Source organism: Pectinophora gossypiella, chromosome 29, assembly GCF_024362695.1.
Source record: "Pectinophora gossypiella chromosome 29, ilPecGoss1.1, whole genome shotgun sequence".
NCBI classification, from domain to species: domain Eukaryota; kingdom Metazoa; phylum Arthropoda; class Insecta; order Lepidoptera; family Gelechiidae; genus Pectinophora; species Pectinophora gossypiella.
Genome location: NC_065432.1, coordinates 2296201 through 2759487, shown reverse-complemented (window position 1 = coordinate 2759487; position 463287 = coordinate 2296201). Strand labels below are relative to the sequence as shown.

General features: G+C 39.5%; 18 protein-coding genes, 2 long non-coding RNA genes and 1 other non-coding gene across 44 annotated transcripts; 11 read left to right on the top strand and 10 right to left on the bottom strand.

Moving 5' to 3' along the window:
* Positions 1-357: 357 nt before the first annotated feature.
* On the bottom strand, positions 358-14566 carry LOC126379435 (zinc finger protein 425-like). The gene is made up of 14 exons (XM_050028191.1): positions 14285-14566; positions 13708-13845; positions 11704-11929; positions 10063-10192; positions 9456-9557; positions 8537-8654; positions 7808-7893; positions 7164-7290; positions 6547-6668; positions 5730-5840; positions 5142-5345; positions 4838-4949; positions 3981-4088; positions 358-2089 (listed from the first exon to the last, which is right to left on the bottom strand). Exons 1-14 carry the CDS (start codon positions 14432-14434, stop codon positions 1907-1909), a joined length of 1917 nt encoding a protein of 638 aa, XP_049884148.1. The 5' UTR covers positions 14435-14566; the 3' UTR covers positions 358-1906.
* A 270-nt stretch (positions 14567-14836) lies between these two features.
* LOC126379445 (zinc finger protein 83-like) lies at positions 14837-35318 on the top strand. The gene is made up of 15 exons (XM_050028201.1): positions 14837-14944; positions 15111-15376; positions 15819-15944; positions 22425-22641; positions 23449-23633; positions 23918-24115; positions 24650-24738; positions 27232-27354; positions 28793-28900; positions 30157-30259; positions 32091-32212; positions 32518-32626; positions 33063-33161; positions 33747-33863; positions 34397-35318. The coding sequence occupies exons 2-15, from the start codon at positions 15248-15250 to the stop codon at positions 34508-34510; spliced, it is 1839 nt and encodes a 612-aa protein (XP_049884158.1). The 5' UTR covers positions 14837-14944; positions 15111-15247; the 3' UTR covers positions 34511-35318.
* A 1715-nt stretch (positions 35319-37033) lies between these two features.
* On the bottom strand, positions 37034-43463 carry LOC126379569 (sorting nexin-16). Of its 2 annotated transcripts, XR_007568351.1 has the most exons (3): positions 43079-43463; positions 37660-42007; positions 37034-37600 (listed from the first exon to the last, which is right to left on the bottom strand). XR_007568351.1 is itself a non-coding variant. In XM_050028371.1 (2 exons), exon 2 carries the CDS (start codon positions 41997-41999, stop codon positions 41115-41117), a length of 885 nt encoding a protein of 294 aa, XP_049884328.1. In that variant the 5' UTR covers positions 42000-42007; positions 43079-43463; the 3' UTR covers positions 37034-41114. The 2 variants fall into 2 exon arrangements, 1 of the variants encoding a protein (XP_049884328.1); XM_050028371.1 differs by having other exon boundaries at positions 37034-42007.
* A 3636-nt stretch (positions 43464-47099) lies between these two features.
* On the top strand, positions 47100-66485 carry LOC126379480 (L-dopachrome tautomerase yellow-f2-like). 3 transcript variants are annotated; one of them, XM_050028243.1, is made up of 13 exons: positions 47100-47267; positions 49317-49459; positions 53525-53638; positions 55472-55525; positions 57557-57595; positions 58522-58620; positions 60392-60568; positions 61646-61762; positions 62212-62385; positions 62879-63054; positions 63694-63877; positions 65220-65322; positions 65400-66485. In XM_050028243.1, the coding sequence occupies exons 2-13, from the start codon at positions 49321-49323 to the stop codon at positions 65512-65514; spliced, it is 1491 nt and encodes a 496-aa protein (XP_049884200.1). In that variant the 5' UTR covers positions 47100-47267; positions 49317-49320; the 3' UTR covers positions 65515-66485. The 3 variants fall into 3 exon arrangements, with proteins under 3 accessions (XP_049884200.1, XP_049884199.1, XP_049884201.1); XM_050028242.1 differs by having other exon boundaries at positions 55472-55531; XM_050028244.1 differs by lacking the exon at positions 55472-55525 and having other exon boundaries at positions 47101-47267.
* Positions 66474-71293, bottom strand: LOC126379590 (uncharacterized). 2 transcript variants are annotated; one of them, XM_050028400.1, is made up of 5 exons: positions 71024-71293; positions 70745-70928; positions 68637-68828; positions 67744-67923; positions 66474-67081 (listed from the first exon to the last, which is right to left on the bottom strand). In XM_050028400.1, the coding sequence occupies exons 1-4, from the start codon at positions 71205-71207 to the stop codon at positions 67746-67748; spliced, it is 738 nt and encodes a 245-aa protein (XP_049884357.1). In that variant the 5' UTR covers positions 71208-71293; the 3' UTR covers positions 66474-67081; positions 67744-67745. The 2 variants fall into 2 exon arrangements, with proteins under 2 accessions (XP_049884357.1, XP_049884356.1); XM_050028399.1 differs by having other exon boundaries at positions 66474-67923.
* Positions 71294-71453: 160 nt separating this feature from the next.
* LOC126379512 (uncharacterized) lies at positions 71454-73218 on the top strand. The gene has a single exon (XM_050028298.1). The coding sequence runs from the start codon at positions 71616-71618 to the stop codon at positions 72894-72896; it is 1281 nt and encodes a 426-aa protein (XP_049884255.1). The 5' UTR covers positions 71454-71615; the 3' UTR covers positions 72897-73218.
* Positions 73219-73883: 665 nt separating this feature from the next.
* LOC126379658 (uncharacterized) lies at positions 73884-74953 on the bottom strand. Its single transcript, XR_007568371.1, has 3 exons — positions 74430-74953; positions 74226-74294; positions 73884-74097 (listed from the first exon to the last, which is right to left on the bottom strand). It is a non-coding gene; the product is annotated as an uncharacterized LOC126379658 (long non-coding RNA).
* Positions 74954-85662: 10709 nt separating this feature from the next.
* LOC126379638 (uncharacterized) lies at positions 85663-88263 on the bottom strand. Its single transcript, XM_050028473.1, has 2 exons — positions 87659-88263; positions 85663-87509 (listed from the first exon to the last, which is right to left on the bottom strand). Exons 1-2 carry the CDS (start codon positions 87864-87866, stop codon positions 85873-85875), a joined length of 1845 nt encoding a protein of 614 aa, XP_049884430.1. The 5' UTR covers positions 87867-88263; the 3' UTR covers positions 85663-85872.
* A 1009-nt stretch (positions 88264-89272) lies between these two features.
* Positions 89273-91987, top strand: LOC126379675 (uncharacterized). The gene is made up of 2 exons (XM_050028492.1): positions 89273-89783; positions 91228-91987. Exons 1-2 carry the CDS (start codon positions 89273-89275, stop codon positions 91941-91943), a joined length of 1227 nt encoding a protein of 408 aa, XP_049884449.1. The 3' UTR covers positions 91944-91987.
* An 8518-nt stretch (positions 91988-100505) lies between these two features.
* On the bottom strand, positions 100506-154890 carry LOC126379359 (uncharacterized). Of its 6 annotated transcripts, none has more exons than XM_050028071.1 (26): positions 154468-154579; positions 152867-152975; positions 151256-151423; positions 150716-150788; positions 149709-149860; positions 144283-144361; positions 143031-143162; positions 142040-142113; positions 140707-140761; positions 125871-126037; positions 125050-125121; positions 124644-124719; positions 123191-123326; positions 122602-122986; positions 121275-121353; positions 120626-120732; positions 119873-120068; positions 118300-118462; positions 117505-117672; positions 114980-115114; positions 114017-114195; positions 112981-113128; positions 110357-110520; positions 109322-109406; positions 102976-103155; positions 100506-100805 (listed from the first exon to the last, which is right to left on the bottom strand). In XM_050028071.1, the coding sequence occupies exons 2-26, from the start codon at positions 152971-152973 to the stop codon at positions 100639-100641; spliced, it is 3447 nt and encodes a 1148-aa protein (XP_049884028.1). In that variant the 5' UTR covers positions 152974-152975; positions 154468-154579; the 3' UTR covers positions 100506-100638. The 6 variants fall into 6 exon arrangements, with proteins under 6 accessions (XP_049884028.1, XP_049884029.1, XP_049884030.1 ...); XM_050028072.1 differs by having other exon boundaries at positions 125050-125118; XM_050028073.1 differs by having other exon boundaries at positions 125871-126016.
* Positions 154891-163547: 8657 nt separating this feature from the next.
* On the top strand, positions 163548-165007 carry LOC126379648 (uncharacterized). Its single transcript, XR_007568361.1, has 3 exons — positions 163548-163875; positions 164376-164506; positions 164634-165007. It is a non-coding gene; the product is annotated as an uncharacterized LOC126379648 (long non-coding RNA).
* A 1107-nt stretch (positions 165008-166114) lies between these two features.
* Positions 166115-183174, top strand: LOC126379577 (uncharacterized). The gene is made up of 5 exons (XM_050028383.1): positions 166115-166257; positions 167990-168126; positions 173645-173818; positions 179437-179881; positions 180665-183174. Exons 1-5 carry the CDS (start codon positions 166200-166202, stop codon positions 180703-180705), a joined length of 855 nt encoding a protein of 284 aa, XP_049884340.1. The 5' UTR covers positions 166115-166199; the 3' UTR covers positions 180706-183174.
* Positions 174697-183593, bottom strand: LOC126379601 (uncharacterized). 3 transcript variants are annotated; one of them, XM_050028421.1, is made up of 5 exons: positions 183519-183593; positions 177268-177473; positions 176037-176183; positions 175427-175556; positions 174697-174976 (listed from the first exon to the last, which is right to left on the bottom strand). In XM_050028421.1, exons 2-5 carry the CDS (start codon positions 177452-177454, stop codon positions 174808-174810), a joined length of 633 nt encoding a protein of 210 aa, XP_049884378.1. In that variant the 5' UTR covers positions 177455-177473; positions 183519-183593; the 3' UTR covers positions 174697-174807. The 3 variants fall into 3 exon arrangements, with proteins under 3 accessions (XP_049884378.1, XP_049884377.1, XP_049884376.1); XM_050028420.1 differs by lacking the exon at positions 183519-183593 and adding an exon at positions 183172-183394; XM_050028419.1 differs by lacking the exon at positions 183519-183593 and adding an exon at positions 183201-183394.
* A 381-nt stretch (positions 183594-183974) lies between these two features.
* LOC126379358 (uncharacterized) lies at positions 183975-240005 on the top strand. Its single transcript, XM_050028067.1, has 14 exons — positions 183975-184440; positions 213500-213597; positions 214604-214771; positions 216110-216223; positions 216874-217027; positions 217384-217529; positions 218808-218907; positions 220560-220651; positions 221064-221234; positions 221706-221813; positions 222844-223005; positions 224036-224155; positions 226359-226454; positions 226812-240005. The coding sequence occupies exons 1-14, from the start codon at positions 184251-184253 to the stop codon at positions 230175-230177; spliced, it is 5085 nt and encodes a 1694-aa protein (XP_049884024.1). The 5' UTR covers positions 183975-184250; the 3' UTR covers positions 230178-240005.
* A 1826-nt stretch (positions 240006-241831) lies between these two features.
* LOC126379595 (uncharacterized) lies at positions 241832-245237 on the top strand. The gene is made up of 3 exons (XM_050028411.1): positions 241832-242103; positions 243147-243364; positions 244998-245237. The coding sequence occupies exons 1-3, from the start codon at positions 241889-241891 to the stop codon at positions 245228-245230; spliced, it is 666 nt and encodes a 221-aa protein (XP_049884368.1). The 5' UTR covers positions 241832-241888; the 3' UTR covers positions 245231-245237.
* Positions 245238-246576: 1339 nt separating this feature from the next.
* LOC126379575 (uncharacterized) lies at positions 246577-276696 on the top strand. Of its 4 annotated transcripts, none has more exons than XM_050028379.1 (11): positions 246993-247005; positions 250143-250352; positions 251607-251865; positions 252655-252822; positions 254890-255014; positions 268339-268455; positions 269278-269449; positions 270097-270273; positions 274411-274538; positions 275279-275453; positions 276414-276696. In XM_050028379.1, the coding sequence occupies exons 5-11, from the start codon at positions 254972-254974 to the stop codon at positions 276463-276465; spliced, it is 864 nt and encodes a 287-aa protein (XP_049884336.1). In that variant the 5' UTR covers positions 246993-247005; positions 250143-250352; positions 251607-251865; positions 252655-252822; positions 254890-254971; the 3' UTR covers positions 276466-276696. The 4 variants fall into 4 exon arrangements, with proteins under 4 accessions (XP_049884337.1, XP_049884338.1, XP_049884336.1 ...); XM_050028378.1 differs by lacking the exon at positions 246993-247005 and adding an exon at positions 248595-248685; XM_050028380.1 differs by lacking the exons at positions 246993-247005; positions 250143-250352; positions 251607-251865; positions 252655-252822 and adding an exon at positions 246577-246679.
* On the bottom strand, positions 259541-259613 carry Trnam-cau (transfer RNA methionine (anticodon CAU)). Its single transcript has one exon. It is a non-coding gene; the product is annotated as a tRNA-Met (tRNA).
* Positions 276697-288679: 11983 nt separating the features above from the next.
* On the top strand, positions 288680-416822 carry LOC126379371 (nuclear factor erythroid 2-related factor 2-like). Of its 10 annotated transcripts, none has more exons than XM_050028103.1 (23): positions 288680-288947; positions 312244-313733; positions 321929-322003; positions 323066-323209; positions 324612-324657; positions 357901-358022; positions 358846-358935; positions 390283-390401; positions 392842-392927; positions 393708-393790; positions 394903-395005; positions 402936-403016; positions 403883-403994; positions 404485-404584; positions 405115-405226; positions 406188-406273; positions 408831-408954; positions 409185-409199; positions 409242-409280; positions 410242-410372; positions 410892-411065; positions 412122-412227; positions 413118-416822. In XM_050028103.1, the coding sequence occupies exons 2-23, from the start codon at positions 312615-312617 to the stop codon at positions 413177-413179; spliced, it is 3129 nt and encodes a 1042-aa protein (XP_049884060.1). In that variant the 5' UTR covers positions 288680-288947; positions 312244-312614; the 3' UTR covers positions 413180-416822. The 10 variants fall into 10 exon arrangements, with proteins under 10 accessions (XP_049884060.1, XP_049884059.1, XP_049884058.1 ...); XM_050028102.1 differs by having other exon boundaries at positions 409242-409295; XM_050028101.1 differs by having other exon boundaries at positions 409185-409280.
* Positions 416823-417576: 754 nt separating this feature from the next.
* LOC126379363 (cytoplasmic FMR1-interacting protein) lies at positions 417577-448715 on the bottom strand. Its single transcript, XM_050028079.1, has 28 exons — positions 448430-448715; positions 444917-445053; positions 442567-442746; positions 441631-441812; positions 440761-440888; positions 440380-440477; positions 439595-439699; positions 438880-438965; positions 437974-438094; positions 437211-437402; positions 435651-435865; positions 434777-434907; positions 433372-433542; positions 432119-432201; positions 430593-430735; positions 429048-429221; positions 428585-428723; positions 427720-427806; positions 426961-427160; positions 426519-426652; positions 425934-426125; positions 425136-425260; positions 423908-423986; positions 421965-422059; positions 420502-420683; positions 419791-419853; positions 419293-419440; positions 417577-419084 (listed from the first exon to the last, which is right to left on the bottom strand). Exons 1-28 carry the CDS (start codon positions 448503-448505, stop codon positions 418923-418925), a joined length of 3828 nt encoding a protein of 1275 aa, XP_049884036.1. The 5' UTR covers positions 448506-448715; the 3' UTR covers positions 417577-418922.
* A 1334-nt stretch (positions 448716-450049) lies between these two features.
* On the bottom strand, positions 450050-458558 carry LOC126379380 (uncharacterized). Its single transcript, XM_050028111.1, has 3 exons — positions 456740-458558; positions 454831-455646; positions 450050-454000 (listed from the first exon to the last, which is right to left on the bottom strand). The coding sequence occupies exons 1-3, from the start codon at positions 458420-458422 to the stop codon at positions 453536-453538; spliced, it is 2964 nt and encodes a 987-aa protein (XP_049884068.1). The 5' UTR covers positions 458423-458558; the 3' UTR covers positions 450050-453535.
* A 565-nt stretch (positions 458559-459123) lies between these two features.
* On the top strand, positions 459124-462449 carry LOC126379532 (phosphatidylserine decarboxylase proenzyme, mitochondrial). Its single transcript, XM_050028322.1, has one exon. It carries the CDS (start codon positions 459295-459297, stop codon positions 460432-460434), a length of 1140 nt encoding a protein of 379 aa, XP_049884279.1. The 5' UTR covers positions 459124-459294; the 3' UTR covers positions 460435-462449.
* Positions 462450-463287: the final 838 nt, after the last annotated feature.

Here is a 463287-nt window from a genome sequence, read left to right as displayed (position 1 = left end):
GTTAGATTTAAAAAGGGTTAGGTTAGATTTAAAAAGGGTTAGGTTAGATTTAAAAAGGGTTAGGTTAGATTTAAAAAGGGTTAGGTTAGATTTAAAAAGGGTTAGGTTAGATTTAAAAAGGGTTAGGTTAGATTTAAAAAGGGTTAGGTTAGATTTAAAAAGGGTCAGGTTAGATTTAAAAAGGGTTAGGTTAGATTTAAAAAGGGTTAGGTTAGATTTAATAAAAGGGGCAAATGCATGCAATTCGCCACATTTATCTCGTCGTAAGTGGGTGCAACTCCAATCATTTGTGGCTCTGCCCACCCTCAACGGGGATTAAGCGTGTTCATGTACGCAGGTTAAGCAAAAATAATCGTGTAATACTGCAATCATATTTATTTGATAAAATATAATATCATTTACACATTTTTGTATAATAAGATGCACTTAATTACTCTCTTCAAACATGGCTACATTAAAAACCAAGTCACATAGACATAGAGCTTTCCGGGACAGCCAACAGTAGCCAGGAACAAGGACACGTCAAAGCAATTCTCATCGTCTCCCTAGCCGTATCCTGTTTTCCACGGAGTCCGCTTACGTAACCTGAAGATTTGACAGGTCCGGGTTTTTACAGAAGCGACTACCTGTCTGATCTTCCAACCCGCGAAGGGAAAACCAGCCCAATGCAGGTTAAGAATAAGGTTAGTGATTATTTAGAAGATATGAATGCATGAAATTAACTGTCTGGGAACTGATATTAGGCAGCCAAATTAAATAAGTATAACAATGGCCCCGATTCCTGCAGACACCGCCTAATTTTATTTTAACTTATATCCGTCATTTTCATATCCGTCGAAAAGGAAAGGGACGGATGATTCACAGCTCTTAATTTTAGGAAGAATGAGTAAATGAATGAATAACCCGGGCGAATCAAAAGGTACGTCGCTGGTATGCAATCCGTTTGACGTGCTGTCTACTTAACTGTGTCGGGTTATTGACGGATGTAAAATTTTTAGACGGTTGGTTTAGATTTGTGCTTAAAATTGACGTGTGTTCCATAAATTTTATGCTTGTCGATTACCCGTCCCTTTCTTTTTCGGCGGATAAGAAAATGACAGATATAACTTAAAATAAAATTAGATGGTATTTACAGGAATTAGCACCAATATATTTTTTAAAGAATGTCTAAGGTCGTGTATCGAGGCAAGAAAAATCTTGTAGATTATTTTCCCCGGCTATACAGGTTGAGAGAAGCTGTAGTAGTTTTAGGCGGATGAAACATTCGTTATGTAAAAAATGACGATTCAAAATGTAACTATGTTGCCTACTGAATATTTTAGAACTTGAATTTGAAATTTGAGTTACATCACATACCTTCGAAACCTTATATTTCACCTCGCCCGCTGCCAAAGTGGGTGGGCAGAAATAAAAGATCAGAAAATGTAATTTTAAACTATAATTATGAACTATCTAATATACCTAATACAATATAGATTATAATGTAATGAACATAATACATAAAGTAAAAAATAAAATTCTGACAGAATAAATTTAATTTAATTTTAGTTTTACAGTTCCAAAGGTATTTTTCCTGTACTTGTAAATAAAGGACGAAGTTTATGGGTGTCAAACTAAAATAAAATTAAGTTAGCTGGAACTGGCGTCATGTACTATACCTGCTGGTATGTCACTATACCAGGTGGTAAGTCACTATAACTGCTTGTAAGTCACTATACCTGGTGGTATGTCACTGTACCTGGTGGTAAGTCACTATACCTGGTGGTAAGTCACAATGCATGATGGTAAGTCGCTATACTTGAATGTAAGTCGCTATTAATGATGGTAAATCACTTCAATTAACCCGGGATTTTAAATAAATTACGATTCAGATTCTTTTGTTGCCTATATAGTGGTCCTGTCTAGCCTAGCTACCATCAGGCTTGGAGTCCATAAACTCGACGACCCTCTTGGGAGGGAACACCTTGTGCACTCTCTTCCTGTGCGTGTACAGCGACGCTTTCTGCTTGAATGTTTGCTGGCAAATCTCGCACGACAGCGGACGCTCGCCAGAGTGGATCACTATGTGCTGGACAAGCGCTTTCTTGTCCTGGAAGAAAGGAATTGACGTTAGTAAGATACAGTGATGATTGATGTGTGTCGTAGATTTTACCTGAATAAACTTTTTATTATTATTGAAAGGAAAACCAGACGCGGGGTATCGAATTCTATCTATCTATTGTGTGGGTTGTGAGGTGGAGTACCAACCTCATCCACCCTGGTGTCAGGGTTATTATTGAACCGCCAAAGGCCCCCGACATGGCTCATGTAACGACTACATAATTACATCAGTAAGTAGTAACCGGGACCAACGGCTTAACGTGCCTTCCGAAGCACGGATCATCTTACTTTCGGATAATCTGGTGATCAGCCAGTAATGTCCTAACCAAACTAGGGCCACAAAGTCGTTTTTGTAAACAAAAATAGCTACAACGCGCAGCGCGTATGATGACTTCAATCTGACAGTCAACTTTGACATTTGAAGTAGTGTTGCAATGCAAAAATAGATTTATTCTGAAAAAGGGATATCTCACAGGCTACGTTCCCCGAAAATAATATAGATGGCGCTGTAAACATTTTCCTTTCATCCATCCATCCATATCGTCTACTCTGGAAAGTCCTTCATTCTATACACAATGGCCTCAAACGACCTTCTGTGGCCCCGTGATTGAGCTTTGGGCTGACGATCCGGAGGCCCCGGGTTCGATTCCCGTTGGGGACATACCCCAACGGGAATCGAACCCGGGACCTCCGGATCGTGTGGCCAAGGCTCAACCACTGGACCACGGAGGTCGAAGGAGGTATCGAATTATAGCCGCACGACGTCTATCCACGTAGATAGCATTCACTGTATTTATAGATTGAAAAGCCTGCAGGCGGGTGGTCGTGTACCAGTTTCTGTCTATCGCTTGATTGTCTAAACTTTCGATAGATTTATAAGACTTGATTTTTGTTTTTATAGCATTCACTCTTGCTTAGGGAAACTCACAAGGAGAAAATTAAATCGAATAATCGTCGGCTTAATGAGGAGATGATGAGAGAATAAGGGAAGATCCGGTGTAATGGTTAACACGCTCGACCCGGCTTGACAGGAGCTGCCGCTTCAAGTTCCGTCGGCATCAGATATTTTTATCGATTTAATTTTCTCTTTTTTTGAATACTTGTCAGTTTCAAATTTCCAACCAATCACAGGATTTGAATTCTATATGTCAAGATAGGTACTGTACACATATAGTATAACAGAAAGCTCGGTGTAGTGTGGATACTTGGTTCGTCTTGCGATGGACCATGGATGTACTTTTGAATTGGAATATAATCGTTATGTCGTTGTGTGGGCCACGTTGATTAAAACATACTAAAAATATAACAATACGTAGAATGGTGCATACACTACAGTATTGAATATATCCTGTAACCAAATGTTGCTACTTTGCAATAATACTGCTTAACATACTCTTCTGTCTAATTTATGTGTGTGTAATGAAGTCATCATCAGCCGTACGACGCCCACTGCTGGGCATAGGCCTCCCCCAAGGATCTCCACGACGATCGGTCCATTACACCGGGTCTTCCCTTCCATGCGACATTCTTTAGATTTCGTCATAAAGCCGACGATATTTCGATTTAATTTTCTCTTTGTGACGTTCCCTAAGCTCGAGTGAATGAAGTATTAGTTATGATATTGTAGGATTTCAAAATTCCACGAAACGAATGTAAACCTAAAGAAAGAGGTCTATGATCATTTTTTTTTTGTCTATGGCAATATTCTAGATTAGTCTATGAGTGGTGTGACTTTTTAATTTTTTCCCGGAATGGCGAAACGATTAGAATTGTGAATGTAACAAGAATACAATAAACTGTGTGGAGCTGATTTGCCGAGCTTTTATTTCCATCCCACATTATATTATTCACACACATTATATGTTATATGTAAAACTTACAGTGAACGCCTTCCCACACTGCTGGCAGCAATGGTTGCGCGGCTTCTCCTTCCTCTCGCCGTGGACGCGCATCATGTGCTTCTCCACATTAGCCCGGGATGCTATTGGCTGAAATAAGAAGAAAATGGTGCTAATTCCAGGACACACCATCCAATTTTCATTGTAACAATTATTTTTTTGGAAATAAACTTATTATTATTAATTTTATTTTAAGTTATAACCGTCATTTTCTTCTCCGCCGAAAAGGAAAGGAACGGGTAATAGATAAGCATAAAACTTATGAAATAGACGTATATTTTAGGCAGAAATTCAAACCCACTCAAATTTTACATTGCCCAATAACCCGAGAGAATTAAGTTGCAGCACACGTCTAACAGGTTTTATATCAGTGAGATGCCTATTTGATTCGCCCGGGTTATTCAATCATTCACTCAATCATTTTTTTTTTTAAAAAAACAGCTGTCAATCATCAGTTCCTTTTCTTTCGGCCGATAAATGACAGGTATAACTTAAAATACAATTAGGAAGTGTCTGCTGGATTCAGAGCCAATATATGATTAATCTTCTTAATTTATCTTAAGTGCAGTTTTCACTAACACAGATGGCTCGACCATTATAGAGGGCGATACAGCTCACCTAGGGTGGTATTAATAAACTAATCTCAGCTGAGACTGCCCTCAAGATCATGCTCAAGTACCTGTTATTATATGAGAACTGTCACAATGACATGATCTTGAGGGCAGTCTCGAAGCTGAGATTAGTTTATTAATACCACCCCTATCACGTTGGTCTAACAGAAAGCTCGGCGAGGTGTGGGTACTTAGTTCATCTTGCGATGGATGCAGTTGACAACCCACCTTGGCACATATAGGACACTTGTGCGTGGTCTTCCCGAGGTGTTGGTAGTTGAAGTGGTCCTGCATCTGTTCCTTGGTCGGGTATCCCTTGTTGCACATCGGACACGGGAACCTGCGGATTATTTATTTATTATTACAATCATTTGTGAAGGCACGTTAAGCCGTTGGTCCCGGTTACTACTTACCGATGTAAGTTGTCGTTACATGAGTTATGTCAGCAGACTTACCATCAGGTGTACAGACTTACCATCAGGTATAGTGACTTACCGTCAAGTTTACTAAATTACCATCAAGTATAACTTACTTGAACACGTTGTCGGAGGCGTGTGCGCGTGAGTACTTGAGATGCGCGTGGTAAGTAGCTTGGTGCGAGAACACCTTGTCGCACTCGAAGCACACGTGACGCGTCTTGTTCTCGTGACGCTGTATGTGGTACTTGAGTTGTATCACGCGCACCATCTTGTGGCAGATCGGGCATTCTTCACGGGGGAGTGGGCCTTCGTGTAGCCTGCAAATGTAGTATTTTTTTTTTTTTTATTTATTTTGTTTTTTTTTTTGTTTTTTAAGTCATTGTGGTCCTGCGGTATATCAGCTTGCTTCTCAGTCGAGGAGCGCGGGTAGAAACTTGCGCTAATGAGTTTTTATTGCATCTTAAATGCAGTTTTCACTAACACAGTTGTCTCTACTATTATAGACGGCGATACGGCTCACCACCTATCGCGTTGGTCTTGACAGAAAGTTCGGTGAGGTGTGGGTACTTAGTTCATCTTGCGATGGATGTACCTGTGACTACCCCAATTGGGATATAGTCGTGAGCTTATTACGTTAAGTATACACACACATTAAATAATACAAGTGTATGTATTACCTAAGATAAAAATAAAATCTTCACCTTAAATGTGTAGCGAGAGTGGTTTTGTTGACAAATCTCTTCTTGCAATGGTCGCATTGTAATCCTTCCCTGTGATATCTATCTACGTGGTTCTTGCGGGCTCGAGAGTTTCTGGAAATCAACAAAAAGCAATCCATATATTAATGCGTTAGTAACTTGTACTACCTAAACTGCTGCCATAACATAAACAGCCTATACAGGGTGTTAGTGACATCGTAACGAAAACTTTGAGGGATGATTCAGACCATGACTCAGAGTTAATGAGCTTAGTAATAGACCTCATAACCCATAGAACAGAAGAAGCATGTCTGAACCATCATAGCATAATCATTACAAATGATGTTGAAATTGTGGAATGGTCTGGATTATGCAGTAGACCATGCACTACCGATGATTTCACGTACGCTGTCTCTAACATATTTATTAATAAAATTGACATATGGTAATCCACCTCAGAGGATTACCATATATGTCAATTTGGAGGAGGTCGGTGGCGCAGCGGTAAACGCGCTCGGTCTGCGATTGTTGAAGTTAAGCAACTTTCGCAAAGGCCGGTCATAGGATGGGTGACCACAAAAAAAAGTTTTCATCTCGAGCTCCTCCGTGCTTCGGAAAGTACGTTAAGCCGTTGGTCCCGGCTGCATTAGCAGTCGTTAATAACCACCAATCCGCACTGGGCCCGCGTGGTGGTTTATGGCCCGATCTCCCTATCCATCCATCCATAGGGAGGCCCGTGCCCCAGTAGTGGGGACGTTAATGGGCTGGTGATGATGAATCCACCTTATAACCCACACGATAGAAAAAGACGAAGACTTACTTAAAGAACATATCACACTCCAAGCACCGGTACCCCTCTATAGTGGTCTTGGACAGCAGCCGTCGCAGGTCGCCGGGTTTGGGTGGGGTCGACGGCGATTCTTTCTGTTTTTTCTTCTTACTCTGAAATAACAACATAGTATCATCAAGTATAATGGCTTACCCTCAGGTTTAATAGGGACTTACCGTCAGGTATAATGACTTACGGTCAAGTCCGACTTACCATCAGGCATAGTGACTTATCGTCAAGTCTGACTTACCATCAGGAATAGACTTACCGCCAAGTCTGACTTACCATCCGGTATAGCGACATACCAGCAAGTCTGAGTTACCATCAGGTATAGTGACTTACCGTCAAGTCTGACTTACTATCAAAGAAAAATACATTTGATAGGCGGAGGACAGGAGTCCTAGTATGGCTTTGTAATAGACTACTCTGGGCGCCATCACACTCGCGTCAGACAGAGTACTGCGGCGCGGAAGGCAAGAGGGAAACCACTGCCTTATTTTTCCCTAAAAAAGTAGCATGGAAAATGCTGAACCGACAAGAGCGTGGCTCTTAAATTGATGATGATGATTATTATATTATAAAATAAAATATAATTTAGTATTCCTCACCTTCCCGCCAGTAGTGTCTCCAATCTTGATAACTGTGTTCGGTACCGCCTTGCTCATGTGAGTCTTAACATGCATGCTGATCAGGCGCACGCTGAACTCCACGTGGCTACACATCTTACACGTGTACCTGCAGTCGTAAAAAAAATTATCCACCTTACAAATAAAAACATACACTAGTTAACTTACATCACCGATTGAGAAATTGGTCGGTATACTGCGGTACGGAAGGCGATTGGGGCAACCACCGTTCTACACGCCCTATCTATGGAGTAATGAAGGCGATTACTCCACCGACAAGAGCGCAGCTCTTAAATAAAGAGAGAGACAGGGTTGAACGTCAGTATAAGTAGTTGGCAGCCAAGCAAAATTGAATCCAATTAACATACAATTCTACTGAACTTCGATGTTCGATTTGCTCCAATCTGAATCGGCTTCGTCTTAGCGGGTAGCAACCCCGTTCGAGATCGAGCGTCTTTTTGGGAGGAAGCTCAATGACCTCCTGGGGATCCATTATGTGGCCCTCAAGTGCTCGGCCTCTATTGTGTATGAGAGCCTCACAGCTAGCGTGTAGGTTACGAGTTCATCTTGCGATGGATCTACCTCTGACTACCCCAATTGGGATACAAGGAGCTCTGATACTGTACCTGAAGTAATGTTCATCCAAGTGCGAGTGGATCTTGGACTCGTCTATGTACACGTAGCAAACTTTGCACGCCATGAAGCCAGGTTTCTGAAACAAAACATATTATTGTAAATTCTTATCCCCACCAAAAAACTAACTAATGTTACTGGACTAATGTTATGGGCGATAGGCTGATCCCTTATCACCATAAGGTTCATCATATCCATCTTAGGACTTCGTATCAACAGTGGCTGCAAGTTGTCTTTGATTACTTGTGGCTCTGCCCACCCCATTTGGGATTACGGGCGTGAGTTTATGTATGTATGTATGTTATCCCCACCACCCCTACCTCTTTTTCACCAATTCGAATCACTTGTATGAAGAACGATGTGAATAAATATTGAGTCAAGTCATCGAAATCCCTTTCATTTATGTGAAAGCAGGGTCTAATCACTTGCAAAACAAATTTCCTTGCAAAGTCAATTAAAAACATTGGTCGTGGGTAATTTATTTTTTATAAAATGGCAACACAGGGTGGGATGACGTCAGCTGGGCTAACCTTGAAATGTTAGCTGTCACTTTTGAGCACACCTGCGGGCTTAGCACCGTAAGCGCGCGACTCTTTCTCGCCTCGACATACGTCACCCGTCACTCTCTCACAGTACTGCACAGAGAGAGACAGTCGCGTGCTTACGGTGCTAGGCCCGCTGGTTTTCTTATACGATGGTTTTCACTACAAAAGTACACTCACAGCTCTATGCGCGGATATGAAGTGGTCTTCAACCTGTTGTTGTGTGTAGAACCCGATAATGCACAACTCGCATTTGTACACCGAACTCGCGTACTGGAGTTTCTGCTTCGCTTCCTCTCTGCAACCATTATACAAAAAAAACAATTACCTAAAAATAGATGTTAACTCTAACAGCCTCCATGGTCTAGTGGTTAGAGCGTTAGGCTCACGATCCGGGTTCGATTCCCGATGGGAACATTGTCGAAATCACTTTGTGAGACAGTCCTTTGTTTGATAAGGACTTTTCAGGCTTGAATCACCTGATTGTCCGAAAAGGTAAGATGATTCCGTGCTTCGGAGGGCACGTTAAGCCGTTGGTCCCGGCTATTAGCCGTAAAAACACCTCCACCATCCCGTTTTGGAGCAGCGTGGTGGAGTATGCTCCATACCCCCTCCGGTTGATTGAGGGGAGGCCTGTGCCCAGCAGTGGGACGTATATAGGCTGTTTATGTATGTATGTAAAATGTTAACTCTAAAGGTTGAGGAATTCCTCGAACTCAACTCAAAATCGGTATTCTTAAACACAGCCTCAACCTTAACGTCATGAAAAAGGCAGTTTTGATTGGTTTATTGGTTTGTTTTGTCTGTGTATTTTTTTTTTTAAGTTTTCTTCTTTCCGATTCCTATGATTTCGCAGTTAAACGCTGCGCAAAGGGTTATAGTGTAAAAATATAACCAAAAGAATATGTTTCTGGTGGTGGTGTTTATGTTTGTGGTATTGTTTGGTTGTGTTGAATTTGTTTTGTATATTGTGTGCAATAAAGTATATTTGATTTGATATTCTATACTCAAATAGTAATTTCTTTAAATTTATTTCTAAGTGACATCTTGGGTCCAAATTTGTAAAAAGCTAAAGTAAAATACATTCACACAGTCTCACCTGCAGGCCATCATCTCAGCTTCGGACATGTACTCCGTGACATACCCCACCTTAGCTTGCGGCTTTGGCTTCTTGGCGCCGGAATCCGTTTCAGTTATTGTACTGTGGAAGAGTATGACATATAATTACACATTTAAGTATTTGTTACATGTTTTTTTTTAAATATAATAATAACATTTTTTTAAATATAATCTTCTATCGTGTGGGGTGTGAATACCAGCCTCATAAACCCTGGTGTCAGGGTTAATGAGCCGCCAAGGGCCCGTAACAAGGCTCATGTAACGACTACTTACTTACATCAGTAAGTAGTAACCGGGATCAACGGCTTAACGTGCCTTCCGAAGCACGGATCATCGATAAAAAAAAGATATAGTGTTTCATTATTTTATTGTCTTTTGATAGTGATTTTTGTCTTCTTGTAAAATATATTGCTGCTTGCACGAGAACCGTTTTATTATTAGGTCGCCAATAGTTAGTATCTTTTTTTTTGACGTGACTTATTGTAGATTTGCCGCAGATGGCATTAACTACTTGGCCGGACAAATGGGGAGCGCTGAAGGCTCTCACCCGGAATAGTTAGTATCAGTGGTACTAGTTATAACGTTACCTGACAGTGATCGGCACCTCTCCCTTGACCACGTGGGTGAAGGTCTCCGCGTGCGTGACCAGCGCATCTGTGCCCACCACTATGTGGGACATGACACCCGTCACTGGATTCTCCAAAACTATCTGCGGCACTGCAACACAGGAACACAGACTATTTAAACCGCACTATAAAGCCCCAAACTAGTGTTTCCGCTCGATAGCGCCCTATCGATAGTTTTTGATCGAACTATCGATAGTTTACCAAATACCAAAAAACGATAATATCGATAATTAATCGATAGTATCGACTATAGTTTACCAAAAAGCGATAATATCGATAATTAATCGATAGTATCGACTCTAACGATACTATCGTTTGCTTATCAATAGTATCGCCAAAAAAGAGCTATCGATATTATCGACATGGCCCCTGACATGACTCATGTAACGACTACTTACTTACATCAGTAAGTAGTAACCGGGACCAACTTAACGTGCCTTCCGAAGCACTGATCGTCTTACTTTCGGACAATCAGGTCCTAACCAAACTAGGGATCACAAAATGATAATGTGATATGTCCCCACCCGGGATCTCCGGGAGGCCTTTGCCAAAGGGCAAACTGGCACATAAGACGGCAATCATGTACCTGGTATAAAACTCATGGAAAGCCCTCTAAAATGGCGCCAGGGGCGTTCGCATCGCTCGCGGCCCTAGGTCCACCAATCAACATATCAACAACACCAACAACACACCAAACAAACAACAACCAACAACAACAACACACCTCAACATACATTGTTTTAAGTTTACGCGGTTATTATCATAATTAAAACACATAATAACGGGTTCTTACCGCGTTTATATGGGGATATATGAGACTCCCGATATTTCGACACTGTTGCAAGTGCCATGATCACGGGATGACTGATGAGATAGGAGTGTTATCGACCATGTGGAATCCATTAGTAGGTGTTGTAAAAAGCTTGAAACGGCCTAATGTGGTGAAAAAACGTGAGGACACAGTGAGTGCGGTTTGTCGTAGTGAGTTTGGTGCGAGTTCAGATGGTTCCGAACATTCCGATATCAAAAACATAAACAAGCGGCAAAGAAAGAGGGTAGACAGATATGTCTGCCCGTAGAAAATTATGGATCTACCTACTCCACTCCAATCTCATCAGTCATCCCGTGATCATGGCACTTGCAACAGTGGCCCCGATTCCTGGAGACACCGTCTAATTTTATTTTAAGTTATATCTGTCATTTTCATATCCGTCGAAAAGGAAAGGGACGGATGATTCACAGCTCTTAATTTTAGGAAGAATGAGTAAATGAACGTGTCGGATTATTGACTGATGTAAAATTTTTAGACGGTTGGTTTAGATTTGTGCTTAAAATTGACGTGTGTTCCATAAATTTTATGCTTGTCGATTACCCGTCCCTTTCCTTTTCGGCGGATAAGAAAATGACAGATATAACTTAAAATAAAATTAGATGGTATTTACAGGAATTAGCACCAATAACCGCGTAAACTTAAAACAATGTATGTTGAGGTGTGTTGTTGGTTGTTGTTGTTTGTTTGTTTGGTGTGTTGTTGTTGTTGTTGGTATGTTGATTGGTGGACCTAGGGGGACCCGTTATTATGTGTTTTACACCTCAACATACCTTCAAGCATGTGATCATCAATATCTAAGTCGATGTTGCTCCGTACAGCCTGCGTCACGTCGAACTGTTCGTTCTTCACGTTGTCTGGACCGCTGATGGCTATGTACTCTGTCGGCCATTGCTCGGCGTCCCTCGCTGTGTAGTCGAAGTATATCTTATCGTAGTCTGCCTTTGTGATGACATCCAGCGAGGACAGTGATTGGGACATGTATGTGTGGTCCACACTCTGAAATTGTAAATAAAACATAACATCATCATCAGCCGTACGACGCCCACTGCTGGGCATAGGCCTCCCCCAAGGATCTCCACGACGATCGGTCCTGCGCTGCCCGCATCCAGCGGCTTCCCGCGACCTTCACCAGATCGTCGGTCCACCTTGTAGCGGGCCTACCCACTGAGCGTCGTCCGACACGTGGTCGCCATTCTAGAACCTTTCCGCCCCAGCGGCCATCGGTTCTCCTCGCTATGTGTCCTGCCCACTGCCACTTCAGCTTGGCAATTCTCCGAGCTTATGGTCCAAACCCCCCCAATATGACCTCAACATATCAAAACATAACAAAAGATAAGATATTTATTGCATTGCTGATGTTTTACAGAGGTCTTAAAAATAAAAGAAAGTACAAACAGGAACCCAGCGAGGGCACTACAACTTAAAATTATACACAATGAAAACAGAAGACCAAGAATAAAAATAATAAATATTATGTTAAAAAATAAAAGATACGTACATTTACGTACATTTTTTTATTTTTTTTAATTTCAAAGGTTCGTTAAAAAACTCATGCAGCGTATAGAATGCTTTTCCAGTTAAGTATTTTTTAGCGACATTTTAAAGAGATGTATTTTGTCTATTTCAGTTATGAGTTTAGACAACCTGACAGCCCATAAACAGCCTATATACGTCCCACTGCTGGGCACAGGCCTCCCCTCAATCAACCGGAGGGGGTATGGAGCATATTCCACCACGCCGCTCCAATGCGGGTTGGTGGAGGTGTTTTTACGGCTAATAGCCGGGACCAACGGCTTAACGTGCCCTCCGAAACACGGAATCATCTTACTTTTTCGGACAATCAGGTGATTCAAGCCTGAAAAGTCCTTACCAAACAAAGGACAGTCTCACAAAGTGATTTCGACAATGTCCCCATCGGGAATCGAACTCGGACCTCCAGATCGTGAGCCTAACGCTCTAACCACTAGACCACGGAGGCTGTGTGCTGTGTGGAAAATGTAAATATTCCTTGTTAATGAGAGACTTCCCAGGTTTCCAGGCTATGTGATCCAGAAACAATATGGCGCACATACATATGTACACATTTTACATCCTTTAACCTTCTAATTTCATGGACAAACATATTATGCATCTTTCATCTTTGTTTTTGAGTATAAAGGATGACCCTTTTTATTACACCCAGACACAGTTACATCTTCCACCCATTATTATTCTGATAAAAATAAAGAGAAGCAATATAGGTAACAACATAATTCTATACATAGGTAATATAAACCAATATTCAATAATCAAGCAACAATGTATTTTGGAATATTTATGTACCCGAGTAATGAGAAAATAGGTAATTATCACATTAAAACTGTACAACGCCATTTGTATTGTTTTTGGTGAACGTAGCCTGGAAAGTCCTTAATTACATGCTAAAACTCGAGAATGATTGAACCGGTTTGGAGAGAGAGAGAGAAAATGTTTATTCAACAAATTGTGACACATTACATACGAAGTGTTACAAACAGAGTAAAAACAACAAAATATCATAAAACAATTTTTAAAACTCAGTACATAATGTGGCACAGCAGTGAATAGGACACGAACTCAGCATTGTGTCTATTTCCGAAGAAACAGACGCTGTTTTTCAGTCGCTCCTTAATTTTTGGCTAATTTTAGTCTTGAAATATTCGTGGAAGTCCAGCGAAGATTAAGTGCTGAGAAAATGTGAAGTTGAATGGGCCATCTAGTATACAATGAAGAAACAAATAATATAGTTAAGCCACCTCTTGGGCTCGGCTGATGGCAAAGACCCGCAGGTGATCCTGGGCGCTATGCACTTGCTGCTTGAACCGGCAGAACTTCTTGAGCAGCGCCAAGCACTCCCAGCAGACAAACTGCTCCATCTCCAAGGTGTCTCCGAACTGAAACCAGACACAAAAGTATAATATAACATAAGCTCACGTACAAAAGTACAAAACTTACGTACAAAAAGTAAGACCCAGAGGGGGTGCAGTCTGACGCCCGATACCAATTGGTGCAGGGCGAAGAGTTACCGTGGTATACGTGGGAAATATTATTTATTCTATATGTTGTTGGTAAAAGCACACTAACCTAGCAGATGCCTATTCACACAAGCTCTGAAAACCAGACACTGGGAGGAGGCTTGTGCTTAGTAATATGATGTATACACATACAGGTTATACGTGATTCTTAGGTTTTATAACGGAAAAGTTGACACTTTTTTTATAATATAGACCCCATGAACCATTTCTAATTAATTCTTATTATAATTAGTGATCGCAAACTAGTTTGCGTAATAGAAATACGTTAAAGAAACTTTTGAAAGTTTTGAAAACTTACCCTGTCTCCCGCGAAATCATACATAAGTAGCCGAAATACTTGGTATATTTGGGCCAAGTTATTTATTGCAAATAAGTTACGATCGGCACTCAAACACGTACTGCAAACTGTTCTATACGTATTGTCTACGTCCTGCTCCATTTTGTTCATAAATACGCGCTAATTAACTTAGAAACGATAGTAAAAATATTTTGATTACTTTTCAAATCACAACAAAAAGTAATACTTCCATGTAAAATAGACGAAAATTGATGAAGATTATTCAACGCTACTACGACACCACAAAATGGCTGCTTTACCCGGTGTTGCAATGTCAGAAAAATACTAATTCAAATACCGGTTTTTTTTAATACATGTTTCGTAGTTTATATAAATCAATAAATAAAATAATAATGATTATAGATTTTTCAATATTCACGTTTTGTATTCGAATATAAGTATCCAAACGAAACATTTTTTTATTGAATAAAATCCGATAATAATCGAATCAATCGGAAGACAGTTTTTTTGTTGCGGGAGAGCTCTATCAATCAGTCAAAGAAAAAAGCCAAAAAAAAAAAACAATAATTGCAATGGCGGCGATTTGTTTTGTTGTATGTTTTTTGAAATCGTAATGTTTTTGTGAACCTTTCTAACTGGATACTTGTATGCCGTCTATGTGTAATAAATATTTTTTCTATAACTGAAAACTTGGCTAAGATATTTTCCATAATTTGTTTAACCCGTAGTGTTAATCGTTTATGCGAATATCATCAGTGTAATTTTAATGTTTATGTACTTTCACGTATATATAGCGTATTGAAAGTTCAAATTTCTATAATTACAGTGACTTGAAGCAAGGAGCTAACTATAAAAATGCTAACTGAAGTTGAAAAACAGCACCTTATAAGAAAATTTCGTTGAAATTCGAAATGAAAGTTTACAATTCTGTGTACGTGGTGTTCCTCTTGTCTGATCAATAAAATGGAGAATAAGGAAGAAGTAGTCGACAAGTTACTATGCATGTCGTGTTTATGCGTCGGCAGGGTGCTCCACAGTGTGAAAGACCTTCGAATGCAGCAGTATTACCTCCAAACTTTGAATGAAATTCCTGTAAGTTTAAGTTTACATTATGTACCCTGTAGCTTAAAATAAAGAATAATACTACGTGTAGAACGGTATCTCCCTGCACCAATTCGTACCGGGCGCTGACCTCACCCCCTCTGGCTCTTACTATAGTCTTAAATAGTTATAACCTGCTAAGGAGTAAGGGAGAGAGCGCCCAGACTCTGTCTCGCTCACAGTAAGGCAGCAATAACTTGTTGTTAATAACTTGTTTATGCAATTACCAGCAGGCCTAGCACACTATGTAAAATGCGACGCGGCGCGTGATAAAATAAGGTCCTTTGTACAAGAGTAATACTAAAGAGCTAAGAATTTTCATAAAAAAAGAAATGATGTCAAAATATAATTTTTCTCATTTCTTACGACTCTGCTTGACGCTTGGTGTGCCCATTGTAAAATCAGATTTCAACAACTATGTCATTGGTTTCAGCTATGTAATGTACCTCAAATATGTCCAAACATATGCTGGGAGTGCATGGCGTTGCTCAGGAAGGCAGTCTCCTTCAGGGAGCAGGTGAAGGACTCCTACAGGATACTCCAGACTTATACTAATGAGGTATATTTACATTGTGTCTCAAGACCAGTGCCCTGTTTATCAAAACTTACAAGCCCTGTATTACAAGGAATTTTCTTGTAAAAAAAATTAATATTACAAAAATGTGTTTATCGAACTACACATGCAAATTACATGTTACAAGTGACAATATTTATTTCACAAGCATTTATTTTTAGTAGTGGACTATAAAAATAAATACGCGCGCAACGCGTGAAGCTCAACATATTATACGGCAACGTTGCGCAACAGCGCGCAACGTTGCCAGCTGAAGCACAACATGTTGCGCGGTTTGTTTGTTTAGATCGCAGCATTAGCTATACTGTAGACGAATTTTTAAATGATAAGTTTTAATTTTAATACACTTGTACAATTCTTCTCTTCCCTTCAACGTTGCTGTGCCCTACAGGGTCCGTGTTTTAGTTCCTATGCCTATGTAACACCCCATTGTACTACATGGAATGCAATAAGTAATTGAGAATTGACTCCTCCAAAATCAACCAAGAACTAACTTCATCGGGTTAAATTGCAGCCACATTAAACTCATACCGGGTCATTTTAAAACATTTAAACAGGTAAATTTCGGTGGCCGTAAACTAATCGAAAAATTTTGTATTTAAGGGGGTGCCACTGTGACGTCACGCATCACCTAAATATTTTGCTAGGGCCGCCACTGCCTAAGAAAACAAGATAAAAAGAAACTGTTGATGTCTGCAGGAATCGGCACCATTTTGCTGTTAACATAGAATAGGGTCGTGTACTAGGTTCAAGATAAATTATGAAATTCTGATTACTAAATAAAGACACATCTAAAACTAACGAAAAACATTTTCTTTTTTCTATTAAACTTATTTATGAATTTTAATCAAGAAAAACGTAATAATAAGTCCGACATTTTGTCACGTTTTTCTATGACGTCACAGAGTGCTTTTTCATACAAATTCCATAGTAATTTCGTGTTTTGACGTTTAGTAAAAAGTAACTGATTTGACTAGTTGGAAACTAGCCTATTGAATAACTTTATTCCCAAAACAGTGAAGGTTACAAAAGCACTTACATAAATTAAGATTAACAATTTGTGACTAGTAGCTAACACTGCCCAGGGAAATGGGACTGACTCAGCATATTGTTGCTAAGAGTATGGTACGAGTACCCACTCTCACCAACACTGATATTCTGCCAGGACCCAAACATATTACATTATACAGGGTGTAACGGAACGGGGGTATCAACCCGAAGTGTGCCTACTCTGTCACTATCTACAAATCACATGCGAGAGTATTGGCCGCCTAAATTCATATTTGCATTAGTTATGAGCAATTGAATTCCAGGTCTTCATGTAATAAATTCAAATTTGCACAACACTACGTAGCAATCAGCTGTTCAAGGTATTTAACTTTTGAGTGAACAGCTACCACCTCTTTTATTTATGCCTGCCCTAGTAAAGGGTAAACGTGCCAGTGATGGCCATATTAATCAACATTTTTTAAATTGTTTTGTTTCATCCTTGTGAGGCCAAGATTTCCAGACACAATATTTAAAAAAACAATTAGCTTTGGTCCCGGTTACTGCTTACTGATGTAATAAGTAGTCGTTACATGAGCCATGTCAGGGGCATTTGGCGGCTCAATAATAACCCTCGCACCAGGATTGACGAGGTTGGTTATCCACCGCACAACCAATAGGATAGAACAAGATGTGAACATACATAAATCACGGCTTTATCCCTAATGGACCAGACAGAGCTACAAGTAATTACACATATCTAATATCACACTTACTGCGCTACTGAGGTGGGCAGAGTCACTTTGTTGTACAAGTTTTGTCAAAAAATGTAGTCGATTACCTACATTAATAGTTGATAAAGAAATGTACTTTACAATGCATCTCGTCTCCTTGTGTAGTATGCTTTATTTTATGATTACGTAATATCAGGCTCCCTTAACACCGTCATCCAGGTCAAATGGGCATCACGCTAGCGGCGAATGCGTTCATGGCTAGCTAGGTACGGGACAGTTTCATTAGAATACTTTCAGAGTTTTGCAGGCCCTAAACAACTACTACTACTCATACACAGTTACCACCAATCACTGACTAAGGTGTGCAAGTACTAACACCTCACTTTACAATGGATCAAAGGACACAGCGATTCAAGAGGTAACGACGCGGCGGACGAGTTGGCCAGAAGGGGAACGGGAGGTAACAGCCATCGGTCCGGAACCGATATTGCCGATCTCATTCGGACAGGTCCGCTCGCTGCTACGAACGAGAGCAGCCAACAAACACACCTTTTTTTGACGTGACTTATCGAAGATTTGCCGCAAATGACATTAACTACTTGGCCGGACAAATGGGGAGCGCTGAAGGCTCTCACCCGGTACAACATTTAAGACAACAGGCCTGAGGGTGCCCAGTTGGGCGCGAACCTCGGCTCAGGGCGTCGTCTGAGAGGAAAAATATTTGAAAGAATTAAACGACCCTAGTAAGTCGATAGCGATAAGCGCTGATTGAGGGAAGTCGTCGACCACGCCGGCGGTGTCGGTATCGGGGTCCTGAAATGTTTGTTGTCGCGAGCTGATTGGCTGATTCTATGGCTAGAGTAATCGGGTCGTCGGGATCGTATTACATACTTCGGACGCCGATGCTATTCAGTACCGTTCCTAAGCGGGATGTATTCGGAAGCCGCAACTACCAGGGGATTTGGTTGGTGCGGAGCAGAATCGAAAAAACTAATTTGAGCCATTGGGCAATGGTTGGCAGACTTAGGTCAATGTGCAGATTTTCATTGCGAAGGAACCACGAACGATTTTGTATTTCCTGTAGACGGTGGATTTGAGAGAGACTCGCGTGAGCGAAAACTACCCCTGCATAGGTCATGATCGGACGGATGCAAGTCGTGTAGATTCCTAAGGGATAATTTACTACGCTTGTTAAGGAGACAATGAACACGGCCCATTACAAACGTGGCGCGATCGCGCACACGTTTGATATGGGCCTTGAAAGTAAGACGTCTATCTAAGACTACGCCGAGATATTTGACTTGCTCCTCCCAAGGGATCGGCTTGCCAGACATCTTGATGACTTAAGTTGACAGCGTGACCGTGACGTATTATAATAGCCCTTTGAAAAGTACACCGCTGCACTTTTCTCCGGGTTTACCTTGATTCTCCATTTGCGAAACTACTTGCCCAAGGCATTGGCGCGTTGGAGAATTCCGGTCATCATAACTCGACCACGGCACGAAGAATAGATGGCTGTATCATCCGCAAATAAAGCTAGTTCGGTATTAGGGTATTTGGGAATGAACAAACACACCAGACTATGAACCACCGTAAATAAATGCAGGCAGGCTAAGATGGCACTACCCAATATCAATAGTTGTCTCTCCAAAAGAATTCTAAATGTGAAGAGGTCTCCACTAATACAGGTAACAGCTGCAGGTAGCAGGTGTAGCTGTGTGGTCACGGTGATATCAACAAACATCTGTTTACACTAGGTGTCACCGACAAGCCCCTGTGCAGAACCTGCATGGACGAGACAGCGGCCCATGTGCTACTGGAGTGTGAAGGAGCCGCCAACTACCGGGTCCGGCACCTTGGCCAGACGGGGTGCCTCCCTGAGGCGGCCGGCAACGTCAGAGGCTTGTTAGAATTCCTTGGGGATTTACAACATAGTAAAAGCAAAATAAATTTCTCAAGTACCGTTGTGACTGCCTACCCCTTAGTGATACGGGCGTGATATTATGTTAGTATGTTCTGATTACTTATGGCTCTGCCCACCCCATTAGGGATACGAGCAACTGCAAGTGATTGTGTATCTTATTAACGAGACATTAATGTTACGTTTACAACATAGTAAAGACAAAATTAATTTCTCAAGTAAAGTACCTACCTAACATAACTTTACTTTTACTATGACATGGTAAAAGTAATCTTAAAATAAGTACTTTCGTACAATACAATAATACTTTATTGCCTACAAGGAATTAAAAACACATAACAGTATTTTTTTAAATCTTTTTCTATCGTGTGGGTTGTGAGGTGGATTACCAACCTCATCAACCCTGGTTTCAGGGTAACTATTGAGCCGCCAGAGGCCCCTGACATGACTCATGTAATGACTACTTTCTTACATGAGTAAGTAGTCACCGGGACCAACCGTGCCTTCCGAAGCACGGAATTGCAAATTGCATTGGGACAGTTAATGGGATTTATACCCTGTACCAGGATGCCAGGGCTCGCGAATAGAAAAAGGCACGCTAGTGTTTCAAACTATCGATAGTTCAGTATCGATTATCGATCATAATCATTTTCAACTACGATTTTGATTGGTAGAAATAAAAAAATAACTTTTCAAAAAATCTAAATCCATGGACTTTTGAGTTATTGAAATTCAGTTTAGACAATCAGCCCACTCAAAATAACCATACTATCGGAGTGTAGCAATACTACTGACTGAGGGCAAAATTATCGATAGTTTGTTATTAATCCGCAACGATACTATCGATTGTATTGCACTTAGGTAATAAAATCGAAAATGTTCCCACTTTCCGAGTTATCAATAGTCTTGCTATCGATCGACTCTCGGTCGGGATAGATTATCGATAGTCATTTTTTGATCGGCAAGCCCTAGTGCACCCGAAATTCAAAATGGCGGTGCTGTTAAGGGAAAGTTATCATTAACCATGATAAAAATTATTATTTTTTTTTGTATTTTTTTTCCTTCCTAAATTGTAGTCGTGTATTGTCCAACAGTGAACAATAACATCACGCCTTTTTCCCATTGGAGTAGGCAGAGACTTTCAGTCTCAGCGGAATTTCACTTACCACTACACGCTCGTATCGCTACATGCCCGTACCAAACATACATACATAATATCACGCCTTTATCTCTTATGGGGCAGACAGAGCCACAAGTAATCATAACATAGGTACATAAATAATTATCATGCTCGTACCGCTAATGGGATGTTCTTGTGACTCTGCCCACCGATACGGGCAGAGTGATAGTATGTCTTATTATTGACAGATTAATTTCGCCTTCTGCTATTGCGCGGGATATTTGCGAAGAAACGTGGCAATTCTGTGTTAGTGCCAGAGTGTGAGCGCGGGTGATCCTTATTAGATAAACGACTTTTTTACTTTTCTAGGTTCAAAGTAAAATACGTACCTACTTTCATAAAATACAATACATTCATTCATTCAAACAATACCATAAAAATATTTTATTGCGCACAAAGAAATAACATACCCTTAAGTACCAGGATAGCATTCGAAAGAGATAGAAACATGCACACGAAAGTAAACTGTCAAATTATTTGTCAGTGCTTGTTTACTATCTGTGGAGTGAAGTTCGAAATTTGGATTTGTTGTGATAACTGTGATCAGTGATAGTTCGAGGTGTCTTTGAGTAATGTAGGTTATTATGAAATGATGATGTGTGTGGGTGCCGGCGATGGCAACTTAAGTGAAGCACGGAACTTGTATCAGCGATTCATAGAAGGTAGACCAGCTGATGAAGCCAGGCAACTGCCTTCACTGCATTGCTTCAGGAAAATGGTCAATCGCCTACTGCATTTAACGGGCTCTTTCCACGCGTCATCCGAGACTGGCCACTCGGCGACCCGTGATCCGGAGTTTGAAGAAGCCGTACTAGCCGTGCAGCCAACCCAAGGACTACCACGCGAACCTTACCACATGCAACGTACGCCCGAGCTAATTCCTGCTTACCTCGTGTGGCATTCTGAGAATGGTACCGAGTTCAAGTGGAAAGCTCACCAGACTTTGCTTCGAAAGTGTTGTGGACAGATGAAGCGGCAGGTCTGTGCATCGAACGGGGATGACGACATTTCGAACCTTTCTTGTAAAACGTAAGTCTAATTATTAATTACCTACCTACTTACCCACACTCACACTTTTTTTTCCTATTTACTATTAAATTAAATACCTTACCTAAACAAGTAGGTAATTTTAACTTATTTTACACGTCATAAAATAATGTGAGAATAGTTGTCAAAGCAAAATGACTCCAATTATTAGATGCTTTAGTGTCATTCTTGTTTGTTACAGTCGCCGACGTGCCGCCGACTCGGATTGTTCCAATCGGCCGCCGACTCCTTTTGACGTTGCCGCCAAAGCCGCCGCCCGCTCGAATTTCGTACCTATCGCGGCCGTGCGAGCGTCACGAGTACCAGGCGACCAGGACGCGCTAGGAGATTTGTGTAGTGCCAATATTTGAGTGGATTAAGAACAGTGACCTCAATAGTGCTGTGCCGTGTTTTTTACATGCTGGAAATATTAAAATATTTTTTTAACTGAAATTTAAAAAAATATCAAAAGTGTTTTTTTTTAATTGAAATTTTGCAGATAAGATCTACATAAGGTATAGTTTTGTCCCCTTTCGGCTTGATACCCCCCTTCCGTTACACCCTGTATATTTTTTTATTTATTACCTACAAACTTGTCACAACTTATTTGTTTCCAGACCTTCCACGAATGTCTTCTGACCGACATAACGCGGCCTCCTCGCATGAAGGTCGCCAGCACCGACCCTGTGTCCATACCGCCATCATCAACTGATGACAAGAAGGAACATGATGATGATGATAAAAGAGAATTTGATGATGATAAAACTAACACATTTGATATGCAACTAGTTTATGTTAAAGAGGAGGTTAAGAATGAATGGAATGGAGTTTTGGGTAAGTTTTTTATTTATTTTGGACTATACAAATCATTGATGTATAAATGTTACTATAGAAAATATATAAATTAACCTACCTCTTACACCTTAGCATGATTAGAGTGACATATCTCCCATCTCTTTCGCACTAGGCTATATACCGATTGTATGAAAAAGCCATCTTCCGTCTCTTTCGTACTAAGCTATATACCAATAATATGACAGAGACATCTTCCGTCTCTTTCGTACTAAGCTATATACCAATAATATGACAGAGACATCTTCCGTCTCTTTCGTACTAAGCTATATACCGATAGTATGACAGAGACATCTTCCGTCTCTTTCGTACTAAGCTTTATACCGACAGGATGAAAGAGACATAATATCTTCAGTCTCTTTAGCTCTTCAGTTTTTTACTAAGCTATATGAAAGGGACATATCTCCCGTCTCCTTCGTACTAAGCTGTATTTATTTAGTGGAAAAGAGACAAAATACTCGTCTCTTTTCCCTTCGCGGGTTGGTAGGTCTGACAGGCAGTCGCTTCTGTAAATAAACCGGACCTGTCAAATCTTCAGGTTAGGTGAGCGGACCCTGCGAAAAACGAGATAATGCTAGGGGGACGATGATCTAGGGTTGACCCTCATTGATGTGAAAGATGTTGTCCTGTTTCTTGTCATTTCTTCTCCTCAGCCATAACTCCTTGCGAAATGACTTAAATTCAAAAATGCTACATTGACCTTCAACAAGTTTATCCATGATAATTACGTTGAATAAATGATACTGATTTCTGACTTTTTGGAAGGTAAATTTTATTTTTTTATTCCAGACGAGGTAACACCATCAGATGACGACCATCCTCTCTCAGACTGTATAGATGCAGGAGAGACAGAGATAGAGGTACCACTCCTTCTCCCTCTACCAAGAAAGAGAGACAAGAAAAAGAGAAGCAAAACAGAAGACAAGATTAAAAGAGAAAAGAAAGTGGTTAAGAGAGTAAAGACTGGAAAAAAGGTGTGATTTTTTTTTATTTTTTTTTACTTGCATTAGCCGTTAAAAGCTGAGAGGTGTGGGTACAGTCATGAGCAATATAATGTACCCACTTTAGGACCCTGTCGCACTACCATATTTGACATTTAGTGAGACTTACAGTTCAATTTGTCAAAAAAGTTAATGTGACATGGTACCAAAGTGTATACATATCAATGCTCGTGACCGTACTTAGTTCCCTCAGTATTCGTTACGATGACACTAACACCATGTATGTATGAAATATCATCAAGTATATTTCTTCACAGCCCACGAAACGGCCAAAACCGGAATCGGAGCAGAAGATCCTTACAATAGAGTTGTCCTATGAGGAGATGGTCCTAGAGAGGGCGAAAGAGGCGGCAAAGGAGGGCTATTTGAACGCGGAGTACAAGTGTAACTCGTGCCTCATAGGGTTCAACTACTTGAAGTCGTACCAGAGCCACATGGCTACGAAACATTCACCGGTAAGTATTGGGTAGTTTCGTATATATGTAGTTTTGAAGGGTCCGTGTGTTGCTAACCCGGGGTGTGTTAACCCGATTTTCAAGTAATAAATTTTATCGCACTAAAACGAAATCGGGTTAGTATACCCCGGGTTAGCAACACACGGACCCGTTTTGAAGTGTACCTAATGTGCGTGTGTGTGTGTAGTGTGTGTGGGTGTATGTGTGTGTGTGGGTGTATGTGTGTGTGTGTGTTTGTTAGTGTATCCATTTTCGCTTCGTGCCAACAAGCCGCTTCATAACTCGAAAGTTTATGCAAATAAAGAATATTGTATATTGAAGACTTTTGATTTAATTAGTGCGGGCTTAGGTTTCATCATTCATCGTATCACCTTTTTTCATTAATCATCATCAAGAAAAAATACATAAACATGGCTGTATGGGCATAGTTCCCTTTACCTTGCCCTTCGGGGAAAATCGACCAAAAAAAAACTGTTTTTCTAAGTGTGCCATTGATAAATGCAAAGTTTTAAGTTGTTTTAAATATTGTTTCAGGATCTAGGCAACTCGTGTTGTCCGATTTGCAAGACTGTTATATCCTCAGTGGAGTCCTTCACTGCTCACTATAAGAGGCATATGAGAAGGTATCGTTCACACAAAATCTTAAAGCCTTGTATACACTAAGCAACACTAGGATATTTGACTGGGTCAAAGATAAATTATAAAATGCTAATCCAGAAATAAAGGCCTGTCTATGATGATCAAAAACCAATTCCATTTTACATTTCGACTTATTTTCGAATTTTATTTATGAATTAAATAATAATTTGTACCAGGTTTGACAGCTTCTATTGATGACGTCACAGGACAGTATTTCCATATAATTACCGAAGAAAACTTTGATTTTAATGTTTCGTAAAAAGTGTCTCATTTGACTAGGTTGTCTAGTAGCCTATTAGCGCGCAACGCGTGAAGCTAAACATGTTCGGCAACGTTGCTCAACAGCGCGACGTTGCCAGCTGTAGCGTAACAAGTCGTGCGGCTTGTTTGTTTAGAGAGCATCGTTAGTTGAGCATCAAAATGGGTAAATTTTCACTGAACCCTGGCCTTTTTTGGTGAACTGCGGCACCAATATACCTTTATGTTTTCCAACTACTTAAATATTAATGTTAATGTGTGTATATTTTAATGTTGTAAATGTATGTGTGTGTCGTAGATTTTACCTAAATAAACTTTTTTATTATTTATTTTTTTATCAATTGTTGTCGAGTGGAGACGTGACGCGCAACAACACTAGTTCCTCTGGCTACATGTTGTCGACGACGGACGTGAAGTAAGCCGTGTATCCACTAGGCGTGTACTCAATATGTTCGGCAACGTTGCACAACAGCGCGCGACGTTGCCAGCTGGCGCGCAACATGACGCGCGCCTTGTTATTTTTTTAGAAAGATCCATCAACCATACAGAGATCACTGAACACATTTTCTTTCTTCTGTATTTTCTAACCCACCAACGTAGCTTTTTTATTTTTGATCCAGTTTTCGATGAAATTATAACCACTGCCGCCGAAATCGATACTAGTTCCTCTGGCGACACGTTGTCGAAGACTGACATGCGCAGACAGACAACGTTGTTAAATAAATGTTCCGCGCTAACTTTCAACATGTCGCGCGCCAAATGTTGCCAATTGGAAACGTGGCACATTGTCAAAGTGTGTACACGGGAAATCTGTGGGTTGGGTACACCAAAAAATCGCTTGAGACCCTGCGTATACAGTATAATAATGTCTTTAGGATGATGTTGGGTCTACCGCGTTTTTGTAGCGCTTCGGGGATGTTTGCGGAGTATCAGACCGATGGTTTCGAAGCGATCTTACGCAAAAAAACTGGCTCCCTGCTCACCAGGTTGAGAAACAGCCCCAACAGCATCCTGAAGACATTAGCTGATCGATACACATCGCCGCTTTGGAGATGTTTTGTGCGTGGGGTGACGATCACGGGAACTTACCCGTTCACGTGATGGTCATGAATGCGTGCAAAATATAATTTTCATTACTAACAATAGTTTCATAAGTCACATCTTACTAACACAATGGCCCCGATTCCTGCAGACACCGCCTAATTTTATTTTAGGTTATATCCGTCATTTTCGTATCCGTCGAAAAGGAAAGGGACGGATGATTCACAGCTCTTAATTTTAGGAAGAATGAGTAAATTAATGTGTCGGGTTATTGACTGACGTAAAATTTTTAGACAGTTGGTTTAGATTTGTGCTTAAAATTGACGTGTGTTCCATAAATTTTATGCTTGTCGATTACCCGTCCCTTTCCTTTTCGGCGGATAAGAAAAGGACAGATATAACTTAAAATAAAATTAGATGGTATTTACAGGAATTAGCACCAATATGGATGTAATTTTTTGATCCGAAATAAACAATTTTATTATTATTATTATTAACAACCCTTTTAAAATGTCCTCTTAATATGGCCAATCAGGGATGTTAGGGAGCTCCGTAACCGTAACCGAAACTATCGGATATCTGATATAAAAAAACATCCGTAACCGCAACCTTTTTTTTTGACGTGACTTATTGTAGATTTGCCGCAGATGGCATTAACTACTTGGCCGGACAAATGAGGAGCGCTGAAGGCTTTCACCCGGTACAACGTTTAAGAGTTTAAGACAACAGGCCTGAGGGTGCCCAGTTGGGCAGTAACCGCAACCGAATCCGCAATAAAAGTTTCGGATAATATTGGTTTGGGGCGGAGCCTAACTGATACACGTTATGACAAGTTGTTTTGATCGGTTGGCTGCCGCCAGTGCCGACACACAAGCCGCGCGCATTGTTTGTTTTTTCTTCTTTTTATCGTTATAAATAAAATGACTTTACTATCTATTTGTATTTTACTTTTCAAATTCGTTAAAATAATATCCGCAACCGAAACTAACGGATAATCCGAAATAATTTTTAACTGTATCCGGTATAATAATCATTCTTAAACCCGTATCCGAAATTTCATATCCATAACATCCCTGTGGCCTATAACCCGACAGAATTAAGTAGACAGCACACGTCAAACGGGTTGCATACCTGCAACTTGCCAGTTAGATTCGCCAATATATTTTTTGATTTCGCAGATATGAATGCAGTATCTGCCACAAGCGCACGATGGACCTGAAGGTCATGCAGCAGCATTACTACTCCGCACACGAGATATCACTCAAGGAGTACAAATGCAATCTATGCGGGAAGATATCAAAGTACGTATTCCAGCCCGTCATCATCATCATCATCAGCCCATTAACGTCCCCACTGCTGGGGCACGGGCTTTCCCTATGGATGGATAGGGAGACGTCTATACCTTGTTTTAAATCGCGACTCAAACGTTGGCTTCTTGAGCACGCGTTCTACAGTTAGGATGAATTTATTAATTTGTAATTTAGATAATTAGGTACTGGACAGTACAGTTCAAATATTGTGTAGACCAGGTACATTATTTGTATGAATGTATTAATGTAACAATTTTATTTTAATTTTTAATATTGTAATGTGACTAATTTTTATCTTGACGTGTAATACGAATTATTACCAATAAATTATATGAATATGAATGAATATGGATCGGGCCTTAAACCACCACGCGGGCCCAGTGCGGATTGATGGTTATTAACGACTGCTAAAGCAGCCGGGACAAACGGCTTAACGTGCCTTCCGAAGCACGGAGGAGCTCGAGATGAAAACTTTTTTTTTGTGGTCACCCATCCTATGACCGGCCTTTGCGAAAGTTGCTTTACTTCAACAATCGCAGACCGAGCGCGTTTACCGCTGCGCCACGGAGCTCCTCAATTATATCGTACGTATAATTATACGTATAGGCTGTTTATGTCATGTAAACTTGTTGAAGGTCAATTTCCCACCGCGGTGAGCACACTATGGAATTCAAATCAAATCAAAAATTATTTTTTCGGACAACATAAGATCCATAGGGTTAGTAACAAAAACTTACATACTAAGTTAGTTTACAAAATAAGGTGGACGATATACGGATTTAAATCCGCCCGCCAGCCCAATCAGGTGGCACATTAATTAATTCGTATTTTATGTCAATAATTATAAACAGCCTATTCTTCTATCGTGTGGGTTGTGAGGTGAATTACCAACCTCATCAACTCTGGTGTCAGGGTTATTATTGAGCCTATTATATCCCACTGCTGGGCACAGGCCTCCCCTCAATCAACCAGAGGGGGTATGGAGCATACTCCACCACTGCGGGTTGGTGGAGGTGGGCCTAGCGCTCTAACCACTAGACCACGGAGGCTGTTGATTTGGATAATAAACTATTTATTTATTTATTAAAAACAGCCTCCGTGGTCTAGTGGTTAGAGCGTTAGGCTCAAGATCTGGAGGTCTGGGTTCGATTCCCGATGGGGACATTGTCGAAATCACTTTGTGAGACTGTCCTTTGTTTGGTAAGGACTTTTCAGGCTTGAATCACCTGATTGTCCGAAAACGTTAAGCCGTTGGTCCCGGCTATTAGCCGTAAAAACACCTCCACCAACCCGCAGTGGAGCAGCGTGGTGGAGTATGCTCCATACCCCCTCCGGTTGATTGAGGGGAGGCCTGTGCCCAGCAGTGGGACGTATATCGGCTAATTATGTTATTATATATGTTATTTATTAATAAGTCTCTGTATTGCAGCTCAATAGACACGCATCGTTACCACAAGGACACGCACAAGGCTCGCGTGCAATGCCCCGAGTGTGACAAGACGTTCACACACCGCGCCGGGCTCATGAACCATCGCCTGTGAGTAAACATAACAATATAAACAGCCTATATACGTCCCACTGCTGGGCACAGGCCTCCCCTCAATCAACCGGAGGGGGTACGGAGCATACTCCACCACGCTGCTCCACTGCGGGTTGGTGGAGGTGTTCTTACGGCTAATAGGCGGGACCAACGGCTTAACGTGCCCTCCGAAGCACGGAATCTTCTTACTTTTTCGGACAATCAGGTGATCCAAGCCTGAAAAGTCCTTACCAAACAAAGGACAGTCTCACAAAGTGATTTCGACAATGTCCCCATCGAGAATCGAACCCGGACCTCCAGATCGTGAGCCTAACGCTCTAACCACTAGACCATGGAGGCTGTTCTGCCATTAATTGGACATAAATCCTGGAAACTACGAGATATCAATTATCTGTGTTCCAAACATTGAAGGACATTCACACACACACACACAATATTAGACACGCAATGGTGCTAATTCCTGTAAACACTATCTAATTTCATTTTTACTCTTTATTTTATTTTTTTAATTTATTGTGCGGGTATTCTCACCGATCGGTGTGGGTTGAAAATCAGTGTTGCCCTCTGGGTGAATTTTCACTGGAACCTGGCGTTTTTTGGTGAGCTGCGGCACCCATATATCTTTATGTTTTCCAACTAAATATTCATCATCATCACCAGCCCATTAAAGTCCCCACTGCTGGGGCACGGGCCTTCCCTATGGATGGATAGGGAGATCGGGCCTTAAACCACCACGCGGGCCCAGTGCGGATTGGTGGTTATTAACGACTGCTAATGCAGCCGGGACCAACGGCTTAACGTGCCTTCCGAAGCACGGAGGAGCTCGAGATGAAAACTTTTTTTTCTGTGGTCACCCATCCTATGACCGGCCTTTTTTTTTAACGTTGGGAAATGCATTACGCATACCACGCCGCCCGGGGGGGGACGGGACGTGGTTATGTGGGACTCCCCGGGTGTCCCACCCGGTATACCCACTAAAACCCAACGGTGTTCCTCCTTGCCGCCCTGTGGCGGGGATACGGGAACGCAATTGCACACAACCGCGTCCCCGCCGGTCCTATGACCGGCCTTTGCGAAAGTTGCTTAACTTCAACAATCGCAGACCGAGCGCGTTTACCGCTGCGCCACCGAGCTCCTCATTTTTTTATTAATATATTATTTTTATTATTTATAGCCATAGAGAATCTACGTCACTAGGTGGCGCTGACGGCCGCCCTGGTGAAGTAACAGAATGTGTATGTCCAATGTTTCAGTGCGGTGCACGAACTGCATAACGAGTTTCCCTGTCAGGAATGTGGCAAGGTCTTCCGGTGGAAGACCAGCCTCAAGAGACACCTCGACAAGCATGATGTCAAGGTAACCCCGACCGCCAAGTCTTCAACCTTATGACGCAACAACCCGACTATATCGCAGTCTTGTCCTATGAGGGACCTTCCATCCTTCCATCTATCGTGTGTCAAATTCAAAAATATCTTTATTCAGTAGGTAACATAGTTACACTTTGAATCGTCAATTTTTACATAACGAACGTCTCATCCGCCTAAAACTACTGCAGCTTCTCACAACCTGTATAGCCGGGGAAAAGAAGCTGCAAGAAAAACGGCACAGGGCTCTAGACGTTCTTTAAAAAAATAAAAATAAACATAAAATATTGGTATACAATTGAGTAATTTAGCTGCCTAATATCAGTTCTCAGACAGTTAATCCCATGTTTAACACACGCCAGGTATGTATCTGTGCTGCAGCAGCGCAAAACGGTCATAGCATAGACAAGTTTATGCCCTTTCGAGCAAATCGCTGATTTTCAGCTACAACCCGGATAGAAGAAACCGCGGATACGGTAACCGAACTAATTGACGATGTTTACAAATAATAATTAATAAAAAATGCATGCAGAAGATAATCGTAAAAATGCGTTGTAAAATTAGTGATATACCTACGTACGTAATAAAAAGATACAGTTACACTTTGAATCGTCAATTTTTACATAACGAACGTCTCATCCGTCTAAAACTACTGCAGCTTCTCACAACCTGTATAGCCGGGAAAAGAAGCTGCAAGAAAAACCTCGGCACAGGGCCCTAGACGTTCTTTAAAAAATATAAAATTTACATAAAATATTGGTTGGTTGTGTTTGGGGAACGTCAATTGGAAAGTCCCCCATTAGATGTACTATATATAAGGTGTTAGCGTAACGAATACTGAGTGGGATAGTTCAGACAATGATTCTGAGTTGATATCAAGTGGAATTTCCTGTCGGAAGATTCTTGCTAATTTTTGTGTGTTTTTTTTTGCGTTCAAGAGACCCACCGAGGCCTAACACAGAGTCGCCCACACATAGCTGGACTAACGCTTATCGCTGAGATCCAACATCCGAAACACGGTAACGCAGTGTTTGCTGCTCTTGGCGTGAGCATAATTTCCACCGCATTCTCGTCCTATAACGGCATTTTTTTTTATTATTTTCTGTTCCATACTTTTGCGACGGAAAATTCCACTTGATATTAACTCAGAATCATGGTCTGTGTCACTAACACCCAAACCTACTTGTACGGGGTGTAAGTGACCCTGTATATTGAATTGGAGATGCGCCGAGTAACACTTTTGCCGAGTAACGAGTACCGAGTTTTACTCGGCTCAATTTTTTTTCAACCGAGTACTCGGCCGAGTAACTCGGTTCAATCAAATTCGCATTTCGCGCGCGTAAACAAGTACAAACAGGTTTGCGTCGGTCAAGACGTCGGCTCGCGTTGATACACCCCTCACCCCGCCCACGCCTTTCAGCTACTAGTCACTTGATTGTTTGCAAACAAACACATGATGTTGCGCGTCATAGTAAATAAATAATTGAAGAAGTTTGTTATTTACCAATGGCTGTATACTCGTTATCAAATAACCGAGTTATTCGGCCGAGTACGAGTATCAAAAAACCCGCCGAGTACGCAGAGTACCGAGTATCAAACGAGTACTCGGCCCATCTCTACTAACATAACATAACATAAACAGCCTATATACGTCCCACTGCTGGGCACAGGCCTCCCCTCAATCAACCGGAGGGGGTATGGAGCATACTCCACCACGCTGCTCCAATGCGGGTTGGTAGAGGTGTTTTACGGCTAATAGCCGGGACCAACGGCAACGGCGGCGGCCATCTCTACTAAAAATAAAACTAAAACCTCATCATCAGGACAACCAGGACGCCTCTTCGGCTGCGTTCTGCTCCTCCTGCGAGATAGGCTTCTCCTCAGTGAGCTCCTACCAGAGACATCTCAGGAACAGCCTCAAACATGTCACGCCGCACCAACTAAGGTAACACAATACAATTCATCATCATCATCCTCCTAGCATCATCTTGTTTTTCACGGGGTCCGCTTACCTAACCTGAAGATTTGACAGGTCCGGTTTTATACAGAAGCGACTGCCTGTCTGACCTTCCAACCCGCGAAGGGAAAACCCAATAAAGGTTAGGTCACATACTTCCGAAAATGCATTTCTCGGGAATGTGGGGTTCCTCACGATGTTTTCCTTCACCGCTGAGCACGAGATAATCATTTATGATCCAAACATGAATTCGAAAATCGATTTAACTTTTAAATTCAAATTCAAAATTTCAGGTTCATTTGTGACCACTGCAACCGTCGGTTCGCGGATAAAACAAAACTCCGGGACCACATCGAGGAGAAACATCTTCACAAGACTTACCAGTGTCCAATTTGTTTCAAGGTAACTTCTTGTCGTTTCGATGGCATTCAGATTTCTTCAGCCCAGTATTCCGCCACTCGGACAACATCCTCGGTGGCACTCATCAGCCCCTCTCGCGTGCAGGTATCAGGGCACGCGGGGCAAGTTATCAGATGAGCCATAGTCTGTGGCGTAACACCACACACGCAGCTCAGGTCCGATCCGATGAGAAAACCTCACCTGGACAGGTTATATTTACTTCGGCCAACCTGTGTGCGGAGTCTAGGTAACTATACAGTCGTTAATAACCATCAATCCGCACTGAGCCCGCGTGGTGGTTTAAGGCCCGATCTCCCTATCCATCCATGGGGAAGGCCCGTGCCCCAGCAGTGGGGACGTTAATGGGCTGATGATGATGAATCTTACTTTAGTTCATTGGGATATATGGTTTTGAGCTTATGTTTATTTTTGTTTACAGCCATCAAAGAATCGTGTCGGCCTAGACCAGCACATCAGAAACGTCCACAAGGGGAGACCAAATAACAAGATTTGCCATCACTGTGGCAAAGGATTCCCGGTAAATTTGACAAACACCTTCTACTGATTGATCGAAGAGATTCTTGAAATCAGAATCAGAATCATTTATTCAACGTAATTATCACGGATAAACTTGTTGAAGGTCAATGTAACATTTTTGAATTTACGTCACTCTTACGTCAATTTGACATTTGCGCATATAAAAGTAAGTGCGCAATGCACCCAAATGTCAAATAGCAATATTGTTTTTTTTTTAGATGAATTGCTTCGATGTGGCTATATTTATCCCCCTGGTCTTCGTATAAATATTACACGTCATTTTAGATTGAATGTGTTCCTCTAGTTATTTAATAACTTGTAATGTACCCTCATTGCTTTAAAAGATGTGTTGCTGTTGCAGTTTCTTGTCATTTCTTCTCCTCAGCCATAACACCTTGCGAAGTGACGAAAATTCAAAAATGTTACATTGACCTTCGACAAGTTTATCCATGATAATTACGAAGAAGAAGCGGAGATGGAAAACATCGTGAGGGAACCCGCATTCCCGAGAAAATTTAAGAACATTCAACAGTAGCGACATCTTTCGGGAGAAATGGGCAGGTTTTATCGTCATTCTCTGTTTCAGACTAAAGTCCAACTGGAGTCCCATATCCGAACGCACACAGGAGAGCGTCCTTTCATCTGCGAATACTGCCCCACGACATTCTCCCAACAATCCAACTTGTACAAGCACTTTAGACAGGTGAGATCACCATAACATCTTCTTTTCCTGTACCCAAAGGTCGCCTGGAAGAAATTGCAGCGGTAAACGCGCTCGGTCTGCGATTGTTGAAGTTAAGCAACTTTCGCAAAGGCCGGTCATAGGATGGGTGACCACAAAAAAAAAGTTTTCATCTCGAGCTCCTCCGTGCTTCGGAAGGCACGTTAAACCGTTGGTCCCGGCTGCATTAGCAGTCGTTAATAACCACCAATCCGCACTGGGCCCGCGTGATGGTTGAAGGCCCGATCTCCCTATCCATCCATAGGGAAGGCCCGTGCCCCAGCAGTGGGGACGTTAATGGGCTGATGATGATGACTAGGTTCAATATAAATTATGAAATTCTGACGATTTTAAAACGGCAAAATTTGGTTTAAAACGTTTTAAATCGGTGGTTTACATCTATAGTCCCTACCCATGTGAACAATGTGACTGAACATCCAAAAATTCATCAATGCGGCTATTGGGTACTCAATGAAAAAATAATGAGAAAATTGATGTGTTTTTTTTTTTTCCAGGTACACTTGAATATAAAATCGAAGCGGTACCCACTATCGAAGAAGTGCGACGTACCACCCAACAACCCACAACCCTCGATACATTACTCACCAGAACGGGGATTCCTACTCTGATCTTCTTCTATCGTTTGGGTTGTGAGGTGAAGTACCAACCTCATCAACCCTGGCGTCAGGGTTACTATTGACCCGCCAAAGGCCCCTGACATGACTCATGTAACGATTACTCACTTACATTAGTAGTAACCAGGGCTAACGGCTTAACGTGCCTTCCGAAGCATGGATCATCATACTTTCGGACAGTCAGATGATCAGCCTGTATGTCCTAACCAAACTAGGGATCACAGTGTATTCTGTGTTTTCCAACCGGGATTCGAACCCCGGGACCTCCGGATCGTGAGCCCAACTCTCAACCACTGGACCACAGAGGCCTATCTGATGATTCAGCTCATGATTCTGAGTTAATATAAAGTGGAATTTTCCATCGCAAAAGTATAGAATTGAAAATAATTTAAAAATACATGAATTTTGCGACGGAAAATTCCACTTGATATTAACTCGGAATCATGGTCTGAATCATCCCCCTGAGTATTCTTTACGATGTCACGTGTTACTCGCGATGTTTTAAGGTATGTGGCCTAACCTGTATTGGGCTGGTTTTCCCTTCGCGGGTCGGAAGGTCAGCAAAACTAACTACGCACTCTTCAAAGATTTGGCGGCAAGGGTGAGCTGTCGCCAAAGGATGTTTTCGTGGTACCGAACTGAGCATAGTACCCCGCTAGCCACAAGTTTGTAGTGTGACTAGGGATCGACGATCCGACAGTGTTGTGTTGGAAGTTGTATATATGCGTCTTGCCATGGAAACTTCGATACCGCGTTTCAGGACTGCTTGAAGACTGCATTATTGAATGTGGCGCACTCTGTTGCATGTGAGCGGAACTAGGTGGCCAACTAGTTGGGTCCGCTACAAAGATTTACCATAGACTTAGCACGAAACCGAACTGGGGGGTTAAAATGGCCACATCGAAGCAATTCATCTAAGAAAGCAATGTTGCAATGTGACATTTGCGCATATAAAAGTAAGTTCGCAATGCAAACATATATGTCAAATTGCAATATTGCTTTCTTAGATGAATTGCTTCGATGGATGTGGCCATTTTAACCCCCTGAAACTATTCAGCCTAAAAAATACCTATTTATTGTATATTTGAAAAGTCTAATTACATAATAAATATACTATAATATTTGATTGAATTTGTTTATTATTTTCCTAGTTCCATTTTAGAATGCCAAAAGACCCACTCAAACGTCAACCCACAACTATACCAGAGGTAAATCCGTGTGTGTCAGGATGGCGTGAGAGATGTCTGAATAGTCACGAAATGTGTACGTAATAACTGTACCTATGATCATGAAAACTGTACCTCAAACAATTCAATATTAAAATAGATAATGAAATATGCACGCCATCCTGACGTCAGCTTGGCGCGCATAGTGGGATATCGCCCAAACGTGTGGGAACTATGTTCTGAAACATACTTCAATAAACCTCATACAACTGCCCATGAAAAAAAATATATTCGCACTTGATATCTATAAAATCAAAATCATTTTTTTTTCCTATTTATTTATTTATTATATCTGTAATATATTCATAATAGGTAGTTATTACGTACACATTTCGTGACTATCCAGACATCTCTCACGCCATCCTGACACACGTAAATCCATCGCAAGATGAAATAAGTACCCACACCTCACCGACCTCTCTGTTAGACCAACGTAATAGGTGAGCCGTATCGCCGTCTATAATGGTCGAGCCAACTGTGTTAGTGAAAACTGCACTTGAGATAAATTAATAACTCATTGGTCCCGATTCCTGCAGACACCTAATTTTATTTTAAGTTATACCTGTGATTTTCTTACCCGCCGAAAAGGAGAGTGACGGATGATTGACAATCGTTAATTTTAAAATGAATGAATAAGCCGGGCGAATAAAATAGGCATCTCGCTCGTTTGTAATTTGTTTGACGTGGACTGTCAACTTAATTCTGTCGGGTTATTGCCCAATATAAAATTTTGGAAAGATTTTTAAACTTCTGCCTAAAATTGACATGTGTTCATATTTTTTTCCCACCGGGGTAAGCAGAGACTATGGAATTCCATTTGATTCGATCGATGACACACTTCTCTTGCTTCTTCCACATTCATCAATCGTTTTATACACACACGCCGGTTCAGAGATCTTACTGAACCTTTTCTAAGGACATCTCCAATTTGGCCAATGTACGTCCTTCTAGGTCTTCGTCTGCCAGTTTGTATACCGCTTTCGTAATCCTATTATCCGTCATCCGCTCTACGTGTCCAAACCAACCTAACATTCCCTTCTCAATCTTAGTCACTATATCGTATTTCACATCACATCTCTCTTATCACACTGTTCCTCACTCTATCACTCGACTTAATACCGCAGATGCTACGCAACTTCCTCATTTCTACGGCATTAATCCTACTTTCCTGCTTCTTCTGTCTTACCCAACATTCACTACCGTACTTCAGCGTAGGGACAAGTACTGCATTGTGAACAGCCATCGTCGCGTCTTGCTAGATACAGAAAATCAAACTATACTTTTTTATAAATACTTTTTATTTATAACACTTAAAAATTACACAAAGGTACATTTTTATACTTTTAGTATAGAAAACAACTTGTAAATATTGAAACTCACTATAACACCATCGTAATGGTTAAATTAAATCTACACGAAATATCCTGATTCCTGAACACACCTCTTAATTTTATTTTAAGTTATACCTGTCATTTTCTTATCCGCCGGAAAGGAAAGGGACGTGTGTCTGACAGCCGTTTATATTAAAATGAATGAGTGAATGAATGAATAACCCTGGCGAATCAAATAGGCATCTCGCTGGTATGCAACCCGTTTGACGTGTACTGTCAATGTGTATTTATGTCGGGTTATTGGCCTATGTAACCTTTTGGAGGGTTGTTAAAATTTCTGCCTAAAATTGACGTGTGTTCCATAAATTATGCCTGTCGATTACATCCCTCTTATTCGGCGGATAAGAAAATGACAGGTATAACTTGAAATAAAATTAGATGGTATGTACTGGTATCAGCACCAAACTTTCAGGAGCGGATCCAGCTTTTATGCCGGGGGGTGGGGGTGTAACCAGGTCGCAGACAACCTAACTCCGTTGAGGATTAGATAACATTAATTGCTGAGGCCACCCATGACCCAGACAACCTAACTCCATTGAGGATTAGATAACATTAATTGCTGAGGCCACCCATGACCCAACCTGTCGCCCTGGGGGAAGTCACCCCCCCCCCCCCCCCCGTATCCACCCATGCAAACTTTATTCCAATTTGACAGTTCCAAAACTAGCTCTATCACTTTCTTGCACTCAATGTAAGAAAGGGATGGCATTACACCTCTTTCTCTTTATTTAAGAGCTGCGCTCTTGTCGGTGGAGTAATCGCCATTCCTCTCTTCTTCCCGCCAAAACCTTCACCTCCTGATACGACACGATCTGCACCTTTTCTTTTATTTGAGGGAGGGATAGACCTAGGAGGACATTTATGAAACAAATAAAAGAGAAGGCATTAACATCTAGAGCTGTCAAAATAAAATAAAGTTTCGAACGTCAAAATCAACACTAATATTGAAGGCTATACTCAGAAAATTGTTGTTACATTTAAATGCAAAAATATGACAGAAAATAATCTTATAGCTTACTAAGATTACTTCATTCAACTGAAATATATTTTGTACTATGGTCCCAAATATACATCGTCTATATTGTCACTGGAAAGGGTTTTTTTTTAATTTCTGCCTAAAATTGACGTGTGTTCTATAAATTTTATGCCTGTCAATTATCCGTCCCTTTCCTTTTCGGCGGATAAGAAAATGACAGGTATAACTTAAAAAAAATTAGATGGTGTGTTCTAGAAAACGTCGTGAAAACAGGGGTGAAGGAAAACACCGTGAGGAAACCCACATACATACCCGTGAAATGCATTTTCGGTATATGACCTAACCTGTATTGGACTGGTTTTCCCTTCGCGGCTTGGAAGGTCAGACAGGCAGTCGCTTCTGTAAAAAAACCCGTCCTGTCAAATCTTCAGGTTACGGAAGTTGACCCTGTGAAAAACGGGATAATACTAGGGAGATGGTGTATTCTAGAATCAGCACCATTATTTTTCCATTTTCTATATCTAGCAATACATATTATAACATGAACTGCTGTTTTAGGATTTACCGGCGCTCATGTAATTTTGCCTTTCCAGTGACTATATATATAAGTATATATATCTAAATCTTTTTTACGAATCTCACCTGGCAACATTGATTTATACTAGCCAATTACAACGCACAAACTTTTTTCAATGTTACCAGCACGAAAAAGTCTTCAAAGTTATATTTATAAGGCTGCCAATGCATTTATTTATTACATTACACATTATTATCTAAGGCACACACATCGATATTGCTTGTACATTTATCAGATTAATTATAAAAAACATTTTTTCGACACTCGTCTTATTTATATTCTTTCAAACTAACCTGCACCTACTTTGTTTAACAATGAAAAACGGGGTATGTTTTTAGTGTTGCCATAATAACAAAAGGGTAAATTTACCGTAAATTCGGTGGCCCAAATATTTCTTCAACAATACAACACAAGGATTGCGCAGGTAGGTCAACCCTTATGTAGTGCTGCCAATTGGCGGGGAATTTGCCGATTTGCGGGGTATGGAGGGGTAGTGCGGGGACAAGGCAGGGTTTGGTTAATTCACGAAAAATTTGACAATGGGTCAATAAATGTGTTTTCTGTATTTTTCAAGTATATTATTATAATAAGGCACCTAGTGTCGCCTCTTTTATATTGCCGTGCCTTGCAGGGCGCCACATGTACCTTTTTACTATGTTCCAGCTTAATTTATGTTTGTGACATGCAATAAATGAATATGAATATTGAGGAAGTCTTAACAATACCATTGTTGCAATAATAAGGGCAAGGGATATCTAATGCAGGAAAATGATTAACGTTTCAACCCAGCAGTAACATGCTGAAGGCAAAAATTTGGAAAAAGTAATGCGCACTTAATAGTTTAGTTCATAAGCTTTGTTTTTTAAGTTGTATTTGTCACTTAGAAGAATTATGTAATATATCATCATCAATTTAAGAGCCACGCTCTTGTCGGTGCAGCATTTTCCATGCTACTTTTATAGGGAAAAATAGGGCAGTGGTTTCCCTCTTGCCTTCATGTAATACATATATATATTTGTCCTATTTCTATGTAATTATCACGGCGAAGAATTAGCCTAAAAGTTGTGGGGAAATTCGGGGAATTAAGCCTGTTGCGAAAGGGAACTTAAAATTTTACATTGGCAGCACTGGTCGTATCGTCATTTTAGATACTTATTTGTAACGAACACTTTAGAAATACATGAAAAAAAATCGCCACTGAATTATGTCCACCGGAATCACAAAAATTCACCCAAAATCAAGTAGGTCTACAAAGTAGCACACACATTCACTTGTAAACTTAAAATAAATTTAACATTAGCACAGCTACCAAATAAAATGCACTAATTATTGCTTTCTTATAAATAATTTACATATTTTAATATTTATTAGAGAGAACTGTGCTCTACATACAGAACAAAAAATAAAGATCAACGATCTTCAATAATTACGATACTTTTGTATTACTCATCACTTCTTACTTGAGAAACGGACAGACTCTCAACAGTGGCGTCCCTAGCAAAATATTTAGGTGGTGCGAGGCCTCACAATACAGTTTTTTTCGATTAGTTTACGTCCACCGAAATATACCTAGTTAACTACTTACTAGCAGGACAAATGGGGAGCGCTGAAGGCTCTCACCCGGTACAACAGTTGGGCGCGAACCTCGGATCAGGGCGTCGTCTGAGCGGAAGAATATTTGAAAGGATTAATCGACCCTAGTGGGTCGATAGCGATAAGCGCTGAATGAGGGAAATCGTCGACCACGCCAGCGGGGTCGATATCGGGGTAAGGGTAGTCTACAGTGATGTACCATTTTCGGGAAAGTTCCTACATTGGAAAAAATATGTAAAAAGAGCTTTATTTCTATTACCTTTAGGCAGACATGATCAGAGTACACGAAAGAACAATTTGACATAAAAAAATGAGCCAGTGTCTTTGTCACTAGGGCTGCCACTGTTAACTGGTTGGAGTGACATATCTCTTGTCTCTTTCTCACTATGTTTATTTACTATATTTCTGTCCTGTTATTAAGCTAAGGATATATCGATAATAGTGCTAATTCTCGCAGGCACGATCTAATTTTATTTTAAGTTATACCTGTCATTTTCTTATCCGCCGAAAAGAAAAGGGGCAGATCATTGACAGCTGTTAATTTTAAAATGAATGAGTGAATGAATGAACAATATATTTCTTTTAGTGTCGAATGTAAAACGTTGCGGGTTGTTTTAGATTTGTGCCTAAAATTGACGTGTTACATAAATTTTATGCCCGTCCTTTCCTTTTCGGCGGATAAGAAAAGATCAGGTATAACTTAAAATAAAATTAGATGGTCTAGAGTAATTAGCACCAATGTTAATATTGTTAGAATCATGCATGGAATGACTCTCATTACATTTCAGTTGAAAATAAACTAAAGTAATACATTTTGAATTTAAATCACTTTGAATCACATTGAGTTCATGTTTGAATTTGTACTGCAACTTTGACAATTCTTCACTACACCCTCAAGCTGAGCTAAACGTTTCTGCAAATGCATAATCGTTGCATCTTTCTGCTTCAATTGCATTTTCAGAGTCGTTATCGAGTCCTCTAAGGCCCCGTATACAGCTTGGACCTCCGGTTGATAACTAAATACTTGTGGAGGCTCATCCATGCAGAAAAACTCACGGACAACGGGATGATTTGGTAGCTTACTCAAAATAGCATTCACGAAGATTTGTAAGCCTCTCACTCGTTCTTCTAGGAATGCAGGTTCAAAGTTATCTCTAAACCAACGCTTACCTGGTAATGGAAGCATCAAATTCGGCTGCTCAGCTTTGATTCTGGAGTACAACCTCACAAAGTCTGTATAACGACGGAACACAAGCCAGGATTGATCCCGTTTATCATCTTCTACTTTCAACTTGTATATAGTAAACCTTGCTCGTTCCTCCATAACCTCATAACCAACGATAGGAATTTGTAACGACTCATACTTTTTAATTTCCTCCCGGTGCAGACTTAAGTCTATGTTGCTTATGCTATTTTGTACAGATTTCATGTTGCGATTGAAGTCTTTTGCTCTGAAGTTCTCGTTGATGTTTCCCATGCTTTTGAAGTGACCTCTGGACATGTTTGTTTTCCTTGGTGCCTCGAGGATTTCGTTATCAGATACAGCAGCATCGTTGTACTGAGATTTGTAGAACTTATTGAACTTCGCAATGGGGTCATGTGTAGGAGTGCCGTTTTCACTGGAGCTTGAAGACATTTCGTTATTCATGTTGTCTCGTTGTCGCTTACTCTCTAACATGTGTGTTGGCCTCTTTATTGCAGGGTTTTGTACATATTCCATCTTATTATCTGAAAATATAGAATTTTTGTTAAGCATTTGTATTCGTTTGGCGGAGATGAGATCCATCGGTACGGCAATGGAGGATGAAGTAGTCACAGAGACTGTAACCTGGAACCTGACAGAGGGCAGCAGTAACTGGCAGTACTATTCAGAGGCAGAGGACAGAAGTCCTAGTGCAGCTTTGAAATAGACTACTCTGGGCGCCATCCCACTCGCGTCAGACAGAGTAATGTGGGGCGGAAGGCAAGAGGGAACCTACTGCCCTATTTTTCCATAAAATGTAGCATGGAGAATGCTGCATGAAATTAGTGATGTGATACATTGTTTTAAGTTTACGCGGTTATTATCATATCATATCGGGAGTCTCATAACCCCATTTTAAATGCGGTACCTAAGAACCCGTTATTATGTGTTTTAATTTTGGTGATGTGATGTTTTGATATGAACATCTTAGTGAAGTCATTTGTACTCCTTAGTATAGAAATTTATTTTTTACAGATTATTCATTTTCCGAAACACAACAGCCAAAAGGCCATTATATTTCTTAATGTCTCAGTACTACAAGTGCAAAGGTAGTGCAGTCCTTTACTTACAATTAATGCAAGAAAAAGATAGAGCAAATTTTAGAACTCTCAAACTAAAATAAAATCAAACTTCCCAGAAACACCACCATTAACAAATAGTGTTATTGTAAGGTTTAAATACCCTTTGTTTATCATCATGACAATTAACATACAAATAAACATAATTACAATGTGTAATTCCCATAATGTTTGAGGTTTTCAAAGTTCATTATTATTAATATTTGTACATTGTTTCCATATCTCGGGACTATGCAGATCCCGGACTTTTGGATGGCTGCGTAGAGCCAAAGCCAACACATAGAACCCCTTTAAGATAATTTAATCTAAATGTAGTGTATTACAAGTAAATTTCAAAGGTAGAGTCTCCCCATAGTGATATCGCGTTTAATGTATTATATTTGGAAACAAAACTAAGCAATACGAAATGCACTCCCTTTGAGCTTAGAAAGTAAGGTAACATTTGTCAAAGAGTAACCAAAATAGAAATATACTTACGGCAAAGTAGATCCGTCCACGTTTAACAATAGTTTCACTCTTTAAAATAGCGTTTGTAAGATTTATCGTAAAATATTATTACTATTTTGAACACATATTGAACCACAAAGCCTATAGCCACTTATAATATTAAAAATATTTGCACCAACAACAATGACGATTCGTTTTCGCTGTTGCAACTGTTACTAGAGCAAGTTTAGCACCATATGTTGAGTTTAATAAAAAGAAATATGTCTAAATAACACATGTAAATGCTATTCCTAACAATAAACGTTGTTAAAAAGTTAAAAATCAACAAAAATAGCTACAACGCGCAGCGCGTATGATGACTTCAATCTGACAGTCAACTTTGACATTTGAAGTAGTGTTGCAATGCAAAAATAGATTTATTCTGAAAAAGGGATATCTCACAGGCTACGTTCCCCGAAAATAATATAGATGGCGCTGTAAACATTTTCCTTTCATCCATCCATCCATATCGTCTACTCTGGAAAGTCCCTCATTCTATACACAATGGCCTCAAACGACCTTCTGTGGCCCAGTGGTTGAGCTTTGGGCTGACGATCCGGAGGCCCCGGGTTCGAATCCGGTGGGGACATATCACAAAAATCACTTTTAGCTGTCATGGAATTCGTTGCCTGAATCCATTCGAAGGGCACCGTCGTTAGATGCTTTTAAAAGGCAAGTCAAGCAGAACTTTCTCAACTCTCTCTTCTTTATAACGTGTTTCTTCTTCTAAGTACTCCATTCTTCTTACATCTTCTTCTTTATAAAGTAGGTATTATAGTACTGTCATTGTTTCCTCTCTTCCATAGTAATGTATGTATATAATTACGTATTTATATATTATTATAATCATTATTTATCGTCTTCTATATATTTTTTTTATTATCTAGGTATACTTATATTTTTCAACGTTTTATTTTGCACTGTATATCGCTACGCTTTTTATCAAATTCATTTCCTATACTTAAAGGTTGCCTGGAAGAGATTGCTACCTTAGCAATAAAGCCGCCTGTTGTACTACTTATCCAATTATAATACTAATGTATTTTTAATATGATTTAAGTGCAATAAAGAGTTTTTGTATTGTATTGTAGCCTCAATGTACGGTCACGAGCAATTTTATGTATACACTTTGGTACCATGTCACATTATCTTTTTTGACAAATTGAACTGTAAGTCTCACTAAATGTCAAATATGTTAGTGCGACAGAGTCCTAAAGTGGGTACATTATATTGCTTTATAAAACACGTCAAAATGTTATTTTTCAAAATGGCGCTTTTGTGGTTTTCGCTACAAGGAAACGATATGTAAAGCGTATAATATGGAATAGTACCGAAACTTTTTATAAAAACAGTATCAAAGTTAGACAAGAATTATAAATAGATTAGTTGGTATAATAATCGCGATAACCTGTTTTAGACGTGTCAATAATAATTACGAAACATATGCGGGTAAATCTTCTAATTGAACTAGTGATGAGCGTTGACCTTCTTCTTTGCGAGTCGATGGCGATCGATATTAAATTTTTGCTGACCAGTTGGCCACGCTTACGGGGTGTATTTTTTTGTTTTGGTTTTCCCCGAAGGGTAAGGCAAAGGGTACTATGCCCATACAGCCATGTCTTAGGTATTTTTTTTTCTTGATGATTGATGAAATGATGAAAGGTGATGATGATGAAACCTAAACCCCCACCCTCGGAGTAGACTCCTACTCCGAACCCCAAACGAATTAACTCAAAAGTCCGCATAAACTTTCGAGTTATGAAGCGGCTTCTTGGCACGACGCGAAAATAGGCAGATACACTTTGTTTATTGAATACTCCGATATAATAACACTCGCGAATGTCTTCCGACTAACTTAATGCGATCATTAACCACAAAACACCACTTCGTATTAATTATTTAGATTATTCAATGAAGAAAGCAACTGTCCCGTTCCCGTTTCCCGCCAAAAAGCCATAGTGCAGGTATTAGGGCATTTAGGACAGCATAAAAGGTGGGCCATAGTGTGGTGCTACTCTACTTATCGATGTGATATAAGTAGGTACAAATAACGGCCAAAATATAGATGGCGCTGTATGCATTTAGCGTGATAATTACCTATTTTCCCATTGCTCAGGTATATCATTATTCAAAAATATAATTTAATGGCATATATGTATAAAAATAATTGTTGTTTGATATTTGGATCAGCTGTGTATAGAATTAGGTTGTTTTAAGTTTACGCGCTTATTATTATAATTAAAACACATAATAACGGGTTCTTACCGCGTTGAAAGTAGGGATATGAGACTCATACCCCGATGAGACCCGTTATTATGTTTTAATTAGAATTACGTTACTAAGTACCTATATTGCTTCCCTTTTTTTGACGTGACTTATTGTAGATTTGCCGCAGATGACATTTACTACTTGGCCGGACAAATAGGGAGCGCTGAAGCAAATCATCTAAGAAAGCAATGTTGCTGATATAGCCATCAAAACTATGTTATGTTATTCAAAGAGAAACCATCCACACCTACCTCCACGAACATGGCTGACGCGCGAATCAGCGTAGCCTATTACCAACTAGAATTCCTAGTACGTAAATATAAGTCGGAGCAACACAAAAAAGAAAACAAAAGTAACCTACTATTACTTGCGTATGCTCAGAAACAAGTTCTGAAATTCCAGTGTCCGCTTGACAGACCTTATTTCGTCGCTTTGTAGTGAAAACGAAAACCGAAATTTCCAGACAAATTAGATAAACAATGAAGTTTGGATTTTAAAACGACATTCGGTCTTACGACTTTAAAAGTAGGTAAGTATGTAGTGTACAGTCATGAGCAATATAATGTACCCACTTTAGGACTGTCGCACTAACATATTTGACATTTAGTGAGAATTACAGTTCAATTTGTCAAAAAAGTTAATGTGACATGGTACTAAAGTGTATACATATTAAATATATTAATGCTCGTGACCGTACAAAGTGAATTTTGAGATTATGACCCCACATGGATTCGAACCCGGAACCTCCGGATCGTGAACCCAACATTTGACCACTGAACCACGGCGAGCCAGCTTAACAGCTTTATTGCAGACGCGTGTGAAATGCGCTAATCAAGTTTCCCATATCGGGACATTGCTTTAATAAGTACTACACATTCTGACTAGGTATTTCTGACGCATCAAGAATTACCCACTGATCCAGGGAATCCCACAATGCCTGGAGATATTTGGTTCCTATTTAATCCAAGACCATGACCTTCATTTTAGTGTCTTCTCCAGTAAGTCGTAAGCTTCACACGCTGTATACTATTTTCCGTTTCTATTTAATTAATATCAAGTGACCAAACTAGGTGCCTATAGGTAAGTATAGATCGATGGTCTGCGTAAGATTAACACTCGTATTCTAATAAATTAACTCGACTCATCACCCTCAGGCCTAAGCTGAGCATTTTTTTTGGTAAATAAAGTCAACATTTACGTGAAAAAAAAATAAACAAGATAGGTAATCTTACGTGGACGGCGTCCAAATTGGAGAAATGGGTAAAAGTTATGAAAAATATTTTAAACGGCTTTTTCTTTAAACTGCCTCTTGGCGCTTGCTTTTCGAGTGACGATATATATTTTTATTTACAAACAAACAAAAAGTATTACTTAGTACGCACACACACACACACACACACACACACACACACTGGCACATCCCTCCTTTGCATGTATGTAAATTATAGTAATAATGTGTAAGCACGGTAGAACAATAAAATAAAAAAGCATAAAATGTTATTGTTACCTACTTTAGAAGAGCGGTGCCTTCTAACACAGGCCCTATTAGCTCAAAAGGAGGCATCGGCCTCTAGCTGATTGTATTTTGTTTGTTGCCAATAAACATTATTTTATTTTTATATTTTTAGTATTGACATTGACCCACTAACAATTTGACCTGTTATTTGATATCGAATCGATGTTTACAAACAGCACATCACTAATGTTATAAGGGTCAAGCTAACACAGAAAACACTGTACACATAAACCACACATAAACACATACGCGAAGATGGTCAAGATCAGTTAGTTGATAAATAAATCGGATACGAAGCGGTCTATAGTGTAGAATAAATAGAAATAAATTAATGCAAATTAAAAAAAATAAGTGTGGTGTTTAAAAAGTTAAAATAGCAGACGTTTAAAAAGGCGGGTAAGTATTTTTTTTTAATATTCGGAACTTTTATTGTTTATTACCAATTATATACTTTTTTGTTTAGTTAAATGGCCTGGTTGCACGACCTTTAAGCCAATATTATTATATAACGCGAAGGTTATTCAAATTCAAATAATTTACCTATTACAGAAAATATAAATGCCATAGTTGTTAGTAATATGACTTATTCTATGTTAGTATCATTAAATTATGCAAATAGTAAAAGTTACAAAATGATACAAACAAATTAACCGTATTAATAATTTACATACTTATTAATGACATTAACTAGCCTACTAACACCGCCATCCAGGGGTAAGCTTGAGTGTCATCACCTTTGGTCATCACTCACCCCCCCGATCACCTGTTATTGGTAGGGTTGGACGAAGACTCGATATTGACCAAATTGGAGATGTCCTTAATAATAATAAATAATAATAAACGTTTATTGCATGAATTCAGGTTAGGTACATTGCAGATTACAGTGCATAAAAATAGTAAGTATCACCAAATTCTACTTTAAAAAAAAGTAGTACATACCTACGATGTATGTTACTTACTCTGAACCGGCGTGTGTGTATGAAACGATTGATGAATATGGAGGAAGCAAGAGAAGTGTGTCAGGAATGTCATGATCGAAGCAAATGAAATTCCTTTCCTTACCCCGAAGGAAAATAGGCATGAGTTTATGTATGTATGCGTTAGTGACATCGTAACGAAAACTTTGAGACCATGAGTCTGAGTTGATATCAAGAGGAATTTTCCGTCGCAAAAGATGAAAATAATTACAAAACAGAACTTTTATTTTATCTTACATTTATTTATTGTTTTACAATTACAAAGTCCTACTAGTAAATAGAAGTAAAGCTTACATAATATAAATGATTCAAAAATAAAATGGAATACATATTGATGATTTTTGAAAAACCAACTAAATTATGACTACTGACCACTGTTTCCCTTGCTGAATGTAGCTAGCTAGCTTTTCCTAATACCACATAACAAGAAGATAGAGCTTCAGTAAAATAATAATAGCAAATTCAGCACACTTATCATACTAAACATTTTCAATCCATTCCAATACATTATCCCTATCAATTAAGTCTAGGAATAATTTCATTCTATCAGGAATTTTTTTTTAATTAAAAAAAAACATGAATTAATATTAACTCGGAGCTGAATCATCCCCATCAGCATTCTTTACGATGCGATTCTTTAGGGACTCGAAACCACGGACATCAGCGACTCCAACCCCAAAAACCGTTTGTATGAAACAAAGTTTTCACACAAAATATCGCTTATCCACTTACCCTTTGAATCAGTCATGAAGTATCTGCCCACTTAACCTTAATATAATTATTATCAATAACACAGAAAGATCTTAATAGGTAACAAAATACAATATTTAATTATTTTATCATTTACACAAGTAGGTAGATACGTACCTACTAACTAGGCTAAGTGGATATATTAGAACCGGCCACAATAGGTAACTAGAAGTACTTACATGGATTTTAGGTGGAAGTCCCGCCCCGCCGCGGCGCTAGTGTAGCACCGTCTGTATAGAATAGACTACTTTTTAACTAGTCAAATCAGTTACTTTTTACTAAACGTCAAATTACGACTTTTTTTTTTGACGTGACTTATTGTAGATTTGCCGCAGATGGCATTAACTACTTGGCCGGACAAATGGGGAGCGCTGAAGGCTCTCACCCGGTACAACGTTTAAGACAACAGGCCTGAGGGTGCCCAGTTGGGCGCGAACCTCGGCTCAGGGCGTCGTCTGAGAGGAAAAATATTTGAAAGTTTTAATCGACCCTAGTGGGTCGATAGCGATAAGCGCTGAATGAAGGAAATCGTCGACCACGCCGGCGGGGTCGGTATCGGGGACCTGAAGTGTTTGGTGTCGCGAGCTGATTGGCTGCCTCAAATTACGACATTGCTATGGAATTTGTATGAAAAAGCACAGTGTGACGCCATAGAAAAACTGATAAAATGTCATACGTATTATTACGTTTTTGAAAATTTAACTGTCCTCTCTTCCAGCGCCATGCGAGGCCTACTCCTCCTCATCTCAACCCTGGCAGTGCTAGCTGTGACGTCACGCAGTCAGATCACCAGGACTGTCGGCAGGCTGCAGGAAGTCTTCGCGTGGAAACAGATCACTTTTAACATCAACGGGAATGACAGTAAGAGCCATACTATAGCCGGGGCACTTCATACAAAACACCTTTTTTTTACACAGACACTACACATTGACGTTATCGTACACGCGCATTTGTGTGTATGACGTTTGACACCATAAGATTGAAGACTAAAGTAAGACCGAGGGGGTGAAGTAAACCTAGCTCAGCCGCTGGTGGGGGGCGGAGAATTGCCGTTCTTTACGTGTATTTTATGTACACTCTAATTCTATTAGTAATTTGGTATTATATTATAATCTATGTACACCATTAACACATATTTATGGAACACGACGTTCGTGCCTCACCCAACAGGGTCCATAATATATAATACCAGCGTCGTGGTTCACGCCGCGACTTGTGCTGAGTGAGGCCCTTTTATCTCAGGACGTCCACCACCACCTTATGATCATTTCGACAAACACCCATCTTGCTTTTTTACAATTGTTTAGTAGAAATTTGATATTATGTTATTGTATTTTTTTTTTGTGTGTGTGGCGCCCTTTTGTAATAAACTATTTCTATCTATATATTCCTTATTCTACGGGTTGCGCCACCAAAAAATGTATGTACTTAGAGTTAACCCCGATACCGACCCCGTCGGCGTGGTCGACGATTTCCCTCATTCAGCGCTTATCACAATCGACCCACCAGAGTCGATTATTTTCTTTTAATATTTTCCTATCGACGACGCCCTGAGCAGACGTTCGCGCCCAACTGGGCACCCTCAGGCGTGTTGTCTTAAAGTACCGGGTGAGAGCCCTCAGCGCTCCCCATTTGTCCGGCCAAGTAGTTGATGCCATCTGCAGTAAATAAAGTCACGTCAAAAAAAACAGCGGTTGATTTTTTATGCGCCCGGTGCGGTCGCACCGCTCGCACCGTCCTAAGGCTGCCACTGCCTTTTTTTTGACGTGACTTATTGTAGATTTGCCGCAGATGGCATTAACTACTTGGCCGGACAATGGGGAGCGCTGAAGGCTCTCACCCGGTAGCCGCAATTGCCGACCAAGTAGTGAGTGCAAAGGCTTTACAATACCTCGCATCTTGCGGTACAGACTATAGAGCCACAATACCTGATGACCTTCACCTACCTATAATAATACCTTATTACCACAAACAAAAAAAATGTCTTCTTAGAAGTATGATGACACTGTAGACGTTCATCTACCCATTTTAGGGTTCTATACGGTTTCTTCTATCGTGTGGGTTGTGTGGAGTACTAACCTAACCAACCCTGGTGTCAGGGTTACTACTGAGCCCCCAAAGGTCCATAACAGCACATGTAACGAATACTTACTTACAACAGTAAGTAGTAACTGGGACTAACGGCTTAACGTGCCTTCAGAATCACGGATCAAATTTTATTTTAAGTCATACCTGTCATTTTTTATCCGTAGAGAAGAAAAGGGACGGATGATTGATGTCAATTCAAAATGAATGAGCGAATGGATCAATGAATAACCCGGGCGAGTAAAATATAGGTATATCTCGCTGATACAACCCGTTTGACGTGCGCGTGCGCTGTCAACTTAATTCTGGCCAATGGGCCAATGTATTCTTTTACGAGGGTTGTTCAAATTTCTGCCTAAAATTGAGGTGTGTTACATAAATTTTATACCTGACGATTACCCGTCCCTTTCCAATTCAGTGGATGCACTGGAATCAGGGATATTATACATAAGTAATTCTAAGTGTCTATATCAAAATTAAGCATTAGAGAACACAAATAAACGATTAGTTTTACACACAAATTGGTGTTGATTCCTGCAGATGCCAGCTAATTTTATTTTAAGTTATACCTGTCATTTTCTTATCCGCTGAAAAAGAAAGGGAATCAACAGGCATAAAATTTATGGAACACACGTCAATTTTAAGCAGAAATCTAAAAGAACCATCTAAAAATTTTACATCGGCCAATAACCCGACAGAGTTAAGTAGACAGCATGTCAAACGGATTGCATAGCAGTGAGATGCCTATTTTATTCGCCCGAGTTATTCATTCGTTTTAAATTTAACTTGTTGATCATCCGTCCCTTTCCTTTTCGGCGGATAAAAAAATGACAAGTAGTACTTAAAATTTGCCTTTGATTCGATCGAGACCTGGGCTGTGTTGCAGTCTCTTCAGAGGTGCCAAGTGGACCATAGGTACATCGAAGTGCTAAGGGACCTCTACCAAAATGCCACTATGTCAGTTCGAGTACAGAACCAGAGCTCTAATCCGATCCAACTGCAGCGAGGAGTGAGACAGGGAGATGTCATCTCTCCGAAACTGTTCACTGCTGCATTGGAGGATATTTTTAAGCTTCTGGACTGGAAAGGATTTGGCATCAACATCAACGGCGAGTACCTGACGCACCTTCGATTTGCCGATGATATAGTCCTAATGGCTGAGACCCTGGAAGACCTGAACACCATGCTCGAGCATCTCAGTAACGCATCCCAACGAGTGGGTCTTAGCATGAACATGGCAAAGACAAAAATTATGTCCAACGACCATGTCGCACCCACTCCAGTTCAGGTTGGGAACGTTACACTCGAAGTTGTAGACCAGTACATTTACCTAGGACAAATAATCCAGTTAGGTAAGTCCAACTTCGAGAAAGAGATCTCTCGTCGGATCCAACTCGGATGGGCAGCGTTCGGGAAGCTGCGGAATATCTTCTCGTCCAGAATACCTCAGTGTCTCAAGACGAAAGTCTTTGACCAGTGCGTGTTGCCAGTGATGACCTACGGCAGTGAGACGTGGCCGCTTACTATGGGTCTCGTGAGGAGGCTCGGTGTCGCTCAGCGGGCAATGGAGAGAGCTATGCTCGGTATTTCCCTGCTGGATCGAATCAGAAATGAGGAGATCCGCAGGAGAACTAAAGTCACCGACATAGCTCGGAGAATTGCAAAGCTGAAGTGGCAGTGGGCAGGACACATAGCGAGGAGAACCGATGGCCGATGGGGCGGAAAGGTTCTGGAGTGGCGACCACGTGTCGGACGACGCTCAGTGGGTAGGCCCGCTACAAGGTGGACCGACGATCTGGTGAAGGTCGCGGGAAGCCGCTGGATGCGGGCAGCGCAGGACCGATCGTCGTGGAGATCCTTGGGGGAGGCCTATGCCCAGCAGTGGGCGTCATACGGCTGATGATGATGATGATGACTTAAAATTACGGATGATGGATGGGATGATGGATTATGGATGGCGTCTGCAGGAATTAGCACCATTGCTAACTAAAACACCAATGACTAAAACAAAAACTAAAAAGTACGTAATAAATAACAAACCTGTTCGTACGGAACTCTCAACTCGTGAGGTCAACTCACGCCTAACCAGTTTTTTATTCACATGTTACCATCTATGTAAATTTTCCTTATACGCGCATCCGACACTTGTATGCAAAACCACACTCAAATAGCTATAAAATTGTATTTAATCGTTTATAACTTAACTATGTTGTTCTCCGCAAATTGCTTACCGTATTTTCATGACTACCTACTTTATTTTTTAAGTTGAAAACATGTTACATTGGCGCTAATTCCTGTAGACACAATTTATTTTTTAGTTATACCTGTCATTTTCTTACATAATATAAATTCACGACTATAATATACTAATTTGAGTAGTTTTAAGTACATCCATCGTAAGATGAACTAAGTAACCACACCTCACAAAGTTTACGGCTAATAGCCGAGACCAACGGCTTAACGTGCCCTCCGAAGCACGGAATCATCTTACTTATTCGGACAGCCAGGTGATTCAAGCCTGCAATGTCCTTACCAAACAAAGGACAGTCTCACAAAGTTATTTCGACAATGTCCACGTCGGGAATCAAACCCGGACCTTCAGAAGAGCTTACAGCTCTACCTACCAGACCACTGTGACTATGTAATGTGTATGGGTGTGGGTATGGGTATGTGTCGGTATGGGTATGTGTATGGGTATGAGTGTGGGTATGGGTGTGGGTATGGATATGGGTATGGGTGTTGGTATGGGTGTGGATTTTAGTATGGATATGGGTGTGGGTAATGGTATGGTATGGGTAATGGTTATGGGTGACATTAATCCATGAATGTTTTATCCAACAGTTACGCAAGACAGATATGGCGATGACGACCTGGATATGACGAGGGACAAGCGGCAAGCAGGGTCGGTGTTCTTCAATAACGATGATGATGACGCGGTGCGGAACTGGAACCAGAGTATGACGTTTTGACGATTTTTTTTTCGATTTGCCCATTCGGGCTGGCAAAGGGAACTTAGCTCATACAGCCTAGTCTTTGGCCTTGACTTTTCTTCTTTGTAGAATCCGTCTTCACTCACTGTTGCGAAGGAAAATTCCACTTGATATTAATTCAGAATCATGAGCGGAATCATCGCCCCCAGTATTTGTTGTCACCAGTGACGTATCGTTCCCGGGAATGTCCCAAAAGGGGAATATTCCCGTTGTAAAAAAATCTTTAATAGTAAGGACACTGGCTGCTTTTCTTATTCAAATTATATTTTCTTGTACTCTGGGGGTATTAACTAAACTTCAGGTAGATAAGACTCTGACTGCTTTAGACACTGGCTGCTTTTCTTAGTCAAATTGTTCTTACTCTGGGGGTACAAGAAAGAACAATTTGAATAAGAAAAGCAGCCAGTGTTGAACCCCCAGAGTACAAGAGAGAACAATTTGAATAAGAAAAGCAGCCAGTGTTGAACCCCCAGAGTACAAGAGAGAAGAATTTGAATAAGAAAAGCAGCCTGTGTCTAAAACAGTCAGAGTCTTATCTACCTGAAGTTTAGTTAATAAGGCTCTTTTTACATAAGTTGTGCGCCTTTTTACTGCTGGAAACTTCCCAAAGGCACAACAGCACATCACTTGGTGTCACGAACACGCTGTATTAAGTATGTTTCGACCTAAATAAATATATAGAACTGTCAAAATTTAGGAACGCTCAACAGTGCTGCCGCCTACATTTGAGCTTCTAGTTTTTATCCTCATTCAGAGAACTTACCACACACTAACACACACACACACACGCACGCACACGCACACGCACACGCGCACGCACACGCACACGCACACACACGCACACACACACACACTAACTACACTAACTTTTTTTTGTCGTGCCTTATTGTAGGTTAGCTTTTTTGTTTTAACATGCCATTAATTCCTTCATTGTATATAAACTAAGTACCTATTACTGCTTGCTTAACTATTATTTATTTAGTTTTCCTATGGTGCCGAGTCCTGTACGCACCATCTAATTTTATTTTAAGTTATACCTGTCATTTTCTTATCCGCTGAAAAAGAAAGGGACTGGTAATCGACAGGCATAAAATTTATAGAACACACAAAATAGTATTTTATGCAACAGTTGTATAAGAAGGGTCAAAAAATGCGAGTGGCGTGAGTTGCGATGTGAGCCTTGGCGAACATCGCAATAAGAGACGCCACGAGCATTTTTTGACCTAGTTATACAACGTTGCATACAATACTTTTTCTACGACGACGTAATTTTAAACGAAACACAAAAAATTTCCAATTTATTTTCCAACGCGCGGGAAAATGGCGGCAAATGTATACTTTTTTTTTATAGTATATCTATGGCACCAAACAAAGTAAAGGTGCCAGTTTCCAGGTCAAAAAAAAAACAACAACAATGCTTTTATAGGCCATAGAGCGTACACTTTTTCAAAGAGTTTAATTATGTATGTACTTATATTAGACTTTTTGGTTATTTAAATGCCAGATTAAAGTAGAGGAGTAGAAAAAATTAAAAAACACCTGTCTAAAATTTTATATTGGCCAATAGCCGACAGGATTAAGTTGACAGCACACGTCAAACGAGCGAAATGCCTATTTTATTCGCCCGGGTTATTCATTCATTTTAAAATTAAGTTGTCAAACATCCGTCCCTTTCCTTTTCGGCGGATAAGAAAATGACGGGTATAACTTAAAATAAAATTAGGTGTTTACAGGTATCGGGGCCATTCTGTTTGCTATTCTCTTACTTATTTCTTATGCTATGCTCTTCTTCCTCTAGCTTCGCAGAACAAGAGAAACAACCGCCCAAACAACAGGCCCCGGCCTATGTGGGGTAATTGTTAGTGCTTTTTTTTTATTTGCTTTCTATAACGTAATGAGGTCCCTCCAGGCTACGTTCACCAAAAACAAGATAGATGGCGTTGAACAGCTTTAAGCTTCCTTTAGTATTTATTGGAAACTATTGTCATATCTATACATGTAATGTCATATTTAATTATAATATATAAGTCTGATATAAATGTATGTATGTATTTATATTTATATATTTCTATTTTATTTTCATTTATTTTACTTTTATTTGTTTTTTTTTTATTTATAGTATTTATTATTTTATACTAGATGTTGCACTGTCCCGCACCAAATTGTAATAATGTTTCCTATCCACTGGTTGCCTGGAAGAAATTGCTGCTTAGCAATAAGGCCGCCAGATTGTACTGTATCTATCTTCATCTGTGTGAATCTGTTTTGTATGTTGTGTGCAATAAAGTATATTTGATTTGATTTGATTTGACTTTAACGTGATAATTAGCTATTTTCTCATTACTCGATCGGGTACCTTTAAAATTAATCCCAAATACAATGTAATCTTCTTCTATCGTGTGGGTTGTGAGGTAAATTACCAGCCTCATGAACCCTGGTGTAAGGGTTACTATTGAGCCGCCAAAGACCCCTGACATGGCTCATGTAACGACTACTTACATCAGTAAGTAGTAACCGGGACCAACGTCTTAACGTGCCTTCCGAAGCACGGATCATCTTACTTTTTGGACAATCAGGTGATCAGCCTGAAATGTTCTAACCAAACTAGAGATCACAAAGTGATTTTTGTGATATGTCTCCACCGGAATTCGAACCCGGGCCCTCCAGATCGTGAGCCCAACGCTCAACCACTGGACCACGGAGGCCGAAATGTATTGGCAGAAACATACTTATAAAAATAACTGTTGCTTGATATTTGGATCACATTATAACATAACAAATACTTTATTGCACAAACAGGAAAAAACAAAATACAAAACAAAAGAGAAATAGAATTAGTACAATAGGCGGCCTTATTGCTAAGTAGCAATCTCTTGCAGGCAACCTAGAATGATGATTATGTATAGAATGATGTTGCTACCTATATTGCTTCTCTTTATTTTGATCAGAATAATAATGAGTGGAAGATGTAATTGGCCTGGTTGTTATAAAAAGGGTACATTTACACCCAAAAACAAAGGTAAAAGATACATGATGTCTGTTGGCCATGAAATCCGAAGGTTAAGCGAAGAAAAATCTGTACAGCGCCATCTGTATTGCTTTTGGGGAACGTACCCTGAAAATTCCCTCATTGAATATAAGTTGTTATACTCTAATGTACTTCATTAATGTTTGCGGAGTATCAGACCGATGGTTTCGAAGCGATCTTACGCAAAAAAACCGGCTCCCTGCTCACCAGGTTGAGAAACAGCCCCAACAGCATCCTGAAGACATTAGCTGATCGATACACATCGCCGCTTTGGAGATGTTTTGTGCGTGGGGTGACAATCACGGGAACTTACCCGTTCACGTGATGGTCATGAATGCGTGCAAAATATAATTTTCATTACTAACAATAGTTTCATAAGTTACTTCTTACTAACATAATGGCCCCGATTCCTGCAGACACCGCCTAATTTTATTTTAAGTTATATCCGTCATTTTCATATCCGTCGAAAAGGAAAGGGACGGATGATTCACAGCTCTTAATTTTAGGAAGAATGAGTAAATGAATGAATAACCCGGGCGAATCAAAAGGTACGTCCCTGGTATGCAATCCGTTTGACGTGCTGTCTACTTAACTGTGTCGGGTTATTGACGGACGTCAATAACCCGACAATTTTTAGACGGTTGGTTTAGATTTGTGCCTAAAATTGACGTGTGTTCCATAAATTTTATGCTTGTCGATTACCCGTCCCTTTCCTTTTCGGCGGATAAGAAAATGACAGATATAACTTAAAATAAAATTAGATGGTATTTACAGGAATTAGCACCAATATGGATGTAATTATTTGATCCGAAATAAACAATTTTATTTATTTATTAAAAATGTATTTATTTTTAGGGCCCACTACCTCATCGACAACGACACCTACTCCAAGCGGTAAGTTTAATTATAACATTATATTTATGCGTGTTGGCGTCAGATCTGGCAATCTCCATTTCCTAGGTATTGTTGATTATACGCCGCATAGCAACGGGGGTGTAAAGTAAGGTTTTTTACAATTACAAACACAAAGTTTGATGACGATAGAATTTGAGCATGAATACTTATACGCGACACTTATGAGGAGCGGGCATCCGTGGTAATGTAAAAGATGGTAAAATTATGTATTAGTGTCGTATTGTATCATATTGGAATCGAATAGTGCCACATCGTAAAGCCGTAATGTAACATCGTAAAGTCGTAATGTTACGTCGCAAAGTCGTAATGTTACGTCGCAAAGTCACGTCGCAAAGCCGTAATGTAACATCGTAAAGTCGTAATGTTACGTCGCAAAGTCGTAATGTTACGTCGCAAAGTCGTAATGTTACGTCGCAAAGTCACGTCGCAAAGCCGTAATGTAACATCGTAAAGTCGTAATGTTACGTCGCAAAGTCGTAATGTTACGTCGCAAAGCCGTAATGTAACATCGCAAAGTCGTAATGTTAAAATCTTACATCGTAAACTTCTCGAAAAATGTATTGGAAAATTCATGTATCAATTTTATGTGTATAAAATACATGTAATACATGTATTAAACATATGAATAAAAAAAAATTTGGTGTTTTTTAATTCAGGTTAGTTTTCTTCTGTTTTTAACAAAGGAGTACTTACGAATGAAACAAAAATTAACAAAAAAACAAAACACACCTAGGTCCATATTTGAATGGTTATTGTTAGGTGGTTGCTGTTGCTAATCAATCAATCAATCAATCAATAATACTTTATTGCACAAGAACATATATAAAGGACATAAACATACGAATAAAACATAAGCACAATAGGCGGCCTTATTGCTAAACAGCAATAATGTTGAATGGTTGCAGATGAAGCTGGCAGGTTCTTCATTCAATACAACAACCTCCCTATGGGGGTGGAGAGGGTTGACAACCGGCTGTTTATCACCCTGCCGAGGAGACGATACGGTAAGACAAGGCGAACATAACCATAAACACATCTGGGAATGTTCTAGTTGTAAAAACTATTTAATAGTAAGGACGTTACATACATACAGTCATGAGCAATATAATGTACCCACTTTAGGACTCTGTCGCACTAACATATTTGGCATTTAGTGAGACTTACAGTTCAATTTGTCAAAAAAGTTAATGTGACATGGTACAGTCATGAGCAATATAATGTACCCACTTTAGGACTCTGTCGCACTAACATTTTTGTGCGTTTAGTGAGACTTACAGTTCAATTAGTCAAAAAAGTTAATGTGACATGGTACAGTCATGAGCAATATAATGTACCCACTTTAGGACTCTGTCGCACTAACATATTTGGCATTTAGTGAGACTTACAGTTCATTTTGTCAAAAAAGTTAATGTGACATGGTACAGTCATGAGCAATATAATGTACCCACTTTAGGATAATATAATATACCTACTTATTGAGCAGGCATTCTATAGTTTTGACGACCTGTAATTGATAATATATTTTAATGTAATTGAATTCCGTAGTAATATTTAATTTAATTGAATTTTGTAATATCTGTGACGTGTAATTATTATTATCAATAAATTACTATGACTATGACTATAGGACTCTGTCGCACTAACATATTTGGCATTTAGTGAGACTTACAGTTCAATTTGTCAAAAAAGTTAATGTGACATGGCACAGTCATGAGCAATATAATGTACCCACTTTAGGACTCTGTCGCACTAACATATTTGACATTTAGCGAGACTTACAGTTCAATTAGTCAAAAAAGTTAATGTGACATGGTACAGTCATGAGCAATATAATGTACCCACTTTAGGACTCTGTCGCACTAACATATTTGGCGTTTAGTGAGACTTACAGTTCAATTTGTCAAAAAAGTTAATGTGACATGGTACCAAAGTGCATACTACTGCTCGTGACCGTACATACATACATACATAAACTCACGCCCGTAATCCCTAATGGGGTGGGCAGAGCCACAAGTAATCAAAGACAACTTGCAGCCACTGTTGATACGATGTCGTAAGCTGGATATGATGAACCTTATGGTGATAAGGGATCAGCCTATCGCCCATAACATTAGTCCATCATGTTAGAGGATGCAATCCCTCTGTCGGTTAAACGCGGTAAGAACCCGTTATTATGTGTTTTAATTATCATATTTATAATGACTTCGTAAATGTAAAATTTGCGGGAGGATATAAAGCATTTACTATTATTATTATAGTCCGACATAAAGAGCCGTGTCGGATCCGAGCACACAATTCCTCTGTCGGTTTTTACGACATGCCCGGGAAGAGAAGCAGCTGAACGTGTTCTATGTTTTTTACTCGCTCCCAGAACAGCATAGAAGCAATCTTATTTATTTATTTATTTGTACACAATAAAACAGACACAAGAAACATACAAAACAAAAAAGATAGTACAGGTAAGCTTATCTCTAAACAAAGAGATTTCTTCCAGCTGACCTACGTGACAAGAGAGACATTCAACATATAATATTATATAGATAGACATACATACTTAATGTTACACTGGCTGTTTTTCTCTTTCAAATTGTTCTCTCTTGTACTCTGGGTCTTATCTGCCTAAAGGTTAGGTAACAAAGCCCTTTTTACATAACTCTTGCGCCTATTTTCTGCCGGGAACATTCCGAAAGTGGGAATATTCTCGGGAACACATCACTGATTAGTCGCCTTATAGTGAAAAATAACATGTGTGATCTGTCTATACTCTTTCCTCAGGAATACCATCAACCCTCAACTACCTGGACCTCACCAGAGACTCGAACACCCGCAGCCCGGGGCTCCGTCCCTACCCCAACCTGCGCGACTCGCGGGCTCTGACGTCCGTCTATCGGACCAGGGCTGACTCCTGTAACCGGCTGTGGATGGTCGACACTGGTTTGCTGGAGATACCTAGTGAGTAACCAATCTAGTTGGTCCCCATTTAGCCTCATCCCCTTACAATACAATACAAATACACTTTATTGCACCAAAACAGGCTCCATGGTCTAGTGGTAAGAGCGTTAGGCTCACGATCTGGAGGTCCGGGTTCGATTCCCGATGGGGACATTGACGAAATCACTTTGTGAGACTGTCCTTTGTTTGGTAAGGACTTTTCAGGCTTGAATCACCTGATTGTCCGAAAAAGTAAGTTGATTCCGTGCTTCGGAGGGCACGTTAAGCCGTTGGTCCCGGCTATTAGCCGTAAAAACACCTCCACCAACCCGCAGTGGAGCAGCGTGGTATGCTCCATACCCTCCCCAGTTGATTGAGAGGAGGCCTGTGCCCAGCAGTGGGACGTATATAGGCTATTTATGTTATATTATGCACCAAAATAAAAAGACATAATTACAAAAAGACTCTTGCGGCCTTATCGCCCCTTAGCATCATTCTCCTCAGGTTCGATTCTGCGCACCACGCAAATCCCCTGGTATTTGCGGCTTCCGAATACATCCCGCTCAGGGACGGTACTGAAAAGTATCGGCGCCAAGAACCCCTACGACGCGATTACTCTAGCCATAGAAGCGGCCAATCAGCTCGCGACAACACAAAATTTGTGCTTTTTTAAATTATTTTCAGTATATCAGCTCAGAATCATGGTCTGAACCAACCAAAGTCTTCGTTACGATGTCACTAACATCCTATGTGCACATAATATTAAAAATCTACCTAGTATTTGCACGTGTCTTGTCAAGGTTAAAAAACTATCGATGCATACGTAAATAAGTACTAATAATACATCGTTCTGTTACTTATTTTTTACGCAAAAAACACTTCCCTGTGTTAGAAGAATGATTGACTATCAATGCGAGGTTGCAGCTTCAAACCACGGCCTTAAAACTAATGATTTTCGAATTCATGTTTAGTTTGTTTTGAAAGCGCGTCTTGGGCTCTGTCTAACTCATTAGGGATTAGGGGGCGTGAATTTACGTAGGTATGTATAATGTTGTGTTATTGTTGAAAATCAGCGTCACACAGACCATCTTGTTCCAGACGACAGACAGCAAGTTCGTCAGCCGGCTGTGGTGGTATACGACCTGCGCACTGACAGACAGATACTACGATACGAACTCAAGAGTACCGATATCATTGCTGCCAACACACCCACTGGTGAGAATTGTTTTGACGAAAAAATTAAATATCATCATCACCCTAGCTGTCGCGAACCATACATAAAACTGAACTTGAGGTTGTTTGTATGAAGTGTCCGGGGTGTAGCAAAACTGAAATGTGCCATAGGTATGTATTTTATTTATTTATTTAATAATTACAACTATAACGGTCTCTGTGGTCCAGTGGTTGAGCGACGGACTCCGGAGGCCCCGGGTTCGATTCCCGGTGGGGACATATCATGAAAATCACTTTGTGATCCCTGGTTTGGAATTTATTTATTTTTTGATTTTTTTTTTAACGGTAATTAAGGTCGGGCATAGTAACTAGCCCGGTGACGGAACGGGAGAGTCTGTCTAGCCGCGGGGCAACGCAGGCGCTGCTACCAAAAATGCTGGCATAACAAAAATGTATTAAATGTGTCGCTACATGAGTATTGAATATTGCAGGCTTGGCCTCGATAACCCTGGACATCGTGGACGACTGCGCCAACACCTTCGCGTACATCCCGGACCTGGCCACATATGGGCTGATCGTATACTCCCTACGAGATAACGACAGCTGGCGACTCACACACAACTACTTCAGCTTCAACCCCATAGCTGGGAACCTTCGACTTGCTGGTGAGTTATTTCATCACCATCAGCCCATTAACGTCCCCACTGCTGGGGCACGGGCCTTCCCTATGGATGGATAGGGAGATCGGGCCTTAAACCACCACGCGGGCCCAGTGCGGATTGGTGGTTGTTATTAACGACTGCCAATGCAGCCGGGACCAACGGCTTAACGTGCCTTCTGCACGGAGGAGCTCGAGATGAACTTTTTTTTTGTGGTCACCCATCCTATGACCGGTCTTTGTGAATGTTGCTTAACTTCAACAATCGCAGACCGAGCGCGTTTACTTATTTATAAAGTTACAGAGTTCCTGCAAATGCTGTCAGACGTCGGGGAAGGCCATGAAAAAGATGGCGCGACGAGTTATGGATGGCCACCAAGAGATCTTTATGATATGTCCCCGCCGGGATTCGACCCCGAGACCTTGGGATCGTGAGCCAAACGCTCAACCACTGGACCACGGAGGTGGTTACTCGCTTAACCCACTACAACTGTCCCCAGGTCAACGGTTCCAGTGGAGCGACGGCATCTTCTCCGTGACCCTGACGGAGCCCCGCGGGGGCTGCAGCAGCGCCTACTTCCACGCCATGGTGGGCACACACGAGTTCAGCGTGTCCTCGTGTGTCCTGCGCAACAGGACCGCTAGTCAAGATCCCAATTTCTGGTCACAATTCTCGGTAAGGATGGCAATTGACTCAAGCGCCTACGAGTATTTTAATAGCAAGCATTTTACATTGCCCTTGCTATAATAGTTTTGTCAGGTGTTTCATTTTTATTGTTTGTGCAAATACCTCAATTTTTCTCTTTAAGCGTACATAGGGATATACATACACATACATACATACATAAACTCACGCCCGCAATCCCTAATGGGGTGGGCAGAGCCACAAGCAATCAAAGACAACTTGCAGCCACTGTTGATACGAAGTCCAAAGATGGATATGATGAACCTTATGGTGATAAGGGATCAGCCTATCGCCCATAACATTAGTCCATCATGTTAGAGGACACAATCCCTCTGTCGGTTTTTACGACATGCCCGGGAAGAGAAGCAGCTGAACGTGTTCTATGTTTTTTATATGCTCCCAGAACAGCATAGAAGCAACATAGGGATATAGGGACAGAAAAAGCGACTTTGTTTTATACTATGTCAACATCGCTAATTAAAGAGCCACGCTCTTGTCGGTGTAGCATGATTGATACTTTTTAGGGAAAAAATAGGGCAGTGGTTTCCCTCTTGCCTTCCGCCCCGTTCCGCTTGCGTTATACTATGTAGTGATACCTAATTATATAAATAAAATTACCTGTCCTTACAGGAGGTGGGCGACCGCGGAGCCAACAGCCAGAGCACGATGCACGGCTACCACGCTGGCACCCGTGTGGTCTTCTTCGCTGACATTGGCCGCGACGCCATATCCTGCTGGAACACAGCCGCGGCGCTGACTCCTGCTGCTGTCGAGATCCTTGCCAAAGATTCTACAAGGCTGAGCTACCCTAGCGGTGAGTTGGTAGCACGTTGAAGAAACCAGGATAGCGCCTTTATAAGCAACGCATTCTCTCAGACCATTCGGACTGACTACCGACGGGACTTTATTGTTGTAGGTAACATAGTTACACTTTGAATCGTCAATTTTTACATAACGAACGTCTCATCCGCCTAAAACTACTGCAGCTTCTCACAACCTGTACAGCCGGGGAAAAGAAGCAGCGAGAAAAACCTCACATAAACACAAGTCATGAACATACGAATAAAAATAAGCAAAATAGGCGGCCTTATTGCTAAACAGTAAGTCCTGCCAGGCAACCTTAGGGTGAAAGAAGTTTATGCATTGGAGCACGGGATGGTGCAATGAACATATTAATGATACCAATATAACAAAAAAATACCGTAAATAAATATATATATAAATATAAGTAAGTAGTAAGTATTAAGATAATATACAGGGTGTTACTGATATCGTAACGAAAACTTTGAGGGATGATTCACATCATGATTCTCAGGGGATACCAAGTGAAATTATCCGCCGCAAAAGTATGTAACTGAAAATAATTTAAAAAAACTAAAATATTTATGAATTTTCCGACAGGAAATTCCACTTAATATCAACTCAGAATCATGATCAGAATCATCCCGCTCAGTATTCGTTACGGTGTCACTAACACCCGTACCTACTTGTGTGGCTACCTGTACATACTTGTACGGGGTGTAAGCGACATCGTAACGAATACTGAGGGGGATGATTCAGACCATGATTCTGAGTTGATATTAAGTTTATATATATAAATATATTATTTACAAATATACAGGGTGTTACTGACATCGTAACGAAAACTTTGAGGGATGATTCACATCATGATTCTCAGTTGATACCAAGTGAAATTATCCGCCGCAAAAGTATGGGATGGAAAATAATAAAAAAAAAACAAAAATTTTCATGAATTTTTCGACAGGAAATTCCACTTAATATCAACTCAGAATCATGGTCTGAATCATCCCCCTCAGTATTCGTTACGGTGTCACTAACACCCGTACCTACTTGTGCTACCTGTATGTACTTGTACGGGGTGTAGGCGACATCGTAACGAATACTGAGGGGGATGATTCAGCTCATTATTATCAAGAAAGTTAATATCAAGTGGAATAAAATTTTCCATCGCAAAAAATATAGACTTGAAAATAAATACAATGGGGACCGGAGCCTGGAAGTCCGTCATAACATGTGTTGTGTGTGTGTGTGTGTGCGTACGTGCGTGCGTGCGTGCGTGCGTGCGTGCGTGTGTGTGTGTGTGTGTGTGTGTTGGTGCAATAAAGTGTATTTGTATTGTATTGTTCCCGTTTCAGACCTGCACGTGACTGGCGACGAGGTGTGGGTGATGGCCAACAGCCTGCCCACCTGGGCGTACAGCCGGCTGGACACCAACGAATACAACTTCTTCATTTACAAGTAATGTCGTGCCTACATTTTTATTTACACACACATATGTCGTGGCCAGTAATGTAACCGTATTTTATGTTTTTCAGAGCGAATGTCCAGGACTTGATATCCGGGACGGTGTGCGCTGGACGCGGGCGCGTGAGGGTCAACACCAGGACAGGAACTGATAAAGAAGAGAATAATAATACTACAACCACTTAAATAGCTCTGTAACCTTGTTTGAGGTCTCCACACGCAGGCGGTAGAGGGATCGAGATTGTTTTTTTTTTGACGTGAGTTATTTTAGATTTGCCGCAGGCATTAACTACTTGGCCGGACAAATGGGGAGCGCTTGAGGCTCTCACCCGGTACAACGTTTAAGGCAACACGCCTGAGGGGTGCAAGAAAGTCTCCTACTTAGAAAAGATTATTTACAATATTTTTGTAATTTTTGGCGAAACTACACCTTTTGCGATTGTTAATATTAATAAGACACAAATCACTTTGGAAAAAAATACAGAGTCAGTTAGTAAAGTAAGCCACGTTTTTAGGACCAATTCACACATGGTCGTTACATGAGCCATGCCAGGGGCCATTGGCGAAAAGTAACGGTAACATGCATCATCGTTAATTTAAGAGCCACGCTCTTGTCGATGTAGCATTCTCCATACTACATTTTTAGGGAGATATAAGGCAGTGGCGTCCCTCTTGACCCCAACACTTCACACCCGGACACTTCACACCCGGACACTTCTCACCCCGGACACTTCACACAACGCCATCATGTGCAACGCGATATTTTTATATCACGGTCATTTTATCGATGTATCGATCTTTTAAATATCGTGTACGGTCACGAGCATTAATATGTATACACTTTGGTACCATGTTACATTAACTTTTTTGACAAATTGAACTGTAAGTCTCACCACGTCTCACTAAGTGTCAAATATGTTAGTGCGACAGAGTCCTAAAGTGGGTAAATTATATTGCTCATGATTGTACACGGTAATAATGCGATTTTCGTATGGAGTAACGACCCCAACGCCCTCTCGTGTGGAGAGCTTTAGCAAGTACTAAGATCGATGAACCAATGTGATAGATTTCTCATGTTAGACTAAGTATAAATGTTTTGTATTAGTTGGTAAGATTTTTTTACGATCTGGAATTAAAAACGATACTATCTTACAAAATATTTTATTTTCTACTTCCTTAAAACATTGTCTTATAATAAAAACCATGGTATAAGAAGACCAGCCAAGACTCTTTCTCGCCGCGACAGAGATCATCTGTCTCTCTTTATACAGTACTGTGAGAGAGTGACGGGTGACGTATGTCGAGGCGAGAAAGAGTCGCGCGCTTACGGTGATAAGCCCGCAGATATGCTCAAGCCTCATCATCACCAGCCCATTAACGTCCCCACTGCTGGGGCACGGGCCTTCCCTATGGATGGATAGGGAGATCGGGCCTTAAACCACCACGCGGGCCCAGTGCGGATTGATGGTTATTAACGACAGCTAATGCAGCCGGGACCAACGGCTTAACGTGCCTCCCGAAGCACGGAGGAGCTCGAGATGAAAACTTTTTTTTTTGTGGTCACCCATCCTATGACCGGCCTCTGCGAAAGTTGCTTTACTTCAACAATCGCAAACCGAGCGCGTTTACCGCTGCGCCACCGAGCTCCTCGCTCAAGCCTATGACAACACATTCGTGCCTCACCCAACAGGGTCCACATAACACCAGCGTCGTGGTTCACGCCGCGACTTGTGCTGATTGAGGCCCTTTTTATCTCGGGACGTCCACCACCACCTTATGACTTTTTGTATTTTTTTTTTGTGAAAATTTTAAATAATGTTTTTGTTTGTAGCGTCATTTTATAATATACTATTTCTATTCTGTTCTATTCTATATCGAAGGCTTCGACCGATGAACGCAGCTTTTGCTATCAGAGATCAGAATCATTTATTCAACGTAATTATCATGGATAAACTTGTTGAAGGTCAATGTAACATTTTTGAATTTACGTCATTTCGCAAGGTGTTACGGCTGAGGAGAAGAAATGACAAGAAACTACAACAGAAACACATCTGAATCCAATGAGACATATCTACGTAGACAGACTTCGTACGGCTATTAGCCGAAACCCTCAATATAATTGGCGTTGCAAGGTCTGAATGCGATTCCTCAAAAACGCGCTTACTTGGTTTTCACTGTTAACAAAACAACATTACAAAAGGCTGCGTTTCCATTGACACGGAGCTGTGCGGAGAAGAACGGAGATGTGCAGGAATCGACCAATCACCGTGAGAGAGAGTGACAGAGCGTCTTCGTTTTTCGTTCTCTCGAACGCTGTGATTGGTCAATTCCGCACATCTCCACTCTTCTCCGCCTATCTCGTGGAAACCCGGCCTAAAACAGACATTCTTTGAAATTAGGCAGTTTTTAATTTACCTCTAACCCTGGCTACCCAGCAGGAATCCATCGACGCTGTGCGCGTCTCTGGCGAGCTTGATCGCGCGCAGCAGCCGATGCGGGTCGGACAGCCAGTCGTAGCCGCGACTGCGGGGCATGGCCAGGCGAGACATCAGGCAACGCATCAGTTCTAGTTTCTCCACCATTACTGTCAGCTTTCTAGAAAAAAAAAATATAAAGATGATAAAAAAAGATATCAAGGTAGTTTCACCTATACAACACAGATGGCGCTTATCGAGGCCTGAAACGCGCTAACGAAGTTTCTATAGCATGATGCTTATATACAGGATGTTACCGTAACAATAGTATTCGATCGGTTGCCGTGCGGTCGCCGTTGTAAACAATACGTAGGTAAAGTTTTCGAAAACATTATAGTTTGTGTATGCCTCCGCTGTTAATATGTATTATTATGCCGTTTCGGTCTTTTTTTGTTTTAAATATTTTTTTTTTTATATGTTAGCACTAAGTAATTGTAAGCGGATTATAACGCCGAGACAAACCCGTGAGGGGTTTAGTGGTGTTATTTTATTGTTTTGTTAATTTTTCGTTGTATTCAATAATAATAAAAAAAAAAAAATAGTATTGTTAATTAAATCAAGTAGTTACTATTGTTATTGATACTTGAAGTCTTATGAACTACATAAACTATTTTTGCATGGTTTGTAACTGTTTATTTAGTGACATCGTAACCATGAGACCATGATATTGAGTTGATATCAAATGGAATTTCTTGTCGGAAAATTCATGAAAATTTTAGTGTTTTTTTTTAATTATTATTATCAGTTCCGTACATTCGAAATTGTGAGCTGAATCATCTCTCAAAGTCTTCGTTACGACTTCCCTAACACCCTGTATAGTAGAGCTTAACTCACTTGTAATTTGGATCACTGATGTCCGTCTGGGGCCCTCTAGCTTGGCCTCTCGCATCCCTCAGGGCTGTGACCTCTGCGTCCCAAGTTTCCCTCACTCTAGCCAGTTCATCCTCTCTCTCCCTCAGCATTGAGTCCAGGTGCTGGACTGTGGCTTCTTGTGTTCTGTACTCTGCGAGACTTGATATAATTGCTCTATAAAGAAAAACAAAACATTCAATCAGTGTGTAGCTATCTATATATATATACTTATATATATATATATTTTTCCTGGCTATATCTGCAATCAGTATCTTTTTTTTTTGTTTACTATGAGCAGATTTGGTATTTTATTTTTATTTTTTATTTTATTCATAAGATATCCAACAGCAGTTTTACAGGTAAAGTTAAAGTATCTAAATTACATAGTGTGTCTTAGCCAATAACAGGATATCATAGATTGCGTTAACTATTGAACGGAAATTAACAGAAAACAATAACAAAACTTAAATGAACAATACGCTAGTGTACAAACGAGTTACATACAATGGTTTAAAAAGTTAATAATATATTTGAATTATAATTATTTTAACTACAGCATTAGAGTAATAAGCGAGTGAATTGCAAGACATAAATCAATCTGAAACAACGAGCAGTAATACAGCTTCGCGGTATAAGTGTATTGTCAAGTAGTGTGTCTTCCAGCGAAGACAGTTACTCATAATTAGCTAATCTATGACCACTCATTCTTCTGAATGCTCCAGTATATCTTTTCTCTTGAGTCGCTTCCTATAAGTTTGACTGGTAAGCTGGATTGCCAATTCATTGGGATGTTTTTTCAGCCTTGCTTGGTAGTTTAGGACTGAACCCCTAATTTCATCCTTCACTGTATTAATTTTCAGGTTATCATGAATTTCTGCATTTGTTATGAACCAAGGAGCTTTGCAAATGGTTCTCAGGATCATGTTTTGCATTCTCTGTCTATCTATATAATATTATATGTTTAATGGTGCTAATTCCTGTAAATACCATCTAATTTTATTTTAGGTTATATCTGTCATTTTCTTATCCGCCGAAAAGGAAAGGGACGGGTAATCGACAAGCATAAAATTTATGGAACATACGTCAATTTTAAGCACAAATCTAAAACAACCGTCTAAAAATTCGCCCGGGTTATTCATTTATTTACTCATTCTTCCTAAAATTAAGAGCTGTCAATCATCCGTCCCTTTCCTTTTCGGCGGATAAGAAAATGACAGGTATAACTTAAAGTAAAATTAAGAGATGTCTGCAGGAATCGGGGCCACTGTCTCTCTCGTCACATGGGTCAGCTGGAAGAAATCTCTTTGTTTAGAGATAAGCTTACCTCTACTATCTGTTTTCTTTGTATGTACCTTGTGCCTGTTTTATTGTGTACAAATAAAAAAAAATAAACAAAAATAAGTAATTAGGGTTGGTAAAGACCGCCATGTCACTACTAATATGTAATAACACACACTAACATCGACAGTTGTATGTTGGCCTCACAGAAAGCTCGAGGAGGTGTGGGTACTTAGTTCATCTTGCAGTGGATGTACACTGAACAGTCATGAGCAATATAATGCACCCACTTTAAGACTCTGTCGCACTAACATATTTGACATTTAGTGAGACTTACAGTTCAATTTGTCAAAAAAGTTAATGTGACATGGTACCAAAGTGTATACATATTAATGCTCGTGACTGTACAGTCAAAGTGCAGTCAGTAAGCCCAGCGAATTATTTGTAAACAGTGGTGAAATTATGAACCATTAGTTGACATAATTATATTTTTTTTTGTAGGTGTTTTTAGTCTATTACAGAAACAACATGTAACCAGCCGGGTCTGCATGATAACTATGTAGCGCGCGGCGCGAATTATATTGAGTGCTTCGACCAATAAACGATACAAATGCTATCTACCGTCAAACGGCTATTGGTCGCCTTCGACAATATATTTCGCGCCGCGCTCGGCGCGGTCTTAAGTGCAACCAGTTAATTTATTACTTTGCAAGAAACTGATTGGACTTTTGGACCTTATCCTACCTCTGACTATCCCAATTGGGACATAGTCGTGAGGTTATGTTGTGAATACCGAGTAAATACACACTCACTCTTTCCTGACTACCATTTCTGGGTCCAGTGTCCGGTCTGGAGCGGTGACAAGTGTCTTCACCGCATGTGCCTGCGTCGCCGATTTCACTACCAGCTGCTCCAGTATACGGAGTACTGCTGTCTCACCGTACTCGCTGAGAGTACTCTCCTCTTCTCTTTCTTGCTCCGTTATTTGTGGTGTTACTAGAAATAGGATAGGCAAGCATAAGTTATTGAAAAAGAGTCCCTAAGTGCTGTTTAACAATCGCAAGTTTTACCTATTTGTAAATAATACTCACAAGATAATGGTTTCGCTCTCAACAGTCTCAATTTCGATGTTAAAAGCGATAAATCACGTAATTTCTTAGCAATACATTCTTCGAAAGTTTCGCTTATTTTGGCTGAGAATAATTCGGTAGAAACTCGCTTTAACTCTGCCTCAAAATTAACGCTTACATCTCGTAAAGCTTTAAAAGCTGACATTGTGATAATTTATATATAAAGAACAAAAATAAGATGTAAATAAATGATCAACTAGTTTAGTTTCGAATTAACTTTCCGTTGTGTTGTCTGACATTTTATTTTTTAAACTTTACCAGACGACTTTGTTGTCTATGGCAAAGTGCATTGTGCGTCTGTGAACGTAGAGCTTCCTGCTAATGTGCAAGAAAAACCGGCAAATAAAAACCGAAAAGTATAAGAAAGTGGTAAAACGTGTCAACCCTAACTGTCACATTGTTACAGAAAAATAAACAATCATAACAGCTGTTTCGTGTGAAACGATTTTCACTGCGTAAAACCATCTAAAACAAAATGTATCACTTAAAATTAAATTGAAATGTGTTGTTCTATATTTAAATCCAAGCAGTAACCTGAAATCTGCAAGCAGTCATGACGCAGGACTACTTACTGTCCCTCCCATACTCCTTGCCAACCGAAATCCTGTTGTATATTTTAACTTATTTACCAGCGAAACATCTGGTTAGATGTCGCCAAGTGTGTGTACGATGGAGGAATATCATCGACTGGTTAACTACAAGCGACTCGTTGTGGCGGGAACACTGCAAACGAGACTTCAGCGACGTGCATATGATCGCCAGGCATAAAGCCAGAGTGGGTATGTTATGGTTCAATATCTACCGTTCGTTATCATTGTGGCCCCAGCTGTCTTTGGCCAGAGACGTCCACGACGAATTCGCCTCAGCATCGTGCTTAAATGACGAAATACAATCACTCGAAGTACTTAAAAACGGCATTATCGGCGTTCACAAATTTGGATCCATAGTATATTACGACATTGAGACGTTGGAGCCGGCCAAACGCGGGCCCATCACCGGCGAATATGTCAGCTACTCGGAAAACGACAACGCTATTATCCTAAAGACTCACAATTTGCACCTGTTTGTTATCAGGAAGCTAATCCACAATCCACATTTTGAATCTAACGCAACATTTCACGAGGTTAAAACATACATTCTTGTCGATAAACTACTTTATTATGTAGACCTAAACAACGATATTTACCTTTGCAAACTCGACGAAGCTAACCTTGTAAACAAACTCGTAAAGGAATCCGAGGAATTCATCATGTGCCTTGGGTACACCGACCGTCTCAACGTTCTCACTTTCCGACGTAATATCTACTCTATGATTGACGGGAATTTAGTCCTGGTATGCGATTTAGATGAGTGCTATAATTTATTGCACCAGTTTTATAAATACAACCTGCTCGAGACGGTAGATTGGCGAATTGTATTCCAATGGACGTGTATAATGCACCACAAGTTGCCTGAAGGGCCTCTGAGGGAAATAATGACAGTCCGAATATACGGAGACGTAGTACTCGTGGGTTGCAACTGGGGAGTGTTCCTGATCTACTATGCACCATTTACGAACGGAGAATTTGATTTATATAAAACTGTCCCGGTGAGACAGTATAACTTTATGGAGCCATCGGACTGCCCAGTGCTTATTGTGTGTCCGATTTTGAGAGCAGACATACTTGAAGCTGAGGATGGGCATACCATCATACTTGCGATGCCTAAGAAGGTTGCATTGTTGGACTTTGTGCATGACTTCAAGAGGACAGAATCAGTGGCGGTGCTACCCTATAATGATTTGCAACAAGTTAAGTTGCTTAGAACAGCAGAAGTTGACAATAATACTAGTTAAATTCTTCCCTATTACACAATTATTTTAATTTCAATAGTGTGTGATTTAGATAATTTACAGAAATTTATCTTAATTTAATCAAACAAACAAATTAATGTTATTTTTATGAGTTGACAAATAGATGCTCTAATTTATTTAAAAATTAAATACGAAATTAATATGTCAGAATTAATTTGTTTTCAAGCTAAAATTATCCATTGGAATCATTAAGACTTGTAAAATAAATATTTGTATATAACTCAAAATTTTTATATTTTTTATTGTATATAAATGTTATTACAGCAAAACTTGATAACATATTTTTTTGTTATGTAAAGTGTATGTTTTAGGCCCGTATTAATAAACCAATCTCAAGTTCCGAGTGTCAACTCAAGATTGATCTCAAGTGTCTGTTCTTATTAATAAATTGGACTTGACTCACTAATGTCACACTCGCTCTCAGCTGAGAGTTGTCAAAAACGTTCATATTAATAAACCAAACTCGGCACTCAAGACGAAGCTCAAGTACGTATTTTGAGCTGTCAAAGTCAAGTGCGGCTCGAGCACGACTTGAGTAGCAGTTTCAACGCAACAAACAGTGCGTCGAGCGAAAGTAAGCATGTCGATATACGAAGTTATTGTTGATATCCAATATTGTGACGATATATTTTGGCCGAGGGGAATCGTTTGCCTAAGCGGTATATCAGAGATGCTAGTGATCCATACGAAGACCGTGATTTTAATAAAAAATACAGGTTTCAACAAGAATCGTTATTTATTGTAATTATTGTATTTGAACTCCTGGCCAAACTCATCCGGCAATATGTCAAGTTTCCGCAAGGAGCTGAAGCTATGGCAAACAGGGAACTATCTCAAGAAATGGGGAGACATGGGCGCTGGCGTGGTCTACCGGGAATAGATGGCGCTCTCGATTGCACCCATATAAAGATAGTGTCCACTATTAGTAAATGTTATAATGGTAGACTTATAAATAAAAGATAGTTATTGAGAAATGTATACTTTAATTCTTATTTACAATTACGAATTTTTTAAATCTACGTCATTTCGCAAGGTGTTGTTACGGTTGAGGAGAAGAAATGACAAGAAACTGCAACAGCAACACATTTTTTAAATCAAGGCTGGATCGGTGGTCGGATTATAGTCGTCTGGGTCTGGGTCTTGTCTGGGTCGGAATCCGTAGAATCAAGCGGTGTTGTATACTCTGTAAATAATAAAGTTTATATTTATTTAAATATTAATTATATCACTACTTTTTCAAAAGAATGGAATCAATATTACAGTATATAATATAAATATTGCAAAAAGGGACAAGTTTATTTATTATTATACCTTTCTTTGGTCATCCCTTTGACGCTGCTTGAGGTTTTGCCACAGCTTGCGGAGGTGCTGATTCTTCACCTAAAAGTATTAATTAAAAATTAACATATATATTGAAAATTCCTTGTATATTTAAAATTGATAAAGCTTTCGATTGCAATCATTTACTAGATTATATATAGCTGTGTTCATGACCAAAATAAATTGGGAACTTACGTTTTGCGTAGTAAGCGGGCTCGCATTGAATTCCCGGGTTACTGAGTTCTACGACTCATTTTGTTATGCGAAGTGTGGCCCCGTCCGTCGGCTTATTTTCTATAATATGGCTGTTTTTTAATAAGTAATTGTTTTTCGGCACAGGAAAAAGTAAATTTCTTTATCCATTTTGCAAAATTCAAATATTCAAACAAATCGGTCTGGCCTGTCAAATACTGACAGTTGCGTTTAGTGTCAGTAGGTAACTTACATCTGCGTTTTGTTGGTTAAAAATAATAACAAAAAAGCCATCTATTCACGCGCAACTCATTGAAATGGACTTGAAAGTTTGGTAACTAAGCCAAGAAATAAAAAAGAAACATGAGTTTGTCTCCAACTGCTACTTGAGATCAATCTCAGCTGAGTTGAGCTTAAGTCATGTTTATTAATTAGTGACAGACTTAAGACGTTGCTCACGTCTCAAGTCAATCTCAGCTGAGACGCACTTAAGATGACGTTTGAGATCGATCTATTAATACGGGCCTTAATCATAATTATGTTTGTATAGCCAGTTGGAAACGTGTCAGTTGGAGACATATTGCATTATACAGGAAGTTTGATTTGAAGCCAATAGTTTAAAAATAGTTATCTCATTCAGATTGCGTGTAGTGCTTCACAATAGCGACTGAACGAGCGCCAATGTGTGGTGTCGGCCTTGGGATGCTCATTCAGCGTAGCAGGGTTTTACACGCCAACCGCGCCGCATTATATCGAGCTTAGACCAAAAGCCGTAGGATCAGTAGCAGCCCTAGGGCGGTGCGAGGTGTGCCACCGCACCGGGCGTCGAAATAGTGGTGGTTGCAAAATTAACCAAGACTGGTTCACTCTGACCGCATATTAACTTCACCGGGTTAGATTGCGGCCACATAAAACTCATACCGCGAGGCCGTAAACTAATCGAAAAATTTTGTTTTTTCAAAATTCAATTTTTTTTCTTTTTTTTTCGGTTTGAACAGGGCCATTTTGTGGTCTCGCACCCGCTAAATATTTTGCTATGGCCGATACGATATTTATCTACGTAGATAGCATTCGCTGCGTCTGTCGGTCGAAGTCCTGGATATAATTAAAGCACATAATATAAGATATAAGTCGCACCGCTAGGGTTGGTCGCCATAAAACTAACGCTCAAGAATTCCCAATAAGGCTAATGAGAGGTCCCTCCATCCATCGCAAGATGAACTGGGCACCCGCGCTTCACCTGAGCTTTAGACGTGAATATCAGCAAAAGAAATCGGCATAATTCAATCTTATTGACACATTTTTTATATTGATAATACTTTTTTCCGTTAATCTCAATAACATTGCTAACATTGTTTTAAGTTTACGCGGTTATCATCATAATTAAAGCACATAATAACGGGAGAAATATCGGGAGTCTCATATCCCCATTTAAACGCGGTAAGAACCTTTGCTAACGTTAAACTGCTTTAACATTGCTAACGTTAGAACCTAGATAGATAACGAAGCGTGTTTGTCAACAACACGAGCCCAGACATGTGATACTGTTTACAGTCATGAGCAATATAATGTACCCACTTTAGGACTCTATCGCACTAACATATTTGACATTTAGTGAGACTTACAGTTCAATTTGTCAAAAAAGTTAATGTGACATGGTACCAAAGTGTATACATATTAATGCTCGTGACCGTACATAACATCGTGTATCTAGTGCACAATCAGCATTTTCTTGGACTCTTTTAATTAAAATACAAGCTCTCACAATTGGCAGAGGTACAAACATCGCAAGATGAACTAAGTACCCACGCCTCACCGAGCTTTCTGTTAGACCAACGTGATAGGTGAGCCGTATCGCCGTCTATAACTGCCGAGCCAACTGTGTTAGTGAAATCTGCACTTAGTCGTAAAACTAAATGTTCTATTAAAATCCAAACCCCTATTGTTTATTTATTGTGTCTGGAAATCTCAGCCTTACGAGGTTAAGATAATAAAAACTCATTAGTGCAAATCCGGTAACAAGGTTCGAAACTGAAATACCGTTATAGTTACATACCTAGATCTTTACATTTATCTATATAGGTTTGTTTGTTTACCCATGGTAGCCCAGTTGGAATAACCCTCGCCTCTCACATTGAGGTCGCAAGTTCGAATCCAGCACAGGCCTAAACCAATGATTGTCGAATTTGTTTTCGAATTAATGTTTGAATCATAAATGATTATCTCGTGCTCAGCGGCGAAGGAAAACATCGTGAGGAAACCCACATTCCCGAGAAATTCATTTTCGGGGGTGTGTGACCTAACCTGTATTGGGTTGGTTGGCCAGACAGGCAGTCGCTTCTGTAAAAAACCGCACCTGTCTAATCTACAGGTTAGGTAAGCGGGCCCTGTGAAAAACCGGATAGGGAGATGAGGTATGGTTATAAAGCGTTTTATCGTAATCCGTTAGTAATAAATAGCATAATGTAAATCACGATTTCATTCCTAATTTTTGTCAATAGCTAAATCTAGTTAGCAATAAATAGTTACTCCACGTTTGTTTGTTGAATAGCACTGTAAAATTAAATAAGGTACCAACTTACATAGATCTTTTTAAGATTCAGCCTTCCTGTTTCTCAATTGGGGTAGTCAGTGGTACATAAAAGATGAACTGAATACCTACACTCACCTCACCGAACTTTCTGTTAGGCAATCACAGAGTATTTTTTACATAAAATGTTTTAAAATCACTAAACATTAGATAAGGCACACTTGTTTCGGTAAATGATCATATTTTGAAATAATTCACAAACTACCGCCATTTTTGTACTACTAGAAGGTAAGGTACCTAAGTACCTACCTACTTTCGATTTTATGTATGCAAATAAGTTACTGCTGCGCTCTTAGAATACTTGAATACTTCCTCCAAGAATCTTCTACCATCTCATTTTTTTAAATTTATTTCTCGATGTGACCAGCCTAAATTAAGTAATTAATTATATACGTAATTTGGGTCGTGTACTAGGGACGACCGCGGGACTTCTTTCGTGGCGCGAACTCAAGTACATTCTGTTTTGATGCGTGTTCACGTTGTATTCGACAATGTTGTAACTTATTATAAGTATTTTTTATTATTGGTGTATTCGGAGAGTCTCTATTCTTCTATGAAGTGCTCATACGGATCTTGACTCTTCGGTGAGTTTCAGGGCACCTGAAAATTATCATTAGCGTCACTGTAAAAGTACCTTTTAATTGTTTTTTGTAAATATTCTGTTGGAATTTATATCTTATAAGGCTTTTCGGCGGGAAACGGGAAAGGGACAGTTGCTTTCTTCATTGAGTAATCTAAATAATTAATACGAAGTGGTGTTTTGTGGTTGATGATCGCATTAAGTTAGTCAGAAGACATTCGCGAGTGTTATTATATTGGAGTATTCAATGAACAAAGTGTATCTGCCTATTTTCGCTTCGTGCCGGGAAGCCGCTTCATAACTCAAAAGTTTATGCGGACTTTTGAGTTAATTCGTTTGGGGTTCGGAGTAGGAGTCTACTCCGAGGGTGGGGGCTTAGGTTTCATCATCATCATTCATCACCTTTCATCATTTCATTAATCATCAAGAAAAAAAAAATACGTAAGACATGGCTGTATGGGCATAGTTCCCTTTGCCTTACCCTTCGGGGAAAACCAAAACAAAAAAAAAAAAAAATTATATCTTATAATGATAATATTTTCACATTCAAAAGACATTTACAGGAAAAATAATAGGCAATGAAACCTATGTTGTGTAATTAATGTAATTAATTGTGTAGTGTTAATAATTATGTTGTGTTAGTTAATTATGTTATCAACGTAAGGTTGTAACTAGATATTTGTAAAAGGATAAAAAAATAATTTTAACACGAATAAAACCCGGCCGATTAAAATCATCCCGCTGATATTCAACCTGTTTGACATGTGCTGCCAACTTAAATCTGTCGGGTTATTGGCCACTATAAAATTTTGGAAGGGTTTTTTAAATTTCTGCCTAAAATTGACGTGTTTTCCATAAATTTTATGCCTTTTCTTTTGAGTGGATAAGAAAATGACAGGTATAACTTAAAATTAGGTGGTGTATATCGGAATCAGCACCATTAAGTGAATAAGACTTAAAATTGTATAGGTACCTACCAACATACAATTCTAGCGTAAAATTATAAACCTAACCAGTACAAATAATTTGATTTTGTGGTATTACTGCTGTGATTATTTTTTTGTATGTAAAGGTACATACACATTTTTTGTTTCTCCATAGTTTAAAGAAACCCTGTGGGTATTATATTTCACTTGTTTTTTTGTTATTTATCTAAGGTTTTTATTTTATTTTTGCAATTGTGATAGTCCCAATATAATTGGGTAACAGTAGTATTAATCAACGTTCTATCATTGATGTATTATTAAATATTGTTGTCACTGATTGTACCTTTTGTAGTTTTTAAGATGTTTTTGGGCGTACGCTAAAACTCGTGCGGGTCAACCGGATCTGCATGTCCTCTTTTGTCCCCTATGGAACATATTTTAAGGATCACTTGCACATCACATTTATATAGAAATCTGCACGTATGTATGTAGTAAGACCACGGTAACATGATCATTAACTAACATACGGATACCTGGATATACATAAAGCTGCCTCAGGTACATGCTCTATAAATAAAACAACCATTGAAATAATAAATAATAAGTATATTGGTTACTTACTCTAAATTTCCAAAACGCACGCGTGCTCAAACACAAGTGTACACGTGTTCAAAATGGTACGTCTGCCTTCGATGCGTGCTCGAATCAAAAAAGAACCCCAATGAAAGACAAACACGCCTTTTTATACCCTTTCTCCTAGTGTTGCCATATGAAGGCAACACAAATTCGCACAAAATTACAGAAAACCTAACATTCGACCATCCTGACGTCGTGCATGTCCTCATGCACGTAGACAAAACGTCTAATGTTCAAACCTAACATTCGGCGGGCCAAGTGATTCCACACTCATCGAGAACAGTTACAAAGCTTCACTTAAAATCTAAAAGTACAACGACATATAATCACATTTACGGGGTGAAACATCAGCTCTTCTTTCTAATCATAATATAAAGCTATTCAAGTTGTCAATAGTTCGCAAACCCTTCCTTCTCACGAACTATTGCAAAGCAATTGAGTGTGAACCTTCTTTCTCACACTTGTAACTATCGTATACAAACTCTTCCTTCTTATATACGATAATTAAAATAATCATAACATTATAAAGCTATTCAAGTTGGCAATAGTTCGCAAACCCTTCTTTCTCACGAACTATTGCAAAGCAATTGAGTGTGAACCTTCTTTCTCACACTTGTAACTATCGTATACAAACCCTTCCTTCTTATATACGATAATTAAAATAATTGTGAACCCTCCTCACAAAATTGAAAATCACCTTAACTAAATAGCTATGAGCCCTCCTTCTCAAGCTATTACTAAATACCTACACATCTTACAGTTTCATCCAACAAACAGTACCTCTACTTACTTTCTTTTGATTGTATATAATAATGACACAATCAGTCATCTTCATCACTACTTTCTTTATCATCATTAACGTGAATCCAGGGTGACATTCGATTTGTTAAATGAAGTAGTCATCAATCCCAACAAATTCAAACTCAAAAATATGTTTATTCAGTAGGTAACATTGTTACACTTGGAATCGTCAATTTTTACATCTTTAAGGGATTCCCGAACTGACAATAAAGTATAATTTTGCGTTTCGCAAACTATTTCGTTCAACATAGGATTAATTTCCGCATCCATCTGAAGTCCAAACATTACCTCAGTCCGTCCCGTTGTCTTCCGACGGGTGTTGTTCATGCCCCATTGGACTCTACCTATCTTGTCATCCCAGACGTTCTTGTCAAAATTAAGATTTAGCGCAGCTAACGACCCTAACATCGTGCGATTACACTGCTCTACTTGTCCATTGGACCTAGGACTTGCAACTGCGTTCAACACGTGTCTAATACCCTTGTCCGAGCAAAACGTTTGAACACGTACGATGTGAAGAAAGTACCGCGGTCGCTAATAATTCGATCTGGGTTTCTGAACGTATAGAAAATATCTTCTAATTCTCGCGTTGTTGTAACTGTTTTTGGTATTTCTGACTGGCCTGATAAATTTAAATTTCGTAAAGGCATCTACGACTACCAATAGGTAAGAGTTTTCCTCTCTTTGATCGCACAAAAAGGTCCAAGGTGATTGATGTACAGGGTGTGAAAAGGCACCTCGACTTTTCGTTTACGTGGAATAGGCCCTCATTTGAATTAGTTTTCTGTTATGTACTTTAACCCATCTGCATCAATATCAGTGGTAAGAAATTCCCGAATGCGACCCAGTTCACTATCACCTAATTGAAGAGTCTACAACCTGTCCCCCTCATTGATTGACATAACCGTCGAGTAAAGACCAGCGTCAATTTCCATTGAACTAAGATCCTCAATTGAGTTCCGAAATAGAAGGTCCACGTGCGACATTTTCGTGCCAGCACGATATTCAAAAAAGCAAAAACAGCCACCAGCGGGCAATACGTCTAACCAAATCGCGTTTGGAAAGCATGGAGCGCAACGCACTACAATCGGTCATGATTTTGAAATTCTGACCCAGAAGATAAACCCGAAACTTTTGAGCGAACTTACTACCTATAGCAAGAGTCTCAAGTTTATAAACCTTTTCTCTTCTGGAGATGTCTGGCGACTATAGTACGCTACGGGATGGTAGGTGTCGTTTCCATTACGTCGCTGCATCAATATTCCACTGACGCCCACTTCACTGGCGTCAGTGTGCAACTGTGTTTCGGCGGTCGGGTCGTAAATGGCTAAGATTGGCCTATCTATCAGACTACTCTTGAGATCAACAAATGCGGCTTCTTGTTCCTCAGTCCAACACCATTCCACATCCTTCTTGAGCAACTTATTCAACGGATGTGATAAAGACGCGTAACTCCTTATAAATTTTCCGAAAATATCCTACTAGTCCCAGAAATTGGCGGACGGAATGTGGACTGGTGGGACGAGGAACATCAAACACTGACTGTGTCTTTTTGTCAGCCGGCCGCACCCCAGCAGCGCTAATATCATAACCCAAATAGTTAATAATTCTGCTGTAAGAAATTACATTTTGCCAAATTCAGAGTTAGGCTTGCCTTTTCTATCAACTGTAAAGCCCTTTCTTACCTATCCAAACACTCTTCTACATCCTTTTCGTAAGTTAATACGTCATCGATGTAAGCAGTAGCTTCTGAGAACCTAGCGGAAACCAATACCTTATTCATCAGCCTTTGAAATACAGCTGGTTCGTTAGCCAACCCAAACGGCATACGATTAAATTCATATTGGTCGTCTGGGGTGATAAAGGAAGTTAAGGGTTTCGATTCTTCTGCAATAGGCACCTGGTAGTATCCAGATGCCAGATCCAAAGTTATAAAGTAGGCCTGCCCCACTAATCGAGCAATCTCGTCTTCAATCACTGCCATCAGGTACCTTATCTTAACTGTCATTGAATTCAGAAACCTATAATCAACACAGAGCCTTTGTTTACCGTCCTTCTTACGAACCAACATAATTGGACTCGCATATTCCGATACAATTTCTCGTACAATCCCCGCATTCATCATCTCACCAACAATTTCTCTTACTTGTTGTCGTTCCTTGTGCGACAATATGTAAGGCCGGTAAACCACAGGACGCTCAATATTCAATTCAATTTTCATTTCAGTCATATTTGTACATCCCAACTCCTCTAATGATTGCGCGAAGCAATGCTTGTATTCGTTCAAAATGTTAAAATAGACGTCGTTTATGTGGCTCTTCAAGCGTTTTTGCTAAAGTTAACATCTTTAGGCTCTATACCTAAATGCTCGCCAACGAGGTCTGTGGGTGATGTACAAATATGATTGACAATCTGAACTCTATTTCATCTACCTATAATATCACCTTCATCAATATAACAAAAGCTGACAATGGGGTAATATGAACAAAGAGCTGACCTTCCTCTACTTTGTATAACCCGCCGGCTATCGTGAATTCTCGGTTTGGCTTCCCCATGACTCTTCCGCTAAGCCTAACATATCAATTAATCACAACATCAGTACGAGCTCTGATAATCGCCCCTCCACTCAATCTTGCGCATGAAGCGGAGACGACCTTTACACTCGCAGTATCACCACTACCACCGTTAGCAAAAGGGAATTCATCATCATAATAAAACCTCAATTCGTTGGCATTCTTGAATACCAGCACCTGCTTCTGTTCGGTGAAGGACTGTCCTACTAATATCGGACAATTGAGCAGATTACTGTCAACCACGTGACACAAAACATCCGCACTAACACCGTCGATGCAGAAATTAACCTGTGTCCTGCCCATGGACAAAATAAAATTACTACCAAAACTTTTAATGGAGTCGGGGGTTGATCACAAGTCTACCCCAAAATCAGTGTCGTTGTTTGTTTTATGAGCGAAACTTCGCTACCGAAATCTATAAACGATATCATAGAGGTGTCATTTACCCTAACTGTATTGAAATATTTTGAGCCCGACTTAGAGGTAAGTATGCGCATGATTTTAGGAATGTTACCTAGATTATCACGGTTTTCAAAAAAAAAGGGACTCTGCAAGTTTCCATTTTATGACCGAACCTACGACATCCTGTACATTGGACCAGAGGTTTGGGGCATTTAAGATACGGGTAACCTTTTTCCCTACAGTTAAAACAAAATAATTTGTAACTTGAATTTTTTTTTGAAGTCTTAACTGATTTATCCCTATTGTCATTATTACTTCCCGCTGTGGATTCAGTCGACTACTTTGTTTTATTAAAATGAAAGCGATCGGGCGGCGGTTGGTTCTCCTTATTACTCATCAGAAAATGGAGTTGATCAGGCTGCGTACATCGTAACGCTTATCGCTGGATCTAATTGTCTTGTCACTTAATCCGTGGATAATGCAGTCCACGGCTCGTTTCCCTTCGATGTCACACCGGTTCACGATGGCTAATTCTTCATAATAATAAACCTCTAGCGGTTCACCAAACCTACTCTTTCGCCTAAGCGTATCCTCCAGGGATTGGCCATAATCATGTTCAAAAGGAAATGCGTCTAACTACTTTTGCTGCCATTCTGCCCAGCTGTACAAAATAGAATTGAAGCTTTCATACCAAACTTTGGCCAACTCCTGCAGTTTCTGCATTGCGAAGTGGATAACGGTTGTTCTCATCCCATCCGTAAACAGTGGCACACTCATTAACTTTCTTTAACCAAGTATCAATCTTTTGACTTTTCGATGAGGGTCCAAATTCGGGTAACATGGTTCATAATACTACTGGAAGGATGTGATGTGGCGACTGCTGTCGGATTAGGTTAAGATCTTAAGTTAACTAATGATTCAACAATATTAAGAACATCTTTAGATGAAAATGTAGGGCTATCTGACCTTTCTATTCCCTTAGCTGCCGACGAACGTCGCACCTCCTGCCCTTCGCCGCGACGTCGTTGGCTGTGTCGCTCGTTGTGCCGACGCGTGAAGCGACGTCTCTCTCCGGCTGCACTCCCGGCTCTCTCTCCGGCTGCGCTCCCGGCTTGTATCGACTCGGCTCGGCTCGGCTCGGCTCGGCTCGGCTCGTCTCGGCTCGTCTCGGCTCGTCTCGGCTCGTCTCGGCTCGGCTCGGCTCGTCTCGGCTCGTCTCGGCTCATCTCGGCTCGTCTCGGCTCGTCTCGGCTCGGCTCGGCTCGTCTCGGCTCGTCTCGGCTCGTCTCGGCTCGTCTCGGCTCGGCTCGGCTCGGCTCGGCTCGGCTCGGCTCGTCAGTCGTCTTCGTGGAACGATCTCGTCTTCAAGAGGCATAATCTGGAACTCGAAAACATTGGAACATGTAAATATTCTTCAGATAACCCTATATGTATATATTTATACAGATATATTTCCAAAGTAAAATATCTCAAAAACGGTGTATCCTGATTAACACATATGGATAGTATCCCACTTCTGAAATGTAGTAAGACCACGGTAACATGATCATTAACTAACATACGGATACCTGGATATACATAAAGCTGCCTCAGGTACATGCTCTATAAATAAAACAACCATTGAAATAATAAATAATAAGTATATTGGTTACTTACTCTAAATTTCCAAAACGCACGCGTGCTCAAACACATGTGTACACGTGTTCAAAATGGTACGTCTGCCTTCGATGCGTGCTCGAATCAAAAAAGAACCCCAATGAAAGACAAACACGCCTTTTTATACCCTTTCTCCTAGTGTTGCCATATGAAGGCAACACAAATTCGCACAAAATTACAGAAAACCTAACATGTACTCCATTAAATATGTCACGAATAGTTTGACAGCTGTCCGAATAATACATTCTCCTTGTCTTCGCACTAGGCTATATTTCCGTCCTGCTGTCAAACTAAATCAATATACAATTGGACTATATTTAACTGAGTATAATGTCACCTTATCTTGCCTATTAGATTCGTATATATTTTTGTACTCTCTTATTAATCCAGTTATGAACGTGTTCCCGCCTTTTCTTACTAACTGTAAAGTTTGAAATTTTGAATTTCCCGCATTCGTGGTTAGGTTTAGATAAATGTTGCGGCAAAAAGCTACTTTTTCTATAGCCTTTTTTAATTATTGTGTTCATGTTTTAGAATAATGAGTAGTTCAGTGTTGCAGATGTTTTTAAAAAAAGAATTCAATTCTTGATGCTTTTAAAAATAATCACGAGGTAAATGAAAATAATAAAAAAAAAACGGTCGGAATGCTGTGCTTATGTATTGCCAATTTATTCTAAATTATAGCTTTTGTTACAAAAATGTGTTTCATTTATAGTTACTAAAATTTTTATCATAACCACACTAAGCCACACTGACCAGAATTTCCACTTTATTTTTATAACTAAAATATAGTAAGTTTTAAGGGGAAATATTTTTATTTTTTGGTCATATTTGATATCGCTTCAATATTTACGAGGTTTTTTTTTTGATGCCTGCCGTATTATACAAGATTATGATTTTGTTTTCTATTTTTATCATGACCACAGTAAGCCACACTGACCAGAAAGATTATACCAATAAGTTCCACTTTATTTTTATAACTAAAATATAGTAAGTTTTATGGGGAAATATTTTTATTTGTTTTTATTTTCTGGTCATATTTGATGTCGCTTATATAGTCACGATGTTTTTCTTTTAGGGACTGGCATGCCTGCCGTATTATACAAGATTCTTATGATTCTGTTTTTTGGGTATTTAGATGATAAGTAAAATTGTCTAAAACTTTAGGATAAAAAGCCTAGAGTCGTGTTCTGTATTATGTTCAACTAAATGATTTTCAATTGTATTTTGTTTTATCAAACGCGTTATTCGTTTTACAATTTTTAATTTTACAATTTTTTTGTCAATACATATCTGGTGTTTTCAATAAGAGTTGACTTATCGACGTGGACGCTTTCGACGGAATCGAATCTAGGCAATCCTTCGAACTTCCAAGGCTTTCAGTGAGGATTGTCTCTCGAGAGTGGTACGCATATATGATGGCCTTGTTTTTAATGTCGTTCTGTCTCATTGAGAAGTCTGGCTCGTAGTCGTAACCCTCCACGACTATGGAATGGAAAGAAGCCGTCTTGTAATCGTCCTCGGCATAATTGTAATTATCATTGCTCGAATCGCTCTGGGTAAGCGTAGGACGAGTGGTTGAGAACTTGCGAGGGATGCCCGACGTACGCATCGATTGCATAAAAGTAGTTTGCGGATTGAAGATCCTGAACAACTTCTTTCGTCTGCTGCTTTTCGTACTCGAAGATATGACTTTCCGACGCTTGAACATGCAGTCCGGATGTCCGTCGTCTGGCGTCTTCGTTTTCCTGTCAGGGCAGGCCGACTCGTCAAACCGTATCGCCCTTCGGCACCGCCTCTTGTTCTTCGCAATCAGCTTCAACGCTTGATGCATAGTTTGTGGCTCGTCGAAAGCATCCTCCTCCATACGCAACTCTTCCTTCAGGAGGTTGAGTAAATTTTGTTTTCTATTCTTCTTGTTGAATGATCCCTTGGGCTTTATCGCGCTTCTGTTCGTCGGCGAGTCAACTTTGTACGGCTGGGTGTAAGAGAAAGACTCAGAGCGGAGATTCCTGCCTGGACTCCTCTTTCGCGGACGCAAAGGTGGATTCATGTTGGAACACCGTGGCTTCGTCTTGTACACTTCTATTCTGTCCGTCGCTATATCATCGTTCCTTATGTAGAACACTGTATCCCTCTTGATGTCGTCACCAGTATGATTAATGTTATTATTCTCTACGTAGTCTATTGTTGGTTGCGTAGCTAACGTCAGTTTCTTGGCCACTTTCTCGTCAATTTCGAAATTGACATTAGACTCCTTGTGTACTTTCTCGTTGTATTCTGCATTCATATTGTAAACGCTGAAAGTGGTTTCTAGTAGATCAACGAAGAAATTATACAGGCTCTTCGCCGAGGTCTTGAGTTCGCCCACCATAGTAGCCGGTTCCTCCATCTTGAGCGCTTCCGTTTTCTTGAGCTTCTTCCCTTCTTTAATGTCCGGATTCTGCTGTTGCTGAAGCATATTTGTCTCCTGCTCCAGGTATTGGACTAGTGGCGAATCGGGCCATTTCTTTTTGTGCACATAATCCTTGCTTGCGCCTTCCGATTGATTCGAAGGTGTGTGGTTGAGTTCTTTCCGCGGTTGCAGGACAACCAGCCTGTCGCTCACATGGTCGTTGAGAATACGAGATTTGAACTTCCTTCTTTGGGGGGAGGGTTGTCTCATTCTTAAAGGCGACGACTTCCTGTACCTAAATGGCGAGCTGTTACCGGACATGGCATCTAGGTCTTGGATACCTTTGTCGACGGTCTCAACGGTCCTCCTCCTAATTCGCCGATGTTTGCCAGGTTTGAGCAGATCAGATGCATCGGGGTACTGAGTACCGGTCGTGTCTTGCGACAGTATGTTAAGGACAGAGTCTAGGAAGCCTTTCTGGCTTTTGCGAGGTCGTTTAGACGGTTTTTGATGTCCCGTGTCTTCTGGTCCTGTAACAAAGATATGAATTTATCGATACATAATTATTTAAGATTACAACCCCTTAGAACTGCATGTTAAGCAGTATAACACAGTAGTTTTTTCTGTTGATCGCTTACCAATTTCATTGCTTTATGTGAATTGAACCAAACACCATTCTTACCTCGCGAGTTCAGTAAATTGGTAGACTTTTTCTCAACGTAAACACCGCGTTTCTTGTTGATTTTATTCTTGAACTCGGCGCTACTCCAGCTCTTCTTGTTCCGGGCGTTAGCTCTTATTGGCGATTTAGATTTCGTCGTTATAGCACTGTTCGATGATTTAGACTTGACCACAACTTTGTTTCTTGTTTTACGGTCCATTTTGCCTTATGTTAGTAAGCCTTCTCCCTAAGTAAAGTGCGATAAAGTTAATACATTTTTACTGCCAATTTTTTTGGTTTGCGTTTTTGCTTGGGTTTTAACCGTTGGACAGTTTTGTTAAATTGATTTTCTTTTCTTTTCGTTTTATGGGGACCTGTCAGGTGGTAGCAAAGAGAATTTATGTGGACATGCTTCATCTTTTATGAAAACTTTGTTCAGCTACCCCTAGTTGACGAGAGTTTGTTAGCCCGTAACAAAGTTGTAGCATTGTTATATTCAGCGATTGATAATGTTTGGGCAGTGAGTAGCTTGAATTCTGTTTTGATAAAGTAATCCAGATCAGAAGACTCAGTCACTTGTACTGCCGCAAGAGACCGCATTGAAGAAGCGTGGTAGAGTTTCTAGACAGGCAATCCGCGCGCGCTCTTTACCGTTTAGAATTAGATAATACCAAGAAAGGGTGAGGTAAATCATATTCGGCACCTAGTACTAATTGGTGCGGGACGGAGAGTTACCGTTCGGTTGGTTTTTTTTTGTTTTGGTTTTCCCCGAATGGCAACGCAAAGGGAACTATGCCCATACAGCCTTATCTTATGTACTGATTTTTCTTGCTGATGATTAATGAAATGATGAAAGGTGGTGACGATGAATGATGAAACCTAAGCCCACCCACCCTCGGAGTAGACTCCTACTCCGAACCCCAAACGAATTAACTCAAAAGTCCGCATAAACTTTCGAGTTATGAAGCGGGTTGTTGGCACGAAACGAAAATAGATAGATATAATAACACTATCACGAATGTTTTCCGACTAACTTAATGCGATCATTAACCACAACACCAGTTTATGTTAATTATTTAGATTATTCAATGAAGAAAGCAACTGTCCCGTTCCCGCCAAAAATCCCGTTCGGTTGGTATAGAAACTTCATCACGCCAATTTGACAGGATAATTCAATACTTTTTTGCAAATAATCTCGATAGTCACCGTTTTGCTTTCCGTTCCCGAATTTAAAAGTGACGTGTGGATGTCTGCAAGGCTACGCATTGGCTCCCGACCAATCAGCGCTGCGGAAGGCGATAACTTGACAACGGCTGTTATGACAATTATGACGTCACCTTGCGACACGTCGGAAAAGACAAGAATCTTGTGGCACCCAAGTGACATTGGCAGGAGGGCGCTGGGGTGCACCGTCTCCTAACAAATAACTGTCATCAAATAATGTTTCATATGAAAACGGCGTTAATTCCAATTCTGGCCACGTGTCTAAACATCCTTGTCGTTCACATACTTACTTCGTTTTTTAGACAGCCAACTGACAGCAAATTACTGACAAGAGATTTTTCTATCCCGGCGAATGTAAAATTTGTAGTGAATATTAATAAAAAATAACTAAATTCATTAGCTATGATCAAGAGGCATACGAAATCTGAACAATGTGATACCAAGCCGAAGGATCGCGGGGATAATGTTAGAAAAGAAGAGAAGATGATGAAATTTATCAAAGTCGACATGGAGACCCAGGTGAACCAGAAAAACTTTGGCGATCGAGGCGATTCGCCGGGCAAGAAAACCCAAAAAACCGATAACAAGAAAAACGATTTGGACGTACATAAGAGTCAAAATATCGATAAATTGAAAAAGCGGTTCGGTTTAAATAGAAATACTGCCGAAGACAATTTTAGATCTGAGAGGAATATGAAAAAAACAATTGAGAAAATGAACATGGATATAAAACCTTTGGATATTGACAAGAGGAGGAAGTTGGCTGAAAAATACACGTTCCGGAAAGCTCACGATTACTGCACGTTAGTTGTACGGAAAGATAACAACAAAACTGAAAAAGGAGATTATAAGAAAAATTTTAAGTTACCTCTTAAGTCCCAGGATTTGGGAGTACCCCCGGTGCGGCTCGGAGGTATGTAACCTAACCTGTTTATTTTTTGTTTTGGTTTTGCCCGAAGGGTAAGGCAAAGAGAACTAAGCCCATACAGCCATGTCTTACGTATTCTTTTTCTTGATGATTAATGAAATGATGAAAGGTGATGATGTTGAAACCTAAACCCCCACCCTCAAAAAAATAACTCAAAAGTCCGCATAAACTTTCGAGTTATGAAGCGGCTTCTTGGCACGAAGCGAAAATAGGCAGATACACTTTGTTTATTGAATACTCCGATATAATAACACTGTCGCGATGTCTTCCGACTAACTTAATGCGATCATTAACCACAAAACACCACTCCGTATTAATTATTTAGATTATTCAATGAAGAAAGCAACTGTCCCGTTCCCGCCAAAAAGCCGTAACCTAACCTCTATTGGAATAGTTTTCCCTTCTGGTTTTCAGGGGGGTTAAAAAAGCCACTTCGAAGCAATGAGGAACTTTCCAATCGACGTACCCCAAACACACGATAGATGGCGTTGTTCACTTTTAACGTGATAATTACCTATTTTGTCATTGCTGGAGTACATAGTTAGTTTTAGGCGCATTAAGGCTAATTCTCATTATGGCAACCGACTCGCAAATGAACTACTTCTCATTATGGCAACTTCTCATTTTGGCTACTTCTGATTATTCAAAAATGTAATGTAACGGCAGAAGCATATATAAAACTAATTATTACTTGATATTTGGATCACATTATGTCTAGAATGATGTTGCTACCTATATTGCTACTCTTTCAGAATAATAACGGGTGGAAGTTGTAATCGTACCTTGGTGTAATAAAAAGGGTCATCAATTCATCATTTATACCCACAAAACAAAAAAGATGCATATGTTATCCATGAAGGAAAACCTTTACAACGCCATCTATATTGTTTTTGAAGAAGGTAGTTTGAAAAGCCCTCATTGATACGAAGTCCTAGGGTGAATATGAACCGAATAGTGACTGGAAGAACTTACTCTGTCGGTTTTTACGACATGTCCGGGAAGATTAGCAGCTGAACGTGATTCATGTTTTTATTCGGTTCCAGTCCAGTATGGAAGCGAATTTACTACATTGTTTTATTTAAAGATTGAAAGGGTGGATCTTCGAACACCGGTCATCAATCATTATCGTTAATTCAAAAATATTTTGCCTTTTTGCAAATGTCCATGACTTTTTGTTTCCTAACATAACTGTATATAATAATAAGAGTGAATTAGTTAAGAGAATGAGTAAATGTGAACATATGAATTAGTAATAAATAAATAACTTGGCGACATAGGTAAATAAGTTCTAACTGGATATTTGATAATATTCTAGAATATTTTTGCGTTTCCTATAAAGATATTGATTTCCGATGTTCCATCCATTCTTCCAACTATAACCTATTATTGTGAGACTGTAAAATACAAGCCAACATTGTCTTTTTCATAGATCAAAACATCAAAAACCTAGCAAGCAACACGGAAGCAGAAGAAAAGAGTCTACGAATCGACTTCGGCACGTCGCCCGATAGAAAAACCACAAAGTTCGATAGGGAACTGAGACATTCCGACAGAAAGCCGATAATTAAAACTTTAGTTTCAAAGGGCGACTGTAAGGTCTACAAAGCAGTCACTTTCGTCGATAAGAAGACAAAATCTACGCCACTGAGAATAACTATGCCGTCTTCGAAAACGCAGAGAGGCGACGGGTCTAGACTGATAGGGACCGAAACCCCGGATAGTACGCGCTCGAAATATAAAGTCGCGAGTACACCGGAAAAACCGGTAACGAACCGAAAAAACAAAATAGTGAAACGCACGCGGAAGTCCTCGCCGGAGCTGTCAGTGCGGGAAAACGCCAAGCCGCCATTAACGGAAGTAGCAAAATGGGCGCCATTGTCCGTTAACCCGCACACACAGCCGTATTACGAAGCGTGGGTGAACAAAACGCCTGCAGCTATGTCTAGAGACCCTGAAGAGGAAAAATTCTACTTGGAACAGCAGGATTTGTTACAAGCTCTCCAACAGAAGGCTAAGAACAAGACTCCATCGCAGACGACACTGTCGTTAGTCGACGAGCACTATACCGGTAAAATAACTGTTTCACGTGATAGGAAGCTCACCAGTCGCCCTTTTTTCAAATTGACAAATCCAGAACATTTCTAAGTTGGAGATTATTCAAAGTGTTTTGTATAAAAGACTCATTATTTTCAGTGTTCAAACAATAAATGGATTGTCGTCTGAACTGTCGCACGAGTTTTAACTAGTATACTATTTCAGTTCTCATTCACATCAATAATTTTAGAGCCACGCTCTTGTCGGTGTAGCATTCTCCATGTTACCTTTTAGGGAATAATAGGACAGTGGTTTAGCTCTTGCTTTCCGCCCCGCAGTACTTTGTCTGATTCGAGTGGGATGGCGACCAGAGTAGTCTATTTCAAAGCCGTACTAGGACTCCTGTCTTCCGCCTCTGAATAGTACTGACAGTTACTGCTGCCCTCTGTCAGATTCTAGGTTACAGTCCCTGGACTCGCCGCTTCCGTCCTGCATTGCCGTACCGATGGCTCCCGTCTCCGCCTCTGCAACCGTGTGAGGTCTTCACCCGTATCCATGGGCAAGGGTTCTTTACGTTAACCCCGTAGTTTAAATGCGTACTATCGTAGAAAGTCGTAAAAGACAAGTTATAAGTGAACATACTTTTATTTAGAACAAACAGCATAACATAACCTCACGAATATCCCAATTGGGGTAGTCGAGCTATAACCCATCGCAAAATGAACTAAGTACCCACACCTCACCGAGCTTTCTGTTAGACCGAACAAAAGTTAACAAAACCAACAAACAAAATCAGTAGAATCGTCACTACTTAAACCGCTTCAGGTCTTAGTAGTTTTTATCACGCCTATTTCTCATAAGGGTAGGCAGAGGTCATGGAATTCCACTTAGGCACTACGATCCTGACCACTGGCTTCTTCCGCCCACTAGGGTCGATTAATTCTTGCAAATATTCTTCCTCTTAAACTGGGCACCCTCAGGTCTGTTATCTTAAATTTTGTACCGGCTGAGAGCCTTCAGCGCTCCCCGTTTCTCCGGCCCAGTAGTTAATGCCACCTGCGGCAAATCTACAATAATTCACGTAAAAAAAAAGGTTCGCGCCCAAAATTTTATACCGGGTGAGAGGCCTCAGCGCTCCCCTTTTGTCCGGCCAAGTAGTTAATGGCATCTGCGGCAAATCTACAATAAGTAAAAACAGTTTCTTCCACTTTCTTCACTAAGACTCAGTAGGTAACTTAGAATTTTTATGAATATATCAATATCAAATAAAACACGTGGCGTTCATTTTGAACCTTTTATTTCTAATCGATTGCATTTGATAGAAAACTAAACATTGGTCGACAAGAAAATGTTACAATTTACCAAGTTATAAGTAACTTACTTAAATCAATTATAGTAACAACTAAATTACGACGAACACGCTAAATAAAGCGTCGCGAGGTGAAAAAAATATTGAATTTGACATTTATAAAAAAAAATAGAAATGTTCAAACAAAATGTTCTTATACTTCTAGTGTTAGTGTTAACAAAAAATGATTAAACAGTCGTCAAAGTTAGAAAACGTTGTGAATATAAACAATATAAGTAAAATAAATCTATTTGGTTACGGTTTTACAAGAACAACCTAATAAGTGAGGCGCTTACAATAACCATTAGGGTTGCTAAGGTGGGTAATCCACCTCACAACCCACACGACTGAAGTCTACAAAATCGGCCATTAATCACACTACACCTGCGGGCTTAGAACCGTAAGCGCGCGACTCTTCCTCGCCTCAACAGACGTCACCCGTCACTCTCTCACAGTACTGCACGGAAAGAGACAGACGATCTTTGTCGCGGCGAGAAAGAGTCGCGTGCTTACGGTGCTAAGCCCGCTGAGCTATAGACATTTATGCCTTATATTAAGTTCTTATTTTACTAAGAATTTAATCAGTGTCAAACTGACTACTGGAATTGTATCCAACATATTTATACTATGCCGAGGTTTTTCTACAGCTACTTTTCCTCGGCCATACCTACTTTGAGTTCATACCCAAAATATTTTAACTCCATTCCAGTGACCGTTTCTATAAAATCTTTCATGGTAAACGAATCACTGCGATTTAATATTGACAATTAATGTTCTTTAATCCATCCTACATTGAAAACAAACGATTTTTAAATTGAAAGAATCGATATGTTATAGAAAGTTTCGATAAAAATGTTAACACGTTATTGTAAGCCATATAGACTTCGAAAAATTAAGTAAAGTTTCAATAACACTTATATACCTATACCCGACCGCCATAAAAGGAGGGTATTGTTTTTAAATTGAAGGGAAATGTAAATGTATCGTAAATTCACTGGAGAAGAAGTCATAAAACTCCTTGAAAGAGGTAAAAATTGAGTTCAATATGCATAATACCAAGAGTTAAGCTTAGTTTAGCTTACCAAGCGGACGCAGCCCACCGTAGTTGTGTAATATAATAGAGAAAATGTCAATAGATAATTGTGGAATAGTCTAGTCGTCCGTGTACGGTCACGAGCATTAATATGTATATGTCACCGTAAAATTATAAATAACGTTAGATTATAATCTATCGAAAGTACCTACCAATACTATTATGCTAAAAAACGTTATGCAAAAAGGATTATGATAATTAAAATTATGACAAAAACATTTATGCATTTTAAGAGAATCCCAAATTAACATTATGCTCACTCTAATAGTTTTGTAATTCTATGGTATAGCACGCGAGGTGCGTTTCGTATCACAATTTGACGGTTTCACTTCGATAGATTATAATCTGACGAATAATAATACGTTAAATTGTAAGCAGTATATTACGTTTCACAATTTTTCGACAGTTCACAATCTCGCGAGATAGATTATAATCTAACGTTATTTACAATTTTACGGTGACATATACACTTTGGTACCATGTCACATTAACTTTTTTGACAAATCGAACTGTAAGTCTCACTAAATGTCAAATATGATAGTGCGACTGAGTCCTAAAGTGGGTACATGATATTGCTCATGACTGTACACATTTGCATATTATACATCAATGCATCCTCACGAGGGACCAATGGAGAAGGCACATCCGTCGCTATGGGAGTGCAATAAAATTTCGTCTCACAACTCCGTGGAATCTAGAAATATAGTGTATTTTAGAAATAGAAGCCAGTCTAAGATGATCAAAAATCAATCTCATTTTACTTTCTTCGAATTTTATTAATAAATTAAGTAAAAATGAGAACGACGTTCGACCGCTTTCATTGATGACGTCACTACTAACTCCCAAGAAAACTTTCGTTGTGACGTTTCGTAAAAAGTACCTCATTTGACTTGGTTGTCAAGCAGCCTATTCGCAACAAACCGCCGCCACAGCGGACAGGAGGTGAAAAACACTACGCAAATAACTTTTAAAGACGACGCTTTTTGTATGGGACATACCTAATAGTCTACCATTTATGGTCAGTCACATCTCTAGCGCGAGCAAACCAACGCGTCTCAATGTTTGGATCTTGTAATTTAATATAATATCCTAAGTAATACAGTTCATTCAATTATTTGTGTGAGGTTTTATTATAATTTATCAGCGCTCCCTACACTATTAAAAGCGTAGATTACTGAAATGGTATTACTAATTTTTTTTACTGTGCCGAGGTTTTTTGCAGCTACTTTTCCTAGGCCATACTAGTACCTACAGGATGAGAAGCCGCAGTTTGAGTTCAAACTCAAAAATATCCATTCTACAGTTTATAAAAATCTTAAATGGTGAATATACCACCTTATTGTCAAGGTGACAACGCCATAATCAATATTTAATGGTGAAAAATCGTCATAATAAATGGTGAATAACACCGTTATAACGACACGAATTAAGTGTCGGAGAAATCGTACTTGCGACGAATCAAGTGTCGGGAAAATCGTACTTGCGAACGCGACGAATCAAGTGTCTGGAAAGCGTACTTGCAAACGCGACGAATCAAGTGTCGGGAAATTCGTATATCGAACGGGAAAACGTCATAAGACCGGTTCTAACAGTATATCAAAAAACCTGTCAAATTATCTGACGAATGACAAGTGTACACCCGTTTGGAAATTTTATGATGATAGAACTACCAAGATTGGTAATCAAGAAATCAACATTTACATTGAAAATTTACGTTTTTGATTCTTTTACGAAATGATCGTTTTTTACCATTAGAACAACTGTGAAGAAACCACAATGCCTCTTTTTCATAGAACCTTAATGGATACTAAGGGATTTTCCAGACTACGTTCTCTAAAAAAATAGATACCAAGCGCTGCAAAAAATTGCTTTCGTTTTTCTTTTTAATTTCATTGATAGAAGACAGACCTTGGCTGGAAAGCCCCTCTAAGTAAACGTGAAGAGTAAAATCCAGTCCCTTATCAGGAATCGCGCTAAATAGGCGCTATGCGAGGTACTGTCACTTCGCAAATACAACACAAACACCGTAATAATAAGTAACGGTGAGTAACCGTCATAATAAACAGTGGTGAATATAACACCGTCTTTTTTTTTAACACTTGCGTACATGACGGATCAAGTGTCAGGAAAATCGCACTCCCGAACGCGACGAATCAAGTGCCGCGAAAATCACACTTGCGACTCGACGAAAGTGTAAGGAACTTAGTACTTGCAGACGCGACGAATCAAATGTCGGGAAAACCGTACTTAGGACGCGACGAATCAAGTGTCGGGAAAACAGTACTTGCGGACGCGACGAATCAAGCGTCGGGAAAATCGTACATCGATCGGGAAAACGTCATAAGACGGGTTCCAGTTGAACATAAAAAAAATCTGTCCAAATTATCTGACGAACGTCAGGAACCTACGAATAATCGTCATTAAAACCAGCAGTGAATATAACACGGTTATAACGACACTTGCGAACAGGACGAATAAAGTATCGGGAAAGTCGTACAGCGGGGAAATGTTATCTTGTCCTTGGACAAAAATTCAACCGAATATTGGCGCTAGGACAGTATGAGACCTAAAATATCCAACGAAAATGGACAACAAGAGCGTATTAATGATGATGTCATCGGCCCCGATTGCTGCAGACACCTCCTAATTTTACTTCAAGTTATACCTGTAATTTTCTCATCCGCCGAAAAGGAAAGGGACAGATGATTGACAGCTCATAATTTTAGGAAGAATGAGTAAATTAATGAATAACCCGGGCGAATCGAAAAGGTATCCCACTGGTATGCAAACCGTTTGACGTGTGCTGTCAACTTAATTCTGTCGGGTTATTGGCCAATGTAAATTTTTTAGACGGTTGTTTTAGATTTGTGCTTAAAATTGACGTGTGTTCCATAAATTTTATGCTTGTCGATTACCCGTCCCTTTCCTTTTCGGCGGATAAGAAGATGACAGATATAACTTTAAATAAAATTAGATGGTATTTACAGGAATTAGTACCATCATTAACTAATTTATTATAAACATCATAGAAGAAAAGCTAGAAGGAAAGAGAGGAAGGGGAAGACCAAGAAGAGCTTACATGGAACAGATTAAAGAAAAGGTTAACGTCGTGTCTTATAAGGAAGTCAAGGAATTGGCGTTTGATAGACTGGAACGGAAAATGCTACACCGACAAGAGCGTGGCTCTTAATACTTTCAAGGACAGAACGTCTAATGACGTTTCGATTCTAATGTGTCATACTATCTATAATGAACCATCAATGACCCATGGTCTCCGCCTGTGAAAGGGTTAAAAGCCACGCTCTTGTCGGTGTAGCATTCTCCGTTCCAGTCTATCTACGGCCAATTCTTTGGCTCCTTTTATAAGACATTCGCCTTCTTGGTCTTCCCTTTCTTTCATACACGAAAGAACGCGGAAAATAGTTACACGTTATAAAATTCGGTAACAACCGGGAAACTTCCAATCCGGTAAGTGAAAATTCGGTCAAATTTTTCTAACGAACGCCGTAGTAGAGTTACAGTCATGAACAATATCATGTACCCACTTTAAAACCCTGTCGCACGGACATATGTGACATTTAATGAGACTTACGGATTTAATTTGTCAAAAAAGTTAATGTGACATGGTTTCAAAGTGTATATGTCGTGGACAGATCGTAAAATTGATCATTTCATGATGTGTTCGACCATTTCATGAAATGGCCAACTTAAATTGACCATATCGTTGGAACGTCAACGTTTAATGATATATCAATCAACGTTTGGCCATATCGTTAATGTAGGCGGTGTCCATGCTATGAGGTGTAATAAAAATGCGAATAGTCGATTAATTTCTTAGGTTCAAAATTATGTACCTATTCGATATGGAAAATTGTACAATTACATTGATTCTACAATTATAATATCAATCAAGTTTTAAATATAATCGACACCAGCGCCACTATCGGTGGATAATGTTACTAATTTTACGATATGATTGCCAACGTTTGGCCATATCATGAAGTAATCATGCATTTAGTTGCTCATATCGTTAAACGTTTTGTGTTCATTGACAAACAAATGATATTCTATTATTATTATTTCATGAAATGATCGACCACATCATGAAATGATAAATTCTATGATCTGGCCACGACATATACATATTAGTACTCGTAACTATACATCTTGGAACACCAGTGGTCAACCTCATTACAGTGAACGCAAAAATATCCTAGAATATAATGTCTTGCAAATATGCAGTCTTCTTCTTATCGTGTCGGTTGTGAAGTGGAATACCAGCCTCATCAACCCTGGTGTCAGGGTTATTATTGAGCCGCCAAAGGCCCCCTGACATGGCTCATGTAACGATTACTCACTTACATCAGTAAGTAGTAATCCTAACCAAACTAGGGACCACAAATTGATTTTAGTGATATGCTCCCCCACCGGGATTCAACATGAGGCCTCCGGATCGTAACGCTCAACCACTGGACCACAGAGGCCGTTAATATCCATTTATTCGTTGAAACTAACAATTTTTAACTTATTTATCAATTATAATTTAATATTGAAAGTCTATTACACTCACATAACTTTGTATTTTTATTTTACACAATACATGTACTACTTTTACTATTATGCGCACAATCTTTGCTTGGGATTTGAATGACGAGAAGGGGGCGGCAGAATAACAGCGCTTGCTCCATACTGTATGAAGCAAGCACATCGCTGAGTCGTACCCCTTTTTCCTGACTGCACACAACTTTTGTATGTATCTTTGTTTGTAATTTTTATTTTTATTCTAAGATCTTACTGTTTTTTTTCTTCTTCTTTGTTTTTTGCTTGATTTTTGTGTGTGCAGTTTTGCAAAATAAACATTTCTCTCTCTCTCTCTCTCTCTTTATTTAGTTCTAACTGGACCGTCTAACTGGCATAAAGACCGATCCAGTTAGAAATTATGTATGGCGCGAGACTAAAGATTCTAAAATATTTTTGCGTTAACGAAGATTGACTTCTGTGTTCTAAGATCTATACTCCAACTGCGACCGACCTAAAGCTCCCTAACAAGCGTCTATATAAAATAAGAAAAATCATAATTAGCGAACAGTAATTTATTAGAAAACCATATCAATCTTTGGTTTCCGTAAAACAAACGTTCATGTTAACCGATCCGGTAATAAAAACCGGAAACTCCCGGAAAATGTATCAGAATCCAAGTAAAAAATACATTTGCAATGTTGCAAAAAAAAAAAAACAAATTGAAAAAAAGCGAATGAAATCTATCACTAACTTAACATTAGAAAAAAAAAACAAAAACAAGTTATTCATTATAAAGACATGTCAAAGAACTTAAATCTACAATAACACAGATCACTGAACCAAATCGGCCGGCTAACTACTAGAACTGCTGTTAACAATAAATTCCTTATAAAAATAACGTGTCAGGGACCGTGGTCTATAGAGACGTCAATTCCGGAAATATTATTCTTCTTATGTCAATCCTGGTGTCAGGGTTACTATTGAGTCGCCAAAGGCCCCTGACATGGCTCATGTAACGACTACTCACTTACATCAGTAAGTAGTAACCGGGACCACGGCTTAGCGTGCACGGAAATATTATTTATTTTTACACACAAATATAATCTTAGGTAAAACCCGATAAACTTATACACAAAACAAAACGAAGACCAAATAAACTAGGTTAAAAATAATAACCCGCGCCACGTAAGAAGTCGACAATAATAAGTCCGACATTTTGTCACGTTTTTCTATGACGTCACAGGTTGCTTTTTCATACAAATTCCATAGTAATTTACTAAAGTAACTGATTTGACTAGTTGGCGCCACAGCCGAGGGACTTCTTTTGTGACGCGGACGTTTAAACCTAGTATATCTTCTAGTTTTCGTTTTGTAATAATATTGTAGATGAATCCGATTGGCCCGGCCACCTACAGTTGCAACTCTCAAAGATGCAATTCCGGCTTTATCACGTTCGCCTCTAACACCAAGCTTAATGTGATTCAGTGCTCTGTGTACAAAAAGTTGCCATCAGGCTGGGTTTCCACTGGCGCGGAGATGTTCGGATTTGACCAATCACAGCGTTCGAGAGAGCGAAAAACGAAGACCTATCACTCTCTCCCTCACGGTGATTGGTCGATTCCTGCACATCTCTGCTCAGCTCCGCGTCAAAGGAAACTTAGCCTTATCATAGACAGATCAACTACCTATCATAAATGCTATCAATAATCAATTGGTTTTGTTAAACTGTTTGTCATTTTTTAGAGGTATATAATGGTATAACCGCTTAATACGTTTGTCAATCTACCAGGCCTTGTGATTCGGGTTATGTTCCTATTATATAAACTCTTTAATAGTATGGGTGGCTAGTTAGCCCGCATGGCGGCGATCATCTCCGGCGCATCCACCAGGTACATCCCGGGCCCGTCCTTGATGCAGCGTGATACCTGCATGGTGCCTTGTCCCTCCTCATTAACCTTCATGTACTTGAACGCCTTCTCCACCAGCTCCGTCGTCGGGTTCGGGGTGAATCCTGAGTGTCATCGTTTATCAGAATTACATTTTCTTAGGTTTTTTTTTGGTACAGCCATGAGTAATATCATGTACCCACTTTAGAACCCTGTCGCACTATCATATTTGACATTTAATGAGACTTATGGTTTAATTTGTCAAAAATGTTAATGTGACATGGTGTCAAAGTGTATACATGTTAGTACTCGTGGCCGTATAAGGAAATAGAAATACTCTTTATTTGCCTTTGATAAGGGCACATAAACAGATGCATGGGTATAAGAAAACCAGGTATGCTCAATCCAATGACAAGCCGCCATTGCTAGCCCATTGATGACGTAAGTGTTACCACTGTGTTACTATTAAATTGGTATCTCCGACATTCCAAGGACGTTTTAAGTGAATTACTGACTAAAGTATTTAATTACTATTACTTGTCACATATATTATAAAAATCATCAAAAGTATGTAACTCTTTTACTAAATGTTCAAAATTTCCTTACAAAGTAAATATTCGACAGTCTCACATGGTGATTTTCGACAGTATCACATGGTGATTTTCGACAGTCTCACATAGTGATTTTCGACAGTCTCACATGGTGATTTTCGACAGTCACACATGGTGATTTTCGACAGTCTCACATGGTGATTTTCGACAGTCTCACATGGTGATTTTCGACAGACTCACATGGTGATTTTCGACAGTCTCACATGGTGATTTTCGACAGTCTCACATGGTGATTTTCGACAGTCTCACATGGTGATTTTCGACAGACTCACATGGTGATTTTCGAGTCTCACATGGTGATTTTCGACAGTCTCACATGGTGATTTTCGAGTCTCACATGGTGATTTTCGACAGTCTCATATGGTGATTTTCGACAGTCTCACATGGTGATTTTCGACAGTCTCACATGGTGATTTTCGACAGTGTCCCAATTGGGAATCGAACCCGGAGCTACTATAATAATAATAATTAAACAGTCTTAACCTCGTAAGCCCTGGGGTCCTCTGAGAAGGACCAAATAATTGTAGTCATAAAGGCCGAAGGTTTTGAAATAGTTTTTTCTAATAATCAACGAAGGTACTTTTAAAAGTACCAAAACTTTGCCTGTCAATTTAATTCAAACCTTTGCGCCGATTGAGAAAAAAAGTATTTTGTCTATGAACTAGTTCATTCAATTTCGTGAATAGGTGGCTTTAATAAAAAAGAAATATGTATCACTTGTCGTAATTTGTCATTTTATTGGTAAAGATGGTGCGCACACGGCGACTAGGTAAAAAAAAATCAAGTTAATAATCGAATTTCGTAGTTTGTCATACACATTATTTTCAGAAATCGCAGGCAAGATAATAATCAAAAACATGACATAGTTATTTTATCAATTTCGTATCGATATCGTTAGCAATATGAAAGCAAACTTTTTTAGTCCTTTGCAAGGGACTTTAGGTGTCATGTCCGGATATTTTTCAAATACTTTTTTAAATTGTTATATGTGATTAAATCATACCGATATAGACTGACTTGCTTACGTGATCTTATGATTAAAAAAAACTACCGTCTTCATTTTATTTCATTTTTCCTTCTAATGATGATCTAAACTGACACCATGAATTAATTTCTTTCCTAATAATAAAAACCTAATGTACTTCCAGAGGGACTAATCACAAACTACATCATAAAAACTAAAACTCGTTACTTATTTTATATTTAAATATGTAAGTATATACACATATTTATGACGTACAAATAGGTATGTATGTTAATGAAAAAATACATAACCCTTTATAATAATAATATTTTTCAGATTTTACTAAAAGTAGTGACTTAAACCGGGAGTCCTTCTGGAAGAACTAAAAAAAAAACGTAATTTTTTCAAAAATGTCTTCTATTCATCCTTACATAGGTCTCCACTTAATTTGAACCCGATCGGATAACTCTAACACTTTAAAATTTGTACTTGAAGTGCTCGGCCTTTACGACTACAAAAATTTGGTCCTTTTCAAGGTACCACCGTCGTTTATTACTTCGAAATCGTAATTATGCTTCGGCGTTACGAGGTTAAGGGGCCTCTACGTGTTGGCTTCGGCCCCTCGCACACCTTCCAATAGTCCGGGACTCCATAGTCCCACACAATAAAACTATTGCACACAAATTATACATATGTCATTATACTATATGTCTCACTCACCGCGGATCTCCATTGTTGTGGCGAGGGCAGGCACGCCCTTGACGAACTCTGTGGGCATCTTGCGGATGAGTTCTGTCGGCACTTGTGCTATGTTCCCGTAGTCTATGAAGCACAGTTCTGACGTGGCGCTGCCGGGGCCGTCCACGGGGCCGAGGTACACCGCGCGGAACCACTGCGGGTCTGGAAGGTTGAGGGTGTAAATCAAATTGTACTGATTGCGTTGGAAGAGCGAGGCATTCCCATCTCAAGGGTCATCCGACTACTTTTAGGGAAGCCCCTGTAACTTGTTTGTTATAGATTTACAGAAATAAAACGCTTCATTTTTTTTTTCTAATTTAAATTTTTTTTTGAAGGTCGTTAGTTTAGTCTCCTTAGACGTTTGATGAATGCTACTATCCATCTGTTGGAAGGCTCAAGTGACTGAAGGTTTAGCAAAAATATAGTCCCGAGTGCGACCCTTGAAAGTTTTTTTTCATGATAGTAAGAGATATGGTTTATTTAGTTTACAGTCTCCTTAGACGTTTGATGATGCTACTGTCCATTTGTTTGAAGGCTGAAGTGACTGAACGTTTAGTAAAAATATAGTCCTGAGTGCGGTTCTAATTTTTTCATGTTAGTAAAAGATATGGTTTATTTCCTATCGCACTCAATATGTATTGTGAAGTGTTTAGAATAGATTTTATAATCTTCTATCGCGTGGGTTGTGAGGTGAATTTTTAACACGCAGGTTGTGCCGATGTTTTTGGTCACTCAGAGCGTTACTATCTATACGGCCACCTTGAACGTCTCTAATTATTGCACATTCTGGATGTTGCTAACTATATGTATAATGTATACCTTAACTGTCAATAACTATTTGCTTCTGACTGTACCTGAGGCGTTGTCCGCCATGCTTGCGCGTGCCCTCCTCAAGTTCACAATAAAAGTATTCTTATAATGGCTCCGATTCCTGCAGATGTGCACTTGCTGTCCAAAGTATGTATGATGTACTTTCTTAGGTGAGTATCAATGAAACAGTAGGCCAGTATACGTGCGTTTATTAGGATGCACAAATCGATACTAATATATTTAGGAATACACCTATGACTAATACACTAGACAAATGACATCATACTTATAATCTAGGGCTGTAGGCACAGTACACCCCCCTTATTTAAAAATGGTTACATACAAACATATAAAGTGATTATACAAGTAAAGAAAAAAATGAACATTCACATACATGCATTGCATATAAAACAAAAGTGTAACAGTTGGTATTACTGTTTAAAATATTATAGACTCGCCGATTGTTATTGTTAATGTACCTATCAGATTACATACTATTATCTGTATTATAAAATAAACACTGGTTTAGAACACTTGTATTCTTACTATTTCTCGATCTGCTTTCACTATCACTTATCACCACTACACTATTACGCGTTGTGGTGGGCGGCTGTCATAGCCTGGCTCACCAGCGCGTGACTCCCTCCTTGTCAGCTCCACCAGCTCTCGTCGCAGGTACCGGGCGTACCCGGTCTTACAATAGCGCCACATCACATAGAGTATCGCCATCAGGATACATGCAATGATGATTAGCAAATACGTCTCCTGCCGTACCGAAGTCCACATCTGTGTCTCGGTCTGTGTAGCTGCGGCACTGTTCCCAGCGCCGTTTTGGGCAATAATTATTTCTTCAGAGCTTTTACTCGACTTGCTACCCATTGTTGTTAATAATTTGTTGGCGTTCCTTTAGATTGTTAGATATGTCTTTACAGTGTAAAGCGCACTACTGGTTTAATGACTCGTCCGAATCTCGATACCTTCGGGTCATTGTTTACATTTGGAGTTGCCTTTTTTGGAACATCTATGTCTTCATTTGTAATGAGCGAATAGGCTGGTTTTAATCGATCAATACTAATTACTTTCTGCGTATCTGCCTGCATGATTTTAAAATATTTGTCTGATTTTTCGATTACTTTAAAAGGTCCCATATACGGTTGAGTAAGTGGTTTGGATACTTTGTCAACACGTACAAATACATGCGTACAATCTTGTAGATCGGGGTGTACGAATATTTTTCCTTGATGCAACTGTTTCCTTGGAACGGAAGCTAAATGTGCTAACTTCCTCCGCAATTCTTGCACGAACGAGACATTGTCAGCAGTTTCTAATCTTAACGGTTGGAAGAAATCACCAGGTAGTCGAAGTGCTTCACCTAACACCATTTCTGCAGCGCTAGTTTGTGTGTCGTCTCTTAGACTCGCTCTTAAGCCTAGTAGTACTGTGGGTAACTCTGCTACCCATTGCTCCGTATTGCCTCTGGACATAAGTGCAGCTTTAAGGGATCGATGCCATCTTTCCACGATACCATTCGACTGTGGATGGTAAGCAGTTGTTCTAAATTTTCTGATTCCCATTCTTTTGGCCAAATGCTCGAATAGCTGCGATAAGAAGGTAGAACCTTGATCTGTGGTTAGATTTAAGGGACATCCAAATCGCGATATCCAACCAGAGTACATGATATCCGCTACCGTTTCAGCTGTAATATCCTTAACTGGAAAAGCTTCCGGCCATCCCGTTTTTCTATCGACCATTGTTACAATGTACCGATAACCATTACAGTACATAAGGGGTCCAACAATATCCATATGCAGGTGATCAAATCGGTCGCTGTGCACAAAATGTCCATGTGGTGACACTGTATGTCTTTGAACCTTTGACTTCTGGCAATCAATACAACATTTGACCCATTCAGTTACGTCTTTGTTCATGCCTTTCCATATATATCTGTCTTGCATCATCTTTCTAGTTGTTCGCGTGCCTGGGTGACTAATCCCGTGTACTGCGTTGAAAGCTGATACACGAAACTTTTTCGGCAAATATGGTCGTGCTCGATTCATTGATACCTCACACTGAATTGGTTCGCTACAATTAGGTATCAATATCTTCTTGAAAGTCAATTGTTTTGATTTCATGAGGTTATTCAACTCTTCATCATTCTTTTGTGCTTCGGCTAACTTTTCATAGTCCAACGGTGACTCATCGGTTGATGATACATCTATTGCTGATATTCTTGACAAACAGTCAGCAACAATATTCTCCATGCCCGATATATGCCTTATTTCGGTACAAAATTGCATAATGAAGTCTAACTGTCGTATTCTTCTCGGGGTGTCATTTTTACTAACTGCATTTTTCTGTAGTGAGTAAACTATGGGTTTGTGGTCGGTGTATATTGTAATTGGCCTTCCTTCAATCAAATGTCGGAAGTGTTTTATAGCTAAGTAGATTGCCAATAACTCTCTATCGTACGTTGAATAACGTTGCTGTGTCTCACTCAGTTTTGTGGAAAAGAATCCCAATGGTTTCCATGTTTCGCCTTCTCTTTGCTGCAACACAGCTCCAGCACATGTATTGGAACAGTCCGTCATGAGGGCTAGCGGTGCTTCTGGCGATGGGAATGACAGTGTAACTGCGCTTTTTAGGCTTTGTTTACACTGCTCAAACGCTTTTATACTTTCGTCTGTCCACGGAATTAGGCTCTTATCCTTTTTCTTTGAATTGTGTAGAAACATATTCAGCTGTGCTTGCATTCCAGCCGCATTCGGTAAATGTCGCCTGTAAAAGTTGACCATTCCTAGAAAACGACGAAGTTCTTCTACGGTCTTAGGCCTTGGAAACTCGGAAATAACTCTGACTTGGTCATCTTTGGGTTTCATACCATCTTTCGATATCCGAAATCCCAAAAAATCTATTTCAGTTTTGCCAAATTCGCACTTTGATAAATTTATGGTGATGCCATATTTCTCTAATCGTTCTAGTACTTCCCGTATATGGCGTCTATGCTCATCTTTCGTAGACGATGCAATAATGACGTCATCGATGTAAACGAACACGCAATTAACGTTTCGTAGTACTTCATCTTGCATAAATCGTTGAAATGTTTGTGCTGCCGTTCGAAAACCGAAACCAAGGCGCACAAATTCAAATAAACCAAATGGGGTTGTTATTGCGGTCTTCGGAATGTCGCCTTTATTTATAGGAATATTATGATATGCACGTTGAATGTCAATTTTCGAAAATATAGTTTTTCCGTGTAATAGATAACTACAATCTTGAATGCGGGGTATCGGGTAACGATCCGGCTTGGTGATTGCGTTCAATGCTCTATAATCACCACAGGGTCTTAGTTCGCCATTCTTTTTCGCAACTACATGAAGAGGGCTTGCCCAATTACTTTTGGAGGGCCTGCATATCCCCATCTCTTGCATGCGTTGAAACTCGGCCTTCACCTTGAAGTATTTGTCTGGCGGCAATGGTCGCGGACGGGCAAATACTGGTTGTCCCGATGTCTCTATACAATGAGTTATCTCATGGCAGGGAGCTTCCTTAAAATTCATTGGTTTCGTTACATTTGGAAACTCGCTTAAAATATCGCTATATATATTTTTACAGTCAATTGTTCTGATTGATGACTCACTTTGCATAGTCACAGACGCAATCGTTTTTAGACAAGTCACTGAGTCAATGAGCTTTTTATTGTTGACGTCCACTAATAGTTTATAATGGGCTAAGAAATCAGCACCAAGTATAGGCTGCTTGACTTCCGCCACCACAAATGTCCAACGAAATGGTCGTCGTAATCTAAAATCTAGTTCTAATGTCTTAACACCATAAGTCTTAATTTCACTCCCGTTCGCTGCGTATAGTTTATAGTCTTCACATTTTTCACTGGAGACACGATTTTTATTTACCGGTAGAACTGAAATGTTTGCTCCGGTGTCAACCAAAAACCGAAGTCCGCTGCTGTCATCCGTAATACACAATCGGGGAACAGGAGCTATGGTGCAAATCTCCACCTGCGACTGCACCTGGGTTAGTTTTCCTGCTTTTCCATCTTTGGCCACGCGCATGGTTCTACACATTTCCTAGCTCTATGGCGGTATTTAAAATGATAAACACACAGCCAGTCTGGACTATCGTATGAACGACGTGTCGTATTACGTCCACGGGAACTCGATCGCGACCGGAACCTATTTTGACGATTGTGTCTATTTCGTCCATAACTCCTCTCCTTTTCCAAGCTCCTGATTTTCAAGCTTAATTTTGCTATTTCCGCCAAAATTAATGCACTATCGGCGTTGGCATTGTAACTTTGAGAGGCTTGTACTTCATTTACTTGTAAGGGCCGCGCAGTCTCGACAACCTTGTCAGCGATTGCTGCTAAATACTCTAGGTCTTTTACTTCGCTTACAGCTAATACACTTCGTACGGACGTAGGCAGATGTCCTTGCCACATTATTCGCAGTGTTTCATCTGGTATCTTCTCACGCGCGAGCTCTCTCATTCTCCTGAGGAGTTGCGAAGGCTTCTGATCCCCTAACTCCATCTCACTTAATAGTTTTTGAAATTGGCGGATTTCAGATTCTTCGTACACTTTAAATAAGCGTTCTTTCAACGTGTCGAATTTCTTCGCCTCGGGAGGTTTAAGGAGTATATCACTGATCTGCTGGATGACATCTTTTCCTAACTTTGTGACTACCATGTTGTATCTCGCTTCGTCACTCATTTTCTGGGGCGCCAGGACCGCTTCGCACTGGATAAACCAAAGCCTCGGCTGATCAACCCAAAATTCGGGTATCCGCGACGAAACACTAACGACTGCGATCTCTGCTGCTCCGCTTGTACCAGGTTTCACTGTACTATCTTGCTGCGACATCGTAGTGTAGTTCTTCTGATTTATAAAAATATCTTGAGGTTGTGATCACGGAGATGCTGATCACGTCGGGGTCACCAATGTGCACTTGCTGTCCAAAGTATGTATGATGTACTTTCTTAGGTGAGTATCAATGAAACAGTAGGCCAGTATACGTGCGTTTATTAGGATGCACAAATCGATACTAATATATTTAGGAATACACCTATGACTAATACACTAGACAAATGACATCATACTTATAATCTAGGGCTGTAGGCACACAGACACCTCCTAATTGTACTTTAAGTTAACCTGTCATCTTCTTATTCACCGAAAAGGAAAGAGACGGATGATTGACAGTCGTAAATTTTAGGAAGAATGAGTAAATGAATAACCCCGGCGAATCAAAAAGTATCTCACTGGTATGCAAACCGTTCGACGTGTGCTGTCAACATAATTCTGTAGGGTTATTGGCCGATGTAAAATGGTTAGACGTATGTTTTAGATTTGTACTTAAAATTGACGTGTGTTCCATAAATTTTATGCCTGTCGATACCCGTCCCTTTCCTTTCCGGCGGATAAGAAAATGACAGATATAACTTAAAATAAAATAGATGGTATTTACAGGAATTAGCACCATTAGTATGTTTAATTAATACTCACACGGTGGCATTTGAGCAATGCAGATCTCCTCAGGTATGGGCAAGTAGGGCTGCGATCCTATAGGGCTCTCGCAGTACGCCTTCATCTGAAAATATACCAAATAAATATATAAACCAGCTATATATATTATAATATATATATATATATATAATCTTATTTTATTTTACTTTTTTGCGCGCTACACTGCAGCTGTACAAGTGTACTAATCCTCTGCTGAAGGTTGTCTGGAAGAGATCGCTCTTAGCGATAAGGCCGCCTTTGCCCACCTTAGAATAAGTTTATCCTGTAAATGTTTTGTAAATTTTTGTGCAATAAAAAGTGTTTTTATTATTGTACCGTATTTTAGTAACGCAATTGGGTAGTTACGACACAGATACATACGTACATACATAAACTCACGCCTATTTCCCACCGGGGTAAGCAGAGACTATAGAATTCCATTTGCTTCGGTCCTGACACACTTCTCTTGCTCCCTCCACATTACAGTATGTAAAAAAGAACTGATTTGACCCTATTCCCAATTGCAATATCCATTGTAATCCTTTGTTCGCTAGCTAAATGGCATTTTCTCAATAATGCAAAATCTTATAATAGTAACTTTAGTAGTCATAGACCCTGATTCCAGCATCATCATCATCAATTCAATTGCTGCTTAGCAATAAGGCCGCCAGATTGTACTGTATCTATCATCATCTGTGTTAATTTGTTTTGTATATTGTGTGCAATAAAGTATATTTGATTTGATTTTTGATCAATTCAAGAGCCACGCTCTTGTCGGTGCAGCATTTTTCATGCTACTTTTTTAGGGAAAAATAGGGCAGTGGTTTCCCTCTTGCCTTGCTGATTCCTGCAGGCTCCTAATTTTGAGTTATACCCGTCATTTTCTTATCCGCCGAAAAGGAAAGGGACGGATTAACAGCTGTTAATTTTAAGGTCGCGAGACAAATTATAAGTGAAACTTTAAGAGTACTGAACTCGCCGGTTGAGAGTATTGAAGAGGTTAAAGGTGTAGTTGCCAACGGATGTACAACGTACCCGCTCTGAGAGTGTCTCCATGATGAACTGCATGTGCGGCTCCCCCATGCGACACCCGGACACGGTGGCGCCGCACAGCGTGCTCACGTCCAGGACACACACCTCGCACCCGCCCTCGGGCAGCTCCAGGTATTCCAGCTGGCTGAACATGAACGGCGCCACATCTGTTGACAATAACATAACAAATCTAAATATATAAAAGGAGAAACTGACTGACTGACATATCAACGCACAGCCTAAACGGTTAAACGTAGGGACTTGAAATTTGGAAGGGACGTAGCTTAAGTACCGTAGAGGTGCACTAAGAAAGGAATTCCCGGAATTCTCACGGGAACGGGAATTAGCGGGAAAATCCTTTTTTATGAAAAATCTAAACCGCTTAAGATAGACGCTTGAAATTTGGCATGCAGGTACCTTAGTTAACTTAAAGCGTAGATGCAACAGGATATTGCAAACGAGAGTTAGCGGGAAAAAACATTTGTATGAAAAAATCGAAACCGCGTAAGATAGATGTTTTCAAACTAGCATGTATGCATACCTTAGTAAATATAAAGTTTAGTTATGGCTGTATTTTGAAAAATGGGAGTTAGCGGGAAAAAAAATTGTATGAAAAAATCTAAACTGCATAAGTTAGATGCTTGAAATTTGATATGCACTCCCACACACACAAAGATTTCTCTTTTTTAACACGCCACGCGGACGAAGTCGCGGGCAAAAGCTAGTAAGTTATAAGTAAGTAAGACATCGTCCGGCCGCTTACAAGACATTGTCAAGAAGAAGGAAAAGACAAATGGCAATGTTGCCACATTACAAAAATACTAAAGTTACCATTTTAAAACTATAAAAATAAAAAGTTGTTATACACTTTCAATATTTATGTTCATGTATTGAATAGTAGTTATAAGTTTATCCTGTAAATGTTTTGTGAATTTGTGTGCAATAAATTGTTATTATTATTAGAATCAGAATCATTTATTCAACGTAATTATCATGGATAAACTTGTTGAAGGTCAATGTAACATTTTTGAATTTACGTCATTTCGCAAGGTGTTATGGCTGAGGAGAAGAAATGACAAGAAACTGCAACAGCAACACATCTTTTAAATCAATGAGGGTACATTACAAGTTATTTAATAACTAGAGGAACACATTCAATACCAGACATTTTTATCATTTAGGTAATCATTAATCTTATAATAGGCTTTTTTACATAAAGTAAGCTTCACGTGAGCTTTAAATTTGTTCTCTGACAAATTTAAAATATTATCTGGTATTTTATTGTAAAAACGTATACATAACCCCAAAAAAGATGAATTTAATTTACTTAATCTAGAATTTTGAACAACAATTTTATTTTTATTCCTTGTATTGTAAGTATGCTTTTCACAGTTTCTCGGAAGGAGAGATACATTTTTACGCACATACATAATGTTTTCATAAATATATTGACTTGCGACCGTCAGTATATTTATTTCTTTAAACAGCTCCCTTAAAGAGTCCCGACAACGCAGATTATAAATAGCGCGATTATTATTATTAAATACTTTATTGCACAGACGGCCTCTGTGGTCCGATGGTTGAGCGTTGGACTCACGATCCGGAGGCCCCGGGTTCGAATAGTGGGGGACATATCACAAAAATCACTTTGTGATCCTTTGGTTAGGACATTACAGGCTCTCTCTGATTGTTCTAAAGATGATGTTTGTAAATGTTTATTTCCTTTTGGTGGTTGCCTGGAAGAAATTGCTCTAGAGCAATAAGGCCGCCCAAATTGTACTGTATTCATGTGTTATGTCTGATTGTTTAAATGTAGTTCTGTGCAATAAAGTATATTTGATTTGATGATCAGTGCTTCTTCGGAAGGCACGTTTTTTCAGGCACAATTCTGAATCTGAAATGGGGGGGGCGCGCCAAAATCAGCCAAGACTGGTCCACCCTGGACGCAAACTACATAGGGTTAGATTGCGGCCAACAACATTTTTAAAACATTTAAACAGGTAAATTTCGGTGGCCGTAAACTAATCGAAAAATTTTGCACTTTAAGGGACTGAGGGGTGCCACTTTGAGGTGTCGCACCACCTAAATATTTTGCTAGGGTCGCCACTGGTAGGTAAACCTAGCTCAGCCGCTGGTGGGGAGCGGAGAGTTGCCGTTCTATACGTAGTATTATTCCTCAGGTCGATTTTGCCGCTTACATCCACCTCTCTCGCTCTAGCAGATGACGCTAAGTAACAGAAAAGGATATAAGACATAAAGTGCTATGAGGCGCTGATAATTTTTTTATTTTTTTAAAGAACGTCTAGGGCCCTGTGCCGAGGTTTTTCTTGCAGCTTCTTTTCCCCGTCTATACAGGTTGTGAGAAGCTGCAGTAGTTTTAGGCGGATGAGACGTTCGTTATGTAAAATTGACGATTCAAAGTGTAACTATGTTACCTATTGAACAGAGATATTTTTGAATTTGAATTTGACAGATGTGGGTCAACCGTTGTAACTCACAGTGGTCCGCTTCTCCATCTGCCGCAGCAGGATCCGTTGTATGTACGCCAGCTGAGCTTGGTGAACCTTGACCCGTTCGAACTGCAGCCGGTCCAGCTCGATCTGAACATCTTTATTCTATGCCCTCACCTAGCATATCCTGCCCGAGCTCCTGCAGCCGCATCCACTCTGGCGTGCACAGTTGCTGCAGCTTCTTGTTGACTGACTGCTTGCTCTCGGCCTCCGCCAGCTCCACCTCGCAGCCTGAAGGGGCCGAAGCAGCGCCCGTCGGGATCGTCTAAATCAAATCAAATCATTTATTTGCGGTAAATGTGGTACATTCGTTGTTATATATGACTAAATTAAAGTTTCACACATTTAACCAAAACAATATTGGTATGCAAATACAGAGAGATTAATTATTACATTTTGTGATCAAGAATCCCCCCTCCGGTTGATTGAGGGGAGGCCTGTGCCCAGCAGTGGGACGTATATAGGCTGCTTATGTTATGTTTATGTGATCAAGAAATTCACTGACACTATAAAAAGGATTCTCGCTCAGTAGCTTAAACAAAGATCGTCTAAACACTCTTATAGGCAGGCCTCTGTCTGTTGGGGGAATGTATTTGGATTACAATTTTCCTCCTTCAATGTTGCTTTTTCTTTCCTCTTTTTTTTATTACGGTCTCCGTGGTCCAGTGGTTGAGCGTTCGGCTCACGATTCGGAGGTCCCGGGTCCGAATCCCGGTGGGGACATATCACAAAAATCACTTTGTGATCCCTAGTTTGGTTAGGAAATTACAGGCTGATCACTTGATTGTCCAAAAAGTAAGATGATCCGTGCTTCGGAAGGCACGTTAAGCCGTTGGTCCCGGTTACTACTTGCTGATGAAAGTGAGTAATCGTTAGATGAGTCATGTCATGGACCTTTGGCGGCTCAATAATAATCCTGACACCAGGATTGATGAGGTTGGTATTCCATCTCACAACCCACACGATAGAAGATCATATTTCAGCCGTTCGTCCCAGTTACTACTTGGAGAACGTATCGCAATGACAATACGGCTAATCGTTGAACCGCCGCATTACAAAACGGCCCTGTTTTTGAAAAAAGCTAGCCGTAATGTAATACAGCGGATTATACAATCCGGCTGCGACATATACATATTAGTGGTCGTGACCGTACCAGTACAAGGGGTAAGACGTCGTCCTTGAGGTGCTCGAGGTATTTGTCTGCGGGCGGCGTCAGCGGCTGCTTGTCCTCGAGCCGCAGCGCCACGCATGACGTCACCACTGGCAGTTTCTGGATGCTCAGCTGCTCCGGACACGGGTACAGGTTTTCTAGACCATTGATTTGGGTGTTGCCTGAGGGAAGGGTAGAAAACAATAAGTAATGTAAACGGCCTCCGTAGTCCCGTGGTTGAGCGTTGGGTGAGCCCGGAGGTTCCGGGTTCGAATCCCGATGGGGACATATCACAAAAACACAACAAGCCTGAGGGTGTCCAGTTGGGCGCGAACCTCGGCTCACGGCGTCGTCTGAGAGGAAAAATATTTGAAAGAGTTAATCGACCCTAATGGATCGATAGCGATAAGTGCTGATTGAGGGAAATCGTCGACCACGCCGGCGGGGTCGGTATCTGGGTCCTGAAGAAATATGCGTGAGTTTATGTATGTAATGTAGACGACAGGTCGACATGGCAATTCTCTAGTGACGTGACTTTTTCAATATCGATATATTTTTATAATGTATGTAACAAAATGTGAATAAAATAATACCACGTTTTCATTTAAGTTAATATTTATTCATCTGAATCATCTAACGTATCGCTACAAAAACAATTATTTTTCCATTCAATGTCACAATTTTCTAACACTTCTAGCTAGTTCTCGAGCTTGAGAGTGAATTATTGGTTTTTTTGCTTGAATACGCGACGAAGATGCAACCGTAGCCATTTTTAAAACACAATAGTAATAAATTATGTGAGCGAGATTATAATCGATAAACGCGGTCGATACGGACTCGTGCGACACTAAGACTAAGACGCCGCGGGGACTGTGCGGGTGTGCGGGGCGACCCCGCCTCCGCGGCTCACCTCATGCCCCGATTGCCATGGCGACCTGTCGTCAACAGTATGTGTGTAGTACTCACCAAACTCAACATACTCGAGCAGGTACTTGTTCTGCCTGACATTGGTGCGCTTGACGACGGCGCGGTAGTGGTGGCCATCCGTGAACTTGCTCACCACGTACTGGCCCATCGCCGGCGGCTCCGTCAGAGGGGTCGCTGCGGAACAACATAGCTAAGCACATTCTCTGTTGTTTACTATCGGGAGCAGTATGAATCATTCGTTTTTAATTCGCGTCGCGAGGGAAGGGTAGGAAATGATAATTAATGTAAACGGCCTCCGTGGTCCAGTGGTTCGAGCGTTGGGCTCACGATCCCGAGGTCCCGGGTTCGATTCCCGGTGGGGACATATCAAAAAAAATACTTTGTGGTCCCTAGTTTGGTTAGGACATTACAGGCTGATCACCAGATTGTCCGAAAGTAAGATGATCCGCGCTTAGGAAGGCACGTTAAGCCGTTGGTCCCGGTTACTACTTACTGGTGTAAGTTAGTAGTCGTTACATGAGCCATGTCAGGGGCCTTTGGCGGCTCAATAGTAACCCTGACACCAGGGTTGATGGGGTTGGTAATCCACCTCACAATCCACACGATAGAAGAAGAAGAATTCCCGTGCGAAAGTATACAGCATGTTAGTAACGAATACTATTTATTTATTTCACTTAATATCAACTCATAATAGTCTCTAGTCATTCCCCAATGTTTTCGTTACGATGCCACTAACACCCTGTAAATTGGTAAAGATTGGTACTGATTGCAGACTACCTGTATTAAATTAAGCTCCAACTCAAATGTACGCTATATGAGGATGGCATATTCTGTACAGAATAAACCCTCTTAAAAATATTAGAATAAAAAAAAATTGACAAAGAAGTTAATGTGACGTGGTTTCAAAGTGTATATGTCGTGGCCAGATCGTAGAATTGATCATTACATGATGTGTTCGACGATTTCATGAAATGGTCATATTTCATGAAATAGCCAACTCAAGTTGACAATATCGTTGAAACGTTGATGTTTAATGTTATTTCAATCAACGTTTGGCCATATCGTTAATGTAGGCGGTGTCCATGCTATGTGGTGTAATAAAAATGCGAAATCGATTAATTTCTTAGGTTCAAAATCATGTACCTATTCGATATGGAAAATTGTACAATTAATAATAATAATAATAATAAAAATGTTAATTTCTCTACTTAAAACACAAAACAAAACAAAAAATTTTCTTAGTTGGCTAACATTGTGATACAAGTGTATTTTAAGGGAGCTGGTGCTTGTAAAAGGATTTCCCTTGTACTACAGGTCACCAGGCCCCAACCCTTGGTAATTATTTAATATATTCTAATGTGTTACCTACTAAGTAGCTACAAATATTAGAGAAATGTATAATTATATAATCCAAAAAATATATCAAAAAAAAAACAGAAATAAAAAAAAAGAAATTAAATAAGGGAAAAACTGACAGGAACCTTCGAGATACGCAAGTGTGTGTGTGTGTGTGTGTGTGTGTGTGTGTGTGTGTGTGTGTGTGTGTTCTTCTGGGCAATTACATTGATTCATCCATTATAATATACCGATGGATAATGATGCTAATTTTACGATATGATTGCCAACATTTGGATATATCATGAAGTAATGCATTTAGTTGTTCATATCGTTAAACGTTTTGTGTTCATTGATTTGGCCAAACTACATCATAGAATAAAAATAAGAATAAAATAAATTTATTGCCAGTAACAATTTACATTTGCTATATGAACTAGATAATTATGAATATTGCGAATATGGACAAAAGGAAATGGCTCAGCTTGTGCTGCGATGGAGCCATGCTATGCCATCATGATGTGTGATATTCTATTTCATGTAATATGACCATTTCATGAAATGATCGAGCACATATTTAAAGTCCCGCTGTCGAGAACCAATCTTGGTTGGTACTCGCCGGTTACTCGCGCGATGCGGGTGCTTAACGCCCTGGCCCAGGACAACCCGGACGTTGACCTGTACAGCTGTTCGGTTGCCAAATTCACAGATGTGGCATTTCGCTATTGTTCTAGTTAAATAATAATAATTCTTATGTCTTATATGTGTTTGTTTCAGTCGAATTGGTTTTTACTGTAATGGCTGAATGTAACATAACATAATAACATAAACTGCCTATATACGTCCCACTGCTGGGCACAGGCCTCCCCTCAATCAACCGGAGGGGGTATGGAGCATACTCCACCACGCTGCTCCACTGCGGGTTGGTGGAGGTGTTTTTACGGCTAATAGCCGGGACCAACGGCTTACCGTGCCTTCCGAAGCACGGAATCATCTTACTTTTTCGGACAATCAGGTGATTCAAGCCTGAAAAGTCCTTACCAAACAAAGGACAGTCTCACAAAGTGATTTCGGCAATGTCCCCATCGGGAATCGAACCCGGACCTCCAGATCTTGAGCCTAACGCTCTAACCACTAGACCACGGAGGCTGTTATTAAACTGTAAAAATAAATAATAAATAAATACATCATGAAATGAACAATTCTAAGATCTGTACTCGCGTACTCACCAGTGAGCCCGTACAAGGCGGTGTCGTGCAGCGCGGCGTCGAAGCCCCGCTGCGTGTCTGTGTCGGCGGCGCGCACGTACACGTGACTCGTGTCCGTCACGTGGACCACCAGCACCGTGCTCCTGTTGGCCACGTCCGGCCGGGGCACCTCCGGGATCAGCGCTGGCCCTGGATAAAACCATACTATAACAACGAACGACCTCCGTGCTCCAGTAGTTCAGCTGGGCTCACGATCCGGTGGTCCCGGATTCGATTCCCGGTGGGGACATATCACAATAATTACTTTGTGGTCCCTAGTTTGGTTAGGACATTACTGGCTGATCACCAGATTGTCTGAAAGTAAGATGATCCGTGCTCCGGAAGGCACGTTAAGCCGTTGGTCCCGGTTACTACTTACTCGTAAGTAGTTGTTACATGAAAGCAAGAAAGAAAGAAACCAATATTGCTATTTGACATTTGTTGGGGGGGACGGGACCTATAATACAGGTTTCCACCTAGTATAGGCATCGGCCCTCCACAAAGAGATGCTGTACTCTTAACTATAAGTCAATTGTTACTGTATTTGTCTTTTTGTGGATTCTAATAATAAACTTTACTTTTGTATGCGCAAATGTCAAATTGCAAAATTGCTTTCTTAAATGAATTGCTTCGATGTGGCCATTTTAACCGCCCTGGTCTACACAAGATGTTAAAAAAACTCCGGCCGCAAATACCAGAAGCGGGTGTCTTGGGCGTCCTGTCCGTTAACCCCCCTGGTCTACACAAGATGTCAAAAAAAACTCCGGTCGCACATACCAGAAGCGGGTGCCTTGGGCGTCCTGTCCGGGTACTGAACCTCCGGTAACCAGCGCGAGACTACACCCTCGCCCATCGCCGTGCCGTCCTCCGCATTCTCAATTGACACCCTGATGCCACTCGGAGATTTCTCTAGGAGGACGCATTTGATGCTGTTGCCGACCTGTTGAGAACAAGAATTATACACAATACTTTTTTACCTATTCGGGTAGGCAAAGGGAGCTTAGCCCATAAAGCCTGGTTTTGTCTTATTCTTATTTGTAGAATTCAGTATGCAGGGTGTTAGAGACATCGTAACGAACTCTGAGGGGGATGATTCAAACCATGACTGAGTTAATATTTATAACTTACTTATAAATTAAACACTAACTAAATTATCTAAACAGGTTGTTATCTAAATAAAATTAAGAGGCTTAATTATCTGTAAAACTGTAGTTACCTAGCCTTAAGTATCTAATTACTTACCGGGAAGACATGTCCAATAATTGTAACTGATTTATAGAAATAAATTCATTTTTATTTTATTTTTTTTATCTAGATATAGAGTCTGCTTGTGCGTACGTATGAGGCAAGATGATTGGACACCTAATAAGACACGACGAATTTATTAAAAACATCATAGAAGGAAAGCTAGAAGGAAAGAGAGGAAGGGGAAGACCAAGAAGAGCTTACATGGCATAGATTAAAGAAAAGGTTAACGTCGTGTCTTATAGGGAAGTCAAGGAATTGGCGTTTGATAGACTGGAACGGAAAATGCTGCTCCGACAAGAGCGTGGCTCTTAACACTTTCAAGGACAGAACGTCTAATGACGTTCCGTCTCCAAGTTCATTTCCATGGTCTCTGTCCGTGAAAGGGTTATATTGAAGATCATCCAAGCAGTTTCCGGCGACGGCGACTCCTAAATGTCTATCCCAGGTCGATGTTATGATAGGCTCTAATATGACTAGCAAAACCGAACTTCGATTTGAAGGTTCGGTCACATGGCGCACAGAATAACTGGCCAGCAGAATTAAACGTATAGTTGTAGTAGGGCTTGTGTCGAGTCTTCCGTATTTGGCGTTTTACGTCAAGATCTCATTGATGATGATGATGTGTGTACTGTTGACGACAGGTCGACATGGCAATCGGGGCATGAGGTGAGCCGCGGAGGCGGGGTCGCCCCGCACACCCGCACAGTCCCCGCGGCGTCTTAGTCTTAGTATCGCACGAGTCCGTATCGACCGCGTTTATCGATTATAATCTCGCTCACATAATTTATTACTATTGTGTTTTAAAAATGGCTACGGTTGCATCTTCGTCGCGTGTTCAAGCAAAAGAACCAATAATTCACTCTCAAGCTCGAGAACTAGCTAGAAAAGTGTTAGAAAATTGTGACATTGAACGGAAAAATAATTGTTACAAATTTTCTGTCAATCGGACGTTAGATGATTCAGATGAATAAATATTAACTTAAATGAAAACGTGGTATTATTTTATTCACATTTTGTTACGTACATAATAAAAATATATCGATATTGAAAACGTCACGTCACTAGAGAATTGCCATGTCGACCTGTCGTGTACATTACGTACGCTGACGGGGCCGGTGAGCAGGCAGCAGAACTCTGGCTGGTGGTACCGCGGCGGCAGGCGCGTGCACCGCGAGTGCGTGTGGTGCACGAGGCGGGCCGCGTCCACGAGCGCGGCGCGCGACGGCGACAGGCAGCGGGCGCGGTACCAGCCGCCGTCGGCGCAGTTGAAGTACGAGAACGTCTCGCCCGGCGACACGCTGCGAGGCGAACACGGTTTTGAAAGAAAGGAAGAAAGAAACATTTATCATTTACATTATTACGAGGTTTTTCTTGCAGCTTCATTGCTTTTAGGCATTTTCTGGGTAAGCTCGTTCCAACGTCGATCTCTTCTTGTGGAAGAACGAAGTCAAGAGCAAACCCATCTTAATTAAAAAAAAAATAAAAAAAAAACTTCTTTTCCCCAGCTATACAGGTTGTGAGAAGCTGCAGTAGTTTTAGTAACTATGTTACCTACTGAATAAAGATATTTTTATAAAGATAAAGATTTTTATTGTGCATAAATTTAGATAGTTATAGATAATAGTTGCAGTTATAGTTGCAAATTACGTTTCACTAAATTTTGCCTTTGCAGGCATATACACATTTTACACAGGCAATGATATTTCATTTCACACCATATTTCATTATAACATAAGAGAAAGAAAACAATAATAAGAATAATAATAACAATAATAAAAAAAAACATCAAAAAATTATTAAATGAAATATATTATTATTAAAGAATATATACAAAATTTTGAATTTGAGTACATACGAAAATTCTCCCTTCTCTGTCTCGCAGTCGGCGGTGTACCGGTCACACAGCAGCTGATACTCGTCCTCATATTTGTCGTGCAGAGACAAGCACACGAAGCCGTCCACCTACACACACAGACAATTTATTTATTTATAAAGGTACATACAACATTAATCAGAAATCAGAATCATTCATTCAACGTAATTATCATGGATAAACTTGTTGAAGGTCCATTTAACATTATTGAATCTCCGTCATTTCGCAAGGTGTTATGGCTGAGGAGAAGAAATGACAAGAAACTGCAACAGCAACACATCTTTTAAAAACCAATGAGGGTATACATTACAAGTTATAATAACTAGAGGAACACATTTAATAACAGGCATTTTTATAGTTTAGGTTCTCTGCGTGTTACTGTTATTAAGAGGACTTTTCATCATCATCAATTTAAGAGCCACGCTTTTGTCGGTGCAGCATTTTCTATTTCAGTCTATCAAAGGCCAATGTCTTGGCTTCCCTATAAGACACGACGTTGCGTGCGACGAATTTATTAAGAACATCATAGAAGGAAAGCTAGAAGGAAAGAGAGGAAGGGGAAGACCAAGAAGAGCTTACATGGAACAGATTAAAGAGGACTATTATTATAAAAAAATGGTTTTTTTTTTACCTTGACTGCGCATTCCGATGCCACCGCGTCTACTGACATCATCACCACGTCACCTACATCCAGCAGTTCTATCATGTAGCTGTGGACAAAAATAGATTTTGAAAGGATTCCTGTTGATTCTAGTCAAGGAAGTAAATATCAACTTAAAATACCAAAATGCTCTGCAGGCTGAGTCGAGTGGAGGAAGTGTCGAGTGGAGGATGTGTCGAGTGGAGGATGTGTCGAGTGGAGGATGTGTCGAGTGGAGGATGTGTCGAGTGGAGGAAGTGTCGAGTGGAGGATGTGTCGAGTGGAGGAAGTGTCGAGTGGAGGACGTGTCGAGTTGAGGAAGTGTCGAGTGGAGGAAGTGTCGAGTGGAGGACGTGTCGAGTGGAGGAAGTGTCGAGTGGAGGAAGTGTCGAGTGGAGGAAGTGTCGAGTGGAGGAAGTGTCGAGTGGAGGAAGTGTCGAGTGGAGGAAGTGTCGAGGGGAGGACGTGTCGAATGGAGGAAGTGTCTAGTGGAGGACGTGTCGAGTGGAGGACGTGTCGAATGGAGGAATTGTCGAGTGGAGGAAGTGTCGAGTGGAGGAAGTGTCGAGTGGAGGAAGTGTCGAGTGGAGGAAGTGTCGAGTGGAGGAAGTGTCGAGTGTAGGACGTGTCGAATGGAGGAAGTGTCTAGTGGAGGAAGTGTCGAGTGGAGAAAGTGTCGAGTGGAGAAAGTGTCGAGTGGAGAAGGTGTCGAGTGGTGGACGTGGCGTGTGGAGGAAGTGTCATGTGGAGGAAGTGTCGAGTGGCGGAGGTGTCTAGTGGAGGAAGTGTCGAGTGGAAAAAGTGTCGAGTGGAGGAAGTGTCGAGTGTAGGACGTGTCGAATGGAGGAAGTGTCTAGTGGAGGAAGTGTCGAGTGGAGAAAGTGTCGAGTGGAGAAGGTGTCGAGTGGTGGACGTGGCGTGTGGAGGAAGTGTCATGTGGAGGAAGTGTCGAGTGGCGGAGGTGTCTAGTGGAGGAAGTGTCGAGTGGAAAAAGTGTCGAGTGCAGAAAGTGTCGAGTGGAGAAGGTGTCGAGTGGTGGACGTGGCGTGTGGAGGAAGTGTCATGTGGAGGAAGTGTCGAGTGGCGGAGGTGTCGAGTGGAGGAATTGTCGAGTGGAGGAAGTGTCGAGTGGAGAAAGTGTCGAGTGGAGAAGGTGTCGAGTGGTGGACGTGGCGTGTGGAGGAAGTGTCATGTGGAGGAAGTGTCGAGTGGCGGAGGTGTCGAGTGGAGGAATTGTCGAGTGGAGGACGTGTCGAGTAGAGGAAGAGTCCAGTACAAATTTTGGTCAAGATCAGACAAAGAGAGGAAACAAACATACTTCTTCGGGACGAGCTTCGTAACAGGAGTCGCATCACTGACACTCGCCGGCGGCTTAGCTGCAACCTGATTGGCAACAGGAGCCTTCACCTCCTTCTGATTGGCAGCAAGAGCCTTTACTTCCTTCTGATTGGCCACGGGGGCTTTAACTTCGTTCTTATTGGCGAAAGGAGACCTCTGATTGGCTGGCGGGGTTTGCGGCTCTCTCTGATTGGCTGACGGGATTTGTACCTCCCTCTGATTGGCTGCCACCTCTCTCTTGATAGTTATCTTTACCGGCGGAATATGTGCCGGTGATTCTTTAACAGGGTTTGGTTTCGCTGGTGGCGTTTTGAAATTAAGTCCTTCGGAAGATGAGTTAGATCTTGGTGACGGCTTTGCTGCAGCTGTATGGTAAAAAAACATGTATCAATAAATGATACGACAAGTAAACTTAGGTAAAGATACTGAATCAAGTTTCGAGTTGTATTAACGTTGCGCCAGCGAAGTGTATGCTGACGTTCTTCTATTAAGAATGCCCAGCGCCGCCGCAAGACGAAATACAGCTAGACCGTTCAGTTCCGGTTTTTTTATAATGTGCATAAGCTCACCGTTAGCCCCCCAGTCATCGTCATTCCTCCGCGGCTGGCGGTCGTCGGAGCGGTTGCTATTGAAGCTCCTGTTCTGAGCTGGCCCCTGACGATTCGCCGGCTTGTTGGGCGGACGGAAGCCGGGCGGGTGGGACTTCTGCGGAGAGAAAAAAGTACATAATTTTTTTTTTATTTGCCCGCAGCTTTGGTTGAGGGGAGGCCTGTGCCCAGCAGTGGGACGTATATACGCTGTGTATCTATTTATTCATAAAGGTACACACAGCATTACAGTGTAACCTAATGCGTCAACTCACATAACATAACATAAATAGCCTATATACGTCCCACTGCTGGGCACAGGCCTCCTCTCAATCAACCGGAGAGGGTATGGAGCATACTCCACCACGCTGCTCCACTGCGGGTTGGTGGAGGTGTTTTTACGGCTAATAGCCGGGACCAACGGCTTAACGTGCCCTCCGAAGCACGGAATCAACTTACTTTTTCGGACATTCAGGTGATTCAAGCCTGAAAAGGCCACATAATATCTCTTTATTTTTCACTTTCCTTCCACCGTCTGCAATTGGAATGCCATTGTTTTTAAGTTTATATGTAATACAAACTGGACTTAAAAACAGACATGAAACAGTAGGAGTAGGGCCCTGTGCTGGGAGGTTTTCTGGCATTCATATAGTGCAGTTTTCACTAACACAGGATCTTCGTGGTCCAGTGGTTGAACGTTGGGCTCACGATCCGGAGGTCCCGGGTTCGAATCCCGGTGGGGACATACAACTAAAATTACTTTGTGATCCCTAGTTTGATTAGGACATTACAGGCTGATCACTTGATTGTCTAGCCGTTGGTCCCAGTTACTTACCGATGTAAGTATGTAGTCGTTACATGAGGGGCCTTTGGCGGCTCAATAGTAACCCTGACACCAAGATTGATGAGGTTGGTAATCTACCTCACAACCCACACGAGAGAAGATAGTGCAGTTTTCACTAACGCAGGACCTCCATGGTCCATTGGTTGAACGTTGCGCTCACGATCCTGAGGTCCCGGGTTCGAAAGGTAAACCTAGCTCAGACCCTGGTGAGAGTGGAGAGTTGCCGTTCTATACGTAGTATTATTCCTTACACATACATATACACATAAACAGCCTATATACGTCCCACTGCTGGGCACAGGCCTCCCTTCAACCAACCGGAGGGGGTATGGAGCATACTCCACCACGCTGCTCCAATGCGGGTTGATGGAGGTGTTTTTTACGGCTAATAGCCGGGACCAACGGCTTAACGTGCCCTCCGAAGCAAGGAAAGTCTTTACCAAACAAAGGATAGTCTCATAAAGTGATTTCGACAATGTCCCCATCGGGAATCGAACCCGGACCTCCAGATCGTGAGACTAACGCTCTAACCACTAGACCACGGAGGCTGTTATTATTTTATTCTTTGGTAATGTAATGTTATCATCTTACCCTCTGGGTGTTGTCTTCTTGGCGTGTATCGCGTTGCGGCGAGCGCGGTCGACGCAGGGGCGCCGCCGGTGTAATTCTGTGAAAATGAAAAAGGCGTCGTTTCGCAAAATGCCTACGCTGATTTCAATTTGGCTAACCTTGCTATCGGCCGACGCAACCAGCAGCGAGACATAGAGGGTGTTAGTGACATCGTAACAAAAACTTTGAGAGACGACATTATTCTAAGATATCAAGTGGAATTGAAAATAATTATAAAAAAAAAAACTAAAAAAAAAACATGAATTTTGCGACAAGAAGACTTGATATCAACTCAGAATCATAGTCAGAATCATCCCCTCAGTATTCGTTACGATGTCACTATCACCTTTACTATCCTTTGTATGAATCCAAGAGTTTGATAACTTACTTAATATCGGTCAAAGCGGCTGCAGCTGCGCCCATATCCAACTCCGGTTCCGGTGCTCGGCTCGCTGAGCTGCTGCGAATGTGAAAATTATACAGGGTGTTAGAGACACAAATAACATACCTACATATATAAATGTTAAGTTTGGGGTGAAAGGTTCCTAATGGCTGTGAGGGCTGGTTATCTGAGGCTAAGGCTGAGATTGAAACGCCCAGAAGTATACAAAACTCACTGAATTTAATTTAAATTCGTACAAAATACGTTCACTTTACAGTAGTTAAATCCAGAGCAAGAACGGAAGTGAAGAGACAAAAATGTTGTCACACTAAAAAAATATAAATTTAATGTTGGGGTTGCCAACAATAAACTCACGCCTATTCCCACCGGTTTATGTTTATGTATTTATGCAACTCACAGACTCTTTTTTTTTTATTTACTTAATTAAACATTGAGTATAGTTTTGACGCATAGCATCGCTAAACCAGAAATGGTTTGTCTCGATGCTAGGTTTCCTGGCATAAATCAATTTACACAGATCAATTTACATACAGATCTTAACTTACAACTTAACGACCTCTGTGGTCCAGTGGTTGAGCGTTGGGCGCACGATCCGCCTAGCTTGGTGAGGACGCGAACTGATCACCAGATTTTCCGAAAGTAAGATGATCCGTGCTCCGAAAGGAACGTTAAGCCGTTGGTCCCGGTGAGTAGTCGTTACATGAGCCATGTCAGGGGCCTTTGGCGGCTTTGACTCTGAGGGTTGATGAGGTTGGTACTCCACCTCACAACCCACACGATAGAAGACTGACTGAATATTTACTTACTTGACGAGATTATGGCAGACGGCCACGTGTCTATCGCGCCAGTCCTTGCGCTGGCATTGTTGCGAGCAGTACGGGGTGACGCCGCAGCGCGCACAGTAGTAGTACGCAGGCGCGGCGCACACCACGCACGCGCTCGTCGGCACGCACTGCAGGCCGGGCAGTTTTAGCTGCGACAAGTACTCACAGAGCTCATACGCCGGACGACATTCAGATCAAATATTCTTTATTAAGGAAGAATATCTTAATGATGTGACTTATTGTAGATTTGCCGCAGATGGCATTAACTACTTGGCCGGACAAATGGGGAGCGCTGAAGGCTTTCACGTTACAACGTTTCAGACAACAACAGGCCGGGGGGTGCCCAGTTGGGCGCGAACCTCGGCTCAGGGCGTCGACTGAGAGGAAGAATATTTTAAAGAATTAATCGACTCTAGTGGGTCGCTGAATGAGGGAAATCGTCGGCCACGCCGGCGGGGTCGGTATCGGGGTTCTTTAACAGTGCGCCTGTTGTACTCTTTCTTTGCCGCTTGTTTATGTATTTGATATCGGAATGGGCGCAGGCGTTGATAACATACTTTATGGCACATACAGGAAATACAAAACAGAAAAACGGGATAACGGAGATGTGCTGAACGTTGCGACGTGTCCTGTACGTGTTATACCTAATCTCCCCAAAAAAGTGTCAGAAAAAACGCAATGTAAAGCTAGCTAGGCAACTCTCGTTTGCAACTCCTCCGAAGCGCAAAGCGGTAATTTATATTGGATCATATGCACATATACAGTCGCGGCAGTCATCTTGTAAGCTATATCTATTAAAGCTCCGAAACCACTTGTCTTGGATTAAAGAGAAGGCGAACGTAGAGTCTTATAAGGAAGTGAAGGAATTGTTTTAAGTTTACGCGGTTATTGGTGCTAATTCCTGTAAATATCATCTAATTTTAAGTTATATCTGTCATTTTCTTATCCGCCGAAAAAGAAAGGGACGGGTAATCGACAAGCATAAAATTTATGGAACACACGTCAATTTTATGGACAAATCTAAAACAACCGTCTAAAAATTTTACATCACTAAAATCATCATCATTTGATTGATTGATTGATTGATCACTCAATAACCCGACACAGGTAAGTAGACAGCACGTCAAACGGATTGCATACCAGCGACATACCTTTTTGATTCGCCCGGGTTATTCATTCATTTACTCATTCTTCCTAAAATTAAGAGCTGTGAATCATCCGTCCCTTTCCTTTTCGACGGATATGAAAATGACGGATGTAACTTAAAATAAAATTAGGCGGTGTCTGCAGGAATCGGGGCCATTATCATAATTAAAACACGTAATAACTGGTTCTTACCGCGTTTAAATCAGGGATATGAGACTCCCGATATTTCGACACTGTTGCAAGTGCCATGATCACGGGATGACTGATGAGATTGGAGTGGAGTAGGTAGATCCATAATTTTCGACGGGCAGACATATCTGTCTACCCTCTTTCTTTGTCGCTTGTTTATGTATTTGATATCGGAATGTTCGGAACCTTCAGTCACCCCGTCTCATAGTCTCATATCTCTGCTTTAAACGCGGTAAGAACCCGTTATTATGTGTTTTAATTATGATAATAACCGCGTAAACTTAAAACAATTCCTTCACTTCCTTGTAAGACTTATGTATGTCGAATAAATATTTTTTCTTTCTTTCTTTCAATTAGTGAAGAAATTGGCCTTTGATAGTGTGCGTCAAGCTAGCGGCCTCAAAAAAAAAATGGGCACGAAAAAATAATTTGACCATACCAAAAAATAGTACTCTTATTGAAAAAAATAGTACCTGTTGTAAAAAAATTAGTACCATCACGGTTCTGGATTTATAGCCATGTTTTATTGCACTTGCTAGCTTGACGGTGAGCGAAATTTGGCGAGAGTTAACGACAAGGTCTTTCGCTTTGATTTAAACGCCAAAAAATAGTACCGAAATAGTACTCACCCCCTGCAAAATACCGAAATGAGTACTTCAACAGTTCCAAAGTTATAAAGGCAGTTCTTTGATCCCGCTAGCTTGACGTTTTGAAAATACCTATTATCTGGGGAACGCTTGCATACTTCAGTATGTAACTAATATCAATAAACTCGTATGAAATAGTACTTCCTACCATCATAATTTGGACCTGATTCTCTTTGTAGAAATATGTTAAAAAGTCATTATAACCTATGTCATACATTTATCAAGACAGGTACCGTCGCGAACAAAATTATTACACATGCTCAAGAAGGATGTTGTCAGATTTTAGTATTTTTTCCCCATTTTTGGGTAAAAATTGGTGAAGTGCCAGGGTTGTCAGATGAAAGTAATATCATTGTTGAAACTCTTTGAGTTATTCTACAAATACTGCAAATTGTTTATTAACAAACACTTCGATCCGTAACAATTTGAACATGAAGGTATAAATTATAAAATAAAACAGTAGATTAAAAATGAATTATGATGTATTAAAATCACAGATTGTTTTCCATAAGAACTAGACCCATGCAGCCATTTTCTATTAAAATTATTGCATATGGGTGTATGCAACAGCAATTTTTTGTAATAGCAACACTCATGGTAGGGTAGACCTCCAAAATGGCAATACTGGCGATGGCAATACTTACGAATAAATTGTGAGGTTATGTAATTGTCAACGTGACTGTATCAACAACAAATGTATGGCATAGGTTATGATGATTTTTTAACATATTTCTACAAAGAGAATCGGATCAAAATTATGATGGTAGGAAGTACTATTTCATACGAGTTTATTGATATTAGTTACATACTGAAGTATGCAAGCGTTCCCCAGATAATAGGTATTTTCAAAACGTCAAGCTAGCGGGATCAAAGAACTGCCTTTATAACTTTGGAACTGTTGAAGTACTCATTTCGGTATTTTGCAGGGGGTGAGTACTATTTCGGTACTATTTTTTGGCGTTTAAATCAAAGCGAAAGACCTTGTCATTAACTCTCGCCAAATTTCGCTCACCGTCAAGCTAGCAAGTGCAATAAAACATGGCTATAAATCCAGAACCGTGATGGTACTAATTTTTTTACAACAGGTACTATTTTTTTCAATAAGAGTACTATTTTTTGGTATGGTCAAATTATTTTTTCGTGCCCATTTTTTTTTTGAGGCCGCTAGCTTGACGCACACCCTTTGATAGACAAGAATGGAGAATGCTACACCGACAAGGGTTAAAATGGCAACATCGAAGCAATTCATCTAAGCATATATGCGCAAATGTCAAATTGCAAAATTGCGTTCTTAGATGAATTGCTTAGATGTGGCCATTTTAATCCCCAAGAGCGTGACTCTTAGTGATGAACAAGTTGGCAACAAATTGACGCGCACCATGTGACGCTTAATGTATTCATTTCATTTCAACAAACATATTGCTTCTAGTTTTACCCTCATTAACCTCTCATATGCCGAGATACCAGACACAATAGATTTTACATTGTGTCTGGTCGAGATCCGCGTTCCGGCGTTTAAGGGGTTAAGCTTTGAGGAGCTAGGTGGCGCAGCGGTAAACGCGCTCGGTCTGCGATTGTTGAAGTTAAGCAACTTTCGCAAAGGCCAGTCATAGGATGGGTGACCACAAAAAAAAAGTTTTCATCTCGAGCTCCTCCGTGCTTCGGAAGGCACGTTAAGCCGTTGGTCCCGGCTGCATTAGCAGTCGTTAATAACCATAAATCCGCACTGGGCCCGCGTGGTGGTTTAAGGCCCGATCTCCCTATCCATCCATAGGGAAAGCCCGTGCCCCAGCAGTGGGGACGTTAATGGGCTGATGATGAGGATGAAGCGTTATAATGGCCCTGATTCCTGCAGACACCTCCTAATTATAAGTTATACCCGTCATTTTCTTATCCGCCGAAAAGCAAAGGGACGGATGATTGTCAACAAGTTAATTAACGAATTAATAACCCGGGCTAATAAAATAGGCATCTCGCTGGTATGCAGTCCGTTTGATGTGCTGTCTACTTAATTCTGTTGGGTTATTGGCCGATGTAAATTTTTAGACGGTTGTTTTAGATTTCTGCTCAAAATTAACATGTGTTCCATAAAATTTATGCCTGTCGATTACCCGTCCCTTTATTTTTCAACGGATAAGAAAATGACAGGTATAACTTAAAATAAAATTAGATGGCGTCTGCAGGAATTTGCACCGATGTGTTTTCTTTTTTTAGACTTTCTAACTTATGTGAATTAAAGGAAAAACTGTATTTGTACAAGTTTATTTCAAAAGAATACTTACAGAACCATACATCGAAAGTTTTTCTATTTCAATGGTGCAACAACAACAGAGGTTCTAGAAAGGCCACATTGAAGCAATTCATCTAAAAAGCAATATTGCAATCTGACACTTGCGCATATAAAAGTAACTGCGCAATGTCAACATGTCAAATAGCAAAATTGCTTTTCAGATGAATTGCTTCCATAACTCCTTTAATAAACTTATGTGTCGCTTTACTTTCTTAAACAATTATTAATTTAATTTTGGAACTTTCGAGTGATGTCTGCAAGAGATTTTTACCGCGTTACAAACATATTGCATGGTACCTTAGTTGTTTAAAATAAATAAATAAAAAAAAAACAAATAATCATAACACTCTTTATTAAAAACTCGTAAAACTAAGCAAATTAAAAATTAAATGGAACAATCAATTGTGACATAATAATAACAATTAAAAAGAACAAAATAAAACTAATTGTAAAACTAAAATTAGAAACCACTGAAAACAATACTTACCCTAAAACTAATGTAAATCGGTACAAATTATAATGGTACGTAGGTAAATCTAAATTTGGTTTATTTGTCATGACAGAACGTATCTCATCTTTAACACAGAGCAACAGGAAAAGGGTATTGGCGTGTGAACCCGGTTACAAAATAAACATTCATAGGCCCCGATTCCTACAGGCACCATCGTCGTAGGGCCTGGCAGGAAGAATCTACTCTCATTGTCCTAGCACGCCCACACATACACACGCAGGAACACGTATACACTAGTGATGTGCCGGATCGTTAAAAATGTATATCCGCGGATACGGATCGTTATTTTCTCTAAAAAAAAAAGAAAGTTTTAGTTATTTCATTGTTATAAAAGTGATATTTTATCTTGCTTTCATTATAAAGATCTATCTATCTAAATGTTTGCAATATAAAGGTGCCAAATATTTGATTTTAAGAAATAAAAACTATCTGAATGGGATTTTATAGTTTTTTATTTAATAATTCTACTTGATCACCTGAAAAAGATCCGTAAAAGATCCGCGTGAAAAGTAACGGACACGGATACGGATTTTTCTTTTATCTCGGATATCCATGGATACGGATATTCGGAACATCACTAGTATACACACACACACACATCCTCACACGCACACACAGAAGTGTTGAAACTCCTAATGAAGAGCTAATGAAGAATGAAGAGCCGAACCTCCTGGCACTTGACTTAGTCTACAAGGCGGCTCGGGCCAACTAGATGTCACCACCTGTCATTTTCTTATCCGCCGAAAAGGAAAGGGACGGATGATTGACAGTTGTTAACTTTAAAATGAATGAGTGGATGGACGAATAACCCGAACGAATCAAATAGGCTGTAAAGTCGGTGAAATGTAAATAAATAGGTATTTAGCTGGTATGTAAACAGATTGACGTATGCTGCCAATGTAAAAATGTTCGAGGGTTGTTTTACATTTGTGCCTAAAATTGACGTACGTTCCATAAATTTTATGCCAGTCGATTATCCGTCCCTTTCCTTTTCGGCGGATAAGAAAATGACATATATAACTGAATAACTGAAAATAAAATTAGATGGTATCTACAGGAATTAGGACCATTGTATGAGTAAGAACGAGATTTTTGTATGGAATGTTTAAGATTTGAGGAAGAAAATCACATTACTTACAGTGTGATTTTTCAAAATGGCGCTTACGTAGTTTTCAGTATAAGACGACGTTATTATATTCTTATTCCGCCGTCTTCCGCCGTGTCTGCATATAATTTTCGTGAACTATCTCGTCATCAAACAACTTCAACAACATACCTAAAGGGGTAGGCAGACGTATACAGTATACCCTCTCCTCTGCAGCTATGTTGAAGTCTCGTTATCTCCTTTTCCATATTGCTCTGTGCGTCTTCATATACTAATCTTGTATTCATTTATTTGCAATTAATTAAACCCATTTTACGTCATCGACGGCTACTGTTAACGTGGATAATAGAGGGAATTATGGTAAATGTGTTGTGCTTAATGAATACCACGTACAGTCATGAGCACTATAATGTACCCACTTTAGGACTCTGTCGCACTAACATATTTGACATTTAGTGAGACTTAACAGTTCAATTTGTCAAAAAAGTTAATGTGACATGGTGCCAAAGTGTATACATATTAATGCTCGTGACCGTACTTATTGCAGACCTTCCTTTCTTTGATCAGGCTATAGCTTGATCTGTATATAAGCTCTATGACCTTAGTACAATGTTCTAGAGGGTTAAAAAGACCACATCGCGCCTTTTTGACATTCGCGCATATAAAAGTAAGTGCGCAATGCAAACATATGCGCCATAGCAATATTGTTTTTTAGATGAATTGCTTTAATGTGACCTTTTTAACTCCTCTGATCCAAATCTAGGACTTGCATTTATTCCCTTTATTAAACAAATTAACAGCAACTTAAAAAAGAACGGCCTATTTCTGACAGTGTCAATTCAGCTAAGTATGGAATGTCAGTTTCGGAATGTCTCTTGCAATGTCGGCAGTTTCAAAATGTCTCTTGGAATGTCGGCAGTTTCAAAATATCTCTTGGAATGTCGGCAGTTTCAAAATATCTCTTGGAATGTCGGCAGTTTCAGAATGTCTCTTAGAATGTCGCCAGTTTCGGAATGTTTCTTGGAATGTCGGCAATTTCAGAATGTCTCATACAATGTCGGCAGTTCTAGAATGTCTCTCAGAATGTCATGTTACTCAAGTAATAGCTTTGTGCCGACTACGCGAACTTTCACCAGAGGTTTCAGCTGTATATAACAGCTATTACAGCAATTGATACTATTCTCGTTTGTAAAACGAGTTGTCAATCTTTCCGAAATTTTCAACAGTTTTTGAATGTAGAAGGTACTTCCGACGTCCCTTCATTATAGGATAAATGTTCGAGATATATTGATATTTACAAACATCTTTTTTAGATTTCAGTTTGCCAAGAAAAAGCAAAATAAAGATGCAAAAACCACTTGTTTGGATTAGTTTTATCGGAATTCTAGAATATTCGCGTATTCGACGTCTACCCATTCCTAAGCGGTATACTAACGTCTACCTGGTCACTTTTTAAAACTTGACATTGGAGTCTCGTTACATCTAATCCTTCAGTTACCTACCTAACTACATCTTGCTCTAGACGCCTATTAGAAAAAGAACTTCAGTTTTTCTCCTCCTATAGTCGGATCGAAATTCTTACCTTGAATGACCGAAGCCGACTGCCTATCTATAAGAATAGTGAACTTACCATTATTTGGGTACGGGGAGTCAGTGTACACTTTCCAAAGCTCAGTGTTCAAACCAGGATTCTTGTCTTCGAGCAGGTCAAAGATTATGCTCAAATCGTCCTTGTTGTCTGGTAGGATGTCCATAGGGATCTTCAGGATCATCTTTTGCCAGTCCTGTGTGCTTTCTACTGGTACTACAACATTATTATCCGCGCTTCGTGGAGATTCATGCTCCACCGAAGCCACGTCCTCAGATCTTTGCGAGGGTACTCCAGTGTAGAAGAAAAGCTTCTCATCTCCCATTGACAGCTTAAAGTCTTCCTTTTCAATGATCTTCGCTGATGTCTCGTCTATTTCTAAATCACATATTTTGTGGTTAGATTTCTCGCGTTGTTTTATCATGTCCCAATCGTCGACTTTCAAAGCTGGGTACTCCCTTCGTAATTCGCTTATTAGATCATGGTAAGACTTATCTTTCGGTCCTTGCATAGTCACTTTGCTCTTAGATTTCTTAAGAGATTTTTCACTGGATTTCTGATTTACTTTCTTCGTGTGCATCTTACTGAGTTCTTCGAGACTAGCTTTCGGTTTCAGCAGAGATTGTAAATGCCCCAATTTGAATTGGATCGCGTTACTGCCTACGAATTTGTTGAAGTTAGGGCTGGTCATCACTTGGGCGGAGAGCTTGTCAATTTGCAAGACGACATCTAGCTTAGTCTTCGTCTTCACTGTGCTGATCTTCCGCCAGAATTTAGTTCGCAATCTCGGGTTCTGCTTCTGTAATACTGCTATGACGTCATCCATATCCTTAACGGTCTTCACAACCATGCTAATAATGCCCACGGCACCACGGAACTCGGTGGATTTCAGATGAAGATGCAACTTCGAGTTTACGTGGGATAAGTTCTCCTCGATCCAACGCCTAGACTGCATGTTTTGACAGATGATGAAGATCACGCCGTCAAACAAGTACATATCATGGAACTTGGGCATTTTATCGTCATCCAATTCGCCTTTTTCCAGTAACTCTAACGCGATGTTTTCAAGCGTCCTCTTGATCGAATGAAATAGTATATCGTCGACGCGCGATTCGGGATAGTTGGATGGTCCTACATACAATTTCAAGTCATCAGCGATCAGATCTGAATAATGATTGGTTCTGATTCTAGTCAGTGGGGAGTTCATGATTTCTGGGTCGATAGGAACGTACATACTTTTCAGCACAATTTCTCGGAGTCGCTTCGCATCATTGTTGTCATTATCTGGTTCCAATATAGCGTGTTCTTCAAAACTGACATCGCGTTTTTGTCTATCAATGATTCTGAAGCTGATCTTATCGCCATCGTATGTAGGATCGAAGTCGGGACTCTTAATAACTTCAAGGGATTCAGGGTCTACGCCGAATTGTCGCTTTTGTTTTCCTGCAACGTCAGAGTAATACTTCCAACAGTCTGGCTTCAACTTTGGATAAATCGATTGGAGTTTTAGTAAAATCTCGACTGATTCTACGTGAGCGTGTTCTCTGGGTAACCTCATGACGATTCGAGTGTATCTAACCAAGTTCTTAATGTCCCTAAAAGTGAGTTTCAAGCCTGTAGAGTTGATAAACTTCGGCAACACCTCTGTCAAGTAATCCTTAGTTTCAAGACTATCACAAATATAGATTACAGCCCCATTGGACAAGTAAATATCTTGGAATTTTGGTATAATCAAGTTGGCAAATCGTTGGTTTTTCATGTCCTTGTGCAGGTATTCTTTGAATAAATGCTTTAATCTTCTAATGTGGGTGCCTTCTAATTTGTTCTGTGGGTAACCTTCGAGAGTTATAGCGATTTTGAGTTCGTTCTCCACGTGAAGGTAATTAGTCCTCCTGTGATAGGCTATGCCTCGGTTGCTGTCGATATTCAGATTACTATTTCGTCCAATAGTAAGGTTGTCATTGCTTTCAATAATCGACTCTGTTTTCTCAGAAACCGCAATAGTGGAAATCACTTTATTCCTATCTTCATTGAGATATTCGTCTTCTTTGTATTGGTCACGTTTCTCAGTCTCCTGATCGCTGAAGTTTGTCTCATCCGACCAGTTGATTATCTCATCTCTTTCGCTGATGTACTTAACGTCTTTTAGTTTCTTTAGCACTTCTTTTTGTAAGTCGCCTTCCAAATCAGACTTTTCCACAGGGGCTTCTTTGTGCGTCTTGGCCTCCATTACAACTTCAGTGACCTTCGACTCTGACTCTTTGATTTCTTTAACAGTTTGTCTGTCTTCAAAAACTTCATCTTCTCGTGGCGTCCTGGGCGTCGCGTTCTCAGATTTAATTTCTTCCAAGAGTTTTACTCTCGATGCTACGCTAGATAAGTCTTCTTCCAAGTCAGACAACAAACACTCGTAATATATCTCCGTATAACCCGTCAATTCGAACTCCATTTGCTCGTAATCAATAATATTTTTAAATGAAGGCCCTCGTATAATCTCTCCGGAAACCCTATCGATGAGGAAAGAAGTCACCTCAACACCATCGAGCATTTTCTGGGCGTATATTTTCCATAAGTCAGTTTTCAAAGTGGGATTAAAATACTGCAAAAGTTTGAAGACGTCCTGCGCTGTGGATGGCCAGCAAGTTTGTGGTATCTTCAACACGGCCAGACACAGTCTCTTCACTTTCGCTTTCAGCAAGATCAAATTTATACACATCCGTTCCTGCAAACCTGGAGACACTCTTACCATCCAGTCTCTGGTATCCAAATCCTTACAGATGCAAACTATGGCGCCCTTATTTAAATAGTAGTCTAAGAAAGACGGCATCTTCTTCAACAACCCGGCTTTAACCTGCATGTCTATGACTTCCGTCAGACACTGCTGGAAGACCGACATCTGCCGAAGACGCATCTTCGACTTGGGGTACCCGGCTAAGGCGACTACTATTTTCAATTGGTCATCAACTATGTCAATATAGTCAGAGTTCCTCAGCTGTAACAGTCGGTTCGTCTCGTCTGCCTCGTTCTCTGTGTCACTATAAATGTCACTGTACTTCAAATCGCAAGTCACCTCACTCTTATTCTTCGAAACATTCTTTCTATGCACCAACTCAAACTTCTTACTTACTTCTGACCTTTTGCTCACAGTATCGGTGTACTTACTATAGTCAGACTTTTTACTGGTCAAGTCTGTCGTTTTGCTACTAACCGCGTCTGTGGTTTTCTCTATAGTTTTGGGATAGTCGGATTTCTTGCTACTGTAGTCCTTTTTCGTGTATTTGGAGTACTCTGACTTATCTTTGTAGTCGGACCGTCTTTCGAAGGTGCGGTCGTCGGAACAGAGTTTGCAAGTGGAAGGAGTGGAGCTGCCGTCTTCGGGGGTGCATTGCTGGTCCCAGTTTCTCTGCTGGGTGCACGGGCAAGGGTCTCGCTCGTTCTGCAGACAAATTACTCTATATCGATACTGTTCTGACTAGCTACCCTCACAACATTCACCTGGAGTCTACGTCACAGCACTAGTTTTATATGCTTGACTGCTGTCATATTTTGAAACTTAAGCTGCGAAGTACCGAGGGTATGACGCAGCTTTTGTATGGTGTAGTCTTACAAAATTGACTGGGGGCTTACATCAAGACATTGATATTCTGTCGTATATTAAAGTTGTAAGGCCCAATGTCCTTTTAAAATTTAAACCTCGTTTAAATATTGCACCTGGAAGTCTGGGCCTTACGAAGTTAAACAATAGCATTGTTTAATCTGTACCTTCTCCGATGTTAGCTCCCATTCCTCCTGTCTCTCGACATGACGTGTAATTTTGAAACCCTTCCCAACATGCCTTGCAGAAGATAAGCCACAGTTCATGCATTGGCAGTTTTTGCCTTAAAAGCAAATATAATTTTGATGGTAATATTCCTCTCCAGAAGATGTGTAGTTTTTGCTGTCCTGTGTAAGAGTGTCTCCGAATGCAGTCAACAACTGGAAATGTTAAACCGAAAGCACGAAACACATTTTTTATCACCCAAACCGAGAAAACAGACTGTCGACGGTAATTTCGGATTTTGATTAATTTCGAAGTAAAGGTAAGGTTTGTAAAATCTCAATCGATTTTTGGTTATAATTGTGTAGTTTTTTTTTAGTTACCGCGACTACGGCGAAGCAAAAAGGAGGGCTTGAAAATATTTAATGAATTTTGCGACGGAAAATTCCACTCCAGTCCTGAATTTTGCCTCACGCACGTCGGCTTAGATCATCTCGGATCGACGTAGATAACATTCGGTGGGTCTATTGGCCAAAACCCTCGATAAAGCTCGCGCCATGCTCCGCCACCTTGGTCAGGACTTTTTGGCGGGAACGGGACGGTTGTTTATATTTGATTTGATTGTGATTTTGTTTTCTTCATTGAATAATCTAAATAATTAATACGAAGTGGTGTTTTGTGGTTAATGGTCGCATTAAGTTAGTAAACATTCCGACACTGTTATTATATCGGAATATTCAATAAACAAAGTGTACCTATCTATTTTCGCTTCGTGCCAACAAGCCGCTTCGTTTTCGAAAGTTTATACGGAGTTTTGAGGTAATTCGTTTGGGGTTTGGAGTAGGAGTCTACTCCGAGGGTGGGGGCTTAGATTTCATCATTGCATCATCAAAAAAAAAAAAAAATACGTAAGACATGGCTATATGGGCATAGTTCCCTTTGCCTTGCCCTTCGGGGAAAAACAAAACAAAAAATATCTTTGGTCATTTTTTTAATAAAGAGGTTAGAGTCAATGTTTCGCAATGGCGAGTGACACTATAGATACATATAATTTCACGTAAAAGCAGAGCTGAAGCAGGGGAAAAAGCATGCAATATATTATAAGGCAATATTTATTAGTACGCGTGCCTTACCATGTGTTTTTAAAGAGCGAATTAAGAAGTCATCTCGATTCAATGAGGTACTTTCCAGACTACCTTCCCCAAAAATAATATAGATGGCGCTGTACAGATTTTCCTTCGTTTAACATTCTAATTTCGTGGATAACTGACATATGGGTCGTTCTTCTTTTTTATCGACAATGATCTGTCCTTCGTTCTGCTTCTGATAAGTTATGTTTTAGAATTTTATTTCATGTTTTGATTGTCCAAAAATATAGTTATCTTATTATACTCAAAATACAAGCAAAATACTAATCAGTTCCTCAATTAGTTATTAACGTAGCTTGATCGTTTTTCACAAAATTCTGTGACAGAGTGGTAAATTGAAATGCTGTCTCCGATGAAAAGGGCCACTCTGTCACAATATTTTTTGGAATGCGCCTGCAAAGAAAAGTATGTTACCAAGATAAAGAGAACCACGAAATAGTCCTCTACAGACACATATTTATATGATGTTTTAAAATAATTATTGCCGTTATAATTTTAAAGATGTTAAATCCGATAAATCGAGAAAATGTCTTTTTATTGTCGATAAAAAAGAAGAACGACCCATATGCATCTTTTAACTTTGTTTTTGGGTATAAATGCCGCAACAAACATTCCGTACAAGCTTCGTAACATTTGGCTACGCTGAGCACACATGTCTTGGGCTGGGATTTAGTTCAAAACATTCTTTTTTTGTACCTATTTTTAGTGTTGTAATCCCAACCTGTTTTGTGAGCCAAATAAATAAATAAATGATGACCCTTTTTTATTATACCCAGGCACAATTACACCTTCCACTATTATTCTGATCAAAATAAAGAGAAGCAATATAGTTAGCAACATAATTCTATACATAATGTGATCCAAATATCAAGCAACAACTATTTTTATTATACATACATACATACATAAACTCACGCCCGTAATCCCTAATGGGGTGGGCACTATTTTTATTATATTTTTGCTTTTTTATATTTTTGGATTGTCCGAAAAAGTAAGATGATTCCGTGCTTCGGAGGGCACGTTAAGCCGTTGATCCCGGCTATTAGACGTAAAAACACCTCTAGCAACCCGCCAACCCGCATTGGAGCAGCGTGGTGGACTATGCTCCATACCCCCTCCGGTTGATTGAGGGGAGGCCTGTGCCAAGCAGTGGGACGTATATAGGCTGTTTATGTTATGTTTGTGTATGGACTAATTATATACTCGAGTAAATAGGGGTTTATCATGTTAAAACTGCACAACGCCATCTATATCGTTGAAGGTGTACGTAGCCTGGAAATTCCCTCATCGTGACGTAGCAGAAAGGTGTCTCTTTAATTAACACAGTGTACACGATGCACCAACATTTTTGATACGGTTTTTTAAATGATATGCAATCTCCTTAGTTTTTACGAATTAATCTGTTTTATTCTTCTATATAACATAGAAACATAGAAAACGATCATCTGCTAATCTTCCCGGGCATGTCGTAAAACCGACAGAGGGATTGTGTCCTCTAACATGATGGACTAATGTTATGGGCGATAGGCTGATCCCTTATCACCATAAGGTTCATCATATCCAGCTTAAGACATCGTATCAACAGTGGCTGCAAGTTGTCTTTGATTACTTGTGGCTCTGCCCACCCCATTAGGGATAACGGGCGTGAGTTTATGTATGTATGTATGTATGTATTCTTCTATATGTAATGGTCGTGTCGTATCGGGAGGTGAAGGTTTTGGCGGGAAGAAGAGAGGAATGGCGGTTACTCCACCGACAAGAGCGCAGCTCTTAAATAGAGAGAGAGAGATGTAATAATAATAATAACTGAATTAAAGGAAGAAGTTCTCAGAATCTGGAATTTACAAAAAGTATATATTGTACCCCTGGTGCTCTCCACCACGGGGGTGATTCCCAAGCACCTACACCACAATCTGAAAATGCTAGGTCTTCCTGCCAACACGTATGTCATCATGCAGAAAGCAGCCATACTTAACACCTGTCGGATAGTACGCAAATTCCTATCCTCCGACATTGACATCGTGTTTTAAGTTTACGCGGTTATTATCATAATTAAAGCACATAATAACGGGTTAGGGAGTCTCATATCCCCATTTAAACGCGGTAAGAACCCGTTATTATGTGCTTTAATTATTGACATCGTAACTGAACGCACAGATACTTAATTATTATACCCTCCTTCCAGTGGCACTTGGTCTGTGACCCGTGTCTCTGGCAAATACCCTCCGAAAGAGGAGATAAACTATAGTTTAAAAAAATGATAATAATAAAAAAGTTTATTCAGGTAAAATCTACGACACACACATACATAATGTCGATCGACATTTGTGTTCGACAATTGGGTCGTGCACTAGATTCAAGATAAATTATCGAATTCTGATACAAGATGACGGGTTATATAAAAGATGGATGGAAGAGAAAAATTAAAATAGCTTACCGAATCACCAGCGCCGGCCGCGAAGCTGCTGTCCCCGTCACGATGGTCGACACTCCTGCCAAACAGACCGGCTTTTTAAAAAAACGGAAGACTAAAGATAAAATATAAATAGGGTATTTGATTGGTTCAAAGATAAATAAAATTATATAACATATCATAACAAATACTTTATTGCACAAACAGGAAAAAACAAAATACAAAACAAAAGAGAAATAGAATTAGTACAATAGGCGGCCTTATTGCTAAGTAACAATCTCTATATAATGCTAATCTAGAAATAGAAGCCAGTCTAGGATGATCAAAAAGCAATCTAATTTTGCTTATAGACTTATTTTCGTATTTTATTTACGACATACATACATCTCACGTCTATTTCCCACCGGGGTAAGCAGAGACTATAGAATTCCATTTGCTTCGATCCCGACACACTTCTCTTGCTTCCTCTACATTCATCAATCGCTTCATACACGCACGCCGGTTCAGAGTAGATCGTATTGAACCTTTTCTAAGCACATCTCCAATTTGGTCGTCGTAAGTCCTCGGTCTTCCTCTGCCAGCCCTACCATCAACTTTCACTTTATATACCGCTTTTGCAATTCTATTGTCCTTCATCCGCTCTACGTGTCCAAACCGACCTAACAATCCCTTCTCAATCCTAGTCACTATATCGTCTTTTACACCACATCTCTGTCTTATCACACTGTTTCTCACTCTATCACTCAACTCAATACATACATACTTTCAAGAAAACACTGTAATAAGGTGACTTTATCGACTATTTATTAATTTCCATCGTAATTCTTTCCACAACCAACGTCTCCTAGAAAAGTCGGGGAACCAATCCAACCCCGTTCTTCATTTGTTTCATTCGCCGCGTAATTCTGTTCAGTTCCCGCCTTTTCTGTTTACTTACTTTTTAAATTAATTAATTAGTTGTATAACATTTTAGATTATAAATATTTTATATTAATTCTATTTAATAATATTTTAAATAATTAAAATACTTTTAAACTATAGGCCCATTTGCTTGAGCTATAAAAGTGCAGAAATGGCAGTTATCTACACTTGCTCACGATCCGGAGGTCCCAGGTTCAGTTCTCGGTGGGGACATATCACAAAAATTACTTTGTGGTCCTAGTTTGGTAATGACATTACTGGCTGATCACCAGATTGTCCGAAAGTAAGATGATCCGTCTTCGGAAAGCACGTTAAGCCGTTGGTCCCGGTTACTACTTACTGATGTAAGTGAGTAGTCGTTACATGAGCCATGTCAGGGGCCTTTGGCGGCTCAATAGTAACCCTGGCATCAGAACGATTGAAGAAGAAGACTTACCCCTCAGTAGTATTCCTGTTGGGGAGCCTCCTGGCGTCACTCAGGACCTTATTAGAGGGCTGTGACTGAGGTACCTGTTCAAACAAGAATCAGACAGGATGTGGTCAGTGACATCATAACAAAAACTTTGAAGGATCATTCAGACCATAATTCCGAGTTGATCATCATCATCATCTCTAGCATTATCCCATTTTTCACAGGGTCCGCTTACAGGGTCCGGTTTTTTACAGAAGCGACTGCATGTCTGACCTTCCAACCCGCGAAGGGAAAACCAGCACAATACAGGTTAGGTCACATACCTCTGAAAATGCATTTCTTAGGAACGTGGGTTTCCTCACGATGCTTTTCCTTCATCGCTGAACAAATTCGATTCGTGCTGGATTCGAACCCGCGACCTCAAAGTGAGAGGCAAGCATTCTACCACGGCTCACGGTATGATTCTGAGTTGATATCAATAAAAAAAAAGATATCAGAAAATTAATTACAATGTCACTAACACCCTGTTTGTATTTAGAACAATGATTGTGAAAATAAGCAAATAGGTAACAGAAAGCATAAATGTATCACTTTCTATGCATCATTTAAGTAATAACCTAAATAGTTGTACCATTCATTACAGGGACAGTAGAAGGAAGCCGCCTATTGTACTTATGTTTTTATTCGTATGTTTATGTCCTTTGTATATGTAGTTGTGCAATAAAGTATTATTGATTGATTGATTGATTGAAGGAAGTATTTTTGTTTAAAAGGACCAGCCCAAATATAAATAAATCAGTTATATCTCAAGATGGAGTAAGTGCCCACGCCTCACCGAGCTTTCTAAGGGTTGCCGTTCTATATGTAGTAGTCGAATAATAATTATTCCTTAGGTCGATTTTGCCGCGAACATCCGCCTCGCTCAAACGACGCTAAGTAACAGAAAAGGATATAAGAGAGATAAGCATAAGTGCTACGAGGGGCTGACAGATGTGGGTCAACCGTTGTAACTCACAGTGGTCCGCTTCTCCATCTGCCGCAGCAGGATCCGTTGTTTGTACGCCAGCTGAGCTTGGTGAACCTTGAGCCGTTCAAACTGCAGCCGGTCCAGCTCGATCTGAACATCCTTGTCTATGGTCTCCAGGTCCTGAGCAAAACAAACATACTGTGAGTTACTTCAGAAATACACATAAACAAATGGCAATTTTCAAGCCTAATTAAAAAAAAACTGTATTCCCCTTGTATGTTTTACCCCCTTTTCCCCATTCAATCAATCAATCAATCAATAATACTTTATTGCACAACAACATATATAAAGGACATAAACATACGAATAAAACATAAGCACAATAGGCGGCCCATTCATTCTTCATCTCCCTAGGATCATCCCATTGTCACGGGGTTCATCTGCTCAGCTAACCTGAAGATTTGACAGGTTCGGTATTTTACAGAAGCGACTACCTGTCTGACCTTCCAAACAAAACAGTATTATTCCTTATTTAAGCCTCTAATTTAATAGCCTACAAGATCCCACTGCTGGGCAAAGGCCTCCCCTTCCTCTTTCCCGCGATCCTGCGCGTACTCCGGCCAGTCCTTCCGGCAAGCATCCAAATCGACACACCATCATTATATTATTTCCTATGATAACCATCTGACATTCAATTTATAATTATAATGTTATTTTTACATTCGAACAAATAAGACATCCCAACAAATAAGTTTTATCATTTAATGGGTATTAAACCTTCACCTCTGTGCCATGTCTGTCATATAGTCGATGACCTTTACCACGTTTTGTTGGAATGTGCCCGGAATATAGACGTGAGAAGAAAGGTTTTTCGCTCTCAAGGTGTGATTTCTCTTGGCAACGGAGAAGTCAATTGCTGGTTGGCAGAGCCACTATCAAATAAGGCTTTTAGTTTATACTATCTGGTTGACCAATCCCTTGTCTAAGGGATAGGTACACGAAAGCACCTATGAGGCTGGCATGTTCAAAGCCTCGTTAAAAATAAGAATAAAAAAAAAAAAATTCGATTGGGGAGTCGTATCATATAACGAAACATTTTTGCATGCTAATTTAAGTAAAATGTGTGAAACTATAACTATTTACTTCATTTTCTACCACTTATGTACCACATTTTATGCAAAATTAGATAAAAAAAAAGCTCGCAGGAAAACGCTGGACGCTGGCAGCAGAGGATCGGTCATTGTGGTGAGCCTATGTCCAGCAGTGGACGATTTCCGGCTGATCATGACAATGTACTCACCAGTAACTCATCATTGAGGTTCTCCACAAGGTCGTCACAGGGCTCCAAGTTGTCTCCGTTCGCCATCTCTTCAACTTTCCTGTGACAAATAAAAATGAATTATCAGTACAATTTCTTCTAATAGGGGTTGCTCTGGTAGGAAAGACAGTAAAGTCGTAAGACCAAATGTTCTTATAAGATCCAAACTGCTTGTGTAACTATTGCATCTGGAAATCTCGGCGTTACGACGATAAAGCTTAAAATAAATAAGCAATAATGTAACATAGAAGGGACACTCCACTAACAACGAGTTTAAAGAGCTTTCTTCTATTGAAAATTATAGTAAAAATAAATTGCTATTGAATTATGTTATGGCGTAATAAGGTCCGTCTTCAGAACTAATAAGGTTACCTACATAAGTATTAACTCGAATATCGAGAAGTATGTTCCATTTTTGATTTGTTTACAATAGTTTTGAATATCTACCGTCATTTTAACGTCTTGTTAGGAAATAGAATCGCAATCATCAATCTTGAAAAACTACACTAAAATAAGTTGAAAGTAACCTTCGAGTACTTCTTGTAATGATGCAATATTATATTTTTCTCGGGATTTCAATAAAACTTAGTACCTATATGGTACACAAATGTGTCACAAAAGGCCGAAACGGGCTTGGGTAATGCACGAACACAAATATGAATGGGTTTATTTATCAAACCGTGTTTAGTTGAGTCGTCGCAACACTAAATATTGTTTACATAAAGTCTCATATTTCAACTTACGGCGTTGTCGGCACCATATCTTCTTTTTCCAACATAGAAAAGTACTTGTTAAGTAGCATGGCGATCGAGTCGAAAACTCATCAAATACAAACTTTGTTGAAAGTAAAAAATAATATACTACGACAACTTTTACCTAACCACAGTGATTTAGAATTGAAACAAGATTTTAATTATTTTTAAAACAAACACAAATAACTCGACAAAACCGGCAGACAAGTTAACCGCGTATAATAACGACAACCATCTTGAATGAAAAATGGCTCGCCGGTAAAGTTGACCAATTAGAAATTAATATTGCAAAGGATACATTGTGATTGGTTCACCTATTAGTACTTGTCAAAGAGCTAGTACTGCAAAGATATCTATGTTATACAGCCATCCCGTAGTTCAAATAATAATAGGACCAACTAATATTGATGAATGGTAATAAATCCACAATTTATTATATATTATATGACAGAATTTCACTCCCGTAAAGTTTATTGGGGTAGGCAAAGGAAAAATACAACTCGTATACAAAAATTATGTAATAATTTTAAATATCAACATAATAATATTGTTACATATAAAAACTTGCTGTTGTACGCGCTCAATAATATATGAATAACAAAATAAATCATCACGCCTGTATCCCCGAACGGGTAGGCAGGAGTGTGAAAAATATACCCACTCCACGCCAGCTATGTTTTATGTCCCATATAACAGGGAGCAAGCCTATATTCACGTGTGCGTCAAGCTAGCGGCCTCAAAAAAAAATGGGCACGAAAAAATAATTTGACCATACCAAAAAATAGTACTCTTATTGAAAAAAATAGTACCTGTTGTAAAAAAATTAGTACCATCACGGTTCTGGATTTATAGCCATGTTTTATTGCACTTGCTAGCTTGACGGTGAGCGAAATTTGGCGAGAGTTAACGACAAGGTCTTTCGCTTTGATTTAAACGCCAAAAAATAGTACCAAAATAGTACTCACCCCCTGCAAAATACCGAAATGAGTACTTCAACGGTTCCAAAGTTATAAAGGCAGTTCTTTGATCCCGCTAGCTTGACGTTTTGAAAATACCTATTATCTGGGGAACGCTTGCATACTTCAGTATGTAACTAATATCAATAAACTCGTATGAAATAGTACTTCCTACCATCATAATTTTGATCCGATTCCCTTTGTAGAAATATGTTAAAAAATCATCATAACCTATGCCATACATTTGTTGTTGATACAGTCACGTAGACAATTACATAACCTCACAATTTATTCGTAAGTATTGCCATCGCCAGTATTGCCATTTTGGAGGTCTACCCTACCATTTCTTTGCACTTCAGAGTGTTGCTATTACAAAAAAATGCTATTTCATACACCCATATGCACTAATTTTAATAGAAAATGGCTGCATGGGTCTAGTTCTTATTGAAAACAATCTGTGATTTTAATACATCATAATTCATTTTTAATCTACTGTTTTATTTTATAATTTATACCTTCATGTTCAATTTGTAACGGATCGAAGTGTTTGTTAATAAACAATTTGCAGTATTTGTAGAATAACTCAAAGAGTTTCAACAATGATATTACTTTCATCTGACAACCCTGGCACTTCACCATTTTTATTTATTTATTTATTTGTACACAATAGTACACAGAAAGAAACACTTTTTTACCCAAAAATGGGGAAAAAATACTAAAATCTGACAACATTCTTCTTGAGCATGTGTAATAATTTTGTTCGCGACGGTACCTGTCTTGATAAATGTATGACATAGGTTATAATGACTTTTTGACATATTTCTACAAAGAGAATCAGGTCCAAATTATGGTGGTAGGGAGTACTATTTCATACGAGTTTATTGACATTAGTTACAAACTGAAGTATGCAAGCGTTCCCTAGATAATAGGTATTTTCAAAACGTCAAGCTAGCGGGATCAAAGAACTGCCTTTATAACTTTGGAACCGTTGAAGTACTCATTTCGGTATTTTGCAGGGGGTGAGTACTATTTTGGTACTATTTTTTGGCGTTTAAATCCAAGCGAAAGACCTTGTCGTTAACTCTCGCCAAATTTCGCTCACCGTCAAGCTAGCAAGTGCAATAAAACATGGCTATAAATCCAGAACCGTGATGGTACTATTTTTTTTACAACAGGTACTATTTTTTTCAATAAGAGTACTATTTTTTGGTATGGTCAAATTATTTTTTCGTGCCCATTTTTTTTTGAGGCCGCTAGCTTGACGCACACATATTCACAGGAATACTATTTTATAATATTTTTGAATAAGTTACTCAAATAACTTTTCAATTACATATTTATTTCTTCAATAAGTCTTATTTTTGTTTATATAGTGCAATGGCAAGGCAATCTTTCTCTATTTTACACTTTTATACTTACACGATAACACTCAATCATGCATAACTTACCCTCATGTTTTTTTTTAGACGAAGATCTCTAGGATATTCCCAACTGGGGGGTTAAAATGGCCACATAGAAGCAATTCATCTAAAAAAAGCTATATTGAAATTTGACAATTGCGCATATAAAAGTAAGTGCGCAATGCAAACAAATTGCTTTTTTAGATGAATTGCTTCGATGTGGCCATTTTAACCCCCCTGTTATCCTTGTAGGTGTAGTATAAAAAAGTATCATTCCCTTGGAGGAAGTATAGATTTATTCCATCTCAAAGACGACATCCAACTCATTGGTAATCGGTCATTTTTCCCCTTGGTAAACCATTTACTATTTTTTATTTGACTGGGTTCAAGATAAATTACGAGTCGAAGCCAGTCTAATGATCAAAACTCAATCTCATTTCTATTCGACTTAAATTCGAATTTTATTTAAGTATGTACAAAGTAAGCTAGAAGGAAAGAGAGGAAGGGGAAGACCAAGAAGAGCTTACATGGAACAGATTAAAGGAAAGGTTAACGTCGTGTCTTATAGGGAAGTCAAGGAATTGGCCTTTGATAGACTGGAATGGAAAATGCTACACCGACAAGAGCGTGGCTCTATTGATGATGATGACAAAGTAAAAAAAAATGAGTACATTTGCCCGCTTTTGTTGATGACCTCACAGGACAGTATTTCCCATACAAACTCTAAAGAAAACTTTTGTTTTGAGTTTTCGTATGAGTACCTCATGTGAAAGGTCAATAAAAGTGGAAAGGCTACTTAACCTAATCAACATACATACATAAACTCACGCCTGTTTCCCACCGGGGTAAGCAGAGACTATGGCAATCCATTTGCTTCGATCCTGACACACTTCTCTTGCTTCCTCCATACCATATTCATCAATAGTTTTAGACACTCACGTCGGTACGATTCCTACTGAACGTTTTCTAAGGACATCCCCAATTTAGCCATATAGAGGCAGCCAATCAGGTCGCGACACCAAACACTTCTGGACCTCGATACCGACGTCGCCGGCGTGGTCGTCGATTTCCCTCAATCAGCGCTTATCGCTATCGATCCACTAGGGTCGATTAATTCTTTCAAATATTTTTCCTTTCAGACGACGCCCTGAGCCGAGGTTCGCGCCCAACTGGGCACCCTCAGGCCTGTTGTCTTAAACGTTGTACCGGGCGAGAGCCCTCAGCGCTCCCCATTTGTCCGGCCAAGTAGTTAATTCCATCTGCGGCATACTACATTTTTGCACATAACATTCTCTCGCCAAACTCTGACACCAGTTTGTTGGCGAGTACGCTCTAGCAATGTTTGATTACACTATGTACATAAATACCATTTATCTCTTGGTTACAACGTATCTATCACACTTTACGATGACACTTTAAAGTCAAGCAGTGCTTTTACTAATTTATTTATTTAATAAACACACGTAACAGGTTACAGACACAAATCTTATGAAATAATACACTTTTTTAGGTTCAGACTGTAGCCCAACTAAACGTATTCAAGTTATACAATACTATGGTGAGAAAACACGACGCAAATTAAAAGATATTACAATAAAATATACTTAGCTCCGCAACAACATGGTAACAAAACTACGATTCATGGCTCTACGGCCAAATCTTCAGGTGAGCATTATGTTTCTAACAAGAAAACGAATGAAGGCAGGAAAATTATTATTAAAAATATCAATATCCTTGTCATTAACGACAAGGTCGTTGTACTGACGACACATACGGGTGATAGGGTTGTTTTACTATTTCCAGGTTGTGTAGATTGTATAATATGTTGGCCAGATATCATGATCTTGACATTACTATGCCCTTAAATGCATATAAGAATATTGCACTGGCTGCTTTTTGTTAAATTATGTCTATTTTTTATTTTTTAATATAGTTTATATCTTGTTTTTCTTGTTCACTTGATTGTGCATGCTGTGACTACTTGTAATTGAGCTAGCTCTTAATCTTTTTTTTATTGTCTGTAACTTTGCATGTGCAGAGTGTAGCTTGTAAGTTGTCCATAATAAATAAATAAATAAAAGGAGGTGTTATTACGATACACGCACAGATTGAATGGTCTAGGATACCGGGAACGACAGTATGTATTAAAATTAATAAGGGAAAGAAGTTTAGGAGAGTCAACCTTCGAGTGAAAAATTTTGATTTAATTGCTTGCTTTGGCAGTTTGGGTTTGGGTAGTTTGGTGCAAATCTACAATAAGTCACGTCAAGAATAGAGATACGTCCATATAGGCGTCTCACCTGTTATTCCGAGTCCCCCGACTGCCGCAGCTAGCTGTGTCGTCTCTGTCGCGGTAGTTGTGCTCGAGCCGGCCCGTGCTTGTCGCGCTGTCGCGCGCGCGACCCGTGCTGCGGGGGTAGCCGTCCCGTTTGTTGATATTCGCGTCTTTCTTCTGTGAACGTGTAATAATAATAATTATTATTATTGCCAAAAAAGTGGGTACAATTCTTTCCTTAAACATAGCTCAGTATTATACACAGATATAAATAGTAAGGTACCATAGCTGAATAAGTATAAGAATACTTGTATTACAGCCTATGATGCCTCTCTCCTGGATATTTATGTTATGTTAAGTTAGCTAGTATACATATAACTCCCGGCAAACTTCTTGAGCATCGAGTGTCGTAGTGGGGGAAAGTTCGCGCACGTACACTTCCGTGCAAAAAACAATTATTATATTATTTAATTATATAAATAAAACTTAACTTATATTATTATAGTTTATTAAAACTTATATTAGCCCCGATTCCTGCAGACACCGCCTAATTTTATTTTAATTTATATCCGTCAGTTTCATATCCGTCGAAAAGGAAAGGGACGGATGATTCACAGTTCTTAATTTTAGGAAGAATGAGTAAATGAATGAATAACCCGAGCGAATCAAAAAGGTACGTCACTGGTATGCAATCCGTTTGACATGCTGTCTACTAACTGTGTCGGGTTATTGACTGATGTAAATTTTTTAGACGGTTGTTTTAGATTTGTACTTAAAATTGACGTGTGTTCCATAAATTTTATGCTTGTCGATTACCCGTCCCTTTCCTTTTCGGCGGATAAGAAAATGACAGATATAACTTAAAATAAAATTAGATGGTATTTACAGGAATTAGCACCAATGACGGGCAAAACTTAAAATAAAATTAGGAGGTGTCTGCAGGAATGGGGGCGAATATCACAGCTTTATTGCTAATTAGCCATCTCATCCAGACAACCTTTGTATATAGGAGATATATTCATTTCTACTTACCATATGCGCCACACTTATGTTTAATCTCAATGGTTCAGTCTTATTCAGTTTCATCATTGCGTGTCTCGCTTCCCTGTTATGAAAATAAACAACAATCTTTAGAATTTGGCAGTGGAGCACAGTGGTGGAGTATGCTCCATACTTCTCCTGCTTCCTCCACATTCATCAATGGTTTCATGCACGCACGCCTCAGAGTAGATATCCCCAGTTTCTAGTGTTTTGAGCGTTGGGCTCACGATCTGGAGGTCCGGGTTCGATTCCCGATGGGGACATTGTCGAAATCACGTTGTGAGACTGTCCTTTGTTTGGTAAGGACATTGCAGGCTTGAATCACCTGCTTGTCCGACAGTAAGATGATCCGTGCTTCGGATGGCACGTTAAGCTGTTGGTCCCGGCTGCATTATCAGTCGTTAATAACCATCAATCCGCACTGGGCCCGCGTGATGGTTTAAGGCCCCTATCCGTCCATAGGGAAGGCCCGTGCCCCAGCAGTGGGGACGTTAATGGGCTGATGATGATGATTACCACGGCAATACTTACGCGGGCGTTTCGAAGGAAACCAACCCGTATCGCTTGAGCGGGTTGGCATTGACGAACACCTCGGTGAGCGTGCCGTATTTCCCGAACGCCGTGTTGAGAGCGGACGTGTTCAGACCCTTGGGTATGTTCGTGATGTACAACCGCGTGTGGTCTAGCTTCACGTTGTCACTGGAAAGGCATGTTTATATATAAACTGTTGTGTATCCCAATTATCCGAATCTCCCTATCCATCCACATACATAAATACATATGCACTTATTTTGATACTGACTTATTATTGTTATGATTACTTCTACTATTACACTCGCATACACTAAACTCGTATACTCACACATTCATATTGCTACTTAACACACACCCTTCGCTCTAATACTTAGATGTAAGTTTAATTTTAAGTTTCCTTTGGCAAACTATGCGCCAATATCACATGTACCCATTTTTTTACGGTTTCCCAAGATACAGGCTCCGCCTAGTTTGGGAACCTCTGTTCATTTGGATATATTTTTAATATAAGTACTCATCCTATTTTATGTGCCTCATTTGTATTGTTTTCTGGTAATAAAAACATTTTTCATTTCATCCATAGGGAAGGCCCGTGCCCCAGCAGTGGGGACGTTAATGGGCTAGTGATGATGATGTGTATCCGAATTACTTTTCCCTTTACGTCACTCCGGTTGTCTCAAAGACCTTGTATAGAATAGACGGATATATTTTAGAGTGACGATCAAACTATCACAGCTCTCTTTCTTCCCTATGGCAACAATCTCTGTGGAAAAAAGAAACAAACATAGACAAACACCGCTGTCTAGAACGTCAGTGTTTACCGTTTTGAGATGTTGTGGTAGTCAGCTGGATACCAAACCTGCCGTTAGTTTTTTGGTGCTTTGGGACATTATTTTAACTTTTTATATAAACAATCTGTGAAATAGTTATTCATTATGAACCATGGCTTGCGTAGCTATTGGTTGTGAGAGTAGAATGGGTGTTATATTTATGTTGGAGCGAGACAAGAAATCTGCTGGAATTACGGAAATTAGGAGGCAAATGTAACTTCCAGGACTTATTTATTTATTTAATAAACACACGTAACAGGTTACAGACACAAATCTTATGAAATAATACACTTTTTGAGGTTCAGACTATACCCCAACTAAACGTATGCAAGTTATACAATACTTAGACGAGCACACATATATTATACTCACTGCCGCACACTCGTAAGAAAAAAAACAGCATACCAAAACATTATATCCCGTTTTTCACAGTGTTGGATTACCTAACCTGAAGATTTGACAGGTCCGGTTTTTTACAGAAGCGACTGCCTGTCTGACCTTCCAATCCGCAAAGGTAAAGCCAGCCCGATACAGGTTAGGTCACATACCTCCGAAAATGCATTTCTCGGGAATGTGGGTTCCCTCACGATGTTTTCATTCACGATGAATTGGAAACGGTTTCCCTCTTACCTTTCGGCCCACAGTACTCCGCGAGTGGGATGGCGCCCAGACCACTGCTTTCAGACACTTTTTCTTTAAAAAAGTAGCATGGAGAATGCTACACCGACAAGAGCGTGGCTCTTAAATTAGTGATGATCAATATGTAGATGTATGGTACCTGGCATTGTCATCAGGGTACTGAGTGTCATAGTTGCTGTTGTCGAAGTCATCCTGCATCGGATCCCAGTCAGCGTGGCTGCTGTACCCGTGACTCCGCGATGTCATCTCTGCAAAAAAATAACATACATAAACTCACGCCTATTTCCCACCGCGGCAAGCAGAAACTATGGAATTCCATTTGCTTCGATCCTGACACACTTGTCATGCTTCCTCCACGTTCATCAATCGTTTCATACACGTAGATCGTACAGAATAGATCGTACTGAACCTTAAATAAAATGTATAAAATACAAATGTAGTAGAAAACAAGCAAATGCATGCCGGGTTATCATCCATACTTGGTTTAGATACCAAGCACTTCGCTCATCGTTTATAATGCGCACTATACTTCGCTCATTGTTTATAACGCGCATTGCGCTTCGCTTTATCATTTATATGCGCACTGCGCTTCGCTCATCGTTTATAATGCGAACCGCGCTTCGCTTCATCGTTTAAAGTGCGTTACTGCAATGGCGTCGTAAAGGGGCCTACGGGGGACGCGAGCGGTGTGGGTGACAATAACAACTCACTCATACGGACATAATGTTCCTCCATAAAGACAAAAAACAAAACAAAGAAATTATTTTTAACCTGAACAATTCATTCGCATAAAAATATTGAAAGAGTCATTCATGTAACATGATATTAATTTTGTTTTAATTAGCACAGGTATATTGTAATTTTTTACAATACAATACAATACAAATACACTTTATTGCACCAAAATAAAAAGAAATAATTACAAAAAGTCTCTTAACTAAGTACATGGCAAATGGCGGCCTTATCGCTTAAAGCGATTTCTTCCAGACAACCATAAGTACTACTTATTTTGTGTTTTTATTTGCATTAAAAATGCAAAGCATTTCATCATCTCCCTAGCATTGTCCTGTTTTCATAGGGTCCAAATTACCTAACCTGAAAATTCTACAGGTCCAGTTTTTTACCAGTGAAAACCAGCCAGCGAAGGGAATGCAGTTGGGCACACACCTCCAAAATGCATTAACTATAACTATTGATTATAACTGGCCTTATCTAAGTTTAATTTCTATTCATATGAATGATAGAAATCCATTCTTCATTCAATCATTGGATAGACATTAACTCTTTATCAGTAATCTGAAGACCTGCCTATTCGAATGAATCAGTCACATTTAGCCATCACTAGTCTGAACCACAAATTAACTTGCAGCCACACTTGAAATATCCTGAGATGGGTATATTCATCGTGTTAGAGATAATAAATTAATAAATAAATGACAAAATCTTAGTTAACTTTTACAACATTTTATATTGCTCCTACGCCCTCTGCAACGGACATGAGGCCTATGATGATGATGATGCTGATAATGCCCTTTATTACTGAATGCCACTGGACATAATTATTAAATGTAAAGGTGTCCTGATAATCAAAGTCCCCAGGTAAAAAATGTTTATGTGAAAAGAAAATAAGGTGTAAAGGAAGCACAGGTTGTTCCCTGATGGTATAAAAGCTAGTATCAAGAATAGCCTCTCTGACGCGAACAAAGAATACCAATACCAATAATTTTGCAAAGACCATACCTACAAAGAGCACGTTAATGGTAGTTCACGTAATGCCGTTTTATAAGTTAACACATGGGAATAAGTAAAAAGCAACGTATAAGAATTGGAATAATAGATTTGCGTAGTCCTGTATATACAATAAAGCCGACTGACAAGTTTTTTTGACAGACTTTTTAAATTATTCGTTATTTCACATGCGAACAAAAAAGATCGCACTCCAAAAAACAAATAAATTATGACATCTAAAGCTTCAAAATTAATGTAGTCAGTAAAACATTTATCCAGATTTATGAAGACTTCGCTTATATCTTACCAATATCGTTCCGAAGAACTGAAAAACAATTAAACACTGGCAAAAACAGAAGCAAATAGTTCACTTTTTTCCGGTACCTATCTGTCAATCAAATTTTGATCGATATTTTTTTTAAGAAAGGGTAGACGGCTCTGGCCTAGTAGCCTTTTAAGCCTGTCATTAATTTTGATCTACATGGTCTAGGGTTGCCAGACACATATTTTGAAATTCCCCTATGTCTTACAAAAAAATCCTCTCAACGATATTATTTCAGAAATCCCGAAACTCTTTTGTTTAGTAAGTTTGTGAGATATAAGATTTTCCCGTTATAATATAACACCGTATGTATAAGTTGATAAATATTATTAATATAATGTTGGTCAATATATTGACCGTGCACAACAAACATCCCCAGTTAAACAATCGAAGTCTTGTCTTGTTTCCCCTCAAAGCATCCCCAATACATTATTTTTTCCCAAAAACTGCGAAAATATATCCCCAATTGGCAACCCTGTGTTATTCGGATACAATAAAGGAAATGTGAAATGTTTCAGTTCTGTTTATAGTTTTCGTGTATCCGAATTCCTAATATTTTTCGGAAAATATCGGTCTTTTCCATAGAGATAGGAAATTATATGGAGGCGCCCCTCAGAATAATAACTAAAGCATAGAAGGAAGGCTAAAATAAGAATTCAGAAACTATAAACCGGCTCTCTTCTAGCTTACGACACAAACTATGAGTGAGAAAAGGACAAATGATTCGCTCTTTGCTTCATTTTTTCCGAGGTTGTCACAACATGAAATGTCATTTGGACCTATTGGACTCATTTTAACTCGGCCAAATACATAGTAACAGTAACATACATAAGATTTTACTTATATTTACCGAACTATTTGACACGGTCGCGTCAACTGTGTTTACGAGTGTCTTGTGTTCAGATTGTTTTAAGTGATAATTTAACAATATTTTTCCAAATAAATGGAAAGAAACTTTTATTTATATCAAATAATTGAGTGTCTCGACTGTGTGACATTATGTCTTGTGTGGTATGGGGCTGCAGCTCACATTCAGGAAGAAAAGAAAATAGCCAACAACTTCTGTCGTTTCATCGGTAAGTTTTTTGTAATTTTCTAGTGAAATGTGAACTGCTGAACAATTTTAGGAAAGTAATATGTTTTGCTGAATAGATTTGTAGCATAAAATATTTGAGATATCCATTATATTATACGTTTCATCGATGAATACGGAATTGATTTGAGGTTATGTTGATTGTCCATAGTGATGTACTAAAATTATCGATACTTTTAATTTTTAGATTTCCTGTAGACGATAACAAAGAGAAAGAATGGATAATTCGCATTAATAGACGAAATTGGATTCCAAATAAGTACAGCCGTATTTGCTCGAAACATTTTACTGCGGATTCATTTATGTGTGTTCCTAATTCAAAGTGGAGGCGTCTTCGAGACGATGCTATTCCTACATTGAACATTATAGATCAGACAGATGAAATGGTGTTTAAATTTAAATTTCAGCCTAGCCTGCATCATCTCACTGCTGGATAGATAGATAAGATATTTGTATCATGTTATCACAACACGTTTATACTATCTATCATTCAACTACATATCGTCACTGGAAAGGCAAAATTACGTAAGCGCCAAAAGGCCATTTCGAGAAAAAGCCGTTTAAAGTTTCATTTTTTCGTTTTTTTATCATAACTTTTTACCCAATTATCCAATTTAGATGATGTCAAAGAAAGGTTACATTGTTTTTTAATTTTCTATGTCCAGCAATACATATTATAACTGTTGGATTGCTATTTTAGGATATAGTGGCGCTTACGTAAAAATGACTTCAGTTTACAGTAACGCAAATTTACTTAACCGCCATCTGGTTAAAATATTATTCGGAAGCAAAATTACTTACAGCTCTTACGACAATGCATACGAGAACGACAATATTTTTTTAAATATAATAATACTGTAATGTTAGCGGAGTAAAAGTTACTGTAACGACTTTTACACATCTGCTCTCATTATGTAAAAATTGCCTACAAAGTGATCGATTGATTATGTCAGTTCACCAAAAATTCTTTAAAGTAAGTTTTTGTAATATCTTACATGGGTAAAAAGACGTAAGAGACAAATAATTATTCTTAATACCTCTTTAAACTACTTACTTATTACTTCAATTGATTTATAAAAATGGCTATTAAAATACTGAAGTGCCAGAAATAAAGTTTCATAAAATATAAATAATAGCGTACAACCCGTTATCTGTTTGTAAAAGTTTCTTTTTAACACTTTCAAAGACAGAACGTATACGGACGTTCCGATTCCAAGGTGCCATACTACCTATTATGAACCACCAATGACCCATGGTCTCTGTCCGTGAAAGGGTTAAACGGTTTTATTTAGCTAAACCCGTACGGTATATTTGTATCAAAATTAGATATTGCAATTTAAGTACCTTCCTGTTGTCAGATTGATCTGAAATTTGGTACGCACCTTTAATTCCGATGTCAATACAATATAATAAAATCAATAACATTATAAATCTAAGATGGCAGCCGGTACATAATGGGGGATCACATATTTTTCCACAACCCCCTCAATATGTGTATCAAAGATAGGACTACACTAGTAGAATACTGTCATTATGTCAAAATTTCAAATCCAAGATGGACGATATTACAAAATGACTGAAAGAAGGATGTTGCCCTTAATTTTGTCATTGTCATCCACCGTCCATAATATGCAGGGCAGCACAGTGGATCGCTGGGTGGGGTCGCTCCGCGAAGCCTGTGAAATCCCCAGGAGGCTTCTGAGCTTCTGGAAGGAGATAGGTTGGCTTACGTAGTCAACAATTACACGCATAATGGGCCACCTTAGAGTCTAAATGCGGAAAACAGAGCCCACTAACATAACATAACATATGCAGGGCAGCACAGTCGACCATGCAGTAGTATATTTGGGCTCAAAATTGTTTGAATTAGGACAAGCATACGTGGCTCTAAGTCGAGTCAAGTCTCTGGAAGGGTCAAGTCTTTTTAATTCCTCAATAATTCCCCTTATTGTTTTTAAGAGTATTTACCACGAAGTTTAATACACTTTTCCATTCGCTCGAACCAGGTATTATTTAACATTTATTCCACTCCAAAGTAGAAGTGTTCAAAATGGCTGACTTGAAAGCGTTGGCCGCTTCTTCACCGCACTGGAACCTTTGACCGCGAAGAGTTTCTTTTTTAATTTTAGGAAATGTAAAGAAATCATTGGAGCTTAGGTCAGGACTGTATGGAGGATGGTCAAGAATTTCTACGTTTTCCTGCTTCAAATAATCGTTTGACGAGCGGTGTGTGAGCTTGCGTTGTCATGGTGCAGCATCCTGCACTCCTGCGCATCATCATGCGTCGCTTTGGGTTAGATTTTCGAAGTTCGGCGATGACTTGTGGTAAACAAATTGTGGTATACCAATCTGCATTAACCGTCCTACGATCTTCAAGTGCAATTGTCGCAACATGACCGATTTTCTCCACGAAGGTAGCCACCATCTTCTTTGAAGTGCTTCGAGAGCGAACAACTTTAGTCGGCTTTGACTCGTTTTGGAAGACCCAAACTGTGGATTGTTGTTTGGAATCAGGATAATAGCATAAATCCAAATTCGTCACCACTGATGATGTCGTACACGTGATTTGACTCTCCTCGGTTGAACCTCTGAAGAGTTTTCTTACACCATCTGACGCGGGCTACCTTATGATCGTCAGAAAATGCGGGATGCAACGGCAAACTAGTTTTCTCACACCAAGTGCCTCATTCAATATCGTTTAAATGGTTGTCCCTGAAATGCCTAATAACGCCTCTATTCTCGGTATGTCACATGACGATTTTTGAGGATTAGTTGTCTCACAGCAACGATATTATCTTCAGTGAAGGCGGATATCCACGCTCGAATTCTAAATACCAGCGTTCGATGGCTCGCACACATGGCACTTCATCGTGGAATAGAGATTTTAACTGTTTGAAACACTGAAGTCGCAGTAGGCCTCTTCGAAAGTTATAGAAAATTTCTTTGTAAGATTCATTTTCGGACATGATCTGACAGATTCCAACCAACGCTGTGACTAAACAATTGCATTAATCCTAATGCTTTCAATTGTTTTGATATTCGAAATTCCAACAAATTTGAATTTAGAGTTCTAAATTCAAAATTGGCGCTAAATATGCAAACGACAGAACTTAAAAAGTATAACAAAGTCGCTTTTTCTGTCCCTATATCCCTATGTACGCTTAAATCTTTGAAATTGCGCAACGGATTTTGATGCAATTTTCTTTAGTAGATAGAGTGATTCAAGAGGAAAGTTTATAGGTATGTATAATAACATCCAATAAATAGTGTAGAAATACTGTTATTTTTGAGGATTTTAATGTGATGTCGTAAATAATTTTAATTTTCCTCAGCATTGCATCCGAGCGAAGCCGGGTCGCTAATAAATTATAAAATCAATTCTAAAATAGTTTTACTTTTAGATCTATTGTTAAAAAATAACTTCCTGGGAAACTTACTGCTAGCCCACAAACTTGCTTAATAACAGCATAAAAATGCGAAGGCAAATTTACGTACACGCCTTACTTATTCTAAATACTGAAAGTCAAAATTACTTATTCGCCATTCACTGCATAAACATACTAAGACATTTTTTTCTTATACGCCTTACTTATTTTAAAAGCTGTAAATAAAAATGACTTATACATAGTCTATTTTTTATTTTCAGTAGTCCAAAATTACTAATAAAATGATACTTTTCAAACTATAGAATGCCAAATTTACTTAAAGTTAATATGTAGTTATTATATAGGACCACAATATTACTTATACACCAGTCACGAAAAAAACACCAAAATCTTGTCGTTTAAGAAACTGGAATTGAAAAAAGTCAACTATTTTCAAATTTACGTAAGCGCCAAAAAAGTGCTCGTATCGCAATGCTACCCAGACAGATCGACGCAGAATGAAACGCTGATTCCGAATATATAAAAAACCCAAAATACCTATTTTGGCGCTTACGTAATTTTGCCTTTCCAGTGACGATATTATTATGTACTTAATAAACTTAGTATATACTAAGTCTGTAGTTGTTTTATGTCTAAACAATTATGAGTTGTACACGTTTTATATAAGTAAATTATTATTATCTTTGATTTCAGATATTAAATCCAAAAGTGTCGACTGGATTTACATGAAAAGGTATATCAAATAATTTTCTTTTTTTATATTTTTAACATGATATACATATATAGAGTGTATAATTCAACCAGCTGCACAATGCACTTAAATCAGATATATTTTACTTTTATTTTTATAGATTATTTTGTACATATACTATTTTAACATTATTATTAAACTTTATTTCAGTCAGTTCAAGAAGACGAGATGAAAAATTTAAAAGAAAAGCTGAACAAGTCCCGCCTCAAGATCAAACGACTTAATGAAAAAAAAAAAACAATGTGACAGGGTGTCACAAAGACAGTTTCTAAGCAAATTGACACTGTTTAGAAATTAATAAATTTGTATTTATTGTAAATATAATGTACATAATTAATAACGTGTGAAATAAATACTTGCTAATGAAAATGAACAGATTTACGATCTAATTTATATTTCATTTTACCTCCTGTTCTTATTTACTCCTACTCCAACACTCCAGGTTGATACGAACTGCGCCCAATAAAGAATGTAATGAATGTTATAGATTTGTGTAAGCGACTTAGATAAATCTTGACTAAACCTTCCTTTACAAATACAAATATACTTTATTGCACACAACATACAATACTTACAAGTTTTACACGAAAGATACAGTACACCACCTACCTACCTTTTACTTTCCCTTTCTGTTCTCTTATGAATACTTGTATGCCGTATTTTTTTAAGTATAATGCTATATCTAGTAGGTACGAGTATGGTAATCCTAGTATTGAAACAGCTTGTAGCCCTAGTAAAGACCGCCATTTTATGTTTACAGAGTGGCACGTTTTTTCTGTAGGTATTTCCAGTCCATACTCTTTTCTATGTCTATGGCGTGACCCCATCGGGCCTCTTACCGTCTGTGCGGCTTAGACCCGGCGGCGGCGGTTCCAATTTGCACGGCACGTCGATCGACACCAGTGCACGGCGGATGACATCATAAATAAATTCGAATATTACAAAATACTTACCGATGAAACGATAACAGTTGGCTATTTTCTTTCCTTCCTGAATGTGAGCTGCAGCTCCAAACTAATATAAACCAGACAATATAATCCAAAAATGGTTAGATACTTACCTATCAGAGACAGAGTCTCCTTTCATCAAGAAGAAGATAATTGCATCCTACAAAAAGAAATCTTGTAAAAAAAATTATCGACATTAATTGTAAGTAAATTTAATTTTATCGACATATTACTAAAGTGAAACCCAACACTAGGCAACAAAGACCTTGTATAGAATAGACGGATAATATTTTAGAGTGACGATCAAACTATCACAGCTCTCTTTCTTCCCTATGGCAACAATCTCTGTGGAAAAAAGAAACAAACATAGACAAACACCGCTGTCTAGAACGTCAGTGTTTACCGTTTTGAGATGTTGTGGTAGTCAGCTGGATACCAAACCTGCCGTTAGTTTTTTGGTGCTTTGGGACATTATTTTAACTTTTTATATAAACAATCTGTGAAATAGTTATTCATTATGAACCATGGCTTGCGTAGCTATTGGTTGTGAGAGTAGAATGGGTGTTATAATGGAGAACGATCAAACAATGTCTCACCATGGGTAAGTTATCGACCACATAATACATGTTTGTGTGCAAGAAATACATTACCTGGTCTGGTTTTTGTAAAGTTTATTGCGCCCTAAACACGATGCAGACGCATATTATCAGCAAAGCCGTCACATTTGTACAAATAATTGATTTCACATTTTACGTTAATCAGCTTTGACAGATCATGTACCCAAAGTATTATAAGTAGTGTTGTCCTTTGATATCGATAACATAATATTATGTTTGAATGTAACATCTACATGTTGCATTATTCTATTCACGTTTAATTTATTTTTCGACCTGTTTCCGATTTGGATGAAGATTACATAAAGATATTGTATTTTCCAGATTTCCTAAATATCCTAATTTACGAAACAAGAAATTAAGAAACAATTAGGTTCAGACCATGAAACGAGATAATTCTCTCTTCTGAAGGACGCCTTCTCCTTAATTAAGCCTGTGCTAATTACATTTCGATGTATCTTGCTTTCTATCGAGCAGGATACCAAACAAAAATATTACATAGAGATGCAGTACCAACAATATTCACTCACATATCTCACATAAGGTGAGTTTAAGTTTAGTTATAAGTTTATAGATAAATTTGCAGCTATTTCGTTTTTGTATTCTACATTAGCATGGAAAAAATATTTCAATACAATACAAATATTCTCTATTGCACAAAATAATTAGTATGAATAACTATTTTGGTAATTACCTGTGATTATTCCTTCTATAAATAATTAGTATGAATAACTATTTTTGTAATTACCTGTGATTATTCCTTCTATGTGCAATGTGTAAACATGCAATGCTTGTGTATTTGTGTGCTCCATGTTAATATGTGCCATTCTTGCAGGTAAAGTTATAACGACCAGAGCCGACACTATACACTTCTAAAGAAAGTGAACAAGAGGAAATATTTTTTTTTTATCACCAAAAGTCAGAATTGTTCAGTGCTTCGTAGTCATTGTATTCTAACTATATTGAATAAAAATCTTATAAAGAAGTATTTGCTTTTATTCTTTAATCGCATTGAGATAATCCCCGAAATATACTAGAAGGTCGTCTACTTCTTGTATCGAGAGCCGATTCGATTTCCGGTCAAGTCAATGAAAAACGTGTATTTAATTTTTATAAAAGGGTAGGTATGTGATTTATAGCAACCAAAGGGTGGCCGCAATGTCGTATTAAAATGATACTATAGTATATGTGGACTAGATGGACCGTCCTCGACCTCCTCGGCCATAACACCTTGCGAAATGACATAGATTCAAAAATGATAAATTGACCTTTAACAAGTTTGTCCATGATAATTACGTTGAATAAGTGGTTCTGAATCTGTCACCGCGACGTACGGTTCTTCTTAGGTATCTTTCTATCAGGGTACAAATAGGTATCGTTTTAACTAATTTACTTGCGGTTCTACCCACCCAGGTATGGATACTAGGTCGTTATTTCTGTATTTAATTAATCATTCAATTTGTAATGTATATTTTTTTAGATCTTGGACTAACATGAAATATTTAGCCAATAATAATGTCGATAAAGACATGGAACGGCACTAGTGGTTCTGATACAAAAACATATACTATAGGTACGTTTCTATAACAAACCCGCTACACGAGTACAAAAGACGTTACGACGATAGTATATTTATCTCTTTTTAACTTATGACGGCTCACATGAGTGCGAAAGACAAAACCTATGTTTTTCTTTCGTCTTAAATATGCTCCGTCTATTCTATACAAGGTCTTTGCTAGGCAATGAAAAACTTGTGACAACCTACGAAATTACGAAACAATTTTTGTATATGCGTCTTTGTCTAACATTACGCCGGTTCCGTAAGATAAAGTAGAGCAGAATTATAGAGTTCTGTTGCTATTTTAGCCTTCCTTCTATGCTTTAGTTATTGTTCTGAGAGGCGCCCTGTTCTACTATATAAACATCATCTTATACAAATATGAGTAGTTTATGAAACAGGTCGTCAATAATCGTTTTGTCTCTTTTTTACTAGTACAAAATTTCATTTGGTAAAAGAGATAAATATATATTTGTTATTTCTAGTTATGGCAACATTTTGTGATGACGTCACAACAGCTGTAGGTGCGTGCCATTTTTCGCCATTTTATGCGCTGTGTTTTGTGGTACTTCTGCTGTCAAGTTGCTGTTTATGAGATCGTATTTTGTGTTTTGCGGATAAATTACGAGGATTTGATTTGCTAAATCGAAGTTGAAGTTGAAAAAAGTGTTATTCAACATGTCCGTGTATTGTATTGTACAGTGTGGTGCCAGAAAGGACAGAAATCAACCGTATTTGTCACTTCATAGGTTAGTACCCCGTATTCATTGAATAATACAAACAATCCTATAGATTTTGATGTTACAACGCAACTGAGCCATGAATTTGTATTAAACCTTTATATATTTTGAGTAATTGTCATACTACAAACCGTATTTTTCTTTGTTTTCCAATATCTTTATTCGTCATAGTCAAATTAGTGTTGCGCCAATAATACTGGCTAAGAATACTAGTTATTATTTTTACGTTAACAGGTTTCCAAGAAATAAAAGCTTGAGAAGACGATGGTTAGAGAGAGGCTGTTGGTGTTTAAATTTATATTTAAATTTCAGCCTAGCTTGCATCATCTCACTACTGGCTAGATAGATAACATATTTGTATCATGTTATCACAACATGTTTATACTATCTATCATTCAACTACATATTATTATGTACTTAATATACTTAGACTGTAACTATTATATGTCGAAACAATTATGAGTTGTACAAATTTTATATAAATAAATGAATGTTATCTTTCATTTCAGGCCATCTTTCAATCCAAAATTGTCGACTGGATTTACTGAAACAGGTGATATTGGAAAACTAATCCACAGCTGCAACGTCGTCTGTGCTGCCATTGCCCGTACGTCTGTCTCATAAGTCAGTACATGAAAAGGTATTTATCAAATAATTTTATATTTTTAACATGATATAGTATAATTCAACCAGGTACACAATGCACTTAAATCAGATATATTTTAGTACATACACTGTTTTAACATTATTATTAAACTTTATTTCAGTCTGTTCAAGAAGACGCGATGAAAAAATTAAAAGATAGCCAATTTGAAGAATATTATGGAAGATCTGCAGAATAAAAATCAAATAATAAAGGGCAAAGTGTATTGATGGAAGAATTGGCAGGACCGCAAGACTTTTTGAAAAGGCAGGTAAACAAATTTCAAGGTTTACCTTTGCCAAAGAAGTATTCCCAAGAAATAAGAAAGTTTGCTTTAACTTTACATTTTCTTTCTCCGAAAGCGTATAATAATTATATATGCAATGTGACAGGGTATCACAAAGACAATTTCTAAACAAATTGACACTGTTTAGATTTGTATTTATTGTAAATATAATGTAGTTACATAATAAATAATGTGTGAAATTAATACTTACTAATAAACAGATTTACGTTATAATTTATGTTTCATTATACACTCCAGGTGGATTCGAATTGTGCGCAATAAAGAATGTAATCAATGTTATAGAGTTGTTAAGGAAACTACTTAGATAAATCTTGACTAAACCCTTTACAAATAGGTACAAATATACTTTATTGCACACAACATACCAAAAAGAACAAGTTTTACACAAAACATACACGAAAAATTTGCGAAAAATACAGTACACCACCTAATTACTCTTTACCTTCCCTTTCTGTTCTCTTATGAATACTTATTATTATAATGCTATACCTATTATTGGTCAGCAAAAATTTAGTATCGATCGCCATCGACTCGCAAAGAAGAAGATGCTATACCTAGTAGGTACGAGTATGGTAATCCTAGTATTGAAACAGCTTGCAGCCCTAGTAAAGGCCGCCATTTTATGCGACGATTTTTTTTTTTTTTTTTGGTTTGGTTTTCCCCGAAGGGTAAGGCAAAGGGAACTATGCCCATACAGCCATGTCTGACGTATTTTTTTTCTTGATGATTAATGAAATGATGAAAGGTGATGATGATGAAACCTAAGCCCCCACCCTCGGAGTAGACTCCTACTCCGAACCCCAAACGAATTAACTCAAAAGTCCGCATAAACTTTTGAGTTATGAAGCGGCTTCCTGACACGAAGCGAAAATAGGCAGATACACTTTGTTTATTGAATACTCCAATATAATAACACTCGCGAATGTCTTCCGACTAACTTAATGCGATCATTAACCACAAAACACCACTTCGTATTAATTATTTAGATTATTCAATGAAGAAAGCAACTGTCCCGTTCCCGCCTCCCGCCAAAAAGCCTTTATGCGACGAAGTGGCACGTTTTTTTTGTAGGTATTTCCAGTCCATACTCTTATATGTCTATGGTCTTTTCATTCAAAATAATATTTCTTATCAAGACTTTACTTTTAGGATGTTCTTTATTATTTTTCATAAATTTATTAAACTTTATTTTCTCTTTTACATGATTTTTCGTAACACGAAATCTTATACCTAAAATTGGAATAAAAAAAACCTTTCAGCTGATGACAATTTTATGACATTTGTTTGACAGCTATAAATCTAACCTAGCGTACTGGAGTTGTGATAAGAAATACATAGAAGAATATTAAAAACATATTTTACTATACTTTTTAAATATGAAGAATGGACGATAATGCGAAGCAGGTGTCTTCTTACCAGTTGGACCAAGAAATACTCGATGGTAAGTTGATGCTACGACCTATTTTATGAATGAAATTTGAGACAAGTTAGGTGTTCTCGGAATATGCAACAGGTATTTTGTGTTGTGACGCAAAATACCTCCTTTGTATACATATTTCCCTGGCTGAATGACCCATGCTCTTTGCCGGAAAATATGTTAAGATTATTTCGCGGTAATAATATTATTTTGTAAAAAAGTTATATTTTTGCTATTGCTATTTATTCAAGTACTGTGCCATTTGGTATATTTTGTGCATGCATGACTAATACAAGTTATCTAATTTATTGTGATTTGTTTGTGAACCGAAGCCTTTATGAGATAAAGTCTTGGATCATTTTATTTAGTTTTACTAAATATAATTTCCTATAATATTTACTTATATATTTCCTACCTACATTGATATGGTAAATAATAAAGTGGTAGGTAGCAACTAGAAAAATTGTTTCATTGCATGGAGCATAATGCACTTAGACACATAATCAATTTTTTTTTTTTTTTTGTTTTTGTTTTCCCCGAAGGGTAAGGCAAAGGGAACTATGCCCATACAGCCATGTCTGACGTATTTTTTTTCTTGATGATTAATGAAATGATGAAAGGTGATGATGATGAAACCTAAGCCCCCACCCTCGGAGTAGACTCCTACTCCGAACCCCAAACGAATTAACTCAAAAGTCCGCATAAACTTTTGAGTTATGAAGCGGCTTCCTGACACGAAGCGAAAATAGGCAGATACACTTTGTTTATTGAATACCCCAATATAATAACACTCGCGAATGTCTTCCGACTAACTTAATGCGATCATTAACCACAAAACACCACTTCGTATTAATTATTTAGATTATTCAATGAAGAAAGCAACTGTCCCGTTCCCGTCTCCCGCCAAAAAGCCTCCACACATAATCAAACAATAATAATTATAATTACCATAAAGCTATTTTTTTTTTTGTTTTTGTTTTCCCCGAAGGGTAAGGCAAAGGGAACTATGCCCATACAGCCATGTCTGACGTATTTTTTTTCTTGATGATTAATGAAATGATGAAAGGTGATGATGATGAAACCTAAGCCCCCACCCTCGGAGTAGACTCCTACTCCGAACCCCAAACGAATTAACTCAAAAGTCCACATAAACTTTTGAGTTATGAAGCGGCTTCCTGACACGAAGCGAAAATAGGCAGATACACTTTGTTTATTGAATACTCCAATATAATAACACTCGCGAATGTCTTACGACTAACTTAATGCGATCATTAACCACAAAACACCACTTCGTATTAATTATTTAGATTACTCAATGAAGAAAGCAACTGTCCCGTTCCCGTTTCCCGCCGAAAAGCCCATATAAAGCTAATATAAATAAAAATAAAGTAAGTTCTTTTTTAGATGCCCTTTTGGGCAGGCAAAGGAAACTTAGCCCATACAACCTGTAAGGAAATATTTAACAATGTAATAGAGAATGTTCTTGTCGAGCCTAAAGAGTCCCACTGTTAGACAAAAACCTTTCTCTATTCCTTTCAGAATTCTCTAATGTTGATAAAAAATATGTCTGTGTCATCTTTGAAGGAAACCTAATTCAAATTCAAAAATATCTTTATTCAGTAGGTAAAATAGTTACACTTTGAATCATAATTTTTTACATAACAAACCTCTCATCCGCCTACCACTACTGAGGCTTCTCACAACCTGTATGGCTGGGGAAATGATAACTTTATTATAGTATTGTATTATTGGTCAGCTCGGGGCATCAACATGACGGTAGAGGAGGTGGCAGGGCTGCCAACGTGCAAGTACGCAGAGCGCGTGTCGTCGCTGAGGCTGCCCGACGCGGACCTCGCCTTCCTCAAGGGTCTGAGGCGGAGGATCAAGAACCGGGTATGACTGCCATCAGTATTTATTTATTTATTTAATTAGTACTGCCACATGGTTTACATTTTTACATTGATACTAATTATCTCTTATTATATATATAACTCTGATGTAAATCATAACTTATCTTAATCATAACTTACACAAAATAATTGTCTTAATTTCGAACAAAAGAAAAACAAAAAAGAAAACATTTAGCAAGTAATCATTGACGAACGGTTCCGTCATTTATAAAATGCCTTTTAAGCTTATTAACATAACCAGACCCTGGACACTCATGGAGTGTACATGCCCGTAAAAACATGGTAATGTATATACATTGCGAAATGACAAAGTCGAAATTTGACTAGTATGTCACTCTGGGCGGATTACAAACTGCTAGTTCCCTAGTTCCTTAGTTTGGTTAGGACATTGCAGGCTGATCACCTGATTGTCTAAAAAGTAAAAAGATCCATGCTTCAGAAGGCACGTTAAGCTGTTGGTCCCAGTTATTACTTACTGATGTAAGTACGTAGTCATTACATGAGTCATGTCGGGGGCCTATGGCGACTCAGTAATAACCCTGACACCAGGGTTGATGGGGTGGTGATCCACCTCACAACCCACACGATAGACGAAAGAAGATTACAAACTGCTGTGGATTTGGAACAAAGAAATACAGTTTGTAAAGGTAAAAGGAAAAGCACATTACCTGGTGGCGGCGCGTCCCTCCAGCCCCCGCCAGCGGGGTACGAAAAAAAATGGGCTGGGGTGTACATGTACAGTCATGATCAATATTATGTATCTACTTTAGGACTCTGTCCCACTAACATATTTGACATTTAGTGAGACTTACAGTTCAATTTGTCAAAAAAGTTAATGTGACATGGTACCAAAGTTTATACATACTAATGCTCGTGACCGTACATATTCACGTTATCGCACACGCGCGTCTGTGTGTGACGTCTGACGCCGTATGGCAACCGTATGGTTGGAGACTAAAGTAAGACCGAGGGGGTGAGGTAAACTTAGCTCAGCTGCTGGTGGGGAGTGGAGAGTCGCCGTTCTATACGTAGTATTATTCCGTTTTCTGTGACGTAACATAAGTCTATTACGTCCCACTCTGGGGATGGACAGGCCACATGCTCAGACATCGAAAACCAAAAAACAAAATTGGACGAAAAAGTGACAGAGTGGACCCCCATACAATGATGATGATGATGATGATGATCTCTCCTACCGATTTCGGCCATGGCGACCACTTCGACTCCTAGTCAGCAATCGGAGTCGAGTAAACTGAAGCGGTCAGGTACGCAGGATATATTAAGGTGCGCAGACGTTCGCGCAAAACGCAGGCGCACACACTCGTCTTACCCCTCCTTGCTTCAGTGGAACGGAAAACCGATACGACTGAAGGAGAGGTCAGATGATGTGTCTGGCCGACGAAAAAGATGAGAGGCAGACCATGTCATAAGATTGTCAGAAGGTCAGATGAACTAAAGAAAACAGCTGGCCCACTATGGCAGTCAGAATACGTCCCACTCATCATCCCCTCAATCAATTCAGCACTCCACCATGCCGATCCACTGCGGGTTGGTGGAGGTGTTTTTACGGCTAATAGGCACATTACAAATTTGAGTATAGGTTGAGTCGGCGCCGTTTAAAGATACCGATTTTGATCTGAGTTCGATCTCTGAAGTTTAGAGTTAACACCTTACAATTTGGGTATCAAAGTCTTTTCTCAAGCGATGCTATGAAATAGAACAGCTGCTGTTAAAGTCGCAGTCAGTGTTGCCAACCTCAAAAAACTAAAAAACCACAACTCGCCTAAAAAAAACAGTAGAAAGCGGTAGGTAAAGAAAAAAAAGGCAGATTTCATAATTTTGCTCATATAATTAAATAATAAACAACTTTCTTAGTTACTAGAACTCACATCAATTGATATATTTATAATCACAGCAACATAAAACAAAAATCAAAGTAAAATTATTTTTCAGTTTCATTTTCAATTGCCCCATCTTCAATATTTTCACACTCATTTTTATTTTTGCGTGCATAAAAATATAAAGAAAATACTGCCATCTAGTGTCAATGTGTTTTATTACGTAGTGGTTTGTCATTGCGTTTTATTGCGTAGTGGTTATCAAAAAATGTTTGCATAATAGTGTATTAGGTGGCGCTGAACGCGAAAAACAGTAGAAAATAGGAATGAAACAGAAAACATGGTCATCAATGTGAAAACAGCAAATCTACTGTTAAAACAGTAGGGTTGGTAACGCTGGTCGCAGTAAATAATGAAAATGGTATGTACGTATGCGGTCGAGCCGAGCCAGTGGCGTGAGAATGCTGTCGACGCTCGTGTAATGTTACCTGCGGTCGTTAGAACGGTTAATGTTACAGCCTCACGCATTCGCAGTAATTGTATCACTTTTTTATGTACCCGCTTATATCCTGTCACTCCAGCCACTACCCGATACCCTTCAGTCAGTTACGCTCGTGGGTACGGAATCATACCCAGCAACCACATAACGACAGATGGGGACAGCTGCCCACATGCAGACAGTCGGATATCATGCCTATGATATCCTTTAGTCGTCGATTGCTACGCTTCAACCGTAACGACTTCCGAATAGTAATGGGCAGCATTACGGGTCACTGCCCACTCAATAAACGTCTATTCAATTTAGGGATAACGGACAGCCCACTTTGTAGAGGCTGTCTGGATGCAGAAGAAACTGCCATGTAATCCTGGAATGCACGGGAGTGTCAGCACAGCGGGTACAAATCCTCAAAGGAATGGGTTTATTTATTTATTTATTTATTTAATTAGTACTGCCACATGGTTTACATTTATGCATTATACTAATTAGCTCTAATTATATATATAGAGATCTGATGTAAATCACAGCTCCGCGAAGCCTGTGAAAACCCCAGGAGGCTTCTGAGCTTCTGGAAGGAGTTAAGTTGGCTTACGTAGTCAATAATTACACGCATAATGGTGCTAATTCCTGTAAATACCATCGAATTTTATTTTAAGTTGTATCTGTCATTTTCTTATCCGCCGAAAAGGAAAGGGACGGGTAATCGACAAGCATAAAATTTATGGAACACACGTCAATTTTAAGCACAAATCTAAACCAACCGTCTAAAAATTTTACATCAGTCAATAACCCGACACATTCATTTACTCATTCTTCCTAAAATTAAGAGCTGTGAATCATCCGTCCCTTTCCTTTTCGACGGATATGAAAATGACGGATATAACTTAAAATAAAATTAGGCGGTGTCTGCAGGAATCGGGGCCAATGGGCCATCTTAGGGTCTAAATGCGGAAAACAGAGCCCACTAACTAACTAACGTGTTCTAGTGTGAATCACGCTTACCCAGCAATTCCAGAAGCTCAGAAGCCTCCTGGGGTTTTCACAGGCTTACCGTCACTTACCATAAAGCGAGACTGTGGTCAAATTCGAGCCTATAGTGTTAAAAAAGACATAACAACATTGGGGTAGTCAGACGTACATTTATCGTAAGACCGTTAAATGGGCGATCGAGCATTTTAGAATAGAATAGAAATAGTTTATTATAAAATGGCGCCACACACAAAAAAAGACAACAACATCAAATTTCCACTAAAACAATTACAAAAAAGCAAGACGGATGTTCGTCGAAATGATCATAAGGTGGTGGTGGACGTCCTGAGATAAAAGGGCCTCACTCAGCACAAGTCGCGGCGTGAACCACGACGCTGATATTATGTGGACCTTTATTTTCTGCAACAAAGTATTTCGTGTCGCATTGCAAGTCATAAACGTCTTGCTTCTGTAAAGAAACTGGACCTGTCAAACCTTCAGGTTAGGTGAGCAGATCCCGTGAACAAGGGATAACGTGTTTGTCTTGCATCGTGTGGGTTGTGAGGTGGAGTACCAACCTCATCAATCCTAATGTCAGGGATATTATTAAATCGCCAAAGAAATGACATGGCTCATGTAACGACTATATACTTACATCAGTAAGTAGTGACCGGAACCAACAGCTTAACGTGCCTTCCGCACGGATCATCTTACTTTCGGACAATCAGATGATCAACCTGTAACGTTCTAACCAAACTAGAGATCACAAGGTGGTTTTTGTGATATGTCCCCATTGGGATTCTTGGGACTTCCGAATCGTGAGCCCAAAGCATGCCCCGGACATTTCGTACAATAAAACCTCGTTTCACACAGACACTACACATTGACGTTATCGTACACGCGCATCTGTGTGTGTGACGTCTGACGCCATACGATTTTGATGACTAAAGCTGCTGCCCTCAGACGTCACACACACAGTTGCACGTGTTGATAATAACAATGTGTAGTGTCTTTGTAAACCGAGATCGTTTGTATGAAATGTCTGGGGCGTCAAAATTCAAAAAAGAAATCAAAAATATTTATTTTTCAAAATTGGCTTACAAAGTTAGCGCTTTTTGAACGTCAAAAAAATTAAATTACACATTGGCCCCGATTCCTGCAGACACCGCCTAATTTTATTTTAGGTTATATCCGTCATTTTCGTATCCGTCGAAAAGGAAAGGGACGGATGATTCACAGCTCTTAATTTTAGGAAGAATGAGTAAATGAATGAATAGGAGGAGCTCGGTGGCGCAGCGGTTAACGCGCTCGGTCTGCGATTGTTGAAGTTAAGCAACTTTCGCAAAGGCCGGTCATAGGATGGGTGACCACAAAAAAAAAAAAAAGTTTTCATCTCGAACTCCTCCGTGCTTCGGAAGGCACGTTAAGCCGTTGGTCCCGGCTGCATTAGCAGTCGTTAATAACCACCAATCCGCACTGGGCCCGCGTGGTGGTTTAAGGCCCGATCTCCCTATCCATCCATAGGGAAGGCCCGTGCCCCAGCAGTGGGGACGTTAATGGGCTGGTGATGATGATGAGTAAATGAATGAATAACCCGGGCGAATCAAAAGGTACGTCACTGGTACGCAAGCCGTTTGACGTGCTGTCTACTTAACTGTGTCGGGTTATTGACGGATGTAAAATTTTTAGACGGTTGGTTTAGATTTGTGCTTAAAATTGACGTGTGTTCCATAAATTTTATGCTTGTCGATTACCCGTCCCTTTCCTTTTCGGCGGATAAGAAAATGACAGATATAACTTAAAATTAGATGGTATTTACAGGAATTAGCACCACTATGTAACTAGCTGTAAAACTACTACCACATCGGAATCTGTAACACTGAGGGAAAGACGTGGCCAGAAAACCTCGCAGCACAGGGCCCTGGTCCTACTGTTTCATGTTTTCCTTTCTTTTCTTTTTAAATCCAGTTTGTATTACATAATTTATAGACTTAAATACAATGGTATTCCAATTACAGTCGGTGGAAGGAAAGTGAAAAATAAAGAGCTTATGTGACTTATGTGACTTGTGGGTGTGACAGTAAGACTGAGGGGGTGAGGTAAACTAGCTCAGCCGCTGGTGGGGAGCGGGGAGTTGCCGTTGTATACGTAGTGATTGTATGCGCGAACTGACCCCGGAGGGGCGCGCGTTGCAGGTGGCGTCCCAGAACAGCCGGCGCCGCAGCGTGGAGCAGCTGCGGCGCCTGACCCGCGAGCTGCGGGCGGTGCGCGCGCGCCGCGGGGCCGCGCGGGCCGAGCGCCGCGCGCTGCTGCAGCAGCTGGAGCACACGAGGGCCGCCTGCCTGCGGCTGCGGGGGCACCTCCTCCACGTGAGTCCACTGCATTACAACTAACATGTCAGTCGACTGCAAAAAATCAACGGCCTCCGTGGTCCAGTGGTTGAGCGTTGGGCTCACGATCAGGAGGTCCCGGGTTCGAATCCTGATGGAGACATATCACAAAAAAACACTTTGTGATTCCTAGTTTAGTTAGGACATTACAGGCTGATCACCTCATCGTGCAAAAAGTAAGACGATCCGTGCTTCGGGAGGCACGTTAAGCCGTTGCTCCCGGTTACTACTTACTGACGTGAGTGTAGTCGTTACATGAGTCATGCCAGGGGCCTTTGGCGGCTCAATAATAACCCTGACACCAGGGTTGATGAGGTTGGTCTTCCACCTCACAACCCACACGATAGAAGAAGATAAAATCACTAAATCTTTCAAGGGGCAATGTGTACGTATTTACAATAAGATTCCCATTGACAGTCAGAATTTACCTTTGAACAGTTTAAGGCAGTAATTCAACAGAAACTTTGTAAAAAAAAGGTTATTATAAGGTTAGTGATTAATTAGAAGATATGAATGCATGGGATTAACTGTCTGAGAACTGATATTAGGCAGCTAAATTACTCAATTGTATACCAATATTTTATGTTTATTTTTATTTTTTTAAAGAACGTCTAGGGCCCTGTGCCGAGGTTTTTCTTGCGGCTTCTTTTCCCCGGCTATACACCTGTATAGCCGCACTACTACTTACTTACTTACTGCAGCTTCTCACAACCTTGTGAGAAGCTGCAGTAGTTTTAGGCGGATGAGACGTTCGTTATGTAAAAATTGACGATTCAAAGTGTAACTATGTTACCTACTGAATAAAGATATTTTTGAATTTGAATTTGAATAAATAAAACTTACTTATAATAATAAAACTACTGAAAGAGAAGAATACATTATAATAAGTAAATTATAGAGACGTATAACTGTATGTGTGTAAAAGCGAGTGTGAATAAAAAAAACGCATATTCATCTCTTTGTTATAATTATCCCAAGTGGTCATCGATGGTCCCCAAACCCTGGGTGTCGCACGCGCTCTCTGACGCGCCCATGCACATCTCCTCACATTTCTCCCTGGTTTTAAAGTTGTTCTGGTTGCCTCGGCAGACAAAGTCAAACTCTTGGCACTCGTCCATGAATGGGTTATATCCGTATCTGGTAGACAAATGTGGATAGATATCCAATTAGGGACTTCCCAGGCCACGCAAAAACATAGATGGCGATATACAAGTCCAAAGGGATGCACTGAATAAGACGGTCGTTTATTGTCTGTCGTTGGATATGATATATAACACAGATATGTATATAACAGGTGTGGAGGTACACACTACAGGGATAATGGGACCTATTTTCACATCACTAATTTAAGAGCCACGCTCTTGTCGGTGTAGCATTCTCCATGTTACTATTTTAGGGAAAAACTATGTTAGCAAAAGTATGAAACTGAATGTAATTAAAGAAAATCATTATTTTTTTACGGAAAATTCCACTTGATATCAACTCAGAATCATGGTCTGAATCATCCCCCTCATTCGGTACGGTGCTACTAAAACCCTGAATGTGCAATGAAGAATTTTCGATGGAAGAACTCTTTATTGTACGTACCGTGTCTTGGGATATCCGTCGGGGCAGTCGCCAGATATGGGTTGGTCGAAGCAAAACTTGGGTTTCCCGGTGTTGACGGGCACGTAGGACCACGGCGGCGGCGGGTTGCCATCGTTGCCCGGCCCGACACCTACCAGCACATTTTATTTATTTATTTAATTACATAACACAACATAAACAGCTTAAATACGTCCCACTGCTGGGCACAGGCCTCCCCTCAATCAACCGGAGGGGGTATGGAGCATATCCACCACGCTGCTCCAATGCGGGTTGGTGGAGGTATTTTTACGGCTAATAGCCGGGACCAACGGTTTAACGTGCCCTCCGAAGCACGGAATCATCTTACTTTTTCGGACAATCAGGTGATTCAAGCCTGAAAAGTCCTTGCCAAACAAAGGACAGTCTCACAAAGTGATTTCGACAATGTCCCCATCGGGAATCGAACCCGGACCTCCAGATCGTGAGCCTAACGCTCAGCCACTGGACCACAGAAGCTGTTAGGTCCTTGAATATTTTTTTCTTTCTTCTTTCCTCTTTCTTTCTTCTTTCTTCTTTCTTCCTCCTTTCTTCTTTTTTTCTTTAAATGCTGCAAAATAACATGAGTACTTGCCTACCCATCCCTTAGGCCAGCCCGGGGAGCCAGGCATACCAGGGCCCATGCCCTTAGGGTACTGCGCTCCATACAGTCCCTTCTTCTTCCGTATATTCTCCAGTCTTTTATTGTAGGCCGCCACGTACGTCGTGAAATTTGGCATTCCTGTAACATTACAATCCCGCTTTTAAAACCACATAATAACGGGTTCTTACATACATACATACATACATAAACTCACGCCCGTAATCCCTAATGGGGTGGGCAGAGCCACAAGTAATCAAAGACAACTTGCAGCCACTGTTGATACGAAGTCCAAAGATCGATATGATGAACCTTATGGTGATAAGGGATCAGCCTATCGCCCACAACATTAGTCCATCATGTAATAACGGGTTCTTACCGCGTTTAAAGCAGGGATATGAGACTCCCGAATCCGTAACCAGTTATTATGTGTTTTATTTTAACTATGATAATGGTGCTAATTCCTGTAAATACCATCTAATTTTATTTTAAGTTATATGTGTCATTTTCTTATCCGCCGAAAAGGAAAGGGACGGGTAATCGACAAGCATAAAATTTATGGAACACACGTCAATTTTAAACACAAATCTAAAACAACCGTCTAAAAATTTTACACTGGCCAATAACCCGACAGAATTAAGTTGACATCACACGTCAAACGGTTTGCATACCAGCAAGATACCTTTTTGATTCGCCCGGGTTATCCATTCATTTACTAATTCTTCCTAAAATTAAGGGTTGTCAATCATCCGTCCCTTTCCTTTTCGGTGGATAAGAAAATTACAGGTATAACATAAAGTTAAATTAGGAGGTGTCTGCAGAAATAACCATAGAAATAACATTACCAATGCACTAATACTATTACTGTTCTTATTGGTATAAGAAAACCAGGTATGCTCAAAACTGACAGCTAACATTTCAAGGTTAGCCCAGCTGACGTCATCCCACCCTGCGTAACCATTTCGTAAAAAAATAAATTAACCAAATCCAATGTTTTTACTTTGCAAGGAAATTTTGTACTTTTAGTAAAATACTTACGGACAAATAATATTAATTAAATACATTAGTCAGTAATTCACTTAATTTTCAATAATATAATTTACGTCCTTGGAATGTTGGAGATACCAATTGAATGGTAACACTTACGTCATCAAGGGCTAGCAATGGCGACTTGTCATAGGATTGAGGATACCTGGTCTTCTTATACCATGGGTTATGTAATGACCAGGGGGTGGTTGCCAGCCGTTCCACATGTCCTTGGGCTTGTGTGCCTTCTGGCCGACGCCGTGGTTGCTGATGGGTTCCATCGGATCCATGGTGGTGGTGCGCTGGCCGCCTCCCCACCAACACTGCTCGCTCAATTGCCAGTTGACCAGCATGCTCAACACCACCCTCAGGGTTAGTGGGGACATCTGGCTACGTGCTTAGTACCTGTAAATAAAGAAAAAGACATATAAAAAGAAAAACTAAAACCCGACAACGAAAAAATCGCGCTCTAGAAAATATTTCTCTGAAATTCTCCCGAATAGCACAATACAATACAAATACACTTTATTGAACCAAAAAAAAAAAACTCAAGTAAGTTCTCGTATGGTCTCGTGGTAAGCAGACTCTTAGGACTGATAGGATGCTTTTGGTGACACATTGGCCCCGATTCCTGCAGGCACCTCATTTTATTTTAAGTTCAATCGACAAGAATAAAATTCGTCAAATTTTGACAGAAATTTTATTGGCCAATAATCCGACATAATTAAGTTAACAGAATCCGGGCCATAACCCTTAATAAAAAAAAAATGGTTAACAGCACACGTCAAACGGGTTGCGTATGAGCGAAATGCCTATTTAATTCGCCCGGGTTATTCAACTCCAGTCCCTTTCCTTTTCGGCGGGTAAGAAAATAACAGGTATAACTTAAAATAAAATTAGATGGTATTTACAGGAATTAGCACCAATGTCTTACTAACACTAGTTTATAAGTCGTTGGAATACTAACATTCTATGGACTTTGTCCGAAATAAACGATTTTGAATTTAATTTAAAAGTTGATTTGGAAAGTAGTTTCTTATTCGCGTCGCAAAATGAAAATGTCGTTGAAAATACAAAAAAAAAAACGAATTGCCTCCTTGTTCTTGTAATTCTTTGTTTATACGGATATAAGCAGATGGATTTTTTAAATCGAGTTTTATCAGAGTTGCACCAATGAGTTATTAATTCGTCTCAAATTCAGTTTTCACTAACACAGTTCGCTCGACCATTATAGACGGCGATACGGCTTACCTATCACGTTGGTCTAACAGGGAGCTCGGTGAGGTGTGGGTAGGGTACGGTCACGAGCATTAATATGTATGCACTTTGTTACCATGTCACATTAACTTTTTTGACAAAATTTGTCAAAAATATGTTAGTGCGACAGAGTCCTAAAGTGGGTACATTATATTGCTCATGACTGTACTTAGTTCATCTTGCGATGGAGGTACGATCGTAGAGCAAAAGTGCAGTCACTGAGCCCAGCGAATTATTTGTAAACAGTGGTGAAATTATGAACCATTAGTTGTCATAATTATAAAATTTATGTTTTTGTACGTGTTTTTGGTCTATTACAGAAACGACATGTAACCAGGAGGTCTTGAATGCAACCAGTTAATTTATTACTTTGCAAGAAACTGATTGGACTTTTGGACTTTCGTACCTCTGACTACACCAATAGGGTAGTTGAATAAATTGAAATCGAATCGAAATTCGTTGAAAAATGTAACATAACCACTCGGCATCAGGGGGGTTAAAATGGCCACATCGAAGCGATTCATCTAAGAAAGCAATATTGCTATTTGACATTTGTTTGCATTGCGCACTTACTTTTACATGCGCCATTTTAACCCCCCTGGAAGCTAGAAAGTAATATTAATAGGAAGGCATCACGTGTTCATAGCATCATAAGCTACCACCAAGCTACATACATGGAAACGGCCTCCGTGGTCCGTGGTCACGCTCCGGAGGCCCCGGGTTCGAATCCCGGTGGGGAAATATCACAAAAATCATATTGTGATCCCTAGTTTGGTCATTGGACATTACAGGCTGATCACATGATTGTCCGAAAGTAAGATGATCCGTGCTTTGGAAGGCACGTTAAGCCGTTGGTCCCGGTAACGACTTACTGATGTAAGTTAGTAGTCGTTACATGAGTCATGTCATGGGGCCTTTGGCGGCTCAATAGTAACCCTGACACCAGAGTTGGTGAGGTTGGTAATCCACTTCACAACCCACACGAGAAAAGAAGAAGCTACATTGATGGAAAGTTGTTTTGATAGAAAGGGACGGAGCATTCAGCTTTTAAAATTAAATTATAATTCGATTAGCTTTTAGAATTAAATTTACTGGTTATTTTTAATTTCAGGTCCTGCAATCCCGCTCAGACCCCACAGAGGTGCCAAGCCTCGACCCCGTGCGGACCCCTGAATCTCAGCCCAAAGACGCGCCCAAAAAGATCACAGTATGCGAGACAAAGACGCCACTACTCTCAGACTGCTTCAAAGACAACAAGATAGAGAGGGACAAACATATATTCGAGTGCCGCATCGACAAAATCGTTCAGAACAGCGTCAACCATATGTTCAAAGACAAAAAGAAGATATTTGCGAAGACGGTTTTTATTTCGAACGAGAAGTTTTTAAACGGTAAAACCCAGCCAGATTTAGAAGGCGATGGGAAGAGTATAGAGTGCGAAGAGGAGGGCGTTTTGAATTTGTCGGTTAAGCACGAGAAGAGGAGGGCTCATGGGAGGAAGCAGTCGGCGCCGAGACGCATCCCTTACGCCTGTTTGGGGACCTTGGACAATGAGGGTGAGTTCAGGTTTTTTTTATTATTAATATAACTAGGATATGTGAATAAGAATATAAGAAGAAGAATATATGTGGGGTAAAGTGGGGTAAACCTAGCTCAGACGTTGGTGGAGGGCGGAGAGGAGCTCGGTGGCGCAGCGGTAAACGCGCTCGGTTTGCCATTGTTGAAGTTAAGCAACTTTCGCAAAGGCCGGTCATAGGATGTGTGACCACAAAAAAAAGTTTTCATCTGGAGCTCCTCCGTGCTTCGGAAGGCACGTTAAGCCGTTGGTCCCGGCTGCATTAGCAGTCGTTAATAACCATCAATTCGCACTGGGCCCGCGTAGTGGTTTAAGGCCCGATCTACCTATCCATCCATAGGGAAGGCCCGTGCCCCAGCAGTGGGGAAGTTAATGAGCTGATGATGATGACGATGATGACGACGTAGTATTATTCCTTATTCTATGATAGAAGGCAACATTTTTTACAGAACATAAGCCACGACTATATCCTAATGGGGGTAGTCAGAGGTACATACATCCCAAGATGAACTCAGTACCCACCCTTCACCGACACACCTTCATTTTTACATACATACATACATAAACTCACGCCCGTAATCCCTAATGGGGTGGGCAGAGCCACAAGTAATCAAAGACAACTTGCAGCCACTGTTGATACGAATTCCAAAGATGGATATGATGAACCTTATGGTGATAAGGGATCAGCCTATCGCCCATAACATTAGTCCATCATGTTAGAGCCTTCATTTTTAAATATAATAAAATTGAGTTTTTTTTACAGATGTAGTGCTCGACCTTAAAATAAAAAAGGAGGCGCCGTGACGCGCGACAGAAGGCAACGTACATACAGGTGAACGGGAATAAACATGGAAGCAGTGTCCATACTCGCTGCAGTTGATTATTTACGACAAAACTCACACAATACAAAACACAATCACAGTAGCAAAATAATATTCAAAAATCACGTTAAATGTTATTGATTTTATGCCGCTATTTCTGAGCGTAATCATTTACGCCGTTTCGTAAACAATTAGGCTAGTTACCAACTAGTCAAATCAGTTACTTTTTTCTAAACGTCAAAACACGAAATTACTATGGAATTTGTATGAAAAAGCACACTGTGACGTCATAGAAAAACGTGATAAAATGTCAGACTTATTAAGTTTTTGTTGATTAAAATTTAGTGATGTGCCGGATCGTTAAAAATGTATATCCGCGGATACGGATCTGAATACGGATATTTAGTGTAAAGATCCGCGGATACGGATATTCGGAACATCACTATTAAAATTCATAAATAAGTTAAATCAAACCAAATATACTTTATTGCACAGAACTAAAATTTCAACAATCAGACATAACACATGAATACAGTACAACTTGGGCGGCCTTATTGCTCTAAAGAAATTTCTTCCAGGCAACCAACAAAAGGAAACAAACCAAATAAATACCTAAAAGAATAGAAAAAAATAATGTTTTTCGTTAGTTTTAGATCTGTATTTATTTAGTGATCAGAATTTGATAATTTATCTTGAACCTAGTACGGTCACGTGTACTAATATGTATGCACTTTGAAACCATGTCACGTTAACTTTTTTGCCAAATTGAACCGTAAGTCTCATTAAATGTCAAAAATGATAGTGCGACAGAGTTCTAAAGTGGGTACATGATATTGTTCATGACTGTACACGACCCAGTTGACGTACTGGTAAGTGACAAATGGCGCGCGATTTATACCTTTATGCCACAGCAATAAAGGCCAGGGGCCTGTTTAATAAAACTTACAATTGTACATTACAATGACATTTTGATGTACATTGCGGAGTTTGTGATCACGAATATTTTGCAGTTTCATATTAGCTACGTAATGAACACCAAATTGTTGTAATTTACAATTGTAAGTTTTATTAAACAGGCCCCTAGTACGATTTTGAAATCCCGCCATCCGCGGTAAGGTTTTCGTTGCGTCATTTCTTAGCCACAAGAATATTTCCATGTTTATTTCCGTTCACAGTAACACACACATCAGACCAAATATTATATTAACTATGCGGAGACAAGGCCGTACTAAACTAAATACGAATTATTTACAATAAAAAAGAATTGAGGTGATCTGTACAATGGTTGAGAATTATCCAAATGAAATTGAAATGCACAGAAAGACTAAAAAAAGTGGCAAATAATTTATTCTTCCTTTTATATTTAGATTTTTATAAAAAATCTTTATAGGAACCATTTTGGATACAAAAATATCCTACAAAGATGTCGAAAAGTATATTCCTAGAAAAACGACGTAACATAAGCTCACGCCATATGCCCAATTGGGGTAGTCAGAGGTACAGCCATCGCATTATGAGCGAAGTACCCACGTTTCATCGAGCTTTATTAGACTAACGTGATAGTTTTTTTAACTACTTGGCCGGACAAATGGGGAGCACTGGAGGCTCTCACCTGGTATTAATTAATCAAGGAAGATTGAAATTATTTGCCATTTCTGCGATTATTTATAACCAAACAAATCTTGTATAGAAGTTCAAAACACCTTATTGGGAAATTGACTCGTCCATTTTATGTCTATATCTAGCCTATACTATGTATTTCTATATAGATATTTTTATACCCGTTTTGATCGAAACAAAACTATATATTCACAACATGGGACAATATTAAAATTCCTTAACTTTTAAGTAAGAAAAGTGTTAAAAATCAATGTTTATGTTTTAGTCTGTAGCTTGAGATCGGTGGAAAACTGTTTCTGAAGCAATAAAACATTTAACTCACGACTATATTTCAATCGGGGTAGCCAGAGGTACCTCCATCGCAAGATGAACTAAGTACCCACACCTCACCGAGCTTTCTGTTAGACCAACGTGATAGGTGAGCCGTATCGCCGTCTATAAGTACTTAGTTTATATAGCAAATGTAAATTGTTACTGGCAATAAATTTATTTTATTCTTATTCTATAATGGTCGAGCCAACTGTGTTAGTGATAAAACATTTAAAGTGGCTTCTAACCGCAATCGACATTGTTAACTTTTAAGGAAGAGTAACTGAATTTCACCAACCTCAAGCTTTATGTAATTTCAACAAGAATCGAATATTTTATATTCTAATCAACAAAATGATGTAATAACATCGTAAAAATATATACAAAGTAGGTAATGTAGGCACATGACAAGATTTATACTGAATATTTGTAATGTAGATTATACAAAGTAGTGTAAGATTAAGAAATGTGTATAAAATGATTTATGTGATGTTGAGTTTTAATAAATAATTTTAGTTACCCATGTTGTCGTTTTTTTTTGTTACTTACATCAGTAACTCCCAATGGGTTCTATGGAATTGCGACGTGTTGACAATACAAAATACATAAACTTATAAATATCATTTAACAGAAATAAATCCTTCAGTGTTACAAACAACTAACTAACTAACTAAACTTTTTTTTCTTAACTTAACTTTTTTGTGTTTAACTTTTATATTTTAAATTTTATAAATTTTGCATGATTTATGTAATTTAAATGCACGGTAAACTATACTTTTTTTTAACATCTGTCACACTGCATTTATGGCAAATAATCTTATCTTAAACGTTTTCGGAGGTAGTTTGAGATCACTTACAAGTACTTACCTATCATCAGTTTACGTAATTTAGTTGTGATTAACATTTTCTTTAGAATGGTTTTGTTCACTGGAATAAAATAACCGAAATATCAATCGCAACAGCTCATTTCGTTTCGAAGATTGAGAAAAAATCGCTAGTTTATTATGAACTTTCGTACCCACAGAAACTATAATCATTTGAATTTATGAGTTAGCGGCATCTAGCGGTCAATAGAAAAACTTAAATACTATTGCCATCTAGCGGGTGATAGCAAAACTTCTAATGTTTTAGCACCATCTATTGCCGTTAAAAAGAACTAATGACCTTACATGTATGAAAGCCTTACCTTTCATTAGTTTTAGGTATCCAGAGAGGGCGCTAGTTGAATAGATAATTTCACTATGGTATTTTTTTTAAATGGCAACACTGATATAGCGACCTCTAGCGGCGATCTCTAAAAACTTTCCTATTGTCTCATTCAATCCAATATGGCGGCAACCGTGTATGAAAGGTGCGGAATGTTTTGATTTGGAAACGACCAATAAAAATAGTAAAAAAGTCACGAAACGCGAAAAAAATATACAATGGCCGGTGTATTATCTAGTGTGATGTGCTGAAAATACGAAATAGCCGATTGAGACGCAAGTGTTGTGTCAGTTTGGTAATTTTGTTGTGTGCCCGTGTTGTATTTTTTACGTGAAAAACTTCTTTGCTAAATGTGTCCGTTCGTAGTATTGATATGTGACTGTAGATTACGCGATGTCTACCGATGATAAAGAGTCGGCATGTTCGAGTGAAACCGTGAAACGTTTAGATAACGCGAGTACCGATCGTTGTGAAGATGAAATTTGTGAAAAAAAGAGAAAAAGACCAAGCAGGAAAGTGTCTTTCCCTGATGAAGACCAGATAGTCACACAGTACTTCGAGCCCGCGAATCCTTGGCATGATGGTAAGTTACCGTTCTCTTGGCAAAATATCAACTTTGTCACCTTTTATTTTCTTATGTCAATAACGCTCTTTGTTGATTCGATTATGCACGTCTGCGTCTATTTACTACGTTAACGTTACGTAGATTAAGAAAATTAAGTTACCGTAAATATGACTTCATAATCTCCATATAAGTATAACCTTCAGTTCTTCAATACAAGCATACAGTATTATTTGCGTAAGACTTTGTTCCATGTTTTTATTATGCATAATGTCTTTCGCGTAGATTCCAAGAACGTATTTTCTGCACTTCAACATTTGTTGTTTATTTATTAATGCTCCTTAAGATGAACCAAAAGTCGTGGATATTACATTTCACAAAATATTGCTTCAGGTTTAACTATAATCAGATCAAATAGGATACCTACTTTATTGCATACACAAAACATTTTAAAACATACACAATAAAAATTACAGCACTTTTGGTGGCCTTGTTGCTGTAAAGCAATTTATTATGTTATTATACGCAGAAGTATATTTATTGTTATTGACAATAAATAAATAGATATACATTTAAAGCTCTTAAGATTGACAAGGAATTGCTTTGAGCAATTCCTAATGGGGCGAGCAGAGCCACAAGTGATCAAAGACAACTTGCAGCCACTGTTGATACGAAGTCCTAAGATGGATATGATGAACCTTATTGTGACAATGTCATGTACTAAGTTCAAGACAAATTATGAAATTCTGATTACTAAATAAAGACAGATCTAAAACTGACGAAAAACATTTTGAAAGAAAGAAAAAATATTTATTCGGCATACAAGAAATATACTTAGGTAATTATATTACTTAACAATAATTATACATAATGCCGAAACAAAAAAAATAATAATGCCATTTTCTTATTTCTATTTAACATATTTATTAATTTTAATCAACAAAAACGTAATAATAAGTCTGAATTTTTACCACGTTTTTCTATGACATCATGGTGTGCTTTTTCATACAAATTCCATAGTTTAGTGTTTAGTAAAAAGTAACTGATTTGACTAGTTGGAAACTAGCCTATTGCCCATCATGCCCAGGAAGGTAAGCTTCTCAACATTATCATACTTTCGGACTATCAGGTGATCATCCTGTAATATCCTAACCAAACTAGGGATCACAAAGTGATTATTTGTGATATGTCCCCACCGGGATGTGAGCCCGGGGCCTCCGGATCGTGAGACCGACGCTCAACCAACCTATATCAATTTTTAACTAAGATATACCTATTTTATGTCCAGTGGTATCTATATTGTTGACTGGTTAAGCGTGTTCCACCTTAATCACATGACATCAGATAAGATACAGTCATACATGAGCCAGAGCCTATTGGGAAAAGATATAGAATTCAACCTTATCATGAAATATTCATGACTTGTAAAATTACTATATTGTATTGATGAAATCATGTATTTTTGCTTTGCTTTCATGTTAACGTTTTGTTTAGATAATATTTATCTTAATACTGTTTCAAGATAAATAATAGATAATAAAAATGAGCCTACTTGTAAAATTTTCTTTTATCAATTGATAATTTATCATCATTCCGGTGTCCTTGAAGAGGTAGGGGAGGTGTAGTTCTTTTCGGCTATGAAGGGGCGAGTCTATTGTCATCAACCGGGCAGAAATCCCTTTCAAATTCAAAAACTTCAAATTCAAAATTATTCATTTGCTCATAAAACATGGTACAATAAAGGTTATACAATAAATGTGAGAATCTCATGTTTTGCCGCACTTTGACATGCAAAAATTATATACTATAGGTCCAGTACTAACTATACTACATACTATAGGTAAATAGGTACATTACTTTTACTCACATCTCACTCACACACACACACACACAGAAATACATTGGCATGTATTGATTATGTTATTTATTTATTTATAAAGGTACATACAACAATACAGTGTAACCCAATGTGCTGCATGACGAGAAAACAATATAAAAACAATTAATATAAAAGAAACAAAAAGAAAAATAGGACTATAAATAACTAAAAAAAATACAATTTCAAAATATCGCACAAAAAATAAAAATAATAATGGAAAAAACAAAACAGTAAATCATTAATAAATCTTCTCGCAAAAAGCCAAACACTCTCCATACACTCCACCATATATCAGCGAACACATCACATTGTGGTGTTGATTCCAACATCCTGGAGAGCAGACACAAAGCACGCATAAGAGATGAATTCACATGGGACACAGAATACAAACAACATACACACAATAAACTTACAGACAAAATAAACTTTCACTTACTTACATGTTTACATATTTACTTACATATATTTATTCAGTGAAAGAATATTTCAATTTAAAGTCACAACCGTTTATTTAAATTAAGGTTAATTGTTTTTTGTGTATTTAAAATATCTATTATTATTTTTTATTTTTTTAAGACATATTTATTAATGATTGAATGTTCCTTTAATTATATATTATTTAATATTAATATTCGCACGCTGTATGGTGGAGTGATGGACTTTTTGATATAATGTATATTTAAGATCTTTTGTACCACTCTAGAGTGAATAAATTTTATTTCATTTCATTTCATAGTATTTGTAATAAAGAAATAGTTTTGCTTAGTCGCACAATTTGTTACAATAGTGTATGCTAGGCATAAATTTTCATACACGATTTGAAATATATCTGACCATGCAAAAAAGTACTTATATGGTAAATATTTCATAATATTACAGTTAATTTTTATTTTCTTGCTAATTCGCTCAATTGCGCTTGTAATAACAAACATAACATAGGGTCAGACCACGGAGTCATTGAGTAATTGTTACATGAGCCATGTCAGGGGCTTTTGGCGGCTTAATAGTAACCCTGACACCAGGGTTGATGAGGCTGGTATTCCACCTCACACCCCACACAATAAGAAGAAGTACCTCTCGTCAAACTTTAACTATGTTTCCCTTCAAATGACCAATTATTAGACCAATTGAGTCTCACCTGCAAATTCCTTGGCAAACACCCCAACGGATTTGTCGCGGTGTAGTAGTATTTGTAGAGTGGTAGATATTTTCGTAACTTTGGGGAATAAACGCAATAATTAGCCGTGGTAGTCCAGTTCGTAGCTTGCCTCTCACTTTGAGGTCGCAGGTTCGAATCCAGCACCTAAAGCACCGATGATTGTCGAATATATTTCCGAATTCATGTTCGGATCATAAATGATTATCACGTGCTCAGTGGTGAGGAAACCCCGAGAAATGCGTTTTCGGAGGTACGTGACCTAATCTGTATTGGGCTGGGTTTCCCTTCGCGGGTTGGAAGGTCAGACAGGCAGTCGCTTCTGTGAAAAACCGGACGTTTCTAACACGATAGGCAATTGTTATGGGCGATAGGCTGATCCCTTGTCATCTTCATCACTTTAAATATACACATAAACATAAACATAAATAGCCACTGCTGGGCACAGGCCTCCTCTCAATCAACCGGAGAGGGTATGGAGCATACTCCACCACGCTGCTCCACTGCGGGTTGGTGGAGGTGTTTTTACGGCTAATAGCCGGGACCAACGGCTTAACGTGCCCTCCGAAGCACGGAATCAACTTACTTTTTCGGACAATCGGGTGATTCAAGCCTGAAAAGTCCTTACCAAACAAAGGACAGTCTCACATAGTGATTTCGACAATGTTCCCATCGGGAATCGAACCCACTTTAAATATAAATTAAATAAATAAAAACGTTTATTGCAACAGCCTCCGTGGTCTAGTGGTAAGAGCGTTAGGCTCACGATCTTGAGGTCCGGGTTCGATTCCCGATGGGGACATTGTCGAAATCACTTTGTGAGACTGTCCTTTGTTTGGTAAGGACTTTTCAGGCTTGAATCACCTGATTGTCCGAAAAAGTAAGTTGATTCCGTGCTTCGGAGGGCAGGTTAAGCCGTTGGTCCCGGCTATTAGCCGTAAAAACACCTCCACCAACCCGCAGTGGAGCAGCGTGGTGGAGTATGCTCCATACCCTCTCCGGTTGATTGAGAGGAGGCCTGTGCCCAGCAGTGGGACGTATATAGGCAGTTTATGTTATGTTATTACATTGCAGATTACAGTGCATAAAGATAGTAAGTAGGTGTCACCAAATTCTACTTTTTCAAGCATACACAATGAAAATTTTACACAAGAACGGACTGTACAAATTACATTACGTTAACTTCTGCCTATAATAAATAACAATTAATAAAATACCTTATGCTATCCATATTCATAAAATATTAAAACTAAAATAACTTTTGGCTCTGCTCACCCCATTAGGGATCGGGTGTGGATTTATGTATGTATTTTTCTCTCAGCACTCTCACTCACACACACTCATTCTCTGTTTTTCTCACTCACACTTTCCACACACATATCCTTCTTCACACACTCCATCCACACTTTCTCGGGTCGACCCCTACCCCAATAGGCAATTCTTTATCATAATGCTACTAGACTCCGTATAGGCTGATAATTCGTCATCAGCCAAGCAGTCATCATGGAGAAGCCAATAGGGAATCCAATCCCGCGATATCTCGCGAGATCTCGTCTAATTTTTCAGGATCAATCCCGTAGCATATTTGACGGATATATCCCGTCAATCTCCAATAGGATCTATTGGAGATTGACGGGATTGGGCGAATCTCCTTGAGTTATACTTTTTGTTTTGATTATGCTGATTTCCAAAGGAAACTTAATTATTTAGTTAGTAACATTCAGGACCCCGATACCGACCCCGCCGGTGTGGTCGACGATTTCCCTCAATCAGCGCTTATCGCTATCGACCCACTAGGGTCGATTAATTCTTTCAAATATTTTTCCTCTCAGACGACGCCCTGAGCCGAGGTTCGCGCCCAACTGGGCACCCTCAGGCCTGTTGTCTTAAACGGTGTACCGGGTGAGAGCCTTCAGCGCTCCCCATTTGTCTGGCCAAGTAGTTAATGCCATCTGCGGCAAATCTACAATAAGTCACGTAAAAAAAAAGTTAGTAACATAACATAACATAGCATGACAAATACTTTATTGCACAAACAGGAAAAAACAAAATGCAAAACAAAAGAGAAATAGAATGAGTACAATAGGCGGCCTTACTGCTAAGTAGCAATCTCTTCCAGGCAATCTTTGAGTATAGGAGATAAGGCTTAGTCATTTAATTGAAGAATAGAGGTTTTTAATTAACCTTTTTAATTTTAATTAAACAAGCAGTTTTCATCCTAACTTTATGTTTTTTTATGAACTACACGAGATTCCGAAAAAATTGATATTTCCAATCCCGCGGGATCTCGAGTCGGGATTGCGTTCCTAGAAGCCACCAATTATCATGTAATTAGGTGTCACCTGCAAGTTAGTAGCGGAGAGATAGCGGGATTTGGCATCTGGACAAGACACTAGTCGTGTCGGACAGTATTGGCTGCTTTATGTTATATTTGTAGAATATATTAATATGCTCTTACAAATCAGAAGTGAAATTGTTTTTTTTTTAAAAAGAACGCAAAGTAACATACATATTTAAAATTATAATTTTTTAACAAATTCTGCCGGGTTTGCATGACAACCGCGCCGCGCGCTGCTCGAATTATATTGAGCGCTCCGACTAATAAACGATACGTATGCTATCTACGTAGATGGACCGGAACCGGGAAAAACGGCTTAACGTGACTTGCGAAGCACGGATCATCTTACTTTCGAACAATCTGGTGATCTGGTGTATACACTTTGAAACCGTGTCACATAAACTTTTTGGACAAATTAAACCGCAAGTATCATTAAATGTCAAATATTATAGTGCGACAGGGTTCTAAAGTGGGTACATGATATTGCTCATGACTGTACCCCTGACTACCTAAATTGGGATAGGTATAGTCGTAACCTTATCTTCTTCTAAATATATAAAAGGAGAAACTGACTGACTGACATATCAACGCACAGCCTAAACGACTAAACGTAGGCCCTTGAAATTTGGAAGGGACGTAGCTTAGGTACCGTAGAGGTGCACTAAGAAAGGAATTCCCTCGGGAACGGGAATTAGCGGGAAAATCCTTTTGTATAAAAAATCTAAACCACTTAAGTTAGACGCTTGAAATTTGGCATGCAGGTACCTTAGTTAACTTAAATCTTAGTTGCAACAGGATATTGCAAAATTCCCACGGAGACGGGAGTTAGCGGGAAGAAACATTTGTATCAAAAAAATCTAAACTGCATAAGTTAGATGCTTGAAATTTGATATGCACTCCCATACACACAAAGATCTCTCTTTTATAACACGCCACGCGGAAAAGCTAGTGTTATATAAAAAATAAAACAGTTAACCTAATTCGGGTAACCTATTTTATGAGCAACAAAACCCCAATGGCCAATTCAAATGGACCCAACTGCACACAATAATCACCTTAAGCTGTTTGCCAAAACAGCTTCGTGAAAAACATAGGAAAATACCGAATCTCGCGCAGCTAAATATACATTTAACACAACGCGTGTAAACTTCACGCCAGCGCACTTCCAGGGTGGATATTGAGGAAGTATGCTTTATGAACGGTGTTGTATTTATATCGGCAATTTTTTTTTAATTTAGCGAATCCACCCGGCTTCGCCTGAGTACAATTTGACTGATTATTTGCAGTTTTTGCAAACCACTCTTATCACGTTGGTCTAACAGAAACCTAGGTGAGGTGTGGGTTAGTTCATCTTTCGGTGCATGTACCGCCCCAAGCTCTGACTACCCCAATTGGGTTATAGTCGTGAGCTTATGTTATGTTTTGTGTTTTGTTGTAGAGAAGTGCCGAGTAGGGGTCTCCCCTATGGGGATGAAACTAAGGGGATGAAGCTATGGGGATGAAACTAAGGGTATGAAACTAAAGGGAAACGTTATCGGGATGAAACTTAGGGGATGAAGCTATGGGAATGAAACTAAGGGTATGAAACTAAAGGGAAACGTTATGGGGATGAAACTAAGGGGATTAAACTATGGGGATGAAACCAAGGGGGTGAAACGTGGACAAAGTCGCGTGCGCAAAGCTAGTACGATAACGTTGTTTATAAATATTGTGTCATCCAATCCGTTATCGAAAGCGGAAAATAACCGACTTGCAAAAACTATCGCATTGTTTAAATGTATAAGTTTGTAAACATTGAGAAATATTTAAAGTGCTAATAATGTGGATTATGTGGGTGTCAATTTGTTTATTGTATTTATTTAGGTAGTTTTACTAACAGTGAAATCAAATCAAATGTACTTTATTGCACAGAACTAAATTTCAACATTCAGGCATAACACGAATACAGTACAATATGGACGGCCTTGTTGCTCTAGAGCAAATTTCTTCCAGGCAACTACTGCCAGGAACCAAACATTTACCAAACTTGGATGCGGGATGGTGCAACAAGATATACCTAAAAGTAAACTAAAGTCACAACACACAACAGTCACATACACTAAAAGATTATATACAGGGTGTTAGTGACATCGTAACGAAAACTTTAAGGGGTGATTCAGACCAAGATTCTGAGTTGATATAGTTTTTTTCCGTCGCATAAGTTTGGGATTGAAAATAATTAAAAAAACACGAGAACCTGTATCCTATGTAATATAAAACTGTAATAGAGCTTACATGAAACAGATTAAAGAAAAGGTTAACGTCGTGTCTTATAGGGAAGTCAAGGAATTGGCCTTTGATAGACTGGAGTGGAAAATGCTACACCGACAAGAGCGTGGCTCTTAAATTGATGATGATGATAATGATGTGATATGGACTTAAATAAACAAAGCTGGCGAGCACTGTACCTCTAGCTACCCCTTCGGGGACATAGGCGTGAATATGGCAAAAGCTAGAAAAGTATGACAGGATCGAAGCGAATGGAATTTATAGACTTACCCCCGTGGGAAATAGGCGTGAGTTTATATAATTTTAATAATTTGTCATTTTCAATGTTTTATTTAAAATTTGGGGTTCTATGTAGCTACATGGGACTGGGAAAAGCACAATATGGGACTGAAAAAACACTAAACTTTTAATGGACTTTCCAACCCGCAGTGGAGCAGCGTGGTGGAGTATGCTCCATACCGCCTCCGGTTGATTGAGGGGAGGCCTGTGTCCAGCAGTGGGACGTATATAGGCTGTTTATATTATGTATTTTTCCGACAGGAAATTCCACTTGATATCAACTCAGAATCATGGTCTGAATCACCCCCTATAGTCTTCATTGCGGTGTCACTAACACCCTGTGTGTATTAAAAGTAAAATGACGTAATATTTATTCGAAGACCAGCGGGGTAACACCGTAAGCGCGAGACTCTTTCTCGCCTCGACATACGTCACCCGTCACTCTCTCACAGTACTGCACAGAAAGAGACAGATGATCTCTGTCGCGGCGAGAAAGAGTCGCGTGCTTACGGTGTTAAACCCGCTGAAATATTATAAATATTTTATCATCCGCCAGTGATAATGTTATCTTAAATTGAATCGCGAAAAAAGTTCACTCAAGTGACATAATATCTTATCGGAACAGCACTGAAGTGTTCAGACGTGTTTGTTATAGCTTCTAAGATCTTCTATCGTGTGGGTTGTGAGGTGGATTACCAACCTTATCAACCCTGACGGGTTACTATTGAGCCACCAAAGGCCCCTGACATGGCTCATGTAACGACTACGTACATCAGCAAATAGTAACCGGGACCAACGGCTTAACGTGCCTTCCGAAACACGGATAGTCTTACTTTCGGACAATCAGGTGGTCAGCCTGTAATGTCCTGACCAAACTAGGGATCACAAAGTGTTTTTTGTAATGTCCCCACCGGGATTCGAACCCGGGGCCTCCGGATCGTGAGCCCAGCGCTCAACCACTGGACCACAGAAGCCGTTCACTCAAGTGACGTAACCTTATCGGGATGACATTCAAGTGTTCAGTGTTTGTTTTAGCTTCTAAGATAAAGATAAAAGATAGATAGAAATTACAGCCTATGTTCGTCCCACTGCTGTATTCTAGCCCGATACCGACCCCGCCGGCGTGGTCGACGATTCCCCTCATTCAGCGCTTATCGCTATCGTCCCACTAGGGTCGATTAAAACTTTCAAATATGATCCACTCAGACGACGCTCTGAGCCGAGGTTCGCGTCCAACTGGGCACCGTCAGGCGTTTTGTCTTTGTGTATCGGGTGAGAGCCCTCTTCGCCCATTTGTCCGGCCAAGTAGTTAATGACATTATGTTTATTGCACCATCCCGTGCTCCAATACATAATATTCCACCCCAAGGTTGCCTGGCAGAAATTGCTGTTTAGCAATAAGGCCGCCCATTGTGCTTATGTTTTATTCGTATGTTTATGTCCTATGTATTATGTTGTTGTGCAATAAAGTATTATTGATTGATTGATTTACATTTGCGGCAAATCTACAATAAGTCACGTCAAAAAACAATGCTATTATTAATAAAGATGTGCTTTTTTTTTGACGTGACTTATTGTAGATTTGCCGCAGATGGCATTAACTACTTGGCCGGATAAATGGGGAGCGCTGAAGGCTCTCGCCCGGTACAACGTTTAAGACAACAGGCCTGAGGGTGCCCAGTTGGGCGCGAACCTCGGCTCAGGGCGTCGTCTGAGAATAAAAATGTGCATAGGTACAAAGTCTACTCTTAAACAATTAAATATGATTATGACTGAAATGCGTCATTTGTCATTTTTATTGTTTTATTCAAAATTTGGGATTCTATGCGGCTAAAGCTATGCTAATTACTATTATATTAATATTACGATAATTATGGGACTGAAAAAACACAAAAAAATTAATGAATTTTCCAACCCGCAGTGGAGCAGCGTGGTGGAGTATGCTCCTCCCTCCGGTTGATTGAGGGGAGGCCTGTGCCCAGCAGTGGGACGTATATAGGCTGTTCATGTTTATGTATGTTATGACTAAAACGTCCCTGTTTGTCGCTATGCGTACGCGCACGAGGCGTGCGGCACGCGGAAGGCCGTTGATAACGCACAGCAAGTAGTAAACAACCACAGCTGATAATGACACACGTCAATTACTCAAACAGCCTATTGTATGTCCCGCTGCTTGGCACAGACAGGGAGGCATCACGCCAGTACACCTGAAAGGGGTACGCAGAGATATGTTTAACACGTTGACAGTCCCCATACAAACGGCCTACGTGGTCCAGTGGTTAAGCTCATGATCCCGAGGTCCCGGGTTCAAATCCCGTTGGGGACATAACACAAAAATCATTTTGTGATCCATTTGGTTGAGACATTACAGGCTGACCACCTGATTGTCCGAAAGTAAGATAATCCGTGCTTCGGAAGGCACGTTAAGCCGTTGGTCTCGGTTACTACTTACTGATAATACTGATGTAAGTAAGTAGTCGTTACTTGAGCCATGTCAGGGGCCTTTGGCGGCTCAATAGTAACCCTGACGCCAGGGTTGATGGGGTTGGTAATCCACCTCACAACCCACACGACAGAAGAAGACTACATGGAATGCTATAAATAGACAGACAGAAGACAATAGACAGATAAGTCCAGAGACCAGAGTACAAGAAAGAACAATTTGAAAGAGAAAAGCAGCCAGTGTCCTATTAAAGAACTCTCTCTCTCTCTCTCATCCCGTGATCATGGCACTTGCAACAGTGTCGAAATATCGGGAGTCTCATATCCGTATTTCAAACGCGGTAAGAATCCGTTATTATGTGTTTTAATTATTAAAGAACTGTTACAACATTCCCACTTTGGGAATATTCCCACGAACGGCCACGCCTTCAGCGGCATATTTGAACCTCGCAATTGTTGACCCTCGACAGATTCCTAGAAAGACTAGAGGAAAACCTCAACGCGAATGTAACGTGTAATTAGCGCGATGGCTATCAGTGAGAAGGGGCGAGGGGGGGGGGGGGGGGGGTTACGACGACACAGTAATGGTTGCCAACTTGGCGTACGCGCAGACGGCGCGGCGACGGCGACGCTTGTTGGTAATGTTGGTACTGAGTAGGCACTTTAAGTAGCGTGACCAGGGTCGGACTAGAGATGTAGGGGTCTGGTGTCAAGGGTACAATGAAAAATAATACTTACTCCAATACACTCTATTGTACTTAAAGCAAACATTATAATAAACACATATTGGCCCCGATTCCTGTAGAGACCTCCTAATTTATACCCGTCATGTTCTTATCCGCCGAAAAGGAAAGGGACGGCTAATCGACAGGTGTAACATTTGTGGAACACACGTCGTTTAATATGAAAATTAAAAGAAATCCTTAATTTTTTTTATTTTGGTCAATGCGACAGAATTCAGTTGACCGCACACGTCAAACGGATTGCATTGGTCTATGCGACAGAATTCAGTTGACCGCACACGTCAAACGGATTGCATTGGTCTATGCGACAGAATTCAGTTGACCGCACACGTCAAACGGATTGCATTGGTCTATGCGACAGAATTCAGTTGACCGCACACGTCAAACGGATTGCATATGAGCGAGATGTTTATTTTATTCGCCCGGGTTATAAGGATTATTCATAATTTTAATTTCGTGTATTTCCAAACCTTCGAAATGTCATTTCTGAACACTTTTCTCTTTGACAGCGACTAGACATTTTTTTTGTTACTTGTTCTGTACCACTGTAGGATTATTCTTTATTCTATGACAGTGTTGCCATAAATAGAGCGGATCTCCACAATGGCTTCAACGTAAAGTGCGGCACATTACATCATCAGTATAGTACATAAATACAAAATAATTGCCGCGGCCCGCTCCTAATGAGTCTAATAATTTGCGCCCGACGGCTGTCATATACACATTGTATGTGTGGTGTACTAGCGACAGCCCCAGGACCATCGTACAGTCATGAGCAATATAATGTACCCACTTTAGGACTCTGTCGCACTAACATATTTGACATTTAGTGTGACTTACAGTTCAATTTGTCAAAAAAGTTAATGTGACATGGTACCAAAGTGTATACATAATAATGCCGCGTAACCGCGTAAACTTAAAACAATGTATAATATAATGTACCCACTTTAGGACTCTGTCGCACTAACATATTTGACATTTAGTGGGACTTACAGTTCAATTTGTCAAAAAAGTTAATGTGACATGGTACCATAGTGTAAACATAATAATGCCGCGTAACCGCGTAAACTTAAAACAATGTATAATATAATGTACCCACTTTAGGACTCTGTCGCACTAACATATTTGACATTTAGTGAGACTTACAGTTCAATTTGTCAAAAAAGTTAATGTGACATGGTACCAAAGTGTTTAAATATTAATGCTCGTGACCGTACAAACCTTAAAACTTAAATTCGCAATATCTCACGAATGAAATGTCCGATTTTTTAAATTCAAAAAGTATTCTACAGTTATTTAAAGAAGCCGTGGTAGCCCAGTTGGTAGAACGCTTGCCTCTCACTTTGAAGTCGCAGGTTCGAATCCAGCACAGGCCTAAACCAATGATTGTCGCATTTGTTTTTGCATTCATGTTGATTTCCCGAGAATGTATCACAATGTATTGGGCTGGTTTTCCCTTCGCGGGTTGGGAGGTCAGACAGGCAGTCGCTTCTGTAAAAAACCGGACCTGTCAAATCTTCAGGTTACGTAAGCGGACCCTGTGAAAAACGCCTGTCTGATCTTCCACCCGCGAAGGAAATACTAGCCCAATACATTGTGATACATTTCTCGGGAAACCAACATGAATGCGAAAACAAATGGCAATAATTGGTTTAGACCTGTGCTGGATTCGAACCTGCGACCTCAAAGTGAGAGGCAAGCGTTCTACCAACTAGGCTACAACGGCTTCTTTAAATAAATGTAGATTACTTTTTGAATTTTAAAAATCGGACATTCCATTCGAGAGATATTGCGAATTTAAGTTTTAAGGTTTGTACGATGATTTCTCGGGAATGTGGGTTTCACAAAAACAAGGAAATGGCAAGTATGACTTAAAATAAACTTAGTACATAGTGGTGCTAATTCCTGTAAATACCATCTAATTTTATTTTAAGTTATATCTGTCATTTTCTTATCTGTCGAAAAGGAAAGGGACGGGTAATCGACAAGCATAAAATTTATGGAACACACGTCAATTTTAAGCACAAATCTAAACTAACCGTCTAAAAATTTTACGTCAGTCAATAACCCGACACATTAATTTACTCATTCTTCCTAAAATTAAGAGCTGTGAATCATCCGTCCCTTTCCTTTTCGACGGATATGAAAATGACGGATATAACTTAAAATAAAATTAGGCGGTGTCTGCAGGAATCGGGGCCACTGTACTGGAGTCAGTACCATTGTCGTTCTACCAACGTAACCTTGAAACGGACCATAATAAAGGGCACGCTCTAAAAACGATTCGCGCAAACAAAATGATAATCATTTTACACGCGCTACTTTTAATTGTGGCGAACAACCAGTTTAATTTGAGCTGTGACGTAGCTGCCTGGTTAGTGGTGTAATTGAAGTCACAGGTCGAGCCTCATTGGGCGCATTTTTTAGAATTCCGTACCCAAAGGGTAAAAATGGGACTCAATTACTATGTATTTGCTCAGGTAAATAATAGCCAGAACAAACTTTTAAACGTGCCCTGCGAAGCACGGGTCATCGTACTTTCAGACTATCAGGTGATCAGACTGTTATATCCTAGTCAAATTGGGGATAACAAAGCCATACATACATAAAATCACGCCTATTACTCGTCGGGGTAGGCAGAGAATTCCATTTACTATGATCCTGACACATCATCTAAGACTTCGCATGCTCGCCGGTTTAAAGTACCTACTCTTGACCTCAAAGTGATATTTAGTGTTATAACCCCACCGGGATTCGAACCCGGGCTCTCCGGATCGTGTAGTAGAAGAAGAAGACGGCGTAAAATCCAGCCCATTTAGGAACTCACCATTGGTGTCAGAGACGTCCAGGGGTTATTACATAATGATGACTAAAGATGAAGAAACTGTGTCAGGATCGAAGCAAATGTAATAGGCTAGTTTCTAACTAGTCAAATCAGTTACTTTTTACTAAACGTCAAAACACGAAATTACTATGGAATTTATACTTATGATAACGCAACCTGTGACGTAACAGAAAACGTGGCAAAATGTCGCACTTACATTTTTATTTATTAAAATTCGTAAATAGGTTAAATTGTAAAAAAAAAAAATGTTTTTGCCACCCTTTAGATCTGTATTTATTTATTAAAAATCAGAAATTCGTAATATCTTTGACTTACGAAACTAGCCAATTCCGTGGTCCCTATATTGGAATAGTCAGAGGTACATGCATCGTTTTAAGTTAACGCGGTTATTATCATAATTAAAACACATAATAACGGGTTCTTACCGCGTTAAATTATGGATCTACCTACTCCACTCCAATCTCATCAGTCATCCCGTGATCATGGCACTTGCAACAGTGTCGAAATATCGGGAGTCTCATATCCCCATTTAAACGCGGTAAGAACCCGTTATTATGTGCTTTAATTATGGTACATGCATCGCAAGATATTAAGTATAATAATGGCCCCGATTCCTGCAGACACCTCTTAATTTTACTTTAAGCTATACCTGTCATTTTCTTATCCGCCGAAAAGGAAAGGAACGGATGATTGACAGCTCTTAATTTTAGGAAGAATGAGTAAATGAGTAAAAGACATCTCGCTGGTATGCAAACCGTTTGACGTGTGCTGTCAGAACATAATTCTGTCGGGTTATTGGCCAATGTAAAATTTTTAGACGGTTGTTTAAGATTTCTGATTAAAATTGACGTGTATTCCATAAATTTTATCCCTGTCGATTACCCGTCCCTTTCCTTTTCGGCGGATAAGAAAATGACAGATATAACTTAAAATAAAATTAGATGGTGTTTACAGGAATTAGCACCAATGTTTATAGAAATCTAACCGTTGAAAGCACTCTGCAATTTACTAAATTATAATTCGCGCCAAGGACACCGCATCACCGCCCATCCGTTAGGATGCTATTATCCTAATTTTATACTAAACTACACTGAATATGTATTTCGCGGATGTATCACCTTGACCGAATTGATTGGTTCGTTTTCTAATATATTCTTCATCATCGTAAGAGCCACGCTCTTGTAATGGCGTTCTCTATTTTTAACCCCCGACGCAAAAACGACGGGGTGTTATGAGTTTGACGTGCCTGTGTGTGTGTAAATGTGTGTCTGTCTGTGGCATCGTAGCTCCCAAACGGATGATCCGATTTTAATGCGGCTTTTTTTGTTTGAAAGGCATATCAGTCGAGAGTGTTCTTAGTTATGTTTGGTGGAAATCGGTTCAGGTCTTCAAGGTCATCAGGTTGTTTGTTGAGTGTGATAGGAATGTTACAACTCAGTTTGCTTGCGAGCATATGTGAGATTAAGTTATTTTTTGCTTTTTATAGGGTTTAGCATTTTTAACTTTTTGTCATAATAATTGAGTACTTTTTTGGTCGGGGGTTATTTAAATTTTTAATTTATTTTATTTTTTATTTCCTAGTTTATTGTACACAGAACGGCGCACCACCTTGCAAAGTAACGACCTCCGTGGTCCACTGGTTGAGCGTCCGACTCACGATCCGGAGGTCTCGGGTTCATTTCCCGGTGGGGACATATCACAAAAATTACTTTGTAGTCCCTAGTTTCGTTAGGACATTACAGGCTGATCACCAGATTGTCCGAAAGTAAGGTGATCTGTGCTTCGGAACGCGCGTTAAGCCGTTGGTCCCGGTTAGGTTTTAAGTGCAACCAGTTAATTTATTACTTTGAAAGAAACTGGTTGGATTTTTGCAGCTCATCGTACATCCATCGCAAGATGAACAAAGTGCCCAGGCTTAATGACGATACGATACATAGATCGAAAGAATGTCGAGTAGACAGGAGGGTGTGATGGTTAACAACTGGCGAGTGACTAGCTGGCGAAGAGTGGGTGTACTATACACTTCTGCGTACCCCTTTCAGGTATATAGGCGTGATGCCTCCCGGTCTGTGCCAAGCAGTGGGGCTACAATAGGCTAAAGCACATAATAACGGGTTCTTACCGCGTTTAAATGGGGATATGAGACTCCCTATATTTCGACACTGTTGCGAGTGCCATGATCACGGGATGACGGGTCATCGCGCGGTAAGAACCCGTTATTATGTGCTTTAATTATGATAATAACCGCGTAAACTTAAAACAATGTATACAATAGGCTGTTTGAGTAATTGACGTGTGTCATTATCAGCTGTGGTTGTTTACTACTTGCTGGGCGTTATCAACTAGGGATCACAAAGTGAATTTTGTGATAAATCCCCACCGGAATTGCAACCCGGGACCTTTTCAACGCCAACCACTGGTCCACGTAGGCCGTTCCTCAACCCTCGAAGTTTCTTTTTTAAATGTCGTGAACTTACGTGAGCGGCCAACACTTACGTCACGCCGCCGTGAAACATCGCATTCGACGTAATTAGCGTGTAACACCGAAATAGAATGTTATTCATTCGTTTGTCAACTGGTCACTCCTTGGACAGCTTGGCTACGACAATTTTAGCGATAATGTTTTCGCGTAACTCCATGACACACACTGAACTGCTCACCCGATCACTCTAGCCATAGAGGCGGCCATAGACCTGATGTAACAAATATAAAACCTATCTCTAAAAAGTGTCCGCGGCGCATCTGGTCATGACGGCGTGTAACGAAACCGTACAACCGATATTGCACTTTATTTAAACAGCCATAACATCTTAATTTAAGGGAACGAACTAATAAAAAAAGGAATAAATAAAAAATAAAATAAAGAAAGCTATACTATCTCCAAAAAGCTATTCTATTTCCTGTACCCAAAGGTTGCCTGGAAGAAATTGCTGCATGAGCAATAAGGCCGCCTGTTGTGCTTTTCTGTATATGTTGTCCTTATCTCTGTATTTTGTGTCCATTGTGCTCAATAAAGTATTTTATCTATCTATCTATCTACACAACTTTAATGGGATGTTATGGATATGAAATTTCGGATACGGATTCGATACGGGTTTAAGAATGATTATTATATCGGATACGGTTATGGACAAGAAATTATTTCGGATTATCCGTTAGTTTCGGATATCCCTCACGTAGGCTCGCTTTTGACCACAACTTTCCAGGCTACGTTCACCAAAAACAATGAAGATGGCGTTATACAGCTTTGACGTGATCAGTAATTATCACCCGAGTAATGAGAAAGTAGGTAACTACTTAAAAATCCAAAGGTTCCTGGTCCATAGGCTGGCCATTGCCATTCAGCGCGGTAATGCGGCTTGTGTTGTGGGCACCTTTGCTTCGGGAACAGTGAGGGGCGGGTTATTTAATGACTATACATTGTTTTAAGTTTACGCGGTTATTATCATAATTAAAACACATAATAACGGGTCTCATATCCCCATTTAAACGCGGTAAGAACCCGTTATTATGTGTTTTAATTATTTAATGACTAGTTTTTAAGTTTGTTTTTGTGACGTATTAGTGAAAGTTACATATACTTACTAATAAAAGATAGCTTAAAAATTAAATATATATATATTTATTTAATATATGTAATTTTTTACAATTTTTCCGCATCTTATGGTTGTCTGGAAGAAGTTGCTTTAAGCGATAAGGCCGCCATTTGCCATGTACTTAGTTAAGAGTCTTTTGTAATTATTTCTTTTTTATTTTGGTGCAATATGTGTATTTGTATTGTATTGTATTGTAAATATTCCAAAATAATAATTTAAGTATATGTGTGTGTGTGTAATGTAGTGTAGTTGTAGTAATGTAATATGTATGTATGTGTGTGTATGTAATGGCAGAAGCATATATAAAAATAATGGTTGCTTGATATAATTGCTGTAAAGAAAAAGTGCTGGAAAGAGTTGAAGAAAGGAGAACCATAATGAAGCAGATAGAGAACCGGAGAGGAAATATGATTGGCCACCGGATACGACGCGATTCATTTATGACAAACATCATAGAAGGAAAAATTGAAGGGAAGAGAGGAAGGGGTAGACCGAAGAGAACATTTATGAAACAAATAAAAGAGAAGGTGCAGGTCGTGTCGTATCGGGAGGTGAAGGATTTGGCGGGAAGAAGAGAGGAGTGGCGATTACTCCACCGACAAGAGCGCAGCTCTTAAGTAAAGAGAGAGCTTGATATCTATCTAAATATATAAAAGGAAAAACTGACTGACTCACTGACTGACATATCAACGCACAGCCTATACGGCTAAACGTAGGCATTTGAAATTTGTAAGGGACGTAGCTCAGGTACCGTAGAGGTGCACTAAGAAAGGAATTTCCGAAATTCCCACGGGAACGGGAATTAGCGGGAAAATCCTTTTGTATGAAAAATCTAAACCACTTAAGTTAGACGCTTGAAATTTGGCATGCAGGTACCTTAGTAAACTTAAAGCTTAGTTGCAACAAGATATTGCAAAATTCCCACGGAAACGGGAGTTAGCGGGAAAAAACATTTGTATGAAAAAATCTAATTGAAAGGAGAATGGGCGAATCTGGTCCAAGAACCTCCACTGATGAGACTTATATGTAATGAAAGCTTATGCTTTCTCTATGAATCTGGCAAAGTTCTATCAGATTCTGTCCCGGGGTTCTTTTTTTACGGCCATGTTTGTCCTGGCTAAAAATGTCATAAAATACAGTGGGAGCTAAAATCGGCTCAAGATTTGTTGCTGGATAACTAAGTCTACATAAATAATTATGTATCATATTGTATATTAAAGAGGATCTTTTCCAGAATCCGAAACATAAAAAAAAAACAAAAAAAGTCTTTATGTAAGCGAATTATAGTCAATTTGCATCTGCAGCGCCATTGTTTCTCGGTAGCTAAGTTCAAGTTTCATGCCTTTTACCCCTTCCAAAAGTATCTTACCGATTTTTTTTATATTGCTTCCGGAATTTGATCTGAGTGATAATAACAAGAAAAATAAATAGACACCTCTCCGATAGAGACCGCCTAAGCTATTGTCTATTGCAAGAAATCGTCATCATTAGCAAGTCATTACGGTATTGCATATTATAAGCTTATCAGCAACTTGGAACTTGGTCCAAGAACCTCCACTGGTGAGACTTGCATGTAATGATAGCTTATACTTGTCCTATGATTCTGGCAAAGTTCTATCAAACTCTGTCCTAGGGTTTTTTTACGGCCATGTTTGTCCTGAGTGTACAGTAGTGGACTGCAAAATCACCTCAGGATTTGTTGTCGAAAAACTATTTAACTAAGTCTATATACATAATTATATATCATAATGTATATCAATTTTAAAGGGGAAGGTTATCAGAATCAGAAACACATATAAAAAAAATGCATTAAGTATGTAAACGATTTTTAGCCAACTCACGTCCGTAGCACCATTTTTCTCAGCAGCTACGTACGAGTTTCGCGCCTTCCAACCTTTCCAAAGAAGCCCAATCATTTTTTCCTTCTTCTGATATTGCATTCTTAACCTGACAAGTGACAACAAAGAAAAAAAAATAAAAAAAATAAGAAGAAATACTTTTGGAAGGGGTAAAAGGCATGAAACTTGAACTTAGCTACCGAGAAACAATGGCGCTGCAGATGCAAATTGACTATAATTCGCTTACATAAAGACTTTTTTTGATTTTTTTTTATGTTTCGGATTCTGGAAAAGATCCTCTTTAAAATAATATACAATATGATACATAATTATTTATGTAGACTTAGTTATCCAGCAACAAATCTTGAGTCGATTTTAGCTCCCACTGTATTTTATGACATTTTTAGCCAGGACAAACATGGCCGTAAAAAAAGAACCCCGGGACAGAATCTGATAGAACTTTGCCAGAATCATAGGGAAAGCATAAGCTTTCATTACATATAAGTCTCATCAGTGGAGGTTCTTGGACCAAGTTTCATACAAAAGTGCCCATTGTCATTTGACATGTACTCCCACACACACAAAGATCTCTCTTTTATAACACGCCACGCAGACGAAGTCGCGAGCAAAAGCTAGTAATTAAAAAAAGTTTAAACAGTGACGGCGTCGCAAGGCGATACAGCATGTTTTCTTTTTATTTATTTATATCATAAAAGTAAAACTTTCCAAGGCAAAAGAAATATTTAACCCAGAACTTGAATGGTATGTTGTCGGTTATATAAATATTGGCTGCTGGCCAACGTCCCCTGGATATGAATTGTTTGCTCTGTACCCCACACCGCTGCTCGGGTGCGGTGACTCATACAGGTGCTGAAGTTGGTCTAGTTCGCGAAACGGCTTGGGTCCAAAGTACAACAATAAACGTTAGCTACGTTTGGTGGGTGAAACCTAATATGACGCCTCTGTGAGCAGAGGTATCCAGGGTGTTAGGGTCAGTTCACACCGAAACGCGACGCGACGATACTCGAAGAGGCCAATGATGCACCAATAAATCATGGTACAAGAAGACCAGGGTGGTTAAAATGGCCACATCGAAGCAATTCATCTAAGAAAGCAATATTGCAATTTGACTTTTTTTTCATTAACTACTTGGCCGGACAAATGGGGAGCGCTGAAGGCTCTCACCCGGTACAACGTTTAAGACAACAGGCCTGAGTGTGCCCAGTTGGGCGCGAACCTCGGCTCAGGCCGTCGTCTGGGAGGAAAAATATTTGAAAGAATTAATCGACCCTAGTGGGTCGATAGCGATAAGCGCTGAATGAGGGAAATCGTCGACCACGCCGGCGGGGTCGGTATCGGGGTCCTGAAGTGTTTGGTGTCGCGAGCTGATTGGCTGCCTCTATGGCTAGAGGGGGGCCTGTTGTATTTCCTAATGTTTATAGTCCTAAAGTCGATTTTCCGAACATCATTTTCCTAATATTTAATTGTATTAATGTTCGATCATCCTAAATATTGATTATCCTATCGTAATACTTGTCCTAATATTCTTTAGTTCTAATATTAATGTCCCTAAAGTTTGAAATTCCGAATTTTTCATTCCCTATATGATCTATTTGACATATTTTGGTTAGTTGTGACCATCGAGGCCCGAAGGGCCGAGAGGCGGCGGTGAAGATTTGTTTCGTAACGACAGCAGTCACGGGTGCGAGCGAAGCGAGCACGGAAATTCGCGGCACCCCGACACTGTAGATATAGGTTACGAAGGCTGTATGGCAGGGGGCGAGCAAAGCGAGCCCCCTGCCATATAGCCGAGTGGGTTAGGTTACTTGTGACCATCGAGGCCCGAAGGGCCGAGAGGCGGCGGTGAAGGTTCTCTATTGTATTCCCTAAAATTTCTTATCCTACTTTTTATTTTCCTTCACATTTTATTTAGGACTATACATTTTAGGAATATAAACGATTGTAACTATGGACATTAGGGCTTACCATCATTAGGATGAAAAAAAATAGGGCAATGAACACTAGGAGTTAACAAAATTGGACTAGGATCATTAGGACATTCGATACTTAGGACTAAAATGTGAAGGAAAATAAAAAGTAGGATAAGAAATTTTAGGGAATACAATAGAGAACCGGCTAGAGTAATAGGGTCGGGATCGTATATTACGTCTTTCGGACGCCGATACTTTTCAGTACCGTCCCTAAGCGTCCCAATTTGACATTTGCGCATATAAAAGTAAGTGCGCAATGCAAACAAATGTCAAAGAGTACTATTGCTTTCTTAGATGTATTGCTGCGATGTAGCCATTTTAACCCCCCAGGTATGCTCAATCCTATGACAAGCCGCCATTGCTAGCCCATTGATGACGTATGTGTTACCATTAAATTGGTATCTCCAACATTCCAAGGACGTAAAGCAAGTGTGTATTAAAATTAAAACTTATAATTTAAAAATTCGTCTACAGTATAATAGCTCTTTTTAATTAGCGTAAAAAATAAATAAATAACTATTTTTCGGCGGATAAGAAAATGACAGGTATAACATAAAATAAAATTCAATTTATTGTCATAAATAAATCATCATCATCACCAGCCCATTAACGCCCCCACTGCTGGGGCACGGGCCTTCCCTATGGATGGATAGGGAGATCGGGCCTTAAACCACCACGCGGGCCCAATGCGGATTGGTGGTTATTAACGACTGCTAATGCAGCCGGGACCAACGGCTTAACGTGCCTTCCGAAACACGGAGGAGCTCGAGATGAATGCTTTTTTATGTGGTCACCCATCCTATGACCGGCCTTTGCGCAAGTTGCTTAACTTCAACAATCGCAGACCGAGCGCGTTTACCGCTGCGCCACCGAGCTCCTCATAAATAAATAAGTGTTACAAAAAACACAATACATACTACTTAAAAAACTACTTAGATATTAATTATATTTAAAATTAGTCAAATAGCCCGCCTCGCAGCATACCCGGCTCAAATGTACCCATCACGCTGGCTGCGTTGCCGCGTTGGATGGCCAGCGAGATGTGCTGAACCAGGTATGATCCGGAGCGGAGGTCGCAACCCAAAATAAAATTAGATAGTGTGTACTGAAATCAACACCAGTAAGTGCATAAAATGCAATTGTACTTGGCATTGAGTCTGCCATTATCCGTAGGAAGCGACTGTCATCTTGTTTCCAGGAAAATATCGCGCGACAGCTTATCGTGCGCACGCGTCACCGACATAAATTATTACATTGCAAGGTGATTGTCTGTCCTGCAGTGTTAGTTTAGTATTAGCGTAAGATAAAGAATAATACTACGTATACAGGGTGGCCGGATTCACGTTCACAATGAAAAATGGGCTCATCGGCTACCAGAAATACCCCCATGTATATTCGGCGATTATTTGCCGTTTAGGAGATTCTTCTTCTATCGTGTGGGTTGTGAGGTGGATTACAAACTCCATCAACCCTGGTGTCAGGGTTATTGTAGAGATATGACCCATTTATATATATTCTCAAGGAAGTGGACCACTAGCTGAAGAAATAAAAAAAAAAACAAAAAAAAATATTGGAAGCCAAAGTGATACAATGGTGCTAATTCCTGCAGACGCCATCTAATTTTATATTACCTGTCATATTCTCATCCGTTGAAAAAGAAAGGGACGGTTAATCAACAGGCATAAAATTTATGGAATGCACGTCAATTTTAAGCAGAAATCTAAAACAACCGTCTAAAAGTTTTACATCGGCCAATAGTCCGACAGAGTTAAGTAGACAGCACTTCAAACGGATTGCATACCAGGGAGATGCCTATTTTATTCGCACGGGTTATTCATTCCTTTTAAAATTAACTTGTTGACAATCATCCGTCCCTTTCCTTTTCGGCGGATAAGAAAATGACGGGTATAACTTGAAATTAGGAGGTATCTGCAGGAAACGGGGCCAATGGACACCTTGTGCTTATGCTTAATTCTTGTTGATTGTGTAATATTATGTACTTAGGTCATATATTATTGCAATACTTAAAATACTACAACGTTCAATCAATCAATCAATAGTACTCCCGAAACGTTAACATTCTACTCCTACTATGTCTTTTAAAATGTATAATAAGATTCCAAAAGCCTTGCGAGACATCACCAATTTAAATAATTTCAAAAGAAGCTTAAAACAGTACCTAATTGACAAAAGTTTTTATACTCTGCAGGAGTTTTTTAATGATTAGTTGTTTTCTTTTACTTTTATGTTTAAATTATGTATACTTGTTCTCATTTATAATGTTAAAGCCTAAAAAATTTGCTGTAACTCTCCTTTAAATTGCTGTCACCTTATATTACCAACCTCCTACCATGTGGAACGCAATAAATTATATGATTATGGTTAACATAAACATAACATAAACTGCCTAATATACGTCCCACTGCTGGGCACAGGCCTCCCCTCAATCAACCGGAGGTGGTATGGAGCATACTCCACCACGCTGCTCCACTGCGGGTTGGTGGAGGTGTTTTTACGGCTAATAGCCGGGACCAACGGCTTAACGTGCCTTCCGAAGCACGGAATCATCTTTTTCGGACAATCAGGTGATTCAAGCCTGAAAAGTCCTTACAAAACAAAAGATTATGGTTATGACTCCTATATTCAAGTAGTAATTAGAGGATGACTGTTATTGGCTATGGTTTAGTAAGTAACATTGTTAAATAGTGATTGAGCTGTTGTTATCCCAAATGAAAATAAATAAAATAAAATAGTTAATTAAACATTCCTCTTTCCATTTTTCACGGTCCTGTGCGTACTCCGACCAGTCCCTTCGGCAAGCGTCCAAGTCGTCACGCCATCCTAACCACCAGAGATCTTTGCCCAACAGTGGGATCTTGTAGGCTAGATTAGTTAAACATAGGATTAGGTGTTGTGTGCACCTATAATTGGCTTATGTAACAGTCTAATTCCTGATGTAACTTTTATTTTATTTAATGTTTTATTATATAAGCTGTTGGTGTACCTTTTAAATATACTTTATTGCACTTAACAACTAGTTACATCACAAACAAGAAATGGACGTTTACAAGGGTGGACTTATCTCTAAGAGAGATCTCGATCTCGATCTTTATAAATAAATAAATAAAATAACATTACTCCACCCTACAAAGGTCATTACGAGAGGTCAGAGAGCTTCGGGGAGTGTGCACATGAGCTCCATCAGCTCATTCCACCAAGTCCATTCCATCTGAGGACATCCAGACGTGCGGCGGGTTACCATCCTTACTTGGTTGACATACCACTAATCCGCACCAAGCGCTTCGCTTCATCTTTCATAATGCGCACAGCCAAGGAATGGAATGGGCTGTCGGCGTCGGTGTTTCCTGTATCTTATGACCTGGGGTCCTTTAAATCACGGGTGAATAGGCATTTTCTGGGTAAGCTCGTTCCAACGTCGATCAGGGGAGATCCATGGGCTAAATCTTAGAAATCCAAATAAACTAAGACAGGAGTTTACTCCTAGAACTACAATTTATTATAAAAATTGTCATTCTATGTGTGTGAGAACATATAACGCCATTCCGTCCTATATGAAAGATTTTTTTTTTTTGACGTGACTTATTGTAGATTTGCCGCAGATGGCATTAACTACTTGGCCGGACAAATGGGGAGCTCTGAAGGCTCTCACCCGGTACAACGTTTAAGACAACAGGCCTGAGGGTGCCCAGTTGGGCGCGAGCCTCGGCTCAGGGCGTCGTCTGAGAGGAAAAATATTTGAAAGAATTAATCGACCCTAGTGGGTCGATAGCGATAAGCGCTGAATGGGGGAAATCGTCGACCACGCCGGCGGGGTCGGTATCGGGGACCTGAAGTGTTTGGTGTCGCGAGCTGATTGGCTGCCTCTATGGCTAGAGTGATCGGGTCGTCGGGATCGTATATTACGTCCTTCGGACGCCGATACTTTTCAGTACCGTCCCTAAGCGGAATGTACTCGGAAGCCGCAACTACCAGGGGATTTGGGTGGTGCGGAGCAGAATCGAAAAAACGTTTGGAAGCTAATTTGAGCCATTGGGCAATGGTTGGCAGACTATATTAAAGAGCTACCCCATCTAAAGTTTCGATCCCAACTCAAAAAGTGGTTAAAGGGGAAGCAGTTTTATAGCTTAAGTGAGTTTTTCAGTTTATAAATAGGTTTTTTTTTTCTTTTTTCTTTTTTTTATACAGATATAAGTGTTTTTGTAATATTTTTCAGTACTTTATGTAAGTACTTAGTTATTATTGTATGTCACAACATGACTAAATGTGCTGAGCGCTATAAGCTTTACTTCCATCGACATACTTACCACATTTATTGCAATAAATTTTCATTTCATCTCTTCTTCTCCTCGTGGAAGAACGAAGTCAAGAGCAAACCCATCGTTAATAAAAAAAAAGAGGTTGAGGTTGAGAGGTCTTAGTTAGGAGTCTTTTTGTAATTAATTTCTTTTTAATTTTGGTACAATAAAGTGTATTTGTATTGTAATGTCATCAAAAGACCATTAAAACATGCATACATTGCAGTTTTTATCGCTTGTAAAAAAACGGATGAAACCAACCCCGCAGCGCCGCGTGTCAAGGTCAGATAACGTGGTGACCTCATGACAAACATAACTACAGTAAACACTAAACAGTGGGTTAACTACATTTAAACGGCCTCTGTGGTCCAGGGGTTGAGCGTTGGGCTCACGATCCGGGATCGAATCCCGGTGGGGACATATCACAGAAATCACACACATTGAGATCCCTAGTTTGGTTAGGACATTACAGGCTGATCACCTGATTCTTATAGTGTGTGTGTGTCTTAGAGTGATTTTTGTGATATGTCCCCACCGGAATTCGAACCCGGGTCCTCCGGATCGTGAGCCCAACGCTCAACCACTGGACCACAGAGGCCGTCATAACCCTGATTATAACGCGGTAAGAACCCGGTATTATGTGTTGTTTTCATTATTCAGAATTTGCCTATCAACTGTTTTAAGACAGTAGTTTTTTTTTTATTTATTCAAAGTAATAATAAACATTTTACAATCAAAACAGAAACTTTACAAAAAAGGTTATTATAAGGTTAGTGATTATTTAGAAGATATGAATGCATGGGATTAACTGTCTGTGAACTGATATTAGGCAGCTAAATTACTCAATTGTATAACTATATTTTGTTTTTTTTTAAAGAACGTCTAGGGCCCTGTGCCGAGGTTTTTCTTGCAGCTCCTTTTCCCCGGCTATACTGGTTGTGAAGCTGCAGTAGTTTTAGGCCTTCGGACAATCAGGTGATCAGCCTGTAATGTCCTAACCAAACTAGGGATCACAAAGTGATTTTTGTGACTTGTTCTCACCGGGATTCGAACCCGGGACCTCCGGATCGTGAGCCCACTCCGGAACGACTACTTACTTACATCAGTAAGTAGTAACCGAGACCAACGACTTAACGTGCCTTCCAAAGCACGGACGTATATTTAATTATTCGCGCTCGGAAGCTTCTCTTAGTCCTGCCCTGGTAAGCATGACGCCACCGGCAATAAAAAAGCCAGTAATGGTAATAAACCGGAAGGAAAGTGACCTCGAACGTGACCTGGCGTGTCAAGGTCACTCCAGCACGTGCCGCTTGTACAAACTACGAGCGGTACATTATATATTTGGCGTGTGACGTCACTGTGTGTTTCCATATCCAGTTGTAGTATCCTCTATGTATTTGTTTATTGGTTAACTGTATTTTTTTATTTGTAGCAACTTGTGCAATAATTATATACTTATAATTATACATTGTTTGAAGTTTACGCGGTTATTAGCATATTCAAATTCTAAAATATCTTTCTTCAGGTGGTAACATAGTTACACTTTGAATCGTCAATTTTTACATAACGAACGTCTCATCCGCCTAAAACTACTGCAGCTTCTCACAACCTGTATAGCCCGGGAAAAGAAGCTACAAGAAATACCTCGGCACAGGGCCCTAGAAGTTCTTTAAAAAAATAAACATAAAATATTGGTATACATAGCTGCCTAATATCAGTTCTCAAACAGTTAATCCCACGCATTCATATCTTCTAAATAATCACTAACTTTATAATAACCTTTTTTGTAAAGTTTTTGTTTAACTACTGTCTTAAAACAGTTGAAAGGCAAATTCTGAATGTCAATGGGAATCTTATTGTAAAAACGTATACATTGCCCCTTAAAAGATTTAGTAATCTTATGTAATAGACTGACTTGTAAAGCAAGTTTATTTTTATTCCGGGTATTAACAATGTGTCGATCGCTATTTTTTGCATATAATCCTGTATGTTTTTTTACATATATTAAGTTTGTAGTTTATTAATACCACCCTTAGTTCGCCTCTGATACTTGGAAATGGATACTATAATACTATGAGTAGTAGGTACTTGGTGTAAGCTCGGGTGTGCGAACTTAACCGAATGGGACTTGAAGCGGTGACCTCATCAGCATTTCCTTGTATACATGTACGGTCATTAATAAGTATGTATGTACACTTTGGTACCATGTCACATTAATTTTTTGACAAATTGAACTGTAAGTGTCACTAAATGTCAAATACGTTAGTGCGACAGAGTCTTAAAGTGGGTACATTATATTGCTCATGACTATATATAGTGTGTAAGGCCTAGTGAAAGTGCGGACGCCATAAACATTTTTGTTTTGGTTTTCCCCGAAGGGCAAGGCAAAGGGAACTATTCCCATACAGCCATGTCTTATGTTTTTTTTTCTTGATGATGATTAATGAAATGATGAAAGGTGATGACGATGAATAATGAAACCTAAGCCCCCACCCTCGGAGTAGACTCCTACTCCGAACCCCAAACGAATTAACTCAAAAGTCCGCATAAACTTTCGAGTTATGAAGCGGCTTGTTGGCACGAAGCGAAAATAGATAGGTATAGGTACTTTGTTTATTGAATATTCCGATATAATAAGACTATCGCGAATGTTTTCCGCCTAACTTAATGCGATCATAAACCACAAAACACCACTTCGTACTAATTATTTAGATTATTCAATGAAGATAGAAACCGTCCCGTTTCCGTTCCCGCCAAAAAGTCCGACGCCATAAACAACAAAGATTAAGTATTTAGTTCTAATTTCAAATTCTGATGCACGATAAATGAGGGTGTATAAAGGGTACTTTCTCGTTTCCCAATCTTTTAATACTTGACATTGGCACAAAGCAACATAGTGCCATAAAAAAAAAGAAAAAAAAAAGGGTACGTTCCTCAAAATTAATATAGTTGGCGCTGTACAGTTTTTTCTTCGTTAAACCTTCTAATTTCATATTCTGTTACATCATCTTTGTTTTTGGCTATAAATGAAGTATTTAGTTCTTCTTCTTCTATCGTGTGGATTATGAGGTGAATTACCAACCCCACCAACTCTGGTGTCAGGGTTATTATTGAGAATAAAAGGAAATGTGAAATGGAATGAGAATTTCGAAATTTAAAATGAGTGAAATGATTGCAATAAAGCCGCCCAAATTGTACTGTATTCATGTGTTATGTCTGATTATCGAAATTTAGTTGTGTGCAATAAAGTATATTTGATTTGATTACCAGTAAGAAGGAAAGGCCAGTATGTGCAGAGTTTGTACTCTGCTACACAGTATTTTCTTTCAAATTAGTAGCTAAAACCGATCTCTAAGAGATAGTAACCATAGTATGTTGTATTGTTGCAGTGCCCACAACAACGCGTGCGCAGCTGGCGGCCGAGTACCTGGAGTGTTGCCGGCGACACAACACACCGCCCATCGACACCGTGCTACGACAGATACGGGTCAGACACAGTTATTTATATAATAGTTAACATATATACATACATGAACTCACGCCTATTACCCACCGGGGTAAGCAGAAACCATGGAATTCAATTTTTTACAATAAGATTCCCATTGACATTCAGAATTTGCCTTTCAACTGTTTTAAGACAGTAGTTAAACAGAAACTTTGAAAAAAAAAAAAAAGTTATTATAAGGTTAGTGATTATTTAGAAGATATGAATGCATGGGATTAACTGTCTGAGAACTGGTATTAGGCAGCTAAATTACTCAATTGTATAAAAATATTTTTTGTTTTTTTTTTAAAGAACGTCTAGGGCCCTGTGCCGAGGTTTTTCTTGCAGCTTCATTTCCCCGGCTATACAGGTTGTGAGAAGCTGCAGTAGTTTTAGGCGGATGAGACGTTCGTTTACATTTTATGGTCGACCAAAAAAAAAACAAAACATCATCCCCTCAGTATTCGTTACGATGTTACTATGCTAACACCTATACCTACCCGTATAGCTATCTGTACGTACTACATAGTGTAAGTGACATTGTAACGAATACTGAGGGGATTGATTAAACTCACGATTCTGAGTTATTATTAAGTGGAATTTTCCGTCGCAATTTTTTTTTGTTTTTTATATTATTTCGAATTCTATACCACTTGATTTTAACTCAGAATCATAAGCTGAATCAGCAATCTACTCTCAGCATTCGTTACAATGTCACTTACACTATGTTATAGTACGTACAGATAGCTATACGGGTGGGTATAGGTGTTAGCATAGTAACATCGTAACGAATACTGGGATGATTCAGACCGTGATTCTGAGTTGATATCAAGTGGTATTTCCTGTCGGAAAATTAATGTTTGTGTTTTTTTAATTATTTTTCACTTCTATACTTTTGCGACGGAAAAATCCACTTGATATCAAGTCTGAATCATCCCTTAAAGTTTTCGTTACGATGTCACTAACATCCGGGATGTTTTTTTAAATGTCGTCGTCTCTGTGACTCCAGGAGTTACCCGAGCCGGCTATCGGCGGCGGGTGCCGCGCGGCGCGGCTGTCGCTGTCGGAGTGCCCGCTGCTGGGCTCGGCGCCGGTGGACGCGCTGGAGGCGCTCCTGAGGAAGGCGCAGTTCCGCCGCATCGAGATAGACCACGCCGCCCTGGACGACGAGGGCGCGGTCAGTCGATATACCATCAATACACAATCACCGTTAATACCACGGCTCAGATCAGAATCAGAGCAGAGTCAGATCAGATTCAGATCAGAGTCAGATCAGAGTCAGGTCAGAGTCAGATCAGAGTCAGGTCAGAGTCAGATCAGAGTCAGGTCAGAGTCAGGTCAGAGTCAGATCAGAGTCAGATCAGAATCATTTATTCAACGTAATTATCATGGATAAACTTGTTGAAGGTCATTGTAACATTTTTGAATTTACGTCATTTCGCAAGGTGTTATGGCTGAGGAGAAGAAATGACAAGAAACTGCAACAGCAACACATCTTTTAAACCAATGAGGGACATACATTACAAGTTATTATATAACTAGAGGAACACATTCAATACCAGACATTTTTATCATTTAGGTAATCATTAATCTTATAATAAGCTTTTTACATAAAGTAAGCTTCTCATGATGAGCTTTAAATTTATTTTCTGACAAATTTAAATTATTATCTGGTATTTTCATAAGTTAAGTTTCCATTCTTACAAGAAAGAAATAAGAAAATAATAATTATCTTTATTGAACATTATGAACATAGTATTACAATTTTACATAATTTTTTATTTTGTTTTTTGTTGTTTTTTGACAGGCAAGCTTTATACAAACTAGGCTACCACGGCCGTGGCTTATGTGGTTGTGAGCTTATGAGTACGGTCACGAGCATTAATATGTGTACACTTTGGTACCATGTCACATTAACTTTTTTGACAAATTGAACTGTAAGTCTCACTAAATGTCAAATAATGTTAGTGCGTCAGAGTCCTAAAGTGGGTACATTATATTATACATTGTTTTAAGTTTACGCGGTTATTATCATAATTAAAACACATAATAATTCATAATCATGAAAACACATGAGACTCCCGATATTTCGACACTATCATGGCACTTGCAACAGTGTCGAAATATCGGGAGTCTCATATCCCTATTTTAAACGCGTTAAGAACCCGTTATTAAATGTGTTTTAATTGTGGTACATTATATTGCTCATGACTGTATGTGTCGTGTCTTATAGGGAAGTCAAGGAATTGGCCTTTGATAGACTGGAATGGAAAATGCTACACCGACAAGAGCGTGGCTCTTAAATTGATGATGATGACTGTATGTGTGTACGGTCACGAGCATTAATATGTATACACTTTGGTTCCATGTCACATTAACTTTTTTGACAAATTGAACTGTAAGTCTCACTAAATGTCAAATAATGTTAGTGCGACAGAGTCCTAAAGTGGGTACATTATATTGCTCATGACTATGACTGTACAGTGACTGAACCAAATTGTTTTTTGATCTCCAGGAGGCCCTCTTCGACATGATAGAGTACTATGAGAGTGCTATGGTGCTGTCCATCAGTGGACCGCGCGCCTACGGCATCAGGGGTTGGCAGGCGGCCTCTAGGATGATTAAAAAGGTACCTTTACATACATTTTTGTTTTACTTTTGATGGGTTTATACATTGTTTTAAGTTTACGTGGTTATTATCATAATTAAAACACATAATAACGGGTTCATACCGCGTTTAAAGTAGGGATATGAGACTCCCGATATTTCGACACTGTTGCAAGTGCCATGATCACGGGATGACTGATGAGATTGGAGTGGAGTAGGTAGGTAAAAGGTATCTCGCTGGTATGCAAACCGTTTGACGTGTGCTGTCAGCATAATTCTGTCGGGTTAAAATTGGCGTGTATTCCATAAATTTTATGCCTGTCGGTTACCTGTCCCTTTCTTTTTCAACGGATAAGAAAATGACAGGTATAATTTAAAATAAAATTAGGAAATAGCACCAATGTACACCCTGTTTCATACAGGGTGTTAGTGACATTGTAAAGAAAACTTTAAGGGAAAACTGATTCAGCTGATTATTCTGAGTTATTATTAAATGTGATTTTCCATCGCTTAAAATTGACGGGTGTTCCATAAATTTTATGCTTGTCGATTACCCGTCCCTTTTATACGGATAAGAAAATGACGGGTATAACTTAAAGTAAAATTAGGAGGTGTCTGCAGGAATCGGGGTCATTGACACGATAAGAGAGAGAGATAATTATATCCCCACAGAGCTGCCAGCTGGTGGAGCTGGAGATCTGCAACCACCCGCTGGAGGCGGGGCACGCCCCGGTGCTGGCTCGCGCGCTGCACACGCACTCGTGTCGGCTGCGGGTGCTGTGCCTGCAGCGCGCCGTGCTCTCCGGAGACCCGCTGCTCTGCCTCGGTGAGTCACATGTCTCAGATAGAAATCAGAATCATTTTTTCAACATAATTATCATGGATAAACTTGTGCAAGCAACTTTCGCAAAGGCCGGTCATAGGATGGGTGAAAAAAAAAAAGTTTTCATCTCGAGCTCCTCCGTGCTTCGGTAAGCACGTTAAGCCGTTGGTCCCGGCTGCATTAGCAGTCGTTAATAACCATCAATCCGCACTGGGCCCGCGTGGTGGTTTAAGGCCCGTTCTCCCTATCCATCCAAGGGAAGGCCCGTACCCCAGCAGTGGGGACGTTAATGGGCTGATGATGATGATGACGATAAAAAAAAAGAACGACCCACTAATTCGTACAATTTCTCCTTGCAGTGATAGCGTTGAAATCAAACAGCTCGGTGCGGGAACTGCGCCTCGGCGACAACAACCTGACGCCGTCTGACGCGGCGCAGCTGGCGTCACTGCTGCGGTACAACAGCAGGATACAGCTGTTGGACCTGTCCAACAACATGATACAGGTACGGGCCACTGCCGGAGCCGTGAATATCAAAGCTTAGGCGGCGAGGAAGACTATAGAGAACCGGAGAGGAAATATGATTGGCCACCTGATACGACATGATTCCTTTATAACAAACATTATAGAAGGAAAAATTGAAGGGAAGAGAGGAAGGGGTAAACCTAGCATAACATTTATGAAACAAATAAAAGAGAAGGTGCAGGTCGTGTCGTATCGGGAGGTGAAGGTTTTGGCGGGAAGAAGAGAGGAATGACGGTTACTCCACCGACAAGAGCGCAGCTCTTAAATAGAGAGAGAGAGAGAGGCGGCGAGGGAGATATTTTCGTGGTACAGTCATGAGCAATATGATGTACCCACTTTTAGGACTCTGTCGCACTAACATATTTGACATTTAGTGAGACTTACAGTTCAATTTGTCAAAAAAGTTAATGTGACATGGTACCAAAGTGTATACATATTGCTCGTGACCGTACCAAACAGAGCATAGCACCCCGCTAGCCACAAGTTGGTAGTGTGACTAGGGATCGATGATCCAACGGTGTCTTGTTGAAAGGTGTATACAGGGTGCTATTGACATTCGTAACGAAAACTTTGAGAGAGGGAATAGAATAGAAACTTTATTTACGTCAAACATGGTGAATAAGTGGGCATTAGACGTAGGTATAATACATGTTTCGCACATAACAATGTTGGCATGCAAATGGAATTATATGTAAACAAAGGTACACTTATTTACACTAAACTTTTATATAATAACAACAAATTATTTATGTCAGTCAATTTAATAAATATCAAGTGGAAATTTCCATCGCAATAGTATAGATTTGAAAATAGACTAAAAAAAAAACTAAAAAGAAATTTTATTTAAAACCTTTTTATTTTTTTTCATGCAAATAAATTATTTTGAATTGATTTGAAGAAAAATCATGAATTTTGAGACAGAAAATCCACTTGATATTAATTTAGAATCATGGTCTGAATCATTAGTCCAGTATTTGTAAATAGGTTAAGTTACATGTAAAAGTGTTTTTGTCTGTTGGCAAACCTAATAAATAAATAAATAAATAAATTCCCCTTCAGTATTGAAGGGGAATGATTAACGTAACGCATACACGTTACGATGTCACTAACACCCTGTATACGAGTCTCGCTGTGCAAACTTCGTGAGCGCGTTTTAGGACTGCATTGTATGCTGTGCGCGCCATCTGTTGGTTATTTGCGGAACTAGCTGGACAACTAGTTTGCCACATTGTGTTGATGGCGTAACGTCCGTGTGCAGGACGCGGGCTGCGGGCACCTGGCGGAGGCGCTGGCGGAGCAGGCTGCGCACACGCCGCCCTCTGCCGCCGCCAGCCCGCTGTCGCCGCTGCACGGGCCACGTGAGTACTGATGACGATGATCGTATATTTTTATTTATTTATTTAGATAACCAACAGTTATAAAACAAAATATACAATTTAATCATTCATAAGCTACGTCGTTGAGCCAATAATCTTCTTCTATCGTGTGGGTTGTGAGGTGTAATACCAGCTTCATCAACCCTGGTGTCAGGGTTATGATTGAGCTGCCCGTGACATGGCTCGTTTAACGATAACTCACTAGTAAATGGTAACCGGGACCAACGGCTTAACGTGCCCTCCGAAGCACGGAATCATCTTACTTTTTCGGACAATCAGGTGATTCAAGCCTGCAAAGTCCTTACCACACAAAGGACAGTCTCACAAAGTGATTTCTTCAATGTCCCCGTCGGGAATCGAACTTGGACCTCCAGATCGTGAGCCGTACGTTCTTACCACTAGACCACGGAGGCTGTTTATTAACGGATGTATGTTAAAGGACTCATTAATAAATGGGTAGTTTCCTAGGTCAAAGATAAATTATGAAATTCTGATTACTAAAAAACGTTTTCTTTTTTCTATTTAAGTTCTTTATGAATTTTAATAAAGTAAAATATTCTTCAATAAAAAAACACTTTGAAACAACTTCAAGTATCAGTAGATCAATTGAGATCAACATCAATGGAAAAACCGCGTCTTAAACTGCCGCCGGTTAATTTGCCTACGTTCGACGGGGACATTAAAAATAAACGTAATAATAAGTGCGACATTTTGGTCACGTTTTTCTATGACGTCACAGTGTGCTTTTTCATGCAAATTCTATAGTATTTTTTTGAAAGAAAGAAAGAAACGTTTATTATAAAGGGATACCACAGTAACAAATACAAAACAAAATAATTTAAAACACGGAGTAACACACAACTTACAATCAAACAAAACACATAATAAAAACAACATACACGAGAAATACTAATAATTGAGTGTATGGACTGGTCAACGATGGTGGTGGTGTCCTTTATAAAAGGGTCTCACTCAGCATAAGCCGCGGCGCGAGCCACGACGCTGGTATTCTGTGGAATTTCGTGTTTTGAAGTTTAGTAAAAGTGGTACTGAAAAGTATCGGCATCCGAAGGACGTAATATACGATCCCAACGACCCGATTACTCTAGCCATAGAGGCGGCCAATCAGCTGGCGACACCAACCACTTCAGGAACCCGATACCGACCCCGCCGGCGTGGTCGACGATTTCCCTTAATCAGCGCTTATCGCTATCGACCCACTTATCTTATCTTATCTTATCTTATCTAGCCTAAAGTGTCCCACTGCTGGGCAAAGGCCTCCCTCCATTTCTTCCAGGACACTCTCTCCAGTGCTTCCTCCGGCCAGCCTTCCAGGAAAGCATCCAAGCCCACCCTAGGGTCGATTAATTCTTTCAATTATTTTCCCTCGCAGACGACGCCCTGAGCCGAGGTTCGCGCCCAACTGGGCACCCTCAGGCTGTTGTCTTAAACGTTGTACCGGGTGAGAGCCTTCAGCGCTCCCCATTTGTCCGGCCAAGTAGTTAATGCAATCTGCGGCAAATCTGCGATAAGTCACGTCAAAAACAAAAAAAAAGTTAGCAAAAAGTAACTGATCTGACGTGTTGGAAATTATTAGCCTATTAGTTATATATTTTTATTAATTAATATTTTAGTGAGCAGTTATGACGCGCGAGGGTTGGCGTTCCTAGTGTTATGGAACAACCAGCTGACGAGGAACTCCGCGGGGCACCTCAGTAGAGCGCTGGTGAGTACACATGAATATATAAATGATAAATTAAAATGAATATTTTTACAGCCTCCGTGGTCCAGAGGTTGAGCGTGGTTGAGCGTGTGGGTTGTGAGGTGGATGACCAACCTCAACAAACCTGGTGTCAGGGTAACTACTGAGCCGCCAAAGGCCCCTGACGTGACTCAAGTAACGACTACGTACTTACATCAGTAAGTAGTAACCGGGACCAACGGCTTAACGTTCCTTCCGAACCACGGATCATCTTACTTCTGGACAGTGAAGTGATCAGCCTGCAATGTCCTAACCAAACTAGATATCACAAAGTTTGTCCCCACCGGGATTCAAACCGGGACCTTCGGATCGTGAGCAGAACGCTCAACCACTGGACCATGGAGGCCGTTATGTTTGACTTATGTCTCTTCCTCAGGCATCCCAATCCCTCTGCGTGCTGAACGTGGGCCGCAACGCCCTAGGGTCGGACGCCGTTCGAGCCCTAGCGGGGGGCGGAGCCCTGCTGTCGCTGGGGCTGCAGTGCGCGCGGCTGGGGCCCGAATGCGCTCGCGCGCTGCAGGACCTCGTGCGGGCCACCACGCTTCAGGTATCCCCATAATAGTGTAGTTCCAACTAGTCTTCTTCTTATCGTGTGGGTTGTGAGGTGAAATACCAACCTCATCAACCCTGGTGTCAGGGTTACTATTGAGCCGCCAATGGCCCCTGACATGGCTCATGTAACGACTACATACTTACATCAGTAAGTAGTAACCGGGACCAACGGCTTAAAGTGCTTAAAACACGGATCATCTTACTTTCGGACAATCAGGTGATCAGCCTGTAATGTCTTAACCAAACTAGGGATCACAAAGTGATTTTTGAGATATTGTTGTGCCCGAAAGGGTCTATGATGTGAAACTCATATGTAACTTACAAACTTGTACACCATCATAGTATGCAAATAAAGTATATTGAATATTAAATGTCCTAACCAAACTAGGGATCACAAAGTGATTTTTGTGATATGTCCCCTCTGGGAACCCAGGATCGCAAGCCCAATTCAATTTTATAATTCCAGAGGCTAGATCTTCGCGACAACAAGCTTGGCGTCGCGGGGTTGCAGGCAATCGTGGTCGCGTTGAAGGACAACCATACGCTCACACAGATCGACCTCGACGACGTATCGGTAACTAGTTTTAACATTGTTTTAAGTTTACGCGGTTATTGGCCCCGATTCCTGGAGACACCGCCTAATTTTATTTTAAGTTATATCCGTCATTTTCATATCCGTCGAAAAGGAAAGGGACGGATGATTCACAGCTCTTAATTTTAGGAAGAATGAGTAAATGAATGTGTCGGGTTATTGACTGATGTAAAATTTTTAGACGGTTGGTTTAGATTTGTGCTTAAAATTGACGTGTTTTCCATAAATTTTATGCTTGTCGATTACCCGTCCCTTTCCTTTTCGGCGGATAAGAAAATGACAGATATAACTTAAAATAAAATTAGATGGTATTTACAGGAATTAGCACCATTATCATATTTTTTTTTATTGCATAGAAAACCATGAACATAATACCTTAAACGCTAAGAAGCATTGTTAAACCCGACATGGGTTTGTCTCAACGCAAAATATAATCTAAACATCAGTTAGAAATCAGTTGTTCAACTTAACTTATAAAGGGTAGGTAACTTACAAAGAACTAATAAATTGCAAACAATTACATCACACCATACTAGTTAGTAAACTCGTAAACAAGTACGAGAGTAGGCATCAATTAAAACACATAATAACGGGTTCTTGTCGCGTTTAAAGCAGCGATATGAGACTCCCGATATATCGACACTGTTGCAAGTGCCTGTCAGGGATGACTGTCATCCCGTGATCATTCAATTTTCCACGGAAAATTCCACTTGATATTAACTCAGTATCATGGTCTGAATCGTCCCCCTGAGTATTCGTTACGATGTTACTTACACCCTGTATGTTAGTGCGACAGAGTCCAAAACTGGGTACATTATATTGCTCATGACTGTATGTGTGTACAGTCATGAGCAATATAATGTACCCACTTTAGGACTCTGTCGCACTAACTTATTTGACATTTAGTGAGACTTACAGTTCAATTTGTCAAAAGAGTTAATGTGACATGGTACCAAAGTGTATACATATTAATGCTCGTGACCGTACTTACTACCCAATGTTGTCGTGTCAGGAGTCGACAACGACGCTGACGGCGGAGGACAGCGAGGCGGCGACCGTCGCCCGCCTCACGCGCGAGATCCGCGCGCTGTGTCGGGACAACGAGCCCGCGTCGCCGGAACGGCGCGTGCACAGGAAGATATCGCTCACGTGCCACACCGTCGCCGCGCCCAGGGTGAGTATGAGGGGGGGATGGGTTAGGGAGGTTTACGGGGGGGGGGGGTTAGGGGGTTTACGGGGGGGGGGGTTAGGCTAGGTGTTAATAAACCACCACGCTATCGCCTCATCGATCGCCCGCGTGCGAACGCTTTCTCTCGCTCTAGCAAATGACTAGGTTCTGAGGAGAAAGGGATAGAAGCATAGGAAAGTGCGATCAGACTCATCTGACAGATGGGGTCCATATGTACATCCATTGCAAGATGAACTGAGCACCCGCACTTCATCGAGTTTCGCGTAAGTCGCTTTTAGAGAATCACTTATAGTCATCTTGTAGTGAACACCACACAATCGCAATTCGGTATGTAAGGTAATTTTGAAGGTATCTTTTATTATTTTTAAATGAGCTATTAAAAATAACGAATTTGAATAGTTTTGCTTTTCATGCTGTATTTTTTTTTTTCATTTTTTTTTAAAAACGTCTCCTATTTTAGACTGAATGACGTTTATGCCGTTGCCTTTGCTTAGTTTAAGAATAAGAATAAAATAAATTAAAAAAAAAAATTGACGTTTTGTTAGGGTAATGTGCCCAAACTGTGGGCGGTTCCTAAGTATACTCAGGGCTCATAAGATAGATATAAATACGATTTTGTAATATTTCATTTTTTAAATTAAGTTTGTGTTTGTTAACAAAACCTCTCAATTGACAAGCTGTTTTTTTATGTTTATTCATATTTATTAAAATAATCTATGATAAAAACAAAATAATAATAGACAAAAATACAGCACAATTTAAAAATATTTAAAATACTATTATATTACTAAAATAAGTAAAGTAAACCTTTATTTGTGTGAATACAGTAAATAATGAAACACTTCTTATGTAGTAGCATCTGCGGTGTTAAATCAAAAAATAAATCAAATATACTTCATTGCACAGAACTAAATTTCAACAATCAGACAACAAATAAAAAAAAATCCTCCTGTCCATGCGAAATCTGTCTTCGTATACCATGGGCAAATGTAGTAACATGTTGGCGGTCCCGCAGGCGGCGGGCGGCGCCGGCGCGGAGGAGGCGCGACTGCGTGCGCGGCTGCGCTCGCCCGCTCCCTCGCCCGCACCCTCGCCCGCAGGCTCGCCCGTGCCGCATGCGCATTCGCGCTTCTCTGTAACTATACTTTTAGCTTCTATCACATCCGACCAACTTAACCCTTCGAGGACCGTTGTTTTCACAACGAAACCGGGCCGTTTGTGTAGTTATTATAATGTTAGTGATTATTTAGAAGATATGAATGTCTGGGAACTGATATTAGGCAGCCAAATTACTGAATTGTATAACAATATTTTATGTTTTTTTTTTAATGAACGTCTAGTGCCCTGTGCCGAGGTTTTTCTTGCAGCTTCTTTTCCCCGGCTGTACAGGTTGTGAGAAGCTGCAATAGTTTTAGGCGGATGAGACGTTCGTAATGTAAAAAATGACGATTCAAAGTGTAACTATGTTACCTACTGAATAAAGATATTATTGAATTTGAATTTGCGCTGCTAGTTATTTAAGTCACATTTATCGCTCTGGAACTTTTTGTCTATATACAGTTGTATACTTTGGCGACGGAAAATTCCACTTGATATCAACTCAGAATCATGGTTTGAATAATTCCTCAAAGTTTTCGTTACGATGTCACTAACATCCTGTATGTGACTCTTCAACGGTCCTCGAAGGGTTAATCCCATTTGCAATACGTTATGTCAAAAAAAAGCTTCTATCAACAATTTACCCTGCTTCTATTCACTTAGTACGGTCACGAGCATTAATATGTATACACTTTGGTACCATGTCACAACAACTTTTTTGACAAATTGAACTGTAAGTCTCACTAAATGTCAAATATATTAGTGCGACAGAGTCCTAAAGTGGGTGTACATTATATTGCTCATGACCGTATGTGTGTACGGTCACGAGCATTAATATGTATACACTTTGGTACCATGTCACATTAACTTTTTTGACAAATTGAACTGTAAGTCTCACTAAATGTCAAATATGTTAGTGCGGCAGGGTTCTAAAGTGGATACATGATATTGCTCATGGCTGTTCTTAAATTTTGACAGTTCCCCATACTATTTGAGTATACAAATATTGTTTTTGTTACATTTTCACACTATAACCCTTTGCGCGGCGTTTAACTGCAAAATCATAGTGTTATATTTATTCCCTAAAGATCGGAAAGAAGGAAATTTAGAAAAACTTATTTTCAATCAAAACTGCCTTTTTCCAACTGGCTGCTTTTTTTTTCGTAACTCATCCTTCAAACGGGATACGTTCCACGTTGCACCACATTTTGTAACAATTTAAAACGAATTTTAGCTGGACAGTATGGAGAACTGTCAAAATTTAGGAACGCTCAACAGTGCTGCCACCTACATTTGAGTTTTTATCCTCATTGTCCCCATTTACTACATTTGCAACATAACAGAAATCCATACCGTTACAAACAAGTTTCCAAATAATTTAAAACACATAAAATCAGGCATAAGTGGTCCATAATTAAATCACATAATAACGGGTTCTTGCCGCGTTTAAATGGGGATATGAGACTCCCGATATTTCATGGCACTTGCAACAGTGTCGAAATATCGGGAGTCTCATATCCCCATTTAAACGCGGTAAGAACCCGTTATTATGTGCTTTAATTACGATAATAACCGCGTAAACTTAAAACAATGTATAAGTGGTTCAAATATTGTCCTACTGTCACGCGTCACACACTCAATCGTACTCGCGAACAAGTCGCAATGTGGCGCCCTGAGATTGTCCTGGCATTGGCCGGGTCCGGACCAGCTCCAACAGTCTCTTCAACGTGGTGGCGGACAGAATTGACTGTCCCATTGTGAGGCATTGGATTGACATCCATGTCTCACACTAGGTTTGTGTCGAGTTAATTTAATATGTGCTTACTAACATAGTATAAGTCCCTTACTAACCATTCATCATCACCAGCCCATTAACGTCCCCACTGCTGGGGCACGAGCCTTCCCTATGGATGGATAGGGAGATCGGGCCTTAAACCATCACGCGGGCCCAGTGCTGATTGGTGGTTATTAACGACTGCTAATGCAGCCGGGATCAACGGCTTAACGTGCCTTCTGAAGCACGGAGGAGTTCGAGATGAAAACTTTGTTTTTGTGGTCACCCATCCTATGACCGGCCTTTGCGAAAGTTGCTCAACTTCAACAATCGCAGACCGAGCGCGTTAACCGCTGCGCCACCGAGCTCCTCGCTAACCTATGGATGTACAAATACTAACCATTACGGATGTACAAATGTCCGAAATAAAGTTTTTATTATTATTAATAATGGTACCAATGTGCAGGTGACGCGGGTGACTCCGGAGCGCGAGTGTGGCAGCTCGTCGGCGCTGCCGCCGCACAGCCCCACCCCACCAGGGTCCAGGTTCAAAGTCGTGCAGGTAAACATCTACCTACCAGTTACTTTTGTTTTAATAGTCACTGTGGTACACAGGCTTGCGTCTAAAACGGGGAACGCCGGTACCGGACTTCACCAATGAGTTATTAAATTATCTTAAGTGCATTTTTCACTAACACAGTCGGCTCGACCATTATAGACGGCGATACGGCTCATTGCAGGGCTACCAAGGATTCACCAAACTTTGCAGTCACAGTAACATAACATAACGCTGGCTATATCTCAATTAGGGTAGTCAGAGGTACATCCATCGCAAAATGACATAAGACTGTTAGACTTTAATGCTGGATGATTATAGAGTACTAATATTCGTGACTACTACAAGATCGTTCTCCCCCAGGTGGCGGAGCCCCCACAGATCCAAGTACACAACGCGGAGCTCCGGCGCAGCACCTCGCGGTTCTCTGTGACGCGCAACTACGACACCATGTACAACCCCACGCCGCCGCCCAGCCCCGCCACTCCCACCAAACCCGACTCCCCCAAACCGGACACCCCCAAACCGGACACCCCCAAACCGGAAACCCCCAAACCAGAAACCCCAAAATCCAAAACCCCTTGTGATAGCAAGAAATGTGACAATATAAACACTAATAAATGTGAAAGTGTGAATGAAAAAAGTGATAAAGATGATAAAAATTGTGTGAACAAAGCCAGCGGTAGAGACGTACCTAAGCGTGACAAACAAGAGAGACAAGAGAGTGCGACAAGTGACGGTGACGATGACGTGTTCCACGATAAAACGGAACGCGTGTGTCACAGTGAGACAGTGGACGTTGTGGGCGCCGACAAAGTGCTTAAAACAGAGACGCAACTAGTGAAAAACAGTACAGAAGCGAGCGCCACCGAGAAAGTTGACGTGCAACTGCAAATGACGGTCAAAACGGAAAGTGTCAACCCAGCCAAAGTTCACGCCGACCAAAATTCGAGTGAGTTTAGAAATATAGACGATAATAAATTAGAAGAGAAACGAGACGAAAACGCCATGAAACAAATTGAAGCTATAACTGAAGACTTGGGCAACCTTATACAGGAAATGAAGGACCTCTCCACGAAAACTGCTGTCTTGAAAAAGGCAAATTGCCCAGATGTAGACGTTAACAGTAAAATAGATGTACCTGCTAATTTTATACGGGATAACGTAGTTCTTAAGAAGAATAAGAGTGAGTCAAGCCTCGACAGCCCGGACCTGGAAGTGTCGCGATTGATGACCAAAAAGCTCGGCGGCAGTCCCTTCTGCGATAGCAGTAGCTCTTTGGAAATCTCTGGAAGCTCCATGGAGAGTCTTGCCGAACCAAACATACAGACGAAGCCAATAATAATACAGGAATCGATCGAATCTGATACCGAGTTGGACAGAAGAAAACCCGACAGGATTACGTTGTCGACTGAAAGCAGTCTTGAGTCTAATACCAGTGAGATTACACCAGTGAACAGCGGAAACTTCTTAAACATGTCGGTTAGCTCCAATGAAAGCGTATCGCCTATAATATTCGGGAAGACTAAGAAGATACACGATTCCTTATCCAGTCTGGAAGCGAGTGTAAGTTCCCTAGACTCCGCCAGACAAGACAAGGTGATGGTGACATCGGCAGACTCTGGTATAGAGTACTCATTACAGAACCCAACGGAAGGCAAAGACGACAATTCCTCCAATGAAGGAACTTTAACGAACAACTCTAGTTTAAAGGAAACCGTCAAGAAGCCAGACAATTTACTGCAAGACACTTTGACGTGTTCTCCTAAAAGAGCATCCAGTTTGCTGGACGTGCCGGCGTTGAAGACCAAAGGCTTGGACAGGATGAGGAAGATATCGTGGGTGGCGCCGTCTTCCAGCTTCCACATACCCCCCAAACCAGAAGAGAAAGTTGAGATGAAACTGCCGTCGCATCTCGAGAAACTGCTCAGTTTGTTCCAGCATCCGACGAGTTTGTTCTCAAGAAGTTCCAACGAGGAGGAAAAGAAATCAGCGTCAAACACTCCTCCTAGGAAGGACTCCTCCCTGACCAGCTCATTCTGGTCGTGGGGTAGTGTTACAGAGAGTAACAAGGACGACAAAGATGATTCCTCCGAAGCGACTGACTCCACTCTGTCGGAGAGAATTCAAGTGTCGTTTGTCGACGAGTCCTTCTCAAGGAAGCTTGACAGCAAGACTCCCTCCACGGATACAGAGAACACACTGAGCGAGTTCCAATCGTTCCCCATGCAGGGGAACTCTGAAAACAGTGATATATCTCAAGCTGATAAAGTAGATAGAGTTACCGAATTAACCACCGACAATTTAGTACAAAAATGTTTAGTTGTAAGCGTAAACTGTATGGACGATGCGAGCTCGAACGGGAACAAGGACCCGCGAGCGTGTGATATCATAGATCTCATGAAGCCCAACGATTTAAATAAAAACTATTCGACCGGAGACAGCAATAAAAACTCCGGCCAAGAAACAGACAAGGAAACAGAGAAGGAGGAGATTAAGGAGCCTATAAGACCAAGGTCTTTCGCCGCGGTACTTAAGTCTTCAGGTTCTGAAAATTCCCTCGACAAACAAACCAGTCCTGAGGGCCAACCTGTGGACAAACTGCCTATCAAGGTGATCAGGGGCATCAAAGAAAATATAAGTCCTGAAAACACATTGACTTCCAGTATGACGAACACAAAGACTTTAGCGCTGGAACTAGCCGAGAGACAAGTGAAGACACAGCCAATAGTAAGCGCAGTCTGGGAAGTATCTGCGAACTTTGAGAAAGACGAGGGTAAAGCGCCAATAGCCACTATAGAGGAGACCAACGACGAAGCGGCGGACAACTCCGTACAACTAGACTACATAGACGACATCAAATTCATTGACGAAAAGAACGTCTCAGCTGACAGCGGAGTGACGTTGCTGGAAGGCGTTGAAGACAAGAAATTCGAGTCCAAAGTTCGGGAATTGGAAAGCGTGGATTTGGGAAAAGATGCTTTATCCTACCTCATTTACGAAAACCAGGACTTTGAGCCTGAGACTGAGCATACCGTAGCTAATGTGGCTCAAGAGGGATCGCTGGCTCAAGAACTAAAAGAAGCAGAGATCAAAGAGAAACTACTAGATTTATCACCAGAATTAGTCATTGACGAAGCGATCGAAGTCCCAGAAGTGTTTGTGGCTAAAGACTTAAAGGGACTTAGGACTTCACCAGTGATACCTGAAAGAGCCAAGTTAAAGAAATCCAATTCCTTAGAAGATCTATCCCAAACTGACGAGAGTCCTAAAACGAAGACGATAGCTTTTAAAATCCCAGAGACGACACCAAGAGATATACCGGATAGGCGGCCGAAGCTTCGTTCAAGAAGTGGTTCCAGTCCGAAATCTTTGCCAGAAAGCTTGAACAAACCATGTCCGTTGTCCAAAATGGAGTGCAAGAAGAAAAAGAGAGTGTCTTCTCTGGGTAAAATGGCCAAGGATTCTTTACTAGCGCTTAATATGACTGAGGAAGAAATAGCGGAATTTAGAAGGTCTTACAAACTAACTTCAGTCGAAAGCTTAAGATCTCTGGAGTCGGTTTCGGAAGATGCAAACTCCCAAAGCGGTACCTCAGTGGACTCCCGGTGTAGAGCATGCCTTAGGACCTCGCAGGAGAGCCTAATGTCGCTGGACTCGATCACGGAAGATTGCCGATGCACAGATGACTGTGACAAACTGGACAAACCGGGACGGTCGGTTAGATAAAGACTTTAGACTGTGGTGTTGGCACTGAGGGGCGGGCATTCAACTTAAGGGACTATTTTCAATCAATCATTCATTATTTATTCCACTAACATATGGGTTGGGACAGTAACAACCGGATAAAACCGGATTAAATTCTCATTGAAAGACAAAATTCTATTTGAGTTCTTTGCTAGAATCGACTACAGTATACCTATTTATTTGCTGTTAGATTAAAAAAAAATGCATTTGTGAATACTTATGTACCTGGGTAATGAGAAAATAGGTGATTAAATTATCGCGTTAAATCTCGACAGATCTATCTGTTTTGTTTTTGGAGAAAAGGGAAAGTCAGTTTCTTATCGCGCATTCGAAAGGCACGTTAACCCGTTGGTCCCGGTTACTACTTACTGATGTAAGTTAGTAGTCGTTACATGAGCCATGTCAGGTGCCTTTGGCGGTTCATTAGTAACCCAGACACTAGGGTTGATGGGGTTGGTAATCCACCTCACAACCCACACGACAGAAGATGACTAGAAAGATTAGTTATCCCTACCGAAGTAGACAGAGCCATAAGTTAAATTAATACTACCTCTCTTGTCTTTTCGTATGGATGAACTGAAATATGTTTAGTAAAGTCACTTTTAGCACATGGGTATTGGGTTCGTCGTATTTGAACGTTTCTTGCGCTGTTTCTCAGCTCAACTCGTTCCGCTAAAGAGTAGAGAGCGCGCTCGGATTGTCTGTCTCCCTCGTACTCATGCGTCATGCGGTAAGAACGTAGTCTCCGTTCGGTGATAAAACTAAAGTAGAATCTTGGTTTTCAATGAAATTCCGTATTTCTGTAATCGATATTTTAGCATCACTAATTTATTTTCCATATATTCATTCTCCATGCTACTTTTTAGAGAAAAATAGAGCAGTGGTTTCCCTCTTGCCTTCCGCAGTACTCTGTCTGACGCGAGTGGGATGGCGCCCAGAGTAGTCCATTTCAAAGTCTGACTAGGACGCGTCCTCCGCCTCTGAATAGTACTGAAAGTTACTGCTGCCCTCAGGTTTCAGGTTACAGTCCCTGTGACTCGCCTCTTCAGTCCTGTATTGCCGTACCGATGGCTCCCATCTCCGCGTCTTCAACAGTTGAGGTCTTCAGTTGATTTTTATTTAAGGTAAAATGTCCGCCCCCATGGTCCATGCACCTGTAATTTATTTGGCCGAGACTTATTATTTACAAACCGACAAGAAACTCGCTACGTACATAATTGGTTTTTAAAATGACGTAAATGTTGATTCAGGCGCGCAGTGGTGCTGATTCTCGACACCAAATTAATGTTAACCTAACTTGACAGTTCTAAGACCTCTTTCATTCACAGTCAGTAAAAGATATCAGTGTTGATCAAAACTTACAAGTCTGCACGTTCACAAGCTACAAGTTACTCACAAGTACTTGTAACTTGCGCTTATCAAAAGAAAGCAGAGAGATTGTAAAATATACTTGTAAAATAAATATTGACACTTGTAACATGTAATTTACATGTGTGGTTTTGATAAATACATTCTTGTAATAATGTAATTTTTTATAAGAAGATTTCTTGTAATACAGGTCTTGTAAGTTTTGATAAACAGCGCACAGTTCTAAGAGCTAATTATAATAATATTAAGTTGATACAATGAGTACCAAAACTTTATCATATTCTGACAGCTCTTAAAATACTGCCGTCCTTTGCTGACTGTGAGCGCAAGAAAGAGATAGCAGTAGTTTGAGGATTTTCAGCCTGTTTTACAGAATTGACACTTAAAGTCCTTCAAATGTAATTGAAGTATAACTTGATTAAAAGGAGATATCTCATGTCTCTTTCGCACTAGGAGATGCATTATATATCTGTCCTGCTCTCATTCTAATCATGTTACTTTTGAAGGACGTTAAGACTGATTTTAAAGTCCAATTGAAGGAGTCTATATTTTTTCATAGGAAAAGAAAATGTTTTGTTAAATTCTTGTACTTACCACGGCTATAGACTTCCATTTGTATAAAGGAAAATAATTGTATCATAATATATTATTAAAAATAATAATGTATTATGAATAAATAGACTTATAATAATAATATGGTTTAAATAAGAATTAAGGAACTGGAACAATGGATAAAATAAATGATGATATTTTATAGAATGTTTAAAAATAATAATAATAATAAAATATACTTTATTTCGGACAAATTTACATCCATAATACAAGAAAGAAAATACTTAAAAGCTGTAAAACACCATAATGGCACACACTTAAATGCTGATGGGTCCAGTGCTTTATAAAGCTGTCCCACATATCAGCTATTACAGTCAGGATGCTGTTGGTGCTGGCACGCACTCTGCAGTGCGTGTTTTGCCTCAAGTTTTTTTGCAAGTAAATATGTCTGTCACAAAACCGAACTTTACTAAAATGTAACATTAAGTTGTAAATAAGGAACTTGAAAATATAACTACAAGATAAGCTCACGACTATATTCCAATGGGGGTAGTCAGAGGTACCATCGCAAGATGAACTTAGTACCTACATCTCACCGAGCTTTCTGTTGGACCAACGTTGGAAACTATACTTGAATAATTTATTTATTTATTTATTTATTAAATTCTTACATGCTCATACAATGTGTTCATTACAGGTAGGGTCCCAATTCGACAACATCTTAAATATATAGCAATCATAAAAAATACGTTATAAAATTAAAAATATGTTCAACATTCATAATTATTCTTATTCTCAAACAAATTATTAAAAATTAATGAAAAAATTGGAAACAATAACATAACATGAGACATTACGTACTAAATAAACAAGAAAGAACTTATAGTCTAAAAAAACAATGTCATAAATAAATTAAATAGGTACTTATGTTAAATTCTATATTACTTATTGGTTAAATAATGCAAAGCGGCCTCTTCGAATTTCGCCAGCGAACAATGAAATATGTCTATTTCATGTGCGATATCATTAAAATTAAATAATAAATTAAATAATATCTAAAAATAGTCTATCGGAGTCGAGAACAGACTCCTCGGCGACCTTCATGAAGACTTCGAACTCAGCTCAAAATCGGTATTCGAAGACGGCGCCTCAACCTTCACTCGAGTTTACTCCGCAAGGCGTGACGTCATTAATTTCGTATTATTATGTTGGCAGTACGACATGCTCGACTCCAGTGAGGAAAGTCCTCAAGTCGAGGATGTAAATGTCAACTTAATCAAAAATGGCCGTCCATTAATCATGCGAGGCTCGCTAGGGGAGGAGGGGTCCATGAAAAATCACTCGCAATGATAACCATGGAATTTGTATTAAAAAGCAACCTGTGACGTCATAAAAAAACGTGACAAAATGTCGCACTAATTATTACATTTTTCTTTATGAAAATTCATAAACGTGTTAAATAAAAAAAAGTGGTTGTGACAGACGGACGGACGGACAGACAGACATGACGAATCCATAAGGGTACCGATTTTGCTATTTGGCTACGGAGCCCTAAAAAGTAAACGTTTTTTTACCACCTTAAGATCTGTCTTTATTTAGTAATTCTGCATAATTTATCTTTGACTTAAGAAACTACCTAAGAGGGTACGGTCACGAGTACTAATATGCATACACTGAAACCATGTCACATTAACTTTTTTGACAAATTAAACCGTAAGTCTCATTAAATGTCAAATACGATAGTGAGACAGGGTTCTAAAGTGGGTACATTATATTGCTCATGACTGTATGTGAGATAATGCTCAGTGTTGCCACTTCCTTAATTCTTAGTTAAACCATTAAATGGATGAAAGAAAACTATTAAGGCAAAAGTATTGTTAAAATTATAATTTTAACAAGCCTTATAAGGCTGTAAAAAATTAAGCTCTTGCGTTTAACCGCACAATCGCATGTATAAATCTATACATATAATATATATAGAGAAAGAAGTAATATTATAAATGTTTATGTATATTATATTATATATTACATTATGTCAATATATCAAATTGATATATTGATTCGCGTACTTGTTGTTAATTGTATAATAGGTAGGGTAAATTTTTGCGTATTACATTAATGTTTTCGATTTTCCAATAACATAAATGTAAATGTTTAAAGAGAATGTAAGGTTGAATTCGTATAGATAAATTCAAATTCAAAAATATATTTATTCAATAGGTAACAAAGTTACACTTTGAATCGTCAATTTTTACATAACGAATGTCTCATCCGCCTAAAACTACTGCAGCTTCTCACAACCCGTATAGCTACCCCAATACAGATTAGGTCACATACCTCCGAAAATGCATTTCTCGGGAATGTGGGTTTCCCCACGATGTGTTCCTTCACCGCTGAGCACGTGATAGTCATTTATGATCCAAACTTGAATTCGAAAACAAATTAGACAATCATTGGTTTAGGCCTGTGCTGGATTCGAACCTGCGACATCAAAGGGAGAGCCAAGCGTTGTACCAACTGGGCTACCGCGTTTTTCATGATTAAAATACATAAATAAGTTAAGAAAATAGAGAAGTAGTAATCAGAATTTCATGATTTATCTTTGACCTAGGAACCGGACCTGTCAAATCACATTGACCTTCAACAAGTTTATCCATGATAATTACGTTGAATAAATGATTGTGATTTCTGATTTCTTTGACCTAGGATACTACCAAATTGATATATACATAAGTGTATTGGTGATTGAAATATGCGAATTCAATCTAACAGTAACAAAGACCAAAATGATAAAAAAGTTTAATATTAATAAAAATTTTAAACCGTCTTAAAGTGTATTGTATATATCAAAGCTTTGGATGTCAAAATATTAATAAAAGAACATGTTTCGGCGGCTGTTTATATACTTATATTTATAGTTTGGCAATTCGGTTATATATTTACGTAAAGTTAGTGTTAGTCCATAATATAGAGTTGATACTACCGTTCAGTCTTACTTTTTTAAAACTTTAGGAATAACTGTATTAATAATAATACAGGGTATTAGTTGCATCGTAACGAATACTGAGGGGGGTGATTCAGACCGTGATTCTGAGTTGATATCAAGCGGAATTTTCCGTCGCAAAATTTACGATTTTTTTTAAGTTTTTTTAAATTATTCAATTCTATATCTTTGCGATGGAAAATTCCACTCGATATTAACTCAGAATAATGAGCTGAATCATTCCCCTCAGTATTTGTTACGATGTCAGTTACACCCCTTACAAGTACATTCAGGTAGCCATACAAGTAGATATGGGAGTTAGTGACAACATACTTAATGTAAAGTATTTTTGTTTTTGGGGACATATTGAAATATGATAATCAACCGCGTAAACCTAAAACAATGTATATTAATCAAATCAAATAATACTTTATTGCACTGAACTAAATTTAAACAATCGACGATTCAACGATTGTTGATTGTTGTTGCTTGACTGTATTCATATACAGTCAAATTTGGGCGGCCTTATTGCTCTAGAGCAATTTCTTCCAGGCAATCACTACTAGGAAACAAACATTTACCAAATTTGGATGCGGGATGGATATTACAGTGTTATACGACGTTGTCAATATTAGCTTTTTGTTTTGACGTGACTTATTGTAGATTTGCCGCAGATGCCATTAACTACTTGGCCGGACAAATGGGTACCATAATATATTAGCAAAGGGCTAACAATATTATTGAAAAGTCAAATAAAGCGGTGAAAGGTGATATCAACTCTATATTATGTCCTACCCCCAACTTTACGTAAACACACCACTGAATTTCCGATCTATAGTTATATTATTATGTAATATAAATTAAAAACTAATGTATTGTATTATAGAGAGCGAAAATTTATAAGTTCACACGTTTTTGACGATGGTTTTCGTTCATTTGTAAGATACGTAATAAACGTTTTGAGAAATCATCAAGTACATAACATTGTTGCGAAGTGTAATCAGTTTTACCTTGTTAAACGTAACATGCTTAGAATGACATATTTTGTCTCTTACTAAGCTGTATACTGTTAGTGCGAGAGACATATATCTCCCGTCTCTTTCATACTAAGGTGTACTCCGTTAGTGCGAAAGGGAAATATCTCCCGTCAGTTTCGCGCTAAGCGATGTACATCATCATCACCAGCCCATTAACGTCCCCACTGCTGGGGCACGGGCATTCCCTATGGATGGATAGGGAGATCAAGCCTTAAACCATCACGCGGGCCCAGTGCGGATTGATGGTTATTAACGACTGCTAATGCAGCCGAGACCAACGGCTTAGCGTGCCTTCCGAAGCACGGAGGAGCTCGAGATGAAAACTTTTTTTTTGTGGTCACCCATCCTATGACCGGCCTTTGCGAAAGTTGCTTAACTTCAACAATCGCAGACCGAGCGCGTTTACCGCTGCGCCACCGAGCTCCTCGAGGCGAAGGCGAGGTATATGTATTGTATATCATATATATCTATGTATATCTGTACATCTGTAGTCTGTAGTATGTATATCTGTACATATACCTATATATATCTCTGTCCTTCTGTCATTGTAATTATGTTACGTTTAGCAGGCTATTGTTATTATAGATTTGATTCACTTGCCGTTTCTCGCGACACGTAATCCTAGGCTGACCCATTCGTATGATGGCGCGGTGATTTCTACGGCACACTTTGATGAAGTATTTACCTGTTCACCTATAAAAAAATATATATATATATACGGTCGATTTGAGAACCTCCTCCATTTGTTAAAGTCGGTAAAAAAATATTAACCACCATACGAATAAAAAATAAATAAGCGATGGACAGTCATGAGCAATATAATGTACCCACTTTAGGACTCTGTCGCACTAACATATTTGACATTTAGTGAGACTTACAGTTCGATTTGTCAAAAGAGTTAATGTGACATGGTACCAAAGTGTATACATATTAATGCTCGTGACCGGACGTGTGCTAAGTATTCGACAGCCACTCGCTAGCCAAGCAAAGTTAAATACAATGGGGACTTTCCAATCGACGTAACACAAACGAATAACATAGCGCGTAAATTGCGTACTTGACAGATTTCGGATAAGTATTTTAAAAATTGCAGCAGTAACTGTCGGTACTATTCAGAGGTGGAGGACAGGAGACCTAGTATGGCTTTGTAATAGACTACTCTGGGCGACATCCCGATGAGAATTCGGTTTTTTGTCTGTGTATTACAAGACCCGAAACACGGGCGGCCATGATTAAGTTTCGTGAAACGTCACATTTCACAAAATAAACAAAAGCTATCTGTCAGGTTCAAGTTGCACTGTTTGACAGTTTCTTTGTTTGTTGAAATGTGACGTCAATGGGCGAAATGTCACGTAATCGTTTTGGCGCGAAATTTAAAATGGTTGAGGAAATATTTTAAGAGGTGTAAAGTAATCAATTGTAATTTTTAAAATCATCATCAATTTAAGAGCCACGCTCTTGTCGGTGCAGCATTTTCCATGCTACTTTTTAGAGAAATATAGGGCAGTGGTTTCCCTCTTGCCTTCCGCCCCGCAGTACTCTGTTTGACGCGAGTGGGATGGCGCCCAGAGTAGTCTATTACAAATCCATACTAGGACTCCTGTCCTCCGCCTCTGAATAGTACTGACAGTTACTGCTGCAATTTTTAAAATACTTATCCGAAAACTGTCAAGTACGCAATTTACGCGCTGTTATTCGTTGTTTGAAAGGTGAACTGTCACAAAGTATTCGATGTTCGAAATCGTCTGAAATGAGGAAGATGTATGAGGTCTGATAATAGCAAACGCAATAATAATAATAGCCACCGGGATCTGTTAGCAGGTGACCATAATCGAAATTAACACCCTCATTTTAAGATGTTAACTCCAACCTTTCTCAACTCCGACCTCAGTTAGCCTCAAGGTTTTCCTCGAACTCGCTCAAAATCGTTATTCTTTTATTCAACCTCACTTCGACTTTATTCGAATGAGGCATGACGTCATTATTTTCGTATTATTATGTTGGCAGTACGACACGCTCGACTCCAGTGAGGAAAGTCCTCAAGTCGACGACGTAAATGTCAACTTAGAATACCGAAATGCTCAGCTGAGGCCGAGTTGGACATCTCACTATAATGTGTGTTACGCGCCATCCTATGAAGACGTCACTTTTGACAGTTGTTATAATGGAAAATGTGGGTCTGTAACTTTAGTTCGAATGTCAGTAGTTCGATGAATGCTTAATGGATTGAAATATTTTTCGAAACCCTTTTTAACGAATGATCATCCTTCCGAGTCAACTTTGTATCGAACTCCTCTTTTACCGACGAACGGTTGACCGAAGCATGCATCGAACAACTCACATTTCGAATTTCCAGTTGTTCGATGAATGCTTCGATCAACCGTTCGTCGGTAAAAGAGGAGTTCGATACAAAGTTGACTCGGAAGAATGATCGTTCGTTAAAAACATAATTCGAAAAATATTTCAGTCGAATAAGCATTCATCGAACTATTGACATTCGAACTAAAGTTACAGACCCGGGAAAATGTATGGAGATGGTGCGCACCAGCGCCCTCTGTCAATGTAATGCAAGCAACACAAGATACCAACGGAAATGAACATGGAAGCAGGTCTCCATACTCGCTGCAGTTGATTATTGACGACAAAACTCATACGAAACAAAACACAATCACAGTTGCAAAATAATAGCCAAAAATCACATTAATGTTATAGATTTTGTGTCGCTATTTGTCTGTGCTGGAGTGATTACACTTACGCGGTTTCGTGAATAAGTTGACACATGGTATAAGAAGACCAGGTATGCTCAATCCTATGACAAGCCGCCATTGCTAGCCCATTGATGACGTAAGTGTTACCATTCAATTGGTATATCCAACATTCCAAGGACGAATGAAATAATGAAAGAAGAGTTACTGACTAATGTATTATTTACTATTATTTGTCACATATATAAAAATCATTAAAACTACGTAAATCTTTTACTAAAAGTACAAAAATTCCTTGCAAAGTCAATTAAAAACATTGGACGTGGGTAATTTTTTTTTACGAAATGGCAACGTTCGTGGGATGACGTCAGCTGGGCTAACCTTGAAATGTTAGCTGTCAGTTTTGAACATATCTGCGGGCTTAGCATCGTAAGCGCGCGACCCTTTCTCGCCTCGACATACGTCACCCGTCACTCTCTCACAGTACTGCACAGAAAGAGATAGAAGATCTCTGTCGCGGCGAGAAAGAGTCGCGTGCTTATAGTGCTAAGCCCGCTGGTGTTATACCATGAGTTGACTTACCGGTAAGTGACCAAGGGTCCGCGCCGATCTATACCTTTATACCACAGCAATAAAGGCCAGGGGCCTGTTTAATAAAACTTACAATTGTAAATTACAATGACAATTTGATGTACATTGCGGAGTGTGTGATCACGAATATTTTGCACTTTCATATTAGCTACGTAATGAACACCAAATTGTCGTAATTTACAATTGTAAGTTTTATGAAACAGGCCCCTGGTATGGCCGTATGGTTTTGAAGCGTCGCCCCTCGCCTTATGGTTTCCGTTGTGTCGTTTTTAAGCCACAAGAATGCTTCCATGTTCACTTCCGTTCACCGCAAGATACTTATCTTATAAAAGGCTATTTGACTTAAGCCCTCTACGTTTGTAAGGCATGAAGTAATGTCCTCATAGTTTTAAGCCGTCTCTCTTTCTCTCATGCGAAGGAAAGGGACGTACAATGTCTCAATGTTTTTTTTTGTTAAAAAGAGACTTACATCGCTAGGGCTTTATGATTTCGTGTGATAAATAAATAAATAAAGATATAAATATAAAAAGTTAGATATCGTAATTTCGAATAAATGTACATTTAAAATACGTAACATGAAGTTTTTTTTTTCGTCTACCTACTTACAACTACAAGCATAGGATAAACTGTAACTCCCCGCACCAATTTGTATCGGTTGTCGACTTCACCCCCTCTGGGTCTTCATAATCATATAATTTATTGCGTTCCACATGGTAGGAGGTTGGTAATATAAGGTAAGTAACACATATGGACCCGCATTGGGCACAGCAATTTAAAGAAAAGTTACAGCATATTTTTTAGGCTTAAACATAATAATCGAGAACAAGTATACATAATTTAGACATAAAAGTAAACAACTAATCATTAAAAAACTCCTGCAGAGTATAAAAACTTTTGTCAGGTACTTTTTTAAACTATTTTGAATTTATTTAAATCTTTGATGTCTTGCAAAGCTTTTGGAATCTTATTATATATTTTAACAGACATAGCGTATGGACCTGAAAGAATAATTTGCAATTTAGTGAAAGGATGTATGATTAAATTTAGGTCTTTTTAGTCTTACTTCTATTTCATCTTCATAATCTATCTACTTATTTACTATTTTTCTTCCATAGTATAGACGTGGTAGTTTAAGTATTAATATTTATTTATTAAGTACTTATAACAATTATATGTGTATTATTAGTATGTAGTTTATATACTCGTAAGTGTATCTATCTTTGTATTTATTTTTATACGTACAAGTATTCCCATGATGCACTATCCTGCTATATTATCATCATCATCACCACCCCATTAACGTCCCCACTGCTGGGGCACGGCCCTTCTCTATGGATGGATAGGGAGATCGGGCCTTAAACCATCACGCGGGCCCAGTGCGGATTGATGGTTTAACGACTGCTAAAGCATATTGGTGCTAATTCCTGTAAATACCATCTAATTTTATTTTAGGTTATATCTGTCATTTTCTTATCCGCCGAAAAGGAAAGGGACGGGTAATCGACAAGCATAAAATTTATGGAACACACGTCAATTTTAAGCACAAATCTAAACCAACCGTCTAAAAATTTTACATCAGTCAATAACCCGACACATTCATTTACTCATTCTTCCTAAAATTAAGAGCTGTGAATCATCCGTCCCTTTCCTTTTCGACGGATACGAAAATGACGGATATAACCTAAAATAAAATTAGGCGGTGTCTGCAGGAATCGGGGCCATTATATACTTAATATTAAATATCTCCTATAATTAAAGGTTGATTGAGCATACCTGGTTTTGTTGTACCATGTGTATTCAATTAATGTGTGGCAGATTATTCATTTTACGACATGCCTGAGTTATGCAATTTATTACTAATAACAATTTTATAAGTACTTAATTAATTAATATTTTTGCGTAACGCGCAGCTCTGTAAGCGTGTAATATTAGTTACAACGGATAGACGCGCCTTGATGAGCTCAAATTCAAATATGAATATCTGTTTTAAAATTGTATTGTTATGTAAGTATTTTCAAATTCATTTATTTATTTATTTATACTACTGCATAAATATACGGTTTCCATGGTCCAGTGGTTGAGCGTTAGGCTCACGTTCCGGAGGATTTACGACATTACAGGCTAATCACCTCACGTCACGAATCTGGGATCGCCATCTTGGCTGCTTACGCGGTACAACAGAATCAAATCGATGTTCGACTGATTGTCCGAAAGTAAAATGATCCGTGCTTCGGAAGGCACGTTAAAATTCAGATCATGAGTTAATCATGATTCTGAGTTAATATCAAATGGAATTTTCCATCGCAAAGTTATACAATTATTTATTTTCAATAAATAAAAATACTTACAAATAAAATCATGAATTTTGCGACGGAAAACTCTACTTGATATCAACTCAGAATCATGAGCTGAATCATCCCCCTGAGTATTCGGTACGGTGTCACTAGCACCCTGTATATGTTTCCAGTTATCATACTACGTACATGCCTGGGAAACCCTGAGTATGACCCATGGCTCAGCTCGAGGAACGCTCGGAAGCGTGTCCTGATAATGGCACGCGCGATCACGGAAGAGAGTCGTCACAGGGTCAACCGCATGAAGCCATTTCGGTTCATGTACGAGGAGTCGCCGTATTATGAAGCTGGATATGTTTTCGGGGAGATTATGGAGAGGTAAGTACCAGGGTTTTATGTATTTTTTTAGGGAATTAACAGCCTCCGTGGTCGTGGTGGTGGTCGTGGTCGTTAGGCTCACGATCTGGAGGTGTGAGTTCGATTCCCGATGGGGGTGGGGAAATCACTTTGTGAGACTGTCCTTTGTTTGGTAAGTACTTTTCAGGCTAGAATCACCTGATTGTCCGAAAAAGTAAGATGATTCCGTGCTTCGGAGGGCACGTTAACCCGTTGGTCCCGGCTGTTAGGCGTAAAAACACCTCCACCAACCCGCATTGGAGCAGCGTGGTGGAGTATGCTCCATACCCCCTCCAGTTGTTTGAAGGGAAGTTTGTGTCCAGCAGTGGGACCGGAAAGGGCGGATTTGCCGCAGACGGCATTAACTACTTGGCCGGACAAATGGGGAGCGCTGAAGGCACTCACTCGGTACAAAGCTTAAGACAACAGGCCTCAGGGTGCGCAGTTGGGCGCGAACTTCGGCTCAGAGCGTCGTCTGAGAGGGAAAATATTTGAAAGAATTAATCGACCATAGTGGGCCGATAGCGATAAGCGCTGATTGAGGGAAACGGTTGACCACGCCGGCGGGGTCGGTATCGGGGTCCGGACGTGTTTGGTGTCGCGAGCTGATTGGCTGCCTACAGGCCGTTTATGTTTTTAACCCCCGACGCAAAAACGACGGGATGTATAAATTTGACGTGTCTGTGTAAATGTGTATGTGTCTGTCTGTGGCATCGTAGCTCCCAAACGGATGCGGATGATCAGATTTTAATGCGGTTTTTTTTTATTTGAAAGGTATATCAGTCGAGAGTGTTTTTAGCTGTTTGGTCGAAATCGGTTCAGTTCTTCAACGTCATCAGGTCGTTTGTTAGGTGTGATAGGAATGTTACACGCTCAGTTTGCTTGCAAGCATATGTGGGATTTGACATTTGAAACACTAATGTCTTCTGGGACCACTGAGCTGGTCTGCTGTTAGCGTACTTTTTTCTGGTCGGGGGTTTTTTAATTTTTATTTTTTTTATTAAATATGATATATTAACTTTCAGATATCGAAAAATGGTCGAGATCATAAAGAAAGTTCGTAACATAGAAGACATATTCTTCCACACTCTGTACCACCTGGACACAGCTCAGAGCATGTACTTTGAGATATTCCATCTGGTGGGCATGATGCATGAAATACCCAGGAAGTGGGCAGACGACCCGCAGTTCGCCGACTTAAGATTCTATCACGACACTGGCACTAAGCCTGAAGATACGGGAGGTAAGGCCGATCCAAAGAACGACAAAGTCCCTAAATAGTTTTCCGGGTAGGAAAATGACGGGTAAGTATAACTTAAAATAAAATTAGGAGGTGTCCGCAGGAAGCGTGGCCAATACCTATTATAAGGCGATTCTCACACTGCCTCGCATGATGCAGCGTAGCGCGTGTGTGCGTGTTCTCAACACAGAATATGCGTGTTCATGCTGATGCATTTTCTGTGTGTTAGACTGTGCGTGTTTTCTATACAAACGGACATACTTACTTACATTTTTTTTTAGACGTGACTTATTGTAGATTTGCCGCAGATGGCATTAACTACTTGGCCGGACAAATGGGGAGCGCTGAAGGCTCTCACCCGGTACAACGTTTAAGACAACAGGCCTGAGGGTGCCCAGTTGGGCGCGAACCTCGGCTCAGGGCGTCGTCTGAGAGGAAAAATATTTGAAACAATTAATCGACCCTAGTGGGTCGATAGCGATAAGCGCTGAATGAGGGAAATCGTCGACCACGCCGGCGGGGTCGGTATCGCGGCCCTAAAGTGTTTGGTCAGGACATACTTACAAGCAACGGAAGAACACGCATCCACGCGATACACTGCATTTTTTTTATTATTAAGAAATTCATGAACATAATACCTTAAACGCTAATTGAAGCATTGTTAAACCCGACATGGGTTTGTCTCAAAGCAAAATATAATCTAAACATCAGTTAGCAATCAGTTGTTCAACTTAACTTATAAAGGGTAGGTAACTTACAAAGAACTAATAAATTGCAAACAATTACATCACACCATACTAGTTAGTAAACACGTAAATAAGTACGAGAGTAGGCATCACGCGGGGCAGTGTGAGAATCGCCTAACTTAAAATAAATATAAGTATACAGGTTGTCAGGTCTGAGGGATGATTCAGACCATGAATCTGAGTTGATATCAAGTATAATTTTCCGTCGCATTTTAACCCCCCAGCCGGGTCTGCATGACAACCGCACGGCGCGAATTATATTGAACGCTTCGACCAATAGCCGTTTGACGTCCATCTACGTAGATAGCATTCGTATAGTTTATTGGTCGAAGCGCTCGATATAATTGTCATGCCGACCCGGCTGTTGTTATACAATGAATAAAAATATGAATAAGCGGTAAAAAACATAGGTAAGCGGTAAAATATGTTCTATAATTATATCTATAGGAATGGCTATGGAGGAGCGGATGCTGTGGTCACAGGTGTTTTTGCACTTACTAGCAGGCCAATACCCTGATTATTGTTAATTAAGGTTCATCATCATCATCACCAGCCCATTAACGTCCCCACTGCTGGGGCACGGGCCTTCCCTATGGATGGATAGGGAGATCGGGCCTCAAACCATCACGCGGGCCCAGTGCGGATTGATGGTTATTAACGACTGCTAATGCAGCCGGGACCAACGGCTTAACGTGCCTTCCGAAGCACGGAGGAGCTCGAGATGAAAACTTTTTTTTGTGGTCACCTATCCTATGACCGGCCTTTGCGAAAGTTGCTTAACTTCAACAATCGCAGACCGAGCGCGTTAACCGCTGCGCCACCGAGCTCCTCAATTAATGTTATTGTAAACGAAATAAATTTACTTTATTTTTGTGTTATGTCACTTGTAGAAACACCGGAGGAACAGTGGGATAGATGGAAAAACTTATTAGATATATATAAAGAGAGGAAACGGCAAAGGAAACAGGAAATGAAGATGTGGAGGAAACATCGGCAGCTGGAGGAGATATACAAACAGTACGAGACCAGTCTTTCGGAGAGGAAGCCCAAGAATGACCGGTGGCCCATGGACTACGGCTTCGAGATGCCCACCGGCAAAAATAAGTGGAAAGGAGCGTGGTGATCTTCCACTTGTCCAACATAAACATAAAAAAGAAGATAAATATATTTTTTTTTTACTTAAACATGAGTAATATATAAATAAAAATTCAAAATTCAAAAAATATTTATTTTTCAAAATTGGCTCACAAAGTTAGCGCTGTTTGAACGACAAAAAAAAATTAAATTAATAAAAAAGAATTAATTAAATTATTTTTTTTTTTTATTCAATTAATTTTTTTTTATTTATTTTTTTTTTATTTATTTAATTTTTTTTTTTTTATTTATTTATTTATTTATTTTTTTTTTTTCGGTTATCGAAAAGACTGGATGGAGCTCGCACAGAACCGGGATACTTGGAAGAATATGGGGGAGGCCTTTGCTCAGCAGTGGGATCATATAGGCTAATAATAATAATAAAAAAATAATTTATTTATTTATTTATGGTGACCAACAGAGTTAACAACAATAAATACATAACAACAACAACAGACAACACAACAACAATACATACAATATAAAACAACACAACAATACACACACAACAATACAACAATACAAACACAATACAATACTACAATATTATGTAACTAGCTGTAATACTGCCACATCGGAATCTGTAACGCTGAGGGAAAGACGTGGCCAGAAAACCTCCCAGCACAGGGCCCTAGTCCTACTGTTTCATGTTTTCCTTTCTTTTTTTTTTAAATCCAGTTTGTATTACAGATAACAGTAATTAAAACAATAATAGTAATTATTCTATAGTCTCTTTTCTGCCAACCATTGCTCAATGGCTCAAATGCTGCGCTCCGCACCACCCAAATCTCCTGGTAGTTGCGGCTTCCGAATACATCCCGCTTAGGGACGGTACTGAAATGTATCGGCGTCCGAACGACGTAATATACGATCCCGACGACCCGATTACTCTAGCCATAGAGGCGGCCAATCAGCTCGTGACACCACTTCAGAACCCCGAAACCGACCCCGCCGGCGTGGTCGACGATTTCCCTCATTCAGCGCTTATCGCTATCGACCCACTAGGGTCGATTAATCCTTTCAAATATTCTTCCTCTCAGACGACGCCCTGAGCTGAGGTTCGCGCCCAACTGGGCACCCTCAGGCCTGTTGTCTTAAACGTTGCACCGGTTGAGAGCCTTCAGCGCTTCCCATTTGTCCGGCCAAGTAGTTAATGCCATCTGCGGCAAATCTACAATAAGTCACGTCATAAAAAAAATCTATAGTCTCTGCTTACCCTGGTGGGAAATAGGCGTGAGCTTATGTTTGTATGTGTATGTAATTAAAAACGGGTTCTTGCCGCGTTTAAATCAGGCACGAAAGAGGGTAAACAAATATGTCTGCCCGTAGAAAATTATGGATCTACCTACTCTACTCCAATCTCATCAGTCATCCCGTGATCATGGCACTTGCAACAGTGTCGAAATATCGGGAGTCTCATATCCCTATTTCAAACGCGGTAAGAATCCGTTATAATGTGTTTTAATTATGATAATAACCGCGTAAACTACAATGTCCAGAATAATAGCTCTTTTTAATTAGCATTGTTTTTAGATTTTTTATAAATACTTTAAATTACTTTTAGTTTTATCAACTACGGAACAGAACACTGATATGCGCGTGACCCGACACGCACTTGACCAGTTTACTTAAACTAACATATATTTGCATTCTACTTGCGATATACAATCTTCTAATTTACTTACACGATTTTAATTACTTAATTGAATTAAAATTTTGTGTCGCAACGGAAAATGCATGGGCTGGGAGGTATTTTATGCTTTTGTAAGTACTTAACTAGTTTTTTTTAACATCATAGGATGTAAGTACAGGGTGTTAGTGACATCGTAACGAAAACTTTGAGGAATGATTCAGATCATGATTCTGAGTTCATCATCATCATCAGCCCATTAACGTCCCCACTGCTGGGGCACGGGCCTTCCCTATGAACGGATAGGGAGATCGGACCTTAAACCATCACGCGGGCCCAGTGCGGATTGATGGTTATTAACGATTGCTAATGCAGCCGGGACCAACGGCTTAACGTGCCTTCCGAAGCATGAAGGAGCTCGAGATGAAAACTTTTTTGTGGTCACCCATCCTATGACCGGCCTTTGCGAAAGTTGCTTTACTTCAACAATCGCAGACCGAGCGCGTTAACCGCTGCGCCACCGAGCTCCTCAATTTTTTTTTGTTTTTTTATTATTTTCAATTCTATAGTTATTGCGATGGAAAAGTCCACTTGATATTTACTCAGAATAATCAGCTGAATCATCCTTCTCAGTATTCGTTACGATGTCACTTACTCCCCATACAAGATACAGGTAGCCATATAAGTAGGTATGGGTGTTAGTGACACCGTAAAGAATTCTGAGGGGGATGATTCAGGCCATGATTCTGAGTTGATATCAAGTGGAATTTCCTGTCGGAAAATTCAAGAAAAATGTTGCGTTTGTTAAATTATTTTCTGTTCCATACTTTTACGACGGAAAATTCCACTTGATATCATCTCAGAATCATGGTCTGAATCATTCCTCAAAGTTTTCGTTACGATGTCACTAACACCCTGTATGTTTGTTACTCGACATTGTTAGGTTGTAGGTTCAGCACGGGTTTAAACTAATGATTGTCAAAGTTGTTTTCGTATTCATGTTTGGATTTGGAAGGACTGCATCGCGAGGAAACCCACATTCCCGAGAAATGCGTTTCTTAAGTATGTGACCTAACCTGGTTGAAAGGACAGGCAGTCGCTTCCATAAAACCCAGACCTATCTAGTCTTCAGTATTTACAGGTAAGCGGTGTAAAAACGTTATTAGGTGCCTTATACCTACTTACATAATACGTAAACCTTTTACTAAAAGTACAAAATTTCCTGGTAAAGTAAATATAAAAACATTGGACGTGGGTAATTTATTTTTTACGAATTGGCAACGCAGGGGCGGATGACGTCAGCTGGAATAACCTTGGAATACTAGCTGTCAGTTTTGAACATGTACCTGGGGGGTTAAAATGGCCACATCGAAGCGATTCATCTAAGAAACCAATATTGCTATTTGACAGTTGTTTGCATTACGCAACTACTTTTATATGAGCAAATGTCAAATTGCAATATTGCTTTCGTAGACGAATTGCTTCGTTGTGGCCAGATGGCCACCCTGGTCTTCTTTATCATCGTCAATTTAAGAGCCACGCTCTTGTCGGTGCAGCATTTTCCATGCTACTTTTTTAGGGAATAATAGGGCAGTGGTTTCCCACTTGCCTTCCGCCCATCCTTCCGCCTTTGGTCTTCTTTTACCATGCTTAAAATTAGGAGGTGTCTGCAGGAATCGGGGCCATTAGTTTTCGTGACCGTGCCCGCAGTGATTGACACGTAGTAGTGACTGACAGTGAGTGAGTGAGCCAACAGTGATGAACGTTGATGTAATAAATATGTTACCTGGTTGGTGATGCAAACTAAATATTAGGTAGGTACCCTTCTATCTATTGCATAATACTTACCTTTATATTATTTACATTAAACACACCTTGCCATTGACGGCTGATCACCAGATTGTCCGAAAGTAAGATGATCCGTGAAGGCACGTTAAGCCGTTGGTCCCGGTTACTACTTACTGATTATAAATAAGTAGTCGTTACATGAGCCATGTCAGGGGCCTTTGGCGGCTCAATAGTATATAGAAGAAGAAGAATAAACATTTTTGTCATTTTCTTATCCGCCGAAAAGGAATGGGACGAATCATTGGCAACTGTTATTTTAAAATGAATGAATAACTCGGGCGAATAAAATAGACAGTATCATATGCAACCCCTTTGACGTGTGCTGTCAACTTAATTATGTCGTATTATTGGCTAATACAAAATTTTGGAAGGGTTTTTTAAACTGCCTAAAATTGACGTGCGTTTCATAATGTGCCTGTCGATTACCCGTCCTTTTCTTTTTCGGCGGATAAGATAATTACAGGGGGGTTAAAATGGCCACATCGAAGCAACTCATCTATGAAAGCAATATTGCAATTTGACAGTTGCGCATATACCTAAACGTAGCTGTAAGTGCGCAATGCAAACAACTGTCAAATAGCAATATTGCTTTTGTAGCGACATAGTAAATATTATATAAGTACTTATAGCATATTAATCAACAGCCTCCGTGGTCTAGTGGTTAGAGCGTTAGGCTCACGATCTGGAGGTCCGGGTTCGATTCCCGATGGGGACACTGTTGAAATCACTTTGTGAGGCTGTCCTTTGTTTGGTAAGGACTTTTCAGGCTTGAATCACCTGATTGTCCGAAAAAGTAAGATGATTCCGTGCTTCGGAGGGCACGTTAAGCCGTTGGTCCCGGCTATTAGCCGTAAAAACACCTCCACCAACCCGCAGTGGAGCAGCGTGGTGGAGTATGCTCCATACCCCCTCCGGTTGATTGAGGGGAGGCCTGTGCCCAGCAGTGGGACGTATATAGGCAGTTTATGTTATGTATAGCATATTAATCGCGTATCTGTATTCCGATGTCTTAACGGGTCGGCAGTCTTAGCGCGACCGCCGCTCCGGTAATATTACTGTGTGTAATATGTGCGCTACCTAACTCAATATAGTGAACTGATATCAGGAAGAGTGCTTTCATTTATTCTCCCGAACTAAGGAACTGAACACGATAAATCTGGCCAAACAACACAAAACTTTCATAGAGATAAATTGCTTCGATGTAGCCATTTTTTTTAATACTTATAGGATATAATAATCTTCTTCTATCGTGTGGGTTGTGAAGTGGAGTACCAATCTCATCAACCCTGGTGTCAGGGTTACTATTGAGCCGCCAAAGGCCTGACGTGGCTCATGTAACGACTACTTACTTACATCAGTAAGTGGTAACCGGGACCAACGATATAATAATGAAAACCAATCAGTCAGTCAATTTCTCTTTAAGGTCTCTTGCTGTTTTCGTGTTTCAAAGACAGCACGCAGCAGGCTAAATTTGGCCCAAACGAGCCGGCTTCGCATAACTTTGACGCACGGAAGGGCGGGGTGCGGATGAAAAGACTTTTATACGACATAGTGGCCGATACTGACCGCCGGATCAAAGCGCTATCCCCGTTACGGGTAAAAGTCGGGTATCAAAATCCGCAGTATGAAATAGGTGAGTCCAATGAAGAAAAAAAAACAGTTAAATGCGAGTTGGAGTTGCGCTCACAGTGGCGGCCCTAGGGCGGTCTTCTTATCATGTGGGTTTTGAGGTAGAGTTTTGAAGGTGAGGAGCTCGGTGGCGCAGTGGTTAACGCGCTCGGTCTGCGAATGTTGAAGTAAAGCAACTTTCGCAAAGGCCGGTCATAGGATGGGTGACCACAAAAAAGTTTTCATCTCGAGATCCTCCGTGCTTCGGAAGGCACGTTAAGCCGTTGGTCCCGGCTGCATTAACAGTCGTTAATAACCATCAATCCGCACTGGGCCCGCGTGATGGTTTAAGGCCCGATCTCCCTATCCATCCATAGGGAAGGCCCGTGCCCCAGCAGTGGGGACGATAATGGGCTGATGATGATGATGGGTTTTGAGGTCGAATACTCTCATCAACCCTGGTGTCAGGGTTATTACTGAGCCGCCAAAGGCCCCTGACATAGCTCATGTAACGACTACATATTTACAATCAGTAAGTAGTAACCGGGACCAAAGGCTTAACGTGCCTTCCGAATCCCGGATCATCTTACTTTCGGACAATCAGGTGATCAGCCTGTAATGTCCTAACCAAACTAGGGATCACAACGAACCCGGGGCCGGATCGTGAGCCCAACGATTAACTAGACCACGGAGGCCGTTAGGCGTTAGGCCTAGGGCGCTGCGAGCGGTGCAATCGCACCGGGCGAAGTTTTAAGGGGGCGCCAAAATCAGCCAAGACGGGACCCTGCCTGGCAGCCCCGGATCTACAGGAGGGTAACTGGATTGGGCACACCTGCCCTGTGAATTAGACCTCTTGGCGGCCACATAAACTGATACATTTCCCAGTATAACTAGTTGGACCAAGGAAAGAAGAATTGGCGTCCGAAGGACGTAATATACAATCCCGACGACCCGATTACTCTAGCCATAGAGGCAGCCAATCAGCTCGCGACACCGAACACTTCAGAACCCCGATATCGACCCCGCCGGCGTGGTCGACGACTTCCCTCATTCAGCGCTTATCGCTATCGACCCACTAGGGCGCCCTGAGCCGAGGTTCGCGCCCAACTGGGCACCCTCAGGCCTGTTGTGTTAAACGTTGTACCGGGTGAGAGCCTTCAGCGCTCCTCATGTGTCCGGCCAAGTAGTTAATGCCATCTGCGGCAAATCTACAATAAGTCACGTAAAAAAAGAGGTAGGTTGGTGTCTATGTTATGTGGTTATTTCTTTATTTTTTCAGGTTACTTAAACTTCATCCTAATAGACAAGTACCGGAAAATGGTTGACCGGTACAACCACTCGGTGTCCTTCGGCCGCCGGTTGTGGTTAATGGAACACGTGCTCAACCTGAAAGAAATACAGCATTTATATTTCGACATTCATCACTTCGTCGGAATGCTCCACGAGATTGAGAGGAAGTACAAAATCGTTGAACCATTGGACAAACTATTTACGACAACCACATTGCCTTCTGACGCGACCACCACTACTACCTCGTCGTAAGTTTTATTACAACACACCCAGGACTAATATATATATATATATATATATATATGTATATATTATTTATTATACTTTTTTTCTTTTTTTTTTGTTTTGTTGGTATCATTATAATGTTTATTGCACCAGCCCGTGCTCCGATGAATAATCTTCTTTCACCCTAAGGTTGCCTGGCAGAAATTGCTGTTTAGCAATAAGGCCGCCTATTGTGCTTATGTTTTATTCGTATGTTTATGTCCTTTACATATGTTCTTGTGCAATAAAGTATTATTGATTGATTGATTGACTATCCTAAGTACAAATCAAATCAAATATACTTTATTGCACAGAACTACATTTAAACAATCAGACTTTTTTAACACATGAATACAATACAATTTGTTCCCCAAAAACAATGCAGATGGCCTCCGTGGTCCAGTGGTCTGAGCGGCTCACGATCCAGAGGTCCCGGGTTCAAATACCGGTGGATATCAGCCCATTAACGTCCCCACTGCTGGGGCACGGGCCTTCCCTATGGATGGGTAGGGAGATCGGGCCTTAAACCATCACGCGAGCCCAGTGCGGATTGGTAGTTATTAACGACTGCTAATGCAGACGGGACCAACGGCTTAACGTGCCTTCCGAAGCACGAAGGAGCTCGAGATGAAAACTTTTTTTTTGTGGTCACCCATCCAATGACCGGCCTTTGCGAAAGTTGCTTTACTTCAACAATCGCAGACCCAGCGCGTTAACCGCTGCGCCACCGAGCTCCTCATGCGAGATTAATACATGGTATTGTGTTCTTGAAGGAAACCGGATGGTACCAGCAAACCAGCCGGATTGGGGGGGAAAAAGAAGAAACGGACGACCCCCAGCAACATGAAGGGGTGGCTCCTGTACCTGCAGAACCAGACCCGCAAGAAGAAGTCGACCAGGTGGTGGTGGCCGCTGGAGTACGGCTGGGAGATCGACTACTGGTGGGGATAATGTACCTGGAGCAACGGGAATAAAAAATAAAAAAGAATTCAAAAACCCGTCGATTTCATTCCTCTAAGGGTTCTCTATTTTTACTCATAAAATTTTATGTAATAATTTACCATGGCATACTGTTATTTGTCCTATTATTAGTTTCGCATAGTATTAATTTGTCATAACTTTTTAAGCATAAGTAATTTTGAAAGTCATAACTACTATAAGCATAATAACTAATGGCAATAATGATATATACTTAAGCATAATTATTTATAAGCATAAAAACTATAAGTACTCCGAATAAGAAAAGTTTTGACGCAACTTTGAACATTTTCGAAACTTACTTTTTCCTTGGCTGCATTTGATTCATGATTGTGACTTTTTATATTTTTTGCCACTATTTCATGCTGTTGGTCATCATTCGGTATACTTTTCGTGTGTAAGATAAACATGCTGGCGGCTTAGGGGTGGCCCAAGGGCCACCCCCGCCGCACCCTAACCTAATGTTATGCCTTGTAAAAATTATGACAAAACACTATTTGTTATTCTAAAAAAGAATTATGGATACTTACCTATTTATATGCGAATCAAATTTATACCAACAAATATTAGTCCAAAAATAAGTTATACCTAACAATACAGTATTCCTAGATGTTATTATGGGAAAGTACTATTATGCTAAAAAACGTTATGCAAAAAGGATTATGATAATTCAAATTACTTATGACAAAAACATTTATGCATTTTAAGAGAATCCCTTCCTCTAAGACCTCGATCTTCAACATTCAATCAATAAATTGTTTATTCTTCTCTTCTTCTATCGTGTGGGTTGTGAGGTGGATAACCAACCTCTTGATAGACTTTTTATTCCACATAAATAACATAACGGCCTCCGTGGTCCAGTGGTTGAGCGTTGGGCTCACGATCCGGAGGTCCCGGGTTCGAATCCCGGTGGGGAAAAATCACAAAAAATCACTTTGTGATCCCTAGTTTGGTTAGGACATTACAGGCTGATTACCTGATTGTCTAGTCGTTGGTCCCAGTTGTAACTTAGTAATCATTACATGAGCCATGTCAGGGGCCTTTGGCGGCTCAATAGTAACCCGACACCAGGGTTGATGTGGTTGGTAATCCACCTCTTCCAACCCGCGAAGGGAAATCCAGTCCAATACAGGTTATTAGGTTAGGGCACATATCGAAAATGCATTTCTCGGGAATGCGGGTTTCCTCGCGATGTTTTCCTTCACCGCTGAGCGCTTGATAATCATTTATGATCCAAACATGAATTCGAAAACAAATTCGATATTCATTGGTTTAGGCCTGATGGATTCGAACCTGCGACCTCAAAGTGAGAGGCAAGTTTTCTACCAACTGGGCTACCACGTTAGAATCTAAATCAGAAGTCGGCCAAACTAGCAACCTTCATTACCTGCAACCCTGCAACCGGAGAGGGTATGGAGCATACTCCACCACGCTGCTCCACTGCGGCAGGAGGTGTTTTACGGCTAATAGCCGGGACCAACGGCTTAACGTGACTTCCGAAGCACAACATCATTTACTTTTTCGGATAAAGGACAGAACGCAACTTCACAACGTGAATCTGACAATGTCCTCATCGGGATTCGAACCCAGACCAGCATCGTGAGCCTTGCTCTAACCACTAGACCACAGACGCTGTATTTAATTATTTTATTGTGTTATTTATTTATTTGTGAACTTTACAGTGCAGAAGCGTCAATTGTTGCGCCGTGAAACTCACATAACATAACATAAATAGCCTATATACGTCCCACTGCTGGGCACAGGCCTCCTCTCAATCAACCGGAGAGGGTATGGAGCATACTCCACCACGCTGCTCCACTGCGAGTTGGTGGAGGTGTTTTTACGGCTAATAGCCGGGACCAACATACTTAATAAATATTAATATAACATAAACAGCCATATACGTCTCACTGCTGGGCACAGGCCTCCTCTCAATCAACCGGAGAATGCGGGTTGGTGGAGTTGGTGGAGTGTAATTAGACATATTATGAAACTAAAGTATTTTTTGTATTTTTGTTTTTGTGTTTCAGGTGCTACAATTTTTATGGTCAAATGCCTATATTTAGGCCTGAACTTAAGTAATGTCGAGCAAAGAATCCTGGAGGATTCATCATGGCCGGTGAAAATGCTACTTTTGAAGGAGTATTTTGCAGTCGTAAGTTGTCGCTCAACATTACGCATTTCCCAACGTTAATAGCCATTTCTTCTATCGTGTGGGTTGTGAGGTGAATTACCTCATCAACCCTGGTGTCAGGGTTACTATTGACCCGGCAAAGGCCCCTGACGTGACTCAAGTAACGATTACGTACTTACACCAGTAAGTAGCAACCGTGATTAACGGCTCTACGTGCCGAAGCACGGATCGTCTTACTTCTGGACAATCAGTCGGTGATCGGCCTTCAATTTAATTAATTTAATTTTAAATTCTTTATTCAAGTTACTAGGACTTCTTCTTCTTCTTATCGTGTGGGTTGTGAGGTGACGTACCAACCTCATCAACCCTGGTGTCAGGGTTACTATTGAGCCGCCAAAGGCCCCTGACATGACTCATGTAACGACTACTTACTTACATCAGTAAGTAGTAACCGGGACCAACGGCTTAACGTGCCTTCCGAAGCACGGATCATCTTACTTTCGGACAATCAGGTGATCAGCCTGTAATGTCCTAACCAAACTAGGGATCACAAAGTGATTTGTCCCCACCGGGATTTGAATCCGGGACCTCCGGATCGTGAGCAGAACGCTCAACTGGACCACGGAGGCCGTTATTAAATTCCATTACTACGGACGATTAATTAATTATTGGTGCTAATTCCTGTAAATACCATCTAATTTTATTTTAAGTTATATCTGTCCTTTTCTTATCCGCCGAAAAGGAAAGGGACGGGTAATCGACAAGCATAAAATTTATGGAACACACGTCAATTTTAAGCACAAATCTAAACCAACCGTCTAAAAATTTTACGTCAGTCAATAACCCGACACATTAATTTACTCATTCTTCCTAAAATTAAGAGCTGTGAATCATCCGTCCCTTTCCTTTTCGACGGATACGAAAATGACGGATATAACCTAAAATAAAATTAGGCGGTGTCTGCAGGAATCGGGGCCATTATTTTCTTTATTCTATGCTACTAACCTTAATTTTCAGTTTAAAATGGGACATAACAAATCAAGACGGGACGGCAACAAGAAACTGCCTTTAAAAGCCAAGTTAGACCACACGGCTACGCCCCGATTGAACAGAAAACTGAATCTGTCAATTATTTCCCTGCTCCGCGAGATTGAAACAAGGCGGCGATTGAAAGCGAAAGAAAGAAACAATCCTATTCAACCAAAATATGTCGTAGTCCTATTGGGAATCTGATTGATTGATGTAAAAAAATAAAAAACTTAAAACAAAATACTTAATGCTAATGAAATTGTAATTAATACACAAATACCTACAGTAACATAGAAAAGAATCGGTCGACCTAATCTCGACTGATCACTATCATCAATACCGTCTTCACCATAAGGGCACACGGGGCCCGTGCCCAGGGCCCCCATTCTATGGGGCCCCGAAGGATCCACAATTTCTCTCACACATTTATTGTCAAAACATTTTTGTCGGGCACATTACACTTTTTTCACAAATCAGATTACAAGGCATATCATATATTATCGATGACTGCGACTTTTCCAAAAACCAAACAACCTATGCTGTATTTTTGATTACCTATAAATGGGTTCATAGGTACTTAGTAAAAAATATAAGTAAGTGTTTTTCTTTTTTTACTTCGCAATTGCTTTCTTTACTTTCAAAAAGGGCCCCAAATTTTTGTGTGCCCAAGGGCCCCAGCCTAGGTGAAGACAGCGCTGATCACTACGTCACTATGCTAATAGTTTTAAGACAGTAGTTAAACAAAAACTTTACAAAAAAGGTTATTATAAAGTTAGTGATTATTTAGAAGATATGAATGCATGGGATTAACTGTCTGAGAACTGATATTAGGCAGTTAAGTTACTCAATTGTATACCAATATTTTATGTTTATTTTTATTTTTTTTAAAGAACGTCTAGGGCCCTGTGCCGAGGTTTTTCTTGCAGCTTCTTTTCCCCGGCTATACAGGTTGTGAGAAGCTGCAGTAGTTTTAGGCGGATGAGACGTTCGTTATGGAAAATTGACGATTCAAAGTGTAACTATGTTACCTACTGAATAAAGATATTTTTGAATTTGAATTTGAATAAACGTCACAACACTAGTAAACGTATTTTGACAGATCTAATTCTTACCGCCCATTGAGACTTGTAAAATGTTATCTTTAGTGAAATATAATCGCAATTTGTACTGAACTGTTCATTCTGTTTAACATTGCATATAAAATTACCCTTCCCAATACAATACAATACAAATACACTTTATTGCACCAAAATAAAAAGAAATAATTCCAAAAAGTCTCTTAACTAAGTACATGGCAAATGGTGGCCTTATCGCTTAAAGCGATTTCTTCCAGACAACCATAAGGTGAGGAAAAAGGTAAAAAAAAATGAAAGATGGGCCCAATGGGTATTGAAAGCTTTGTTGACGTGAATTATCGTAGATTTGCCTGGTATTAACTACTTGGTCGGACAAATGGGGAGCGCTAAGCTCTACCGGTACAAAATTTGTGGCATGCCTCGCATTGTCTTTTTCCTCCCAGAGACCTCCTTTATGGGATCATAAACCAGAGAGAGTGTGGACTCCACCACGCTGCTCCACTGCTGGAGGTGTTTGGGTTAGGAGCTAACCCATTATCAAAGTACGTAAGTCATCATCATCATCAGCCCATTAACGTCCCCACTGCTGGGGCACGGGCCTTCCCTATGGATGGATAGGGAGATCGGGCCTTAAACCATCACGCGGGCCCAGTGCGGATTAGTGGTTATTAACGACTGCTAATGCAGCCGGGACCAACGGCTTAACGTGCCTACCGAAGCACGGAGGAGCTCGACATGTTTTTTTTTGTGATCACCCATCCTATGACCGGCCTTTGCGAAAGTTGCTTAACTCCAACAATCACAGACCGAGCGCGTTTACCGCTCCGCCACCGAGCTCCTCGAAAGTAGGTACTTAAGTAATACATAATAACTAATTACTGATTATATTGATGAACGAATTAAATTCTTAATTAAAAAAGCAGTTACATATTCTATGGATTGGGTAATTTCCATAGTACCTATAAAACGTAGAAGCGTCAGCCTATACACGTCCCACTGTTGGGCATAGGCCTCCTCAACTCAGTATAAAGCTATATTGACTAAAATGATTATTCCTAAAACGATGTTTACGTTATTTTGTGCTAAATATTTATCTTCGTTTATGGGTAAGAGTAATCTCATTACAGGGTGTTAGTGACATCGTAACGAAAACTTTGAGCGTTGATTCAGACCATGATTCTGAATTGATATCAAGTGGAATTTTCCGTCGTAAAAGAATGGAAATGAAAATAAAAAATAAACAAAAGTACAATTGATTTTTCCGATAGAAAATTCCACTTGATATCAACCCAGAATCATGGTCTAAATCATCACCCTCAGTATTCGTTACTATGTCATATAGGCTACCTGTATGTACTCTACTAGGGTTGAACCCACACGATAAAAAAATAAACTTACTTTTTATTGCCTTATCGCCATTTTTAGTGGACTTGTACATACTTGTACGGGGTGTAAGTGACATCGTAACGAATACTGAGACGGATGATTCAGCTCATTATTCTGAGTTAATATCAAGTAGAATTTTCCATCGCAATAGTATAGAATTGAAGATATTAAAAAGAAAAACATTAATTTTGCGACGCAAAATTCCACTTGATATTAACTCAGAATTACTACCCTGAATTCTTCAGACAGACTCACACCCTCATATTCATCAGTGATAAAAAATCGGGCGCTTATGAACCTAAACTTCACAAAATCCCACAACATGCTCTAAAAATTAAATTGACAGCGCACTTACACTTGACATTAACGCGACAGAAATTTCCACTTGATATTAACTCAGAGTCATGAGCTGAATCATCCCCCTGAATATTCAGTACGGTGTCACTAACACCCTAATATGTTTTGGATTCCAGTCGCAAGTGACAACCAAGTACCAGTGAAACTGGCTGTCAGCGAGAACGCCATACCAGCCGAGGAGAAGATTCTCAAAGACCTGTCCTACCCCTTAAGACTCACGTTCATGAAGGAACTAATTAACAAAACCCGTAATAATAGCACGCAGCCAAAATGTGTGTCTGGCTCTAAATGCAGTGGGGATGATGTAAGTACAGTCGTAAGCAATATAATGTACCTATTTAGAACACTTTCGCACTATCATATTTGACATCATCATTATCAGCCGTACGACGCCCACTGCTGGGCATAGGCCTCCCCCAAGGATCTCCACGACGATCGGTCCTGCGCTGCCCGCATCCAGCGGCTTCCCGCGACCTTCACCAGATCGTCGGTCCACCTTGTAGCGGGCCTACCCACTGAGCGTCGTCCGATGCGTGGTCGCCATTCTAGAACCTTTCCGCCCCAGCAGCCATCGGTTCTCCTCGCTATGTGTCCTGCCTACTGCCACTTCAGCTTGGTAATTCTCCGAGCTATGTCATATTTGACATACCAGCCTGTAATGTCCTAACCAAACTAGGGACCACAAAGTGATTTCTGTGATGTCCCCACCGGGATTTGAACCCGGGACCTCCGGATCATGAGCCCAACGCTCAAACCACTGGACCACGGAGGCCCTTCGAGGGGTTCTGTAGTGTTTCTTGTCATAAATTTTGTATTTAGTGAGAGCCCTCAGCGCTCCCCATTTGTCCGGCCAAGTAGTTATGTTATAAAAAACCTGAGTGTTTCGCAGGCTTCCCGACCCGTGGGGCTCCAAGCCCTATCATTGCCGTCAAGGAAACAGGGTGATTCAGACAGTGATGATAATAATATGAAAATGAAATTGTTTCGACTGATGTATGAGACTGTACGAGATAGTGACTTGAAGGTGAGTTAACACGTTCACGTAAACAGGCCTTGTATTGAAGACTAAGCTCTATAGCACATACTTTTTTCATACAAATATGATTAACGTCTAACAACGATGTACCACACCAATTTCAAAATAAAGTTATGATAGTAGCACTATCGTCATCATACGTCGACGTTAGAATACGTTCAGTTGTATTATATCAATCAAATCCTATACAATTGGTAACAACGTTTAATCACGGCGACGTTCTATGATGTTGTTTGCTATTGAGTGACATAAATCGAAAATATTATTGAACAACGTTTATTCACGGCGACGTTAAATGACGTTCTGTCACGGAATATAGATATGATGGGAAAGAACAGAAAACAGCGTATACTCACGTCAACGTTCAGTAACGTTCAGCCTTAGTCGATATGGTAATAATTACAAACCAAGGGAATAACATTAAAGCACTTCCACGGTGATAGACGTTCTGTGATTCGGCTGCAAGGTCCGACGGTGGAGATGGTAACGGCTCGCATGGTCCCGGATTGCCTTCTTCTGCTGCAGAGTCCGGCGGTGGCGATGGTGATTGCTCATGTGGTCACGGGTTGCCTTCTGCGGCTGCAAGGTCCGGAGGTGGAGATGGTGACAGCTCGCGTGGTCTCGGGTTGCCTTCTTCGGCTGCAAAGTCCGGCGGTGGAGATGGTGATTGCTCACGTGATCCCGGGCTGGCTTCTGCAGCTGAAGGGTCCGGCGGTGGAGATGGTGACTGCTCGCGTGGTCCCGGGTTGCTTTCTTCGGCTGCAGAGTCCGGCGGTGGAGATGGTGATTGCTCACGTGATCCCGGGCTGGCTTCTGCAGCTGAAGGGTCCGGCGGTGGAGATGGTGATTGCTCACGTGATCCCGGGTTGCCTTCTTCGGCTGCAGGGACTGGCGGTGGAGATGGTGACTGCTCGCGTGATCCCGGGTTGCCTTCTTCGGCTCCAGGGTTCGGCGGTGGAGATGGTGACTGCTCGCGTTGTCCCGGGTTACCTTCTTCGGCTGCAGGGTCCGGCGGTGGAGATGGTGACTGTTCGCGTGGTCCCGGGTTATTTTCTTCGGCTGCAGGGTCCGGCGGTGGAGAAGGTGACTGCTCGCGTGGTTCCGGGTTGCCTTCTTCAGCTGCAGGGTCCGGCGGTGGAGATGGTGAATGCTCGCGTGGTCTCGGGTTGCCTTCTTCGGCTGTAGGGTCCGGCGGTGGAGATGGTAACTGCTCACGTGGTCTCGGGTTGCCTTCTTCGGCTGCAGGGTTCGGCGGTGGAGATGGTGACTGCTCGTGTGGTGTCGGGTTGCTTACTTCGGCTGTAGGGCCCGGCGGTGGAGATGGCGGCTGCGTGTGTGCACTTAGGCCACCTTCTTCGGCAAAAGGGTTTAGTAGAAGCGATGACTGGTGCGCGCGTGATTCAGGTCTGATGTTGAATGCAAAAACTGATGAAGGTGACAACAGCTGGCTTTGGTGGCCTTTTATATGTGTAAGCTCGATTACGAAAGATGAGGCTTCTAAATTTAGGTCATCTCCTATATTTCTCCTCAATACACTGGAATTGATCGAAATATTGTCAGAGTTTTCTTCGTCACTGAAATGTTTGGGGTCGAGTCCAGATCTCTTGCTTTTAGGTTCTGAAGAATTTGAATTGTTAGTATACGATTTTCGTTTACGAGTATTAAAAACGCTATCACAACTAAAAGTTTCAGTTTCACAATCTTCTGCAGTCTCAGTGTTACTGCCAGAGTTATCTGAATCACTCGTTGTATGCGGCGCAAAAGCATCTCCTCCTGGACGCGCACAGGTGAACTTAATGAAAGGCGATATTTAGACAGATCGACGTGTATGGACGTTGCGCGGGGGGAAGTAGGAAAGTATGTAGTGATTGTAGTGTTCCGAAAGACATGAAAAAAATTCGATGTAGCGTAGCACTAGAGATTTGAAAATTTGATGTGTTGTGGCACAGTAACTGACCTGTGAAATAAAAGTACAGCTAGTCTACGTTTACTGACGTTCTGGTATGAAATAATATTTTTTATAAGACGTAATACCACGTTGTGCTGTAGAGATTATACCTAATTTCGGCGTACTATGACGTTGTTTACGTGAAAGTGTTAAGGTCGAACTACAACAGAGTTAAAAAGGCTACAACGAAAAAAAACATCTAAAAAAGCATGTTGAAATTCGCGCATATAAAAGTAAGTGCGCAATGCAAACAAATGTCAAATAGCAATGTTTGTGCTTTTTTAGATGAATTGCTTTGATGTGGCCTTTTTAACCCCCCAGGACACACCGCATCGCACTTTAGCACTATAATTGCACTATCTTAACGACATATATACTCGTATATCAACTCAGAATCATGAGCTAAATCATCCCCCTCAGTGTTCGACACGGTATCACTACCCTGCGCAGTTATAGTTGGTTGGTGAGTTTATACAGGGTGTTAGTGACATCGTAACGACAACTTTGAGGGGTGATTGAGGCCATGATTCTGAGATGATATCAAGTGGAATTTTCCGTCGCAAAAGTATGGAATTGAAAATAATTAAAAAAAAAACACATAAAAATTCAGGAATATTCAGACTGAAAATTCCACTTGATATCAACTCAGAATCATGGTCTGAACCATCCCCCTCAGTATTCGTTACGGTGTCACTAACACCCATACCTACTTAAGTATGACTACCGTATGTACTTGTGAAGGGTGTAAGTGACATCGTAACGAATACTGAGGGGGATGATTCAGCTGATTATTCTGAGTTAATATCAAGTAGAATTTTTCATCGCAAAAGTATAGAATTGGAAATAATTTAAAAAAACTAAAAAAAAGCATGAATTTTGCGACGAAAAATTCCACTTGATATTAACTCAGAATCATGGCCTGAATCATCCCCCTCAGTATTCGTTACGATGTCACTAACACCCTGTATAAGTAGTTTTTAACCGCCTATTTCCCATCGGGGTAAACAGAGACTATGGAATTTCATTTGTTTCATACACGCACGCCAGTTTAGAGTACTTAGATCGTACTGAACCTTTTCTAAGGACATCTCCAATTTGGTCAACGTACGTCCTTCTAGGTCTTCCTCTGCTAGCCCTACCACCAACCTTCGCTTTATATATACTTTCGTAATCCTATTACTATTAGGGTTTTAACCAACTTCTAAAAAAAGGAAAATTAGTGTTTGTTATTTCATATTATAACAGCCTCCGTGGTCTAGTGGTTAGAGCGTTAGGCTCACGATCTAGAGGTCAGGGTTCGATTCCCGATGGGGACATTGTCGAAATCACTTTGTGAGACTGCCGTTTGTTTGGTAAGGACTTTTCAGGCTTGAATCACCTGATTGTCCCAAAAAGTAAGATGATTCCGTGCTTCGGAGGGCACGTTAAGCCGTTGGTCCCGGCTATTAGCCGTAAAAACACCTCCACTAACCCGCATTGGAGCAGCGTTGGGGAGTATACTCCATACCCCCTACGGTTGATTGAGGAGAGGCCTGTGCCCAGCAGTGGGACGTATATAGGCTGTTTATGTATGTTATGTATGTATTTCATATTATGTCTCATTCCACAGGTAAAAAGAGCAGAATTAATAAAGAAAAGTTATGTGAATTCATCGTCTTTTGAAGTAGGGTACCTCATCGGCGATGTTACAGATAAATTCAACATAATGTCCGACATTAACGTAACTCTGAACAGGTTGCACCACGAATGGAAACCGATAGAACATATCAATGCTTACGAACAGATAGCCAACATGGCTATAGAGATATCTCAAATCGTCGAACTGATTAAGAGTGTCGAGAAGAAAATACATCATGACGAACAATCAAGAAACAATAAGCAGAAAGCCAACATCACTATAAATATACCTGGTTTCCGCTAGCTTTTTTAACCGGCCAAGTTGTTGAATAGGGTAGTTTTCAACTAGACCTGATTGGTCAGGGGGGTTGAAATGGCCACATCGAAGCAATTCATTTTTTTTTGGTTTTCCCCGAAGGGTAAGGCAGAGGGAACTATGCCCATACAGCCATGTCTTACGTATTTTTTTTTTTGATTGATGAAATGATGAAATATGATGATGATGAAACCTAAGCCCCCACCCTCGGAGTAGACTCCTACTCCGAACCCCAAACGAATTAACTCAAAAGTCCGCATAAACTTTCGAGTTATGAAGCGGCTTGTTGGCACGAAGCGAAAATAGGCAGATACACTTTGTTTATTGAATACTCCTATATAATAACACTCGCGAATGTCTTCCGACTAACTTAATGCGATCATTAACCACAAAACACCACTTCGTATTAATTATTTAGATTATTCAATGAAGAAAGCAACTGTCCCGTTCCCGTTTCCCGCCAAAAAGCCCGAAGCAATTCATCTAAGAAAGCAATTTTTTTTTATTATGGCAATGGATCGCTTAGGAATACGACCATTCTGCCAGTGTCGAAGTGATCAGAAAACAAACTGAGAAAAATTTACAGGTTGATTAATTTTAAACTGTAGGTAGAGAGCTAAACCTCGAGTTAAAAGCAATATTTAATAAAAGTAAGTGCGCAATGCAAACAAATGTCAAATAGCAATATTGCTTTCTTAGATGAATTGCTTCGATGTGGCCATTTTAACTCACACGAAATTACTATGGAATTTATGAAAAAGCAACATGTGACGTCATAAAAAACGTGACAAAATGTCGCACTTATTATTAAGTACATTTTTCTTTATTAAAATTCATAAATGAGTTAAATAGAAAAAAGAAAATGTTGTCACCTTTAGATTTGCCTTTATTTAGTACGGTCACGAGTACTAATATGTATACACTTGGAAACCATGTCACATTAAGTTTTTTGACAAATTCAACCGTAAGTCTCATTAAATGTCAAATATGATAGTGCGACAGGGTAAGTACATCATATTGCTCATGACTGTACTCAATGAGAGTTTCATAATTTATCTTAGACCTAGTAAACTATCCAATTGCGGCAAATCTACCATTTAAGTTACTTACGTCAAAAAAAAAGCTACTTACTTACCTACCTTTACCTTATTTTATTATTTTTGGAACATCAACAGTTTTATAAGTACTATTATAAAGTTAGATACTAAAACTTATAAATACATTGCCAATTAAAGATGATCGCAAATACATATCAGAGAGTGAAAGACTCATACAATTTCGACTTTGGAAATAGGTTAGTAACAAGACAAAATTAGCTTTATATAAAAAGAATAGAATAAGTACTTAGAAAAATTTCAGGTAACAACCACTTACTTAACATTTAATTTTCCTTCAATCAATCAATAATACTTTATTGCACAACGACATATACAAAGGAAAAAAGGACCAAGGAAGGAAGGGGAGGAAGGAGGAGGAGGATGAGGAAGGAGGAGGAGGAGGAGGAAGGAAAGGAGGAGGAGGAGGAGGAAGGAGGGAGGAGGATCCTTGCTAATAAACTCAAATAAATTATAAATGGAACTTGCTTTTGGATTGACCTTTACTCTACTTATAACAGTGGTCCTCCACTGGCTTGCTTCTCAAAGTCGCGTCTACAATTTTTCTGAGCTAATAAAAGACATGAAGAAAAAAATGTTTGTTTTGTGTCCCGCCTTTCAAATTTAAAAACATAGTTACACTTTGAATCGTCAATTTTACATAACGAACGTCTCATCCGCCTAAACCACTGCAGCTTTTCACAACAACCTGTATAGCCGGGGAAAAAATGCTGCAAGAAAAACCTCGGCACAGGGCCCTAGACATTCTTTTTTAAAAAAAAATACTATTGAGTAATTTAGCTGCCTAATATCACACAGACAATTAATCCCATGCATTCATATCTTATAATTAATCTGTAACTTTATAATAACCTTTATGTAAAGTTTCTGTTTAACTAACTACTGTCTTAAAACAGTTGAAAGGCAAATTCTTTTCACCAAATGATGACTTTCCAGGGTACGTTCTCCAAAAACAAACGACGGAACGGAATGGTACGGAAAATAATAAAAAAAAGAATAAAATTTACAAAAAAATTCCGACCGAAAATTCCACTTGATATCAACTCGGAATCAAGGTCTGAATCATCCCTCTCAGTATTCGTTACGGTGTCACTAACAGTCATACCTACGTAGGCAATGTACGAATACATAACGTAGCCTGGAAAGCCCCTCTTTGAATTGAATTTGAATTGATTCTCGGGTGGATAGTATAGATGCAGGGGGCCATTTGCGCTCCCGATTTGTCCGGCCAAGTAGTTAGTGCCATTTGCGGCAAATCTACAATAAGGATTGGAACCAAGGAGCTCGGTGGCGCAGCGGTAAACGCGCTCGATCTGCGATTGTTGAAGCTAAACAACTTTCGCAAAGGCCGGTCATAGGATGGGTGCCCACAAAAAAAAAGTTTTCATCTCGAGCTCCTCCGTGCTTCGTAAGGCACGTTAAGCCGTTGGTGCCGGCTGCATTAGCAGTCGTTAATAACCATCAATCCGCACTGGGCCCACGTGATGGTTTAAGGCCCGATCTCCCTATCCATCCATAGGGACGGCCCGTGCCCAGCAGTGGGGACGTTAATGGGCTGATGATGATGACCATTTGAGAAAAAATGGGGAGACCGTTTGAGAAGCCGGTTCCAATCCCTTTGTTTGATGGTCTCCCCATATGGTCTCATCATTTGAGAAGCAAGCTGGTGAACCACAGGACCCGAGGACTATAAAATAATTTTATTAACTGGACTAAATTGATTTTTTTATTACTTCATTTCATGAATATTAAAGTGTTTATAGCATTTAGCAATTTCCGGCCAACTGGGTACCTAGTGATTGCAACTATAAAACACCCAAAAAACTGTTATTTGGTGAAATTAATTGTGATTATTAAAAATTCAATTATTCGTGCAACTTTTTATCTAAGTATTCATTACTCGACAGAGGCGAAACAGAAGGAGGGTTATATGTTTGATTTTATTACTCATTTATGCGACGGAAAATTCCACTGTACGTCAACTCAGAATCATGGTCTGAATCATCCCCCTCAGTATTCATTACGATGTCAATACCCTGTAATGGTCGAGCCGTTGTGTTAGTGAAAATTGCACTTAAAGTAAAATTAAATATTAACTCATTGTTTTAAGTGTGTTACCGGGGAACAAATCAAAATTTAAAATTTTATTTATTTGCTCATAAAAAAAATAATCAGTTAGGTACTACTTATTAAAAGAACTCAACGAATAATTTGATCTGAAGAATAACCCTTACACGTAAATAATAATGAAACCATCGCTGGCAATTAATAAAATATCATGTGGAGGAATTTAATTATTTTATGTAAGTACTTATACCTAAGTATGTAAGTTACCTTCTGCAAAAAAATGGACCTGTCAAATCTTCAGGTTAGGTAAACGGACCCTGAAACGGGATAACACGAGGGAGGTGATCCTCTCCTTGTCACGTAGGTGAGCTGGAAGAAATCTCTTTGTTAGAGATAAGCTTACCTACCTGCGGGCTTAGAGCACCGTCAGCGCGCGACTCTCTCGCCTCGACAAACGTCACCCGCCACTCTCACACGGTACTGCACAGAAAGAGACAGACGATCTCTGTCGCGGCGAGAAAGAGTCGCGTGCTTACGGTGCTAGGCCCGCAGTACTGTCTGTTTTGTTTGTATGTTTCTTTTGTCTTTTCTGTTGTGTACAAATTAAATTATGACCTAAGTATGTAAGTACTTTTAGCGGCGAGGGTATGCTACCGCCAAAGGATGTTTTCGTGGTACCCGAACTGAGCATAGTACCCCGCTAGCCACAAGATGGTAGTTTGACTAGGGATCGACGATCCTACAGTGTTGTGTTGGAAGTTGTTTATATGCGTCTTGCTGTGTAAACTTCGATATCGCGTTTCACGACTGCTTGAAGACTGCATTATTTCCACATAACACAAAGATGTAGGTTAACCTCTTTTTTTGACGTGACTATTTGTAGATTTGCCGCAGATGGCATTAACAACTTGGCCGGACAAATGGGGAGCGCTGAAGGCTCTCACCCGGTACAACGTTTAAGACAACAGGCCTGAGGGAGCCCAGTTGGGCGCGAACCTCGGCTCAAGGCGTCGTCTGAGAGGAAAAATATTTGAAAGAATTAATCGACCCACTAGGGCCGATAGGGGGGATAAGCGCTGATTGAGGGAAATCGTCGACCACGCCGGCGGGGTCGGTATCGGGGTCCTGATTGGCTGCCTCTATGGCTAGAGTAATCGGGTCGTCGGGATCGTATACCGGTACCTTCGGACGCCGATATTTTTCAGCACCGTCCCTAAGCGGGATGTAGTTAATGCCATCTGCGGCAAATCTACAATAAGTCACGTCAAAAAACAAAAAACAAAAAAAAAAAAAAGAACCGGCGGCGCCATATTCCTTATTCTATGCCGGCGCTCCCCGAAGCCGGTGTACCACAGCCCAGTTGTTTTTATTTTTTTATGTTTAACATTTGTTTTTTAGTTTTTCTGTTGAAATCCGATTCGCGGGCGGACAAGGACAAAAACGATGAAGGCAGATGGGACGGGGAGCTCCGCCGCGAGTTGTCAGACTCGGCCTACTTCGCAACCAAAGAAAAAGGTAAAGCTGTTGCTAATTTCTGCAGACGCCATCTAATTTTATTTTAAGTTATATCTGTCATTTTCTTATTCGTTAAAAAGGAAAGGGACGGTTAATCGACAGGCATAAAATTGTTTTAAGTTTACGCGGTTATAATAACGGGTTCTTACCGCGTTTAAATGGGGATATGAGACTCCCGATATAAGAACCCGGGTAAGAACCCGTTATTGTGTGCTTTAATTAGGCATAAAATTTATGGAACACACGTCAATTTTAAACAGAAATCTAAAACAACCGTCTAAAAATTATACATCGGCCAATAACCCGACAGAATTACTTAAACTTAATTCTGCCAGTCTACTGACAGGACGTCAAACGGATTACAATCCGTTGGTTGGTATGCATACCAGCGAGATACGTTTTGTAATCGCACGGGTTATTCATTCATTTTAAAATTAACTTGTTGCCAGTCATCCGTCCCTTTCCTTTTCGTCGGATAAAAAAATGACGAGTATAACTTGAATAAGTTACCTAAAGACAAACAAACGGACATACTTACTAACATAAAAACATGTAAACGTAAGTACTTTAAAGAATTTATACTTGGGTTCTAAAGATGTAACGTAATGTTATGATATTATTGTAACGAGCGAGCAATTTTCATTCGCTTCTCGCATAAGCCTTATTCAGGCTTTTAGATAAGCGTCTTATACTGTGTACTTAAATAAATAATTTGTAAAGTGTTTTGAACCAAATAAATAAAAAAAAAACTTAAAATAAAATTAGGAGGTGTCTGCAGGAATCAGGGCCATTATGTTAATATTTTTTTACTGAATCGTTTAGCGGAAAGCCTAGACTACAAGTTCAACTATAGCATAATGGAAGAAGTCTATATCAGGATGGAGAGATTTGACAACACCACATCTCTTCGCCGTAACGATTACTGGCCGTTCAACGACTGGGGACGGAATGTCCTCCGACAGTGCAAATCGATCACTACCAGCTTTCGAACCGCGTAAGATAACACCCAAACTTTCTTTTTCGTTACGTGACTTATTGTAGATTTGCCGCAGATGGCATTAACTACTTGGCCGGACAAATGGGGAGCGCTGAGGGCTCTCACCCGGTACAAAATTTAAGACAACAGGCCTGAGGGTGCCCAGTAGGGCGTGCTCAGGGCGTCGTCTGAGAGGAAAAATATTTGAAAGAATTAATCGACCCTAGTGGGTCGATAGCGATAAGCGCTGAATGAGGGAAATCGTCGACAGTATCGGGGCCCTGAAGTGTTTGGTGTCACGAGCTGATCCGAGGGTGCCCAGTACACAAAGACCCGTATTGAAACATAACTCGAACCTTAACGGCTCGGTGGTCCAGTAGTTGAGCTTTGGGCTCACGATCCGGAGGGCCCGGGGTCGAATCCCGGTGGGGACATATCACAAAAATCACTTTGTGATCCCTAGTTTGGTTAGCGCGTTACAGGCTGATCACCTGGTGCATATTAAAGCCGGTGGTCCCGGTTACTACTTACTGATGTACTTAAGTAAGTAGTCATTACATGAGCCATGTCAGGGGCCTTTGGCTGCTCAACAGTAACCTTGACAACAGGGTTGATGAGGTCAGAAATCCACCTCACAGCCCACACGATAGAAGAATATGTTTCAGACTAACAGACTTCCGTCGATACTTCCCGCTGAGGGTCACGTATAGTGAGACCCTGGAGTATGAAGTCGGGTACCTGGCTTACACCATCATAATCAAATACCAGAACCTGTTGGAGCTGTTCTACATAATCCATGTACGGTACGCGCTACAGAACAAGACGGATAAAGCTACGACTAGGTAAGTAAGGGTGCTACCAGACCAATCGATCGATCATCGATCGACGGCATCGATCAACGTCGATCGAAGTTGATCGACTGGTCTGGTAACTTTAATTGATCGACAGATACTGTTCGATTAAGCAATCGATCGATTGCCGGGCGATGACACCGATCGATGGGTGTTACCTGACCAATTGATCAATCATCGATCGACGGCATCGATCAACGTCGATCGAAGTTGATCGACTAGTATGGTAGCTTTAATTGATCGACAGATACCATTCGACTCCATCGATCGATGCCGTCGATCGATAATCGATCCGTCGGTCTGGTAGAAACTATCGATCGACGTCGACTATTCCATTCTACCATCGATCGATGCCGTCGATCGATGGTCGATCGATTGGTCTGGTAGAAACTATCGATCGACGTCGACTATTCCATTCTACCATCGATCGATGCTGTCGATCGATGATCGATCGATTGGTCTGGTAGCACCCTAACTGCAGCTTTTTGTTTTTTTTAAACCCGCACTTGGCAACATTTGACGCGCGACATGTCAAATGTTGCCATGTGGAAGTCGCGTTTCCACTAGTCATTATAATCATAGTCATTTATTTGCGATTGAGAAGGGTAAGTACATTACTTTGTTGGTCGTCATTAAAATTAGTTCCTCCTAGTCAGCTCCTGATGCATGCAAATATTTAACACGTACACATATTATAAAATTAAAAATATCAAATACACTTCTCATCAAAAAAATCGAAACACCTTGCAAGTTTACGTTTTGTCAGGATTATCAGAAAAATGTGTACATTTAGGAATAAATGTTAAATGTCGTTTAATAGTGAGTAATATGAGCTTATCAAATCTTAATGTTAATGTTCTAAATTTAAATGAATTTTTCATAGGTTTCGTATTTTGTTAAATGAGTCATTTTTATTCCGTATGGAGTATAAAGGAAATGGATAAAACAACACACGTAAATGAAAAAAAAAGCTAAAAAACGTTTATTTAATAACTTGTATTCCCTCCCCGAGCTCTAATTACTGCTTCCATACGGTTCTTCATCGATCGGATGAGAGTCACGATCACATGCTGTGGTATATTGTCCCATTCCTCTTGGATTGCATCTTGCAGCTGGCTAAGTGTTTCTGGGGCAGGATCTCTTGCTCGAATTCGTCTCTTTAATTCATCCCACAGATGTTCAATGGGATTCATGTCCGGGCTTCTTGCTGGCCATTCCATAATAGAGATATCGACTTCGTTAAGATAATCTCGTACGACGCCCGCGGTGTGAGCCCTAGCATTGTCGTGCATGAATATGAAGCCGTTGCCAATAAAATGTGCATAGGGCATCACATGAGGCTCGAGACACTCTTCGACGTACCGATGACAGTTTAGTGCAGGCAGACGTGGCCCAGACACGAAAGCAAGCTCTGTCTTACCGTCGGCGCTGATTCCTCCCCAAACCGTCCACGAACCGCCACCATAGCTGACCTTTTCTTCAATGCAGCATTGTGCATAGCGTTCTCCGTCTCTTCTGTAGACCTTGTTCCTTCCGTCGTTACCATACAGCATAATTTTACACTCATCAGAAAAGAGAACTTTGCTCCACTGTAGGTATGACCAATTAAGGTGCTCACGTGCAAAGTTAAGGCGCGCTCTTCGATGGTCTGCAGTTAATTTCGGCCCATTTGCTGGCTTATGCGGTACCAGTCCACGATCCTTCAACCTTCTTCTAATTGTAGAGTCACTTACAGCCACCCTTCTTACAACACGAAGCCGCTGCTGCAGTTGAAAAGCGTTAAGGCGTCGATTTCTTAAAGAAGTTGTTACAATAAATCGATCATCTCGCTCAGAAGTGACCCGATTCCTGCCAGATCCTGAACGGCGCGTGAACAAACCAGTCTCCCGATAACGTTTATAGACTCTATGAACAGATGACAGGCTTAGATGCAGTCTTGCAGCCACAACACGCTGACTAAGGCCAGAATCCAGCAATGCCACAACTTGGGCGGCTTCTGTGGGCGAAGTATCCATACGTTTTAGAAAAAAAACCTTTTTTCAGACGTCCCAAAGTCACAGTATTGAAATAAAAAACAAAAAGTTTAAGGATAGGCGCCAATTTTTAGTTTTTAAACGCTAAATGTACTCCAACCCTAAACACACATTTGTCTCAAAACAGTGATTCATTTCGTTTATAAGATAAACAAATGAAATTCTAATTTTGAATTTAGAATTTTCGCTTATTACTGTAATGGCCAAACTGCCAGCTATACATTTATGTATTTTTTTTCATCGTATGAATTCTTTTTTGTGTTAAATTCGGACAGAAACAATGAAAACGGAAGTGTTTCGATTTTTTTGATGAGAAGTGTATATATCAAAATTATAGATACAATGCATCATTGGCCCCGATTCCTGCAGACACCTCCTAATTTTATTTTAAGTTATAGCCGTCATTTTCTTTTCCGTCGAAAAGGAAAGGGACAGATGATTGACAGCTCTTAATTTTAGGAAGAATGAGTAAATGAATGAATAGCCCGGGCGAATCAAAAAGGTATCTCGCTGGTATGCAAACCGTTGTGTGTGCTGTCAACTTAATTCTGTCGGGTTATTGGCTAATGTAACATTTTTAGACGGTGGTTTTAGATTTGTGCTTAAAATTGACGTGTGTTCCATAAATTTTATGCTTGTCGATTACCCGTCCCTGTCCTTTTCGGCGGATAAGAAAATGACAGATATAACTTAAAATAAAATTAGATGGTATTTACAGGAATTAGCACCACTGTCATTGTCATAAACCATATACTTTAATTAACCCATCATCCGTCTTCTTTATGGTCCAAAAACTCTTTGACAGTATAAAATCTGTACTTACTGAAGAAGCCAACTAAGTATATGAGGTTTTTGTAAATCTAGCTAGAGGTAGTTCCCTGCTTGACTTCGGAATCTTGGCAACATTTGACGCGCCACATGTTGAAAGTTGGCGCGGAAGTCGCGTATCCACTGAGCGTCCTTCCAGAAACAGTTTCTAAGGACATCTCCAATTTTATTTATTTATTTATTTATCGTTTATTTCAGGTACTAGTCCCATAGCATTACAAATTACATTTCAATACAATAAAACAAAATAAAATAAAATACCATGCAATAAATTAAATTAAATGGTTAAACATGTCAACAGGATATATACATTATGTCCCATATAAATAATCTTGTTAAAATTCGTGTCATGTATATAAAAGCCGTAGTATATAGATACTACTATCTTGTTCGGGGATGCACGTGCTCTCTGTTCGAAGGAGGCCCTCAGATTTCTTAGTACCGCGAAAAAATCGTTGACCCTATGCTCAGCAAACATGCCAGACGCGCTACACCGCCACGGTAATCGCATCATGCCTTTAAAAGCATTATTATATTGCACTCTCAGGGTGTTATATGAGTGCTTTGTAAATGAGTACCATAGGTGGCTGGTGTAGAACGCCTGGCAGTATGCCTTGAACAGGGTAACCTTCGCATCGTTCGAGCAGCGAGCAAACCTCCTCGCCAGCATGTTGCTTCGCATGGCCAGCGCACGTCGCTGCCGCTCTAGGTCGTCATCGTCTTCAAGGGTCTCAGTGACAATATGACCCAAGTATTTAAACTTAGATACAAGTCTAAGTTGAGTGCCGCAAAGATAGACGGGAAGAGGGTTCTCAGGGCTTTTGTTATACCTAAACACCATGACTTCCGTCTTCCTTAGGTACGTTGTACTTCAATCCATGGGCTAGGGCATACTTTTCGCAGACAGATATAAGTTGCCTCAGACCCCTTACAGAGGGGCTGAGCAACACCATATCGTCCGCATAGCTTAAGTTATTTATCAACATACCGTTAACGTAACAGCCGACCTTGGTGTGGCTCAGCCCCTCTATAAGGGCGTTGACATATAAGTTGAACAGGATCGGCGAGGTCAGCCCACCCTGTCTAACCCCACATTCTAGCTTGTAGCTTTCAGAATCAACATTACCCCATCTCACAACGTTGGTTTGGTTTGCGTACCAGTACTCCATCAGACATTGACCAATATGGTCAATGTACTTAAGTCCTTCTAGGTCTTCCTCTGCCAGCCCTACCATCATCTGATACGATTCCCTTTGCTACATTTCAGGTTTATGTTCTACATGTACCGTAATATGTTACACCTGGGTACAAGTATAGTCCACCTCTGTAACATGATGCATGAGGTGGAAAGGAAATACAAAGGATACGTCGGACTCTGGTCGATCAATGTAACATGTAAGTCAGATAGATGTTTATTTTTATTTTTTTAAAGAACCTCTAGGGCCCTGTGCCGAGGTTTTTCTTGCAGCTTCTTTTCCCCGTCTATACAGGTTGTGAGAAGCTGCAGTAGTTTTAGGCGGATGAGACGTTCGTTATGTAAAAATTGACGATTCAAAGTGTAACTATGTTACCTACTGAATAAAGATATTTTTGAATTTGAATTTGAATCTTCGAACACCACGGTCAATATCCACCAATCCACCAGTGACCACACACACGCAAGCACGCACGCACACAAGCACGCATAAGCACGCGCACTCACGAAACCAGAAATCATGGATAAACTTGTTGAAGGTCAATGTAACATTTTTGTAACATAAATGTTTATGGCCAGAGCCGGGATTCCAACCCGTGACGCGTAAGTCACGCGTTGTCCGACGCAGATGGCATAACTACTTGGCCGGACAAATGGGGAGCGCTAAGGGCTCTAAGGGCTCTCACCCGGTAAAAAAATTAAGACAGCAGGCCTGAGGGTGCCCAGTTGGGCGCGGCCCAGGGCGTCGTCTGAGAGGAAGAATATTTGAAAGAATTAATCGACCCTAATGGGTCGATAGCGATAAGCGCTGATTGAGGGTAATCGTCGACCACGCCAGCGGGATCGGTATCGGGGTTCTGAAGTGTGTGGTGTCGCGGGCTGATTGGCCGCCTCTAAGGCTTGAGAATATGCGATAATATCACATCTCAATCCATTGCAGGGAAAATGAAGAAAAAAAAGAAGAAGAAGAAATACAACAAAAACGGTCTGTTGACCCTTCAGCAGAAGATCCGACAGATTGAGAAGTGGAAGAAGGCTCAGGCCAAAAAGAAACGGCAGCAGCACCAAGCCGGGCATATAGTCATCTATGTGCCCACCCTGGAGCCCGCCAGGACGTGGGTTTCTTTTTTAATTTATTTCAAGGTCAATGAGGGACTTTGCGACTTTGATATTTATTTATTTATATTATGGACAACTTGCAATTTACACTTTGCACATGCAAAGTTACAGACAATAAAAAAAAAGATTAAGAGCTAGCCCAATTACAAGTAGTCACAGCATGCACAATCAAGTGAACAAGAAAAGCAAGATCAGGTGCTAATTCCTGTAAACCCCATCTAATTTTATTTTAAGTTATATCTGTCATTTTCTTATCCGCCGAAAAGGAAAGGGACGGGCAATCGACAAGCATACAATTTATGGAACACACATGAATTTTAAGCACAAATCTAAAACAACCGTCTAAAAATTTTACATTGGCCAATAACCCGACAGAATTATGTTGACAGCACACGTCAAAAGGTTTGCATACCAGCGAGATACCTTTTTACGAGTAATTCGCCCGGGTTATTGATTCATTTACTCATTCTTCCTAAAATTAAGAGCTGTCAATCATCCGTCCTGTTCCTTTTCGGCGGATCCCAGCAGATAAGAAAATTACAGGTTAAAATAAAATTAGATGGCGTCTGCATTTTTTTTTTGACGTGACTTATTGTAGATTTGCCGCAGATGGCATTAACTACTTGGCCGGACAAATGGGGAGCGCTGAAGGCACAAAAGGCCTGAGGGTGCCCAGTTGGGCGCGAACCTCGGCTCAGGGCGTCGTCTGAGAGGAAAAATATTTGAAAGAATTAATCGACCCTAGTGGGTCGATAGCGATAAGCGCTGAATGAGGGAAATCGTCGACCACGCCGGCGGGGTCGGTATAGGGGTCCTGAAGTCAGGAATTAGCACCATTGTACGCATTAATATAGTTAATAATGACATAAAAAAGAAAAATAGGTACAAAAGCTGGACGCTTCTCTAAATGGGATCAAAATCGTTTTTCCTAGTGTGTGCTTCTACGATTGTTTCAGGAATTGGCCTCTCATCTACGGTTGGTCTATTGAAGATTTTTGGATGCATTAATGTTTTAAACGAGGAACCAGACAACGTTCTCCACAAAATATACAGAATGCGCTGTACATTGACTTCGTTTAACGTTCTAATTGCATGGTTAACAGACATCTCTTTTACCTTTATATAAAGTAAATAATGACCCTTCTTTCTTACTCCTAAGCATAACACACCTTTCACCCATTATTGCGTATTTAATCGAAGACGAAAGTCAAAGAGAGACGTCGTATTTGTTCTCGAATTCAAGTTTGGATCATAAATGTTTCGTTCAACCAACAATCTGTCTCTAAATATTCCTTCCCATTCCTCAATTTTCTACTCCAAGTCGTTCACGGTGTATGCTGTCCGTTTGTGGAATTCTCTGCCTAAAAGAATTAGGAGAGCTTCGTCATTGGAGTCATTTTTTGTTTTGTATCTAGACACGCGGTCGCGTGTCAAGCCAAGTTCATTTTGTTTTTTCCTGTTTGTGCAATAAAGTATTTGTTATGTTATGTTTATTACGTGCTCAGCGGTGAAGGAAAACATCGTGAGGAAACCCACATTCCCGAGAAATCCACCTTCGGAGGTATGTGACCTAACCTGTATTGGGCTGGTTTTCCCTTCGCGTGTTGGAGGGTCAGACAGGCAGTCGCTTCTGTAAAAAACCGGACCTGTCAAAAACTACCTAGTTCCTGATATTATAGAACTGCAGGGTGTTAGGGACACCGTAACGATAGTTAGTATCAAGTGGAATTTTCCCGAGGAGCTCGGTGGCGCAGCGGTAAACGCGCTCGGTCTGCGATTGTTGAAGTTAAGCAACTTTCGCAAAGGCCGGTCATAGGATGGGTGACCACAAAAAAAAAGTTTTCATTTCGAGCTCCTCCGTGCTTCGGAAGGCATGTTAAGCCGTTGGTCCCGTCTGCATTAGCAGTCGTTAATATCCATCAATCCGCACTGGGCCCGCGTGATGGTTTAAGGCTCGATCTCCCTATCTATCCCTAGGGAAGGCCCGTGCACCAGCAGTGGGTACGTTAAAGGGCTGGTGATGATGATGAATTTTCCATCGCAAAAGTATAGGATTGAAACTAATGAATTTTGCGACGGAAAATTTCACTTGATATTAACTCAGGATCATTGTCTGAATCATACCCCACAGTATTCGTTACGATGTCCCTAACACCCTGTATATTTTAATATATTGTTGTGTCGAGAACAGTCGGAATAAAGCGAGACAAAAATATAACATCAATTTGGTGCGCCATTATGAAGGAGCACATACCTACAATAATAAATAAGTAATCTACACAACTAATTATGTCCACATTAATCAAAGAAACGAGATAAGCAACCAACTATTGACAAAAAACTTGAACATTTTATCGCTATCACGCGAAGAACACATAGCGTGACGTAATCATTCGCCATTTTAATTTTATAGTGAACTTATCAGTCACTAGCCGTCAGTCATACCGCCCATACGTCCGCCATTCTGTATTACTCGACCAAATACAACTGTCAATAAAATATTCACGAGTCAATACGCCGCCGCGACCTTTTAAAAAGGTAGGGTAATCGCGAGTGTTTACTTTTTTCCAAAGTGTAATTCGCATACCTGTATGGGCATAGTTCCCTTTGCCTTATCCTTCGGGGAAAACCAAAACAAAAAAAAAAAAAGTAATTCGCATACAGCCTCTTTAGACATTATTAAAAAAACGTGGATTAGGTATTTTATAGTGACGTGTTGTGTCGTATAATTTGGATTGTTTTTACAAGTGAGTAAGTAAGATTTGATTATTTTGAATAATATGATGTAATACCTACATAGTTCAAATCTTGTTTTGCCAATAAGAGATAAACTCAAGGCCATATTTATTGAAATTGGCGCCATAGACTTTTTAATCGATTGCGTTCAAATAACATTTCTGTTGTCATTAAAGTGTTTGACTAGAATTTTGAACTTTGTTTACGAAAGCAAAGAATATAAATTACTACGGGATTGATACGATGAAGTGTTGTGATATATGACATTATGTCGACTTACCCGTAGATACGGAGTGTGCGGGGTGTGAGGGGGGGAGATAAGTCCGGCTAAATTATAATGGCTTTTATGACGCGTTCTATAAAGTATAGATACCTAGTTACCTTATTATTGTTTTCCTTATAAGCTACTAACTGTAGCTGATACTCGTTCTTAAATATTCATAAATGTTAAATGGTGATAGAGTGAGAAACAGTGTGATGAGAGAGAGAGAGAGAGAGAGGTGTAAAAGACGATATAGTGACTAAGATTGAGAAGGGAATGTTAAGTTGGTTTGGACACGTAGAGCGGATGAAGAATAGATTACGAAAGCATGTAAAGCGAAGGTTGGTGGTAGGGCTGGCATAGAAAGACCTAGAAGATACATTGACCAAATTGCAGATGTCCTTAGAAAAGTACGATCTACTCTGAACCGGCGTGCGTGTATGAAACGATTGATCGAAGCAAATGGAATTCCATAGTCTCTGCTTACCCCGGTGGGAAATAGGCGCGAGTTTATGTATCTATACATACTCTATATATACTCTCATAAACAGCCTATATACGTCCCACTGCTGGGCACAGGCCTCCCCTCAATCGACCGGAGGGGGTATGGAGCATACTCCACCACGCTGCTCCACTGCGGGTTGGTGGAGGTGTTTTTTACGGCTAATAGCCGGGACCAACGGCTTAACGCGCCCTCCGAAGCACGGAATCATCTTACTTTTTCGGACAATCAGGTGATTCAAGCCTGAAAAGTCCTTACCAAACAAAGGACAGTCTCACAAAGTGATTTCGACAATGTCCCCATCGGGAATCGAACCCGGACCTCCAGATCGTGAGCCTAACGCTCTAACCAGTGGACCACGGAGGCTCTAACATAAGTTCACGACTATATTCCAATTGGGGTAGTCAGAGGTACATCCATCGTACCCACACCTCACCGAGCTTTATATTAGACCAACGTGGTTGGTTTAAACTTGTGTTTTAATCATAATATTTGATATGACCTAGTCTCCAGGACTTGTGCCCAGTTAATGGCAATCATCATCATCATCATCATCAGTCCATTAACATGCCCACTGCTGGGGCACGGGCCTTCCTGGATGGATAGGGAGATCGGGTCTTAAACCATCACGCGGGCCCAGTGCGGATTGATGGTTATTAACGACTGCTAATGCAGCCGGGACCAACGGCTTAACGTGCCTTCCGAAGCACGGAGTCCTATGACCGGCCATTGCGAAAGTTGCTTAACTTTAACAATCGCAAACCGAGCGCGTTTACCGCTGCGCCACCGAGCTCCTCGGTTAATGGCAATAGGCTGGCCTATTACATGGAGCTTAAACATAGCTGGCGAGGAGTGGTTGTTGAAATGAAATAAAAATTTATTGTCATAAATGTGGTAGGTATAGATGGAAGTGAAGCTTATAGCGCTCAGCACATTTAGGCATTTTGTGACATACAATAATAATTATATAAGGTAGGTACTTACTTACAAATAATTACAAAAATACTTATCTATATAAATAAAAGGAAAAAAATGTATTTATAAACTTAAAAACTCACTTCACAGTAAAAAACAAAGTCGCTTTTTCTGTCCCTATATCCCTATGTACGCTTAAATCTTTAAAACTACGCAACGGATTTTGATGCGGTTTGTTTAATAGATAGAGTGATTCAAGAGGAAGGTTTATATGTATAATAACATCCATTAAATAGTGGAGAAATACTGAGGATACCTAAATATTTTTGAGGTTTTCAATGTGATGTCGTAAATAATTTAATTTTTTCCTCAGCACTGCATCTGAGCGAAGCCGGGGCGGGTCGCTAGTAGTTACGTTAAGTTTTCGTTACGATTTCACTAACACCCTGTATATTTGATTTTTCCTGTTATTAAATAACAAATCATAAATTTTATGATCTGCACTTCTCCAGAAGACTATTTAAGAAAGATATTTGAGAAGAGTCTGCCCTTATATACACATACACACATACGGTAACGAGTACTAAATAATATGTACATACACTTTGAAACCATGTCACATTAACTTTTTTGACAAATTAAACCGTATGTACTTACTTACGTTTAAATCTCTCTCAGTCATCAAACCTACGTTATTTTATGTTATTCAAATTTAAAAATATCTTTATTCAGTAGGTAACATAGTTACACTTTGAATCGTCAATTTTTACATAACGAACGTCTCATCCGCCTAAAACTACTGCAGCTTCTCACAACCTGTATAGCCGGGGAAAAGAAGCTGCAAGAAAAACCTCGGCACAGGGCCCTAGACGTTCTTTAAAAAAATAAAATAAACATAAAATATTGATATACAATTGATGTTATGTTATGTTATGTGAGCCGCGGTAGCCCAGTTGGTAGAACGCTTGCTCACTTTGAGGTCGCAGGTTCGAATCCAGCACAGGCCTAAACCAATGATAGCCGAATTTGTTTTCGAATTAATGTTTGGATCATAAATTATTATCACGTGATCAGTGAAGGAAAATATCGTGAGGTAACTGACATTCCCGAGAAATGCATTTTCTTAAGTAACCTAAACTGTATTAGGCTGGATTTCCCTTCGAGGGGTTGGAAGGTCTGACAGGCAGTTTCTGTAAAAAACCGGACCTGTCAAATCTTCAGGTTAGGTAAGCGGAACTGTGAAAAACGGGATAATGCCATGGAGATGATGATGATGAATAAGTTTAGTCCCCCAAAAGACGCCTAACTGCACTAACGCACGGGTACTTAACTATTTCCTCTCACTTATGGCCTTTTGACTGGACTTTGGACTTAGAAAATTGCACTAAACTGGACTTTGGCCGGCCTTCAAACGCCCACATAATAGTGCTAATGTAATATTGTATTTTGTAACTTGGCAAACTTAAGTCCATGTGTAAAATACATATTACATACTCAGGCTGTATACGTCCCACTGCTGGGCACAGGCAGAGGTGACCACAAGTTCACGCTTTAAACGCGGTAAGAACCCGTTATTATGTGTTTTAATTATGATACTGGTGGTAATTCCTGTAAATACCATGTATTTTATTTTAAGTTATATCTGTCATTTTCTTATCCGCCGAAAAGGAAAGGGACGGGTAATCGACAAGCATAAAATTTATGGAACACACGTCAATTTTAAGCACAAATCTAAAACAACCGTCTAAAAATTTTACATTGGCCAATAACCCGACAGAATTAAGTTGACAGCACACGTCAAACGATTTGCATACCAACGAGATACCTTTTCGATTCGCCCGGGTTATTGATTCATTTACTCATTCTTCCTAAAATTAAGAGCTGTCAATCATCCGTCTCTTTCCTTTTCGGCGGATAAGAAAATGACGGGTATAACTTAAAATAAAATTAGGAGGTGTCTGCAGGAATCGAGGCCAATAACCGCGTAAACTTAAAACAATGACCTAAAATAAAATTAGAAGGTATGTACAGAAATATTTCTATAAGTAAGTAAGTAAATTGTTATTGACTTCATCACACTTTGCGTCATATTAAATGTTCAGGTAACCATAACTGAATTGAATCATCAGGGAAAACCGCAGTCAGGGTTCATTTACATTTACCTACTAATTGCTGAGGTTAGGTCTTTTATACTGTTCCCGACGACCTGATTACTCCAGCCATAGAGGCAGCCAATCAGCTCGCGATATCAAACACTTCAGGACCCCGATACAGACCCCGCCGGCGTCATTCAGCGCTTATCGCTATCGACCCACTAGGATTGATTAATTCTTTCAAATATTTTTCCTCTCAGACGACGCCCTGAGTCGAGGTTCGCGCCCAACTGGGCACCCTCAGGCCTGTTGTCTTAAACGCTGTACCGGGTGAGAGCCTTCAGCGCTCCCCATTTGTCCGACCAAGTAGTTAATGCCATCTGCGGCAAATATACAATAAGTCACGTCAAAAAAAAAAATGTCTTTTATACATACAGGGTGTTAGTGACATCGTAACGAATACTAAGGGGGATGATTCAGACCATGATTCTGAGTTGATATCAAGTGGAAATTTCCGTCCCAAAATTCATGTTCTTTTTTAAATTATTTTCAATTCTATACTTTTGCGATCGAAAGTTTCACTTGATATTAACTCGGAATAGTGTGCTGAATCAGCCCCCTCAGTATTCGTTACGATGTCACTTACACCCCGTATCAGTACATACAGGTAGCCATACAAGTAGGTATGGGTGTAGGTGACACCGTAACGAATACTGAGGGGATGATTCAGGCCATGATTCTAAGCTGATATCAAGTGGAATTTTCTGTCGGAAAATTCATGATTTTTTTGTGTTTTTTTTTTAATTACTTACTTATTTTCAGTTCCATACTTATGCGACGGAAAATTCCACTTGATATCAACTCAGAATCATGGTCTGAATCATCCCCTTAGTATTCGTTATGGTGTCACTAACACCATGTATACATAAACTCACGCCTATTTCCCACCGGGGTAAACAGAGAGTACTATTGTAGGCAAATGTTAAGGTTTTTTTGCAGATAAACTAAATTCTAAGATTATGCTTCTATATCACTATCTCTGTATACCTACTTATATGACTGTTTGATATAATTTTGTTATTTAGTTTTACACGTGTTAACTAGACGTCTCGAGTACTACTATGATACCATGTCACAAACATATTTGACAAATTAAACCGTAAGTCTCATTAAATGTCAAATATGATAGTGCGACAGGGTTCTAAAGTGGGTAAATGATATTGAGCCTTCAGCGCTCCCCGTTTGTCCGGCCAAGTAGTTAATGCCATCTGCGGCAAATCTACAATAAGTCAAAAAAAAACAAGGACGTAAATTTTCTTCTTGAAAATCAAGTGAATTACTGAATAATGTATTTAATTACTTAATTAATAATGTACTTAAGTACTTAGTTAACAGCCTCCATGGTCTAGGGGTTTAGAGCGTTAGGCTCACGATCTGGAGGTCCGGGTTCGATTCCCGATGGGGACATTGTCGAAATCACTTTGTGAGACTGTCCTTTGTTTGGTAAGGACTTTTCAGGCTTGAATCACCTGATTGTCCGAAAAAGTAAGATGATTCCGTGCTTCGGAGGGCACGTTAAGCCGTCGGTCCCGGCTATTAGCCGTAAAAACACCTTCACCAACCCGCAGTGGAGCAGCGTGGTGGAGTATGCTCCATACCCCCTCCGGTTGATTGAGGGGAGGCCTGTGCCCAGCAGTGGTACGTATATAGGCAGTTTATGTATGTACTTAATTACTATCACTTGTCACATATAAAAGAAATATTAAAACTGTAATTAAATCTTATAAGTACTAAAACTTCAAAATTTCGTTGCAAAGTAAATATAATAAATGTTTTTATTGACGTGGGTAATTTCTTTATTACGAAATGGCAACACAGGGCGGGATGACGTCAGCTGGGCTAACCTTGAAATGTTAGCTGTCAGTTTTGAGCATACTTGGTTTTCCTACCTTTTTTTTTTGAAGTCGGTTAAAAATAGGGTTCAAGAGACCGACGTAGAACAGTTCAAGTGAAAGCGTCATGATACTGTATTGATTGCTGACGTAAGCCTATGCATAATATATTACAACCTGCTGTCAACGGCCAGGGACAGTATCGACTTATGTTCTAAATTACTTTTTTTTAGCGACTTATTGTAGATTTGCCGCAGATGTCATTAACTACTTGGCCGGACAAATGGGGAACGCTGAAGGCTCTCACCCGGTACGACGTTTAAGACAACAGGCCTGAGGGTGCCCAGTTGGGCGCGAACCTCGGCTCAGGGCGTCGTCTGAGAGGAAGAATATTTGAAAGGATCAATCGACCCTAGTGGGTCGATAGCGATAAGCGCTGAATGAGGGAAACTTGGCCTTCCAACCTGTCTGGCTTTGTGCTTCTGGTTACTTAGAGGTTCCCATCTCTCTTTCTGCCCGCCTTACTCGTATTAGAGAAAGGGTGTGTGTTTATGTACTTACCTATGAGCTCCGTTTTTACCGACTTCAAAAAAGGAGGAGGTTCTCAATTCGACCGTATATTTTTTTTTTTTTTATGTTGCGAGTGTCAGAATTTAGAGATAACAAATACTTACATGTAGGAAATACAACATTTCACTATCTACATCGTTAAGATATGAATATTATCAACTGTTATCAACAAAAGCAGAAAATTATGTGTCGATATAAATTAGTATATTGTTTCCGACAGAGGGACTGTGTCCTCTAACATGATGGACTAATGTTATGGGCGATAAGCTGAAATCCCTTATCACCATAAGGTTCATCATATCCAGCTTACGACATCGTATCAACAGTGGCTGCAAGTTGTCTTTGATTGCTTGTGGCTCTGCCCACCCCATAAGGGATTACGGGCGTGAGTTTATGTATGTATGTTCCAGGTCTAACCTATACCTAGATATCCTCAAGAGTCGAGAGTTCTTACCTTTGATGGATTTGCTCTTGGCTCCAGACTTGCCCGAAGGCATTGACGAGGCCTAAGATGGAGCTCGCCCAGAAGGTACCTGTTCACTCTGGCCTTGAAAGCACCCGGGTTATATGCATTCGGAAATACAGATGGCAGATAATTTCCACTCCCTAGCAGTGCGCATAATGAAGGACGATGCGAAGCGCTTTGTGCGAATAGTTGGGGTACATCTGCGGCAAATCTACAATAAGTCAGACACGTGTCTTTTCTATTCTTGACTCCGGCAATGGTTGTCTACTATGGACCCCGATACCGACCCCGCCGGCGTGGTCGACGACTTCCCTCAATCAGCGCTTCTCGCTATCGACCCCCTAGGGTCGATTAATTCTTTGAAATATTGTTCCTCTCAGACGACGCCCTGAGCCGAGGTTCGCGCCCGACTGGGCACCCTCGGGCCTGTGGTCTTAAACGTTGTACCGGGTGAGAGCCTTCAGCGCTCCCCATTTGTCCGGCCAAGTAGTTAATGCCACCTGCGGCAAATCTACAAAGTCACGTCATACGACGACTGGTTGCCATAAACCATAAAGTTGAAGTTAGTGGTTGCCCGAATCAACACATTATCTTTACTTTTCGTTTTATACTTAACTAGCTTTTGCCCGCGACTTCGTCCGCGTGGCGTGTTATAAAAGAGAGATCTTTGTGTGTGGGGCAGTGCATGTCAAATTTCAAGCATCTAACCTATGCAGTTTAGATTTTTTCATACAAATGTTTTTTCCCGCTAACTCCCGTTCCCGTGGGAATTTCGCAATATCATGTTGCAACTAAGCTTTAAGTTTACTAAGGTACCTGCATGCCAAATTTCAAGCGTCTAACTTAAGCGGTTTAGATTTTTCATACAAAAGGATTTTCCCGCTAATTCCCGTTTCTATGGGAATTCCGGGAATTCCTTTCTTAGTGCACCTCTACGGTACCTACGCTACGTCCCTTCCAAATTTCAATTGCCTACGTTTAGCCGTTTAGGCTGTGCGTTGATATGTCAGTCAGTCAGGTTCTCCTTTTATCATCATCATCAGCCGTATGACGCCCACTGCTGGGCATAGGCCCTTTTATATATTTATATAATATAAAATATATAATAAATAATATATTAAGGCGGTTAAAGTTTTCAAGGCATCGAGAATAATGCTTTAATGTGGTGTTGGTGTCGACAGGCTGTCCCTGGTGCAGTCACGATGTCGGAGGAGGTGCTGCCGATGATGAGGAGCCTCAGCCCCGACCCTGAGGACCTGGCCTCCGTCAACAAGAAGTATAAACTGGTGAGTTTTTACATTAACAGAAAGCTCGGTGAGGTGTGGGTACTTAGTTCAAATTGCGATGGATATACGATAAGGCGCAAAAGTCCAATCAGTTTCTTGCAAAGTAATAAATTAACTGGTTGCACCTAAGACCTCCTGGTTACATGTCGTTTCTGTAATAGACCAAAAACACCTACAAAAACATAAATTGTATAATTATGACAACTAATGGTTCATAATTTCACCACTGTTTACAAATAATTCGCTGGGCTCATTGACTGCACTTTTGCTCTTTGATTGTACCTGACCCCAATTGGGATATGGTCGTGAACTTATATTATGTTGAATCCTATTGAAATTAATATAATGACCACTGAATGCTATCTATGGCAAATCTACAAAAAGTCCTGTCAGAAACGATTTTCATTTCTCACTACTTGATCGGACAAATGGGGACCCCTGAGGGCTCTCACCTGGTAAAACCCCAATGTGAGGCCTGACTAATCTAATGTTGCGAAAATAATAAAATTTTGCTAAAACTTGTTTTTAAAACAGGTTTGCTCGTAGATATGTTTTAGTTAATATTCTTAAACATAACGCATTTAAATGATTAAATTATCATTTTTACAAGAGTACTATGATTGTTTGATCTTTTTTTTGTAAAGTAAGATGATTCCGTGCTTCGGAAGGCACGCTAAGCCGTTGGTCCCGGGCTACTAGCCCAAACATCTCTAACCTGCAGTGGAGCAGCGTGGTGGAGTACGCTCCATACCACTTCCGGTTATTGTGGGGAGGCCTGTGCCCACCAGTGGGACATTGAGGGCTATTAATAATAATAATAAGATGGAAATAACTAGCTTTCGAACCAAAAGCGTCTTCAAGTGGTATGTAGGTAAAAAAATAAAAATAAAAAATAAAATTGTTGTTCAAAATTCTAGATTAAGTAAATTAAATTCATCTTTTTTGGGGTTATGTATACGTTTTTACAATAAAATACCAGATAATATTTTAAATTTGTCAGAGAACAAATTTAAAGCTCATGTGAAGCTTACTTTATGTAAAAAAGCCTATTATAAGATTAATGATTACCTAAATGATAAAAATGTCTGGTATTGAATGTGTTCCTCTAGTTATTAAATAACTTGTAATGTACCCTCATTGATTTAAAAGATGTGTTGCTGTTGCAGTTTCTTGTCATTTCTTCTCCTCAGCCATAACACCTTGCGAAATGACGTAAATTCAGAAATGTTACATTGACCTTCAACAAGTTTATCCATGATAATTACGTTGAATAAATGATTCTGATTCTGATTCTGGTACAAGGAAAACAATCTTGTTACCCACGTATTGTAAACGTGTAACTAGTTACATAAGTAGGTACTGTAGCGTAGTTTTAATAAGTGGGTAGGTACCTACTTAGGTTCCCTAGGTAGTTACTGGTGCTCAGTAGTGCAGCAGATCACATGAAGAGATGGTCATTATGGTGCTTAACTAATTCCTTATTTCCTTGTGATTTAATTGTTGACTAGTTTTCCAAAGTTAGGTATATGTTTTTCAGACTATTTGAGATTTTTAATGGCGCCGATTCCTGCAGACACATCCCAATTTTATTTTAAGTTATACCTGTCTCTTTCTTATCCGCCGAAAAGCATAGGGACGGGTGATAGACAGCTGTTAATGTTAAAATAATAACCCGAGTGAATCAAATAGGTACCTAACTCGCTGGTATGCAACCCGTTTAACGTGTGCTATCTACTTAATTCTGTCGGGTTATTGGCCGATGTAAATTTTTAGAAGGCTGTTTTAGATTTCTGCCTAAATTGACGTGTGTTCCATATATGCCTGTCGATTACTCGTCCCTTTCCTTTTTGGCGGATAAGAAAATGACAGGTATAACAAAATAAAATTAGATGGTGTCTACAGGAATTAGCACCATTGTATTGTAGCATTTGTAGCTAAAGCATTAGAGCGCAAAGCGGAAACTGCGTTCTAGGAAACAATATAACTCATTATACCTACTAAATTACAAACATACCTACCTACCTATCTGCCTGTCTATGTACAAAAAAAATAAGTAGGTAGGAAGGAATACGTAATTTACCTAAGTGGTGTAAAAAAATATTGTGATATTACATTAATAGGTAGGTACCTACCGCATGCGAAATCAGAATACCACAATTCGCAGTACCAACTAGCAGTCAAGTATAAAAAACATGTCCATGATATTTTTTATTCTTGGACTTGACGTAAAATACGATGATGATTTGATGACTCAGTCGAGTCAATGTACAAAATAATTTTGAGGCGATATATAGTTACCGACATCTTACGTCTAGTAGGTGTACTATGAACTCCACGATTTTATATAATTACATCATAGTTTAGCTACTCCCTGACAGATGTCGCTGTGTACCTTTTTTAACAATAATTGTGACGTTTATAAGTTGCATCTCGTTTTATAGTATAGCGCTGTCCCGCTGTGATTGTCAGCATGACGTGTTCGTTTCATCACTTCGATCCGAAGTCAGTCACAAAACGGATCCGCTATCGTATGTTGTGTGATAACTTGAATAATTGCAAAGAAAAGTTTAATTTTAATTGTAAGATACCATTCTGCCGAGAGAAAAACGTCGGGACAGTGAATACGACTCATCAGCGGTCTGCTGGAACAATCGTGTTTGGATTTCAGTGCTAATTAGTGTGTGAAAAAACTGTATAGCGAAAAACAGTGAACCGTGTTTTTCTTAGTGCTTTTACCTCTTTTTATTGGATATCTTCCGTTATTGAAGGTAACTGAGCGAATCTTGGCCTTTGGTACTGCAGCGATGCGTGAAAACTGCGAGAAACGTGCAAAATAATAACCTGCATTCTAAGCTGTTGAAATGCAACCTAAAAATACCTCTTTTTACTTATTTTTTTAGGAAGTATGAAAACCCTTTGCCTTTGAATTGAAAACGTTATTAAAAAGAGTTAGCATTGGGTGTTTTTTTGTGCCCATAGTACAATTACAAACAAAACTTTAGGTCTTTTATCGTTATCATTTCTTATCAGATTCCGGTATTGACCAAAGAGTATTGACTTGTCCTAACAAATGTAGACAAAGTTAGATATTTTTCATATTATATCTGTATCTTTTACTCGTTATGAACTTTGTAATTATATTATGAGGAAAATCATATTAAATAACTTGAAAACGTGTTTTTAAATGCAAGGTACATAGGTAGGCATATTTAAAAACAATATTTATTTTGTATTTACTGTACATGATGTTTAAATGATCTTATGATCCGTAGCTGTAACTTTTGACTCTAAATCTGTTTTAATTATCATAATGTTTCTTTGTTTTTAGTGTATAGATAATTACTTAAAAGACAAACTTTTTGTTTAAGATTCCACTCTTAATTTATTTCAATGTCATGACATGATCTTAACGTATAAGATGGTTTTTAATTCATTTTGAAGTTAACAGTTGTCAACCATCCATCCCTTTTCTTTTTGGTCGATAAGAAAATGATGGGTATAGCTTAAGATAAAATTAGGTGATGTCTGCAGGAATCGGGGCCATTATCATATTATTTCATATTATTATATTTTTTATTATTTTATTATTACACACATGACTTTCCAATAAAGGCAAATGTGTACCAACTTTTTTATACTTGTGGTTATACATAACATAACCAGCCTATATTGTGCCACTGCTGGGCACAGGCCTCCCCTTAACCAGAGGGTGTATGGAGCATACTCCACAGCAATGCTCCTATGCGGGTTGGTAGAGCTGTTTTATGGCTAACACCTGGGACCAATGGTTTAATGTGCCCTCTGAAGAACGGAATCATCTTACTTTTTCCGACAATCAGGTGATTTGGTCTGCAATGTTCTTATAGGTATTATAGCAATGTTTTCATATTTACATTGCAAGGAAATTTTGAACTTCTACATACATACATAAACTCACGCCCGTAATCCCTAATGGGGTGGGCAGAGCCACAAGTAATTAAAGACAACTTGCAGCCACTGTTGATACGATGTCGTAAGCTGGATATGATGAACTTCTAGTAAAAGATTTACTTACAATTTTAATGATTTTTATACATATATGTGACGAGTAATAGTAATTAAATACATAGTCAGTAATTCAATTAATTTTCAATAATGAAATTTAGTTCTTGGAATGTTGGAGATAACAATTTAATGGTAACACTTACGTCATCAATGGGCTAGCAATGGCGACTTGTCATAGGATTGAGCATACCTGGTCTTCTTATACCATGTGTATCTTGTGTATGCGTGACATAGTCAAGTTTCCATCCTTACTTTCGATCACGGAATAGAAGAAAGAGGTATGGAACTTGGACTATGTATTTTACACTAATTACTCTAAATTCATACAAGTTCCATTGATTGATTGAATTGGATTGAGAAGGGAATGTTAGGTTGGTTTGGACACGTAGAGCGGATGCGGAGCGGCGTACGCGACATCTCCGAAAAGCTACAAGAGAGCAGGCTCCGTTGGTTTGGGCACGTAAAAAGAAGACCTCCAGATTATGTGGGTAACGTTACAGCCAATCTAAACATACCAGGGCTTAGACCAAGAGGACGGCCAAAAACAAGATGGGCGGATGTGGTCAAAAAGGACCTGTGCAATGTCTCCGAGAACGACACGTCCGATAGAGCGAAGTGGAAGAGAAGTACGAAGAAGGCAGACCCCACCATCAGATGGGAATAATAAATGCCAAGGAGAGAGAGAGAGAGAGGACACGTAGAGCAGATGAAGGATAATAGAATTGCAAAAGCGGTATATAAAGCGAAAGTTGATGGTAGGGCTGGCAGAGGAAGACCGAGAAGGACTTACGATGACCAAATTGGAGATGTCCTTAGAAAAGGTTCAATACGATCTACTCTGAACCGGCGTGCGTGTATGAAGCGATTGATGAATGTTGAGGAAGCAAGAGAAGTGTGTCAGGATCGAAGCAAATGGAATTCTATAGTCTCTGCTTACCCCGGTGGGAAATAGGCGTGAGTTTATGTATGTATGTATGTCCATACAAAAATTTTCTTTTTCGCGTTTTTGTATCACGTTTCTCTGAGTGTCAAGTGTATAATATAATGTTGGAGATAAAAAATTAATGGTAACACTTACGTCATCAAAGGGCTAGTAATGGCGACTTGTCATAGGATTGAGCATACCGGGTCTTCTTATACCATGAGCTCTATTACCTAGTCTTTAGGCAGCACCGGAGCACAAGAAAGAACAATTTGAAAAATAAAGGCTGTAACCTTAATATTAAAGAGTGTTTCCAACAGGAACATTTCCGTAAACAGCCTATATACGTCCCACTGCTGGGCACAGGCCTCCCCTCAATCAACCGGAGGGGATATGGAGCATACTCCACCACGCTGCTCCACTGCGGGTTGGTGAAGGTGTTTTTACGGCTAATAGCCGGGACCAACAGCTTAACGTGCCCTCTGAAGCACGGAATCATCTTACTTTTTCAGACAATCAGGTGATTCAAGCCTGAAAAGTCCTCACCAAACAAAGGACAGTCTCACAAAGTGATTTCGACCATGTCCCCATCGGGAATCGAACCCGGACCTCCAGATCGTGAGCCTGACGCTCTTACCACTAGACCACGGAGGCTGTCAACATTCCCACATGCTGTCAACATTCGGAACATTTCAGGGAATGGTACTTCACTAGTGGCCGCGAAGCTCATATGCGTTACATTTTAATTATGTCACGATTTAAAAACACGTGCTGGGTGCTACACGAGTTACACTGCTATTCTGAGCTGCAACGCAGCTAGACAGGCTAAAAATAATGTCTATTGCGCTTTTACATTACCTAGATGTAGATTCCTCTTCTTATAAGACATTTTTTTTTATTACTCTTTTTAATGCAATCTGTCATCAAGGACATTCAGCAATATTTTTGATTCTCCATACTATCAGGCTTGCAAGGCATTGAACCATTGTCCCATCCTAAATGGTTACTTGATTAAATCTTGTGGCGCTTTCCTCTTCAGTCTCAAAAATGTGTTTGGGTTTCTCATTAACTCTAAGAGAAGTGTGTCAGGATCGAAACAAATGGAATTCCACGGTCTCTGCTTACCCCAGTGGGGAATGGGCGTGGGTTAATTGTATATATTGCTAGTTGAACCTTAGGGCTCCGCCTCCCCGGTAACACCTATTTTTATCTCAGACAGTTTAAACATATCCGATCACCAATATATCACGTCTCTTTTTCTCTCTTTCTGTCATTGGCTCTTTGCTAATTGCTGTCTCTCTTTTACGAGTGATTTCTCTTCAATATATCGACTAGTCCGTTAGACGTACCGTCTGAGTCTAGATTTAGGCTTTATTATATCTTTTTTTTTTTGAGGAGCTCGGTGGCGCAGCGGTAAACGCGCTCGGTCTGCGTTGTTGAAGTTAAGCAACTTTCGCAAAGGCCGGTCATAGGATGGGTGGCACGTTAAGCCGTTGGTCCCGGATGCATTAGCAGTCGTTAATAATCATCAATCCGCACTGGGCCCGCGTGATGGTTTAAGGCCCGATCTCCCTATCCATCCATAGGGAAGGCCCGTGCCCCAGCAGTGGGGACGTTAATGGGCTGATGATGATGATATATTTTTTTATGCTCGGACACTGGGGCTGACTCCAGTACGGTCACGAGCATTAATATGATACACTTTGGTACTATGTCACATTAAACTTTTTTGACAAATTGAACTGTAAGTCTCACTAAATGTCAAATATGTTAGTGCGACAGAGTCCTAAAGTGGGTACATTATATTGCTCATGACTGTACATACCATCTAATTTTATTTTAAGTTATACCTGTAATTTTCTTATCCGCCGAAAAGGAAATGTTTGTTTACTCAAATAATATGGGGAACTGTCAAAATTTAACAACACTCAATAGCGACACATGGATGGTTAAAATGGCCACATCGAAGCAATTCATCTGAGAAAGCAATATTGCTATTTGACATTTGTTTGCATTGCGCACTTACTTTTATATGCGCAAATGTCAAATTGCAATATTGCTTTCTTAGACGAATTGCTTCGATGTGGCCATTTTAACCCCCCTGGTTGGAGAAAAAGACAGTTTTCTATCCTCATTTCCTCCATGGAGCATTAAACCACTAACTAAACTTGTTCATCATTTCCATCATAGAACTTCGTAACAACAGTGGCTGTAGTTTCTGATTTTTTAATTACTTTTTACTATGAGATTGCCAAAAATTTGACCAGAATAGCCTAGTTTCGAACTAGTCAAATCAGTTACTTTTTACTAAACGTCAAAACACGAAATTACTATGGAATTTGTACGTATGAAAAAAAGCACACTGTGACGTCATAGAAAAACGTGGTAACATAAACTGCCTATATACGTCCCACTGCTGGGCACAGGCCTCCCCTCAATCAACCGGAGGGGGTATGGAGCATACTCCACCACGCTGCTCCACTGCGGGTTGGTGGAGTAGTAGTGTCGGATTTATTATGAAAGTATTTTGTTAATTTTATATCTGTCTTTATTTAATAATCACAATTTCATAATTTATCTTAAACCTAGTACACGAGCCTATTTCACCTCGACAACCCGATTACTCTAGCCATAGAGCCAATCAGCTCGCGACACCAAACACTTCAGAACCCCGATATCGACCCCTCCTTCAGCGCTCCCCATTTGTCCGGCCAAGTACTTAATGCCATCTGCGGCAAATCTACAATAAGTCACGTCAAAAAAAAATCACCTAAGGTAAGTAGTAAGTAGGTAAGTGATGTTTGTGTCTCTGCCTACCCCATTAAGGATTACTTACGCGTTATGTTCGTAGAAGTTAATACGTATTATGTCACGTTGCCACTATTTCCCGGTAAAGACGTAAAAAAAAAAACTAAAGCGTATCGATTTTTGAAAATAGAACGTCCTTGCGAACGTTCGGGAGTAGAGTCGTTGCCCTGAAGACATTGACTGTTTGATGTAACGACTAATATTAGCGCGCCTGAAAAAGTAAAAATTTAAAACGTGTTTACTTTTGCGCGCGAAACTAATTTTGAGGTTATTTTGGAGAAATAATTTTAATTACTAATACGAACATAGGAGCAATTCCTTAACGTAATATATTCTTTATTGTACACATAACAAACAAAAGGCGGGCTTATATCTAAAAGAGATCTCTTCCAGCCAACCCTGCGCGATGGAAAATATATAGGTTTAGTCAGGCAATGAACCTCACCTAACACAAGAGAGAACATGAAAAGAAAACGAATAATTAATTAAGTAATATATTTTTTTTAAATATAGGTAGGCAGTTATAAATGTCGAATTTCGTGGTCTATGCCTACCGCTATGGGAATTAGGTAAGTAGCCGTTACATGAGCCATGTCAGGGGCCTTTGGCGGCTCAATAACAACCCTGACATCAGAGTTGAGGAGATGTTTATATTGTTTATGTATGACGTATGTACGATGAATGTATGGCGCCTCGTTTATAAAGCCATACAAGATCTCATTCGCGTTACGGTGAGTGACCTAACACATCACCAGTTGGTTTATGTGATGAGTCAGTTCCTTTGTTATTGTTTTGCAAGATTTCTTACAATACAGTGACACATCGGCATTATATCGAACGATCTAGAAATATTATGTTATTAAGTAATCATAATATTATAAGAAAAATACAACACCGATTGTAGTATTTTCATTTTCTCCAAAAGGCAATGGAACACAGCCATACAGCCTAATCTACAGAACACAGATTGTAATAAACTATTTTTTTTTATTGCGGCTTCGGTTACTAGACCATTTGCCGGAAAGTACTTAAATATGAAAGTAAATAAATTAATGATAAAAACTGAAGTAATAAAACTAAGAACTTTAAAATATATCTTATTTTAGCTTGATCGTTTTAAAATTAGCCAAAATTGTAATTACGGGCGTGAGTTTATGCGTGGGCGTGAATTTTAGTACAATAAAATGTTTTTGTCAATGTCAACATTGTGATATGAAATGTTGACAAAAAAAAACAAGTTTCGACATCAAAGATGAAGCACATTATTATTAGCCTGTGCCAAAAAAAAAAAAGAATGCGTGTGACAATTTTCTGAAAATTATATTTTTTGACTTTATTCTTAAATTAAAACTTTAGAGAGGGGAACGTAAAAAGATACTGGCAGTGAATAAGTATGTTTTTTTTTAATAATATAGGCTCGCGTTTGACCACAATCTCACCTGATAGTAAGTGACCATGTGATCTAGGGTGAATCACGCTTACCTAGCAAATGCCTATTCACTCTAGCTTTGAAGTCTCTCTGATTATAACGAGTTGGAAAAACAAACGACGCCAGACAGTTCCAGTCCTTTGCTGATCGCATCAAAATTAAAAAGTTTGTTAGAACTTTTTTTTTTGACGTGACTTAGATTTGCTGCAGATGGCATTAACTACTTGGCCGGACAAATGGGGAGCGCTGAAAGCTCTCACCCGGTACAACGTTTAAGACAACAGGCCTGAGGGTGCCCAGTTGGGCGCGAACCTCGGCTCAGGGCGTCGTCTGAGAGGAAAAATATTTGAAAGAATGAATCGACCCTAGTGGGTCGATAGCGATAAGCGCTGAATGAGGGAAATCGTCGACCAAGTGCAGTAACAAAATGTAGTTATAATTAAGAAAAACATAGTCATCAACAGCTGACGTTTTATACCGAAAAAAAAAATTGTGGATTTTGGTTTTAAACGGCTTTTTTAGTTTTAAACGGATTGGTGTAAATGGTTTTAAACCAGCCTTATTCCAGACACAAGTCACTAAACAAGAAGAAACAAAAGAACTAAATCATTAGATAAATAGTAGATATTACGCACATTTATTATTTAAGTTAACGGTAATGGCTTATAGCATTGATTCATATTCACAATCTATCCAGCCTACGCAAAAACAGCTACATACTAGGTACGTAATAGTACAAAATAATAGTTACGAAAGTAATTGTACACAGAAAGTGACATAAATACTTTATTTATAGTTTAGAAATGGTAGGCTGAATGAAACGTAACGCAAAGGTGTGTGAAAGAGAGAGCGAGGAGTGAGCGAGAGAGAAGACAGGATTGCGGAATGACAGGGAAATGGCGGACGGTTGCTTTTAAAGGGGAAAATATACTAAATTATATAAAACGTTTAAAATAAACAAAGGTAAAGAAATAATAATCGTTTCCTTCATGCCCTATCTCACAATTAGTTCATGTACAGAGGTGACGCCCGTCATACAGGTTTTAACTAACATATGGTTGCCTAAACAGTTTTCCAGATGATATGCAGTGTTTAGGAGGCACATTTTTCATGACTATATTATGTACATACATACATAAACTCACGCCTATTTCCCACTGGGGTAAGCAGAGACTATAGAATTCCATTTGCTTCGATCCTGACACACTTCTCTTGCTTCCTCCACATTCATCAATCGCTTCATACACGCACGCCGGTTCAGAGTAGATCGTATTGAACCTTTTCTAAGGACATCTCCAATTTGATCATCGTAAGTCCTTCTCGGTCTTCCTCTGCCAGCCCTACCAGCAACTTTCGCTTTATATACCGCTTTTGCAATTCTATTATCCTTCATCCGCTCAACGTGTCCAAACCAACCTAACATTCCCTTCTCAATCCTAGTCACTATATCGTCTTTTACACCACATCTCTGTCTTATCACACTGTTTCTCACTATATTATGTATAAGCCAATATTAGAACGATAAGGTCTGCCACAAGCTCTGTCACGGCATAGAAGAAAAAGTTTGGAAAGGTACCATTGTATTTAAGTTTATATGTAATACAAACTAGAATTATAAAAAAAAAACATGAAGCAGCAGGAGTAGGGCCCTGTGCTGGGAGGTTTTCTGGCGACGTCTTTCCCTCAGCGATACAGCTTCCGATGTGGTAGTAGTTTTACAACCAGTTACATAATATGTAATTTAAATTTTGACGTTCAAAAAACGCATACTATGAATAAATATTTTTGATTTTTAATTTGATTTTTTTAGGTAACCTAATTAAAATAACAGTTACAAAGTAGCAGCTCCAAAACGTAACACTAAACAGCACTAGCGACCTCTGCGTTTACGCCCACATGCAATAAGTCATAGTACCAAGTGCATTGACATAAAGTTCATTAATTTAGCACGTAGGTGTAGTGTAGAAGGAAGTCGGGTTTAACGAAATACAAAGTGATAATTATCTTGACGATCACAAAATCCCTAGATCCCTAGTTTGGTTAGGACGTTACACACTGATCACCTGATTGTCCGAAAGTAAGGCACGTTAAGCCGTTGGTCCCGGTTACTACTTACTGATGTATGTAGGTAGTCGTTACATGACTCATGTCAGGGGCCTTTGGCGGCTCAATAGTAACCCTGACATCAGGGTTGATGAGATTGGTAATCCACCTCACAACCCACACGATAGAAGAAGATCTTGATGATTTTTTAGGGTTCCGTACCCAAAGGGTAAAAGGACCCTATTACTAAGACTTCGCTGTCTGTCCGTCCGTCCGTCTGTCAACAGGCTGTATCTCAAGAACCGCGCTAGCTAGACAGTTGAAATGTTCACAAATTATGTATTTCTGTTTCCGCTATAACAACAAATAATAAACACAAGTTAAAGTAAATATTTACGGGGAGCTTGGGAGCTTCCCGTAAATATTTACTTTAACGCGAGTTTTTTTTTTGTCCTTTCTTGCACGTATCAATAATACCAACAGGTCACTTGAAAATCTTGAATTATTCACAAAGTTATATTCAGTTATATTTCTTTTTTGTTTTTGGTTAGTTTTTTTTTCAGTTATGTTTGTTCAGTTATATTTTTACTCCGCCACTGAATAGTACTGACAGTTACTGCTGCTCTCAGGTTCCAGGTTACAGTCCCTGTGACTCGTCCCTTCCGTCCTGCATTGCCGTACAGTCATGAGCAATATAATGTACCCACTTTAGGACTCTGTCGCACTAACATATTTGACACTTAGTGAGACTTACAGTTCAATTTGTCAAAAAAGTTAATGTGACATGGTACCAAAGTGTATACATATTAATGCTCGTGACCGTACTCCGCCTCTGCAACCGTTGAGGTCTTCACCCGTATCCCTGGGCAAATCTTTATAAACAACTAACATTTATAAAGTGCATTTTCCTTGCATACGGAAGAGAGGCCTCACTTTATATACGGCATTGACCTTAAAATATTTCTCTAACACTTAAACTGAACTGCAATATTTTCCGCAGTTTAAAATATTAATAGTATCTACTAGAATGCGAAATGATTTGCGTGGCTTTGTAATCTATGGTATGTTCGTCTATGGAAAGTATCCCCTTAAAACGTAGCAAAATAGGTTAGTTTCGAACTAGTCAAATCAGTTACTTTTTATTAAACGTCAAAACACTTTTTTTATTTATTAATTTTATTTGTAATTTAATAATCTGTTATGTTTTAAATCCTTTTACCTATGTTGACGAATAAATGAATTTGAATTTGAAACCCGAAATTACTATCTTAGATTTTGTATGTAAAAGCACACTGTGACGTCATAGAAAAACGTGATAAAATGACAGACTTATTATTAAGTTTTTCTTAATTAAAATTCATAAATAAGTTAAATAGATAAAAATAAATCAATTTCGTTAGATTTAGATCTGTCTTTATTTAGTCAGAATTTCATAATTTATCTTAAATCTGTACACGACCCAATTAGAGTGTCTCGCCTCTCATACTAAGCTGTATGTAAACCGTTAGTGCGAAAAATAATAATAAAAATTATTTTATTTCTCTAACTTCTCGTCCCTTTCGCGCTAAGCACCATAATTCCCCATTTTCCCAAGCCAAGCGCCTACTTACCTAGCCAAAAATAAAAACCAAAAAATCGCCATTTAAAAAATAAATAGGGTACGTCAAAAATAAAACGTTTATTTTTTTGATCTCATTAAAAAGGTATCTTAAATACTTTCACCTCAATACCCAAACATACTGTACAAACTTGGAAAATTCCGTTTTTCGCAATGAAAAATTAAGACATTTATAAGTAATGCAATAATGTTGCCAAGATGCGAATGCAGAACATAATTTTAAACTCAAGGGTAAGATTAAAATACTGCATGAAACGGGACGTATCCTCGTAACAAATCCTTGCCACACGATATAAATTTTATTCAATGTTGCCATTTTGTCAAAAACTCGAGTGACGTGAGGTAAACACAAGAGTGTTAATTTTGTCATGAGTGTTGACTTTTATAGCGCGTATAATATAATAACGAAGTAATTAAACAACATAGAATTATACTTAATAAGTACTGAATGTTCGTATAAAATTGAAGTAATTTTATTACAAAGTGTACCTACCTAAAGTAACCTTGATGAGTTTCCTCTAGTTATAGACGTAAGGACGACTAGTAAGACAATTATAGACACCAGTCGTCTCTGTTTATCTCTATTGGAGTAAAAGAGACGAAAGATGTAATATCTAATCTTAGAATCAGCAATAACCTCTTCCTTTTTTGACGGCGTTAACTGAAGTACTTATTCACAGTTGTTACTAAGAAAGGTATTAGTCAAGGATTTTACGTAATTACATTAATTCCCACTACCACCACTACTGAATTCGATTTTTGAATTTGAATTCATGTTCGGATCATATACAATTGATATGGTTTCCAGAATTTGTGCCCGGTTAATGGCTATGCTCTCGTATCACATGGAACTTAAACACTTAAACATAAGTCCAACATTCTCACGTTTCTGTATGACGAAATTCCGTGTTTTGACGTATAGTAAAAAGTAACTGATTTGATTAGTTGAAAACTAGCCTATTGATGTTGGAAATTAGCATTTGTTTGTATTCGGAAAAGCGATGAATGCTGAGGGACATTAACGAAATAGAAGCACTGTATGTAGTAACATAATATATTATACATTAATGACTGTTTGTATGTATACAAACAGTCATTAATGTACAACTTTACAGGGATTTCTTTACTATTATCCATAAAGAATTTGAAAATAATTTTCCTCAAAAGGTAGTTACCAACAGTCAATCATTCAAGTTCAGTGACTGGGCTACCGTAGGCATTCGCAAAAGTAGAAATACTCTTTATTCTTTATATGAGGAAAAAACGTATACACACACTGATAGTTTTAAAAGCTACGTCAAAAATTATTCTAAAATATTTCGAAGAGTGTGTTATACAGCCAAACAGATGCATATTAGTAGTAAAATAAAGACCGCGGATAATAAAATAAAGGCAGTTTGGCAAGTAATAAATAGCGAAACAAAGGCTTCGAAACCGCGTGAATTAGAATATAATATAGAATCGGGCACTGGGTTAGTTAAACAAGATAAAGATGTAGCTGAAGTTTTTGATAAATTCTTTACGAACATCCCTGTAAAAACTACAGAATCTCTCAGGTCCTCTCCTGTTCAAGCTGATATATTGTTGAAAAGTAATGTTACTGCTTGCACTGAATTATTTGATTTTAAACGCGTTGATCCGAGTAGTATTCTTAAAATATTCAAACAGCTGAAACTTAAAACCTCGAAAGATTTATGGGGATTGTCTGTCAAATTGATGAGCTCTGTTATTGATATCTTAGCACCATATCTAGCTTACATTTTTAATATGAGTGTTGAAAATAGCACTTTTCCAAATTTAATGAAAATCAGTAAAGTTATACCTCTTTTTAAATCGGGCACAAAATCAGACCCCACGAATTATAGACCGGTTTCTATTCTACCAGTACTTAGTAAAATTTTCGAGAAAATTATTCTCGACCAACTGCTATGTCATTTTAATTTAAATAACTTACTTCACAGCCAGCAGTTTGGTTTTACTAAGGGTCGGTCTACAACAGACGCGAGTGTCACATTTGTTCGACACATTTTCGATGCTTGGGAGAAGTCGCAGAATGCCGTAGGAGTATTCTGTGACTTGTCTAAGGCATTCGACTGCGTGGATCACGAGACCTTGCTTTTGAAATTGAGGCACTATGGATTAAATAATGGAGCTCTCAGTTTGTTAAATTCATATCTAGGTGATAGGATACAAAAGGTACAAATCAATAGTACGACTTCTTCGGGCTCTCATGTTCAAATGGGAGTTCCTCAAGGATCCATTTTGGGGCCATTCCTTTTTTTAGTGTACATAAATGATTTACCTTATGTAGTACAGAACCAAGCTGACATTGTACTGTTCGCGGATGACACTTCTCTTATATTTAAAATCGATAGAAAGTTAGAGGAACTTGACGAAGCAAACAGCGCTGTGTCGCAGGTTCTAAGCTGGTTTACAGTAAATAATCTAGTTCTAAATGCTAAGAAAACGAAGTGTATTAAATTTGTTCTACCAAACGTAAAGAAAGCAAATAATAACATTAAAATTAACGACGAGAAACTAGATTTTGTTGAACACACCGTTTTCTTAGGAATTACTGTAGATTCAAAACTTCAATGGGGCCCACATATTGTATCACTAGCGGGCAAGCTAAGTTCAGCAGCATATGCCGTCAGAAGAATCCGACAACTCACAGATGTACCCACTGCTAGACTTGTCTACTTCAGCTACTTCCACAGCATAATGTCTTACGGTATTTTATTGTGGGGTCGAGCCGCTGATGTAGAAACTATTTTCATTATTCAAAAAAGGGCAGTTCGCGCTATTTATAATCTGCGTTGTCGGGACTCTTTAAGGGAGCTGTTTAAAGAAATAAATATACTGACGGTCGCAAGTCAATATATTTATGAAAACATTATGTATGTGCGTAAAAATGTATCTCTCCTTCCGAGAAACTGTGAAAGGCATACTTACAATACAAGGAATAAAAATAAAATTGTTGTTCAAAATTCTAGATTAAGTAAATTAAATTCATCTTTTTTGGGGTTATGTATACGTTTTTACAATAAAATACCAGATAATATTTTAAATTTGTCAGAGAACAAATTTAAAGCTCACGTGAAGCTTACTTTATGTAAAAAAGCCTATTATAAGATTAATGATTACCTAAATGATAAAAATGTCTGGTATTAAATGTGTTCCTCCAGTTATTAAATAACTTGTAATGTACCCTCATTGATTTAAAAGATGTGTTGCTGTTGCAGTTTCTTGTCATTTCTTCTCCTCAGCCATAACACCTTGCGAAATGACGTAAATTCAAAAATGTTACATTGACCTTCAACAAGTTTATCCATGATAATTACGTTGAATAAATGATTCTGATTCTGATATATACGAATCTGAACGTATTAGAAACCTGCAACTCTTGTGACATTGGCTTGCTTTTAAAGGTATTGCAGGCTCACAGTTCTATATTAAGATGCCTCCTTGAAGGACCATATGTTACGTTACTATGCAGTCTGGTTTAAAATAAAATAAACTCTGGTCTAGATTAGATTTTATTCCCAAGACCGATTTCCTAAAGGCTAACAGGCTATTTGACAAGTTAGTCAAATGAGTTACTTTTTACGAAACGTCAAAACGAAAATTTTGGTTGGAAATACTGTTCTGTGACGTCTTAGTAAAAACAGTCAAAAGTCAAGTCAGTACTTATTGTTACTTAATTTAGAACTCCCTTAGTATTATCCTGTTGTTCACAGGGTCCGCTTACCTAACCTGAAGATTTGACAGGTCCGGTTTTTTACAGAAGCGACTGCCTGTCTGGCCTTTCAACCCGCGAAGGGAAAACCAGCCCAATACAGGTTAGGTCACATACCTCCGAAAATGCATTTCTCGGGAATGTGGGTTTCCTCACGTGTAGCCTTCACCGCTGAGCACATGAACTTAATTTATAATAAAATTTCAATAACAAGCCAAAAAGAAAAATAGGAAAAGACTTGCTTCTATTTCTAGATTAGCATTTTATAATTTATCTTTGACCTAATCAAATACCCTATTGAGCCGCCATGCGCCATCACAGGCCCTGACATGGTTCATGTACGAATTACCTGACTACTTTTTTTTCTTTGCCCCATATAAGGGACAGGAAGATCATAAGACCATACTGCCTAGCCTTCAGTAGGTTTCTTTACTTTGTAATTTCCATAAGTTAATACTTAATTCAGTAATATAGGTATTTCTCTTTTGTCAGATGCGATAAAATGTCTTCCTTTTTTCTTATTGGATATAAGAAATAAAAAATAACTTTTCTAGTTTTATATCTTCATGTAAAATAGAAGTTATTATACTGTTTCTTAATAGCGTGACACTACCGCAGATTACAAAACGTCTATCGTTCAAAAATGGCGCGGAATATGCGCATGCGTACTTGCTTTCGCTGGGCCGCGCCGTTACAATGGATTTTATACCGCTTTCACTGCTTTTTCGCCAACTTTCTATTTTTTAATTCGAAATCCCCAGGCACGGAAATCGTAGCCAAATAATTAAATTATTAGCATGCATGTTTTTGCATTATTTTTTAAATACCTAGTGACTGGGGTAGTTTCCAATTTAGTGAAATGACTTTTGCAAAACTTCTTTTTTAAATTAAGTTTTCTAATATCGTAACCATTGTATCGTTATTATTGTAATAGTAACATAAATAAATCTTTTAAATCGTAATTGAAAATAGAAATAAATAGCAAAATAAGGAACTATAAAATTGATACTTACACATTTTTAAATTAAAATTCCAGTCTGAAGGGAAAACTTGCCAAAATAGGCCACATGTGAACATAGCATCACGCCTGCATCCCCGAAGGGGTAGGCAGAGGTGTATAGTACGGTCACGAGCATTAATATGTATACACTTTGGTACCATGTCACATTAACTTTTTTAACAAATTGAACTTTAAGTCTCACTAAATGTCAAATATGTTAGTGCGACAGCGTCCTAAAGTGGATACATTATATTGCTCATGACTGTACAACACCCAGTCCAGCCAGCTATGTTCAAGTCCTCTTCAAGTCCCATGAATAGAAGGCGAGCCTATTATCATTAACCGGACACAGATCTTGAAAACTACGTGATATCGATTATCCCTATTTAAACACAGGGATTCCGTCCAAAATATTTTTTTCATCGGGGAATCTACGCCCTACATCTAGCCCACTTGAGAAGATAAACAGCTGAATGCGTTCTGTTTTTTATTCGCTCCCAGTCGAACATAGAAAGAAGATAATTAAGTATCTAACTACAGCAAACTTCGCAAAAACGTATATTCAATGAAAACAAGTTCGAAATATAAATAAACATTTAAGAGCTTTGGTAAACACGAATGTCCAAACATTAAACTTTGGGCGTAGCTTTCTTTCCCGCCAATATAAACGTCAGATCAGATGTTTGTTTCACGCGACCGCGGACAGTTCAAGGTTATTCGGCCAGTGCTAGATGTGATGCTATTTGGATGGATTGTGCACAGATTATAAAATATCTACGTATTAGTCTGTGTAGCGCGCGCGGCTTCCGAGAAAATTGTAAAATTTATATTTAGATCAATATTTAAACTTTGAGTGTAAACCAAAGAATAGAGTTTTTTCATTCCGTACAGGATTTAGATTTTTTTGCTTGGTCTGGTTACTCAAGTTTCGGGATGTTAAGTCAGTTCGACAGTCGTTTATGTAAAATGTATAACACTAGGTAGCAATCATCACCTACTGATGATTGCTATAAGCAACTTAATAATACGTCAAGTAAACAAGGGAAATTACTAATATACCTAATAGGTTACCTAGTTAGGTCAAAGATGAATTATGAAATTCTGATTACTAAGTAGGTACCTAAAGACAGATCTAAAGCTGAAAAAAACGTTTTCTTTTTTCTTATTTTTTAATTTTAACCAAGAAAAACAATAAATGTGCGACATTTTATCACGTTTTTCTACGACGTCACATTGTGCTTTTTCATACAAATTCCATAGTAATTTAGGGTATTGACGTTTAGTAAAAAGTAACTGATTTGATTAGTTGGAAACTAGCCTATTTATAGGTAGGTAGTAAGTCGAAAATACTATTAGTACCTACAATGAGATAATAATTGAAAATAGCTTCACGAGACCCGCCAAATCTTACGTGTGATTTTCCCGCCGCTTTTTACGTCATTTTGTTATTTTTTCGGTGATGACCGGCAAAGAGTTCAAGGTGATGCGGCCACTGGCTTTTCGTTCAGATATTGCTGTGCGCGCGCATAGATTTATAATGTAAACTAGGTAGAGTCCGGGCCGATAAAATTTTCCAAATATATTTCTATGGTGAATGCATAATTCGGAATAAATGAAATTGAAATTTAATTAATATGGGATTGACGTTTTTAGGTTAGGTAGGTAGGTATCTAAGCGATTTGGAAAAATCCAGACGTTATTATCTAATCTCAGTTCCAGGCATAGACTTTAGAATTTTTCGCGGTTTTTTTGGTTCTTTAAAATTCGAATGTGTAACGTCAATTTATTTATTGTTTATGGTTTTTGCAATACAAAAACTATTCTTTTTTTATATATTATACAAATTATGCAACTACAAATTATCTATAAAAAACAAATAAATTAACTATACCTAAATTATTTATATTCCCTGTTTATTATTATTTTACAGCGATGTCGTGATTGGAAGAACGTTTGATTCTCACTGTGAGATCGCAGGTTTGAATCCCAACACGGGCCTGAACCAATGAGTTCCGAAATTGTTTTCGAATTCGTTCTTGAATCATAAATTATTATCACGTGCTCAGCGGCGAAGAAAAACATCGTGAGGAAACCCACATTCCCGAGAAATGGGTTTTGGGGATATGTGGTCTAACCGGCTGATACGTATTGGGCTGGTTTACCCTTCGCGGGTTGGAAGGTCAGACTGGTAGTCGCTTCTGTAAAAAAACCGGACCTGTCAAATTTTCAGGTTAGGTAAGCCCGGGACTGGACTTGTACCAATGATTAATTTATCTTAAAGTGCAATTTTCACTAACACAGTCGGCTTGACCGTTAGACGGCGATACCGGTCAACACCTATCACGTTGGTCTAATAGAAATTATAAAAAGCTGGCTGAAGCATGGGTACAAAAAAAAAATACAAAAATATTTATTCGTGAATGTTGCGTGTTACATTTTTTTTTTTGCGTGTTAAAGATATTACAGAGTTACAGTGTTTGCGATGGATGTACCTCTGACTAGACAATATAGCCATGAGCTTATGTTATGATTACGTGTTCTTAGATTAACAGAAAAAAAACCTGTATTGAAGTGTCATTGCTAAGTGCTTTATTGAAAGGTCAAAGTCCGTAAGAATATCTACTTACTTATGATTTGAAAGTTTATATGATGCAAAAGTTGTGCAATACAGTGACGTTATCATGTTGTACATAGTTTTAGTGGACACATTCTCGGTTATGCCACACCCCGGACACTTGATACAAAACACCTCGTTTTACACAGACACTACACATTGACGTTATCGTACACGCGCATCTGTGTGTGTGACGTCTGACGCCATACGGTTGAAGACTAAAGTAAGACCGAGGGGGCGAGGTAAACCTAGCTCAGCCGCTGGTGGGGAGCGGAGAGTTGCCGTTTGTAAATACCAAAATATTATTTGGATTCTATTATGGTAAAAAGTCACTGTGGTCCTGTAGGAGTTCGAACTCCGGTACCGGACTTGCACCAATGAGTTATTAATTTATCTTAAGTGCAGTTTTCACTAACACAGTTGGCTCGACCATTATAGACGGCGATACGGCTCACCACGTTGGTCTAACAGGAAGCTCGGTAAGATGGTACTTAGTTCATCTTGCGATGGATGTACCTGACTACCCCAATTGGGATATAGTCGTGAGCTTATGTTTGTAATGGTTGGGCTGATAACTTTATCACTCCAAAGCAAGAAAAACCGCAGGCCACAATTGAGGAATTATCGCGACATTTTGAACACTATCGCTGTTATGCATGGCATAGACCAGCCCCTGAAGCATGCTCGCTTATCGACGCCGACGCGATAAATCTTATCCTTTTATTTAAAAAAAAAAACATTTTTTCTTGTACCTATTCTTCTTTTTTTTGTTGTAGTGTTGCCTGGCTGTAACTTTTAATACCTTTTGTTATTCCGTTATTTTTTTTTGTTCTTCAACTACCTAAAACAAATTCTACATACGGTCACGAGTACTAATATGTATACACTTTGAAACCATGTCACATTAACTTTTTTGACAAATTAAACCGTAGGTCTCATTAAATGTCGAATATGATAGTGCGACAGGGTTCTAAAGTGGGTACATGATATTGCTCATGGCTGTACATGTTAATTACATAAGTTGTGCCTTAAGAAAGTTATATTAATTGTGTGTGTTTGTACTGTTGATGTGCCTTATAAATAACGAGCCAATAGAATAGTCAAAAATAAATTATAAAATGATAACCTAAAAATAGAAGCGAGTCGATAATCAAATATCAATGTCATTTTTCAAATGGCTGGATTTTAGGGCTAACAGACAGCCTGTTGTAGAGGCTGTCTGGATGCAGAAGAAACTGCCTCCCATGTAATCCTGGAATACACTGGAGTGTCAGCACAATGGGTACAAATCCTCAAAGGATTGGGTCGCTCCGTGAAGCCTGTGAAAATCCTTGGAGGCTTCTGAGCTTCTGGATGGAGTTAGGTTTGTAGCAGAGTACAAACTCTGCACATACTGGCTTTTCCTTATCATTGTCTTACCGTCAATCATTTTAAATTGACGGTAAGACAATGCGTGAAGCTGCGCTGGCGCATTGGTTATAGAAGTGTGTCCGGAACTGCTGTGAGGTAAATAGCGGACACACTTCTATTACCAATGCGTCAGCGTAGAATAAAATGAATTGTGAAATGGAATGTTCAGCAATGGAATGAATGGGCAGCCGCCCGCTGCTGGCCGTGCCGCCGGCGCGCATTGTCTCTCGCAGACACTCGCCGCTCCTCCGCGCACAGCACATGCTCAATGCACTCTTGGACTCAGCACCAGAGTGTGATCTGTTTATGAATGAATGGACGAGTGTGTGTCGTGAGTGTCTGAGGTTCTGCGAGGCTATGAATGATGAGTGAAAGGTGATTTAATTTTAGTTTAAGTATTGTGATTTTTGTGATTTCTGTTTTGTAATGCCCTATTAATGGCACCTGCGTGTGCCTCTATTTAACTTTCACGGCGCATTAGCGCTTCGGCACTGTAATGTCGTGAAAAAAAGGTATAATAAATAAATAAATAAATAAATGTTAATTTCGAAATTTAAAATGATTGACAGTGAGAAGGAAAAGCCAGTATGTGTTTCGTACTCTGCTACAGGTTGGTTTACGTAGACAACAACAGCACGCATAATATGCCATCTTAGAGGCTAAGGGTGGTATTAATAAACTCATCTCAGCTTCGAGACTGCTCTAAAGATCATGTCAATGTGACAGTTCTCATATAAAAACATAGACTTGAGCATGATCTTGAGGGCAGTCTCAGCTGAGATTAGTTTATTAATACCACCCTAAATGCGGAAAACAGAGTCCACTATCATAACATAATCTAATGGCTGGAGGTTGTCTTTGGCTAACTTTAGCTCTGTCCAACCCAAGGATCCCAGCCGTGAGTTTTGTGCAGCAAAGATTGCACACGCTCCAGCAATTGCCGGCATTTAATTTTAGCCATAAGGTCTCCTGCAACGAACAAAGAAACTAAATATACCATGTTCCTTCACGTTTCTTCGTAGCATAATTAAAATGAGTGTTGCTATGCCAATATAAGAAAGGCTTACCTTGGGTGAGAGTGTGAGGGTTTGGGGGATCATCTTGGCCTGGTCGTTGGTGTTTGGAATACCGCCATGGGCAAACGGCCTTTATGTCATCTCAATGCCGTTCAACAAAAGATACCAGGGAAAGTATTTCCCGTTTCGTCCAATTCTGACGGACATTTATGTCTCGTATTTTAGAGTGGGTTGCCAGAAGACTACAATTAATAGATGTTTTCCAAAAAAATCTATGGATCACTTACTATGCACATTAACATTTAGTTAAGACATAATTAAACAAAGTAAAACAGTACTAATATGTAAGCCAGTTACAAGCGAACACAACATTCATAATAAAAAAAAACATCTAGTCTGTTGAGACGGGTTACAGGGTATCACATACCTCCGAAATGCATTTCTCGGGTATGTGATGTCCTCACGATATTTTCCTTCACCGCTGAGCACGTGATATAATTTATGATCAGTGATGAAAAGTGATTTCGAAAGTGTGCACATCTTCACTTACTATTAGTTGAGATTGGGGTCAGTCGCAGTCCTCAACCTGATCATCATCATTCTCCTGTCCTTATTCCACTCTTAAGTGGAGTCGGCACAATGTACTCCTCTTCTAATTATCTCTGTCAGTTGTATTCTGAGTACTCACACCTTTCACGCCAATATCCTTCTTCACACAATCCATCCACACATTCTTGGGTTGTCCTCTGCCTCTATATCCATCCACATTCATACTCACCACTTTCCTCGTAACATGCTTTTCATCCCTCCTCATACCATGCTAACCTGTTGCTCCTCAATTTCTCAGTGACCGGCGCTACTTTCTGACTTCCTCATATGTTATGTTTCATTCCTAAATCTTTTGAAATAAAAAAATAAAAATGTCTTCCTACCCACTTTTGCCCGTTCTGGTGCAAATGGGAGTAATTTAAAAGGGCAATGCATCTATGGCGGGTATCCAATTTTGTCTTTCAAACGATTTCACGGCCTGTTCAATAACCTAAAATTCCTCTAAAAGTAAATAAACACGGCACCATTAAAAATGGCGATTTCTTTTAAAAAATCTTAATTTACGCCTGCAGCTTGAAGTCTTTCAATTACGTTCAGATATGCGCTAATGATTCGTCTTTTATCACCTGACACTGATTTATTTTGACATGAACGTGTGTATGCCATTTTTAGGTACTTTTTGATGTCGTGATCCGAGCTTCGCGTTGTTGTTTGTTTTGATGTAGTCTTTTATAGCTACCCGTCTTTTATCGTATTAAATATAAATCCTTTCGTCACCTACAAACTCGTCTCGTAAAAAGCTGACTGACTGACTTCAAATTCAGAATGATGAATGCTGAATTATTATGGAAAAGTTATTAAAAATTGTTTACTTATGTTAAAATTAATATTTACTTACCAGCTCACATCTTTTGGTCGAATTTTGTGCACCGGACCGCTAAAATATCTTTAAGTTTTGACATGATATTGACTTGTAGTATTCATCCATATATTTCGGGGTCTGTATACCTGAACTATTCAACTCGAAAGGAAAATTAGAATCTTAATCGTCAATTTTCACATAGATATAATTAGGGTTCATCATACAATTTTGTCACGTTGTGTTTGTTTTGTTACAAGTTCCGAAGTTTTGAATTATTTTCAGGTTTCTTGAGTCACGTTCCGTAGATGGTGTATTCGGAACAATGAAACGCAAAAACGTTTTGCTAAATGGGTGAGTCATGGCTAGAATGTGGGAAAGTAAGAAAGATTTATACTTTATTTACACCGCAGTAGATCCAAAAATGAGCAACAAAACACACTAGTCCACAAATAGAAACGCACAACAAGCAAAAAACATATATTATGCGTAAAATACATACCCTCGCCTCGTTAAAATCAACTCATTTATTTTTTCATTCCTTTTGTCATCGTTATAAAGAAATTACAAAAAAGGATATAGGTACAAAAATCGATGAGCAAACATGTCACTGAACTGAAACTAAAGTGCATCATAAAAACCTTCCGCCATTTTAGTCATATGATTGAGATGGTTCGCGCCAAATTAGGAAATGTGAAGACGCTACGCTTTCTTATTCATAATTAGTGTTACCAAGCGCAATAATATAATTACTATATTATTATTATTCTTTTTCTTGTGGATTCAACCTGTTTACCGTTAAAACAGAGGCGGATTTTTGTATAATAACATCTCAAACACTCGTCAAATATGGTGTCCAGGAATGGGTGACTTTTTAGACCTACGCATTTTTCTTCGCATCATAAATAAATACGCTTTCTCTTTTTTCGTTTTATCAAAATGTAATCTGATTTTTGTACCATCTGTACCTAAGCGAAATTAATTTCGTAATTACTTTTATTATAATAAATAACGTAAATGATAAGTTTTATCACGACAAAGGCATCATTGTTGCGATTCAATTTATCTTCCCCGACGTTATCACGTGCTCAAAGATAATCATAAACACAAGTTGAAATAACCCACTGTGACCTAAGTCCAACACTGACCAGAGAACCTTGAGCTCTCAAGACCGAACCTTTCTGGGAAAACTTGCCGTAAAGGAAAGTCAAGTTGAGTTGGTTGATGACATGTCGACCAGAGTGTATAGATCTATCATCTTTAAAGTATTTCTAAACGAAAGTTTAAAAATAAAAGGTCAGTAAACAATGGTCGTTGACGTGCACGGGCGTCGCAGCGCGTGGCACGAGATATCTGAACGTCGCAGTTGAATGCGAACAGCCACCGCGGTCGCTCGCGGCCCGCGATCCCGAACGTAAACAAAGAACATTGTTCCCGCGAATTTCGAATTTGAAAAAATAAACAATTCGTGACAAATTTGACATTTTGTTTCTTAAAAGGTGTTTTTCACGTGACGCTCCAGTGTTGAATCCACGTAATGTGACCCGAAGATATTGAATAAATACGATTGTTTTTTTGTTTGGGTTTATTACGTATTTTATTTGAAGTGTCAGAGGGTAATCAGATGCGCCCATTGCAATGTAAATGAGTTTTTGTTACAGTTGAATAGGTACATTTTTGAATTTTAAATAGTTTGAATACCTAATTCACACATAGACTTGGTAACAATCGTTAATAGAACGTACTTTTACTGTCCTCTTGAAAATAAATTACAATATTTAAAATATCTGTTATGATAATTAATAGACTGCTGTTTTCAGCCTGTTTTGTTTTGATCTTGAAATCATTTCTAGCAAAATAGATTTATTTGTAGCTTGAGACAATCAAAGGCAAAGGATTTGCGTTATACAGTCAAAGAGATTTGTTGTCTTGTGTATTTTTCTAGTTTCTCTTTTAATGAAAACATGTTTTTCCCATCGCTACAGTATCCAAGGTCACAATATCGTTTTGTTCCAGTTTAGACAATTTCCCGAGAAGTGCAAGTGGTGATTTTGGCGCGAAGCCAAAGAAACAGTTTTGTGAATTTTGACATTTTTGTGAATCAACTATGATGATGTATCCGAACGCGACATGTACTACAGTGGACTATTACGCGCGTGAAAAGTGACAGCTCAAAAACATGTCTCCCGACAAACGCAAAAGGCGAGACGCGACGCAAAAGTTCAAAAAAACAACAAGAACTATTCCCTAGCTGTAAATAAACATAAAAAGCTTAACAATTGATCTCACAGTATTTTAGTGCTCAACTTAATAGAATTTTAAAGAGACTGACTTTTAGTTTTAATTTCAAACCGGTCGGCGTGCGATTTGAAATTCAAAAAGTTACAATGATCGCGTTGAAGAAATTATATGGGGACGAGTTGTTGCGCTTGGCGTTGGTACTGAGTCTCTTGAAGGTAGACCCTAACGACTACTTGGAGCAAGAGACGCAACAGCTGCTCTCCGGGCTGCACATCTCCAACGGATCTGATTGGTCAGCCGAGCAAGAAGCTCGCACCCTCATCAGACCCCGCTTCGTCCATCCAAAGTCCCTAGACAACATCCTGATAAACTACGAGAGAGAAATATTCGAGGAGCTGAACTCTCTGGGTCGCTACGCCGACTTTAACTTGGAAAACAATGCCCGTATACGCGTGAATCCAATACTTCATACATATTTAGTGAATAACGTGGCGACCGATACAGTAGTGCCGCCGCTCGCGGGCCAGCCGGTCGACGAGGCGGGCCAGGATGGGGTCTCTGCTGACGACAACGTAGCGCAAGAAGTCAAAGTTTCCGAAGAAGAAGACAGCCAAGAACAACCAGAGATTCAAGCACAAGAACCGCCGCGGCCCGACGCTGTCGTCACCCTCTCCCCAGACTTCTTAACCAACCATACAGAGTCGGATATCTTCGCTGAAATCGCGACCAGGTCTTTTGACGTCAACGAGTTTCTAGTCCAACCAAACATGCAGATTAAAAAGGAACCAGTCGACGAATCTGAGGATTTGCTCGACGTAAAGATCAAGAAAGAGCCTCAAAATGAAGACCTTTACAGCGACAACGCCATGGATGACTTCGTACCGTACTTCACGGCGAAGTCTGAAAAGTTTGAGCTTGGCGAGAACTCAGTTTTCCACCAAAACATGGCTGACCTGCAGGACTACGGAGAGCTCTTTGATGACGTCAAGGAACTCAGAAGTGACCTCGACTGCATTGACGTCAAACAACAGCAAGAAAACTTGGAGCAGTATCTCCTAGAAAACACCCCTTTGGATTCCGAAGTCTACGAATTAGCTCCAATGTTTGAAGAGGAATTGGTGTTGGGTGTGAAGAGGGAAAGAGCGAGCACTAGTTTTACGTCAGCTAGTTCCAGTGGTGTGAGTGAGATGGATATGTCGGTGAAGGAGGACGTGAAGTCGGAGCCTGATGAAGGGAACCATACTGGAGACGAGCTTACACAAGAGGTGAGTGGCTTGGCTTTATTTTAGGGTTTTGATGCAAAGCCTCTTTGGAGCATTGTATTGTATGTGTAACGGCCTCTGTGGTCCAGTGGTTGAGCATCGAGCTCACGATCCGGGAGGCCCGGGTTCGACTCCCGGTGGAGACATATCAAAAAAAATACTTTGTGATCCCTAGTTTGGTTAGGGCATTACAGGCTGATCACCTGATTGTCCGAAAGTAAGATGATCCGTGCTTCGGAAGGCACGTTAAGCCGTTGGTCCCAGTTAGGTACTACTTACTGATGTAAGTCAGTAATCGTTACATGAGCCATGCCAGGGGCCATTGACGACTCAATAATAACCTTGACACCAGGGTTGATGAGGTTGGTAATTCACCTCACAATCCACACGATAGAAGAAGACGGACGAATGAAAAGTAAACGTATTATTTATTTATGAGGTTTGTGCGCGCGCGCACATGCCGTGTCAAATGTTAAAAGTGCACGCTTATTGATTATAATGTAGTCTTCAGGTGTAAATAATTGGTTTTCAAGCAAAATATTTATTCAACGCGTTACTTACGCCGTAGGGTCACGGGTCGAATCCCGGCTAGGGCACTAAACCACCGAATTGGACTTTATGAATTTGAATTCACGTTTGGATCAGAGATTAATATCACGTGGTTTCCAGGACATGGTGCACGGTTAATGGCGATAGGGTCGCTATTACATGGAATTCAAACATAGCTGGCGAGGAATGGGTGTATATATTCTTCTATCGTGTGGATTGTGAGGTGGATTACCAACCCCATCAACCCTGCTGTCAAGGTTATTACCCCATAGATTACGTGCTTCAATCGGACAGTTCTATTGCAGTCGTGTCAACTGCATTCAAACTGCAACTTGCGGTTGGATTGCAGTTGAAATGCGGTCTGTCTTTCTAGAGCCTAATGGCTGCCATGATATTAATCGTCATGAGTGTATGTGTTAGTGTATGTTTGTTTAGTACCTACTGCAATATAATGATATGATATGAGTCACGCAAGCAAGGTCGATAGTCGCACGGTATAACCTAGGTCGATTTTATGCCCTAACCAGCCGACTTCGGCTATGGCGACTGCTTCAACTCCGACGTTCATGTGCTCGTGGTTGGATTATATTCGGATCAGAAACAAAATGTAAAAATGTCTATGGTTTTGGTTACTATAAAAAAGGTATTGTCATAGACAAGATGGGGACTTCCATTAGATTTCATTCGTGAATTTATGTTTTTTATCGCGTAGGAATGTTAGAATAACTTTACCAAAAACTCGACTTGTAAAGTAAACTTTATAAACGAGGAGTTAAGTTTGACTAGCCTGAGGTCAATGAACCCAATGTCATTGACACTTGAATGTGCGGATTGGCGAATCGTACTTTGAAGATTTAAATCTTCACGCCACGTTACACGCCGGGCGGGCAGAGATGGTAATCAACGGGTTGTTTTAGTCAACACGGTAGGTATTTGTAGTAAGTGGAATGTCGTGGTGTCTGCCTACCCCAGTGGGAAATAGGCGTAATCTTATGTATGTGTGTAATATGGTAATTTGACACAAGAGCCGTGTCGCCGTCTATAATGGTCGAGCCAACTGTGTTAGTGAAAACTGCACTGAAGATAAATTAATAACTCATTGGTGCAAGTCCAGTACCGAGTTCGAACCGGAGCTCCCCGTTTGAGAAGCAAACCGGTGTACCACAGAACCATAGTGGTTGAAATTTTCTTGGCATTTATTTATTTATTTTAAACAGTTTTTAAATTCTGAATTCATTGTTTCGGGGTCAAACCGTTAATTTTTGAGGGGGTTAAAATCGAAGCAATAGGTTAGTTTCCAACTAGTCAAATCAGTTACTTTTTACTAAACGTCAAAACACGAAATGACTACGGAATTTCTTTATTAAAATTCATTAATAAGTTAAATAGAAAAATTAAAAAGTTTTTTTTGTTATCTGTAGATATACTTCATTCCACCAAAATAAAAATAAATAATTACAAAAGACTCTTAACTAGGTAGATGGCAAATGGCGGCATAATTCGCAGAATTTGATAATTTATCTTTGACCTAGGAAACTAAACTACCCAATTCATCTAAGAAAGCAATATTGCTATTTGACGTTTGTTTGCTTTGCATACTTACTTTTATATGCGCAAATGTAAAATAGCAGTGTTCTCCTATTTCAGGTAATACAATAGTTATCCTTGGATTGACTTTGGATACAATTTTCAGACATTCTCTGTGGTCAAGTGTCATTTTAACCCCCGACGCAAAAACGACGGGGTGTGTGTGTGTGTGTGTGTGTAAATGTGTATGTGTCTGTCTGTGGCATCGTAGCTCCCAAACGGATGATCCGATTTTAGAGCGTTTTTTTTTGTTTGCAAGGTATATCAGTCGAGAGAGTTCTTAGCTAGGTTTGGTGGAAATCGGTTCAGGTCTTCAAGGTCATCAGGTCGTTTGTTAGGTGTGATAGGAATGTTACACGCTCAGTTTGCTTGCAAGCATATGTGGGATCTGACATTTGAAACACTAATGTCTTCTGGAACCACTGAGATGGTCTGCTGATAGCGTACTTTTTAAATTTTAAATTTTCTATACTTGACTCTGGCAGTAATGGTTGTCTACTATACGAGGACCGGTTGCCATAAACCATAAAGTTGAAGTCAAATAGCAAAATTGATTTTTTAAAGTTGGTAATGACCGGCGTTACGAGACGTATTGTACCATTCGCAGCGAGCATGATATGTTACGTCATGTGCTTAAAATCAGTGTTGATGCTCGCTACGAGCGCCTTATTTCCCTGTACTGACAGCACGAACGCTCGCTGTCTAACACATTAAATTATTATTGCGTATGGCAGACAAAAATAAAATATCCTGGGTGGATCATATATCCAGCTTTAACCAAGTCTCTGCCGCATCAGGCACACAATGCAGCTCGGCTATACCACCTGGGAACCATCTGGGTTCACTATGGGAGATATGGTTCGATCCTGGCGACCACATTACATTACTCCTCGTAACACCAGTCAGTCACCTTTAGATGAATTGATTCGATGTGGCCGTTTTAAACCCCTTGGGATTCATAATTCGTTGCTCTTTATCGATCGCCCTTGGTTTCCTAGACGGCGAGACTGGTCTACTGTCATTGAACTTTGCACGTTTGAGGTCTATATCCTTTGTGTCCCGACAAGGACTGCAATCCCGATCCCGGGATCCCGGTCTCGCGAAAACTCGTCTTATTTTCCGGGATCAATCCCGAAGCATAGACAGATAGATAAAATACTTTATTGAGCACAATGCATAGCAAAATATAGCGAGATCCCATTCGAGATTGACGGGTTTGGGCGAATCTCCTTGAGTCATACTTTTTGTTATGATTATACTGATTTCCAAAGAAAACTTGATTATTTAGTTAGTATTATTGAAGAATAAAGGTATTTGTTTTCTTTCAAAAAAATATTTTGTTTTAATTGACATCACTATCACAAACAAGCAGTTGGGCCAACCTAATGGACCAATAGCGATAAGCGCTGAATATCTAGTTATTACCCACATGTGTAATTTTTTGCCGCAGGCATTAACTACTTGGCCGGACAAATGGGGAGCGCTGAAGGCTCTCACCCGGTACAACGTTTAAGACAACAGGCCTGAGGGTGCCCAGTTGGGCGCATGATTGTTACCTGTTGTGTGTACCTTTTAAATAAATAAAAAAATCATCGACCACGCCGGCGGGGTCGGCATCGCGGTCCTGAATTGTTTGTTGTCGCGAGCTGATTGGCCGGCCACGTGGCGTCGACCTCCTGCCAAACTATGAGAGTCGAGTGAATGATAGGGAAAGTGTTAACGACTCGTGTTGCGCGTTGTAAATAATCCACATATAGCTCAGGTGGATGGCACTTTGTTGTATGACACGTGTTGTGTATGTATGGGACGATAATAACAAACAAATGGGGCGTTAATTACAATACAATGTTTTAAGTTTACGCGGTTATCATAATTAAAGCACACAATAACGGGTTCTTACCGCGTCTAAATGGGGATATGAGACTCCCGATATTTCGACATTGTTGCAAGTGCCATGATCACGGGATGACTGATGAACCCCAAACGAATTAACTCAAAAGTCCGCATAAACTTCCGAGTTATGAAGCGGCTTCTTGGAACGAAAATAGGCAGATACACTTTGTTTATCGAATATTCCGATATAATAACACTATCGCGAATGTCTTCCGACTAACTTAATGCGATCATTAACCACAAAACACCATTTCGTATTATTTTTTTAGATTATTCAATGAAAAAAGCAACCGTCCCGTTCCCGTTCCCGCCAAAAAGCTATTCCATAGACAATTTATGTTTTGACGTTTTGTATAAAATAAATGTCTCATTTGTCTAGATTGGGCTTTTCGGCGGGAAACGGGAACGGGACAGTTGCTTTCTTCATTGAGTAATCTAAATAATTAATACGAAGTGGTGTTTTGTGGTTAATGATCGCATTAAGTTAGTCGGAAGACATTCGCGAGTGTTATTATATTGGAGTATTCAATGAACAAAGTGTATCTGCCTATTTTCGCTTCGTGCCGGGAAGCCGCTTCATAACTCAAAAGTTTATGCGGACTTTTGAGTTAATTCGTTTGGGGTTCGGAGTAGAAGTCTACTCCGAGGGTGGGGGCTTAGGTTTCATCATCATCACCTTTCATCATTTCATTAATCATCAAGAAAAAAATACGTCAGACATGGCTGTATGGGCATAGTTCCCTTTGCCTTACCCTTCGGGGAAAACCAAAAAAAAAAATAATTGACTAGATTGTCAAGTAGCTTATGGCGTAAATAGTCTGAAGTGCGCCAGGAAGCTGTTGGCAACATGGGTTACTCACTTCTAGGAAGTATAGCTCTTATAGTTGTATTATATGGGCGTCTAGACTAGGTCATAGATATAAATACTGCGACGGAAGAATTGTTCGGAAAGAACATACCTACACACATTTTATTTTTTATAACGTGTTTAAGCACTTCTTCTTGCGATGGATGTACCTCTGACTACCCCAATAGGGATATGGTCGTTAACTTAGTTTGTTGCTCTCTCTTTATTTAAGAGCTGCGCTCTTGTCGGTGGAGTAATCGCCATTGCTCTCTTCTTCCCGCCAAATCCTTCACCTCCTGATACGACACGACCTGCACCTTCTCTTTTATTCACCTCGTCCCCAAGAAAAGTGGCTCTGCCCACCACATTAGGAATTACGGCGTGAGTTTATGTACAGTCATGAGCAATATAATGTACCCACTTTAGGACTCTGTTGCACTAACATATTTGACACTTAGTGAGACTTACAGTGCAGTTTGTCAAAAAACGTCATGCGACATGGTATCAAAGTGTATGCATATTTTTGCTCGTGACCGTATTTATAATTCAGTAGGTAAGCACAAAGCGTTCGTCTTCGATGCATTATTTTTACTATTAAAAGATTCAAGTGCTTTTGACCACGATCAAAGCCTGGTGTTTCACAATACACAATCTCAAATAGTGCCTATTTTCACTCTTGTTTTGAAAATCCCCAAATAGTATGCATACCTACCTAATTTTATTTTTTAAACAGCTGTGTTTTCAGCCCTACGCACCATTGGCAACCTTACCAGGCAGATGTTGAAAACGTCATGCGTTTTATACGCGTCTTTCGACCTTGCCTTACCTTGACCGCAAATTGTTTACTATTTATACGAAAAATAACTCGTTTCGTGGAAATATTCTGTTCTAGAACATTTTTTTTTCATTAACAACGCCATCTAGTCGAGTTTTCCAAAAACTTTCTCTTTGTTTTTGTCAGCAACTTCGGTTTCGAGTTTGCGTTACATTGTGTAATAATAAAAATGTTTTTGATTACGTATTTTCTTATTGTCAGAAAGAAAATATTATAACAAAGTGTTCAATCATCATATTATGACAAGAAAATTTAAGTGTAGCTCTGTAAAGTTACCAAAAAATACCGAGTAGGTACCTACCTACCTAACTTACATTTGTAACTAAATATAAAGCTGCCGATAGTATTTTCTCTTTATGCCTCGTTATTTTATACTTAATTTGTCTTTATTATTTTATTTACTTATGGTACGGAAAATGATTTGCATTTTGTATTTTAAATATAGGCAACTTGAACCACGTTCATATTTTTGCCACCAGCGACACCTAGTGTCGAATAGCAAATATAAAAGCGTCTCAGTCTCGAACCACTATTCGTACCGCATGGCATTCTGGTTCAATCGTGTGTAGATAGATGGCGCTGTATGTGAGTTTCTTTAAAAAATATATAGATGGCGCTGCATCTAAGTTTCATAAAGTGAAGTATAGATGGCGTTAGTGGTTTCGTATTTTGTTGTAAAAATAAAATAAATCCTATGAAAGTAGGTTAAATTCCTACAATCTGTAAACTTAGACTAGGAAGATCGATACTGATGTTTATTTTCTCGGGTATGTCGTAAAAACCGACAGAGAAATTGTCTTTTCTAACATGTTGGGTTCATTATGATGGATGATAGGCTCCCTTGTCACCATACGGTTCATCATATCCATCTTACGACTTTGTATCAACAGTGGCTGCAAGTTGTCTTCCGAGTATTTGTGATCCTGCCCACCCTGTAAAAGGCCACAGGCGTGAGTTTACGTATGTGTTTGTTAAAATATAACCAGGAGCTTTAATATAGGTAATACTGAAAGAAGATTGAAGTATGGATTATGTACGCCCCACGGCGAAACTAATCAAATCGACCCCTCACAGCGATGTGGTACTTGTTAAACTCGATTGCAACGTGATTTCAAGGTATTGGGCCTATAGTTTCCTTTTAGACTGCGAGTTCTAAATCACATAACATAAACTCACTACTATATCCCAATGAGTACTAAGTACCCACTCACCGAACTTAAAGTTAGACCAACGTGATAACCCGCCTAAAACGAACTCGTTTAATTTTTCGTGTAAAATATGACTTTGAAAACAATGGTAACATATCGAAGATAGATTTAAGTTGATTGGCGGCAAAATCCATTTCACACTCTCGTGCTAAAAACTACCTTATTTAACGGGCTTTAAGCACACATTTCTTCACATTTACATGTGCTCGTACGCCATATCGAAATATAAAATTGGTATATATTTTTCAATATAAAATGGACTTAGTTTTTATTCTAATTTGATACTTATCTCTAAGATTATTAAGTTAAAATTGTGATTCTGTGGCCACTTATTTTTACTTTTTATCTGGTTTGGACTGCAGTTGGTTTAATGCCTAAGATTTGTTATTAACTTTGTATTCAAAGTCATTAAATGTGGATGATTTATGTATTTGCCTACCTATTTACTTCTACAAAACTGGTTTTTATTTCTTTACCACCTTTATGACTCCGCCCGTATGAATAGTCTAGTCTTTTTTATTGTAGATTTGCCGCAGATGGCATTAACTACTCGGCCGGACAAATGGGGAGCGGTGAGGGTTCTCACCCGGTACAAAATTCAAGTCTATTAAAACAACAGTATAACTAGTCAAATGAGACACTTTTTATGAAATGTTGTAACGAAAATTTTATAATTTGTATTTAAAAAAAAATCTAAACACCTATGCCTACCCCTTCAGAGATACAAGCGCTATATAATTTATAACTATACAAGTGTTAGTGACATCGTAACGTAAACTTTGAGGGATGATTCAGACTATGATTCTGAGTAGTTATCAAGTGGAATTTTCGAGCTGAAAATAATTAAAAAAACACGAAAATTCCACTTGATATCAACTCAGAATCATGGTCTGTTATCCCCCTCAGTATTCGTTACGATGTTACTGACACCCTGTGTACGCAAGGAACATATAACTTTTGCGAGTTACATTTACATATAACATACATTACGCCAAAGCCACACAAAAGCTACCTATATACATATATATTTTTCATAGCATGATCACCTGATTGTCCAAAAAGTAAGATGATCCGTTCTTCGGAAGGCACGTTAAGCCGTTGGTCCCGGTTACTATTTAATTTACTTATGTAAGTGAGTAATCGTTACATGAGCCATGTCACCTTTGGCGGCTCAATAATGACCCTGACACCAGGGTTGATGAGGTTGGTAATTCACCTCACAACCCACACGATAGGAGAAGATAGCATGCTAATGTCTGTTTATCTGTGTTTGTTACAGGATATGGACCTCATCGAGGTGCTCTGGAAGCAAGATGTCGACATGGGATTCTCCATCGAGGACCCTGTGCACCCGGTGAGTATTATGTTTACGAAGAAGAATAAAGTAAAATTGCCAGTAACTGGGTTGTTAAAATGGCCACATCGTAACAATTCATCTAAGAAAGCAATATTGCTATTTAACATTTGTTTGCACTGCGCACTTACTTTTATATGTATAGATTTATAGAATGGTGATTGACCAAAACTGGTCCAAATATCCACCACTGATGAGACATATTTACCAAAATAGACCACTAAATACTGTGTAATAAATACCAAACCGCAGTCAAAAATATGCTGTCAATAAAGAAAATATTTCCCCATAATAAGTTTAACAGCCTCCGTGGACCAGTGGTTGAGCGTTGTGCTCACGATCCGGAGGTCCCGGGTTCGAATCCCGGTGGGGACAAATCGCAAAATTCACTTTATGATCCCAAGTTTGGTTAGACATTACAGGCTGATCACCTGATTGTCCAAAAAGTAAGACAATCCGTGTCTCGGAAGGCATGTTAAGCCGTTGGTCCCGGTTATTATTTACTGATTTAAGTACTTAATAGCAACCCTGACACCAGTGTTGACGGGGTTGGTAATCCACCTCACAACCTACACGACAAGAAGAAGTTATTCGCGACTTCGATACCGTGAAACTATTAAAACTATAGAAGTTTCTTACAAACTTTGCCATCCCTTTTCACCCCCTTAGGGGTTGAATTTCGCAAAATCCCGTCTTAGTGAGCACCTCCGTCCTAAGATTAACAGCAGCCTTCTATTCTAGATTAGCATTTTATAATTTCTGCGATTGTTGAAGTAAAGCAACTTTCGCAAAGGCCGGTCATAGGATGGGTGACCACAAAAAAAAGTTTTCATCTCGAGCTCCTCCGTGCTTCGGAAGGGACGTTAAGCCGTTGGTCCCGTCTGCATTAGCAGTCGTTAATAACCGTCAATCCGCACTGTGCCCGCGTGATGGTTTAAGGCCCGATCTCCCTATCCATCCATAGGGAAGGCCCGTGCCCCAGCAGTGGGGACGTTAATGGGCTGATGATGATGAATTTACCTTTGGCCCGGTAAAATACCCTATTGTGTATTCTGTGTCCAGGAGGGTCCTCAAGCGAAGAAGGTGGAGTACGCAGACGAGATCGACAAGGAGCTCCGCGCTGCAGAAGAGAAGATACAGAGGAAGAAGGAGGAAGAAGAGATCGAACAAGTCAAGCAGACGCTTCTCGAGCCGGACGTGAAGGAGGTAAGAGATTTTTGAGGTTAGGTCAAGTCCATGGTATAAGAAGACCATATTATCATAATTAAAACACATAATATCAGATTCCTACCGCGTTTAAAATAGGGATATGATGATCAGTCATCCCGTGATCATGGCACTTGCAACAGTGTCGAAATATCGGGAGTCTCATATGCCTATTTTAAATGCAGTAAGAACCCGTTATTATGTGTTTTAATTAAGACCAGGTATGCTCAAAACTGACAGCTAGCATTATTTCGCGACTTCGTCCGCGTGGCGTGTTATAAAAGAGAGATCTTTGTGTGTGTGGGAGTGCATATCAAATTTCAAGCATCTAACTTATGCAGTTTAGATTTCTATATACAGGTTTTGTTCCCGCTAACTTCCATTTTTTCAAAATACAGCCATAACTAAACTTTACATTTACTAAGGTATGCATGCTAATATGGAAATATCTATCTTACGCGGTTTCGATTTTTTCATACAAATGTTTCTTCCCGCTAACTCCCGTTTCCGTGGGAATTTTGCAATATCCTGTTGCAACTACGCTTTTATTTAACTAAGGTACCTGCATGCCAAATTTCAAGCGTCTAACGTAAGTGGTTTAGATTTTTCATACAAAAGGATTTTCCCGCTAATTCCCGTTCCCGTGGGAATTCCGGGAATTCCTTTCATAGTGCACGTCTACGGTACCTAAGCTACGTCCCTTCCAAATTTCAAGTGCCTACGTTTAGCCGTTTAGGCTGTGCGTTGATATGTCAGTCAGTCAGTTTCTCCTTTTATATACAGGGTGTTAGTGACATCGTAACGAAAACTTTGAGGGATGATTCAGACCATGATTCTGAGTTGATATCAAGTGGATTTTCCATCGCAAAAGTATGGGACATTAAAGAGCTTTCTGCTTACACATCTTTACAATAATGAACAACTGTAATAGGCTAGTTTCCAATTAGTCAAATCAGTTACTTTTTACTAAACGTCAAAACTCGAAATTAGTATGGAATTTGTATGAAGCAACCTGTGACGTCACAGAAAAACGTGATAAAATGTCGCACATAATATGTATTTCTTACATTTTTCTTTATTAAAATTCATAAATAACTTAAATAGAAAAAAGAAAATGTTTTTTCAAATTCAAATTCAAGTTATTATTATTATTATTTTGTCACCTTGTTATTTAGTAATCAGAATTGCATAATTTATCTTTGACCTAGGAAACTATCCAATTGGCCGCATAAATTACAACATGAATGTAACTTAACTTTAAAGTGCTGTTTTTATCCTTAATAAATTAAATAAACGCGACGGAAAATTCCAGTTAAGATCAACTCAGGATCGTGAGCTGGATCGTCCCCTCAGTATTCGTTACGGTGGTGTCACTAACACCCTGTATATGTTTATTCTACAGGATGATCCGTGGGCCGGCCTGTCGTACACCGTGGATACTGAGACTGGTAAGTACCTATTTACTTTTCTATCGGTCTCCGTGGTTCAATGGTTTGAGCGTTGGGCTCACGATCCAGAGGTCCCGGGTTCCCAGTAGGGACATATCCCAGTGATCCCTAGTTAAATAACTTGTAATGTATACCCTCATTGATTTAAAAGATGTGTTGCTGTTGCAGTTTCTTGTCATTTCTTCTCCTCAGCCATAACTCCTTGCGAAATGACGTAAATTCAAAAATGTTACATTGACCTTCAACAAGTTTATCCATGATAATTACGTTGAATAAATGATTCTGATTTCTGATAAATAAAAAAATATAAATAGGTGTGTATACGGTCACGAGTATGTAGTATACACTTTGATACCATGTCACATTAACTTTTTTGACAAATTACACCGTAAGTCTCATTAAATGTCAAATATGTTAGTGCGACAGAGTCCTAAAGTGGGTACATTATATTGCTCATGACTGTACCAACCTCAATTTTACAATTGTAAAGCTCATTAAACAGACCCTAGAACATTAGAAGGCTTATTGAAGAAACGATGTCTATAATTTTGCATTCTTTGGTTGTCAATGTCAAATATGATAGTGCGACAGGGTTCTAAAGTGGGTACATGATATTACTCATGACTGTGAGTGTGTTGGCCACTATATAAGTCGCTCGCTACGAGTTCCCTTCCCCTTTAAACACGCCTTTATATACTAGTATAAATATATGAGTTGGTGTCAGGAGCTACATAAGGGCGCGACCCCTGTGTACCGGCTAAGGGGAGTACGATACCCATAATTTTGGGTATGAAGTTAATGTACAAAAATTGAGGGTTATTGAAGTAGCTTGGTAGCCCAGTTGGTAGAACCCTTGTCTCTCACTTTGAGGTCGCAGCTTGAATCCAGCACAGGCCTGAACCAATGATTGTCGAATTTATTTTCGAATTCATGTTTGGATCATAAATGATTATCACGTGGTCAGCGGTGAAGGAAAACATCGTGAGGAAACCCACATTACCGAGAAATGCATTTTCGCAGGTATGTGACTTAAACTTGTATCGGGCTGGTTTTTCCTTCGGGTTGGAAGGTCAGGTAGGCTGTCGCTTCTGTAAAAAACCGGACCTGTCAAACCTTCAGGTTAGGTAAGCGGACCCTGTGGAAAACGGGATAATGCTAGGGTGATGATGATGATGATAATGACCTCTATCTTGTGGGTTGTGAGGTGTATTACCAACCTCATCAATGTTTGTTATAAATGAATCGTGTCGTATCAGGTGGCCAATCATATTTCCTCTCCGGTTCTCTATAGTCTTCATTATGGTTCTTTTTTTCTGCAACTCTTTCCAGCACTTTGTCATTTCACACCATTTCAATCAATCAATCAATCAATAATAATAATAATAATAATAAGTCATTTATTTCAGGCATAAAAAACCCATATACAAAAATAAAAGATACAATAAAATAAAATTAAAATAAAATAAAATTATACAATAAAATGATATAAAATATGAAATAAAATAGGTAATACAATATTATGTTATTATTCTTATGTTTTCCCAGGCCGATGTAGGGACGTCCAATGTTTCGCAAAAGGGTTTGCGAAGTCTTCACTGATAGTCATCAGGATACCATTCTGGCTGTTACGGAGCCGGTCCCAGAAGGAGGCAGTTCTAGCTCTTAGAATGGAGTAGAAGTCAGGCACTCGCGCGCCAGCGAACATGCCCGATGCACTGCAGTATCGGGGTAGTTTCATTATAATACGAAAAGCGTCATTATACTGAACCCTAAGCACGTTGTACGACTTTTTCGAGTACTTTATCCAAAGCTGACATGAATAAAAACACTGGCAAAATGCTTTGAATAAAGTGACCTTCACTTCATTCGAACAACGTGCGAACCTGCGCGCGAGCATATTACACCTGACCGCAAGCGCCCGGCGCTCTCTCTCCAAGTCCGCGTCGTCATTGAGACTATCAGTGAGGATATGTCCCAAGTATTTGAAAGTCTCCACAACCCGCACCGGCGAGCCCTCCAGAAATACCGGCGGAACCGTCGCCGGACCTTTACCAGCTTTAAACACCAGCATTTCTGTCTTCAAGGTATTGTACAACAGACCGTGCAATTTTGAATACCTTTCACAGACAGCTAGGAGTTTTCGCAATCCGTTTATCGAGGGGCTGAGAAGCACCATGTCATCAGCATAGCTCAGATTGTTAACGCACAGGTTCCCAATATGGCAACCAACACCGGAGCCTCTCAGCTCCTCGATAAGGTCGTTGACATAGAGATTAAAAAGGTCCGGAGACGTCAGCCCCCCTTGGCGTACGCCACAATCTAGTCTATACTCACTAGACAGTACGTCGCCCCATCTCACACAGTTGGTTTGGTTTTCGTACCAGAATCTAAACAGATTAATGACCTCTTTCGGAGTGTTGGACCTAGCGAGTTTGCTCCATAACACGTCATAATTGACGAGATCGAACGCACGACTTAAGTCCAAAAAACAGGCGTATACTGATGTATCCCTATTAACATAATAGTCAACAGTATATTTGAGACTTAAGATCGCAGAATCCGTTGAGAGCCCAGGACGAAAACCTATAATACTTTATTGCACAACAACAAAACAAAGGACATAAACATACGAATAAAACATAAGCACGATACGCGGCCTTATTGCTAAACAGCAATTTCTGCCAGGCAACCTTAGGGTGAAAGAAGATTATTCATTGGAGCACGGGCTGGTGCAATAAACATATTTCATTCCATTTCAGTCCAGCTTATACCCTCCATCCTCTGTTTATGTTATGTTTAAAAATTACACACTCGTGAATGCGATTTTTATTAAATTAAAATCAGTCTCCTGCCGCCTTTTAAGGTTCATCATATTATTATCAATCTTAAGACTTTTCAATTCTGGCTATCTTATTCGGTATAAATAGAATTCAAATTCAAATTCAAAAATATCTTTATTCAGTAGGTAACATAGTTACACTTAGTCATATTTTACATAACGAACGTCTCATCCGCCTAAAACTACTGCAGCTTCTCACGAACTGTATAGCCGGGGAAAAGAAGCTGCAAGAAAAACCTCGGCACAGGGCCCTAGACAAATTTTATGTAAGACCTTACATAACGCGTAAGATACATATAAATAAAAGAAACTTAATACGAATTCGAAATTTTTCGAAAAAACAAAAAAACTCGTTAGATTTTTATAATTAAAAAACGTTTTTTTCTCAAATAACATTCGTATGGAACTATTCCCGAATGGTAAAAAAAAGCCGGCTCCACCATTGGGCTAAAACGCTGAATCATTTGAGAAATGGTTTCTACCAAAACAGGGGTGACTCCGTAGGGGACGAGTCGTAGGTAGCTAGCAACCCGGATAGTCGAAAAGGAATCAAATTGTTCTAAGTATACAGCGTTAGGAGGAGCTCGGTGGCGCAGCGGTAAACGCGCTCGGTCTGCGATTGTTGAAGTTAAGCAACTTTCGCAAAGGCCGGTCATAGGATGGGTGACCACAAAAAAAAGTTTTCATCTCGCGCTCCTCCGTGCTTCGGAAGGCACGTTAAGCCGTTGGTCCCGGCTGCATTAGCAGTCGTTAATAACCCTCAACCCGCACTGGGCCCGCGTGATGGTTTAAGGCCCGATCTCCCTATCCATCCATAGGGAAGGCCCGTGCCCCAGCAGTGGGGACGTTTATGGGCTGATGATGATATAGCGTTAGGCTGATCAAAAAGAAAAAAAAAGTATATTCAGGTAAAACCTACGACACACATTTACAACATTAAAATATACACACATTAATATTTAGTTGGAAAACATATAGGTTAATTGGGTGCCGCAGCTCACCAAAAAAGGCCAGGTTACAGTTCCTATCATCATACGGCTTATCATTATCCACCTTAGGACTATGTATCAAAAGTGGCTGCAAATAGTTTCCTGATTATTTGTTGTTCTGCCCACCCCCTTCGGGGAATACGGGCGTGGGTTGATGTATGTGTGTGTATGTATATAACAAATACAAATATACTTTATTGCACCGAAAGAAATACAAAAGACACTCGACTAGGTACACGGCAAATGGCGGCCTTATCGCTTAAAGCGATTTCTACCAGACAACCATATGGCGAGGAAAAATGTGAAAATTGAAATTACAAATAAATTATTGATAGCAATAGTTGTTACATCTTGAGGAAACCCACATTCCCGAGAAATGTATTTCGGAGGTATGCGACCTAATCTGTATTGGGCTGGTTTTCCCTTCGTGGGTTGGAAGGTCACCTCAACCAACTGGCAGTGGGGCAGCGCGGTGGAGTATGCTTCATACCCACTTCGGTTGATTGAAGGGAGGCCTGTGCCCAGCAGTGGGATATATGAGATATATACATATAGGCTGCTTATATTTGTGGCGTTCTAGGTGTGATGGTTGAGTGGTGTGCTGGTAATTAAACGACCACATAAAGGAATATTTTAAAGTTTATTGTTTTCTTTTACTTATTCACACATTTTACACTTTTATTATTATTATTTAATAAATCACCATATATTTTTAGTATTGTTTTAGATATTTTTTTAACAAAAGAAGATATTGATTATGCATCCATTTTTGATGCCAAGAAGGAAGTCTTCTATTTGTCTATGACAATACCTTTTTAATAGTAACTTTTTTTTTTTTGACGTGACTTATTGTAGATTTGCCGCAGAAGGCATTAACTACTTGGCCGGACAAATGGGGAGCGCTGAAGGCTCTCACCCGGTACAACGTTTAAGACAACAGGCCTGAGGGTGCCCAGATGGGCGCGAACCTCGGCTCAGGGCGTCGTCTGAGAGGAAAAATATTTGAAAGAATTAATCGACCCTAGTGGGTCGATAGCGATAAGCGCTGAATGAGGGAATTAATAGTAACAAAACCATAGATATTTTTATATTTTGTTCGTGGTCCGAACAATGTTTATGTATATTACAACAAGCATAACATCTCTTACAAAATTTAAAATTTATTCTCGATAAAATTCTCCTCAAATATAATATTCATCAAACCGTAATTCTCTTTGTAATTGGAACCGAACAAAGGAATCGAAAAACTTTAATAATAAGTCGATTATCTGCTGAAGTTCCTTAAGGACACGTATTCTGGCAGCCAATAACCAGCCAATACTTGGCCGGTTTATGTAGACCCCTTGAATTAACAGAACAAATTAAAGAGAAGGCGTTCGCCTTATATGGAAATGTACCCAAAACACCTCGTTTTACATAGACACTACACATTAATGTTATCGTACACGCGCATCTGTGTGTGTGACGTCTGACGCCATACGATAGGCTAGTTTTCAACTAGTCAAATCAGTTACTTTTTACTAAACGTCTGAACACTAAATTACTATGGAATCTGTATGAAAAAGCACACTGTGACGTCATAGAAAAACGTGATAAAAAGTCGAAATTATTATTACGTTTTCCTTGTTTAAAATTCACAAATAAGTTAAATAGAAAAAAGAAAATGTTTTCGTTAGTTTTAGATGTGTCTTTATTTAGTAATCAGAATTTCATAATTTATTATGAAACATACTTGGTTGTAAGGCCGTCGGGGGTGAGGTAAACCTAGCTCAGACGCTGGTGGGGAGCGGAGAGTTGTCGTTCTATACGTAGTATTATTCCTTATTCTATGCCAATAAGGTTTTCAATTTGACTGGAACCAAGATAAATTATAAAATGCTAATCTAGAAATAGAAGCCAGTATAAGATGGTCAAAAATCAATCTCATTTTACTTTTCGACTTATTTTCGGATTTTATTTACGAAATAAGTAACAATGAGTACGACGTTTGACCGCTTTTACTGATGACGTCACAGGATAGTATTTCCATACAAACTCCAAAGAAAACTTTCGTTTTGACGTTTCGTAAAATGTATCTATATAATTTGACTATTAAGACAAGTAGACTATTTTCTTAGCTATCATTTCGTTGTAATTTCACATATTTATTAACGAAAATAAGTAATTTCGAAATGTTACTATATTCCCAAAGATCAGTCGAAAATGGCGGTCGAAGGAGTGACAGCGCCGCCGACGTTCAAAAAAAGAACTCAATTCTTTTTCGAATCCAACTTTTCCACAAGTCATCGTTGCGGCCTGTGTTCTCTGTGATTAATACTTTGGGTCTTTTTTCGGGAACGCACTCGTGCTTTGGGTATTTTTAGGGTTCCATTTCCCGTAAAATATGAGTGTGAGCACATAGCCTATCGAAACAAAGAAAAATAATAGTTTATATTTTTTAGTTAATATAAATAAAATAATTTTATTTCAGACAGATGCCCATAATTGTTTTTTAAGTTTTTATAATACTGAAATAATATAGTTACGCGGTTTTGTATCTTTCTTAGGCCCACCAAAAACGTTCACTTTAGCGTTTCAAGTGACAACAAAACTATGAAATAAATTAAAAATTAGAAGAAAATGAAAATTACCAACACCTACCGTTCTACCCTACTCTTTCGGGAATACAGGCCAGACGCTATATAATGTTAATTGAAATTAAAAAAAAATGTCCTACCAAAATATTTACACCTACGGAACGTCCTCGCCCAAACTCAACTCACTCTTACCAGGTTTTTTTAAGTACACATATTGGTGATATTATAGATTTTCGGATTTTGTTCCTTTGACGGCATAGTTACAACTTTTGTTATAATAATGCTTTTATAAAGCGCGCGATAGCATCTGTTAACTATTGTTAAATAATTTCACGTATATTTGTATTTTGAGCCTGATATTGAGACATGTTTCGGGTTTGTAAGAGTTGGTATTGAAAAAGACCTACTTGTGTAAATTCTACATTAATAGGACATTATGATACAAGTAAGCTACATTGGTCCTTACAGTCAAGCCTGGATTTCAGCCCGAACCGTAGGCGAGGGCGTAATAGAGCCGAGAGTTTAATGACCAATTTTCCCGCGTTTCATACCAATTTCCAAAACACATACATAACATAAACTGCCTATATACGTCCCACTGCTGGGCACAGGCCTCCCCTCAATCAACCGGAGGGGGTATGGAGCATACTCCACCACGCTGCTCCACTGCGGGTTGGTGGAGGTGTTATTACGGCTAATAGCCGGGACCAACGGCTTAACGTGCCTTCCGAAGCACGGAATCATCTTACTTTTTCGGACAATCAGGTGATTCAAGCCTGAAAAGTCCTTACCAAACAAAGGACAGTCTCACAAAGTGATTTCGACAATGTCCCCATCGGGAATCGAACCCGGACCTCCAGATCTTGAGCCTAACGCTCTAACCACTAGACCACGGAGGCTGTTGTTTTGACATATTGTCCAAAACACAACTGTTAAATATTTGTGAAAAAATGGCGGGTGAAATTATTTTTCTATTATCAGTGATTAAATTATTTAACAGAGCGCGCGCAGATAGAAACAGAAGCAACGAAGCGCTAATCAAAAACATTTTCTTGTTTCTATTTAACCTATTAATTAATTTTAATCAGAAAAAACGTAATAAATAATATGTCCGACATTTTGTCACGTTTTTCTGTGACGTCACAGGTTGCTTTTTCATACAGATTCCATAGTAATTTCGTGTTTTGACGTTTAGTAAAAAGTAACTGATTTGACTTTTTAATCCGGATATATATATACAAATATTTATCTATATGTAATATTAATAATGACCTTAAACTATAACAGTGTTACTTCAAAATACAAACTAAAAATAAACTAAGTTTAAAATAGTATTTCGCGCCACGAAAGAAGTCGGCGGATTTTAACGAAAGTAATTTGACAAGACGTAATAATTCTATGCATAATCTATGACAGTAGTGCCGCGGCCTTTGGGACCTCTTTCGTATACGGATTATATTTTAAACATAATTTATCTTTTAGTCTTTGTTTTGTAGTAACACTGTAAATATCTCCATTATTTTATTCTAATTATTTATACAGAATTCCCGGCATATTTATTTTATCCATCACCTTTCTGTTCCTTTTCCAAATTCCGTTCCTTGTTTTTCCTACTAATCCGTTTCCCTAACTTTGTTTGTGGCAAATGCGCAAGCCGCGCGAAGCCAAAACCTAAGGAAAAAAAGGCTTTTTGGCGGGAAACGGGAACGGGACAGTTGCTTTCTTCATTGAATAATCTAAATAATTAATACAAAGTGGTGTTTTGTGGTTAATGATCGCATTAAGTTAGTCGGAAAACATTCGCGAGTGTTATTATATCGGAGTATTCAATAAACAAAGTGTATCTACCTATTTTCGCTTCGTGCCAACAAGCCGCTTTATAACTCGAAAGTTTATGCGGACTTTTGAGTTAATTCGTCGTTTGGGGTTCGGAGTAGGAGTCTGCTCCGAGGGTGGGGGCTTAGGTTTCATCATCATCACCTTTCATCATTTCCTTAATCATCAAGAAAAAAAATACGTAAGACATGGCTGTATGGGCATAGTTCCCTTTGCCTTACCCTTCGGGGAAAACCAAAACAAAAAAAAACTAAGGAAAAAAAATCTGATTTGACTAGTTGGAAACTAGCCTATTACCGCACGGGTGTTTTAATAAGGTGCTTTATGTACCAAAAAATCGGTACAGTAAAAGCTACTTAATACTTATTTATTTATTGAAGACTTTATTACTAAAATTTGATAAAAGAGAACTTAATTACATAAGACATTATTTATCGGATTTTACAACAAGATATAAAACTGAAGACGTTATATTTCGGATTTGACATATTGAAATTGAACTGCAAAAGAAATGTACTGAAGACTAGGCAGCATGGTCTTATGATCTTCGCCTGATCCACAAATGGGCAAAAGAAAAAAAAACTTATTTATTTAGAGACACACTTTACAAGCAAGTGTTTGTATGCCTTGTTTAGATGACTATACCAAATTTTTATCAGCGAAGTGTGTTATCATGATGGTGCGGCAGTTCGTCTGCGAGTCCTGGATGCCAGTCATGGTGCGGCTAACCAGACTTGAGGCGAGGAGTTTGGATGTCTCACTTCATGGGTGAATGCCCGGAGCCGTTAATTTCACTTTTATTACGGGCCCTAGATAATTGATAGGCCGCCTATTATGCGTATTTTTATTCGTATGTCCTTTGTATATGTCGTTGTGCAATAAAGTATTATTGATTGATTGATAAGCGAAAGCTAGATTAATAAGCTAGTGTTAGTAATAGACCGATTAAAAAGAAAACATTTACACACGACACAGCTCGACAATTACAAATAACAAAAAAGAATAGAATGGAAATAGTTTATAACAATAGGGCGCCACACACAAAAAAAGAAAACAACATATCAAATTTCCACAAAAACAATTACAAAAAAGCAAGACGGATGGCAAACGTACACATTAACACAACACATTACTAATAAGCAGGTTCCCACCGCCTGGTCACCGGTATGCAAGTCCACTTCAGTATGTAAACGCGTCCAGTGTCCCAGCAGTGGGGAGTCCCACCTATCAGTCAACACGCTCAGAATGCCGTTTGAGCTGGAACGTAAGCGTCTCAATAGCGATGCACACCTCTTCCTAATAATTGCGAAGAAACAATCTGTATTGTGATCGGCAAACATTTTAGTCGCACTGCAAAAACTCAGCAGCCCAAACAGCACCCTGAACGCGTTATTGTATTGAACTCTCAAGGCGCTGTATGACCTCCGCGTAATATTCAGTCCACGGACTGCACGTGTAGAAGGTCTATGGTTATGGCTTTTTGGCGGGAACGGGACAGTTGCTTTCTTCATTGAATAATCTAAATAATTAATACGAAGTGGTGTTTTGTGGTTAATGATCGCATTAAGTTAGTCGGAAAACATTCGCGATAGTGTTATTATATCGGAGTATTCAATGAACAAAGTATATCTATCTATTTTCGGTTCGTGCCAACAAGCCGCTTCATATTTCGAAAGTTTATGCGGACTTTTGAGTTAATTCGTTTGGGGTTCGGAGTAGGAGTCTGCTCCGAGGGTGGGGGCTTAGGTTTCATCATCATTTCATTAATCATCAAGAAAAAGAAATACGTAAGACATGGCTGTATGGGCATAGTTCCCTTTGCCTTACACTTCGGGGAAAACCTAAACAAAAAAAATGGTCTATGGTTATGTTGTTATGTTATAGGTAGGTTATATCGAATCTGTTTCCGTACATAAAGACGCTATATATAAGCTTATAATATAAACGTCTGTATGGCTTCGTATGAATTGATTTTAATGCAACAATAAGGATTATTAATGACGTCTCCCATGGGATTGAGATGTTGGTTACAACATTAATCATTGGGGAGCAAAGCTGGGGCATGAAGCCTGTATTGTTGTCAAAGCTCACATTCAAAGCTCTCAAAAATTCGCCCTATCTTCCGTACGGGGAACACAGAAAGTATGGAGAGGCTATGAAATTGTTAGACTAAAAATAAGTTGTATGTGCCACTGTTGGTGACGGGACGACAGGCCTGCCGCATACTTTGTCTTTAGAATTAAAATGTTTTCTTAACATAATATTTTAATCGGGGCGGTTAAAAAGGCCACATGGAAGCAATTGTATGAGACATACCTAATAGTCTACCATTTATGGTCAGTCACATCTCTAGCGCGAGCAAACCAACGCGTCTCAATGTTTGGATCTTGTAATTTAATATAATATCCTAAGTAATACAGTTCATTCAATTAGGTATTTGTGTGAGGTTTTATTATAATTACCAGCGCTCCCTACAGCAATCTGAAATATACCTGTATTGCCTCTCCGACTCTAATATTTAGCAAATTCTTTCACCGTAACACACATCCTAAGTTTTTTCTGTGGTGGAAGCAAGATAAGTGTGTCAGGATCGAAACAAATGGAATTCCATAGTCTCTGCTTACCCCGGTGGGAAATTGACGTGAGTTTATGTATATAATGTAGTAAATAAACATCAATATTACTTAAAGAACATAATAACGGGTTCTTACCGCGTTGGTACTCCAACTCGCAACCCACACGATAGAAGAAGAAGACCGCGTTTAAATGGGGATATGGGACTCCCGATATTTCGACACTGTTGCAAGTGCCATGATCACGGGATGACTGATGAGATTGGAAACTTAAAACAATGTACAATGTATATAGAACCGCCATTTTCTTTCAAGCTTTCTACTCCCAATAACACGAAGTGGTCGACCAAAATAGTACTTGAGAATAAAATAGCGATTATTAACAAATCTTTTGAACATTACACAGAGAGCGAAGAACACTTCTTCTCACGTCTGAATTCATCAATGACTCGATTGATTCTAGTGGTCCAGTGGCTGAGCGGTGGACTCACGATCCGGAGGCCCCGGGGTCGACTCCCGTTTGGGACAAATCACTTTGTCATCCCTAGTTTGGTTAGGACATTACAAGCTGATCACCCGATTGTCCAAAAGTAAGATGATCCGTGCTTCGGAAGGCACGTTAAGCCGTTGGTCCCGGTTACTACTTACTGATGTAAGTAGTCGTTACATGAGCCACGTCAGGGGCCTTTGGCGGCTCGATAGTAACCCTGACACGAGGGTTGATGAGGTTGGTAATTTACCTCACAACCAGAAGTAAGCACACCAAAAGATTCAACTGACGAGTACCTAATCTGAGCTAAAATGTAAAATCACCATGTCCAAGCAAGTTTATTGGGTCAATGTACTCTTAGCCTGTAGGTACTAAGTTGCCTATGAAACAAAATATTTTGATGTTTTTTAAACGACAAGCAGTCTTCTCAAAAAAAAGTCTAAAGCTTTGCCCCGATATGTTATTGTTTACAAAGTTACTAGTAATAAAACAGAGAAGATTAATATAAACATTTTAGCTCGATTTACTAAAGTACCTACTTATTTCTAATCTAAAATTTAAAATAATTATTTCTAACCTAAGATCCCTTACAGTCGTTACATGAGTCATGTCAGGGGCCCATGGCGGCTTAATAATAACCCTGACACCAGGGTTGATGAGGTTGGTCACCTCACAACCCACACGATAGAAGAACAGTTTTTAATACTACATAAGTACCTATTCGATATTTGTTGTAAGTTCAACGATAGGACTCAAGTTACGAGTAGGTAACCTTAGAGTTTTCTTTTTAATTCAAACCTAAAAGAGCAGTTTTCGAACGAAAATACCTACATAAAGCCAAAAGAACAAAAGCAGGCTGAATACAATTAATGCCGCTGCCTAAAAGAAAATCAATACGCAAACAAAATGGCCGCCCAGAAAACCGCAGGAAAGCGCGCCATTTCATTAAAATAAAAGACGGAACACCATTAATAAAAGAAAAAGATTAATGTCCGCGCCACAAAGCGTAATAAATTATAATGGTATAAATTTCCAAAAGGGATTCTACCCTCGGCGGCCATTTTTGTATGAGGAGGCCTGTGATTGGCCGGTTCGTTTTTCGAATCAATAAAATTGGATCAAAGGTTAGAACGTTGTAAGTCCATTTTGTTTGCCGAATGATTTTCGTCTTTAACGTGGCACAGTAAGTCTTATTTTGCGACGTGAGGAAGATAGTGGTGTAACAGGATGTGAATTTATAAGTACCTAGGCTTCTGCGCGTAGAATTGAACGTGAAAATAACATGCTTCACGCCATTTACCACTGTAGGGGTGGATGAAGCAGCTAGTATTTCCTAGCATGTCGTAAATACCGACAGATAGATGGTGTTCTTTTTAACACGATGGCCCATTATAATGGGTAACAGACTGATTACCTGTTCATAATATCCATCTTAGAACTTCGAATCAAATGTCTTTAAGTGCAGTTCACCAACACAGTTGGCTCGACCATAGACAACCTAGTCAAATGAGGTACATTTTTACGAAACGTCAAAACGAAAGTTTTCTTTGGAGTTTGTATGGAAATACTGTCCTGTGACGTCATTAACAAAAGCGGTCAAACGTCGTACTCATTGTTACTTGAATCATAAATAAAACTGGAAAATAAGTCGAAAAGTAAAATTAGATTGTATTTTGCCATCTCAGTCTGGCTTCTATTTCTAGATTAGCATTTTATAATTTATATATGACCCAGTCGAATACCTTATTATGAACGGCGATACGGCGATACCTATCACGTTGGTCTAACAGAAAGCACGGTGAGGTGTGGGTACGGTCACGAGCATTAATATGTAGTATACACTTTGGTACCATGTCAGATTAACTTTTTTGACAAATTGAACTGTCTCACTAAATGTCAAATATGTTAGTGCGACAGAGTCCTAAAGTGGGTAGATTATATTGCTCATGATTGTACTTAGTTCATCTTGCGATGGATGTACCCCTAACTACACGAATTGGGATATACTCGTGAAGTTATGTATCAAATGTGGCTGGTTGGAGTACATTTTACAAGAGAAGCATCAGAAACTCGTGCCCATTACTCCTCAGGGGCGGCCAGAATTGAGCAATTTGTAGCAAAATGTGCCTCTAGTTGGCTGAGAAGTTAGTAAGGAGAAGAAATGACAAGAAACTGCAACAGAAACACTTATTTTACGGTTTTGTCATTTCTTCTCCTCAGCCATAACACCTTGCGTAATGAGGTAGATTCAAAACTGTTAAATTGACCTTCAATAAGTTTCATCATCACCATCATTAATTTAGGAGCAACGCTCTTGTCGGTGTAGCATTCTCCATGCTACTTTTTTAGGACAAAAATAGAACAGTGGTTTCCCTCATGCCTTCCGCCCTGCAGTACTCTGTCTGAAAAAGTGAAATGGCGCCCAGAGTAGTCTATATCAAAGCCGTTCTAGGACTCCTGTCCTCCGCCTCTGAATAGTACCGACAGTTACTGCTGCCCTCTGTCAGGTTCCAGGTTACAGTCCCTGTGACTTGCCCCTTCCATCCTGCACTCAATAAGTTAATCCATTCTTCTTTTATCGTGTGGCTTATGAGGTGGATGACCAACCTCATCAACCCTGGTGTCAGGGTTATTATTGAGCCGCCAAAGGCCCCTGACGTAACTCAAGTAACGACTACGCACTTACATCAGTAAGTAGTAACCGGGACCAACAGCTTAACGTGCCTTCCGAAACACGGATCATCTTATTTACGGACAATCAGGTGATCAGCCTGCAATGTCCTAACCAAACTAGGGATCACAAAGTGTTTTGTCCCCACTGGGATTCGAACCCGGTGTTGGCAACCCAACAAATTTACTTTTTTTATATTATTTTAATATGGCAATAATTGTGTCTCTCTCTCTGCTACGAACCATTACAACAACGACATTGTGCTCCTCAATTTTAATTATAATAAATACTAATTATCAGTAACAATTAGTGCGTGTTATTAAAGTAGTGCATTAGTGGACCCACAACAGTGCGACAATCCAATAAATATTCAAGTTCGGTGCACCTAGTACCGTACACCCGGGACCTCCGGAGTTCAACCATCGGAACTACATCGGAAGTTCGGAAGTTAACTCACGATAATTACTTTGAATAAATGATTCTGATTTCTGATACAATCAATTGTTGTAACGTATAACGTAACACAAGCTCGCGACTGTATCCCAATTGGGGTAGTCAGAGGTACACCCATCGCAAGATGAACTAAGTATCCACGCATCACCGAGCTTTCTGTTAGACCAACGTGATGGGTTTTGCATTTTATTGTAACGTTTTTTTAAAAGTATATCATTTGACTGAGTTGTCAAATAGCCTGTCCTTGATGACTAAGCATAATTGATAATCATTTATTCGCAATAAAAATGGTATTACAGTTTGCAGATGGTTAGCATTTAACGTTTGGTCTATAACAATACAAACTCAACCTCAAATATCGATCTCTATTTAAGAGCTGCGCTCTTGTCGGTGGAGTAATCGCCATTCCTCTTTTCTTCCCGCCAAAACCTTCACCTTCCGATACGACACGACCTGCACCAAAAAATCACCAAATATCGATAAAGCAACAAAAAAAACCGAAAAATTACGCGCTATTAACACCCCTTTACACTGCAATGTTTTAGATAAAGGATTACAGAATCGCTGGCGACCGCTACCTGACTTCTTAATTGTTTTTTTTATCTATATTTTTTTTGACTTAACGAGATCTGTGGTAGCTTTTAAGATAATAGCATTTGTCGTCTGTGGCTTTAAAAAAAAAGCGGTCAAGATCGGACGCCGCGATTGTTCGTTTTGTGCGGTTATGAATTGTAAAATTTTCTGGTAATTTGTAGATGTGAGGTTGTAGAGGTATTTGGGGCGTGGGGTTGTTAAGGACCTTTTATTCGTTAATAACTTCCATCATAGGAGCGGATGCAGCTTTTACGTCAGCGTGGGTCACCTCTAGGGTTTCCATGCGCATCGTGATATACCACAGTCATTTTATCGCTCCAGACGATATGATTAACCTCACCCAAAACCCACATTCCCGAGAAATGCATTTTCGGAGGAATCGGAGGTATGTGACTTAACGCTTCGCTCTCTGCTCGCTTCTGTAAAAAACCGGACCTGTCAAATCTTCAGGTTAGGTAAGCGGACCCTGTGAAAAACGAGATAATGCGGGAGATGTGAGTATGATATTCGTTTCCTACAATCGGATTATTATTTGGCAAGTTCAAAATTCAAAATTTAAAATTCAAAAATATCTTTATTCAGTAGGTAACATAGTTACACTTTGAATCGTCAATTTTACATAACGAACGTCTCATCCGCCTAAAACTACTGCAGCTTCTCACAACCTGTATAGCCGGGGAAAAGAAGTTAAGCTAAGCCGTTGGTCCCGGTTACTACTAACTAATGTAACTACGTAGTCGTTACATGAGCCATGTCAGGGGCCTATGGCGGCTAAATAGTAACCCTGACACCAGGCTTCATGAGGTCCACAACCCACACGGTAGAAGAAGTAGAAACCTGGGGGGTTAAAAGGTCGCATCGAAGCAATTAATCTAAAAAGGCGATATTGCTATTTGACATTTGTTTGCATTGCGCACTAACTTTTATATGGGCAAATGTCAAATTGCAATATTGCTTTTTTTGGATGAATTGCTTCGATGTGGACTTCGTAGGGAATTATAGGCCTTCTGCGTGTACTGAATCCACAGGCTGCGTCTAAGACGTCGCCTAAAGTTATAGAACACGTGGCTCTGGGTACCTTGCACCAGACAATACAAGGTTGAGCTGGCGCTGAACTCTCGCGTCATGATGACGTCACACACCACGCGCCATGTCATCACAAACCGGCGGTTTAGCCTTTTTAAACTTCATGGCGGAGAATCATGGGTTGGTAGGGAATGCAATCCCGACTCGAGATCGCAAATTCGAGATCCCGCGAGATTGGAAATATCATACAGTTCAAATTCAAATTCAAATTCAAAAATATCTTTATTCAGTAGGTAAAATAGTTACACTTTGAATCGTCAATTTTTACATAACGAACGTCTCATCCGCCTAAAACTACTGCAGCTTCTCACAACCTGTATAGCCGGGGAAAAGAAGCTGCAAGAAAAACCTCGGCACAGGGCCCTAGACGTTCTTTAAAAAAATAAACATAAAATATTGATATACAATTGAGTAATTTAGCTGCCTAATATCAGTTCTCAGACAGTTAATCCCATTCATTCATATCTTCTAAATAATCACTAACTTGTGATGTATGTAGTCGTTACATGAGCTATGTCAGAGGCCTTTGGTGGCTCAATAGCAACCCGCCAGAGTTGATGAGGTTGGTTGTCGACCTCACAACCCACAAGATACAAGAAGTTACTTTTTGCCAAACGTCAGAACATGTAATTACTATGGAATTTGTATGAAAAAGCACACTGTGTTGTCATAGAAAACGTGACAGAATGTACATACATACATACATAAACTCACGCCCGTAATCCCTAATGGGGTGGGCAGAGCCACAAGTAATCAAAGACAACTTGCAGCCACTGTTGATACGAAGTCCAAAGATGGATATGATGAACCTTGTGGTGATAAGGGATCAGCCTATCGCCCATAACATTAGTCCATCACGTTAGAGGACACAATCCCTCTGTCGGTTTTTACGACACGCCCGGGAAGAGAGGGAAGAGAAGCAGCTGAACGTGTTCTATGTTTTTTATATGCTCCCAGAACAGCATAGAAGTGACAGAATGTCGGACTTATTATTACGTTTTTCTTAATTAGAATTCAGAAATAAGTTAAATAGAAAATATAAATAGTGCATTGTATTGTATTGTTAAATAGAAAAAAGAAAATGTGTTTCGTTAGTTTTAGATCTGTCTTTATTTAGTAATCAGACTTTCATAATATATTTTGAGCTTAGTACACGAAATAATTCGACTTTATGAGTTCGAATTCATGTTTGGATCACAGATATTTGACATAACGTGGTTTCCAGGAGTTGTGCCCGGTTATTACCTTTATTACCCTTAACATAATAACTTCCGGTTATTACCCTTAACATAATAACTTTTATAAGGAATCCAAAGTCGATTTGCTATCCTGTTCCTTACCTAAATTTAAAAAAATATTAAATAATTTTGTGAATGTTCGTTTGGCCGAGTGATCTTTAACCATTTAAGTTTATTAAGTGTTGTTTTATTCTTTTTAAGATTTATTTCTCTGTTGTTTCTTTATTTTATGTAGATTGTCGTCCTTTGTAGCGTTAATAAAGTAGCATGTTGTGTTTGCCTATAATTGGACGAGCACTAGTCCAGTATTTGTAAATAGGTTAAGTTATATATGTAAAAGTGTTTTTGTCACAAAACCTAATAAAATAAATAAATAAATATTGGCAATAGGCTCACCCCCTATTCCATGGGGCTTAGACATTTCTGGCGAGGAGTGGATGTGTATTATATACACCTCTGCCTAACCCTTTGGGGATACCAGCGTGATGCTATTTTATGTCCCGGAGAGAGGTAACGGAATGAACATACATACATAAACTCACGCCCGTAATCCCTAATGGAGTGGGCAGAGTCACAAGTAATCAAAGACAACTTGCAGCCACTGTTGATACGATGCCGTAAGCTGGATACGATGATGGATGGCTATGCTGTTCTGGGAGCAAATAAAAAACATAGAACACGTTCAGCTGCTTCTCTTCCCTGGCATGTCGTAAAAACCGACAGATTGTGTCCTCCAACATGACGGACTAATGTTATGGGCGATAGGCTGATCCCTTATCACCATAAGGTTCAACATATCCAGCGTACGACATCGTAACGGAATGAAGATTGAGCTTTAAAGATGTTTTGGTTATAAACAACTCATTCTCACTTGTTCGGCCGTTGTATCGAAAATGCTGATGGACGATGACTAGCCGCCATCTTGTGACGTCACCGTGAATAGCACATCCGCTTCCGCCAGCGAAAGTGTTCGGTTTTTAAATATTAAATGTATAATCAAAGAGCAAAAGTGCAGTCACTGAGCCCAGCGAATTATTTGTAAACAGTGGTGAAATTATGAACCATTAGTTGTCATAATTATAGAATTTATGAGGAACTGATTGGACTTTTGTACCTTATCGTACATGTGTGTTAGCTTTCTGATTTCCTTTCTTGTTTTTCCAAATTCCGATCCTTGTTTTTTTCTTCTTTGCCTGTGGCAAATGCACAAGCCGCGCGAAGCCAAATCTAAAAAAAAATCTTTCTGATTTCCATGACAATATTATAAATAATAATTTGACAGATAAATTTCTATGGAATTTCTATAGAAATAGGTAGTGTCCACACAGTTGACCAAAAAAGAAAAAGTTTTCATCTTGAGCTCCTCCGTGCTTCGGAAGGCACGTTAAGCCGTTGGTCCCGGCTGCATTAGCAGTCGTTAATAACCATCAATCCGCACTGGGCCCGCGTGATGGTTTAAGGCCCGATCTCCCTATCCATCCATAGGGAAGGCCCGTGCCCCAGCAGTGGGGACGTTAATGGGCTGGTGATGATGATGAGGTAGTGTTCTAGGTCAAAGACAAATAGGGTATTTGACTGGGACTTTATTATGTTACTGTATGACGTCACAGTGTGCTACATAAAATGCAATTTACATCAATTTGTTCATAATATTTTTATTGTATTTAAACATTGCCGTATTGCAGGTTACAAATAAATTATAAAATTCTGATTACTAAATAAAGAGAGATCTAAAACTAACGAAGAAGATTTTAGAAAGAAAGAAAGAAAGAAAGAAAATATTTATTTCCATATTGGACGCCACATTTACAAACTCAAGAACACCGCACACACACACCGCCACATTTTCAAGAAAACCGTAATAATAAGTCCGACATTTTGTCACGTTTCTCTATGACGTCATAGTGTGCTTTTTCATACAAATTCCATAGTAATTTCGTGTTTTGACTTTTAGTAAAAAGTAACTGATTTGACTAGTTGGAAACTAGCCTATCTACTCCCTACCATTTTTTTTTTATAAATTAAAATTGGTAAACCATATTTGATTTAAAAAGCGTTCCTACGTAAGTTTCTCTAGACGTCTTGACGACTCACAATAGAATAAAATACGAGTAAAGGTAGCCTTATTGCCACATAACAGTCACTTCCAAACAACATTTGGAACGTTTGCTGAAAATAATGTTACTTAGCATCTCGCCTGTTTCCACGAAGGGGTAGGCAGAGGAATCGTATGTAATAGAGAGTCAATTGCCATTTCGCAACGGCCTCCGTGGTCCAGTGGTTGAGCGTTGTGCTCACGATCCGGAGGTCCCGGGTTCGAATCCCGGTGGGGACAAATCACAAAAATCACTTTGTGATCCCTAGTTTGCTTAGGACATTACAGGCTGATCACCTGATTGTCCAGAAGTAAGATGAGATGGAAGGCATGCTAAGCCGTTGGTCCCGGTTATTACTTACTTATGTAAGTACGTAGTCGTTACATGAGCCATGTCAGGGGCATATGGCGGCTCAGTAATAACCCTGACACCAGGGTTGATGGGGTTGGTAATCCACACGATGGAAGAAGAAGCTCACGGCTATATCCTAATGGGGTATTCAGGTGTTCGTCACAAGATGAACTAAGTACCCACACCTCACCGAGCTGTCTGTTAGACCAACCATTGCTGTTTCGCTGAATAAAATAATGTAATAAAAATGTAAAACATCCTCATCACACAACTACATAAACCACAAAATACTTAACATAGCCATAACTAACATAAAACAAGCAATAAGCAACACACAATACACAAAGATCGACCATACCTAAACTTGAATATACCTACTAAGCTGTATAACTTTATATCCTTTGCCCCGAGAGAAAAAACATTACGCAAAATCAGGTTTCAAAGCCCTCTCACCGAACATGTCGTCGTCTCTTTCTCACACACAAGAATATTACATGCAAGAAAGAGACGCGGCCGGAACGAGCGTGCGTTCGGATACGCTCCGCCTACAGGCGTTTTATCGTAGGCCGATCCGGTTGGGCGAGACAATGTAGAAAAAAAATATGGCCAGTACGTACCGGGCAAGGGACAAAAAGGTTCCATCCAGACTCCATTATCCGATAGAGGCTGTAAGGAGCCGTATCCTTGCCTCGCGCCGCCGGAAAAGTGAAATTCATAGTGCAGAAAATAAAAAAAATAAGCTAGGTCATCAGCCGTTTGCGTTTTTTAAGCTAGTCATTGATAAAAAAAAAACTTTTCACTGTGACAGTGCGAGTACTGGTAATAGTTTGCGGAACTAATACTTAAGTGATTGTGATAAGAAAGTGATTATACGTGATCTTTTGGTAGGTATTTCTTTTTCTTTTTTTAAAACGACTTTAAAAAAGGAGGAGGTTATTTGTAGTGTAGTAGCGTCTCTTTGCTCGCGTTGTTTTTCGCTCAGAAAAGTATTAATGCTTCTATGCTGCTCTGGGAGCGAATCAAAAACAGAAGACTTTCAGCTGCTTGTCATCACGCGTGTCGTAAAACCCGACGGAGTGTTTGTGTCATTTCCAACATTACGGACAACAGGCCAATTTCCAACTAGTCAAATCAGTTACTTTTTACTAAACGACAATACACGAAATTACTATGGAATTTGCATGAAAAAGCACACTTGTGACGTCATAGAAAAACGTGATAAAATGTCGAAATTATTATTACGTTTTTCTTGATTAAAATTCATAAATAAATTAAATAGAAAAAAGAAAATGTTTTTCGTTAGTTTTACATCTGTCGGAACTCGAATTGGGTAGTTTCATATTGCATAGAAATATGCCGTAGGTATTTCTTGTCTACTTAATATGTATTTAGTATTGATTTCATAAAGTTATACTTACAAAAAAATATGCGTTATTCCATTAAGTTCTCAACAACATTGTCTACATATAGAGTCTCAAAGCGACAATGTTTAAATATAATAAAAATATTAAAAACAAATTGATGTAAATTGAATAAATTAAATTGATGTTAATTATGTAATAAATAAAATTATTTACATTCATAAAAATACATTAATGTACAAAACTATTACAATTAGAAAGAAAAATACATTTTGTTATTTTTAAAACGGCAATAATTATCAAATAACAAGTACGTACAAACGCAATGCCTTATAAAAGCCTTTAAAAGGGTTTAGATACAATACAAAATATTGTACTTATTGAAGCATAAATAAAAAAATATAACAGAAATAATAGGAATAAGGAAAGTCCATCACATTCACATACCATAACCTCATCACCTATCCTATCACGTTCAAGAAAAAGCTCTATGAAGCGTGGGTACGAATTCAAATATATTCAGTAGATAACTCAGTTACACTTTGAATCGTCAATTTTTACATAACGTACGTCTCATCCGCCTAAAACTACTGCAGCTTCTCACAACCTGTATAGCCGCGGAAAAGAAGCTGCAAGAAAAACCTAGACGTTCTTAAAAAAAACGTAAATTACGTACGCACTAAGTTTATTTTGCGATAGATAAAACATTTAATATGACATTGGCGGCTTTGTTATTAACAAATTCAAATTTTTCAAATTCAAATATGTTTATTTCAGACGTTGATACATCCATAGTGGTTAGTATGAATGAAAACTTAATAGCTAGTATTATCAAATCAAATCAAATATACTTTATTGCACAGAACTACATTTAAACAATCAGACATTAACTCATGAATACAGTACAATTTGGGCGGCCTTAATAATTATTATCCTAATAATAATAATTATTATTATTATTATCCTTATTATCTTAATAATCTGTAAATAAGAGCTGGGTTTCAGCAATATATGAGCTTTTGTCCAATGCTAAAAGAATGAACTCTAAGCACAGGCTACTACAATTGTTGACGCAGCAATTTCTATTAGCTATTTCTTACTTACTTAGCGGACATTTGTTATGTAAAAAATGACGATTCAAAGTGTAACTATGTTATCTATTGAATAGAGATGAATTTGAATTATTATGCTCTTGATCTCGATGTTTCAATGACGATTTTAGGCAAACAAAGACAACAAAGAAAAACAAACATTAAACATTTGCGAAATAAATATTTCTCTATCTCTCACTCTCTCTCTCTCTCTCTCTCAAAGATAGTCTGTCTTTGTTCTTTTTCGTCATCTTTTCGATGGCATTGTTAACTTCAACAGAAAGCTCAGTGAGGTGTGGGTACTTAGTTCATGCGATGAATGTACTTCTGACTGCCCTAGTACAGTCATGAGCAATATAATGTACACCTTAGAACCCTGTCGCACTAACATATTTGACATTTAGTGAGACTTACAGTTGAATTTGTCAAAAAAGTTAATGCGACATGTTACCAAAGTGTATACATATTAATGTCCTATACCTACATATCCTATATGAGTGGTCCCCAAGTATGTGTCCGAACCAACTTAACATTTCCTTCTCAATCTTAGTGAAATATTTTACATTACATCTCTCTTTTATCACACTGTTTCTTACTCTATCTTTCGACTTAACACCGCAGATGGTACGCAACGTTCTCACCGCTAAGAAATTCATTAAAAACTAATCAAAGTACTAGTTAGTATGTAGAAAGCGCGCACGAGTGGATTCATACGAAGAGTCTACTTTCATTTCACCGTTCCTCTTCTAACTTGGAATATAATAATGTTTTAAAGATTGTTAATAATCGTTATTTTATTCTCTAGTACTATTTTGGTCGACCACTTCGTGTTATTGGGAGTAGAAAGCTTGAAAGAAAATGGCGGTTGTATAAGTAATATTGATATTTGCTTACTACATACATTTATTCATAATTTAATAATAACATAATTTATAGGCAGAGACTATGGAATTCCATTTGTTTCGATCCTGACACACTTCTCTTGCTTCCTCCACATTCATCAATCGTTTCATAAGCGTTTATGAAACATATCGTACTAAACCTTGTCTAAGGACATCTCCAATTTGGCCCAATCTAGGGCCCTGTGCCGAGGTTTTTCTCGCAGCTTCTTTTCCCAGGCTATACAGGTTGTAAGAAGCTGCAGTAGTTTTAGGCGGATGAGACGTTCGTTACGTAAAAATTGACGATTCAAAGTGTAAATATGTTACCTATTGAAAAAAGATAGTGTAACTGTAGTTGTATAGTTGTAATCTGGGAGTCTTCAAGGCTAGAGTCTTTAGGTATTTGCTGGGTAAGCGTTTTCCGCCCTAGATCACATCGTCACCTACCATCAGGCGAGATTGTGGTCAAACGGAAGCCTATATTAGTTTTTTAAATGTTGTTTTTTTAGAAATTTACCTGTTTTGATATCATTTTTTATTCATTTTCGTCTTTGATTTTTGATATAATAATAAGACTTTTTCTTTTGGCTTCTGTGGAAATATACATATTGTTTTTTCACGTGAATCGGGTTTTTGTTGGTAGGTCGCCAATACATTGACTATCGCGGATTCACTTATGAAAAAAAGGAAGTTGAAACTTATTTACTTATGTTTTGTCTGTGTGGAGGCCCAGGTTGTCCCAAGCGGCATGAAATCCCAATCGCCCGACAGTTATCGATCAAAGATGACAAACCAAATGACAAAATATTTGATGCGCCCAAATCGCTCTTTTTCGCATTTGTAACCTTATAAAAAATCGATTCGATAAGTAAAATGTATGACATACGTCCGTGGTGCCAATTCCTGAACACAATTTTTTGTTTCTCTCGTGTAGTTTGTGAGGTCAGGGTTACTATTGAGCCGCCAAAGGCCCCTGACATGACTCATATAACGACTTGGTACTTACATCAGTAAGTAGTTACCGGGACCAACGGCTTAACGTACCACACACAACACAATCTAACTTTATTTTAAGTTACACCTGTCATTTTCTTATCCCTTGAAAAAGAAAGGGACGGTTAATCGAGAAGCATAAAAATTATGGAACACACGTCAATTTTAGGCAGAAATCTAAAAGAATCTGTAAAAACATTAAAAATATTACATCGGCTCGAATTGCCATTGTTAGATTAGAATAAAAAATATAATATTAAATAGTCTTTACATTACAATCATGTCAACATATTAATTTTATAGATGTCAAAAACTCCTCCGTGCTATGAAAACTTTAAAAAATAAATATCTCAGTATCTGACTCTATCTATCAAAACAGAAACATCAAAATATATTATTTGAAACATTTTACCTACAAGACCTCAGCACTTAAAAATAACCTCAACATTTCAAAACGCGTCCACCGCCATTGTTGTCCCAGAAAAAAGAAATAAAAATTAAAAAGTAACAAAACGTTTTAAAATGAGAACGTCCCACACGTTCGGGAATTCAAAAGAGGTACGTCTCAAGAGGCTGTCTGTGGTCGAGGCCTGTGCCTGGGTATAAAAAAAGAAAAATAAAGCTCTGTATTGAATAAAGTCGAGCGGAGGTGTCTTATGATTTTATGGAAAAGTCGGATCTGTTTAGTGCATTAACCCTTTGGTGTTCAGTCATGAGTAATATCATGTACCCACTTTAGAACCCAGTCGAATTATCATGTTTGACATTTAATGAGACTTACAGTTCAATTTGTCAAAAAAGTTAATGTGACATGGTACCTAAACAACACTTTATTACACACATTTACAAGAAAGGAACTTTAAACAATTGGGTAAAGTTGACCTTATCGCTAAAAGCGACCTCTTCCTTCATTAAAAGACATCGTTGAAGGACTTTAAATATATAAATCACTATATTCTTTGCAATATGTATTTTTTGTCTTTACTAATCCGCTCGCAAAACCCTAAGCTAATATAATAGGTACATAACCTTATCCACATCAAGGGTAAACCCAATAATTTTAATTATATACTTTAGCATTAATCATCTGTCCCTAAATACCAAAAAAATACATAAAAGTATTTTTTATTTTACACGCGGCGAACCACAAAGCTGCACAGGACGAAACCGCAGCATGTAAAAAAAGTAAAATAATAATAAAAAAGAAACAATCGACATCCCGCTCTAGCGCGGAGCAATTTAAAATTTGGAACAAAAAATGTTCTTTCTATCTCGTTTTAATTCATGTGTTGGAGAGCGATAGAAGATATTCGGGTCAATTTGAAATTGGAATGTGGCTTCGTGGGACGGGACGCAATTTAGTACTTCAAGATGGCGGACTAATGAAGCGAGATTGGAACAATTGTTTCGAAGAATTAAATTGATATTGATGGTTCTTATTGGTCGACTGGCAAATAGGAGTCATTTTGTTCAATATAACAATTTATCTTTGTTGTCATGCGCTTAAATATAATTTTAATGTTATAAATAAATTAAAAAAAAAGCTTTAATAGATTCTGACAAAAAGGGTTGAAATGCAATGGAAATTAATTTTAGGAAAGGAACTTATTTTTAACATTTTTTTAGACTACAATACCAATTGCGATACAAGTGGCTCAGTCGCCCCAATAGGGATTACGGGCGTGTATTTGTATCTTTCATCGTTAGATTATAAAAATATATTCATCTTCTTTATTTATAGGCTGTAAGTTTATCTTTTTCCTTTGCCTATGATCGATAAAAAATAAATTCGTTCATACAAAAGACATCAACGAGTACTCAAAACAAATATTTTATTTGAAATATAAATTAATTATGATTACTTACTGCAAAATATTGTGAAATATTTTAAACTGTTCGGTTTTAATGTAATTTTACTCTTTTATTATATTATATATAGTTATACTATATATAGCTACAAACCCATGTACTCACTGACATAATTGTTCTCCCAGAAGGAGCGTCGGGGGGTAAAAATAATGTATGAGAAAAGTGATCGGGACCTCCCGGTGAGTATGGGAAAACTTCCAGATCTTGGAAAACTGCTCCGCATCAGGGGGACACCCCACGGCCTGGCAAAACTATCGCACCTGGAACGATTCTTTTTTCACAAAACCTATTTAATTCTTGGTCAAATTGTATTGTCGTTGAAAAAAAAACAAAATGGCGGAAAAACAAGATGGCCGCCATACAAAATTTTATTTTTCCGGAAAATGTCTCGTGGGTAAAAACTGTGTATGGGGGTGTAATCGGAACGTATTGTTGAGTATGGAAATACTTCTCGATCTTGAAAACCTGCTCCGCATCAGGGAGACACCCTACGGCCTGGCAAAACTATAAAACCTGGAGCAATTTTTCTTTCGCGAAACATATTTAAATCTTGGTCAAATCCAATCCCCGCTGAAAAAAAAACAAAATGGCGGAAAAACAAGATGGCCGCCATACAAAATTTTCGTTTTTCCCGAAAATGCCTCGGGGGTAAAAATGATGTATGAGGAATGTGATCGAAACATCATGTTGAGTATGGAAATATTTTTCGATCTTCGAAAGCTGCTCCGCATCAGGGAGACACCCTACAGCCTGGCGAAACTATCGCACCTGGAACTTTTCTGTTTTCACGAAGCCTATTAAAGTCTTGGTCAAATTTTATCGCCAGTGAAAAAAAAACAAAATGGCCGAAAAATAAGATGGCAGCCATACAAATTTTTGTTTTTCCAGAAAATGTCTCAGAGGTAAAAATGATGTATTGGGGTGTGATCGAAACATCATGTTGAGTATGGAAGTACTTCACGATCTTTGAAATCTGCTCCGCATCAGGAAGACACCCTACGGCCTGGCAAAACTATCGCATCTGGAACATTTTTGATTTCACGAAACCTATTTAAATCTTGGTCAAATTTTATCGCCGGTGAAAAAAAAAACAAAATGGCGGAAAATCAAGATGGCCGCCATACAAAATTTTCGTTTTTCCTGAAAATGCCTCGGGGGTAAAAATTGTGTATGGGGTTGTAAACGGAATATCACGTTGAGTATGGAAGTACTTCTCGATCTTTGAAATCTGCTCCGCATCAGGGAGACACCCTACGGTCTGGCGAAACTATCGCACCTGGAACGATTCTTTTTTCACGAGGCCTTTTTAAATCTTGGTCAAATTTTATCGCCGGAGAAAAAAAAACAAAATGGCCGAAAAACAAGATGGCCGCCATACAAAGTTTCGTTTTTCCCGAAAATGCCTCGGGGGTAAAAATGATGTATATGGAATGTGATCGAAACATCATGTTGAGTATGGAAATACTTTTCGATCTTCAAAAGCTACTCCGCATCAGGGAGACACCCTACAGCCTGGCGAAACTATCGCACCTGGAACTTTTTGGTTTTCACGAAGCCTATTAAAGTCTTGGTCAAATTTTATCGCCAGTGAAAAAAAAAACAAAATGGCCGAAAAACAAGATGGCCGCCATACAAATTTTTGTTTTTCCAGAAAATGTCTCAGAGCTAAAATTGATGTATAGGGGTGTGATCGGAACGTCATCTTGGAAAACTGCTCCGCATCAGGGAGACAACCTACGGCCTGGCAAAACTATAGCATCTAGAACTTTTTTGATTTCACGAGACCTATTTTAGTCTTGGTCAAATTCTATCGCGGTAAAAAAATGGCGGGAAAACAAGACACGCGAGCAGCTTGCTGCGAGCGAACCACGCGACATCTAGTTTATAATAAAGCTGAAATCTTAAAAAAATAATAATAAGAAATGTATGGTCTGTATTGGGTTGGTTGGCAGATTAGAAGGTCAGGTCAGAAAAAACCGGACCTGTCAAATCTTCAGGTGAGGTACCTAAGCGGGCCTTGTGAAAAACGGGATCACGCTAGGGAGATTATGATGATGATGAATAACAAATGTTTGGTATTAGGTACTCGCCCATAACACCTTTTAAAATAACCCGGGACCGCCGGATCGTGAGCACAACGCTCAACCACTAGACCACGGAGGCCGAAAATTTTTTGATTAATTTGAATATTTGGATCTGAAAACGAAAAGCACTTACATTTCCGTAGACTTTCAAAAAGATAATTATAAAGATAAAAGGTTAATTTCTTTGTTAACATTTTAAGCTTGGGAAATGTTTAAGTGTTAAGTATTGTGTAAGTCGAGAACTTTTTTGCTAAATTGTAATTATTTTCGCTAAGAGACCATACATTGGTACTAATAGTACGAAAGTAAGTTTTGTCTATCTGTTATCTTTAGTAGTTATGGTGGTTACTACTTACTGATGTAAGTATGTAGTCGTTACATGAGCCATGTCAGGGGCCTTTGGCGGCTCAATAGTAACTCTGACAGTAGGGTTGATGAGGTTGGTACTCCACCTCACAACCCAGACGAGAGAAGAAATTATAGTTTTACGTACTTTTTACGTACAGGCACAATTCCTGGGGCCTGTTTCTTAACTTACAATTGTAAATTACAACGACAATTTGGTGTTCATTACGTAGCTTATATGAAACTGCAAAATATTTGGGATCACTAACTCCGCAATGTACATTAAATTGTCATTGTAATTTACAATTGTTTTATTAAACAGACCCCTGGAAACCACGTGATATCAATTTCATTCAAACACAGTGGTTCAAAACCCGAGCCTAGATTCGAACCTGTGACTCTATAGGATGTAAGTCACGGCTAACAGGGCTTTATCGGATACACCGGCATCAACATAATTCTTCTATCATGTGGGTTGTGAGGTGCAGTACCAACCCCATCAACCCTGGTGTCAGGGTTACTATTGAGCCGCCAAAGGCCCCTGATATGGCTCATGTAACGACTACTTACTTACATCAGTAAGTAGTAACCGGGACCAACGGCTTAACACGCCAAGCACGGATCATCTTAATTTCGGACAATCTGGTGATCAGCCTGTAATGTTCTAATCAAACTAGGGATAAAGTGATTTTTGTGATATGTCCCCACCGGGAATCGAACCCGGAACCTCCGGATCGTGAGCCCAACGCTCAACCACTGGACCACTCACGAAGGATTTCATGAATTGAAATTCATGTAAGCGATGGGTTACAGAGGGACTCGTTTGCCTGGACCACGGAGGTCGTTTTTGTAATTATTTCTTTTATTTTGGTGCAATAAAGTGTATTTGTATTGTATTGTATTGTCGTTACTCAAAATAATAACAAATATGTTCTTGAACCGAACACTGCAACAATAATATTGCATAACGAACTATAGTTTCGTTAACTATAGTAGCCTTGACAGTGACTCGCGCCGAAAGTGAATTGATCCATAGATCAATCGAGCCATAGATCATTGGTAAATCCGTCGCGGTCGGCCATTGTTCGGTTTTTGTTGTCAAGCCGCGCCGTTTCCGATTTGAATTGTCTCTGCTTAACACTGATTCGACTTTATGTGTTTAAATTCATGTTTGTTTAATAATTAATATCATGAGGTCTCCAGTGGGTCGATAACGATAAGCGCTGATTGAGGGAAATCGTCGACCACGCCGGCGGAGTCGACGCTATCGACCCGCTAAGGTCGATTAATTCTTTCAAATATTTTTCCTCTCAGACGACGCCCTGAGCCGAGGTTCTCGCCCAACAGGGCACCCTCAGGCCTGTTGTCTTAAACGTTGTACCGGGTGAGAGCCTTCAGCGCTCCCCATTTGTCCGGCCAAGTAGTTAATGCCATCTGCGGCAAATTTACAATAAGCAAAAAAACATAAAAGGTTACCAGTATTTGTGCCAGGTATGTGCAATAGACTCGCCTACTATTACTTGGGATTTAAACATAGGTGGCCAGGAGAGGGTGAATAACTGTATATACTGTACACATCAGCCTACGCCTTCGGAGATCCAGGCGCGATGTTGCGTTCACAACACATTGCCATTTGCCAAACTTAAGTCCTAAAAATCACGTGATATCAAAAGGTATATTATAAATAGGTACAATCTAAAATACATAACCTAAAATTAGGCGCGGCTCAGAAGTACCTACGCGCGAAAATAACGCACGCCGATTGGTCGACCGTGAAGGTCAAAATGGCGGCAAATTCGCGCAAAACAATTAAAATACTCTTTTTTATTTTATTTTGGACACCGGACGGAATGGAATCGTAAATCGATTATATTGGCATGGTTTTTTTATCACGTGTACTTTATAAAGGTTTGAGACGGAAATTCAACAGTTTTTGTGTTCGAATGTACGACTGAATCTGGGTTTTCCTTGTGTTAAAAGTCAAAATTTTAAAAGGCGCATTTGTTTTTTTAAATAGTTTTTTTGCGTTCGTTAGGCAACAAAGCCAAAAACACCATCAAAAATAAGATTTGGGGAAAAGAAGCTGCAAGAAAATCCTCGGCACACGGCCCTAGACATTCTTTAAAAACATAAAATATTGTATAATACGACTTTGTAATTTGGTTGCCTAATAACAACGAAATAGTGTACCAAAAGTGACGACTTGTAATCCAATAATACAAATTCATTTTTAACAATACAATTCGGTAGTTAAACCCTGTCTTAGTATCTTCAAGTGCCGTTACAATTCTACTGAAAAAAACTGTCGCCTTCTCGCTCGGACAAAAAAGGGATTATACCCTTAAAGCTTTGTCTAGTAATTTTAGTATTGTGCCACTGGTAATAGTTAATACACTTTGACAGGTTGACGTTTAAAGTGTTAACTTTTAAATCTTGTGGATTTAATAAGTGTTAATGATAAGTCAGTAAGTAAGGTCAGACAGGCAGTCAAATCTATAGGTTAGGTAAGCGGACCCTGTCTAAAACGGGAGATAATGATGAATAACATTCTCTCTCTCTCTATTTAAGAGCTGCTCGGTGGAGTAACCGCCATTCCTCTCTTCTTCCCGCCAAAACCTTCACCTCCCGATACGACACGACCTGCACCTTCTCTTTTATTTGTTTCATAAATGTTATCCTAGGTCTACCCCTTCCTCTCTTCCCTTCAATTTTTCCTTCTATAATGTTTGTTATAAATGAATCGTGTCGTATCAGGTGGCCAATCATATTTCCTCTCCGATTCTCTATAGTCTTCAATATGGTTCTCTTTTCTTCAACTCTTTCCAGCACTTTTTCATTTGACACCATTTCAGTCCAGCTTATACCCTCCGTCCTTCGCCAACACCACATCTCAAACGCTTCCAATCTCTCTCTGTCTCTCTGTGTCATAGTCCACGTTTCACTTCCATAGAGTGCAATGCTCCAAATATATGATTTAATAAACCGTTTCCTTATTTTTAACATAACATAACATAACATAACAAATACTTTATTGCACAAACAGGAAAAAACAAAATACAAAACAAAAGAGAAATAGAATTAGTACAATAGGCGGCCTTATTGCTAAGTAGCAATCTCTAATGATATGTTTTTGGTTTTCAAAATGTATTTTTTCCTGTTAAATGCTTGTTTGGCTATTGCAATTCTGGCTATTATGTCTTGTGTGCATCTAGAGTCACTATTTATTATACTTCCAAGATATTTGAAACTATCAGCTCTACTCTCTTGAAACTATCGAATAACATTATAAGGGGGTTAAAATGGCCACATCGAAAAAAATTACCTGAAAAAAAGCAATGTTACTATTTGGCATTTGTTTCAATTGCGCACTTACTTTTATATGCGCAAATGTCAAATTGCAATATTGCTTTTTTTACGTAGATGAATTGCTTCGATGTGGCCGTTTTAACCCCCCTGTCTGCCTAAAGGCTAGGTATTAAAACTCTTTTTGCATAACTTTTGCGTCTTTTTACATTGGGACTTTTTTTTTTTCAAAACTGGCTTCAAGTTCTCTTGTAATTACTCGTAGCTCTGCCGACGTCTTTAGGGATCGCACTTAAATTGTTTCTGTCTTTAAACAACTGGCCACATCGTCACACCTTTAAAATCTTAAAGCGATTATCGCTCGTTACAAAAACTCCATTCAGAGGCTACCAAAAGGGTTGCCAGCCTTTTATCTTTTGTCTATTATTATTTTTTTCCTGTGGTCACCCGACTAGCCACTGTTCGGCTGCTCTACGTTTAAAATTTGAAATGATTTACAAGAGTTTTTGCGCGAATTTTTGCGAAAATATTACAGTTGTAAATCAATCAAGCTGTTTCAAAGGGCCGCTAAGAAGCGGTGTGTGTTTTAAAAGGAGAGGGTTGCGGCTTTGAATCAAAAGTTGAAATATCTTTATGGCAACGTTTGATTTCTTGTATATTTGTTAATAATGATTTCGCTCATTCGGTGCGACAAAGTCATAATTCGCCATAGGCGCCTGACATGGCTCATGTAACGTAAGGACAAACAATGCATAAACTTCTTTCAACCCTAAGGTTGCCTGGCAGAAGTTGCTGTTTAGCAATAAGGCGGCTTATTGTGCTTATTTTATTCGTCTGTACATGTCCTGAGTAGGGAATGCAATCCCGACTCAATATGGCAAATTCGAGATCCCGCGGGATTGGAAATATCAATCCCGCCAGATCCCGAAATTTTCGGGATCTCGTGTAGTCGATAAAAAGATGTAAAGTCAGGATGGCTGAAAACGATGAAAACTTGCTCGTGATAAATCAACTAAAACCAAATATTTTTGAAAAAAGAAAAGAAAAACCTTTATTCTTCAATATTACTAACTAAATAAGTAAGTTTGATTTGGAAATCAGCATAATCAAAACAAAAAAGTATAATTCAAGGAGATTCGCCCAATCCCGTCAATGTCGAATGGGATCTCGTCATATTAGTCGGGATTGATCCCGAAAAATTGGACGAGATCTCGCGAGATCGGGATTGCATTCCGTAAATACATACATACATAAACTCATGCCTATTTCTCACCGGGGTAAGCAGAGAAGCAAGAGAAGTGTGTCAGGATCGAAGCAAATGTAATTCTATTGCATTCCGTAGTCCTAAATTTATGTTTTTGTGCAATAAAGAATTATTGATTGATTGGTTGACTACTTACATCAATAAGTAGTAACCGAGACCAACGGCTTAACGCGCCTTGCGAAGCACGGAATATTCACTGCACTGTTCCATTACTTAAACTAAACCATACCGATTTTAATTGTTTTGTTTTCTTCATCAAGGCGAGTACGTGCTTCAGGGCGAGCTGCCGCGCGAGCTGGTGGGAGAGTCGCGGTTCGACCTGCTGGAAGAAGCTTTGCAGCTGGTGGAGCTTGGAGACGACGTGAAGGATGACCCGCCTGAGGTCAGTATCATTCGTATATCGTATATCAGGAGGGTTAAAATGGCCACATCGAAGCAATTCATCTAAGCCTCTAGAGAGACGGTACGCATTTGAACTGCAATCCGACTGCCAAATTGCAGTTCCGATGCAGTTTGAATGCAGTTGACACGACTGCTATAGAACTGCAAACCAAACGGGCAGTCCGACGGCAGTTCAATTGCAATCAATATATATATATATACCATTTCATGAAATAGAATATCATTCGTTGGCCACATCATGATGTGGTTTGGGCAGATCAATGAACACAAAACGTTTAACGATATGAACAACTAAATGCATGATTACTTTATGATATGGCCAAACGTTGGCAATCATATCGTAAAATTAGTAACATTATCCACCGGTAGTGGCGCTGGTGTCGATTATATTTAAAACTTGATTGATATTATAATCGATGAATCAATATTACTTTTCAATTTTCCATATCGATTAGGTAAATAATTTTGAATCTAAGAAATTAATCGACTATTCGCATTTTTATTACACCACTTAACATGAACACCGCCTGCATTAACGATATGGCCAAACGTTGATTGACATATCATTAAACGTTGACGTTTCAACGATATGGTCAACTTAAGTTGGCCATTTCATGAAATATGACCATTTCATGAAATAGTTGAACACATCATGAAATGACCAATTCTAAGATCTGGCCACGACACATACATATGCATAATGCATATACATTATATAACTTAACATTTAAAGACTAAAACAATATTAAACTGACGAGATTATTGACTGTATGGTGCCTATGTTAATGGTATTTTCCCCGCAGGCGGTAGAGGGCAGCAGCAGCGCGGGTGCCATGCTGCACCCGGCTATGCGGCACGTGCCGCACCATCCCCTCGCGCACTACCACAACCAGGTATGTACCACATGATTACACCATTAAGCTTCGTTTAGCTTAGACAACCAATCTCTGTAAAGAAATCTCCATGGCACATCTTGTTACAATCGGCGTGTAAAGATACTGTACAGTCACGAGGAATATAATGTACCCACTTTAGGACTCTGTCGCACTAACATATTTGACATTTAGTGAGACTTACAGTTCAATTTGTCAAAAAAGTTAATGTGACATGGTACCAAAGTGTATACATATTAATGCTCGTGTACAACTGCGTTCACTAGATTTTGTTTTTTTTTTTTTAAATAAGTTCTGCGATAGGTACTCATCAAAATGTGTCAGGTACTATAAAAAAAACTACTGGATTTATAGATAAAAGAAAATTAAAAAAACAATGTTTTTATAGATTAAACAGTATAAAAACAATGTTGCCAGTAGCTACAGCGAGCAGTGCCGACAATTTGTCGAACATTCATTACTATCGTGTGATGGATGAGCTATCAGCGATTATGCGAGGGCTCAAGGCACAAGCGGAAGCAGAATTTAAAACCACTGCACGCAGGCGCACTGTGGCGCGCACACACTCGCCACTTTTTTTTGCATGTTGTTTGCCGAGGTTTTTCTTGCAGCTTCTTTTCCCCGGCTATACAGGTTGTGAGAAGCTGCAGTAGTTTTAGGCGGATGAGACGTTCGTTATGTAAAAATTGACGATTCAAAGTGTAACTATGTTACCTACAACGCATTGGCGCTTCTGCACTGTAAAGTCGTGAAATGTAAATAATAATAAAAATCTCCCATCAGCGTCCACATAATACCAGCGTCGTGATTCACGCCGCGACTTGTGCTGAGTGAGGCCCTTTTATCTCAGAACGTCCACCACCACCTTATGATCATTCCAATGAAGATCCTCTATGATTCTTTGTAAATGTTCAGTGTAAATTTTAAATGATGTTATTGTCTTTTTTGTGTGTGGCGTCCTTTTAAAGTAAACACATTCTAACACAGAAAAGTGTTACACGAAACATAAAGTTGCAACTTCCAGCCAGAGCGTCTAAAAGACGACATCGAAGTATTTCATCTAACATAAATAACTCATAACATAAACAGCCTATATACGTCCCATTACTGAGCTGTCCTCAACCAGAGGGGGTATGGAGCATACTCCGCCACGCTGCTCCACTGCGGGTTGGTGGAGGTGTTTTACGGATAATAAGACCAACGGCTTAACGTGCCGTCCGAACCACGGAATCATCTTAGTTTATCGGACAATCAGGTGATTCAAGCCTGCAACCAAACAAAGAATTAATTCACCTAAACAAGCAATATGGTTTTTTTGTTGTAGATTTGCGTCATATGACATTAACTACTTGGCCGGGCAGATGGGGAGCCGACGTGGTCAATGATTTCCATATTTCAACGCTTATCACTATCGATCCACATTCTTTCAAATATAATCCTTTCGGATGATGCCCTGAGCAGAGGTTCGCGCCTGAGCACCCTCAGGTCTGCTGTTGTAAATTTTGTACCGAGTGAGAGCGCTCAGCGCTCCCCATTTGTCCGGCCAAGTAGTTAATGTAATACGGCAAATTTACAATAAGTCATGGAGAAAATCTCATCACTTGCGCACCACCCATCGTGTGTGGCATCTTGCGGCTTGACGTCATTTATCATCACCATTTTAGAGGATTTCGAACTTTTTCTACAAAGTTGCAGGTTACGTGTCCTTTGATTGATTGAAGTCTCCCTTCGGGCGAAAGAGGAGAACATCGTAATCACCAGCGCCCGCACGACCCAAGATGGGATCAAAATCCAGGTCCCGTCATCTTCTGAGCATAGAAAGCTCACTTCGATTCTGAAAGGTAGAGGAATACAATTCCATACCTACGCCCTCCCGGAGGAACGTATCCTCCGTATTATTCTAAAGGGAATCCCTAAGGAGTGGGAAACCACTCTTGTTAAGGAGGACCTTATTAAAAACGGTTTTCCGGCTCTCGAGGTGCACCGTATGCACCGCGGTCGTGGCCAAGTCCCGTACGACATGGTCACCGTTATATTAGAAAGGACGGATGAGGGCAAGAAGATCTTCAACCTGAAGACTTGTTGCGGTCTATCTGGCCTTAAAGTTGAAACTCCCCATAAGGGAGGCCCCCCAACGCAATGTCATAGATGCCAACTTTACGGGCATTCTAGTAGGCATTGTCATGCCAAGCCTAGGTGCGTAAAGTGCCTAGGTGATCACGCTACCTCGGATTGCCTTAGAGGCAAAAACGAGGTGGAACCCCCTAGCTGTGTGCTGTGTGGTCAGCAAGGTCATCCTGCGAACTATCGCGGATGCACCAAGGCTCCACGCACCCACCATAAGGTAGCTCAACGAAGGGCAGCCCGCGCTGCAGCTTCCCAACCCGGTCCCACTAAGGCCCATATGGCCCCTTCCTCGCACTCTACTCGCGATTTCCCGGCTCTGCCACTCACGCAAACCAAACTCGCGCCACAGCGTCCATCCGCATGGATTCGTCCCCCGGCAATCGTCCGACCCACAAATCCGCTCCGCGCCCAACCTAGTAGCAACTTAGGTATTCCTGCAGCCACTCTTGCGCCTCATCCGGTTCCTGCGATGGCCCCTCAGGCCTCTGCGTTTCCTGTCAACCAGTTTAGGGAATTTAGTATTCTCTTTAAGTCGGCCCTTAGTCAACTTGACAGTTTATTAGACTCCCTGTCCCAATTTAAAGCCTAATAATGGATTGTACGAATAAAAGTAGAGTCAAACCGCGTTCCCTTACAATAGGTTTTTTCAATGCTGATGGCATCTTAGGTCAACGTGCAGAGATTCACGAGTTTGTAAAACATCATCAGGTAGATATTTTATTAGTGCAGGAATCTTTCCTCAAACCCTCTAATCGCGACCCCAAGATGGCGAATTATAATTTAGTGCGAAACGACAGGATCTTTGCGCCCAAAGGGGGCACTCTCATTTATTATAGAAAGTCACTTCACTGTATACCTATAGACCCGCCTGCCCTCACTGACATTGAGGCTTCGATCTGTCGAGTGGGCATGACAGGACATCAGCCAATCACACTAGTGTCGGCTTATCTATCTCCTAATAACTCTAAGAGGTTACTTAGAAGTGACCTCGAAGCCCTCTTTAATCTCAGTAATTCAGTCATAATTGCTGGCGATCTTAACGCTAAACATCTTTCTTGGAGTTGCTTAACAACAAACACAAGAGGCATGGTAAACTTACGTTTATGTTCTATAGAAGTACTACACGAGTTACAATCCGACCACCGACCTGTTATATTAAAACTAGGCTCCCGTTTAGACGCCCCTGATAATCCAGCAACCCCTAAGACAGTACTGGACTGGGAGAAGGTGGCCGAAGGCCTCCAGTCTTCTAGTTCAGTATACTTAGATAGTATCCCAGTAGAAATAGCCTCCTTAGAGGAGGCCTCGACAGCTATTAACTCCCTCACGGATCACGTGAGGTCGGTTTTGAATGAAAGTTCAAAACAGGTTCCGGAGATGGAAGACCATCGCTGGAAACTGCCTACCGATATCCGTGATCTGCTAACGGAGAAAAATGCAGCCACCCGCGCATATGATTCCAATCGCACCGAGGAATGTCGCCGTCATTTGCGTCTCTTGCAGCATACTGTAAGAAAACGTATTAATGACATGCGACAGAATCGGTGGGATAATCTTTTGAGCGGCATTGAGCCCCACCACCAGGCCATCTGGCAGCTGTCTAGGTCTCTTCAAAAGGATACGGTTGTTCCTACTCCTCCTCTCAATAGGCCTAACCAACCCCCCGCTTTTGACGATGACGAAAAAGCCGAATGCCTTGCCGACAGTCTCGAAGCCCAATGTTCGCCCAGTACTCTCCCTATCGATCGTAGGCACCTCTCGATGGTGAACTCTGAAGTTCAGCGTAGGGCTTCTGTACCTCCCACCGATCCTCCTCTTCCACAGGTTACTGAGGAAGAGGTACTAGGTATCATCAAAAGATTTCATACCCGAAAAGCCCCTGGCTCAGACGGTATCACGAATCGTGTCCTTAAAAACTTCGGTGCTCCCCTCATCTGCTTACTAACGGCAATATTCAACGTCGCCATGAGCAACTGCGTCTTTCCACAGCAGTGGAAAGAAGCAATTGTAATTGGTATACCAAAGCCTGGGAAACCTAAAAACGAACCTTCCAGTTACCGCCCTATAAGTCTCCTCAATACCATGGGGAAGATTTATGAGAGGCTCATATTTGCTAGATTACGGGACTACGCCGAATCCAATAGTCTTATTCCACCAGAGCAGTTTGGTTTTAGAACCAAACACTCCTGCGTTCAACAAGTGCACCGTATTGTTGAACATATCTCCAGTAGATTAAACTTAAAAAAACCTGTCGCTACGGGAGCGCTCTTCTTCGATGTGGCGAAAGCGTTCGACAAAGTCTGGCACAACGGCTTGATCTACAAGCTTTATTCACTGGGAGTGCCAGACCGTCTCGTGCACATCATACGAGACTTCCTCTCAAATCGAACCTTTCGCTACCGCGTAGAAGGGACGCTCTCGTCACCGCACCCGATACATGCCGGAGTCCCACAAGGCTCCGTCCTCTCCCCTTTACTATTTTCATTGTATACTAGTGACATTCCCAAATCCCCTAATACCGAATTAGCTTTATTTGCGGATGATACAGCCATCTATTCTTCGTGCCGTGGTCGAGTTATGATGACCGGAATCCTCCAACGCGCGGCCAATGCCTTGGGCAAGTGGTTTCGCAAATGGAGAATCGAGGTAAACCCGGAGAAAAGTGCAGCGGTGTACTTTTCAAAGGGCTATTATAACACGCCACGGTCACGCCGTCAACTTAAAATCATTAAGATGTTTGGCAAGCCGATCCCTTGGGAGGAGCAAGTCAAATATCTCGGCGTAGTCTTAGATAGACGTCTTACTTTCAAGGCCCATATCAAACGTGTGCGCGATCGCGCCGCGTTTGTAATGGGCCGTCTTCACTGTCTTCTTAACAAGCGAAGTAAATTGTCCCTTAGGAATAAGGTGAAAATCTACACGACTTGCATCCGTCCGATCATGACCTATGCAGGGGTAGTTTTCGCTCATGCGAGTCCCTCTCAAATCCACCGTCTACAGGTAATACAAAATCGTTTCATGCGGAAAGCCACGGGAGCTCCGTGGTTCCTTCGCAATGAAAATCTGCACATTGACCTAGGTCTGCCAACCATTGCCCAATGGCTCAAATTAGCTTCCAAACGTTTTTTCGATTCTGCTCCGCACCACCCAAATCCCCTGGTAGTTGCGGCTTCCGAATACATCCCGCTTAGGGACGGTACTGAAAAGTATCGGCGTCCGAAGGACGTAATATACGATCCCGACGACCCGATTACTCTAGCCATAGAGGCAGCCAATCAGCTCGCGACACCAAACACTTCAGGACCCCGATACCGACCCCGCCGGCGTGGTCGACGATTTCCCTCATTCAGCGCTTATCGCTATCGACCCACTAGGGTCGATTAATTCTTTCAAATATTTTTCCTCTCAGACGACGCCCTGAGCCGAGGTTCGCGCCCAACTGGGCACCCTCAGGCCTGTTGTCTTAAACGTTGTACCGGGTGAGAGCCTTCAGCGCTCCCCATTTGTCCGGCCAAGTAGTTAATGCCATCTGCGGCAAATCTACAATAAGTCACGTCAAAAAAAAAAAAAATGTCCTTTGATTTTGAAAATATGTTTGGGAAGGTCCAGGCTTTGAACCCTTTCGGGTCAGTGGGGTTTGACCTCAACAAGTTAGGGTTAAGTAATTTTGACAGCGCATCTTTAGGAACGTAAGTTTAAAAAAAAATCAAAAATCTTTTATTTTAGGACAAATTACGGTGATTCGGAAGGTACGATAAGCCGTTGGTCCCGGCTACTAGCCCAAACACCACCAACCCGCAGTGGAGCAGCGTGGTGGAGTATGCTCCATACCCTCTCCGGCCGATTGAGGGGAGGCCTGTGGCCAGCAGTGGGACGTACATAAACTTTACTCGAAACATTCCTGTCAATACCATCGACATATTTCGCCTCTGATTCACACCCATGCTCTAGTAAGAAAAAAAGCAGTCCACTTGACATAACTTGGACATGCGCAGTGCGTCTCAAGTGGAGGCCTGAGTAAACACCATATTATGCACGGAGGTAGACGGAGCAATTTTTTTTATTTCTCTAGAGATGGGATGTAGAGTCTGTAACTATGAATACACAAATTATTATTTATTATATAAAGTTTATATAAAAAATATAGATAAACAGAAAAAAATTAACACCTAACTTATTTAAAAAAAAGCATAAAAGTAATATATAAAACAAAAACATCACAAAATAAAAATGTAATATATTTAAATATTATTATGACTCGTTGATGTCTTTTGTATCACCGATTTTTTCTATAGGTTATAGTTAAATTCAGCATTACAAACCTGTTCTTTCAACTCTTGGAGTCATCCAACTGCACTCATTTTTCGCCATATATCACAAAAATAGTTCAAACAATTTAATGTCGTAAGAAAGCATTCAAATGATTCGCGCCATCTTGTTTTACACGTTTATTTTTTTAGGTATTTTATGAGTAACATGTTTATGCACCAAGCATGATATTATTTTTTATAAAGTAATATTCAATTCATGTTTACTAGTATTTCTTTTAAAATTATTACTTTAAAAAAAGTTAAATACAATTCATAAAATTAAGTCTAAATAAAAATCATATAAATTCGCTCGAGTTTACACTGTGCAACAGGCTATAATTGCTATGTTCCCTTGTCTTCTCTTACGGGAAAATCCCGGAATATAAAATAAAAAATATATTCTGTGTCTTAAATTTATAAAATGCACGTTTTAACATCTTTTTACGCGGGAAAATAACCTAATAACGTACGATATTTACTTTTTTCTCGATTGTTTCGTGTCTGAACATTTCTCTCCAATCCATCACTAAAATTTAAAAAAAAAAAACGATCTCAGCTACCGTATTCCTGTGCACATATTTCGTGTGTTTACCAATAGTTAACATTCCAGACTTCAATAAACATGGCGTCAGGTTTTCTTAAGGGATTAAGGTTTTTGAGCGAAAAAAATGGACCTTTATTGTCATTTGTCATCTCTAAGGTCTTGGGGTATGAAATTGTGTTTCAAAGTTCTAATGTTGTAGAGAAATTCAAATTCAAAAATATCTTTATTCAGTACTAACATAGTTACACTTCGAATCGTCATTTTAACATCTCCGCCTAAAACTACTGCAGCTTCACAACCTGTATAGCCGGGGAAATTAAAGGGGAAAAAAAGAAAACCTTCGGCACAGGTTCGTAGACGTTCCTTTAAAAATAAACATAAAATATTGATAATAAGTTCCTTTAATAAGCATTTTCGCTAACAACATGCTGTATGTACTTATCTACTGAACTAATTAACATTCAGTCTTGCCAATTCAACATAGCATAATGCTCACGGCTATATCCCAAGTGAATAGTCAAAGGTACGCTAAGGTGCATAAGTCTAGTCAGTTTCTAGTAAAGTAATAAATTAACTGGTTGCTCTTAAGACCTCCTGGTTACATGTCGTTTCTGTAATAGACCAAAAACACTTACAAAAACATAAAATTTTATAACTACGACAACTAATGGTTCATAATTTCACCACTGTTTACAAATAATTCGTTGGGCTCACTGACTGCACTTTTACTCTTTAATTGTACGTCCATCGCAAGATGAACTAAGTACCCACACCTCACCAAGCTTTCTGTTAGGCCAACGTGATAGGCCGTATCGCCGTCTATAATGGTCGAGCCAACTCGCAACGGTGTTAGTGAAAACTGCATTAGAATTCTAGACAAAATGTGATAAAATTCAGACTTTCTACCACCATATTAGGTTGTACATGATTTGATACCTAAATACCTATCAGTATCTCTAATGAGAAATCTACTGACAATCAACCGCCTTTTTAGACGGCCGACGAAATGTTGCTGCATGGTTGCCATATGATAAAATTATTTAATTAAAAAAATATATTGTGCACAAAAATACAATGAATGCCTGTTTCCCTAAATAACAAAAATATCTTAACAAATATCATAACAAAAATAAATATAAAGTACAGAGTTATTGTGGGACTACTTTAATTATTATTTGTTTGCTAGCCGCGGAAGCCAGAAGAAAAAAATATATTACACGTTAAACCGTTGGTCCCGGTTACTACTTACTCATGTTAGTACGCGTAGTCGTTACATAAACCATGTCAGGGGCCTTTGGCGGCTCAATAATAACCCTGACACCAGCTTGACGAAGTTGGTAATCCACCGCATAACCCACACGATAGAAAAAGAAGAATAAAGAATATTTAATATTGTCAATTTCTCGTTGTCGACAGCCCTAACGGGTCAGATTCATTAGTACGGCGCGTATCTGAGATCTCTTTCATCTCGCCGACACACTATCTCACATTTCTATCAAGGTACATCCCGACAGGCGAAGCCACGGGAAACACTCGAACCTAAATTGCATTTCTTACTTTGATATTTGACAATTTGAGCCGATAACCTTAAACTATCAAATACGTTTTACGACGAATGTGTTATATTAAAAAAAAAACAAAAATATCTTTATTCAGTAGATAACATAGTTACACTTTGAATCGTCAATTTTTACATAACGAACGTCTCGTCCGTCTAAAACTACTGCAGCTTCTGACAACCTGTGTAGCCGGGGAAAAGAAGCTGCAAGAAAAACCTCGGCACAGGGCCCTAGCCGTTCTTTAAAAAAAATAAGCATACATATATTCCAATTGCATATATTCCAATTGGGGTGGTCAAAGATACATCCATCGCAAGATGAACTAAGTACCCACGCCTCACCGAGCTTTCTGTTACACCAACGTGATAGGTGAGCCGTATCGCCGTCTATAATGGTCCAGCCAACTGTGTTAGTGAAAACTGCACTTAAGATAAATTAGCAACACATTGGTGTTCACATTGGTGTGAAGTGTGTCAGGATCGAAGCAAATGGAATTCTATAGTCTCTGCTTACCCCGGTGGGAAATAGGCGTGAGTTTATGTATGTATTAGTGTTCCGCAACTGACCAATGATTGTCGAATTTGTTTTCGAATTAATGTTTGTATCATAAATGATTATCACGTGCTCAGCGGTGAAGGAAAACATCGTGAGGAAACCCACATTTCCGAGAAATGCGTTTTCGGATGTGACCTAACCTGTATTGGGCTTTCCCTTCGCGGGTTGGAAAGTCAGACAGGCAGTCGCTTCTGTAAAAAACCGGACCTGTCTAATCTTCAGGTTAAGTTAGCGGACCCTGTGAAAAACGGGATAATGCTAGGGGGATGATGATGATGATGATGATGATGATTAGGGCTCTCCGACTGAGAAGTCGGTGTATCACAAGACGAAAATGACTCAGTCATAAATAAGAGATTTAATTTGAAATTCTTCAATACAAAATTGCAAGCATTAATATCAGAAATATGGACGGACAGACAGACATTTCAAAGGGCCAGGCGTGAGTGTAAGTCGTGTTTGTAAAATGTTCAGTCATCGTTTAGGGTACCTAAATGGTACCAGTGCTGAGCCGTCTCCGAGAATATTCCCAAAGTGAGAATGTTTTCGTTGTAAGAACTCTTTAATCATAAATCAGAATCATTTATTCAACGTAATTATCATGGATAAACTTGTTGAAGGTCAAAGTAACATTTTTGAATTTACGTCATTTCGCAAGGCAAGGCTGAGGAGAAGAAACGACAAGAAACTGCAATAGCAACACATCTTTTAAATCAATGAGGGTACATTACAAGTTATTTAGTAACTAGAGGAACACATTCAATACCAGACATTTTTATCATTTAGGTAATCATTAATCTTGTAATAAGCTTTTTTACATAATGTAAGCTTCACGTGAGCTTTAAATTTATTTTCTGACAAATTAATAGTAAGGACACTGACTGCGTTTCTTTTTCAATTTGTTCCTTCTTGTGCTCTGCTCTTTTCTACATCATCAATTTAAGAGCCACGCTTTTGTCGGTGTAGCATTTTTCATTCCAGTCTCATCATCATTAGCCCATTAACGTCCCCACTGCTGGGGTACGGGCCTTCCCTATGGATGGGTAGGTAGATCGGACCTTAAACCATCACGCGGGCCCAGTGCGGATTGATGGTTATTAACGACTGCTAATGCAGCCGGGACCAACGGCTTAACGTGCCTTCCGAAGCACGGAGGAGCTCGAGATGAAAACTTTTTTTTTGTGGTCACCCATCCTATGACCGGCCTTTGCGAAAGTTGCTTAACTTCAACAATCGCAGACCGAGCGCGTTTACCGCTGCGCCACCGAGCTCCTCACTTCCCTATAAGACACGACGTTAACCTTTTCTTTGATCTGTTCCATGTAAGCTCTTCTTGGTCTTCCCCTTCCTCTCTTTCCTTCTAGCTTCCCGTCTATAATGTTTTTTTCTATATGTTTACTACCTAAAGGTTTAAGTAATAAAACTTGTTTTACATAAGTTTTGTTTTTTACTGCCTGGAATGCTCTCAAAGTGGGAATATTCTTGGCAACGGCATATCACTGAATGGTACCTAGGTCTTAGTGCTTTAATTGAGTCTAGATTTCTTGGTAGGACAGTGATGTGGCCAAATCGATGAGGAGGCTAGAGTGATGCATTTCCTAGGTAAGCGAGATCCACCCTAGACCACATCGTCACTTACCATCAGGGAATGACTTCGCATAACAATTACATAATTTTAACATCGCGCTAACAATTTACGTGCCTTTCGAAGCACAGAGGAGCAATGACAAACCCAATCCTCTTAACGGCCGTAGCCAGCCAAGTGAACTAAAAATTCCAATTAAAAAGTTTATAATCATAATCTTTGTAATACAAAAACCTCACGCGCATCGATTTTTTCGTACAGTCATCTACTAATAAAACAATTTGTCATGTCCGTGCGTCTGTACAACGCAGGTGGCCCGGCGTCACCTGCTTCGTCTGTCCAAATAAGTCATTTGTCAAAACGTCCCGCGTTTAGAATGTGCCGACTTTACCCGAAATCAGAGTTTTACCGCGACATGGTTTTAATTTGTTCTCGATAGTTTCTTATGTACCTACAATCTCACGTCTGCTATCCCTAATGGGGTGGGCAGACACACACATAACCAGAAGACAACTTCCAGCCATACGTAGTTCTAAGATTATACAGGGTGTTAGTGACATCATAAAGAATACTGAGGGGGATGATTCAGCTCATTATTCATAGTTAGTTTAGTTACTATATTAATATCAAGTGGAATTTTCCGTCGCAAAAGTATGGAACTGAAATTAATTTAAAAAAGACACTAAAGTTTTCATTTTCCGACAGGTAATTCCACTTGATATTAACTCAGAATAATGAGCTGAATCATTCGTCTCAGTATTTGTTGCGACGTCGCTAACACCGCGTACAAGTACGTACAGGTAGCCATACAAGTAGGTATGGGTGTTAGTGACACCGCAACGAATACTGAGGGGGATGATTCAGACCATGATTCTGAGTTGATATCAAGTGTAATTTCCTGTCGGAAAATGAAAATTTTACTGTTTTTTTAAATTAATTTCAGTTCCATACTTTCGCGACGGAAAATTCCACTTGATATCAACTCAGAATCATGGTCTGAATCATCCCTCAAAGTTTTCGTTACGATGTCACTAACAGCTATATTGAAGACTTTTTTTATTTGTTTTCTTTTTTTAGATAAAAATTAAGAAGAAAGATTTTCAACCAGAATAGTTATTACGGTTAAGAAAACAAGTTAACTTTAAACTATAAATAGTTAACCACAGTTGGTGTAACCGAACGAAGCTAACAAATGATGCGTTGACAGTTTGCGGTAACAGCAGGTAGAGAGAAAAAAAAACGGTTTTTTTATATTGTATGGTGTTCCCCGCCCTTAGTAAATGGTGTTTATGAGGAAAAGGGTTTTTTTTAATACTTGTATGGTAGTTATGCCGCTAATTATGGTCATCGTACACAAAATATATACATAATATCACGCCTGTGGTGTCTACCGGAGTGGACAGGGCAGAGTCTTAAGTGAAATGATGCAATAAAAAACATACTTAACATAAACAGCTTATATACATCCCGCTGCTGCGCATGGGCATGAAATTAGAAGGTTAAACGAAGACATATCTCTACAGTGCCTATATTTTTTTTGGGAATGTGTGCTGTCCTTTGTTTGGTAAGGACTTTCCAGGCTCGAATCACCTGATTGTTCGAAAAGAGTAAGATTCCGTGCTTTGCAGGGCACGTTAAGCCGTTGGTCCCGGCTGTTAGCCGTAAAAACACCTCCACCAACCCGCATTGGAGCAGCGTGGTGGGGTATGCTCCATACCCCCTCCGGTTGATTGAGGGGAGGCCTGTGCTCAGCGCGGACGTATATAGGCTGTTTATGTTATGTTGTGTGCTGGACAAACTTTCAATGCAGTAGCTCCCGGGGGACTGAAGACTGACGCTTCTTGGAAAGTAAACGAGCTAAAATTCACGTTCTCTCCAGGGAATACTTCGACAAAGGACAGATGATAATTGACAAATGATCTCTAGATGTCGGCTTGACTTCGGAGAGGCTCAAAGGCTACGGATGCCGCGTTTTTTTGCTCTCGCGAGGTTTCCCATCGCAAAACTGTCGCCGTGCATACATACATACATAAACTCACGCCCGTAATCCCTAATTGGGTAGGCAGAGCCACTAGTAATCAAAGACAACTTGCAGCCACTGTTGATACGATGTCGTAAGCTGGATATGATAAACCTTATGGTGATAAAGGATCAGCCTATCGCCCATAACATTAGTCCATCATGTTAGAGGACGCAATCCCTCTGTCGGTTTTTACGACATGCCCGGGAAGACAAGCAGCTGAACGTGTTCTGGGTGAATATCAAAATGTGTCAAGTTTGGTGGCGACTGTCATATAATTTTTTCGTGAAAAATTGGGGAAATTGGGAATTGAAAAATTCCTTTTTCATGTCGGAACCGAGGATCCTTTTGGATCTTTTTCATGTCGGAACCCAATATTTCACGAAAAAATGATATGAAATTTCGCCACCAAACTTGAAATTTTGAGATTCACCCGTTCTATGTTTTTTATTTGCTCCCAGAACAGCATAGAAGCATAGATGCCAGATAAAATGATTTAAGTAATATTACGAACTATTAAAACAAATTATAGTTATTAAGTTTAACTATGTGACGTCAATAGTATAGTTATAGTATTGAGACCAACACGTGCCGTTCCTGGGAATGTTTTAAAAAAATCTTTAATAGTACGGACACTGGGGTTTCTTTTAGGAAGAAATTTAAAAAATCCTTCCAAGATTTGATTTAAAAATAATATATATATATATACTTTATTTCGGACAAATTAACATCCATATGTACTAACCTAAAATACAAGAAAGAAAATACTTAAAAGCTATAAAACACCATAATGGCACACGCTTAACCACCACCACCACCAGCCACCTATCAGCTATTACAGCCAGGATGCTGTTGGTGCTGGCACGCACTCTGCAGTGCGTCGCAGCGCACCGTTTGCGGAGTATGGCGTGAAAGCCATCTACCTGCGCGTCCGCAAACATACCCGAGGCACTGCAGAAACGCGCAGCCCCAACAGCACCCTGAATGCATTATTGAACTGAATGCGTAAGGCGTCCAATGACCCGACAGAATTGAGTTGACAGCACACGTCAAACGGATTGCATATGAGCGAGATGCCTATTTTATTCGCCCGGGTTATTGTTTCATTCTAACATTAACAGTTGTGAATCATCCGTCTCTTTCCTTTTCGGCGGATAAGAAAATGACAGGTATAAGTTAAAATTAGGAGGTGTCACTGATGTAAGTAAGTAGTCGTTACATGAGCCATGTCAGAGGCCTTTGGCGGCTCAATAGTAACCCTGACACCAGGCTTGATGAGGTTGGTACTCCACCTCACAATCCACACGATAGAAGGTGTCTGCAGGAATCGGGGCCATTATGCATAAAAATTAAATTGTATAATTAATGATATATCGTACACGGTTTGGTAGTTAGTTCCAATTTGGTCGAATAATACAGAATCAGTGATGTGGAATTTTAATTATTTCAGATTAACATATCTATAGAAATATGTAATTTGGACTCAATTTTATATTCAAATTGATAGAACTTGTTAAAAAGATTTCTGTGAAGGTGAAATCAAACTTATAGGTTTTTAGTTTAAAGAAAAAAATAACGGCCAAGTGCGTGTCGGCCCACGCGCTGTGTAGGGTTCTGAATGGTGAAATGCCTTTCGTAAGAGTTTTATTACTTACCTTTTAAATAACAATTTGAAAATGACAAGCAGCCAGTATTTTTACAATTAAAGAGTTTTAACAACGGGAATATTCTCACTTTGGAAATATTCTCGCGAACATCACACCACTGGTTCTGTAGTCCGTCACAATATGCGAACTTAGAAAAGGTCTCACGGACTCTTTACTTTTTTTATACAACGAACAAATCCATAGCTAAAAGAAATGTCTTCCATCTAAGTTATTTTAGATAGAATTCATACAAAAAATATATTTCTATCAATTTATCTAAGCTAAAAAACAACAAACATAATAATATGTAATATTAAAATTATCCCGCATCTGTGGTCTAGTGGTTAGAGCGTTAGGCTTACGATCTGGAGATCCGGGTTCGATTCCCGATGGGGACTTTTTCGAAATCACTTTGTGAGACTGTCCTTTGTTTATAAGAATTAAGACGATTCCATGCTTTGAAAGGCAACGTTAAGCCGTTGGTCCCGGTTACTAGCTCACATACCTCCACCAACCCGCAGTGGAGCAGTGTGGTGGAGTATGCTCCACCCCCCTCCGGTTGATTGAGGGGAGGCCTGTGCCCAGCAGTGGGGCGCATTTATGTTGCGTTATTTATTAAAATTATCATGTTGATTGAATACCGTGCAAATTCTACTCACCCTGCTAGAAACACAGCTTGAAGATATCTCAATTAAAAGATCAAAGTTTTAAAACATTTGACATTGCTATACATCAATATAACAACTATAATGAAAGCCTTTCTACTGTCATGCGCGGTGCCATCCTTATTATCGATCAATGATCTATAGATCGGATCTATAGATCGCGGGGTCAGACGGCAATTACAGTCTATTCAGTCGCCGCTGGACGCGAGAGCATTATGTATCATTATGTTGCTGATGACGTTTGAATTTAGGACGGTTTTGGAAATGGCTATTTTCTATAGTTTTTGACATAGTCTTTTTTAAAAATTGAAAAATAACTTTATTCAGTAGGTAAAATAGTTACACTTTGAATTGTCATTTTTTACATAACGAACGTCTCATCTGCCTAAAACTACTGCAGCTTCACACAACCTGTATAGCCGGGGAAAAGAAGCTGCAAGAAAAACCTCGGCACAGGGACCTAGTCTTTCTTTAAAATAATTATTTATTTATTATAAAATATTGTTATACAATTTAGTAATTTGACTGCCTAATATCAGTTCCCAGACAGTTAATCCCTGTTTTTTTGTAGATTGTTTCGGATATTCATTACTCTGCTTGATTGAGAGTTTAATTCAGAGTTATTTCTTAAGAATTATGTACTTATGTATCCGCGTGAAATTGCACCCACTTTTATCAGGGTTACATATTCCACATACCTACATAAACTCATACTAACTACACATATGTTTCATATACACATATGTAACTTACCAACTAAAGAATAAATAAAAAAGCAAAATAAAAAAGAATGCAAAAAAGAAAAAAAAAGTTAGTAGTAAGTTTGAAAATATGTAAATAAATAATGGCTATTTCCCACCAGGGTAAGCAGAGACTATGGAATCCATTTGCTTCGATCCAAAAACGCTAAACTAGATATTCCACAAAATGTCTTATTTCACACTTGCACCGCAACATAAGTACGGTACGCTGCGGTTCCAAATCGCATCACATACTTTCTTTCGATTTGTGAGTTTTGTTAAACATGAGGAAAAAATATAATGAATACTCATTCATTATTAATATTACTATATTATAATCAAATAATAATTCGTAATTCAATACGTATTCAATTTTGTTAAAAAAAGTATTACTGTAGATAATGGAAACGATATATAGTATTTTTTTGTGAATATCTATTCGTGTAACATACTTATTTCATACTAGGTATCTGTTACTCGTTACTCGAGTCGACACGTTTGGTCCCAGTTACTACTTACTGATGTAAGTAAGTAGTCGTTACATGAGCCATGTCAGGGGCCTTTGGCGGCTCTATACGTAATAACCCTAAAAAAAAGACACCAGGGTTGATGTGGCTGATATTCCACCTCACAACCCACACGAGGTTTGCCAAGTTTTGGGCCGATACTGTTTAGTTTCCCATCGACACGGTATGAAGAAGAATCAATAGTAGTTCTGTGTAAGCTAGCAAGGTAACCATGTCAGGGGCCTTTGGCGGCTCAATAGTAACCTTGACAGCAGGGTTGATGAGGTTGGTAATCCACCTCACAACCCACACGATAGAAGAAGATTCATTCAAATCTGTCTAGCTGTTTAGGTTAGGTCAAGTTAAGTATTTAATTGTGAAGAACTTATTAATTCGTAAATTACATACTATTAATAACATATTGATGTAACTAATAGAACAAATACACTTTTCTTCAAAGTCGGTTAAACAAAAAAAAGCAAAACCAAAAATCCACATCCTTGATCTGCGTGATCGACACGTGCAAATGATGCATGGATCATAGATCATTATAGATCGACGCTCGAGTTTTTGCCATGCATACTTATGGAGGTAATGACATTGTCAACGCGTTATTAAGCTGTCTTGTATGTGGGTAACGGGTTCGGATCCGACACGGCTCTTTATGTCGGACTATAATAATAATAATAAATGCTTTATATCCTCCCACAAATTTTAAATTTACGAAGTCATTGGTGCTAATTCCTGTAAATACCATCTAATTTTATTTTAAGTTATATCTGTCATTTTCTTATCCGCCGAAAAGGAAAGGGACGGGTAATCGACAAGCATAAAATTTATGGAACACACGTCAATTTTAAGCACAAATCTAAACCAACCGTCTAAAAATTTTACATCCGTCAATAACCCGACACAGTTAAGTAGACAGCACGTCAAACGGATTGCATACCAGGGACGTACCTTTTGATTCGCCCGGGTTATTCATTCATTCACTCATTCTGCCTAAAATTAAGAGCTGTGAATCATCCGTCCCTTTCCTTTTCGACGGATATGAAAATGACGGATATAACTTAAAATAAAATTAGGCGGTGTCTGCAGGAATCGGGGCCATTATACATGTATGTGTGAGACAGGAGCCCAAACTAGGATACCCTGTGCTATAACTACTGCGTTCCGATGAATTTTGTTCATTTAAAAACTTTTTTTTTTACAATATTGTAATCTTTTATATCAGTACACAATCATAATTATTTTGTTAGTAACAATCATAATAAGCTGAGCTCACAACCATGTTGCTGCCTTGCCGTCCAGTCGCGTCGGCTAGATAGGTGGCCCATCCAGTGAGTGGCGAGTCACCGCCTGCTCATTTATCCATGTTTACCAACATTGGTCGAGCAGGCGCCATAGTCCCCGATAGCCCCGGTATCCCGGTCCACTAACCCCCAACCCAATAGCCCAGTTCCCTTTGTTCCCATAATCTGCAATAGTCCTACACGAACCGGGGATTGTCTTTGGGTGCACTCCCATAGTGCATAGAGGGATAATCGCCGGTTGGTGTCACACCACATTTATATTAAACTGTCTTAAAGGGCATCTACGCTTCACTGGCTTCGGCCCCACGCACGCCTTCCAAAAGTCCGGGCCTCCATAGGCCCGAGATATGAAAAAGACATACAATAATAATAATAATAATTTCAAATCATATTTTATCTAAGTATATACCTACCTTAATAACTTAAATTATTAAGCTATTTGACAATCTAGTCAAATGACGTACTTTTTACGAAACGTCAAAACGAAAATTTTCTTTGGAGTCTGTATGGAAATACTGTCCTGTGACGTCATCAATAAAAGCGGTCAAACGTCGTACTCGTTGTTATTTAATACATCCTAGATATAGATATTCTAGATTTAGTATTTTATAATTTATCTTTGCCACGGTCAAATATATTGTTATTTATTTATATAAAAGTCACATTGCAAACACAGCTCAACAGCTGCTACTGTGGCGTGAGTATAGATGCTTTTTTATGCAAAAAGTTTTTATGTCAAAACATAGATAGAGTTTGACAAACGAAGGTGTTTTTTAGTGTCCATTTTGGCGTACTTCCCTTCATTGGAATCATTCGTATGTGAAACAGTAAAAAATAAAGCAAGAACTCTAATTGTTATTGTTTTTTTATTAGCTACCATGCTGGACTGGTAACAGCCTCCGCGGCTCACGATCTGGAGGTCCGGGTTCGATTCCCGATGGGGACGAAATCACTTTGTGAGACGGTCCTTTGTTTGGTAAGGACTTAGCAGGCTTGAATCACCTGATTGTTCAAAAAAATAGGATGACTCCGCGCCGATGCCGAGAACGGCATTCTGAATATCTTGATTTTGAGGAACATACACTGGAAAGTCTCTTGTTATATCTAATAATTATCAAACAACAGGCGGATTGCATCCTTTCCAGCAGGATGGACTCTTTATTATTTCGAGAATGAGCTGAATCAGAAACAGAATCTTATCTTTTTCATTCAATCTTTAGTCTTTACCGAAAAAAACCGCACTTTTTTAATGCTTAAGTGCATTCGATTCGTATAAGAAAGTAAGAGTGCACAGTTTCTGAGTATAAAGACAATAAAAAACGAAATTGCCCCAGTCTTGCGCAAAATATGACATTTCACACAATAGTAAACAGGTTTACAATTTTGTAGGATAATACTTTTTCGCTAGTTCACATTACAGTAAGTAAAGTCGTTTTTAACGTCATAGTTTTATGGTGTAATTTCCCATATTGACTCCTGTTTACTATGACCCTAGCAGCTGTCAACATGAAATTCACTTTTTATATGCAAAATAGGTAGGTTATATATGTTAGATCTTAGAATTGATCATTTCATGATGTGATCGATCATTTCATGAAATAGCAATATTTGAAAAGCTTCCTTCTCTCTTTTAAACTACTATTTTGTTGTGCCCCAAAGGGTCTGTGATGTGAAACTCATATGTAACTTACAAACTTGTACACCATCATAGTGTGCAAATAAAGTATATTGAATATTGAATTAAGTTACTACCAACATTCATATTAAAAAAAAAAATAAGGGAAAGCATAATCAATTCATACATAATAAAATCCGCACAAGCTTCGTCAAAATACAAAAACAAAACCACAATTGGCTTCGTCCAAAACTGCCTACTCCAGAAGCCCACCCCGGACCGCTTCCGGCTCAAAACCTATAGTTACTACCTATATTTCTTGTCTTTATTTTTATCAGAATAATGATGGCTGGGACATGTGTTGTGCCTGAGTGTAATAAAAAGGGTCGACATTTATACCCAAAAACAATGATACATACGTCTGTTATTCATGAAATTAGAAGGTTAAACGAACACAAAACTGTACAGCGCCATCTACAGTTTGTTTGGAGAACGTAGCCTGGAAAGCACCTCATTATGATCAAAAGATAAATAGAAATTAAAGTCATGTAGCAATAGTAAAGCACCTAAATTAAAACTAAATTACTTTTTACAACTGTCAAGTCTATCAACTGGCCAAATTATAAAGAAAAAAACTTTCGTTCCATAATCAAACGAGAAAATGATTACATTTGTATAAAACATAACTGTACGATTTTTGAACGGAACACAATCAATCATTACCGTTCGAAAATCAAAAAATTGACGTCTCTAATTATTGACGTACCAACTAAAATGTCATTCGCGACTGACGAAGAGTTAACAATCTCATTTTTACTCATCAAGTTTTCTATCTGTGTGAAAGGGATGGGAAATATTGAGAATATTTTCTACGGTTATATTTCTTGGTACTTACTCGGTTGTATTTGTTCGATGTGTAGAGACGAAGAAAGTAAAGCTTCGAAGCCTCCTTAGCCGAGTGCCGTTAGAAAATGACGACTAGGCGAACGTAACTTCAGCTAGTCCCTAATTTTATACAATCGTTTCACCGCTTAGATTATCTACCACGTGAGATACACTGTTTTCCTAATGAACAGTATACTTCTGTAGGGTTGATAGCCGACTTCATCAACCCTGGTATCAGGGTTATTATTGAGCCGCCAAAGACTTTTGACATCGCTCATTTAACGACTACGTACTTACTAGGTACTTACTTAACCTAACTAACGACTTAACCGCGTGCATTTAGAAGTAGATATACTAAATAATCATCAATATTTCTAATGAACGATGCGCTACATTTTTAAGCCCCATTTGTCCGGCCAAGTAGTGATCGGTATCGGAGACAAATCAATAAGTCACGTCACAAAAAACGGCCTCCGTGGTTCAGTGGTTTGAGCGTTCGGCTCACGATCCGGTGATCCCGGGTTCGAATCACGGTGGGGACATATCACGAAAATCACTTTGTGATCCCTAGTTTGGTTAGGACATTACTGGCTGATCACCTGATTGTTCGAAAGTGAGATGATCTGTGCTTCGGAAGGCACGTTAAGCTACTAGTCCCGGTTACAACTGATGCATGTTAGTAGTCGTCACATGAGCCATGTCACCCTGACACCAGGGTTGATGGGTTGGTAATCCACCTTGCAACCCACACGATAGAAGAAGTCACAAAAAATCCCGTTAAAAACCTCCTGGACGCGCCGCAGCCACCCGACACTTAACGCGACTGCAATTCTGGCGATTTCACACTGACATATTAGATATTAGGTTTTTTACAACAGACTTAGATGTACAGTTCTTTACCGGACAGACGGACAGTGAAGCTCGCAACGCGGCGCTGACCGCGCGTTTCAAAATGGCACCCAGAAAAAAGCGCGCGAACATGTGAAGTGACATTTTATTTTTTAAAAACAAAAACAGCATAGACAATGTAATGTGATCTTATTTCTCATAAAGCCGTTAGGTACCTGATTTCTTTTTAAATTCTGTGCAATATACCACTTGGTGGACAGTCTGATTTTCGTGCAATATAGTTTTTTAAGTGTTTAGTTTAAGTTTTTGTTAGTTTTTTTTTTTTTAATAATGATGGATATACACGAGTACCAGGTGAGTTGCGTGTTTGCTGTTTTATAAAAAAAAGTGTTTTTTGATTGACTTTATAATCTATGGTGGGGCCTTTTCTTAAAAAAAAGAAACTTGAATGGCTATTTCAATACAACTTAAAAGTGATATCTTCATGTTCTATCCAATGTTACATTATGATACCGACGACAAAATTCATATTATTTAGTACCTACCTACCTATTCTCATGTTAAACTTTTTACTATGTCATTGTAACTTTCCCATAACTTATAATCCCCTGGTAGTTGCGGCTTCTGAATACATCCCGCTTATGGACGGTACTGAAAAGTATCGGCACGCAGAGGACGTTAGGTATACGATCCTGACGACCCCTGATCCGTTACTCTAGCCATAGAGGCGGCCAATCAGCTGCGACCACGCCGGCGTGGTCAACGTTTTCCCTCATTCGGCGCTTATCGCTATCGTCCCAATAGTGTTGATTATTTATTTCAAATATAATCCTCTCAGATGACGACCTGATCCGACATTCGCGCCCAATAAGGCACCTTCAGGCCTGTTGTCTTAAATTTTGTACCGGGTGAGATCCCTCAGCGCTCCCCATTTGTCCGACCAAGTAGTTAATGCCATCTGCGGCAAATCTACAATAAGTTACGTCAAAAAAAACATAACTTTTAGCTCTGCCCACCACAATTTTGATCACAGGCGTTCGTTATGTACAGTCGTAATAATAAAAAAAATGTTTATTAATAAAAAAAACAAAAAGACTAGACACCACCACAGGCTTCGTCAACACATGATATACCTACACCTCATATACACTCTCTCTTTATTTAAGAGCTGCGCTCTTGTCGGTGTAGTAATAGCCATTCCTCTCTTCTTCCCGCCAAAACCTTCACCTCCCGATACGACACGACCTGCACCTTCTCTTTTATTTATTTCATAAATGTTCTCCTAGGTCTACCCATTCTTCTCTTTCCTTCAATTTTTCCTTCTATGATGTTTTTTATAAACGAATCCTGTCGTATCAGGTGGCCAATCATATTTCTTCTCCGGTTCTTTATAGTCTTTTTTATGGTTCTTCATACACAATATAGATAATTATATTTTATCACTTAAAATATGCGTATCTGTACATTTAAAATTTTCTCTAAAAACTTATTTTTTGTCGAAAACCCTTTTCATTGTTAGCTTGTAAATTATTCTCTCTTACATCGTATAAATTACTTTTATTTAGTAATTACGATGTTATTAATTACACTTTATTATTTTGAAATACCTGAACAAACATCTAAACACTTAAATACATCAATCATAATTCAAAATAATTATAAAGAGGCTACTGTAACTCAGAACGTTGACAAAAAAGAACCTTAAAAAACGATATAATTCGCGGGCGTTTTTGCCGCCGAAATTACACCCATGCCTATACTTATTGTTACTGCGATTTACGAAATTGCCAGGACTGGGCTCGAACCTGCGTCCTTGACATGACCATCAAATGTATCTTGTAATTAGATTGTTTTCATGTAATGTATCATTTTCGAGCTAAATATGGGTTATGAATGGACTCATTCAATACTGTGAGAAGTAACGCATATTGTCACATTTACCGTGTTTAAAGTGGCAACATTATCCGACTTTACGAGTTTTGATCATAGATAATAGACTAGTTTAGTTTAGTTAAATCAGTTACTTTTTATTAAACGTCAAAACACGAAATTACTATGGAATTTGTTTGAAAAAGCAAAGCCTGGGACGTCGTAGGAAAATGTGATAAAATGTCGGATTATTCATTCTTCTATGAATTTTGAAAGAAAATGTTTTTTGTCACCTTTAGATCTGTATTTATTTTGTAATCAGAATTTCATAATTTATCTTAAACCTAGTATACACGACTCAATTGATATCACGAGGTACTTATGCAGGATTTGTGTCCGGTTAACCTCATAAGACGGAAATTTTCGGACGCTGTTGTTAATCAATGGGGTTTGGATTTCTTTTTCTTATTTATGGCAATAGGGTCGCCTATTAGATCGTATACAGGGCGTTAGTTATATCGTAACGAAATCAGGGATGATTCAGACCATGATTCTGAATTGATATCAAGTAGAATTTTCCGTCGCAAAAGTATAGAACTGAAAATAATAAATACACTAAAATGTTCATGAATTTTCGGACCCATACCTACTTGTACGGTTACACGTATGTACTTGTGCGGGGTGTAAGTGACATCGTAACGAATACTGAAGGGGGTGATTCATCTCGTTATTCTGAATTAATATCAAGTGGAGTTTTCCAAAAAGCTTTCCAAAGAGCAAAAGTATAGAATTGAAAAAATCATGAATTTTGCGACGGCAAATTTCACTTGATATTAACTCGGAATCATGGTCTGAATTATCGCCCTCAGTATTCGTTACTATGTCACTAACACCCTGCATAGGATGTTTGGTTCTTAATGTTAATAACAACGAAGATGAAATAAAAAAGGTATTGACTATATCCTAATTGCAGTTAGAGATTTGTAATTGTAGTCGAGAGTTGCTTCTATGCTGTTCTGGGAGCAAATAAAAAACATAGAACACGCTTGTCTTCCCGGGCATGTCGTAAAAACCGACACAGGGATTGTGTCCTCTAACATGAAGACTAATGTTATGGGCGATAGGCTGATCCCTTATCACCATAAGGTTCATCATATCCAGCTTACGACATCGTATCAACAGTGGCTGCAAGTTGTCTTTGATTACTTGTGGCTCTGCCCACCCCATTAGGGATTACGGGCGTGAGTTTATGTATGTGTGTAGTCAGAGATATATCCATCGCAAGATGAACTAAGTACCCACGCCTCACCGAGCTTTCTGTTAGACCAACGTGATAGGTGAGCCGTATCGCCGTCTGTAATGGTCGAGCCAACTTTTGTTAGCGGAAACTTATTTTAATTATTGGTCTAAATTGAATACTACTTTATGAGTGACTGTGCGATATTATTTTGATACCTATTCTTGAAGATCATTGTTTTTTGCGAACCATGTTACCGGTACCGTTTTTTAAAGTTGTAACTGTTAAGCTCAGTTCCCGTCTAAAGACACCTCGGACACTTCATACAAAAATATCATTCCTACCGTCTAACACGTATGTACGCACCTAGTGGGTCGGCGATAAGCGCTGAATGAGGGAAACCGCCGACCACGCCGGCGGAGTCGCTATCGTGGTCCTGAAGTGTTGTTGTCGTGAGATGATTGACCGCCTCTATGGCTAGAGTAATCGGCTCGTCAGAATCGTATATTACGTCCTTCGGACGCCGATACTTTTCAGTACCGTCCCTAAGCGGGATGTTTTCGGAAGCCGCAACTACCAGAGGATTATAAGTTATGGGAAAGTAACAATGACATAGATAGATAGATAGATAGATAGATAGAATCTTTATTTAGGTTTAAGACGTTACATAAATTTCTTAATATTAAAATTTTAACATACTTATATGAAATGTAAGACTTAAAACTAAAAAGGGTACTAGCTCGGCTAATGTCGTATTGACCCACATGAGGGATGACATAGTAAAAAGTTTAACATGAGAATAGGTAAGTAGGTACTAAATAATAAGAATTTTGCCGTTTCAAATCCCTTTTAATAAATAATCCATTTTTAGTGCGGATGCGTATGCAGTAGTTTTAGCAGATGAGACATTCGTTATGTAAAAAATGACGATTCAAAGTCTATGTTACCTACTGAATAAAGATATTTTTGAATTTGAATTCGGAAGCCGTTGTTCCCGGTTACTATTTACTGATGTGAGTAATCGTTACATGAGCCATGTCAGGGGCCTTTGGCGGCTCAATCATAACCCTAACAGCAGGTTTGATGCGGTTGGTACTCCACCTCACAACCCACACGATAAGAAGAAGTATCCCTTTTACATGTGACACACGCTTATTAAGGCGAGTACACACGTGGCCGCAATTAGTGCTCGTACACACTCGCGTGCCGTTAATAGCCGTGTGTTACCGGCCGTATATATAATTTTATTGCGCCTTGAGAACGTCGCAAGGTCGAGTGGCACACTTAGAATTAACTATACTTATTACGTCTAAAGACGGAATCGGCAATCATATTAAGAAACCTACGTCACTCAAAATTACTATTATGGTAAGCGATCTACTTTTTACATAACATAAATCATCACCAGCCCATTAACGTCCCCACCGCTGGGGCACGGGCCTTCCCTATGTATGGATAGGGAGATCGGGCCTTAAACCATCACGCGGGCCCAGTGCGGATTGGTGGTTATTAACGACTGCTAATGCAGCCGGGACCAACGGCTTAACTTGCCTTCCGGAGCACGGAGGAGCTCGAGATGAAAACTTTTTTTGTGGTTTACCCTTCCCACGACCGGCCTTTGCGAAAGTTGCTTAACTTCAACAATCGCAGACCGAGCGCGTTTACCGCTGCGCCACTCAATATGCTTGTTTCTAACTAGTCAAATCAGCTACTTTTTTCTAAACGTCAAAACACAAAATTACTATGGAATTTGTATGAAAAAGCACTGTGACGTCATAGAAAAACGTGATAAAATGTCAGACTTATTTTTACGTTATTCTTGATTAAAATTCATAAATAAGTTAAATAGAAAAACAAAACGTTCGTCAGTTTTGAATCTGGCTTTATTTAGAAATCAGAATTTCATAATTTATCTTTGACGTAGGAAAATACCCAATTATCGCATTTCCAAATACAAAGTATACTAAGCCATTAAAAAGAAAATACTAATTTCCATGTTCATCAATGATTAGATTTATCTTGTATCAGAATTTGAATTCAGAATAATGTACTTTATTGTTGTTTTCTTCAAACTGGAATCAAAACAAAACATCAATAAAGCTAGTTCTAAATTCAAATTTCTTTTGACAAATTTTTAAAGTTAAAAAGTAAATTTAAAAAAAGATTAATGTCATAGACAAATGTTTTATAGAAGTGTTACAAAAATAACCTGGCAGAATTGTGATCACACAGAAGCCATTCATCAAGAATTGAATTGAATACAAAAATAACCTAACCGTAATGCTACCCTTAACAATTTAAAACACGTACATGTTGTAGTATGAAAGGACAGAATCCGTTTGTCGGAATTTACGACAAGTAGCTGAATAATTGATTAAACGAAAGCAAAAAGCAAAGTATAAATTATGTAATTGGGTAAGGTAATCAAATGTTATGGTATGTTTATGTTTAGCTTTCCACAATTAACACTTCAATTTACCAATTGACGTTTTATTAACATCATAAAATGTTCGTATTATAATAAACATGGGTAGTAAGTAGTTGAGGTTAAGAGGAAGTCTGGGACCTTAGCCAGGTTACAAGCTATTATGACAATCGACAATGACAGTGATAAAAAATGTAAGGAATTGACATGTCACCTCACCTTATGTCAAAACCATACATTTTTATCACAGTCGATTGTCATAATGAAGGACGTAATATACGATCCCGACGACCCGATTACTCTAGCCATAGAGGCAGCCAATCAGCTCGCGACACCAAACACTTCAGGACCCCAACCGCGCCGGCGTGGTCGACGACTTCCTTCAATCAGCGCTTATTGCTATCGACCCACTAGGGTCTATTAATTCTAATATTATTTCAAATATTTTTCCTCTCAGACGACGCCCTGAGCCGAGGTTCGCGCCCATCTGTTAAACTGTTAAACGTTGTACCGGGTGAGAGCCTTCAGCGCTCCCCATTTGTCCGGCCAAGTAGTTAATGCCATATGCGGCAAAAAAAAAATATCGTAATCGTTGGCAACTTGGCTAAATGTATCGAACTAATTTCTAAAGCGACTGAACGGATTTTCATGTGGTTTTTATTGTTATGTATGATCAGAAATGTATAGAGATATGCTGTATATATATATAATAGGCTAGTTTCCAATTAGTCAAATCAGTTACTTTTTACTAAACGTTAAAACACGGAATTACTATGGAATTTGTATGAAAAAGCGCACTGTGATGTCATTGAAAATCGTGATAAAATGTCGGACTTATTTTTACGTTATTCTTGATCAAAATTCATAAATAAGTTAAATAGAAAATGTTTTTCGTTAGTTTTAGATCTATCTTTATTTAGTAATCAGAATTTCATCATTTATCTTGAACCTAGTACGGTCACGAGTACTAATATGTCATACACTTTGAAACCATGTCACATTAACTTTTTTGACAAATTAAACCGTAAGACTCATTAAATGTCAAATATGATAGTGCGACAGGGTTCTAAAATGGGTACATGATATTGCTCATGACTGTACACGACACAATTATACCTAGACACAGAATACAATAGCACTACGTATAAAAGGGGCACTCTCTATCTATTTAAGCCGTTAAGAAGTTCGAGCGCGGATTATCTCTCTCCCTCACACTCAAAGAATATGACAGCACTGCATCTGTGTAAGAAAGAAATTCTTGTATGTAGCGTCCGGTCTGTGCCTAAACTAAACCACATCGACTCGCCTGTACTTACTAAACTAAGCACAAGAAACTTATTTTAAAAAAGCACTTTACTCCCACTAAAGATCTCTAAGTAAACACAAAAAAATTGCAGTTTAACGTAAGCAAATTTTATCAGTTTAACTCTAAAACTCTAAGCCAATGTTTAGTGAGCGCGCCAAAATATTTGCTTTTTAATTTTTAAATTTCGAATGGTATTTAACTGCCACCGCTCCCATTCCGGTCGCGTGCCGATATGCAAACAAATGTACTACGTTGGAGGCAAGGGATTGTCAAACTGTACAGCCTAGTGGTAAAAGATGACGGATTAGAGGCTGCATAGTTTTCGTAATCTTTGCCCGTGTATTTCGGACAATTTTTTTTCCTATTTTCCCACGCTGCTTGACTGCAGGTTTATGGAGATAAGTTAGTTTCTTAAATTAAATTGACAGGGAATCTAACGCCGCGGCATCGACTCATCATCATCTCTACGTCATCCCGCATTCACGGGGTCCATTTACCTAACCTGAAGATTTGACAGGTCCGATTTTTACAGAAGCGACTGTCTTTCTGACCTTCCAATCCGCGAAGGGAAAACCAACCCAATACGGGTTAGGTAGGTCACATTTTACATCAGAAACGCATTTCTCGGGAATGTGGGTTTCCTCACGATGTCATTCAAATTCAAAAATATCTTTATTCAGTAAGTAACATAGTTACACTTTGAATCGTCAATTTTTACATAACGAACGTCTCATCCGCCTAAAACTACTGCAGCTTCTCACAACCTGTATAGCCGGGGAAAAGAAGCTGCAAGAAAAACCTGGGAACAGGGCCCTAGACGTTGTTTAAAAAAATAAAAATAAACATAAAATATTGGTATACAATTGAGTAATTTAGCTGCCTAATATCAGTTCTCAGACAGTTAATCCGATGCATTCATATCTTCTAAATAATCACTAACTTTATAATAACCTTTTTTGTAAAGTTTTTTATTTTGTCATTTTATGATCCAAACATGTTTTCGACACAATGAGAGTCAAGAGTTCTTCCTGGGCTACCACGGCTTCCAAGGTAAAGCCGGGGCGTCGCAGATATATTTCATATATCCTCGTAAGGCCCGGATTTCCAGACACAATAGTTAAACAATGGGATTTGGATTTTAAAAGGACTTTGGGCCTTACGACCATATAGGTTTTTTTTTCTTCAAATTCGGCATTTTTCAAGCAAAAAAAAGAGTTTTCTTTCCGTAAATCTATAACAAACAAGTTACAGGGGCTTCCCTAAAAGTATCAATCAATCATTTTTATTTGCCAGAATACAATTTACAAAAGATGGTATAGTAGTCAGATGACACTTGTGATGGGAATGCCTCGCTCTTCCAACGCAATCAGTACAATTTGATTTACACTATACTGTCTTATTAAAATAAAACTTAGGTAAATTAAACATATACGTGTGTGTGTGAGTGCGTGTGCGAAAGGTAAAATATTAATTATCCAATCTCCTTATAAATGTTGGCAACCACTGGCACTCTATTTAATCTGTGGGACATGGCTTGTTGACCGTGTATGGACGTTTTACAAGTGCTATGCAAACTCCGTGAGATTTTCACCGGTACAGAAACGGTTTTAAGTGTTGGTGTACGGTCGGGCTTATAATAGAAAAAAAAGTGTTTCTCTAAAACTCGTATGTGGTTCAATTGCGTTTTTTAAAGTGCAAATATAGCATAAATGAAGTGGTTTCTTTATCATACATACATACATAAATTTAGGTCCGCACTCCTAGCCACATATTGACCCTATTAACGGGTCTGTAACTTTAGTTCGAATGTCAGTAGTACGATGAATGCTTGTTCGACTGAAATATTTTTCGAATTATGTTTTTAACGAACGATCATTCTTCCGAGTCAACTTTGTATCGAACCCATCCTTTACCGACGAACGGTTGACCGAAGCATTCATCGAACAACTCACATTTCTTGTCCCCGTTCAACCGTTCGTCGGTAGAAGAAGGATTCGATACAAAGTTGACTCGGAAGAATGATCATTCGTTAAAAAGGGTTTCGAAAAATATTTCAGTCGAATAAGCATTCATCGAACTACTGACATTCGAACTAAAGTTACAGACCCGTTACAGACCCGCTAAAATATGTGGCTAGGAATGCGAACGTAAATTCATGTATGTATGATAAAGAAAACACTTCATTTATGCTATATTTGCACTTAGAAAAAAACGCAATTGAACCACATACGAGTTTTAGAGAAACACTTTTTTTTCTATATAAGAATGATCATTCGTTAAAAAGGGTTTCGAAAAATATTTCGGTCAAATAAGCATTCATCGAACAACTGACATTCGAACTAAAGTTACAGACCCTATTTTAACATCATACAAGCTCACGGCTACATCCCAATTGTAATAGTCAGAGGTACATCCATCGCAAGATGAACTAAGTACCCACACCTCACCGAGCTTTCTGTTAGACCAACGGCGTGATAGATGAGCCGTATCGCTGTCTATAATCGTCGATTCAAACTGTGAAATTGCGCTTATTAATAAACCAGGGCTTGAGAAACTAGCCTGTGAACCACACGATCACAGTGACTTATCTGCATAGAACGGAAAAAAATATACACATACATATAACATAAACTGCCTATATACGTCCCACTGCTGGGCACAGGCCTCCCCTCAATCAACCGGAGGGGGAATGGAGTATACTCCACCACGCTGCTCCAATGCGGGTCGGTGGAGGTGCTTTTACGGCTAATAGCCGGGACCGACGGCTTAACGTGCCCTCTGAAGCACGGAATCATCTTACTTTTTCGAACAATCAGGTGATTCAAGCCTGAAAAGTCCTTACCAAACAAAGGACAGTCTCACAAAGTGATTTCGACAATGTCCCCATCGGGAATCGAACCCGGACCTCCAGATCGTGAGCCTAACGCTATAACCAGTAGACCACGGAGGCTGTCACTTATTCATAGACGTTTTCATAAAACTCCAACTTGAGTCATTGTCTACTACAAATACCATAGAGTTTATGGCATAGACAAACCTAGGCCTACAGTGAAGTTGCTTTCGAAATGGCGCGAAACCCACACAAATATGGCGACTTTCCAGTAATAAGCAAATATTCATTCGTCAAACAAAACACTGATTTTAACGGTAAAAAGACATTTTCGACTTTTACGACCGTATCGTGCATCTAGCAGCCATCTGTGATTTTTCGCCGCTACTAACAAAAAATCCCGAACGAATTTCGCTAGAATGTAAATTATGTAGGTTTTACTTTTACGACCAATAAAAAAGTTTTTATTATATTTTTAATTTTTAGACTGGTTGGTTGTAAATACTTTTAACATTTCTTTTTAAGAATTGAACAGGAAATGTACGGGCCGAAAACAAAACGCAACTTCATCATGATATGACTTTGTAAAGGCGGCTTAATTTTTATTTTGGACTTAATAATTTATTCATTCAATAATGCATTTTTGTACTCTGTCGTTTGTTATTTCATTTAAACTTAGTCTGAAACTATATAACTTGTATTTTAAAAGATGACGCAGTCTTGTCAACCAATTTACTAACAGTCAATGTGTTTGTTTGCAGTCCCTGATGCGGTCAATGTCGGTGGAGCAGCGTTGGCAGGACTTGGCATCGCTGCTGACCATCCCGCCGCCGCCCGACCAGTACCAGCATTACCACCAGCATCCGCATCATAATATCAGGTAGGGTTTTCTACACCAGCATCCGCAGCGCATCCCGGACACTTCATGCAAAAAACCTCGTTTTACACAGACACTACACATGGACGTTATCGTACGCGTGCATCTGTGTGTGCCTCTTTTAATATCTGTGTTGAACGCGGTTTTTTTATAAAGTCTCCGCGGAGTGCTATAAGTACCAGAATATATGTATTTATTTATTATATTGTTATGTACTTGTATGGATCATAATAATATTACAGGCATAAAATAGACGTGTATAGTGTAATTGCCGTAATATAATATACAGGGTGTTAGTGACATCGTAATGAATACCTACCTACTGAGGGGGATGATTCAGACCATGATTTTTATGATGAATTAAAAATATTAAAATAAAACTAAAAAAAACATGAATTTTGCGACGGAAAATTCCACTTGATATAAACTCAGAATCATGGCCTGAGTCATCCCTCAAAGTTTTCGTTATAACGTCACTAACACCCTGTATAATTTAAATAGCGGCTCGTTGCCACACACTACGTCTTCACTCCACCCCCGTACATACCCGTACGCGTAGTGCATTGCCCGAGACTACAGAATATATATTATGTGAATGGATTATATCGATTCTAGTATTTTATAATACACTTCTCATCAAAAAATTCGAAACACCTTGCAAGTTTACGTTTTGTCAGGATTATCAGAAAAATGTGTACATTTAGGAATAAATGTTAAATGTCGTGTAATAGTGAGTAATATGAGCTTATCAAATCTTAATGTTAATGTTCTAAATTTAAATGAATTTTTCATAGGTTTCGTATTTTGTTAAATGAGTCATTTTTATTCCGTATGGAGTATAAAGGAAATGGATAAAACAACACACGTAAATGAAAAAAAAAGCTAAAAAACGTTTATTTAATAACTTGTATTCCCTCCCCGAGCTCTAATTACTGCTTCCATACGGTTCTTCATCGATCGGATGAGAGTCACGATCACATGCTGTGGTATATTGTCCCATTCCTCTTGGATTGCATCTTGCAGCTGGCTAAGTGTTTCTGGGGCAGGATCTCTTGCTCGAATTCGTCTCTTTAATTCATCCCACAGATGTTCAATGGGATTCATGTCCGGGCTTCTTGCTGGCCATTCCATAATAGAGATATCGACGTCGTTAAGATAATCTCGTACGACGCCCGCGGTGTGAGCCCTAGCATTGTCGTGCATGAATATGAAGCCGTTGCCAATAAAATGTGCATAGGGCATCACATGAGGCTCGAGACACTCTTCGACGTACCGATGACAGTTTAGTGCAGGCAGACGTGGCCCAGACACGAAAGCAAGCTCTGTCTTACCGTCGGCGCTGATTCCTCCCCAAACCGTCCACGAACCGCCACCATAGCTGACCTTTTCTTCAATGCAGCATTGTGCATAGCGTTCTCCGTCTCTTCTGTAGACCTTGTTCCTTCCGTCGTTACCATACAGCATAATTTTACACTCATCAGAAAAGAGAACTTTGCTCCACTGTAGGTATGACCAATTTAGGTGCTCACGTGCAAAGTTAAGGCGCGCTCTTCGATGGTCTGCAGTTAATTTCGGCCCATTTGCTGGCTTATGCGGTACCAGTCCACAATCCTTCAACCTTCTTCTAATTGTAGAGTCACTTACAGCCACCCTTCGTACAACACGAAGCCGCTGCTGCAGTTGAAAAGCGTTAAGGCGTCGATTTCTTAAAGAAGTTGTTACAATAAATCGATCATCTCGCTCAGAAGTGACCCGATTCCTGCCAGATCCTGAACGGCGCGTGAACAAACCAGTCTCCCGATAACGTTTATAGACTCTATGAACAGATGACAGGCTTAGATGCAGTCTTGCAGCCACAACACGCTGACTAAGGCCAGAATCCAGCAATGCCACAACTTGGGCGGCTTCTGTGGGCGAAGTACCCATACGTTTTAGAAAAAAAACCTTTTTTCAGACGTCCCAAAGTCACAGTATTGAAATAAAAAACAAAAAGTTTAAGGATAGGCGCCAATTTTTAGTTTTTAAACGCTAAATGTACTCCAACCCTAAACACACATTTGTCTCAAAACAGTGATTCATTTCGTTTATAAGATAAACAAATGAAATTCTAATTTTGAATTTAGAATTTTCGCTTATTACTGTAATGGCCAAACTGCCAGCTATACATTTATGTATTTGTTTTCATCGTATGAATTCTTTTTTGTGTTAAATTCGGACAGAAACAATGAAAACGGAAGTGTTTCGATTTTTTTGATGAGAAGTGTATATTACTTATTTATTTATAGATTGAATTATACCTACGTGTATTACAATAACATGTATTTGTGTACTTATGTCAACACTACAAAACGAAAAAGCAGTTAAAGGATATTTTTGTAGCTGTACCCGAGAAGATTTTTATAGATTTCGGTTGAATTAATATATATTATTTTGTTGTCTACAGTGCTCATGGCGCAGCCGGATATGCTCCGAACTACCACCCTCACGCACCGATACCGCCAATGCCGGACAAACACCCGGACGCCTATGGTAAGATGCATTGATATTTTTAGAATATAATATAAATTGTTTATTATAAAAGCACGCCACACACAAAGACAAGACAGTAACATCACTTAACTTAGTGCAAGTACAGTCATGAGCAATATCATGTACCCACTTTAGAACCCTGTCGCACTAGCATATTTGACATTTAGTGAGACTTACAGTTCAATTTGTTAAAAAAGTTAATGTGACATGGTACCAAAGTGTATACATATTAATGCTCGTGACCGTACAGTACCAAAGTTCGAACCGGCGCTTCCCGTTTTCCTATTTCCCTTGAAAAAGTAAGAGACGGGTAATCGACAGGCATAAAATTTATGGAATACACGTCAATTTTAAGCAGAAATCTAAAACAACCGTCTAAATTTTTACATCGGCCAATAACCCGACAAATTTAAGTAGACAGCACGTCAAACGGATTACATACCAGCGAGATGCCTATTTTATTCGCACGGGTTATTCATTCATTTTAAAATTAACTTGCTGTCAATCATCCGTCCCTTTCCTTTGCGGCAGATAAGACAATGACGGCTATATATTAAAATAAAATTAGGAGGTTTCTGCAGAAATCGGGGCCATAATCAGCCTATATAAGTCCCACTGTTGCGGACAGGCCTCTTAGAAGATACCGCTTGATACCTATGTCAAAATGTAAAACTTATAAAATGTTATCATAAATATGTGGTAAGAAAGTATTATGAAGGTATTTTTGAAAACTCAACTAAACATTCTTCAGAATAATTGAGTGATGCATTTCGTTCACAGCGGGCGCGGCCGCACCGCTGGAGCCCAGCGCATACAAGGTGGAGTCTGCCCATCATCAGCAACACGACGGACTCTACTATCAGGTAAGGTCATTTTAAGTCGTAAGACCGAATGTTCTAAAATACTTTTGTTTGACTATTGTCTGGAAATCTTGATCTTGGGAGGTTATAAATGCAGACTTCAGCCAGACAGAAACAACTATCGAAATTGACATAATAATAAACATATAAAACTATACTTAAAATATAAGTGCAACAATGATCTTGGGAGGTTATAAATGCAGACTTCAGCCAGATAGAAACAACTATCGAAATTGACATAATAATAAACATAATAAACATATAAACAATACTTAAAATATAAGTGCAACAATATTGTTAAAATATAGTCATTCATTGGCCTTATACGTCTGTTTCAGACGATTTATGACGTCATTGCCTCGAAGAAATGCACTTTCTTTCATGGCTGTGCAAGCCAATCCTAGAAAATATAGTATGATAAATAAAAATTGTATCACTGACTAATAATTAAGTATGTTGTCCTCTCTACCAGTTGCAGTGCCCTTACCGGGTCCATGTTGATTCTATAATACTTCTGTATTTTTATAACACCACAATTTGTATGAACATTCTACATTTCTTTTTCTATTTGATCTACCCACTTACAAACCCAAGTATCAGACCAGTGCCCTGTTTAGCAAAACTTACAAGCCCTGTATTACAAGAACTTTTCTTGTAATTTTCATTCATCATCATCAGCCGTAGGACGCCCACTGCTGGGCATAGGCCTCCCTCAAGGATCTCCACGATTATTACATAAATGTATTGCATGCACAACATGCGCAACGTGATAAAATTGTCATTTTATCGATTCTGACGATATGATTATGTCGTTTTGTCGATTGGTGCTAATATGTGAACCCGAATAAGTCATGTCGTTCTGTCAAAATACGAAGAAAATTACGTGACACGCATGTTAGGGGGAAAAAAACAAACTACTCTATTTCGACAATATTGAAATTATATAAATTATTGAATCTGAAATTTATTGTGTTGCTGTTGCAGTTTCTTGTCATTTCTTCTCCTCAGTCATAACGCTGCGAAATGGCGTAGATTTAAAAATGTTAAATGGACCTGAAAAAAAATTATCCATGATTATGATTATGATTTCTGAGTAATTATATTCCTCTTTCCAGAATACTACGTCGGAGATGGCGCCTCCCGGCAACCAGGACGGGTTTCTGCAGTCCATCCTAAACGACGAAGACTTGCAGCTCATGGACATGGCGATGAATGAAGGTAAGACTTCTGCATCTGTATATGATAAGTTAGTTATTAGGCGGCGTATTTCGCTGAATATTCTTCAGGACCAGACCAATAGATGACAGAGGCAAGAACTGGCCTTCGATAACTATTTTCTTTTCTATTTTTTTACCGTTATTTTTGGATGCAAATGTTTTTATTCTCACGTGACAACACTATAAAATGTCTATATCTAATCTCATACATATAAAAACACCTTTTAGCTGAAATAATAGCGATAATTGTCTCATAAAAATGAATATCACCTACTCCATTTAAACTACGACTATAAGAACAGTATTCGTGATTTTTTACTTTTTAAGTAATAACTAATTTAAATGAGGTTACTTGCTATAACATTTATGAAAAAACGTCCCGCCTAATCTTATTTATCAATAAAACAGTATTTAACAAAGTTGCCGTTTTAAGCCAACAGATGGCGTTAAAATTGTAGGCGTGTCGATAACACAATCATTGTTAAACTGCCGGAGTATTATAAATAATTAAGATACTTTGTAAATATGTATGATAGTTTGAAACTGTCCTACTTGACAACGATTTCTAGCAAATAAATTATGTAAACACAAATATTAAACTTATTCGTTATCATTTCACGAACGACATGATAATCACTCGTCAACTCAACAATAAATGCTCACAAACAACCCGCGGACTTTGTTTGCGGCGGCCATCTTGGCTTTACTATCTAATATCGTGTAGTAATACGTGACGAACACTGATATGCAATCGCCCTGATAACGTTCTTGCTTTGTCACTCGATGTTTCGGCAGAATAATTCCAATAGCCCGGTCAAAAATTATTAAAAAAAATGTAATAAAGTAAATCGGGAATGACTAGCGATTTTTCATTATGTAAGGAATAAATATTTATAATTAGCCGCTCGATCAAGGTCATCGCATGTGTTCTGTGATTGTGATATAAATTCCATTTTTGAAATTGGTTCTAATTTGAAAACATTGGAAGTGACAACTTACAATGTATTGGCGCGTAAGTATTTTTATTTTGTAATCTGTATTTAATTTTTGTTTTTTTTTTCGTGACATTTTGACGTTTCATACTAGTTATAAGTAGATTGAAAATAAAATCCTTATGTAACGAAATTACAGTTCGGTCTCTAATAGCCGAATTTATATTGATGGCATTGTTTTAAGACGAAATTTGTAGCTAACCCTATCACAGGCTTCGGTCTTTTTGGATTGCTCCTGTAACACTGCATTATAAACAATTTATTGCGTTAACACGCTCTCTTGGATCTGTTTTGGATAGTGGTGTAAATTAGCTATATGAACTTGTAATCATAAATATATAAATAAATAAATACTTAGCTGAATGATTTAAGATTAAAAGACATTAGAATAAGTAGGTAATAGTATAGCTACGTAAACATTCTGTATACTGACCATTGCAAGGCATAGATGGTGAGTGATACACTTAGTTCATATGACTCACTCACTCAAATAAATAAACTTTACACGAAAAACAAATCCGGTTGGACGCTAAAATTTGCAATTGGAACATAACGTATATATATTTTTATTTTATTTTTAAACTGTAATACCATGTGACATGCAATAAAGAAATACATTTATTAGGGGCACCCAACAATGATACAATATTGTTTACTAATTAATATTACAATATTTGTCTTGGTAATTGTACCACCAGCGTCGTTGACCGCATTTTACTAAATAAATAAAGAGGCAGTAGATTAATATAATAATCATAATCGTAGCAGCACGCCTATATCCTCGAAGGGGTAGGCAGATGTGTCTGGAAATTTACAGTTGCTTCTGAAAAACACCAGAATACCTTCAGGTTACGAATGGGATCCCTGTGAAACACTAGAAATGATGTTATATGATTAAAACTTTGAATGTTTTTCGCCGAAAATTCAAAAAAATTGAATCATAAAACCGAATACTTTTTTTAAAAATCCGGACTCCATTGTTTTATTATTGTGCCTGGAAATCTGGATCTTACGAGGTTAAGGCGAACTGTTTCGTAAAATAAATTTATTTTGAATGATTGATATTGTAGTAAATTCCTTCACCTCTGTAAAGGTCGGACTTATTTAATCTACATTTATAAAGCTGAACAAATAAGTAATCGTAAACTTACACAATGTTTATAAATAACATAGGCATTATGCGGAATTGCGCTTTGCCTAAAGTGAACTTTGTGAAAAAGTAACACTTCATTTGGCGCTTAGTTTTTGAAACCAAAATGTCACTTTTAGTTTATTTACTTTTTTGTTTGTTATTTTTGACGCTGTTTATTTCTGTACGATCTCTGATTTTCTTCGATGAAATTATGTAAACATAAAATGAAACAACTAATAAAATGAAAATAATTAAATAAAACGTAAAAAGTAAATCTCTCTCTCATTTCTTCTTGGCATATTGGTTAAGCGTCATCTAACGAGTTATTAAGAACTTCTTTCATTTTTTATTCTAAATAAAACAATAAAATCTCCCTTTACCAAAACTAATTAGGATAGGTTCTTATTTAAAAATAATAAAAATGGCGCCAAATCGATACCATTTTTTTTTTTTAAATCCGAACAACGTAATGTCAAATTAACAAATATATTTTTTATTTTCTGTTGTATGAAATTATCCATTAAAATGTTTTACAATATAGGAAAACCTGAAATTCAATAAATAAATACTGTTTCTAATTGTCATTGCCATCTTTAAATCTACTGATAAAGTTAATTCCTATAATCCCTTTACACGACGCAACGACTTTCTAAATTACAACTGTCATACTTACTCCCATAGTTACTGCAATATATTTTTAACACGTTATGTATTTTTAACATGTACACAAAACATACAATAATATTTTAATCTGTTTATAATTATTGCAAATTTTATTTTAAGTTATACCCGTTATTTCCTTATCCTTTTCTTATCCACCGAAAAGGCAAGAGAGGGATGATTGACAATTGAAAATTTTAAAATGAATGAGTGAATGAATGAATAACTGTTTGTTCGAAGGAAAATCTTTACAGCGCCATCTATGTTGTTTTTGAGGAACGTAGTCTGGAAAGTTCGGGAATTATAAAATTAAGCCAATATTTAGCGTCTATGTTGCTCATGTCACATTTCTCGTGACAGATAAAATAAAATAATCACAGATAAAAAATGAATTCGCGATTAGCTACTTTACTCGTGTAAGGAAATAAATGAGTCACTTTCGATAAAAATACAAGGATCTTAGTTGAAGTACATTGACAGAGGGCGCTGGCGTGCGTAATGTCCATACATTTTCTATCTGTAGCAACTGTCAAAAGTGACGTTTTCTTAGGATAATCCGTTAGTTCCGATCATGCGCACGTGCTAAAACGGCCACATTGGAACAATTCATCTAAAAAAACAATATTGCGGCATATAAATGTTAAATAAGATTTGTTGACTGTACTTTTTAGATGAATTGCTTCGATGTGGCCTTTTTAAGAAAATAAATGAATCAATTTCGATTCACTTTGACATCACATTTTCGATGAAAACATTAGGTAAGAATTGCGCTCTATCGGTCAGTTTTAGAACTAATGAATCGTGGGCGTCACATTTTCTTTCGGCCGCCGTGGTCCAGTGGTTGAGCGTTGGGCTGACACTGGGGACATATCACAAAAATCACTTTGTGATCCCTAGTTTGGTTAGGACATTGCAGGCTGATCACCTGATTGTCCAGAAGTAAGATGATCCGTGGTTCGGCAGGCACGTTAAGCCGTTGGTTCCGGTTACTACTTACTGATGTAAGCACGTAATCGTTACATGAGTCATGTCAGGGGCTTTTAGCGGCACACGATAGAAGAAGAATTAATATAAAAAGTAGCACATAACATTTTACGGTTTACAGCAATAAGTAAGTCTTCTTCTTCTCTTCTTCTATCGTGTGGGTTATGAGGTGAATTATCAACCCTGGTGTCAGGGTCATTATTGAGCCGCCAAAGGCCCCTGACATGGCTCATGTAACGACTACTTACTTACATCAGTAAGTAGTAATCGGGACCAACGGCTTAACGTGCCTTCCGAAACGCGGATTATCTTAATTTTTGGACGATCAGGTGATCAGCCTATAATGTCCTAACCAAACTAGGCATCACAAAGTGATTTTTGTTAGATCGGGATTGGAACCCGGGACCTCCGGATCGTGAGCCCAACGCTAAACCACTGGCCCAAGGAGGCCGTTAATATTAAATAAATAATAAGTAAGTAGTAATAATAATAGAGGAGCTCGGTGGCGCAGCGGTTAACGCGCTCAGTCTGCGATTGTTGAAGTAAAGCAACTTTCGCAAAGGCCGGTCATAGGATGGGTGACCACAAAAAAAAAAAGTTTTCATCTCGAGCTCCTCCGTGCTTCGGAAGGCACGTTAAGCCGTTGGTCCCGGCTGCATTAGCAGTCGTTAATAACCATCAATCCGCACTGGGCCCGCGTGATGGTTTAAGGCCCGATCTCCCTATCCATCCATAGGGGAGGCCCGTGCCCCAGCAGTGGGGACGTTAATGGGCTGATGATGATGAAGTAGTAATAATATTAAACAAGTAATAATGATGTTAATGTTGTGCTCTACTAGTTAGTAGGCATACGCAGAGTCGCTGTGCATTTTAATTAGTTCATTATCAACAACTTTGACCTACAATTGAATACGCAGACAATAAGTACGTTAGTCATCCGATTAATTCCGATTGTTCAATACGAACGACAATCCAACATATTTTTCACGTTATTTAGACTCCGAAGCTAATTTTAACCAGTGTTAAATTCTCGTGATATTAAATTATGATAAAACAGACAAACACAAGATAATGCTGTTTGCCTAACGATGGCATTTATACGACAATCTGAATTCATATCTTTTATTCCATCTGTTGAAGCGTCTCTCTGTAACTGGTGGATTATAATCTGTGCCTGCAAAAAAAAATCTAAAAAGGGTTTTTATAAGTGCAAGTTTTTGAATTAGGTTGTTTATAGTGCCCACTTTAATATGTACGTGGATGTGAGGTGATAAAGCGGTTGGAAGCAATCCAAACGCAATAATCGAACTAAAATCGTATTTTAATCATCATGGGAATTTATTCTTATGTTTATAGACTATTTGTGATGTGCGATATTGTTATCATTAAGTGACTCGAAAAACTTTTTTAGATAAATCTGCATTTGTGTGTTGGAAAAGAAACTATTATTTTCAACTGATCATTTTATTGATCTAAAGAAATATCTAAAGACATTTTCAGTGATATTAAAGAAAGTTGTGTTAAAGGGACTTATAGACATTTGAAGTTTAGAAAGACACCATTTTATAGACTAAAGTGACAGCGAGTTATCGAGGGTCTTTTTCAGTACACCATTCGGATTATATTTTCATTGACGTCAAATAAAAGCCTACTTATGACATTCTTCTGCCGAAGCCGCGCCACGAAGGGTAGAAAGGGGCATATTCCCGACTGCTGTTATTGTTTATGCCGATTTTGTTGTGCTTTAAGGCGCCCACGAACGAGCTGCGAGTCGCTGACGAAAGTGTCCGTCGACGTATTAAAACGATACAACTTTTGTCTCTGGTCGTTCAAATACAAACAATTTTACGATAAAATATGATCCGCCAAGTAGATTGGAGCATCTGAAGAACGCGGGAAAACGGTACGTCAACTGTTTTCTAAAGATAAACTGACAAAGGAAAGTCATGAATGTTTAATTTGGAATCAAGTGCTTTGGAAATAATAGCTGAATGTTTGCACCGCCACATTTGCACAGCGTCATAGGAAATTCCGAAATAGAAGAATCTGATTGCGGCGTAGAAGATTCGAGGATTTATGGATGATGCGGCGCGTAAAGCCTAACCAAACATTGATATATAACTGAATGTCATTCTACGTATTGACTAGCCTGATCGAAAATATATCTACAGAAGATATAAGGATATAGACACACACATTTCCACTTAAATATTGTATGATAAACTATTGAGATTGCCAAGATATTTAAGGATGGATTTGTCTGTAGCGCCGTTCCCGTTCGCCGGTCGGCCATTTTTCCAAGTGACAACATTCTTAAGTCCTTTATTGTACACGGAACCAGACTATTTGAATCCATATTTCAAATTTTACGATGGTGAGTTGAATGATGACAAAATTTAGTTACTAGTATCCCTACTGTTAGGTAAAGGCCTCTCCTTTCTCTTTCCATTCTTCCGGTAAGCCTCGTGCCATCTCTTTTGGGTCTCCCATAACGTTCTGAGGCACCCAATACAATGTGACAATAATTTACGCCCGCCAGTCTGAATGCAAGCAATAAACATATCAGGCGACGCGATGTATCGCAGTAAAGAACCGCAAAGGTTATGTAAAAAAAGTTTTATTACCTAGCCTTTAGGCAGATAAGACAAGTGCCCTGTTTATCAAAACTTACAAGCCCATAGTACATATTATGCTTGTCTTCCCGGGCATTTCGTAAAATCCGACATGGTGCTAATTCCTGCAGACGCTATCTAATTTTATTTTAAGTTATACTTGTCATTGAAAAAGAAAGGGACGGGTAATCGACAGGCATAAAATTTATAGAACACACGTCAATTTTAAGCAGAAATCTAAAACAACCGTCTAAAAATTTTACATCAGCCAATAACCCGACAGAGTTAAGTAGAGAGCACGTCAAACGTATTACATGCCAGCTAGATGCCTATTTTATTCGTCCGGGTTGTTCATTCGTTTTAAAATTAACTTGTTGACAATCATCCGTGCCTTTTCTTTTCGGCGGATAAGAAAATGATGGGTATAAGTTAATTAGGAGGTGTCTGCAGGAATCGGGGCCATTGTACTTTCTAACATGATATTGTAATGGGGATAGGCTGACCCCTTGTCACTATAAGTTTCTACATAACCATCTTAGGACTTCATAGCAACAGTGGCTGCAAGTTGTCTTGTAATTTCTTGTGCCTAAACCCACCTTATTAGGGACTAAGTTATGTATGTAGGAAAGTGAGAATGCTATGTAAGGATAATGAATGGGAATTTCAGTGTTTATGGTATGAAAGGAGGATGGTTAATGAATGGGACGTAAGGCAGTTTTAAAAAGTAAGAAAGGGGAGTCTTTGGTGCGATGTCGGTCGGGTGGGAGGATTTTGGTTTTAATATAAGGTGTGTGTAAATAAAAGAAGTCAAATATATCCTGTTATTTCTATATCCCACATGTAAAAAAGCACTTTCGTTTTTTCTCAAATATAAATAAAATGAAAACAAAATAATGTATTTTGCATTTTATTCTTTTATCTCTCTATATCAAAGGATAAGATTGTATACCGATAGTTTATCAGTGCCAGTGACATAAGATGTTGTTTTTCATAATAATTTATGAGATTTTCTTTTTTAAAGTAGGGACTTTCCAATTGACGTTCCCCAAACACACGATAGATGGCGTTGATTTTTCTTCGTTTAAACTTCTTACTTCATGTCTTGAGAGCCCCGTTACATGGTGTGGTTACAGCAACATTACATTATTGCAGGCGTACCGAATACTCAGGGGAATGATTCAGCGCACGATTTAATTAGTCATCATCATCAGCCCATTCACGTCCCCACTGCTGGGGCACGGGCCTTCCCTATGGATGGATAGGGAGATCGGGCCTTAAACCACCACGCGGGCCCAGTGCGGATTGATGGTTATTAACGACTGCTAATGCAGCCGGGACCAACGGCTTAACGTGCCTTCCGAAGTACGGAGGAGCTCGAGATGAAAACTTTTTTTTGTGGTCACCCATCCTATGACCGGCCTTTGCGAAAGTTGCTTAACTTCAACAATCGCAGACCGAGCGCGTTTTTACCGCTGCGCCACCGAGCTCCTCTTCCTGCAATTGTTGCACCGTATATGGCTGTATGTTACATGTATCGTTGCATTGTTTCAGGCATGTACACGATGCGAATGTTGGACGGCGCGGCCGCGCACCCCGCGCCGCACCACAACCATTCGCACATGATGGTGGCCGGTGAGTGTGTTTCATAATTATTAAAAAAATATTTTTTTTTTTTTTAATTTTTTGGCCTGGTTACATAGACCTTTAGGCCACGTCTTCATTTAGAATAAAAAAAACGGTTATTCAAAAATAGAACAGTTTATTAGTCAGGCAAAAGGACGCTGCTGAAATACAATTATAGGCTAGTTTCCAACTAGTCAAATCAGTTACTTTTTTCTAAACATCAAACCACGAAATGACTATGGAATTTGTGTGAAAAAGCACACTGTGACGTCATAGAAAAACATAATAAATTGTTTGACTTATTACTACGTTTTTATTGATTAAAATTCATAAGTAAATAAGTTAAATAGAAAAAAGAAAATGTTTTTTTGTTAGTTTCAGATCTATCTTTATTTAGTTATCAGCATTTCATAATTTATATTGAACCTAATACACGACCCAATTATATCACTAGTATTTTTAGCTTACGTAAACATGCAAAATCGAATTATCGTTAATGTAAATTAATAAAATTAAAAGTGGCAAGTCAGAATTTAAAATTTAAAAGCGATGTTGCAGTAACAAAATTGTCGAATGTTTTTTTTTAAAAAAGCTCTTGTCATTAACTTAAAATTATTAGTTAGCTTAGCACCGTAAGCACGCGACCCTTTCTCGCCGCGACAGAGATCGTCTGTCTCTTTCTGTGCAGTACTGTGAGAGAGTGACGGGTGACGTATGCATGTGATCTGAGCTGTATTGGGCTGGTTTTCCCTTCGCGGGTTGGAAGGTCAGACAGGCGGTCGCTTCTGTAAAAAACCGGACCTGTCAAATCTTCAGGTTAGGTAAGCGGACCCTGGGAAAAACGGGATAATGCTAGGGTGATGTATCGGTTGCAGAGCGAGACTCGGCGTCAGACAGCGCGGTGTCGTCGATGGGCTCGGAGCGCGTGCCCTCGCTCAGCGATGGCGAGTGGTGCGATGGCAGTGACTCTGCGCAAGAGTTCCACAGGTAACAACCGCCCTTCAACACCCACACCTACACTCTCCCACAATCAGGCACTTACTGTTGCGGATATGTCGCAGCCTGATTATACAGGGTGTTAGTGACATCGTAACGAATACCGACGGGGATGCTTCAGACCATGATTCTTGAGTTAATATCAAGTGGATTTTTCCGTCGCAAAATTAATGTGTTTTTTTTTAGTTTTCTTAAATTATTTTCAATTCTATACTTTCGCGATGCAAAATTCCACTTGATATTAACTCAAAATAATCAGCTGAATCATCCCTCTCAGTATTCGTTACGATGTCACTTACACTCCATACATCAACTCAGAATCATGGTCTGAATCATCCCCCTCAGTATTCGTTACGATGTCACTAACATCCTGTAACACCTTATTGGACACACAACTAGGAAAAAAAATGAACACATATGTGAAGAGGTCTCGAAGTTTTCGTTACGATGTCACTGACATGCATATTTTTTGTGTTTACAGCTCAAAATTCCGTCCGTATGACTCGGCGTACGGACGCGAGCGCGCGGCTCCGCATCAGCCACAGAAGAAACACCATATGTTCGGGAAACGATGCTTCCAGGTAAGTCACATACAATAAGTGTCTCGAGGTCGAATCTCGGTGGAGACATTATAATTCAGAATCATTTATTCAACGTAATTATCATGGATAAATTTGTTGAAGGCTTATGTGACCTTTTTTATTTTTTTAAATTATTTTCAATTCTAAAGTAATATGATCCGTGCGTCGGAAGGCACGTTAAGCCATTGGTCCCGGTTATTACTTGCCGATGTAAGTAAGTCGTCATTACATGAGCCATGTCAGGCCTTTGGCGGCTCAATAGTAACCCTGACACCAGGGTAGATGGGGTGGATACCTCACAACCCACACGTTAGGAAAAGATTCCATTTGTGCCGGTTTATATATGTCATCATTAACAGCCGTACGACGCCCACTGCTGGGCATAGGCCTCCCCTAAAGATCTCCACGACAATCGGTCCTGCGCTGCCCGCATCCAGGGGCTTCCCGCGACCTTCACCAGATCGTCGGTCCTCCTTGTAGCGGGTCTACCTAATTTATGTATGTGATCGAATATTATTATTGATGTCCAGGAACAACAGCAGCCCACTTTGGAGCCGCTGGTGCCGCCGCGTGCGCCGGGGGTCGTCAAGAACGAGTGGCCCGACCACGCGTACCGACCAGATAACGTGCACATGCATAACCGTAAGTACAACGCGAACCAGGCTACATTCCCTAAAAATACGTATAATATACCTACATGGTGCTGTAAAAAATCCTCCTTCCAAATTTCCTTCCGTCCTTCTAATTTCATGGATAACATGGTTATTATTCTGATCAAAATAAAGACAAGCAATATAGGTAGCAACATAATTCTATACATAATCTGGTCCAAATATCAAGCAACATCCCCAACGACCAACAACGACCAGCAACGATCTATCTATCTATCTATCTAACAATCATTTTTATACAGGGTGTTAGTGACATATCTCAAGACGTCCACCACCACCTTATGATCATTTTGACAAATTCAAATTCAAAAATATCTTTATTCAGTAGGTAACATAGTTACACTTTGAATCGTCAATTTTACATAACGAACGTCTCATCCGCCTAAAACTACTGCAGCTTCTCACAACCTGTATAGCCGGGGAAAAGAAGCTGCAAGAAAAACCTCGGCACAGGGCCCTAGACGTTATTTAAAAAAATAAAAAACATCTGTCTTGCTTTTTTGTAATTGTTTTAGTGGAAATTTGATATGATGTTGTGATCTTTTTTATTGTGTGTGGCACCCTTTTTTAATAAACTATTTCTATTCTACATTATGCATCTTTTATCCTTTTTGGGTATAAATGACGACCCTTTTTATTACACTCGGCCACAATTACAACTTCCACCCATTATTGTTCTGATCAAAATAAAGAGAAGCAATATAGGTAGCAACATAATTCTATACATAATGTAATCCAAATATCAAACAACAATTATTTTTATATGTTTCTGCCATTATATTGTATTTTGGAATAGTTATGTAAGTACTCGAGGAATGAGAAATAAGGTAATTATCACGTTAAATCTGAACAGCGCCATGTATATTATTTTTAAGTCCCTCATTGCGATATACTCGTGAGCTTATGTTATATATGTGAATGTTAATTTCCAGCGGAGTTCGCCCGCGGGCTGGCGCCGCCGGTGCCCGTCCCGGCGCTGGACCTCAACGCGCCGCACTCCAGCCATGCTTTATTACAGGTTAATATATATTTTATCTACTTATTTACATCATCGTCATCAGCCGTACGACGCCCACTGCTGGGCATAGGCCTCCCCCAAGGATCTCCACGACGATCGGTCCTGCGCTGCCCGCATCCAGCGGCTTCCCGCGACCTTCACCAGATCGTCGGTCCACCTTGTAGCGGGCCTACCCACTGAGCGTCGTCCGACACGTGGTCGCCATTCTAGAACCTTTCTGGCCCATCGGCCATCGGTTCTCCTCGCTATGTGTCCATTTACATAAACACCCTATATACGTCCCACTGCTGGGCACAGGCCTCCCCTCAATCAACCGGAGGGGGTATGGAGCATACTCCACCACGCTGCTCCAATGCGGGTTGGTGGAGGTGTTTTTTTTTACGGCTAATAGCCGGGACCAACGGCTTTACGCGCCCTCCGAAGCGCGGAATCATCTTACTTTTTTGGACAATCAGGTGATTCAAGCCCGAAAAGTCCTTACCAAACAAAGGACAGTCTCACAAAGTGATTTCGACAATGTCCCCATCGGGAATCGAACCCGGACCTCCAGATCGTGAGCCTAACGCTCTAACCACTAGACCGCGGAGGCTGTTTGAGAGACCTATTTATTTACTTTAATTTTATTTCCTCAAATCATAGACTAAACAATAACACTACGTATAGAAGGTACACTCCGCGCTCCGATATAAGAGGAAGGGAGGCTATAGTCTATGCCAAATCTATTTTAACTCTTTATTTTTCAGTTTCCTTCCACCGAATGCAATTAGAATACCATTGTATTTAAGTTTATAAATTATGTTTTGGCGGCGAGGGTGTGCTGCCGCCAAAGGATGTTTTCGGGGTACCGAACTGAGCATAGTACCCCGCTAGCCACAAGTTGGTAGTGTGACTAGGGATCGACGATCCAACAGTGTTGTGTTGGAAGTTGTATATATGCGTCTTGCCGTGAAAACTTCGATACCGCGTTTCACGACCGCTTGAAGAACGTGGCGCCATCTGTTGCATGTGAGCGGAACTAGGTGGCCAACTAGTTGGGTCCGCTACATCACTCCCCCCCTCAGACCGGAGGTCGATTCAAGTGCTTCAGTGCTCTTCAGGAATGCCGTGTTGCCTGTAATCCCAGTGAGTCGGGAAGAGGTGTGTACGGCGTGGGTTGTGCTCCTATCCACGGTGAGTCGGGATGGGGAGCTGCTCCTATCCGCGGTGAGTCGGGATTGTGGAGCCGGCGACTGGCGAGAGGCGAGAAGGCGGCCTGCCACGTGGAGCGCGTGCTCGTCAGCGTGGTGTGGCAGTGGACCTCATGTGTTGTGTCGCTGTTGCGTGTGGAGTGCCAGGTCCAGGCAGCTTGGGCAGCTGGTCATGGAACTGTAGATGCTCCCAAGTCCTGGTGTGGAGTGTCAGATGTCCAGGCAGCGTCGTAGGCGGCTGGCAGGTGGACGTGCGATGCTCCGACTGAAGGCTGATGATGAACGCCTGTTGAGGGTTGATGCGGGGTGATTGATGCTGGTGGCGGATGATGCAGGTGAGACGCAGTTGACTCCGACTCCCAGAAGGTGTAGGCAGGAAGTGTTCTGTCGAGGGTCACCAGTTTGGCGGCGAGGGTGTGCTGCCGCCAAAGGATGTTTTCGGGGTACCGAACTGAGCATAGTACCCCGCTAGCCACAAGTTGGTAGTGTGACTAGGGATCGACGATCCAACAGTGTTGTGTTGGAAGTTGTATATATGCGTCTTGCCGTGAAAACTTCGATACCGTGTTTCACGACCGCTTGAAGAACGTGGCGCCATCTGTTGCATGTGAGCGGAACTAGGTGGCCAACTAGTTGGGTCCGCTACAATGTAATACAAACTAGATTTAAAAAAAAAGGAAAACGTGAAACAGTAGGACTAGGGCCCTGTGCTGGGAGGTTTTCTGGCCACGTCTTTCCCTCAGCGTTACAGATTCCGATGTGGTAGTAGTTTTACAGCTAGTTACATAATATGTAATTAAATTTTTGACGTTCAAAAAGCGCTGACGAAGTAAGCCAATTTTGAAATATAAATATTTTTTTTATGCAAAACGTACGCAAAATTTTGTGCGTAGTGAAAGCAATAGTTATACCTACAGGGTGTTAGTGACACCGTACCCAACACTGAAGGGATGAGTCAGCTCACGATTCTGAGTTAATATCAAGTGGAATTTCCTGTCCCAAAATTCATAATTTTTTATATTTTTTTAAATACTTTTTTTTCTTTAAATAATTCTTTGCGACGGAAAATTCCACTTAATATCAACTCAGAATCATGAGCTGAATCATCCCCCTCAGTATTCGGTACGGTGTCACTAGCACCCTGTATAATATAATAAAAAAATAAAAAAACAACAGCACAGATGTTATTATTATATTTAATCATTTCTATAAATTTTTGCACAGTAGAGTGAAGAGCCAAGATCCAGTGAAATGTTTGTCTACACGATAGAATCTTATCTGTCAAGATAGAGATTCCGGTTAGGTAAACGGACCCCGGGAAAAACGGGATAATGTTAGGGAGTTAATGATGATGATAATGTTCCTCGCAGAGCGGTGTCCCGTCCCCGGCGGCACGGTTCTCGTACGCGGCCCCGGAGCGCGTGCGGCACAACCACACGTACAGCGCGCCGCTGCAGCCCGACCCGCGGCCCGCCGCCGCCCGGGACAAGAGAGGTACGTACTTTACATATCTATACTGACCACCCTCAAGGCTGGCCAAATTGAAGCAATTCATCTAACATAACATAAACAGCCTATATACGTCCCACTGCTGGGCACAGCCGGAGATACATCATTCGACAAATCCCGGGGATGATGGGCTTGGTAATCCACCTCACAACCCACACGTTAGAAGAAGAAGAATGTCAATTTAAAATATATAAGTTTAAATATATTGTTCGCAGTGCGGCGGCTGACAGACGGCAGCATGTCTGACGGCGGCTCGTCGGCCACCAGCTCCGGACACCTCACGCGCGACGAGAAGCGCGCCAAGGCTCTCGGTAAGTCCGCACGTGGTAAGTCGCTTACTTTATCTCTTCTAAATATATAAAAGGAGAAACTGACTGACTGACATTTCAACGCATAGCCTAAACGGCTAAACGTAGGCACTTGAAATTTGAAAGGGACGTAGCTTAGGTACCGTAGAGGTGCACTAAGAAAGGAATTCCCGAAATTCCCACGGGAACGGGAATAAGCGGGAAAAATCCTTCCACGCGGACGAAGTCGCGAAAGCAAAAGCTAGTGTACATTATATCGATAATTGTTGCCATAAGTTTAGCTACGTTTAAATCTCCTTTAATAGGAGGCGAGCATATTACCGGGTGAGAGCCTTCAGCGCTCCCCATGTGTCCGGCCAAGTAGTTAATGCCATCTGCGGCAAATCTACAATAAGTCACGTCAAAAAATAAAAAAACCTATTACCATTAAAAAGGCACTAATCCTGCAGGGGTTTTTCCCCTAACATGCGTGACACGTGATTTTGTTCGTATTTTGACATTTTAGCACCAATCGACAAAACCTACCTTGGTTGATATACCACTAATCCGCACTAAGCGCTTCGCTTAATCTTTCATAATAAAATGTAAATAAAATAAATAAATAAATAATGCGCACAGCCAAGGAATGGAATGGGCTGCCGGCGTCGGTGTTTCCTGTATCTTATGACCTGGGGTCCTTTAAATCACGGGTGAATAGGCATTTTCTGGGTAAGCTCGGTCCAACGTCGATCTCTTCTTCTCCTCGTGGAAGAACAAAGCCAAGAGCAAATCTATCTTAATTTAAAAAAAAAACACATATAATTTTATCACGTTGCGCACTTTAATCCTACTAGAAACCACTTGATATTAATTACCATGATCCAAACATGAATTCAAACACCTAAAGTCGAATTCAGTGCTAGCGGCCACGTGGAGAAAAAGCTAGAACTTCATACACATAGTAACATGTGACCCTTTGCCGCAGGTATCCCGATGGAGGTCCACGACATCATTAACCTGCCGATGGACGAGTTCAACGAACGGCTCTCCAAGCACGACCTCAGCGAGGCGCAGCTGTCCCTCATCAGGGATATCCGGCGGCGTGGCAAGAATAAGGTACAGTCTGCTCTCGTGTAGGTTTCACACACAACCCACACACTTTCTACACCTTCCACACGCGGTCAACGAGTGATTTGCAAAATATACAAGGTGTTAGTGACATCGTAACGAAAACTTTGAGGGATGATTCAGACCATGATTCCGAGTTGATATCAAGTGGAATTTCCCGTCGGTCATCCCCGTCAGTATTCGTTACAATGTCACTAACACCCTGTTTTAGAGCTGCGAGATACGATTGCGATTTAGCTGATGAAATTGTCAACTAGCTGGTCAGTCTCTTGGAACTTGTGTTGTCAATTGGATTTGTTACATTCATAAGCCTATCAGACTGAAACTTCTACAGCCACTTCACGCATATTTCCCAGTGGAGTAAGTAGATACTATGGAATTCTATTACCTTCGATCCTGACATACTTCAGCAGTTTTACAGACGCACGACGGTTCAGAGCAGTTCGTACCAAACCTTTTCTAAGGACATTCCCAATTATTATTATTGACTTTATTGTACTTTTGTAGGTAGCAGCGCAGAACTGCCGCAAGCGCAAGCTGGACCAGATCACGTCGCTCGCGGACGAGGTGCGCGCCATGCGGGACCGCAAGGCTCGCACGGCGCGCGACCACCACTCGCTGCAGGCCGAGCGCCAACGGGTTAAGGAAAGGTTCGCTGCGTTGTACCGACACGTTTTCCAGGTGAGATGCGATTTTATTGTTTTATAAAATATACTTAAAAATAAATAAAAAATATTCACTTTAGTATAACAGCTTTATGTTGAAATACACTTCTCATCAAAAAAAGTAAAGATCAGCAGAAAAATTAAATTAAGTAAGTACTATGGTAAATAAAAAATAAACGTCACATTACAGTAAAGATTTTATATTTTTATGTTAATATTTTTTATTATTTTACTCTGACGCAGCCGGGACCAACGGCTTAACGTGCCTTCCGAAGCACGGAGAAGCTCGAGATGAAAACTTCGTCGTTAATAACCACCAATCCGCACTGGGCCCGCGTGGTTGTTTAAGGCCCGATCTCCCTATCCATCCATAGGGAAGGCCCGTGCCCCAGCAGTGGGGACGTTAATGGGCTGGTGATGAGTTACTCTGAAGTGTTTTCATGGAATCACATCTAAAAAAAGTATGATTTAATCACCTTTTTTAGACGTGGCGTATTGTAGGGTTGCCTGAAATGGTGCTTGGCCTGATACACGGAGAGCACAGCAGGTTCTCACATTTACATTTATTTGACAGCCGCACCAATGCACACATATGCGCGCGCGCACACACACACACACACACACACACACACACATCAACAAAATTTTAGTTTATATTCTATTACTTTACTTTTACTTTTTTAATTTTTTCTTTTATTGGGTGCTTGAGCGATAGGCTAATGGCCTGTCACCAAGTGGTCCGTCCGTAAATTGAGGAGCAGTTGTTGTATTCGATTATAAGTGTCTCAGTGAGAATTTTAAGGATGTAGGCTTCATACTCTAAACATTACAACGCAAATAATTGTATCTAGCTTTTAAGTCTATATCTGTTTGTTCTCCAAATAAATAAATAAACACACATCACACACACGTCACACATCACACACACGTCACACATCACACACACGTCACACATCACACACACACACACGCCAACATACACGCATCACATTTTAAGCCCTGTGTTATATACTAACATTATTAGGCTTACGAGCTTACCTTACAAATTATCAATAATGTTGGTCACCCACAGAACCTGCGCGACCCTGAGGGCCGGCAGCTGTCTTCGTCGCAGTACTCGCTGCAGCAAGCAGCCGACGGTAACGTCGTGCTCGTGCCCAAGATGCCGCAACACCCCGGTAAGCATAATCAAATCAAATCAAATATACTTTATTGCACAGAACTAAAAATTCAACAATCAGACAAAACACATGAATCAAGTTATTCAACTTACACCCGCAATACCTACCAACAGAGTAGTTAAATAGCCACATTGAAGCAATTAATCTAAAAAGCAATACTGCTTTCACAGAGTTTTAAAAGGGTAGCTGCTTGTTCATTCTACAAATAGAATAGAAGAATTTCTCATAAAGTGTTATTGTACAGTACATCCTTGATTGATTTTAACAACTGAAATATATAAAAGAGTGCTTTCACATTATTTTTATAGCACTTTGACATTTGCGCACATAAAAATAAGTGTGCAATGACAACAAACGTCAAATAGGAATATTGATTTTTACATGAATTGCTCCAATGTGGCCTCTTTAGACCTCCAAAACTGAAGATCTATCAACAGAGCCAGAAACCACAAATCAAATAAACTACACTTGTCATCACTTATACGGCCACCGTGGTCCAGTCGTTGAGCGTTGGGCTCACTGTCCTAGGGTCCCAGAGTTGAATCCCGGTGGGGACATATCACAAAAATCACTTTGTGATCCCTATTTTGGTTGGGACATGCAGCCTGATTACGTTCGAAAGTAAAATGATCCGTGCTTCGGAGGGTACGTTAAACAGTCGGTCCTGGCTACTATATAGTAAGTAACCCTGACTCCAGGGATGATGAGGTCGATCATCGATCTCACAGCTCACACGAGAGAAGAACAATATATGATAATTATGAATAAACTTTTGTTTTGTAGGAAAGAAAAAGTAACAAAAAGATTTGACATCCACCACAGGCTTCGTCAAAAACTTAATTAACTTAACCAAATTAAACCTAAAGAACTTATTTTTTTATCACCAGATCACATGAACCGTACTTCCGATGACGAGATGGACCGGAAGGCGAAAAACTTCGAGCAGTGACCTTCACTTCCGACCTACTCGAGATGGTAGTACACCACTACAGAGAGCTTGGTCACCACCACCGTGCACCATCCTCATCGTGAATACAAACAATAAGTTTGAATATTTTTTTAGTAACGAACTTGGTTGATCCTCTATCGTGCGCCTTACTTGTAACTCTCGTTATAAATAGCATTTTATATTTGGGCATGCGAATGCTAGAACTTGGCTTAAAAACCACCAGTGCACCTTTTTATAACGTTAGCCATATAAGATTTTTTTTCTAAAATATGGCAGCATTGATAAATCACTCTGTGATTGGCCTACTAACCCTAGTGTTGCCAATTTATAAATTATGAAATGATTTCAATATGGCGCGCGTTCTGTTTTAGTTTGTCGAAAAGTACAATAGATTTAATGTTTTAGATATTAATGTAAAATCTGTTATTTACTCTTCATTGCAGAATTAAATTTTATTTTTTGTTACATATTTTTGCACACACCCCTAATTCAAACAGGGCGACGTACAACCAGTGATATGTGACAAAATATTAAAATAAATTGCTATTTTTTTTTTCTTTTTAAAGTATTTCTTTCTGTGGTGTACCAACATCATAAAAATATCATCTCGATATGTAAAAAAATGTGATAGAAAAAAAATATTCCATTTTTGCGTTAGTCGAATGTAGACGTTTATTGGTCTGAAGAAAAATATATGAAAAAAACCGCTTTTATGGATTTTTTAATAATTGGCTGTATGGTCTGGAACCTTAGTTTATCGTAAAATGGAAAAAACAAAAAAATTTAGAAAAAAATATCTTAATAAGAAAATGGCGCGAATTTATATATTTTTCTTTAGATTAATTAAGAATGATTGCCAGTACATATTTAATGTTGTTTTTAAAATATTTTTCCATGTAACAGAAACTTACTTTTTTAGTTAGATGATCAATTTGATGAGAAAAGACGGTGAGGCAAAATATTGTTGGATTATTATTTTTTTATGCTTACAAACAAAAAAACCCGAGAATCCCAGAAACCTGGATGGAATTCCGTAGTCTGCCTACCCCAACGGGAAATAGGCGCGGTCTTACGTATGTGTAAACAAAAAAAAAGCTCCATTTAAATGAATGTGTCATTTATAGTTTTCCCGCCCTATGAAATGTCATTAATAATGATACCAAAATTAGGGCGCCATATTTGTTGGAAATGAGACAAATAAAAAAAATAGTAATCCGACCGCCTCTTGCCTTCTCTTTTCCATTTAATTTTGATGCTAGGAGTATCTCTAATATAAAAAAAACCATATTGGTTGCAAGCTTTCGTACAGTTTACCTAACACAACTAACAGAAAAAAATATAAACCAACAAATGACTGAGTATTATGATACCATAGTATAACATAAAAAAAAGAAAATATGGAAAAAAAATAAAAAGGTGTCCGTGACATCTGTCTCGTTGCAATAAGTAATTTTTAATCAATTTAAAAAAAAAAACTTTTTTTGTAATATATTTTTCTTTGTTCTCTATAGGTTGTTTATTTATATATATTAATAAATAGGTTAAAAATATTGTTACTTTAAACTTTAATATTATTACGTGGAATTTTGAATTCTTTTTACCTGGGCACGATCAAATTTTGGTTGGATTTTCTCAATTTTGGATACAAGTACAAAAAACGACAGATTTATGTATAGAATAAAAGAAATAGGGTAGAAAAAGACCATATTTTTTGTTGGTCTTTTTTTAATTTGGCTACGTGATCTGTAAGTTTAAGATATCATTGTCATATATAAGTAAATGTAAAGTATGATCAGAAAAAATAAAAATTGCCGCCATTTTGCGGCGAGGAAACGCTTTTTTTTCTTTATAACCCCTTTTAACCCATTTTTTTCTGATCGCACTAAATAGGCATTTTGAAATCGCACATTAAAAAAAAATAAACGGAGTAAAAAGGATGTTGTAATATTCTATTCTATCTGTGGTGCATACTTTTTTAATTACTTTTTTTCGTAGATTTTTTTTGAAAATTGGAAACTAGTGGCTCAATATAAATTGACACTTCTAACGCCATTTGTACATGATCAATATTTAACAGACACAACGACCGTATGCCTCTGCGGGGTAAGCAGGGCCACAACTTGTAAGTAATTAGAAACTTTGCAGCCCCGTTTAGTATTAAAAATTATTTAAAGAAATATACATTTTATTGGCGCCAAACGAAAATAAAATAACTAAGATTTTTAGGCGATGGGTATGCATTACTAACTTATTATTACGGTCTTATCATAAAATTGACAGTAATTTGTGTGTATTTAAAATCATCTTATAAGATTAATTATATATTTCTCTTCGCCTCATTTTAATGTAAAATTGAAAGGTCGACTAACTTTCATATACTTTTTCTAAGTTGGCAACACTGATGGTCAATTAGCGCCATCTAGTGGGGACAAATGGTACTACTATTTACGTCAGATTAATACCCTCACTGTCAAATAATTCGATGGAACTTCTCTTGTTATTAGACCGACAAGGGTGTTTTGTCAACACCTCATGGCACTTTTCTATGCATCCATCCTTTTTTGTTACTTATAACAGTCATTTTCTAGAGCGAGACAGAGCGACCGCACGCGGCAGAAACGACGAGACGATAGCGTGCTCTAGCGAGTTGCCAAATGTGGTTCAACCCTAAAGCCCCTTTTCAGTAAAGATTCAAATTCAAATGTATTTATTGCATTGCTACAGGTCAAGAAGGTCTTACACAATATTACATACATCCACTGCAGCATACTAGTCTAGGTGTACAATTTTGATTCTAATATTTATTTTTTTTTTGATTAAAATATAATATCGTCAAATGCTAAGAGGAGTGTTTAATTTTATGATAAGACCGTAGTTATTTGCTTTAAATGGCTGTGGGCGCGCTCCCCTGACGAGCCCTGGGGCCTGTTTAATAAACAATTGTAAAAACTCTTTAATAGTAAGAACGCTGGCTGAGCCTAACCCTGTATTGGGCTGGTTTTCCCTTCGCGGGCTGGAAGGTCAGACAGGCAGTCGTTTCAGTAAAAATCCGGACCCGTCAAATCTTCAGATTAGGTAAGCGCACCCTGGATAAATTAGAATCAAACTTAATACATACATAAACTCACGCATATTTCCCACCGGGGTAAGCAGAGACTATGGAATTCCATTTGCTTCGATCCTGACACACTTCTCTTGCTTCCTCCACATTCGCCAATCGTTTCATACACGCACGCCGTTTCAGAGTAGATGGTACTTAACCTTTTCTAAGGTCATCTCCAATTTGGTCAATGTACGTCCTTCTTGGTCTTCCTCTGCCAGCCCACAATGAAATTATTTAGCATTAATATGTATACACTTTGGTACCATGTCTCATTAACTTTTTTGACAAATTGAACTGTAAGTCTCACTAAATGTCAAATATGTTAGTGCGACAGAGTCCTAAAGTGGGCACATTATATTGCTCATGACTGTACCAACCTCAATTTTACAATTGTAAAGTTCATTAAACAGACCCTAGAAAACATTAGAAGGCTTATTGAAGAAACAAAGTCTATAATTTTGCGTTCATTGGTCGTCAGTGGCGTATAAAATAATTGTAAAATTAAAAATGGACTTTTCATTACAGCCTGATGTATTTTGGCGGTAAATTATAGGAAGTTCTTTTTTGACGTGACTTATTATAGATTTGCCATCGGATATGGGAAGAAAGATTTCTCTTATAGACATAACAGACTTATTCCAGAAAAAAATCTCTCGAATGGACAAAATAACGTTGAAAACGAAAAGTTAAAAACATAAACAGCCTATATACGTCCCACTGCTGGGTACAGGCCTCCCCTCAATCATCCGGATGGGGTATGGAGCATACTCCACTACGCTGCTCCACTGTGGGTTGCTAGAGGTGTTTTTACGAAGGACAGCCGGGACCAACGGCTTAACGTGCCCTCCGAAGCACGGAAAAGTTACGTTTTTTTTCATAACTCAGTTAACCCTCCAGTACCATGTTGCAATGAAAAGTACATATGTGCGATTGTGCTAAGTTCACTGTTGTAATATATTATTACGTAGCCATAAGGTTTCTTTTTGTATGCAACAAAAGTTATCATAACTGTAATATAGAGTACGTATTAATAATAAAAATGTGAAATAATATTTTGTATTTATTTAAGTTCTTCACGAGTTGTGAGGTGAATGACCAACCTCATCAACTATGCTAGGGTTACTACTGAGCCGTCAAAGGTCTCCGTCGTCACACCCCGGACACTTCATAAATAATTACCCAGTTTGACCACGTGGAAAAAGAGTAAAATACCTCGTTTTACACAGACACACAACAACACATATATATATACACACACACACACACACACTTTATTTAGTTAAAACATCCAAAATATTATTCTAAATTCTTTATTTAATTCGATTACAAAATAGTAGAGAAATCTTAGATTTAATTTCAATACAATACTTTTTAAATAAAATATTACTTAACAACTTAACAAGATTGCATAGAAAGTGGTGTTAGATTAATAGTAATGGTATATAATTTTATGCTAAGTTATACCTGTCACTTTCTTATCCACCTAAAAGGAAAGGGACGGGTGACTGACAGCTGTTAAATTTAAAATCAATGAGTGATTGAACGAATAACCCGGGCGATACAAACAGGCATCTAGCTGGTATGCAACCCGTTTGACGTGTGCTGTCAACCTAATTCCGTCGGGTTATAGGCCGATGTAAATTTTTGAGAGGGTTGCTTAGAGTTTCATAATGTTCATGTCGTGTCGATTACCCGTCTCTTTCGTTTTCGGCGGATAAGAAAAGGACAGATATAACTTAGAATAAAACAAGGTGTAACAGGGCCAACAATGAAATTATACTTTCGGATCGGAACGTCAGGGGATTAAAAAGGCCTCATCAAAGCGATTCACCTAAAAAAGTAATATTGCTATTTGACATTTGTTTGCATTGCGCACTTACTTTTATATGCGCAAATGTCAAATTGCAAAATTGCTTTTTAGATGAATTGTTTCGATGTAGCCTTTTCAACCCCCAGACAGGCAGTCGCTTCTGTAAAAAAAACCGGACCTGTCAAATCATCAGGTTAGGTAAGCGGACCCCGTGAAAACGGGATAACGCTAGGGAGATGATGATGATGACTTAGACAATAAATTAAACATAATTTACCTAATTTTATTATCTAATAATAATTTTATTATCTTACAATAAAATGCATTAAAATCTACTTTACGTTGGGAATGGAATAATATAATATCGCATTAATAATAATAACCTATATAACTTATTTAATATGGAAAGATTATTGTTTATATAAAAATATGAAAGATTTTACATGAGGAAGGATTGGGGGTGTTTATGATATATAGTGGGGGCCGTTGTGCTGTGCTTTTTTTATCAGGCCTGTGTTGGCAGGTCGGTGGGACGCGCTGCTGGAGAGCTGGGTGCTACGCGCTGCCGTGCCCAGTATCGCTCAAATGTATTAGTTTTTGGTTGTGGATTATTACTACCATTAGAAAACTAATATGATTTATGTTGTTCGAATGAAGTCCGATAAATAAACAATTCGAAAAATATGCTACATATTGGGGGCCGTTATGCTATATAGTGGGGGCCGTTATGCTACATATTGGGGGCGTTTATGCTACGCAGTGGGGGTTGTAATGCTACATATTGAATTATTAACGATACAAATGTCAAAATATCCGAGTGACATGTCAGTCTACCCCAGCGAGTGTTGCGGCGCGGAGGGCGGCGGGAAGCAGCGCACGTGCTCGACGCCCTGCCTCTCGTCGTCGGCAGCCAGGTGACGCGCCAGCACGCCGAATATCTGGCAGTTGAGGACCTGGAAGCGACGGATGCGGTCCACCATGCGCTTCAGCGGCTGCAACAGATGACAGATTCTATGTTTATTTTAGTTTACATAACATTTAATATTAAAAATTAAACATATTTTTAAACTAGTATACAGGGAGTTAGTGACATCGTAAAGAATACTGAGGAGGATGATTCAGACCATGATTCTGAATTTATTTGTGAATTTTCCATCGCAACTTTCATGATATTTTTTTGATTAGTGATGTGAAACTTACGATTCCTTTGACGAGCTCATCTTTTCCGTCGACGCGCTGCACCCTGAGGATGTGGTAACAGAAGTCGAGGGCCTCGAAGCGCCGCTGCTGCCCCAGCAGGGCGATGAGCGTACACCCGGCCCAGTGCAGGCCTTCACCGAACAGCTCCCTGGCACATTACATTTCAAGTTTAAAGAATCGGGTAGTATCGTGTTGGAGCGCCTGTCCTCTTATTCCGAGCAAATTTTTTTTTATCGAGGGACTTTCCAGGCTAGATTCTTTTTACGAAACGGCAAAACCAAAGTTTTCTTTGGAGTTTGTATGGAAATACTGTCCTGTGACGTCATCAATGAAAGCGGTCAAACATCGTACTCATTGTCACTTAATTCATAAATAAAATTCGAAAATAAGTCGAAAAGTAAAATGAGATTGATCTTTGATCATCTTAGACTGGCTTCTAATTTATCTTTGACACAGTCAGATACCCTATTAAACACGTTTATTTATTAGGACACTTACTCAACAGTAAACTGCGTCTCGCCAACGGGAATACAATACAGGAATTGCAGAGCTGACCACAGTCTGTAAACATATAATATTGTATATAATTAAAACACATAGTAACGGGTTCTTACCGCGTTTAAAGTAGGGATATGAGACTATCGATATTTCGACACTGTTGCAAGTGGTGCTGTTGTCGAAATATCGGGAGTCTCATAACCCCATTTAAACGCGGTAAGAGCCCGTTATTATGTATTTTAATTATGATAATAACCGCGTAAACTTAAAACAATATGTTATATAATAAAAAAAAAAACATTTTTTATATTTAGAACAAGGCTATTATTACAAGCTGTTGTAACTGTGTGGTCGTTGTACGGGCGTGGTCTCAGTGTGTGGTCAGTATGGTGGCGGTGAGGGGGTACCTGTGTAACTCGATGGTGTATGGTGCGGGTGGGGGTACCTGTGGAATTCGATGGTGTGTGGTGGCGGTGGGGGTACCTGTGGAACTCGGTGGTGTATGGGGGCGGTGGGGGTAACAGTGGAACTCGGTGGTGTATGGTAGCGGTGGGGGTACTGTGTAACTCGGTGATGTATGGGGGCGGTGGGGGTAACAGTGGAACTCGGTGGTGTATGGTGGCGATGGGGGTACTGTGGAACTCGGTGGTGTATGGTGTCGGTGTGGGGGTACCTGTGGAACTCGATGGTGTATGGTGGCGGATGGGGTACCTGTGGAACTCGGTGGTGTCGTCGTTGTGCGCGGGCGCGTGGTGCGGCGGCGCGGGTGGCGCGGGCCACGCGGGCGGGGCCAGGCTGGCGCGCAGGCGGCGCAGCACCACGGAGAACAGCGACAGCCCGCAGCACAGACGTTCGCGGGTCAGCAGGTCACCCTCGCGGGACAGCTGGCTTTGCTGGGGGAGGGCAGGCGTCATACAATAATACACAGCCATTTACTTTTGCCTGTATTCGTAATATTCATAATTACCTAGGTCTTATAGAAACATGAAAATTGTTACTGGCAATAAAGGAAATTGACCAAAGTTGTATGGAACTTGGTCCAAATATCCACCACTAACGAGACCGCGATATACCACTAAATACTGAGTAAATACCAAACCACAGTCAAAAATATGCTGTCAGTAAAAAGTTATGACTATATGAAAAATCATGTTTTTAAACTTTTCATAAGAAAATATAAGTATACATCATTGTTCCCATGTTGACATTTTTAACTGAGTCGCACTCGTTTGATTTGTCTTGATAAGCTTTCTGGTGCTAAATGATATCCAGGGTCTGAAGATGGAGCTGGAAGGTGGTCAAAGGAACTCTGTTATTCCGCAAATAAAATGATAATCATTTATGATCCAAAAATGAATTCGTAAACGGGATTTGAACGTGCAACCTCACAGTTACAGTCAAACGTTTTTTCAACTGCGGTCCATGGTACATGGTTGAAGATATTTCCGTTCAAAAATTACAAAAATCTAGTGTTTTCATTTAGCCATTACTTTTTATTGACAGCATTTTTTTGAATGCGGTCATAGTTTTAATTACTGAGTATTTAATGAGCTATTCAGTTATATAGGTTTCGTTAGTGGTGTACATTTGGACCTCTTTTGGTCATCATCATCATCATCATCAGCCCATTAACGTCCCCACTGCTGGGGCACGGGCCTTCCCTATGGATGGATAGGGAGATCGGGCCTTAAACCACCACGCGGGCCCAGTGCGGATTGATGGTTATTAACGACTGCTTGCAGCCGGGACCAACGGCTTAACGTGCCTTCCGAAGCATGGAGGAGCTCGAGATGAAAACTTTTTTTTTGTGGTCACCCATCCTATGACCGGCCTTTGCGAAAGTTGCTTAACTTCAACAATCGCAGACCAAGCGCGTTTACCGCTGCGCCACCGAGCTCCTCAATCTCCTTTATTTCATTGTTATTGTTAAGAAGATAATACACAACGCCTATTTCCCACCGGGGTAAGCAGAGACTATAGAATTCCATTTGCTTCGATCCTGACACACTTCTCTTGCTTCCTCCACATTCATCAATCGCTTCATACACGCACGCCGGTTCAGAGTAGATCGTACTAAAGGTTTTCTAAGGACATCTCCAATTTGGTCAATGTAAGTCCTTCTCGGGAAATAGGCGTGAGTTTATGTATGTATGTAGATAATAAAAAAATATTACCTTGGCAGTGCCGTACTTGTCGACATTCTGCACGATCTGCAGCGCCGCGTACTTGGCCTCCAGTCGCTTGGTCTTGGTTTCTGGCTTCTCGCCCTCTGCACAAGATACGTCACGTCACAAAAGGGGGGGGAGAATAATAATAATGTTTATCTCCACAAAAACCATGGTACAGTCATGAGCAATATCATGCACCCACTTCAGGACTCTGTCGCACTAACATATTGCAGACATGGTACCAAAGTGTATACATATTAATGCTCGTGATCGTACAGTGCATTACAAAATTTCTTAGGCTAAATTTCATAAGCCTCTGCAGCCGAACTAACAAACTAGGCACCTGAAAGTATTTTTGTGATATGTTCGCACTGGGATTCGAAACCCGGGACCTCCGTATCGTGAGCCCAACGCTCAACCACTGGACCACGGAGGTCGTTAAATGAATGGTGAGCGTGCATGAGTTGTAATACACTTGACACTCAGAGAAACGTGATACAAAACGCGAAAAAGAAAATTTTTGTATGGAACTTGTATGAATTTAGAGTAATTAGCGTAAAAAACATAGTCCAAAATCCCTTCCATACGTCTTTCTTCTATTCCGTGTTCGAAACTAAGGATGGAAACTTGACTATGTCGTCATACACATGGTATAAGAAGACCAGGTACGCTCAATCCTATGACAAGCCGCCATTGCTAGCCCATTGATGACGTCATCATCAGCCCATCAACGTCCCCACTGCTGGGGCACGGGCCTTCCCTATGGATGGATAGGGAGATCGGGCCTTAAACCATCACGCGGGCCCAGTGCGGATTGATGGTTGTTAACGACTGCTAATGCAGCCGGGACCAACGGCTTAACGTGCCTTTCGAAGCACGGAGGAGCTCGAGATGAAAACTTTCTTTTTTTTTGTGGTCACCCATCCTATGACCGGCCTTTGCGAAAGTTGCTTAACTTCAACAATCGCAGACCGAGCGCGTTTACCGCTGCGCCACCGAGCTCATCCATTGATGACGTAAGTGTTACCATTCAATTGTTATCTCCAACATTCCAAGGGCGTAAACTTTATTATTAAAAACTTGCCACATATATAAAACTGTAAGTAAATCTTTTACTAAAAGTACAAAATTTCCTTGCAAAGTAGATTAAAAACATTGGATGTGGGTAATTTATTTTTTACGAAATGGCAACGTAGAGTGGGATGACGTCAGCTGGGCTAACCTTGAAATGTTAGCTGTCAGTTTTGAGCTCACCTAGTTTTCTTATACCATGGTCATACATAAATATGTACATAACTGTTTGTAATGTGGCGTGGTAGAAAATGTATACCATATTTTGATGGAGTGTACTCGAAATGAGTCCGCGAGGTTCAATTTGTACAATACTTTTGATGATTTAAGATATGTTGAAGGATGTAACATTGCTTTGGCAAACCCATTATCGAAAAAGCACTTTAAATTGGTCAATGGTGCTAATTCCTGTAAATTCCATATAATTTTATTTTAAGTTATATCTGTCATTTTCTTATCTGCCGAAAAGGAAAGGGACGGGTAATCGACAAGCATAAAATTTATGGAACACACGTCAATTTTAAGCACAAATCTAAACCAACCGTCTAAAAATTTTACATCCGTCAATAACCCGACACAGTTAAGTAGACAGCACGTCAAACAGATTGCATACCAGCGACGTACCTTTTGATTCGCCCGGGTTATTCATTCATTTACTCATTCTTCCTAAAGTTAAGAGCTGTGAATCATCCGTCCCTTTCCTTTTCGACGGATATGAAAATGACGGATATAACTTAAAATAAAATTAGGCGGTGTCTGCAGGAATCGGGGCCATTATAGGCGGAAACTTAAGATAAGTAATGTAATTTGTTTTTAGTACCCTTATAGAGCGACATATTTTCTGTTTGTGACTAAGCTCTTAAAAAAAAAATACATACCAGCGCAATATGGCCGCGGGAGAATGTTCTGGAAGGGAGCCGCGTGCAGCAGGTCAGTGACCTCCTCCTGGCTGAGGGCCTGTCGAATAACACATTATACAGGGTGTTAGTGACGTCGTAACGAAAACTTTGAGGGATTATTCAGACCATGATTCCGAGTTGATATCAATTGGATTTTTCCGGAACTGAAAATAATTCAAATTGCAATATTGCTTCGATGTGGCCATTTTAACCCTCCAGATGTTATGATCAGCCTGTAATGTCCTAACCAAATTAGGGATCACAAACTGATTTTTGTCATTTGTCCCCACCGGGATTCGAACCGGGGACCTCCGAACTTTCTGTTAGAGCAACGTGGTGAGCCGTGTTTTATTTGAGAATAGATTATTTCATCGGTATTTTTTCTTATTATTTTTTTTAATTTAGTGGAGCAGCAGCCTCCGTTGTCTAGTGGTTAGAGCGTTAGGCTCACGATCTGGAGGTCCGGGTTCGATTCCCGATGGGGACATTGTCGAAATCACTTTGTGAGACTGTCCTTTGTTTGGACTTTTCAGGCTTGAATCACCTGATTGTCCGAAAAAGTAAGATGATTCCGTGCTTCGGAGGGCACGTTAAGCCGTTGGTCCCGGCTATTAGCCGTAAAAACACCTCCACCAACCCGCAGTGGAGCAGCGTGGTGGAGTATGCTCCATACCCCCTCCGGTTGATTGAGGGGAGGCCTGTGCCCAGCAGTGGGAGGTATATATTTTAAATTTGATTTTAATTAATTTAATGATTAATATTTGAAATTTTTAACGTTAAACGAAATGCCCTCAATTTGCAGTGTCCTTACCAGAGCGTCATATGTGACACTTTACTATAATTAGACCTTAAGACACCATGTGACAGCAAATAAATAAATATAGGCAGTTTATGTATGTATGTTATGTAGTGGAGCAATTCAAATTCAAATTCAAAAATATCTTTATTCAGTAGGTAACATAGTTACACTTTGAATCGTCAATTTTACATAACGAACGTCTTATCCGCCTAAAACTACTGCAGCTTCTCACAACCTGTATAGCCGGGGAAAAGAAGCTGCAAGAAAAACCTCGGCACAGGGCCCTAGACGTTCTTTAAAAAAATAAAAATAAACATAAAATATTGATATAAAATTGATTAATTTAGCTGCCTAATATCAGTTCTCAGACAGTTAATCCCATGCATTCGTATCTTCTAAATAATGTACCTGTTCAATGAGCATGCAGAACAGGATGATGTTGCCGAGTTCACGGAACGCGTGGAACAGTTCAGTCCGGGCGTCCGGGTACTGCACGATGTCCGTCAGCTGCGCGTGGTAGTAGCCCAGGACACCTGCGCCATTACATAAATACAGTATAAGTTTAACTCTAAAAAATAAAAAATAAATTAAAAAAATATATATTATCATTTTTTTTAATTAAAGCACATAATAACGGGTTCTTACCCTGTTGCAAGTGCCATGATCACGGGATGACTGATGAGATTGGAGTGGAGTAGGTAGATCCATAATTTTCTACGGGCAGACATATCTGCACTTGCAACAGTGTCGAAATATCGGGAGTCTCATATCCCCATTTAAACGCGGTAAGAACCCGCTAATATGTGCTTTAATTATGATAATAACCGCGTAAACCTAAAACAATGCATCAATTTTTTTTATAAAAAAAAAATTTTTTTTTAGGAATGACCCAGGAAGATAACAAGGGGGGGGAAGAGAAGAAGAGATAGGGGGAGAGGAAAAGAGGATGAGAGGTGGGGAGAGTATTATTTCTTTTTATTTTGGTGCAATAAACTATATTTGTAATTTGTATTTGAGAGTGTGATAGGGGAGGAAGGTCGAGAGGGGCGAAGGGAAAGGTGTGAAGGGAGATGGGGAAGGGAGGGGTGAAGGGAAAGGGGGAAGGGATGGGGGAATGGATCGAGAGGAGGGGGAAGGGAGCGGGGAAGGGGGGAAGGGTAACGGAGGACGGGAGCTCGCTCGCTCCTCGAGAGGGGCGTCACTGACCGTTGGAGCCGTAGTCGTAGCGCGGCAGCTTGCAGTGGCGCGGCATGGCCTGCTGCAGCGCGCGCGTGAACTGCGCCAGCGTGCCGTGCAGCAGGCCGCGCGCCACGCCCAGCAGCTCCGCCACCACCACCGCCACGCCCTGGTAGCCCAGCAGACGCACCAGCGCGTGCAGGTGCTGCGGGCCCACGAACCCTGGGGGGTCATACCGAAGGTCAAAGTCAAAGTCAAAGTATTTATTGCACACCATATGGTAAACAGTTATTAAAGATATTATAGTATCACATATGGACCCGGGAGGGTATAGCAAAAACAAACAAAAATATTAAGAAATTACATTAGGACAGAAATAAAATAAAAAAAATAAATAATAATAATAATAAGTACTTAACATTAAACAAACTTAATCTAAAAATAACTATGAAAATCTTAAAAACTATTAATATCAACAAAAACTACATCACTGTCTATGAATGTGTGCTGAGGGTCTAATGAGGTCACACCAAAGCAATTCATCTGAAACGTAATTTGACATTTGGCCATACAACAGCAATGTTGCTTTCAATTTAGACCCCCAGGCAGACTTACCGTTGTACTGGGCGTACTGTGCGGAGTACGCCAGACTGAGCTGCTTGGAGCCCCACAGCAGGGCGTGGCCACACTGCGGCGGCCGCTCGCGCACCACGCCCGCCGCGAACTGAATGCCGCGGCACTTCACGAACCTAAGGACAGAAAGAAAAGAAATTAGACCCGATAGGACGGCTGTGGGCCAAAATTAGATCTAATAGGACGTCGCTCGGCCAAAAGATGATCCGATAGAATTGCATTGGGCTAAAAGTAGAGCAGACAGGACACCGTTGGGCCAAACGATGATCCGATGGAACTAAGGTGCGCTAAAATTAGATCCAATAGGACGGTGTTGTGCCAAAATATGATCCGTACCGATAGAACTGTATTGGGAAAGTAGATCTAATAGGACGCCGTTGGACCAAAAGACGATCTGATAGGACGCCGTTCGACCAGGACTTACCTGTCGGTGGCAGCGTTGTAGCAGTAGTTGGGCAAAAGGTCGTAGTTGAGCTCCCAAAACACGTGCAGCGTCACTCGGCCGTACGGGGCCAGGACGCCGTGGTCTGACTCCCGCAGGATGGCTTCGAAGTCGTCCAGGGTTAGGTAGCGGCTCAGCAGCTTGTGGCACAAGCGGTTCACGGCTATGAGGCCTTCCAGTTCCTGGGAGTCGGGGAATTTTAGGTTAAAGAACGTCTTGCTTAGCTTCTAATTAGCCTTTATTTGTTATTAAGAGTCTGATTGTCGATAATGCTGTAAGCTCCCCAAATAAAATAAAGGTACTCCTTCCTTCGCTTGTGGAAAACCACTTGATATCAACTCAGAATCATGGTCTGAATCATCCCCCTGAGTATTCGTTACGGTGTCACTAACCTCCTGTACAGCTTATACTTACTATCTTTTTTATTTATTTATTTATTGGTTTACTTACAGTCATCTTACACAGTGTATTCTTAGGGTAACATCAACTGTATATAAAGCTAAGTGTAGAGACTAATTAAAAGTAAACACAGCATGCAAAATAACAAACACAAGATTAATATGTAGGTAGGTAGGTACAAAGTGACTAACCTAACCTAAGACAAAAGTCTTCAAATCGAAGTTCGCTTTTGTTAGCCACATTAGAGCCTATCATAACAACGACCTGGGGTAGACATTTAGGAGTCGCCGTCGCCGGACACGGCTTGGACGCGATGATGATGATGATGATGATGATACTTACTATGACTCCAGTGATGTCTCCCGCCTCAAACTTGGCGACGGCGGCGTCGAGAGCGCGATGCATGTCCGCGTTGATGCGCTGTGCCACCTGAGAGACAACGTTTACCAATATTTCATGTTTATTTTTTTAAAGAACGTCTAGGGCCCTGTGCCGAGGTTTTTCTCACAGCTTCTTTTCTCCGGCTATACAGGTTGTGACGCTGCAGTAGTTTTAGGCGGATGAGACGTACGTTATGTAAAAATTGACTATGTTACCTACTGAATAAAGATATTTTTGAACTTGAATTTGTACATGTTTAACCGACTTCAAAAAGGAGAATATCACTTTGTACTTTGCATTATGTATGTAATATTGTTGGAATAGGCTAGTTTTCATCTAGTCAAATCAGTTACTTTTACTAAAAGTCAAAACGCAAAATTACTATGGAATTTGTATGAAAAAGCAACCTGTGATGTCATAGAAATACGGGACAAATTATTAAATTTTTCTTGATTAAAATTAACAAACAAGTCAAATAGAAAAAAGAAACCGTTTTTTGACACCTTTAGAAATGTCTTTATTTAGTAATCAGAATTTCGTAATTCTTTGACCTAGTAAACTACCCAATTGCACAATATTTGAATAATAGTCTATCAGAGCTTCTAAACATAACATGCCAAACAAAGGTGTATGTATGTATGTTTGTTTGTACATACACCGCCGACTTCATAATATAGACACAAAATCATACTAACACATCGTATTAACATTGTCTTATCCAAAAAATATTATTTTATACTTTTTATTGAAGACAATTTATTTTTTTCAATTACTTTTTTAAAGTTCCCTTTATGACAATTAGCTCCTCCGTAACAACCGTACTCACCAGAGCGCAGAGGTCGACGTGTCGCCCCAGCAGCGACACATGTCTCTGCCGCAGCAGCGAGGCGTATCGCCCTGCGCCGGCGCTGGTGCTGGCGCCCCTGGCGGCGCACTCGGCGCGGTAACGCTTGTCTAGCAGCATGCTGGCGGACAATCACAATAATAATCAATACAACAGCCTCCGAGGTCCTGTGGTTGAGATTTGGGCTCACGGTGCAAAAGTCCCGGGTTCGGATTCCGGTGACGATATGTAAAAATGTGTGTGATCCCTAGTTTGGTTGAGACATTGCAGGCTTACCCGATTTCTGCGGGAATTTGGGGGGTCTTTACGTGAAATTCGGGGGGTCTTTGTGGGGAATTCGGGGGACTTTGCGAGGAATTCGAGGGGTCTTTGCGGGGAATTCGGGGGCTTGTACGGGGAATTCGGGGGGTCTTTACGGGGGATTTCGAGGGGAATTTAGACCTACCTGGCGGCGAGCTGCTTGTAGTGCGCATACACCTGCTCGGACAGTTTGTACACGAACTGGTCGAAGCATAAGTTCACCTCTGCCTCTACTTCGTCGTAAAGGAATTGTTTCTTGAATACTGTGAGCGCGTACTGGGCGGAGTCGTTGTACAGGTCGAGCGGGTATAGCACGTACCTGTGGAGAGATAACATGGCATAAGCTCAAGACATGACATTGAGGAGCTCGGTGGCGCAGCGGTAAACGCGCTCGGTCTGCGATTGTTGAAGTTAAGCAACTTTCGCAAAGGCCGGTCATAGGATGGGTGACCACAAAATAAAAGTTTTCATCTCGAGCTCCTCCGTGCTTCGGAAGGCACGCTAAGCCGTTGGACCCGGCTGCATTAGCAGTCGTTAATAACCACCAATCCGCACTGGGCCCGCGTGGTGGTTTAAGGCCCGATCTCCCTATCCATCCATAGGGAAGGCCCGTGCCCCAGCAGTGGGGACGTTGATGGGCTGGTGATGATGAAGCTCATGATTATATCACAATTAGGGTAGTCAGAGGTACATCCGTCGCAAGATGAACTAAGTACCCACGCCTCATCGAGCTTTCTGTTAGACCAACGTGATAGGTGGTGAGCCGTATCGCCTATCATATCGTATCCTATCATACTGGGTGTTAGTGACACCGTAACGAATACTGAGGGGGTTGATTCAGACCATGATTCTGAGTTAAAATCAAGTGGAATTTTCCGTCGCAAAATTCATGTTTTTTTTTTTTAGTTTTTTTAAATTATTTTCAATTCTATACTTTTGCGATGGAAAATTCCACTTGATATTAACTCAGAATAATCAGATGAATCATCCCTCTCAGTATCCGTTACGATGACACTTACACCCCGTACAAGTACATACGGTAGCCATATAAGTAGGTATGGGTGTTAGTGACACCGTAACGAATACTGAGGGGGATGGTTCAGACCATGATTCTGAGTTGATATCAAGTGGAATTTCGTGTCAAAAAATTCATGAAAATTTTTCTTTTCTTTTTAATTATTTTCCAATCCATACTTTTGCGACGGAAATTTCTACTTGATATCAACTCAGAATCATGGCCTGAACCATCCCTCAAAGTTTTCGTTACGATGTCACTAACACCCTGTATATTATACAGCGCTCTTTTATACAGAATGTTACTGACACCGTAACGAATACTGAGGGGGATGATTCAGACTATGATTCTGTGAATAGCAAGTGGATTTATCCGTCGCAAAATTCATGATTTCTTTGTGTTTTTTAAGTTATTTTTCATTCTATATTTTTGCGATGGAATGGATGGTACATTCTGGAAACACTGGCTCATGACCCATGTGTTACCTATACACCGCGTGGCCCACTAACATGTAATGCCACTTAATTGAATGTACTAACATCTGTATTAAATATTTTATTATTATTATATACAATTCCACTTGATATCTGCTCAGAATCGTGGTGTGAATCACGCTTAAAGTTTTCGTTACGATGTCACTAACACCCTGTATAATAAGCATGGACATTGTCTTACTCCATCATAGCGGGTTCCTTGCTCCGTAGGATGTGGTCTGTGAGGATCCACGGCATAGACATCTCGATCGGGAACTGGATGCGCTTCTCCATCGTGATCAGGTCGTTGCACTCCTCGTTGTGTTGGTGGCGGACCATGCATTTCTGGAATTAGAGGTCTATGGCTCAGAATTCTTACTCATAATGATGAGGATAAAAACTAGACGCTATAAATGTATCAGAACTACCAAGACCCTCGGGTCGCAGGGCTAGACACCAAGACCCTCGGGTCGCAGGGCTAGACACCAAGACCCTCGGGTCGCAGGGCTAGACACCAAGACCCTCGGGTCGCAGGGCTAGACAGGAATCTTTGCTTTAATCTTTTACCTATTATTTCTTTTCAATGTCGATGTACAAACGCCATAAGCATTGTAATCTTTTTCTTATCGTGTGTGTGTAGTAAGGTCGATTATCAAACCATTGTAATAGTTGTTAATTATTTAGCAATTTCTTTTAAGCAACAAAAGGTGCATACTCATTTAGTTATAAGAGCGCCCGCCAACAAACTGGTATAAGTTTGGCGAAATTATTTTTTTAAGAAAAATTGTACCTTTTTTGGAATAAATAAAAAAAAAGAAGGTGAAGGATTTGGCGGGAAGAAGAGAGGAATGGCGATTACTCCACTGACAAGAGCGCAACTTTTAAATAAAGAGAGAGAGCTATTGGTGCTAATTCCTGCAGACGCCATATAATTTTATTTTAAGTCATACCTGTCATTTTCTTATCCGCTGAAAAAGAAAGGGACGGGTAATCGTTAGGTATAGAATTTATGGAACACACGTCAATTTTAAGCAGAAATCCAAAACAACCGTCTAAAAATTTTATGTCGGCCCGACAGAGTTAAGTAGACAGGACGTCAAACGGATTGCATACCAGCGAGGTGCCTGTTTTATTTGCCCGGGTTATTCATTCGTTTTAAAATTAACTTGTTGACAATCATCCGTCCCTTTCCTTTTCGGCGGATAAGAAAATGACGGATATAACTTAAAATTAGGAGGTGTCTGCAGGAATCGGAGCCATTGGCGGCAGCAAGATAGTTTCTAATTTTGACAGTTCTCCATACTGTCCAGTGAAAGTTCGTTATAAATTGTTGTACAATGTGGAGCAACTTGGAGTGTATCCCGTCTGAAGGATGAGTTGCGAAAAAGAAAGCAACTTAAGTGGCAGTTTTTATTGAAAATAACTTTTTCAAATTTTTTTTCGTTCCAATATTTAGGGAATAAATATAACACTATGATTTTGCAGTTAAACGCTGCGCAAAGGGTTGTAGTGTAAAAATATAACCAAAACAATATGTTTGTTTACTCATATAGTATGGGGAACTGTTAAAATTTATTGTTAAATTTACTGTTATTTATATAAAAATAAATAATAAAATCAGTAAGGAGTGACTAGGACCAAAGGCTTAAACGGAACACGGATTTTCACGCTTGTCAACTATTTTTAGTGTTTTGAAGACGGGTTTTTTTGTGTTTATAATGTACTCACGTTGACTTTCCTTCCCATGGTCATCTCCAGGTAGAACTCCCTGTACCACAGCTGGGAGAGGTCGCAGCACTTCTGTAGAGAGTCTGCAAGAGAGATGAAGAAATAAATATTAAAAGGCAACTGACAAGCTATACATTTTATATGGAAAGTTACAAACATTAAGGGTTATGGAATATATACGCATAAGCACGCCTACCCAGCTACTCACGCACACATAGATACACGCACGCACATACACACAGACACGCACGCACGCGCACAATCACACACACACACACACACAATCACAAACAGACACACACACAATCACACACACACATACGCACAGAGAGACGCACACAGAGACACACACAATCACACACACACACACACACACACACACACACACACACACACACACACAATCACACACACACACACACAATCACACACACACACACACACCCACACACACAAAGACACACACAATCTCACACACACACACACACACACACACACACACACAAAAACACACACACACACACACACACACAGACACACACAATCACACACACACACACACACACACACAATCACACACACACACACAAACAGACACACACACAATCACACATACACACACACACACACACACAATCACACATACACACACACACAATCACACACCCACACACACAGAGAGACACACACACAATCACACACCCACACACACAGAGAGACACACACAATCACACACACACACACACACACACACACACACACACACATACACACACACACACACACATACACACACACACACACACACACACAGAGACACACACAATCACACACACACACAATCACACGCACGCCTGTCTAACCCATTTGGGAATATAGCCTGGTCTAAGGACATGTGTCTTCCTCTGCTAGCCCTTAACATTAACAGCCTACGTGGTCTTGTGGTTAGAGCGTTGGGCTCACGATCTAGAGGTCCAGGTTCGATTCCCGTTGGGGACATTGTCGAAATCACTTAGTGAGACTGTCCTTTGGTAAGGACACTGCAGGCTTGAATCACCTGATTGTCCGAAAAAGTAAGATGATTCCGTGCTTCGGAAGGCACGCTAAGCCGTTGGTCCTGGGCTACTAGCCCAAACACCACCAACCCGCATTGGAGCAGCGTGGTGGAGTATGCGCCATACCCCCTCCAATTGATTGAGGGTAGTGGGACATATATAGGCTGTTTATAGGTTATACGTGCGCACGCGCATTACCTGAGAGGTTGAGCAGCGCGCCCCAGTACTTGCTCTGCGTGTGGAAGCCCTCTATCTGCAGCAGCGTGTTGGCGTCCAGCTCCTTGCGCAGCGTGCGCCGCCCGCCGGACTTGTCCGAGATGAGCGCCTCCAGCTGCGTGCGGATCATGTACAGCTGCGTCGACGACGGACCTGTACCACACACGGTTTCCAATACAATACAATACAGTATTTATACAATACAGAATTTGCCTTTCAACTGTTTTAAGACAGTAGTAAACAGAAACTTTGCGTAAAAGTTTTTTTATTATTATTTTTATTGTTATTAAGCCTTAAATAACACTAGTATAAATACAATGTCCTGCAAAAATTACATAAGCGATTGACTGCAGGATCAGAGTCTCACTAAGACATGGTTAAATTACAAAAAATTTAAATAGGTACCTGCTAAATTAAATGTAATAAATATTTTTTTAACTTATTTTTAAACATTTTTGGCTTACATTTAATGTTCTCAGGCAAACTGTTGATGAGATAAGGTATGCGCTTATTGTAATTATAAAGCGTTATTATAAAATTGACGATTCAAAGTGTAACTATGTTACGTACTGAATAAAGATATTTTTGAATTTGAATTCGAAAGTACAGTATTTGTCTGTTCTATTGACATACCCCGAACACTTCATACAATACACCTCGTTTTACACAGACACTACATTTCCGTTATCTTACACGCGCATCTATGTGTGAGACGTCTGACTCCATACGGTTGAAGACTAAAGTAAGACCGATGGTGAGGTAAACCTAGCTCAGCCGAGGGGGAGAGCGGAGAGTTGCCGTTCTACACGTAGTATTATTCCTTATTCTTCTACCGTGTGGGTTGTGAGGTGGATTACCAACCTCAGCAACCCCGGTGTCAGGGTTATTATTGAGCCGCCAACGGCCCCTGACATGGCTCATGTAACGATTACTCACTTACATCAGTAAATAGTAACCGGGACGAACGGCTTAACGGACAATCAGGTGATCATCCTGTAATGTCCTAGGATCACAAAGTGATTTTTGTGACATGTCCCCACCGGGATTCGAACCATACAGTGGTATCGGTGATAGGCTTCAGCAATAAGCGAATTGAGAAGTAGGAAATATAAAGTCCGGTTTACACACTGTAACGTCACTTATCTAAAACAAAAATCCTTTTAGTGGAGTCAATAAAGGCGGAGCTTACTAACTTCTAATTTGCCAGGGACAGGTCGTATTTGGATGATTTTTCTGTCGTCTAAAATCGGACTTGTCCCTGGCAAATTAGAAGTGAAACCCTTCATTGACTTCCTTATTCTGTGACTTGAGATAAATTAGTAACTCATTGGTCCAAATCTTTTTCTAACGGTTGTGTTTCATGTACATATAACTGGTGCACACTCACCCACGTTCCTCCTGGGCACCTTGATGGTGAAGCTGGGCTCGCCGTCCTTCTTGCCGCGCAGGATGGGGTCCTGCTGCGGCTCGCAGCCGCGGGCCCAGTCGCCACAGGTCTCGCGAACCGACACTATTATACTGCGGGCGACAAACACTTCACTATACCATCATCATCACCAGCCCATTAACGTCCCCACTGCTGGGGCACGGGTCTTCTCTACGGATGGATAGGGAGATCGAGCCTTAAACCATCACGCGGGCCCAGTGCGGATTGGTGGTTATTAACGACTGCTAATGCAGCCGGGGCCAACGGCTTAACGTGCCTTCCGAAGCACGGAAGAGCTCGAGATGAAAACTTTTTTTTGTGGTCACCCAGCCTATGACCGGCCCTTGCGAAAGTTGCTTAACTTCAATAATCGCAGACCGAGCGCGTTTACCGCTGCGCCACCGAGCTGTTCAACTGACACTATTATACTGCGGGCGACGAACACTTCACTATATCTTACTGTACACCATTTATACAGGGAGTTAGTGACACCGTAAAGGGGTATGATTCAGACCATGATTCAGATAGTATCTCCGGCCAAAGTGACCGGCCAAGCTAACCTACCTCCTGATCAAGTCCTTCTTATTCTTGATGGCCTTCCTGAGCTGTCTCATAACCATCTGCGCGAAGTCTTGCAGCTTCGCAAAATGGAACCAGGTAGTCTCTCCGGCCAAAGTGACCGGCCAAGCAGCCAACCTACCTCCTGATCAAGTCCTTATTATTCCTGATGGCCTTACTGAGCTGTCTCATCACCAGCTGCAAGATTCTACAGTTCCGCGTTTATGAAGCTAAGTAGTCTCTCTGGCCACAGTGACCGGCCAATCAGCCAACCTACCTCCTGATCAAGTCCTTTTTATTCTTGATGGCCTTCCTGAGCGGCTCCCTCATCACCAGCTGCACGAAGTCCTGCAGCTCCGCGTATATGGAGCGGCGCGCCGCGTCCGCGAACACCGTCTCCATGCGAGCCATGAGCACCTGCAGCCCCTTGATCATAGCTATCACCTCTATCATGGCGAACTTCTCCTCTGAAGTGTAGTTATAGCGGGTTGCCTGGGGAAAGAAAAGTTAACTTTAGAACCCATTCAACCCACCCACTTAACTATTGGTAAAAAAAAAATATACAGGGTGTTAGTGACATCGTAACAAAAACTTTGAGGGGTGATTGAGATGATATCAAGTGGAATTTTCCGTCGCAAAAGTATGGAATTGAAAATAATTAAAAAAAAAATTCAGGAATATTCAGACTGAAAATTCCACTTGATATCAACTCAGAATCATGGTCTAAACCATCCCCCTCAGTATTCGTTACGGTGTCACTAACACCCATACCTATTTGTATGACTACCGTATGTACTTGTGTGGGGTGTAAGTGACATCGTAACGAATACTGAGGGGGATGATTCAGCTGATTATTCTGAGTTAATATCAAGTAGAATTTTCCTTCGCAAAAGTATAGAATTGAAAATAATTTAAAAAAAAATTAAAAAAAAAACATGAATTTTGCGACGAAAAATTCCACTTGATATTAACTCAGAATCATGGTCTGAATCATCCCCCTGAGTATTCGTTACGATGTTACTAACACCCTGTATTAACTATAGTAATGTGTACAATAAAGAATTTACTAGTTTACGTTGATTCAATAAAGTACGTTAGAATATAATTACTTGTGGCAATTTGACGCTTTTCTTCTATCGAAGAAGAAAAGAAAATTTGTCCTTTATATTCGCCTTGCTGTCCGGCCATACAGACACCGTCCGGCAACACATCGACTGTTATGACGTATAATGCACGTCCGGTTATGTAGCGACCGTCCGGCAAAATTGTGACCGGCAATAGTGAGCATTCGGCAGTATACTGCACTATAGTGCACGGCCAGTCATATAGTAATCATCTACTATTGTGACGTATAATGCACGTCCGGTTATGTAGCGACCGTCCGGCAAAATGGTGACCGGCAATAGTGAGCTTTCGGCAGTATACTGCACTATAGTGCACGGCCAGTCATATAGTAATCGTCCGGCAATATAGTGACCATCCAGAAATAGTGACCTACCGGCAATAGTGACATATATTACCCTCTCGTACTCCTCGGCGTCAGGAGAGCAGCGGTTGGTGACCACACAGCACCAGCGAGACAAGAGTTGTAGGCCTCGTAGACTCAACTCTGTGACCGCTAATCAACACTTTGCTGTCCAGTCATATTGTGACCGTTCGACAATATGAAGACTAAACGACAATTGTGACTAGCCATCTAGTAACCGTCTGGAAATATAGTGACTGGCTTGTCATCTAGTGACCGTCCGGTCATCAAGTGACCGTCCGGTTATAAGTGTCCATGCGGCAATAGTGACCATCCAGAAAGTGACCGTCCGGCAATAGTGACATATATTACCCTCTCATACTCCTCGGCGTCAGGTGGGCAGCGCGCGTTGACGGTGTGGTCGGTAGGGTGCAACAGCTTCCACGAGCAGAGCTCGGTGAGCACGCAGCACCAGCGAGACAGGAGCTGTAGGCCTCGCAGACACAGCTCTGTGACCGCCTTGTTCTCTGTATCCGAGCCTGCTTCCTTGAACGTTGTTGTGACCTGTGTGGGGAGAAAATTCAAGATATAGTCATAATTGCCGGTTAAGTCGATTTACAACCACTAACGATAGTATAGTCAATACTGCCGAGAACTGACTTAGGCTGTGTTTAAAAAACGTCTGCTAAGGTAGGCTGAATGACGTTTATGACTTTGCATTTGTTTGGTTTGTAATAAAATTTTAATATCGACTTTTTGTTAGGGTAATGTGCCCAAACTGTGGACGGTTCCTAAGTACACTCATGGCTCATAAGATAGATATAAATATAATTTTGATGTTTTCAGTTTAAAGAGCTTTATTCTCATAAAAAACTACACATAGCCACTTACAATGAGAACGAAATATTTTAACAGAGATAAATTAATTTGTCCTGTTGAACAGGCGGAGAGGGTATATAAAAAATCATTTATATATGCGTCTCGCTGTGCAAACTTCGATAGCGCGTTTCAGGACTGCATTATTGAATGTGGCGCCATCTGTTGCATGTGGGCGGAACTAGCTGGCCAACTAGTTGGGTCCGCCACGCTCGTAATGCTGCTTTTAATGATGGCTTATTTCTATGGGTAAGCTTACCTCGTTGCTATAGCGAGCCAGTTCAGAGATGTAGTTCTGGTGTTCCTCCCTGATCTGCGGTAAGTGCACCATCAGGTCTGCCTGGGGAGACAGCGGGGTCGGGCTCGAGGACAGCGGCCATCTGGAACGAAATGCATTCTTTAAAAGAACGTAGTGGGTAGCTCACTGGGACGGGCTAACCTATAAAATGCTACTTAGGTTCTACGACGATCATGTGACGTAGCGAGTAGGCGCCGCTACTTCAAAAGCGCACTCCTGATGCCGGGCAGCAGCGGTATCAGTACTGGTTGGAGGCCGAGGAAATGGATTCTGGTAGGGCTCTAGCTAGAACATCACCGATTGAGAAATTGGTCGGTGTACTGCGGAACGGAAGGCGATTGGGGCAGCGGTGGCGATTACTCCACCGACAAGAGCGCAGCTCTTAAATAAAGAGAGAAAAGAACGTCTAGGGCCCTGTGTTGAGGTTTCTCGCAGCTCTTTTTCCCCGGCTACACGTTGTGAGAAGCTGCAGTAGTTTTAGGCGGATGAGACGTTCATCATCTCCGTAGCATTGTCCCGTTTTTCACAGGATCCGCTTACCTAACCTGAAGAATTGACAGGTCCGGTTTTTTACAGAAGCGACTGCCTGTCTGACCTAATCCGCGAAGGGAAAACCAGCTCAATACAGTAGGTTTCCTCACGATGTTTTCCTTCACCGCATCTTTTATGATCCAAGCATGAATTCGACAATCTTTGGTTTACGCCTGTACTGGATTCGAACCTGCGACCTCAAAGTGAGAGGCAAGCGTTAACCAACAGGGCTACGGCACTGGCGGATGAGACGTTCGTTATGTAAAAATTGTCGATTCGAAGTGTAACTATGTTACGTACTGAATAGATATTTTTGAATTTGAATTTGTCACTTACTTGCTAGGGTCATAGTGCTTGGATCTCCGAATGTAGTTGAAAGGAGCTATTTGCATATCGCCGAACAGAGGTACCACCTCCAAATTCTGCGAATAAGATGAAAGATAATTTATTTCACTACAAAAGATAAAAAAGAAATATATAAAAAACAATACAGGGTGTTAGTGACATCGGAACGAAAATTTTGAAGGATGATTCACACCATGATTCTCAGTTAATATCAAGTGTAATTTTCCGTCGCAAAATTCATGATTTTTTTGTGTTTTTTTTTTATTAATTATTTTCAATTCTATAATTTTGCGATGGAAAATTCCATTTGATATTAACTCAGAATAATTAGCTGAATTATCCCCCTCAGTATTCGTTACGATGTCACTACACCCCACACAAGTACATACAAGTAGACAAGGTGTTAGTGACATCGTAACGAATACTGAGGGGGATGATTCAGACCATGATTTTGAGTTGATATCAAGTGGAATTTTCCTGTCGGAAAAATCATGTAAGTTATAGTGTTTTTTAAATTATTTTCCGTTCCATACTTTTGCGACAGAAAATTCATGTCAATTTTATTTATTTATCTTAGTGTTTTTTTTTAATTACATCAACTCAGTATCATGGTATGATTCGGTCTGAATCATCCCTCAAAGTTTTCGTTACGGTGTCACTTACACCCTGTATAAATCAAGCAATAATAATATATTGGAATACCTACCTTGAATATTCTGTCAATGCGGTCGAGTCGTATCTTCTTTTTCTGATCCAAACGGTTAATGTTGCATGCGTCGGAGTCCATTAGGAACAGGCCGAACCCCATCACCTGAAATGCAAATAACAATACCGGATGTTAGTGACACCGTAACGAATACTCAGGGGGGTGATTCAGACCATGATTCTGAGTTGATTATTATTATTATTATTATTATTGATAATAACTCAGAATAATGAGCTGAATCATCCCCCTCAGTATTTGTTACGATGTCACTTACACCGCGTACAAATACATGCAGTAGCCGTACAAGTAGGTATGGGTGTTAGTGACACCGCTACGAATACTGAGGGGGATGAATCAGACCATGATTCTGAGTTGATATGAAGTGAAATTTTCCGTCGCAAAAGTGTGGAACAGAAAATAATTTAAAAAACACAAATATTTTCATGAGTTTTCCGACAGAAAATTTCACTTGATATCAACTCAGAATCATGGCCTGAATCATCCCTCAAAGCTTTCGAAGCAGGTAAGGTCTTACACGTAGAAAATTATGGATCTACCTACTCCACTCCAATCTCATCAGTCATCCCGTGATCATGGCACTTGCAACAGTGACGAAATATCGGGAGTCTCATATCCCTGATTTAAACGCGGTAAGAACCCGTTATTATGTGTTTTAATTAAAATTAACCAAGTTAAAAGAAAGAAAAGTTAACAAAACATAAAAATATTATACACATGCAATTTTTTTTTTTCAGAAAGGCGCTGATATTTTTCTTATGTCTGACCTTGACAAGCATGTGCTTCTCTGATGGCGTGAGGTACATCTTATTCTCGTACATGTGGACACAGATGTTGACCACATCCGCCAGCAGATCCTCGTACCCTGGAAGGAGAATATTAATAATAAATTGGATCGTGAGCCCAACGCTCAACCACTGAACAACACTGGACAACAGAGGCCGTTGGGAAATAGATTGAGCACATGTTTATGCCATGTTATGCTATGTTATGCTATGTTATGCTATGTTATGCTATGTTATGCTATGTTATGCTATGTTATGCTATGTTATGCTATGTTATGCTATTTTATGCTATGTTATGCTATGTTATGCTATGTTATGCCATGTTATGCTATATAATGCTATGTTATGTTAATTGTATTGTACCATTGATCTTCTCGAGCGCGTCCTTGACAGTGTCCCGGATTTTGTTCTGCGTGGCAAGGAACATTGACAAGTTCTGTGACTCCTGCAGGCTCTGGCTGTCAGACATCACCTTCAGGAACTGCGCGGCCCTGGTACACATTAACAGTGTTAACAATTGAGCAGTTTCCTAGGTCAAATATAAACAGGCAAGTTTCCAACTAGTCAAAACAGTTACTTTTTACAATGGGGGCAATGTATACGTTTTTACAATAAGATTCCCATTGACATTCAGAATTTGCCTTTCAACTGTTTCAAGACAGTAGTTAAACAAAAACTTTACAAAAAAGGTTATTATAAAGTTAGTGATTATTTAGAAGATATGAATGCATGGGATTAACTGTCTGAGAACTGATATTAGGCAGCTAAATTACTCAATTGTATACCAATATTTTATGTTTTTTTTTTTTTTAAAGAACGTCTAGGGCCCTGTGCCGAGGTTTTTCTTGCAGCTTCTTTTCCCCGGCTATACAGGTTGTGAGAACCTGCAGTAGTTTTAGGCGGATAAGACGTTCGTTATGTAAAATTGACGATTCAAAGTGTAACTATGTTACCTACTGAATAAAGATATTTTTTTTTAATTTGAATTTACTATACGTCAAAACACGAAATGATTATAGAATTTCTTCCAGGCGACCAAAGATAGGAAGTATAGACCGTCACTTCGGTCAAATCAAATCAAATATACTTTGCTGCACAAAACTAAAATTTCAGCAATCAGACACACATGAATACAGTACACTTTGGGCGGCCTTATTGCTCTAGAGCAATTAGGTCGGTTAGGTTAGGTTTATTCGGTCGTCGGTTTTCACGAGCAAAGTGAAGAAGACCCACCTCCTGTAGGTAGAGTAATCGTTCTTGACGGAGCTCTTCATGTTTTTGAGCTCGTCGAGCACGGCAAACATGTTGACGAACTTGCCGAGCGTCAGCAGGTAGGCCTCCGACACGAAGTCGCGCCGCTTCTCTGCGTGGCAGAGCCGCCGGACTTCGCCGCAGAAACGCTCGATAGCCTTGCGCTGGGGATGAAGAAGATATAGAATAGACACCACCGCCGATCGGCGTGGGTTGAAAATCAGTGTTGCCTGTTGTAAATGTTGTAAATTTTCACTGAACCCTGGCCTTTTTTGGTGAACTGCGGCACCCTACCTTTATGTTTTGTGTGTATGTGTGTGTGTGTAATGTGTGAGGAGCTCGGTGGCGCAGCGGTTAACGCGCTCGGTCTGCGATTGTTAAAGTAAAGCAACTTTCGCAGAGGCCGGTCATAGGATGGGTGACCACAAAAAAAAAGTTCTCATCTCGAGCTCCTCCGTGCTTCGGAAGGCACGTTAAGCCGTTGGTCCCGGCTGCATTAGCAGTCGTTAATAACCACCAATCCGCACTGGGCCCGCGTGGTGGTTTAAGGCCCGATCTCCCTATCCATCCATAGGGAAGGCCCGTGCCCCAGGAGTGGGGACGTTAATGGGCTGATGATGATGTGTATATTTTAATGTTGTAAATGTATATGTGTCGTAGACTTTACCTGAATTAACTTTTTTATGTTTTTTTTTTTTTTTTTTCATAGAATATAAATTATTTATTATAGAAGGGTCATCTTACTTTTGGAGAACCAGGTGATCAGTGTGTAATGCCTAACCAAAGTAGGGATCAAAAAGTGATTTTTGTCTCCCCACCGGGATTCGAGCCCGGGACCTCCGGATCGCCCAACGCTCAACCACTGGACCACGGAGGCCGTTAGAACACCCACTAAGATAACAACACTACGGTACGGACCTGGAAGTACATGAACTGCAGCAGCTTGTCGACCTCCGGCGCCAGCACCTGCACGGTGCGCTCGTAGATGTGCACGCGGTCAGGCTGCTCGTTGGAACGCGGCTGCGGGATCGCGCGGCTGCAGCACCTCCAAGTGTACAGCATCACCGCGTGAGCGTTGCCTTCCTCCAGCAGCTCGTTCTGAGTAAACCAAGATAGTTAAAGCACATAATCGCCCCGATTCCTGCAGACACCGCCTAATTTTATTTTAAGTTATATCCGTCATTTCCATATCCGTCGAAAAGGAAAGGGACGGATGATTCACAGCTCTTAATTTTAGGAAGAATAAGTAAATGAATGAATAACCCGGGCGAATCAAAAAGGTACGTCGCTGGTATGCAATCCGTTTGACGTGCTGTCTACTTAACTGTGTCGGGTTATTGACTGATGTAAAATTTTTAGACGGTTGGTTTAGATTTGTGTTTAAAATTGACGTGTGTTCCATAAATTTTATGCTTGTCGATTACCCGTCTCTTTCCTTTTCGGCGGATTAGAAAATGACAGATATAACAAAATAAAATTAGATGGTATTTACAGGAATTAACGGCCTCCGTGGTCCAGTGGTTGAGCGTTGGGCTCACGATCCGGAGGTCCCGGGTTCGAATCCCGATGGGGACATATCACAAAAATCACTTTGTGATCCCTAGTTTGGTTAGTAGGACATTACAGGCTGATCACCTGATTGTCTAAAAAGTAAGATGATCCGTGCTTCGGAAGGCACGTTAAGCCGTTGGTCCCGGTTACTACTTACTGATGTAAGTAAGTAGTCGTTACATGAGCCATGTCAGGGGCCTCTGGCGGCTCAATAGTAACCCTGACACCAGGGTTGATGAGGTTGGTACTCCACCTCACATCCCACACGATAGAAGAAAGAAGCACCATTAACGGGTTCTTACCGCGTTTAAATGGGGAATCCAACCCGATATTTCGACACTGTTGCAAGTGCCATGATCACGGGATGACTGATGAGATTGGAGTGGAGTAGGTAGAACCCTAAAACCCGTAAGAACCCGTTATTATGTGCTTTAATTATAATAATAACCGCGTAAACTTAAAACAATATATAACCAAGATAGTTGTCAGAAATTGGAATCATTTATTCAACGTAATAGGGTATATTCAGGGGGGGGTTGGGTTTTTTTAGGGTAGGGTTGTCTTTGATTACTTGTGGCTCTGCCCACCCCGTTAGGGATTTCGGGCGTGAGTTTATGTATGTGTATGTAATAGGGTATATTATACAGGTCTTCATCATCACTAATTTAAGAGCTACGGTCTTATCGGTGTAGCATTCAATGCAATGTATACGTTTTTACAATAAGATTCCCATTGACATTCAGAATTTGCCTTTCAACTGTTTTAAGACAGTAGTTAAACAAAAACTTTACAAAAAAGGTTATTATAAAGTTAGTGATTATTTAGAAGATATGAATGCATGGGATTAACTGTCTGAGAACTGATATTAGGCAGCTAAATTACTCAATTGTATACCGGCCCTAGACGTTTTAAAGAACGTCTAGGGCCCTGTGCCGAGGTTTTTCTTGCAGCTTCTTTTCCCCGGCTATACAGGTTGTGAGAAGCTGCAGTAGTTTTAGGCGGATGAGACGTTCGTTGTGTAAAATTGACGATTCAAAGTGTAACTATGTTACCTATTGAATAAAGATATTTTTGAATTTGAATTTGAATTCTCCATGCTACTTTTTAGGGAGAAAATAATAGGGTGGTTTCCCTCTTGCGTTCCGCCCCGCAGTACTCTGTCTGACGCGAGTGTGATGGCGCCACCATCTCATAGCGATACATTCGTACATAGCAGTTTCGTCATTCATTCGTCAATAAAATCGTGTCAAATTAAGAAAGTACGTATCATCTTATTACGTATATTGCGCGTGGTGCTTCGCAACGCGGTCGGGTTATACTGCGACTCGGATTGACCGGGAGTACTTGTTTCAGTGTATTTTATACTAAAATAATAATTTCGGTGGGTTTCACTGCGAAAATTAAAATGTTTATACTATGATAACATGCACAATGTCATTACTTATTAGAAATATGATGTTCCATCCTTCTTTTTTCGCTTCAAGCTTGTAATTTTGCAAGTTTTTACCACGCACTTCCCCGTGTTGCCAGTTCGGCGCCTAATCGCCTACTGAGGTAAAGTACTGTCAACGTCGCCATATTAACAGTAAGTTTGCGTCCCACTATTTGAGCTGATGTTCAATCTACGGTAGTAGTAAATGTATGCATGGAACCAAACGCAAAGGCAAATTACTATTACTATTCTATAAACATTGTAAGCTGCTTCTATCATACGTACCAGGTTGGCATGAACGGTTGCCTCCTCAATGTACTTAGCAATGCCGGTGACAAAGCCATTACGGTCTTCAAAGTTCGTGTCGAAGTTAGCCTGGTACAGGATGGAGCATGGAGCAGCTTCGATGCACGGCTGCTCATCTGTTGGTTTTATAGGTACACAATATTAGTATGTTCATCATCATCATCATCAGCCCATCGACGTCCCCACTGCTGGGGCACGGGCCTTCCCTATGGATGGATAGGGAGATCGAGCCTTAAACCATCACGCGGGCCCAGTGCGGATTGATGGTTATTAACGACTGCTAATGCAGCTGGGACCAACGGCTTAACGTGCCTTCCGAAGCACGGAGGAGCTCGAGATGAAAACTTGTTTTTTTGTGGTCACCCATTTTTCCGAAACTTTTATTTCGGATTCGGTTATGGGTGTTTTTTTATATCGGATATCCGATAGTTTCGGTTATGGTTACGGAGCTCCCTAACATCCCTGCATTTAACCATTCTTGCTCACACAATCATTGACGTAGCCACAAGCAGCTACAGTTTAATGGTTTGTATACAGAGTGTAAATGACACTGTACTGAATACTGAGGGGATTCAGATCATGATTCTGAGTTAGTATCAAGTGAAAGGAGATCATCGGCTTTCCATACTTTCGCCGGCCCAAATTTGAAAGTGCCGGCCAGAGAAAAAAAATGTGTCGAACCTTTCAAGTAGATTGCTCTGAACATTTTTTACTATGACACCAAACGTGTATGACCATTAGTTTGACTTTAATTGGATTTTAAAAATCTCGATTTTTCATACATTTTCTAAAAAAAAATATTAAGTCCTTTGGGAAAAAGAGGTATACAGGTGTATTACAAAGAACCGTTAGAACATTTATTAGTATGGCGCCAAACTTCTATGACTATTATTTTGACATTTATTGGACTTTCCGTTTTGGTTAATATGTTAAAATGCCGGCCATCGAAAAAAATACGTGAAATCTGTCTAATAGTTGCTTCTCAATATTTTTAATATGATACCAAACATCTATGACCATTATTTTGACTTTTATTGGAATTTAAGTTTTAGTTCAAATGTGAAAAGTGCCGACCAGCAAAAATACCATATTGAGAGTATCGAGTAGATGCCTGTTAACATTTTTTTATATAGCGCCAAACGTGCATGACCATTAGTTTGCCTTTTATTGTATTTTAAAAATCTTGATTTCTTATTTATTTTGTTTAAAAATAATGTTCTTTGGGCAAAAATTGCGGTACAGCGGATTACAAAGGACCTTAAGAACATTTAATAATCTGGCGCTAAACATTTTTGGCCATTATTATGACTTTTATTCGTCTCTCTTTCCGTTTTCGTTCAAGTGGGAAAATGTCAGCCAGCGAAACAAAATAAGTCAAATCTTTTGGTAAACGACTTGAAACGTATTTTTTTACTATATTACCAAATGTCGACTTTGGCGTTTATTGGACTTTAAAAAAAATCTTCTTTTATATACATTTTAACAATGACAACAAGCAGAGCTTTCCCAATGACTAGTTATCAGTCAAATAAATACTTTGTGTTTTTGTTTTGTGTGTCGTTAGATGAACTTCTATATTAATACTATCTGATTTTAGATACGACGTTGGTTGTAGTTTTTGCATTCGCCTCAACGTTACGGCGTAAGTTTAGGTTGAATTATGGTATTAATTCATCTTGACCGTAGATCACCATCTACCACCCTCCAAAGATAAGCTTGCCATCTAGTGACGAAACTCGTATTTTGGCATGACGTCTGAAGTAGCTGTTAGGGAAGACAGGAGTCGGGCAGTTGTACTTTGCATGTATGCCGATCACAATGTCCTGGTGCTACTCGGCCGATATAGCATAGTACCTCACTTTTCTTAAAAAAAAAAAAAATAAGCTTCTAAAGCGTATACACACCATCAGGTGAGATAGTGGTCAAACAAAAACCTATTTTTGATTTATAAAAATGTGTCCAAAGACGACCACGATATTACGCCTTTACCTACATTATCGCCAGACAAAACTTTTTTCGCCAAAGTGTAGGTATGTACGAAAACTCCAGATTTTTGAGAAATCTAATTGAGTTCAAAATAGTGGGCATAAACGTTTAATGTCATTATAATAGAAATTCTGACGATCCTGTAAATAACGCGCCTGTCATATTTTATTTTATAACAAAATAAATAAAAAATCGAGATTTTAAAAATCCAACAACAGCCAAACTAATGGTCATACACGATTATTGTTATAGTGAATAATGTTTACAGGTATCTTCTCGATAGTTTTGACATGTGTTTTTTGCTGACCGGCACTTTTCACATAGAAACTAAAACGTAAAGTCCAATAAAAGCCAAAATAATGGTCATAGACGTTTGGTGCCATAATAATAAATGGTCAAATGGATAAGTTTTAATGGGATATACCAATATTGTTTCTTGGCCGGCACTTCACATTTTCACCAAAATGTATGAAAAATACAAGTTTTTTTTTTAATTCGAATATAACCGAAAATATTGACGCTACAGCTTTGGTGCCATAGTATTAAATGCTCAGACGGATAAGTTCTAAGGATATATACCATTTTAGTTACTTGGCCGGCACTTTACATTTTCACCAAAAATGTATGAAAAATACAGTTCTTTTAATTCGAATAAAACCTAAGATATTGACCCTACAGATTTGGTGCCATAATAATAAATACTCAGACTGATAAGATCTAACGGAATATAGCAAAATTATTTTTTGGCCGGCACTTTGACTTCTGGGCCGAAATCCGATGATCTCCTTTACATACATTAAAGGTGAATCATCCCCCTCAGTATTTGGTATGGTGTGAATTTATATATCTATAACTGATATTCTTTTCTGTTTTATCAAATATAGTATTTGACTGAGTCAAAGATAAATTATAAAATCTAGAAAAAAAAACTAGACTATTTTGCTATTCGACTTATTCTTGATTTTTATTTATGAATTGAGTAGGTATATTGTTAGAAATATAAGGGCATTATGACATAATTAATATATAGATTAATAATGGAATTAAGTAGTAATACACAAATTAAATAAAATAATAATTATATTTTTTCTTTAATTAATTTAATTAGATTAAGATTATTTTTTATTATTTTTTTTTATTTTGGTTATTAGGTTCTTTTTTATTTTTTTTTCCTGATGGTAAATAGGTGTGAGTTTATGTATATATATAATTGAGATGTTAACATTTATTATTAGCTCTTTTATATTGTTTGTGACAAAATAAACAGATTTTGATTATGTTTTTATATTATTTTTTTATTTTAGTTGTTTTAAAACATACCTACGAATATGATATGAATAAATCAAATGTAATTAATCAATATTGTCGATACACTGCTTGCAATTCACTTTTAACAGCATTACTATTTATCTAGCGACGGGCAACAATGTCGGAGGGGTCCAAGCCACCACACCTACTTCACATGATTCATAAGTACATAGAAAAGTAACACCAAAATGAACTTACCAGGCAAAGTGAGCTCGTCCAAAACATCAACATTGCTCAAAGCGTCCGATAGCGACACTTTTTCACTCACAGACATGTTTTAAAACAGTAAAATCACATAAAATACGACAAACAGACCCCCCACACCGGAAGCGAGAAATCAACGTTTACGAGTTATATACAAACGTATTTTAGTAAAAACTCAACGTAATATAGATATTAGTAACTGCTAATTAGCTAACAGCATATATTTAATCAGAAAACTGATAATAATATTGACTTTCCGAAAAACAGTACTGTACGACCATTTGACAGCAAAACACTTGCGTTAGTGATGTCATTTAACTACATAAGTATTTTTTTTTTCATATTTACCGGTTTTTGTGTATTAACTTGTCGTAATATTTCCAAGACCTATAATAAATAATGTTCCTAAATCCACCAAAAACTGAAAATAATTAATTGTTCAATCTACATTTATGTTAGTAAAAGAATTATTTTATTTAAATATTTGAATCGATACCAATATTTTTTATCGATAATGCAGTTCAGAAACGAATCGCTATTACCCGGCTGCAGTGAAGCTAAAAGGAGGGTTATTACAAATTACATTACGTGCCACGAAATAAGTCCCGCGGACGCGACGCTATAGGCTTTAAGTACAGTTCAGATTCTTAGTCTATATATAGTAGACTTATTTCCAAAATCTCAAACCTAGCCATCCTAATTATTATTGTACAAAATCACGCTAAGTTTTTATTTGGCCCACGGCTGGGCATAGGCCTCCCTTATAGGTCAAGCGGAGGGGATATGAAGCCAACTCCATCACGCTGCTCCAGTAGCCAGGCGGGACCAACGCGTGCCTTTCGAAGCAGGGAATCAACTTAGATGTAAATATGCAGATCTATGATATGCAATCTATGGATATATCCAGCTAGAACTTACGCCAACTTACGTAAGACCCAAAAAAAACTGGATTTTTGATAAAAATGACAAAAGATTCTTGGGATATTTTTCGATTTACGGTAATGATATTGAATTCCAGTATTTTCGTCAAAAAAAAAGTACCTGCTTAGTAGTAAAAAAAAAACAAATACTACTACAATACAAATATACTTTATTGCACCAAAACAAAAAGTTACACAAAGACTAGGTACTACTTATGGTTTTTTTTCAATAACTCGTATGTGGCACATACAGTGTTAGTGACATCGTAACGAATACTAAGGGGAATGATTCAGACCATGATTCTGAGTTCGACAGGAAATTCCACTTGATAGCTGAACCTTCCCTCTAAGTATTCGTTACGAGATGTCACTTACACCAGTGCATACAGGCAGCCATACAAGTTGATATGGGTGTTAGTGATTTTGTACCGAATACTGAGGGGGTGGATTCCCTGATTCTGAGTTGATATCAAGTGGAATTTCTAGTCGGAAAATTCATGAAAATTTTCGTGTTTTTTTAATTATTTTCAGTTCCAATTCCAACTTTTGCGACGGAAAATTCTGAATACTCAGAATCATCCCCCTTATTGGTCAGCAAAAATTTAGTTTCGATCGCCATCGACTCGCAAAGAAGATCCCTGAAGTTTTCGTTACGATGTCACTAACACCGTGTGTATTAAAATGAAAATCCAACTCGTGGTTATGTACATTCTTTATTAGTACTTATTGTTTTATTTATACTATTCAAAAATAATAACTTGTTTTACAACATAATAAATTTTACATATTTTCACAGAATACTGTATCCAAATCAAGCATTAACCTTGCTTCCTGGGGTTGCCTCATAACTTCATACTGCTTGAACATACATACATACATAAACTCACGCCCGTAATCCTAATGGGGTGGGCAGAGCGCAGAGCCACAAGTAATCAAAGGGTGCTACCAGACCAATCGATGGATCGATCATCGATCGACGGCATCGATCAACGTTGATCGAAGTTGATCGACTGGCCTGGTAACTTTAATTGATCGACAGATACTGTTCGATTAAGTAATCAATCGATTGCCGGGCGATGACAATAATCGATCCGTTGGTCTGGTAGAAACTATCGATCGACGTAGACTATTCCATTCTACCATCGATCGATGCCGTCGATCGATGGTCGATCGATTGGTCTGGTAGAAACTATCGATCGACGTCGACTATTCTATTCTACCATCGATCGATGCTGTCGATCGACCGATTGGTCTGGTATCACCCAAAGACAACTTACAGCCACTGTTGATACGATGTCGTAAGCTGGATATGATAAACCGCGGTATACCGCTTGAATACAAGAAATAAACACTTTTTATTATTATTATTTTTTACTGTAGTATCGCAGAGTAATGAAGGAAACCTTTTTACTTACTTAATGAGGGACTTTTTCCTGGCTTCATTCCCCAAAACAACAGAGATGGCGCTGTTCAGTATTGACTTCAAATTTCATGGATAACAGACATAGACCCGGATACCTGCATACACTTCCTAATTTTACTTTAAGTTATACGTGTCATTTTCTTATCCGCCGAAAAGGAAAGGGACGGGTAATAGACAGCTGTTAATTTTAGGAAGAATGAGTAAATGAATGAATAACTCGGGCGAATTAAATAGGTATCTGCTGGTATGCAAACCGTATGACGTGCTGTCTAATTAACTCTGTGTTAATTTTTAGACTGTTGTTTTAGATTTGTGCTTAAAATTGACGTGTGTTCCATAAATTTTATGCTTGTCTATTCCCCGTCCCTTTCCTTTTCGGCGGATAACAAAATGACAGATATAACTTAAAATCAAATTAGATGGTGTTTACAATAATTAGCACCAAAATCAACATTAAAACAGACTTTTGATGTCGCACTCATGGACACAGTTCCTGCCAATTAGTTAATGCCATCTGCGGCAAATCTACAATAAATCACGTAAAAAAAGGTAGGCACAAGCCTTCATTGATTTACAGTAGTAAATCTATGTGCGGGAGAATTCAACTGTACAAAAACAATACAGCTTCAAGACATTTTAAATAAAACCAGAATAGCCTTTTATAACGATAAAACATAACAATAAAAAAAATATCAAAATCGGTTCATAAGCGAAAAAGAAAAAAAAATGCGGTCGAAGTGAGAAGACACCTTTTTTGAAGTCGGTAAAAATAAAACTTAGCGAAATTATAAACGGGAGTTTGTGCTGGCTCCTATTCTAAGATGACCTCTATTCTAAGGGTGGTATTAATAAATTAATCTCAGCTTCGAGACTGCCCTCAAGATCATTTGTTCGAACCTTGCGCACAGTAAACGAGATAGCCGGGAGAGTGGATCTGTTTTCGTGTTCCAAGAGTGAATTCGCAAAAATAGCAATGAGTGTAATCTGTTACACTTAATTAAGGAAATCGTATATTTTGCTAGTTAAAAATAATTAATGATTAATTTTAAATATGTATCAATAAGTCCCCAACTCTGTCGCATTAGGTTATCCTGTAAAGATAGTTGTTGTGAGTGAAATAAATAAATAAATAAATGTCAATGTGACCGTTATTATGTGTTTTAATTATGAACAGATCGTTCACGTCCTTCGGCAGAGGGGAACGCGTGCGCTAGACAACACCCGTCTATAATTTATCTGCGACTCAGGCACACACAAACTTAATTTTAATATAGCTGCCAGTTTCAAAACTAGCTCTATCTCTTTCTTGTACTTACAGAAAGTAAGGGACAACTCTATTATTAAAACTGTCAAATAAAAAAAAAGTTTATTTCGCCGTAATCAGCACCATCGCGCCGGCGCGGCATACTGTAATAACTTACGCTAATAATCTGCATTTCCAGCCCTAATTTTACAACAAATGATCACCTATACACTACTATGTAACATTTACATAACCTCCTTCTTTTGAAGTCGGTTAAAATAAGGCAATGTGCGCATTTAAACCACCAATGAGATTACACAATAAATGAGACACAAAATCACATTTTGTAAATGAAATAATACTTTTATACACAAAAATATAAATACGCCCGTAATCCCTTTTGGGGTGGGCAGGGCCTAAATTAGTCAGACAACTTGCAGCTGTCTGTACGAAGTCCTAAAATGAAGATAGCTTGATGCTGATGACTTTTATGCCAGCCGCTATACAGGGTGTTAGTGACATCGTAACGAAAACTTTGAGGGATGATTCAGACCATGATTCTGAGTTGATATCAAGTGGAATTTTCCGTCGCAAAAGTATGGAATGGAAAATAATTTAAATAAGCTCTAAAATTTTCATAAGTTCTCCGACAGGAAATTCCACTTGATATCGACTCAGAATCATGGTCTGAATCATCCCCTTCAGTATTCGTTACAGTGTCACTAACACCCATACCTACTTGTATGGCTACTGTATGTACTAGTATGGGGTGTAAGTGACATCGTAACGAATACTGAGAGGGATGATTCAGCTGATTATTCTGAGTTAATATCAAGTGGAATTATCCATCGCAAAAGAGAATTGAAAATAATTTAAAAAAACTAAAAAAATAACATGAATTTTGCGACGGAAAATTCCACTTGATATTAACTCAGAATCATGGTCTGAATCATCCCTCTGAGTATTCGTTACGATGTCACTAAGAGGCCTTAAGAGGTTAAAATATATTTAATGTAATAAATAATAGTAATGTACTGTTTAAGTTAAATTATTATGTAGGTACTTTGTACTGTATAAAGAATATTGATTCTACAAATATAGGCAAACAAATTCGAAAGTTCTGTGACAGATGGCGACTTTGTTTTTTGCATTGGATTTTATAGAAATATGCATAGAAATATGCATCATTAAATGGCAGAGGCAGTGTAATTTATCATACAGGGTGTTACACCCGTATTCTAAGTGAACTCGAATCTTCCTCCACTCGACTCGGCCTCAGCTGAGCATTTTAGTATTTTACTCGACTTGAGGACTTCTCACTGGAGTCGAGTATTCCGTACTGCCAACATAATAATACGAAAATAATGACGTCGCGCTTTACTGGAGTAAACCCGAGTTAAGGTTGAGGCGCCACAGAATATAGATTTTAAACCGAGTTCCAAGGCTTTGAGGTCGCCTCCAAGGTTGGAGCCAATCTTAGAATATGGGTGTTGGAATAATATCTATAGTTTTTATTAGAACTCTATAGGTACCTCCTGCGTCACAATTTTGAAACCTAAATGCTGCAACGGTTGAAGTCTGTCACTCACACTTCGATTCACCGGACATTTGTCCATAGACAAACTATTTTCATACTCCGTCAGTTCCACTATAGGCTCCGGTATTTCAAAATCTACAGAATTCATATAATTGTCACTCTCTAAAATATTCAAGTCGTCAAAGTTTCCGGTTATTTCTGGATGTCTCGTGTCGAGGGATCGACTTGGTACGTCGTGGAAATTGTCGAAGTGTATTTCTGGTCTGGCGTCGTCAAAGGGGATATCTGGGACGTGGACTCGGATGCATTTGTGTTTCTGGAGAAGCGAGGGCCACACAAACACCTCCTCACAGACCTTACATTGGAGACTGTCGTAGCCACCGTGCATCGTCTCAATATGCCGGTTGAGGCAATAGTTCGACGAGTAATACTTATGGCAGTGCTGAAAAAAAATACAGAAGTATTTAGCGTTTAGTGTTGTATGACCATGAGTTACAGAGAGACTCAAATGTACAGGAGACACTGAAATGTGTTATACTTAAATAAACTTTATTATTATTATTAAGAACTACAACATAATCAGAAATCAGAATCATTTATTCAACGTAATTATCATGGATATACTAGTTGAAGGTCAATGTAACATTTTTTAATTTACGTCATTTCGCGAGGTGGTATGGCTGAGGGTGAGCAGAAGAAATGACAAGAAACTACAACAGCAACACATCTTTTAAATCATTGAGTATACATTACAAGTTATTAAATAACTAGAGGAACCATTTAATACCAGACATTTTTATCATTTAGATAATATTATAATAAGCTTTTTACATAAAGTAAGCTTCACATGAGTTTTAAATTTCAAATATTATCTGGTATTTTATTGTAAAAACGTATACGTAACCCCAAAAAAGATGAATTAAAGTTACTTAATCTAGAATTTTGATTAGCAATTTTATTTTAATTCCTTGTATTGTAAGTATGCCTTTCACAGTTTCTCGGAAGGAGAGATACATTTTTACGTACTTACATAATGTTTTCATAAGTATACTGACTTGCGACCGACAGTATATTTATTTCTTTAAACAGTTCCCTTAAAGAATCCCGACGACGCACATTATAAATATCGCGAACTGCTCTTTTTTTAAACATAGCATCACGCCTGTATTCCTTAAATGGTAGGCAGAGGTGAGCCACGTTCGTATGTACCGGTGTTAATGCAGCATAATCAGTAAATAAAAAGGAAGATAGGCAAAACTTAAGAATACACACCTGGCATTGATGATTCGATATAATTGTCTTTTTCGGTGGCGCTCGCTTTTTGCCATGCCCCTTACACTTGCAGTCACAATGGGTATAGACACCAACGGCCCCAAATAATTTGAAATCGGCTACCATTTTATCAACACTCATTCTTAATAACACTACCTTTGGTTGAAAACTGTCTGGTATTTTCTCATTAACATTGTACACTCTCTTAATCTCTTGTACATTTGAGACTCCCTGTATCTCATGTACATTTGAGTCTTTCGGTATCTCATGTACATTTGAGTCTCTCCGTATTTCCTGTACATTTGAGACTCCCTGTATCTCCAGTACATTTGAGACTGCCTTTATCTCTAATACACGTGGGACTCTCAGTGTCTTCTGTATATTTGCGACTCCCTGTATCTCATGTACATTTGAGTCTCTCTGTAACTCATGTACATTTGAGTCTGACATCTCTTGCAAATTCAAATCTGAGGAGTCATTCTTTTCAAACTGATTATTAAGTTCGTTTTCAAACTCAGTCATTTCAACTATGGGTGCTGGAATATCAAAATCGGATGGGTTCGTGTCTTCATTTTGACTTGCATTTGAAATAGAATTAGATTCTGTGACTGGGTTTATTTGTGTGGTATTTGGTTTGCCATTTGATGCTGGGATGTATATGGGCTGCGCGAGGCCATATTGCGCACATCTGTGTTGGCTAAATTTCCCAAACCAACGGAATACTTTACTGCAAAGGCTACATCCGAACTTCTCCTGGTGTACTAACTGAATGTGACTTTTCAATCCCGACTTGTTGTAATAGTATTTGTGACAAATCTGGAAAGGTATTATTTATTTATTTATAGCGTTTTTTCAGATATAGAAGTAACATTTTAAAGTTTTTCCTTAATCTACGATCTACAATAACCAATCTGTGTGCCTTCGGGCAAAGGCCTCCCCATTTCTCTCCATTCTTTTTTGTTATCTACGAATCTGGTCCAGGTCTTAGTGTTTCCAGCCATTGACATCATTTCGTCGAAAGATGTTATATTCAATGTCAAAATGTTTGGTTAGGACATTACAGGCTGATCACCTGGTTGAAAGTAAGATGACCCGTGCTTCGGAAGGCACGTTAAGCCGTTGGTACCGGTTACTACTTACTGATGCAGGTAGTCGTTACAAGAGCTATGGCCTTTGGCGGCTCAATAGTAACCCTGACACCAGAGTTGTTGAGGTTGGTGCTCCACCTCACAACCCACACGATAGAAGAATGTCAAAATTTCATTACAAATTGATATCAGAATTGTTCAAAGTAATCGTGATGGATAAACATTTTTAAAACAACGTCATTTCGCAAAGCTGGGGAGGAATAATGACAATAAACTGCAACAGCAACACATCTTTTAAATTAATGTAGATATACATTACAAGTTATTTCATAGATAGGGAATTTGAACACACTCACTTCCTCTCTTCCCTACAGGGTCAATGTTATAGTTTTTATGCCTATGTAACACCCCATTGCATGGAATGCAATAAATAATTGAAAATTGAATTGAATTATGCCATTTAGAAATCAGACATACACTCATACATAAACTCACGCCTATATGCCGGGGTAAACAGATACAATTGAATACCAATTATATACAATGTAAAAACCAAATCAAAAATCAAATCAAATCAAAATCTTTATTCAAAGATTATCATTATATTTAGATTTAAATTATAAAAAAATACGCCAGATTATTTATATATACAATATACATACTTGAAAAAGATTTTGACTTGACAGAAGAAATAAATAGTTTAATATTTAAAATACAATAAAATGTTATAAAAATAATTCAATTCGCAAATAAAATTAAAATTAAATAATAACGTAATTTTAATTCATAAAATAATGTGTAATAAAACATTTAATACATACCTGACATTGGTGTTTAGAAAATACTATTTTCTTTGTAACTGGGTCTACAATACGCTCAGGTAAAGACTCCGTTCCATTGGTCATATCAACACTATGAGTTTCCTGTTTTGTTGTCCCGTTCGCTACATCAACACTGTGACTTAGTTGAGACACTGTTTCTTTTGTCTCATTAACAGTCTCAGATGGTAGAGAAACCGTTTCATTGGGTACAACACTATTTTCAGGCTGACACACTTTTTGATTAAGCATGTCAATACAGTTCACGTCTACAAAGGCTATGTCAGCCACTTTTTCATCCACCTGCATCCTTTGTAAAACTACTCTCGGCTGAAAATTTTCAGGAATCTTCTCATTTCGTACATTGTAAAACCTTTTCGTGGATGCTAACCGAGGAATAGCCATTTTTTTGGTTAACACTCTCTTTAGTATTGAATTAGAATTGTTATTAGAACTACATCGGTTTCTATTGTTAACGGTAAAGACAGTCTTTGTTTCTTGGTCTTCATGGGTATCGGGTAACCGTACCTGAGAGTTGTCCGAAGTTTTCAAAAAATGTGTCCATTTGTGTTGCAGCATATCTTGTTCTGTACTGAATTTCTTAAGACATTGGTCACAGAAATAATAGTCTTTATAACCGGTCATAGTTCGGTTAGTCAAATCCGGGAGGGACTCCACATGGTTTTCTATTAGTTCCTTGTCTATGGAGCTTTCTTCGCAGAACTTGCACAGATACAAGTTCTCACTGCCCAATTTTCGTGTCAAATACAAACAGGGATTGCGTCGTTTGCGTCTTCTTGAGTGTAAATAGTATATATGGTGTGCGATCGCACATTTGGTTGTGCATTGATCCTTGCAGATATCACAGACGTAACATGTACTCACATGTTCGTAGCTGTGGTCCTTCAAATCCATGAATTTAAAGAGTGATATGTTGCATGTTTTACAAGTATGCAGCTTCACAACCCGGCAAACGTTACGCTTGTGATCGAGATACTTAGATTTATTCGGTAAAAGAAGCCCGCATACTTCACAGTGGAGCTTTATATGTACTTTAAAGAACATTCGGTCAACAAATTTCTTATTGCAGTAATTGCAAATGTAACATTTCCGTTTCTTGTGCTGATCTTTCATATGACTTCTCAAAAGCTTGTAGCTTTCGAATATTCTAGGGCATTTCCGACACTTATGGTACTCTTTGACTTGATGGACGATTATTTTGTCAGAAAAAGACACCCGCTTCGTATTTTTAGGCTTGTACACCACCATATGCTTATTTTCCTGGTGATTCTGCAATTTTTTCTCACTGGAATATACTTTTTTGCAGATCTTGCATTTTAGGCCCATGACTCGGTCTGGGCCGGTCATTGGACTGTTATATAGCTCAGGGTTTTTAGAAAACAGCTCTTTTAGTTCCTCTAAGTTGTCTCTCAGGACGCTTACAGAACATATTCTATTGACGAAATTGCTTAGTACCGGCGTTTCTGTTTTCTTTAATATTGGCCTTCGCGTCGGAGTTACGCAAGGACTGATATCCAGGCGCCCCAGAACCACCGTAGGCTGTTTCTCGAAGCCTCTGAACACTTCAGTCGGGGGATCATCGATGTCCACAACAATCTTTCGATCATCAACACTCGCCACGAAACTCTCAACGCTCTTTTCTCTAATACTTCCATCGCGCGACATGAGATGATTCAAATAGTAAGAAACAAAATAACAAAAGTAAAAAACAAAACGATCTTTTAACGTCTAAGCTCATGCTAAATTAAGTGAAAACTGGTTTGAGAGCCAGCGGACGACGGCCATTGCTCTTCTTAAAAAAACAGTTTAGTGTCCAGTCTTTAGATTTAAAACCGGTAATTACCGGAACATCGATGCATGATATCGATTACTTTCTTAAAAAATCATCCTTAAAAATAATGATTTGTATGACTATTATTTATAGTACGCGGAAAGAAGATTCAGGCATTTGAATGGAACTGTAACAAAAGAATATTTAATTTAAAATCAATGTTTTAATTTATAATAATATACAAATTAAATAATAATCGGATAAAAACTGTTAAAACACTATTAATTATTTGTTTATCTGTGGTCGTAATTTTGTACGTTTTGAAACTGAATTTATAGATTTTTTTTTTTGTTACCTATGTATTTAATTATTTTAGTTCTCGCAATAAATTCGTCAGAATTGTATAAACTATGATGATGAAATGTTCTTTTGTTATATAATATAACAAGAAGTGAGAATGAAAAGCGCCACTACACAATAAGTTAAAAGAATTCATATTTATCCGGTAAAATAAACGAAAAAAGATTTCTGAATGTGCGTCAGACATTTTTGACAGCCGTTGTGGACTTGACTGACATGTGTCAGTTGTGATTTGATAAATCAAATTGGATTACGAGTGTACGCGTTCAGTCAGAACGCCCTCGCATTTTTTCTACTGCGGCCTTGCTGTCGGACGTTCGCGTTTACGCGCAATTAAACCAATCCGCGAAAGCAAATCCGATAAATATTTTATTTTTAAACCAGACGGAAGGTAGCAGGGTGCGAGATGTTTCCACCGACGCGCATTCGTAGCTGCCTTCCAGTCATAAACCCTTTATTCAAGCAAAGGTTGCGGCCACACAGGCCCTTCCGACAAACGTCGACTGTGCTCAACCAAACAAAGGCTTCGACAACGCAATTACAGAAGACGAAATGGATGAATTTCCGTGCAATTTTCACGCGTTGGGTGCCGTTAGGGAGTGTTATGTACGTCGGGTGGTGTTACATACGACAGAGTATTAACTATGAAGTATCGAAAATCGAGATTCGATTTTACGAAATGTTTCCGTTCCGTGTTACGAGCCGATTGTGGGGGAAAGTGGCGGAGTGCGAACTCCCGACGTCTGTCAGGGGCTTCGTGTACGGTACCTATTCGAGACTCTTCAACGTGAACCTAAGTGAAGCTGCTGTTAGTGACCTTACCTACTACAAAAGTCTATCTGCTTTCTTCACGAGACCGTTGAAAGATGGTGTGAGGATTATAGCGAACACCCCTTGCGTCTCACCGTGCGATGGAGTAGTGCTAAACTGTGGCCCGGCGAGCACAGACCGCATTGAACAAGTAAAAGGAGTCACGTACAGCCTAGAGGAATTCTTAGGTGAAAATACGTGGTCTAAACAGAAAGACAATGATTATTACAAGTCTCTATTAAAAGACAAGGAAAATATACTTCATCAGATCATCATATACTTAGCACCGGGTGATTATCACCGTTTCCATTCGCCATGCGAATGGACATCTACGTTTAGACGTCACTTTGCTGGGAAATTGTTGTCTGTGAACCCTTGGATGGCGAAGCTCATCCCAGGTCTATTCACAATGAACGAACGAGCCGTTTATGTGGGAGAATGGAAGCATGGCTTCTTCAGCATGACAGCTGTAGGAGCAACGAATGTTGGGTCGATAGAAGTCTATAAAGACCCAGAACTGAGGACGAATACGAAAGGAAAGCGTGGTAGAGTTGACGAAGCAGAATTAGGCAAAGTTAAGTTTGATAAAGGGGAGTTATTCGGACAGTTTAACATGGGTAGCACAATTATTCTACTGTTCGAGGCACCGAAAGACTTTAAGTTTGAAATGAGGTCCGGTGACCGTGTTTTGGTTGGTCAGGCTTTGACAGCGGCTGCGAAGCAACAGGCCAGATGACCTGTTACGAATCATCTGTTGGACATAATGCAGGTAGCATTGGTTTTCTATTTAGTCAGCCTCATACTGTGAGTGGGAGGATTTGACGCTTATATATTGGATGTATATTGTAAATAGATATTTATATTTTTCAAAAAAATATGTGAGGATTTGTCCAGAAGTATATAAACTAGTGTTTTGTATGCAAACTATACAATAAGTGCTTCATCAGGGTTTGAAAATATGTCCTAGATAGAATGATAGATTATAAAATATAAATTATTTACGACTTTTCTACTGGAATTACATTGAACAAATCATCACTAATATAAGAGCCACGCTCTTGTCGGTGTAGCATTCTCCATGCTACTTTTTTAGGTTAAAATAGAGCAGTGGTTTCCCCTCTAGCTTCTGCCCAAATAAATATGAACATGAAAATTGATGTGAATAAATATGTCATTTTTGATCATAGACCTTTGTCAAGTTTTTAATTATCATGACTTTAATTAACGATAGTTTGAAACAATATTTTAAGGTCTTTTCCAGTGAGATGAGATTGGTTGGAACCCAGTAGTATGGCAACTTTTGTAGAGTAATTTCCTACATAAAGGCAGTCCTCATGTATTTTGAAAGAGTTTATATTTACTATGGTACACTTTTTTATATTAAGTAATAATTTTATCATGAGGGGCTTCCCAATTGACATTTCCCAAACACACGATAGATGGCGTTGTTCACTTTTAACGTGATAATTACCTATTTTCTCATTGCTGGGGTACATAATTATTCAAAAATGTAATGTAATGGCAGAAGCATATATAAAACGAATTGTTGCTTGATATTTATTTATTTATTTATTTATACACAATTTACATAGTCATTACAGGCAATCCCAATTCAACTATGTAATGCAATTTTACTTAAATATTATAAACTCAAGAGTTTTACAACTAAGTCTGTGAATTTCGTTAACGAACACGTAAATAGATCGATGTCAGTATGGAGTACGGAGATAGTATTAATGGTCTTTAGTGCGCGCGCTACTGGTATTTGGATCACAATATGTATAGAATGATGTTGCTGGGTACTTACCTATATTGTTTCTCTTTATTTTGATCAGAATAATAATGGGGGGCAGTTGGATTGCCTTGGTGTAATAAAAAGGGTCATCATTTGCACCCAAAAACAAAGATAAAACATGCATATGTCTCAAATTCAAATTCAAATTCATTTATTCGTCAACATAGGTAAAAGAGTTGTTACAATATAATATATGTCGCACTATGTCGCACCTTTCGGTATACGAATTTAAAACATAACAGATTATTAAATTACAAATAAAATTATTAAATAAATTACAATAACATTCAATATAATCAAAATAGAAAATTAACAAATATATTGTAATGAAATGTCTTTTCAATATAAACGTTAGAAAATTGTATGTCAAATAGGTAACATTAAGGTAAAAAAATAAAATAAAAATACAAATACAAATGCTAATAACTTAAAAAAAAAAAAAAACAATGTCTGGAAGAAGTTTAAACGAAGAAAAAACGTAACAACGCCATTTATGGTGATTTTAGGGAACGTCGATTGGAGAGGGACTTTCCAATTAGAATGCTATCAGAAAAATATTACTCCTAGGCCTATAACTAACAACACAACACCTAAAAAGATCTCATAAAACCAAATCACGAAAAATTATGTGGGTACTTCAAAAAGTGAACTATCCATAGTTTTTCTATTCTATTTACAAATTAACTAGTGTTGCAATAGTAAAAAAATATAAATTTTCGTTGTAAATTATCAATATTTTATTAACAAGCAAAGCTTATTATGAAAGATTTTAAACTGTATTATAGACAAACTTGCATACCTAAAAGGTTTTTAAAGAAGAATATTAAAAAGAGTACTTTTAGAGAATGAGTATACGTTTTTTAAAGCAAATATTTATGAAAAACATAAGATTCTGCTAAATCATTACCTCTATACATACACTGGTGAAGTGCCATTATTAGAAACGTTCCCAAAGTGAGAATCTTTCCATTGCAAAAACTCTTTAATAGTAAGGACACTGGGTGCTTTTCTTTTTCAAATTGTTCTATCTTGTAGTCTGGTCTTATCTGCCTAAAAGTTTTTTTTTTTTTATATTGGCCAGGTATGTTAGCTCGACTATGCCTGATGGTAATGATAGAGAATATCTAACAGGCTTCTTGACAACCTAGTCAAATGAGATACTTTTTACGAAACGTCAAAACGAAAGTGTTCTTTGGAGTTTGTATGGAAATACTACCCTGTGACGTCATCAATAAAAGCGGTCAAACGTCGTACTCATTGTTACTTGATTCATAAATAAAATTCGAAAATAAGTCTAAAAGTAAAGTGAGATTTATTTTTGATCATCTTAGACTGGCTTCTATTTCTAGATTAGCATTATATAATTTATCTTTGACCCAATCAAATACCTTATTATTGCTTTTTGCTCATTATTTTCTAAGAAGGGTTTTACCTACCGGTCGAGAGCCTTCAGCGCTCCCCATTTCTCCGGCCAAGTCGTTAATACCATCTGCGGCAAATCTACAATAAGTCACGTCAAAAAAAATAGGTTTTACCTAAACGCATGACACCCTCATAACGAGGCACCAATAAAATTAAGTAGGAAAATCAAATAACTAGTTTTAACCTTTCGGCCCTTAAAAATGCACTAAATTAAATAGAACTTCATCATCTACCGATTCTGGAGACGCCAAAATACCATTTACAATACTGACATTAAATACCCTATTGCAGTAGTAACTGATAAGGAAAGCAATGAGCCAATTTCAAACCAGTTGCTACTACCATACTGGCCTACTTAGTGTTTTTTTTTAC

Bases quoted from the DNA above. Each gene is read 5' to 3' on its own strand.
- LOC126379595 (XM_050028411.1), top strand. From the start codon at position 241,889: ATGTTTCCAGTTATCATACTACGTACATGCCTGGGAAACCCTGAGTAT. The intron at 242,104-243,146 runs GTAAGTACCAGG...ATTAACTTTCAG, and splicing joins TTCGGGGAGATTATGGAGAG to ATATCGAAAAATGGTCGAGA. The intron at 243,365-244,997 runs GTAAGGCCGATC...TGTCACTTGTAG, and splicing joins TAAGCCTGAAGATACGGGAG to AAACACCGGAGGAACAGTGG.
- LOC126379480 (XM_050028242.1), top strand. From the start codon at position 49,321: ATGCGAGGCCTACTCCTCCTCATCTCAACCCTGGCAGTGCTAGCTGTG. The intron at 57,596-58,521 runs GTAAGTTTAATT...GAATGGTTGCAG, and splicing joins AACGACACCTACTCCAAGCG to ATGAAGCTGGCAGGTTCTTC. The intron at 60,569-61,645 runs GTGAGTAACCAA...ATCTTGTTCCAG, and splicing joins TGGTTTGCTGGAGATACCTA to ACGACAGACAGCAAGTTCGT.
- LOC126379532 (XM_050028322.1), top strand. From the start codon at position 459,295: ATGTTTCCACCGACGCGCATTCGTAGCTGCCTTCCAGTCATAAACCCT.
- LOC126379435 (XM_050028191.1), bottom strand. From the start codon at position 14,434: ATGAACAAAATGGAGCAGGACGTAGACAATACGTATAGAACAGTTTGC. The intron at 9,558-10,062 runs GTAACGTTATAA...ACTCTTCCACAG, and splicing joins GAGGTGCCGATCACTGTCAG to TACAATAACTGAAACGGATT. The intron at 7,894-8,536 runs GTGAGTGTACTT...GTTTTGTTTCAG, and splicing joins TCATATCCGCGCATAGAGCT to AAACCTGGCTTCATGGCGTG.
- LOC126379359 (XM_050028069.1), bottom strand. From the start codon at position 152,973: ATGACATCGCGGAGTCACGGGTACAGCAGCCACGCTGACTGGGATCCG. The intron at 151,424-152,866 runs GTACCATACATC...ATGCCTTTCCAG, and splicing joins TACCCTGATGACAATGCCAG to TGACAACGTGAAGCTAGACC. The intron at 140,762-142,039 runs GTAAGTCTTCTT...TCTGTTTGGCAG, and splicing joins AACAGGAATACTACTGAGGG to GAGTGTCGACCATCGTGACG.
- LOC126379577 (XM_050028383.1), top strand. From the start codon at position 166,200: ATGGACGATAATGCGAAGCAGGTGTCTTCTTACCAGTTGGACCAAGAA. The intron at 168,127-173,644 runs GTATGACTGCCA...CGCGCGTTGCAG, and splicing joins GGCGGAGGATCAAGAACCGG to GTGGCGTCCCAGAACAGCCG. The intron at 179,882-180,664 runs GTGAGTTCAGGT...TTTTTTTTACAG, and splicing joins GGGGACCTTGGACAATGAGG to ATGTAGTGCTCGACCTTAAA.
- LOC126379380 (XM_050028111.1), bottom strand. From the start codon at position 458,422: ATGTCGCGCGATGGAAGTATTAGAGAAAAGAGCGTTGAGAGTTTCGTG. The intron at 455,647-456,739 runs GTATGTATTAAA...ATACCTTTCCAG, and splicing joins TTTCTAAACACCAATGTCAG to ATTTGTCACAAATACTATTA. The intron at 454,001-454,830 runs GTGTGTATTCTT...ATTTTTTTTCAG, and splicing joins TATCGAATCATCAATGCCAG to CACTGCCATAAGTATTACTC.
- LOC126379569 (XM_050028371.1), bottom strand. From the start codon at position 41,999: ATGGAATATGTACAAAACCCTGCAATAAAGAGGCCAACACACATGTTA.
- LOC126379575 (XM_050028380.1), top strand. From the start codon at position 254,972: ATGGCCGGTGAAAATGCTACTTTTGAAGGAGTATTTTGCAGTC. The intron at 274,539-275,278 runs GTAAGTCAGATA...AATCCATTGCAG, and splicing joins CTGGTCGATCAATGTAACAT to GGAAAATGAAGAAAAAAAAG. The intron at 275,454-276,413 runs GTGGGTTTCTTT...CGATTGTTTCAG, and splicing joins ACCCTGGAGCCCGCCAGGAC to GAATTGGCCTCTCATCTACG.
- LOC126379601 (XM_050028421.1), bottom strand. From the start codon at position 177,454: ATGTCCCCACTAACCCTGAGGGTGGTGTTGAGCATGCTGGTCAACTGG. The intron at 176,184-177,267 runs GTCATTACATAA...GTAATGTTACAG, and splicing joins CGGCTGGCAACCACCCCCTG to GAATGCCAAATTTCACGACG. The intron at 175,557-176,036 runs GCAAGTACTCAT...ATGTGCTGGTAG, and splicing joins CTGGCCTAAGGGATGGGTAG to GTGTCGGGCCGGGCAACGAT.
- LOC126379590 (XM_050028399.1), bottom strand. From the start codon at position 71,207: ATGTCAGCTTTTAAAGCTTTACGAGATGTAAGCGTTAATTTTGAGGCA. The intron at 70,929-71,023 runs GTGAGTATTATT...TCCTATTTCTAG, and splicing joins GAGAGCGAAACCATTATCTT to TAACACCACAAATAACGGAG. The intron at 68,829-70,744 runs GTGAGTGTGTAT...TTTTCTTTATAG, and splicing joins GAAATGGTAGTCAGGAAAGA to AGCAATTATATCAAGTCTCG.
- LOC126379638 (XM_050028473.1), bottom strand. From the start codon at position 87,866: ATGGACCGTAAAACAAGAAACAAAGTTGTGGTCAAGTCTAAATCATCG. The intron at 87,510-87,658 runs GTGTTTGGTTCA...TTACAGGACCAG, and splicing joins GAACTCGCGAGGTAAGAATG to AAGACACGGGACATCAAAAA.
- LOC126379445 (XM_050028201.1), top strand. From the start codon at position 15,248: ATGGAGAATAAGGAAGAAGTAGTCGACAAGTTACTATGCATGTCGTGT. The intron at 24,116-24,649 runs GTAAGTATTGGG...ATATTGTTTCAG, and splicing joins TGGCTACGAAACATTCACCG to GATCTAGGCAACTCGTGTTG. The intron at 33,162-33,746 runs GTAAATTTGACA...TCTCTGTTTCAG, and splicing joins ACTGTGGCAAAGGATTCCCG to ACTAAAGTCCAACTGGAGTC.
- LOC126379363 (XM_050028079.1), bottom strand. From the start codon at position 448,505: ATGTCTGTGAGTGAAAAAGTGTCGCTATCGGACGCTTTGAGCAATGTT. The intron at 441,813-442,566 runs GTCCGTACCGTA...CTTCATCCCCAG, and splicing joins TGCAGTTCATGTACTTCCAG to CGCAAGGCTATCGAGCGTTT. The intron at 419,854-420,501 runs GTACCCCATCCG...ATATGTTTACAG, and splicing joins GACACCACCGAGTTCCACAG to ACTGTGGTCAGCTCTGCAAT.
- LOC126379675 (XM_050028492.1), top strand. From the start codon at position 89,273: ATGATCAAGAGGCATACGAAATCTGAACAATGTGATACCAAGCCGAAG. The intron at 89,784-91,227 runs GTATGTAACCTA...TCTTTTTCATAG, and splicing joins ACCCCCGGTGCGGCTCGGAG to ATCAAAACATCAAAAACCTA.
- LOC126379512 (XM_050028298.1), top strand. From the start codon at position 71,616: ATGACGCAGGACTACTTACTGTCCCTCCCATACTCCTTGCCAACCGAA.
- LOC126379371 (XM_050028094.1), top strand. From the start codon at position 312,615: ATGATCGCGTTGAAGAAATTATATGGGGACGAGTTGTTGCGCTTGGCG. The intron at 358,936-390,282 runs GTATGTACCACA...GTTTGTTTGCAG, and splicing joins TCGCGCACTACCACAACCAG to TCCCTGATGCGGTCAATGTC. The intron at 408,955-409,184 runs GTACGTACTTTA...TATTGTTCGCAG, and splicing joins CGCCGCCCGGGACAAGAGAG to TGCGGCGGCTGACAGACGGC.
- LOC126379358 (XM_050028067.1), top strand. From the start codon at position 184,251: ATGTCTACCGATGATAAAGAGTCGGCATGTTCGAGTGAAACCGTGAAA. The intron at 218,908-220,559 runs GTGAGTACTGAT...TTAATATTTTAG, and splicing joins GTCGCCGCTGCACGGGCCAC to TGAGCAGTTATGACGCGCGA. The intron at 221,235-221,705 runs GTATCCCCATAA...TTATAATTCCAG, and splicing joins TGCGGGCCACCACGCTTCAG to AGGCTAGATCTTCGCGACAA.